General features: G+C 42.5%; 3 protein-coding genes and 1 long non-coding RNA gene across 12 annotated transcripts; 1 reads left to right on the top strand and 3 right to left on the bottom strand.

Moving 5' to 3' along the window:
• The first annotated feature begins 35,091 nt into the window (after positions 1-35,091).
• On the top strand, positions 35,092-293,893 carry PDE8B (phosphodiesterase 8B). 4 transcript variants are annotated; one of them, XM_025296373.3, is made up of 22 exons: positions 35,092-35,378; positions 181,758-181,817; positions 195,298-195,488; positions 199,316-199,375; positions 201,860-201,917; positions 206,837-206,925; positions 215,994-216,072; positions 220,310-220,450; positions 221,911-221,999; positions 224,282-224,342; positions 265,751-265,793; positions 270,262-270,339; positions 271,423-271,499; positions 272,942-273,106; positions 276,137-276,182; positions 276,604-276,739; positions 277,641-277,839; positions 281,990-282,207; positions 283,611-283,731; positions 284,396-284,563; positions 286,706-286,835; positions 292,141-293,893. In XM_025296373.3, exons 1-22 carry the CDS (start codon positions 35,355-35,357, stop codon positions 292,248-292,250), a joined length of 2,343 nt encoding a protein of 780 aa, XP_025152158.2. In that variant the 5' UTR covers positions 35,092-35,354; the 3' UTR covers positions 292,251-293,893. The 4 variants fall into 4 exon arrangements, with proteins under 4 accessions (XP_025152158.2, XP_025152156.3, XP_025152155.3 ...); XM_025296371.3 differs by lacking the exon at positions 35,092-35,378 and adding an exon at positions 69,098-69,494 and having other exon boundaries at positions 181,761-181,817; XM_025296370.3 differs by lacking the exon at positions 35,092-35,378 and adding an exon at positions 69,098-69,494.
• LOC123328247 lies at positions 278,700-280,029 on the bottom strand. Its single transcript, XR_006543065.2, has 2 exons — positions 279,685-280,029; positions 278,700-279,140 (listed from the first exon to the last, which is right to left on the bottom strand). It is a non-coding gene; the product is annotated as an uncharacterized LOC123328247 (long non-coding RNA).
• A 3,358-nt stretch (positions 293,894-297,251) lies between the features above and the next one.
• WDR41 (WD repeat domain 41) lies at positions 297,252-461,028 on the bottom strand. 6 transcript variants are annotated; one of them, XM_025296374.3, is made up of 14 exons: positions 460,892-461,028; positions 346,119-346,234; positions 345,029-345,077; positions 325,209-325,257; positions 323,878-324,009; positions 321,012-321,074; positions 319,970-320,081; positions 315,614-315,676; positions 310,340-310,450; positions 305,553-305,737; positions 302,818-302,939; positions 301,605-301,693; positions 300,246-300,379; positions 297,252-297,471 (listed from the first exon to the last, which is right to left on the bottom strand). In XM_025296374.3, the coding sequence occupies exons 2-14, from the start codon at positions 346,126-346,128 to the stop codon at positions 297,319-297,321; spliced, it is 1,272 nt and encodes a 423-aa protein (XP_025152159.1). In that variant the 5' UTR covers positions 346,129-346,234; positions 460,892-461,028; the 3' UTR covers positions 297,252-297,318. The 6 variants fall into 6 exon arrangements, 5 of the variants coding, with proteins under 5 accessions (XP_025152159.1, XP_044781401.1, XP_006078655.1 ...); XM_044925466.2 differs by lacking the exons at positions 345,029-345,077; positions 460,892-461,028 and adding an exon at positions 354,904-355,026; XM_006078593.4 differs by lacking the exons at positions 345,029-345,077; positions 460,892-461,028 and adding an exon at positions 348,873-349,199.
• Positions 461,029-461,950: 922 nt separating this feature from the next.
• Positions 461,951-469,810, bottom strand: LOC102391541 (orthopedia homeobox). Its single transcript, XM_006078598.4, has 2 exons — positions 469,174-469,810; positions 461,951-463,543 (listed from the first exon to the last, which is right to left on the bottom strand). The coding sequence occupies exons 1-2, from the start codon at positions 469,579-469,581 to the stop codon at positions 463,013-463,015; spliced, it is 939 nt and encodes a 312-aa protein (XP_006078660.2). The 5' UTR covers positions 469,582-469,810; the 3' UTR covers positions 461,951-463,012.
• Between the last annotated feature and the right edge of the window lie 21,184 nt (positions 469,811-490,994).

Here is a 490,994-nt window from a genome sequence, read left to right as displayed (position 1 = left end):
GAGCTGGGGCTCAATGGCCAGGCAGGTTGTCTGGTTCTGTCTCGGATTAGGTTGTGCACAATGGACCCTTTGTACAGTCTGTAGAGCGTGGCGTGGAGAGGCAGGCATGCCTGCTCACAGCTTTGGAGACTCTCTCATAACAGTGCTCAGGATGGACGGGCACGATTTAATCCTCCAGCCGCAGACTGCTGGACTTCAGTGTAGCTCCTTAAGCCTTGCACACGGGGAGCTTTCCTCCCAGGTCATTAGCCAAGCTCATTTGGAGGAGTGCGGGGCTGGGGCATGGCCTGGATCAGCAGCCCTGACGCACACAGCGTAAGCTCCAGCCTCGATGATCGCCTTAGGGGGGCCCAGGCGCTCCGCGCCCCACCCCCACCCTGCCCTCTCAGCCCTTACCTGGGACGGTGCTGCCTGACCCCAGAGCGCTGGCGACTTGGCATCAGGGAGGAGAAGGGAAACACAAGGGCTCTTGCTGGAGGAGACCTCCTGCTTGTTGGCCTGGAGGTAGAAGGGGGGTTCCCCGTAGGCTCTGACTTCTGAGGCCCCTATTGGGTAGCAAAGTGGATTGCTTAAGGCAGCTGTTCTGGATCTGAGGTCACGCCCCACCCCCAAGGGGGCATTTGCTAAGCCTGGACGCACTTTTGACGTTAGTGCATTCCCCCGGCGTTTCCATGGGGGCAGGGAGTGCTGCTGGCTTCTCATGGACACATCTTACAGCTCACAGGACAGCCCCAGCACAAAGAATTCCCCATCCGCAAATATTGAAAGTGCCAAGGTTGAGAAAGCTTGCCTTAAAGCCTGAGAGCTTTTATTACTTTTTTTAAGCTTCAAATTTATAAAAAGTAATTTATTACTTTGCAATCAGAAAAAATAAGTTATTTTAAATTTAGATAAATATGTTGGACTTCCCAAGTATCACCTTCTTTCACTATTTATAATAGTATTGGCATATAGAAGGTACTCAGTACCTATGTATGCAATAAATGAATGACTACTTTACTGGTATCCTTTATTTAATTGTTTATAAGTGGTTACTTCTTTCATTGAAGCAATATACAGCTCTTTTAGGGGAAGGGAGGGAGGGAGGTATTGGACCGCGTGTTCATTCATTCATTCAATTTCTGCTTCTGGCTTTTGTATATGGGCCCCTGACTGAGCCCTGGTGATTCAGAGGGTAAAGTGCCTGCCTGAAACACAGGAGATCCGGTTTCTATCCCTGGGTCAGGAAGACCCCCTGGAGAAGGAAGTGGCAGCCCACTCCAGTACTCTTGCCTGGAAAATCCCATGGACAGAGGAGCCTGGTAGGCTACAGTCCATGGGGTTGCAAAGAGTTGGATACGACTGAGCAACTTCACTTTCTTTCCCGGACTCCCATGGCACATTTTTAAATAAAATGTTGTCAGTTGACTAATAAGGCTGGCCTCTCTCTTTCCTCAATCCTAGCCCTGTTATTTGGGTGGATTTGATTTCGTGAATTTCCGGTCCATTGTAGGAGAACCAGATTTGGTATTGATATGGATTATAGCTGTAATGCTGTGTGTGTGTGTGTGTGTGTGTGTGTGTGTGTAACCAAGAAGGAAACATTTTATAATTGAAAAATTGAATTGTTACTCATAATCCCTGAGTCAAAAAATCTCAAACTTAAGGATTTTATATATTGATCAAAATGAGAGGCCAGGTGGAACCTGGATTTACCTCTGGCACTCCTTGGCACCCGCCAAAATCGCCGATGGCTGTGCGGCTCGGAGGACTCTGCTCCTCCCGCATGGCTGATGGTTTCTTTCTGCCGTTGCCACCACCCGAAGCTCTGTCAATACTGTGCACGTGCTTTACTGTCTGCTTCCTCTTCCAGGTGTGAGTCCTCTGAGAGCAAGGACCTTCTTGCTTGTTCTCTGCCCTGCCTTGAATGGCGCCTGGCACCTTGGGGGCATGTCACGCGTGTTTGTTGAATGAATACATGGCAGAGCAGAGGGGCCCAGAGACTGAATGGCCTCCCTAAGGTCACACTGAGCCCAGTCAGGAGAAGCAGCCATATAACCAGGTCCAGCCCCTCTCATTTGGCTTGTCCCAGCTCCCCCAGCAAATACCCGGTGGGGGAGAGATGCTAGGCAAGCTCCTCTAACACAGCAGAGTTCCCCACGGAGTCTTAGGGACACAGCGGTGCGGGATGGCATCCTCAGCTCCTACGTTGGAGGGGCCCCTGGAGGGGGATCTTGGGACATGACACTTGGGGTGACCTACGGGCTTGGCGTGGGCCTGAGGAATTTCTTCAGATGCAGGACTATCAGACTAAAACAGGGAAGGCTGCAGTTAAGCTGCAATGAGTGGCCAGCCTGTGTGGCAACGACATGCAGGAAAACCCATGGTGCCCTGCAGTGGCTGCTGCCTGCAGCAAATGCTTTTCAGGCTCAGGGCATCAGGGACTCTTAGAGGTGCAAGGAAGAGGCCCCAGTGACCACTGAGTCCAGAAGTTGTAGACTCATCAGGTGGCCCGAAACCGTGAGAAATGGGGGTGATTGCAAACTGGGAACTATCTGTCCTTTGTGAAAGGAGGTGGTGGCCCTCAACTTGAGGGGAACGTTGACCTGTGGGAGTGAGAGCCCATCGAGCCAGCTGGGCTTATTTTTTAAAGAAAACCCTGAAATGTGTGTTGGTGTGTGTGAGACATAAAGAAATACACTGATTTTTAAACGTTGGCATTGCTTTAATTGAAGTGTGAATGTTGGGCAGTGTAACAGAGTGTAACTGCAGGCCAGGTCCAGCTCAGAGGCTGCTGACTGGGGACTGCAACAGCCTGCTGTTTCAGTCTACACAGGGGGAAACTGAGGCACAGAGTATAGTGAATGCACAACCAGGAGTGTAGGATCCAGGCCCTTGAACAAAGAACTTCATTTTAAAAAATCACTTTCTAGAAACCCTTCTACACTATCAGTGGGAGTGTACATGGGTGCTGCCAGTATGGAAAACATTGTGGAGAGTTCTGAAAAAATGAAAAATAAGAGTTCCCATATGACCCAGCAATGCCATTCCTGGGCATATGTCTGGACAAGGCTCGAACTCAAAAAGATACGTGCAGCCTGTTCATAGCAGCACTGTTCACAGTAGCCAACACACGGAAGCAACATAATGCGTATTGATCGATGAATAGTCAAGGAAGATGTGGTACATATATACAAGGGAATACTATTCACCCGTAAGAAAGACTGAAATAATGCCATTTGCAGCAACATGGATGAATTTAGAGATTATTGTAATAACGGAAGTAAGTCAAACAGAGAAAGATACGATATCACTTATGTGTGCAATCTCAACCATGACACAGATGAACTTATTTCTGCAACAGAAACAGACTCGGAGACACAGAGAACAGATTCAGGGTTGCCAGGGCGGTGAAGGGCAGGGGCGGTGACGGGAGGGCGGGGAAGGGAGGGGGTAGGGGTTTGGGATTAACAGATTCAAGCTATTATATAGAGACTGGATAAGAGCAAGGTCCTCCTGTACAGCAGAGAACTATATTCAATATCCTGTGATAAACCATGGTGGAAGAGAACATAAAAAAGAGTGTGTGTGTGTGTGTGTGTGTGTGTGTATGAATCTTTGCTGTACAGCAGAAATGCACACAGCATTGTAAATCACCTATGCTTTAATTAAAAAACCATTTTCTATAAAGATTAGTTAATTTGGCAAGAGAGGAGGGATAAAGAAAAAAGTTAATTGAGCACCTACTAGGTTTCAGACAATTGGTGATTGCACTGTATACAGTCACACTCAGCTTTTACAACGCTTTGAGCAAGTTACTTAATCTCGCTGTGCTTGTTTCCTTGTGTAGAGTGTAAAGTGCAGATAACAGTCGGTGAGTCCTGAAGTTGTGAGACAGATGAAAGATTCATATGAAATGTTTGAAACCCACAGCCTGTTTTGGCCTCAGCGCCGTTGAGGTCGGTGTTATCTTCATCCTCATCGTGCGTGTGAAGAAACTGATTTCTGAGAGGTTATTTAAGTTGCCCATGATTGTCCAGCAATAAATTAGAACCAGGAATTGGACCCTGATTGTCTGGGTCCAATTATAATTACATTGTCTGACTATAATTTCTCTACTTCCCTCGTTATACGACTAGGCTGGTGTTATAAATTCAAGATAAGAAAAACAAAAACAGCCTATTTTTCTCCTTGGTAATCATTGTACAGACAGTCAAGGTCGAAAGTTATGTTCTGTGGTATTTCCCTACACTTTTAGCTGAGTATCATCTGTGATGATAGAAGAGAAGAAGTTCCACAGATATTTAAAATGGTGGGTAATAAAATAATTTTTTCCTTGGGCATTCATTATGCAATTTGGGGGCAGCTAATTTATCTTCCTAATTATGTTTTGCTTAAGCTGATTTTAAAATTAGTCTGTTTACCCTGGGCTCATACTGATTAACAGCAGGGAGAGATGGCCTAGGAACATCTTGGGTGGTAGAGGAAGGATATCTTGAGATTTGGAGAAATTTCCTGGATAATTTTCATGGAGCTATGGGTAGGTAGAAGGCTGATGTGTTGATGGTGCCCTGACTATAGATAATCATCAGGATTTCTTGTCGGAGTATTTAAATATAAGGCTGTGACTCAGAGTCGCAGCCTGAGAGTTGAATGTACTCAGAGTTGAATGGACCCCAAGCTCCTCCTTGCTTAGCCTTTAATGCTGAAAGTTCAGACAGTCAACATAGGTAAATCAATCAAGGAGATGGAAAAGGAGGGCTAGCTGGAGGTAACTCCAGGAATTTCCTTGCGATAGGTGTCCAACAAAGACACAGTGCCTATTACGTTCTATGACTTATGCCAGGAGCTCAGACTGCCACGATGAATAAGGCCATTGTCTCACCCTGTGGAATTCCACAATCTATTAAAGAAAACAGACTTGTAAACACACACCACAGCCCATTGGGATCAGGGTTATAGAGAAGATAAGACCAGAGTGGAGCAGAGAAGAGACAGTGACAATCTGCCTACTCAGGAAGCGGAACTGTCCATCTCTCTCACTTCTTCTGCTCTCTTTATGTTGGCAGTGGGAGCAGGAACCTCTGCAGGCTCCATGTCAGCTGACTTCCAGCTAGTCCAGCCAACGGGAGGCAAGGGTGCCAGACTGGACAGTTGCAGAGAGAGGCAAGCCAGGGTGTTTCTCCTCCTTTTTTCACAGTGTGTGAGTCTCTACCATGACTCCACCTCCTGCTGGACAGGCCCACCAGGGTACAGCTTCCTCAAGGTGATCACGGCCCCTGGGCCCTGGTTACCTCCTCCCGTTGCCCTTCCAGCTTAGAAATGGTGGTAGCTCTTTGCGGATGCTAATCTCACTGTTCCCCAGTTGGTGACTCAGTGTTTTCCATCACCTGCTTTGAAACCAGTCCCCTGCAATTAATTCACACCATGTGAATGCGAAGAGTCATTTCTGTATTTCAGGGTGGGCTCTAGTGGATGTAGAGAGCTGCCAGGGGAGCTGATGCTCGAACTGGCTTTGAAAGGGGAAGAAGAAATTCGCTAGGTAAGGATCCAGAATGTCCTAAATACAGAAGGAAATGGAAACACTTGAGCGTGGAGATCCAGGAGGGGCAGGCCACCCTCTCAGTGCGGAGCCACTAGAGATCTTCAGAAAGAGCTTCAAGTATGTGGCTATTTTAGAAAGCTCTCCTGACCCATTCTGCTTAGTACAGGTTGCTAAAGAAAATAGCAGGGTGGGCATGAAGCCTATTTAGAGGCAAACAATTCAGACCAGAAGCCATTGAGGCTTGAATTATGAGTGTGATAGAGAGGAAAGGACACACCCTAGATGTGAAGTGAAATGAAAGTTGCTCAGTCGTGTCTGACTCTTTGCACCCTAGATATTACACTCTTAATTAACTCCAAGAAAAGAAACTTATTTTCCTGGCACATAATAGGTGTTCAATAAATATTTGTTGACTGAATATACTCCAATAACTTCTTTTCTCCTTTTGGATATTATGAAGAATGCTCGTATAAATAGTGAGGACCAGTTTTTGTGTGGACACATTTTCATTCCTTTTGGTTATATGCCTAGGAGTTGAAGTTTCTGGGTCATATGATAATTCTGTGTTTAACTGTTTGAGGACCTGCCAGACTGTTTTCCAAAGTGGCTACACCATTTTACATTCCCACCAGCAGTGTATGGATTCTGATTCCTCTGTGTCCTCACCAACATTTGATATTATCTGATTTTTTTGTTATAATCACTTTAGGGGTAGGAAGTAGTAAGTCACTGTGATTTTGATTTGCGTGGCCCTATGATTAATGATAGTGAGTCTCTTTTTGTGGGCTTATTGGACATATATGTGTCTTTGGAGAAATGTCTATTCAGGTCCTTTGCCCCTTTTAAAAACCTCAGTTGTGCCCTTCTTTTCCCACATTTCTTTCCCTCCACCAGAACCCGAGGTGCTGTGATAACACTGGGTTGGCAGGGCAGGAATGGAGGTGCAGACGTAGAGAATGGCTTGCAGACACAGCGGGGGAAGGAGAGAGTGGGGTGACTGAGAGAGTCGCACTGACGTCTACACACTAGTGTAACATAGATAGCTGGAGGGAAGCTGCCACATAACACAGGGCACTCAGCCCCCTCTGTGAGGACCTCGAGGGGTAAGATGATGGGGGTGGCGGGGGAAGGGAGGTTCAGGAGGGAGGGGACAGGTGTATAGTTATGGCCGATTCCTGTGGTTGTATGTCAGAAACTAACACACCATTGTAAGCAATTATCCTCCAATTAAAAATAAATTAAGAAAATATTGGGTTGGCCCAAAGGTTTACTCGGGTTTTTCTGTAAGATGTCATGGAAAAACCCAGGACAAACCTTTTGGCCAAGCCAATATTTGACCTGTCCTGTGGAGCCTGTTCCAGCAGAAGGCAGAGTCTCTAGATCTGTGCTTGCTTTTTGGGGGACAGCTTGGGGTTCACAGCAGTCTAGACCAGCTCTCTCTCTTTTTACTGAATGTCCTTTCCCATTTGAATCTTTCAATTAGCAGGTGTTTACTAAGCACTGACATATGAATAGGCGGTGTTTACCCAGCACTTAGGCCCCGCGCTCAACACTCGCCATGCGTTTGTCTCCGCCCTCATCACGACTCAGTGAAGCGCGGCCACTGTTGTCCTCATTTTATCCAAAAAGAAGACACACAGAGGCTGAGTGAGCTGCTGCAGTCGTGCAGCTAGTAAGTGGCAGAGCTGGAATTCGTACCCAGGTATCTGACTCTGCAGCCCCGGGTCTGAGCCACTCGGCTATGCTGCCTAGCGCTGTGTGCGGTGTTATTTTCTTTATACTCTTTGGGATATAAAGAAAGCTGGTGGGAGGAAGATGGGAATACCCAAAGAGTCAACTTTGAGGCTAAAAATATAAAGTAATTCAAGGCAACAAAAGGAAATCTGCCATAAGCCAGACTGTGATTATCATCTGGTAGGGATAATGAGAGGAGTCATCCCAGACTAGGGGAATCAAGGGAGGAGGCTTAAGGAAGAAGCTAGGATTTGACGTGTGGTTTTCCTGCTAGTGAAGGGGACATGCTGAATTCCTCTGAAACGATGTAAGAACAACTTGGAGGTCACTAGTGGGCTGATGCAGATTGCAGCAGGGAATTAAAGGAGCGATTAGTATGGACTGTAAAAAGCCATCTGGGTGATCCTCTAGCTCTGAGATTCTGTGGCTGGAGCCTGGAATGAATGGCCAATGGGTGGAATCACCTTTCCTAACTTCCCTGCGGGACACCCATAGCACACTCATTTTGTACGTGTTCCTATTTTTAGGTTGACATAGGCCTTTTCTGGGACTGCAGCTTTTCCTTTAGGAGTGGCCTCTTCCTATGCTTTATTTCACACATCACCTGTGATCACAGCAGCAAAGGCAGATCCCACTACAGCCGAGAAGGAGGCACCATCCCTCCTGGTCCATCCTCGGCATGATGGAAAGGCAAGCATAGGGTGAGACTTCAGCTGACTCCGTGATGGCTTGGTCATTCCGTAACTCGGGAAAGTGGCCCCAGTAGGAGGAAGTTGGAGTGTCTGAGAAGGAGGCAAGAGAAAACCTGCTTGTCCCCTGAAATAAAATCTGTTATCGTTTTAGTCTATAATTCTTTCTCTTGGGGAAGTCCTTACCTACTCCACTTGGTCTAAGTGGGACTCAATCATATATACCACAGAGGAAAGGATATAATCTAGCTGGTCAGTCAGACGACTCAGCTGGCCCCCTGGCTGGTGACAGGGATGCCTCTTGTTCTCCAATCATCACGAATCTGCATGCCCACCTGTAGTCCTTGTGCCCACACATCCTGTTGTAGCATAAGGACCTTGGTTATACACTGACAGCTTTTCTTCTGGGAAGAAGAGATCTGAAAATGTCTTTTCCTCCCAGCCCTCACCAAACCTGCTGCTGCTGCTGCCAAGTCGGTGCAGTCGTGTCCGACTCTGTGCGACCCCATAGACAGCAGCCCACCAGGCTCCCCCGTCCCTGGGATTCTCCAGGCAAGAACACTGGAGTGGGTTGCCATTTCCTTTTCCAATGCGTGAAAGTAAGTGAAGTCGCTCAGTTATGTCCAATTCTTCGTGACCCCATAGACTGCAGCCTACCAGGCTCCTCCGTCCATGGGATTCCTGAGTAATTTTAAAAAATCAGTTTGAGAAAGATAAATTATATTGATTTTCTAATTTATATTTCTTTGATTTATACAGAGCTGGAGTCTTTTTTTTTTTGGTCATTGTTTTTTTTTTTTTGTTTTCTTTTGTTTTCTACTTTTTTCCCTTTGGCTGTACTGTGCAGCATGTAGGATCTTAGTTCCTTGACCAGGGATCAAACCCATGCCCCCTGCAATGGAAGCACAAGTCTTAACCACAAGTCTTGGACCACCAGGGAAGGCTCTTTCCCCACTCCCCCCAATTTTTTTTATTGAAGTATAGTTGATTTACAATATTATGTAAGTTTCAGGTGTATAACACAGCGATTTGTTATATACATATGTGTATATATACATACACACACACACACACACTTTTGTGTATATATACTTTTTCAGATTCTTTTCCCTGATAGGTTGTAACATAATATTGAGCATGGTTCCCTCTGCTATGTAGTAGGTCTTTGTTGGTTATCTATTTTATACATAGTAGCATGTATATGTAAAGTCCAGCCTCCTAAATTATCCCCCCACCCCCCTTTTGCCTTTGGTAACCTTGTTTTTTGTGTCTGTGAGTCTCTTTCTGTTTTGGAAATAATAAAACATTTGTGTCCTTTTTTTTTTTTAGCTTCTACACATAAATGATACCATTTGATACTTGTCTTTCTCCCTCTGACTTTTCACTTAGTTTGATAATCTCATCCATGTTGCAGCATATGGCATGATTTCATTCTTTTTGATGGCTGAGTGATTGCCGGGAGAAATACCAATAACCTGAGATATGCAGATGACACCACCCTTATGGCAGAAAGTGAAGAGGAACTAAAAAGCCTCTTGATGAAAGTGAAAGTGGAGAGTGAAAAAGTTGGCTTAAAGCTCAACATTCAGAAAATGAAGATCATGGAATCTGGTCCCATCACTTCATGGGAACTAGATGGGGAAACAGTGGAAACAGTGTCAGGCTTTATTTTGGGGGGTTCCAAAATCACTGAGGATGGTGATTGCAGCCATGAAATTAAAAGACACTTACTCCTTGGAAGGAAAGTTATGACCAACCTAGACAGCATATTAAAAAGAAGAGACATTACTTTGCCAACAAAGGCCCGTCTAGTCAAGGCTATGGTTTTTCCAGTGGTCATGTATGGATGTGAGAGTTGGACTGTGAAGAAAGCTGAGCGCCGAAGAATTAATGCTTTTGAACTGTGGTGTTGGAGAAGACTCTTGAGAGTCCCTTGGACTGCAAGGAGATCCAACCAGTCCATTCTGAAGGAGATCAGCCCTGGGATTTCTTTGGAAGGAATGATGCTAAAGCTGAAACTCCAGTACTTTGGCCACCTCATGCGAAGAGTTGACTCATTGGAAAAGACTCTGATGCTGGGAGGGATTGGGGGCAGGAGGAGAAGGGGACGACAGAGGATGAGATGGCTGGATGGCATCACTGACTCGATGGACGTGAGTCTGAGTGAGCCCCGGGAGTTGGTGATGGACAGGGAGGCCTGGTGTGCTATGATTCATGGGGTCGCAAAGAGTCGGAAACGACTGAGCGACTGAACGGAACTGAACTGAACACTCCTGTGTGCGTGTGTGTGACATCTTCCTTTACCCGTCCGTCTGGCAGTGGGCATTTAGGCTGCTTCCGTGTCTCTCTTGGCTGTTGTAATAGTGCTGCTGTGAACATTGGGGTACATGTGTCTTTTCAAATTAGAGTTTCTGTTTTATATTTCTTTGATTTATAAAGCATTGGAGTCATTTTCATATTTACTGGCCATTTACATTTCTTCTTTTACAAATCTTTAGGATGCTCTTCCAGTTTTCCATCGGTATGTTCATTTTTTTCTTATTGATTTGTAAAAGTTCTTCGTATATTAGGGTCTCACAAATTTGTCTGCCTTAGACATGGCAAATATTCTCACAGCCTGTTATTTTCTTTGATGCTTATAATGAAACTTTTTCAGTGTAATCGCAATATAATTTATATAGAGTAAAATGCATCCACTTTAAGTGTACAACTCAGTAAGTTGTGATAAATATATATACCCTCATAGCCATGACCACAGTCAAGATATAGAACATTTCTGTCACCCTCCCAAAATTCGTTTGTGTCATTTTACATGGATGTAGTTTCCATCATTTTGGATTGGTATTTCCTGTTCTAGAGCTTCACATACATGGAATCATACAGTATATACTTTTCTTCACAGAGCATATTGTTTCTGAGATTCATGCTGTTGTGTTCTCTAAGTAAATAACTGAGAATATGAAAAGCAAGTAATAAATTGTGAGAAAACATTTAATATGTGTATCTGACAAAGGACTGGTATCACGGATGTTTTTAAAATACAATTTTTTTTTTTTTTTTTTTCTACAAAGTAAAATGTATCAGTCTTTCTTAATTCGGATGCCTTTGGTGTCATTCTTAGGATGATGCTATTTTCCCCAATATTATACAAGTATTCATCTATAATGCATTTATAATTTTCGCATTTTTATTAAATCTAAATTGGAACCATTAACATCTTTAACCTACCTAAATTACTTTTTAAAATTGTTAGCAAATTATGCCAGTACCCTTTGTTGATATTCCATTCTCTCCCTCCTGATTTAAAATGCTTTGTTTTCTAAATATTAAAATAGTTTGGACACTTCAGTCAGTTCTGATCCTTTTATTCTGTTATTCAGCCTTGGGAACAGCTGAAAACTCCTAGCAGTGCTAATCTTTTTGTTGTTGTTTTTTTTAACCTATGAATACTGTCTCCTTTCTTTCTCTCCCCAACATCCCCCTTTCTTTTCTCTCTTTTTCATCCTTTTCCCCAGTGATATGTCAAATTATAATTAAGCTATCCACTTTTCCCCACCAAATCATCTTGATGTTATTTTGGGTTTAGTGAAAACTTGCTTTCTTTTCTCCCTCCTGATTTTATTAAGGGATAATTGGCACATATGATTGCATATATTTAGAGTATACAGTGTGATGATTCAATATACATAGATATTGTGGAATGATCACTAAGACCTAGGTAATTAACACGTTTATCACCTGTGAGGATATTCTTGATTTTAATATGGAGGTCATGTTTGCTTGTTTAGAGTAAGGCAGAAATAGGTATTAATGTTAATAGGAAGCCAGCTCATTACTAACCAATAATTCAGTGGCCCTGATCTTACCAACAAGTAGAGAGAAAATGAGCCAGTGTTTTAAACTACAGAGGTCTAATTTGTAAATTGCCTTTTCAGGATAGAAGTATGTAGGTGGGCCCAAAAGAATTATTAACCATTCACAATAGTTCTTAGTAGTAATTGACTTATTTGCACAAAGAATTGATTCCCATATTTGCTTTAACCAGACCTATGGACTAAAATATACTTGACTTCAAATAAAGAAGACAGGTTAAAAGGGAGCATTAATCTTACTCATGGGAAAGTTACATGAAAATGATTCCTGTGTAGCTTTTGAAGCTAGCCATTTACCATTGATTTTACCCATGAGGCAAGCATGTAAATAAAAACCAAGAGAAGGAACAAACAGGATACCTACCGAACTCAGTTTTGTAATAGAGAAGCGGGTCAGAGATAAAATTACGAAGCCCCTAAACAGACACAGAAACTTAGGAAGAGAGGGGCTTGGGTGGTGATCCCTCTACCCTCAGTGTAATGTTTCTCTCGTATTTCTTTTGTCTTTGGGGAGATTTTGGCTTAGTTTATTTAAGGATAGGATTCTTGTGTTTACATGGCTCCACTGAAGTAATGGACAAAAACATTTTGCAAAAGTTGGCATGCTTTATAAATTTAAGATGATGTGATTGTGCTTCTGAAAGTATATGGAACACTGAAGAAAGGTTGTTATCTGCTGAAAACTGTTGACGGCAGGACTTGAAAAAAAAAACCATCATTTCCCCTGAATAATCACTACTAACAGTTTGGTACAAATTTTTCCAGTCATAGTTCACACAAACAAAAACTCTCACTTACAAGGATATAATAAGGAGTTTCTTTTCCCCAGTTCTTTGGGCCTGGCCCAAGGACTGGCTAAGCAGCTGTTTTGCAAAAGCTGGCCTCTCTCCTTCCCCGCTTCAGAGTCTCTGCCCAGTTGGCCACCAAATTAATAAGGCTTGATGTCCGCTAGTCTTGGAGTCTAAACCATGGTCTCATATATATGTGGATGGCATGTGAGTGCACACGTGAGGAACTCCATACTCCATGTTACGAGCAGAACTTCTGTACCAGCTCTGGCTTGCCCCAGGGATACTGAGGCCTTGTGGTCCCATGACCTTGTGGTCTTCTCTGGACTCTGGTGTCATCTGTTAAGGACACTGAAGGTGAGCTTCTAATCTCACTTTCTGGTAAATTAATGGTTGAAATGGCCAGGATGAACCGCTCAATAGTTCAGTGCCATGGAATCGGGTGGAACGCTCACAGGCGAGTCCTTGGAGGGGGAGGAGAGAGCGGATAGCCAATGGTGGCTTCCGTGGTTTACAGGTAAAGCAATTGGCGCATCATGCTTCCTACCTTTGTAAGGTGGACATTTTCGAAACCAGCTGGCATGGTGGGACCTGATCCCAGCTCTTGTACAAGCTAGCGAGGTGGGCTTTGCTCAGTCTGATAGTGTCTATATCTTGACTCCTTTTGTTCATAACCAGGACAGTCATGTGTGTGTTGTGCGTCTCTCAGTGTCCTTGTAAAAGCTGTAATAGTAAATGTGACAGGGCTTTGTAAAGTGTAGAACACATAATATTCTTCTAAGGATGATGTTCTTTGACCCACTCACTCTGGGGTGGAGGGAAAATTAACTGTCTTGAAATCCAGAGGTCAGAGTTACAGGTTCCCTTGTGCTTGCTCAGTCCTTCACCCAGCAATTCCAGTATGCGTCTGCCAAAAATAACATTCAGAGCAGAGAACCAAGGAGAAACGCTCGTCTCCCGGCTCTGAAGTCAACTTGTGGGACCAAATGCACCGAGGTGGTGTGTGCAGTAGCCTTTATCTAAAACCCTCCCCTGCTGCTGCTTCCCCCATCTCATGCTTCAGACCCCTGCCCCATCCCCAGGCCCGCATATATGCCTTCCCCAGGACTGAGCTGGAGCTTCCAGAATGGCCCCAAGCAGAATGGATTGGCTGTGAGAGCGGGACTTGGGGATGGGGGCAGGCACCGCTGTTTCTGTAGTAGGGGGAGGACAAAGCAGAACGACGGGAGAGCATCAGAAGTTATCCCAGCGGAGTAGCTTTGGGAAGGCTCAGGAGAGCTTCAGGGACACCCTGCCGACCTCTCCCCACATCCATGCTCTTGGGTACCAGCTCTCCTAGCTGACTGCAGGTCTGGCTCCTGAGCCCCAGGGAGGGCAGATAGTGGGATGCCCATGAACTGGTGTGATGGAAGAAGAGGCAATAAATACAGCCCTGATTCGTACTCTTTACCAAATTCTCTGGTATAAGTATTCCTACCCACCATGACTGAGTTCAAGCTACCAGTGTGACGATATTGGACACAGAGTTGGGAAAAGATGTACAATTACCCACCAGATGTAGTATTCGTACATAGAGACTCATTAGACATAAATAACTTCAAGCGCATAGATGAGAGTGAGTATCATGAAGTAACTAGGAAATGATGAGATTTAAGTATCGACTGCCATTATTTTGGGCTTCCCTGGTTGCTCAAATGGTAAAGAATCTGCCTGCAATGTGGGAGACCTGGGTTCGATCCCTAAGTTGGGAAGATCCCCTGGAGAAGGAAATGGCTACCTACTCCAGTATTCTTGCCTGGAAAATCCCATGGACAGAGGAGCCTGGTGAGCTACAGGCCATGGGGTCACAAAAAGTTGGACACAACTGAGTGACCTAACACTAACACTACCCTTATTCTTAATATATTTTATTTAATTGATGCCTAAGTAACAGAACTTTTAATAATGACTGTTTAACAACTATCTGGCAAAAATTCCTGAAATTTTGACACTGGGTTCTTATAAGCCAGGACAAGCTAGGTCCAAAGGAGGAGAACAAAATGCTGAGTGTTAGTGGAACATCCAACCTCTTTGCATAGCACAAGGCTCCTGCCTTCTACTTCATCCCCTTCTCTGGCAGGGCAAGAGCCCTAGTGTGGGTCTGAAGCCAGCAACTCGCATCCTTAACTATCACAGCAACAAAAAACAAACAAACAAAACCCCCAGCCTTTAACCAGCTGATTTAAAATCTCCTTCTCACCTCAAGGTTAACCCAAGTGAATCTAGCAGAGAGCAGGTGTGGGAGGGAAGGGTTACTGGAAGGTTGAGCTTTGAGATGTAAGGTGGATGAGACCTTGCTGCTACTGCTAAGTCGTTTCAGTCGTGTCTGACTCTGTGCAACTCCATAGACGGCAGCCCACCAGGCTCCCCCATCCCTGGGATTCTCCAGGCAAGAACACTGGAGTGGGTTGCCATTTCCTTCTCCAATGCATGAAAGTGAAAAGTCAAAGTGAAGTCGCTCAGTCGTGTCCGACTCTTAGCGACCCCATGGACTGCAGCCTACCAGGCTCCTCTGTCCATGGGATTTTCCAGGCAAGAGTACTGGAGTGGGGTGCCATTGCCTTTTCCAGAATGAGACCTTGGTTGGTGTCAAAACAGACAAGGACCCTCATGGAAGGTTCTGGAAGCCAGGAGTGGGATTTGGAATGGATACATAGACTGGGGAGAGGAAGCGGGGGGATGATGGGAGGAAGCCGACACCTTGCCTGCACAGTTCTGCCCTAGGCCAGTTCTAGCACACTTTAAAAAATTTTTTTATTTAATTAGGCTTCACTAGTTCTTTGTCGTGGCATGCAGGTTCTAGTTCCCTGACCAGGGATCGAACTCTAGCCCCCTGCATTGGGGGCAAGGAGTCTTAGCCACTGGACCACAAGGAAGTCCCCTTGCATGCTTTTTTGAAGAACCACATCCCCTCGTGAGATTCTTATGATAAAATAAAAAACCTCCTATGGTCTCAGAATCATACCTTCTAAAAATAGGTCTCCCAGAATTCAGGCCACAGAGCCATCTTCAGCAGCCATAAGGAGACATAAAATGAGACGCACCTTAGCCCTGCATCGTACCAAGTCCTGCCCCGCTAAGAGCATGTGTAGATGAAAATGACCAGCTGCAATTTCAGCCCATTATCAGTCTAATCTACTTCTCCTTGAGTGGGAGCAGAATTAGAAATCTGGATCTAAAAATAACATTGTGATCTGTCCTGGAATCATCACACCTATCTGCAGCCAGGCTGTGAGTGTGTGTGTGCCTGCACGTGTGTGTGCACGTAGGGTGGGGTGAGAGAAAGAACACCACTGTGCATGTATACACAGCAGTGATCTTCTTTCCTGTTTTATGATTGCTTCCTGCCCACCCTGGCTTCCCTGAAGGCTCAGTTGGTAAAGAATCTGTCTGCAATGCAGGAAACCCGGGTTCGATTCCTGGGTCTGGAAGATTCGCTGGAACAGGGATGGGCTACCCATTCCAGTATTCTTGGGCTTCTCTTATGGTTCAGCTGGTAAACAATTCACCTGCAATGCAGGAGACCTGGGTTTGATCCCTAGGTTGGGAAGATCTCCCTGGAGAAGGGAAAGGCTACCCATTCCAGTATTCTGGCCTGGAGAATTCCATGGGCTGTATAGTCCATGGGGTCTCAAAGAGTCGGACATGACTGAGCGACTTTCACTTTCACCCTGGAGACTGGGGTGGAGGGAGGCAGGACCTAGCACCTTCCATGCAGTGCTCACACCCTCTGAGGCAGGCACAGTTGAGCAGCCAGAAACAGGTAGAACTTTTTTTTAACGACCCCCTGCAGTGGAAGTGTGGAGCCCTAACCACTGGACCACCAGGGAATTCCCAGAACTGTGTTAGCCTCTCTATTAGACACCAAGGCCACTCTGTTTGCCCCCTGACTTTGCTGCTGCTAATCACATCCTTCACAGATGAGACCAGAGAGATCCAGAGCTGGGTCCTGCTCATCTCAGTACACCCAGGGCCAGAAGGGCCCCCAGCACAGAGGAGGATCCACTGACTCTTGCTGAATGTGTAGATTTCAGAGAGAAGACTTAAATCTCGGTGTTTGACTTGGAGAAAGTGAATTGGAAGAGTCTCCATGATTATCCTAGATTCACTGATACCCCCTAAGAGTCAAGAGAGAAAACCAGAAAGTGGCAGGCACCAATCCTGGCACCTGTATTAGTAGGTATGGGTTTATTCTTAAGCATGGCACCGCTTGTCACCATTCCTCAGTATGCTTTGAAGTCAGATGCCCTTCAACGATAGAGGTGTGTCAGATTGCACACCAGACCACATCTGTTTTTGGCTTTGGGGTACAGGGATGTTGAAAAAGCTCTAATAGAGGAATAGCTAGATTTCAAAGATAGAACTTGGTGGGAAAGAATGTTTCTACTGCAGAATTCTTTATCATGGGGTTCCTTTAGATCATTGCAGTCCATCATATGCTTAAAATATGAATCCATATCCCCAGGCTGAGCTGCACACCACTTTTCAGGGGCACATTTGAGTTAAGGGAGCTACAGAGACCAGCATCTAATCTACACCAGCCCCGTCCCTGTAGCTCTCCCCACCTGCCCTTGCCCTTCTCTACTCCAGGAAGAGCAATGTTCCCTCAGTCGATGCCCAGGAAATCTTGTGAAGGGACAGGCTGGCTGCCCCTGAGAAGGGAAATTAGAGAGGAAGAAAATAGACTGGGGGAAGCTGAGGGGATGTGTGGAGGGAACTGTGACATCTGCCAAGAATGCCACCGCATCCCAGGAAACCCCCAGCACAGGAAGTGAAGCTGGCTTTGGGGGACTTCAGTCTCTCGCAGGACCACTCTGGTGCTGTCCCCACAGCATCAGAGCCCCTACCTGTTTACACCAACCAGTTTCCGCCATCCAACCGAGTAAACTGAGCTGCATATTTGATGATGAGGAAGTGGAGAGGAATGTGAGAGTCCTCATTCTTGACGTCAGGCTTGCCTTTCATTTTATTTATACCCGTGACATTGTGACACTGGATCTAATTTTCCATTGTATTTTTTCCCTCCGTTAGGACACGAGTGATGACAAGTGAATTTGTGTCTGGGCCTGGAAAACAATATTTTCAGTTGATCTGAAGCCAGGGTCCCTACAGGATTAGGTGTCTGTCTGAGTCTGCCCACCTGCCTGGTCCTTCCTTCAACTGGTCGACTGGCCATGGCAAAGGGCAGAAGGGATTGTGCTTCTACAGAGCGCAGACCCCCAAGAAGTCAGAGCTGGAGGCATCCGGTTGCCCACTCCTCACGGGCGGCGGGCTGTTCCTTCCTGGCACGGACGCTGGAGGGAGGCCAGGGAGCAGTGAGGCTGCACGGCAGCCTTGGCACAGAGCCCCGGCCGCTGTCTGGACATGAATCTGGGCCCTGGCACCAGGAGTGTGGTTCCAGCCCTGTGATCCAGAACTGCCTGTACTGGGACCACTCATGCTCTGGTGGGTCCTGCTTCTTCTGTCCCTTAGGGGCAAGGCAGGATCAGGAGCAGCGATGGGGCTGGAAGGAATGGCAGGAGAGTAAGGGCTCGTGGGCTGGGGTGAAGATGAGTTATGGGCCCGTGTGCGTGGCGGCCTTTCGAGGTGTGTCTGGGATGGAGAAGAGAGTGGCTTGTGTGTCCAGGAGGTGAACAGAGCGGGCGACACCCCAACTCCTTGCTTGAGGCTGGGGACCTCAGCCCTACAAATAGCCTCCTCCCACTCCCTGCCACGGCCTCCATGCAGACAGCGTCTGTACCACGGCCCCTCTTCGTGCCCTGAGCTGAGAATTCCGCCCAGGTCCCTGTGGACCGTCACTGTTTCAGTAGGGCCTCCTGTCGCCAGCTTTTCAACAATGTTCCTCAGTCTCTGACCCCAGAGAAATTGCAACTTCCTTGTTCTCAGCTCAGAAGGGTTTGTTATTTAGGATTCTGATGCAGACGTCTGATAAGAGGGGCCTCAGGCCTTCCGAGCTAGTAAACCAACAGAGTCTGAGAATTTAAAAAGGAGAAGCCCAAGGACAGACACGCCCTGAGAGGTGGCAGGGCGCCAGCTCCTGTCACCGACATCTTCCAAGATATTTAGAAATGGGTGTCCATGAGTTTTCACGACATTTACTTTCCATATCTTGTTTGTTTTGCTTTTGAAATGAAGGTTTCCATAATTGGATCTGTGTTTGATTGAATCTCCTGCAGTCTCTACGCTTGACTTGGTGTTGCCGCCTATATATTGGGTTGGTCAAAAAGCTTGTTCGGGTTTTTCAAATGAGGTTACAGAAAAACCCTAGTGAACTTTTTGGCCAACCCAGTACTTCTGTGTTACTTCTCTGTCAATTTAGGTAAAAATGGCACAGAGTAAACTGTTGTCCAGAAATACAGAGTGGGAAGCCGGAGAGAAAACCTCCAAACCTGTGCTGGCGTCTCACCGCCCACTGACCTGCAGGGCAGGAGTTGCTTGGGACAAAGGGGCTGTCTTGTGTGCAACAGCTCGAGGCCAGGCCTTTAGACTCCCATCCACACCAGCCCACCTGAGACCTGGTTCTGAAAGGCTGCATCTGTCAAAACATCTCTCTCCAAGGCTTCCCACGGGTGAGGTATCAAGCGGTTCCTTCTTGGTGCTGCAATAGACATAGGGGCCGAGGGCGAGCAGGTATGAACGAGACAAGGGCCATGTCCACCAGCCGAAAAATTGAAGGAACGCAAGGCTGCGGGAAATATTTTTCCCCAGTTGGTGTGAGTATGGTGGTGAGGAAGGACTAAGTAGACTCCAGGAGCTCAGGATATAAGTGGACGAGCTCTAGGTTCCCTATTGGGCGACTACTGTCACTTGGACATCTCTTTCCCAAGGCTCTTTGGAGGGTTGTTTCGGAGAAGTGCATGAAATTTGCAGTCAGACAGTCCAGGGTTCAAGTACTTCCTTATGAGTTCTGCGATGTTGGGAAAGTACTTAAAGTCTCTAAGTCTCAGTTTCCACATCTATAAAAGGGAGCTACGGAAGCTGTCACTTAGGATTACTGTGGGGATTGAATATTCGAAAGACAAGCATGTCCCCAGCATTGATCGCCTTCCCTGCTCGGACTCGTGATGGAAGACCCACAGAGGGTCTGCTTTTTTTTTTTAATTGAAGTATAGTTGATTAACAACGTGTTAGTTTCAGGACTACAGCAAAGTGATTTAGTTATACATAGGTGTATTCTCTTCAGATGCTTCTCCATTATAGGTTATTACAATATAGTTCCCTGTCCTCATACGGTAGAGCTTTTTTTGTTTATCTGTTTTTTATATAGTAGAGTGTATATGTTAATCCCTAACTCCAATTCATTCCTCCCCCCTCCCTTTCCCCTTTGGTAACCATAAATTTGTTTTCTTTGTCTATGAATCTCTATTTTGTAAATAAGTTCATTTGTATCATATTTTTAGATTCTACATATAAATGATATCATGATATTTGTCTTTCTCTGATTTACTTCCCTTAGTACAATAATCTCTAGGTCCATCCATGCTGCTGTAAATGGCATTATTTCATTCTTGTTTATGGCTGAGTAGAGAGAAGGCAATGGCACCCCACTCCAGTACTCTTGCCTGGAAAATCCCATGGACGGAGGAGCCTGGTAGGCTGCAGTTCATGGGGTCGCTAAGAGTCGGACACGACTGAGCGACTTCACTTTGACGTTTCACTTTCATGCATTGGAGAAGGAAATGGCAACCCACTCCAGTGTTCTTGCCTGGAGAATCCCAGGAACGGGGGAGCCTGGTGGGCTGCCGTCTATGGGGTCGCACAGGGTCGGACACGACTGAAGCGACTTAGCAGCAGCAGCAGCAGTATTCCATTGGGGCTTCCCTGGTAGTTCAGCTGGTAAGAATCTCCCTGCAGTGCAGGAGCACTGCATATCCATGGAAGATCCCCTGGAGAAGAGATAGGCTACCCACTTCAGTATCCTTGGGCCTCCCTTGTGGCTCAGACAGTAAGAGTCCACCTGCAATGTGGGGAACCTGGGTTCGATCCCAGGTTGGGAAGATCCCCTGGAGAAGGGCATGGCAACCCTGCTCTAATGTTCTTGCCTGGGGAATCCACATGGACAGAGGAGCCTGGTAGGCTACAGTCCATGGGGTCACAAAGAGTCAGACACGACTCAGCAACTAAGCACAGCACAGCAGTGTTCCATCACACACACACACACACACACATATCACATCTTCTTTATCTGTTCATCTGTTGGTGAGCATTTAGGTTGCTTCCATGTCTTAACTATTGTAAGCAGCTCGTGCTGCTATGAACATGAGGAGTGCATATATCTTTCCTAAGTAGAGTTTTCATCTTTTCTGGATTTATGTCCAGGAGTGGAACTTCTGGATCATATGGCAACTTTCTTCAGTTTTTTCAGGAGTATCTGTACTATTTTCCACAGTGGCTGCACATAGGGTCTACTTTTAAGTCTTAGCCAAGCCACGTAGTTCCACTTCTCTGAGCTTTCTTTGTGTTAGGCTGTGAAGGTTGGGAGTCTCTGTGTGGACAGGACAGACATGACTCTGCTGACTAAGATGTGGGGCAAAGGGGCCAGTGGTTCTTTGCACTCAGGGACACGGTGTGGGGAGGAGAGTCGTCTTCATGAGTAGGTATTGGAAGAGCAGAGCTGAGGGCCGTGGGAACACGTGTGGCTGACCTGATCCTCCCTGTGTTCTCAGGGAGGGACGGGGCTGGGCTGGGGCTGCCTCTGCCAGCGCTCTTCTGTCTTACCTGCTAGGAAGTTCACGTGAACTTGTTTTTGTCTTGGGGTAGAAGGTGGGAGGAGGCAAATATTAAGGTTTACAGTCCACTGTACACTCTACCCTGAGCCAGAATCCCCAGGGCAAGGCCCCCAAGCCCTGTGGTGGCCCCCAGCCAGCCAGCCAGCCACAGTCATCTGAGAGTTGTTCTGGGTGTTCCTGCGTCTCGTGAAGACTCACGTAGACACGCACCGAGGGATGCTGCTGTCAGGAGGGATCTTTCATCAGCCATGGGGAGGAACAAATTTAACAGTTATTTTTGTGAGGGCTTTGAAATCCAAACATCCTACCTAGCTAAGCGAGCCACAGTGGAAAGTGAACCTTGGTTCTGTCTCACACACATCAGGCCTGAAAGAGAAGCAGGAGTTGTTGGGTTACAGAGACACTGAGGCATCTGTGCTAGCTTCAGAGAGGCTCCAAGCAAAAAGCTAGCGAGGTCAGAATCCATTGAGAATCTGAAAATCTCACATGGTTAAAAATGTTGCTGTCTTCCCAAGCTACTGATGAATGGTTGCCTAAATCTCCTGATCCCCCCCCAAGCCACACACGCACCTGTATGTCCATGTGGCTCCTCCGCAGTGGAAAGAAAAGAGAGGCTGAGACACAGGGGGTCATGGGCGGTCTTCACGCTGGATGGTGAGTAAATGAAGCTGTGTGCTGTGTGCTGTGTGCTGAGTCGTGTCTGACTCTCTGAGACCCCATGGACTGTAGTCCAGCAGTCTCCTCTGTCCATGACATTCTCCAGGCAAGAATACTGGAGTGGGTTGCCATTTCCTTCTCCAGGGGATCTTCCCTATCCAGGGGTCAAACCTGCATCTCTTCTCTCTCCTGCTTTAGCAGGCAGGTTCTTTACCACTAGAGCCACCTGGGAAGCCCGAAGTGTTAGTTGCTCTGTCATGCCTGACTCTGTAACCCCATCCGCCAGGCTCCTCTGTCCATGGGCTTCTCCAGGCAAGAATACTGGTGTGGGTTGCCATGCCCTCCTCCAGGGGATCTTCCCAACCCAGGGATAGAACGATTGTCTCTTTCGTCTCCTGCATTGGCAGGCAGATTCTTTACCACTAGCGATACCTGGGGGGCCCCAAAATGAAGCTGGGCTGTCGTTTATGCTGTGTCGTTCATGGCTGGAGGCAAAAGTTCACACATGGGCTCAGGAAGGGGTGTGGAGTCTCCCAGGCAGGTTGGCTCATGATCCAGTTATGGTTAGAAAAACACTGACACGAGTAAGCATTGCTCAAGTCCCTACTCTGTGGCAAGCACTGTGTGAAGCTGTGGGCTGAACATGGTCTCTGTCTTCTGGTCTCTGTCTTCACAGAACTCAGAGTCTGCTGAGGAAGATAGATTTTAAGCAAAGAAGCACACTAACAGGGAAACTTCCCTGGTGGTCCAGTGGTTGAGACTTTGCCTTCCAATGCAGGGGGTGTGGGTTCAATCCCTGGTCAGCGAACTTAAGATCCCATATGCTTCAGGGTGTGGCCAAAAATTAAAAAAAAAAAAAAAGAAAGAAAGAAACACACTAACAGTTATATGATCTGCCGATTGAGATAAATGAATCTCTATCATGAGAGAGAATAGTAGTGGGGGTGTAGCATAGACTGGGGATCCAGGGTCAAGGAAGGTCTCTCTGAGGAAGTGACAGCTAAGATAAAACCTAGAACAGTGCTGCTCAAATTTCAGCATACATCAGAATCACCTGGAGAGTTTGTTACAAAACAGGTTTCTGGGTCCCACCTCCACAGTTTCTGATTCAGTAGGTCTGAGGTGAGTCCCAAGAATTTGCGTTTCTAGTAAGTCTCTGCAAATGGTGACTGCAGCCATGAAATTAAAAGACGCTTGCTCCTTGGAAGAAAAACTGTGACCAACCTAGACAGCATATTAAAAAGCAGAGACATCACTTTGCCAACAAAGGTCTATATAGTCAGAGCTGTGGTTTTTCCAGCAGTCATGTACAGATGTGAGAGTTGGACCTTAAAGAAGGCTGAGTGCCAAAGAACTGATGCTTTTGAACTGTGGTGCTGGAGAAGACTCTTGAGAGTCCCTTGGACTGCAAAAATCAAACCAGCCCATCCTAAAGGAAATCAACCCTGAGTATTCATTGGAAGGACTGATGCGGAAGCTGACACTTCAATACTTTGGCCACCTGATGCAAAGAAGTGATGCATTGGAAAAGACCCTGATGCTGGGAAACATTGAGGGCAGGAGGAGAAGGGGAGCGACAGAGGATGAAATGGTTGGATCGCATCACTGACTCAATGGACATGAGTTTGAGCAAACTCCAGGAGACAGTGAAGAACAGGGAAGCCTGGAGTGCTGCAGTTCATGAGTTCTCAGAGTCGAACACAACTTAGCGACTGATTAACAGCAACAACAACAAGTTCGTAGGTGGTGCTGAGACTGCTGGTTTGGAGACCAAGCTCTGAGAATCCCTGGCCTAGAGGATCTGTGGGAATTAGCCAGGAGAAGAGTGGAGGTGTGAACCAGTGACCAGAGAAGGAAGAGCGTGTGCCAACACTCTGATGTGGGAAAGACCCGGGGGCTTCAGGTAATGGGAAGATCAGTGTCCTCAAGGCAGTGGTTTGGGGTGATGTTGGAGATGAACCTGACCCTTATCCCCATCCTGAAATTTACTCCAGCAGAGACATCGCCAGTGGTAGTGTGTCTAAGAACAATGGTTCCATTGACCCTTGGTGATGCCCTGTTGCCACATGGGGCTGGTGGAGTGGTGCTGGCCCTGAGATATTGTGAAACTAACACACAAAGGGCTGAGCACAGACCAGATGCTCAGTTCATTGTAGTTTTCTTTGCTCCCTCCTTTCCCTGGCTTGAAACATGACCCTGTCTCAAGGGGGTTCCATTTTAGCTAGAGGAACACGATGCTGAATTGCTGCTTTCCTGGAGCTGCAAGCAAAAAGAGTTCATGTGGCAGGAGCCCATGTTACTTCAACTGGGATCTGGGTCAGTAGCTGACTATAGATAAGGAATCTGGGTACCACTTCCAAAGGGCAGGTGTATGTGTGTGTTTTCCTACATCTCATGCAATTTATAAATATCACAGGACTTGAAGCCAAGGAAAGCCTGGGTTAGATTTTTGAAGCCAAAGTTAGGCTTCAGTTCAGTTCAATTCAGTCGCTCAGTCGTGTCCGACTCTTTGCGACCCCATGAATCGCAGCACGCCAGGCCTCCCTGTCCATCACCAACTCCTGGAGTTCACTCAGACTCACGTCCATCGAGTTGGTGATGCCATCCAGCCATCTCATCCTCTGTCGTCCCCTTCTCCTCCTGCCCCCAATTCCTCCCAGCATCAGAGTCTTTTCCAATGAGTCAACTTTTCGCATGAGGTGGCCAAAGTACTGGAGTTTCAGCTTCAGCATCATTCCTTCCAAAGAAATCCCAGGGCTGATCTCCTTCAGAATGGACTGGTTGGATCTCCTTGCAGTCCAAGGGACTCTCAAGAGTCTTCTCCAACATGAAGCCAAGGAAAGACTGGTTTAGATTTTTGAAGCCAAAGTTAGCCTTAGGCCAATTCAATTCTGAGTACATTTATTGAGTCCTCACTCCGTGCCAGGCACCACGCTAGGGGTTGGGAAGACGGAGGTAGGTGATGACGGCGGGACAAGGACGCATGAATAACAAAGCAGTGGGATAAAAGCCATAACAAAGGTCTGTGCGGAGGGCAATAAAAACTCAGGAGAAAGAGCAGTTCTGCCTAGGGGAGACGGAAGTCACAGACAGGAAGTGACATCGGGGACAAGCCTGGAAAGGAAACATTGAGAGAATAAGCAGAACTGAAGAACAAATGAACAAATATTGAAGAACTTTTTTGTTATTGTTTTAAGTTCTGATCTATGTCATCATTATGAGCTTCTAAGATACATGACCACATGGTGTTGAGTTTGATTTAAAATATTGCATAAACCCGTTATATATAGCAACACATATGGAAACAATCTGAAAATATTTCTCCTCAAATTTAGTGCCATTTGTTTTTGTGAATTTGCTATTTCAGGCTGAAAATGTGAAATATGGTTTGGTCTTCTGAGACTCAGAAGCAATTATATCACCATTCCAAGTGAAAATAATTTTGGTGGTTAATTCATACTTTTATTTAGTCAGTCAACAAGCACCTAGTTAGAAATGTCCATTTTTGCAGCACTGTCGTGGGGACAACAGATATATAGGACATTGTCCCGCCCTCAGGACTCTAGAAGTGGTAGGAGTGAGAAAACGCCTGGACACAAATAATTCTAACACACATGAGTGGTAAGTGGTATGAATGAGCACAAACAAAATACTCCACATATCTGGAGGGAAAAAGTTATTTTCTTGACCATTTATGGAGAAGCCATATGCACTAGACATTGTGGGGTGGGAAGGGATTAGACATACAGAATTAAGGCGGGGGTGGTGGGGAAGGCATTCCAGGCAGAGACAGGTTTGTGAACGAAAGGAGGGGGCGGTCAATTGTCCTGTTTGGGGTGTGACCTGGGGAAAGAGATAGAATTGGTAGATATCAGCCTCACATCCAAAGTTTGAACTTGATTCCATCAGCAGTGACTTCTTGGAATTTGAAATGCCAAGCATTCGTCACATGATTCCTTGTGCCCATTTTTAGTTGGCATCTCAGGCCTGACCTTTGTCTTGGCATGTGTACATACATGCTCAGTCTGTCTGACTCTTTGTGACCCCATGAACTGTAGCCCGCCAGACTCCTTTCTCCATGGAATTTTCCAGGCAAGAAATACTGAAGTGGGTTGCCATTTCCTACTCCAGGAGATCTTCCTGACCTAGGGATTGAACCTGCGTCCCTTGCATCAGTGGGCAAATTCTTTACCACTGCGTCACCTTTGTCTAACCCATAGGATATGTTTTAAAAAATCAGCCTGTGTAGGCTGATGGTAGTAAAAATCACAGGGTGGCTGCGAATAGCTGTGAAGGTCCCAGATGGAGAGTAGACCCTTTTCTTTAGGAATCTGTGACTTCACTCCAGGAGGCTGAAAGAAATGGGCTTTGTATTGGAGTTCCTTCAGGAAACAGATGAAGACTTGTCCTAAACAGGTGTGGGTGGTCGGCAGACTTAAGGGGACCCAATAAGCAATGACACAGTTTCCACGGGCTAACAAGATCTGAGAAGCCGTTACCACCAGGGGCCGATGGTAGCATGCCACTGGGAAGATGGGAACAGGCTCGGAGATGCAGCAGATGCTGGGACTGAGAGAGCTTTGTGCTACCATGGAGACACATGACTCCTGCCCTGCTCCCATCCTATGCTGGTGCCTCCATTGCTGAACCCAGCTGACAGCCAGAGACCAAGGGGCCCGTGATGTATTCCCTACAGGTCAGCCTCCCCTGGCACAGGGTTGGGGAGGAGAGACGGAGAGTCCATCTGGAGGGGCAAACAAAGGCTATCCAACACAAACCTTTTTAGCTTTTTAATATTTTTAGCTTTGATAATATGGTGGCAGAACAACCCAAACTAGTGTAGTCTTTATTTAACAAATGTAGCCCTGTTGTTCTCAGGAATGTATAAAATTAAGAAACACAGAAGATAGATCGGATGGTTAGGTGAACGGTGGTTGGTGAAGGAGGCTTTGGCTGGGACAGGTCCCTAAATAGTCACTCAGCCAGATTGTGAAGTTGATGGACGCAGAGTCTGGGCTGGGTTTCTTGATCGTTGAGTCCTCCATACCTAGCATTGTGCCTGGAGCTTCGTAGACCCCAATAACCATTTATCTGAATAACGTGATGGATGAAACGTCAAGAACACCCAGCAACATAAATGTGGGTCTGGGGTCTTAGGAGAATCCAGAGTTAGGGTCAGGACCTAACATTTTCAGACCCAGAAGAAGCAGGTGATGACGGTGTTTGTCTTCCTGCTTCTAGTACTTTTTAGGTCAAAGCACCTCCCAGGGAACAAAGGCCATTTGATGGTGTTTGAAAGAAAAAGGATAGTCTTTCAATCTTCTCCGGCAGCTTAAAAGGACAACATTATAACTCCTGTATCCCAACCTCTGTTCATTCTTTCGTTTATTCATTCAGTGAACATGAATCCAGTGCTCATTTTTTTGTCTGGGAATACAAAATTAAGACAGATCCAGTCTTAGCTCTCAAGGAACTTAGTCTGGTAGAAGCTGCAGACGTGACGCAGGAAACAGCAGTGTTCATGACAGCTACAGAGATTTCGGGCCACTGGGGAAGCCACGGGTGGCAGCCTACATGGGCTGGAGGTCTCCCAGGAGGCAGGTTGAGTCCTAAAAGATTGTCCCCCCTGTTTACTTTATTGCTGGCATCTACCCATGCCTTCTCCCCCAACCACCCAATAAGGAAATTAGAAAGTAAGTTCCAGTAAGTAGATAAGTAAGCAAAAGTCTTGAAACTGACATTACTGGCTAAGGTAACACTTGGTCTCAGATGCATTCACACCAAAGTGCCATCCGCCAATCAGTGAACTCAAGTGGAGAGTTCATTCCTTCTTCCTTCCCGAGGTCAGGAGGGCGCAAAGTAGGTATCTGGATTGGAGAGAGGAGAGAACAGGTACAGGAAGGGAGGCTGAGGGCTGTCTAGACAAACCTTATTGACTGCAGGATTTTTTTGGAGGATCAGTATTCTACCTTTAACTCTTTGCAAACAAATGGAACGTATGTCAGGAGGTTCGTTTGTTTATCCATGTTCATTTGTTTGGTTTTTTTCTTTTTTTTCTTAGCCTCTAGCAGCTGAACATAGGGTCCAAGGTCTCGGAAATGTTCTTATGGACCTGCCCAATGTGTGTTAATACAAATCTCCCTGTTTTGTGAAGGTGGTTGACTGGTTTTAAAACATGGGTGATTTTGTTACAAGTGCACTTCATTCCAAGAGGTTTTGTTAATCAGTACATTCTTGCCTTTCACTTGAATATGATGACTAGTGATGGAAGGAAAAATATAAGTTGGGGAGGAGAAGCAGAGGGGGAAACAAGAAATAGAGTGGTCAAAATCTAAGGGGCAGATGCTTCTTACTTTATCTATATTGCCCTCATTTTTAAAGCCTGCTATAGTTGTGAGAATTTGATTAAATTGCATTTTAATTCTTAGATAAATTTGGAAAATAGAAGTGTTTTTTGTTTGTTTGTTTTTTAAATTTACTCCTACCTCCTCTACTTAATTTTTTAAAGGCAGATAAAACATCCAACCCCAGAAAGCTTTGTTGTGTGTGTAGAACTGTATTTCACTTTCTAGAAGAACGCTAGTTCTGTTAGGGAGTAACTCTCTCCACCTGCAAACTTCCGGGTTTTTGTCAGCCTTAGCCTGGAAGATGCTGGTCTGGGACCCACATCTGGCCGGAGGGCAGGTACCTTACTTTCTGACCATCCACTTAAGTCTCTGCGTCCAGCCCTCTCTCTGTTCACCGCTTGAAAACCTTCAAGGCTAGATCCGCAGCTCTCCTGCTCAGAGCCTCCTCACTCATCTTTATGTTGAGGATACCTGAATTTTTAGCTCCAGTCCAAACACTTCCTGTCATTGCAGACCTGTTTCCTCTTACCTGGTAGACGTCTTTCCTGTGTTCCACAGGCATCTCTGACCCCCGACTCAGACCCGCTCACCAGAGTTCCTGCTTTTGCCCAACCAGTGCCTGTCTTAGTGGTTCATACCGGCATCCAAGAGCCGCCCGCTCAGAGCCCATTGGCTTCCAAGTCCTATTGTGTCCTTGGGTTTCTTTCTTATTCTCCCCCTCCTCGCCATTCCTGATGCCAGTGTTCTACTTCAGGCTCTCCTCCACTCTTCTGGATTATTCTTAGTTGTTTCTCTGTCTCCGTTAGCCTTCTGCAACCTGTGCTTGCCTCCGCCCCCAAATTTATCTTTATAATGTACCAATCTGGACGTCTAGTCCTTGTGTAAAATCTTTCAGAAGTGCTCCATAAAGCTCTTCATATCAGTGGACAAGTTGGTTAAAATAGTTTCCTTCTCTTTGCTGGGTTTTCCTCCTATCAGCCGGCCTGGCCCCTTCGCTGGCACCCTCTGTGGAACCTCGCTGAGTTGGCAGGCGTGGCCTGTGGTTCTGCTTCTTTCTGATGATTGGCCCCAGGGCTAACAGTAGCAGCTGTGGGCGTGGCCTGTGGTTCTGCTTCTTTCTGATGATTGGCCCCAGGGCTAACAGTAGCAGCTGTGGGCGTGGCCTGTGGTTCTGCGCCCTTTCTGATGATTGGCCCCAGGGCTAACAGTAGCAGCTGTCACAGATGACTCCCAAACGTGTGCGTCCAGCCCTGATCACTGAGTCCAGACTCAGAGATCCAGCAGCTTGCTTCACATCTTCACTTGGATCTCTTGCGGAGACTGGAGCCGGACAGGGTCAAACCAGAGCTCTTGGCTTCCACCCATTCTTTTCCTGCTCCTGCCTCTCTCTTCCCCATCTGAGTAAATGGGTCCACTGTCCACCTGACTGCTCAGGCCCCAAACCTAGGGGGTGTCGCTGTCTCTTCTTTCTCCTCGCTCCAGTCCCCACGGGCACTCCGTCTCGAGTCCCGTCGGCCTCACCCTCAAGACCCTACAGCCCCGACCTGACTGTCTCTACTGTCTCTGCTGTTTCCTCCTCCATCATCACCACCTCTCAACTGGATTGCTCCAGGAGCCTCCTGCTGCCCTGTGAATGCCTAGAATGAATTCTCTACACAGTGGCCAGAGGACCTTTTAAAAAAGCAAATTGTATCACGTTTCTTCTCCGCTTAACACCGTCACCAGGCTTCTTGTTGCACCTGGCCATACCCACAACGGCCTCCTGTGTCTTCCTGGAACTTACCAAGCTTGTGAGGCCTTCAGGATTCTACATTTGCTCCTCTCTTCCCTGGGATCCTCTTCCCTCAGATCTTTGCTTTCCAGCTCCTTGAGGTAATCTATGTGTCAGTTCAAACATCCCTTCCCTCGGAAGCCATCTCTGACCTCCTAGAGTCACTTTATCCATCTCTTTCTATTGCAATAATTTATCATCTTCAGCTCATGTTAAAATGATCTCTTTCTTTTATTTTTTCATGGTAATTGTCTCTTCCTCCACCAGGACATAAGCAGTATGGATTCACCTTGTTTTCAATCTGTTTTATACATCCATTGTTGTTCAGTCGCTCAGTTGTGTCCGACTCTTTGCAACCCCATGGACTGCAGCACGCCAGCCTTCCTTGTCCTTCACTGTCTCCTGGAGTTTGTTCAAACTCATATCCATTGAGTCAATGACGCCATCTAAGCATTTCATCCTCTGTTGCCCCCTTTTCCTCCTGCTCTCAATCTTTCCCAGCATCAGCATCTTTTCCAATGAGTTGCCTCTTTGCATCAGGTGGCCAAAGTATTGGAGTTTCAGATTCAGCATCAGTCCTTCCAATAAATGTCCAGGCTTGATTTCCTTTAGGATTGATTTGTTTGATCTCCTTGCAGTCCAGGGAACTCTCAAGAGTCTTCTCTAGCACCACAGTTTGAAAGCATCAATGCTGGGTGTAAGAATCAGTGACAATTGGAGGAGGGGCTTGTTCTCAAATATCCTTAAAGGAATATGTGGCAGCCACTTGGCACAGTGGCTTCTCTTCAGATTCAAATGCAACTTTATGCTTATGGCCTCCTGCTGATAAATAATGATGATGATTTTGCTGATAATGCTCAACTTTCTAGTTTCATGTTTAAACTTTGCAAATCTATAACTCTAGGCCATAGAGCTAATGCCTGTCCATGTGACAATACAGGTTTGCTCAAAACTTTCTATTCCTCTCTGTCTCTGACTTGAGCCCTTCTGACAACAGGGATCCAGGCTGCAGAAGGTCTGGTCTGCAATTATGTAGGAGATGGGTTGTGTTTTCTTCAGGGAGCTTTGCTAGATTCAGGCTGAGATTTCCATATGATTAGGGAAGACTGAATCTACTCACATATTTAGAGTAAGGGAGGCCGCAGGTGATGCCCAGTGACCTCTCAGAGTCTGTTTTTCTGTTGTCAGAAGGTCAGTCATCTTACTGTTTGTGTATTCCTTTGGTTCAGGATAGGGTTGGTGGTAATGGGATAATGGTATACCAACTGGCTGGAAGAATTACAACAGGAGTTTAATGCACACATTGCCATAGAAGGTAAACCATGGGCTTAGTTTCTCCAGAAACTGTCAAATGCAGGCAGCACTCGAAAGTACTAGTCTTTCATACTTTAGCAATCGCATAAATACCATCAACATCTTCAGTCTTCAGAGAATGGCCAGTGATATGTTCAGAGAAGCCGAAAAGGTGCGTCTCGTTTGTTTTAACCTTATCAGTGGAATCAAAGTCTTGTTATTAATCTATAACTGCTGCTCTTCCACTCATGTGTGGCCAGACTTCCATTTATTCCCTATAGGAAAACAGCTCTTTACTCTCCCAGTGTATTTTTCTGCCTGTTGGGTTATAGACCTGAAACAGATTCCATCACAAGTCTAGGGCCACCAAAAGCCAACAGCCAACAACCAACCGGAAGCTGTTGTGCTCTCTCCCATATTCGAAACAGCTAGACGCATCGAGCCATGGGCAAAGCTGTGGAATGGGTGCCATTGGATTTGCTGCCCATTTCCTTTTACACCATAAATGGATATTCTTCCTAAGTAAGCATTGTGTTAAGTTGCTATTCAGAGTAGAAGGGAGTGTCAGATCCACAGTCTTATGAAGGCTTTAAAGGCACAAAGAGTTGCCACAGGTAGAAATATTTACAGTTTTCAACTTTAGGATAGAGCAATGCTGGACCAATTAGAGAAAAGAATAGAAAGAAAAAACCACTTAGAGGAAATGACAAGCTGTGTAAAATCTGGGTGGAGGAGACATTATGGGCATGAGTAGTGGGTAGGCTGGACTCTGACCGCTGTGAGTTAAATCACCCCACGTTAGCTCTCACTACTCACCTAGCTTAGGAGAGGCAGGCAGTGTATCACTCCTGGCAGTAGGGGTGCCAGGGGAGGGACAAGCCATGACCTCACAGGTGGCTGGTTGGAACAGAGAGGGAGGGAAGCCGCATGGCTACGGTTTGAATTGGGAGAGGCGTTACTGGCATTAACCACCGGGACTCAGATTCGGTGGGGAGATGGATGCTTCCTGGTTCAGAAACATTTTTCTTGTAGAATGTGGGCGGGACTCTCGTGGAGATGTCCAGCAGGCAACGGGAAGTGTGAGAACAGCGCCTTCTTATGCTGTGATAGACCTCTCAGCCGCTCCTCCGCTAGACTGGGAACTCTGTGCTTTGGGGTTCTCTTCCCTTCTTTCCCTTCTTCCTTTCCTTCCCTTCACTTTAGTTCCCTGTCCCTCTCCTCCCTCCCTTCCTTCTTTCTTTCCTTTTTCTCCCTCTCTCTTTAAAAATCACACATCACTCCATAATACCCTTCAAGGTATATAACAGGGTTAAGTGTTAGCCTCAATTTTGCTGTATTGTAGCTGGGATGGGATAGAAAACTTTTAACACTAGGTGTCTAAAGATACCGAAAAGCTCACGAATATGTGCGGACCCTCAGTGCTGGCTGATCGTTTTGAGACACCATCTGTTTTTATGCAGTGTCTTGGGAACAACAGATGACCTGCTGGTTGGCACAGGGCCGTACCATGAGCTACTGGCCTCCTAGTACTTCTCGAGCGGCTCTTCTGGAAAATCCCCTGCACCTCCAGGAGTGAATGATGTGGCTTTGGTTGTTTTTTCTTTTTAATAGACAACCAGAAAAGAGATTCAGAGGATCTGATGCCTTTACCTTTCCGCATCTTCTCGTTGTTAGTGTTTTTCCTGTTTTCCTCTTACTTTACTTTCTGAAGATATTTATTGGTTCTTTTTGCTTGGGTTGACCTACCCTGAGTTCTTCAGACTGTCCTTTTACCTGCTGAGTTATTTTTGCCTCAGACTTTCTCAAAGTTGTGTGCTTTACCCCTCTCCAAGTCTCAACCTGAACTTGCCCTTTCGCCTTCAGATGCCTTAGCTGTTGCACTTTTCCCTGTCTGCGTGCTCGGTCGCTAAGTTGTCTCTCTCTCCTTTGCGACCCCACAGACTGTAGCCTGCCAAGCTCCTCTCTCCATGGGATTTTCCAGGCAAGGTCTGGAATGGGTTGCCATTCCCAACCTGGAGATCAAACCCACATCTCCTGCCTGCGTCTCCTGCATTGCCAGGCAGATTCTTTACCACTTGAGCCACCTGGGAAACCCTTCCTTGTCTATTCAGGCTATGATAGTGAAATGATGATAGATTATGCTGCTGATTTCAGTGACCTTAACTCTTTTACCTAATCTCCTTTGCCTCACATTTCCATCTGTGGACGGAGGAAGTGTATTAGTTTTGCTGTTGTACATAACACACCACCACAAATTTAGTGGCTTAAACATACACATATATTATCTCAAAGTTTCTGTAGGTCAGAAGGTAAGCATGGTTTTATAGGTCCTCTGTGTTAGCTGAAGATACAGTCTTATCTCAAGGCTCAGTGAGGGGAGGGCTCACTTTTGGGCTTTCCTGGTTGTTGGCAAGACTTAGCTCTTTGCAGTTTGTTGGACAAAGGGCCTCAGTTTCTTACTGGCTCTAGGCCAGAGGTCCCCTCGGTTCTTTGCCACATGGGCCTCCTCAACATGGCTATTGCTCTATCAAAACCAGCAAAAGAGAGCATCTCCTATCAAGACAGTACCATAGTCTTTGAAAAGACATCCCATCACCTTTGCCATACTTAATGGATAGGAAGCAAGTCACAAGTTCTCTGACATTCAAGGGGTGGGGAGTCCTCAAAGGCATGAACATTAGGAAGTGGGATAACGAGATCATCTTAGAGTCGGTCCATACAAATAGCAGTGCTCTTGAGGGAAAAGATTTGGAGCTCTTTTAAAAAAGACATGAAAGGCTATATTCATACTGCTCTCTTGGCTTATGGTTGGCCTTTATGGATAATGGCTAATGCCCAAATAATAATACTTCTTTTTGTCTCTCTCCATGTCCTGTGAAATAGGTTTTACTTCTAAAGATGACTTGTTTTCCTTTCCTGCCATTAGAAATTTCATCAGCCTCTCTGGATGAGAAAGTCAGCAGGAAAAGATCACTGTTGTTGATCTTGGTTTTAACTGGACTGACTCAGCCCTGTGGGCAGTTGAGAAAGGAGAGGCCTTTGTAAATGTTCCCTAGGTCTTTGTTAGACATCCCTCCACCAGAGGAGCCAGGTATGGGGCAGGTGTGGTAAGAACCAGGAGCTGGAGGCCAGGCTTATTTACAGCTGAAGCATTTAACTGGGCTCTGAAAGCTTCACCATATCTGCGCAGGCCTTTGATTCCAGCTCGCTAAACAGACTGGAAGGAGGCAGGAAGGGGACCAGGACCTTTGTCTTGATCCACATTTCTAAGTTGTCCCCACAGTTAAGGCTGAAGGACAACAACGCATCACACCCCACCAACTCCGCAATAGACACATGGTGGAGTGTCCTTTACAAATTCATTTGAATACAGAAGTCTTCCTTTCAGTTTGAGGAAGAACTATCTATGATCTGTCCTGACTGCTGTCTGTGACAGAATCTCTTTAAAATGATAGTGTACGCGGATTTGAGTGAGGAAGGAGGCAAATCTGATCCTTCCGTGTTTTCTTGCACATGGAGATGAAAACGGGAAGAGTGGGCGTGGTGAGAAAGAAGCTCCCTGTCCAGATTCCCAGTCCTGAGACGCGCCAGGTTGGGCAGCGCTGGCCCTTAGCCCTAACTCCCCTCGAGTGGCGAGAATAGCTAGGGGGGCACCGAGCAGGCTCTGAGTCGGGCTTCACACCCCGGGAGGGGCGCTAGGACCCAGGCACTCGCCGGCTCCAGGCGCGCCTGGGGAGTGAAGGCAAAGAGGCTCAGGCTCGCGGCCAGAGTCCCTCGGAAGGACCGGCCCCTTGGCGCGGGGCGGGAGGCCCGAGTGCGGAGTGCGGCCGCCCTGTGCCCTCTGTGCGGGGCTGCGGTGCGGGCCACCGGCACCGGTCGAGCGCCCGGCAGCCGCCCGGCAGCCGCCAGCCATGGACCCTCCGAACGCCGGCCAGGTGAGCCCCGAGCGCTGGATCTGCACGTCCGGCGAGCCGCCCCCTTCCACCACCCCTGAGCCCAGAGCTGACCCTGCACCCCTTTCGGACACCCTGCAGCTCCGGAGGGGCTTCTCCCCTCTCCAGCCTTTCCATGTACTGGTGCCCAACTTCCTTCTTCCTTCCCAGGAGGGGCGCACCTCGATTGTCTGCTGTAACCGTCCGATTTATAATTTCAAATGGTACCAATCACCCACCAGCAGTGCGTCTGCGTCTGTGTGGCGCTTTCCCTGGGCAAGAGCCGACCTGCAGCGCCGTCGGGCCAGTGGCACTGACTCCTGTTGCGCCCCGAGTTTCCCACGCCGTCTCTGGGTCTCTGGGCGATCGTGGTGTCCCTGCCTTCCTCTGAGTGCTTCCAGCGGCTGCGTAGCTGCCATCCCTCCCGAAAAGCTAGCCCCCGCCGCCCCAGCCCTCGGCTTGGGTGGAGCGTGCCCTCCGGGATTCGGGGACCCACGCCGCGCGCGCGCGCACCCAGCTCACAGGTCCGCGCTCGCTGGGCACCTTGACCTGCTGTGAGGTTTATACTACCAGCCTGCGGTGGGGGAGATGGAATGTAGCTTCAGAGAAGGGGCTCACACTGTGGGCTGTAGGAAAGTGCGGGTGAGAAGGGTCCACGGTGCAGGGAGGCGTTGGACCAAGGCAGAAGCTGCCTCCCGGAACTTGGGGTGGGGGCGGTCCTGGTGGGCGTCGGATGTCGCCTGAAAGTGCACGTAGTTACCGGGACCAAGTGGACACGGTCCTGGAGTGTTGTGGGAGGCGAGGCTTGCATTAGCCTTTATAACAGCTTGGCTAGAGGTATTCAGCATGCCCAACCATTCTGCTTCCGGCTCAATCTGACAGGAGTTTACTGTCTCCAGATTGGCAAAACCAGAAAAACATCGCTGAGGAGTTGCTCTGGGCCAGTTTCTAGGGCTGCAAGACCACCCGGTTGAGTGGTGGCTATCCGGCCCGACCCCAACCTTGGCGGCCGGCTGGATCCGGGCACTGGGGGGCGTGCCTGCTCTGATAATAACTGACGCGCCTGTGCCAGAACCTGAAGTTAAACACGTAGTGCAAACCTAGAAGAGACACTTCCTCTAAACTCTTGTGTGTTGTGTCAACCAAAACATTTACACAGGGCCCGAAGGGGTAGGTGAGAGGCAGAGGACCCGCCCTCTAGGATTGTATAATCTGCTGGTCAGCATCACAAGTTCTACTTGACTGCCCCTCTGACCTTGAATGAGCTGTTTTAACTTGGCTCAGTTTTCCAAGAAGCAAAACAGAAGAACGGTAATTCTCCAGCAGGGGAAAGAGCATTGCTATTGGGAAGCCTGCTACCTGAGTTCCAGCCCCACCTGTACCAGCTTCGAAACTTGGGACAAAACACATAACCTGTCTGGATCTCAGCTACCACAAAAGGCTCAAAAAGATCCTTTAATTCTGGGAGTTTCTGTAACAGTAATTTGCCATGCTTTGATAGCTTTCCCATGCTCACTGCTTCTTTAGAGTCTAGATTGTACTTGGTTCCACAGAGCATACATGGACCAAAGAAATACTGGATCAGAATCAGAACTGTGGGTGAACTCTATTTTAATTCTATTCTGTTTATAGAGCTGCACAAATCTTTCAGGCTTAAGATCTGTGGAAATAAGCCTGGCTGGTTTAGTTAATACTTAGAATGCCCTGGGAAGGACCTCAAATAGAAAGTCCTGTTTTAAGTCAGAGTATGGTTGCATAAGGAGAAGGCAATGGCAACCCACTCCAGTGTTCTTGCCTGGAGAATCCCAGGGACCGGGGGTGGGGGGTGGCGGGGAGGGGGGGCCTGGTAGGCTGCCTTCTTATAGGGTCGCACACAGTCGGACACGACTGAAGCGACTTAGCAGCAGCAGCAGCATGGTTGCATAAAAGGTTCTGTCTGTGCATTTGAAAGACCTTTGCCATAACCACCCTGTTAACCTAAGTGAGTAGAAGAGACCCAAACTGATCCTTCAATAGAAGAGGGCTGGTTCTACTGTGTATTTCATGGAGGCACCTTGGGTTATACCTGATGAACAATATATTTACTTAGGAATGACTCTGTTAATATTAACTTCTCAGAAAAGTAGTTTATCACTTCAGTAATGAAATAATGAAATTGTCTTTAGAGGATTCATTAAATATCAGAATGCCTAATATTGCTAGAGTTTATTGGGGTAAGCACTGGTTTAAAAAGCACTGCCTTTTTATTTAATTTCAGTAAGGAAAATAAGCAGAATGATTTATTATGTTTTCTTACAAGATAATTTTTTAAAGGAGATTAAAAAAAAGTAAATACAACACAAATTAAGGAAACCTTGTTTCTTCAGGTTCCAGAGATGAATAACATCTTCATTACCATAATGGTGCCTATCTATTAAGCACTTACTATCCACCACGTATTGTTCTAAGCACATTATGTACATAGTCTCATGGAATCCTGTCAACAACTTCTGAAGGAAGTGCTATAATTTCTTTCAACCTACTGGTGGGGGAACTGAAGCTTCTTACGTGAGATCACCCAGCTGGTAGGCAGTAGAGCTCCTTGGGTTCATTTGCAATAATCCAAGGGATGTGTAAGATGGAGGAGGTGGGGAGGGAAAAAAGTACCTACTGAGTGTTGACTACTTTATACCCCTCAGTGCACAGATATTAATAAACATTTTATGAGTTGTGTTTTTATTTTTCTAGGTATCTTTTCTTGCTTTTAATATAATTTGGGCATCTTTTAATATGAGCAGAGGCTGACCTCTTTCTTTTTAACTACAGTACATAGATTTGCATGTAGATGGATGAATCATTATTCATTCAACCAATTCCCTGTGAGTCAGCACTTGGATTATTTCTAAATTTCCACATCACGTACGGGGCTAGCACTGTGGGTCTTCATGTTTATATATTTCTGCACACCTGTTCAGATATTTCTGGTAGATTAATTCCTAGGGGTGAAATTGTTATAGAAAGAGCATGGTTACTATTTAGTATGTATTTTTTAATAGATACTGCCTACTGGTGTTCACAAAAAGAAATGTAATTTCTGATCTGGCATCCAGTTCTTCCTTTAACACATTTTCGGGCTTTTGATGAATCAGTGTATCTGAGTGGGTCTCAGGTGTATCATTTGTAAAGTAGGGTTAGTAGGACGTGTTGGTTTCAAGGTCTCTTCTGCAAATGTGTACAGTTAGAGGATGAACAAATAAAATTGTCCATATTTGACTTTTTTGTTGTTTTTTTTTACTTCAAAAACATAAGTTTCATATGGATTTACCTAGCAGCACATGAACTCCTGAAATACCCATTTTTGGTACCCCAGGTTTCTGAGGACTTCAGTGTGAGATATGGCTTTGCCTTATCTTGCATGCAAATCTGTGTCCAGCTCTCTTTTTGTAAAGGCCTCAGTCCTGCTGGATTAAGACCTACCCTACTGACCTCATTTAATGTTAGTCACCTTTTTAAATGACCTCTCTCCACATACCATTACATTCAGAGGTACTTGAGGCTAGGACTTCGGCCTGGGAATTTGGCAGGACACAGTTCATTCCATAACACATTCTCTGTCAGATGGCACGTACTGAGGTATCGTCACCTGTTTTTATTTGAGAGGACAATATGTTTCTGAAGCTACATCATGGAATCCTCTCTCTTTTCCCATCACATCCTCCCCCATTGCCTTAAAAAAATGTGTGTGTGTGTGTGTGTTTTAATTCCCTGGGTGTTTTTTAAAGGGGTCCAGTATTCATACTTGTGTCAAGTAATCTTTTTTTTTTCAAGTAATCTTTTATTAATGGCATTGAATCTCATGTGAGACAAGGTGACTATAGGTGGGAGGTGGTAAGCGTTTGATTAAGAGCTTGCATCCCGAAGCAGGCTGCCTGGGTTTCTAATCCAGCATCATGACTCACCAGCAGAGTTTTATCATCTGTAAAATGGGAAGAGTAATACTTAACCTTACAGGGTTACTATGCTGATTAAATGAGATAATGTATGTAAAGTACTTGACCTATACTGCTGCTAAGTCACTTCAGTCGTGTCCAACTCTGTGCGACCCCAGATACGGCAGCCCACCAGGCTCCCCCGTCCCTGGGATTCTCCAGGCAAGAACACTGGAGTGGGTTGCCATTTCCTTCTCCAATGCATGAAAGTGAAAAGTCAAAGTGAAGTTCTCAGTCATGTCTGACTCTTAGCGACCCCATGGACTGCAGCCTACCAGGCTCCTTCGTCCATGGGATTTTCCAGGCAAGAGTACTGGAGTGGGGTGCCATTGCCTTGAGGGCTCAAAAATGGGACTCTGATTACTTTGCAACTTCTGAAGTCCACGGGCTCAGTGTGGTCTGCCCCAGCCTGTACCCCAAGTGTACTGACAGCCCAGAGGCTTTGCTCCTGGAGTTTCCAGAAGCACACGTGCATGCTGTGGTCTCATAGTTGTTGAATAACCATTGTAAATGTTCAACAGCTCACACACATTAAAGTCACAAGCTCACAATTCTATCTGAGAGCTGAAAAGCAACACCAGAGACCATTCCCTCAAATCGCCCATTAAGATGATAGCCCCATTTCAGTTGAGGCACCCAGCTTGGCAGTCAAAGTGTTAAATGTGAGAGCAGCATTTCGGTTTTTCTGAGATGTATCCTTGCCCATTTTAGTGCCCCTGGAACCAGGGTGTGTTTTGCAATCAATGGTACCTGAGAGTTAGAAACATTTTCTCATTGATCTGCCTGAGAAGATAACCTCAGACTTACGTTCTCACCGCAACTTTTCCTTGGAAACAAGGAGTTAAGACAAGTGTGGATTGCTCTATACCTGGAATGAATTATCTGTCTCGATTATTGTGAAACTCTAGATTCCTGGGACCACTCTGGGACTAGGATAGCTTGCAGTGGTCATGTGGCCTTGGGCCTGCTGGACTAGAGTGATACGGAGGCCAAAGGAAACCAAGGTAGCGGGTTCTCTGGAGCTGAACCAGACACGTCACCTCTAGCAACTGTGTGCATCCCCCAAAGCAGAGGAAGGTCAAGGCCAGATCTGCGTTGGGAGTAGTTGCTGGCCTGCCTATGAGACCACAGATACTGTACGTACTGTATTTCCTGTCCTGTCTCCTACTGTGAAGCTAAGGAAGGGCACAGCTAGGAATTCAAGGGTGTTGTGAATTCATTACCCATCTGGATCTGTGACCACTCCCACCACTCCTGCTGGTGGGACAGCTCCTTATCAACTGCTGACGGCCAGGCAGTGGTTGTGATATACTTGTCATTGCCTGTGAATGCATTTACTAAGTATTACTTTCTGATATTTTCAACTTTTCAGTGGAGATAGGTGCATTGTTGATGATACATATCTTGAATTTAATTATTGATTCAGGTGATTTCAAAAAGGTTACACTGTGACTTGGCATTAAAACAAATAATTGTTTACAAGGTTATACGGAGAGTAGAGGGGCTAGAGCAGGGTGGATAAATTTGATATTTATAAAGCAAAATATTTGTCATTGGAGAAATGATGCGATTTCAGTTTTCTTTTTTTGCAAATGCTTTTAATATGGAGCCAAATGCTTTTAATATGGAAAAGATACCCACAAGTACACTGAGCTAGATTTATATTTTATTATTGAGATATACGTAAGAGGATTACCTATTATGTCAAGTTACTAAACCAAAGGCAGGAGAAATTGCCGAATCCCTCAGTATAGTTGAAAAAATTCAAGGCTGTGAGAGGCTACTGGAACCAATTCTTGTATCTTATAAGACTATTATTATGCCATTATGGGAGAAGGCAATGGCAACCCACTCCAGTACTCTTGCCTGGAGAATCCCATGGACGGAGGAGCCTGGTGGGCGACGGTCCATGGGGTCTCGAAGAGTCAGATACGACTGAGCGACTTCACTTTCACTTTTCACTTTCATGTACTGGAGAAGAAAATGGCAACCCACTCCAGTATTCTTGCCTGGAGAATCCCAGGGATGGAGGAGCCTGGTGGGCTGTCATCTATGGGGTTGCACAGAGTCGGACACGACTGATGCGACTTAGCAGCAGCAGCAGCAGCAGCAGCAGCATGCCATTATGTCATAATTAAATGGGCAGCATTTTTTTTTCTCTTAATGGTACATAAAGTGTTGGTGTTTTGTACAATCAGTGGTATCTTAGATTTGATTGTTGTTGTTGCTCAGTCGTGTCCGACTCTTTGTGACCCCATGGACTGCAGCACACCAGGCTTCCCTGTCCATCACCATTTCTCAGAGCTTGCTCAAACTCATGTCCATTGAGTCAGTGATGCCATTCAACCATCTCGTCCTCTGTATCCCCTTCTGGAATATGGTAAAAGTGGTAAAGAGAGGTCTGGAACCTAGATCTCCTGCCTCACAAGCTTTAATTTCCCTTGCATCCACATTCCTTGACCAAGGTGTTATCCGTATCCTCCAGATTGGTGACAGAGGCATCTTCATGACCCTGAGAGGGACGAGCCTAGGCTGCAAAATTTAAGGAGGCCTTCAAATACAGGGCCAGCATCTGAGAGTGAATACCTTCTTAAAATGGCAATCTAGTTATCTTGCCCTAGTCCCAGCCCTGGTTTTGAGCTTTGAAAAAGGTTTCGAAGTTTTCCCTAGATGATTAGGAAAATTAAACAGAAGTATAAGTAGATGAAAAAACAATCATCTAAAACACATGCCCAGCCAGTGTCCTCCATTGCAAGTGTGAGTGCTCCTGAGTGACCTGTGGAGAGCATCACCAGCAGCGGTGGGCACGTTGCTAAGAAAATGACCTCAAAAACACAGTAACACTGTGTGAGTTCTTTACCCTTGTATATGTGTTCAGAGGCCATGGCGGACTAATAGGAAAACAAATGATTTTTTTTAATTTCTAGGCTCTTTTACTAGTTCCATTTAGCATTTTTAAAGAGAAAATTCAAGGCCATCTTCCTTGCAATGGCATGGAACGTGAAGAGGTAAATTCAGCGCCTCATCAAATCGCCTCTGTTTTGAAAAACTGCACAAAAGATCTTCTCAGTATCCCAGGAGTGCCTTAGAAGTTTGGGGAGTTCTGGATCCTGTCCTAGCTGGTGGTGGGGTGATATGAGGAAGACTAATTTAGATAACATCAATGTAGACTTTACTATGAGCCTCTTTGGCAAACAAGCCATTGAATGGCATTTCTGCCTGAGGAGCATCCTTTAACAATACACATTTTTCTGTCTCAAAGAGGAAAAACTCAGTTTTATCTCAGAATGGCATTTTCCAAGGGGCCTGCTGAGGTATTCTCACCGTCTGTCTTTTGCTGAGCAGGCTTCTCCATTTAAGGAAGGGCATTTCAGGTGTTTTCAAGTGGCAGGCGCCAGAAGTTCTTAGCATGAGGTCACTCATGTTGTGGGAATCCATTCTGTTGGAAAGGCCATAGCACCCCCATGAAAGTGAAAGTCACTCAGTCGTGTCTGACTGTTTGTGACCCCATGGACTATACAGTCCATGGAGTTCTCCAGGCCAGAATACTGGAGTGGGTAGTCATTTCCTTCTCCGGGAGATCTTCCCAACCCAGGGATGGAACCCGGGTTTCCCACATTGCAGGCGGATTCTTTACCAGCTGAGCCACCAGGGAAGCCCAGTGGATCTCTACAGTAGCAGAAAAGATCCCATGGCTGCAGGGATTGCACAAGAGAGAAAAACAAGCAGGAACATGGGAGAGCAGAATGGAAGGAGAACAGGGGAAGGCTGCCCAGAGGAAGAGAAAAAGCACCATGTCCCAACCCTTTTGCATCACAGGACAAGGAGGACAATGGTGATGTTGTCTTGGATGCTGGAGGTGGTGGACAAGGTGCTGTCTGCTCCAGGCCCTGCACAGGCGGCCTGAGGGCTGAGAGAACCAGTATGTTGTCCTACTGTGCCAGTTCAGGCAGTCCACTGCTGAGAAAGCCTGGTGGAAAGTGCAGCCATCCGCAGGAGGGAGGCAGGCAGCCCAGGGCCACTGGCTTATCCTCCCGGCCTACCTCAGACAATGAGCGGCCTCTTGTCTTGACCCACATGTAACTGGTCTTCTTATTTCTGCCCGAAGCCCTACCTCATAGGCTCGTCTGCGGAACTTCTCTCTTTTTCTGTCTGAGCGAGATCTGGAGACCAGGGAGAGCTACGGGCAGCAGAGGAGGATGTAGCCGAGGGTGGTTGTGTCTCCCCTCTGACTTCTCTTCCATTAAAGGAGCAGGTTTCCAGTGCCCATGCAACAAGTTACTACTGGGCATCACGCAGGTAGCAGACAATGTTTCTCTCCTCTTGGCGCTTACCTTCTGGTATGGGGTGAGGGGAAAGAATGAGAGAGTGAGAGAGAAAGCAAGCAAGTCAGAGGGCAGTCAGCATGTCTGAGGGAGAGAGAGCACCAGGGAGAAGATAAACCCAGAGAGGACTTCCTGAGGTGGGGTAGAGAATGTTGCTTTATTCACTTAGGGTGTTAGAGAAGGCCTCCCTGGAAAGGTAACATTTGAGCCAAGTCCCAGAGGAAATGGGAAGCGAGCTGTGTAGATGGCTGGGAAATGCATTCCCAGCAGGGAGGAAGAGTAGGTGCAGAAACCTTGAAGGAGTATTGCCATGTCCAAAGTGCGGCGTGGAGGCCAGTACAGTCAAAGAGGTCACTGAGGGCCTTGTCCTCTGCTGTGAAGACTCTGAGCCAGATGGGAGTGATGGAGCCTGATCTAAGCTGGGGCGATCATGCCGGCTGCTGTATTGAGAGTAACCTGAGGGGAGCCAGGGTGAAGCCTTGGTCCAAATAAAGGCCCACCTGGACGCCTTTCTTCATAACCTGCCTTTGAGTACCTCTAAGAGAGTTTTCCGGAGAAGGCAATGGCACCCCACTCCAGTACTCTTGCCTGGAAAATCCCATGGACAGAGGAGCCTGGTAGGCTGCAGTCCTTGGTGTCACTAAGAGTCGGGGACGACTGAGAGACTTCATTTTCACTTTTCACTTTCATGCATTGGAGAAGGAAATGGCAACCCACTCCAGTATTCTTGCCTGGAGAATCCCAGGGACAGAGGAACCTAGTGGGCTGCCATCTATGGGGTCGCACAGAGTCGGACACGACTGAAGTGACTTAGCAGCAGTAGCAAGAGAGTTTTCAAGGGAAAAGGTAGGTCATGGTTTGTTAACTGAAAAATACTGCTCTACATAAATAAACCTAGTCAGTGGACAGATGAGAACTGATGGAATCGTTGGTTGCAGAAATGGATCTGATAAATGGGGTGAAAGAAAGAGAGAGAGAAGCCTACCATCCATGAATTTGGTGCTGTTGCCAAGTGAGGCACGCTAAGAGCCAGGAGAAAGCCAGTCTTGGCTAATCTGTGGTCTGACACACACCTGGGCGAGACAGACGTGCTCCTGCAAGCATCCTTTCGCTTGGTCACAGCAACATTGGTCTGGTTTCAATGACTGCGTTCACAGGTCTGAAAATCCCACCATCGCACTGGGTCTAACATATGCAGCAGCTGTCTGATCTACTGGCCAAGGCCTTCTACAGAATCAAAACAACTGCTGGTCTCTTAATAAGTATTCCAGAAAAGCTTTCATCAGCTGAAGTAAAAATAGACTCAAGAGTAACATCATTAGTAAAGAATGGCGTGCTCATTTTTTAGTCATACCATAGGTTGAGTGTTTAAAAGAGCTGATAATTAGTTTCTCATAATTCAAAGCTAGAAGCCCAAGACCAAGATGCCATCAGGGTTAGTTTCCAAGAGGCTCCTCTCCGTGGCTTGTAGATGGCTGTCTTCTCACTATGTCCTAACAGGGCCTTTTTCCTGGCACTCATGGAGAGTGCTATGGTGTCTCATCTTTCCTTAAGGTCACCAGTCCTATCGGATTAGGGCCCCACCCATTATTTCCCTAAAGGCCCTATTTGCAAATATAGTCATATCAAGCATTAAGACGTCGACCTTTGAATTTTGGGGGGCACTTCAGTCTGTAACATCAGGCAAATGTTGCAAGGTTTTTTTTTTTTAATGTACCTTTAAAGTGTACAGTGTGCTGGTTTGGACAGAAGTGCAGCCCATGAAACATTACTGCAATCTGGATATAGTACTGTTCTGTCATCTCCTCCCTTGTGCTTTTGCCCGTCAATTCGCAACCCCACCATAGACCTCAAGTAGCCACTAGTCTTCTTCTTATTCCAGTAGGCTAGATTTATCTTTTCTAGGATTTCATATCAGTCAACTCGTACACGTAGCCTTTTGTGTCTGTGTCCTCTCACCCAGTGTGACGATCTTGAGATTCATTCACGTTGCTGTGTGTATCCGCAGTGTGTCGCGTTTGATCACTGAGTCGTATTCTGTTTTATGGATGTACTGCAGTTTACTTACTCAGCTGGTAATAAACACTTGGGTTATTTCCAGCTTGGAGCTGTTATTTTAAACTCCGCTCTAGACCAGCCTTTGGGCATGTATTTTCATTGCTGTTGGGTGAGTGCCTCGAAATGAAATCTCAAGGCTGTAAGGTAAGTATATGTTTAATATAAAACTGCTGGGCTGTTTACATTCCCATCAGCAACGTGTGAGAGCGCCAGCTATTCTACATCCTTGTTGTCACTTGGTATTGTCGGTCTCTTGCATTTTTAGCCATTTGAGCAAATGTATCGTGATATCTCATTGTGACTTTATTTGCAGCTTTGCTAATGACTAGTAATGATGCTGAGCATTTTGTTTTTCATGTGCCTACTGGCTATTTTAATGTCTTGTATTGTGAAGTGTCTGTTCAAGGTTTTTACCCAGTTTTTATTTGTCTTGATTATTGATTATAAGAATTCTTTATATATTCTGCATACAAGTCTTTGAATATGTATTTCTTCCAGTCTGTGGCTTGCCTTTTTATTTTCTTCGGATTATCTTTAAAAGAGCACACTTTTACACTTTTGTTGAATTCCAGTTTATCGAGTGTTTTTTCTTTCACGGTTTATGCATTTTACATTCTTTCTAGGTAATGTTTGCTCACCTCTAGTTTGTAAAGATCTTCTCCTGTGTCTATTTCTAGCTTCTTTAGTTCCACGGTCTATTTCTAGTCAATATTTGTGTATAGTGTAAGGTAAGGGAGGAGGGTTGCTAGTTTGTATTTTGTTTTTGCATATGGCTATCCACCATTTGTTGAAAAGGTTATATTTGCTCCATTGAATTTTCTTGGCACTTTCATTGCAAATTAATTGACTCTCTTAACTGAGTCTCTATGTGGACACTATCCTTATGCCACTACCAATCTGTCTTGATTACTATAGCTTTATATTAAATTTCTGGACAAGGCAATGGCACCCCACTCCAGTACTCTTGCCTGGAGAATCCCAGGGACAGGGGAGCCTGGTGGGCTGCCGTCTATGGGGTCGCACAGAGTCGGACACGACTGAAGCGACTTAGCAGCAGCAGCAGCCGCATATTAAATTTCAAAATTAAATATTGTTATCTTCCAACTTTGTTTTTTCTTTTTAAAAATACATTTGGCTATTCTAAGCCTTTTGCATTTCTACACAAATTTTAAAGTCACTTTGCCAGTTTCTACCAAGAAAACCTACTGGGGTTTTGACTGAAACTGTATTGAATCTATTGATCAGTTGAGGAAGAATCAGCGTCCCGGCAGAATAGTCTTCTGATCCAAGAATATTATATGCAGCTATTTATTAAGGACTTCTTAATCTCTCTCAGCTGAGTCTTATAGCTTTCAATCCAGGGATCTAGAGAGAGACTTTTATGCTTTTAATATCATTGTAAATAGTGTTTTAAATTTCAGTTTCCAGCTGTTCATTTTTAGTATATAGAATATAATTGATTTTTGCTTGTTGACACGTATCCTGTGAGTTTGCTGAATTCACTTATTTAGTAGCTTTTTCTGTAGAGTGTTTAGGACTTTATCTGTGCAATTATGTTGTCTGTGAATAAAATTCTACTTGTTCCTTTCCAATCTGAGTGCTGCTGCTGCTGCTAAGTCACTCCAGTCGTGTCCGACTCTGTGTGACCCCATAGACGGAAGCCCACCAGGCTCCCCTGTCCCTGGGATTCTCCAGGCAAGAACACTGGAGTGGGTTGCTATTTCCTTCTCCAATGCATGAAAGTGAAAAGTGAAAGGGAAGTCGCTCAGTCGTGTCCGACTCTTCGCGACCCCGTGGACTGCAGCCCACCAGGCTCCTCCGTCCATGGGATTTTCCAGGCAAGAGTACTGGAGTGGGGTGCCATCGCCTTCTCCGTTCCAATCTGAGTTGCTCTCCTTTTTCTCTATTATACTAGCTAGGGTCCCCGGTGTAGAGTTGATAATAGTGCACACCTGTGCCTTATTCCTGATCTGGGGGAAAGCACTCAGTCTTTCACTTTTAAGTAGGATGATTGCTGTTCGTTTTTCATAGAGATTTAAAAAATCAGATTGAAAAAGTTCCTTTCTACAACTGATTTATTGAGAGTTCTTATCATGAATAGATAGCACATTGTCAAATGCTTTTCCTACATCTATTGCAATGATGATTTTTTCCCCTTCATTCTGTTAATGAATTATATTGATTTTTTATTATGGTAAATGCACATAACAGAAGATTCACTTTTTAACCATTTTAAAGTATACGATTCAGTGCTGTTAAGAATGTGCATAATGTTGTACAACCACCAGTACTCTCCAGTTCCAAACGTTTTTATCTCTCCAAAAGGAAAGCCCGTGCCCAGTGGGCACCACTCCCCATTCACATCTTCCTCCAGCCCCTGGTCACCACTAATCTGCTTTCTGTCTCTGGATTTGCCTATTCTGGGAATTTCACATAAATAGAACCATAGTGTGTGGCCTTTGTGTTTGGCTTCTTTTACTTAGCATAATGTCTTCAAGGTTCATCCATGTTGTGGTATGTATCCATACTTCATGTTTTAAAAATGACTGTATAGTATTCATGGGTTTCCCAGGTGGCTTAATGGTAAAGAACCTGCCAATATAGGAGACATTGGAGATGCTGGTTTGATCCCTGGGTCAGGGAAGATCCCCTAGAGTAGGAATCGGCAACCCACCCCAGTTTTCCTGCCTGGGAAATCCCATGGACAGAGGAGCCTGGTGGGCTACAGTCCATGGGGTCACAAAGAGTCAGACATGACTGAGCACGCACTCACTAGCATTGCTGTATAGTATAGACACACCACATTTTGTTTATCCGTTCATCTGTTGATGAATATTTGGGCTGCTTCCACCTTTTGGCTCTTGTGAACAACGCTGCTGTCAACATTCATGTAAGTTTTTGAACATCTGTTGTCAATTCTTGGGGTATAAGGGTTTCAGGTTTTGCACATCATTACTAAACTTGTTATTTTTCTTTTTTAAAAAAATTTAAGTATCTTAGTGGGTACGAAGTGACATCTCATTGTAGTTGTGAATTGCATTTCCTTTTTATCCTTGTTGGCCACTTGTATGTCTTCTTTGGAGAAATTTTTAATCAAGTTCTTTGCCCCTTTTTCCATTAGGTTTTTTGGTCTTTTTATAGTTGACTTGTAGAGGTTTATTTTTTTTTTTTAATATATATATATATATATATATATATTCTGGATCATTAACCCTTATCAGGTATTTGATTCTCAAATATTTTCTCCCATTCTGTGAAGTGTCTTTTCACTTCCTTGATAGTGTCTTTTGGTGTAAAAGTTTTTAATTTTAATGAAGTCCAATTTGTGGACTTTTCTTTTGTTGCTTGTACTTTTTGGTGTCGTGTTTAAAAAACCTTTGCCAAATTCAAGATCATGAAAATTTGCCCCTATGTTTTCTTCTAAGAGTCTTATAATTTTAACTTCTAAATTTGTCTGTGACGCATTTTTAGTTTTTATATATATGATGTGAGGAAAGAGTCCAGCTTCATTCTTTCACACACTGATTGTCTTTTGAATGTGAAACTAACCTTGCATTCTTAGGATAAACACAACTTGATCATGGTGTACTATTTTGAAAAATATATTACTGGAATTGATTTGCTAAATTTTGTTAGGATTTTTGCATTTATGTTCAGGGAGATGTTACCTGAAATTTTTTCTTAGAATGTCTACTCTTTTGTAGTTTGCTTTGTCATCTGGATAATTTTGGCCTTATGAATTGTGAAGCGTTTCTTATTGTTCAGTTTTATGAAAATGTTTGTGTAGTGTTGGTATTATTTCTTCCTGGTGAGCTTTACAGGCTTCACCAGAGAGTATTTCTGAGACTGGAGTTTTCTTTGTAAGCAAATTTTAAACACAAATTCAGTTTCTTTAGGGAAATTTACATTTAAAAATACTTTTTCTTGAGTGAGGTTTGATACTTTGAGTAATTATCTAAATTGTTAATTTATTCAGATAAACTTGTTTGCATTATTTCTTCTTAACCTTTTAATGACTGTAGGGTGACTGATGTCAATAACTGGTGTCTTTTTTTTTTATTGGCCAGTCTTGCTAGAGGTTTATTAATTTTATTGATCTTTCAAAAAACCAGCTTTTGTATACATTAAGTTTGTCTATTGTTTACTTGTCTCCTATATATTAATTTCTGCTTTTATATTGTGTCCTTTTTTCTTCTTAGTTTAGATCTAATTTTCTCATTTTTATTTTCCGTAGACTTTTAAGTGGAATCTTAGCTCCCTAGAGTTAAACCTTCTTCTAATAAAAGCTTATAAAGCCATAAATTTCCCTTTAAGAACCACTTTAGCTGTATATACAAGGTTCTATTTCGTTTCAGTTTTATTCAGTTGAAATATTTTCTAATTTCCCTAGTTCTTATTTGACTTATGGGTTACTTAGTATGTTGTTTAATTTCCAAATATATCTGGGTTTTTCAGATAATTTTCTTATTGAGTTCTACTTTAAATCCACTGTGATCAGAGAATATTCTGTGTGTGAGTTCAATCTTTTAAATATATTGAGACTTGTTTATGGATTAGCCTATAGTATATCTTAGTGAGTGTTAACATGTGTACCTGAAAAAAAAATTTATTCTGCTCTTATTGGGTAGTGGGATCAGTATAAATTATGCCAAGTTGATAAATGGTATTTTGCAAGTGTTTTATATACTTACCGATTGTTTTTCTATTTGTTGTATCAATTGCTGCAAGACGAAACTTCCGAGTAGAATTGTAGACTTGTCTACTCCTCTTTTCAGCTTTATCAGTTTTTGTTTAATATATACTGAAGTTCTCCAATTGAGTGCTTCCATATTTAGGATTGTTGTGTCTTCTGGATGAATTGACCTCTCTATCATAATGAAATGCCCTTTGTTATGCCTAAGTATATCTTGTTCTGAAATCTACTTTATCTGATAATCATTATAGCCAGCTTTCTTTTTAGTCTTTGCAGGGTATATCTTATTCTATCCTTATCCTATCTTATTCTATCCTGTTACTTTTAACTAATCCATCTTTATAGTTAAAGTAGATTTTTTAAAGTAATATATAATTGGTTTAATTATTGTGCTTGGATAATTTACATTTAAAGTAATTAGTAATCACAGTAATTTAATTAAAACATTTATATGGTAGAATATAGGGCACTCCTATTAGTATTTGTTTCCTTTTTTCATCTGTTTTTTGTTTTTACCCTCTTTGCATTCTTTCATGTTAACTGAGTAATTTTAATGATTTTATTTCATATTAGTCACTTCTTTGTTTCTTTTCTTAGTGATTGCTCTTAGATTCACAGTGTATATTTTTAAGTTATCATAATGACTTTTAAATATTATTACACTCTTTACTGTTTAGAGTAAGAAGAACCCTACAATATGCTTCCATTTACTCCCTCCCGTCCTTTGTGCTGTTTTTGTTATTTTTCTTCTATATGTTTCATAAACACAATACATTGCTATTATTTTTGCTATAAAGTGAATTATCTTTTAAAAGCAATAAAAATAAAAAAAGGTATTTTATGTTTAGCCTCATGTTTACAGACATTCCTCGGAGATATCGCAGTTTCGGTTCCACCCTTGCAATAAAGTGAAAATTGCAGCCACGTGGCACACGCATATTCTTGTTTCCCAGCGCCTGTAAAAGTTGCTTTTACACCATACTATTGTCTAGTGAGTGCGCAGTACCACTATATCTACAAGTAACATACATACTCTAAATCAAAAGTATTTTGTTACTAAAAAAGGCTAACCATCAGATGAGCCTTCAGTGAGTGGCAATAGTGACATCACAGATCACGGATCACAGATCAGATGACAAATATAATGATAATGAAAACATTTGAGATACTGAAAAAAGTATTAAAATGTGACCCAGAAACACAAAATGAGCAAATGCTGTTGGAAAATTGGTGCTGATAGACTTGCTTGTTACAGGGTAGCCACATACCTTCAACTTGTAAGCACTGCCTTCTCTGCAAAGTTCAGTAACACAGAGTACAACAGAACAAGGGATGCCTGTATTTTAATGCTGTTCATTTATTTGTGTATGTTCTAATTCCTAACTGGTCTCATTTCCTCTACTTAAAGAACTGTTAACAATTTTCTTGTAATGCGTAATTGCTGGTGATGAATTCTGTCAATTTTTGTTTGTCTGAAAAAGTCTTTATTTACCTTCATTTTTTGAATGAAATTTTTCCTACGTATAGGTTGACAGTTTCTTCTTTCAGCACTTTAAAATAGTCCTCTATTTTCTTCTGGATATTTTTAGTTTCTAATGAGAAGTCCATCATTGTTATTTTTTCCCTCTGTATTTACTATGCCCTTTCCTCTGGCTTTTTAAAGATTTTCTTTTTATCAATATTTCCAGAAATTATATTGTATCTTGGTATGGTTTTCTTTTGGTTTGTCCTGCTTGAAGTTTGTTGAATTTCTTAGATGTGTTGAGTCGCTGAGGCTCTATTAGTTTTCTTTTAGCTTTCTCTCTCTCTTTGCTTTACTTTGAAAAATTTTAATTAACATGTCTTCTACTTTACTGGTCTTTTCTTCTTCAGTGTCTGATATGCTCTTTGTTCTATCCAGTGGCTGTTTCATTTCAGAACTTGTATTTTTCATTTTTAGCATTTGATTCCTTTTTAAAATCTCTTCTTTAAAAAAAAATCTTCTCATAATGTTTATGTTTTCCTTTCAATACTTGCACAATAGTTACAGTGACTCTTTGAATGTTCTTATATGCTAATTATAATTTTTTTTTATTTCTGTTTCCATTTGCTGATCTTTCTTGTGATTACTGGCCATATTTCCTACTTATCATACCTAGTCTTTGCAATTGTATGTTCAGTTCAGTTCAGTTCAGTCGCTCAGTCGTGTCTGACTCTTTGCGACCCCATGAATAGCAGCACGCCAGGCCTCCCCGTCCATCACCAACTCCTGGAGTTCACCCAGACTCACGTCCATCGAGTCAGTGATGCCATCCAGCCATCTCATCCTCTGTCGTCCCCTTCTCCTCCTGCCCCCAATCCCTCCCAGCATCAGAGCCTTTTCCAATGAGTCAACTCTTCACATGAGGTGGCCAAAGTACTGGAGTTTCAGCTTTAGCATCATTCCTTCCAAAGAAATCCCAGGGCTGATCTCCTTCAGAATGGACTGGTTGGATCTCCTTGCAGCCCAAGGGACTCTCAAGAGTCTTCTCCAACACTACAGTTCAAAAGCATCAATTCTTTGGCACTCAGCCTTCTTCACAGTCCAACTCTCACATCCATACATGACCACAGGAAAAACCATAGCCTTGACCAGACGGACCTTTGTTGGCAAAGTAATGTCTCTGCTTTTGAATATGCTATCTAGGTTGGTCATAACTTTCCTTCCAAGGAGTAAGCGTCTTTTAATTTCATGGCTGCCGTCACCATCTGCAGTGATTTTGGAGCCCAAAAAAATAAATTCTGACACTGTTTCCACTGTCTCCCCATCTCTTTCCCATGAAGTGATGGGACCGGATGCCATGATCTTCATTTTCTGAATCTTGAGCTTTAAGCCAACTTTTTCACTCTCCACTTTCACTTTCATCAAGAGGCTTTTGAGTTCCTCTTCACTTTCTGCCATAAGGGTGGTGTCATCTGCATATCTGAGATTATTGATATTTCTCCCGGCAATCTTGATTCCAGCTTGTGTTATGTTAGGCTTTTTAAATATTACATTGTTGAGTGTTTAGATTTTTTTTTTCCTTAAAGAACATTGGATTTTGTTTTGGCAGACAAGTTAATTTTGGCTCAATTTGACCCTTTAAAGGATTGCTTTTCAGCTTTTAAATGTAGGTCTGGTGTAGTATTTTCTAACCATTCTTTAACCTAATTAAAGCACAACCCACTGGGTTTTCTACTAAATTTTTGAGTGATCGACAAGGACTTTCTACTCTGGCTTGTGAGAACTTGGATGGCTCCCAATTCTTTGTGAGTTCTGAGTTGTTCAGCTTACAGCTTTCCAGTCACTTTCTTCCTGGTCTGTAGAACTTCACCCTACTCATGCATGTCTTGGTATTTAGTAAACTTTCAAGTATCCCTCAGTGCTCTTTGTATATTTCCTCTTTCTGAAACTCTGTCTCATAAATTCCAGCCACAAAAGCCTCTCCAAACTCTGATTTCTGTTACCTCAAGTCAGTGATGCCACAGGACTCCTTCTCTGCTCCACGGTATGGAATGTCTCCAGGGTAAAAGCTAGGGTTATATTATATACCTCATCTGTTTCCTTTCTCTCAGGAATGACAGTCCTGAGCTACCTATTGTCCAATATCTTAAAATAATTGTTTTGTATATTTTATCTGTTTTTTTAGTTGTTCATGGAATGAGGATAACTTTGGTTGCTGTTTCTTCATCAGAGCCATTAATTAGTCCATGCTTCAAATATTTATTCATGATCCTACACAAAAGATTGCCATCTTGAATGTGATTCTGTTTGAAGATGTACTCTGAGATGTTTTGTGTTCTTTTTCCCTCATTCTTCCATAATTTAAAATAATGGACATTGCAAAGAAATTTGGAAGGATGCATTGCATTTTTTTTTATTATGAAATTGTCTGCCCCACAATGGCTTCTATGCCTATTCTCCAAATAGAGCTCATACAACTTATTGATACAGTATTCAAGCTCTGAAACGACTCTCAGACCTTTCCCAGGGGATACTTTTAAGCCCCTGATTGCTAGATTTCTACTAATGGCCATTCATGGCTTGCTCCCTACATTTCCTGAGAAGAAAAATTACTTGAAGATGTGGCATCTCAAACTAATTATTATATATGTTTTATACTTGTTCATATCATACAGGAGAATATATGAAAAGTACAATTAATGTGGAAATTTATGCCATCTGAATTGTAATAATTTAATTCAGATGACCATTATATTTACTACTGTGGGCAAGAATCCCTTGGAAGAAATGGAGTAGCCATCATAGTCAACAAAGAGTCCGAAATGCAGTACTTGGATGCAATCTCAAAAACGACAGAATGATCTCTGTTTGTTTCCAAGGCAAACCATTCAATATCACAGTAATCCAAGTCTATGCCACAACCAGCAATGCTGAAGAAGCTGAAGTTGAATGGTTCTATGAAGACCTACAAGACCTTCTAGAACTAACATCCAAAAAAGCTGTCCTCTTCATTATAGGGGACTGGAATGCAAAAGTAGGAAGTCAAGAGATACTGGAGTAACAAGTAAATTCGGCCTCGGAGTACAGAATGAAACAGGAAAAAGGCTAATAGAGTTTTGCCAAGAGAACACACTGGTCATAGCAAACACCCTCTTCCAACAGCACAGGAGAAGACTCTACACATGGACATCATCAGATAGTCAATACCAAAATCAGATTGATTATATTCTTTGCAGCCAAAGATGGAGAGGCTGTATACAGTCAGCAAGAACAAGACCAGGAGCTGACTGTGGCTCAGATCATGAACTCCATATTGCCAATTTCAGACTTAAATTGAAGAAAGTAGGGAAAACCACCAGACCATTAAGGTATGACCTAAATCAAATCCCTTACAATTATACAGTAGAAGTGACAAATAAATGCAAGGGTGTAGATCTGATAGAGTGCCTGAAGAACTATGGATGGAGGTTTGTGACATTGTACAGGAGGCAGGGATCAAGACCATCCCCTAGAAAAAAAAATGCAAAGAGGCAAAATGGTTGTCTGAGGAGGCCTTACAAAGAGCTGAGAAGAGAAGAGAAGCTAAAGGCAAAGGATAAAAGGAAAGATATACCCATTTGAATGCAGAGTTCCAAAAAATAGCAAGGAGAGATAAGAAAGCCTTTTTCAGTGATCAGTACAAAGAAATAGAGGAAAACAATAGAATGGGAAAGACTAGAGATCTCTTCAAGAAAATTAGAGATACTAAGGTATATTTCATGCAAAGATGAGCACAATAAAAGACAGAAATGGTATGGACCTAACAGAAGCAGAAGATACCAAGAAGAGGTGGCAAGAATACACAAAAGAACTATACAGAAAAGATCTTCATGACCCAGATAATCACGATGGCGTGATCACTCACCTAAAGTCAGACATCCTGGAATGCAAAGTCCAGTGGGCCTTAGGAAGTATTATATAAAAAAAGCTAGTGTAGGTGATGGAATTCCAGTTGCACTTTTTCAAATCCTAAATGATGATTATGTGAAAGTGCTGCACTCAATATGCCAGCAAATTTGGAAGACTGAATAGTGGCCACAGGACTGGAAAAGGTCAGTTTTCATTCCAATCTCAAAGAAAGGCAATGCCAAAGAATGCTCAAACTACCGCACAATTGCACTCATCTCACACACTAGCAAAGTAATACTCAAAGTTCTCCAAGCCAGGCTTCAACAGTACACAAACTGTGAAATTCCAGATGTTCAAGCTGGTTTTAGAAAAGGCAGAGGAACCAGAGATCAAATTGCCAACATCTGTTGGATCATTGAAAAACAAGAGAGTTCCAGAAAAACATCTACTTTTGCTTTACTGACTATGCCAAAGCCTTTGAATGTGTGGGTCACAACAAACTGGAAAATTCTTAAAGAGATGAGAATACCAGACCACCCGACCTGCCTCCTGAGAAATCTGTATGCAGGTCAAGAAGCAACAATTAGAACTAGACATGGAAAAACAGACTGGTTCCAAATCGGGAAAGGAGTACATGAAGGCTGTCATCCTGGTTATTTAACTTATATGCAGAGTACATCATGCGAAATGCCAGGCTGGAAGAAGCACAAGCTGGAATCAAGATTGCTGGAAGAAATATCAATAACCTCAGATATACAGATGACACCACTCTTATGGCAGAAAGCAAAGAACTAAAGAGCTTCCTGATGAAAGTGAAAGAGGAAAGTGAAAAAGTTGGCTTAAAACTCAACATTCAGAAAACTTAAGATCATGGCATCTGGTCCCATCACTTCATGGCAAATAGATGGGGAAACAATGGATACAGTGAGAGACTTTATTTTGGGGGGGCTCCAAAATCACAGTAGATGATGACTGCAGCCATGAAATTAAAAGACACTTGCTCCTTGGAAGAAAAGCTATGACCAACTTAGCATATCAAAAGGCAGAGACATTACCAACAAAGGTCTGCCTTGTCAAAGCTATGGTTTTTCCAGTAATCATGTATGGATGTGAGTGTTGGACTATAAAGAAAGCTGAGAGCAGAAGAATTGATGCTTTTGAACTGTGGTGTTGGAGAAGACTCTTGAGAGTCCCTTGGACCTCAAGGAGATCAAACCAGTCAATCCTAAAGGAAATCAGTCCTGAATATTCATTGGAAGGACTGATGCTGAAGCTTAACTCCAATACTTTGGCCACCTGATGGAAAGAACCAATTCATTGGAAAAGACCCTGATGCTGGGAAAGATTGAAGGCAGGAGGAGAAGGGGATGGCAGAGGATGAGATGGTTGGATGGCATCACCGATGCAATGGACATGAGTTTGAATAAACTCCAGGAGTTGGTGATGGTCAGGGAAATCTGGCATGCTGCAGACCATGGGGTTGCAAAGAGTCAGACATGACTGAGCAACTGAACTGAACTGAGCTGATGAATTTCTCACAAAACTTTCTGCACTTTCATGCTTTAAGTGTCTTATAAGTGTATAGATTTTGTGGCTGTGCTCTATCTCTGAGGAAAGTGTTAAGAAAAGGAAAATCTTAAATCCTGGCTTGAATCCTTAATTTAACAGCTATGTTTCTCCTAATGTGTCATTTCCATTTCTACATTCTAGGGTTTTGGTTTTTTTTCTTTTAAAATTGTTGTTTATGTTGGTGATTTCAAAAAATTCTCCACTAGGAAGGATCTGAATCTTATCTTTTAGATCTCAGAAATGCAGTACATATAGCCTAAGCCATGTGTGTGTGTATATATATACACACACATATATATATACACCCATATATGTATTTGGTTAAATATATATATAATATACATATATATACATATATATATATATAGCTTCTCTGGTAGCTTAGTCAGTAAGAATCTGCCTACAGTGCATGAAACCCAGATTCGATCCCTGAGTTAGGAAGATCTGGTGAAGAAGGGAATGGCAACTCACTCCAGTATTCTTGCCTGGAGAATTCCATGGACAGAGGAGCCTGGCGGGCTATAGTCCAGACGGTCACAAACAGTTGGACATGACTGATTGACTACTACACACATACACATATATTTAAATGCTCTGTGGATTTTTATAGCCTTTAAAAGCTTGTGTTCCTGTTTTATTTTTTTCCGGCTGTGCCACACAGCATGTGGGATCCTAGTTCCCCAATCACGGATCAAATCTATGTGCCCTGCATTGGAAATGTGAAGACTTAACCACTGGACTGCCAGGGAAGTCTCAATAACCTATAAAAGTTTGATGGCTCCATACTCAAAACAAGAAAACTTAGCTAGGCTAGGTGGGAGTTGAGATTAGTGGAAAACAGACAGAAGATGTTGAAAGCTTTTATATCCGAAAGGGGAAGAGAAGCATAGATACATCATACACAGAGAAATTGTGTACAGAGACAAAACATGTAAAGTATAACACAGAGTAAACCATCTCCTAAATAGTAACCATTGCTATTATTGCTTTTCAACCAGTTTTTCTGAAAGAAATTTTGCTTTATTGACTTCATACTATCTTCCTCTCCTATTCCTTAGGACACTGCTTTCCAGAATTTTATTGATTGTTCTAAAAGTTAGTGAATGTTTGTCTTCCTAGGCTTGAACAGTATATATTAAGAAAAGGAAAATCAAGTCTTCTATTGGAAATTTACATAGCTCTGCTGGTGTGCATTTAAATGAAACGTTTACTTCTTTAAGTCTCCCCTCTGCCACATGTGCCACACCACATTCTATGTCCCAGACAGGGTGAAGATTCTTGAGAACCTCTTCTTAGAAGTCCCTAGCTTGGAGAGGCATCGTGAAACTCATAACCTCACAATTCTTACAAATTGCCAGATGAGAGCACTTTGTGCCTTGTGTTGTATAATGAAGCATTCAGGTTTATGCACAAGTTACATTATGCTTCAGCAAATGAAACATCACAGGTAAAGGGTTTTGGGGTTTCTTTCTTTTTTTTTTTTGGTCATTGATATTGTTTTGTAATATTGTTATGTATAGCAGTGGTTTTCAAAGTATGCCCTGGCATCAGTAGCATCAACATCATTTGGGAACTAGTTTCAAATAAAAATTCTTGGGCCCTGCGCTCTGTTTTAGGCAGTTTTGATGTTTGACAGCTGCTGGTGCAGAGAACTCTGGAAAGGCTCCTATATCTGACTTAATTTATTATAAGCCATATCATATGAGGTATGAAGAAGTAATCAGTCATGCCCCCAGCTACTGTTGCCTAGGAGATGTTTAATGGTGCAACACGGGAAGTGCCATGCTGCTGAGCAAATGTCAAACTCTGAGAAGGAAGAGACTTTCTGCCAAAAGCCTTCTAGAATACCTCATTTCACTGCCCCAGCAGCCCAAGGGAGAGGATTAAGACATCAGAACCACAGAAGGTGCTAATGCAGGGCCCTCGGGCTGAGCTGCAGCCTTCAGGCACCTTTTGCTGGTTAAGAGGGAAAATCCCAGGGCTCAAAATCTGTTCTCAAAGCAGAACTATCAGATCGACGTCAGCAATCTGGACGTGAAGCAAGAAACTCGTATCCCTGTGTAGACTAGATTGTAGGGAAACCCAAAGAAGTCTTGGCAAAGAGACTGTTTCCTTAGCTGCACTGGGAAAGGAGGGTCATGCTTGTGCTAGCATGGAGGACCTAGAAGCTGACATACGGTGCCTTCTCACTGTGCATGCCCGCAGAGAGAGCGCGCAAACTCTGGTGTCTCTCCCTCTTCTTATAAGGGTACCAGTCCTATTGGATTAGGGCTCATCCTTATAACCACATTTAACCTTAATTACCTCCCTAACAGCTCTATCTCCAAACATGGTCACACTGGGGATAGGGCTTCAACATATGGATTTTTGGGGGGGGGCATAATTCAGTCCACAACAGTCCTTATCATCTCATCCCTGGATTGTTATAGCTCTTTACTCATCCTCATTCCCAATTTCCTTCACCAGTCCTTCTTGAATATGCAACCAGATTCATCTCAGTAAATTAGTACTCTTAATGAAAAAAAAAAAAAAAAACAAACCTCAGTGATTCCCAATGACTAGAATTCCGTCAAACTCCTCAGTCTGGCATTTGGTTCCCTGGTAGGTGCAAGCCTACCTTTTGAATTGCACCCCTTTGAATAACTTACTTCATTGTTATTCATGCAGTCAGTGTGTGTGCCCACCTCTAGGCCTTTGCTCACATTATTCCTCTGGAATGGCCTCTTTTCCACTTATTATTCAACATAGTTTTGGAAGTCCTAGTTACAGCAATCAGAAAAGAAAAAGAAAAGGAATCCAGATTGGAAAAGAAGAAGTAAAACTCTCACTGTTTGCAGATGACTTGATATTATACATAGAAAACCCTAATGATACTATCAGAAAATACTAGAGCTAATCAGTGAATTTAGCAAAGTCACAGGATACAAAATCAATACATAGAAATCACTTGCGTTCCTATACACTAACAATGAAAAATCAGAGAAATTAAGGAATCAATCTCATTCACCATTGCAACAAAAGGAATAAAATGTCTAGAAATAAACCTACCTAAGGAGATGGAGAGATATTCCATGTTCCTGAATTGGAAGAATCAGTATTGTGAAAATGACTATACTTCCAAATGCAATCTAGAGATTCAATGTGATCCCTATCAAATTACCAATGGCATTTTTCACAGAACCAGAACAAAAAATTTCACAATTCATATGGAAACACAAAAGACCCCGAATAGCCAAAGCAATCTTGAGAAAGAAGAATGGAGTTGGAGGAATCAACCTTCCTAACTTCAGACTATACTACAAAGCTGCAGTCATCAAGACAGTATGGTACTGGCACAGAAACAGAAATATAGACCAATGGATCAATAGAAAGCCCAGAAATAAACCCATGCACCTATGGGTATCTTATTTTTGACAAAGGAGGCAAGAATATACAATGGGACAAAGACACTCTCATCAATAAGTGGTGCTGGGAAAACTGGACAGCTACATGTAAGTGAAATTACAACATTTCAGCTTATTCAAATACTGCCCTTTCTTCCAAGTGCCACACTCCTCAGTGACATCTTCTGCATCACTTCCACCCACAGTGATCTTTCTTTCTGGGCTTGGATTACTTTTCCAAAGCAAGTGTTAACACACATCTGTGAGTACGTGTCTGTACTTCTGATGGAACTGTCTGAGAGTGGGTACTGAGTGTTCCTTCTTTGTGTCCCTCTCGGGGCTGGCATAGTGGTGGGGCTCAGTGTTCTTTTTTTAAAAAGTATTTATTTATTTTGGTTGTGCTGGGTCTTCGTTGCTACGCGGACTTTTCTCCAGTTGCAGTGGGCAGGGGCTACTCTCTAGCGACAGTGGATGGGCTTCTCATTGCGGTGGCTTCTCTTGTTGCCGAGCTCAGGCTCCAGGACATGCAGGCTTCAGTAGTCGCCACACGTGTGCGCAGCAGTTGCGGCACACGTGCTTAATTGCCTGGAGGCATGTGGGATCTTTCCAGAGCAGGGATCAGTGCGTCCCCTGCATTGGCAGGTGGATTCTTAACCACTGGACCACCAGGGACGTCCCTCGGTGTTCTTACTATGTGGAACATAGTGGATGGGTAGGTGCAAAGAACAATGTTCCTTTGGTAAGGTTTTTCGAGACTCACATGTAAGTGCCGACTCCTCTGAGAAAATGTCCATAGTCTCCCCCGTCTCTATCACACCAGTGTGTTCTGAATCCCTGCCCCAGCTTCATGGCTGCCAGAGAACTGTGCTGTTTGTTTCTCTCTGCAGCTCTATAGCACAGACTGCTTCTGTCTGTCCCCCCATGCCCAGTTAGCGTCTGATACATGGTGGCCCCCCAGTAAAGGTACGCTGAATGAAGGAATGACTTTAGCATCACAGGGTGTAATGGAATCTTTTGGAGTGTGGCCAAGTGTGTGTACCAGTGAGGAGGGCCTGCTTAGAAACCTGACCCCAACTTTTCTTTAAAAATAACCCAAGAAGCCTTGAGAAAACGCCACACTAATTTAGGAACAAACTAATTTGCTTTATATATTGTATATCTTAAATCAAATAGGAGTGAATTAATAATTTATAACCTGACTTAGAATACCCAAAACACTCAAAGTGCTATCGAAAAGTTTTCTTGAAGCCATGCAGTCTGCTATTTTTTTTTTTTTTAGAAAGCCAATATTTTATCATTTGGCAAACACTCATTTTCCAGGACAATGAATTTGTTTTCTAAATCTAGACTTTCACATGGGGAGTTGCCTTAAAAGTGGTAGGACCCACGTTGACATCCACTACAAATAGGAGAAGTTTCAGGGTTTTCCATTTTCTGTCTTCTTTCTTCCCCTTCCAATCGTAGCATACGCACCTTAGGAGACACTAAATTGTCTCATCTACTCAGTGTCTTCTAGATCCACCCACGTGAATTCTGCCCCTGTGTCTTTCTTTGCTCATGCTATTCCCCTTGCTTGAAAAGTCCTTCTGGTTGAGGTCCAACCGACACGTCTCCTTCTCTAGCAAGCCTTCCCCAGTTGTCATAACCACTGAAGAGAATCGCCAGTACCACTCATTTTTGCTCTTATGCTTTGAATGTCAACTTATGTATTATGCTCTGTCACTTCCTGTGTGTAAGTCCCATCTCCCTGATTGTTCTAGAAGCCCCTTTGAGTAGGACTTTACCTTGTGTTTCATTTGTATATCCTTTTATGCCTGATTTTACTCCTGTGAGACGTATTTACCAGATTTTTGGAAATGAATGTTTCATCTTTCATAGTCTAACTATTTGAATCCAGGAGAACTCTGAAAATGAGTAGAAAGAAGATTCTGGAGGCCCCTTTCCAGGCCTGATCCAGCCCTTCCCTGTGGTGTTCTTGTTAATAGGAAGATCGGATCATCTTTGATAACAAGGATTCAGAGCCCAGGGCTCAGTGGATTCCATGTTGGATGATGTTAACCTAAAAAAGTCAAATGGTGGCCGAATCCCTTCCTGCATTTCTTTTTGCATATTCTACAACTGGCTTGGGAAAACTGTGGGCCAAGTCTCCCAAATTTCATTTGGTGTGTGGTGAAAGATCCAAGAAGTGATATACTCACAGTTGAACAGACAACTTAAAACTTATTTTTACTCCCATAAAAGAGCTGTAAAGCCACTTGGTAGGAATATTTCACCATAAGAATAGTTCTCATGTCTTTCTGATTCTCACTTTCTGGTAGGCTCTGTGCCTTTGTGTCTCTGTGCATCTGCTTTATAAGTAGTTCCTTTGTAAATCAGAAAGAAATTTGTAAAAAAAAAAAAACACAGAAATTAATTTGTCTCCATCTATGTCTGATTCTTTTCCTTCTTTAATATTTTCCATCTTCTGCCTTCTGTCTGAAAGAAAAAAAAAAAATCACTGAAAGTCCATAAAGGAAAATATACTTAGCTAAAATATTTGGGGGGAGAGAATTGAGAAACATTACATTCATTCGTTTACATTAGTTTTTTATTCAGTGAAATAGTTTTTCAAAAAAAGAAATCTGCCGTGCTCCAGTTTCTTATCTGTATCACTTTACATTCACTTATGAACCTCAACAAATAGACATGCATTTTCCACAGTTGTGATCCATCTACATATACTATATATAAATATTTAACCCATACACATATAAATAGTGGTCTTCTGACTGTTAGGATAGTTTGTTGAGCTATTCCTTAAGTGTTTGATATTCAGATTATCTCCATTTTTATTATCATAAACAGTGTTGCTACAAACATTGTGAATAAATTATTTTATTCTTCTGATTCTTCTGATGTATAATGCCAAAAGGAGGATTATGAGGTCAAACCATTCACTGACTTTAAAAATAAAAAGCATAGACCATAACCCTCTACTCAAGAAAAAACCCAACCCCTTCCATTTTGAGGTTATATCAGTTAAGAGAAGAGAAAAACAGAAAAGGGAGAACTGAGAAAAAATCATTCATTCAACAGATATTTCAACAGGCCCTGTACCGGGCACTAGGCATTCCATCCATCAGTGAATAAGAAACCAAAAAGTCTCTGCTCTCTCTAGTAGAGCCTCCAGTCTAGTGGGAGAAGATAGACAATAAATAATAAATGTGCTAACTACATAATCAGTTGAAAAGTGATAAATGCTATGAAAAGAAGAAAAATAGGTCAGGCAGAGTAGAATCAGGAGTGATGGGGGGACACGGAGGGGTGCAGGTTGTGATTTTAAATGAGTTATTGAGAAGACAGCATTTGAGCAGAGATTTAAGGAAAGTGAGGAAGTTAGCCCTGTTCTTTTTGATGAAGGGCATAGCAGGAAGGGCTCCTGGCTGATACTGTTCTCTTGGGAAAACAGCAAGGCAGTCATTGTGGCTGGAGTAGAGACTGAGCAGGCACAGAAAGGCAGGGCAGGGGCCACAGCGAGAGGATAATGCAGGCTCTTGGAAGAACTTCAGTTTTTTTTCTAATTATTTTGGCTGTGTTGGGTCTTCATTGCCACTCGCTGGCTTTCTCCAGTCATGGTAGGTTGGGGCTGCTCATTGCAGTCGCTTCTCTTGTTGCAGAGAACCAGCTCTAGAGCTCAGGCTTAGTAGTTGTGGCACATGGGCTGGGATCTTTCTGGGCCAGGGATTGAACCTGTGTCCCTTGCACTGGCAGGTGGATTCTTAACCACTGGACCACCAGGGCAGTTCCAGGACTTCAGTTCTTACTGTAGTCCCCAAAGAAGGCTGTGGAAAGGCTACACTGGACCCATCTTCTTTGAAAGAGCAAATGTGGGACTTGCCCTTGACCCCTGACTCCAGGTCTCTGGGGTGGGATCCGGAAGTTGTTGTGTTTCTGACAGATTCCTCAGGGTGATTCTGATGTGCAGGGAGGTTGAAGACCACTTTCAGCTCAAAAATTCCACTATTCTAAATTAAAAACAATTTAATAAAAGAAAGCAGAGATTTCACTGCATTCCCAAAGGTTGGTGATTTAGAGATGTTGGAGATGATGTAGGAAATGGAGGCCCCGAGGTTAAGTGACTTGCCTGAGGTTACACAGCTGTAAGAGGCAGCCCTGCTTCCAAGTTTGCCCTTCTCTCTCTGAGATCAAGGAACCTTCCACTGTGCCCGGCTACCTAATAAACTGTATCATTTCACTTATCAGGTGGTTAGATTTCCAATAAGCTCCACCATTAAGAATATAGTTTGAATTCAGAGCTCTGCAAGGTTGATTGGTTGATTAAATGTTTGATTATCTAAAAATTAATCCAAAACTCCTATTGTTTTAACCTTTATCAAGAGTCACTCAAAATGTATCAGTCATATTCTTTTCTCCTTTAGAGGAATTCTAGAAGAGTTACACCAATCTCGACCAGGAAGGGACCTTAATTGTTCAGAGTCTTGCAGTACTTCTGGGTCATAATTCTGAAACCAGCTGTATTTGGTATGAGTATAAAACATACAAGCTGACCTTGTATGTAACGTTCAGCTGACCTTGGACATTTCTGAGTTTTTGAAGAAATTTCTGATTTGGTTTGCTTTTTGATTTCTTTCTTGGACATTGGCTGTAGCTAAATTTTTTAACTTAATTCAATTTTTAAATAATGTTGGTTTTTCTGGCCTTATTCTGTAACTTGAGCCTAAATTTTATCTGCAGTGTCTGAACTTGTAGACTTTGCTGTGATCCTGGAATGCGTTGAAATTGTGACATGGGAATTGGTCCAGAAATCACTTACAGGAGCAAGAACTCGGGCCTCAGAGCTTAGCTGGGGCACGATTTCAGTTAAACCATTCCTCCACTTGCACATTTCTGCATGTTTCAGTGACCAGATTTGTGCCAGCGATGGGGGGAGGTTACACATTCCCACTGAGAACACTTGGTGGAGATTATCGGGATACTTTATTTTTTTCCTTTCACTAAGCCAGAATTGGCAGCGGAAGCTGGGTCTGAGGAAGATTGTGTTTAAAACGATTGGCTGTTCTGGGAATGGAAGGAGGAATTTATACCTCGTGCACTCCCCCATTCCCTCTTCTGTCCCTGCAGGAGACTCACATTCAGGGAGAGGCATGGGTCCCCGTATGAAATGGTCAGTTAAGGTACCGAAGCAGCCCAGTCCTGTTCAGTAGCCACCTTGAGCTTATTTACTCTCTCAAAACTTCATCTTTTTCTTTTTTTCTTCTATTTTTTCCTTCTTCTTTTCTTTTTTTTTCCCTGTATTTTCTTCTGGATGACTTGTCCCTTCATGACTCAGCTCCTAATGTTCTCCACCAGAAGATTGGTTGTAACTTCTGTTTTATCATAGCCTTCTTCCTCTCAAAGCCTCAGTGAGTGGCTGGCCCATTTCTCTTCTCTGGGAGGTTTCATCATAGTAACCACATTCCTACAGAAAACTGAAAAAGTAGACACGGGGCATGAGAATTAGCATGGCTCAAAGTGTCCAAAAAGGTTGACCTTGATTAGTAGCTCCATGAAGGATGATGACTGAAATGGGTCTATATAAGAGAATCAAAAAGAAGCTTTAGGAGTGGTTATCTCCTGACTTAACATTGCGTCAGGACTGGTATGGAGACTAGCGCTTTTGTAACTTAACTCTGATGATGTTTTCCCCGATTCTGAATGGTCCCTTGGAAGTAGAACAGTTGGCAGCCATCAGGCTTAGACCTCATCAAATGAATGACTGTCCCTGCATCTCAGTGGTGACCATTTAATGTGGCACTCTTATAGTCATGGATAGGGACAGGAAGCACGGGGAGTGTGGTGGAAGCGGTGGTGCCAGGAAAGGACTTACTCCTCAAGCCGGGGGAGTACTGGCAGCAGGGAGCCCTCTGCTCAGCTGTCAGTCTTACAAGGGAATTGCCTCAGCTGAAGAGAGTCACCTGGCCCAGGGCCACCCACGTGGCCTACAAGTAACTGCTGACCTATGTGAGGGTATAAAGGCGTATCCTCCTAGACCCAGTTCAGGACAACGCTGAAGCATCATCCAGCTTCAGAATTTTCCCTGCAGGGGTGCCTGTGGCTTTGAGTGAAGCTGTATCCTAGCTCAGTTTCTCCCTCTGCTCAACTTCCACCTCCCTTCCCTGCTTCCTTTTCTCCCTCCTTTCCTTCCAGATGTTGATTCCAAGAGTATGCGCTCATCAGCCTTGCGCCTGCAAAATATCATTTCAGAATCTGCTTTGGGAGGAGCCCAACCTGCACAGGAGTTTTATGAGCAATTTGCCTGTCCATTCAAAAAGGTAGCACAGACTTTTTTTCATGTCATCAAAAATTTTTTTAGAGACTCAAAGTTGGGAAGAGCAAGCTGAGAAGAGAAACAAAAGACTTAGGTTAGTTAGGCTAGGTTGCTGCTGCTGCTAAGTCGCTTCAGTCGTGTTCGACTCTGTGCGACCCCATAGACGGCAGCCCACCAGGCTCCCCCGTCCCTGGGATTCTCCAGGCAAGAACATTGCAGTGGGTTACCATTTCCTTCTCCAATGCATGAAAGTGAAAAGTGAAAGTGAAGTCGCTCAGTTGTGTCCGACCCTCAGCGACCCCATGGACTGCAGCCTCCAGGCTCCTCCATCCATGGGATTTTCCGGGCAAGAGTACTGGAGTGGGGTGCCATTGCCTTCTCCTAGGTTAGTTCTTTCTCCTCTGTATATCTGAATTTGAGATGTGGGGTGATACCTTGCTTCTCTGTGAAGGTTAGAAGCTGTCATTTGAAGTCTTGACCCAGTCATCCCCAAAGTTGATGTGATGGGGAGAGGAAGAGAGGGAAGAACCAAAGAAATTATTTCAAGCTGGATTCTTCTTTGTGCTTTGCATTAGGACTCTATGTTCTTGCTTTTGCATTTGACCTTATACACTGAGTCCTTTCTTGGACCATCCATTTCTCTTCTGTGATGCTGTGGCAGCAGACTGGAATTACTCAAAACAACCGAATAAATGGGCAGTGGTGCTTGGTAGCTCCAACCCAGACTGCACATCGGGGAGGATAAGCAGCCTTCTTCTGAAGGTATTCTTGCACCCCTCCAAGGAAATTGTGCACGCCTCTCCAAGGGGACTGAGGGGAGGCAGTTTTGACTGCCCAGCCTGGTGTGAGGCAGAGCAGTGGACAATCGGGGTGGGGGTGGGGTGGGGACTGGATGGAGGAGAAGCCACTGTGAAGATGTAGTGACACCCAAGGAAGAGATGAAAACTTTGGAGGAGAAAGCCCAGTACCACGCGAACAGAATTTTCAGTTCTTTCTTTGGGTCTTAGAGGAATTTGTGCATTCAAGGGCTTGGTCCTCACCTGGTCTCTGGTTCCTTGGCGTGACCTCGGATGATGGGTGGACATCATCTGTCTACTCTATCCTTTTGAAGACTGGGTCGCCATCCAACTCAGCCTTCAGTGTACATGGGGAAGCGAGGGACTATAGAGGTATGAAGCCTCTCCTAAATGATCTGAGTCAACTGGGAGGCGAGCAAGTTAGATGGGTGGGCACCGGCTGGAGGGTCCCTACGGGGCGTCATGATGTTTGGCTCAGGGATGTTACAATGTGTTCCTGAAAGGCCAGGGGCTTATTGGGGGTGCTCCCCAGGCTACACTACCCTTTGGGGCCGGCCCGGGGTTTGTGCCGCGAGGGGAAGAGAGGCTAGGGCACTGGGGGTGCGGCCCCCGGGACCGGGACCGCTGCAGGAGGAACGAGGCCTCTGGACAGCGGAGGGAGGGGAGGGCGCCGGGGCGTGGTGACCGCCGCCGCACCCTGGGGCCCGGGGGGAGGCGGGGCGTGCGGGGTGCCGAGCCGGGGAGCGAGCGCGCTGTGTCCTGCCCGCGAGAGTGCGGGCAGCGGCGGGCGGGGCCGAGGGGCGCAGCAGCGCCCCATCGGCGGCGACTGCGAAGCGGGGGCGCCGCGGAGAAAGGCGGGCGGGAGGGACGGAGGGAGGGAGACACGCGGAGTGAAAGTCGGGAAAGAGGTGCGGGCGGTGCTGGGGACCCGGGGCCGCGGGAGCCCGGCGTGGTCGAGCTGGGCGGCGGCGCGGGTCGAGCGGAGCCGAGGGCGGAGGGGCGGGCGGAGGCGTGGGGAGCGCGTTTGGGGCGCCGCGGCGGAGAGGGTGGCGGCCGCTGGTGCGCGCGGGGCGCTGTGTGTGCGCGCTCGCCCGCTCGAGGAGGAAGATGGCCCAGAAGGGAAAGTTGGGGTGACGCGCGCAGCCCCGGCAGGCTCGGCGGGGTGCCCCGCGGTTAGCCCGACGGAGCGGCAGCCAGACCGGCCGGGGGGCGCACGGTCGGGGCGCCGCCGCCGCCGAGGCTTCCGCCCCCTCACTGCAGGTGGCCGCCGCGGCGCAGGGGCCGGGCGGCCGGGGGCGCGGGCGGGCGCGCGGGGGAGCCCGGCCGAGGGATGGGCTGCGCCCCCAGCATCCACGTCTCGCAGAGCGGCGTGATCTACTGCCGGGACTCGGACGAGTCCAACTCGCCCCGCCAGACCACCGGCGTGTCGCAGGGCCCCGCGGCCCCCCTGCACGGCCTCTTCGTCCAGACCGACGCCGCCGACGCCATCCCCCAGAGCCGCGCGTCCGGGTCCCCAGGCGCCGCCCGCGCCCGCAGGGCCCGCGGGAAGCTGGGCAGCGGCAGCAGCGCGGGCTCCGCGGGCCCCGCGGCGACCACCTGCAGGGGCCGGAGGCGCCACTGCTGCAGCAGCGCGGAGGCCGAGACCCAGACCAGCTACACCAGCGTCAAGGTAAACGCCGGGCGCCCGCGCGCGCTGCCGGGGGGCCGCCCGCCGCGTCCCGCGGGCAGGGGGCTCCGGCGGAGTTTAGTGGTCTGGTTGGTTTGGGGAGATGGTCACTAAGGAGGAGTTTACTTTTCATTCGGGAAGGGGGTGATGAGGGCCCCGGAAATAGGCGCGTTGACGACCCCTGGAGGGGTCCTGAGAGCCGGGTTGGAGCGGGGGGGGGGGCGGGGTGGAGAAGGGAAGCAGGTGGGCTGGCCTGGTTCTCACCGAGAAGGAGAAGGCTGGACTGGGTCAGCTCTGGAGGAGGGGTGGGCATCGTTTGGAGCGTTCGGAGACGAGTTCCACTGAATGAAATCCGAGCTCCGGGCTGGATTTGCGTGGCTGGGAGGTGAATGGTGCAGACTCGGTGCCACGGTACTACAGTGCCCTCGTGTTCAGATTTTTACCTGGAGACACCGGCCAGGTTGCATGGCGTCTCAGCCACAGGGGCCGAGTGTGGGGATTTGTGAATGGTTGAGAGGGTTTCTGTTCTCTGGAGGGATGGAGGAAGGGAATGGAGGAGGAGGACCCGAGTGGAACCTGTTGTTTACGACTTCTTTGGGTTGGCTGCGTGTCTGGAACATAATTGAAAGAACCTGGCAGGGAGTTTGGAGGGTCGGCTGCGCTGCCGTGAGGGCAACTGATTTCCAATGCAGTGCAGCTGCCTGAAGATGAAGAGACATTCTGCACATTCATCTTTTCAGGAGAGTGAAATTTTGAGCCACTGGAAAACATTAAGTGATTAAAGCAGTCACTACATTTTTTTTAGTGCCAGAAGAAAAATGATTTTTTTTTTTTTTTTTTTACCAGTGCCCTCCTGTGTGTTCTCAAAATACTATTAAATCCAAGAGGTTTTCCTTTGTGTAAATCTGGCCACTGGGCCTTTTATCCTTACAGCAAACAGAAGGATGGTGTCATATCCTACAGTACAGAGAGAGGGAAATGTGTCTCTCTGACTGTTAATGTAAGAGAATCAACAGCTTTTACATGGTCAGTAGATTACCAGGAATTGTGTCACTGATTAAAGGCACCATTGTATCTTTACTACTTGAAAAGTTATTCAACGATTGGCCTAGTGTGAGGAGGCTCCTAGTCTTCATTGGATAAAGTCAGCTCTCAGTGGATGGGTGAAGAGAAGATGACGTGTGCTGACTTCCATGACATGGAAGAGCAAACACTTCTTTTCATGAGCTTGCTTTAACAGCATCTGATTTTGTAACATGAAGCTTAACTGATGTTTGTTTATAAGTTAGAGAGTTTCTCTGGTAATAATCGTGTAATAGAGTATGATAATATAATCATCATTGTAATACAAACACTATTTATTGAACACCTACTATATACCAGGTAGACGTTTTCTAGCTTTTGAATGTTAACTGTTTACTGATAGAATATCCAAGAACTAGAGACCTGGATCCATGACAGTGCTACCTACTAATTGAACATTTGTTATAAAGGAGCATGCTGAACACTAAGGTGTTTTTGTTTTTTTTTTTTTCCACCCTGGTTCATATAAAGTTATCATTAGAAGTAATTTCAGGGGATGAAAATGTTTTATTTAGTGAAGTAATTAAATTGGAATGTTGCCAATAATGACTGTCCTTTTGCCTTCTTGTTGAAAAGGAAATCTTTTGACATGCAGCAGTAGTTCAGAATGATGACAACTGATGAACTCTAGATACTCTTTTTGGTTTGCTTAAGAGGATTTTTCGCCTTTCAGAGTAGCAAGAATCCCAATTTAGTACCTGGCAACTTCAGTTACTCCATGTTTGTTCAGTAGAAGAAAGAATAATGAATGAACTCATTCTCTATGTTTTAGTACTTCTCTCAAGAGGCTACTTAGAGACCAAATGAAATAAAAACTGGAGGGGAAATGAGTCCCAATTATTAGCAGTTAGTATGAACTTGTATATATATCATTGCAACTTGGCTGAAGTGTTAAAAGGCTTGACCTGGATAGGAATTTAACTTACTTTGCTTTGTCAACCAGATTTCCAAACAAGAGCTTATTTCATTCCAACCCATTGCTGCAGATGTTGGACAAAACTGCTGGTTCAGTTTAGTCAACACTAATTTGCACGTGTAGAACTCAGAAACTACAGATTTGATGTTACATGTGAGACCAGAATGATTATTTATACGTATCACATAGAATTACTGTTACAGAATTGGTTTAAAATATATAATACTATCCTTTTAGGATGTGTGACTTGGTGTTATGGTATCTTTTTCAATTTTTACCTGTTCCATGTTCTTTTGTAGATGAGGTAAGTTTCTAAAGACATTACTTTCTTCTTAGACGAATTCTTCCACCTTAGGAGTTTGAGATGATTACTACTCATGCCCCCTGCCTCCCACCGCACTCACCCCTCCTTTTTCCAAAATGCTCAGGTGAAAAAGTAAAGTGCCATTTGGTCTTGTTTACAGTGTGGTAGGGTTGTAACAGTTTTTGTTTTTTTTTAATTTGCTCTTTGTACATCAATTATAAACCATATCTTCATTATCTCCTTGGTCTCTGGTATTCTCCAGAGTGCAGAAATGCATGCTTGATCTCTCTTTTCTAGCAAGAATTCATCTCATTAGGCTTTTAGAATGATGAAGCATTATGATGTCAAACATGATGTCGACAGGAACCTTCCTGAATACCTAATTTACAAAAAATGATGAGCATTAATAATTCATGTGCACTACAGTGATATCATGTGGGTTTCCAATTCTGGTAAGAAGTTAGATTTGTCTTCCAGTTGCTGTAAAAAAATGCAGCTTCCTAGCAATTTGTCTCCCTCTTGTTTGCCTTTTTAAAAATCATGCTCCAACAGGAGAATCCTACAGAATGCTCACTGCTGAGACCGTGCCATTTTTGCAATTCTTGTTCAGAAATCCTCAGAGGAGATGGTGGAACCTCTCCCTGGGGAGATCTGGGGATTCTTACAAGTTTTCTTTTCCTCATCCCAGCTGTTGTGCCTGGGGAGGATCCAGAATTAGGCAGCCAGTTGTAGAAGAGAGTCTTGACTGACAATTCAGTCAACTTGCAATCATCTCTTGTGAGGCAAACTATTTTGTGGATCAGACACAGGAGGTTCTTAGTATCCAAGTGATTTTGTTCTAGTAGGCAGCCTTGCCAATTCCCGCGTCGTCCCCCATTCATTGTGCTCAGTCATTCATTCAGGCGGTATTTGTACCAGGTTCTGCTGTACTGTGGATTCAGGGAATATCCATGAAGCCTGGTAAGCAAAACCTAATGAGGATGGTCAGTCTATTGCAAAAGGGTGTGCCTAAGCCAGTGATTCATTACTTTTGTATTATCTGTGTTCCATGGCTTTCCAAATCAGTGAGGATAATCCCAAATTGACTATCTATAAAGGGAAAATAGATAATTTTCTGACCTTATGGTAAATAATGAGTGAGATTTTATTTCAGTTCAGTTCAGTCGCTCAGTCATGTCCGACTCTTTGCGACCCCATGAATTGCAGCACGCCAGGCCTCCCTGTCCATCACCATCTCCCGGAGTTCACTCAAACTCACTTCCATCAAGTCGGTGATGCCATCCAACCATCTCATCCTCTGTTGTCCCCTTCTCCTCCTACCCCCAATCCCTCCCAGAATCAGGGTCTTTTCCAATGAGTCAACTCTTTGCATGAGGTGGCCAAAGTACTGGAGTTTCAGCTTTAGCATCATTCCGTCCAAAGAACACCCGGGACTGATCTCCTTTAGAATGGACTGGTTGGATCTCCCTGCAGTCCCAGGGACTCTTAAGAGTCTTCTCCAACACCACAGTTCAAAAGCATCAATTCTTCGGCGCTCAGCCTTCTTCACAGTCCAACTCTCACCCCGCCTTTAAATGGAAGGATAGAGCTATTTTGAAAAAAAAAAAAAAAAAAAAAAGACTTTTGTTAAGTCAGTAGTCTCAAGCTTTAGAGTACATCAGAATCACCTGGAAGGCTTGTTGAACTACTGTCTGTTGGGTTCCACTCCCAGAGTTTCTGATTTAGGAGATCCTGGGTGGGGCCCAAGAGTTTGGATTTCTAACAAGCTTCTAGGAGATACTAGTTTTGCTAATCTAGGGACCACAATTTGGGAACTACTGTTTTTAAATGAATTAAATTGTCTGTGGGTCAGAAATTGAATTAGGTGTAGCCACCTCAAGTATAGTGTATGGGTCCAGAATGTGTGTATTCGGAGTACTAGTCACTCCCCTGCCTTCATCTCAGTGGTGGTTGAGTCGCTAAGTTGTGTCTGGGTCTTGCGACTCCATGGACTGTAGCCTGCCAGACTCCTCTATCCATGGAATTTTCCAGGCAAGAATACTGGAGTGGGTTGCCATTTCCTTCTCCAGGGGATTTTCTAGACCTAGGGATCGAACCCCCATCTTCTGCATCGCAGGCAGATTCTTTACCAGTGAGCCAACAGAGAAGCTGCCTTGCCTTCATCTTATTTACTTTCATGATATGGGCTGTCTGTCATCTCTACCCGTGAAGCCAGGCTCTGAGCCTCCAGATGTGGCTGGAAAGTCTGTAAGTGGTGAGAGGGCTGGACCGTGTGTAGGCCATTCTGGTTTCCTGAGGTGCAGACTCCCCTAGGATCCACTGGGGTGTGCAGGTCCTGGTGTCTTGCTTTGTCGTCTCGGTGACTCACATGCCTCTGCTCTGCTGGGGCTGCGTCCTGCACGATGGGAAATTGTAAGGCAAAGGGGCAACTTAAAATGGGCTGATGTCGGCTCTTGGAGTCCTTTTCACTGTGCTGTGTGTGTTTAGTTTTAGGAAATCCCTAGTTTATTTTCTGCCGTAGCTCATTTCATCACAATTTAGTGCCCCGTCCCTTTGTTCCAACACATGAACTATAGTCATTGAGCAAATTTCCCTGGTTTTCACTGCTTTCTTCAGTAGTTAACACTCATTTTTAAGATCTATCAGATATAAACTAGTCCCTGCTCTTTTTACAATTGCATCATTTCTCCTGTTAAAACTGGATGGCTGCATAGATCAAAGAGCATGCCTTCTTTTCAATAGAGGTACAATATTAATACTTCTAATACAAAGCAAAAACAGCCCTTATTTCAAGCAGCATTTATTCAGAATATTTGCTAGCTATGTTTCCTTGGTCGTGTGTGTGTGTGTGTGTGTGTGTGCGCGCGCGCATGCACTCAATCATGTCCAGCTCTTTGCAACTCCGTGGATTATAGCTGGCCAGACTTCTCTGTCCATGGACTTCTCCAGGCAAAAATACTGTAGTGGGTTGTCCTTTCCTCCTCCAGGGGATCTTCCCGAGCCAGGGATCAAACCAGCATCTCTTGGGTTGGCAGGAGGATTCTTTCACTACTGAGTCCTCTGGGAAGCCCTATTTCCTTGGTTAATTCATCATGAAAAAGTTTAATGCCTTTTCTATACTTCAGTTTTCATATCTTCAAAATAAAAACAATGTATGATCTGTCTACTTGTAAAGACTTTGTGACTTAAAAAGAGTAAACTTGAGAGCACTTTGTAGAATGCTTTTAAGGGTGGAGTTCTATGGTTAATGCTGCCGCTGAGGCTGGTGATGGTGAAGACAATGAGGATGGTTCATGGGTCCTTCTGTAACATCTTTTCCATGAAGTTTTATGTAATATTGAAATAACTTATCTGATAAACTAAAATTAGCTAAGTAGATCTAATAAGGAAAAAGGAGATATATCCCTGAAAAAAAAAAAAAAAAAAAAAAAAAAGGCCTGTCAGGTAATGCTCCCTTTGGACTTTGGTAAATCTGTCCTTAAATCAGAAAGTAAGAGAGCAAACTGCTCCTTTTCAGAGGTGATGCTTTTCTGCTGAATCCCACCCTGATGGACACGAGGCAGGACGTGGGCTGCAGCAGAGCAGGCTGTGCTGGTGAGAGCCGGGAAGCTCCTGCAGGACCAGGTGATGATGGGTGAAGGCCAGGAATCAGAATGGGAGGGAGGTGGGAGGAGTCCTCTAGCACCAGGGAAGAGAGAGTTTAGGGTCTGGGAAACCAGCAGGGTTGGGGGAGGAGCAGCTTCTTCAGAGCCAGTGGGCAAGTAAAGTCTAAAATCCAGGGGCTCAGAAAGCGAACAGGCTGTTGAACTGGGTTGAGACTTCTGGCTGGGGGAAAAAGGGAGATGCTGGTGAGCAGTCAAAGGCTGCAAGTAAACCCTGCACCTAAGTGAGGCAAGACCAACCAACCAGCCCTTCTTCAGACCTGAGCAGATGGTGTCTGGACAGGAAACAGGTTGTGTGTCCACAAAAGTGTAAGGAAATAATGTAATGAAGGGACTATTCAGGTGTGTTGGCAAAATGAAAGGAAATTAGCAAATGATGATGAAGCATCCTAAGACTAGAAAAAGAGCACACTGTTACCACTGAGAAGTGCAGAAGGGGATGGTTATGGGGACCTGAGACACCAATCCTATAGGGTAGGGCAGCCCCTAAAAGCTGTGGCCTTGCAGAAGAATGCAGTGACTGGAGGCCTGTGGCTGGGCCGGGGGACCTCCGGGAATAAATACCTGTAAATACCCCTGTAGTCCTCCCTTTCATTGATCTCCAGCTTGGTACCATCTTTGTCCAGACACATTTGGAAACCAGAGGGCAAGGAAGTCCATTGATCAAGGTTTTCCAGAACAAGGGAGAATATATCCTGACCGTATCCCAGAAGGCCTTCTGTAACCAGTTCTAAAAGATGTCCAGCACCATTGGAGATACCCTGCGAAGTTCAAATTGAGATGGGTAATTTTGATAATTGTTTAAAATAATGGCATTTTTAAATGGTCACTTAGTGTTTTGTGTATTTCTCTTGTTGGATGATTAATGATATTAAAGTATATCCACTGATCTTGTGTGCAGACTTCTAAGATACTGCTGAAAACATCTCTTCATCTTCATTTCACTCTCCACCCTGACTCTGCTTAGACATTCTCTTATCTCAGGGGTGGGGTGGGGGCTGCTCTAACAAAATGCCATAAACAGAGTGGCTTAAAGAACAGACATTTCTGTTTTATTTATTTTGACAGCACTTTGTGGCTTGTGGGAGCTTAGTTCCCCAACCAGGGATCGTACTCAGGTCCGCTTCAGTGAAATAAACAGCAGACATTTCTTTCTCCCTATTCTGGAGGCTGGGAAGGCCAAGGTCAAGGTGCTTTGTGAGAGCGCTTTGCCTGGCTTTCGAATCTCCTTGTGTCACATGGCTGAGAGCAAGCAAACTGTGGTCTCTCTCCTTCCTCTTAGAAGGATGCTAATCCTGTCATGGGGATCCCACCCTCATGATGTCATCTAAACCCAATTACCTCCAAATATCATCAGGGTTAGGGCTGCAACATAGGAATTGGGGGGGGGGGGCGGGGATTCAGAAGTTCCACCCATAACAGGCATGTTTCTGTCATTTCCTCTGTTCCTTGCCCACTGACCCCTCTCCCCACGATCTCAGAGCTCAGAGGTTGGGGGTGGGGTGAACGCACTCTAAGCAAGAAGTTCCCTAAGTAAAAACCAAGCTTAGCCAAATTTACTCTATTTTTACTCGGTTTATTGCTCTCTATACCTTCTTTCCACAGTCTCAAAACATTAACAAGTGAGTTTATAATGTGTTTATAAGCTTATATTTTCACTCAAGAATATGCATATTTAAAACATGCAAAAATATTTCAGGTGTTACCACATGGGACTCTGCTCAGTGTTGTTAGATGGCAGCCTGGATGGGAGGGGAGTTTGGGGGGAGTGGATACATGTCTGTATGTGGCTTAGTCCCTTCACTGTCCACCTGAAACTCTCATTGTTAATTGGCTATACCCCATATAAAATAAAAAAAAATTTTTTTTTAAAGAATAAGTGTTACCCTACTAAATGTATATTGATAATCCACAAGGACCTACTGTATAGCACAGGGAACTATACTCAATATTCTTTAATAACCTATATGGAAAATGAATCTGAAATATAATGGACACACACACACACGCACACATATATAACTGACTCACTGCTGTACACCTGAAACTAACACACTAGTGTAAATCAGCTATACTCCAATATAAAGCAAAAATTAAAAGTGTAAAAACATAGGTGTTACCAATATCTTACAGTGAAAGTCTGGGTAGCTATTATGTTTTAATGGAAAACATGACTTTTTAGTAAGTTGCAATATAGGTTAGTTTAGATTTGGTTGCTGCTCCTTTCCCCCTGGTTTCTCTCTTCTCCCACTGGCAGATAAAAGCCAGTGTTTACTCAGGGTTTTGCTGCTTCATTCTTTCCCATCAACTTTTTCAGCTCCTCCTCTGTGCCTCCTCAGGCACAATCGTTTAGGGGCCTGTGACTGATTTGATGAGCATCAGGAGATGACTTTGCTCTTGGATCATCCATCACTGGAAGAAAGCGTGTCACGGTTGGGTCTTGTTTCCAAGGTGATTCCAGTTTCCTTGTGTGGTTTGTACATTTTGCAACAAGGTGTGTAGAATAGATCTGGTAATATGAGCTATTAATTCTTGCTATTTGCAGAGCACTTTATATATTGATACATTGTTTTACCCATTTATATCAAAGCACTATGAGCTACAAATTACCCTTCTTATTTTACAAAGGATGAAGACAGGGCTGCAAGAGGCCCAAGGCATCCTTCTAGATGGGGGCTGAGATTTAAATAGATGTCCGAATCCAACTCCGAAGTTCTTAACCACTGCTTCGCTGCCTCTCACACAGGCTGGAAGGCCCAAGCATGGCTAGTGCTGGAACTGCTGTCGTTTAGAACAGAGTGGTGTGGTGGTGAGGCTGCTGCTGCTGCTGCTAAGTCGCTTCAGTCGTGTCCGACTCTGTGCGACCCCATAGACGGCAGCCCACCAGGCTCCCCCGTCCCTGGGATTCTCCAGGCAAGAACACTGGAGTGCAGGGAAGAGCAATCAGAGGGCCTAGTGGATGAGATTTTTCCTGTTACAGACCCACTGTCACTCCCTGTATTAGCTCAAACTAGAGTGTTGCTTTGAAATGAGTGGAGAATGTAAAATGCATACAAAATTGGAGATGCTTTGGCAGAACGCATTACCCATGTTACTTGGCACTTTGTAAATATTGTACAAATACTAGCTGCTAATAACCTCATGGTTGCTGTGATTTCTGTTTTGGTAATTAAGATAAAATTTTGCTGATTTAGATTTAGATATTGTTGAAATACATTTTCTATTGGAAAATGTATCCCACTTTCAAATCGATTGATTTGACCAATGTAGGTGACTAACTGGATTTACATATAGACGTGGTACCCTGAGGCTTCCTAGGTGGCTCAGTGGTAAAGAACCCACCTGCCAATGCAGGAGATGCAGGAGACGTGGGTTTGATCCCTGGCTGGGGAAGAGCCCCTGGAGGAGGGCATGGCAGCCCACGCCAGTATTCTTGCCTGGACAATCCCATCGACAGAAGAGCCTGGTGGGCTGCAGTCCATGAGGTGCCAAAGAGTCAGACAAGACTGAGTCCTGAGCACTGTGTTACCCTGAAGCTTTGGAAACCGCTGGGTGTGGTCTCTGTCGATTGGATTTCCAAAGGAGATGACAGAGTAGAATCTTGACAGTGAAAGGCCCAAGCTGGCAGTTGGACCTGCATAACCTTCTGCCTTTAAAGGGCTGTGGTGTTATGTTGAGGTGGTTCCATGTGAAATTCTTGTTTGGTATCACCTGAAGTTTTGGTCTATAATTGAGCTTAAAGCCAGTTGGCAAAAGCTCAGTTGGTTTTTGTGCTGCAGCATTTCTGTATGATGTAGCTGTCAGATGTACTATATTGTTGGAAATGTGATGTACTGTAACTCTAACACTGTTGCCTCCTAGAGGGGAAGGTATAATGGTTAGCTACAGGGATTCAGTTGCCTGTGTGAGTCATAAAAAGGAGGGAAGACCCCCAATTTTGGAAATTTTTATAGGAAGACTTTTTAGTAACATATCATGCAGGTTAACATGGATTAAAAAAGTGCCATTTTCTGACGTCAGAACCACAAATAACATTAAAGCTCTGAACCTGAAAGGTGATGACTTCAGGGTAGATGGGGCTTTTGTCCTCCTCAGAGTTCCTGCTGAGGAAGCGTCAAGGGCACTCACCAAATGGAGAGGAAGGTACGGGTTTATGAAGGCTGGTGAGGACCCAAGCAATGCGGCCCTAGTGGTAAAGAAGCCACCTGCCAGTGCAGGAGACATAAGAGACGCTGGTTTGATCCCTGGGTTAGGAAGGTCCTCTGGAGGAGGGAATGGCAACCCACTCCAGCATTCTTGCCTGGAGAATCCCACAGACAGAGGAGCCTGGAGGGCTACAGCTCATAGGGTCGCACAGAGTCAGACACGACTGAAGTGACTGAAGTACCCACACGGTGACCTAACAGCTTAGATCTCACCTACAAGTGGTCTTTGGGTCATCTGAGGCATTTCCATTTTCAGCTTAAGAAACTGATGGAAAGTCTAGAAGCTGGGTGACTGTGAGCAAAGCAAAAGGCATTCCCTTGGGTGTTGTTTCAGTAGCATCTGTAGTGTTGTGAACTGAGCCGGAGCTAGAAGTTTCTTTTTTCCCCACAGTCTGATACAGACTCTGGCTACAACATCTCCTTTCCAGAGTTCTCTAGAGAGAGGGATAGCCAAGATGGTGATGGCCAGATGGAGAACAGAGCAGGAGATCTGTTGTGTTCCTGTGATCAGCCTCTCTGCCCATGCCGTCAGCCACACGTGGAACCCAGGTGAGCTGCCACCTGGGTGAGAGCCCAGCACCTCTGCCTGCAGCGGTCAGGCCCGCTAGGAGAGTGAGACTGTCTCTGATCTTGGAGATTTCCTCTTCACCCTTTTGGGAGGAGCGTGCTCCTCTCCCCTCACCTCCCAGGGACCTGGCTGGGAGGAACGAGGCAAGCAAATTCTCTCCTGCCGGTTGTTGGTGGAGGTTTTCAAGAAGGGAGAAAGAAGAGCACATGACTAAAATCAGTTTTGTGTGTCAAAGATGAGAACATTGAAACTGAAAAAAGAATCAGGAAATGCTTTGAATTAATGTAAAAGGGGGGCTTCCCAGATGGCTCAGTGGTAAAGAATTCGCCTACAATGCAGAAGACACAGATTTGATCCCTGGATCTGGAAGATCCCCTGGAGAATGGTGGCAGTGCACTCCAGTATTCTTGCCTGGAGAATCCCATGGACAGAGGAACCCGGTGGGCTACCATCCGTGAGGTCACAAAGAGTTGGCCGCGACTGAGGGACTAAACAAAAACAATGTAAACGGTGACCCTCTTGTATGCAGATTATACGACAAACATACTTTTAGGAAAGGGTTTTCATATAGAAACAATGTTATATGTGGCATTTAGGTTTCTAGGTTAGCCCAAAAAAAGGAATTGGCCCATTATGTGGCTGGAATATATTTACAGTGTCGTGAAAGAAACATACAGTTGAATTAGAACTAGCGTTTCGTTTGTATGCGTGTCCTTCGGGAGAAGTGGGTTTAATGAGAAGGCGGTGAAGCAGCTGAGGAGGAGCCTGTGCGCTCCCCTTGTGAATCGTTTCCTAAGTGACCTTCGGGGTTCTGAGGAGGTGAGGGGCTCAGGTGGTGTTTCGCCCCGCGTTGGGAGGGAGAGAGCTGGGGTGCAGGACTCTCCGGGGGCTTGGCCAGGACCCACAGCTAGGGACGCAGAGCCACGGCTCTCTTCACTGCGCTGTTTTACCTCCAGAGGCATGCAAGTGTCTCGCTTCTCTTAAGCACTTATTTTCTATTTTATACAAATATTTCAGTCTGTATCTTTAAAATCTAAGAATTCTTTGTTTCAAAAAATCGTAAAACCTTATATATATACCAAAAGGTTTAATAACTACTCTCTTAGTTCCAGCTGCTATAACAAAAATACCCTAGACTGGGTGGCTTATGGACTTCCCCTCTTCCGGAGGTCGGAAGTCCAAGGTCAGGTGCCTGCGGATTCTGTGTCTGGTGAGGAACTGCTTCCTAGTTCATAGACAGTCATTTCACCATGTCCTCACCTGGAGGGTGGAGTGAAGGAGTTCCCTGGGGTCACTTTTATAGGGACACGAATCCCATTTGTGAGGGATCTATGCTTATAATCTAAGCCCTTCCCAGTGCTCCTACCTCCTAATGTCACATGGGAGTTAGGATTTCAACATATGTATTAGGGAGGGGCACAAACACTCAGTCAACAGCAGCTACTTAATATCAATCACATTTTCTAATTGTCTTCTTGTATTTTACGGTTTGTTTTGGTTTCCATACAATGCCTACTCGTTGCAATTGGTTGGTTTGTCTCTTAGTTCAGTTCAGTTCAGTTCACTCAGTTGTGTCCGACTCTTTGCGACCCCATGAATTGCAGCACAGCAGGCCTCCCTGTCCATCACTAACTCTTGGAGTTCACTCAGACTCACATCCATCGAGTCAGTGATGCCATCCAGCCATCTCATCCTCTGTCGTCCCCTTCTCCTCCTGCCCCCAATCCCTCCCAGCATCAGAGTCTTTTCCAATGAGTCAACTCTTCGCATGAGGTGGCCAAAGTACTGGAGTTTCAGCTTTAGCATCATTCTTTTCAAAGAAATCCCAGGGCTGATCTCCTTCAGAACGGACTGGTTGGATCTCCTTGCAGTCCAAGGGACTCGCAAGAGTCTTCTCCAACACCACAGTTCAAAAGTATCAATTCTTCGGCACTCAGCTTTCTTCACAGTCCAACTCGCACATCCATACGTGACCACAGGAAAAACCATAGCCTTGACTAGACGAACCTTTGTTGGCAAAGTAATGTCTCTGCTTTTGAATATGCTATCTAGGTTGGTCATAACTTTCCTTCCAAGGAGTAAGCGTCTTTTAATTTCATGGCTGCAGTCACCATCTGCAGTGATTTTGGAGCCCAAAAAAATAAAGTCTGACACTGTTTCCACTGTTTCCCTATCTATTTGCCATGAAGTGATGGGACCGGATGCCATGATCTTAGTTTTCTGAATGTTGAACTTTAAGCCAACTTTTTCACTCTCCTCTTTCACTTTCATCAAGAGGCTTTTTAGTTCTTCTTCACTTTCTGCCATAAGGGTGGTGTCATCTGCATATCTGAGGTTATTGATATTTCTTCCAGCAATCTTGATTCCAGCTTGTGCTTCTTCCAGGCCAGCGTTTCTCATGATGTACTCTGCATATAAGTTAAATAAGCAGGGTGACAATATACAGCCTTGACGTACTCCTTGTCCTATTTGGAACCAGTCTGTTATCCAGTTGGAACCGTTGCTTCCTGACCTGCATATAGGTTTCTCAAGAGGCAGGTCAGGTGGTCTGGTATTCCCATCTCTTTCAAAATTTTCCACAGTTTATTGTGATCCACACAGTCAAAGGCTTTGGCATAGTCAATAATGCAGAAATAGATGTTTTTCTGGAACTCTCTTGCTTTTTCCATGATCCAGCAGATGTTGGCAATTTGATCTCTGGTTCCTCTGCCTTTTCTAAAACCAGCTTGAACATCTGGAAGTTCACGGTTCACATATTGCTGAAGCCTGGCCCTTAAGTCTCCCTTAATGTATAGGTTCCGCATCCTTCTCCTCTCTTTCTCCACTTGCAGTTACTTTGTTTAGGACCTTGGGTTTGTCCTGTGTCTATTCCCCAGTCTGCACTTTACCTTTTTGCATTCCTGGCAAAAAGTAACATGTTTCCCTGCCTTCTGTGGTTGCTAGAATGCAGTTAGATTTAGAGGTTTGATCAATTATGTTCAATTTGGGGGAGGTGGAAGTGGGGTGAGAATATACTTTCAGTGATATTGTGTTCTTACAGCAGGAAATACACAATGTGGGGGAGGTTTGTTTGCTTTTTGGGGTTTGCTTTTGCTGTGATTGTCTTTTTGCATTGATGCTAAGTCTTGGTCTTCCCTGGTGGTTCAGTGATAAAGAATCTGCCTGCAATGCAGGAGACCTGGGTTCAATCCCTGGATCAGAAAGATCCCCTGGAGAAGGAAATGGCAACCCGCTCCAGTATTCTTACCTGGAGAATTACATGGCAGAGGAACCTGATGGGCTCCATGGGGTCGCAAAGAGTCAGACACGACTTAATGACTAAACCACTGTAACTAGTCTTAATGATCATTGCTTACATGCATTCCACAGTGGGGGTGTCAAATGCTGAAATTCTTTTTTTTTTTTTTTTTAATTTTTAATGGCTGAGTAATATTCAACTGTGTGAAATGAATACATATATATGCTATTAGTATGTATCAGTATTAGTGTGTGTGCGTGTGTATATATATATCCATTCATCCATGATGAGTACTTAGCTTCTTTATCCATTCTTCTATGATGAGCATTTAGGTTGCTTCCATATATTGACTATTGTAATCAATGCTACAGTAAACCTAAGGGTTCATATAATTTTTAATTGGTGTTTTCATTTCCTTTAGATAAATATCCATGAGTGGAATTGTTGGATCATGTGGTAGTTCTATTTTTAGTTTTTTGGGGAATTTTCATACTGTGTTCTATAGTGGCAGTACTAACAGTGAATAAGAGCTCCCTTTGCTCTACATCCTTGAGAACTTTTCTTGTTTTCTGTTTGATAATAGCCATTCTGCTAAGTGAGAGGTGATAATTGCATTGTGGGTTTGATTTATGTTTCTCTGATGATTGGTGATGTTGAATATCTTTTATATGCCTGTCGGCCATTTGTAGGTCTTCTTTGGGAAAATGTCTATTCATGTCTTCTGGTTGCCCATTTTTAAAAATATGGTTGTCAGTTTTGTTGCTGTTCAATTGTATGAGTTCTTTGTATATTTTGGATATTAACAGGTATTATTCTGTATATTATTTGCAAATATCTTCTCCCATTCAGTTCATGGCCTTTTCATTTAGTGATAGCTTCCTTCACGGTGGAAAAGCTTTTTAGTTTGATGTAGTCCTGTTTTTTTTCTTTTTTCCTTGCCTGAGGAGACATATTCAAAAAATATTGCTAAGACAGATGTCAAAGAGGGTACCACTTATGTTTTTTTCTAGAAGTGCAATGGCTTCATCTGTTACATTTAAGTCTTTAATCCATTTTGAGTTTATTTTTGTAAATGATATGAGAAAGCAGCCTGGTTTGATTCTCTTGCTATACCTGTCCAGTTTTTCCAGCACCATTTATTGAAGAGGTTATTTTTTCCCCGTTGTATATTCTTGCCTCTTTTGTTACAGATTAATTGATCATATGAGGGTAGATTCCTGTCTGGGCTCTCTATTCTGTTCCATTGATCTATGTGTCTACTTTGGGCCAGTACATATTACTTGGATTGCTGTAGCTTTGTAGTGTAGTTTTTTTTTTTTTTTTTTCACATGTTGCTTTCCCCTTTTTATTAAAAATAGACCCGAACACTTTATATATCATACAAAAGTTTCGTTCGCTGGTGGCAGCCGCGAGGACGCCTAGCCTCATGGCACTGATCCCCCACCTTCCCTCCGAGGGCCTAGGTCCCAGGGAGCAGTAGCCGGGCCGGAGGACGCCCACCAACCCTGCTCGCTCTGGAGACTGCCAGCCGGGGGTGGGGCTGTTCCGGGGGGACCTCCCCCCACCCCACCCCATGGCAAAGGTCAGATACTCGAAAGTGCCTCTTCAGTGCCAAGGTAAACTGCCAAGTGGAGTAAAATGCAAACCCCTGGGATGCTTTGATGATCTCCCAGGGCCTGGGACTCCGGACTTTTTTTTTCTTCCGCCCGCCCCCCACCCCACGAATCCCGGCTGCTGCAAATGGGGGGTGGAAAACGTCACCCTTAAGAGACTCCGGTACCTCCCGGCGTCTGAGGTCAGCATTTCACTCCACCTCGAGCCTCTTCTCACCTGCTATTCTGTGGCCTAGGATCTCCCAGTGCCAAGACTCGAGGTTGGTCCTCTGTTCGCTCGCAGAGGTGGAGCAAACACGGCTTCCTCCCGAGGGTCCTCTAAGCCTGCGCCTCTGCCCCGCCAGCCCCTCGGTTTTCAGAACCTTGGGGGCGACAAGTCCCCACGGCCACCCCTTTCCCCTCCGTTTCTGCCTCTCCCTGACTGCTGCCCACGCCTGAACCTTCAACACCCCTGGGGTACCGCAGACCCCCATTTCAAGGGGGCCTGGGCGTGATGGGGTGGCGGCGGGGGGAGGGACGGCGGGAGCAAGAAATTCTTGTTCCATCATTTCCTTCACTCATTAGCTGCAGCATCTCTAAGAAGAAAAACTTCCCCTCATCAGTTAGTTGGTTTCCCTGGGATACAGTTTGTATGGGAAAGGCAGGTTAACTGCGTCAGTCTTCTCTCTTATTTCCAGTTTTTAGAATAATGAGTTGATTTCCTCCCATTCTCCTGAAGTAACAAAGATGTTTCACTTGTTCCTGTTTGCTTAGTAACATGATACCTTTTTAAAATCGAAGTATAGTCGATGTACAATACCATATAAGTTAGTGAACAGTGAAAGGCACTCAGCCGTGTCCGACTCTTTACGACCCATGGACTGTACAGTCCATGGACTTCTCCAGGCCAGAATACTGGAGTGGGTAGCCTTTCCCTTCTCCAGGGGATCTTCCCAATCCAGGGATGGAACCCAGTTCTCCTGCATTGCAGGTGGATTCTTTGCCAGCTGAGCCACAAGGGAAGCCCAGCATATAAGTTGCAGGTGTACAATATAGTGAGTCATATTTTTAAAGGTTATACTCCACTTACAGTTATTACAAAATATTGGCTGTGTTCCCTGTGTTGTACAATATGTCCTTGTAGCTTCTTTTAACACATATAGTTGATGTGTGTTAATCAGTTGCAGTTCCTAATACTTGGATGCACAAATTGTCCATTCTTGGCTGGAGGGAGCTAATGCAAGTTGGTGAGGCATTTTTTCTTGAAGAAAATAGTTCCAGCTGAGTTGACTAAGTTATATCCTTCTTCGAAAAAACGTTCTTTGTCGGTGAGGTTCGCTGACCACCTGGAGGGGTCTGCATAGGCTCCCCTAGTCATAGGCAGCCTCAGACATCATGGCAGCTGTTCCAGTGGAAGAATTGAGGAAGGAGGTAAAACTTCACATAAGAGAGCTTCCTTTTCTGTTTTCTTTTTTTACAATTGAAGTTTAATTGACATATAATATTGTATTAGTTTTAAATGTACCACGTAATGATTCAATATTTGTGTACATTATGAATTGATCACCGCAAGTCTCGTAATCATCTGTCACCATACAAAGGTATTACAGTATTATTGACTACACTCCCTGTGCGGTACGTTACATCCCCTTGACATTGTTTTTTATAACCGGAAGTCTGTACCTTTTAATCCCCTTCACCTAATTTACCCACACCTGAGTTCTAAGTCAAGAAATCACAGCAGTGTGGTTGTGCTGTGGTCTTTAGTTCTCAGCTCCATTCCTGCTTTTCCATATTCTCCGTTTTATTACGTGGGGCTAGCAGCCTGCAGACTACATCTTCCAGACTCCTTTGCCAGCTGGTCTGCACTTGCATTCTGCAAGGAGGAGGTACTGGTAGGAAACACTGGGAGGTGGGAGAAAGGAGGGGACGGCAGCAGCAGCTCCTGCTCAGGGCGCTGGTGCGGCTTTCGCCGCTGGTGCCGGCGCCTCTGATGAGCCACGTGTGGCGGTGGGTGCCGCCCGGCGTGGAAGCAGTTTTTGGTCTCCGGATGCTGCCCTTGCAGTTTCTATTTCTCCAGTGTATCTCCGTGTTCTTTTTGGCTCTTCTCTGCCTTCCAGTGCCTTGTTAACAATCCTCTGCACCCGTCTCCCTCTACCTAACATCTGTAGAGGAGGTTTTGTTTTTCCCACTGTACATGGGATTTCCAGTCAGGGAGACCTAGGTCTTAATCTCATGTGCACCGCTCACACTGTTCCATGGCTTAACTTCTTTCATCCTCTGTTTCTCCCTCTATCTAAGGAGGATTGTAAAAGTAACTGCCTCACAGAGTTGTTTGAAAATGATTTTACACACACACACACTCACCTACACACACATTATTAGCTTTGAACATAACTATCAGTACATGTTAACAAGATGCAAACTAGTTTTTTTTTTGTTTTTTTTTTTTGACTGTGCTGGGTCTTTCGTTGCCGTGTGTGGGTTTTCTCGAGCTGCGGAGAGCGGGGGCTCCTCTAGTTGCAGTGTTCGGGCTTATCTTTGCAGTGGTTTGTCTTGTTGCGGAGCACACGCTCTAGGGCACAGACTTCAGTAGTCATGGCTCACAGGCTCATTAGTTGTGCCTTACGAGCTCTAGAGCACGGGAGTTGCTTTGACGCATGTGGAATCTTCCCAAACCAGGGATCGAACCTGTGTCCCCTGCATTGGCAGGTGGATTCTTACCCACTGTGCCATCAGGAAAGTCCACAGACTGATTTTTGAAGGCTTGTCATTTAAATTTTTTATTATGGAAAAGTTCAAATGTATACAAAAATAGAGTAACGCAGTGAAACTTTAGGCAAACATTGCCCAGCTTCGACAGTTATAAAATTAAGGCTATTCTTTTACATATACCACCCACTCTCCCCCCTACTCTGGGATTATTTTAAAGCAAATCTAAAACATCATATTATTTTAAACATAACTAACTCTAAGAGATCGTGCTCAGTGGCTTAGTCGTGTCCAACTCTGCACCCCTATGCACTGTAGCCTGCCAGGCTTCTTTGTCCATGGAATTTTCCCAGTAAGAATGCTGTAATGGGTTGCCATTTCCTTCTCCAGGGGATCTTCCTGACCCGGGGATTGAACCCACGTCTCCTGCATTGCAGACAGATTCTTTACCCTTGAGCCACTGGGAAGCTCCCAAGTCTAAGAAATAAAGACTGCTTAAAAAACAACCAAAATACTATTAGCTTGTAGAAAAATGAGGAATAGTTGCTTGATATCATCAAGTATCAGGACAGTGCCCAAGTTTCTCTAATTAGCTCATAAATGTCTTAGTTTTAAAAAATGTTGTTTGAATCATGTTTGAAATAAGAACCACCGGCTATAGTTGGTTGATGTTTCTTAAGTATCCTTTAATCTATAGGTACCTCCTTTTTCTTTTTTCCCCTTAAAATTTCCTTGTTAGAGAAATGGGGTCATTTGTCCGGCAGAGTTTCCCACAGGCCGGCTTTTGTTGATTACAGCCTTGTGGTATCATGTACCATGTTCTTCTGGCCCTATATTCCTTGTGTGTTGTTGGTCAGATTCAGGGGTACATTATTTGGTTGGCTTTTGGGCTTACTTATTCAGGCTTCTTTATAGTGCTCTGTATGTCCATCAGGAGGCATGTAATGTCTGGTTTTCTCTGTTTTTTTGCTTCATGATTGATGCCTAGATCCATTCATTCATTAGGGGTTGCAGAAGTTTGTGGTCTGTTCTTTCTACAAAACTTCTGGAATGCTTCTCTGCAGAGAAACTTCCCTCATCAACTATTTGATTATCCCGAGGCACAGTCCAAATGGGAAAAGATGGGGTACATGCTTGAGATTTCTCTTTTCCTTGGCAGTTTTCAAGATAGTGGTTTGATTTCCTAGCCTCCTCCAAAGATAACTGGTGATGCTTTTAGTACTGTTATTACCGGTTTGTGAAATAGCAGCCGTGCCCCAGTCTGCTGCCGTTGTTGTCCTTACTGAAGCTCAGTTGGTCTGTCTTTGGCTACTGGATAGCCACGTTGTCTCCTTTTCATCTCTGATAGGTGGTTTGCCTGATGGGGTGACAGGATGTTCCAGTTTCGTCACGTTCATCCCCTGATCTGGAGTCAGTCATTTCTCTCAGGAACCTAATTCTTTTTATTGAAAGATGATACTTACAGACATGATCTGGGCAATGGAGTGATCGTTGCTAATGGACTGATCATTGTCTCCTGGCTTTTTAAGTGAACACAGCCAGAAAATAAATGTTTTTAAAGATAAAATGTGCCATGAGTTTATACTAACACTTCCAATCCAAATTTAGGGCCTTTTCTCTAACCTCATTAGTCTTAACGTTTCTATTTCCTCTTCTGATGACATTGACCCTGGTTCTTAACAACACCAAGGTAATCCCTCATTTGCTCTGTCCCACAGCACATGGACAGCAGGCTCAGAATCACCACTGAAAGCAGTTTAATATTTTTTCCCAGAAATCTTTTACATTAGAGCATATCCTGCTGGGATGAATGGGCAAATTATTGAGTTTTAAGTCATTTGAATTGGTTCCTTTTTATAGAGCAAACTTATGGTGGAATGGTGATTAATTCAATACAGTTATATTCATTTGTTTCATTTTACTTTCGATTTGATCTTTTAAAAAATTTTATTTTGTTGTAATAATGTGAATTATTTACATTACAAAGTAAAATCTTTATAATGTGGTCTATTCAGAGAAGTTTAGATTTTATCCATATCTTCTACATATTATGCCCTCCATCAAATGGTTAACTATATTTAAAATGTTTGTGGTTTTCGTACCATTGGTTGAATTACACACAACCATGTTTATATTCTCCATTTCTTAGACAAATGGTAGCATACTAATGGAGAAGGCAATGGCACCCCACTCCAGTACTCTTGCCTGGAAAATTCCATGGACGGAGGAGCCTGGTAGGCTGCAGTCCATGGGGTCGCTAAGAGTCGGGCACAACTGAGCGACTTCCCTTTCACTTTTCACTTTCATGCATTGGAGAAGGAAATGGCAACCCACTCCAGTGTTCTTGCCTGGAGAATCCCGGGGACGGGGGAGCCTGGTGGGCTTCCGTCTATGGGGTCGCACAGAGTCGGACATGACTGAAGCAACTTAGCAGCAGCAGCAGCATACTAATGCATTTTTCTTCTTTCAGTTAACATATCCTAGAGATCACTGTACCATAATCCATAGACATTCCTCATTCCTTTTTATACCTGCGTAGAATTCCATTGTGTGACTGTACAGCTACTTATTCATCCAGTCCCCCATTGATAGTTTTTAAATTATTTTCATCATTTTTGCTACTAGAAGTGTTGCTGAAGAGAATAGTCATGTGCTGATATCTTTTCATATTTGTTGTCATTGTTGTTCAATCGCTCAGTCATATTTGACTCTTTGTGACCCCATGAACGGTAGCATGTCAGGCTTCCCTGTCCTTCACTATCTCCTGGAGTCTGCTCAAACTCATGTCCATTGAGTTGGCGATGCCATCCAACCATCTCAACCTCTGTCTCCCCCTTCTCCTCCTGCCCTCAATCTTTTCATATTATGATTTTTTTTCCATGCAATAATGAAATCTTTTCCCAGAAAAGCCTTATTTATCTAATCTGGGACATTAACTTCTGCTATTGCATAGAGATTTCACTGGGCCCTTTAGTTCTCTAGAAATTGTAAAATAGTAATATAGTTTTTGCTCAAACTCAAGCATAAAATCTCCAGCAGAGAGTTCTTTGTGAGTAAAACCTGCTTTTTTCTACTTTTATCCCAACTATGGTGTCATTTTCATGGAGGCGTGAAATCTTTGAGAAAAAATTTCTGGAGGAGGTTGGGCCTCTCCAGGGTAAATGTTGAATATGGTAGCTCTCATTTTTTCACAGCAGCAAAATGGTTTGGGAGGAGTTGACTACCTTTTTTACACCTTCACTTCTGCCTTTCCACTTACCTTAAAATTGAGTGCAGTTACCTTATCTTTAACCCTGTCAGCACTCACAGGGGGCTCAGCATCTCTGTTTTAAAGAATTTCTTTGCATCTTCATGAGGACTTTGAATCTTAAGTTTTAACCATCAAGAACTAACATCAGGGTTTCTTTTTCCATTTTAGAAATTGAATGCACAAATATATATTCTTTTGTATGTTTAAAACATATGATTCTCTTTTTGTGCTAGAATCAGATATCTGATCTACAGAAACTTTTCCTAAAGTGCTTTCTTATGTTAATATCATTTGTGAATGGATCTTGTTTTTTTCCCTTATACAGATGTATCAACTTGAGCAATGAGCACTGCTTAGAGTGGCTTGTGAGTTGTTGTATATGAGTGAGTGAGAAGATGTGATACAGTTGGGGTGGGGCTGGGGAAGAAAGGAGCAGAGACACGAGAGAGAGCCAATATGTGTGGTGAGATTTTGGGGGTGCAGACTAGAAACTAAAAGATGGAGAAAGTGATATAAAGCGTGCGTCTGTGTCTGTGCATGTCCAGAAGAGATGCTCCTGAAGGCAGATCAGCTTCATTGTGCATCACTAAAGAAGGAAGATGTGTTGACCTGCCTGTGTTTAGGAAAGAGAAGCCAATTTGGGTCACAGTTCCCTCCGTTGGCCGTCAGTTGGTGCCGTCAAGCTAAGGCAGCTCGGTTGTCAAACACGGATAGGTTGGTTCAACTCAACAATAGTTCATAAATATTTATTGAGACCCTAACTGAGCATCAAGGACCTGTGTTAGAGTAAAGGCAGGGAGATGAATAAGAGGATCCTTTCCCTGGAGTTTATGTCCTAGTTGGGATGGAGAGGGACGGGCGCTGCAGGCACACCTTGGAGATGCAGGTCTAGACCTGCAGTACAGTGACTATCGCATAAGGCAAGTCACAGGAGATTCTGGTTGTTTCCTGGTGCATAGAGAAGTTATGTGCACCTTATACTGTAGTCTAGTAAGTGTGCAATAGCAGTATGTCTAAAAAAGGCAATGTATATACCTTAAGAACACTTTATTGCTCAAAAAATGCTAACCATCAGTTGAGCCTTCTTTGAGTCATCATCATTTTGCACTTATAACACCGATGATCTCTGATCACAGATCACCATACAAATATAATGAGAAGTTCGGAATAGTGCAAGGATGACAAAAATGTGGCCAAGAGACATGAAGTGAGCAGATGCACAGTTAGACTTGCTTAAGGCAGGGTTGCCACAAACATTCAGTTTGTAAAAAACACAGTATCTGTGAGGTGCAGTAAAGCGAAGCACAATAAATTGTGGCATGCCTGCGTTAATTGCTGTGTAAAAGTACCACACATGAAGTGGCTTAAAACACGCACATTTATTATTGCTTTCTGTGGGTCAGGAAGCCAGGCATAGTTCATCTGGGTCCTCTACTGGCTTATTGACATGGTTTTTGGCAGGATTCAGTTCTTCAGCAGCTTTTAGGTGAGGGACTCTGTTCCTTGCTGGCTGTGAGCTATAGGCTATAGGCTTCAGGTCCTTGCCACACGGACCTCTCTGATATGGTAGCATGCTTCCTCAGAACCAGCAAGAGAGACAGCCTGTTAGTGAGATGGAGGCACAAGCTTGTGCTCCTTAATCACAGTTGTGACTGTCCATCATCTCTGCTGTATTCCTTTGATTAGAAGCAAGTCACTGGGCCAGCCCACGGTCAAGAGGTGGGGATTCACAGGGGTGGGAATACTAGGAGGTGGGAGTTGTTGAGGGAGCTGGTCGAGTCCACCTGCCATACCGGTGTTTTCTATAATCTGCTGATGTTTGAGAGGAAGGGTTCTGCAGATGAGGGAAGAGCATCTAACCTCACCCGGAATGGAAATGGCTTCTCAAATAATGTAATGTTGAGGGTCTGCTTGACAGACAACTGAGAATTAACTGGGTGTGTATAAGGTAGAGAGGAGGAGGGAATTTCACACAGAGGGAACAGTGTTCACAGACATGGTAGTGAGTGAAGAAAAATCACGTGTCTGAGGACCACCATCCATGTTAAGTGTAAACTGTGGGCGGAAGACAGGCAGAAGAGCCAGAAATGTATGGAAAGGGCTGATTTATGGGTTTCTCCTTTGCCAGGCTAAAAAGCGAGGACTTTATCAAGCGATCATGGGGTGGATTTTCAGCAGGGTAGTGACATAGGGTTGTGGTTTCTTGATCTGGGCAGACTGTGGAAGTTTGATTTTGATACCTTTTATAATAATTTAGGCTTGAGATAAAGAGGGCCTGGATTAAAGTAGTGGCAATAGAGAGGAGGGAATACATTATTATTTTTAAAATTAGGAAGTGATTTAATGTTTGGATGAGGTAGAGGTGGGAGATGGAACAAACTGGAATGATGCCTGGGTTTTGGCTTAGTTTTGGCAGAACATCCTTGCTAGGAAGCAGGGGAGAGAGAAATGGGAAGAAGGAAGGATGGGTGGAAGGAAGAGGTCTAAAAGTGTGTACACAGGTTTGTAAATTTAGTGACTGACTGCAGGAGAGCTTGTCTCCAAATATTCTTTACAATGTTTATGCTCTCAGGGCAGTCAATGTGGCTATGTAAATTTACTTTCTAGTCAAACCATATGCCTCAGGGATAGGAGACAGAATCAAGTACAGAATTCATTCTCCTTGCAAACAGCTTGACAAAAGGAAAGTCAGCGTTAGACTTGTAGTAAGCCTCGACCACGAAGAGGGAGCCTCCATCCTGCCTGTGTAGTGCTCAGAACATTGTAATCCAGCAAGTACTACACCAGACCACTCTGTACAAAGTGGCAAGTCGCCGACTCTTTCTTCAGTTGAGTTATACCTTCATATAACATAAAATCCACCACTTTACATTGTACAGTTTAGTGGTTTTTAATGCATTCATTATGTTTTACAGCTACCACCAGTGTCTAATTTTAAAATATTTCCATCATAACCAGAGGAACTCCATACCCATTCACAGTCAGTCCCAATTCCCCAGCTCTTAACAACCATTATTCTGTTTTTGTCTGTGTTGTCTTATGGAGCTGCTTATTCTGGTATTCCATGTAGAATGGGACTTGTGTGCCGTGTGTCCTTCTGTGTCTGGCTTCTTTCACTTGGTGTGATATTGTCATGGTTCTTTTGTGCTGTACCATATGTCTGTATTTTATCTCTCTTTATTGTGAAATAATATTCCATTGTATGGATATACCACATTTTATTCATGTATTTATTCACTGATGGACATTTGGGATGTTTCTACTTTTGGGCTATTTTGAATAACGCTGCTGTGAACACCCTGGACAGTTTTTTGTATAAACACAAGCTTTCATTTCTCCTGGGTGTCTGGCAGGAGTAGATTGCTGGATTACGTGGTTACTCTGTGTTTGACTTTGTGAGGAACCATCAGAGTGTTTTCCAATGCAGCCACATCATTTTACGTTTCTATTACCATCTATGGGGGGGGGGTGTGTCTCTCTCCACATCTTCACCAGCATTTGTTATTAACTGTCTTTTTAAACTAGAGACAGTCAGGTGGGTGTGAAGTCGATCTTGTTACAGTTTTGATTCAGGGTTGTTTTAAAGAATTGAGCAAGATACCATAGATGAAGTCTGATATGAATTTGGGTCTCAGTTCTATACTAGATTCAGGGAGCCCTCAGAATAACTGTTAGTGTTCCTTGTCATTTTTATAGTACTTCTCTGGTGGCTCAGATGGTAAGGAGTCTGCCTGCAATGCAGGGGACCCAGGGTTCAGTCCCTGGGTCAGGAAGATCTCTTGAAGAAGGGAAGGGTTATCCCAGAGCTCTAGAATCACAGTGTAGCAGGCTGCATCCTGTGCATTAGAAGAAAGCTACACATTTGAGTCACTGCCCCAGTTTCAGTCTAAGAGAAGTAATTGGTAGGATTTTGAAGACAGGCAAACAACTCGGGGCTAAGTGGCACTCTTTTGCCACCGCAGAAGGTGCCATTGAGCACAGATCATTCGGATCTCACAGTAACACCTGAGAGGGTCAGTCACCGTTTTTACAAATGCAGAAACTAAGGTTTGGATTTGGTTCAGAAGCTTGGTATCAGGACAAAATCATGGGAAACATTAGAATTAAATGTGGGGCCGGGTTTCTGGTTTGGGCACAATGAGTCACATAGTGTGTGTTGGTTCTTGTTATTTGTTTTGCTAATTTAGAGGGGATGGTGGTGAAGATAATTCCCAAATGGTGGCTTATGCGAAATTCATGGGTAGTTGTTTGGGAATGCATATTCTCCCTACTCATGTGAATGCCAATGCAGCTGCCTGGTGTGGAAATACAGCAAGCTAAACAAGCCAGGCTCTGAAGACCCAGGTGAAAAGCACTCACGGGCGGTCTGGGGAAAACTGCCCTCCTATTTTCCAGTTCTTTGTTGTTGTCATTGTTCAGTCGCTAAGTTGTGTCTGACTCTTTGCCACCCCGTGAACTGCAGCACGCCAGGCTTCCTTGTCTTTCCCCATCTCCGGGAGTTTGCTCAAACTCATGTTGATAAAATAGCTTGGCTTTGTAGATGGACATAAAGTTCCTAAGGAAACATTCTGTTTCTCTTTAAGCTGCCTTTTCCCTGGTTATTGAGGAATAAATCAGACTTATCAGACTTACACTTCAAAGGAGGGAATTTCAAATCACCTTCATTTCTAGCTTCTTTTGTATGATAATCAGAGAACGGAGGAATAATGATAATGGTAATAATGTCAAAAGGGAGCTGTGTGACAAAAGATTTTGCTCCATGTTAATTCAGAATTGATTGCAGTTGTCAAAGTTGCATCAGTCAGGGTCCCAGGGGAAACAATTCAACCCGGATGGTTCTCATGAAGAGACTTAAATGGAGAAGCGGTGTGAGCGGAGAAGGGAAGCCGAGAGAGGTGCCCCGACTAGCAGCCATGGGACGCCCTCAGCAGCTCTAGGGCTGAAGGGGCTCCCAGGCGAAGGGCATTGCAGGCCGTGGGGCCCCTGGCAGAAGCCATGCTCACAGTGGCACAAGGTGTTCCCCGGCCAGGGCACTGAAGCAGGAAGGTGGGGGAAGAAATGCCCCAGGCTCAGTCTCTCCTCACCCTCCCCTGTCCTGCCAGTGTGAAGCCAGCTGGGAGAGGAGGCTGGTGGTGCAGGCTGCAGAGGTGAGCTTCCCGGGGTGCAGAGAGCAGACAGGTGTGGTGGGTTGCAGTTGGAGACCAGTTTGCACAATAACCAACTATCTTACAGTCAGCAGATTCTATTTTCTGTTAATTTTAGAAAGTGTTATTTTGGAGAACCTTGAGAAATAGTGCAACTATAGAAAAACGTCTGTTTCTCATTTTTAAAAAAATTCCATTTTATTTTCACATTTACTTCCGCAAAAGCTTCTTATCTTTTAGGTAGTAACTTTGTCATGAAGTCTCTTAAACGTTGCACTTTTTTCTTATTTTCCTAATAGACGGGTGCATATCATTATACTGTGGTAAGCATGCTTTCATAATTGAAAGTCATTCAGTCGTGTCCGACTCTTTGCGACCCCTTGGACTATACAGTCCATGGAATTCTCCAGGTCAGCATACTGGAGTGGGTAGCCTTTCCCTTCTCCAGGGGGATCTTCCCAACCCAGGGATCGAACCCAGGTCTCCCGCATTGCAGGCTGATTCTTTACCAGATGAGCCACAAGGGAAGCCCAAGCTTTCATAATTAGCAGAGGGTAATTTTTAAATTCCCGCTTTTCAGATGAGTGCATTGATGTTAGAGAATTATTTGAAGGTGATCACTTGCCTTCAAATGGGTCAAAGTGGAATTTAGTTGGGTGTTTTTGTAGCCCCTAACTGAGGGGTAGAAGGTGCAGTCTGTTAAAAACATCCAGATAGGCACATATGTCTCCTTGCAGACACAGCTGGGAATTATTCTGCTTCATACACTGATGAAATATGCCCACTTGCTGTTAGTGGTAACTAAGTGACCTGGTTTCTCTGTCATCCTGTGTGTAATTCTCCTAGGTCTAAGTAAAGGGCAGATAAAGGTCCATGTCTCTGGGTACCTCTGGGGTTGCTAGGAAATGATTTTCAAAGTGCTTCGTGGTGATGCAGCAGGTTGAACTTTTTTGTGAAGGGTTGTCATGGAAACCAAGTGCATCATTGCTTTGTCAGACTTACTTATCTTATAATGATAAAAAAAATTGTAATCCAGGGTTAAGGGATTAATAATAATAATAATGAAATGGAAAAAACCTGTAACTTGAAGGGGAATGCTGCTGCCGGCTGCACATCTTTTGAATCGGAAGAGGTCACCAACAATGTCCTTCGACGTTGGCAGGGGCTTGGCTGTGTGAAGTGATGGGAGCTAATCAGTTTGTTTGTCTACTTGTCTTCAGAGTCAGCAAACCATGATTTCTCCCTGTGGCTTTTTACTGTAGGGTTTTCTTACCAACACAACTCCCGGCCTTTCAAATGAGGTGGAAGGTAGCACACCCACACTATGGTTGCCAGGGTCTGTTCTTTGGCTGGTTGGTTGGTTTTACATTTCCCTTCCCCTCTCCATCCCCCTTCCTCCAGGAGCATGGCAGGCTGTGGGGTGATGGTGATAACTCCGCTTGCTGTCTCTGCTAAGCACCCAGACACCCCAGGAGCAGATCCTGAAGCAGAGTCTTCTTCCCTGACCTCCTGTGGTAGTTATAAGGGCCCTTAAGGAAACGAGATCATCCTCTTCTGCAGATAGAGGCAGACCCTTCTAGCATCATAGGTATGATGAATGTTGCTTATATCTTGATCACTCGCTTATTAGGGTAAAATTTCAAATGCACCTAATTAGTCAGGATAGGAGAACTGAACTGAAAGGAGACTTTATACTGTGCTTAGTGGTTCATCTGCCTCCATGGAGACTAAACTCCTGGGATTTCATTTCCCACTCTGCAGCTGTGTGTGTGTGTAATAGACTTTTGTTGCATTGAAATAAATCTGCTCATTTTAGACTTTTGCAGAATATCTTTTTATCAATGTTTCCACATTTAACATGTTTGAGTTTCTTTCACTTAAGGGGGAAAAGTTTGACATGAGTCCTTAGATTGACAATGGAAACAAGCCAGTTTAAGTAGGTATTGGGTTGGCCACTTTATCAGTAATGGTGACATTCCTTTCAGAAGGTCAGTACTGGGAGGACATAAAGAAATGCTGGGCATGTGTTCCACCTTGTCATCAAGAGCTACAGCCAAGAGTCTGGAACTGGGAATACAGCCAAAATTATAAGTTGCAAGTCACGGGAATGCAGGGACCACAGCAAGGGGATCCTGGTGTGGCTGCTGGATGCCACCTTCCTGGTTGTGCCCACCACACTGGGCAGGCCTTGGGCTCTGGCTGGCTTCTGCCTTCAGCTACTGAAAGGTGCCTCCTGACAACTGTTTTGTAAAAACAACATATGCACCGAAGTACCCAGCACACAGTAGGTACTCATTAAATATGTGTGTGTGTGTGTGTGTGTGTGTGTGTATACTAAATGAATATATGAAGGAAGGGAATGATACAGAATAGATCTGGGTCTTAAACGCCCCTCAGTGAAATATTTGGTTGGCCAGAGTGTTTGCTCAGGTTTTCTCACACCATCTTCCAGAAAAACCTGAAAAGATCACATTTCACTGATGTTAAGGTGTACTTTTTCAAAAAAAAATTTTGCAGCTCTAAAATTGGAATGCATTTTATAACTGATAACATTTACTAATGTAATTGACAATATTTAAAATGGCAAATAAAATAATGGTGTGTCTTATAATGCATAGCTTCTTAGATTTAATAAATATGACAGCCCTTACCACATGGCACCATTCTAAGCAATTTATTTTAATTCGTTGAATCCTCAAAACAATCTTATTTAGGCTGGCAGCATTATTATTCTCCATTTAAAGATGAGGAAACTGAAACCCAGAGAGATTAAGTAATGTACTGAAGGTCACGCCATCAGAAAGTGGCAAAGTCAGGATTAGAATCCAGGCTGGCCGTGGAGTCTGGGCTCCTAACTGAGGTGATATAATACCAGAGAGGGTCTTCAGGAAGGTGGCTTTTGAGATAAGACATGAAAGAGATGAGCGGCGAGCCCTGTGGATATCTGGAGGAAGAATGTTGCAGGCAGAGGGAGTTCCCTTCATCTGGAATGTGTTTGGCATTTTCAAAGAACCACAAGCAGGCCTATATTTTTGGAGAGGGAAGGGTAGGGAAGGTGAGGTCCGAGAGATGAGGGGTGGGCACATCTTATATGAGTTTAGCCTGTCTTAAGGACTCTGGCATTTAATTGGAACAACATGGGAGTCACTAGATGGTTCTGACCAGAGGACTGATGTACTAGGATCATTCTGCCTGATGCATTGAGACTAGTCTGAAAGAGACAAGTTAGGAGCTCATTGGAGTAATTCAGGAGAGAAATGTCCATGGCTTGGATGAGAGTGGTAATGGCAAGAGGTGGTAAGAAATATTCAGATTCCAAATGTATTTTGAAGATTCAGATGGCATAATTTCTGATGGGTTACATTTGAGAGCATGAGATGGCGACGATGAGATTAAAAATAATAGCCAACATTTCTGTATTCTCACTAAATAATTTACACATACTAATTTAGTTAATCCCTATAACAACCTATGAGGAAGAAAGTACTATTTTTATTCCTATATTATAGAGGAGGAAGGGCTTCCCTGGTGGCTCAGAGGTAAAAAATCCACCTGTCAATGGGCACAGGTTCGATCCCTGGGTCAGGAAGATCCCCTGGAGGAGGAAATGGCAACACACTCTAGTATTCTTGCCTAGAAAATCCCATGGACAGCAGAGCCAGGCAGGCTACAGTCCATGGGGTCACAAAGAGTTGGATACAACTTAGTGACTAAATAACAACAAAAGATGAGGAAATTGAGGCACTGAAAGGTTAGGGAATTTGTGTAATATCACAGACTATGAGTGATGAAAATAGGATTCCAATCCAGGTGGTCTGGATCCAGAGCATATTCTCAACTACTATGTTTTATTGCCACTAAGCTGGGAAAAGAGAGGAGTCATGCATGAACTAAGATTTTTTTCTAAGTAATTGAAAACCACTGAGGTGGTGAGAAGTACTTTTTTTAAAAAGAGATGATAGTATTCAGATCAGGTTTGAAAATGTTAAGTTAGAGTTGACTTACAGATAGCTCTGTGGAGAGGTTGCAAAGGCAGAGAAATATATACAGGCTTGGAGTTCAGGGGCAGGGTCCTTCCCACTGACATGTTTGAAAGTCATCAGTACATAAATGACACCTAAAGCTCTGAACCTGGATGGGATTGCTAAGGGAGTGAAAGTGGACAGAAAGAAGAGATCTGAGGACTAGACTAAGTCCTTAGGACTTAGACTAAGTCCAGCATTTAGAGACTGAGTTGAGGAGGAATCCAATCTTTTGAGTTTAGTAGGAAGTAGTAATCCCTGGGTAGGAAGAAGAAAGGGTGGTAACCTGAAAACCCAGTGAAAAATAGTGTTTCAAAGAGGATGGAGTCAGCAACTGCGTCATGTGCTTTGATCAAGTTAAGATGAGGACGGATATTGGACCATTGGATTTAGAAACATGAAGGTCATTGGTGAACTTGACCAGGACCGTTTCAGCACGGAGGCAAAAATCTGCTTAGAGCAGCTTAAAGAGTAAGGGAGAGAAATTGGATACAGCAAATTTAGAAAACTATTTTGAGAAGTTTTTCTGCAAAGCAAAGTAAAGAAATGGGATGTCTTCTAGGGAAAGTGTTCTTTAATGTCCGCTGGGTCCAGCTCTTTGGTGGTGTTCAGTTCCTCTGCATCCTTGCTGAGATTCTGCCTAGTATTTTGTTGAAAACCGAAAGAGCTGAAGCTCCCAACTCTAATTGTGGGTTTGTTTGTTTCTCCTTTTAATTCTGTCGGTTTTTACTTTATGTATTTTGCAGCACTGTCATCTGGTGATTGCAAGCTTAGTATTGTTATGTCTTCTTGGTGAATCGACCTTTTTATCATTATGTAATGTCCCTTTTTAATCCCTGGTAACTTTCTTTGATCTGAAGTTTATTTAGACAGATGTTAATACAATCACGCTTCCTTTCTTTTGATCAGAATTGATATGGAATTTCTCTTTCCATCCTTTTACTTTTAACCTACCAGTATCTGAAGTCCATTTCCTATAGACAGCATATGGTCAGGTTATGTGTTTCTAGTCCGTTCTAACAATTTTTTTTTTTTGGTCATGTTTGTTTATATCTCATTATGTTAATTTACTTGGCAGGAAAAATAGCCTCATATCACAAATAAAATGGAAAACATGTCTCCAATACAGAAAATTCAGTAACATTAATGTAGTATAATGAGATATTTCTAAATAAAATAGCACAGTTGGTAACCAAGATAAAATCATGCCCCTCCAGCAATGAAGGGTATCTCTGTTTGAGAGGGACTATTTTTGGAGCTACTCTTATCTCCTCCGGGGCTTCCCTAGTAGCTCAGTTGGTAAATGCAGGAGACCCCAGTTTGATTCCTGGGTCAGGAAGATCCACTGCAGAAGGGATAGGCTACCCACTCCAGTATTCTTGGGCTTCTCTGGTAGCTCAGATGGTAAAGAATCCACCTGCAATGCGGGAGACCTGGGTTTGCTCCCTGGGTCAGAAAGATTCCCTGGAGAAGGGAATGGCTCCCCATTCCAGTGGGGTCTCAAAGAGTTGGACATGACTGAGTGATTTTCACTTCACTTCACTTCATTATCTCCTTCACAGCTAGAACAGTATAGCCTTTATTTGGAGGGTGCTGGCCAGGGATGGCTTTTGTTTATAAAGTGTATATTTTCTAATACTATTCTAGTCTAACAATCTGTCTTTTAATTGATTTGTCTAGGCCATTTATATTTCATGCACTATCGACACGTCTCAGTTTGGATCTACAGATTTATTATGTGTGTCCTGTTTGTTTCCGCTATTCTTTTATTTCTGTATTTCCTCTTTTCTGCTTTCTTTGGGTTATTGAACACTCGTTAGTATTCACTTTAAATTTACATGTTATATTTTTGACACTATTTCTTTGCAAGTAGAAACGTTGTTCTACTTCAAGTGATAATGAAGACAACTTCATATAGGTCCTTTTATCCAACCCTTTTTCGTTATAGTTTTCTTATGTATTGGGTCCATATACATCAGATGTTGTCAAATTCTCTTTCAACTGTCAAACATATTTTAAAGAACTCAGGAGGATAGTGGTTCACTGTATTTGCTTAAATATTTACAACTTCTGTTGCTCCGCCTTGTTCCTAATCTTCCAGGTTTTCCTTCTGGTATCACTGGATTTCCTTTAGAAAAAAAAATTTTTTTTAAATAGAAGTTCTGGTGGAGACTAATTCTTTTAGTTTTCCTTTGCTTGAGAAAACATTAGTTCCTGATGGATATTTTCACTGAATATAGAATTCTGGATTGTCAAGTCTTTTATTTCAGCACTCTGAAAATGTTGCTTCACTTCCTTCTGTCTTTCATGGTTTCTGTTGGGAAATCTTGTCTTTGAATCCCCTATAAATAATGCATCATTTTCTCTGAATGCTTTTAAGTATTTTTCAGTCTTTAGATGACTGTAGTTTAGTTCCAGTGTTTCTGGACATGGATTTGTTGGGGTTTATTATGTTTAGACTCCCTGGTGGCTCAGACGGTAAAGCGTCTGCCTACAATGCAGGAGACCCAGGTTCTATCCCTGGGTCGGGAAGATCCTCTGGAGAAGGAAATGGCAACCCATTCCAGTACTCTTGCCTGGAAAATCCCATGGATGGAAGAACACGGTAGGCTATAGTCCATGGGGTCGCTAAGAGTGGGACACGACTTCACTTTCACTTATCCTGTTCAGAGTTTAAGTTTCTTGACTATGTAGATTTCACAAAAATGCATCAAAATTGGGAAGCTCTCAGCCACTGTTTCTTCAAAGACTTTTTCTGTTTTCTCTCAAACTCCCACGACATGATGTCTGACCTTTTGTTATTGCTCTACAGTTCTCTGAGGTTCTGTTCATTTTTTATTTAGTTTTCCCTCTCTGTTCAGATTGGATCATTTGTATTGATCTGTCTTAAAGTTCACTGACTCTTTCCTTTACCTCCATTCTAATATTGAACCTATTTAATTAGTTTTTGTACTTTGGTGGTTTTATCTTTCAATCCTAAAACTTCCATTTGGTTCTTCATTGTACCATCCGTTGTTTACTTTGACTTTGTACCTTTTTGTTCGCTTCCAAAGTTAACCGTTACCTATTGGACCATATTTTATTAAAGGTGTTTTCAGGTCTTTGTCAGATCATTCTAACACCCTTGTCGCTTGACGTTAGCATCTTTTGATTCTGTTTTCCCCCACAAGTTGTGACTTTCTTGGTTCTTAGGAATTTTGGATTGTATGATACAATGAAACTTTGTGTCTTGATTAAATCTTATGTTAGATACTGATAGTTTTCTTTCAGCAGGGAATCAACCCAGCTGGGTTTCAGCTCTAAGTTCTTACCAGCCTTCTGTGGGTTGCAGTTTCAACATAAGTTTCATTTTTTAAGCCAGGCCAGTGCTCTTTGCTTATGTCTGGTGTGTATGCCACCCAGTGGCCAGCCTGTGACCTGGGAGCTGATCTATCTCATAGTTTAGTTCTCAAAGTCTAGCTCTGCTGTTTAATGTGAGATCCATGTGTGTGTAACTTGGAAGTGACCCCAGGAGTACATAAACAAGTTGATGGTTTCTCTTTTCCAAGATGTTCCTTCTTTGCAATCTCTCGGTATTTTCTAGTTCCCCAGGGCTCCCCCTTTTGATCCTCGGTCCAGGAGTCTGGGACTTTATTTACCTCCTTCTGCTATACCATTTCTGTGACTGTGGCCACATTTGGAGCAATGATAGTTTAAAAAAGAAAAAGAATAACAGAGGTTTGATCACTTTCTTCAGATCACAGCTTCTCAGGCTGAAGCGGAAAGTTCTCATCCTTTAGGGTTTTCATTTCATATGAATCGCTACTGCTTCTGTCACAAGGCAGCTTGAAGGCTGGGGTAAGAGAAAGCGGGAAAAGCTGGAAAAAATGCAGGCTCCTCCTCCTCCAAGTGTTAGGAGATCCCTTTCCCATTCTTTGAGCCAAAATACGGCTTCTTCTGGAGTTCTGTGCGAGAGCACTGATGGTTTTCAGTCTGCACCGAACACGGTCCAAGGGTACCAGCAGCGGGGAAGATGGTCACGTCACTACCAGTTCAAAGGTACTTTGAGTTCTGGTTGTCTTCTCCAGCCCACTTGCTGCTCTTTACTTTTCAAGGTTCTCAAATAACTGCTCCATGACTGCTCACTGGTTCTATAGTTGCATTAGACTGGAGAGACAGAGTGGAGTGTGCTTACTGCACCTTACCCAGAACTAGAGCCTCTGGATATTTTACAGGAGGCCCGTTGGCTGGGGCCATGCTTAAATTTGGTGTTGAAACAAATTAAGCTTTTGAACCATAAGAGAGTGTTTCATTGCTGTTTGTGGTGACAGTGAGCGAGGTGATGGGTTCTTGCTGCCTTTTTCAAAGGCATTTTAGCAGCTATGGCAGCTCTGTTTTTTAAACAGTAACCTCAGAACCTATAAATGCAAAATCTGAAGTTCAAGTTGGCCAGATGCTTCTGTTTTTTTTAGCAAATCAATTTAGCTTTTTCATTTCCCCAGAGGAATCACCCAAAGGCTAATGTGAACTTTAAGAACACATTATCCCATGAGAGAGTTGCAGAAGGCGATTGGGAGCTGGCCTTGGCCATCAGACAGACTTGAATTCCAGCCTCGGCCTTGTCCCTTAGTAACTGCATGACCTTGGTCAAGCTGCTGAACCTCGTTAACCTTCACTCCTTCAAGGGTAAATGGAGATGAGTAATGATAGTGCTTGCATGATACAATTGCTGTGTGATTCAGCGGGCTAATGGGGGTAATGCTCTTCATATGCTGCTTGAAGAGCATTACGTATAAGCATTACATATAAGAGCAATACATATAAGCCCTTATTCTTACTATGATTGTTTTTGTGTCATCAGTAAAATGTTGTGTCTCCTCAAATTACTTTTAATCTGTGGAAGTATTAATGTATGGCATCTGCCCACTTTTTTCTTAACATTTCCACTCATACTAAGCATCATTTAAGATTATTTCTTAAGATTTAAGAGCAATACACTTTGACCTATGGTATTTCTGCCAGTGAAATTATTTGAATAAGTATTGTAACTTGCTATCAGTGGACTCACAGTAAGTGTGTTATCCAGTCTTCTGGACATCTCATCCAAGAGCTGCCCCTCCGATGGTGCCATAGTAGGGACTCCTCTAGAAAAAGGCCACTTTTGAAGTGGTCTCCATCTCATCTGTTGATCGCAAATCCTATTTGCAACTGTCTTATGTTCTCGTCTTCATTTTTACATTGAAAAGAAGTTGATGCGTGTTACCGAAATGAACAACAACTCGGTCACTTCGTAGAAAGTTTTGTAAACAAAACTTATCAAAATGCTGCTTGGTTATAATAACATGTTATTTAAAAGAATTTTAAAACATTTTATTCCTACATATTTGGAAATCTGTATTTGATAGGTAAAAGAAAATTTTAATTAATTAATTTGGCTGTGCTGGGTCTCAGTGGCAGCACATGGGATCTTCAGTCTTCACTGGGGCATGCGATCTCCTAGTTGCAGTATGTAGGATCTAGTTCCCTGACCAGGGATTGAACCCAGGCCCCTTGCATTGGGACTGCAGAGTCTTAGCCACTGGACCACTGGGGAAGTCCCCAAGGCAAAATATTTTTATTTTGTGGAAATACAAATCAAGGTGCTCTTGGACATAAGAATTAGTATTTTCTCTACTTTCTTTCACACAGTATTGGACTTTTGCATAAAATTTTATGTAATTGTTTGCTTAGTTAATTGAAACTCAAGTACTTTTTAATAATTTTTAGTGTGGTTGAAACATTTTATTTTGAATATTTTACCAAAAATACATTAATAACTAGCCTCCATGATGGAGAAGATGTTGGCATAATATTATTTGATCAATTGCAAAGCAGAACAACACTGGGTTATGCTGTGAGCTATGCTTATTTTCTTTCTACATGGACAGAATCTGATCTACAAGCCCTCCTGTGAGCCCTGGGTTTTAATTAAAATTTAAATTGCCTTTCCAAAAAACTCTCACTTGACTGACTAAAACAAAATGCTAAAAAAAAAGGCTTTATGTTGACTTCTGTGCTGTCGCTGGAAACCTTGTTGAAACAGAAGGATGACAGACAAAATATTGATGGAGGGAGAAACCACTTAAATTTGATGCACTTGGATGGACTGAAGTCTAAAAGCTTCTGGCATGTTCCTCAGCTCGAGGACCCCTACAAAACATCATGTTCCCAGATGATAATGGACCAGTAGCAGGGATACACAAACATGCTTTAAAAGCCACCCAAGTAGAGGAGCATTCTGGAGACACAAGCCTGGCTTAGTATAAGAATGAGATTTCTGAAGAGGAACGTGTTTAACCTCATCCGAGATCTTCACGGTAGATCTGAAGCCGGAGGAGTCCATGTCTGTTACAAAGGCACGTGGAAAGTTTTAAAATTACACAAGGATAAGAAATTGGGCTCTTTTCATTGAAAGTGTGAATTTTAATGTCAAAAAGATTGGCTGTTATTTTCCATGCTAAAACGATCCATTAAAAGAGAGAAAACATTGGTGCAAACCTCTTAATTACACAGAGAATTTGAGAAAAGACAGGTGACCAAATATCATTAACAACAGTGCAGAAGGAGAAGATAACAGATAGTAGCTAAACATGTTTTATCCACATCAGCATGTTGTAAAGTATGTTTCAAAGAACACTAGTTGCGCAGCATGTTATACCGAAACAAGCAAAACGGGTTGGGGTGGGGTGGGGGGATGGTCCATTGCAGTCTTGAATGAAGTGAAGCCCTTTGTAAGCCATTAAAGAAGCCAGATGTATTTCTGATTTGATAAAATAAGTATGATTTAGAGATCCAGTTGATCATGTTGAAATTTTATTAGTGAGACTTCAGGTAAGACATCAGTGTTCTCTAAGTTTTCCGTTGAAATGCCAGTCAGAATTCTTTTTGCTTGTTAGCTTTATCGTTCTAAAAAATGTCAAGAAATTAATTGTACCTTTTTATATCACCTATAATATGTTTATTCTAATTTTTAAAGTGGTGCCTTTTAGTGAAGATTTTCAGGGAAGTTGGTAGGAGATATTCATGGTGAACCTGTAATTACAAAGCTTGAGTCTAACTTTTTACAGGGTAGGAAGAGGTTCTCAGAAGATTGCTTCTGTAGAATAGCTATAGAGTAAAATGCACTATATTTGGGTAGAGTCATCTATGCTACCAAAAATAAAGATACTTTATATTTGAAGCAAATATTATACCATTAAGGAATTATCATTGAATTTTTTATGTTAAAAAAATCTTCACATCAACTATACTGCAATAGAAACTAATTTTTAAAAAAAGAAAAAAACCTATATAATTTACATATCATATAATTTATCCATTTTAAGTGTATACTTTCATGAATTTTAGTACATTTATACAGTTATGTAAACATCACCCCAATCAAGTTTTAGGACATTTCTGTCACTACTAAAAGATCCCTAGTACTTGCTCCACCCCAAGACCGAGGCCAGCATCAATCCTCTTTCTGTTGTTTTATTTCCCTTTTCTAGAAATTCCATATAAACGGAGTCATATAACATTTAGTTTTTCTGTCTGGTTCCCTTCACTTCACATGGTTTACAAAGTTTGTATAAGCTGTAACAAGTGTTAGTTTGCTCCTTTCTACAGAAGAGTAGTGGGCTTCTAAGATAGTGCTAGCGGTAAAGAACCTGCCTGCCAATGCAGGAGATGTAAGAGACCTGGGTGCGATCCCTGGGTTGGGAAGATCCCCTGGAGAAGGGCATGGCAACCCACTCCAGTATTCTTGCCTGGAGAATCCCCATGGGCAGAGGAGCCTGGCAGGCTTCTATCCATGGGGTCTCAAAGACTCAGACACGATCGAGCGGCTAAGCACACACAGACACATAAGAGTGCAGTCGGGATTGTATGGGAAGTGTGTATTTGACTTTTTAAGACAGTTTTGTTGTTCTTTCACTCAGTCGTGTCTGACTCTTTGTGACCCCATGGACTGCAGCACACCAGGCTTCCCTGTCCTTCACCATCTCGCAGAGCTTGCTCAAACTCATGTTCACTGAGTCAGTGATGCCATCCAACCTTCTCATCCTCTGTCATCCCCTTCCTCTCCCACCTTCAGTCTTTCCCAGCATCAGGGTCTTTTCAAATGAGTCAGCTCTTCACATCAGGTGGCCAAAGTATTGGAGCTTCAGCATCAGTCCTTCCAATGAATATTTAGGATTGATTTCCTTTAGGATTAACAGGTTTGATCTCCTTGCAGTCCAAGGGACTCTCAAGAGTCTTCTCCAACACCACAGTTCAAAAGCATCAATTCTTTGGCTCTCAGCCTTCTTTATGGTCCAACTCTCACATCCATACATGACTACTGGAAAAACTATAGCTCTGACTAGACAGACCTTTGTTAGCAAAGTAATGTCTCTACTTTTTAAAATGCTGTCTAGGTTGGTCATAGCTATTCTTCCAAGAAGCAAGTGTCTTTTAATTTCATGGTGCAGTCACCATCTGCACTGATTTTGGAGTCCAAGAAAATAAACTCTGTCCCTGTTTCCATGGTCTCCCCATCTATTTGCCATGAAGTGATAGGACCACATGCTATGATCTTAGTTTTCTGAGTGTTGATTTTTAAGCCAACTTTTTCACTCTCCTCTTTCACCTTCATCAAGAGGCTCTTTAGTTCCTCTTTGCTTTCTGCCATAAGGTTGGTGCATCTGCATTATGAGGTTATCGTTATTTCTCTCAGCAATCTTGATTCCAGCTTGTGCTTCATCCAGTCTGGCATTTCATATGGTGTACTCTGTATATAAGTTAAATAAGCAAGGTGACAGCCTTGACGTACTCCTTTCCCAATTTGGAATCAGTCTGTTGTTTCATGTCTGGTTCTAACTGTTGCTTCTTGAGCTGCATACAGATTTCTCAGGAGGCAGGTCAGGTGGTCTGATATTCCCATCTCTTTAAGGATATTCCACAGTTTGTTGTGTTCCACACAGTCAAAAGCTTTGGCATAGTCAGTGAAGCAGAAGTAGATATTTCTCTGGAACTCTCTTGCTTTTTTGATGATCCAACGAATGCTGGCAATTTGATCTCTGGTTCCCCTGCCTTTTCTAAATCCAGCTTGAACATCTGGAAGTTCTTGCTTCATGTACTGTTGGAGCCTGGCTTGGAGAATTTTGAGCATTACTTTGCCAGTGTGTGAAATGAGTGCAATTATGCAATATTTTGAACATTCTTTGGCATTGCCTTTCTTTGGGATTGGAATGAAAGCTGACCTTTTCCAGTCCTGTAGCTACTGACTGAGTGTTCCAAATTTGCTGGCATATTGAGTGCAGCACTTTCACAGCATTTGAGGATTTGAAATAGCTCAACTGGAATTCCATCACCTCCACTAGCTTTGTTCATAGTAATGCTTCCTAAGGCCCACTTGACTTCATACTCCAGGATGTCTGGCTCTAGGTGAGTGGTCACACCATTGTGGTTATCTGGGGTCATGAAGATCTTTTTTGTATAGTTCTTTTGTGTATTCTTGTTACCTCTTCTTAATATCTTCTGCTTCTGTTAGATCCATACCATTTCTGTCCTTTATTGTGCTCATCTTTGCATGAAATATTCCTTGGTATCTCTAATTTTTTTGAAGAGATTCTAGCCTTTCCCATTCTCTTGTTTTCCTCTATTTCTTTGCATTGATCACTTAGGAAAGCTTTCTTATCTTTCCTTCTTTGGAACTCTGCATTCACATGGGTGTATCTTTCTTTTTCTCCTTTGCCTTTACACTTCTCTTCTTTTCTCAGCTATTTGTAAAGCCTCCTCAGACAACCATTTTGCCTTTTTAATTTCTTTTTCTTGGGGATGGTCTTGATCACCACCTCCTATACAATGTTATGAACCTCTGTCCATAGTTTTTCAGGCCCTCTGTCTATCAAATCTAATCCCTTGAATCTATTTGTCACTTCCACTGTATAATCGTAAGGGATTTGATTTAGGTCATACCTGAATTGCCTAGTGGTTTTCCCTACTATCTTCAATATAAGTCTGATTTTGCAATAAGGAGTTCATGATCTGAGCTGCAGTCAGCTCCCAGTCTTGTTTTTGCTGACTGTATAGAGCTTATCCTACTTCAGCTGCAAAGAATAGAATCAGTTTGATTTCAGTATTGACCATCTTTTGATGCCCATGTGTAGAGTCATCTCGTGTTGTTGGAAGAGGGTGTTTGCTATGACCAGTCATTCTCTTGGCAGAACTCTGTTAGCCTTCATTTTGTACTCCAAGGCCAAACTGGCCTCTTACTCCAGGTATCTCTTGACTTCCTACTTTTGCGTTCCAGTCCCCCATGATGAAAAGGACCTCTTTTTTTTGGTCTTAGTTCTAGCAGGTCTTCTAGGTCTTCATAGAACCGTTCAACTTCAGCTTCTTCAGCATTAGTGGTTGGGGCATAATAATGTCTTTTAAGACACTACCCAATCATTTTCCAAAGTGCCTGTGACATGCTACATTCTCACCACAACCACTGCACCACTTTTTACTAGAATAATTGGTTAATGGTGAGCTTACAAGCAGGAAGCAGGGTGTAGATGAGGGCTGAAGAAGACTCTCCACCACAAGCACTACTGTGGTAGCAAGGATGCTGGGGAGTCCATTTGGACCACGTGAGCAAATGGGGGGGTTGGTCTAAGGAGATCCAGGCTCCCTGGTGGCCGCAGACTGGGACACAGTTCAGGTCGGGGAGTCCGATGGCGTGTGAGGATGTTAGACTGGGGCTGCGTGTGCTCTTGGCGGCTGACGTCTGACCCGGGCTCCCAGGCACAGAAGCACTCTAGCTGTAGGCCTGGGCTGCAGCATGAGACTCCAGAGTGGAAGGCTGAAAACAGATGGAGACTTACCACCCTCAGGCTTGTGGTAAGGCTGAAGTGTGGGACACTCCAACTTCAGGCAGAGAAGCAGAGTCAGATACAGGGATGGAACCCAGGTCAGGGAGGAAACATCAAAGAGCTGGACCGTGGTAGCCTCACAGGCCCTAGGGGCTGCCCTAAGTCAGCTTACGTGAAGATGGTGTAGAGACGAGCTTCCTAGCAGAAGCGAACTGGTGTAAGTGGACCAGCAGGCCTCTGATATTTTGGATAGAGAGTCGAGCCTTTGATAGATGAACAGCAATAATAGCAACCGGTATTAATGTAGTACTTAGTGCTTAGAAGACTAACTACTGTTCAGGGTGTTTTACATAATGTGCGTACGTGCTACGTCACTTCAGTGGTGTCTCTCCCATCACCTGTCTTTTAGTTTTTTTCTCTTTTCACTATTAAGTGAAAAACTCTACATTCTATAGTGCTTTCCAGTTCTCATGTTTTGCACGTGCTTCCATGTAATCCCGCCATAACCCTTTTCTCCCACGCCTACGTTGCCCCTCCTCCCCACCAATTTGTAGCCACCAGTTTGTCTATACCTGTGAGTCATTCTTAAAAATTTATTCATTTGTTGTATTTTTTTTTAATTTCACATGTAAGTGATGTCATGCAGTATTTGTCTTTCTCTGTATGACTTATTTCCTTTAGGAAGGTGCCATCCAAGTCCATCCATGTTGTTGCAAATGGAAACATTTTTATTCTTTTTTACGACTGAGTAGTATTCCATTGTGTGTCTGTATATTCCATATCCTTATCCATTCATCTGTTGATGGACACTTAGACTGCTTCTGTCCCTTGGCAGTTTGTAAATAATGCTCCTATGAACATTGGGGTGCATGTATCCTTTCGAATGAGAGTTTTTGTGTTTTTCAGACACATACCTAGGAGTGAAATTACTGGGTTGTATGGTATTCTCTAGTTAGTGTTTTGAGAAACCTCTGTACGTTCCCACCAACAGTGTAGGAGGGCTCCCCTTTCTCTGCATCCTCACCATCTGTTGTTGTTTGTGTTCTTTTTGATGATAGCCATCCTGACAGGTGTGAGCCTTTGATTTGCATTTCCCTGGTGATGACTCATCACCTATTTTCTTTCCTCCTCAATTGATATAAAAACAACAGTGTCTTTCAGGTCATTTGATGGATTTTTTTTTTTTGGTATGCTTGATCCACAGATCTACCTTACTGATCTAAGATGACTGATCTTATAAATACAGTAGGCATCAGGCCTGTGGGCATCAGGGCCTTTGTGAGAGGCAGGGCTTCTGTCAGTTAGGCTGCTTGTGGAGACCACCCAGCCCTCCAAAGTCAGAGGGGAACAGCCCAGATCACACTCAACTGCATCCATTGTAGGAATCTGCCAGCTGCAGCAGAGGACCAAATCTAACACTGCCTGTTACCGTACAACTTATGACCTAAGAAAGATGTCTACATTCCTGAATAGTTGAAAAAAAGCACATTTTTTGGAATACAAGTTTCAATGAATGTGAACAATGTTCTAATGAAACAGCTACACTCATCCATTTGCATATTGTCTGTGGCTGATCTCACGCTATGGGAGTTGCAACATAGACCAAGTGGCCTCAAACCCAAAAATCGTAACTCTCTGGCCCTTTACAGAAATGTTTGCCCACCCGTGGTCTGCTGGAGGAGACTGGAGAGTGATGAGCCTCTGGAGCAGAGGGACTAAGCTTTTTAATGGAGAGGGAGACAGCGGGCAGTGTGATGTCCTCCTCCCTGGTGAGAGCACCTCAGACTCTAGGTTTGATTTCCGCTCCACCAGTGATGGGCTTTGTGACCTTGGGCAAGTTACTTAACCTGTCTGTGCTTCCATTTCTGTATCTATATAATGGGGATAAGGATTATATTTATAGGCAAAACACTTAAACAGTACTTTACATATAAATAAAATGCACAAAAAAGGTGATTAGTGTTCATCCTTATGTCGTGGACATTTATTTTCTCTAGGCAAGGCACAGCTTGGCCTCTGGCTAGCACGCCATGCTCAGACTATAAGTCTCCTTGGCCTGCTGAGACACTTTGTCCCCAGCACAGGCCCTGGTGGCCCATAGGCATGCCTTTCTTCTCTTTCTCCTGGGCCAGCCCTCCATGAGGCTCCGGGCTGTCTTCCAGGGCCCCGCTGCCAGCCATGATGCTGGCTGTCGTGTGTTGGCACTCAAACCTGAGCTGCATGCGTCTCACCCGGATCTCCCTCCACGTCCTGTCACAATGACTGCACCCCTGATGGCCTCACGGGGCCCCAGGCGTGACCTTGAGTCCAGTGAGGGAGACAGAGCCGTGGTGAGTCCTGTGTGTGAGCTGCCCCACATCTAGATCACTCTCTCTTTCATGGACCAGGTACTGCATGCCTGGTTTTAGGCTAGGTGTTCTGCTCACATCATCATCATCCTCGTGAAATCCCGGAAGCGTAGCACCATGCTTACCTTAGGGGAGAGTGTCATGGCACTGGGGATGAGTCCTTCTGCTGGATCAAGGCTAGAACATGGCTTCCCCGGGGCCAGTGTTCTGTGCAGATTTGATTTCCCTCAGTAAAGGTAGAAGCCCTGTCCTGACTCTGACAGAGGTGGCTCCTTTCTGCCCGCTACCCTTGGCTCCCTTATTCCCCTATCCCTGTGCCATGCTGTCCAGGGGCTCACGCAGGACAGTCTGAGGTTTCAGGCTGTTGCTGTTGTCCAGTCGCCTAGGCATGTCTGACTCTTTGCGACCCCGTGGACTGCAGCATGCCAGGCCTCCCTGTCAGTCCCCATCTCCCGAAGTTTGCCCCAGTTCATGTCCATTGAGTAGGTGATGCCGTCCAGCCATCTCATCCTCTGCTGCCCTCTTCTCCTCCTGCCCTCAATCTTTCCCAGCATCAGGGTCTTTTCTAATTTGTCAATTCTTCGCATCAAAAATACTGGAGCATCAGCTTCAGCATCAGTCCTTCCAATGAGTATTCTGGGTTGATTTCCTTTAAGATCGCTTTGTTTGATCCCCTCGCTGTATGAGCCATAAGAGGTTTCAGGTAAGCAAACAGAAAAATCCAAGGTATGTTACTGACATGATGTTGTCTGCCTTAATAGCACAGCTAGACCATGCCTGCCCTTCCCCACTGGAGAGCTGCAAAGACAGAGATGCAGAGAGGTGAAGTAACACTCCCTGTTACAGGTAGGCTTCCAAAGCTGACTCTGACTCTGAAAGTAAGGAATATTTTTGGCAGAGATGGAAAGTGAAGGGGTAATAAGTGTTCACTAGACTGCCAGCTCCATGAGGGGAGGGGTTGTTGCCTGTTTTATTCACAGTTGGAGCCCAAGGGCCCAAAGAAGTACTGGATTTGTGGTTAGCTCCCAAAAAATATTGATTGGAGTCATAGTGATTGATATTTGACCAAGGTACAGAGAAACTCATTATTGGTAGTTGCTAAGTTGTGTTCAACTCTTTTGTAGCCCCATGGACTGTAGCCTGCCAGGCTCCTCTGTCCATGGGATTTCCCAGGAAAGAATATTGGAGTGGGTTGCCATTTCCTTCGCCAGGGGATCTTCCCAACCCAGGGATCGAACCTCTGTCTCCTGCATTAGAAGGTGGGTTCTTTACCACTGAGCCACCAGGGAAGCCTGCAGAGAAACTTGGAACTTCCTGTTTGGATGGGGGCATGAGAGAGAGCACAGCTATACACTGAGTGGGATGCTTTATTTATATCCTCATAAATTAAATTGAAACCCCAAATTAAATTAGCTTTTTTAATGAGCTGTGATTTCTTCCCCATCCACAACAAGATCACTGGCCTCGGGGGACAAAACCTCCCTGACCCGATTACACGACATCATGACAGGCAGAAGCCCCATGTCCACGGTGTGATGAAGCCAGGGTGTTATGTCCACTCAGTCAGCCCTGTAGGTGCACATGCAGAGTCCTGCTTCTCTGTTGGGAAAGGGATATCTAGTTATGCCAGAAAAACTCTGGAAATTCACACCTCAAACATGGTGCTATGGCCTGAATTGTGTCCCCACCCTCCTCACTCCAGATTCATGGATGAAGCCACCATGACTCTACTGGAGTTGGAGCCTTCAGTGAGGAGGTTAAGGCTGAATGAGTCATAAAGGTGGGGCCTTGGCACAGGATGGTTAGTGCCCAAAGAGATGAGACACTGATTCACTGGCTCTCTGCAGTGTGAGGGTACGGTGAGAAGGTGGCAAGCTGGGGAGAGGATACTCACCAGAAACCCCATCTGCTGGCTCCTTGAAAATGGGCTTCCCAGAGCTGTGAGAAAATTGTCTTCTGCTGTTGGAGCCACCTAGAGTGTGGTTTTTGTTATGGGAACCTGTGCTGACTGATACACATGGTTCTTTTAGTATTCATCCATTGACATAACTAGCATCTGGCTGGAAGGTCATCACACTTTCGGTAGCAGAAGCAGATATCTTCAAATGATGCCATTAATACTTAATAATTGATGCTTTCGAACTGTGGTGTTGCAGAAGACTCTTGAGAGTCCCTTGGACAGCAGGGAGATCAAGCCAATCCTAAAGGAGATCAACCATGAATATTCATTGGAAGGACTGATGCTGAAGCTCCAATACTTTGGCTCCCTGATATGAAGAGCTGACTCCTTAGAAAAGACCCTGATGCTGGGAAGGATTGAGGGCAGGAGCAGAGGAGACAACAGAGGATGAGATGGTTGGATGGCATCACCAACTCAATGGATGTGAGTTTGAGCAAACTCCAGGAGATGGTGAAGGACAGGGAAGCCTGACGTGTTGCAGGGCATGGGGTTGTAAAGAGTCAGACACAACTGAGCCACTGAACAGCAGCAATGACAACAATACTTAATAAATTGTATCCAAATACATAGGAGCTATAGTGGTTTATATTTTTACAACAGGAACAGCTTCACTGAGTTCTTTTATGCATAGAAAGTCTACCATAAAATTTAATTCTTGCACTAACACCCCAAAAAGATGTCCTTTTCATTATAGGGGACTGGAATGCAAAAGTAGGCAGTCAAGAAACACCTGGGGTAACAGGCAAATTTGGCCTTGGAGTACAGAATGAAGCAGGGCAAAGACATTAGTTTTTGGCAAAAACTTGGCAAAATAGAGTTTTGCCAAGAGAACACACTAGTCATAGCAAGCACCGTCTTCCAACAGCACAAGAGAAGACCCTACACGTGGACATCACCAGATGGTCAATACCGAAACCAGATTGATTATATTCTTTGCAGCCAAAGATGAAGAAGCTCTATACAGTCAGCAAAACCAAGACTGGGAGGTGACTGTGGCTCAGATCATGAACTCCTTATTGCCAAATTCAGACTTAAATTGAAGAAAGTAGGGAAAACCACTAGACCATTCATGTATGAACTAAATCAAATCCCTAACAATTATATGGTGGAAGTGAGAAATAGATTTAAGGGACTAGATCTGATAGACAGAGTGCCTGATGAACTTTGGATGGAGGTCCGTGACATTGTACATGAGACAGGGAGCAAGACCATCCCCAAGGAAAAGAAATGCGAAAAAGCAAAATGGCTGTCTGAGAGGCCTTACAAATAGCTGTGAAAAGAAGAGAAGCCAAAAGCAAAGGAGAAAAGGAAAGTTATGCCCATTTGAATGCCGAGTTCCAAAGAATACCAAGGAGAGATAAGACAGCCTACCTCAGTGATCAGTGCAAAGAAATAGAGGAAAACAATAGAATGGGAAAGACTAGAGATCTCTTCAAGAAAATTAGAGATACCAAGGGAACATTTCATGCAAAGACGGGCTCAATAAAGGACAGAAATGGTATGGACCTAACAGAAGCAGAAGATACTAAGAAGAGGTGGCAAGAATACACAGAAGAACTGTACAAAAAAGATCTTCACAACCCAGATAATCACGATGGTGTGATCACTCACCTAGAGCCAGACATCCTGGAATGTGAAGTCCAGTGGGCCTTAGGAAGCATCACTATGAACATAGTGGAGGTGATGGAATTCCAGTTGAGCTATTTCAAATCCTGAAAGATGATGCTGTGAAAGTGCTGCACTCAATATGCCAGCAAATTTGGAAAACTCAGCAGTGGCCACAGGGAAGGTCAGTTGGAAAACGTCAGTTTTCATTCCAATCCCAAAGAATGCTCAAACTACCGCACAATTGCACTCATCTCACACGCTAGTAAAGTAATGCTCTAAATTCTCCAAGCCAGGCTTCAACAGTATGTGAACTGTGAACTTCCAGATGTTCAAGCTGGATTTAGTAAAGGCAGAGGAACCAGAGATCAAATTGCCAGCATCCACTGGATCATTGAAAAAGCAAGAGAGTTCCAGAAAAACATCTATTTCTGCTTTATGGACTATGCCAAAGCCTTTGACTGTGTGTATCACAACAAACTGGAAAATTCTTAAAGAGATGGGAATACGATAACACCCAACCTGCCTCTTGAGAAATCTATATGCAGGTCAAGAAGCAACAGTTAGAAGTGGACATAGAACAACAGACTGGTTCCAATTTGGGAAAGGAGTACGTCAAGGCTGTATTTTGTCACCCTGCTTATTTAACTTATATGCAGAGTACATCATGAGAAACGCTGGGCTGGAAGAAGCACAGGCTGGAATCAAGATTGCTAGAAGAAACAGCAGTAACCTCAGATATTCAGATGATACTACCCTTATGGCAGAAAGTGAAGAAGAACTAAAGAGCTTCTTGATGAAAGTGAAAGTGGAGAGTGAAAAAGTTGGCTTAAAGCTCAACATTCAGAAAACCAAGATCATGGCATCCAGTCCCATCACTTCATGGCAAATGGATGGGGAAACAATGGAAACAGTAAGAGACTTTACTTTCTTGGGCTCCAAAATCAGTGCAGATGGTGACTGTAGCCATGAAATTAAAAGATGCTTGCTCCTTGAAAGAAAAGTTATGACCAACCTAGACAGCATATTAAAAAGCAGAGAGATTACTTTGCCAACAAAGGTCATCTAGTCAAGCCTATGGTTTTCCCAGTGATCATGTATGGATGTGAGAGTTGGACTATAAAGAAAACTGAGTGCCGAAGAATTAATGCTTTTGAACTGTGGTGTTGGATAAAACTCTTTTTTTTTAATTTTATTTAACTTTACAATATTGTATTGGTTTTGCCATATATCAAAATGAATCTGCCACAGGTATACATGTGTTCCCCATCCTGAACCCTCCTCCCTCCCCATACCATCCCTCTGGGTCATCTCAGTGCACCAGCCCCAAGCATCCAGTATCGTGCATCGAACCTGGACTGGCGACTCGTTTCATATATGATATTATACATATTTCAATGCCTGTGGGAGAGGGAGAGGGTGGGATGATTTGGGAGAATGGCATTGAAATATGGGTAAGACTCTTGAGGGTCCCTTGGACTGCAAGGAAATCCAATCAGTCCATCCTAAAGGAAATAAATCCTGAATATTCATTGGAAGGACTGGTATGGAAGCTGAAACTCCAATACTTTGGCCACCTGATGCAAAGAGCTGACTCATTTGAAAAGACCCTGATGCTGGGAAAGGTTGAAGGTGGTAGGAGAAGGGGACGACAGAGGATGAGATGGCTGGATGGCATCACCGACTCAATGGACAGGAGTTTGAATAAACTCTGGGAGTTGGTGATGGACAGGGAAGCCTGGCGTGCTGCAGTCCATGGGGTGGCAATGAGTCGGACAAGACTGAGTGACTGAACTGAACTGAGTCATGCACTTAATTCTCATAGTCCTGCTATGTTGTTGTGAAAGTTAAGCAAATTTATGCTCAGAGAGTTTGAACGAGTGGTCTAAGGCCACACAGCATTTTGAGTGGCAGAGTTGAACCCCAGCATAAGCCTGTGACTCTTTGGCAGGGCCATTTAAACTTCAGGGCACAGTTCAGGTTCTCTGACCCACGTTGGTCATATCCATCAGATATGGCCAAAAAGAGCTCAAAGCAAGGTGCTGTGACGGAAAGAGGAATCAGGAGCATTTAGAACGGAGGTTTTTGTCTTTGTCCTTAATTTACCTGCCAGCATTTTCTGAAGTAGTGGATGTCTCAGAAATGTGTGGGATGCAGCTTGCTGCATTTGCAGCAGTTACTAGGCAGAGTAAGAAGAGCTGGGGAAGGCACTGGCAGGATCCAGACTTTGCAGCTGTCAAGGCTGCTCAGTCTTGGTCACCTGAAGCATGTCGCTTTAGAAGCACTTCATTCTCCACTGATGAAAATGAGAGGAACTGAGTTTGGGCCCGGGGGGTGGGGGCAAGCATTCCAGCACAGAACAAGTCATTTGGCTGAAGAGTCTGCAAGCTTGGATTGGATTCCTGGAAAACATGAAGGTTTGTGAAAACAAAAGCAGCAGGTTCAAGCCAGCGCTGGACTTGTATAAGATGCGTACAGGGGTTCCTTCTGTTGGTCAGGTTATGTGCACACATCCCTGTTATATAATTACTGCTTGTCTTCGTTGCCTCTGTCTTGAAAACAGCATAAGCACAAGCCACACAGTGAAACTAATATTTAAGTAGAAAAGCGTGTGTACCCATGAGCTACTTCTTTCTCGTCCAACTGGAAGGCATTATAAGAAATTCACATTTATTGTCTGCCTGGCTCTGTCAGGCTCTGCCCTGGGCTCTTTAGGTGGGCTTATTGTATTTTTGTCTTCTTAGCAACTTTGTGAGGTAGATACAAATTAATAAATAGAGTGGTAAAATAACTTGTTCAAGGTTTTTCTGTTTTAAAGTTGGGAATGGAAACAAGGTCACATGAGTCAGAAATCCTTGCTCACTGTTGACGGGGCTCAGTCCCTCCCCTCCCTTGTTCCCTCTCTGAGGATTCAGGGGAGAGGTGAGGGAGGTCCCCCTCCTGCCCCCGAGCTGCATGACGAGGGGGGACCTGGTGAAACGTCCGTCTTTGATGCTTAAAGAGCAAGTCGTCCTGAGGTTGTGGGATGCCTTCCCCTGTTCATCAGCTCGGCTCTCTTAGTGAAAGGAGAAGAGGTTTCTTGCTCTCCTGTGTGACAGTAACCTCCACATTCTTGCCCGCCCAGCAATAACTCTGTCTCCATGGTCCACAGCCTGAGTCGGGTGTGGGAGGCCTCAACTTCTTTACAGCATTCCTGTCCTGACTTCTCCAGCGGGGTCCCTGGTTCCAGCTTCCCTGACACCTCCAGAGAAGAAGCCTGGTTTCCTGAACCACCAAGCCTCCTCTCCACGGGTACAGGGAGCGGGTGCCAAGGGCTAGAGGAGACATACCATGCTGCTGCAAATGGATTTTGGCTGAACATCGTGAGGCGTGTTTTCTTTCTAGGTCCAGGTATAAAAGTACGTAATATAGATACTCTTGATGAAGTAGCCGTCTGTAGTAGCATCATTCAGCCACAATATGGATTCTTACAGAGGGTTTTGGAAATTGGGGAAGTTGTCCAACAATAATAGCCAAGAGCATGGATTTTGGAGTCAGACTGCCAAGGTTTCTATCCCGTTTGTTTGCTGTTTAACTTGTGCCTTGATTTCTTTGTAAAATGGGATTAGGAATGTACATGTTATCCTGATAGCTGTGGGGTTAAACAGGAGAGTGAGGGGAACTTTGAAATTTAGAGTAACTCTAAGTGTTAGTCACTCAGTTGTGTCCAACTCCATGCGACTCCATAGACCATAGCCTACCAGGCTCCTCTGTCCATGGAATTCTCCAGGCAAGAATAGCGGGGTGGCTTGCCGTCCCTAAAGCCACCATGCATTGTAACGTTCTGTGATTCCATACCAATTTTCTTTTATTCTAATATTTATTGCCGGGAGCCAGCATATTGCATATTGAGTGCAGCACTTTCACAGCATAATCTTTCAGGATCTGGAATAGCTCAGCTGGAAGTCTATCACTGCCAGGAGCCAGTGTGAGGAACTCCGCCCATGGCAAAGGTCATGAGGAAGGAGGCTCGGCATACGCAAAGGCGGGATCGAGCCTCAGGAGTCCCCCTGGAAATTCTCGAGCATCTACCCCCAAAACCAGAGTCTGCCTACTTTCTGCTTTGTGCTTTCACCTACACCTCTGACTTTACGGGGAGGTGGGAGCTGTCCCCCACTACCTCTCTCTGAAAAAAGAGTTAACTTATAGCTCCAGTTAATAAAGTTCCTGGGTGTGATAGTGTTTCAACCTACAAACTTCTTTGGAAGTCCTCTAGCCTGCCTGAATAGGTTTTTCCGGCCACATGTGATTGCTCAGAGCCTCCCAACTGTGAGAGGCATGAGATGTTCTAAACTGTCTAAATACAGAGTCCTTTGAGCAGTTAAAAGATTGATTAGAAATTGTATTGGTGAAGGGTTTTTCACTTGTTGGGCCAATGTTTGCTGCTAAGTCTCCATATCCCTTACCTGCTGTGTCCCTGGCAGTGTATTGATTAATATAATTGGTGTAAGTAGTAGCTTTAATGTTTGTAACCTTGGACCCTTGAGTTAATTCTTTTTTGTTGTAGCCCACCACACCTTTGCCCTATAGGAATGCAACTTTAATGCTTTTGGAGGGTGGCGCCTGCCTAATCACCTTTAGAGAAAAATACGTTTTCTGAAGAAAGCGTCTTAAAATGTTAACAGGCCTCAGGGCCAGAAGATGATGCAAATCACCTAAACTTTTGCATATAATAAATTTGCAGGAAGAAAGCCTGGCTTACTGCATGACTCTACCCCTTTCCCCATTATCCTCTATGCATAACTTAAGGCATAAAAACTACTTTGGAAAATAAAGTGCGGGCCTTGTTCACCGAAACTTGGTCTCCCCATGTCGTTCTTTCTCTCACCTTCTGGCTGAATTATTCAGCCTCTCTTCTCCACTGAATTTCTTCACTGAGCTATCCTCATTCTATTACTCTTTATATCTTTGATGAATATTTAAATAAATAGGTCGCCGATGCCGTCTCTCCTTCGAATACCCTGGATCAGCCGGGGCTGGACCCTGGCAATTCATACTTTAATGTAATCACTGATTATATTTGGGTCTAAATCTACCTTTTTTTTTTTTCTTTCTGTTTGTCCCATTTGTTTTATGTTTCATTCCTTTCTTCTTTTAGGTGGATTACATTGGGGGAAAAAAAAAACTATTTGATCCCTCCTTCTCACAAGTATGTTTCTTTTCTTGCTTACCAGAGAAAATAGAACATGCCCCTGTAACTTATCAAAGTCTGCATGGCCCATGCCTCCAAGAGTCTGGAAGGTTCATCTCCCTTTTGTCTTACATGCTGTTGTGGTCTTGTATGTTTTGTGTGGTCTTGTATATCCCAGTATGTAGTAAACCCCATGAGACACTGCATTCTGCAGTCAGTATTGTTTAGGTTGACCCACATGTCCCGTTTTTGTTGTTCCTTCTTATATTTCTTCCACCTGGAAACATTTTTCTTCTGCTTGAACACTCATTTCCTTTGTTGCAGGTCTTTGGCAGACTATTTTCATTTAATAATATCTTTATTACACCTTAATTCTTCTTTTAAATTGAAGTCATACAATATTACTTCATTACATGGAACAACAGACTGGTTCCAAATTGGGAAAGGAGTACATCAAGGCTGTATATTGTTATCCTCTTTATTTAACTTATATGCAGAGTAACATCATGCGAAATGCCAGGCTGGATGAAGCACAGGCTGGAATCAAGATTGCTGGGAGAAGTATCAATAACTTCAGATATGCAGATGACACCACTCTTAAGGCAGAAAGCGAAGAAGAACTAAAGAGCCTCTTGATGAAAGTGAAAGAGGAGAGTGAAAAAGTTGGCTTAAAACTCAACATTCAGAAAACTAAGATGATGGCATCTGGTCCCATCACTTCATGGCAAATAGATGGGGAAACAATGGTAACAGTGAGAGACTTTATTTGAGGGGGCTGCAAAATCAGTGCAGATGGTGACTGCAGCCATGAAATTAAAAGACGCTTGCTCCTTGAAAGAAAAGCTATGACCAACCTAGACAGCATATTAAAAAGCAGAGACATTACATTGCCAACAAAGGTCCGTCTAGTCAAGGATATGTTTTTTCCAGTAGACATGTATGGATGTTGGACTATAACGAAAACTGAGCACCGAGGAATTGATGCTTTTGAACTGTAGTGTTGGAGGAGGCTCTTAAGAGTCCCTTGGACTTCAAGGAGATCCAACCAGTCCATCCTAAAGGAAATCAATCCTGAATATTAATTGAAAGGACTGATGCTGAAGCTGAAATCCAATACTTTGGCCACCTGATGTGAAGAACTGACTCATTGGAAAAGACCCTGATGCTGGGAAAGATCAAAGGCAGAAGGAGAAGGGGACGACAGAGGATGAGATGGTTGGATGGCATCACTGACTCAATGGACATGGGTTTGGGTGGATTCTGGGAGTTGGTGATGGACAGGGAAGCCTAGCATGCTGCAGTCCATGGGGTCACAAAGAGTTGGACATGACTGAGCTGAATACAATATTATGTTAGTTTCAGGTGTATGGCAAAGTGATTCAGTTATATGTGTATATATACATGTATATATATGTATATATATGTATATATATATGTATATATAGTGTTTAAATACATATATATATATGTATATATAGTGTTTAAAATTATTTTCCATTATAGTTGTTGCAAGATGCAGACTATAGCTATACAGTAAATCCTTTGTTGTTTACCTGTTTTGTATATGGTAGTGTGCATCTGTTAAGCCCATATTCCCAACGTATCCCTCCTCCTCTTCCCCTTTGGTAACTATAGGTTTGTTTTCAATGTCAGTAAGTCTGTTTCTGTTTTAATTAAGTTCATTTGTATCATTTTTTAGATTCCATTCCACATATAGGTGATATATTTGTCATTCTCTGACTTACTTCACTTAATATGATAATCTCTAGGTCCATCCTTGTTCCTCAGATGATTTTATTTCTTTCTTTTTATGGCCGAGTAATGTATATATGTGCCACTTCTTCTCTATTCATGTGTCTGTCAGTGGACACTGAGGTCGCTTGCACCTTTTTTCTTGAAGCGTGTTCTTGCTGCATATGAAATTCTAGTGTGGTCGTTGTTTTCTGTGAGCAGTACTTTCAGGGGAAGGTGTCATCCCATCATCTCTGGCTTCTCTTATCGCTGCTGAGAAGTATTACTCTGAGGATTTCTTTGAAGGTCATTATAATTTTCCCTCTGGCTGGCTCTTAAGATTTTCTTTGATTTTTTGCAGTTTCACTGTGCAATGCGTAGGTGTGGGTTTCTTCTTATTTATACTGCTTGAGAATTGTAAGTTCTTCTGAGTCCATGGATTGATGTCGTTTACTAGTTCTAAAATATTCTCAGCCGTGACCTCCTTACATGATGCTTCTCTCTCAACTTCTCGCTCATCTCCTTGAACTCCAAGTTCATCTTTGTGTCTCTCTCTGTGATACATTCTGCATAGTTTTTCTGACATCTTGTGATTTACTAATTCTCTGTTCAGTTATGTCTTATCAGCTGTTAAATCCTTCCACTGATTTATAGATTTTGTTTCTTTTTTTTTCTTTCATTCTAGAATTTTTATTTGGTTCTTTCTCAAGTCATTAAAAAACCATTTTCAATTCCCTGCTGAAAATTCAGACTTTGCTTTTAATTTCTTTGAATGTTGTAAGTACAGTTGTGTTAGAGTCCACAATTGCTCATTTCAGTGTCTCTCTTTCTGTTGTTGCTGTTGGTTCTCACTGAAATCATCACATGTGCCTGGTTATCCTTCACAGAGCATTTCTTTCACTTCTGCCAAGGGTAGGGGGTTGTGGTGGGGACTGGCTTGATCTGAGCTTCAGGCTTGAGAGTCCGTGGATGAGTTAGTTGATGCAAACTGCTGCGAGTCTGCCAAGGGAGGTTCACCTCTTCCCCCATTCGTAGCCCACTGGGGCCACAGGTGAGCTGGACATGGTTCATGACATTCTCCACTTTTGGTGGCCCTTGGCTTTTATATTGCTCCTCGTTTCCCCAAAACTGTTAAAATAAGAGGCTCACTTTCACAGCTTTTTAGATTAAATCAGCAAATACTCCTGGCAGTACATCTACCCAACTGGGTTCTAATGTTCTAGAACTGGGCTTGGAAATTCCTCATAGTATTGGTCCTCCTTTGAGGCTTATAGGAGGATGTTTTCAGTGTTTGGTATTTTTAGTTGTCCTTCTTGGGAAAGTTGGTCTTAATTTCCTATTATCCCATTGTTTCTGACTTTGATACAAGAAGGTCAGTGGCCTAATTAACTATGTTTGTTGTTGTTTCTTTGAGGAAGATACTTTTGAGGATCTTTTTGAGGAACACATTTCCACACATTTCCTTTTTGAGGAACAGATGGAAAGCGATTGGCGTTGTATTGATTTATTTGGAAGGGAGCTGTTGATGTAACTCTTCATCCTTCTCTCTGGCAGAGGCAGCCTTTGAGGAGTGAAAAGATTTTCAATGATGGAAAATGGCTGCTTTGGTAGAAAAGAAGACTGTTTCTGATCAATATTTCGATTGTTTTTTTCTGTTGCCATCTTCAAAGGCATTAGAGTTTGAGTAGATAATTCTCTATTTCAGCCTTTCCATTGAGGTCACTTTTTTTTTTTTTTTAACCAAGTCTAGTCTCTCCACTTATGAATCATATCCTATTACTGAGTAAAACATCGTATTTTTAGAGAGCAAATGTCATTTAAGCGATAGAAGTGATTTTTTTCTGTAAACACAGGCCCAGAAAAGGCAGCAAGTAGATTACTCAGTGTGCAAGGAGCAGAGAGCAGGAGGCTCCAGGCTCATGGGGTGAACATCTGGGTTAGAGCACCATGAGGCGCTCTTCCGAGGGTAGTTTGCATTTTTCTATATGAATATATTGGCTCAAAGTAATTATGAAGAAAGCAATGTTCCAAGCATGTTGCAATCTTATCGCAAATGGTACACATTTAAAGGATAAGGTGTTGCAGTAGTCAGGTTCCAGTGACAAAGTATGGCCTTTACCTGGAGGCACCTCAGTTCAGTTCCGTCGCTCAGTCATGTCTGACTCTTTGTGACCCCATGGACTGTAGCACACCAGGCCTCCCTGTTCATCACCAACTCCCGGAGCCTACTCAAACTCATGTTCATTGAGCCGGTGATGCCATCCAACCATCTCATCCTCTGTCATCCCCTTCTCCTACTACCTTCAATCTTTCCCAGCATCAGGGTCTTTCCAAATGAGTCAGTTCTTCACATCAGGTGGCCAAAGTATTGGAGTTTCAGCTTCCATATCAGTCCTTCCAATGAATATTCAGGACTGATTTCCTTTAGGATGGAATGGTTGGATCTCCTTGCAGTCCAAGGGACTCTCGAGAGCCTCCTCCAACACTACAGTTCAAAAGCATCAATTCTTCAGCGCTCAGCTTTCTTTATAGTCCAACTCTCACATCCATATATGACCACTGGAAAAACCATAGCCTTGACTAGACGGACCTTTGTTGGCAAAGTAATGTCTCTGCTTTTCAATATGCTGTCTAGGTTGGTCATAGCTTTCCTTCCAAGGAGTAAGCGTCTTTTAATTTCATGGCTGCAATCACCATCTGCAGTGATTTGGAGCCCAAAAAAATAAAGTCAGCCACTGTTTCCACCATTTCCCCATCTATTTGCCATAAAGTGATGGGACCAGATGCCATGATCTTAAGTTTTCTGAATGTTGAGTTTTAAGCCAACTTTTTCACTCTCCTCTTTCACTTTCATCAAGAGGCTCTTTAGTTCTTCTTCACTTTCTGCCATAAGGGTGGTGTCATCTGCATACCTGAGGTTATTGATATTTCTTCCAGCAATCTTGATTCCAGCCTGTGCTTCATCCAGCCTGGCATTTCACATGATGTTACTCTGCGTATAAGTTAAATAAGCAGGGTGACAAAATACAGCCTTGACGTACTCCTTTCCCAAATTGGAACCAGTCTGTTGTTCTATGTCCACTTCTAACTGTTGCCTCCTGACCTGCATACAGATTTCTCAAGAGGCAGGTTGGGTGTTCTGGTATTCTCATCTCTTTAAGAATTTTCCAGTTTGTTGTGATACACACAGTCAAAGGCTTTGGCATAGTCAATAAAGCAAAAGTAGATGTTTTTCCGGAACTCTCTTGCTTTTTTGATGAGCCAGCGGATGTTGGCAATTTGATCTCTGGTTCTTCTGCCTTTTCTAAAACCAGCTTGAATATCTGGAAGTTCACAGTTCATGTACTGTTGAAGCCTGGCTTGGAGAATTTTCAGCATTACTTTACTAGCATGTGAGATGAGTGCAATTGTGCAGTAGTTTGAGCATTCTTTGGCATTGCCTTTCTTTGGGATTGGAATGAAAACTGACCTTTTCCAACTGACCTCTCCTGTGGCCACTGCTGAGTTTTCCAAATTTGCTGGCATACTGAGTGCAGCACTTTCACAGCATCATCTTCCAGGATTTGAAATAGCTCAACTGGAATGCCATCACCTCCACTAGCTGTTTGTAGTGATGCTTCCTAAGGCCCACTGGACTTCACATTCCAGGATGTCTGGCTGTAGGTGAGTGATCACACCATCATGATTATCTGGGTCATGAAGATCTTTTTTGTACAGTTCTTCTGTGTATTCTTGTCACCTCTTCTTGGTATCTTCTGCTTTTGTTAGGTCCATACCATTTCTGTCCTTTATTGTACCCATCTTTGCATGAAATCTTCCCTTGGTATCTCTAATTTTTTGGAAGAGATCTCTAGTCTTACCCCTTCTCTTGTTTTCCTCTATTTCTTTGCATTGGTCACTGAGGAAGGCTTTCTTATCTCTCTTTGCTGTTCTTTGAAATTCTGCATTCAAATGGATATATCTTTCCTTTTCTCCTTTGCTTTTCACTTCTCATCTTTTCACAGCTATTTGTAAGGTCTCCTTAGACAGCCATTTTGCTATTTTGCATATCTTTTTCTTGGGGATGGTCTTGATCACTGCCTCCTATACAGTGTCACAAACCTCAAACCATAGTTCTTCAGGCACTCCGTCTATCAGATCAAATTCCTTGAATCTATTTGTCACTTTCCCTGTAGAATCATAGGAGATTTGATTTAGATCATACCTGAATAGTCTAGTGGTTTTCTCTACTTTCTTCAATTTAAGTCTGAATTTGGCAAAAGGAGTTCATGATCTGAGCCACAGTCAGCTCCTGGTCTTGTTTTTGGGGACTGTAGAGAGCTTCTCCATCTTTGGCTGCAAAGAATATAATCAGTCTGATTTCAGTGTTGACCATCTGGTGATGTCCATGTGTAGAGTCCTCTCTTGTGCTGATGGAAGATTGTGTTTCCTCTGACCAGTGCATTCTCTTGGCAAAACTCTGTTAGCTTTTTTCCTGCTTCATTCTGTACTCCAAGGCCATATTTGCTTGTTACTCCAGGTATCTCTTGACTTCCTGCTTTTGCATTCCAGTCCCCTGTAATGAAAAGGATATCTTTTTTGGATGTTAGTTCTAGAAGGTCTTGTAGGTCTTCATAGAACCATTCAACTTCAGCTCCTTCAGCATTACTGATGGATTGTTAATACAAGTGAGCTGGAGAGAAAAATAATTGACTGTGAGAGGCATTGTTTGTTGTTTATATATTTTTCTCAACACATCATTTTTGGGTGTTGAGAAGACATATCCTTCACATCTTCAGATTCAAAATTACTATCTCTGAAGCCTAAGTCTTCAAAGATGATTGGCAAAAACCAGTCAAAATATTAACATTTTCATTCTTCTTCTTGGAGAAATCTTCCAACAATGAGAGAAAAAGAAATTTAAAAGCTTGCTCCATGTATATATTTTATTCATTTGAAACAAATAAAGGCAGCTTACAGTTAACAGTTATATTTTAACATTTTTCATTTGAGATCACCCTCCAAAATGGCTGGAAAGACTAGAGCAAAAGTTTTGCAGGAAAAGCTTGAGGACATCTGCTATTTTAATTGCACAGACCTGATATGAAATTTGACGTTGAACCTTACAAGAATGGCCATCTTGATATCATAATATCATTGGTCACACAGTACATAACAGGAAAAGAAAATATTTTCCCCTTATTTAAATTGACATATGCCAAACTCCTAAGTCGATGGATTTAATATAATTGTATTAATAAAAAGGACTCTAATGAAGTCCGAGTATTCTATATTTTGTGTTTTAGTTACCATCAGTAGAAGTATGCTGTCATATTCTTTTCATTAATGTCACCTAAAATGTTGCCAAAAACAATTATGGCATTGGGAATTTGTTTGGAATCAGTAAGTAGAGTGAGCTATACGATTCTGTCTTTACTTGAAGAATTTTATAATGTACCTTTCAGATCCTTTCCTTATCTATTGTGATTATAGCTCTAAAAGAATCCTGTTGCTTAGCAACTAGATTATATATGATGGAACTCCCTGAGGGAACTTCAAGTGTTAAGTTTTTAGAAATTGAGAGACACCTTGGACATTGTATATCTCTTAATTTTAAAAGTCAATAGGAATTGTGTTCAGGAAAGAATCACAGTGAGAAACTGTCTCAAAAGTAGATGGAAAGGATCTCAGAACTATTTGAATAAGTGCTTTCCAATTTAGAGAATTCAGTCATTAAAAAGATTGAAATAATAGCTCAGAAGAATTATAGTTTGGTGTTCTTTTGAGATTTCTATCTCTAATGGATTTTTCACCACCTCTTTTCTGTAGTCATTGTATTGTTATAACAATCCCCCCCCCACACACCCCCCGCCAAAGAGCCAGGTGTGTGATGATGCACTTAGCTTCCTTCTGCCTTTTTCAGAAAGGAACTAATCTTCTACCTTTATTATTTGAGGTTTCTTGTTTTGTTTTTCTTTTGTGTCTACTTTCTACTTCTGAAATACGGTTAAATAATGGTTGGAACATTCAGTGTAACTTGAAAAGAGTCATAGCTGGAATTAATTTCTTTTCATCACTGGAAATTCTTTAGCATCGGCTGATCTCACGTGTGTCTGCCGTGTTCTGTTTCTCCTGAAATGCCTTATGTTTACATGGCTGTGACCAGCAATCGCTGGTGACACTGTGCAGGCAGTGGTGAGAGCCCGCTGGGTTTCTCAGTTTGTGTGTCTTCTTGGTACAGAGAAGAGAAGTTTCTTTAATAAATGGTGCCTTTGGGGGAGAGAGGGAGGCGTGGATGTTTCTTCTGATTTTGTGAATCTCTTTTGTTCTCAAAGGACCCTTAATTTCTGTTGCTTGTTTCTTTTTTTCTCTTCACCATCAAGCATCCAGGGGATATGGCTCTCCAGGTCACCTCCCTTCCTCCAGAAGTGATGTCTCCAAGACCCCCGTCTTCACTCCTGCTGACTTCCCAGTCCTTTCCCTTCATTTCCCTGGTTCCCAAGCCTCAGACTTGTTTTCAGTATTTCCACATTTAGGAGGGGACGCTCCTTCTGGAGGTAGTTTTCATCTGTTCTGCTACTAGAAGCAGATGTAACTGCCAGACTCGCTTCTCTGGCAAGGTTTCTGCAACTTTCACATGTTCATTTCCTTCCCTGTGCACTAGCTGAAGTTCCTTGTCTGCTTCATCTCCTAGTTATGCTATAGGCGGAGCAGGCTTCATGGGCATGTCATTTATGATATGGTTATATCTGGTGGGGAAAATCTCCCCTCGCTATTCTTTATTTTGCAATTTTTGGGGGTCAATTCTGATGTCCTGTTCCATAAGAACTTTAAAATAGTTGCTTCCATTTCTCCTAAAATCTATGTTGGCATTTGGATTGGAATTTTATATGTTACTTAAAGTTTTAATATTAATTTTAAAATGTATAATTAATATTTATCAGTTTCCTTTCTGGGTTTTATCACTGTTGCTGCTATCATGTATAGAATTGGGTTTTATTTTTTAAAGGTTAAAAGGTTAGAATACAGGAATTACTATTCATTTTTGTATCTGGATCTATTTCTTTTTCATTGTTTCTCCTGTGTTGTGATAGATTTTTTATTTGACCTTCTAGACCAAGGATCTCCAAACTTCAAATTGCTCGCCAAAACCACTCTGCTGCCTGTTTCTATAAATAAATTTGTATTGGAACACAGCCAAACCCATTTATGTGTGTATTATCTATGGCTGCTCTCATGCTATGATGGCAAAGTTGGGCAATTTCAACCGAGACCATATGGCTCACAAAGTCAAAAATATTTTCTAACTTGACCTTTACAGGAAGTTTGCCAACTCCTGTTACAGACTACTTATTTTGTTCTTGGCAGTGAATATTCTCTTTCAGTTAGTTATCAAATTTTAAAGCTTTTAAAAAATGTCAATTATATCTCAAAACTGAAAGAAAAAAATGTGTGAATACAAGGTATTTTAAAATTTTTTTTAAAGTTAAAAAAAATTTAGTTTCAATAAATATTTTTTGTTTTAGCTACATCACTTTGAGAATTTGCATCCATCTGTTCCTTACTGTTTTCCTTCATTTCCTCCATTAGTGAGACCCATCCAGTTTCTGTGAGTCCTCTTTCAAGACCTGCGGGGTTTCTTCGCCTGTTCTGCTGCAGAAGCCCTCAGCAGTGAGGCTGTGGAGGCTCCTGGGCAGTGTCAGACTTGGAAGGGCTGGGAGACCGGCTAGTCCTTGGGGCCACCCTTGGTCACAAAATGAGAAGAAATTGTACTAATCCAGATGAGCAAGGAAGGCCTTTCCTCTCCAGTCTTGACGTGAATGGGTGGGTGAACCAGCCTGGTCCGGCCTGTGAGGACCAAGACCAGGCCGCCGTCTGGGTCCAGCCAGACTGTGAGCCCTTACATCGAGGGCTGTCCATAGCACGCTGGGCAGTGCAGCCCTTTCCCCAGAACACGTGCACATCCGTGCATGTGTCGATGCATGCTGGCTGCCTTATTGTGCACCCCCCGCCCCCCTAAGTCATGTACCAGGTTACAAAGCCAGGACGGATTCTCGCCTCTTAAGAACTGCAGGCCTCAGCTGCCCTGTGCTTTCTAGGCCTCAGCCACAGGCTAGCTGTTATTTTCCCTACTTCAGAGTCATTTAGTGAGTGCACGGATAGGAAGTTGGGGATCTCCTTGTTGATTTCAAATTTGAGTATTTGCTTTTTCCTGTTGCCTGCCTGACTATGCCAGGAAGGAATAGGTGGTATAGGTGGTTATGCTATAGAGCAGCTTGGGACCTGGCTCATCTTTGATTAGGAGTTCAGTGGTTATCGGGAGGTGGTCTATATTGCTATCAATAAATGGAGGACTGCACTCCTGTTTATTTTCTTCTGTAGATCTATGTATGCATATGCACATATACCCCCAACCCCCCAGGCTCAGTGCTTATTTTAAAATAAATATTATAGTATAAGTACTATGTACAGTCACACCAGTAGAACCCAATCATGCAGGAGAAATAAGCCCCCCAGAGACAGATGTTCCAGGACTCTGTTTGCTATCCCTTCATCCCATCTTCTAGAAGTTCTGTGAGAACACCTCCTGACTAGTGATGCTCGTCATTGCTGTGGTTTACAGCGAAAATGCTAATTCAGCTGACTACTTAAACTTTCCAGGTTCTAGAAGGTTATCTTTATACCAGGATTTGCAGGTTTAGAAGGTGATCTGTAGTTGTTGTTAATTACTTTTTTGAAGCTTTGGTTCAGACAAGGTACAATTTAGATTTGTGAGTGTCCTTTATCTCTACAGGAATGATTGTGTATAATTATATGCCATTTATCATCATTTAATTATTAGGGAAATCAATTTATTTTCACATCATCAGAATAGTTTTTGCTAAAGAATCATAAACTGGAAATAATCCATGAGAGCAAAGATGGGTCATGTTTATATACCACAAAAGAAGTGTAGCCCTTGTGGGAGCTATTGTAATGCATTATTTAGTCTACATATCATGCCCTGACTGCATTCAAGTGTGTGGGCAATTTCATTATGCCTTCACCATTTACTAGTGCATTACTACCCTTATTGTAATCCCATTTGATTCAAATGCGTTTCTAAAATCCTATAGTGGTTTCTATGAGTCTGACATAGAAATGATTTTTCCCTCTTACTCTTTTTATTCATACAGTAAGTATGCTGCTTTAGTCTTCCATCACTGAAAGAATTTTTTTCCCTCTTTGGGTCAAGGACAGAGGCAGATTATAGAGAAAGCATGCCACATTAAGATTTTCTTCAAAAAACAGAAACTAAATAAATAACTTCCAGGGTGCATCCTGAGCTCTGTAAAGATTTATTGCATTCGGTACCTTCTCTGCCATTTCTGTGTTCAGACATCAACATCACAGGCGTTCAGAAAGATGATTAGGAGGTACCAAAAAGTCACTTCCAGGACACTAAATGTGTAAGCATGAAGAGCCAATGACTGCATTTTAGAAAATATCTCAAGCCGAAAAAGAGTTGAAGCATATAGTTTTCTGAATAACCCTTATTTGATTAGAAATTTAGTTAGCCAAAATATCCCTTATTTTGAGCCCCAAGTTGGTATTTTTCTTAGCTCTGTTTATCAGTTTGTTCAACAACAGTTTATTGAACCTCAACTAAGTTAGAGCCATTTTTCCAGGTACCAGGGTAATAGAAATGAACTGAACAATAATGAACAAAGAATGTGATAAGACAAATCAGCCACAAAAAAGGGAGAAATACACCTAATAAAATGATATAGAAGGTATTTTAAAAATACTCAGTAAATCCAGAAGAAGGGAGAAAAATGGGGGAAACAACAACCAAGAAATTGATCACTTAAACCTAGTCATATCAATAATTACATTAAATGTCAGTGGTCTAAAAGGCAGAAATGAAAAGGTGAGAGTCAATTATTTGGGGTCAACAAGATACTCACCTTAAGTATAAAGACACAAAAATGTTACTAGGAAAAGGATATAAGAAAAAGTACTCCATGGTAACACTAATTAAAGAACAAAGCTGAAGTGGCTATATTAGTATAAAAATGAATTTTGGAACTAAGAATATTACCAAGGATAAATATTATCATCTCATAATCAAAAAGATGCCAATTAATAAGAGAATATGATAATACTAAAAGAATTATACACATCATAATGATACTTCAAAATATATTAAAAGAAAAATGGATAGAACTGAAAGGAAAAATAGATGAATCCACATTTATAACCAGAGATTTTGCCAGCTTTTTCTTAATAATAATTTGGAGAAGAGTGTGCCAGGCAGAAGAAAAGGTATATGCAACGGTTCTGGGGCCAGGGAGAGTTTGCAAGTGTGCTTGGAGCAGAGTGAGTTGAGGCATGGTCCTTGGTAGGCCAAAGAGCAGGCAGGGGCTCGATTGCACAGGACCTTATGGACAAGGTAAGGGGGTTATGTAAGCCGAAAACAGAACTGGAGAGCAAAAATATTTGCTTCATACTGTAACTTTGATTTAATATTTAATATTTAGGTGGCTCTGGTGGGCTGCCGTCTATGGGGTCACACAGAGTCAGACACGACTGAAGTGACTTAGCAGCAGCAGCAGCAGCAAATATCTCCATTGCCTCAAACGGAATATAATAGATGGCAGAGAGTCCCACACATTAAGGAATAGGCTGGACCATCAGGAAGACAGTTGTGTCTCCCCCATCACCCCTTCAAACCTGTTCTGTGAGCTCTTTCTTCTGCATCTCCAGTTTGTATCTCAGGGATCTGTCACAGATTTTGAGTCTCATATTCAGTTATTAAAAAGTCCATCTGATCTAAGTCAAAACTCCCATCCCCCACCTTCCAAGTCAGTGTTTCTCTGCTTCCCTCAGCTCGAGGCTGACCTTGTCTTGAAAACCCAGCTGAGAGTGGCTGTGCGGCCTTCATCTCTGCTCTTCTTGCCCCACTCCATCCTGCACAGGCTTCCGGTTCCTCAGGGCCTGGGCAGAGAGAGTGAGCGGTAAAACCTGGGACACGGGGCCTTTTTGGGTTTTTAACTTCCTTGGTTTAAGTACCTTCTCTTATGGAGTACTTTGTTTCCCTGCTGCAAGGTCCTCTGTAGATGAGCCTCTGTGGTATGGGGACTCTTACTTCAGCTTTTGGCCATTTAATACCCTATGACATGCAGAAAAAAGTTTGAATAAATAAAGCTCTCATTTACACTTCATTGTACTAATATTAAAAAACAACTAATTTATTCAATAATCTTTTTTCTTTTAATTTAATTTTATTTTTAAACCTGAAACACTGTATTAGTTTTGCCAAACATCAAAACGAATCCGCCACAGGTATATAGCTATACAAATTTAAGACCTTGCTGAATTCAAAGGGTTACTTTGGAATCAGTTCATCAGGAAAATAAGAGGCCTCTCTATGTAAGGAGTGCTTTTAAAAGTAACATTTAAAATTAGCCACCATTTCTGTAAATGCTTCTGGAAATTTTTACATACAATTTAGTGATTTGGTAAATCAGAAAATATTAAGTACCCTCAGAGATCAGTTTCCTAGGATTTGATTACTTATTGATTTCACAATAAAAAATATATTCTCAGGCATTTCATTAATGATTTCCACTAAGGCTCACTTCTTAATCAGTTGTTGGTCCATTTTCCTGAAGTATGCTGTTTCTTCATCAGAGAAGTGGTAAAAAAAAAAAAAAAAATCATGACTCTCCTGATACTGACTAGAGATGGAGAAACAAGTTAGAAACAACTGTCAAGACCATCCTTCAGTGTTGTGGGGTTGTGAAGAGACCACTGATTCTGTTTCAGAGATTGATGCTTTATAAATGTCCAGAAATAAAAACGGCCTGAGATCTTTAAAACATTTAGAGAAAGTCTAATGCCTTAAAGTAGTCAGAAGCCATCCTGTTAGAATTCTCTCAGGAAGGTAATAAAACTATCCTGCAGTCTTTATGAAAAGAACCAGCTGTACAATACATGTAGATGCAGTGGTGAGAATGTTGTCTCCATGGAGAGAGCAAAAGATCGCTCTAATCCCTTCTGATTTGCGTGTAAGCCCAAGGCCTTCTGAGAGGTGCAAGTGAAAAGGTGGTTAAATATTTCTCTTTAGCATGTGTTGGAAACCAAGATGAAGTTAAGCAATGATTGATAATGCTTTGGCATGACTCTGGGAACTACACTTATTCTTCTGCATTTTGCTCTCGGTTATGCCATTTAGTTTCTAATTAATCATTAGCATTTAAACACAGCAGTGTAATTTATGGCTGTCAACTAGACCTTCGGTCCTCTTCTATGTTCATTGCCAGATAACCTTTCTGTCTTATGAGGAGCCACCCAGATAGTCAGCCGGTGGGTCTGCTCCACACACTGGACCTGTAATGTGCTGGGTGATGCTAGAGTTGATTCCACTAAGGTCCCTTTCAAGGGTATGCGAGAGGGAGAAAGATGTCCTCATGTCCTCTGAACCCTGATGTTTGGCCGGGCCCTATGCCTAACTTTGAGAAGTTTACCGCAACTTTGCTTTCAGCCACACAGAGGCTTTGCCATGCGTGGCTTTGGCAAAGTATCTTGTATTCACAGTGAAATCTTTTTTCACTGTGTAACATTTGTTAAATCCCATGTAACATTTGACGAAGTTCCTCTGCAGGTTGTGGCTAGTCTCCTGTTTTCCATTTTTCCTTTATGCATCTTTGCTTAGGGTAAAATAAGCTGGGCTACAATTTTTGTACCTGAAAAACTTTTTTAAAAAATGAGAATACTGTGCCTTAAAAAGAGTAGCAGGAAATGCATATCTTTTTCACTTTATGCAGTAAACATAGTAACGATATCCTTCATGTCTATATTGTGGCCAGTTAAGATAGAAGAGTCCTGCCCGTGGAAATCAGGGGAGGGCTAGTGAAAACATCTGTTGAGAAAAAAAAAGAAAAGCAAGAATGACAGAAAATGAAGAGAAAAGGGGGGATAGACAAAAAAAAAAGTGCACACAGAGAAAAAGGGAGACAGAGGAGCCTCTGTATGTTTTTTAATATGTTCTGTATTAGTAAAATGGTCATTGATTAGCTCGTCCACAATCTCTCTGTGTGGCTGTTAAGCACAGTCAGTATTATTTTGCAAAAATAGAACTGAGAGAGGAAAACAAGTGTCCTTCTCCTTTTTTACCCTTACTGAAATGTTACAGAACTAATCCCTGCTGGAGGCATCATGTTGGTGTTCATTTTCAAAACACATGATTATGAAGGAGTAGAAAGTAACAGGGTTGATTACATACCCCTTACACAAAAATAGATTTCCATACTTTATACTTTTTTATCGCTTGGGGACATTGTGTGTCTTTAGGCTTAAAACTCAACATTAAAAAAACTGTGATCATGGCATCCAGTCCCATCACTTTATGGCAAATAGAAGGGGAAAAAGTGGAGGCAGTGACAAATTTTATTTTTTGGGGCTCCAAAATCAAATCAACCGTGGACAATGACTGCAGCCATGAAATGAAAAGATGCTTGTTCATGGAAAAAGCAAGAGAGTTCCAGAAAAACATCTATTTCTGCTTTATTGACTATGCCAAAGCCTTCGACTGTGTGGATTACAATAAACTGTGGAAAATTCTTCAAGAGATGGGAATACCAGACCACCTGATCTGCCTCTTGAGAAATTTGTATGCAGGTCAGGAAGCAACAGTTAGAACTGGACATGGAACAACAGACTGGTTCCAAATAGGAAAAGGAGTTCGTCAAGGCTGTATATTGTCACTCTGTTTATTTAACTTATATGCAGAGTACATCATGAGAAACGCTGGACTGGAAGAAACACAAACTGGAATCAAGATTGCCGGGAGAAATATCAATAACCTCAGATATGCAGATGACACCACCCTTATGGCAGAAAGTGAAGAGGAACTCAAAAGCCTCTTGATGAAAGTGAAAGTGGAGAGTGAAAAAGTTGGCTTAAAGCTCAACATTCAGAAAACTAAGGTCATGGCATCCGGTCCCACCACTTCATGGGAAAGAGATGGGGAAACAGTGGAAACAGTGTCAGACTTTATTTTTTTGGGCTCCGAAATCACTGCAGATGGTGACTGCAGCCATGAAATTAAAAGACGCTTACTCCTTGGAAGAAAACTTATGACCAACCTAGATAGCATATTGAAAAGCAGAGACATTACTTTGCCAACAAAGGTTCGTCTAGTCAAGGCTATGGTTTTTCCTGTGGTCATGTATGGATGTGAGAGTTGGACTGTGAAGAAGGCTGAACGTCAAAGAATTGATGCTTTTGAACTGTGGTGGTGGAGAAGACTCTTGAGAGTCCCTTGGACTGCAAGGAGATCCAACCAGTCCATTCTGAAGGAGATCAGCCCTGGGATTTCTTTGGAAGGAATGATGCTGAAGCTGAAACTGCAGTACTTTGGCCACCTCATGCAAAGAGTTGACTCATTGGAAAAGACTCTGATGCTGGGAGGGATTAGGGGCAGGAGGAGAAGGGGACGACAGAGGATGAGATAGCTGGATGGCATCACTGACTTGATGGACGTGAGTCTCAGTGAACTCTGGGAGGTGGTGATGGACAGGGAGGCCTGGCGTGCTGCGATTCATGGTGTTGCAAAGAGTCGGACACGACTGAGCGACTGATCTGATCTGATCTGATCTGGAAGGAAAGCTATGAGAAACCTTGACAATGTATTCAAAAGCAGAGACATCCCTTTGCCAACAAAGATACATATTGTAAAAGCTATGGTTTGTTTATTTGTCATGTATGAATGTGCAAGTTGGACCATAAAGAAGGCTGAGTGCCAAAGAATTGATGCTTTCGAATGTGGTGCTGGAGAAGACTCTTGAGAGTCCCTTAGATGGCAAGGAGATCAAACCAGTCAATCCTAAAGGAAATCAACCCTGAATATTCACTGGAAGGACTGATGATGAAGCTGAAGTTCCAATACTTTGACCATGTGATGTGAAGAGCCGACTCATTGGAAAAGACCCTGATGCTGGGAAAGATTGAAGGCAAAAGGAGAAGAGCACAGCAGAGGAGGAGATGGTTGGATAGCATCACCAACTCGATGCACATGAATTTGAGTAAACTCCAAGAGATGGTGAAGGACAAGGAAGGCTGGCATGCTGCAGTCCGTGGGGTCCCAGAGTCAGACATGACTTATTGACTGAACAACAGTGCAGTATGTATGTGCAAAATACATTCTGTAGCTTATATTTAATTTGGCTCCTTGTATGACTGTTCTTATTCCATGTCGAGAAGTAGTTGTGCCCTCTGGCTTTCTCATTCTGTCTGCACTTGTTGGAACATACCTGTGTCAGCAACCCATCATGGCACATCCTCCAGGGGAGGCCAGATAGACTTGGAGACAAATGATTTCTCTCCCCAAATCCATTTTGCAAACCAAAAGACTGGAGGCCCCTCTCTGTTTTAGAAGTGGGTGCCTGCTCCATCCACTGAGACCCTTTCAACTGATTTCATAAGAATTAGTACTGGTCAACTTTTCTTTTCACTTGGCATGTGATATAATATCCTTAACAGGAGACTTAACTTTTTTTTCTGATATAGCGATAGTTTTTAAAGGCTCTCCTGGAGACTGATTGGAATGGGCATGGTTGTCACTTCATGGAAATTGACCAAATTGACTCTGAGATGTGTGCTGTAAACTTTCACCAAAAGAGAAGCAAGATGGAGCAAACAAAGCGAAATGATTAGTGGATTACACACACACCATCAGGGAGAATTTTGGCATGATTAGTGAGAAGTAAAAAAGGGGGCTAAGACTCAGTGACAGGTAAGAGCAGAACACTTTTTTGATCAGAAATAGGAAATGTTTTCTATTTCTAAGATCAAAATGAAATTTTATTCAAATGCTGATCTTGCAGTGGGTTAACTCATGTATTCTAATGTTACAGTGCGCTTTCTTGGAATATATTTAAGTAAGTAAGAACCTTTGTTTCTTAGATCATGCTTAAGTGAATAAAAGCTTTTACTCTTTAGTACCCAGAACTTTATGCTCTATACTTTGTGTCTGAAATGCTCTTATAGACTCTGGTAAATAGTTTCTAACAGAACAAATTGGATTCTTCTGTGCTAAAAGAATAGAAGAATCCTATTTGTCCTGTTAGATAGCATATTCATTACTTTGCCAACAAAGGTTCGTCTAGTCAAGGCTATGGTTTTTCCTGTGGTCATGTATGGATGTGAGAGTTGGACTGTGAAGGAGGCTGAGTGCCAAAGAATTGATGCTTTTGAATTGTGGTGTTGGAGAAGACTCTTGAGAGTCCCTTGGACTACAAGGAGATCCAACCAGTCCATTCTGAAGGAGATCAGCCCTGGGATTTCTTCGGAAGGAATGATGCTAAAGCTGAAACTGAAGTACTTTGGCCACCTCATGCAAAGAGTTGACTCATTGGAAAAGACTCTGATGCTGGGAGGGATTGGGGGCAGGAGGAGAAGGGGACGACAGAGGATGAGATGGCTGGATGGCATCACTGACTCGATGGACGTGAGTCTCAGTGAACTCCGGGAGTTGGTGATGGACAGGGAGGCCTGGCATGCTGCGATTCATGGGGTCACAAAGAGTCGGACACGACTGAGCGACTGATCTGAATTGAAATGATGCTAAAAGAATAAATGACAGGAACCCACCATCCTGCTTCCCTTCCCCACCCATTGGAATAGGATGATTTGAAAATACAGTATATTCACATGCCCTATTTAAAAGTTGAAGAGGTGGTGATGATTTAGGTGCTAAGTCGTGTCCCGACTTTTGCAGCCCCGTGGACTATAGCCTGCCAGGCTCCTCTGTCCATGGGATTCTCCAGGCAAGAATACTGGAGTGGGTTGCCATTTCCTTCTCCAGGGGATCTTCTTGACCCAGGGATCAAACCCAGGCCTCCTGCATTGCAGGCAGACTCTTTACCAACTAAGCTACAAGGGAGGCACTAAAAGTTGAGGGGGTTTCACCAATTTATGTCATTGCTAAAGGTGTCCAGTATATAGCCTGTGTGTCTGACTTCTTTCATTTGGCATAATGTTTTCAAGGTTCATTCATGTTATAGTACATATCAGAACTTCATTCCTTTTGAGGGGTCAGCTTTTAAATTTATTACCCTTTTACACAAAGTAGAAGAAAATAATATAGGATTAAAACTACAAAAGTAGTTAATTGATAGAACACACATATACACAAGTACATCTATTTCTGCTTTATTGACTACGCCAAAGCCTTTGACTGTGTGGCTCACAATAAACTGTAGGAAATTCTGAAAGAGATGGGAATACCAGACCACCTGACCTGCCTCTTGAGAAACCTGTATGCAGGTCAGGAAGCAACAGTTAGAACTGGACATGGAACAAAAGACTGGTTCCAAATAGGAAAAGGAGTTCGTCAAGGCTGTATATTGTCACCCTGCTTATTTAACTTCTATGCAGAGTACATCATGAGAAATGCTGGACTGGATGAAGCACAAGCTGGAATCAAGATTTCTGGGAGAAATATCAATAACCTCAGATATGCAGATGACACCACCCTTATGGCAGAAAGTGAAGAAGAACTAAAGAGCCTCTTGATGAAAGTGAAAGAGGAGAGTGAAAAAGTTGGCTTTAAGCTCAACATTCAGAAAACTAAGATCATGGCATCCAGTCCCATCACTTCATGGCAAATAGATGGGGAAATGGTGGAAACAGTGGCTGACTTTATTTTTTTGGGCTCCAAAATCAGTGCAGATGGTGATTGCAGCCATGAAATTAAAAGACGCTTACTCCTTGGAAGGAAAGTTATGACCAACCTAGATAGCATATTCAAAAGCAGACAGTACTCTGCCAACAAAGGTCTGTCTACTCAACGCTATGGTTTTTCCTGTGGTCATGTATGGATGTGAGAGTTGGACTGTGAAGAAAGCTGAGCGCTGAAGAATTGATGCTTTTGAACTGTGGTGTTGGAGAAGACTCTTGAGAGTCCCTTGGACTGCAAGGAGATCCAACCAGTCCATCCTAAAGGAAATCAGTCCTGAATATTCATTGGAAGGACTGATGCTGAAGCTGAAATCCAATACTTTGGCCACCTGATGCAAAGAACTGACTCATTGGAAAAGACCCTGATGCTGGGAAAGATTGAGGGCAGGAGGAGAAGGGGAGCAACAGAGGATGAAATGGTTGGATCACATCACTGACTCAATGGACATGAGTTTGGGTAAACTCTGGGAGTTGGTGATGGACAGAGAGGCCTGGCGTGCTGTGGTTCATGGGGTTGCGAAGAGTTGGACACAACTGAGCAACTGAACTGAACATACATGCAAAAAATCTGGATAGAAAGACAAGCTTATTTACAATGAGGAAACACATGGAATTATGGTAGTTTGTATATGAAACATTAAAAAAAAGTCAGACATATGCTACATAGATACCCCTGTTTGCAGCAATATTGAAGGGGAGAAAAGAACACATATTTAGGGACAGATATGCCACAAGGTCCAGGTTTTATAGCATCAGGGCAATAAATTCACAAAACTAGATTATAGCTAGTTAATCAGTTTAAGAATTGTTCCCAAATATGTCACATTTCCAGCCTTTAGAGGTTCATTCCTACAGATTTCAGCTACTCCATCCATGGGGACCAAAAGCAGCCAGTGTTACCGTAAAATGAGACTCTTGAGGCTTCTCTTTAAAGGCTTGAAATTCTACTAGGATAAGAGTATTTTCTACTGAAATGAATCTTGACTAAACACAGGAAGACTTTTGTCCTTTATTGGCTGGTCTTGGAGTCAAGGTCATAGATGTGACTCTTAAACCTTTTATGTACTTTAAGAACTTCATTTCTTTTTATTGCTGACAAGTGTTTCATTGTATGGATGTAACATGTATTATTTATGGACATTAGGATGCTTGCAGTTTTTGGCTGCTATGAGTAATGATGATATTAACATTCACATGCAAACTTATATAATGACATGTGTTTTAGTTTCCCTTGAGTATGTCCCTGGAAATGGAATTGCCGGGCCATGTCGTCATTCTATATTTAACTTTTTGAGGAGCTACCATAGTGGTCTGCAAAGCAGCTGTACACAGTTCCATTATCATCAGCAGTGTACGAGGGTTCCAGTATCTCTACATTGTCATTAACACTTGTTTGTCTGTTTTATAGTGGGGACAGTTTTTTAGAGTGGAAATGAGCACTTACCAGTCACATCTGGTCTGAATCAGGTGTGACTACCTTGACCACGAAGCCTGATTTACCCTAGCACACTGGGGAATGGGGGATGGGTGGGGGTCTGCTAAAAGTATCATAAGAGGGGATTTGGGGGACATTTTGGGAAGTAGGGTGCCAAGTGCCAGGAAATTAGATATAGTCAAACCTGGGAGAACATGACCAGGTTTATCATAATGTCCTGTGGGTAGTTATTACTGTTTAAAGTTATCAAACCTACAATTATTTGGAAAAAGAGTCAAGGCCCTTAAAATCATCATTTCAGGGTATGATTATGTTATCACTGTTGATTGTATTATACAACAATAGATCATTTTTGTTCAGTAGGTAAAAACAACTCACCCAGGTGAACCATAAGCCATTTTGTCCAAAATCGGCTCCCAGGAGCGACTAGGTAATAGGAAATCGCATCAGACCTTCACCTTACTGTGGTTTGTTACCAGGGACATTCTTTTGACATTGAAATGCATCTTTGGCATTTGAAAGAGGCCTCTCCTGTTTGCTTGCGTGGGTCATTAGATCTTCAAGTTTCACAGATTTTTGTCCACTGGTGCTTTTTTTATATTGTTAGTGACCAGCTGGTAGTGTTTTTGTGAGATGTCTCATGAGGATGTCTCTGGCCCTCCACCTGTGGCAATTGATTCACTCAAATAGCAATAACTCGTGGAACTCTTGTAGACTGAGTAGGGTGATGCCATGTAGAACATCAGCTGACCCAGAAAGCAAGACATGATAAATAACGGTGATTTTATGGGACAATAAGTGCCCACTGGCCTCCAATACCAACAAAACTTATTCTTCTATTTGAGATGGTCCGTTGTGTTTGCTTTTATCTACTGATGAAAATTTGTGTATCAAAATATTTTCTTTCTTATGTATTGCCAGAAAGCTCAGAGCTGAATTATTTTGTTCAACCATAGTAACTAATTCATTAATGTCTTTAATACGACAGTTTCTGAGCTTCATCCAATGTCTTTTTAACCATATTTTTATTTATCCTAAATCTTATGGGTTTTTTTTTTTAATGGTCAGTCACCTTTGAACTTTTAAAAACTCTCCCTTGGAAAATATCACTGTCCTTTCTCTTCAGAATCGTAGGCGTCTTGAAAAGCTGATGATTTGATTTAAGTGGCCCTTCTAAGTGGTGCCTTCTCTTTCGGGGATCCCTTCCATCTGGTCATCCCTTGTTTGTTCGTGCTCGGAAAGTATGAGGAGAATAGCTCTTTGGGTGTTCTTCCAGAATTTAATTTGAAAAGGCAGAATGCTTGATAAAGAGGCACTTGTCTCAAGATTAAATATCCTGCAGGGGAAAGGGGCTGAAGTTTAAACTGCAAGCCCTTCTGAGATAATTCACATCGTCCTTGATTGAAGTGTGTAGACATGGAAGTCTCTCTACTTCCCCTTCTTTTCTGGGGGACAAGTAGGAGTACCTCCTCTAAAATAGGTGTTAGAACTGCTCCTCTCTCAGGGCCTTTCAGAGAGTTCAGCGTGAACTCTGCCTTGACTGGGCTGCTCAGGGAATATGGGTACAGCACCCTAGCATGGTGGGTGGCAGGGGGCCTCAGAGGGGTCTTGTGCCTTTGAGTAGCTTGCCACATAGCAATATCATCCCTGAGGTGGAAGAGAGGCACAGTCAGTCCTCACTCCTTGTGCATTCTGTATTTGCCTATGCCCTAAAATTAATTTATAACCCCAAAATCAATACTTGCAGTGCTTTTATGGTCATTCCGGGACATGGGCAGAACAGTGAACAGTTTGGATCATCCAGTGTGCACGTCCCCGGCAGAGAGGCTGAACAAGGGAGCTCTCTGCCTTCTTGTTTCTGCTCTAGTCTCTAAACAAGTGTCCTCGTCTCACAGTCTGTATAGTGTGATATTTCCACATTTTGGTGCTCCTCGTTGGTGATCGCACTGTTTAAGGAGCCCCTAAGCACCGTGTGGAAGTGCTATCTGGTGTTCCTAAGTGCACGGAAGCTGTGCTGTGTCGTAAAGAACATACATGTGTTAGATAAGCTTCCTTCAGCCATGCGTTCCAGTGCTCTTGGCCATGTGTTCAATATTAATCAATCAATCAATGTATTAAACAAGATATCTTTCAGTAGAAACACAGGTAAAACAAGGTTATAATATAGGTTGGTTGACAAAAATGTTGCGACCAGAGGCTCGCAGGAACCTAACCCTAGCTTTCCCCTAGGAGCAGCGGTTCAGTATTTATTAATTCAGCGTTTGCAGTGACTTTATAGACCGTAACTACCATGGGTGGTGAGAATCAGCTGTCTTTGTTCCTGCCCTCCTAATTTAAGTCTGGAGGACTCGGCCTTCAAGCCCTCCAGGATGAAACATGGGGCTTATTTATTATTTTTTCTTATTTTCTATTACATTTTTTCTTTTTTTCCTCTTTTTTTCTTATTATTTCTTGGCTTTGTTTCCTCTGGAGAATTCTACTTGACAAATCACAAATATTATGTAATGCTGAATTGAGTTTTTGAAAACCTAGTTGAAGTCATCTACAAGGATTTTTGTTCTACACATTGAACCAGTGTTTAACCAGATGGAGAGCTCGGCCTTTCCTCAGGCTTCTCTCCTTAGTATTTTCACAGGATATAGTAAATGTGAGAATGTGTGTGTGTGTTTGTTTTTTTTTTATTTACTAGGAATCCATAATGTGGAAAACTGCATATCTCCACAGAACTTAAAGAATGGTTTATTGGGCATTGAATTATACAACATTATAAATCTAGAGAAAATCATTAGCAATACAATGTTAAAAGATGAGGATCATATTTAGTGAACTAATTTCATGCAACAAATCATGTCATAGCCTCCAATGCAGAAGCCTTTGAATGAGCTAAAAAAATTACAGATTTCTGTAGGCCCATTTATAGCCTTAATCCTTATTTTCTTAATCTTTTTTCTCTGGAGAGTCTTCCTGAATAAGAAAGTTTGGTAGGCATTAGGTAATAATGATTGCAAAACATTGGTAAAAAATAAAACAGTGTTTTTCAAAAACAACATGAATTTTTGAAAGTTAATTATGGAATCTGATTCATTCTCTATCCCTTAAGCCCACCTTATATGCTCTCCTGCCATCAGATTTGCTCATTGATCAGCTGAGTGACTCATTCACCTCTTCCTACTTCCTGGAGGTTTAGCATCAATGTTAAAAATATCAAGAAAACATCACACAGCAGGTTCAAGTGAGTTGCCTCATTTTTGAGTTGTGCCTCCCTTTCTGAGCTTCAGAGGGGCTGCGCTGAGCACCCATCTGCCCTGGCAGATCTCTCAGGGGTTAGTGAGACAGATCTCTCTTCTGGAGTCTGAAGCGCACCTAGCAGCCCTCCCTGTGCCCGCCTGACTTTGAAGCCTCTGCCCTGTCTCGTCCCTTACTGACTCTCACATTGCTCCCTGTTCTTCAGGCCAAGATCTTAATCCAGGTTTCTCACCAGCCTCTTCAGTCGTCATGGTGACCCAGTCCCCCGACAGTGGGCAGCTTTCTTAAGACTTCTTATATGCTGTGCAATGATTACAAACAGATGGCTTACGAGAGCAATCAGAAGAGAGTTCAGGTGGTGGCAGAGTCCTTAGTGAGCAAATGAATTGTCTACACGTGAACCTGGAAATTGTTTATTTAGTTGGAGATTAGAAGGAGATGTTTCCTGGAACACATAAACAATGAGCAGATTCCTTGAAGAGATCTCCTTACAGGACAATGTGTTTCACCCACCAAATTTGTTTAGTGATTGTCCTTAATTTTCACATTAAGGGAAAAAAAAAAAAACATGGTGGACAAAAGATGACAGATTGGGCCTTAGGAATGGGAGAAGTTATTCAGCTAAAGGATAGTGACCTCTGTTGACCACTGAGCAGCTTCGTTTGCTTTTGTTCTTTCAGCACCTCGTTTTCTCCCACTCTCCCTCTTAACCCTTCACTCCCACCCCTACTCTTAGCACCTATTAAGCAACGAACTGACTTGATGATGTATTTGGGCAAGGGATCCTGGAGCTCCTAAATCCCAGGCTCGACTAGCCACCTTGCTTGATGAGGCCTGTAGGGGGGTGCACGCACACAGAGGATGGTGTAGTGACTGTTGATAGCTTTGCTGTTACATCTTGCCCTCCCCCATTCAGGGTGGGACTAGGAAGTCTTCCTCTGCCAGACCATGTGGAGACCTCCTTGAACAGAAGGAAGAACCAACCTTCTCTCTGAGAGGTGCGGCAGGGCGGGCGGGATCGAGACTTTTTCTCGGAGTGACTCCAGTTGCCCGGGCATGCTTCACCTGCCACATGGGTTTGGGTGGTAGAGGAGAGGTGCTTTGGAGTCCCACGGGACGTCAAAAACCTCCGGAAAACAGTGCCCTTCCAAGTGTAGAGTGCAGGCTCATCCCTCGCCATTTGTTCAGGAATTCAGCCAGTCCTTGGGGTTAAAACTGTTCATGCAATCCCTGACATGATGACATTGTGGGAACACTGGCCAAACTCCCAGCGGAAGAGACTCCAAACTGTAAAGGGATGTGCTGTAACTGCATTTCAGAGGTCAGATCCCGCCTTTTACTTGCCTCTCCCTAAGTCACTGCAGTGATGGGCCACCAATATCAAGAAGTAAAGGATGTAACAGTTCAACAACATCAAGAAATAAAGGATGTCACAGGCCATAGGATTTCCATTTGGAGATCAGTGGTGGAAGTGGAGCCTGTGGTGGAGTGGGATGTGGACGAGGCAAAGGCAGGTAGCTGCTGCTGCTGCTGCTAAGTTGCTTCAGTCGTGTCCGACTCTGTGTGACCCCATAGACGGCAGCCCACCAGGCTGCCCTGTCCCTGGGATTCTCAAGGCAAGAACACTGGAGTGGGTTGCCATTTCCTTCTCCAGTGCATAAGAGTGAAAAGTGAAAGTGAAGTCGCTCAGTCGTGTCCAACTCTCAGCGACCCCATGGACTATAGCCCACCAGGCTCCTCCATCCATGGGATTTTCCAGGCAAGAGTACTGGAGTGGGGTGCCATTGCCTTCTCTGAAAGGCAGGTAGAGCATCTTGCAAATTTCTAGTTGCACCTGGAACAGAGAAGGTGGTGGCTTAGGGTCACAGGGGCAATTCATTTTTGAAGACATGAAAAATGACATTTTTGAAAGCAGGTGGAAATATTAGTGAAAGAGGGAGTAATAGGACATGGCCAAGGAGTAGGCCAGAAAGAGTAGAATCAAGAATGGGTAGAAGGAAGTGGAAGGAAAAGTCACTGAGGCAGTGGTGGAACATCCCAAAAGGTACTTGGTCTACCTGTGAGAGCCACCCTTTCTCGAAGGCTGACCAGGTGCCAGGTGCTTCCTATACCTTCTAACCTGTACTTTCTAGTTACTTTGTGTTTTAAGATGAGAAACCTGGAGCTCAGAGTGGGTTACTCAGCTGATGTGTGGGGGAGGCGGGTGTCACTCAATCAGCGTGACTTGCCGACTCCGCTCAGCCGGAGTCTTGCTGCTCAAATTGTGGTCCTCAGAACAGCAGCGAGTGAAAGCCTGTTAGAAATGTAGTCTAGGGATTGCCACAGCTTTGGGCCGAACCTGACCTGTATGTCTACAAGTGAAAATTTGAGAACCGTGATCTGAACCTTGGCCCCCTGCGGTTCCAGAGAATGGAATGCTAGCTTGGCTCCCTGCAGAGCGGGGGGAGGGGGGAGGACTAGGGGGAAGGGTAGAACAGCAGTCATCGGAATATGATAGGCTGTATTAAGAGAAGACTGCTAAAATGTTAGGATGCCTGAGAATTCACAGGTTAAGGCTAGACTGGGTAATGGCTTCAGATAAGTCGATGTAATTGTGCTTTCCAGAGAGAATGCCCAAGTGACCTTGATTGACTCTGGTGGTTCTAATATTCTGAGCTGCCCAGTCTCCCAGGAGTGTAATGGCAGAGCTGGCTGATTTATTATCAAAAGACTTGCTGGGAATACTATATATAAAATAGAAAACAAGAAGAACCTACTTGTAGCACAGGGAGCTCTACTCAGTACTCTGTAATGTCCTATATGGGAAAAGAATCTTAAAAACAGAGGAGATATATATATATGTAGAACTGATTCACTTTACTTACACCTGAAACTAATACAACTTTATAAATAAACTATACTCCAATAAAAATTAAAAAAAAAAAAAAGAATCGCAGTGCCTCACACATGACCTGTTTTTCCACAGCCCGATGCCCCAGGAACATGTGGTTCCTTCACTCTCTTCTTTGTCTGACTTGTCCTTTAAACCTCCTTCTGCAAAGACTCCCTTGCCTACCCCGGCCCCCATGTCCTTGGCCCACCACCCTTTGTATGCTCCCAGTCACCATCTGCAAGGCTGGGGCTGGTTCGTGTCTCTGAAGGACTCACCATGGTGCCTGGCACATAAGAAGTGGTCAGTAAGCACTAGTGTCTGAGATTAGCCTTAGAGCGGAAATGAAGGTGTAATAGTTGAGAGCAGAACCTGTGGTGGAGAGGGAGTCACTCAATATAAAGCAGGCAAACATAGCCAATGATCCCAGCCAGCACCATATTGAAGTGATGACTAAGAATTTTCTGTGCTGGGAAGGGAAGGGCCAGAGGGCAAGATGGAGGTGGAGGAATGGTCTTGAATGGCTCTGTGGCTATGAGGGTAGTTATAAGGTGGGGGGAAGGAAGCCATCATTTTGAGGAAACTTGCTCCTCCAAATCATTCTAGTTGTAAGAAAGCTTTGTATTTGTTATCACTGGTTTTACAACTTAGAAAAAAATGTATGAAAGGGCAGAGTTTTATTTTTAGGTTATGGATATGTCTTTGTGCTATGCTGAGGCCTTTGTGATCAATGTACTGTATATACCAGCTCCCATTTTAATGTACACTTTATAGAACCTAAAGTCCAGTTTTACTGTTTGTATAGTTATTTTTTGATATTTTATTTTATTAATGTGTAGTTATTTTCAGAGTTATTGAATCTTTGCTTCTATCCTTAATTCTATCTGTAATTTATTTCAAATCAGTTTCTTGACCAGTTATGTAATCACCTACCGTATCATTCTTCCTGTGGGAAAAGAGGGTCAAGTTTCTTAATAATTTAGTTTTTAAAAAATTTCCTAAACATCTATTACTTGGAAAACTCTACAAACATTGCATTTTGAGGGGTGCAGTCATGAACTAGAAATTATTGGTTCTTCAGGGAGTTGATAGCCTGAAAGTGGCTCAGTCATGTCTGACTCTTTGCAACCCCATGGACTATCCAGTCCATGGAATTCTCCAGGCCAGAATACTGGAGTGGGTAGTAGCCTTTCCCTTCTCCAGGGGAATCTTCCTAACCCAGGGATCAAACCCAGACCTCCCGCATTGCAGGCGGATTCTTTACCAGCTGAGCCACAAGGGAAGCCCAAGAATACTGGAGTCGGAAGCCTATCCCTTTTCCAGCGGATCTTCCTGACCCGGGAATCAAACCAGGGTCTCCTGCATTGCAGACAGATTCTTTACCAACTGAGCTGTCAGGGAATAGCCTAGGAAGGGCAACATCACAGTTAGAAATAATTGTAAACTCACCAATGTAAGTCATATTGTAAGAGAGGGGAGGCACTGTGCTCACCGAGGGTGAACAACTCACTTTTGGCTGGAATGGGAGTAGAGGCTAAAAGCTTTAAGACAAAGGCAATGGTTCAGTTTGACCTTGAGGTTCTGTTTGACCTTGAGGTTCTGTTTGACCTTGAGGTCCTGTTTGATAGGCAGAAATAAGGCAAAAGGCATTCTAGGTGGACAAAATATTCTCAAATGAGTTGTTTGGATTTTCATAAGCACATTGTCATGCCAGATGGTTCCATCTCTAGATAACAGTTTTTGTTGTTTAGTCACTAAGTTGTGTCTGACTCTTGCGACTCCGTGGACTGTAGCCCACTAGGCTCCTCTGTCCATGAGATTTCCCAGGCAAGAATACTGGAGTGGGTTGACATTTCCTTCTCCAAGGGATCTTCCCAAACTAGGGATTGAACCCATGTCTCCTGCATGAGGGCAGATTCTTCACCACTGAGCCACCAGGAAAGCCTGGATAATGGTTAAGTATCTACAAAAAGGAGGAACTACTATTTCTTGAATGCTTGCTAGTATTTAGGTGCATGTGTTTTATCTCAATCCTCATGAAAACCTGATGAAGTAGGGAAGGATGACAGCCTTGATGTACTCCTTTCCCAATTTTGAACCATGTCCAGTTCTAACTGTTGCTTCTTGACCTGCATATAAGTTTCTCAGGAGGCAGGTAAGGTGGTCTGGTATTCCCATGTCTTTAAGAATTTTCTATGGTTTGTTGTGATCCACATAGTCAAATTGGAACATAGTCAGAGGCTTTAGTGTAGTCAGTGAAGCAGAAGTAGCTGTTTTTCTGGAATTCTCTTACTTTCTTCATGATCCAGCAAATGTTGGCAATTGATCTCTGGTTCCTCTGCCTTTTCTAAACCTAGCTTATACATCTGGAAGTTCTCGGTTTGCATACTTTTGAAGCCTAGCTTGAAGGATTTTGAGCATGACCTTTCTAGCATGTGAAATGAGCCTAACTGTATAGTAGCTTAAACATTCTTTGGCATTGCCCTTCTTTGGGATGAAAACTGATCTTTTCCAGTCCTGTGGCCACTGCTGCATTTTCCAAATTTGCTGACATATTGAGTGCAGCACTTTCACAGCATCATCTTTTAGGATTTTAAGTATCTCAGTTGGAATTCCGTCATGTCCGCTAGCTTTGCTCGTATTAATAACAGTGGTTCCTAAGGCCCATTTGACTGCATACCCCAGGGTGTCCGACTCTAGGTAAGTGAACACACCATCACTGTTATTCGGGTCATTCAGGCCTCTTTTGTATGGTGCTGTGTATTCTTGCCATCTCTTCTTGATCTCTTCTGTTTCTGTTAGGTTCTTGCTGTTTCTGTCCTTTATTGTGCCCATCCTCACATGAAATCTTCCCTTGATATCCAGTTTTCTTAAAGAGATCTGTAGTCTCCCATTCTGTTGTTTTCCATTACTTCTTTGCATTATTTAGGAAGGCCTTCCTGTCTCCCCTTGCTTTTCTCTGGAACTCTGCATTCAGTTGGGTATATCTTTCCCTTTCCTCCCTTTCCTTTCTCTTCTCTTCTTTCTTCAGCTATTTGTAAGGCCTCCTCAGACTATCTCTTTGTCCTTTTCATTTCTTTTTCTTTGGGATGGTTTTGGTCACTGCCTCCTCAACAGTGCTATGAACCTCCATCCATAGTTCTTCAGGCACTCTGTTAGATCTATAGATCTGATTAGATCTATCAGATCTAATCCTTGAATCTGTTTATCACTTTCCCTGTATAATCATTAAGGATTTGATTTACATCATACCTAAATGGTCTAGTGGTTTTCCCTACTTTCTTCAATTTAAGTCTGAATTTTGTAATAAGGAGCTCATGATCTGAGCCACAGTCAGTTCTTGGTCTTGTTTTTGCTGACTGTATAGAGCTTCTCCACCTTCAGCTGCAAAGAATATAATCAGTCTGATTTTGGTATTAACCATCGGGTTATATCCATGTGTAGAGTTGTCTCTTGGGTTGTTGGGAAAAAGGTGTTTGCTATGACCAGCGTATTCTCTTGGCAAAACTCTGTAGCATTTACCCTGCTTCATTTTGTACTCCAGGACCATACTTCGCTGTTATTCTAACCTTCTACTTTTGCATTCCCTATGATGAAAAAAGCATCTTTTCTTGATATTAGTTCTAGAAGGTGTTGTAGGTCTTCATAGAACTGGTCAAGTTCAGCTTTTTCGTCATCAGTGGGTGGGGCATAGACTTGGATTATTGTGGTGTTGAATCGTTTGCCTTGGAAATGAACCAAGATCATTTTGTTGTTTGTGAGAGTGCACCCAAGTACTACATTTCAGACTGTTTTGTTGACTATGAGGGCTACTAGATTTCTTTTAGTAGTAGATATAATGGTCATCTAGATTCAGTTCACCCATTCCTGTCCATTTTAGCTTACAGATTCCTAATATGTCGATGTTGACTCTTGCCATCTCCTGTTTGACCACTTCCAATATACCTTGATTTATGGGCCTAACATTCCAGGTTCCTGTGCATATTTTTCTTTACGTTCCCCTTCATGGACCACAGCCTTGTTATGGCAAAGGGGCTGCATAACTCAATGAAGCTGTGAGCCATGCTGTGCCTGTCCACCCAAAATGGAGAGGTCGTAGTGAAGAGTTCTGACAAAACGTGGTCCTCTGGAGGAGGAAATGGCAACCCACTCCAGTATTCCTGCCTCGAGAACTCTGTGAATAATATGAAAAGGCAAAAAGATATGACACCAGAAGATGAGTTCCCAGGTCAGAAGGTATCCAATATGCCACTGGAAGAGCGAAGGGCAGCTGACTAATAGCTCCAGAAAGAATGGATCATCTGGGCCAAAGCAGAAATGATGCTTAGCTGTGGATGTGTCTGATGGTGAAAGTGAAGTCTGATGCTGTAAGGAACAGTATTATATAGGGACCTGGAATGCTGTGGCAGGTGCCCTGCTAAATGTATGGGAAACAAGTAGCACCCTGACATTCTGGGGACATTAAGATTTCCAATTCAGCATAAATTCAGAGGATTAATTTGATTTTATCAAGTATCTTATTCTCCCCTCATCCAATAATTAGAAAGGCACAGTGCTCAATGAGAAATAATAGATGGAAAAATAAAGAATATTTCGATATTGGAAGATTTACAACTTACAACATGGAAATTTCAGTATTTTAGGATTTTTTTCTCTTTTTAAGTTTATTTGGCTGCACTGGGCCTTAGTTGCAGCATGTGAAATCTGTTTCCTCGACCAGGGATTGAACTGGTGCCACAGAACCACCAGAGAAGTCCCAGTAGTTTAGGATTTTAGCAGTTGATATCCCTGAGTGCCCAAGAGCATACCTCACCTAAGCCATACAGAGTGTGAATACCAATAAAAGCCCATTCAGTATTTTAAGCAGTGGGGGTGTGGCGAGGGAAAAAGGTGAGGGTAGAGAGAGCGAGGTTTTGTTGAGAACCAAATGAAACTATGTGTTCAGAAATTCCATCTGCTGAACTACTTTTAAACAAAATCTTTTGAAAAAACTGAGAAATACAAAAAGTAAAGTAAAACTCACCTCTACTATCACCAGTTTAAAAGCATAGCATATATGTGTATGTATCACATATAAATGCACATACATGCTTGTTCCACGTGTGTCCCATACATACATGTTTATGAAGTCACTCTCCCTGAAGACCTACTCCACCCCGACCCTGGAGGTAATCACTATCAGCAGTTTGAAATCTGTCCTTCCCGATTAATGCCTTGTACATCCTCCTTATCCATAGTGAAGTGAAAGTGAAGTCGCTCAGTCGTACCCGACTGTTAGCGACCCCATGGACTGCAGCCTACCAGGCTCCTCTGTCCGTGGGATTTTCCCGGCAAGAATACTGGAGTGGGGTGCCATTGCCTTATCCATAGTGAAAATCCATATTAATTTCCACATACAATCCCCATTTTGTCTTTTTACAAAAACAGGACCATTCCTCTGTTTTTGCTTTTCTGCCATTTTCCCTTTTTAAATTTAAGGTAACTTCAGGCCCATTAATGATCTTATCTTTGACTTCTAAGAGAACATCTAGAAGTTTCTCCCACGAGGGTGCAAACACCATTGAATTCTCAGCAAATTGTAGGAAAGACTGGGAAGGTGGTCTTCTGGTCAGTTTGAGGGCAACATTCTTCAGTATGTGAAGCCTGGGAGTAAAAGAAAAGTATCTTGAGTGAAATACTACCATGACTCTACAGAAAAAGTTGTGCATCTGCTTTTAATTGCTTTCAGCACTGCACAATTCTCCTTCGTTACTCTGTGAACTTGTAAGAACCCACCCACGGGGAAAGTCAGATCTGACACATTGTGAGAATTGTTTTGAGGATTACAAGTCTTTGTGTCCCAAATACAAAGTGCTTCCAAGATAATTTATAAAATGTTGAATTTAAGTATCTCAACAAAGAAAAAAAGAATCTAACCACACAAGACTAGACATCTTAAAAGTAATCATTATCCTGTGCACACACCAGAAGCTACTTAAAAATGATATAAACTGTAGTATAAATACCTATACTATCATCTTTTGAACTGAAGCAAGTAGCATATGCTTGTTATCCTTTGTGCTGAATTAATTATGTAAGAGTGAAGTTCAAAATATGAGTATAGTAACTGTATGATTAATGGCCTAAATTGCTTAAGTCGTTATCTCAAAACTCCACTTCATTTACTGGTAGAGTTCTTCTGAAGAGCTTATCTATTACTTGGACCATGCAGAACACATACCTGTCCATATTGGGTCAAGGCTGGCCTGGTGAGCTCCGTTGCTGAGCGCGGCTGCACAGCCATAGTTCGGAGGTTGCTGGGGCCACCGGAGCTTTTCGCCTGGGCACCGAATGCTCTCACGTTTCTCTGCGTCTCAGGTTACTGCCCTGGCTCATTTTCTGGGATGACCACTGGGTCTGTGTGGCTTCGGATTTTTCCCTGCTTGTATACGTAGTTGGCTGAGTTAAGGCCCAAGTTGACTGTCGCTTTTCTATAGAAAAAGTCCCTGGTGTGACCCTCTGTTCAGAACTTGGGCTATTGTCTTGCCCTTCTGAGGTCCTGGTAGGTAGGAACCCAACTTCCTGACCTCAGCCTAAGAAGAGAAGGTGCTGTCATGCTAAGTTGTCAGAACACATCTCTTAACCCAGTTTTTTCATCTCCTGTGTTCCTCTGAGATGAAAATCATGGGGCCAAGTGTCTTTGAAGACTTCTACTTGAGATCATAACAAGATGCCATCTTATTTTAAAGAGAGAAAAGCGTTTCAAATATTTGAGTGGACAGGTTGGCGTATGAACGCTAATACTGAAAACATAGTATAGAATCAATCTTCATTTTAGTTTCTCTCTTCCCAGCAAATACCTGCTTAATATAAATTGGTGCTTCAAACAATCCCCATTCATGCAGGATACGAAGTGCGCGACATGAGGACAGCACGTGTGTGGCCCCTGTGTCTCCTGACTGTGGCAGGGGTCAGTGTCACACTTTAACTGCTGTAAACATCTGACACCAAACAGATGCACCCCAGCTTGCAAAATCATTTTAACTGCTTTCTTAAAGTGTTTTTGTTCCATCCATAAGTATATTTTAATGTCACATTTTGCTAAATACTGTTGATTATGTGGCGCTCTGATGAGTGTGTATATATAATAAGAAGAGAGACTTTAGATTCAGGAGGGTCAAAAAAATAAACTTGCTTAATTCTGAATTTCCAATTCTTTGACGATTTGATTGTAAACAGGATAATTTTTTAAATTGTATTTACAAAATGTGGTGCATGACTTGAGCCGCAGTTCCTATTCTCATGTCAGTTACTTTTATTTTATTCTGTATTTTTCCGTCTTGATGTTCTCATTGTTGTATTCTTTTCATCTCTGTCCTTAGAGCTTTTTCACACCTTAGTTGTGGCTCCCATCTCCCCCTCCCCCCTTTTTTAAGGTCAGTATTTATTGGAAACTTCGGGCCAGGTGCTAAATGTTAAGTGTTTTCCAGACATTGCTTTAACTACTTAATTATAAGAACTCTGTGATGAAGGTATTAGTATCCATGTTTTATAAATATGCAAACTCAAGTCCAGAACTGTTAGATAACTGCAAGGTTACCCTGCTGGTTAGTGATGAGAGTTGAATACAGGTCTTACTTCCAAAGCCTGTACTTGACTTACTACCCTGTACATGCTTCTCTGAGCCAACTTTGGGTTTTCTTTAACGTAAGAGTGACAGTATTAGTCTGTCAGGATTATCCGGAGGCAGGAGTGAGCAAAGAACAGCCTAGTGTCCTGTGCGTGAGTGGCATGGCGCTACTTGAACAACATGGGAGTAAGCTGCCCCCTTCTTGGTTATGGGTAGCAATATCTCCCAGTGGGTGCACTTCACCTGCCACCCAGCATGCTCCCCAGCTCTGGTCGTGTGCACCGAGGAAGTGCAGGTAATTTGGAAGTGCCTAATTATGCAGGAAGGTGGTGATAAGGAAAGGTATGCCCTTGAGAGCCTTACCCTTAACGCCGTTTATCATCTGAGAGAGGGGACCATCCCTAAGGCCACGCAGGGCAGGTGGTTGGGTGTTAAGCTGTGTAGCAAAGAGCCCATCATGGAGCCTGGGCATTGTATTGTCTTCTGGGCACCTGGCCTTCATCTTCCAGGCAGTTGTATGCCAGCCCTCCGCTGGAACCACCGGCTGATCACACCTGGTTGTCTGGAAGCCTCCTCCCTTCCACCTGCAGTGTGGTTCTCAGGAGCCCTATTGGTGGTAGAGGACCAATGTTATAAGTGTATATGTGTGTGTATGTGTGTAATTTCCAATTTATTACAAACAAGTATTCATAAAATACAATCAAAATGGATTACTAGAAAAATTACTTTTTATAAAAGACATATAAAACATAAAAGCTGAAATATTTTATCAGAAGATTCAGCAGCAGTAAAATTACATTTCCAAAAAGATCAAGGCAATCCAAATTGCTCTAAGTTTCTAAGCAGTTATTCTCAATGTTCATCCTTATCTCATTGCTGCTGGAGAAGAGTTTCCAGGCTAGTACCAGCCTACAGAGGACACTTTGAAAAGCTGGCCCAGCGCTCACCCTGACGGAGGCTGGCAGTACATGTGTGGGTGCAGGTCCTCCTGCCAAGGCCTGGAGGGGCGCCTACTGCCATCAGCTTGCATGTGGAATGCTTGGGCATGGAGCAGTGCCAGTCCCTTGCTGTTGTCCATCAGCGCTCTGCCCTTGAGGCTCGGTCTCTGCCTCAGTTCCGTGCCGGTTTCCCCGGGTCCCAGAACTCAGCCCGGAATCCTGACTGATGCGCTCTGACACAGAGAGGGCCCTGCCAGCCTTCTCCCTCCAGACTTCCATTCTTCTGTCTGGACGCATGGTCATTGGCAGGATTCCGAGATAATGTATCAGTTTCTTACTGCTGCTGTAACTAATGACTACTCATTGAGTGGTTTTAACAACAGAACTTTTTTCTCTCCCCTGGTGGCTCAGATGGTAAAGAATCTCCCTGCAATGTAGAAGACCTGGGTTCAATCCCTGAGTAGGGAAGATCCCCTGGAGAAGGAAATGGCAACCCACTCCAATATTCATGGGCTTCCCTGGTGGCTCAAATGGTAAAGAATCCGTCTGCAATGCAGGAGACCTGGGTTGGGAAGATTCCCTGTAGAAGGGAATGGCAACCCACTCCAGCAATCTTGCCTGGAGAATCCCATGGACAGAGGAGCCTGGCGGGCTATATTGTGCGGGGTCGCCAAGTCAGACACATCTGAGTGACTAACACCTTCACTTTTACTTTCACTTTTATTCTTTCAGTGTTCTAGAAGCCAGAAGTCTGAAATGAGTCTTATGGAGTAAAATCTAGGCCTTGACAAGGCTGGTTTCTTCATGAAGCTGTAGGGGAGAGTTCAGTCTTGCCTTTCCCAGCTTCTGTTGACTACCAGCATCCTTTAGCTTGTGGCCACATTAATCTCTGCTTTCATGTCACATGGCCTTTTTCCATGGTCACATCTGCCTGTTATGAAAACATTTGTATTTACAATTATGGCCCATTCTGGTATCCAAAATAATCTCCCTGTCTCTAGATCCTTAACTCAGTCACAATTGCAAAGACCCTTTTGCCATGTAAGAAACACAAGTTTTGGGGACGAGGAGCTGGACCTCTTTGGAGGACAGTATTCCGCCTACCATCTCCAGATTTGGGGATTCTGGTCATTATCATCTGACCTACTGTAGGTTTTGCTTCTGCTGTGTGAACTCTTCTTACACACACACACACACACGGCCGTCTGCCAGGTGGAGTCATTTGTTGGGTCTGAGGTTGTCAGAGTCTGGGGGCACTGGTGTGGCAGCTAATAATTATTGAGTAATTTGCATTTTAGACACTCTGCTAAAGACTTTGTAGATTAGCCATTTAATCCTCAAAGTCACCCAAGGGGTACTGTGGCTTCCAACTTGGAGATGAAGAAACGGCATGTTCAGGAGATTAGATAGTTGCCCAGGGTCCCCTGGCAGGTAGGTGTCCGGCTGCATGCCGTCCCAGGCAGTCTGGCCGCATGCTGTAGGTCTCACCTCCACGCCAGGCTGCCCTTGGGCAGAGGCAGCCCCTGAGAGGTGAACTGCAAGCATGTCTCCTACGCCAAGCACCAGTCAGAGGCCAGAGCTAGTGCCCAGCCTGGTTCAGCTCCCTTCCTTTCCCATCTGGCCTGTGGGATGCACCTCCCCCAGAAGCCAGGAAGAACACTTCCACCCTCTCCCAGAAGAGCTCCTGCACCAAAGTGAGTGACTGTGAGAAGAGCCCCTACTCTTCCAGGCAGCCTTTGGACAGGAATAAGTTGGCCATCGGCCAGTGCTGGTCCTGTCATGATGTGTCGTTAAGCATTCCTGGCTGCAAGTCAGACAGGAGAGGGCACCGGAGGGCATTCTCCCATCCTGTGCTCCTGGGAACCTGCCTTGGCTTCTGGCAGCCCTGGGACCCTCTGGGGCCTTCTGCTTCCATTTAGGAGGCGGTGCTGGCAACACTCGCTGGTACCGCAGCAACTGGGGTTTTGGGAAAGGCTGTTAGGCTGTGAGTCATCCTCCCTGACAGCACATTCTGAGTTCTGGTGGTGCAATGTACAGCCGACTTAGGAAAACTTAGAAATCGAGAACCCTGCCTGGTAGCCAGAGGCAGAAGCCAGATGTGGCAGAGAGCCAAGCTCCCTCAGATGGCTTCCCAGGTCAGCCTGTCCTGAATCCCCAATCACTGGAACCATAAAATGCCACGCAAAGGAATGTGTCATAAGAATTAGGACGTGAACTGCAGGCCGACCTTAGAAAGTGCTCAGTGAGGGCTCCTTTGTGAGAGGTGCATGCCCCAGGGCTGTCCACACTGGGCCTGCAGCATCAGGAATCCACAGGTGAATCCTGCCTTCTCCCAGACTAGGAGTTTATGAAATTCCATGGAATTTAAGTGTTTTCATATCAGTGTGGATAGATTATTGATGAGAATACAAGTTATTTGTGTATCTTCTATGTTATGTAAGTAAGAACTGAAGTGGTTTATTATTTTTTAATTTATTTTTTGAATTGAAGGATAATTGCTTTGCAGATTTTTGTTGTTTTCTGTCAAACCTCAACACGAATTAATTTTACTGACTTCTTCATTCATTTTTGGCTGCCCTGGGTCTCTGTTGCCACTTGCTTCCCGCAGGCGTTCTCTAGCTGCCGCGAGCAGGGGCTGCTCTCTAGTTGGGGTGTGCCGGCTGCTCCCTGCGAGGGCTCCTCTCGTGGAGAACAGGCTCTAGGTGTGCAGGCTTAGCTGCCCTTCAGCATGTGGACTCTGCCTGCAACAGGGATCGAACCCCTGTCCACTGCATTGGCAGGTGGACTCCCAACCACTGGACCACCAGGGAAGTCCGGAAATAGTTTATTTTTAGAGCAGTTTAGATTCATAGCAAAACTAAGTAGAAAGTACAGAGGGTTTCCATATACCAACCCCGCCACATCCCCACACATGCACAGCCACGCTCCATCAGCCTCCTCCACCAGAGTGGTGTTTGTTGAACATTGAGGAACCTGTATTGATACATCATTGTCACTCAAAGTCCACAGTTGACATGAAAGTTCAATCTTGGTGGAGTACATTTGATGGATTTAGACAAGCTATCATGCCATATATCCACCATTATAATAGCATGTGTTGCCCTAAAAATCTTCTTCTCTACCTACTCATTCTCCTTCACTAACCCCTGGCAACCTCTGATCTTCTTACTGTCTCCATTGTTTTATCTTTTCCATAGTCCTATAGTTGGGAATATATAGTATGGAGCCTTTTCATATTGGCTTCCTTCACATACCGATATGCATTTAAGGTTCTTCCTTGTATGTTCATGGCTTGAGAGTTCATATCTTTTTTTTTTTAAACCACTGAATAATGTTTCATTGTTTAGATGTACCACAGTTTATTCACGCCTTTACCTCCTGAAGGACATCTTGGTTGCCTTCAAGTTTTGGCAGTTATGAACAAAGCTGTTCTAAGGTTCAAGTGCATACTTTTCTGTAAATGTACAGCTCCTTTGTTGTTATTTAGTCGCTAAGTCGTGTCTGACTCTTTGTGACCCCATGGACTGTAACCCACCAGGCTCCTCTGTCCATGGAATTTCCCAGGCGAGAATACTGGAGTGGGCTGCCATTTCCTTCTCCAGGGGATCTTCCTGACCCAGGGACCGAACCTGCACTGGCAGAGGTGGGGGTCTTTACCACTGAACCGCCAGGGAAACCCCTTTCAACTCCTTTGGTGCTGCTGCTGCTGCTGAGTCACTTCAATCGTGTCCGACTCTGTGTGACCCCATAGACAGCAGCCCACCAGGCTCCCCCATCCCTGGGATTCTCCAGGCAAGAACACTGGAGTGGGTTGCCATTTCCTTCTCCAATGCATGAAAGTCAAAAGTCAAAGGGAAGTCGCTCAGTCATGTTTGACTCTTAGCAACCTCATGGACTGCAGCCTACCAGGCTCCTCTGTCTATGGGATTTTTCAGGCAAGAGTACTGGAGTGGGATGCCATTGCCTTCTCCGTTCAACTCCTTTAGGTCAGTGTAAAAACCATGATTGCTATAAAAGTTTCAATTGCTTTGTAAGAAACCACCAAACTGTCTTTCACAGAGCCTATATCATTTTGCATTCTCACCAGCAGTGACAGTTCATGTTACTCCACAGCCTGATCAGCATTTCACATTGATCATATTTTATATCTTCAGCATTCTAATGGATGCATGTATGTCATTGTTTTAATTAGCAATTTCCTAATGGCATATGATGTGGAGCATATTTTCACAGACTTATTTGCCATCTATATATCTACTTGGTGAGATGTCTGCTAAAATCTTTCACCCATTTTTAATCAGATTGTTTTTTATATTGTTGAGTTCTAAGAATTATTTTTATATTTTGACTAACAGTTCTTTATCAAACGTGTCTTTTGCAGATATTTTCTCCGAGGCTTCTCTTCTCATTCTTTTGATACAGTCTTTTGCAGAGTAGACGTTTTTCATCTCACTGAAGCCCAGCATATCAATTACTCCTTTCATGGGTTGTGACTTTGGTGTTCCATCTAAAAAGTCATCTAACCTATTTTATCTTCTAGGAGTTCTGTAGTTTTGCATTTTACATTCAGGCCTAGGTTTTGTTTTTATAAATTTTTAAATTGAAGAACAATATCCAAGCAGAGTTTGAAAATCATAACTATACCATGTGATGAATTATCACAAAGTAGACATTTTTGTAACTATCACACAGGTGAAGAAATAGAACCAGTACCCCCAGAAACCCTTCTTAATCATTACTCTCTTTTACTATTTTGACTTATAAAATCATGCAGTAGTGTTGCTCATTTTTGAACCTTTGTAAATGAAATCATAAAGCATATGTTATTTTATGTCTGTTTTCTTTTGCTTAATATTATATTTCAGGGATGAATTCATGTTGTATTTTGCTGTGTTTAATACATTTTCATTGCTGCATAGTATTCCATTGCATGAGTATACCACTGTTCAATCTATTTGTAATGAACATTTGGGATGTTACCATTTACAACTATTATAAAAAATGTGACTATGAACTTTCTTGTACATTTCTTTTGATTCACATATGGGCACATTCCTGTTGGGCATTTACCTGTGACTAGATAAGTAATGTCACCATATTTCCAATTTGTGCCTAACTATCCCAGTATATGCCTAGTCTTCCAGTGAAAGTCGCTCAGTCATGTCCAACTCTTTGCGACCCCCATGGACTATACCGTCCATGGAATTCTCCAGGCCAGAATCCTGAAGTAGGTAGCCTATATCAGAGAATGTTCCTTGGAGAATGTTTCCTTCTCCAAGTCTTCCAGAGTAATAACTGATTATGTTCTCTTTCCTTCTAAGAATCATCCCAGTTTGGGCAATAGAAAATATGTCTTTGGATGAGTAGAAGTTTAATGTAGTCTAAGAAATCTTTCCCTACCCCCAAGGTCATGAAGATAGTCTCCTACATTATCTTTTAAAACCCTTACTATTTTATCTTTTATATTTGTTCTTTATGTTAACCCAAATGAAGTAACCTTTCACATTGACTATATCTGATACTCTCTATTCACTCTGTTCCTTCTGTTACCATTTCTTTAATCCTGAAATAGTTATGCTAGCATTTCTTAGACTGCAGTTCTGTGGGCAGTGAATTGTCTTAATTTTCCTTTGTTCAGAAATGTTTTAACTCTAATGTTGTTGCTCCTCCGTCCACAGTTTCTCATGAAAATGCAGTGGATTTTTGAGTCATTGTCCCACTGTGTGTAACATGTTGTTTTTCTCTGGCTAACTTTCTTCTTAGGGTTTCAGCAGATTATTCATACAGAGTGACTTTCTTCATCTCTGCCTCATTTGTGATTTTGACTTCTTAAACTTGTAAACATATGGCTTTCAGAAAATTTGGACAATTTTATTGTATTTTTTCCAAATATTTTCATCTCCCATTCTTTATTTCTTTTCTCTACCTGGAACTTTAATTATCAATATGTTAGACCTTTCTGATATTGCCCATAGATCCCTAGGTCTCAGTTTATTTTTTTCAACCTTTTTCTCTTTTATTCAGGTTGGATAATTTCTATTGATGTACTTTCATGTTCATGAACTTTCTTCTGAAACCTCTCTTCTGATATTAATCCCATCCAGTGAATACTTCTGATATTCTATTTTTCAGTTCTAATATTTTTACTTGTTCTTTTTTACCTTTTTTATTTTGGGCTGAGATTTCTTCTCTTTTTGTTGTGTGCATATTTTTCTTTACCTCATTAAGTATAGTTATAAGAGCAGCTTTAAAGTCTTGTCTGATAATTTCAATATCTGGGTTATCTCTGGGTTGCCATTGTTTATATCATGGACATTGAGAATGATATGTTGAGGAGACTCTGAATTCTGTTTTAGTCCGAAGAATGTTGACTTTTTGGTTTATTTTTGCAGGCAGTTTAATTTGATGAGACTCAAAGTGTAAACACTCTGTCCTCTAGGGTGTATAGAAGCTCAAATCTCAATTAAGCTGTTTTATCTTTAGCTGGACTCCTTGGAGTTTTCCCTGTTCTTTTGTGGTTCAAGAGTCAGCCAGAGCTTTGGGAAGAGTTTAGAATCCCCCTTTTCTGGTTCCCTCTTGCTGAAATTCTCCTTTCGCTGCCTAGCAACACTCATTGCCTCAAGCTCCATCTTCTGGTTCCTTAGACAAGATTGGTGGTCAGCTCTTTGTCAGAGTTTTATCCTCTTGTTATTTCCCTACTAATTTTATTCTCCTGTTGTCATGTATTTTAACACTCTATATTTTTAAATTCAAGAAGACATTGTCATTGTTATCTAAACACAAAATTGATTTGGACTTACTCACACATGTATCTTTTTTCCAATCTGTGAGCTTCCATCTGAGATCATTTGTCTTTGAATGACTAAAGGTCTCTTATTAGTATTTCCTCTACTGAAAAATTCTCTCAGTTTTTGTTTGTCTGAAACATCTAGTTTATCATTATTTTTGTAGAATTATAGGTTGTCATGTATTTTATTTCAGCACTTTGAAGATATCATTTCATTGTATTCCACCTTGCATTATTTCCATTGAGAAGTTTGCTGTCAGTCTTGACTATTGCTCTGCTAAAGCAATGTGTCTTTTTCTTTGTCTATTTTAAAACATTTTCACTTTGCATTTTGCTTTCAACAGTTCTTTTATAGTGTGAGTACATGTGATTTTCTTTGTATTTTTTCTTCTTAGGGTTATAGTGCTTCTTGAATTTGTGATTTGATTCACTTCTTCACTATTGAAAAATTTTCAGCCATTTCCTCTTCAAATATCATTTCAGCCCCCATTCTCTTTCCAGCCCTACTGGGATTGAAATTATATATATGTGACACCTTTTCTCTGTGTTTCAGAAATGGCTCATATACTCCATACATTTTTCCATCCTTTTGTCTCTCTGTACCTTGACCTGGATCTTTTCTTCTGACATTTATTTTAGTTCTTTCTCCATTGTGTCTCATATTCTTATAAACCCACTCATTTGTGACTATTTTTAATTATTAAATTTTTTAGTACATTAATGAAAAATGAAGTTTTCCATTTCTTTTTTTATAATTTTTAATTCTTTACCGAAATTTTACATCTTGTCTTTTTATTCTTTGTGAATGTTAACCACAGTTATCTTAAAGTCTGTGTATGATAACTCCATTATCTGGATTTTCTATGTGTATACTTAGTTATTGTCTCCCTTTAGTCAATCTTATTTTCATTGTAACCCAGTTATTTTTTATTGTATGTGGGACATTATATTTGAGCAGTTTTAGAGATAAATTGAGACTCCAGATGATGGCATATTCCTTCAGATAGAACATTCTTTTGCTTTCCATTTGCAGCTGGACGAGGGAGGGATGATAATACTTCAGTCAGTGATAGAGACTATTCAAAGAAAGATTTCATTCCATGTGAAGACTATTCTGTTTCCAGGTCAATCCTATTTTTGTAGGTTGTAGCTCACTGAAACGTCATAGGTTGCTGCTCAACTGGAAACCTAAGGTGTTTACCAAGATCCTTCCTCCCTAGTGGGCCCCAAGCTTCCAATTTTGTCCTTCCACTTCTGTGAGATGTATAGAAGCTCTGCTCAGCTTGTCATCTGCTGCTTTTGAATTGTCAATGGCCTTGAGAGGCTGTGGGCACCGAAAGCCATGTTCTTGCTTCTCACCTTTCTTTCTCTCCCATATCTTGACCTGACAACGTCTCACTGCCTTGTGATCACATTAATACTTTCTAATGGATGTTTTTTAAAAAATATTCTTCCCAAATTTTCTAGTTATTCTTCTAAAAGGGTTGATTTAAAAAAAACTGTGGTTCACAGAGGATAAAATAAGTTGCTCAGGGACATACAGGTCCTGGAAGTGGGACTGTCCTTGAAATATTTTTAAATAGGAGACACAAGACCAAAGAAATCTGGGGCTTCAAGCAGCCTGCATCTCCAACCATCGTCAATAGGGTATGTCTGTGGATCAGTATTGGAAGCTATGCGTTTACCTGCCATATTACAAAACTGGTTACCCAGAATAATAGTGTGTTTGTCCATGATCGCCCAGCTTGTTAATGTATAAGTTGGGACAGAATATAGATCTTTGATCTTCAGTCAGTTTTTTCCTACTGCACCTTGATGCCTTCTATTATTTTTTATTATTACTCAAGGACCCAGACCTCTGTCTCTGCTTTAGTAAATCATCATAGTGATCCAGGAAGATCCTTTTTGTTTATGGAAGTTGTCCTTGATTTACCTAACCATATACAAGAGTCTAGAGAAGGAAATGGCAACTCACTCCAGTATTCTTGCCTGGAAAATCGCATGGACAGAGGGGCTTGGTAGGCTACAGTCCATGGGGTTGCCAAAAAGTTGGACACGAGTTAGCAACATACAAGAATGATCTCTTACCCCTTCCTCCTACTCTCCCTCACTGCTTTAGTCTCTCACATTGCCACTTTTATCTTGTCTTTGACTAACAGGTAAGTCCACACTGAAAGACACTTCTTCTCATAGAATGGCTACAGAGACTGCTTAATTAATTTCGTCTCCTTTCATCGCTAAATATATTATGTTAGATTCTGAAGGAGGCTTTGGAGAATAAGATATAGAGGAAAATGATAAAATGAGGCCTTTGAGGAATTTGTAAACTCTTGATTGGCCTCTTTATTTAAAAATAACTCACAATCTCAGAATTCCTAACAAAGGCTTTTAACTTTTGTGGTTTAGCTGCCATTCTCTCAAGCACATGGTATATATTTACAGGTCCTTATGTTAAATTATAAGCAGAATTGTGAGGTAGGGAATAGGAGATAAAGTTAACCACAAGTTAATGTATTCCAACATCTTCTCTTTAGAAGGCTTGCAAATGTGGTGTTCTATGCTTCTATTTTTGACGGGAGAGCATTTTGGTGGTTACCATGAAACAGTGGGGGCAGGGTGGAAGTATCATTAGCCTGGCAACTTGAAGACTGATTTTATTCCACTGTGACATCTTATGTGTACAGCCTTGAATATAGCAGTACCCTCTTAGGCCTTACTTGGTGATCTGTAAATGAAAGGGTTAAAGAAGATGACCCCTTGGAAGCATTCCAGTTCCCAAATTGTTGGAAATCATCGTTCACCATGAGGTCAATGCCTTGAAGACTTTGTTGTAATAATGACAGTAAAAATGTAAAACAGTTCTTGGTCTTCTGTGATACTGGGTGGGGAGAAAGGTGGTAAAGTTACCCGATACAGAAGTTGACATTTGTGTTTTCATGTAAATATGTCAGATATTTTAGGACTACATTTTGATGCAAACTAAAGAAAGAGCTTATGATATGATGATCCAGCTTATTAAGTTAGATTACAAATGTTTGGTTTCTGGCTTACTGTGGGGATTAGTAAGGATTTTTCCAAAAGAATGAATGAGAGATCAGCATAATAATATGTATCATTTATCAACTGCCTGATGTGCCAAGCCCTGGAGGCACATCCGCGAATAATGCACACCCAGCAGCAGCCCTCCCCGAGCGGCATGTCTTATTACCTCTTAGTTACACATGGGGAAAAGGAATTCCAGATTTGGTTTTACATTCAAAACCGAATCAACATTGGCAGCTTTTGCTCTCCAGCAGCCTGCATTTTGTGCCAAGGAGCAGAGTAATCTTCCATTTACCAAGGGCTTTTTCAGCTTTTTAATGATGTATTAAATTAAACACCCACTCACCAAATATCTGTGAGTCTTGGTTGTGCAGATGGGTTGGGTGTTGGGTGCTGGATGCATCCTGTTACAGCTGATCATTTACTGTTTCTCTGACTGGTTGGATGGAGTTGCCATTTGTCTCCTGGGTCCTCTTGCCCCCAACAGTTTGTGGTAATGGTGACAAAATTATTACATGATAAATACAGGCATACCTCTGAGGTATTGTGGATTCCTGTCCAGATCACTGCAATAAAGCAAATACCACAATAATGGGAGTCACTCGAATTTGTTTCTTTCCCAGTGCCTATTAAAGTTATGATTACTATAGTCTGTTAAGCGTGCAATAGCATTATGACTTTAAAAACAAAGTATATAACTTATTCAAAAATACTTTATTGCTAAAAAAAAAAGTACTAATCATTATCTGACAATGCACAGGGTTGGCACAAACCTTCAATTTGTAAAAAAAAAAAAAAAAAATGAAGCAAATCAGTATCTGAGAAGCCCAGTAAAGTGAAGTGCAATAAAATGAGGTATGCCTGTATTGTGGTAGATATATAAGCAGAAGAAAGGGACCAGCAATCTAAAGAGTCTTAAATACATTCCAAGGTTCTAATCATTTAAGATACCTACACCTGGGAAGGCGCTAGTGGTAAAGAACCCACCTGCTAATGCAGGAGACATAAGAGACACGGGTTCAGTCCCTGGGTTGGGAAGATCCCTTAGAGGAGGGCACGACAACCCACTCCAGTGTTCTTGTCTGGAGAATCCCCTGGACAGAGGAGCCTGAGGGCTACAGTTGCGTGTGGTTTCAAGAGTTGGACATGACTTAGTGACTAAACCACCACCAGGATATTTATAGTAATTAATATATTGATTGGCTGAGAGGAGTTGACACTTTTGTAATAGTGTCTTCCCATCCAGGAAGGCATATATCATTCCATTTATTTCAGTCTTCTTTGAGGACGCTCAGGTAGTCTGATATGTGAGAGCACAGGTTCTGAAGTCAAGGAGTTCAAGTTCAAATCCAAATTGAGCCATGTATTAACTTGCATGGTAATGAGCAATTGTTTTTCCCAGTGACTGTAGTATCTTGGGTGGCCAGCAGTTGTTGAAGAAATGTTTCTTTTGACAGCCAGGGAGAATTAAACATGAGAGAGGGGCAGAGAGTGAGGCAGTGGGAAGAGAGAGAGAGAACTGCCTTTTCTCAGCATTCCTAGCAAAATCCCATGATAGAACTCTGACTGGACCAGACTAAGTCACTTGACTGCCTCTAACCAGTCACCATAGCCAAGGAAGCCAAATGCTTAGCCATATTCATATAAATTCACATTTTTTTTTAGAACTACTTAGCTCCCCAAACAGGAGTCAGTGGCCCCTGGGAAGAAAGAAGGAGGGGGTGGAAGTGGATGTTGGAGAGGCTGTCAAAAGAAACTTTAAAAAGGAATGCTGGACTTGATCAAAATGCCATCTAGGCATCTCGTGAGATGGCCATGTATTGATTTTATCTTATTGGTGATGCTGGGTTACATAAACAGATGCCCTAATATCAAGGGTGCCTCCCAGGAGACACTAGTGTTAAAGGCCCTGCCCACCAGGGCAGGAGATGCAAGAGATGCGAGTTCCATCTCTGGGTTGGAAAGATCCCCTGGAGGGAGGGCATGGCAACCCACTCCAGTATTCTTGCCTAGAGAATCCCATGGACAGAGGAGCCTGGTGGGCTACAGTCCGTAGGATCGCAAAGAGTCAGACATGACTGAAGCGACTTAGCACAGCACAGTGTTAGGTTAGAACAAAACCTGCTTAGCTATGCCCTGTGGAAGGACCAGAGGTTCTGGGAGAACCCGCTTGTTTTCCTTTTGCTTCTCTTTTTCCGTCTTTGGCACTGCTGTGGGCTTCTCTGTCTCTCCTCGGCCCTCTGATACTCGTGTCTTCAGAGTTCTGTCTCTGGTCTCCTGCTCTGAGAGGTCACATGGAAGCTGTCCTCTGAGCTTCCTACTCGTGTATGCCACAGCCTGACCAGCTGCATGGCCCAGAGACAGCTCCAGCCCCCCACGTCCAGCACATAACTCATCAGCCCTCAAAGCCTGCTCGGCGTCGTGTATTCTTGAGCTCCAATCAGTCACTCACACCAAAGTCCTTGAACTTCCTCTCTTGACCCTCCCTTACACACACATGTCTCAGTTGATTTCACAATCTGTCTTAGCCTTGCATCCATCCCCTTCTGTCCCCCACACTGTCTCTAGTGCAGGCACCCATCCCCTCTTGTCTGCACGAGTCGTTCTCAGACTTTAGTGAGCATCACAGTCACCTGGAGAGCCAGTCAGTTCACGCATTGCTGGGCCCACCCCCAGAGTTTCTGACTCAGCAGGTCTGGAATGGCCTGAGGGGGTCCATTTCTAGTTAAGTCCAGGCGAGGCTGCTGCTGGTGGTTCAGGAACCACACTTTGAGAACCACAGGGCTGGAACATTGCAGCAGCTGCTTTCCGGTTCCCGGTCCTCTGGCCCTGATGCCCTTACTCTATCCACACTTCAGCCAGAAAAAAACTAATGTTAATTGCTCAGTCATGTCCACCAGGTGATCCCATGGACTGTAGCCCACCAGGCTTCTCTGTCCATGGAATTCTCCAGGCAAGAGTACTGGACTGGGTAGCCATTCCCTTCTCCAGGGGATCTCCCCAACCCAGGGATCGAACCTGGGTTGCTGGCATTACAGGCAGATTCTTTACCATCTGAGCTACCAGGGAAGCAGCTAAATACTAATCCAACAGTGCTACCCAGAGGGTTAGTAAGTCCAAGTTGCTCACCATGGCAAGGCTGTGAGCTGACCCCATCCTCCCTGGTCAGACTCGCCATCCCCACCCACAGACCCACAATGCCTGTGGTTGCCCACGGAAGTCCGTTCTTTGCCTTTCCTTTTGGTCCTCCATAGGCCTGAAATGCCCCTTCCAAGGTTTTCACCCGTCTCATCCTCACACCACCTTTTTCACTGAGCTCTCCTGTGATTTCCTGGAATTCTGCCTGAATTCCCGGCAGGAGCTTAATGCATCTTTCCTGAGTTCCCATAGCACCCCGCAGGTACCTCTGGCTTATTTCCTATCACCATTATTGAATCGTTTGCCTAGTGCTGTGCTCTCAGATGAAGGTACCTAATGCCTTGAGTACCGAGAGGTGAGAGCCCCAGGGCAGAAGGCACAAGTGGGCAGAGCTTCAGAGCAAGAACAAGAGGGGGGCCTTGCGCTTCCTTTCCTCTGTTGGACAGGAGTGTGTTCTTCAGCCTGGTCTCCAGCCAAAAGAAGAGAAAGATGTGTGGGAATCCAAGATAGGCTGTGAGTTTGAACCACCTTTTTAAAGAAATGTACTTTGAGTAGAAAATGGTCTTTGGAGACTTATCTTTTGCTGTGCTTGGGAGTTTTCTGGTTTTTCCTCCCCCAGAGAGCACATTCATTTTCTGCCCATTTCTGACTCTTGGGTTTCTGCGAGAAGGAGGAGAGTGCTGCCCTGGACGCCCTTCCTCAGCTCAGCCACATGCCCATGAAGGGGTCACTCCCACCCTCACAATGTTCCCCTGTCATCCTCTCTAAATCTTAAAAAGTACTGCTTTTTAAAAAGAAGTGAGGTTGTGGGTGTTGGCATCTTGACTTCTGATGGAAGCCAGTGTGGACCCACAGGGACCTGCCCCTGCCCTAGACGTGTGCCCCTTCATTAGATAGAGGGAGGAGCGAAGGGCTGGGGGTGCTTTCAAGATTTGCTCTGCTGGACTCGGGGTCAACTGTCCATATGCTGAGCTCCTAAAAATGTTGAGTTTCTCATCGTATAGTGCTTTACCTACGATGTGAACTGTGCATATGATGAATAACTATTTGGAAATCATTGTTTTTTGCCAACGAAGTAAAATTCCTTTCCAAACAAAAGTGGACATTTTGTGGGTGGCTTCTCATGAGTTTGTTACCTTTAAGTGGGATTTGTTGAAGTGGGATAAGCTTTTAAATGGGAGTCAGCACTCCACACGGAGAAGGCAATGGCACCCCACTCCAGTACTCTTGCCTGGAAAATCCCATGGACAGAGGAGCCTGGTAGGCTGCAGTCCATGGGGTCGCAAAGAGTCATACACGACTGAGCAACTGCACTTTGACTTTTGACTTTCATGCATTGGAGAAGGAAATGGCAACCCACTCCAGTGTTCTTGCCTGGAGAATCCCAGGGATGGTGGAGCCTATGGGGTCGCACGGAGTCGGACACAGTGAAGTGACTTAGCAGCAGCAGCAGCAGCACTCCACGCGGATCCATCACCCCCAACAACCATGCAGCCCGTGGACTAAGGGTCTGACTGTGACGGTTCATCAAGCATAGGGGCCCCGACACACCAGTCAGGAGAATGGGCATGATTTGGTTCTGGTGGGGTGCCAGTGGTGGCTGAAAATCCAGTTTAGTTTCATGGGCCCCCAGGGGCCTAGTGTGAGATTTTCCTGGAGCCAAGTAGGGAGGCTCCTGGTTCTTTAAGGTGGTTCTAGGTTTTCAGTGATGAAACTGAGGACAGAGGCAGCCTGCATAACTGAAATCCACAGGATATCTCTGAAACTCATATTTAGCAGATGGTTTCTGTTTTCTTGCCATCAAATCTATTTACCAGAACCGCTGACCACGTAGCAGAACTGACTGATTTGAATTCCGTCCCTCCCCAGTTTCCCCCACCTTCATTTAATGTTAAGGAGAAGGCATATAGCGGGATAGAAGGGCTCAGAAAGGCTTGGATTTTTCCACAGGCCGAGTAATTGCCTTCTGAATGATCAGAGATCAACGGTTTCTGCTCGTCCTCTGTTTTATACATGTGATTTTAAATGCTTGAAGTCATCTGGCTGTTTCTATTATCAGGAATATCTCTAATAAAAGGAAGGAAGTTGCTTGAGGGATGTCACGTTTTGTGGTTGCCTTAAAATTCCTCTGTTCTCCAAGTCAGGCCCTGAATCTGACCTTTGGAATCTGGGAATGGTGTTCTGTTGACACACAGGCTGGGCCTGTGACGCTGCAGCTGAATTGCTAGCTTAATAAGAAGCCTGGTGCCTTGATTCTTGCACGGCATGTATGATGCAAAGCCTTTTGATGTAAATATGATATTGAAGTGTAATTAGGATTTTTTCCCTCTAAGCCCAATTCTCTCTAAGGCTTCATTGTGCTCTGCTAGCCGCCTTCCTGTCCTCACCATTTCATGAATTGTGTTGTAGACCTTTGTCTACACGCCCCACCCAGCTTTTAACACGTAGTCTGTTTCAAACTGAGTTCTGATGGCTCTAGATGAAATGACTCCATTGTTTAACTAATTTCTCTCTTTCATCTGGTATTTCTGGGGAGTGCAATGGTTTCTCCATCAGACTATGCTGGCCACGTTTTCCATGGGTTGTATCTCTTGGCTTTTGGGATGCCTTCTGCCCGTATTTTTAACTTTCTCTGAAGCACCGTTCCAGTGCTAGCCAGAGGGTGGTTCTGTCCTTTTTCACTGCAGTGTCAGGCATGGTGGGATAGGTCCTCCTCTCTCCCCTTGCCAGGAAGGCTCACTGAGTGTAGTAGCAATTCTTCTTAAGAGAAGCCTTGTCCGGAACAGGGACAGTGGAGAATGGACAGGGCAGGGACGGGGGTGGCGGAGTCGTAAGACCCAGGGCTGGGGAGCCCATCACTGCGTCTAGATATAAGTGAACATGTAAATAAGACCATAACCTTCCTTCCACAAAAGGCGGGTATGGGCATTAATCTCAAATCCAGCCCTCAAGTGAGCTGAGTAACCTGTCTGGAGCTTGCATTTCTCTAGCTTTAAGGAAATGAGATTGCTGCGCCTGTTACAGGGGATGCTGTCCATCGCGAGTGGACCCTCAGTTCCCTCTTGTCTTACTGGGGCACAGAGCAGTTATTTACCTTGAGCAAGGTCCCCCGAGTTCCAGACCCATTTCCTAGCATTGCATTTTACCAAGTTTCAGGAAAACTCTATCCATATTCTGAGGAATTTTAAATACAGCATCTTATTTTCCCAAATAAAGACTTTACTAGGGGGAAAAAGTATATGTGTTCTTATTTGCATAGTGACTACTTGCTCAATTAACCCCAAAACAGACTCTTCCCATAAAATTAAATGTATTTTAAATTTATTTTTTGGTATTTAAGATAGCAACAAACCAGAAAGTATAATTCAGTAAACACCTATGTCCTCAGTATTCACTGCTTTTAAAAAAAAAAAAATCAATGATGAATAATACCTGAAGTCCCTGAATATACCCCTTCTTCACTAGCAGGGCCACTTTTCAACTGGGAATTTAGAAGCATTTCTTTGTCCTGTTATACTCTTATGCTTATACTTGATATTGTTTTAAATATTTTAAAACCTTAAGCAGGATTCTATGGTCTGTATTCTTCTATGACATTTTTTTACTTGATAGTTGTGAGATTCCTTCATTTTGAATGGGTGGCTTTAGTTGTTTCATTTTTACCGTCATATAATTTCCAATGTATGAATATTTCTCAACAGAAGTTTTTTGGTGATGGATGTTAATGGATGTGGATTAGGCTGTTTCCAAAAATTGGTTCTAAATCTGCTCCAAATGTTCTTACAAGTGTCCTTCATCGAGCCTAGAGATCCATTCATGTAGTAGGTGGGTGATAGGTCACACGTTCGCTTCACCTTTACTAGAAATCTGCAGAATGTTTTTCAGAGTGGCTGAACCGTTTTACTCTCCCAGCAACAATGTGTGAGCTCCTGTGGGTCTCCTTCTTGCCTGTGCTCGACAGTGTTTGATTTCTTAATTCTACTGTTCTGTTGATCAAAACAACAGCTGATTGTGACATGGTTCAGTTCAATTCAGTTCAGTTGCTCAGTCATGTCTCTTTGCGACCCCATGAACTGCCGCACGCCAGGCCTCTCTGTCTATCACCAACTCCCAGAGTCCACCCAAACCCATGTCCATCGAGTCAGTGATGCCCTCCTACCATCTCATCCTCTGTCGTCCCCTTCTCCTCCTGCCCCCAATCCCTCCCAGCATCAGGGTTTATCTCATTGTAATTTGAAATTTTTCTTTTCCTGATTACTAAATGTTGAGCGTCTCTTCATACTTGTATTTCCTGTTTTGCACCTTTCTGTTTCAAATCTTTTGCCCAACTTTCTTTTTTTTTTTTTCCCCAACTTTCTTTCTGTTTGTGTTTTTATTGTTTTTAAGGATTTTGTTATGTTCCGGTTACTAATACTTGTTGGTTTCCTATATTGTAGATGTCATTTCTTAAGCTAGCACCTATCTTTTTTTCTTTTTTATTAAAGTGTTTTTTGCTTTTACTTTTGGTGAATAGGAGGCTTAAATTTAAAGCCAGATGGATCTTTTCTTTTATGGCTGTATATTTTGATAGTAGACATTTATATGTCTGTATTTTTGTGATAAAACCTTATACTGCCAAATTAATATTCCAAACAGCAGAGCATAAAATACAAAGTTGGTGCAGCTGTAACCGACTGTGAGTATCTCATGACTATGAGTAATCTTCCATATATATAACGTGTGTGTGTGTGTAACAAAAAAAGACTATGACATTTTTTTATTTTGATTCTAATTTAGGGATACTGTTGGTGTTTAGTCACTAAGTCGTGTCCGACCATTTACAGCCCTGTGGACTGTAGCCCACCAGGATCCCCTGTCCGTGGGATTTCCCAGGCAAGGATACTGGAGTGGGCTGCCATTTCCTTCTCCAGGGGATCTTCCTGACCCAGAGATCGAACCCACATCTGCTGCTTGTCAGGCGGATTCTTTACCACTCAGCCACCAGGGATGTCCAGGGATACTATTAGGGTGGCAGAATCATCAAATGTGAAGGACTGTATCTTCCTCTTACCCAAGTGGTCATCTTGTATCTGTAAAAAACCCTGTGGGTGTCTGGGTTCAAGCATGATGGCTGAGTCCAGGTAGGCTTTGGTGCCTTCCGCCAGCTAAGTACTCTGTTGATATCTGTTGCATAATGAATATGTAAGAGCATCTGAAGTTAACAACAGATGTGTCTGCTTGGAAGAATAGACTAGTGGTTCTCAAATCTGGTTGCCATTGAGATTAATGCACGGGCCTCATCCTTAGAGATGCTAAGTCTCTTGGTTTGAAGTAGGACCCAGGTGCTAATATATTTCAAATGTTCTTCAGATACTTCTAATAGGAAGTCCAGGTTGAGAGCTTCAGGTCAGAGAACTTGAGGCAGAAAGGGCAGGGGAAGACTGAGACCACTTACTGGGCTCAGAAAGGTCCACGAGGCAGTGGAACGTGGCTCGAATCAAAGCACAGTGAAGGCTGGAGGTCGGTGTGAGGTCAGGCTGATCATCGGGGCCTGTGGCTGAAAAGAGACAGAAAGAGCAAAGAAGCATTCTGGATGTTTGGAGGACAGTGGGCCAGGGAAGGGAGGTAGGACAAGCCAGGGATTCGCAGTCTGGGGCAGGGCTGGGCCTGTGGACTCTGCAGCGCTGGTGCCTTTCTGACCAGAAGCCAGAGGGCAGGCCTCGGCTCATTTAAAAGGCACGAGTCAAGTACAACCTTTGGCTTCCCATAGGTCAGAGGAGTAAAGAAAGACGTTTGGCCTGGGAATGGAGTGAAGACGGGGTTCCCTTTCAGTTCAGTTCAGTTCAGTCGCTCAGTTGTATCAGACTCTTTGCAACCCCATGGACTGCAGCACGCCAGGCCTCCCTGTCTATCACCAACTCCCTGAGTTTACTCAAACTCATGTCCCTTGAGTCGGTGATGCCATCCAACCATCTCATCCTCTGTCGTCCCCTTCTTCTCCTGCCTTCAGTCTTTCCCAGCATCAGAATCTCTTCCAATGAGTCAGTTCTTCGTATCAGGTGGCCAAAGTATTAGAGCTTCAGCTTCAACATCAGTCCTTCCAATGAATATTCAGGGTTGACTTCCTTTAGGATGGACTAGTTGGATCTCCTTGCAGTCCAAGGGACTCTCAAGAGTCTTCTCCAACACCACAGTTCAAAAGCATCAATTCTTTGGCACTCAGCTTTCTTTATAATCCAACTCTCACATTCATACATGACAACTGGAAAAACCATAGCTTTGACAAGATGGACTTTTGTTGGCAAAGTAATGTCTCTGCTTTTAATATGCTGTCTAGGTTGGTCATAACTTTTCTTCCTAAGAGTAAGCGTCTTTTAATTTCATGTCTATAGTCACCATCTGCAGTGATTTTGGAGCCCCCAAAAATAAAGGGGGCCCCTTTAGAGATGTAAATACTATTTTAAAATTAGAGCCAACAGGGCAGCAGGCAGAATTGATTAAGGGCATTGAAAAATAAAAATGATCTTTATGATGAAGTCCCCTTTTTGTGAAATGAAGTTGGTTTGGCTCTGAGCTATGTGTGTGTATACACCTGTGCATGAACACTCAGTTCTGCAGGTGGCGGGGAGGATGGGATTCCCAAGGAGCTGTTGGAGTGGGGAGGATTCAGGCTCTGCGCTTGTTTTGGAAGACAGAAGCGATGGGAAGATCCGTACCCGCCCCAGACGGACACACAACTCACCGCTTTTGCGTCTTCATCCTGGTGGCAGCCCTGTTAGCAGCAGCGCAGGCTCCTAGTGTGTGAGCAGGGAATCACCAGGTGCTGGATCCATCTGCAAGACTGGAACAGAGTCCAGAAACCCATAAGAGAAATCTGGGGAGTGCAGTCAGAACTGAGGCTTTACAATTTGGAGCACAATCAAAGAGCAGCACACTGGGAGTCAGGAAAAATGAAGTCTCAGTCCTGACTCTGTTACTCCAAATCTATGTGGTCTTAGGCAGTTTAGTTCATTTCCACTTATTTATTGAGCCCCAGCCTTGACTGAGCACTTTCTAGATGCTGGGGACAAAACTGTGGGAAAAAAACAACGTCTGTGTCCCTCAAGACACTCACAACCTTTCCCAGGAGAAAGATATTTAAACGAGTAGTAAGGTTAGTGCCCTGAAGCACGGGAGGAGCTGAGCAGAGAGTGTTGAGTCCCGCGGGGGTGCAGCTGGGCCTCGACGGCCTCCGGGGAGTGGGGGGCACGTGAGCGGCCCCTGAGCAGGCGTCAGCTGAGCAGATGTGAGAAGAAGGCCTTTCCAGGTCAACCACTCGGCCTGAATTCTCTCCTCCTCCTTGTTGGGGGGGAGCTCTAAAACCAGAATCCAAGTTCTTTGACGCAATTCCTGAAGCTACCGAGAACTGTGGATGCCCATGGCAGAGAGTGTGCTACGGTGACAGCCGGGCCATGTGAACAGCCTTGATTTTTTCCCAGACTCAGTCTCTCATCTGTTTGCCCTGCACCAGCTGGTTTTCTTCTTGGGCGTTCCCTCTCCTTTGAAATGAGTCCAAGCCATGCGGGGACTAGGGGTAATTATTTTTTTCTTAATCATTGTGGTGCATTTTCCCTACTTGTTTTCACTGCTGTAATTCCTACTCATAGCAGTGTCTTTGTGTTTGCGAAATCTCTGTTCTTGACTATCCAGAAAGTGGGAAAACCAAACTTTTCTTTTTTTCCTCCCAATTCATAAATCTGATCCTGGTAATTCTCCACTCAAAAGCCTGCCGTGTGGTTGGTGCCTACAGATTCAAAAGGGATTTCCTTTCCAAAATCCTTTTAAGGATCTGACCCCAACATAGTCTTCCCTGTCGTGCTCTGTAATCCAGTTTCTGTAGACCTGTGTCGTCTTCCGCACAAGCATCTTTGCATTCTTGCTTCTGTGCCTGCTTTCGTTGTTCCCCATGTCTGGAATTTCCTCTCCCAATCCTGGTCTCTTCTTCTTCCCATCCATGACCCGCTTGTTTTCATGAAGCCTTCTTCGATCTTGGTTGTTGTTGTTAAGTTGCTCAATCATGTCCGAGTCTTTGCAACCCCATGGACTGCAGCACACCAGGCTCCCCTGTCCCTCACCAACTCCTGGAGCTTGCTCAAACTCATCTCCATCAAGTCAGTGATGCCATCCAACCATCTCATCTTCTGTCATCCCCTTCTCCTACCCTCAATCTTTCCCAGCATCAGAGTCTTTGGACTCCCCACCTTCAAAGCCAGAAAGATGATCTTGTTTCTCTCAACCTCAAAGCCTGAGGCGAAATGTCTACCAATCAGAATTCTGTATCTCACTGAACTTTCCAACAAAAGCCAATGATAGAAATGGGCACATCAGCCAAGTCTGAAAGAGTGTCTCTCTCACAGACCCTCTCGGAATGAAAAGGTATACTCCCAGTTGCATATTCAGGGACCTAGGTTACTGGTTTGATTTCAGCCAAGGTGAAAGTATTTACGCCACGGTGGGTTGGTTTAGTCACTAAGTCGTGTCCGACTCTTGCAACCCCATGGACTGTAGCCCACCAGGTTCCTCTGTCCATGGGATTTTCCAGGCAAGAATACTGGAGTGGATTGCCATTTCCATAGAATCAGCAAATGCTGCAAAATAGGACTTTTCTTTTTTCCTGAAGAGCCAACTCATCTGAGTGTGAACTGGTGACCCTGCTGCATGTCTACATGTATGTGTGTAAGTGACCATGCACTCACGTGTGTGCATACGTGTATTTGACACACTGGACACACTGTTAATACTGGACCGTTAGGAGTGCACCATTGGCCGGCAGAGCATCCTCATGAGGCTGAGGGGAGAGCTCGTGGTCGAGGTGGCTAGGAAGTGTGTCTCTCCTCCTCCTCTCCTCTCCAGAGCTGGAATTGTAATACCCATGACCCCACCTCCTTCTTGCTTCTGTGTCCTTGGCAAATGTGGTGACTTCCTGGAATCAGAGCTAATATGCTAATTGAGGATCTGTGTATCTGCAGTCGCTCACAGTCCAATCTCCAAAGTAGAGAATCTTGGCTCGGCTACACAGACGTCGGCTACAGAAGCGGAGGCCCCCAGGCTGGTGCCAAGGGCGACCTGTGTTCCCAGGAAGGTGGCCCAGGGACATGGGGCTGGGGGTGGGGCTGGGTGGAGATGGGAGAGAGAGGCCTTGGAGGGGGCTCAGCAACGCTGCCAGGCTCGGCCTCAGGTGCCAGCCTCCAGCCGACCTGGGTCAGGTCGAGGTTACCATGCTGGATGCAGGCAGGGAACTTTTGTGGCTCCGGAGAAAGCTGGAGGGCCTTTCCTATCTGACAGCAGGAAAAAGATCTTCTAGGTTGAGGGTTGCTCCTGAATCTTCGTGCAGTTGCTCAGTGGCCGCGGCCTGCCTCCTGCCAAGGTCGCTCACATGTAAGGGCTCAGCTCAGGGCTGGGGGCCGTGGGGCTCCCACAGTCTTCACGTGCTTTCCTGGCAGAGTTGAAGATGGCCCATTTAATGACCTCATGCACATCTTGGTTCCTTCAGAGTATGTAGGCGTGTGTCCGTTTAGGGGGCAGTCTCTGCTCTTCCCTCAATCCCTTAGCCTTACAACATGAGTCACTTTTTATTTTATTCCTTTTAAACTCTTGTTGATTTCTCACTTTATCTATCTTCCGTCCCTGGGCGTCCCTCTTCAGGGCCAGTTTTGCTGGAGCAACCACAGGAGGCCTTGTTGGGGGGGTTAGGGGTGGGGGCGCCTGTGTGTGATAGAGGCAGTCTACCCAGCAGACATCACAGAGAGTGCAGAGGTAGCTTAGGTTATCAATCAGATCCATCTGTCTGTACCAAGTTGGTTTCACTTCTTAATCATTACCTTTTTAGTAGGATTCTGGCAGTTGCACTATTTTTGAAGAGGCGTGTCTGTTTCAGACCAAAAACAAGCAAAACTGCTCTTAGGGTGAAGCTGCATGGGGGGCCAGAGTCCCAGTGATGCAGGAACCCTGGTGACGCTCCTCTCCCAGTGGAATTCTGGGGCTGCACACGTATGCTGGGCACGGGTATCAGTATAGACACCTTGCAGGATGTAGCTTTGCTTCAGTTCAGTTCAGTCACTCAACCACGTTCGACTCTTTGTGACCCCGTGGACTGCAGAATGTTGGCAGTTCATGGGCAGGTGTTGGAGAAGATTCACACCATGCCCACCGTAAGTTAAAGGGCCCGAAAGGGAAGGATTTAGTCTTCAAAGTCTAATTTAAAGAAAGTTCTGCCTTCTCGTTTACTTGATAAAGCCTCCCCTGACCATTGGGTCCCTGTGGTGTCTCTGGTCCTGTGAACTCTGAAGGACACCATCCGACTCACGGGGGCCAACCTAGTGTGTTGATTGCAGGAAACGCAGCTAAGCAGAGGCAGAATGACTGCAGCCTCTTAGAGAAAAACAAATCTGGATCCATGGAGGTGAGGTAGAACCTTCAATCCAGTAGTTTAAAATGAAGATACGTATCTGCTCTCTGCTTGCAGCCAAAGGCAGTTAGATGGTGTGGGCCGGTGAACACCTAAGCTCGTTCCTAGAGTCGTGGGGCAGAGTTCAGCTTCTTGTGGTCATGGTGTGGGGTTACTCAGTTTATTTGAGGAAGTGCAACTGAAATGAATAATTTAGTCATGATCAACACAGATAAGAGTGAGCTGTTTATTCCTTATATTAAAACATGAAGACAAAAAATAAGGTATAAATATGGGAAAAGCTGTTAAAACCATCGAAATGCTTTAGCTTCCACATATGAGAGAAATTTTTACTCTTTAGAAATTTCAGAGGAGTAACAGCCTGGCATCATGTGCAGCATAGTAGGTGCTCAGTAAATAATCAGTTTTTTCTCTTATAGAGTAAAGAATAATAAGTGCTTATTGTAAAAAGCCATATACTTAAAAGAAAAATAACCTGAAATCTCACCACTTAGCATTTGGGGATATATCCTCTCAGACATTTCAAGGCATATAAATGTATGTGTACTTTTACAAAATCAGCTCTATTGTACAGGATGTTTTAGCAACTGTCTCCATGTCATTAAATTGGATCCTTTTATTTAGCGGCAAAGGAGCATGATATAATATCCAGTGTCAGGAAGAATGTGTCAACTCCTGTAGCTTGTGACTTGACACGTCTCACGTGCTTTTTTCTTTTATTTTTTTAGCAGGTTTCTTCGGCGGAGGTACGCATCGGGCCCATGAGATTGACACAGGATCCTATCCAGGTACGCCTCTGTTCCTCTTAGAGGCTCGGTTTGCAGATCAAGTAGTTATAGGAGCCCCATCTCAGGGGCTCGCCTCATCTACAGCAGATGCCACCCTTGCTCTGAGATGCACCCCCAGGCATCCATACATGGTGTGTGTGTGTGTGTGTGTGCACGCATCTCTGTGTGTGTGTGTCTGTGTACAAACGCTTGTCTTTATTAATGTCATACTTGACATATCAGATTGTTTTCTTGAAGAAAATACTGCCCCATTTGGAGTATAATATAATAGGTAAATTGATTGCATGGTGGGTTGTAAGGAACAAAAATGCTTCACCAAAAAAAGTGTCTATTCTACATGCCCCTCCCGCAGCTGGACAGAGAAGAAGCCATGAGCGGTAAAGGGCAGGCTTTGCCATGAGCCGCAGCTGGATGGGAACCCTGGTTCTGCCCTTTCCAGCTGTGTGACCTTGGCTGTGTTGCTTCACTTCTCTACCCGGTAAAGAAGTCTGTAAAGTGGAGATGGTGATGCCTCCCTCTTAGGAAGTGATTAGCTTCCCAAGTTCAGTGAAATAACCATCAAGTGCTTGGGACACCTGCCTGGCAGCGGAAGGTGCTCAGGGGTGATAGCTGTCGTCCTGTGTGTCTTGGGCCAGGCAGCCTACTGGGCTCTTAGACACCAAGGCTACCATCTACGGGGAGAGAAGGGCCAGCACCCGCGCACTAACTTCCCTCTGACCGTGACAGCGACTGTGTCCTCCCCAGCCCCTCCAGCGTCACGGGCGCCCTGTGGGAAACAGGTCTGAGAGGGGCGTGTTAAGTCCTCATCGGCGTCTGCATCTTCCTGGTAAGGCCTACGGGGGCCACCTTTCTCCTTGTGAAACTGTCGCTTTTTTAGCACCAGTTTGTTCTGCACTTCGGACAAGTAAAGATGCAGGAAACATGTAAACAAACCAATTAACATGTAGACGAAAGTGAAAAACCAACCAGAGAAATGTGTTGTTTGATTTATGAGCGATTGGAAAAGAAAATAACTTAGTGTTTCTTGGAAAAGGAAATACAAATCTGGGGCAGGGGGAGTGAAATAAGAGATTTAAGCTTGGGAAAATTGGATGAAACAAATTTAGGAGCAGAGAGAGAGGGAGTGAGAATTTATTAAAATAAACATAAGCCCCAACTATTTATATAGAATACAAACAAGTGGAAAATTCCAGTATTCATCCTAGGGGCGTGGGACTTTGTAGTCCATTTTGAATAAAGGCAGTGACAAAGGTTCTGATATCAGTATTTATTCCCAAAGTAATATCCAGACTGTTTCTTGGAATTTGTGTGGTTTCAGATCAGTTAATGTAATTTACCTTCATTTTTTACCCTGTGCTATGCTGGCAATGAATGCTCATGATAAGGACATCTCATTCTTTTAAAATACTGTTATTTTTGTTACATTTGTTAAAATGTAAAGTATTTCAAATATTCATAAAAGTACATGTGTATCCCCATACCCACTTTTATCAAATATGCAAATTTTATCAAGTACAAGAAATTTATTTTATCAAGGATGTCCTATTTGTTTGAGCTCATTTTAGAAACAAGAGATTACAGATACTTTATAAACTCTATTTTTTCCCTTTGCCCTCCTCTCTCTTCCTTAAAAGTAACCACTATTTGGAGATTGATTATGATAGGTATTTGTGTATTTCTTCTGCATATCTACGTATCCATTACCACTTTGTTTTGAATACCTTAAATTTTATTTGAAAAGCATCAGGAAGTAGTCATCATTTTGAAATTTTTCATCATTTAGTGTGATACCTAAGAATCTATTGCCTAATCTAAAGTAACAAAGATTTACTCCTTTGTTTTCTTCCAAGAGTTTTATAGTTTTACCTCTTATAGTTAGCTCCATGATCCATTTTGACTTAATTTTTGTATAGGCTGTGAGGTAGGGCTTCATTCTTTTGCATATGGATGTCTGGCTGTGCAACAGCATTTGTTAAAAAGAATATTCCTTCCGCCATGGAGTTGTCTTGGTACCTTTTCCTAAAATCATAGGGCTTTAATTGTGAGGGTTTATTTCCGGATTCTCAAGTCTATTTCATTGATATATGTCTGTACACACTGCCTTGATTTCTGTAGCTTTGAAGTGTGAATCCCCTTTCTTATTTTTTAAGATTGTTTTTGCTGAGTCCCTTGCATCTTCATACCATTTTCAAGACCAACTTGTGAATTTGGGGAGGGGAGGACCAGCTGGGATTTTGATAGTGATTGCAATAAATCTGTAGATCATTTTGGGGACTATTGCTATATTAACCATTTTGTCTTCTAATCCATTAATATGTTTTTCCGTTTATTTAGGTTTTCTTTAATTTTTTCATCACTGTCTTGTAGTTTTTAGTGAATGTGTTTCCTATTCTTGTTACATTTATTCCTGAAATATTTTATTTACTTGGTACTATGGCAAATGGAATTGTTTCCTTACTTTCATTTTGGGTTGTTCATTGCTAATGTATAGAAGCAAAATTTATTTTTGTATATTGATCTTGTACCTTGCAATCTTGCTGAATTTATTAGCTTTTACATTTTTGTGAATTTTTAAAGATTTTCTATATACAAAATCACATCATTACTACTTTCTTCCCAATCTGAATGCCTTTTACTATTTGCCTAATGTCCTCTTGAACCTTCAAAACAAGTGTATTTAGTTTTATAAGATATATCCAAATCTGTGTTTAGTTTTATAAGATATATCCAGATCTTTTCTTAAAGCTGTACCATTTTACACTCCTATAAGCAATGTGAGTTCTGATTACTCCAAATCCTTGGTAATATATGTTTCAGTCTTCTAATTTTAGCTCATCTACTCGGTGAGTAGTACTGACTTATGGTAACTTAATTTGCATTTCTCCGTGACTAATAATGTTGGGCCGATTTTTAATTTGCTGCTTGGCCATTTGAAAAATCTTCTATGAATGTTTAGTTAAGTCTTCGGCTCCTTTTTAGTTGGGTTTACTTTTTTAAAATTACTGCATTGTGGGAATTCTTTACGTATTCTTGTCCAAGTCCTCTGTCAGATTTTGAGAATATTTTCTTCTAAACCGTGGCTCTTCTTTTCATAAATTTAGATTTTGAACAAAAATATTAGTTTTGATGTAGTCTAATTTCTCACTCCTTTTATGGCTCTGTGTTCTAAGAATCTTTAATACCAGGTTGAAGATTACTTGTTTTCTTCTGGAAACTTGATTGTTAAATTTTAATTTAGATCTATAACTCAAGTTCACTTTTATGTATGGTGTAGTAAAGAGGTTAAGGCTCTTCCCCTCTCCATATTGACCAGATGGTGGTGGTGGTTTAGTTGCTAAGTCATGTCCAACTCTTGGGACCTAATGGACTGTAGCCCTCCAGGCTCCTCTGTCCAGGGGATTCTCCAGGCAAGAATACTGGAGTGAGTAGCCATTTCCTCCTGCAAGGAATCTTCCCAACCCAGGAATCAAACCCGGGTCTCCTGCATTGCAGACAAATTCTTTACTGACTGAGCCACCCAGGAAGCCCCATTATTCTAGCTCTATTTGTTGAAATGACTATTCCTCGCTCCACTGAATTATCTCTTGATGCCTTTCTTACTGATTCTTTGATACTTGTTGCAACTTGTTTGGCAGCCAGTAAGTAATGTAGACAGTTATTAAATTTTCCACACAAAACTTTTAAGAAGATATATTCCTGTTTCTGGAAGACAGGCTTCTGTATCTGTGAAATTAATTCACCTTTATTAATGATGCTATTCAAACTACTTCTATCTTAACTTTTTGTGTTCCATCAGTTTCTGTTGTAATGGCTTATGTCAGTAGCCTCAATATTTTTTAAAATATTTTCTGATGTTTCAAATCTGCCACGTTAATCTGTATCCAAGTTCTAGATTTGTGTATGTTCTTGGTAACTCTTGCTTTTATATATTGTCCCTCTTTAAACGTCTACCTTAATTTATATTTTATTTGTTGGTAATATGGTTGGGCCAGCTTTCTTTAGTTAATATTTTCCTGATATATGTTTTTCTATCTTTTCACTGTCACTTTTATTTATAACTTTGTGTTAAATATCCCTCTTATACAGAACACATAGTTTTATTTTTCTAAAACCTATTCTGATAAACTAACTTTAATAAGTAAGTTTAATCTGGTTACATTGAGTGTGATTACTGATATAATTAGTCTTCTTTTGTATTTTCTATTTTATTACCCTTTTCCCCTTGTTTCTACTTTTTGTTAAAATGGTTTTCAGAATTACCTTTTACTGTCTCTGTTTTAGCAGGTTGAAGTTAGGCTCCTACTTTAGCGGTTTTCCTTAAATTATTTTTAATATGTTTGCTTAGCAGTCAAATTTTGTAACAAAGTCTATATTTCTGTCCTCTGAAGTATGATGTAGTCCTTTGCAGTATTTAAATATTCTATAATAGCCTCAGTTGTCTGTAATTTTTTGACTGACATTTGGTATGTTAAAGCATAATAAAACATTTTAAATTTGTGCTCATAAGCTATGAAATATAGTAACTAATAAAATTAATGCTGTGAATCCATCAGCCAGCATAAGAGATGGGATGTTCCCAGTGGTACCATGTACCTGCCTGGTTCCTGTCCCATGAGTTTGGGCCCTGTGATAGCAGCTAAAAGCATCAAGAGTCCCTCTCTGAATGAGGGGCGGAATAATTAAGAAAACTCTTTTTTAAAAAATAAGCTCAACTTAGAACCAAGGATGCCTTTACTCCTGGGTCTCATTCAAGCATAATTTTAGGCACTGATCCATCCAGTTCAAGTCCATATGCTCAAGACTCCACAGCCGGTGTTGTCGGGAGGAAGGAGCCACAGGATGACCCCTGACCGCCCAGGGAGTCTGGCTGGTTTTTTTGTCTTTTACATTCTCACTGGAAGGGCTGCTGCTGCTGCTAAGTCGCTTCAGTCATATCCGACTCTGTGTGACCCCATAGACGGCAGCCCACCAGGCTCCCCCGTCCCTGGGATTCTCCAGGCAAGAACACTGGAGTGGGTCGCCATTTCCTTCTCCAATGCATGAAAGTGAAAAGTGAAAGTGAAGTCGCTCAGTCGTGTCTGACTCCTAGCGACCCCATGGACTGCAGCCTACCAGGCCCCTCCGTCCATGTGATTTTCCAGGCAAGAGTACTGGAGTGGGGTGCCATTGCCTTCTCCGACTGGAAGGGCAGGGATATCTAATCAAGTGTTCTTGTGCTTCTGATACTGTCATTGCAACCGTCTTAGAAAGGGCCTAAAACCTTCGTTTTTACATTTTATTTCTTGGAGAAAAAAAATACCTGCTCTGTAATTTCACTCACTGCCTTGCTGAAAATGTTAACTGTGTCAGCTGGAGCCCGTAGGACTTGGGAGGAACTTACTTGACAAGCATATTCCAGGATGTGGTTGCTTTGGAGGGTGCTTTTCTGAGGTCACTGGGGGGGATTTGCTCCCATGTGGCGGCCAGGCAGTGTGATGTGGGCTGGTGGAGCGCTACTGGGGTGGAGTGGGTGGATGTGCCTTGCGGAGTTGCAGAGGACAGCTCTCCTGAGTGAGTGCCTGTGACTCACGGCAGGGCATGTTTTCCAGTCTTAGCAAAAAATAAAAGTACAGGGAATATTATGAGGCAATAGATTTTTATCAACTGGTGCCATCTGGAAACCAAGAGGCCCTTTCTTCATCAATGCCTGGAGCGTATTCACTTTCCAGTGTGTGGAATTATTTCTGCTTAGGCTGTTGCCGCCCCCACCCCTCAGACTGAGCCTTCCAGCTGGCCTTGGAAGCAGATCCTGACTGCTGTGACCTGAGCATTCTCCCAGCAAGACAGCAGTTTCCTTTAAAACTTATACTTCCATATTGTGTGGACATGGATTTTATTTTTTCCCCCTGGAACCATTATATATTGGAGACTCTATCTGGCAATCCTTTGGCCTTGTGGGAAGCTGATCTTGACACATTAAGTGATGGAGTGATGGAAATGTTCAGATTCAGTAACTTCCTGTGGTCAGCATCTTCTCTCCTGTCTGTCCTGATTGCTGGCACCAAGTTGTGTCCTCTACCCAGCCAGTTTCATGGAACCACAGAGTGGTTAGGGATTTTAGTTGTTAGGGTCCAGTATTTTAGGGGTAAAAACACAGCATGTTACTTATGATTATATAAGCTTGAGGGTCAGGTCAACCACAGTTCAGATCTTGTTAGCTGCTGACTTGGGTGTGTGTCTTAACCATTCCATACCTCAGTTCCCACGTCTGTAAGTGGGGATGATGCCCACCTCCAAAGAAAGATTTGTGAAAGGGTTACTAAATGAGGTAGTATATTTAAAGTCCTTTCAATATCATGGCTGGCCCTTAAATTCTCATCAAACTATAGCTACTTGAAAAAGCCCTCACTTTGCATAGTTCCAGTATACACAAATTTTGGAGTTTAGTCAACATCAGATAACCAAAAAGATGTATTAAACAAAGTATATGAGCATCACGTTCCTAGGGACATTTAAGGAAAGCTCCCCAACTGTTGTCTCCAAATGAATCGACCCCACCTATGATCACATTGGCCAGTTTTTCAGTGACCACTTATACACGTCGTCTACTCTTAGGAGCTCCTTATATTTGGAAAAACTAATACAATTATGTAAAGTTTAAAAATAAAATAAAATTAAAAAAAAAAAAAAAAAAAAAGGAGCTCCTTGTTCCCTGGCTTTTGCTTAAAGCCAAACCAAGTATTCTGAAAATTAGATGTTTAATTGTGGACATTGACAATCCATTTGGAGACATGTAGGCATATCCTTTCTAGAAAGAACACTAATAATGATGAACATGTACACTGCAAGTTAAAGAAAAGTTAGAGTTGTTTTTTTTCATCTTTTTCGTGATTATATAGTTACATTCTCATTTAACTGTGAAGGACAGCTTATTGCTATCCTCAGAAAGATAGTTTTTCAGACCTTCTTGATAAAACATGTCAAAGGAATGGTTATAATACTTCCAACACAGTCCAGGGACATCAGAAAGATTACTGAAGGAGGAGCTGGGGATTATGGGTCTAGCTCTGCCACTGCTTTGCTCACGGAAGTTGCTGCCCTCATCTGTTGAATGGGTGATGGTGGGTCACCCCCAGAGTCCCTTCCTGCCCTGAAAACTCCTGAGAGGCATAGTCCCTGTTCCTGTCATTGCCTCTAGGACACCCCCCAGGTCACCTGCAGTCTGGCTGCTACCCCTCTGCAACCTCTTACACCAGACCCCCTGTACTTATTCTCTGGACCCTGCCCTGGGTTATCCATTACTTCATCAATCTGGCTTGGGTTGAAAGATGATTTAAACTTTGCAATTCCAAAAAATGTAGGTAGAAATAGAGGGAGGCCCAGCCTGATATTCTGAGGTTTTCATTGCTACATTTGAAAAGCCATACCCCAATGGCACAGCAGATGAAAAATCGGCCTGCAATGTAGGAGACACAAGAGACGTGGGTTCAGTCCCAGGGTCAGGAAGATCCCCTGAGGAAGGCATGGCAACCCACTTCAGTGTTCTTGCCTGGAGAATCCCCATGGATAGAGGAGCCTGGTGGGGTACAGTCCATGGGGTCACAAAGAGTCAGACACGACTGAGCACATAGCACACACAAGTAGCCTTCACTTTGCACAGTTTCGGTATACACAGACTAGGTTGTGTATGCCTGGTCACAAAGATTCAAACATTGGTGTTTGAACTGTGATAATTGCATGAAGTTGCTACAAACTTTTCTGATAGTTCTTCAATCCACAAGTCAGTACAGAAATTACAAACGTGCAGCGTGATCAGAGACAGATGTGCAGCCTGGACGGTGCCAATCTCGAGGCTTGTTTCACAGTCTCTGTTAAAGCAAAGTGTGCCCCTTTATTTCTCTGTGATAACCTACATGACATTATACAAAAGCTGATGATTGAAAGAGGAAGTTAGCCGCCCAAAATGAAAGCATAGTAAAGAAATGCAAGGTGATGATGCTAGACGTGAACAGCAGTGTAAATGGAGTTAGAGGAGAAAGCTGGCTGGCAGGGCTCACACTGCTGCCAGTGAGATATTCCAGGGTGTAGCCAGGGGAAGTTAGTCTCAACGCAAGTTTATTGAGCTAAGTGAAGAAAGTGGTTGTGACGAAAAGGATGAAATATCACAGATGAAGTGATGCCAACAGAAAACTGCACATTAATTAAAGGAACTCTGGGGACATTTCATGACATTGAAAGTACAGAGGATAAAATGTTGGAAGTTTATCCAAACTTAGGAGTTTATAATTCACCAAGGCATAAAGAGGTTCATATAATTTATACAGCTGGAGGAAGGCAAGCACTGTTCAAACTACTCAGTAAGCTGAAAAAAAACTTCAGAGTCTCAGTTTCTGATGTTTCAAAGAAAGTGCACTGAATAAGTGTTAATTTTATATTTTTCATTTCCCTGTACATTTATAACCAATAATAAAGGTTTTGTATGTTTTGACAAAGTTTCTAAATGTCATAGAACAGTAGTTGTGACCGTTCTTCATTCAGTTTGCTTCGCATGGCCATTTGTATGGTCTGGCGCTACCATGCAGAGGGGGCGCTGCCTGTGTATGTGTTCCGATCCTGGACAAAACCCAAGTTGGCCAAGACCTGCTCCAGAGGCAGACGTTTCCTCCTTGTCCCAGGCTTCACCACAGGGCTGCTTTCAGTCTTCTTCTCTTTTGCTGTGTTTGCAATAGCACAGTGAGGTTGGTGTAACAAAACTGCTTCCTTCTTCCCCTTCTGCTGCGCGGGGATTCCTTCCCTGGATGCCATGCCCACGCTCTGTCTTTGGCCACTGGCTAGTACTGCATCCCTCATGCTTATCTGCTTACCTGAACGTGTCCCCTGCTTGGTCCTGGGGGCAGACACTGGACTCTGGTTGTCTCTGTCAGCTTCTTACTCCCAGTTCTTATATCTTATGCGATAGATCAACAAAAATATTCTTCAGAGGAACGTTCCACATACTATTTAGAGCAGGTGAGAGTGAGTTTACTTTTACTCTATAAATAAAAAGCAATATGCTTTTTTTTATTTTCATTTTTTTTATTTCGTTTTTTGGCCACACACTGGCCCCTGGTCAGGGATTGAACCTGCGCCCTCTGCATTGGAAAGTGGAGGATCGCCAGGGAAGTCCCAAGTTCAGCTATATGCTTTCGTTAATTATTTTGTAAAAATCATTTTAATCATAAAAATCATTTTAAAATCATCCCTTTAAAAATCACTTTAAGGGATTTGCCTCAATGAATGGTCAGTAAACATTTCCACATTGACATGTTTAACAAGAAACTAAATACTGATACATAAAATGATAAGTTTGAAGAGGGACTATATCACATAAGGTTTTTTAGGGGTTGCATTCTTTGGTTTGGAGTAACAGTTGCCTTTCACAAAATAGTAAATGAATAAGAAATGTATTAGTGTATTTTTTCCCCCCAGAATCCAAGGAAGAGTTGAAAGCCATGGTTTAGAAAGGGTGGCAGTGAGCCATTTCTGAGTATTTTGACAGAAGGAATTTGAGGTTCTTCCTTCAATCTTTTTATATTAATGGCCCATGGGTCCTAATTCTCAGCCTCTGTGTCTCTGTTCAAATTTCAAATTCCCAAAAACATTATTAGCCCAGCTGTGGCCTAGGAGATAGGGGCAGAGAGTATAACTTTGGTTACTTGCGTATGCCGTCTTCCTAGAGAAAATAGAATTTTCCAGATAGGCAGACCTTAACAACAATGTCATGGCTATAGTACTTTAAAATATATGTATATATTTTTTTAATTGCCATAGATTTTCACTTTGCTTAGGAATTGAATCATTGAAAAGTAGTCTTTCTGAATTAATCTTTTATAAAGGGAAAGAATTTTGAACAGTACCTAGAGAGATTTTTCTAGTGAGTACTTTTATAAATATTCTTGTTTCGGTATGTAGACTTTAATTTTTAATCAGGCAGGGTGAAGCCAACAGAGTAGGAGAGACTGTCATTGAAAGATAGTTTATTCCTCACAGTTCCCGAGAGGAGGGGGCAGGCCATGCAGGACCACAGAGGGAAGAACTGAGGTCAGTTGGAGGCAGGGAGTATGAGGGCCAAAGTGTGGGCAGGAGCTGTGATTATGCTCTCTGTGCAAAGCGGTGAGGCAGGGGTGGCAGGGTGGACAGGTTTGACTGGTTGAATCACTCATGAGACATGTTGGGCAGAAGGACTGTCCCTAGTTGTCTGGTACCCGGCCCTGGAGTGATTTAGGACAGGTGGATAGTGGTCCAGAGGGTTAGCAAGTGGTAGAGGTGGTAGGCGCCGACTTCGGATTGGTTTGCATATGGAAAATGCATTCCTAGGCAAGTCCGTGGCTTTCTCTAGGCATTGGAGAATTGGCTAGCCCTCAGGGGCATCTCTCCAGAGTCAGCAAGGCTCCAGACATCAAAGCATTAGAAGTGCAGAAGTTAACCTGGCTGAGACTATGCACTCCCAATGCAGGGGGCTCAGGTTTGATCCCTGGTCAGGGAACTAGATCCGCAGGCCACAACTAAGAGTTCACATGCCGCCACTTAAGATCCTGAGTGCCCCAACTAAGACCCAACACGGCCAAATAAAATAAAAAACATTTTAAGGCGTGATTAATACAAGTCCCTACATGTTCAGTTGGTTGGTAAGTTTCCATGTGAAATCCAGCATAACTTCACAAAGTGGCTACAAGGCATTACACAGCGGAGCCCTCTGCTGTGACCTCCACTTCCTGTCCCTCTCTTTGGCCCTCCCCTCTGTCACACTGGCTTCCTTTCAGTTCTTGAACGCATCAGCCATGCATCCCACTGAAGGGACCAGTGGATCTGTTCCCTCTTTGTGGGATGATTTATCTTTAGTGATCATTTTCAGTTTTCCATTTTCTCTGGGCGTCTGCTCATATGTCACTTCCTCCGTGGGGCTTACCCTAAGCACCCTACTTAATAGTGCTCCCAGCAGCCTCTACTGTTTCACCTAGCACTTACCACTTTCAGCATTCCATATCATTTGTTTATTTATTATGCCTGTTGTTTGAGGTCAAGAGGTCATATTTATTTTGTTAGCATACTCTAAGCAATAAAAAAATCATGTCTACACATAGTAGGTGCTCAAGACTATTTGAAAAATGACATTATTTTTCCAAAAGTGGAGCACTCTAGTCTTTTAAGGACACATAAGACATCAGAGATTAGTACCTGTATCAGTGGCCAATATGGGAATACAGTTAGGCTCTTATTACATAAGTCAAATGTTGTTGTTTAGTTGCTAAGTCGTGTTCGACTCTCTTGCGACCCTGTAGACTACAGACCGTCAGTCTCCTCTGTCCATGAGATTTCCCAGGCAAGAATATTGGAGTGGGTAGCCATTGTCTTCTCTGGGGGATCTTCCTGACCCAGGGGTCAAACTCATGTCTCCTGCATTGCAGGTAGACTCTTTACCACTGAGCCACCAGGGAAGCATTAGTCAAATATTGAGGCATAAATGTAGAAAGGAAATATAGAGTGTTGAGATTCTTGCTTAGCAATCGTTATTCAGCCAGACAGATGGGACAAGAGGTTCTGTCACCTTCCCTGACGTTTAGCCTTTGCATATTGAGTTTCTCATGCTAATACCACAGCTACATCAAGTCAAAGGCCAGTGACTTTTTGTACAAACCAATTTATTCTACCTGATTTTTTTCACTGTCGCTCCATTGTTAACAGTTCCATCTGAAGGCTTTCTTTTCACTATCAAGATCCGGAAGGCTGCGTCCCTCACTTCTCTTGGAAGAGCCGCCTCCCACTTCTTTCCAGGAGTAGGTCTGCAGCGAAGGTTCTGGGGGATAGCCTGGCCTGAGGACTGACAGACCCTTGCCCACAGTGAGCCATGAAGAAGGGTGGCTGCCTCATGTGTTACTGGCATGTGATTTCAAGCCATGTGCTAAAAGAAAATATCAAAATCATGCTGAAAAACATGATTTCTCTTCTGGAATCACGGTATTTGAGAAAACAGGAAATGATTCAAGCAGTGTAGAACAACTGACATTTATGATGCATTCAGATGTTAAATGATAAAGGATTATTGGAGAGGCTTAGGTATAAAATGGTATTGTGGTTTTCTCTTTTTAGAAAAGAGTTTTTTTTCTTTAATAGATACATACGGGTGAAATATGTGGGATTTGCTGTAAAGTAATACAAGAGTTGGAAAGTGGGTAGGGAAAGCATTGAGGTCACATTGGCCAGGAGTGGCTTACTGCTGAAACGGGGTGATGGGTCCATGAGAGTCATTATACTGTTATTTTCGTTATTCTGTATATTTTCAGTTTTCAGTTAGTGAAGGATTTTTTAAAATGTAGTGGTAATTATTGACCAATTTCTCTTCTTTCTGATTTTAAGTGGAACACATTCACCCTTTCATCATGAAGATTGGTATTGACTATGGGCTTAAAGGACCAGAAACTTCCCTTCTGTTCCTCATTGTTTAAATGAGAACTGAATGGTGAAGAATGTTAAATGCTTATCAGTATCCTGAGACCATTAATATATGTACTTCTTATTCGGTCTGTTGCATGACGTAGTCTTACTCCAGTTGACAGTAAAAGCCGTCTTTTATTTTACAGAAACCCTGTGCGCAGTCATCCAGTCACTCAGGTACCAAGTGCTGCCCGGCAGGGTCACAGCAGGAGCAAGTCAGGCAGGTCTTCCCTGCCCCGAACTCGATTCTAGTGGGGAAGAGAGACCATAAACAAACAAATGAACAAGTTCAGGTGCTGGTGTGGCCATCTCCGGCGTTGTGGCCCCCAGGGGATCTGGGTTCCAGAGCCCAGGGAATGATGAGGGCACGTGGGTGGTGGTAAGCACTGCCGTCTTCTTTCCAGGGAGTGGGGCTGCACGTTCCCGTGAAGAAAAAGAGGCCTGCTTCCTCACCTTAGCTCCAGTAGCTTCACATTTCATGATTGTTCTTTCCAGATTCAGCAAGTGCTGGGTATTGCAATTAGTTTTTGAGGATGTTTTGAGTTCCCATCCTTTTCGGGTCTGGATAAAGATTTACGTGCTAAGTTCGGAGAGGCAGCCTCTAGGTACCTCAGGCAAACCCCAACTGCCCTGACCCCAAATACATGAGCATGTGAACCACAGGCTAACCTATGTTGATGAACCTGTTACCATTGTACTGATCAGTCCATTTGAAGACAGAGACACTTAGGAAATTATAAATGGGTAGCAAGCACCAACAGTGGTGGAGCTTGTCTTCTGTGCTCACTCAGGCCTCCCAGCTCGCTTACAGGCCGCTGTTTTTAGCACATCTGATATTGGAGAAGCTGTAGGCTGCAGATGCCCTGCCTTGTTCAGAGACACCCAGGAAGCAGGGGACCAGCTGGGATTTGAACCCAGGGGGCTTCTCTCCAGAGGCTGCATCCTCCACCAGTATCATGTAGGTCTGCTTCCAATCGTCTCTAAGGATGATGACTTCTGTCAAGATCCTCTTTTCTGTGTGTTTCAGGTTTTGCTCATCTTTGCAAAGGAAGATAGTCAGAGTGATGGATTCTGGTGGGCCTGTGACAGAGCCGGTTACAGCTGCAATATTGCTCGGACTCCAGAGTCAGCCCTGGAATGCTTTCTAGATAAACATCATGAGATTATTGTAATCGATCACAGACAGACTCGAAACTTCGATGCAGAAGCAGTGTGCAGGTACCGTAGTTATGTTAATATATTAGCAAATGCCCACCTAACAGCTTAAAATGAAATTCACGTATACATGTCTTTAGTTCCAGCCCAAATGTCTCTAAAATATGTGTTGATGTTTCTAAGCAGTATATATAGATTTCTACGATGGAAGTTATAGCTCCTCCTATGGCCTTTTCTATTTTTCCACATTTGCCTTCCAAAGAATTTAGAGGTGTGAGCTGGGCTCCTCTGAAAACTTTAGGGCATTTTTTCCCTTTGAGTATTGTTCATGTTGCACTAAAAAAAAAAAATGAGATTCACACAGTTCTTATTACACAGATATGGTTTGGATTTAAACCAGATATTTTAATCCTAATTATTCTGTCCCAAAATGAACATCAGAAATGTGTGAAATAGACCATTTCTGCCTGCCTGACAACAGATGGGTAGATTTTTACAGCAGTCGGGGAGGAAAGGCAGCCACTTTTCAGCAGCAGAAGAATCTCCCAAGGATCCAAAGCCCCTGCTTGTTTACAGAAATGCTTGCACTCTGGGGAGGAAACGCTTGTCTGTTCATAAATAAATGCAGTCATCAGAGTTAGCTCTGGATGAACCCATCCATTTGGCACAAGTGGAATGCTTTGAAGCTCAATGGAAAGAGGTCACTAATTAAATGCGGGACCAGGACAGACTCCAGTTACAAACAGAATGGGAATTGTCTTGAATATTAGCAAGCGAAATGAAAGGCAGGGAAATGGCTTCTTAGACCTGTTGGTACCCTGACAAGAAATGAGTGCATTTAAGAGAAGCTTCTCCTCATAGGCATTACCTTGCTATTCTTTGACCATTTTCAGTTTCTCAAAGAAGAAACTTTCTTAAGGAACCTATTTTAAAATGTCTTATAGGTCTCAAATAATCCTATCTTCCTGCATAGAAACATTTGCCTGTTTAACTATATAATAAAGTGTATCACAAAATAATTCGTATTTTTAGTATTAAGGGAAGAAAGAGTTGTTCAGCCATGTCCAGCTCTTTGTGACCCCATGGACTTTAGCTTGGCAGGCTCCTCAGTCCATGGAATTCTCCAGGCAAGAATACTGGAGTGGGTTGCCATTCTCTCCTGCAGAGAATCTTCCCGATTCATGGATCAAACTCGGGTTTCTTACATTGCAGGCAGACTCTCTACTGTCTGAGTTACCAGGGAAGCCACCAGGGAAGTAATAAGAAATAAATATGTACATGTGTGGATATATATGTATGTTGTATGTGTAAAATGATTGTCAGGCTAGAATTGAGTCTCTTATAGCTAAATATATCTGCATTTTCTTGATCTCCACTTACATGATTTTTTTAGTAGAAAGAGCACAATCCTTTATACATATATAGAATGATATAAGACAGGCTTCAGCTATAAAAAGAAGAAATGAATAGGAAGAATTCTTTTAATTCAGGTAAAGACACAATTTAGTAGATAAACTTTATAATCTTCCTTGAATATACAGGAAGGTGGTTTTGTTTCCTGTTGAGGGAACTTTTTGTCTTAGCTGCACAGAAAAACACTGAAGCATCTGTGCAGTTCGAAAGCCAGGTTACGTCTCTGCTGGTGCGTTTCCAGTTACTGGTCATGTTGATGAGAGATTCCTGAATGCTGGATTGTGAGCACGTCCTCCCTAAAATGAGAGGAGACGCGTTCCCAGCAGATGTGCATTATTCATTGTCATCGGCGGTCCCTGGCCGATGGCAAAAGGACCCCTGGCTTTTGAGCTGGACTGGACCTTAGCGTGCTTCTTTGGACCTCAGCCTCACCGGTCCCCGGACGCCCCTTAGTCCTCTCAAGCAGAAAGAGGTCCAGGTCCCTTTGGCCACACCTGTTCCTTCTTTGGAGGAATGAGAGAGAAGAGATCAGTGGCAGGAAGGGATCCAAAACACAGAAACCAGTCTCAAAAGAAGCTGAGTGAGCGTGAGCTCCAGCTAGTTATAACATGTTTCCTCTTGCCTAAGCCCCACCCCTTAGAATGCAGCCCAACAGACACCCAGACACCTTGAGGGGGTGGAAGAGGCTGAAGGAAAGTGAGGCGTGCGCAGCAGCTCCCTGGAGATGAGCGCGCACCTCTGAGATGCTGTCCATTGTTTTCATTAGGTGCTCCTGGTATTTCTGCTGAGAATTCAGTAGAAGGCTCCTAAGTAGGAGATAGTGACCAGTCCGTGGTAGGGACAGGGGCTTCCCAGGTGGCGCTCGTGGTAAAGAACCTGCCTGCCAGTGCAGGAGACGGAAGAGATGTGGTTTTGATCCCTGGGTCGAGAAGATCCCCTGGAGGAGGACATGGCAACCCACTCCAGTATTCTTGACAGGAGAATTCCATGGACAGAGGAGCCTGGCGGGCTACAGTCCACGTGGTCGCAAAGTCGGACACGACTGAAGCAGCATAGCACGCATGCACAGGAAGTAATCTCCTGTCTACAGTGAGTTCAGGCCTCTCTTCAAAGGAGCTCATTCAAATACCGTTTATCCACAAGGAGACCTGTACTTCCCAGAAAGACAGCAGCTGGCCATCGTCTTGAGCCTTCTCCTCACATGGAGTGAGGTCTCAAGGAACAGACCATGGGAAGGTACATTTTTAGAGGAAGGTGAGGACAGTTAGTCCCGAGGGTGAAGCAGTATGAGCTGGCTGTCCCTGGGGGCGCACTGGTGCACACGCATTAAAATGGAGAGGAGCAGAAATGCCAGGAGCTGGAAAGAAACGAATATAAGCTGCTTCACAGATTCCTCAGGAGCAGCCTTGAGCTTTCACTTCTCAGAGTGGATGGTTCCCTTGTGAGGGATCTCGAAATACGGAGAGGCCAGACCATGGAGATGGATCGAAACAGACATGCTTATTTGTATGAAGGTTCCAATATGTGGCCCTTTCTTAAGAATTCATTGACTCATGACCCCGACCAGGGGTCTAAACCAGAATCTAAACTGTAGCATAGCACAGTTTCCAGGAAGATTCTTGGACTTCAGAATTCTTCTGTATTTTAACCCTGTTAAATTCCTACTACTGTTACTACTACTGCTAGGTCGCTTCAGTCACGTCCGACTCTGTGCGACCCCATGGACTGCAGCCTACCAGGCTCCTCCGTCCATGGGATTTTCCAGGCAAGAGTACTGGAGTGGGTGCCATTGCCTTCTCCGTTAAATGACAGACAGGTGGTCATGGTACGACAGACATCATTATAGTGACCGTTAATGCATTGATCGTTTCTCAGCCCTAGTAGATGACTCAGCTGTTTAAAGTATTTGAACAAAAATAACAGTACAACCAAAAAATTGGAGTGGTCCTTTGTACAGTCTTTAAAAGACCTTCACCTGCACCTGTGTATCCAGCTGCCTTCTTTTAAGATCAACTTTCTGAACTATCTATTATTTTAAAAGAAAAACAGGTCCAACTTAATTAGCTCCCCAAGTACAAACTGATAACTAGAGAATTGTTGGACTGCCAGTTTTCTTGCAGAGTGGAATTTCAATCAGAAAACATGGAATTTAAGTGGAATTTGCCAGTTTTTGAAGTGGAACATTGGCAGATCTGACCTACTGGAGAATTGCCCGGGAATTTCTTTTAGATGTGTGTGTGGGGTGTTTTTTTTGTTTGTTTTTTGGGTTTTTTTTTTTTTTTTTTTTTTTTAGTAAAACAAAGATTGTCCTGATCCATAAGAGCATCTTCCTTTGTTGTCTTCCACGTGTTTTCAGACTCCTTCTTTACAGGGACGTTTGATTTTCTTCCGTTTTCCCTGTGAAGAAGTCCCACGGTCAGTCAGTCATCAGAACGAGGCCACATCGCCTGGTCTGACGTGGCGCTTTCTCGTTTCAGGTCAATCCGGGCTACGAACCCCTCGGAGCACGCAGTGATCCTCGCCGTGGTCTCACAAGCGTAAGCTCACCCCCAGCCCCCCACTGGGAGCACTGCTGTTCCTCCTGAAACCTTCTCTGACATAACACGTTCTCGGAGCTAGCGAAGCCAGTGGGGAGGTCTTTGGCCTGACACCAGCAACCTTCGATCTCACTTGGGATTTTCCTTGTCTTGCAAGTTTCTAGAAATATGTAGGCCTTTCTCTTTATCCTCTCTAATTTCTGTTAGCACCTCAGGAAAAGAATGGTTACTCACTGTATGCCAGAAATGAGTGGAAAATCTCAGGAGGAGGAGGTCTGAACAGAACGTTGTTCCAGGTTACCTTTTTTCTTTGAAGAAAAGAGATAGGGAAATGCTTGTTTTTTCACTTAAGAAAAAATAAATTATACCATGAGAACTGGCACCAAAGCCACTGCCAGAAAAGGAATATGCAGTCTCTGTTAGGACTGTTATGTGGCTAGAAGCAGGACGAAAGGATGAATGCCAGTGCTGGAAGGGAAAAAGGGCTTGAGCTGTAGGTTGGAGACTGTGGGATGAGAAACCCCTGTGCTGTGTGTAGGACATGGCCCGCGCTTAGAATGAGAGGCCGGGAAGGAGAAAAGCTGCGTGTACAGCCGGCTTGACGAGACTCTTTGCCAGTACCAAAACATGTAGCCACTTAATGGCCATCACTAGCTCTGGAGAGCATAAGACCTTAATCTGAGCCCGGGACTGACTAGACTTGGCCCCGTTCTGAGAGTTGGCACAGATTCTGCCCTGGAGGAGCTAACAGGCCAGCAGCTCAGAGTGTCAGTCTCCCTCAGACGGGCCCTACCCAGGGGGAGATTTAAAATATCCACTCCGAGGCCATATTGGGACAGTAAGAAATCCTGGCTTCCAAGTCGTGCCCTATCCAAAGACTCCTCCTGACCTGCGACTCCTTGAGTGTCTTGTTAGGAGCTGTGTCTCTTCACTTTGACACCTACCACAGGGTCTGAGGCAAGGAACGTAAAGAAACTGTCCCACTGGCCTCAGCATCTTGTGATGACAGGATCTCGAGGGAAAGAGCGAAGGGACTAGCCTTCTTCAGCCTCCTTGCTTATATTTTATCTTCTGGGGACTGAGAACTCCTAACAGGGTCTTAGAGCCTTGACATGGGTACCAGACCACACAGCATCTGCCCAAGCCTGGCTGATTCCATGGGCCCAAAAACAAAACATTCGTTTTTTTCCTGCTCACATAGCAAAACTGTGTGCTTGTCCTTGACAAGTGGTGGTTTGTTGTGTCTCGTTATGAGTTTTCACTTTTTTCCCTATTTTTTGAAAATATTTCATTTATAGAGGAAGTTAATAATGCTTCCCAGGTGGCGGGTAGTGGTAAAGAACTCGCCTGCCAATGCAGGAGACATAAGAAATGCAGGTTCAATCCCTGGGTCAGGAAGATTCCCCTGGAGGAGGAAATGGCAACCGACTACAGTATTCTTGGCTGGGATATCCCATGGACAGAGGAGCCTGGCAGCTTATAGTCCATGGGGTCACAAAGAGTCGTACACGACTGAGGTGACTCGGCACGCAGAGTAATAAAATTAATGCTGCTTGTGCCACCCGGCTTATGAAGTAGGACATGATTCATACCTTTGGAGCCCGTTTTGTGCCCCTACTTATTTATTGACCAGAGAGGGTAGAACCTTGACTTCCTGAAGAGGCGGGGAGAAGAGCTCTTCCCTATCAGGTGGGATTCAGCCACAGGTGACGAGGCAGATATGCCCTGGGATTTCTGGGCAGGCAGAGTTGTCTACTTCTCCAGCCAATCCCTAGTGTCCCGTTTTTCGTCCCCATTTCTACGGTACGTGCTCCATGTCGCTTGCGGGCTGTCTTGGGGACACCATCTCTTATACAAATGGCAGCAGAGCTTCAGCACGACTTCACGATCAGCTGACCCCATCCCCACCTTGTACTTAAACTGCAGCTCTGAGACCTGGAGGCAGGCTCAGCTCACGAAGCCGCCCCGTGAAATGAGAGCCAGTGAGTTTTGTCTCCTTCCCTCTAACTTGGCTCTCCTGATGGCTCTCCTCTCCTGTCGGCTCTGGGGCACTGCGGCCTCTGATGCCAGTTGTCCTCCTGAGAGTTGGACCCAGCTAGGTCTAGGGGTGGGCGTTGTGCTTCCAGAATGTCTGCGGGTGTCAAAGGGCACAGTGCTCTGCGGGGCGAGCGTTGCACATATGTCGTCCCTCGACGCGCTGCTCCTGTACACTTGCGCCAACTCTGAGGGAGCCTCTCGTGCGTACATGTGCTACCGTTCTCACCCACACTGCTGGAGTTCCCTCTACTGTCTCTGCTCTTTTTGCATCCAGAGGCGAATGTGGGAGTCTGGCTTCCTGTAAGACAGGTGCCCGCTGCAGGCGTGTGCTGGCCAGGAAGCCACTCTTGGAGCCAGCTCCCTGCTTCCTCCTCGCTGTCTCAGCATTTCAGTGTGAGGAGCCCTGATTGTATCTGTTGAGTGATCACGTTTTCTGCTCTGTGGCAGATCCGGCAACTATGAAGAGGCCTCTGTGCTCCCCCTTCTGCACGCGGGCTTCAACAGGGTACGTAAAGGACGACCTGGCACCTCCCACAGGTGTGGCTGTGCGTCTTGTCGCAGACATTCGGCCCCAGGACTGGGAGGGAAAGCTGTTCTCGTGGGGGGTGACAAGCGTCTGCTGGCCAGGCTTTTTCCCTTTTTCTCTCATAACTTCATTTATCATAGCAACAGATATATAATAGCTAAAAATCCGTCTTACTATATCAGGTCAAAATTCCATAGTTCCAAAGTAATCCCTCTTAAACTAGTTAGCATATGTGTATGTGATTATCAGTAGTCCCTAGATCGGCGCACAGAGTTCCATGGTCTTCAGGGCCCAGCCAGAGCTTACACCCCAGACACAGGCCCCTGATTCCAACAGCATCTGAGAAACTCCTAGTTGAAACCATACTTGTCAGCAAAGAAGAATTCTGAGTGATGGCTCCATGAGTAACCCTGATATTCAATTTTAAGATGAAGACTGCTTACTCAAGGAAACTGAATGAGCTCCAAAGGCTTACCAGTAGCTCAGGGGAGGGGCAGTCTGAAGGTTTGATTGGAGGTGAGGCCTTGTGCGTGCAAATGGAAAGCCACATGATGGAATCAGTTTGAGAGAGAGGAAAAAGGGGTGGAGAAAGAGCATCAAAATATGGCTGCTTAAAGGGAATATATTTCACAAGATTAAGGTATTACAGATCCTTACAGAGAAATTGTGGATGACCTCACTTTATACACAACTTGATTTTTTTTTAAATAACAAGCATCTATTTCTTCTATTAGAAAATAAAAGATTACCCTTTGGAAAAAAAAATAGAGATCCACAGCTGACTTAGGCAGCTTATGAGCTGCTGCTTTAAACCAAAAACAACAGCAAAGAAAAATTCTGTGACAACAACATGAATAACACTGATGCTCAACTAGAAGATTAAGGTTGATTAAGGAGACTTACCACCAAACTAGATAACTAGGTTTACCTGGTGTCTCGGAATCCCGTGATCGGGGTAATCTGAATGATGTATCCTTTTCCTGCAAAAATAGGAGACCGCCCGAGCCTTGTGAATTATGAGAAGTCCTTTGGGTGCTTTAAGCAATGGGTATTTCACTCTCCTAGGTTCAGAAAGAGACGCCCTCTTTCGTTGTCAATCCCAGAGAAGCAGAAATTGCCCGTGGGATGCCATTCTTTTGGGCTTCAGTGTGCTTCTGTGGGGGAGTAACAGTGTTATGTAAAACATCGAAGGGGGTGCCACGGTTCACACGTGACAGGGTCGAGCAGTTCTGGTCAGCCCCATGTCTCACCCCTGACACCTGCCTCCTGTCCGTCATCACAGCTTCAAAGGCTGGCACTCGCTTCTGGATGCTCTTCTCGTGTGCCGCTCCATCTTAATGAGATGGTGCTTCAGAGATTCCGAATGGAGAGTTAGTTGCACGAGGAAAATCATCTAAGAAGTCATGTTGTGGGAACGTCTTTACTTACTCATTTTCTGATAAATGACTGGTGTTCATAAATTTGTGGAATGTTGACCACCTCTGCACCCCAGCCCATCTCTGCCCTTCACGTCTGAGGCAGGGCGTCTCAGAATATGAGCGTGGAGGTCCTCTCCATTACCCGGGAGCGGGTTGGGGAAGGCACGACACACCATGGGTGCAGCGATGAGCCCCTATTGCCATGTGTGCTGTTGGGTGTCCCTTTGGAATTCAGCTTTAGGTTCACTGATCCTGCTTCCAACCAACTGTGATGTTCCACACCATCAGTGTGGAGACTGATGGTGTTTGGAGTGGTGCGTCTTGTCTGGAGGGCTGAGATTGCCTGTCTATTCAGAGAAAAGCTCAGGAGAAACACCTGTCCGCTTTGGGTGCAAATGCTACTGAGTAAATTTAGGAGAGATGATACAATTGTTCCTTTTTATTCTTTTTGTAACCTGTCTGTGTTGCTCTGGAAGGTTTCACTTCTCCATCTAGATACAGTACTACTTTCTGCAGGCAGCCATGGGGAATGAAGCCCTTGGTGAAAGCATGAAAAACAGTAGCCGTCAGGGGCCACCTGGTATTCTTTAGTCCTGGGCCTGATCAAGGCCATTTGCCAGCCAGGTCAGGGTGCCCCCAAGTAGTTGGGGCTCTTTCCCAGAGAAGCACACCACACCTGCCAGGTTTTCCATCCTGAGTTACCATGGCACAGAATCAGCTGAGGCTGCTCCCCAGGTGGCCGGTCTCCTTTTTTGGGCAAAATCCTGTCTCTGGCAACTTTCTACCCAAACACCCTTCCAAATATGCCAGCTATTCTTCTTGCCTTCCGTGACGTTGTTTCCCACCTCTGAGTTATTTGGCTTATGCTAAATCATCTGCTGAAACTCAGCTCTGTGTTACTAGCTAGTTGGCCAGTGCTTCAGTCGACGGGTCTTGAATGGGGACCCGGGAACACGCCGTGCCATCAAGTACCCCGCAGCAGCTCTGCTCAAAGCCTCGGTAGCTCTGTGTGAGCGAGTGGCCGGCTGCATGGCGCTTGGTCTACTCCGAGCCTTTTAGAAAGAGCATCTCAGCAGAGGGCCATTGCAGCTGGTTTTTGTATCAACCTTTGTGTACCACTTTTTCTACTTGGAATGACGTTGACATGACATCATTCCAAGTGGAATCGTTCCAAGGGACATCATTACGAGTTCATTCAGCAGATGTTCAGGGAGCATGGACTCTGTGTGAGGCACTGTGCTTGGCATGTCAAGGATGCAGTGATCAGACAGTTCCTCCCTGCAGAGGTGTCTTATAGAGGAAGAAGTGGGGAACTAAGACTTACTATTTGTCAGACCCCATTCTAGGTGATTGACCTGATCCTCATCTACAGATGAGAGGTTTGGTATTTTCTCTATTTTTGTGGAAGAGGAAACAGACTCAAAATGACTAGCTTGCAGAGCTCATACTCAAAACAAGTCAAGATGCAAATCTACGGTGTTTAACTGCCAACTCCTTGCCTGGTCCACCAAAGTCATACTTCCCAAACTGTTTCAAGGAATGCTAGTGGCCAAAGCTCTTACAAGGCGTCCATGACAAAAGGCTGCTGAGGTCAAGTGAGTGTGCAAAATCAGTGAAGACTCTGCTTCTCCTCCTCCTGTCCTGGAAACGTACAGTGCCTGCTGGTGTCACCTGAGCGTGTGGAGAAATACTGTGCTAAAGACACACGCCTACATTTCTGGAAGCAGGGCCCGGGAATCTGCATTTTAACCCAACATCCATGTTATTCTTAGCATGTTGAAGTTTGAGGAGCACTGTTCTTGGTTCACTCAGTTTATTTCAGATTTTTGCATTAACTAGTGAGAGTTGGACTGTGAAGAAGGCTGAGCGCCGAAGAATTGATGCTTTTGAACAGTGGTGTTGGAGAAGACTCTTGAGAGTCCCTTGGACTGCAAGGAGATCCAACCAGTCCATTCTGAAGGAGATCAGCCCTGGGATTTCTTTGGAAGGAATGATGCTAAAGCTGAAACTCCAGTACTTTGGCCACCTCATGCGAAGAGTTGACTCATTGGAAAAGACTCTGATGCTGGGAGGGATTGGGGGCAGGAGGAGAAGGGGACGACAGAGGATGAGATGGCTGGATGGCATCATTGACTCGATGGACGTGAGTCTGGGTGAACTCCAGGAGTTGGTGATGGACAGGGAGGCCTGGCGTGCTGCGATTCATGGGGTCGCAAAGAGTCGGACATGACTGAGTGACTGAACTGACTGACTAACTGAACTATAGTCTTAAAATTCCCCAAAGATTTTCCTATTGCCTTTAGTCTATAAAACACTCACTGAGTGTCACTTACGTGCAAACAAAGCACTCCAGTGTTTAGAAACTGTCACCCACTGGAAGGCTGACCTTTACCACACTGAAAGTTCTTTGGAGACCTATACGGAAAATAAGAATCATAAAAAATTACTACTTGGCTATAAAAGTGAAAATATAACATCATTTTATATTTTATATGTATAAGCATATACATATAATATGTATGCTTATACATATATACAGAGATATAATAAAAGTCTAAATAAACCAAAATTAATGATATCTCTAGCCTTATGATATTATCAGTGATTTGGAGATTTTTCTACACTTTATACACTTTAATGTTATTAAAAAGAAATATAACTGTTTATCTCATCCTTTTCAAGAACTTATTTTATTATGATCATTTTTTGTGCTTTATGAAGCATCATCTGACACTTCTCAGAGCTCGGATACAGACTGACACGTAATCTCCAGCTGACCAGAAGCTCAACCAAAACTTCACCATGTTTGACTTTGTTTTGCAAATAGAAAGTATTTCCCTCCGTGTGTCTTCACGGTTCCCCTTCTGTTCTTAGCCCTTCCCAGCTTCTTCCTGGGATAGTGGCACCAGGAGCACAGGGAGAGTCGGGGGGGCTTTGCCGGTGATCCCCAGGGAGGTGCCGTCCACGCTACACATGTGGAAGTGTGTGTGTGTGTGCGCGCGCACATGTGTGTGAAGGAGACAGACACAGGAGAGGGAGCAGTGTGAGGCACTCCAATGAGGAAAGAAGCAAAGACCTTCCCTCCAGTCCAGGAGACATCACTCAGTGCACACACGGTGAAGGCGTCCAGGCTCAGGTTTCAGAAGACTTCCCTTGGTGCAGCAGCAGCCCAGATGCTTCAGTAATTAGCAAGGCTGGGGAGGTGTTCCAACCCTTGCGTGTTTATTTTCCTGTGAATGTTCATAATGAACTTTTCCCCATCTTTGTTATAGTTAACTGTACAGTATTATCTGCTTTCTTGTTTCGTATACATTTTAACAAGCATTTCAAACACCCTGACAGCTGTTTTATTTCATCTCATCTTACTTACTAGTTGTCTTATGTAACAGAGTTACCTGAGGTTGGAGAAACAAGCCTTTTTTAATTGTTTAAGAAGTAATTATATTTGTCTTATGTATTATCTTTGCTTTTTTCCCCCAGAGATTTATGGAGAACAGCAGCATAATCGCTTGTTACAATGAACTGATTCAAATAGAACATGGGGAAGTTCTCTCACAGTTCAAATTAAGGTATGTAGTGAAATAGGATGAATACGAGGTTAACCGTTCTGTAGCCAAGCTTGTCTGTCCTCAGGCTGAGGGTCACAGCAGAACCCCAGAGATTCTGAAGCTACTGAGCAAGTGGTGGTAGCTGCTAAAAGAGAGAGTCTAAACTGGGAGCCCTTTGGTATAATGAAATAAATTGGAAGCATTTCTTCTTTTGACAGTATTTTCCCCTATTTACAGCAGTTTTAAAATTATACCCTAGGAAAAGTACTGTTTAACTTCTGTACAATTATATGGAGATTAAGAATAGCCTTTGAGCATTAGTACTTAGTACTTGCAACATTTATAAATTCCTACTTGGATTGGTATAGATGGGGGCAGACCCAGGGGTATCTTTATTATGCTAACTATGGTAATTGTTACCTATTTGTGATAGCAGTTGCCTGAGACCTGCTTGTGACCTCAGTATGCATGAGGTATCTTGGAGAGCGTTTTGAAGTCTCTGTGTGCATGTCTGGTGCTCTTATCTTCTCTGTGGTGCTCACTTCTGAGATAAATGGATCCTCTTGGTGTCTGGATGGTAGGATACTCTGCTTCTGGGGCTTCTTGAAACAGCTGAGTTCTAGCCCATGCCTGCTTTTGCTCAGGCTCTGTTCTGGCACACTCTCAGGACCCTGATTTCTTCAACCTGTCCCTGTGAGCAGAGAGAGCAGGGGAAAGAAGAGGCTCAGGGCAGCTTGCAGCCCCTGGGAGGCCAATCTCAAGGGGCTGCAGGCTACAGGATGCTAGAAGGGCCCTGGCTCCTTTCTCCAGCAGATTGAGGGGTCAACCTGGCTTTCAGTGTGTGCGTGTGTGCTAAGTTGCTTCAGTCATGTCCGACACTGTGCAACCATATGGACTGTAGCCTGCCAGGCTTTCAGACTCAGCAAAAAATAAGTAAGACAGCATATCTTTGAAATGGCTCTATTTCTTAACTTGACTACTGAATTTGCTTTCAAAGAGAACAAAACCCTTTCTAAACTTAACTTTTCTGGGCCATCCTCTGTCCCTTGAAAGAAAAATGGATGGGCATGAACCCACAGAGACAGGCTCTGCTGTGGTTCACCCTGCTCAGGGAAGTCGACTGTTTGGTGGCTAGACAGCTCTAAAAAGTGTGGGGTGAACACTCCCTTTTGCAGTCTTAAACGATTGAGAATCTCAAACCAGTTGGGGGTTCTTTGGTAAGGAAAATAAATCCCCTGGTTTCTTTGTATCCATATATTTATTAGCTTCAGGGAACTTCATAGAATTTCTTAGGGAAACCACATTGCCTTTACTACAGCAATTTATGAGTTTTAATTGTACTTTAATTGCTTTTATTCCTGGGGGTCTCTTTTGTTTTTATGGATAGTGAAAAAGACTTTGTACTTTTATTTTAGATGTTTTCACAATAAATAGGATTAGGAAAAGAGATATTTCATTTTGGTTTAATTCTTCAACAGTGTATGATCTACCACAAAAGTGAACTGCAGACGCCTTACTGCTTTGATCAATAATTCCCTCATTTTATTTTAAATGACTGCCTGAGTTTTCCTAGGCAGCATGAAGTTTGATGGCACAGGTCAGAGGGCAGAAGGTACCTCGTCAAGGGGGAGTGGGGATTTGAAATAAACATCCGCAGGCAGCACTGGAGATAAAAAGGAAAGGGCTTTAGGTTATCGTGCTGATGAAATCTGCTCAGAGCCAGGGGACTGAGAACTTCTCAAGGACTCACAGATTCAGAACTCGGCAAGGTTCTAAGCACCTAGCACTGTGCAAGTCCCATAACTTCTCACCCGTCAGTGGCTGGAGGTGGTTTGCAGAGTTGGGCTCATTGTAAAGTCGTAGTGAAATGGCTTGGAATCTGCGTCACGCTGGTGAGCGGACCTGGCCCAGCAGCTGCAGTCCCAGGAAGGTGGGTTTACTCAGAACCCTGACCCCCCCATCTTCTGCACCAGCTTCAGCTTGGCTGATAGGAAGCCTTCCTTCCCAGTCACAAGCACTTGGGAGCAGCCCCTGCAGGGGGGAAGGGAGGCAAGTTCTCTGCAGGAAAAGACAGAGGAGGAAGTACTAAGTGGTCAGGTCCTTCTGATGCTGTTTGGCTGATTGTACCTCAACTATCTTCAGCGCCCTTCTTGTTTTTTGGAGAAGCAGCGGTGGGGTGTGTGGTTTGATTTTCCCTAGGCCTAGTGGATGGGAGAGACAGTGACCCTCCATGGTCTCTCCAGCTCCTTAGGGTACTTCAGGACATCTAAACCATCTACCTGCACCCCAGGGGCTGTCAGGCAACTCTGTGACTTGCTGTTGATAGGGGAAATGAGGCTCTGTGTTATACAATGCCAGAATAATTATAGTCTAATTATATAATACTTTTCCCTGCAATTCCACCCCCAGCTGCAGCTAAATATGTGACATTACTAACATTCAGCAAGGACACGCTGTACTGTGTGGATAATACTGGATGTTGGAGGCAGACACTTCTGTCCAGTCTTCGTGGATGGTGACCATATTTACTTAACCAAGAAAAAAGATCATGTAATCAAACATAAGATACCTAATCTAGAAATTCCGTTATATGAGAATAACTTTTAAAGATAGGACAGAATCATACTTCTGTGTACATGTGGTGGATCGCTTTATTGAACAGAAGAATTCATGAGAGGGGAAATGGCTAGGGAGACAGGGGAGAACTGATGACCATTTATCACTTATGTTCTTGTGCTTCCTTATCGTGAAAAGAACTATGTTAACCAAAATATCAGTAGGATTTGGGTATTTACTGGGAGTTTAAGCTGATGTGCATGCTAAATCGCTTCAGTCATGTCCACCCCTAGGGGCTATGAGTTTACACTATTGAAGGATGAGCTATTGTTTCGTCATTAGGCAATCTGATACCCATTATCTGAGGCTTACACCTGGATCAGTTTATTTTACTCCAAGTCTTAAAACAGTAGCAGTCCTCCATTTTAGAAAGAATCAATTCCTGATGCACAAACCTCGGTATTCTGTGGAACACTACACCTCTCGTTACCAACCGATGTTTATAGAGCACTTTATCCTCACGTGGGCTCTGCATGACAGTCGTGTTACAGGAGTGGAAACCAAGCTGTGATGGCTTAAAGTAAGCAGCTTGCGCTGCATCGCTGCCCAGGAGCGCTTCTGGCTAGTGGCATGTCCATGACTCCCTCCCTGCCACTTGCACACTCCTGCTGGGATGTGAGTTTGTGTCCAGAACCTTCGCCCTTCACGCCACCACCTTGCACAATCCATCCCACCCTGGTTCTACAGCCTTGGTGTGTGTGTCTCAGAGGGCTGTGCATGTTTTGTTGGAGTAGATTCTAGAGTCCCTTTGTTAGGAACACAAGAGATCGTGTAACCCAACCACCCCAGCACAACTGACAGAGGGAACACTGAGAGCCAGAGAGACTCGTGGCACGGTCGCGAGGACCTGATACGTAGGTGCCAGTGCTGGAGCAGAAGCCGGGCACCCTGTGTTAAGTCAGACGCACTCTGCACACCATCATAGCACTGTGTTCCCTGTAGACTTTCTGCCTGTTGTTGTTCAGTCGCTCCGTCATGTCAGACTCTTTGTGACCAGCACGCCAGGTTTCCCTGTCCTTCACCATCTCCCAGAGTTTGCTCAAACCCATGTCCATTGACTCGGCGATGCCACCCAACCATCTCGTCCTCTGTCGTCCTCTTCTCCTCCTGCCCTCACTCTTTCCCAGCATCAGGGTCTTTTCCCATGCGTTGGCTCTTTGCCTTAGGTGGCCAAAGTATTGGAGCTTCAGCATCAGTCCTTCCAATGAATATTCAGGGTTGATTTCCTTTAGGACTGACTTGTTTGATCTCCTTGCAGTCCAAGGGACTCTCAAGAGTCTCCTCCAACATCACAGTCTGAAAGCATCAGTTCTTTAGCACTCAGCCTTCTTTATGTTCCATCCATAGTCTCACATCCATACATGACTACTGGAAAAATCATAGCTTTGATAAAAGGATCTTTGCAGGCAAAGTAGTGTCTCTGCTTTTTAATACACTGTCTAGATTTATCATAGCTTTGTGATATTTACTTGCTTCATGTGGATCTTCATGGACAACTAAGAAGATGAAGGGGAAATGGTTACATTACTAGTACTTCTTGGCTTTTCACAACAATATTCTGTTTCTCTGGAGCTTTTTCTAATTTTTCAACTTCTCAACCTGAAGACTACAAAAATACATTCGCATTGCTGTGTCACATGGCTCGTAAGAACAGAAAAATTAAGCTAAATTCTTCTACGTGAAGAATATTAATAATTAATGCAGGAAATTTAATTCTCAAACTCTAGGAACATGATTCAAAGTAATTACTTCATTTTGCTACAGGTTTATTTAAACAGAACCATCAGCCAAGTTGATTTAAAGCCTAGATTTACACATGGCAGTCCCATACCATTCGTCGCCGGAGACAGTAATCTGCTGGTCCTGCCAGTATACTTTCATTTTAACTATTGATAAAGATCTGCTTTGTTCCGTGGGGCATGATGCTCACCGGAGAGTGTATGCTTTGTAGTGAACATCTGATAGATCCATTTTGGCAGCTGAAGCTAAGATCTTGTACGAAAGCAGCCTCTTGAATTGACAGAAACAGTCATACTTGGAGGTAGCTGTTTACATACTTAATTGAGCCACACAGGTCCTTTAAGAAAATACTTGGGTGCGAGGGGAATGTATCATCTGATCAGATGTGTTAGCACTTCATTATCCAGCTCCCAAAGCTAAGGAACTAGCCCACACAGACTTGCTTTTCCGTGTGGGACTGCTGGAGACAGGGCTCGCTTTGCTGTGGTGCTGGGCTGGGTGCTGGACCCAAAGGCCTGAGCACGCTGCGATGAGACTAGCTCTTGCTTGCTTCTTCATAAGATGTGGTGCAGTAATGACTTTGGTAACAATTTTAAAGTCCTCCTTGATTCTTTTTCACGTTTTAAATGATCATGTTTACAAATACAGCATTGCTAACAGGACAGTATACAGCTCATATTAGGTAGGCTGTAGCAACTTACTTTATTTTTTGTTTTACTTGAAGTATAGCTGCTGTACCATATGTTACAATATGTGCTGTGTTTAGTTGCTCAGTCATGTCCAACTCTTTGTGACTCCATGGACTGTAGCCCACTGGGCTCCTCTGTCCATGGGATTCTCCAGGCCCTGTCCTCCTGCAGGGGATCCTCCCAACCCAGGGGTTGAACTCAGGTCTCCCACATTGCAGGCAGATTCTTTACCATCTGAGCCACCAGGGAAGCCCAAGAATACTTGGAGTGGGTAGCCTCTCCTTTCTCCAGGAGATCTTCCTGACCCAGGAATCGAACTGGGGTCTCCTGCATTGCAGGCTGGAGAAGGCAATGGCACCCCACTCCAGTACTCTCGCCTGGAAAATCCCATGGATGGAGGAGCCTGGTAGGCTTCAGTCCATGGGGTCGCGAAGAGTCAGACACAACTGAGTGACTTCACTTTTACTTTTCACTTTCATGCATAGGAGAAGGAAATGGCAACCCACTCCAGTGTTTTTGCCTGGAGAATCCCAGGGACAGAAGAGCCTGGTGGGCTGCCATCTATGGGGTCACACAGAGTTGGACACGACTGAAGTGACTTAGCAGCATTGCAGGTGGATTCTTTACCAACCAAGCTACCAGGGAAGCCCCTATGTTACAATATAGTGATTCATAATTTTGAAAGATTATGCTCCATTTATAGTTATAATGAAATATTATACTATATATCCCTATAGCTTATTTTATACCTAATAGTTTGTATCTCTTTCTCCCCTCTCCCCAGTGGTAACCACTAGTTTGTACTCTATATCTGTGAATTTGCTTTTTGTTATATTCACTGGTTTGTTGATTTTTTTTAGATTCCACATATAAGTGATATCATATAGTATTTGTCTTTTTCTGACTTATCTCACTTGGCATAATGCCCGCCAAGTCCATCCATGTTGCTGCAAATGGCAAAATTTTGTTCTTTTTGTGGCTGAGTAATATTCCATTGTATATCTACACCACGTCTTTATCCATTCATCTGTCAATGGGTACTTACATTGCTTCCATGTCTTGGTTATTGTGAATAATGCTGTTACGAATATTGGGGCATATGTATGTTTTTGAATTAGTGTGTTTGTTTTTTATGGATGTATACCCAGGAGTGGAATTGCTGGATCATAGTGGAAACAGTGTCAGACTTTATTTTTCTGGGCTCCAAAATCACTACAGATAGTGACTGCAGCCATGAAATTAAAAGATGCTTACTCCTTGGAAGGAAAGTTATGACCAACCTAGACAGCATATTCAAGAGCAGAGACATTACTTTGCCAACAAAGGTCCGTCTAGTCAAGGCTATGGTTTTTCCTGTGGTCATGTATGGATGTGAGAGTTGGACTTTGAAGAAGGCTGAGCGCCGAAGAATTGATGCTTTTGAACTGTGGTGTTGGAGAAGACTCTTGAGAGTCCCTTGGACTGCAAGGAGATCCAACCAGTCCATTCTGAAGGAGATCAGTCCTGGGATTTCTTTGGAAAGAATGATGCTAAAGCTGAAACTGCAGTACTTTGGCCACCTCATGCAAAGAGTTGACTCATTGGAAAAGACTCTGATGCTGGGAGGGATTGGGGGCAGGAGGAGAAGGGGACGACAGAGGATGAGATGGCTGGATGGCATCACTGACTCGATGGATGTGAGTCTGGGTGAACTCCGGGAGTTGGTGATGGACAGGGAGGCCTGGCGTGCTGCAATTCACGGGGTCGCAAAGAGTCGGACACGACTGAGCGACTGATCTGATCTGATCTGATGATAGTTCTATGTCATATGGTAGTTCTGTTTCCAGTTTTTTGAGAAACATAGTTTGGAGCAATTTGATATTGGGCATTTGGTTGAGTGGGGTTTATGTTCTCCTCCGCTCACCTCCATCACCATTACTTACTGTACTTACCCTCCCACACTGGCGTCTTCATCTCTGCAGTGACAGGAACACCACCCGTCAATGGACTAAAATCCTTCATTTTCCATGCAGATTGTCTTGCTACTATTGAAAGCAGTTCTTGGTTTGATGTTTCAGATACACTCATGAGAAAGTATAGGTTATGACTAACTTTTCTTCTCACCAACAGCCTTTGAAAGCTTTAACAAAGAATTATTCTGAGATCTTGCAAATAATATTAAGTACCATGTCTTGAAATCTTAAGTTGTCCCTCCCAAGTACTTTGAGACATAGCTCACATAAACTATCTATGTTGAGTCTTACAACAAAATTTAAAGAATCTGCCAGCAATGTAGGAGACCCAAGTTCGATCCCTGGGTTGGGAAGATCCCCTGGAGGAGGGCATGGCAACCCACTCCAGTATTCTTGCCTGGAGAATTCCATGAACAGAGGAGCCCAGCGGGCTACAGTCCCTGGGGTCACAAAAAATCAGACATCACTGATCAACTAACACTTCACTTCATTTTATAGATGAGGAAACTGGGAGTCAGCAAAGAGAAAACCTTGCCCAGGGTCCTATCACTGGCAAAATACCGAACCAAGTTTCACCCAATTTTTTTCTACTCTCTGCCTTGTAAACAGTTCAAAGTAAAATGGCAAAGTTAGATGCTTTATGAGAGAAAAAATGAATAATGTTTAAGAGTTTATGAGAAGAAACATCTGTCTAGTAAATTAACATTATTTGTGGGGGGACTGCAGCCATGAAATTAAAAGATGTTTACTCCTTGGAAGGAAAGTTATGACCAATCTAGACAGCATATTCAAAAGCAGAGACATTACTTTGCCAATAAAGGCCCATCTAGTCAAGGCTATGGTTTTTCCTGTGGTCATGTATGGATGTGAGAGTTGGACTGTGAAGAAGGCTGAGCGCCGAAGAATTGATGCTTTTGAACAGTGGTGTTGGAGAAGACTCTTGAGAGTCCCTTGGACTGCAAGGAGATCCAACCAGTTCATTCTGAAGGAGATCAGCCCTAGGATTTCTTTGGAAAGAATGATGCTAAAGCTGAAACTGCAGTACTTTGGCCACCTCATGCGAAGAGTTGACTCATTGGAAAAGACTCTGATGCTGGGAGGGATTGGGGGCAGGAGGAGAAGGGGACGACAGAGGATGAGATGGCTGGATGGCATCACTGACTCGATGGACGTAAGTCTGAGTGAACTCCAGGAGTTGGTGATGGACAGGGAGGCCTGGTGTGCTGCAATTCATGGGGTCGCAAAGAGTCGGACACGACTGAGCGACTGAACTGAACTGAATGTGTGAGAAAGCCTTCACTGGACTTGTTTAATAGCCAGCATGAATAAGAAAGCTCTGGAAACTAGGCACATCCTTCCTGAGTTAGATGGTAAGTAGCTTACTGTATCTGGAGTTGCTCTAGGTTGTAAGGTAGCTAGAATGCTACGTGAGAAATTGAAATGATTTTAAATATTCCAGATATACAAGGAAGGTCATCAAGAATAGTGCCCACCTGGAGACCTGTAAAATGAACCAGGCAAGAGGAATTCTGCCCTCTTTGCCTTTCATCAGACGGTGGGTATAGTTGAAAGCCAAGTACCATAAAGGCTTCTCAACTAAGGTCATCAAAGTAAGAAAAGAAAAAACAAAATGTTTCTATGTCTGTTGCAAAAGGCCAGAATACCTCAGATCCAATATGGGCTTAATTAGGTTTTCCAAGCTGATGGGGCCGGGACTTCTCCATGACAGTGCTGTGAATGGAACAGCAGAATGTCATTGACGTAGAGCACAGGCGCCTCTGAGACTGGCTTCTGCGTGTCTCTCTCCTTGTGTCGGTACGAAGGTTTCATCCAGCACACACAGAGGTCATTCCATGACCCATGACAATTGGCTGGATAACGTTCTTCTCTTTGTGTGATATACGTAGAAGTATCTGCTGTTGTTTGTTTATTTCATTTGAAAGGCTGGGTTTCCTTTTTTTTTTCTCCAAAACAGAATATCAAATGGTACTTGGTTTTAATGAATCTGAGGAACTGTCTACTTTGGTAAGTTAACAGATGAAATGCTCATGGTTTTCTCGCAGAACTCACATGAATCTTTTGCAACTTTCAGGGCCTGTAATTCAGTGTTTACGGCATTAGACCACTGTCACGAAGCCATAGAAATCACAAGCGATGACCACGTGATCCAGGTACGGGGGCATGTTTTATCTTTAGACATCAAAAGAGAGCCTTTTAAGTCTGAGCCACCCTTTTCTGAGCACTTTGCTCTAATTCTCACATTTCAGCACATTTTCTTTGGAGAAAGGAACATCAAAGTATGCAAAGAAAACTAATACTCTTCGGCTGAGAATTAGATACTCAGTAGGAATAAAAATTAGTTCAGATCAGAACCTGCGATTTCTCTGACAGAGACAGGGTAAATTCTTTAGACTTTGTGGAAAGACATTGTTTATACCAAAGTATGTCAGAACTGTAAATATTTATAAATACCTTGGGAGCAGAATATTATCAGTGGTCCTCACTGATTTGCCTACAGTTGGTATTCCAGTTATAAAGTATTCTTATATAAAATAGGGGCTTCCCAGGTGGCGCTAGTGGTAAAGAATCCACCTGCAATGCAGGATACCGGGGTTCGATCCCTGGGCTGGGAAGATCCCCTGGAGGAGGGCATGGCAACCCACTCCAGTATTCTCACCCGGAGCATTCCATGGACAGAGGAGCCTGGTGGGCTACAGTCCATGGGGTCCCAAAGTTTCAGACACGACTGAAGTGACTTGGCATGTACGCTTAGATAATATTAAAGTCGTCTTCCTAAGGAAATGTGTTTGGCAGACAAACGTTTGTGGAAATAAAGTTGTCTTATTATTTTTGGAAGGTAGGAAATCCCACGGACAGAGGAGTCTGGCAAGCTATAATAAATCCATGGGATCACAAAGAGTCAGACACGATAGAGCAACTAACACTGTAAGACATTTACACTTAGAAAATATTCTGAAACGTAGACTCTGCACTGACGGGCACGGGCCTGACCGCCCTTGGTCTGCGTCGTGGCGCTGAGTGTGAGAGGCTCGCTGCCCTTGGTAGAGATAAAGACTGTGTCCAGCACAGCGCCCACGACAGCGTCTCACATGCTTTCCTGTGAAACAGCCCGCTGCCCACACAGACACCCGACTCCCACCTGGGGTCGGTGACAGCAGTTACCCACTGTGTGGGCCCGGTCACCCACACGCTCGTGAAGTTACCTCGTTTCCCTTCAGGAACCCCATGAAAGAGACATACAGTAATACAGATGGGGAACCGAGGCCCAGGAGGGCCAAGGAATTCCTCCAAGGAAAACCCCGGTAATAAATACTGGAACCAAAACATCCACCCGTGTCTTTCTGACTCTGGAGCCTTCCCACCTGGTTCCCTGTTTGGCTGAGTTTTTGGACTTTGATTTCCATGACATGGGCCCAAAGGCTTCCTCATGATGCCGCCTGTCACTGGCCCACCTGCCCGAGGATCTGCCCTGAACTACAGAGAAATCAGACATGTTTCTGTTATAGACCGGGCGCAGATCCACTTCCACCTGGACTCGAACAGTCAGTTCTGTTCATGAAACACGTTTGTTTTGCACCTCCCTCTTTTTTTCTTTCTTTACGAGAGAAAACCAGAAGTTTCTTCGTATATACTTGCATACCAAGGAAATATCCAGGGAAAAGGCGTGAACTCACACCTCCAGCTTTTACAGGGAAGCCGGGGGTGGTTTTAGTGATGAGGGGAAGGGGCTGTCTGCTCTCTACCAGCTGTAATCTTGCAGGCAGTCCTTTCACAGACAGACGAGCCTTCCTTCTCCAGTTAGCTCCTGATGATCAGGAAACCTGCATCTCTGGGAGAGGTGGTAGGCCAATGGTGCCACAAGCTATGAATCACCGGCAGCCTTTACCTGAAAGAGGAAGGAGCAGAGGCTGGGGACGGTGGGTGCCTGGTTAGGGGAATCCTCATATTAAAAGGGAAACTGTACTGATTGCAGAGTTTCCCTTGGGGCACCCTCTCAGGCCCCTTTACAAGCCTGCCAGCATCCTAAACATAAAACTCAAGCACAAGGAGGAAGTCAAAGAGAGGATGTTACATATAAGGGGGAAATTTAAAAGGCCTTTGTGTCATAGATTTTAAAAGGTGTCATCATGAGTGAGTTGCATCATATATGTATTCAGTACCAGAGTCCTTCCTGGGGCAGCTCCGCTTCTCGGGGCATGTGTCTCTTAGTGCAGGTGGCAGAAGCACTTGACATTCATAAATATCCTCTCTCTCCCTTTCCATCCACTGAAACTGTTTGCTTCAAAACACTTAAGTGGTGCTTACCATGTGCCAGACGCAGTACTTAGCATTTTGCACATGCTCGTTTATTTCTTAAAACAATTCTATGAACCAGGTACTACTGTCCGAGCCATTTTACAGATGAGGAAACTGAGGTCCAGAGAAGATCAGTAAAGTGCCCGTGGTGCTAGTGATGGACAGAGCCAGGGTGTGAACTTGAGTGCCTTGGCTCCGCAGTCCATGTCCTGGAGTGCCTGTTGCATTGTGAGGTCGCCTGGCACGAATGAAGGCCTATGACTTCTACCTGTATTTACAACCTAGTAGCAAAAGCAGAGTAAACACACAGGAAAATATGAGCATTTGGCCAACAAATAAGGAGAATAATACATGCTCAAGTATAATCTATTCCTCAGCTATTTACTGAACAGTCCTGAACATCGAAAGACAAATCTGAAGTAACCTTTGCCCTTGAGGATTTTCATGTCTAGTCGGGGAGAGAGAAAGAAAAGAATTTAGGTCCAGTGTAATAGGGCATCAGAAGCCTGCACAGGATGGGGTGGGAGTCGTCGGAGAGGCACAGGCTCCAACTGGGTAGGGGCTTAAGGACAGCTCACTGGGGGTGGGTGGAAATCGGAGCTGACATGACCAGGAGGTGGGGAAGGGCCTCTAGGCAGAGAGCAGGTGGGCAGAATCCCACAGGTTGGGAGACAAGCCCAGGCCACCTAGCTGCAGGCAGGGCGGGCCGGGGCACTGTGAGCCCGACCTGATGAGCAGGGGTCCTGCTGCCCGCCCAGGGAGGGCGGCGACCACCACGGGAAAGTGATAGAAGGTCAATGAAGACAGTGTCTCCACCGCTTCCTCTTCAGTGACCCCTGGAAGGCCCGAGAGCCACCTCCCAGCCCCTCCTCCCCCCAGGGCGGACGGTGCTAATAGAAGCCGGCTTCCCCAGGGCGCAGCTCCCCGCGTGTCCCTGCATCACTGTGTTCCCTGCTGCTGCCATCCCCGTGGAGGGCAAAAGTGATTCCACGGGCAAGACCGTTTCTGAAGCAGCACGTGGATGTCAGTTATGCCCAAAGAAATCCGTGACCTAGATGCAGTGCGCTCACATTCTCCCCACGGACCTGTTGCTTGTCCCCCTCCACTCAGCTGCTCATCTGGTGATTCTGTTCTTTGAGAAGAAATGGGAGGCTGTGGACAGAAGCTGGGAGGCAGCCAAGGTGATAGCTCTAAATTCCAGGGCCCTGGACAGAATTTTGGAAAGAAGCTTCTGAGTCTGCCCATCCCAACATGTGCTCGGTGGGGACGATGCCTCAGGCCTGCGCTGTGCCCAGCCGCGAAAGGACTCCCTCCTGCCCAAGGTTTTTAACTGAATTTATGCTTCAGTTAGACCAGAAGTGGCCTCAAGGCATAGCACTGGTTAATAGACAGTGGCAATTATCTATTAATATTATCTAGACACGAGAGATCAAATTGCTTCCTTGTAGAAATGTGACTAATAGAAGCCATGACCTGTTGAGTGGAGTTCTAGTTAATTTTTTTTAAGACTTTTTTCTGATGTGGACCATTTTCAAGTCTTTATTGGATTTGTCACGATTTTGCTTCTGTTTTTTTTTTAAATTTTATTTTATTTTTAAATTTTACATAATTGTATTAGTTTTGCCAAATATCAAAATGAATCCGCCACAGGTATACATGTGTTGGTTTTTTGGCTGCAAGGCATGTGGGATCCAACCCGCATCCCCTGCATTGGAAGGCAAAGTCTTAACCACTGGGTCAACAGGGACATCCCTCTAGTTAATTTTTCTGTGTTCTTTTTTTTCTGAGTTTTTTCTTATTTCATGGGCAGTGGGTGGTGAATAAGGCCCATTGCAAGCTGGCACTGGTAAATAAAGGTTTCTTGCTATTTTTACTGCTGAAGAATGTCTTCCAGTTTTCAGAGGGCCTAGGGTGCTGGGATGGCAGTTGAATGAGCTCATTGCTGGTCAGGAGGGAGTCCACCCCCTGGGGCTGGGGGACTCGTCGGACCGTATCAGAGAACGCTGGCCCGGGGCACGTTTTCTGTGCCCTACAAGTGTTCTGCGGGCACACAGCAACCTGTCCTGACCCATATCCACTTCCCATTCACAGTATGTCAACCCAGCCTTCGAGAGGATGATGGGCTACCACAAAGGCGAACTGCTGGGGAAAGAACTCGCCGAGCTGCCCAAAAGCGACAAGAACCGGGCGGACCTTCTCGACACCATCAACACCTGCATCAAGAAGGGCAAGGTGGGTGAAACCGGACCCATCCACAGCCCCCGCCCAACTAAGATGTCATCTCTTTCACATGGGCTTCTTTAATGTTACAATTAGGTGAAAAATCTCTTACGTTTGTAAGATGAGTTCAAATCTGAGTTAATTTTGGATAGCAGGCAAATCTGGTGCTTATCACGATGATGTAGAATCTGAAGATTTTGTACAAGGAAATTTCTTCCTTCGTGTGATTATGTCTCAACTGTGATGGCTGGAAATTCATGCCTATCTCCAAGCAGAGTTCCTCCCAGGGTTTAGTTTATTCAGAGTTTGAAGGACTAGGATTTAGTATCAGTATTCACATGTTTCATAGGCCCACTTTTAAAACAGTTTTTTTTTTTTTTTCTATTCTCTTTACTCATCACAGTTGAGTAGACATGTACAACTCCCTTGTCCCTGCCTCGGCAGTCTGTCCGGCAGCCTCCTCTGCATCCCAGCAGATGAAGGCAGTGGTATGGATGCAGTGGGCATCTCCCACAAGCCCTTCCTTCCAGACCACTGCCCTTGCAGTTGGAACTTCCTGGGCATTTTCTTGGAAGCATTCAGGTGCTTTCTCTGATGTGAAAGAGTTCGATAGCTTTGCATTTATTCACTGGGGGACCATTTTATGAGAATACAGTAAGTTTGGATTATATATGATGGCCAGAATTAATAGAAGAGTATTAGGGGAGTGAGACCAAAAAGGAAGCAGGAAAACTTTGCTGGAAGAGTGCTGCCACACCCCTGGTGGCCCCAGCCTGAGTACCAGTTGGCCCTCCCGTGTGAGTGTTTGGGTGAGAAGAGGCGGGAGAGCATCTCGCGTCCTGATTCAGCCACTTCCTCCCAGAAGCAGTGGGGGTGCCACAGGCTCCCCCTGGAGGCCACCAGGCTCTTCATGCCTCCCAGTTCCCCAGGGTCTGGATGCGGGAGGAACCTCACACTCCCCTTTGCCTCATCCATGGAACCTACCAGGAGCCAGGCTAAGCCCAGAGAGGGCTTGACTGGAGGCCCCAGAGGATAGTAGAAGGGGAGTGGAGATAGATTTATAACCACGTTTTCTACTTCCTCGTGTGGGCAGATTAGTTTGCATCTCTGAGCCTCAGTGGACAGATCTGCAAATGAAGGGTGATGAATACCAGGCTCGCAGGTTGTCATAAAGTCCTCAGGAGAGACCTTAAAGAATTCCTTGGCCTGGTGCCACCACACGCACAGGGCTGAGAGCCCAGAGCCTGGAAGGGGCAGCCTGGCGGTGGCTGGGCTCGTTCCTTATGGGCCTTGTGCCCCGTGGGTCTGAGCCTTGTGTAGTCAGTGCCACGGTGGGTGCAGCTAGAGAGCAGTGTTCTGTGGGGTGTAGGAAAAGCGCCTGGGAATTTCACTGCTGAACGTGATGAGACCCTCTGTAGGAGCCGCTGAGTACCTGGACGGAAGGATCTTGAGAGCTCTCTTTGTCCCTGTAGGAGTGGCAGGGGGTCTACTACGCCAGACGGAAATCCGGCGACAGCATCCAGCAGCACGTGAAGATCACGCCGGTGATCGGCCAAGGAGGGTGAGCGCCCACTCTTAACCTCGGCTGTTTGAGGGGCCCCTGTGGGCATGGGGTTTGTACGTGGGAAGTGCAAGTGGGTTAAACCCACCAGTACAACAGGACTGGGTGTGTCCATAATGCATGCCGGAGGCGGCCACTGAACAAATCACCCCTCTTCTCCTGCCTGTGGGCCTTCTGAAGCCTCAGCCCAACTGTCCACCTCCGCCTGGTTGTCTGTGGTTGTCCCCGGACCCCAAGGGGCCAATTTCTAGACCTTCCCTTGTCATCACTGCAACTACAGAACTTCGGGGCTCCCTGCCTCAGCCCCGCCTGGGAGCCAAGCTCCTCTCTTTGGGGTACTGGCTCTGTGATGATTCTCTCCAGGCCTCAGGGCTTGTTCATGAGGGGACAGAGCACGAGGGTCATGCTTAGGAGAGAAAGGCGTCTGACCAGAAGCTGAGGCAGCTGATTCCATGTAACCTCAGCTTACCAGAGGAGCCTATTCATTTGCAGGGAAACAAAGAAAATATGCAATTCCTTTTCCTTCTCCCAGTTGTTTTGTGAGGTTTATGGAGCCAAACAGGACCCCTAACAGTGCCCCACCGAGGAGCCTTTGTAAAGGAGCCTGGAGTCAACCAACCAGCCTCTTAGTATAGGTGTACAAGGTACACATGCCGTTGCGTGACATTTTGGAAAAAGAGCAGTTACGGTGTGAATAACCAGGAAGGAGAGCCCTGTCTGTGATTTAGTGTATGTGTGTTAGTCACTCAGTCGTGTCTGACTCTTTGTGACCACGTGGACTGTAGCCCACCAGGCTCCTCTGTCCGAGGACCTCTCTAGACCAGAATACTGGAGTGGGTTGCCATTTCCTCCTGCAGGGGATCCTCCTGACCCAGGGATGGAACCCAGGTTCCAGCATTGTGGGCAGATTCTTTACTGTCTGAGCCACTGGGGAAGGTTGAAAGGCAATCTGTAGCCATCAAAGTGTCTGTAGGGTGCTTTCCCTCTGATTTCACTTACTGGTTAGTTTTGAAACTGTTCCTGCTCAGTTCAGAGACCACTGTTCAGTGTTTCCTGCCGCTCTGCTTCACTCCAGGTGGCGGGGGCACAGGCATGCCCTGAGCGGGGGTCACGAGCTTGCAGAGAAAGGCCCCTGAGGGCCCCCCTGCCCCCACTGAGCACGCAGGCCTCCGTGGGGCCGTTCCCAGCAGCAGTCAGAACTCAGGGCCATGCCGGCCATCACGTCATTGTTTCCGACTTCATCCGGGGACTGTGTTTTCAACCTAAGATGCACTTGTGTGTTGTGTATGACCAGAATTATTAGCTTACAAAGCAGAGGAGACCATGTTACCAAACATCACCATGTTTGGTGATTTCTGTCAGGATGAGTTTTTCTGATCTTTCTGATTTTACGGGTAAGAGCAAGAAGTTCTGTTGTCCAGAGGCAGTGTTATTTCCCACACCAATATTTCCCCCCAGTGAACTATCAGAAGAAAGTCTTATTAAGGGTAGGGACGTTTTACCTCTTCCTATTTAGTGATGCTCAGTACAGAATAACCAGCATATTCGATTCTCTCTTCAGAGTCCTCCAGAGAAAACAGAACCAAAGAGACAGAAACAGAAACACCAAAAGAGGTTCCTTACTGTGGAACCTAACATGGCCCTGTGAAATTCTAGCTGCGCTCGAGAAAAGTGTGGCTGGAGCTGACCTTTGTGTAGCACTAAGGCACCTGTTGTCTTTTCCGTCTCCCTGTGGTGACGGCCAAGACCACAGGCTGTCTCGGGGTTCTGTCCATGACCTGAAAATAAACGGACTTCTCTCTGCCCTGAAAAGTGCCATCGTGCACGATGACCAGGCTGTGAAAGAATGTGGAATATTAAATATAAAAATAGCAACCATGGACTTTGGTCAGTGTCCAAATGAGTGCCTTCTATATAAGCTATAAAAGTGTTCTTGTCTGCAGAATTAAAACCCATTTCGTTTGGAGTAGCATTTCATCCTGTCACCAAGGCTGTCTAGGAGCCAGCCCTCAGGAGTCAGTTAAAAATGTAGTATCCGTTAAGAGAATGTTTCTGAGCCAGCTATGATTAAAAGGAGAGCCCAGTTTTTGAATGCAGGTGTAGACTGTGTCTTAAAAAAAAATGCATCTTTTATAGATTGTGTTTTATTGGAATTTAAAACCTGCCTCAGAATGGACCCTGGAGTTTTTTACTTGAAGGAGATTCTGTTGATGTTTTCGTTTGCTGACTTGTTGAATTGTCTCATGTCTGACTCACTAATCATGGATTATTCGTGTTATTAGGAAGATCAGGCATTTCGTCTCCCTCAAGAAACTGTGTTGTAACAGTGACAAAAACAAGCAGGTAAGGCCTTCAGTTTGCTTCATGGGCTTTGTCGGCGTGACCACGCATCGTTACCCCCTCACCACTGCTCTCGTCTATCTTTCTCTGTATCTACGGTAGTTGCCAATTTAGAGGCTTTAGGGCAAAATGAGGCCCTTAGACAAAGAGTAAAAGAAAAGATTCACCAGCAAGCCTATGCACTTTATTAGTAATGCTACATAGGTTATGATTTAGCTTGTGACTGAACAGCGCAAGACCAATATATTTAATGAGATCATAAAATGTTTTTTCTTCCAAATAAAAGCTGTTCTAATTTTCTACCTTAATTTCTTACATGAAAAGTATATATTTTTTTGAGCATTTCACCCCTATAAATTCATGTCAAAAACAGAAATCATTTGCAATTAGTACTGCAATTCTCTTTAACCATTATGTCATGCAGAACAATCAGAGAAGGCAATGGCACCCCACTCCGGTACTCTTGCCTGGAAAATCCCATGGACGGAGGAGCCTGGTGGGCTACAGTCCATGGGGTTGCGAAGAGTCAGACATAACTGAGCGAATTCTCTTTCACTTTTCACTTTCATGCATTGGAGAAGGAAATGGCAACCCACTCCTGTGTTCTTGCCTGGAGAGTCCCAGGGATGGGGGAGCCTGGTGTGCTGCCATCTATGGGGTCACAGAGTCGGACACGACTGAAGTGACTTGGCGGCAGCAGCAGCATGCAGAACAATATATTTGAGTGTTTTCTGAAGTAACAGAATTTTAATGTTGCTGTATTTAGGAACTTTATTTAGGTAGTTGTATCATAGAGAACAGCAATGGTGTGTCATTTTTTCTTTTTGATTTATACTTTAGTACTGAATTGTGTGTATTTTCACTTTATGCTTTAAAGTTTGTTGATTAAAAGCTATTCAACAAACATAATTACCAATGGTCTATTTTTTAATAAAAATTTATTTATTTAGATATACTCAATGTGCAATATTATGTAATTTCAGTACAACACAGTGATTCACAATTTTTTAAAGGTTATAGTCCATTTATAGTTATTATTAAATATTGCCTGTAATCCCTGTGTGGTACTGTATATCCATGTAGCGTATTTATCTGATGCCTAGTAGTTTATGCCTCTTAATTCCCTGCCCGATTTTCCTCTCCTTCCTTCCTTTTTCCCCACTGGTAACCACTAGTTCTCTATACCTGAGTCTTTCTTTTCTGTTCGTTCATTTTATTTTTTATATTCCACACATAAGTGGTATCATACAGTCTTTCTCTGCCTTATTTCGCTTCACATAATACCCTCCAAGTCCATCCATGTTGTTGCAAATGGCAAGATTTCATTCTTTTTATGGCCGAATAGTATTCCATTGTGTGTGTGTGTGTGTGTGTGTGCATGATCTATTTTTTAAAACCTTTCAAACATGGCCTTTGACTTAGATGAAGATTTTAACCGAAGGGACAGTGTCTGTCAAGGGTATGAAGGGCTTCAGGGCATAATCCCTTTCGGGTAACATGTCGGAGACCTGGGAGGTGATTGGGGTCAGGAGGAAGCCTGGCCAGGCAAGCAGGTAAACTAGGGAACTGCAGACTGAAGATTCCTGGGCTCTTCCCAGTGAGAAGGTGGCTTCCGGGGACACAGGCTGAGTGCACTGACTTTCCAGCTGGCATGTAAACCCTTGGAAGGTATCCACGGCCATGCGTCTTTAGAAACGAACGATTCGGTATTTGTATATATTGTGAAGTGCTCACCGCACTAAGTGCAGTTAACATCTATCGCATACATGGCTACAAGTTTTTTATTTTAATGAGAATGTCGAATACCAACTCTAAGCAAATTTCAAATATGCAATGTGGCATTACTAACCATAGCCCAGGTTATACCCCACATCCTCAGCACTTACTTGTTATAACTGGAAGCGTGTACGTTTTGACCTCCTGCATCCCTTTCACCCACCCCACCCCCACCTCTGGCAACTACCAAACTATTGTCTGTATGAGTGAGTTTTTGTTTTAGACTCGACATATAAATGATAACCTATTGTATCTGTCTTTCTCCACCTGACTTACTTCACTTACATGGTGCCCTCAAGGTCTATCCATGTTGTTTTAATTGGCAAGATTTCCTTCTTTCTCATGGCTAAATAATATTTCATTGTGTGTATAGAAACCACATTTTCTTTATCCATTCAGCCATGCACAGACACTTGGGTTGTTTCCACGTCTTGGCTATTGTAAATAATGCTGCAGTGAGCATGGGGTGTATATATCTTTTCGAGCTAGTGATTTTATTTCCTTTGGATAAATACCCAGGACTGGAATTTCTGGATCATATGGTAGTCCCATTTTTCATTTTTTTTAAGAACTCCTCCGCTGTTTCCCATACTGTCTGCACCAGTTTACATTCCCACCAGCAGTGCCCAAGGATTCCCTTTTCTCGACATCCTGGACAACTCCTGTTATTTGTTTTTTATTTACTTTTTGGTAATAGCCATTTTAATGAGTGTAAGTTTATATCTCATCATGGTTTTGCTTTGTATTTCCCTGATAATTGGTGATGTTGAAAACCTATTTGTGTACCTGGAAGTCTTCTCTAGAAAAAGTCTGTTTAAATCCTCCACGCATTTTTTAATTGGATTGTTTGTTTACTATTGCTATTGAGTTGTATGATTTCTTTATATTTTTTAGATGCTAACTCCCTTATCAGCTATGTGATTTACAAATATTTTCTCCCATTCGGTATGATATCTTTTCGTTTTCTTGATGACTTTGTGTAGTCCCAATTATTTATTTTTGGGGTCTTTTTTTTGCCCTTGCTTTTGCTGTCAAAAAAATGACTGCCAAGACCAATGTCAAGGAGCTTATCTCCTATGGTTTCCTCTAGGAGTTTCATGATTTCAGGTCTTATGTTCAAAACTGTAATCAATTTTGAGTAGATTTTTGTGTATGGTGTAAGATAGTGGTTCATTCTTTCCCATGTGGGTATTTAATTTCCAACATCATTTACTAAAGAGACTATTCTTTCCTCTTTGTATATTCTTGGCTTCTTCGTCATAAACTAATTGATCGTATATATGTGTGGGTTATATCTGGACTCTCTGGTGATCTACATCAATAGGTACACTGATCTATGTGTTGTTTTTATGCCAGTACCATCCTGTCTTGACTACTATGACTTTGTAGCATAGTTTGGAATAACAAAGTGTGATACCTCCAGCTCTGTTCTTCTTTCTTAAGAATATTAGAAAAGCATTCCAGAATAACAAAAGCAACCATGTACTTTTTTGAAAGATTTAGTTCAACATAAAAATGCCTCCATCAGCACGGTTTCATCTGGACTCAAGCAGTTTTCACTAAACACATCATTGACGAGGGGATTTTTGTAGAAACTGATACCTGTGGTGTTACTATGTCTCCAGTCAGTTATGTGTTAATACCATAAGTCCATGCAGAGAAGCAAGTCCTTGGACACCTCTGAGGAAGGAGGGGAACTGACTTTCATAGGTAAAAAAAAAAAAAAATTCAGCCGCCAAGCTTAGACATTGCAGGTGGAAGAATGAGTGCCGGGGACCAGCCCCGGCTGATCCAGGGTATTCGAAGGAAAGACGGCTAGGCGAGGGTCAGGGAATAACTGCTTAATTACACTTTAATTAAGGATACAAAGAGTAATAGAATAAGGATAGCTCAGTGAGGAAATTCAGTGGAGAAAAGCGGCTGAAATAAGGATAGCTCAGTAGGAAAATTCAGTTGAGAAAAGAAGCTGAGTGGCTTGGTTTACGCGGAAAATCAATATAACCCGTGACACCAGGTTAGCTCTGACCACGGAGGCCGCAGGCGCCCTCTCGAATAGCGGAAGGTGCCCCACCTTAGACACCTTCTCGAGTGGGTCTTAGAAGCCCAGGCAAATAAATGGTCGCAGAGGACATCCGCGCTCCAGATGGACACTCAGCTGGAATTTGGGAGAGAGAGTGACATGGGGAGACCAAGTTTCAGTGAACAAGGCCCGCACTTTATTTTCCAAAGTAGTTTTTATACCTTAAGTTATGCATAGAGGATAATGGGGGAAGGGGTAGAGTCATGCAGCAAGCCAGGCTTTTTTCCTGTAAACTTATCATATGCAAAAGTTCAGGTGATAGACATCATCTTCTGGCCAGGAGGCCTGTTAACATTTTAAGAAACTTATCTTTCTCTAAAGGTGATTATTCCAAAGTCAGGCGCCAGCCTTCCAAAAAGCATTGGACAAAGCTGCATTTTACATTTCTATACACCCATTATATCAATCAATACACTGCCAAGGACACAGTAGGTAAGGAGTATGGAGACTTAGCAGCAAACATTGGCCCAACAAGTGAAAAACCCTTCACCAATACATTTTCTAATCAATCTTTTAACTACTCAAAGGAATCTGTGTTTAGGCAGTTTAGAACATCTCCTGCCTCTCACAGTTGGGAGGCTCTGAACAATTACATGTGGCCGGAAAAACCTATTCAGGCAGGCTAGAGGATTTCCAAAGGAGTTTGTAGGTTAAACACTGTCACACCCAGGAATTATTAACTGGAGCTGTAAGCTAACTCTTTTTCCAGAGAGAGGTAGTGGGAGACAGCCCCCCGTAAAGTCAGAGGTGTAGGTGAAAGCACAAAGCAGAAAGTAGGCAGACTCTGGTTTTGGGGGTAGATGCTCGAGAATTTCCAGGGGGACTCCTGAGGCTCGATCCCGCCTTTGCGTATGCCGAGCCTCCTTCCTCATGACCTTTGTCATGGGCGGAGTGCCTCACGCTGGCTCCCGGCAGTGATAGAATTCCAGTTGAGCTATTCCAGATCCTCACTCAATATGCAATATGCCGGCTCCCAGCAAATGAGGTTTGCATAAGAGGTGAAATGGGTGCAGGGAGAACCATAGGACATCCTGGTGGCTTTTTAGAGACACACTAGTGAACCCAGGCAGGGCAAGCCAGCGTAGGGGCTGGGACACCACAGTGCAGGACACAGGCCCACTGGGCGCGTTCACGCCTTTTCAGAAATGAGTCAAGTCAGCCCACATCCAAAGCCAAGCGCAGCCTCCGCCGCTAGCCAGGCCTTGCTCCTTCTCCTTTGCCACTTTCTCCTTTAGTGAAAGTGACCCTGTCTCCTGTTATCATTCTCCCTGCAGCTCCATGTCCCCAGATTCTGCCAGCCAGCCATGGTCCAGCCCCAGAAACATCAAGTTCCAGCTCCGTCCTCAGGCCCCTGAAGTGCCTTCGTTGCTGTGTATCACGCCCACCCTTATGATGCTACCCGTGTGCCTCCCTGCCCTCTTCTCTCCAGCAGGGTCCTTGGGCTGTGCTTGTGTGCCTGTGCTGCCTGGCACCTAGTGGGTTCCCAAGCTGTCGGTGAGCTGGGATGGACGTGAATGTTCTGGTCCTGGCTTCTTGCCACCTGTAAGCTCTTCCTGCCTCCCGGGGTGGAGGCAAGCCCTTCGCACAGGACTTAGGGATGCAGAAGAAGAGGGGCCACCTCCTCTTTTCTGAGGCTCAAAATAGAAATGTCTTTACTGCCATAAAGTAGCTGCTGTTCTGAGAAGGGTGAAAACGCGGGGCTCAGATGTCCTGAGCCATTGACGTCACCTAACGATGCTACACTGGCCTGGAGAGACACTTTAGACTTTCCGATAACAAAGGATTTTTATATCTCTGGCCAGCCATGGTGTTCTTCCTCCTCATCAAAGGAGGCTGCAGTGAATAGTGATGGGTCTGTGACAGGAAGGCTCCCTGGGGGTGGGAGCAGCCCGTCTACAGGCAGCTCCGGTAGCACTGCTTTCTGGGGTTTAGCCCTGATGTCAGAATCCACCCATGGGTCTGCATTTTAACAAAGGATGAAATTGGAAGCCAGGCTGCTGTCTGCTGGTGGTGCTTGACATCAGCAAAGATCTTTTTTTCCTGGATCTTTCCTAGAAGCACAGCCCACCTAATCAGCATCTCCTGAAAAGATTCCCTTGTTCCTGTAAATTTTTGCCAAAAGGCTGGAAATGCCCCGGGAGGTTTGGTCTGCTATCAACATCAGCTCCCCCTGCAGCATTCTCACACTTTCTCCCCAGATAAAGTATTAATATTAACGAGCTGTTCCATCTGGTTCCAGGGACACAGTCTCTGCTCTGGAAGCCATGGGGTCCACAGACAGATAAACAGGACACGTTTCTAGAGCACAGCGTGGGGAGGTGGAAACCGGGTGCTGGAGAAGCACAAAACACAGGACCAACTGAGGCTGGCTAGGATTTTTTTGGTGTCCTCTAGGACAGAGGGCTACAAGCTACGGGCCAAACGTGGCCTGCTTTGTAAAGTTTTATTGGCTCACAGCCTCACTCTTGATTACATAGCACCTGTGGCTGCTTTTATTCAACAGCAGGGTCAAGCGGGTACAGTGGAGGCCATGTGCCCAGCAAACCCTAAAATAAATGCTCTCTGGCCCTTTACAGAAAAAAATTTGCCTGCCTCATTTCTAAAAGGTGATTTTCTTTCTTGGATCTCCTACTTCTGAGGTCAGGGACTACCTGCCAGTCCCCTGGAAGGGCCCATTCCATGCCTGTGGGACTTCAGGGGTCTGGAAAACACAGTCCAGGGGTCAGACATGTATAGCGGAAGGAGGCTTCCGGCATCCCAGCTTTACACCAGCTCTTCCTAAGCTGGCCTGGTCAAAGCAGAGGGGATCTCAACATTGCTTCCCCCATAGCGCCTACCCCCAGCCCAGTTTCAGCGCAGCCCACATTCTCATTCCTGCAAGCCTTGGCCATTAGAATACAGGGAGCATCAGTCAGTTCAGTCGCTCAGTCGTGTCTGACTCTTTGCGACCCCTTGGACTGCAGCATGCCAGGCCTCCCTGTCCATCACCAACTCCCGGAGTTTACCCAAACTCATGTCCATTGAGTTGGTGATGCCATCCAACCATCTCATCCGCTGTTGTCCCCTTCTCCTCCCACCTTCAATCTTTCCTAGCATCAGGGTCTTTTCCAATGAGTCAGTTCTTCATATGAGGTGGCCAACGTATTGGAGTTTCAGCTTCAGCATCACTCCTTGCAATGAACACCCAGGACTGATCTCCTTTAGGATGGACTGGCTGGATCTCCTTGCTGTTCAAGGGACTCTCAAGAGTCTTCTCCAATGCCACAGTTCAAGAGCATCAATTCTTTGGCACTCAGCTTTCTTTATAGTCCAACTCTCACATCCATACATGACTACTGGGAAAACCATAGCTTTGACTAGACGGACCTTTGTTGGCAAAGTAATGTCTCTGCTTTTTAATAAGCTGTCTAGGTTGGTCATAACTTTTCTTCCAAGAAGGAGGCATCTTTTAATTTCATGGCTGCAGTCACCATCTGCACTGATTTTGGAGCCCAAAAAAATTAAGTCTGTCACTGTTTCCACTGTTTCTCCATCTATTTGCCATGAAGTGATGGGACCAGATGCCACGATCTTAGTTTTCTGAATGTTGAGTTTTAAGCCAACTTCTTCACTCTCCTCTTTCACTTTCATCAAGAAGCTCTGTAGTTCTTCGCTTTCTGCCATGAGGGTGGTATCGTCTGCATATCTTAGGTTATTGATATTTCTACCAGCAATTTTGATACCAGCTTGTGCTTCATCTCGTCCAGCATTTCTCATGATGTACTCTGCATATAAGTTAAATAAGCAGGGTGACAATATACAGCCTTGACATACTCCTTTCCTAATTAGGAGCCAGTCTGTTGTTCCATGTCCAGTTCAAACTGTTACTTCTTGACCCGCATACAGATTTCTCAGGAGGCAGGTCAGGTGGTCTGATATTCCCATCTCTTTCAGAATTTTCTGCAGTTTGTTGTGATCCACACAGTCAAAGGCTTTGGCATAGTTAATGAAGCAGAAGTAGATTTTTTTCTGGAACTCTTTTGCTTTTTTGATGATACAATGGATGTTGGCAATTTGATCTCTGGTTCCTCTTTTCTAAATACAGCTTGAACATCTGGAAGTTCACGGTTCACGTATTGCTGAAGCCTGGCTTGGTGAATTTTGAGCATTACTTTACTAGCGTGTGAGATGAGTGCAATTATACGGTAGTTTAAGCATTCTTAAACTTTAAGCAAATCCCAAAGCATTTGCCTTTCTTTGGGAATGGAATGAAAAATGACCTTTTCCAGTCCTGTGGCCACTGCTGAGTTTTCCAAATTTGCTGGCATATTTTAGGATTTGAAATAGCTCAACTGGAATTCCATCACCTCCACTAGCTTTGTTCATAGTGATGCTTCCTAAGGCCCACTTGACTTTGCATTCCAGATGTCTGGCTCTAGGTGAGTGATCACACCATCGTGATTATCTGGGTTGTGAACATCTTTTTTGTGTAGTTCTTCTGTGTATTCTTTCTGGGGAGCGTAGTGCTCTCAAACACCAGGCGCCCGTGGCAGGCTTGGAGCCCTGGGGCAAGTGCGGGGCTGCAGCTGGTGAGGTCCGTCAGACTGCGTCACCTGTCCCCATTCTCAGGAGGAGGGAGACATACAGCCATAGCAAAGCCTCTGGGAGAGGCACATGTCTCATGTCCAATAAGAGGAAGTGGTTTTGTTGTGAAGTCAGAAAGCACAGCCCACCCAATGAGCAGCTCCCGAAAAGACTCCCTTGTTCCCCGGGGTAGTAGCAGGAGAAAAATCATGGCCGGCCTCGGAGGAGGTGGTCTGCTTTCTGACTAATTGACATTACAGGACAGAGGCTGCTTGAGAGCAGACTGAGACCAATTTGACCTGGACTTTGCACAGGGCTTCCCAGAGCTAGACAAGAGAAGTTCCTGCCTTCGGAATTTCACTGAGCACCTCCTCACCCTCATGACAGGAAGGTTGTTTCAGCCCTGGAAAATAGGAAGGACATAATCTCTGAATGCAGAAGAGCTATTTAATGTGAATCCATTTGGCTTAGTGGAATCTTTGTTTCTGTCAGTGAAAACATGTGCAATGATCATCACAGACTAACATCAGTGTGGGGACAGGCATGTGGAAGTGCCTGCTTTAAGAGCACTTTCACACACGTGGCTTATTTTGGGGATAGTAGAGGCAGAAATAGGGACTGAATTGGCCAAGTTTGTAGTTATGAAACCTTGCTTTGAGATAAGCGTTTCAGGGTTCACACTACCATGCCATTTTATACAAGAGACTTGAATGTGGATTTTGATATCCATGGGGGTGGAGGACGACCAGGCGGTGGGTCCCATGGATGCCAAGGGATGACTGTATTTTGTTTTATAGTAAACTATTCAATCTTGAAATTGTTATAAAGATTAGGGGAGAATAGAACTTTGCTGTAATAATAATGCATAATACTAAGCCTGTCATAATTGCCTAAAACAAGATACAAAGGATGTAGAGTGCCAGGGAGTGAGAAAAAGGAATGGAACAGATCTTTAGTTTTGTGAAGACTTTGAGTGAGGAAGGAGAAATGGAGCCCTGAAGGCAGAAGCAGTGGAAAGTTTTAAGGTATCATATTAGGCTCAATATGGGAAAGAATTATTAGAATTGAAGTGGAATTGGTAGCCTTTGTGGGTAGTGAGTTCACCACCATGGGAGGTAATCAAATAGAAGTACACTGAGCCTTCAGTGGGAAGAGCTGTCTAGGAAGGTCACGCATTGGCCAGAGGTTAGACTAGAGCAGTGGTTCTCTAAATGTGGTTCCCAGGAGCAGTAGTGGCCCCAGGAATTTGTCAGACTTACAGAGCTCAACTACAGAATCAGAAGTTCAGTGGGTGGGCTGGGCAACCCACTTGTTTGTTTGTTTGTTTATGGTTCTGCTGGCTCTTCATTACTGCGTGTGGGCTTTCCCTAGTTGCGGTGAGTGAGGGCTACTCTCTCTAGCTGAAGTGTGTGAACTTTACTGCGGTGTCTTCTCTTGTTGAGGAGCACAGGTTCTAGGCGTGCGGGCTTCAGTGGTTATGGCATCTGGGCTTCATTCTCCTGCGGCACGTGGGATCTTCCTGGTCCAGGGATCGGAAGCCATGTTCCCTGTACTGGCAGGCAGATTCTTAACCACTGGATCACCAGGGAAGCCCCTGCCAATTTGTTCTAATAAACCTTCCAGGTGCTTCTGACTCACTCTGAAGTTTAAGCGCTACTGGCTAAGAGGAATGGTTTCAAGATTCTGTTATGTGAATTCCAATCACAGGTTGATGAGCAGAGGCTGTTCTGGATTTGATAGAGTCAGGAGCTGGTTTTCACTTCTGGCCCTCCAGCTTTCCCCTCCTGAGCTTGAGGCCCCTGACCCAGGCGGCTCAGAATCCTGTGTGGCAGACGACCCCCAGCATGCTCCGTGTTTGCCCAGCTTATGCCCTAGACCTGCCCGTCCCAGACTGAACTGCAGCTCATCCAATGGTCACGTCCTCCACGTGTGAACCATTATGAGATTCTAGGAACTTAGTATGAAAAAAGAACATAGATTAGCTCATTAAAGACATCTCAGTCGCATGTTGATTCCATGTTGAAACGATAACATCTTGCACATACTGTGCTTAAAATATTAAACTAATTTCACCTGTTTATTTTTTAATGCAGCTACTAGAAAACGTAAAACTGTATATGTGACCTGCATGTGTGGCTCTCACAATATTTCTGTTGGAGGTCTGGCCCTTCCCTCCCCTGCTGAATCGTACCCCAGAGCCAGCTCCCCGCACCCTCTCACAGGTGATAGAGGGGCCCACTTAGCTGTGCACACAGTCCAGCTCCTGCCAGAGTCAGCGCAGACTCACCGAGCCTCCCAGGAATGCTTTCCCGTGACGTGACAGGAGCTGAAGCAGACTTCCAGAAACACTTTTGTTTGGGATGATGTAAAGGTCACCTTTCGTTGGTTCTCAAACTGCCGCAGAAATCTAGCTGTCACTTTCCAAACCTGTGGGGTAGACAGTGGGGAACAAGGGGCGCCCCCCCCAACCCACTGCCCCACGGCCCTGGAGTTCCCACCCTCAGGCTGGCTTCTCTGGGTGTGCCTTGCCTCTTGCTGCCCTGACCTCTAGTCTCCCCCCATCCTGTGCCTCCAGGCAGGTGGCCCGGCTGAGAGACATCTGCATGATTCGGGTGCTTACCCGCAGTGTGCGCGGAACAGGGGCTTAGTGCTCAGACAGCTTCACCCACCGCCTTCTCTGTAAGACGGGAAGAGTGTGGCGGGTGCAGGGACCCAGGAGGGAAAGGTGGGGAGAGTCACTTGCTCGTTTCTAGTCTGATCTCCGGTGATAAAACACATTTTCAGTGCATCGTCAATCCCCACTACTTGAGATGTATCGCATGGGGGTTTTTTGTTTTCTATTTCCTGTGCTAACATAGAAAATGTATCCATGGAAACAAGGTGGGGAGAATTTTTTTAATAACACCATTATACTTCTGCATCCTAAAAATACACTCTTCAAGTTTCTGCTCTGTTGACGACCTCAGCATCCAACTAATTCTACTTGGATTTTATTAGAGTGTTGATTTTATCCTCCCTTTCTATACTGTTACCTTTGGTGGCAAATATATCTGAGATGCACTTCTCCTGCCCATAAGAACACAGAATCACAGAGTTGTTGGGAAGTTCGTCTAGCCCGTTTCTCTCCCCCAGATATGTAATATATGTCCTCTTTAAGTGAGCATTGTCTGGATTGTCTGTGCCACCCATTTTTGAATGATGCAGACCCTTTGCAGCTTCCTTCAATCCAGGTTCTCTCCCCTCCGAGAATCTTCCTGAAGCTGCCTGCCTCCTCTGCCCCACGGGGAGGGTGATGCTGACTCTGTGTTTCTGTATCATCCATATGCTGTGGGTCAGTTCTCACCTTGGGCCACTGTGCGTGCCCAGTAGATATCAGGGAAGTATTTTGAAAGCTAACTTTTACTCCTTAGTACAGTGACATTCAGAAGGCATAGGAAATCAAAGGGACAGCCTTGTCTAGGCCCAAGTTATTATTACATGTAGAGTTTTGATCTGTACACATATCACATGCTGCTGTGAAGAATATCTGCTGTGTTTTCCCATGGCGCATATCCAAGTGTGACTTCTTAAAAGGAAGTGGGAGAAGAAGGACACTGCCGCTGAAAACGCAGCTCGAGTTACCCCTGGACGTGGCTGCTCGCGTTTAGAGATGGCCTTTATGCCATCAGGGCATCACCACGGTACCGCGTCTGTACAGATGCGCTTGACTCATAGCAGGTGCCCCAAGCATTTGTCCATAGATTTAGTAAAGCCACTAAGGAAGCAAAATTTTTCCATTTAGCTTTAGTACATATTTACGCAGAGCTATTTAAAGAAAGGCCTCTGGTGTTGCAAAACCACAGCTTTTCCTGAGAAACCACATTGGAGCAACCAAAACCCTGAGCAGAGCGGGGTGCGTATTTGTGGGGTGTCTGAGGGTAAGACAACCCGGAGCTCCCGACAGGGAACAGGACAGGATGCTGAGGATGCAGCCGTGGGTCATGTGTGTGGGAAAGCCTGGGCTCGCAGGAGAGAGGGGGGCCTTAGGCCTGGCGCTCGGCACAGCAAGCTTCATGAGACCCCAGAGGCTGAAGCTGACAGAGTCACCTGGCTGACAAGGGGGAGGAGTGACCGAGAATATTCTGGGCACGTGTACCTGCGCTGAGCACTGTGGGAAAGGAGGCTGCCTCGTTTCAGGTAGATGCAGGCGCTCCGTCCCTTGTGGGCAGCAGGGCAGCAGGCCCGGGGCTGTGTGCCCTCCACTGGAATGGGACACCTTTGCCCTGGCTGCTCCTTATCCAGTTCTCTCTTCCACAGCAGGAGGTATTTATGGGTCTTCCCAGGTGGCGCCTGTGGTCAAAAAACCCGCTTGCCAGTGCAGGAGAGACAAGAGACTTGGGTTTGATCCCTGGGTGGGGAAGATCCCCTGGAGGAGGGCACAGCAGCCCACTCCAGCATTCTTTCCTGGAGAGTCCCATGGACAGAGGAGCCTGGCGGGCTGCAGTCCATGGGGTCACACAGAGTCAGACACGACTGAGTGACTTAGCACGAGCGAGCTAGCCTGTGGTGGGGACAGCCAGGAGGCAGAGGATGGGAAGAACAGAGTGGGACGAGTTCCTAAGGCCAAGCTGGGAATCCAGTTTCCCTCTGTGTGAGACCCCACGCCCGCTCACCTGTAACATCCCGCCCCATTCTGCGGGGCCTCAGTACCGAGGCCTAAAGAGGAAGACAAATTCGTCTTGCTGATGAATGGTAAACAGACATAGCTGAGCTATTTCTTAAATGTTAGTGTTGCCTCTTGATCTCTGACACATTTAAGACAACTAGGATTGAAAGAGGAAATTTTCTGTTGGTCTTTGAGAAGAAGGGCTTTCCTCTCAAAGTTAGCTAAAATTCCCAAGGCTGCATTTTTGGATGATTGGTGTCATTCACACTAATGATAGACAAATATTATCTAAGTGAGCAATATTTGCTCACTGTGGAGACTTAAAATAATTCAGCACAAGAGGTTTTTGCCTTACCTTAGACCTGACTTCACTCTAGGACACGACTGAGGGACTGAACTGAACTGAGACCTGATGTAGGTTAAAGTTTTACTTAACCTGTTTTTATGCAATTTATGAGTATTAGCAATTGATAGGAAATTGTTCTTTTTCCAGAGCAACAGTTGGTGGTTGCCTCCTTTAAGGAATCACTTCACTTCACACTGAGAACTTTTCAGTTTAGGACACGTGCTCACCTAAGCTGGGCATTCATTCCTCTAGTCAGTAAGCAGCAACAGCCTTCCAGCACCGTGGCCTGTAGAAGAGACAGGACGGCTGAGAATGCAGTCACCACGTTCTACCCCATATCCGCTGAAATCCTTGGCTTAGCTCACGGGACCACCCCTTCCACTCAGGCCTACCACCCCCACCTGGGAATCAACTCAGAGCACCTCTACTTTCCTCATCTCCCTGCATTCGTGAAGCCACTAGTTCTGAAGGCTGTGTCTTCCTCGCAGCTCTCGGCTTCACGCCCCCTTCTGCCCCGCGGCCCCACTCATCCCACCCCATGGCAGCCTCTGGCTGTCTTGCAGGAGCGCCCTGGCTGCTCTCTCTGTCTCCACTTAGCAGTGTGCAGGGACCGCCTCATACAGGCTCATGAGAGCTGACCGTTCAATTTCTGGAGTTCTGTGAGTCATTATTAAAATTAAATTATAGAATTATGCTGTTAAATAAATTTTTAAAACAGGTAATAAGTACTCAAAAATCTACAACTTATTGGATATTACTACATTTTACTATTATCTGTGCTCTTGAGGTTACTTATGTTTCTTTTACCTGCATGGGGGAAGTGCATAGAAAGTTATCTCACATCTCCCCAGCCCAAGTTCAGTGATATCATGTTGGTAGCTTCAAACAGCAATGGTGGGGATATTTTTAGACCAAGGAAATCAGTAAATGTTATAAATCAGGACTTTAAAAAAAAGAAAAAGCACAGTTTATTAAGTGCTCTTCTTAATATTATTGTGGTGAAAACAGAGAACTCCCCCTCCCTCCAAAGAATGTTTTAATTTGTATTTAAGTATTTGTTAACTACTCACATCTTTAAAATCGTCCTACAGCATCATACACCCTTGGAAAATTCTGAACAGAGAAATTCATTGCAGGAAAAATGCTCAGGAAAGACACGGTTCATATGGATAAAAATAAAAAAACTTTATGTATGTGACTTAGTCTAGATCACAGTTTTATCTGCATTGGCTCAGATTTTTAAAACTGAGACATTACTGACAAAAAACACTGTATTAGTTTTAAGTGAACATATAATGATTTGATAGACATACATTGCAAAATTATCAACACAGTAAGTTAACATCATCACCACCCAGTTAAAAATTTTTTTCTTTTGATGAAAAAATTTAAGATCTACTCTCTTAGCAAATTTCAAATACACAATATAGTATTATTAATGTATACATGTATCCTCAGAACTTGTTTACCTCATAACTAAAAGCTGGTATCTTTGGATCACCTTCACTCATTTCACCCACCTCTCAACCCCCCGCCTCTGGCAACCGCCAGTCTGCTCTCTGCAACTATGAGATCAGGCTTTTTGTTTTTAGATCCCACATATAAGAGATGTCATAGTATTTGTCCTTCTCTGAATTATTTCACCTATCATAATGCTTCAAGGTCCAGTTATTGCAAATGGCAGAATTTCCTTCTTTATTATAGCTGAGTAATATTCCATTGTATATATAAATGCAGGAGATCCCTGTTTGATTCCTGGATCGGGAAGATCCCTTGGAGAAGGGATAGACTACCCACTCTAGTATTCTTGGGCTCCCCTGGATTGTCTGTATCCATTCCCAGATTTTCTTTATTCGTTCATTCACTAGAGGACACAGAGGCTGTTTCCACGTCTTGCCTGTTGTAAATAATGCCGCAGTGAACATGAAGGTGCAGCTCTCTTTGTAAGACAGTGATTTCATTTCCTCAGAATAAATGCCCTGAAGTGGGATTCTGGATCATATGATAGTCTCATTTTTAGTATCTTGAGGACTCTTCATACTGCTTTCCAAAGTGATTGTACCAATTTGCATTCTCACCAACCGCGCACAAGGGTTCCCTTTCCTCCATATCCTTGCCAACACCTGATATTTCTTATCTTTTTTGATAATAGCCATTTGAACAGATATGAGTTGATATCTTGTTGTGGCTTTGATTTGCATTTACCTGATGATTAGTGCTATCGAGCACCTATTTGTATACCTGTTGGCCATCTGTAGATCTTTTTTACTTAAATATCTAGAGAGATCCTCTGCCCATTTTTTAATTGGGTGATTTTTTTGCTATTAAGTTATATGTGTTCTTTCTTTTTTATGTTAGCCCTTTATCAGATCTGCGGTGTTTTCCCCCATGCTGTGGGTTGCCTTTTCATTTGGCTGATGTTTCCTTTGCTGTGCAGAAGCTTTTAGTGTGATGCAGTCCATTTTGTCTATTTATGCTTTTGTTGCTTTTGCGTTGGTGTCAGATTTTTTACAAATCATCACCAAGGCCAGTGTTAAGGAGCTTACTTCCTATGTTTTCTTCTAGGAGTTTCATGGCTTCAGGACTTAAATTCAAGTCCTCAGTCTATTCCAAGTTGATTTTTTGTGGAACGTAAAATAGTGATCAGTTTTTATTCTTTCGAATGTTGTTGTTCAGCATCCTTTTATCTTATGTATTTATTAGCAAATTATTTTATAGTTATTTTTATTACTTTTGTCTTTTATAAGTGACAATCTACCACCTTTACAACATTAGATTGGTTTTTGTATATTACTCTCAACAGTGAGATTTATACTTTGTGTTCCTACTAATTAGTTCTCTTTTGTTTCACCTTAAAGAAGTGTCTTTAACATTTCTTCTAGGGCCAGTTTGTGCTGTGCTGTGCTTAGTCATTCAGTTGTGTGTGACTCTTTGCAACCCCAAGGACTGTAGCCCACCAGGCACCTCTGTCTGTGAGGATTCTCCAGGCAAGAATACTGAATGGGTTGCCATGCCCTCCTCCAGCAAATGTTCCCAACCCAGGATCGAACCCAGGTCTCCCACATTGTAGGTGGATTCTTTACCATCTGAGCCATCTGGGAAACCTAAGAATACTGGATGGGTAGCCTATCCCTTCTCCAGGGGATCTTCCCAACCCAGGAATCAAAGCAGGGTCTCCTGCATTGCAGACGGATTCTTTACCAGCTGAGCTACCAGGGAAGCCCAGGGCCAGTCTAGTTGCTATGAGCTCCTTCAGTGTTTCCTTATGTGTAAAACTCTTTATCTCCTTCAATTCTGAAGAATTCTGATTGACAGTTTTTGTTTTGTTTTGTTTTTTTTCAGCACTTTGAATATATCACGCCATTCCTTTTGGGCCTACAAAGTTTCTGCTGAAAAATATGCTCACAGTCATATGGAAGTTACCTTGTGCATAACAGATTGTTTTTTTCTTGCTGCTTTTAAGATTGAGCCCTTGTCTTTGACTTTCGAGGATTTAATTATAATGTATGTTGGTGTGGGTCTGTTTGGATTCATCTTATTTGAAACTTTTGCAGCTTCGTGGATCTGGATATCTGTTTCCTTCCCTAGGTTAGTGAAGTTTTCAGCCATTATTTCTTAACTAAGCTTTCTATCCCTTTCTCTCTTCTCTTCCTGGAATTCCTGTAATGCAAATATTGGTTGTGCGCTTCAATCTTTTTCATTCCTTTTTTCTTTTTGCTGCTCGGAGTGAGCCCACTACCCTGTCTTTTGTGCTCACTGATCCTTTCTTCTGCTTCATCTAGTCTGCTGTTGGCATTCCTCTTTTGGAGTTTTCACTGCAGTTATTATATCATTCAGCTCTGGGATTTATGCTTGGTACTTATTTATATTCTCTCTTTATTGAAATTCTCGCTTTGTTCAGGCATTGTTCTCCTGACCTCAGTAAACACATTTATGACTGTTATTTTGAAATCTTCGTTAGGTAAATTACTTATCTCTACTTAATTAAGGCCTTTTTCTGGGGCTTTTTATCTTGTTCTTTCATTTGGAACATGTTTCTCTGTGTCTTCACTTTACTTGATTCTCTGTATTGGTTCTGTGTGTGAGAAAAAACAGCTTGATGAAACTTAATGCTCTACCCTGCCCGAGCTCTTGGTTGGCCCTCATGTCTGTGTGATTGTCTGGGCAGCCTGCTTTGAGTTAGTGGTTTCTAGAGTTGAAGGTGTGCCAAGACCTGTCAGTGTCTCAGTGGAGAGGATCTAGTCAGAACCAGATGGAGGCTGATTGGAAACGGGACCCTCAGGCAGCAGCTCTTGAAGTTGGAGATGGAAATGGCAAGCCACTCCAGTACTCTTGCCTGGAGAATCCCTTGGACAGAGGAGCCTGGCAGACCACAGGTCATGGGGCCACGAAGAGCTGGACACGACTGAATGACTAAATCACCATCGCTCTTACAGGTGAGACTGGGCATTTCTCTGTGCTGCCTCTGTGCTGTGCCCTTGAGGGACAGCCTGTTAAGAACTATTTTTCCATTTGTTGCAGTCCTGTCGAACCTCTGAAAGAAGCCCTGCTGGCTACCAGAGCCAGGCAATCAAGGGGTGTCTCCTGGCTGGCAGCCACAAAAACCAAGGTGCCATGTATGTGCACAAGCTCCTTTCCAGGAGATTGTTGTTGGTGTTCAGTCACTCAGTCGTGTCCAACTCTTTGAGACCCCGTGGACTGCAGGACGCCAGGCTTCCCTGTCCTTCACCACCTCCTGGAGTTTGCTCAAACTCAAGTCCATTGAGTCAGTGATGCCATCCAACCATCTCATCCTCTGTCGCCCTCTTCTCTTGCCTTCAGTCTTTATCAGCATCAGAGTCTTTTCCTATGAGTTGGCTCTTCACTTCAGGTGGCCAAAGTATTGGAGCTTCAATATCAGTTCTTCCAATGAATATTCAGGATTGATTTCCTTTAGTATTGACTGGTTTGATCTCCTTGCAGTCCAAGGGACTCTCAAGGGTCTTCCCCCACACCCCAGTTCCAAAGCATCAATTCTTTGGCTCTCAGCCTTTTGTATGGTCCAACTCTCACATATATACATGACTACTGGAAAATCCATAGCTTTGACTAGATGGACCTTTGTCAACAAAGTGATGTTTCTGCTTTTTAAAATGCTGTCTAGGTTTGTCATAGCTTTCCTTCCAAGGAGAAAGCATCTTTTAACTTCAGGGAGATGCCGGCAGCATGAAGAAGAAGGAGAGTGCAAAAATGGCTTCCGCTGGCCTCCCAGTCCCTGGGTAGTATTGCAGTTGGCCCCAAGATGTGTGTTAAATTTGAAGCCTGCCCTTTAGATCAAAGCTTCAAGATAAACAAATAGACCTCTTTCACAGAAAGACTGAGTGAATGTCTGTTTGCTATCTGCTCTGGGCCCTGGGGTTTAGCCATGATGAGTTTGCATGGGCCCTTTAAGAACCATGAGTTTCCCATAGCCTTGCAGGTCTCATGGATCCAAGCACTGTTGGCTTCAAAGCTAGACATTTGGGGTCCCCTATCTCAGGTGGAAGTGGCCAGCTGTGGCATCCAAACTCCTTGCTTCTCAGGAGAAGCTGGGGGTTTCCACTTGATTCTGTGTTGTTGTGCTAGGGGTAGGGTTTGTGATAAGATGGTTGCTCAACCTCTCCCCACAACTTCAGTGTGCGATTTTTCTCCTTCACTTGTGTAGGAGTTGCTCAGCTCGTTTCCAGATTTTTTCCAGAGGGAATTGTCCCCTATGTAGTTGTAGATTCGGTGTGTTCATGAGTTGAAGACCCTCCTATGTCACCATCTTGAACCTAAAAATTTCCAGGATTTATTTTGTGGTTGATTTTCTAGATTTAAGAAAGTGGTGGAGAGAATGTTAATCATGCAGATTAAATTTAAATAGGCATCAAGTCTGTAGCAGTTTCGTTGTGAATAGTGCAAAATTTAAAGAAAGATATCCCTCCAGTATTCAAAAATTAGGTGAATCAACGAAGAAATCTCTCACATCATTGCTGAGGAAGTGGGGTTCCTGTGCAGCTGGTGTCTTGCTTCCATCTTACTGCTCAGTGTACATCAAAGAATCAGCTCACGTTCGGGTTGAAAATCCACTCATTAATCAGTTGCAACCATACTTAGGCCACTCAGACAAGAGCTCAGAGAAAAGTCAACAAAAGTGTTTTGTGAGAATCAGTTGACTATAGGGAATTTATGGTAAAGAGTATTTTACATTCTAGTATTATTTGGAAACTCTGTGCTACACATCTTTTTAGAAAGTTGGCATTTTTTTTCCTTAAAGGACCAGATGGTAAATATTTTAGATCCTACAGTCTCAGTTGCCTCTGCCCATCTCAGGTCAGCTCTTATGGTAGGAAAGCAGCCATAGGTGATGTGTAAGTGAGTGGTCAAGACTTTGCTATAATATTATATCTACAAAACCAGATGATTGACTGGCCCCGGGCCTTACTTTTCTTTTGTCCGCTCTCCATCAGTAGAAGGTGTGATAAAGGTAGCTATGGATATGTATGCATTTTTCAGCCAGTTGTTAAGTCTTTACCCACACACGTAGATCATCATCCCATCCAGTCCATAGTCCTCATTCTAAAGTGTTCCCCAGTGGCTCCTCGTGGTCTAAAAAGCAACCATCAGGCATCTTTCTGGAGCAAACAAAGTCCTCTGTGCGCCTGCACACTCCCCACCACTTTCACTGCACTTTGTTCCAGCCACACCAGGCTCTACTAGTTCCCTAAACACACCAGCTTTTTCACATGTGTGGGCATCGCTCCTACGCGCCCCCCCACCTACTCTTCCTTCCACCTGGGGACTCTTGCTTGCCTGACCCAGGTCAGGCTTCCCCCTGTGCTGTTTGCCTGGCCACCCTCTCCCCCTCTCTCTTACTGAGTGCATTTAGCTCTTCTGAAAACCCCCTGGAGGAAGGAAATGGCCACCCACTCTGCCAGTCTATCCTGTAGATTGGCAGGCTACAGTCCATGGGGTCACAAAGAGCTGGACACAACTGAGCAACTAACGGTTTGGCTTCCCTTTTCACACTAGACCCTGCTCATCGAGGGCAGCTCATGTCCCAGCATCCTGCCTCCCTGTCTCCTGCTGATGCTACTGAACTCATGCAATGCATTCTTTGTTGATAATTTTATTTCTAATGAACTAATTTGGCTGCATCAGGTCGTGGTTGCAGCGCGTGGGATCTCTGTTGTCCCATGCAGGCGCTTTCACTGTGGCGCACAGCCTCTGGTGCGAGGCTTCAGTGGTGGCAGCATCCGGGCTTAGTTGCTCCACAGCGTGTGGGAACTCAGGTCCCTGACCAGGGCTGGAACCTGTATTCCCTGCGTCACAAGGTGAATTCTTAACCACTGGACCTCCAGGGATGTCCTTCAGTCGTAACTTCTGATCAGTGGAGCTTGTCAAGGATCTTATGTTTTTAAGAGTCACAGTAAGATGTATCATGTATTGAAGACTTTGTATCCCTTACTCTGCTGGCATTTTTCATACATTAACTCCTATAATCCTCACTGCAACTCCATGAGGGTAGATATAATGACCCCCATTTTACAGATGAGGAAACTGAGGCCTGGAATGGTTGCATGTAGATGCTATATGACAGAACCAGAATGCACATCTTAGAGTAGTTACCAGTAAGGTTATAAAATAAATACAAGTGTATATTATGGGCAGTTACACAAGAGAAGGGTTTCCCTCATAGCCCAGTTGGTAAAAGAACCGCCTGCAATGCAGGAGACCTGGGTTCGATTCCTGGGTCAGGAAGATCCTCTGGGGAAGAAATGGCAACCCACTCCAGTATTCTTGCCTGGAGAATCCCATGGACAGAGGAGCCTGGCAGGCTACAGTCCATGCGGTTGCAAGAGTTGGACACGACTTAGCAACTAAATCACCACCACCACCATACAAGAGAAAGGCTACTCTTACTGGGTAAGCTGGGGGACAGCTTCATGGAGGAGGTGTTGACTGAGGTGGGATATTATTCATCCTTGGGGAGAAGAAGCCCATCCAGGAGCAGAAAGATAACCAGAGGCAGGAGAAGCAGGAATGGTGTGCCTTGGCCCTGCCCTCTTGTGTGGTGTAGACCAGAGGAGATGCGGCTGAGAGTCAGGCTGGGGCTCAGCCTCTCAGCTCCCCGCCTCTTTTGCCTGTCTATACCTTCCTCTGACAGTCTGTACCCTCCCCCAGGCATATCAGAGTCTCGGGACATCCTGGTGGGTGTTTAGATCAAAGTAAATCACGTCATGTGCTCCATGCCGTAATCCAACTGCCACGTACTGATGAAATCAAGTTTATATGTGCATTTGATGTGCCATGAAAGTAAGCTACATCAGGGCATTTTGGGGGCCCATGTAGAATAAGAAGGTAAGGTAGCAAAGTGTCCACAGAGGAGCCTGGAACTTCTTGAGAAAAGCTGGAACCTGGTATGTCCGCTGCTTGTGAAGGTTATTGAAGCACCAGGACCAGGTACTCGTTCAGTTCAGTTCAGTTCAGTCGCTCAGTTGTGTCCTACTCTCTGTGACCCCATGAATCCCAGCACGCCAGACCTCCCTGTCCATCACCATATCCCGGAGTTCACTCAAACTCACATCCGTCGAGTCCGTGATGCCATCCAGCCATCTCATCCTCTGTCATCCCCTTCTCCTCCTGCCCCCAATCCCTCCCAGCATCAGAGTCTTTTCCAATAAGTCAACTCTTTGCATGAGGTGGCCAAAGTACTGGAGTTTCAGCTTTAGCATCAGTCCTTCCAAAGAACACCCAGGACTGATCTCCTTTAGAATGGACTGGTTGGATCTCCTTGCAGTCTAAGGGACTCTCAAGAGTCTTCTCCAACACCACAGTTCAAAAGCATCAATTCTTCGGCGCTCAGCTTTCTTCAGAGTCCAACTCTCACATCCATACCTAACCACTGGAAAAACCATAGCCTTGACTAGACAGACCTTTGTTGGCAAAGCAATGTCTCTGCTTTTCAATATGCTATCTAGGTTGGTCATAACTCTTCTTCCAAGGAGTAAGCATCTTTTAATTTCATGGCTGCAGCCACCATCTGCAGTGATTTTGGAGCCCAGAAAAATAAAAGTCTGATACTGTTTCCACTGTTTCCCCATCTATTTACCATGAAGTGATGGGACCAGATGCCATGATCTTCATTTTCTGAATGTTGAGCTTTAGGCCAACTTTTTCACTCTCCTCTTTCACTTTCATCAAGAGGCGTTTTAGTTCCTCTTCACTTTCTGCCATAAGAGTGGTGTCATCTGCATATCTGAGGTTATTAATATTTCTGCCAGCAATCTTGATTCCAGCTTGTGCTTCTTCCAGCCCAGAGTTTCTCATGATGTACTCTGCATAGAAGTTAAATAAGCAGGGTGACAATATACAGCCTTGACGTACTCCTTTTCCTATTTGGAACCAGTCTCTTGTTCCATGTCCAGTTCGAACTGTTGCTTCCTGACCTGCATATAGGTTTCTCAAGAGGCAGGTCAGGTGGTCTGGTATTCCCATCTCTTTCAGAATTTTCCACAGTTTATTGTGACCCACACAGTCAAAGGCTTTGGCATAGTCAATAAAGCAGAAATAGATGTTTTTCTGGAACTCTCTTGCTTTTTCAATGATCCCGCGGATGTTGGCAATTTGATCTCTGGTTCCTCTGCCTTTTCTAAAACCAGCTTGAACATCTGGAAGTTCACTGTTCACATATTGCTGAAGTCTGGCTTGGAGAATTTTGTGCATTACTTTACTAGCGTGTGAGATGAGTGCAATTGTGCATTAATTTGAGCATTCTTTGGCATTGCCTTTCCTTGGGATTGGAATGAAAACTGACCTTTTCCAGTCCTGTGGCCACTGCTGAGTTTTCCAAAGTTGCTGGCATATTGAGTGTAGCATTTTCACAGCATCATCTTTCAGGATTTGAAATAGCTCAGCTGGAATTCCATCACCTCCACTAGCTTTGTTTGTAGTGATGCTTTCTAAGGCCCACTTGACTTCACATTCCAGGATGTCTGGCTCTAGGTCAGTGATCACACCATCGTGATTATCTTAGTCGTGAAGACCTTTTTTGTCCAGTTCTTCTGTGTACTCTTGCCACCTCTTCTTAATATCTTCTGCTTCTGTTAGGTCCATACCATTTCTGTCCTTTATCGAGCCCATGTTTGCATGAAACGTTCCCTTGGTATCTCTAATTTTCTTGAAGAGATCTCTAGTCTTTCCCATTCTGTTGTTTTCCTCTATTTCTTTGCATTGATCGCTGAGGAAGGCTTTCTTATCTCTCCTTACTATTCTTTGGAACTCTGCATTCAGATGCTTATATCTTTCCATTTCTCCTTTGCTTTTCGCTTCTCTTCTTTTCACAGCTATTTGTAAGGCCTCCCCAGACAGCCATTTTGCTTTTTTGCATTTCTTTTCCATAGGGATGGTCTTGATCCCTGTCTCCTGTACAGTGTCACGAACCTCAGTCCATAGTTAATCAGGCACTCTGTCTATCAGATCTAGTCCCTTAAATCTATTTCTCACTTCCACTGTATAGTCATAAGGGATTTGATTTAGGTCATACCTGAATGGTCTAGTGGTTTTCCCTACTTTCTTCAGTTTAAGTCTGAATTTGGTACTCGTTAGGTGTGCGGTAATGTCCTTTGAGTGTTGTCAGATCTAAGCGGTGCTTCAGAATTCATCTTCCCATCATATTTGGACATATGCAGCCATTCGAAGCTTAATACCCCAACCACAGTGTCTCCAAGTCCTTTGCCTAAAAGATCATTTGTTTCAACTACAGTCAGAGCAGAGTTTTGCCTCTGAGGATTTTATTCCAGCTTGTGGATCTTCACAGATATGATGTCTTTTAAATAATTTCTAAAAAGAAAATTCCAGTAAGTATGCTATCTTCCAGTACCATTGCTAGAAAAAGGAGCAAGAAAGAGGAAGCTTTTTTCCATTATAATGGTAAATGGCATGTTTTCTATTATACTTGCTCTGCCCCATTTTGGAGAAATCTGACTACTGCAGAAATCTGACTCGGGTTTGCTGAAGGCTGAGTTTCTGGTTGTGGTTTCAGAGCCTGGCTCCAGGGCACTGAAGAAAGCATCTTCTTCATCTTCACATCCGCCCCTTCTTCAGTTTAGAATCACAGTGGAACTAACGTGCATACATGCTCAGTCGCGTACAACTCTTTGCGACTCCATGGACTGTAGGCCACCAGGCTCCTCTGTTCATGGAATTTTCCAGGCAAGAATACTGCAGTGGATCACCATTTCCTCCTCCAGGGGATCTCCTGACCCAGGGATCGAACCTGCATCTCCTGACTGGGGAGGCAGAGTCTTTAGACCACTGCACCACCTGTGAAGCCCATCACGGTGTAAGGAGTAGGGTAAATAATACTTTTCCTTATTAGTCAAGAAAGGTGATTGTGAGCAGAGAACTGAAGAGGTATGACACGTACTCAGGGGCAAGAGGGGAGGAAATGAACAACCCATCTCAGCCCAGCGCCATTTATGCCATGGGTGCTGGTTGAATTGCTGTATCCTGAGCATGAATGAGAACTACAAGACAATGCAGAGAGACCAGAGGTGCAGCCTGCTCTCAGGCGCCTTTGAGTCTAGGAGAGATTGGTCAGCAGGTTTCAGAGCATGACAGCTATCAAAGTGAATTTAAGGGCCTAAGCACACAGCATTGACTCTGGAGTTACACACGGAGAGGAAGGCAGGTTGAGGACAGGCAGGGGATAATCCATATGGAACACAGGACCACGGATGTCCCTACAGGAAGAGTGTTACAGCCACCCACTAGCATGAGTGAACAGCTGCCCCTGTGAGCACTCATGCTAAATGGTGAGGAAGGTGGTCAGGTTAGGTTAATGCAGTGGTTCTGAGTCTTGGCTGCATGTTGGAATGGCACCCCACTCCAGTACTCTTGCCTGGAAAATCCCATGGATGGAGGAGCCTGGTAGGCTGCAGTCCATGGGGTCACTAAGAGTCGGACACGACTGAGCGACTTCACTTTCACTTTTCCCTTTCATGCATTGGAGATGGAAATGGCAACCCACTCCAGTGTTCTTGCCTGGAGAAGCCCAGGGACGGCAGAGCCTGGTGGGCTGCCGTCTATGGGGTCGCACAGAGTCGGACACGACTGAAGTGACTTAGCAGTAGCAGCAGCAGCAGTGCGGTTTGACCAGAGGACTGTGGAAAAGTCAGCGAACAGAAGGATGGCCTGTGTGTAATTCACACAGGGGAGGCCAGGCCACCTTGGAACTTTCCTCTTCAGAGGAGATCAGCCCTCACCGTGGTCGCGGCTCTTCCTCTGGGCCTGAGAACCGTGGCGCCCGTGCTTGGGGCTGTGCTGCTGCGGACGCAGCGCCTTCCTGCCGGCTGACCGGAGGCGGGGTGGGGTGGACCTGGGCCGGTCCCTGTATGCGCTGCCCTGTCTTACCTTTGGATAAATCAGTGAGCACTCAGGGGGAGTTGTTTGAGCGGTTGTTCCAGAGTTGTTTTCTGGCGGGCATTAAAATAGAACATCTTTACAAAACCTAACCAGGACTCGTGGGGGCTTCAGGGTTCAAGGATTTGCTCATGACTGAGGGCGTCAGGCGCAGAGCAGGACAGAGGCTGGGGGGGACCGGGGCGTCCAGGCCCGTGAGGGGCCTCTCCACTCATCAGCTTCCCTTGCAGCTGGAGAGTAAACTGATAGGGGAAAAAAGACCTTTCAAAATGTGGGTTTGAGACAATATTGACTGCTATTTTTGAACTTATAAAGAGTCGTGTTTGTTGATCAGTCATATCTGACTGTTTCTGATCCCCATGGACTATAGCCCACCAAGCTCCTTTGTCCATGGGGATTCTTCAGGCAAGAATACTGGAGTGGTGCCAGGCCCTCCTCCAGGGGATCTCCCCAACCCAGGGATCAAACCCAGGTCTCCTGCATTGCAGACAGATTCTTTAGCATCTGAGCCAATACGAAAGCCCACAAAGAATTTCAGTTCAGTTCAGTTCAGTTGCTCAGTCATGTCTGACTCTTTGCGACCCCATGGACTGCAGCACGCCAGGCCTCCCTGTCCATCACCAACTCTGGAGTTCACTCAAAGTCAGGTCCATTGAGTCAGTGATACCATCCAACCATCTCATCCTCTGTCATCCCCTTCTCCTCCTGCCCTCAATCTTTCCCAGCATCAGGTCTTTTCCAATGAGTCAGTTCTTCACATCAGGTGGCCAAAGTATTGGAGTTTCAGCTTCAGCATCAGTCCTTCCAATAAAAATTCAGGATTGATTTCCTTTAGGATGGACTGGTTTGATCTCCTTGCAGTCCAAGGGACTCTCAAGAGTCTTCTCCAACACCACAGTTCAAAAGCACAAAGAAGAGGGGGTGTTGAAATTTAGTTTCCTGAGACAACACAATATTTTTCCCAAAAAGGGAACGGAAAAAAGGAAAGGAAAACCACTGGTCTGGGTTTGTTCAGAACGAATCTCATCCTTCTGCAGCTGAAGGTGAGCCAGAGTCCTGATGCACTCTCTGGGGTGAGGTCTGCATTCCTCCTGGTTCAGGGGTACAGAGAGAGGGCGTCACCCCTCATGGAGGGCGCCGTGAAGCAGGGCTGTGGCTTCTGTGGCTGATGTAATCTCTGGCCCAGAGCATACTTTCCAGCTAGTCTGGCTGGCAGTACCCTGACCTTTAATTCTGGAAATACCACTTGTAGCCTGGAGAAGTTTGCACTTCGCTAAGGCTGTAACGACACTGAGTCGCAGACATAGGTGAGTCATCTGCGTGTCTTCTCATCCGTGCGTCTTCTCATCCGTGCGCTGGCTCCCATGGTGTCTTCTCGCCTGTGCGTCTTCTCATCCGTGCGCTGGCTCCCATGGTGTCTTCTCATCCGTGCGCTGGCTCCCATGGTGTCTTCTCATCCGTGCGTCTTCTGATCCGTGCACTGGCTCCCATGGTGTCTTCTCATCCGTGCGCTGGCTCCCATGGTGTCTTCTCATCCGTGCGTCTTCCCATCCGTGCGCTGGCTCCCATGGCTGTCCCACTAGAACGCGACTGTCACCTCCAACCCATCGGCAGGAGCCAGTGGAGATGGCCTGGCCTTTGTGACCAGTCTCCCCCCAGGGGAGGATAGGGTTCCTCCAGTGTGAAGATAATTTGATTCCCAAGAGAACTCGACCTTCAGCATCCCATTTTCAGTAGCAGCATTTAGAGAAGCAAGTGCAACTTCAGCATGGTCTTTCAGATCCAACTCTCTTCCTCCTCCAGGAGAACACTCCCTTTCTCCACAGTTCCTGAGCAGAAGCTAGTCCTTCTCTCCCAGTCCATCCTGCACCAGAAGATGAATCTGGGAAGATGCCAAATTCATCTTCCCAGGACACCACTCAGCTCATTCATTTCTACCTTAAAATTTTCCACTGGCTCTCTGTTGCCTATAAGATCTACCAAGGTGACATAAGTTCCAGAACTTGGCCCCTGTCACTCCTGTGACACACTCTCCCCCTGGAGCCTACACTCTAGAAAGTTCAGCTTTTTGGCACCTTCCTTCACTCTGGTTCCAAAGTCTCAGTTACGTATTACGAGGCAGAGATAGAAATCCAGTTGTTCTGCTGCATAGCCCCTTCAGAATGACCTCTGGACTGTGAGGGCCATGGCTGTACTTCCTGGTGCATCACACAGGCCTTGTCCAGGCTCTCTTCTCCTCCACTTGTCACCCCAAGCAGCTTTCAGCTTCTTCTCCATGTTGACTGCCCCTTCCCTGAAGGGCCTTATGCAGTGCAAGGTAGGTGGTGGACACATTCACATTAAATTGTTGTGGTTGTTGCAACGTGGGTCCAATTCTCTGCACGGCGGGGAGGGGTGGGGGAAGAGGGGGCAGGGACTATAGCCCACCAGGATCCTCTGTCCATGGGATTTTCCAGGCAAAAATACTGGAGTGGTTTCCCTTTCCTTCTCCAAGAGATATTCCTAGATCAGGGATTGAACCCGTGTCTCCTGCATTGACAGATTCATTACCACTGAGCCACCAGAGAAACCCTCAGATTAAATTAGGTTATCTGAATTTATTCATACTTAAGTTATCAGCATTATATCTTACAAGTTAATCACTGGAAAGGGACTTGATGAGCTACCCAGAAGAAAAAAGGCACCCTCTGTTCTAGTTTTATTAAGTCAAATAGACAATACTCAGATATAGGAAAACAGAGAAATAAAGGAGCATGGATAGACTTCATCTTAAAGATGCATGGAAAAGAAAAGATGCATGGAAGAGTTGCTTTGACCAAAGAATTATCCATATTTTCTGCCAAATGAGGTATTGTGGGGGTGAGATAGAAAGGAAAGCAAAGGGACTTCCATGGTGGTCCTGTGGTAGAGAATCCGCCTGCCAATGCAAGGGCCCATCCCTGGTCCGGGAAGATTCCACACGCCCCAGGGCAGCTAAGCCTGAGCGCTGCAACTGCGGAGCCCACACTCCGCAGCAAGAGAAGCCACCACGAAGAGAAGCTCGCGCGCTGCAGGAAGGGTAGTGCCCACTCAGTGCGACTAGGGAAAGCCCACGCCCAGCACTGAAAACCTAAATACATAAATAATTTTTAAAAGAGGAAAGAAAGCAAAGAAACGGCTCCAAATGAGTGGCTATTATCTTGGGCTACTGACCTAAGCAAACTTTGGTATGATTTATGTCAGAGAATGGTTTGCCCATGCTCTCTTATAGGAGTTCTATGGTGTCTTGTCTTATCTTCAGATCTTTAAGGCTTTTGAGTTTATTTTTGTACATTGTGTGAGGATGGTTCTAACTGCATTGATTTACATGCACTGTCCAACTTTCCCAACACCACTTGCTGAAGAGATTGTCTTTTTCCCATTTTATATTCTTACCGTCGTTGTTGAAGATCAATTGGCTGTAAATGTGTAGGTTTATTTCTGGGCTCTATTCTGTTTCACTGATCCATATGTCTGTCTTGGTATCATTAACACTGTTTTGATTACTGTAGCTTTGTAATATTGTCTGAAGTCTGGTAGAGTTATGCTTCTTGCTTTGTTTTTTCCCTTAAGGATTGCTTTGGAAGTTCTGGATCTTTTATTTATTTTGGGATTATTTGTTCTAGTTCTGTGAAGAATGTCATGGGTATTTTGATAGAGATCACATTAAATTTGTAGATTGATTTGGGTAGAATTGCCATTTTAACAATATTAAACAATACCTTTAACAATATCTTCCAATCCAAGATCATGGGATATCTTAACATTTTTGAATCATCTTCAGTTTCCTTTATTAGTGTTTTATAGTTCTCAGCATACGTCGTGCACCTCCTTGGTCAGTTTAGTCCTGGGTATTTTTTTTTTTTTGGTGCTATTTTAAAAGGTATTATTTGTCTACATTTCTTTTCTGATATTTCATTGTTAGTGTAAAGAAATGCAACTGATTGTGCATGCTGATCTCGTATCCTGCTACTTTGCTGAATCCACTTATTAGCTGTAGTAGTTTTTGTCTGGAGTCCTCACGATTTTCTAGGTATGGTACCATCTCATCTGCATGTAGAGAAAGTTCTTCCTCTTCCTTGAAGCAGTCGCTTGTAATACTTCGTATCATCATGGGAGTCACTACCATAAAATGGAATGCCATAGCCGCTAGTCATAATGGAAGATAACAGTAAAACAGATCAGAGCAGGAAAAACGCCACGGGGTTAGCAAATCTGGACACTACAGCTGTTGGTTGAAAGTTTGGAGACTGGGACCTGCCTGAGGCTTTCTTCTTGATAAACCCAGAAGGCTTGGAAAAGCATTAGAGGACAGATGAATTGAATAGGAGGGTCCAGGCTGTTTAGCATCAAGTTTTGAAATGCCCCAAACTTGAATTTTAACCCCTCAGCATCACACCATTTGTGAAATGCCATCTTGACACTCAAACCAGCTTCCTAAAACTATCTGTTTTGTTTTCTGTCGTATTCCCAGTGTCTAGAACATTGCCTGACACATAGTACACGCTCATCAAACACGGAATGAGCAAATTCACTGTGACAGCCGTTGATTTTCGTCCCCTATTAGTAAATCCCTTGAGAGCAGGTCCTAAACATCTTTGTCTCACAGAACCAATACATGATTCTTCAGCTGAAGTTAGAAGAAGGGGTATCCATTAGAGATGCCCTTTTTTCCCTCCCAGGGGTGACTTTTCACAAAATGTAAGCAAAGATTCTGATGAACAGCATTTTCAGAACCTCGGGACACAGTGATAAAGCTGTTTCACCTTTCTGTCCTCTCCTTATTGCTTATTTTTCCTTTTGTGCTGTCCCCGCCTCTGGGTAGCTTCCAAAGGGCCTGATTTATTAAGCAAGGGGCCTGCTGGTGGCTTCTATCTTTTGCTAATCACAGTGCCAGCAAAGCCTGGGTGTCATTAAGCAGTTTAATGACTCTGTCGAGTGCTGGAGTAACAGGAGTGGGGAAAATGTTAGGTTGCTGCAGTTCCCTCCCTCTCCTGACAAAATCCAGCAGTCATCTGAGTTCACACAACAGAATATTTAGCAAAAGTGCCATCAGTCATGGACAGTTCCTTGAGAGCAAGAGCTTTAAGCACAATGACATTTTTTTCTGGGGTGATTTATCTGTAAGTTTCTCTTTGTCCCTAGCAGTGAGGGGCAGAGGCTAGAGAAATGACGGCATGAAAGCGAAAAACGCACGTGTGCTGCTTATGTGTCTGCCTTAAAGGAAACGATTTCCATAAACTAAGATCAGCCCTGGCATAGTGAGCGGCACTGCAGCCAGATTCTCAGGGAACAGGATACCTCTCTGCAAGAGCAGTCAGAGGGATCCAGCCTTATCTGGGCATCCACTATTTGCCAGGCCAGTGGTTCTCAAAGTAGGGCCACTGACTCAGCAGCCTCAGCCTCACAGAACTTGCATTTCAAGCAAGTTCTGGGGCCCTGACCTCGACCTACTGACATCATGGGGGTGGGCACAGCTGTGTGGTTTCCCAGCCTTCTGTGGGATTGCAACGTAACAGACCAGCCTGAGAGCTAGTGGGCCAGGCCTTTTGTACACGTTATCTCGTTTGATCCTCTTAGATCCTAAAAGGTAGGCATTGGTCCCATTTACCCATTAGGGAAACTGAGACTCCGTGAAGCTCATTAGTTTACACAGCTGTGAGTGGAGATTTTAAAAAAAATCTGTCGGCGAGCCTATGATTTTTCCACTTGAATCAGTGTTTCTCAAACTGTAGTTATAATCAGTTCACTTAGAGATGACACGTTAGAATGCAGATTCTGTTCAGCGTGAGCCTGAGAGCAGAGTTCACAAGCTCCTGGGTGTTCCCATCTGCTGGTGCACAGAGCGTGCTGAAGAGGGCGGCCTCAGGAACTGCTGTGCGGCCCCCACGCTTGCAGCCCTGGCTCACCGGGGAAGTTGTTAGAGATCCAGTTCTGGGAGGAAGTCTGAGAATCACTATCCTATTTCCATATTAGAAAACCCACTGTTGTCCAGGTATGCAGCAAGGTGGTGCTTACATTGTAGGTATTTGATAGCAATTAAAGGAGAAACTGGACAAGGGGAAAAAGACAAGCCATCTAAACCTGAACGGTGGCTTGCATTAAGTGTTTCCCCAAGAGATAACCATACAGAAATGATTATCACTGGGCTACGTAATGAGAGTCCTTCTCTGTGTAAAGGTTCCTGCATGTTGAATGCAGGGCCAGGGGATACTAGGACTGAAGTAAAAGAAATTTTGACCAAGGGATACCAGTGATATCTGAACATGCTAGATCAGACATTGCACAGAAGGGTGTTTAAATTTTCCCAAGAAAATTACTTTCCAGAACTGGAGATATTTATTTCTACATTTGTCTTGAATATAACAAATGACCTGAAAAAAAAAGCAGCTTGAGATCTTTCTTTTTAATCTTCTGTAATCTCAAATATTTGTATGTATTTTCATTGATATCAAGCCAATGCATGTAGCTTTGATATAAGTAGCATTTTCAATTACCATCAAGATAAAAGAGGAGAGAGAAGGTCATGTTGAGTCTGTTATCCTCATGAAATTACCTGCAGTGAGGAGATCTGACACCGGGCGTCAAGGTTGGCATCCAGGCAACTTCTCTGTCTTGGTGCCGTAGCATCTGGAGAAACCAGACTCAGTGCATGAAAACAATGGCACCAACTCGGCCCTGACTTTGGGAGCTTATGTAAAGGTAACCATTGAGGCCGGGGATCCAGCATGTGGCATGAATTTTCTTTCAGTGTTTTCGGGTTCATTGTTTGGTATTTGTTTTGCTGTTTGGGAAGTTTGAGAAGTGTATCTTCAAGTGGTTGTGTTTTTTTTTTTTTTAATAGAGCAGACAGAAAGGATATTTGATCTCTACATCAGATATTCATACCTTCCAAGGGAAAACTCATCAAAGTATTTTCAGTAAAGAAAGATGATCAAAGCAGTTCTGTATTATACCACTTACTCTGTCACTTTGGCTGCATGTGAATGAGGGAGGGTCTTGAATGACTCAGTTCCCATAGTCAGGTCTCTCATCCAGCATTCAACCTCCACGATTACTGCAGTCTTGTCAAGTACATCAAAGCATTCGGTTTCGTCATGAAGTCACTGATCGAGAATGTTCACTCACAGACTGCTTACACTGAGGATTTAAGAGAATAGTACTTTTCTTCATTTTAACCAGGTCTGTACAGTTTTTCATAATATTTGGGTTAGGGGAAGATGCAGAAAACAAGCAAATAATGTAAAGCCTGAGATTGCTGTGCTGCTGCTGCTGCTAAGTCACGTCAGTCATGTCCAACTCTGTGCAACCCCATAGACGGGAGCCCACCAGGCTCCTCCATCCATGGGATTCTCCAGGCAAGAGTACTGGAGTGGGGTGCCATCGCCTTCTCCAAGCCTGAGGTTGAAAACTGATCAAAGCCAACACTCTTCTGTATGATCAAGAAATCTTTCAAAGTCACTCATCGTTCCTTTATAAATGAATGTCTAGTAGCTGCCGGGTTGATAACTGCATAGATTATGACAGGAAACACAGCAGTGAATCAGAGGGGCAGCAAGTTCCGGGATGAGGTGCACCCAGGAGTGTGACTGCTCGACGTCCCACCAGTTCTTCTGCTGTCACAGATTTAGCGCCGTTGGAGCACATTTACTGGGAAAATTCCTTATCAGTACACTACCATGCAAAGAAATAGAGGAAAACAATAGAATGGGGAAGACTAGAGGCCTCTTCGAGACAATTAGAGCTATCAAGGGAATATTTCATGCAAAGATGGGCACAATAAAGGACAGAAATGGTAGGGACCTAACAGAAGCAGAAGGTATTAAGAAGAGGTGGCAAGAATACACAAAAGAACTGTACAAAAAATATCTTCACGACCCAGATAATCAAGATGGTGTGATCACTCACCTAGAGCCAGACATCCTGGAGTGCGAGGTCAAACGGATCTTAGGAAGCATCATTGTGAACAAAGCTAGTGGAGGTGATGGCTGAGCTATTTCAAATCCTCAAAGATGATGCTGTGAAAGTGCTGCACTCAATATGCCAGCAAATTTGGAAAACTCAGCAGTGGCCACAGGACTGGAAAAGGTCAGTTTTCATTCTAATCCCAAAGAAGGACAATACCAAAGAATGCTCAATTGCACAATTGTACTCATCTCACACGCTAGCAAAATAATGCTCAAAATCCTCCAAGCTAGGCTTCAACAGTACGTGAACCGAGAACTTCCAGATGTTCAAGCTGGATTTAGAAAAGGCAGAGGAACCAGAGATCAAATTGCCAACATCCATTGGATCATAGAAAAGGCAAGAGAATTCCAGAAAAATATCTACTTCTGCTTTATTGACTATGCCAAAGCCTTTGATTGTGGATCAAAACAAACTGTGGAGAATTCTTAAAGAGACGGAAATAGCAGACCACCTTACCTGCCTCCTGAGAAACCTGTATGCAGGTCAAGAAGCAACAGTTAGAACCAGACATGGGACAACAGACTGGTTCAAAATTGGGAAAGGGATACATCAAGGCTGTATATAGTCACTGTGCTTATTTAACTTATATGCAGAGTACATCATGAGAAATGCTGGCTGGAAGAAGCGCAAGCTGGAATCAAGATTGCTGGGAGAAATATCAATAACCTCAGATATCCAGATGACACCACCCTTATGGCAGAAAGTGAAGAGCAACTAAAGAGCCTCTTGATGAAAGTGAAAGAGAAGAGTGGAAAACCTGGCTTAAAACATTCAAAAAATGAAGATCATGGCATCTGGTCCCGTAACTTCATGGCAAATAGATGGAGAAACAATGGAAACATTGAGAGATTTTATTTTCTTGGGCTCCAAAATCACTGCAGACAGTGACTGCAGCCGTGAAATTAAGATATTTGCTCCTTGGAAGTAAAGCTATGACAAATCTAGACAGCATATTAAAAAGCAGAGACATTACTGACAAAGGTCCGTCTAGTCAAAGCTATGGTTTTTCCAGTAGTCACGTATGGATGTGAGAGTTGGACCATAAAGAAAGTTGAGCGCTGAAGAATTGATACTTTTTAATGGTGGTGTTGGAGAAGACTCTTGAGAGTCTCTTGGACTGCAAGGCAATCCAACAGGTCCATCCTAAAGGAGATCAGCTGAATACTCATTGGAAGGACTGATGCTGAAGCTGAAGCTCTAATACTGTGGCCACCTGATGTGAAGAACTGACTCATTGGAAAAGACCCTGGTGCTGGGAAAGATTGAAGGCAGGAAGAGAAAGGGTGGACAGAGGATGAGATGGTTGGATGGCATCACTGACTCAGACATGAGTTTGAGCAAGCTCTGGGAGTTGGTTATGGACAGGGAAGCCACGCCACGCTGCAGTCCATGGGGTTGCAAAGAGTGGGACACAACTGAGCAACTGAACTGAACCGTACCGTGAAGCACTTTAGAGACTTCAGTATTAAGTATAATCAACAAAAACCAGTATGATGGGCAAATCATTAGCAGTGTTTTCACCACAAGCTTTAAGGTAAAGAACCTGAGTAATCTCCCTGTTGTGTGCACGGATATTTAGTGTACTTCCACACGAAGTTCCTGTGTTAGCAGTCAGTACTAGGGTGCTCAAGTATACAAGGGTAATCAAGTGAGACACTGCTCCTGCTATAAGTGGGACTTGTAGTTGCGAAGGATGACAGACAGTGAAATAAGCACAGAGTTATGAACTGTATAAAATGCAACAAAGGCAAAGCCCATTGAGAACATGTGAAACTAGAACCTAACCTCATGAGGGACAGGGATGGGCAGGAAATACCTGGGAAGGCTTCCCTGAGAAACCACCCTCAGCTCAGATTTGGAGGACAGATGGGCAAAAGGAAGAGAGTGGACTGGGAAGCTTCCAGGCTTGTATATCTGTGGTAGCAAAGAGCATGGGAAAATCAGAGAGATGGGGATGGCAGTGCAGACCACAAACTGGGAGCCCAGGGCAGAGTGGCAGGGCTCAAGGGTACCTCTGGGGAACTGCAGGGCCAGGCCACACTGCAGCCTCTCATAGCCGGGTCATCACATGGGGCTGACCCCAAGACCAGGTGGGAAGTGTGAGTTTTAAGCAGGAAAGTGGCAGGATTCAATGTACAATTTTGCAGGATCCTGATTGAAAAGTTGAAAATGGATTAAGTTGGGAAGATTATTGCTGAGGTCAGAGTTCAGATGAGAACTGATGGTAGCCTGTACTTTTTCAATGGAGAGAAGTGGGTAATCCCAGAAAGGTTTAGAAATGAGATTTTACAAGATTTGATGATGGACTAGATGTGAGGATGAGAGAAAATGAAGCATCAAGGATGACCGCCCCCGCTACACACACACACCCAGCTCACATACCGGGAAATCTGGTGGTTTTAACTACAATCCTTGTATAACTCTGTCATTCCATGGTGACAAAAGCAGATTAGACATTTCTACCCAAGGTCTGTTCACACTCTCCCAAGGTGATTCCGAAACGCATGCTGAAGGAGGTATCTAGTATTTCTTTGCTTAGTAGCTTGTTATTGTACTCATCCTGGCCTTGATTCATTTTAACTGCTAAAAAGTCTTGTGATTGTTCATTTTTAAAAAAAGTTATTTCAGAGTTTTTCTCCTAGAAGAGACATCAGGATTTAGGTTCATTTATAACTCCATGATGCACAAAATCAATCAATAAAATTATTAAAATCAGTGTATTAAATAGTTACCTAGGTAAATCTTATGCTTCTAAGATTGGCAGCTGCTGTCTACAATTCCATAGCTATGGTTTGAAGTGGAACATCCTTTTCATGCCCAGGTTCATGGCAGAGTCCCCAGGACGGGGACATGTCACTCACCTCGCTCAGTTTCAGGCTGTTCTCAATTTTCTTCATCTTATTTATTTTCACTGATTTTGAAATTGTTTCAGACTTCCAATTTTTAGCTATCAATCCATAAATCCATATAATTTTCTCAATATTTTGTTATGAAATTCTTCAAACACAGAAGAGAAAAATTTTAAGTAAATACATATACGTACCACCTAGGTTCTGTAATTAACACTTTGCTCAATCATCTGTCTATCTATATATCTATCAGTCCATCTATCCCTCCCTCGATTCATCCATCAGTCCATCTTGTTCTTTGATAGATTTCAAATTAAGTTGCAGACATCAGGACATTTCACCCCTTGGTAGTTTGGCATGCATATTATTAATTTGAATTTAATATGTGGTTGAGAGTTTTTTCATTTCTTAGTAAAGGTTACATATGGTGAAATGTACAAACCCTAAGTATAACAGTCCTTGTATTTTGACAAATGCATGTGCCTCTGTAACACAGACCCCATCAAGATTTCAAACCTGCCCGCCCCAGACATTCCCTTACGCCCGCTTCCCAGTTATCCCTGCCTCTGCTCCCTTCCTTCCCACCCCCGGAGGTAACATTGTTCTGACTTCTGTGACCATAGATTAGTTTTGCTTGTTCCAGAGCTTCCTGAAGCATCTCTTCTTTTGTGTTGGCTTCTTTCATTCATTATCAATGTTTTGAGATTCATTTATCTTGTACGTGGGCTTCCCAGGTGGCTCAATGGTAAAGAATCCACCTGCCACCTGCCATTCAGGAACCACAGGATATACAGGATCAGTCCCTGGGTGGGTCGGGAAGATCCCCTGGAGAAGGAAATGACAACCTGCTCCAGTATTCTGGCCTGGGAAATTCCATGGACAGAAGCCTGGCGGGCTACAGTCCAGGGGGTCACAAAGAGTCAGACACGTACTCAGCATGCGTGTATGTTGTATGTATCGGTATTTTTTTTCCTTTTTATTTCTACCACAGTTTATTTCTCTTGTTGATAGACTTGTGAGCTGCTTTCCATTTGGATTCCTTTGAACATTCTTAGGCAAGTCTTTTTGTGAATATATGCTCTCATTTATCTTGGGTAGATAACTCAGGAGTGGAACTGAACACCGAGGAGCTGGGTCACAGGGTCGGCATACATTTAATGTTATAAGAAATGCCAGACCTTTTTCATAGTGACTGTACAACTTTATACACCCTCTAGTGTGTAAGAGTTGCAGTTGTTCCACATACTTGACAGAATTTCTTTTTAGTTTTAAGCGTTCTGGTGGATGTGCAGAGAAAATATCTTTTTACAGTTTTATTTATTTGGATACGTATGTACTTGGCTGCGTTGGGTCTGAGTTGTGGCACGCAGGCTCCAGAGCGTGCGGCTCAGTAACTGCTGGGTGCAGGCTCTCTAGGTGAGTCATGCGGGCTTCAGTCGGCTGAGCTGCCCTGCAGCATTTGGAATCTTAGTTCCCTGACTGGGGATCAAACTTGCATCCCCCGCATTGCAAGGTGGATTCCTAACCACTGGACCACCAGGGAAGTCCTGAGAATACCACTGTTAAACGGTTATTCTTTAAGAGGAAAACAATCAAATGACCTTGACATGCATGCACACACATCTAGAACCTGCAGTGTTTTTAAGAGCCAAGCATAATCCAGTGTCTGTACACAGCATTTAGCACAAGGACAGCAACACTTGCGGGAACCTATAGTATGTTAGGTAACTAAAACATTGGAATTATGAAATGTTTTCCCCCAAAATAGGCTGTAAGCCTCCAAGACCTTGCTATTAAAAAGAAATTCCAGTTCTGAGCTCTGGCAGGCGTGGCACCGGCCAGGCCAGCAGTATTCATATTGCAGCACCTTCGTGCTGAAGCCTGTGGGACACAGGATGTCAGAATTCTTAGTCATTTATAGATGCACTTCCATTGCAAGAGGGGGAACAAAACACCACACTCTGGAGAGATTGGCTGTTGTGTGGCCTTTAAATTAGGATTCTTTGCTTCGCTTTAGCGTGCACGTGACAAAGCCTATCCATAGCAGAGTCATGTCTTCTCCAGAGTTACAAAGGGAATTATATTCAAACAGATGCCCTTCACTGAACCAGAGCAGTGTGTCCTCAGACCCAGTTTAACAAGCCTGAGCCCCAGGCTGCCCTTCTGGGGCCTAACCATAGAGAGCAACTCGTGACAAAGAGGAAGTGGCTTTAGATCTAGAGAGAGCCGGGTTTGGAATTGAGATCTGCCAAGTGCTGGCTGCGTGGTTCAGGGAAGTCCCTCGACTTCTCCATCTGTCAGAAGGAATGACGACCCTCCCTCCCTTGCACGGACATTGTAATGACCAGGTTGCCGGTGTCGAACTGCTAGCCCTGTGCAAACATGGAAGAGAAGGCTGCCATAGTCACAGGAGGGGTGGCCCCTCCTCTATTCCTGCCCACAGTCCACAGGCCCACGAGCCTCATCTGACTGCCCACCAGTGAATGCCCAGCCACACAGCCGCTCACTTTCTGTGCGTTTCCTGTGTGCTCAGTCACTTTAGTCACGTCAGACCCTTTGCAACCCCCTGGACTGTAGCCGGCCAGGCTCCTCTGTCCATGAGATTTCCCAGACAAGATTACTGGAGTAGGTTATCATTTCCTCCTCCAGGGGATCTTCGCGACCCAGGGATCAAACCCACGTCTCCTGCATTGCAGGTGGATTCACTACCACTGAGCCACCAGGGAGGCCCGTTTTCTCAGTGAGTGACTGAGAATTACGAGGAAATAATTGTAGTGGAAGCATTCATACCAAGTTATAAATGATGGATGGGTTTAGCCTTCCAAGAAAATTGTGATTCTGTAAGATTTTTTTCATTCAAGTGAACCTTTGGTTGTAAAAGGAGGTGTCTAGGAGAGGCACATGGATTGTGAGTCAGAAGCTTCAGTAAAAACCTAGCCCTGCTGAGGTGTGGGAGGCCAGCTGCCGCCAGGCACAGTTCTGACCACAGAGGACTGTGAAGCGAGTCATGGCCTGACACGGCACTCAGAAGCTCTGCTCCTGAAGCCAGTGATGGTCGGCTGGTTGAGGAGGGTTTCCAGTCTCTGCTGTCTGTAACGTGGAGCCCATCATCCTAAAGGCAGGGCTGGTCTGGGCCTCGCTTGGACCTTGGGCTTCCTCGAGTTCCATTAGACTGAATACAAAGCTTGTGTTGCCCTCCTGGGAGGTCCACAGTCCAGTCAGTGGGCTTGGGGAGCTCAGTGAAAGACAAGAAAGGGTTTTTGGTGTGTGATCTGGGGAGCCATGGGACTTTGGTCCTTAAGGAAAGGTGGATTGTGATTCAGAGAGAAAACTTTCATTTAACGATGACTTGGTTTTGAGCGAAAAAGTTGACTGAGAAAAAGCTGTACTCATTTGGTATATCAAAAATTGATATTGCACTCAGTAGCTTTGAGCAAATGGTCTTCATTTGTAAAGAAAAAACAAAACAGGGTCTTCTCTGGTGGTCCAGTGGCTAAGACTCTGCACCCCTAATGCAGAGGGCCTGGGGTTCTATTCCTGGTTGGGGAATTAGATCCCACATGCTCTGACTAAAACCCAATGAAGCCAAATAAAATGTAAGAAGAACCAGAAAAAAACAGAAGAAATAAAAAGATCCCATAATTGTGGGATAAATGAGTCAGAGCCCTTTGGTCACCTGTAAGACCAAGATCTCACACAGGCTGGCCATGAAACTGTTTCTGTAATTACATGGAATGAACTGTGCAGAACAGTTCATACAAAACCCCCTATAATTAACACTTCAGTTTTACGTGATTATTTTTCAATGGGTCAATCAAGCTGGAACATTTTACCTGTATCTGATATATTAATATATGGGACTTCTGGCTGTTACAGCTGATGTTGCTAAACCACACTATCTTCCTTCATAAACAGTCCTACACACTCATCTGTCTTGCTCTTCAGGTTAGCTTACTCCATTCATTCAGTGCCTACAAACGTATGGTGGTTTTGGAAACCGGAAATAGGTGGATTTAGCAGCAAAGCAGCCTGGTTATAATTATGACAGCTAGATGTGCCCAGAATCAATGTCTGAGTTATCAACATGAGAAATCAGAACCCCCCAAAGGAAGCATATTTATTATTTCTACTGTTAATGACTTCACTCAGCATTTGACAGATATTTACCAAGCAGCAGCATAAAAAATTGATACTGAAAAAGTATTCAGCCAAACTGAATCTAAAGTTAAGACCTTGTGAAGAAACGTTTAGTAAATTGACTCTGTCTATAATTGATGTGTGTTTGAAGAGCTTTTTTGAAAGGTTTTTTTGAATTCTAGGCTTAAATTCGGACTGCTTTTATATTACAGGAAAAATGTACAATATGTCTGAAATAAAAACAGGGTACATATGATACCCTGATAAAAATGTTTAATCTTGTTTTAAATTTTTTTTGTCTTTCTGCATTTCTGTAGACTGTCAAAAATGAGAACAGCTGACTGGAGATCTAGATGTCTTGCTTAGCAAGAGCATCCCTCGGCTGTCTTCCTGTTCTCAGACGCAGGCGTCTTACAAGTGTCTGGATGTAATAGAGAATTTGTAGTGTTATCACCTGTGTACATCTTTCATCTGTTCATATTATCTGTGCAATGTCTTCCTTTCTTGAACTCGTCAGAGTTTTTAATGAAACTGGTTGGAAATGTAACTAATACCATATTTTAAATCTCTTTTTCTTGCTTTTACCAAACTTCTGAACAACTTTAGATTCTCAAGATTCATCGTGATTCAGGAGACAATTCTCAGACAGGTGAGAATACTGCAATTTCACTCTTACACGGTTGGGTGGGATTTGTGGGCTCAAGTCTATGAATCAGTCTGAAGAAGCCTGGATTGGCAGTTTCACCACCCTGGAAACTTGAATTGCCGATACCTCAGTGCTGATAACGAAAGGTTTGAGAGCCAGGTTAAAAGCAGGATCCCTTAAAAGGCTTTGAATCTTCATGCATGGCAACCTTTTCCCCTGAATGCCTTCCCCGTCCTGGCTTCTTTTGCTGCCTGGAGACCATGGGGAGCAGATAAACTCCCAGCAGAGCGCAGCCCGGAGGCCCAGAGAGGTCGCTGTCGTCACACCGCAGGCAGGCTCCCCTTCTCTGCAGCAGTCAGTGAAACGTGAACAGGCCCTCCCGGGACCAGGGGCGGCGAGCCACCATTCCAGCTGCCCACACCCGCACATCATCCGTTGAGCAAGGCTCACTGACTCCTGGTTTCCTCTCCCATGAAAAGAGGGGGCTGAACTAATGACCTCTACATCGGAAAGGTCTGGAATTCTTTGATCATTAGAGGGAAAAATCAATCTGCCACCAACAATGTACAACTCTCATTCCTGTACAGACAGCACCTTCTCCCCGCGGCTGGGGGCTTCCCAGCCACTTAGGCGTACTTACGTAGCACATAGTGGGCCCTGGCCTACTTCAGTTCAGCTCAGTTCAGTCGCTCAGTCATGTCTGACTCTTTGCAACCCCGTGAATTGCAGTATGCCAGGCCTCCCTGTCCATCACCAACTCCCAGAGTTTACCCAAACTCACGTCCATTGAGTCGGTAATGCCATCCAGCCATCTCATCCTCTGTCGTCCCCTTCTCCTCCTGCCCCCAATCCCTCCCAGCATCAGAGGCTTTTCCAATGAGTCAACCCTTCGCATGAGGTGGCCAAAGTACTGGAGTTTCAGCTTTAGCATCATTCCTTCCAAAGAACACCCAGGACTGATCTCCTTCAGAATGGACTGGTTGGATCTCCTTGCAGTCCAAGGGACTCTCAAGAGTCTTCTCCAACACCACAGTTCAAAAGCATCAATTCTTCGGCGCTCAGCTTTCTTCACAGTCCAACTCTCACATCCATACATGACCACAGGAAAAACCATAGCCTTGACTAGACAGACCTTTGTTGGCAGAGTACTGTCTCTGCTTTTGAATATGCTGTCTAGGTTGGTCATAACTTTTCTTCCAAGGAGTAAGCATCTTTTAATTTCATGGCTGCAGTCACCATCTGCACTGATTTTGGAGCCCAAAAAAATAAAGTCTGACATTGTTTCCACTGTTTCCCCATCTATTTGCCATGAAGTGATGGGACCAGATGCCATGATCTTCGTTTTCTGAATGTTGAGCTTCAAGCCAACTTTTTCACTCTCTACTTTCACTTTCATCAAGAGGCTTTTCAGTTCCTCTTCACTTTCTGCCATTCCTTTCCTCCGTTGTGGAGTGGACCGTGTTTTCACCTACTCAGCAAGATTTCATCTGATCTGACCTTCAGTTCTTCATTTGTCAAATGAATTAACTGTTTGGTATCTTTCTCTTCTTCCCTCCACACTTTGTTTCTTTCACAGATGGTTTAGTTTATTTCCTTAACCTAGTGAGAGTATTGTTTTAACTAACTTACCAGCTAAAACTGTTACAAGCATTTTCATGTCCTTTATGATGCCCAGTATTGCCTTACATATGATACACACTCAACAGATACAGAACACTGATGATAAACTGGAACCATCCCGTCTTGGAAGCAGAAGTTCTGCCACTTATTAGCTCTTTGACCTTGAGCTACCCACACAATTTCTCCAAGTTTAAATTTCCTCATCAGTAAAATGGAGATTGTACTTTGTTGTAATGATTATATATTTACTATCGTTAAATAAATAGCAAAGCACAATGTCTGATGCATAGTAAGTACTCAGTATATGCTAGCTGGTTTTTGTTTTTTCTTTGAATTGATGACACTGTATCCTTTTTTGCCATTGAGTATGGCTGTTTGAATCTCTCATCCTTTGTTTCTCTGTCTTTTTTAAATTCAAATTCCACAACATCTGTTGATAGAAGGAATAAATGAATTCTTTGATTTAAATGGCCTTTATTGAAGAAATAATTTCTGCAAACCCTTGATCTTTTCTGTTGTTAAAGATTTTCTTAAGTTTAGCTGAAATGAAGTCTGAAAGAATAAGCATTTCCCATCTTTGAATAATTCTAATGAATGATTTAGAATTCAACCAGCCACCCTGGGCTGTATATAGTCTCTCTAGTTTAGCTTTATTTGGAAACTGCACTTTGAGGAACTCTTGTGCTCTTTAATCCTGAATTTAATCTTAAATATTTAATAAGTCAGGTTTAATTTGTTATCTGATAAACAAATGTTAGGGGTGTATATGATTATTAAGCTCCAGAAGAGGCTCAAAACCAGTGTCTTGCAAATGACCATCAGTTTCTCAGGTTTGGAAGATGCAATATGATCCTAACAATATCACTTGAAGTACCGCGTCCTCTAGATCCCTTTTAAAGAAATACTGAAGCTCAAATCCAAGGCCAGGAAAATTATTAAGGCAGGATCTGAAAGAAAAATACACGAAGGGATAGTAAAATATTTCAAGTTAGGTGATTTAAGGCAAGATCCTAAGGCTTTGTTGTTCAGATTAACTTTGTAATACTTCTCCCTTCCACTCTGGGCATCTCATGTAGCGCTAGAGGTAAAGAAGCCACCTGCCAGTGCAGAAGACATAAGAGACCTGGATTCAATCCCTGGGTTGGGAAGATCCCCCAGAGGAGGGCAGGGCAACCCAGTCCAGTATTCTTGCCTGGGGAATCCCATGGACAGAGGAGTCTGGTGGGCTACGGTCTATAGGATCACAAAGAGTCAGACACGACTGAAGTGACTTAGCACACACACACCTTCCACTTTAAGCTATATAAATATAATTCAGATTTAGTTACTACTGATTTAAACTTTTAAAACTTGAATCAGATTTTTTAAAGTGCTATCTATAGTTGCTGATTTAAACTGTTTAAAATTGAATCAGATATTTAAGAACATTAAATAGTTAAAAAGGTGACCTAGAGACGTATCGAAGACATATTACAAAGTGATAATAAGTAGTAAAATAATATTGTAACATGATCCCATGTGTGCTTGAAAAGGAGTTATACATGCAGATGAACACATGATTCATAATAACAGACAACATGAGCTGTATACTTACTACGTAGCAGGCACTGGCTGTCCCAAGTGCTATGTATGAATTAACTCGTTTACATCTCACAACAATCTGTGAATGAGATGCTGTAATCATCCCCATTTTGTGGATACCGAGACACAGAAGGAACATCCCCAAGGATACACTGCTTTCAGATGGCGCAGTGGAGATTGGGATTTCAGAAGGAACATTCCCAAGGTTACACGGCTTTTAGACGGCGTAGTGGAGATTGAAATTTCAGCAGTTTGGCTCTGGAACTGGTTCTGTTAATTACTGTGTTCTCTTGTACTTTTTAGTGTCACTAGACAATTTTGTAAAAAGCACTGCATCTCTTTTTCTCTCTTGAAATATGGTCACTTATTGGTGTCTGAGAAAAGCATTTCCCCTGCTGAAACCTGCACATCTGCACAGTGAGGAAAAACTCTGTTTTATGGCTACGTTTTTCTCCTTACTCATGGGTTACTCGTACAAGCAGCAGATGCCCTGAAAATGTATCTTTCTGAAGCCCCTTCTGACATGTTCAGCCTTTGGTCCTCACTGGTAGCATCAGTCACACTGTTTAATTAGATTTCACATTAACGTGACAGCACATTTTGAGTGTTAAATTCAAAGTCTGCAAAGACACAGATTTTTTTAAGTATTTTTTTTCCCACCAGAAAACAGGGATGAAAGTGAAAGGTAAATTGTTGGAAATTGTTGGGATTATAAAATTGCTTTTCCCTCTCTTCATTCCCGGGATCTGCATCATTTGATGAAAGCATATTCTCAGGAGAACTTAGAAAACCATCTAGAGGTCTGACTTTTCAGAGGGACCTAAGATTGGTCCAAATTGATTTCTCAAATAAATTCAACTCTCTATGGATTTGACTAGCAGTTTATTTCCTCAAATATCCCCACAGAAGCCTTTCCAATCCTTTGTCCTTCAGGTCAAAAAGAACTCCTCAAAATTCTCCCCAAGTTTTAATGTCCATTTTCAAGAAGATATTTATTAATGGAACTAAATAACTCTTAATAATAAGCTGCACTACAGTGTCATATGGTACCGCAAGAAAAGGGCATCTTTTTACAATTAATATTACTGATAATACTGTGTGTGCTGAGGATTTAAAGACATAGTGGTTTGATATTTCTTAAAAAATATTTTTACAGTGCTTAAAAAGTAACCTTGTTTTCTTTGGAGAATGAGGGAAAAAAATATGTGTAGACTTTGCTGTGAATAAGCTGTAAACTAATCACTCTCCATTACTAATCTGAAATCCTTAGAGTCTCACTCATTCAGATACAAGAACAGGAGGAAAGAGTCCATTGATGTGAAATCAATATCATCTCGAGGCAGTGATGGTAAGAAGTTTATATTTCCTTGACTTTAAAGTGTAGCAAATGACATAGGAAAATATTCAAGAATTCGTCAGCATATAAACTAAATCCCAAAGAGTAGGATTATGACTAAACTGGCTTTTTTTCCTGTAGGTAGAAAATTTTAGGCCTTTTTACTCCTTTTTACTTTTTATAGTCTTTGTCTTCCCTATGAAACGACGCTAGGCTGGTTCCTTTATGTCCTAATGTGTGTTAGGACACATAACCGCTGGAGCAGCTCAGCCTCGATAGCTGAGTCCCTCTCAGCGGCTATCCTTCAGGTCACAGTGGGAAAGCTGAGCATGAGGGAGGTGGCTGAACGAACTAACACGGACCAAAGAAATAAGATGCATAATTCATAAAGGAAGATGGCTAAAGCACACAGCATGCAAGAGATTGGGACCAAAAATGAAATGACAGAAACGGACGGACATTTTCCCCAGCGGGCTGAGGGTGTAGACAGATGGAAAGGATATCCATTTTATGGAGAGGATAATGGATGAAAGGAATTTCAGCTGGACTAGCTCAGTTTTTATAGATGAGAGCTAGACCCAACAAAGGTTCTTGGTGTTAAGACCCTGAAGACTCAGAATGAGGGGGAGCTCATTCTCCAGCCTACCCTCACCCTAGTCACGGATCACACCTTCCCTCCTACACTGCCGTTATTTGGCTACATGATCTGTGGCTGAAGGCTGAAAGTGATGGACCTGCCCAAGTTGGGCTTTAGTGACTTAGGGAAAATGAGTCCTGGGGCATTGTCAGGCTCTTGGGATGAGGTTTCTGGATCCTATCAACCCTCTCTGAAATACCCCTGTGGGCCTGAGACTCATACAACCTTCCTGTCATCAAAGTTCTAGGCCCGAGCAGCCTTTCCAGTCCATGGCAAGTAGTGGCTGAGCTCTCAGCAGTTTAAGATTAAGAGATGGGTGAATTCATTGCTTTGTGGGGTGCAATGGAGGACAGTAGTCCTGCAAGAATCAGGCCCCGGGTCCATGAAGGGTTCCTTTGCTGCACTGAAACCCAGCTGAGCCACCAGCAACAGATTCAGCTTTCTTGATTTCTCTCCAGCACCAAGTCTGCAGAACCGTCGCTACCCATCCATGGCGCGGATCCACTCCATGACCATTGAGGCTCCCATCACGAAGGTGAGTGTCAGCTGCGGCCTCTGCTCTGCAGCCAGGGCCACTGAGCCCTCGCTGTATTCTGGAGATAAAGTGATGAATGGCATACTGCCAATATCATGAAGTTTATAGTAAAGGAAACACAAATAAACGCATCATAAAAACGTAGTTATAAATGGCAATCGCTGTCATAAAGGAAAACAGCAGGTGTCTATGAGGGAGAATTAGGTTAGGGCCCTGTTTTGGTTGGGTGAAAGGGGTGGTCAAGGAGTGTCTCTGTAGAAGAAGTAACATTTGCAGTAAGACCTGAAGGATGCAAAAATGTTAGGAGAAGAGGATTCTAGCAGGCACAGCAGGGGATGAGCACCGAGGTGGGAGGAGGAGGGAACGGAGCAACTGAGGACTGGAAAGAAAGTAGCGTGACTGGATCTTGGCGAGCAGAGGGGAGTCACGGTACAGAGATGTGCAGGGCTCAGTGCATTCTGACCAGCTGAGCCATAGGAAATGTATGTTTTAGTTTATGTGCAGCAGAAACCACGGAAGAGTTTAAAGGAGGGAAGCGACATGACCTGGTATGTTTATTGAAAAGAACACCCAGCTGCCATGCAGAGAATGGACTGGAGATGACAAGAGTGAAGGAGAAGAAGCCACTTACGGACCTGTTCCAGAATTCTAAGCAAGGATTGGTGTCAGCTGTACTAGGATTACAGCAGTCGAGGTGGAGAGAAATGAGTAGATCAAGAAATATTTGGGAGTAACTTTGGTTTCTCTTGATGATGAATTATACCGTCAGGTAGGGTGAGAATTGAGGGAAAGTGATATGTCAACCAGGGCCTCCCAGGTTTTTGGTTTGAGCACAAGATTAATAGAAGTGTTTTTTTTTTCACAGCAGTGTAGAAACCAAAGGAGTGCAGCTCTTGTCTTTTTATTTTTTTTTTATGTTTACTTGCTTGCTTTGGGAAGAGGGGAGCAAGGTCATGACTTTAGTTTTTGACATGTAAATAGGATAATCCAGTAGATAGGTCAGGCAGGGAACTGAATATATAAATCTGAAGGTCAAAATGGAGTTCAGGGCTGGGGTGTAATTTTGAGAGTCCTTGGCATGCGGGTCGTATGTGTCTGGAGTCGTGGAAAGGAAAGAGCTTGTCTCTGAGAGAATTGTAGAGAGAGAGGAAGGTCCAGCATTAATCTCTGAGGGGCTGCAGCCTGTGGCAGAGAGCTGGAGGAGACAGATCAGCAGAGGAGCCTGAGAAGACATAGCTGCCGAAGTAAGAGAAACACCAGAGAGGGTGGCGAGAGAAGCTTGCCTTAGTACAACGAGGTGCTGCCGTGAAGACACGGGGCATTTTGAACAATAAGATGTGTTATCGTCTAATTTCTTTTAGATTCTGGGCTCATGAGTGACTTTTGGGAAGCAGAACCCTAATGTCCTCAAATTTATTCTTTCTCTCTCTTCCCTTCCTTAGGTTATAAATATAATCAATGCAGCCCAAGAAAACAGTCCTGTCACAGTGGCAGAAGCCTTGGACAGAGTTTTAGAAATTTTACGAACTACGGAACTGTACTCCCCTCAGCTGGGTACCAAAGATGAAGATCCCCACACCAGTGATCTCGTGGGAGGGCTGATGACTGTGAGTGATGAGAAGGAACCGGAAATGCAGGGCAGATGACATCAAATGTCCTCCCGAGTACATGTAACAGATAAACTATTACTGGCAGGTGTAGAAATACCTGCTGTATGAGCTAACTAGAAGCAGTGGCAGGAACACAAATGAATAATTTGTCCTTCAGAATTCGTGTTACTGTAAGGAGTAAGTGGACAGTTGATTGAAGGCTAGCTATCACAATGGGGCCCTTGTTGACTTCTTCCCCTTGACCTGGTGCGGTTATCCATTGCGACCTTGGCTTCCTTGGACCTCAGGCTCTTTATATCATGAAAGGGTTGGTACTTAGATGGCAGCAGTAGTTTCCAAAATCTTACCTGTAGAATCCTTTCTTTAAATAGAAGCTTTACATAGCGTTCCCTTTATACTTAGTAAAGACAGAGTGGGAGCCACTGTGGCACAGGGAGGAGGGCAGGGGCTGCTCTGGCCAGCACCCCAGTGGCACCGTCCGACCACTAGAAGTATTTCTAAGGACCTTGTCCTGGCCTGTTGGTGTTGCTGTGATCTGTCTGTCTGTAATCATCATCTATCAGCAAGTGAAGAAAAATAAGAAAGTTCAAATTATTCATTTGTGCTTCTTATTGGAGACCGAAGCTGGAAGAATTCTTTGGGAGAACAAAGACTGAGGCACCAGAGAGTTTTACTTTCAAGTTTTCTGTCCAGCCCTGCCACCAGATGCGGAATGTTGACTGGTTTTCTGGTCCATTGTCCTTGTTTTTAGCAAAGGTCCCTGACGCCCCCGTGATTTGAGTAACCTCCTGTTCCTTTCAAGGCCCTGGGTTGGCCTTGGTCACCCATCCCAATGCAGTGTAGACTCTATTTCTAAAGGATACACGCACCACACCAGAATATTATTCAGCCAGTAAAAAAGAATGAAATAATACCATTTGCAGCAACATGGATGGACCTACAGATTATCAAGCTAAGTGAAGTAAGTCAGACAGAGAAAGACAAATATCATATGGTATCCCTTATATGTGAAATTTAAAATAATGATACAAATGAACTTATTTATGAAATAGAAATAGACTCACAGAAATAGAAAACAAATTTATGGTCACCAAAGGGGAAAGGGGTGGTAGAGGAGATAAATTAGGAGATTAGGATTAGCAGATAGAAACTACTATATATAAAACAGACAAGCAACAAGAACCTACTGAACAGCACAGGGAACTATAGTCAAAATCTTATAATAATCTATAAAAGAAACTGAAAAAGAATACACACACACACACACACACACATATACGTGTAACCACTTTGCCACACACCTGAGATTATCACACCATCAAGGGTCAACAATACTTCCATTGAAAAAACAAAGGAAGACTGGCAAGGGCCTGTGGGGAGGCTGGCCACTGCAGAGCTGCTGCGGGAAGATTGGGGTTCCCAGAACAAGTTACCTGCCGTCCTTTCCCCGCTGCCAGACCATGGGCTTCCTCTCCAGCTCAGGCAGTGAGGAACCAGTGCAAGCTTCTGCCTATTCTTATGAAGCATTAGGAAAGAGAAGAGACAAAGGCAAATTAGAAGCAGAAGGGAAACATGAAAACGACGACAGAGGAGCCCCTTGCGATGCCCACCCTAGAGGCGGGAGAGTTACGGCCGTCACGCCTCATCTGTTTATCTGGTTCTGAAAGTTTAAGCTCTTGGCCTGAAGATTCTACGTGTGACTTCAGGAGAGCCCTTCATTTAACACTTTAAACCTTAGCACGTACTTTCTCAGGATGACAAGCAATTATAAATGACTTTTAAGCAAAGATGTAAATAATTAGGTACTCGGGTAGAAGGTAGAGGATAGGAACTGACAATGAAGAACATCTGGGGACTAAAGTTCAAGAGCCTGTTAAACGGTGGGACACAGGCATTCCGTCCACTTCCCTGTGCTGCCCTTCCCAAGACCTCAAGTCCAGAAACTTCCTTTGAAGGCTAACAGCAAAGCTCATGTTATAAGATAGAAACTATAACTGGAAAAAAGTTATTTAGATGTTAGTGAAAAATTAACCCAACCTTTAAAAGCTTTGGGGCTTCCGCAGTGGCTCAGTAGTAAAGACTCCACTCAGCAGTATAGGAGATGTGGGTTTGATCCCTGGGTCAGGAAGATCCCCTGGAGGAGGGTATGACAACCTATTCCAGTATTCTTGTCTGGAGAATCCCATGGACAGAGGAGCCTGGCGGGCTACAGTCTACAGGGTCACAAAGAGTTGATACAACTGAGCGACTAAGCACTCTAAAGGCTTTACATTAAATCATACCCCAAATGTGGCCCATGGATTTGGCTCCCCAGGATATAAGTCTGAGAACACCAAGTAACAGTCCCTAGCGCTTCCCTGATAGCTCAGCTGGTAAAGAATCCACCTGTGCTTCCTGGGTTGGGAAGATCCCCTGGAGAGGGGATAGGCTATGCACTCCAGTATTCTTGGGCTTCCCTTGTGGCTCAGCTGGTAAAGAATCCGCCTGCAATGTGGGAGACCTGGGTTTGATCCACGGGTTGGGAAGATCCCCTGGAGAAGGGAACGGCTACCCACTCCAGTATTCTGGCCTGGAGAATTCCACGGACTGTGTAGTCCTTGGGGTCACAAAGAGTTGGACACGACTGAGCGACTTTCACTTTCACTTTCATGAGGATGACTGGGCTCCTTTCAAATTAACATGCACCCAAAACAAGATTACTTCTGTGATTTCAATCAATGTGGCTTCAAAATATCCCAAAAGAAAGACGGCATGAGAACAGAGTCAGCTCACAGCTCAGGTGAGAGAACTGAATGCAGGCATAGCCACTTAATTCTCAGTTCTCCATCTCCTGCAGCTAATGGCCACGAAAAGGAGAGTATCCCCTGTTTTGTAGCTGTTGTTCTGATCCAATTTTGAGCCTCAATCTGGAGTTGCAGATTGACTGAGTTATTCAGGATTCAAATCCCTTTGGCTAATTAAAGAACTGAGAGAATAATGATAATGGCACAGAAAGCATGCTTCTCACAGCATCTGTCTTTATTCCAGGATGGCTTGAGAAGGTTGTCAGGAAACGAGTACGTGTTCACTAAGAGTAAGTTGCCCTCTCTCCACCTGTAACTGGTAACCTGTCTCTGGCCTTCTGTCTCCCTTGGTGTTGTGATTATTGTTTGGGGAGGGTGTTCGTGATACTTCCTGTTGGTCTCATTGGAGTTTACACATCTCTATGGTCTACATTTGAAACCAGGTCTCCTAATATAAATTACTTCTCTGTGCACTATCGGACTAAGAATCACAAATCTGTCTATGTTTAAACAGTTAATTCAGTTAAGCTGAATTCTTTTTCTATTGGGGGATCTTGAAGTTCAGAAGTATAAGAGAACCCTGAGGTGAAAGTCTTCCTGCCCCTGGAAGTTCAAGACTTTCTTTCTAGCCGCACCCATGAAGATGGCTGGTGCTCGGCAGCACCCACGAGTCCCCAGTCACCACCCTTCTTGCCCCGTCTGTTTGCTCAGACATGCACGAGAGTCATAGTCACCTTGCGATGCCAGTAACCATCAGTGACGTCCCCCCTTCCGTCGCCCAGTTACTTGATAATGAGGAGAGCTGGGAGTTCAACATCTTTGAACTGGAAGCTGTGACGCACAAAAGGTACGTGGCTTCTCTGGCTGCCGGCAGGGGCGGGTTGATGGACACACTCTAGACTTTCACATCTGGAAACTGTCAGGGAGATGTGAGTCCTTGCCACAGGTGACCACCCAGGCTCTGCTTTTCTTGCCATGCTGGAGGAGTTTCAATCATGCAGAGAGGGCATGGTCCTTGGAGTGAGCTCCCTATGGAGCAGGGAGTATCAGCGGGTAAGATCTGGGATCAGCCCGGTGACGACCCAGGATGAAGAAATACTGCGTGTCTTCTTCAGATCTAGCCAGGGCATCCTTTCTGCCAGGAGCCAAGAGTTCTAAGCATTCTCAGCCCCGAACTTGTTAAAGTTCCAGCTTACAGCATGGGTTTGAGAGCACTGTAGCCTTTTCCTTGGATTCACCCTACAGGCAGGAGAAAGACCCGATAACTCAGAAAGTCCTCTCCTATTACAGAAGTTCATTTCTTCCAGGGGTGTTGGATATGAATGATACTCACCTGTAAATAAGTAACTGACTCTCTGACATGACTCTGCTGAGCCCACACAAGCCATACCTCTTATCCCCAGGCTCAGTAACTTCCTCAGGGAACACAGAAGTGTGGAGCCTATGTGGAAGCAGAGAGAGGGACTGTAAGAGGCCTTTCTTGGTTGTAGAGCCACTGAAGGGCAGATGACTTAGAGACAGTCTAGAAGTCATTTGGATTAGCCACCATGGGGCACCTAGTTTTAAAGAAGTGACGGGTGAGGAGGAGAGGCTCTATCACCTTCTAATTTGGAGAGGACGATTTTTATGCCCCTGTGCTTATGGAGTAAGCATCAGAGGGAGGTGAACCCATTGCCCAGTATCTTCAAAGAAAGCAGTTTCTGGAGCAGTTAATACAATGAATCGGAGTGTACGTTCCTGTTTTTCAGGCCATTGGTTTACCTGGGCTTGAAAGTTTTCTCCCGGTTTGGAGTATGTGAATTTCTACACTGTTCTGAAACTACTCTTCGGGCCTGGCTCCAGGTGATTGAAGCCAACTACCACTCTTCCAACGCTTACCACAACTCCACGCATGCCGCTGACGTCCTGCACGCCACAGCCTTCTTCCTCGGCAAGGAGAGAGTGAAGGTAGAATTTTGATAGCGCAATCTAGTTACCTGCACAGCTTTTGGAGAACTCACTAAGAACTCGGCCTTCATAAATATATTAAGTAAACAGCTATTTTGGACCCCATTTGACAGAATTTTTGAACTACCAAAGTGACTGATCCTTTCAGTGTTGTAAAGACACGGCCTTTTCTCCTAGTCCTCCCTTCCCCCAAATGCCTAAAATAATAATTTATGCCACTGTGGGGACTCCTTTACATGTCTGGCTGATCCATAAACCCATTCTCCAAATGTTCACTAGGAGCCCTTCATGATACCAGCTTAGAGGACAGAACTTAATTATTATAGCAAACGGTTACTAGGTCTAGAGATTAAATTTGAAGATCAGAGTTTTGTCATTGGTATGTTATAGTCCAGATAGCCATGAGCCGTTCAGCATCCTTCTGATTTATATACGTACGTATGTGTTCTGTATAGGTGTGAATTGTGTACATCTGTATGCTAATGATTTCTGTACTTCGGGAAGAGTTCCAAGTCCCTTAGTCTGAGAAGTCACACTATCGTGTAAGGCGCTGGTTTACAGGGCAGCTCTGTGTATACCCCACGTGTGGCTGCAAGAGAGCCCCAGCTCCCCTCTTTCCCAACTCTCATCACTTTCAGTGCAGCTTGTAATTCTTTGCTGCTACAATTAGAAGTGAAGCTTAGAAAGTACATACCCCTGGGGCAAGCGCTATAGAGACAGGCTGACATCAACCTGCAGATGCTTCCCAGGCAGTCGTTCTCCTACTTAGTCTTAGACCCTAGGTGCTCGAGGAGGATAGTGGTAGTTGGACAGGCAAGAGGGGCAGAAAAGGCACCAACACGGGGAGGGGGCGGTGTTGCCTTCTCAGTGTTGCCAAAGACTGACCCTGGCGTTTATTTTCATCAGCAAGAAAGCAAATAGGGTGGTTCAAGGATGATGCTTTTGTATGATTTTTATCTCTTTTAAAAAAGGTGGCATCACAGGTGATAACAGCCTGTTGCTAGGGCACCGTTTTTGGCCGCACGGGCTTTCCGTTGAGGTGCACAAGCTTTCCCTAAGTGTGGCACTCACGGGCTTCTGCGGTCACGACACGCAGGCTTCTCTTTCTGTGAAGAGCTAAAACACTTCGAGATTCCTCTCCAGTTTCACATCCCTCCATTTTCCACCACATGAGAGATGACACAGCAGAGTTTGCACACGGTCAAATGAGGACAGGAGCTTGGGCATTAACGCTGAGGCCAAACTGACCTGTAGGCACTCAGTCTTGAGCTCAGGATGAAGTCCTCTTAAACAGAATCACTCTAGAAAAAATATAGATTAAATGCCTGATCAATTAGGGAATGCTTAGTCACTTTATTATCTCCTTTACTCTCCCCCCCTTAAAATAAGAAATTTCCTTTAAATTATTTGTTCTGCTAGAGCATTTGGAGTCTAATTAAATTCTCAAATAGCAATACAAATAAGTCTAAGACTAGATACAATATGCTTGTAATCCAAAAGACATTTTCTAAGAGGCCAAAGAATCAGATAATTTAGAGCGGCAAGGAACCCTGGAGAGTTGGGCTGGAAGGGACTCCTGAGCTCAAAGCATTAGTAGCAAGCCAAGATCACTGGTTAGTCCACTGGGAAGCGCATCCTGAGGCCTCTTCCACCAGACCTGCTTCCACCGCTCAAGAGAGTCAGAAAAATGTTCTTACCAAATCCCCATGTCATCCGTCACCCCTAACTACTTTAGAAGGCTGAAGCTCTGAACGTCACTGACAGCTCCGTGTCCTCAGCCAGAACGTGTGCAGAGCCGGCGTTTTCCTTCAGCGCCTTACAGACCCTGCCCCTCCCCACTCTTACCTGTTCCCAGGACCCACTCTTAGTGGAGAGGTCGGGAGAGCCAGCATCCTTTTGTGATGTCTGCGTGTAACTGTTTATCCTAGTAAAGGAGCTGTTGCAGAGGCTAATCAAGGACGGAGTCCATTCTGCCCCTGCTGGCTGAAGGAAGGCAACCCTGCAGAAATGTCTGCATTCCTCCTCCCGTGGGTTTGTGGGGAGGAGTTTCTTCCACAGACAGTTGTCCCTGCCGTGGGAAGAGCCTTGCTCCTCCCATCTGCTAGTGAGCAGCCTGAACTTCTTTCCCTGCCTCCCTTTCATTTCTTAGCAGACATTGCCCTAATAGACAGTGCCCACCAAAACTCAGGGCGCGGCCCTGATAGCGCTGGAAGGGCGTGTCTCCTCAATGCTATTTGTTGTCTACTCTAGTCGCTTGAGTCTATGTCACTGAAGAATGTGAAAATAAACCGGCCCCGTACTCCAAGCAAGATAGGACACACTCCAAGAGCACGGGCTGGAGGCCCAAAGTTTGGGCCTCACGGGCCTCACTGCACAGGGAGAATCAGTGAGCATGGAGGCCAAGCAGGGGCAGCCCGGGCCCCTGACTGTCCCTGTGGGTTACCATGGCCTCTCCTTAACCAGCATCAAAAGGGGGCTAGGCGTGTTTGCTCGCCCTGGGCATCACAGCATCAGTCTCTGGGAAGAACCAAGAAGAATGGCCTTGACTGCTGTGCCCGCTTGAGAAGGTGGTTCATGTGGACCAAGGCCAAGCCAGGACTGTCCCCCAGCTCCAGGAGGTCAGTCTGAAAATGGAAATGTCTTCCTTCTGGAAGGGACAGTTTTCAGAAAAGTTTTCAGGGCTGAGCTTCAGAATCACTGTTTCTTACCTGTTCAAATCTAAGAAGCAGTTTGCAGGGTTTTCCTCCAATAGCCTAGGAAAGCAACTCGGGAAAACCAAAAATTATGCCCATCCCACCCCCTACCCTGAGCCTCATCTTGGGAACCACTTTTCCTTTGGCTCATTACCCTTCAGTCCCAATGATGCTCTTTAAGTTCCCTCTTAATAAATCACTTTGTTTCGCATCAGAAGCATCATATAGACTGAGCTTTCTGCCTGGATTTCTCTCCCTTGCCATTTTTTGCCTGGCTGACTCCTGCTTATCCTTCAGCTTCCAGCATAAAAATCGCTCCCTCAGAGAGCCCATTCTTGCCCACCCTCTGCATCTGCATCATCCAGAGCAGCCAGTAGTCACATTTAATTAAAATGAAATGAGACATTCCATTCCCTGGGTGCACTGGCACATTTCAAGTGTCCAGGAGTCATGAGGGATGAGGGGTTACAGTATTAGAGAGCCCACGTGCAGACTTCTCCATCACCACAGAAAGCTGAATGGACAGCACTGCCCTAAACGAGATCAGGCCTCATGGCTACACTCACAGAGCACCTGCACGTACCTCCTTAGCCCACCTTCCAGTAAGTTACTTATGCCTTCCCCAGTAAGTGGCCAGCTGCGTTAGCACAGACACCATGCCAGAGTAATCCACCACCGTAACTCCTACAGCCTGCAAGACAGCTGGCGCCCAGCAAGCCTCCAATAAATGGTGGCGGAAGGAAAGAATTCATGAAGTACAATGTCTTCTACAACAGCAGGCCATTGGATAACTTCTTCTTCAAGCTGTGAGCTGAGAAAACCTTTGTGTCTCCTGATGCTCTGGGTTGTGTTCTTTAATTATATAATGAGTACATTAAGAAGAGGGGTCCCTCTATTTGCCTTTGCCACCTGCTGGCCCAGAGCCGAATTGTGTTTCTTTATGTGAGAGCCCCCTTAGCGTCAGTTTTCCTGGGAAAATTCTTCCTCCCCTTGATCCTGTTACTTGGCTCTACTCCATTTATCTTTGTGTGGAGAGTTTTATCTGTTGTTGTATCTGTGCCATTTACTGCCACACCCTCAGAATCTTTTCAGAAGTAGGCAAGTAAGGTAACACTTGTGATCCTAGGCCACTTTCTTCTCCGTCCGCGTCTGGAAAAGAGTCATGGCACCAGGCCACGTTGCACGCATTCCTGTTTGTCACTTTCCTGCAGAACAACTAGAGTAAATGGACTCTGGAGGAAGAATTCAGGTATCCATTGTAACCGCAACTCAGATTTCTGTTTCCCTCCAGATCATCCACGGTACAGCAAGGTGATGTGATGTATCCTAGGTGGCCTCTTAACTTCTAGGAAGTCAGAGAAGGATCCCCTGGCGTACGCCCTCCTGGGAGACAGGGATGAGTGTAGGTCTCCATTATCCAGTGGGTAACACTCAACCTTGCCTCCCCCGGGCCCCAGGGAAGCCTGGATCAGCTGGATGAGGTGGCCGCCCTGATCGCCGCCACAGTCCATGACGTGGACCACCCAGGAAGGACCAACTCTTTCCTGTGCAACGCGGGCAGTGAGCTCGCCGTGCTCTATAATGACACCGCTGTCTTGGAGAGTCACCACACAGCCCTGGCCTTCCAGCTCACGGTCAAGGACAGCAAATGCAACATTTTCAAGAATATCGACAGGTTCGTGTGCTCAGGCTCTTGTGATTGGGTTTGTAAAATGTAAGGCGGAAACTCAGTTTTCCCTGATTTCTCCAAGTACTTAGCTTCCTCTTGGTGGGGAAGAGGAAATAATAATAGTTTTCCCATTGTATCAGACAGTAAAATAATAGCCTTGCCCTTCTCATCTTAACTGTACTTTTTAGACTGTTTTCATCTTTTTAAACTCCATTTGGTCTTCAGTGAGTTCATGAAAATGCTTAATATGCTGCAAAGATTTCTACAGATTATTGTTACTAATAAATGTAACAGATATTTCTACTCTCTCAAAAGGACATCCTGTCTTTGGTGTAACTCGAGGAAATGTATCCTTCCCCATCTTTCCCCAGCTCAGTTTTTGGCCACTTAAAATCCTAACTCATGAGGAGACCATGTTCCCCAGTCCCAGCAGAGCTCCTGGAGTCCAAGGTGGGGCGGCTTTCCCTCACTGTTGTACCCCCTCCTCTGGGGAGTTGGCCACATGTGAACAGATAGGAGACATTCTTCTCGCCTGACACAGCCCCGCAGTCAGACTGAATATTTCCAACACAGCACCAGCCAGGCTGAAGAGAAGACCCCCTGAGAGAGGGCAGCGCAAGCAGAGCGCAGAGCTCGCTCGGGCCTCAGTGATCACTTGTCACCATGAACCCGAACCGATCACCTTGGTCTCTAGAAACCTGAGCAAATCTCGTTATTATAATATGAAAATATTCAGTTATTCCACCTTCAGCTGAGGGCTTCGTCAGTATCAGGTACTGTTTTTAAAACTTTCAGAGGAGGAACTGTTGCCGATAGCCAGTTTCATTCAGTTCCTCATTCTGACTCCTGGACTTAGAAAAAGATGACAGGAACTGGGCAGTGACTTTGAGCAGGGTTGCTGCTCCTCCCATTACCACTTCTATGTAACTGCAATGTAGACAATTGCTCGTTAATCGGAAAACTCTTCCAATGCCGTCATCAAAAGAAATGACTAGACTTCTCTGTAATAAGAATCGCTGTCTGCAGCGAATACCAGGGGACAGCTCGTCAGGTTGCTGCGCCAGCCTCACGGGGAAGGAACTCGTCATTTCCTTCTGCCTTGCTGTTCTGATGTGGCCAAGGGCAGACAGAAGGGCATCACCTTGTAAAAGAAGTGCCCACGTGACCGGTGATGCCTCTTTTCATACTCACAAATCGCATGAGGGTCAGCTGTCTTTGGGAAGATGGTAGTGTCACCGAGTCCTGGCTTGGTAGGAAGATGAGCGGGTAAACTCTTTTGTGGTCTTCACTCATGTCTTCAGTGGCCCTAGCTTCCTGCTGGATTGTGGGGAGTGTGGGGAAATGGCAGAACAGTTCTAATTCACGGGGCATGATTTGAACAAAGGCCCTTTGTCTTCTGGTCATTTCAGGAACCATTATCGAACACTGCGCCAAGCTATTATCGACATGGTTTTAGCAACAGAGATGACAAAACACTTTGAACATGTGAACAAATTTGTGAACAGCATTAACAAGCCAATGGCAGCTGAGGTGAGCACTTCACATGTAATAATACACATCGGAGTGTGTTTCCGTTATACCCTATACTCTGGCCTCAAAGCATTTTCTCTCTGTCTTGAATACAAGATGGTTGCTTACTTGGAGTTGGTAAGGAAGGGCTGAAAGTGTTGGCCACTTGTTTTCCCTGGGGACAAGAACAGATTGACAATGTCCATAGCAACTCTGAACTCCCTGAAAGAAGAGCCCTGAAATAAAGCCAGTGGTGACAAAAGGAAGTAGGCCCAAAGACGACGATGAGAGGAGCCTGCAGACAGCAGAGACTGGAATAAATGGTGGCGTTTTAGAGGATTCAAACCCTTCTAGTTCTCTGTTCTTTGGGCTCTTGGGAGACCTCAGAATTAGATGCTTTAAAGAACTATATTCCTGTTGATCTTCATTAAGTGCCTATCAGTATCTGAAGACTGTAGACAGTTAAATTGGGAGTGACTGGTTGAAAACAAAACCATGAGGTGGGTGGTGATAGGAACACTGAACTTTTAAGCTCTGTGTGTTTGTAGTGCTTGAATAACTTGGGAACGCTTCCTTCATCACGTCTCACGCCTGAGGTGGCCTGGGTGACCGCCGTCTAGTATCTAGCCAGTTGACTCTCGTGGGCTTCACCATTGTATTGAACCAACCCTCGTCTGCTTTCCAGATTGACGGCAGCAACTGCGAGTGCAGCCCTCCCGGGAAGAACTTCCCTGAGAACCAGACCCTGATCAAGCGCATGATGATTAAGTGTGCGGACGTAGCCAACCCCTGCCGCCCCCTGGACCTGTGCATTGAATGGGCTGGGAGGATCTCTGAGGAGTACTTTGCGCAGGTGGGCTGCCTCTCTGGGGAAGCGCCATGAGTGAACAACTAAATGACTCTTCCTCAGAAAGAAATGGCTCACCCCTGCCTGGAATAGAATTCTGGTCCCTCAAGAGACTAACTGGCATGGCTGGTCACTACTCAAAGTCTCTCTGGGGGGAGGAGAGAAACTGAGCCTTTGGGATTCTTTTCATTCTCAAGTTTTTAGATCCTGAACTTCCACAAAAACTGGGAAATCCATTCATTCATCAAATTATTATCTCCACGTTGTATTGTGGGAAACACAGACACAGGACACATCTCTGCCCGAGGGTAGCTCATAGTGCAGTAGGGGACACAGACATAAATAGGTCCACACAATGTATTTTTCTAAGTGAAAACACTTCTAAAGGAGGGATATGTTAAGTCCTAAGAGTTCAGAAAGGGTTTTTTTTTTTTTTCTAGATAAAAGAAGGGCTTTTATCTAGAAAGGTGGAAAAGGTGTTAGAGCTGGTTTTTTGTTTTTTTTTTTAAGGATTTCAAAATTTAGAAATGAGAAAGGACATTCTGAGAGAACCAAGTGTTGTGACCAAAATTAGGAAAGAGGAAACAGAATTTCTATATAAGAATAGTAACTTTGGCAGTGTAAAGAGTTGCAGAATAACCCAAAAAGTAGCAGACCACAAGATGCCATTTGAAATAGAGGCCTACTTTCAAAGAAGAGGCTTTAGGGACTAATGTTTATGATGTGGCACAGAAAGACAAACATATCCCAAGTAGCTACAAGTAATTATTTGGGGGGGGGGGGTGCCGATCTCACTGGAATGTACTACCGAGGCAGGGTAAAGACTAGCCAACAGTGTCTAGAAGGGTTGGCAGAGCAAAAACCAGCTAAGGATGCAGTAAGTTAGCTGTAGCTTTCAAGGATGGGAAAAGAGTCCATGGGAATTAGGACAGCCAGCTCTGAGCTTGCCAGAAAGAGAAGGGGAAAAAAAACCCCAAACCACTCCTTGAACAGCAGTGGATATTTTAAGGCTGCCTGCTCGACTGACCTGAAATGAGCAAGCTGAGCCGAAACTGGTAGGAGACCATTAATGGGGCTTTCCAGGACCCACAGAGAAGACTTAAAATCCTACTCCTAGATATTCTCAAAGTATGTGAATGGGGAATGGGAAAGAACCATTTGTAAGTTCTTTAATGCAATTTCCCTGTGTAGGTGTCCGTTTCCCATAAAGGAAATGCTCACACGACAATGTGACCTAAAAATCGAGTTACAAATGAGGTTTCTGGTCAGCCGGTCTCTGGCTCAGTACACCACCAGTAAATGTGGATTTTAACTTCAGTCCTGTGAATTATGACCTTATGCATTATAAACTTCAATGTGCAAAATACTCAATTTACACATATCGTCAGAATTGTATGCATGACCAGTACAGACAGCCAAACAAGTTTGTCAGTCATTCTTTTCAGTAAAAAGTAGTTATTCCATGAAAAAGAGAATCTAGTTCAGCTCAACTGCCTGCCTGCTTTTCCTCCAGACAACCATCACACCCGTGGACGTGCAGCACAAGGGCTTTGTATGTACTTCGGATTTTGTCACACAGAATATTTAAAAAAGGTATTTTCAAAGGTCAAGTTTAGTAAGGTTAATAATTCTTACTGCTTTAATTTAGACATTCTTAAGTGAAACTTTCTTTTTAAACTGCAAGCATATAACAGTGAATAATACAGTGTCTGTTGATACAGCTTGGTTCCAGTGCTTCGATTCGTGCTGAGACGTCTGCAGCTTTAAACCCACCGTTGCTTCTGCGCCCTCAGTGTAAACTCCACTTAGTATTTAGTAGTATTACTCTGAAAGTTGTCGACCTTGCAATCATGAAAACAGATCTTAGAAAAGAGGGTATGAATCCTGAAATCAGTGCTTTGGTGGGGGGTGGGGGGGGGGGGCGGGTAGCTGTAAGATAGTATCTAACGCATTTAAGAGTCAGAAGACCTGAATCCAGTCACTGCAGCTCATCGGGTAGTTACGTAAGCCCTGGGAAATGCTGAGCCTATTTCTTGATCGATACAACTGGATTATGACCCCTTTTTCACAGGGTGGTTCTGACACACTCAGTGCTACCGTGACAGCTTCTCATGTGCCCTACAGCCCTGTGTGTATTATCTCTTACAGACGGATGAAGAGAAGAGACAGGGGCTACCCGTAGTGATGCCAGTGTTTGACCGGAATACCTGTAGCATCCCCAAGTCCCAAATCTCCTTTATTGACTACTTCATAACAGACATGTTTGATGCTTGGGATGGTAAGATGGTTCATGTTTTGTTACCCACAAACAGAATATCTTGTTATGCTTTATAATGATTACCTTTAATGACAGAGGCCAGGACTAAAGGTGTTAAATGTTACTTTTTAAAAAAATGTCAGCTGTTTGTGGCCAGATATGGTGCGGGTACGTGGACACTTTCTGCATCCTCAGCACAGACCATGTGTATGCAAGACTCAATGGATGTCTGATAACTGGATAAACAAGTGTTTAACTATTCAAAGGACATATTTCCAAAGCCTAAAGGAGTTTTATTATAACATTGGAGGAAATTTCTAGAGAACACAAAATATAAGCATACTCTGAATCACAGATTCTTTTGGTAATGTCACCTGATAAACAGCTTTTCACTGAGATTTGTTTTAATTTTTTTTAATTTTTATTTTATGTTGGATTATAGTTGATTTACAATGTGTTACTTTCAGGTATACAGTTAGGTGATTCAGTTACATATATACATATATCCATTCTTTTTCAGATCCTTTAGCCATATAGGTTATTATAGAATATTATCTACTGTTGAGTAGGATTCCCTGTGCTGTATAGTAGGTTATTGATTATTCTCTACATAGTAGTGTCTAGATGGTAATCTCAAACTCCTAATTTATCCCTCCCTCCACATTTCCCCTCTGGTAACCATAAGTTTGTTTCTAAAGTCTCTGAGCTTATTTGTTTTATAAATAAGTTCATTTTTGTCCTTTTTTTTTTAGATTCCATATATGATCTTTCTTTCTCTGACTTAGTTTAGTATGATAGTCTCTAGCTCCATCCATGTTGCTGCAAATGGCATTATTTCATTGTTTCACAGCTGAGTGACATTCAGTTCAGTCGCTCAGTCTTGTACAACTCTTTGCAACCCCATGAACTGCAGCACGCCAGGCCTCCCCATCCATCACCAACTCCCAGAGCCTACTCAAACTCATGTCCATTGAGTTGGTGATGCCATCCAACCATTTCATCCTCTGTCGTTCTCTTCTCCTACCACCTTCAATCTTTCCCAGCATCAGGGTCTTTTCCAATGAGTCAGTTCTTTGCATCAGATAGCCAAAGTATTGGAGTTTCAGCTTCAGCATCAGTCCTTCCAATGAACATTCAGGACTGATTTCCTTTAGGATGGACTGGTTGGATCTCCTTGAAGTCCAAGGGACTCTCAAGAGTCTTCTCCAACACCACAGTTCAAAAGCATCAATTCTTCGGCGCTCAGCTATCTAGGTTGGTCCTAACTTTTCTTCATTAAAGGAGCATTAAAGGTCATTAAAAGGGGCAAGCATCTTTTAATTTCATGGCTGCAGTCACTATCTGCAGTGATTTTGGAGCCCCCAAAAATTAAGTCTGTCACTGTTTCCACTGTTTCCCCGTCTACTTGCCATAAAGAGATGGGACCAGATGCCATGATCTTAGTTTTCTGAATGTGGGGTTTTAAACCAACTTTTTTACTCTCCTCTTTCACTTTCATCAAGAGGCTCTTTAGTTCTTCTTTGCTTTCTGCCATAAGTGTGGTGTCATCTGCATATCTGAGGTTATTGATATTTCTCCCAGCAATCTTGATTCCAGCTTGTGCTTCATCCAGCCCAACGTTTCTCATGATGTACTCTGCATATAAGTTAAATAAGCACAGTGACTATATACAGCCTTGACGTACTCCTTTTCCTATTTGGAACCAGTCTGTTGTTCCATGTCCAGTTCTAACTGTTGCTTCCTGACCTGCATACAGATTTCTCAAAAGGCAGGTCAGGTGGTCTGGTATTCCCATCTCTTGAAGAATTTTCCACAGTTTGTTCTGATCCACAGTCAAAGGCTTTGGCATAGTCAATAAAGCAGAAGTAGATGTTTTTATAGAACTCTCTTACTTTTTTGATGATCCAACAGATGTTGGCAATTTGATCTCTGATTCCTCTACCTTTTCTATATCCCGCTTGAACATCTGGAAGTTCACAGTTCACATACTGTTGAAGCCTGGCTTGGAGAATTTTGAGAATTACTTTACTAGCGTGTGAGATGAGTGCAATTGTGCAGTAGTTTGAGCATTCTTTGGCATTGCCTTTCTTAGGGATTGGAATGAAAACTGGCCTTTTCCAGTCCTGTGGCCACTGCTGAATTTTCCAGATTTGCTGGCATATTGAGTGCAGTACTTTCACAGCATCATCTTTGAGGATTTGAAATAGCTCAACTGGAATTCCATCACCTCCACTAGCTTTGTTCGTAGCAATGCTTTCTAAGGCCCACTTGACTTCACATTCCAGGATATCTGGCTCTAGGTGAGTGATCACACCATCGTGATTATCTTGGTCATGAAGATCTTTTTTGTATAGTTCTTCTGTGTATTCTTGCCACCTCTTCTTAATATCTTCTGCTTCTGTTCGATCCATACCATTTCTGTCCTTTATTGAGCCCATCTTTGCATGAAATGTTCCCTTGGTATCTCTAATTTTCTTGAAGAGATCTCTGGTCTTTCCCATCCTATTGTTTTCCTCTATTTTTTTGCACTGATCACTGAGGAAGGCTTTCTTATCTCTCCTTGCTATTCTTCAGAACTCTCCATTCAGATGGGTGTATCTTTCCTTTTCTCTTTTGCCTTTCGCTTCTTTTCTTTTCACTATTTATAAGGCCTCCTCAGACAGCCATTTTGTCTTTTTGCATTTCTTTTTCCTGGGGATGGTCTTGATCCCTGCCTCCTGTACAATGTCACTAACCTCCATCCATAGTTCTTCAGGCACTCTATCTATCAGATCTAATCCCTTAAATGTATTTGTCACTTCCACTGTATATTCGTAAGGGATTTGATTTAGGTCATACCCAAATGGTCTAGTGGTTTTCCCTACTTTCTTCAATTTAAGTCTGAATTTGGCAATAAGGAGTTCATGATCTGAGCCACAGTCAGCTCCCCATCTTGTTTTTGCTGACTGTATAGAGCTTCTACATCTTTGGCTGCAAAGAATGTAATCAATCTGATTTCAGTATCAACCATCTGGTGATGTCCATGTGTAGCGTCTTCTCTTGTGTTGTTGGAGAGGGTGTTTGCCATGACCAGAGCGTTCTCTTGGCAAAACTCTATTAGCCTTTACCCTGCTTCATTCTGTACTCCAAGGCCAAATTTGCCTGTTACTCCAGTATTTCTTGACTTCTTACTTTTGCATTCCAGTCCCCTATAATGAAAAGGACATCTTTTTTAGGTGTTAGTTCTAAAAGGTCTAGGTCTTCATAGAACCGTTCAACTGCTTCTTTAGCATTTCTGGTTGGGGTGTAGACCGGATTACTGTGATACTGAATGGTTTGCCTTGGAAACAAACAGAGATCATTCTGTCGTTTTTGAGATTGCATCCAAGTACTGCATTTTTTTTGGACTCTTGTTAACTATGATTGCTACTCCATTTCTTTTAAGGGATTCTTGCCCACAGTAGTAGATATAATGGTCACCTGAGTTAAATTCACCAATTGTGTATATCTACATCTTCTTCATTAATCTGTCAGTGGACATTTAGGTTGCTTTCATGCCTTGGCTATTGTAAAGTGTGCTACAATGAACACTGGGGTGCATGTATCTTTTTGAATCGTGGCTTTGTCTGGATATATGCCCAGTAGTGGGACTGTTGGGTCACATGGTAACTCTCGGATAAGGCAATGGCACCCCACTCCAGTACTCTTGCCTGGAAAATCCCATGGATGGAGGAGCCTGGTGGGCTGCAGTCCATGGGGTCGCTAAGAGTTGGACATGACTGAGCAACTTCTCTTTAACTTTTCACTTTCATGCATTGGAGAAGGAAATGGCAACCCACTCCAGTACTCTTGCCTGGAGAATCCCAGGGACAGGGGAGCCTGGTGGGCTGCTGTCTATGGGGTTGCACAGAGTCGGACACGACTGAAGTGACTTAGCAGCATGGTAATTCTACTTTAAGTTTTCTAAAACTCCACATTGTTCTCCATAGCGGCTGCACCAATTTACATTCCCACCAACAGTGTAGGAAGGTTCCTTCCTCTTCACTCTCTTCAGCATTTATTATTCATAGACTTTTTGATGGCTGGTGTGAGGGTGATACCTAGTTGTAGCTTTGATTTGCATTTCTCATTTAGTGATGTTGAGCTTTTTGGCCATCTGTATGTCTTCTTTGAAAAAATATCTATTTCAGTCCATTTTTTGAGTGGGTTGTTTGATCTAGAGCTGCATGAGCTGTTGGTATATTTCAGATTGATCCCTGTTAAGTCACTTCATTTGCAAATATTTTCTCCCATTCTGCGGGTTGTCTTTTCGATTTGTCTATGGATTCCTTTGCTGCGCAAAAGCTTTTAAGTTTAACTCAGTCCCATTTATGTCTGTTTTTTCCATTACTCTAGGTAGGAGGTAGATCCAAGAAGATATTGGTGTGACTTGTGGCAACTAGTGTTCTGCCTATGTTTTCCTCTAGGAATTTTATAGTATCTGACTTTACATTTAGGTGTTTAATCCATTTTGAGTTTATTTTTGTGTATTGTGTTAGAGAACATTCTAACTGAGTTCTTTTACACTGAGTTGTCAGTTTTCCCAGCATCACTTATTGTAGACACTCTTTTCTCCATCATATATTCTTGTTTCCTTTGTTGTAAATTAATTGACGATAAGTGTGTGGGTTTATTTCTGGGCTTTCCATTCTGTTGCATTGATCTCTATGTCTGTTTTTGTTGCAGTACCATACTGTTTTGATGACTGTAGCTTTGTAGTATAGTCTGAAGTCAGAGAGTCTGATTCCTCCAGCTCTGTTTTTCTTTCTCTGGGTTGCTTTGGCTATTGGGGGTCTTTTGTGTTTCCATACAAATTTTAAAATATTTTTTCTAGTTCTGTGAAAAATGTTATTGGTATTTTCATAGGGCTAGGGATTGCCTTAGGGTAGTATAGTCATTTTCACAGTATTGATTCTTCCAATCCAGGAACATGGTACCTTTCCAGCTGTCTGTGTCATCTTCAGTTTCTTTCATCAACGTCTTATAGTTTTCAGAGTATAGGTCTTTTGCTTCTTTAGGTAGGTTTATTCCAAGGTATTTTATTCTTTTTGATGTGATTATAAATAGGACTGTTTCCTTAATTTCTCTTTCTGGTCTTTTGTTAGCAATTTTTAGTTAAAAGGACCTGTTCCTATTATAGAAACCAGTATTTAGTGATTTATCCTTCTCACACTTGTGTATTCACCTTAGGCCTAACCTAGGGCACCTCACCTCCAATTCTGATCCCAAATTTGTCCCAGAGAGCCTCAACCTTATAAATGCTCCTAGAATCTAACAGGCTTCTTTTTATTTTTTTACGTCCTTGCAGCCTTTGCACACCTGCCAACGCTGATGCAACATTTGGCCGATAACTACAAACACTGGAAGACATTAGATGACCTGAAGTGCAAAAGTCTGAGGCTTCCATCTGACAGTTAAAGCCAGGACAGAGGAGGTGACCTCTGGATCGGCAAAGGGCACTGTGAATCACAGTAGTGTAAGAGGCGTTCCTTCATAATGAAAATGACAGGTATAGGTTAAGGAGCTAATGTTTAATATCTGACCTTGAATCATTCAACTTCCCAAATTTCATTTTTAGAAAACTATGTTCTGTGAAGAAAAATATTAATATATGTTCTTTGGAACAATCACTGCGTGACAGAACACACATGGCAAAACCCATTGCCCTGCTGCAACCTGTGTGCTCTCATCAAACCACGCAGCTGAGTCACTGTAACTAGCAGGGCACGTGCAGCAGACTTGGTGCCCACGTGCCCACCATCTGTGGAGGATGGACCACGAAGCTTTGCTAGTGTTTAGCTCATCCTTTGCCATCAAAGTCTTTATCACTGTTTGGCTTGACTCTTTTCCTCAAGAGCATCAATCTAAAAGATGCCTAAGAATATCTAATAATTTTTAAAAACCTATATAAAATGAGCAAAACAACTGGGACCAAACTGCTGATAAACTAGTTCGTTTCAGAGCCTCCATGGCTAGGTGGGTCTTCTGACTAATGGGGTGACACTCAAATTAGAATACAGCCTTGGCCTAGTGAGGCCTTCTTTAGACTGGTAGCAGCAGCCTGCACAGCCCTCTCCCCCCAAAAAAGGATTCATCCTAACAGAAAGCCATCCATGAAGGGGAAGGAAGTGACATCTTGTTTGAGGGTAATCCAAGAGCTTTATTTCTGGTTTACAGAGGCAGTCACAAGGCACTACAGTGAGTATTATATACAAGCCATTAATCTGACTACCCTTGGACAAGCTTGTTTTTTAAAAAAATTTATACACATTTGCTGTTTAAAATTTTTTATTAGAGCAATCTAAATTTTCTGGGTTTAAGTCCATGGAGTATGTTGTGCCATGTTACCAAGGAGAGAAAGTTTCAAGGTTCAGATGTTTTTAACCTATCAATATTTACGATCATGCCATTTTGCTTTAATGATGTAAAAAAAAAAGACTGCAAGATGTGTAAATATATCAGAAAATAGGCGTATGGGGAAGCAGTAAATACTATTTTAAGCTATTAATTGTATGCTAAAAGCTTCTAAAGCACAAGTGCATATTTTTATACAGCTCTTTTCACAACTTTCTGTGATCTACATCAAGTCAGTCTTGAGATTTTCCTTTCTCTTTTACCAGCCAACCCTTCTGTGTATTATAAATATGAGAGATTTAGTAAACAAAATCTTTGTTCTTCTTTTAAATTCTCTGTACTCCATGCTGCATTCCTAAGAGGTATAAACAGAGATTAAATTAACTGAACCAGTAGTTACTTTTTTTTCAAATGAAAATCTGAATGCAGCATACTTGGAACTAGTACATGGGGGAAAAAAATGACTTAATCACTACAAAATGTGCCAATGCTTTTTTCTATGTTTTGTACCAAAAAATGCAAACATACATGACAATTACATGCAAAGAAAGAAATGTACCTAAATTATTTTTGTTAGATGCTAAGAGAACTTGCTTGGTCAGGAGAGCAGCTAGCTTTGTATTGTAATGCTGCATTATGTAAATGTGATGAAAATGTTTTTGTGAAGTACTTGTAACTAAATTCCTACAGCCATTTTTCATTCTTAACAGCTGTTTTTATTTTAACTCTTTGGCCTAAATTTTTCATAATTTCAAATTTCCGGTTAAGTGTTCTTTATTTCATGAGTCACACACTTTGTTTTCAGAACACATTAAATTCAGGATGTCAGAATCCCATTTTAAGGAGCTAAATAATTTGTCTAAGCTTCAGAAGCTTGCTTGAGACAACAATCTTTTCCTGACCATCTCGCTTTTGGTTACATTTGGTAAGTGACATTCTTCGGATGTCTGACATTTTTCTATATGAACATTATAGCTGACTCAGTTTCAAATTAATTTCATATTAACACTGCCAGGTACTAAAGCTTTAGCATACCTCTGCTCTTTACCAGTGTAATTTACTATGGTGTAATCTTTCACTGAGTTGCTAATTAAATAGTGCATTCCTAAAAATAGTTTATAAGAAAGAGTCTTTTAGATGGTATATGTATCAGATAGCTATACATTATTGTTTCTTATTTACTAATATCAGTAAATAAGCTATTTACTAAAATATTCTCTGTTGAGGGGAACCTTATTAATTTAGGAAAATAAAATCTCATTTAGAGAAAGGTCATATTACTGCTACTACTACTGAACCAAAAGTTACAAAACACTGTTGCCTGGACCAAAATAACACTATAATTTAATTAGGTTATTTTTTTACTTCCAATTTAAGATTTTAAAATTATGCTTGCCTTCAGAGTTAGGATGCCTCATCTATTCAATCCAAAGCCACTCAACTTGACAAAGATAAATACAGTGTCCCTGAAGTTTAGGCTCTTAAGCGAATAAGTCAGAAACTGAAGTGATAAGGGTATTTTTAAGTAAAAATGACAAGGCCCAGTGTACAGTATTATATCTGGTGTTGCAAATATAATAGCACTGAAAGCTAAGCCAGGGAAATGAAAAAAATGCATATACTATATATTGATGTCAGCTATAGTATTCTTCTAATCTGAAAGTTCAACTTTTAGCAGTAGTCTCCATACAACTAGTGAACAGCCATCAAGTACGAGTCCCGGCTAGATTCTCCCAGCTCATTGTTTTCTCCCATCTCTGACCTTAGGGCATTCATGAAATCAAAACCATCAAGTTTCTCTAAATTTTAATAACAGAGGGACTCACAGTGGTACTTATTTATGCTATTTGCTCCCCAAATTTACCTAGGATTTCTAACATTCCTTGTGAATAGATTTGTTTAATCCAGAACAAAACAGGAAAAGCAGTTAAGAATCTATGAATTCCTTTATAATTCATTGAATATCTTATACAATTCAAAAAGAGTTTATAAATTCATGACCTAAAAATGTAGACCCTCCAAAGAAAAAGCTAATTAGTAATAGGGCAAAGTCCATCTATGGAGAAAAATAATTAAAAGCCTAAAACTGATCAATAATCTGATGCACTCAGACCAAAATGCATGTTGGCTTGGTTAGGAATCCTACCCATGTGCCAACTTCAGGGTGAGATTAGAGGTGCCTCTGTGTAACACTCAATTATGCCATAATAACGATCTTGGCTAAAAGGCAGTGCTAATTTTTCTATTATAAAATGGAGGTTATGTAAATTTTATATTTCTCCATAAATCTGTTTTCATTGTGAATTAAAACAATGATTGTGAACATTACTTGGTTTTGCTGAAGGGGTGATCATATAAGCCCTTCTCTCTCATTCATCTTTTTTTTAAAGCTGTTCACTGATAATGGGAATTGAGTTAACTAACTAGAAGGGCTTACCTGACTGGGCTTCAGCTTCCTCATTTAAAAGCACTATGGCACTCATCTGGCATAGATGACCATAGCTCATCCAGACTTTGCAGGTAGTTAATAACAGAAGCAACTGTCAAAGGTAAAACTAGCTAAAAATTTTTTTACAAAAAGATTCCATTAGGGTCTGTGGATTCTGTTAGGGGTGTGTGTGATGAATAAACCCAGAAAGTGTTCTTTGAGAAGTATCAGTCCTAACACATCAGCCCCCTTGTAGTTACTTCAATAGGTTTCTTTCATCAGCAGTTTTTAACTCCACAGTTAAAACCACCCATTTTTTTAATGTATGGGACACTTTTTAATTTTTATCCTTTAGTACCAAAAGGGAGAAAGAGTACTCTAAGGCTGAGGGGGTGATGAAGCTGATTTAATCTCAGGTAACTGCAAGAAACTACGTTAAGTAAAGCCTGTCTCAAGCATTTCATATTTGAGCCAATGGTAAGACGAATCAGGCACTTTGGTAACACTTTACTGATCTAGCTCTCATCTCTAACATATATGAGGGGCAGCCGCTGGTCTTGTACCAAATGGGTGTTCAGGCTAGAGGGAAGAAATACACCCTAATAAGATTCCTACTGATTTGAGTTGATAGGGATTTTAGCAGCTAGAATTAAAAATGAATGATATAAACAAACGGTGGTTATTGTTCAGTCACTAAAAGTTGGCACCAAAAATTTTTTTAAAAGCTGATGTTAGATTCAGGTTTGTTTCATGGCATAGTGGTAGTTACTAAAGACCAGGGGAATTTGTAGGAGAAAGGATATTTATCACAAGAATTCTTAATCAAACAAGTTCTAAAGGAAACCAAAGAATAAAAAAAATACTATTATTTCTACCTCCTTCCAGGGTCTAGATTCAAATTAAGACACTTAAAACACAGCATTCACCACTTCAACAACAGACAGTTACTATGGAATCTTCATTTCCTCCAGGGAAGCATCAGTTTTCTAGATAGCTCAAGGTTTAAATTCAAGATATGCTACATCCTATTTATTCTTCAGTGGAGTTTTCATTTTTCTTATAAAATATCTTCCGTAATTATCATATTTATTTCCATTAAAGCAGGTTTCTTAAATAAGTATTTAAAAGAATGACAGGTGGTCACATAGTTAAAATATTACTTTTGGATAACAAAGAAGTCAGGTATTTCAAAATCCAGAAAGGCTAAATGAAAGAAACTACATGTAAAACTTTAAAAATCTAATTCCTGGTGATAAATTTAGCTAGAGGCAATATAGTAACACTCAAGACAGAGAGAGGTTCTGAGTACTATTCTTTTCATTAAGCATAAGATTATACAATTTCTAGTGTAAAATTTAAAGCATAAAAAATTTATCTCTGTGAGGATAGTGTGGTATAATTTAAATCTGCTTCATCAGACAGTTGTGCTGAAGTCTGAACACTTCACTTTCTGAAAAGTCACTGCTGAAATCAGACCCATTCCTACAATGGTTTCAGGTAACTTATGAGGAAAGTCAAATGAAAAACTTGTGCCATATTCTTTGGTGGATGTACTAATACCTCAGAAGCAAACCTGTTGCTGGTTTGCAGACCCCCCTAAAAATTAAACAAAGGTAAATAAATAATCAATATGGTAATGGTTTTCAGAGCATTACCCTATATTTGATGTTCAAGGTTCATGTACAGGTATTTAAATTCCTTAACCTAGACAGACAGATACAAGTCACCATTCTCCTCTAATTTTTGAAATAACTTTAAACTGCGTAATCCCGATTCTCGTTCTCCATTTTTCCAGAGAATAATGAGGTGATCAGCAGAACAAGTCACTAGTCCATGGTCTTCAAAGTACAGAAACATCTGTAGAAAAAAATTAATTACTGATTATAGGAAATTCAAGGAGAAGAGAAGCGGCCAATACCAAGTAGACTAACATAGGTCCTTGCCGAAATGCATACCATGGAGAGGTCTTTGGATCTGACTATGAAACTCTGTATCTTTCATGAGAAATTTAAGTGTGGGTGATAGTCACATACAAATAACAAATGCCAGGCCCATATCTAATATTTTAAGAATCAGAACTTTGTAAACACTACTCAACTACAGAGCTATAACTAACAGCTATTTTTTTTAATTCCCAAAGTGTCATCTAAATTTTACCATTATCTAATTCTTCAAGAATAGGTTTTAAGATTTTTTTTCAGCAGATGTCCTGACAAACCTGCTTCATTTAATCATTTCTGCTGGCCTTCTTATTAATGTAAAAATGGCCACAATAAAATATCTGAATTCCAAGTTCTCCAAGATAAACAGTAGCTTTAGCTCTCTATATAAACAGAGAATAATCAATCCTTAAGCATTTACTGAGTGTTATCTATATGTTTATAATCCCTATCTTCAAGAAGCTTCTAATTCAGCTGTGAAAACTGAATTTTAGTTGAAACAGTAAGGGTATCAGTTAAAGATGATGTAATTAGGTACTAAGTTATACTTCAGGCTATGATTTGCCGCAGAAAAAGGAGGCATATCAATACTGAATGAAATTGTCTGAGAAAGCTAACAAAACATTCAACTCTCCAAATAAAAGGTCATGCCCAGTGAAGGGATAGGCTGGAAGTTAAGAACAAGAAAATGGAGTGTTGATGAGAAGGCAGCATGCATCCTATGGAGAGAGCTGGTATAAGAGAGGAGAGAAACGAAACTATGAAAAAGATGAGCTCCTCGAGGGAAAGAGTGAAATAAAAGAGAGAAATAGGATGTGAGCTTTCTCAGGAATAACTTATACATTTCTGAACGTAACAGGAAACAGTCTGAGCTGATGATGTAGTAGTGGAAGGGGAAGAACTATCAGAGCAAAATCCCTCAGGAGATGCACAAGTGAGAATTCAGTACACACAGGTATATAGGACTAGGCTGAGAGTCAGGACAAACATTTTTTTAAAAAAGAGAAAATTTAAGAAAGAGCCAAGATTTTCTCAATGAAGCCAGACATACTTTAAAAAATAATTAAATGTCAACACCTCTACTCGGGCAAATTTCTAAGAATCTGACACTTCTGCTGCTGCTGCTAAGTCACTTCAGTCGTGTCCGACTCTGTGTGACCCCATAGATGGCAGCCCACTAGGCTCCACCGTCCCTGGGATTCTCCAGGCAAGAACACTGGAGTGGGTTGCCATTTCCTTCTCCAATGCATGAAAGTGAAAAGTGAAAGTGAAGTCATTCAGTTGTGTCCGACCCTCAGTGACCCCATTGACTGCAGCCTACCAGGCTCCTCCGGTCTATGGGATTTTCCAGGCAAGAGTACTGGAGTGGGGTGCCATTGCCTTCTCCCTGACACTTCTATATAATGTCAAATATGCCGCACCATTTAAAAACCTTCAATAGTTTTTTTAAAACCTACTCTTTAAAAAAGTTTAAAAGGCCAAACTGCTTAGCCATACATTCAATAATCTGACCCCAAACTGCTTTATCTCCTACTGTGTCCATTGACTGGAACACAGACCTCCAGCCTAGGCAACCTGCTCTTGCCACCAAGTAGATTCTGTACATTCCATCTGCACAACTCCCGAAGTTAAAAGACAGAATGAAAACAACTGGGCTGCCTGTTACAGGAAGGCAAAAATTAGTAAGACATGAGCACCCACCCTCAGGGAGCTTATGGCCACAAGACTGTCTTAATCCTCTGAAGCATCAAGGTTCAGCTCAAGGCCCATCCATTATCTTCCACTAAGCATTTTCTTCTAACTCCTGAATAGTCCACTACTAATCTGGGTCCATCATAAGCAACCTAGATTAACAGCTTATTAAGCCTACCTATATTGTTCCTGTCTACTGACATATAAGCTCCACAACAGCAAGGATTTTATTTTATATCCCTTTGTAAACTCTAATGTCCAGTATAGTGCCTGAAATACAGGAAATGCTCAATAATAAGGTGGTGTTGTGTTGCTGCTCTTAAGAATAAATGCACTTTCAAATGAAAAATTAATTTGTTCCTCCCTGGCTATGAAACAAAAGCATAATTTAAGAAATTCATTACTCAGGGCTGTGGTGATACTGTTACCAGTTGCAATTATCTCTTTACCTCGACTGGTCTTTTTCCTTCTTCATTACAGGCAATGGTGCTGATAGTAAATATTAATGCATTTGAATTTATAAAAAGTTAGAACTGGATGCACCCTATAATTCTGAACTCCACGATGATAATCAAGACACTGGGTTTTACTCAAGCTAACTAATTATTATCCTTCAAAACGAAGTAAAACAGACTTCTATTCATGAATTTGGTAATGCCCCCTGGAATTAGAGTCTGTAAGGTTTTACCTCTACATATATAAGCACACTTCTCCATGTACCCTCTGTATTAACTACCGTTTAACAGTATTTACTACTCTCATTCGTCAAGTTAATTAAGCCAGTTTTTAGAAGCCAAGACATTCCTCCTTCAAATCATTTCTCTGTATAGGGAGATCTTTACCACACATACTAAAACCTATCCCACTCCATGTTTAGAATCAGCAAAAACTTACTGATAAGAGCAGGTTTAGGTCTTTATGATACCAAATGAATGAACAGTAGTGAGATGCAAAAAGCAAGGCTCCCCTGGACACTTCTATGCTTATTAAAAACAATACCTCCACAGATGATGAGTGTCCAATTAAATCTCCAATAAGCTCTAGTGAACAGGAAGTGGCATTTTCTTGTTGCTTTTTAGCAGGATGGCTGGCTTGTTTATTTACTCTTCCAAATCCCCACATGTTAAAAAAACCTAGAAAAACACAACCATTTTAGTCATTCTCAAAATTATGCTCTTTTCTTAACAGGCTTCCCTTATGGCTCAGCTGGTAAAGAATCCGCCTGCAATGTGGGAGACCTGGGTTCGATCCCTGGGTTGGGAAGATCCCCGGGAAAAGGGAACAGCTACCCACTCCAATATTCTAGCCTGGAAAATTCCATGAACCGTATAGTCCATGGAGTCGCAAAGAGCTGGACGCGGCTGAGTAACTTTCACTTTCCTTAACAATAATAATAATGTAAGATCAGAAAAACAAAACTTAAATGCAAAGGTGTTTCTCACTTATTGTCATCAAGGGCTAAGTGAGCAGATGATACCAGGAACTATGCTAGGGTTTTTTTTTAATATGTTACTTCATTTCCTCTTAGCTACCCACGTTTGTTGCTCAGCTCTTCTTATTGCCCCTACGCATGCACTGCTGAAGGTGTGTTAACATGAGAAAAAGGCAATGGAAGTCAAAGTGGAGAGAAATGAAAGGGCTGAGTGGCAGTGTGGGGGCAGGAAGGTCACAACTTAAGGATAGACAAAAAGCAACATATGTGACAATACCCTATGACTTCAAATAACTAGAAGAAACTCCGAGGCTACTGGCATTTGATTTCTTATGCGAAGGTTGCTAATTAACCAGGATTTTGTTTTTCAAATCAAGCACCAGAAAATCAACAGCTCAAGAGATTAACGACATAAACACAAAAGTGTTTGTTTATAAATTGAGTTCAATGTTAATGCTTCAAGGCTGAAGAACTTTGATGCCTGATGGTACACATTATGTTTATATACCAGACATAATTACAATACATTGATAAATAGCTAATTACGCCATTTGGTCAGTCAGGCAAGAATACTGAAGTAGGTAGCCACTTCAGTATCCTCCAGGAGATCTTTCCAACCCAGGGATCAAACCTGGGTCTTCTGCATTGCAGGCAGAGTCTTTACAGTCTGAGCCACCAGGGAAGCCCATTTGATCAGTCAGATCAGTTAGCTTCCCCTCAAAGAATCCTAGCTGACTTGAAATAAACAGGGGGTCCTGCAGTAAATATTAACACGTGAGTCCACCATCCTGATTCCCAAATGCTTCATGTAAACATGCTTATTTGCAGCACACTGTATATTATTCCTGTGGTTACACATAACTGCCTTTCATCTGTCTTTCACATGAGAAAAAAGCAAGACCACCTTTTTGAGAGAAGATACACACCCGTTGGCACCGGCTCCACTGAAAGCTGCTGTTTTTCTCGTAGCTCCCAAATGCGTACACTGCCATCTTCCGAGCATGAGATAACCTGCCTGTCAGAAGAGAGAGCACCATGGAGGGCAAGCGCTCGGAGTGCAGGCAAAACCCTCAGTGCAGCCTTTATCTGCTTTCATCCAGCTCTTGGCGGGAGCTGATTAAAAAATCACACTGTAACATGGCTTTACAATACAAAGTAAACACTCCTCAGGAAAGGCATGCATTATAGTGTGAGACTAGCTCAAATGTTACAAACATGTATCGCTTCCATTTTTAAAAATGCATGCAGGAAAACAGGTTATGAATTATACTCACAATATCCTGAGAAGCCCCATTCCTTTCTCTCCCCTCTCACTCTGAAAGTATCCTGCAGAGTAAATACTGCTGTGCTGTGCTTAGCTGCTCATTCGTGTCCAACTCTCTGCAACCCCACAGACTGTATGTAGCCCACCAGGTTCTTCTGTCCATGGGATTCTCCAGGCTTGAATGCTGGAGTGGGTTGCCATGCCCTCCTCAAGGGGATCTTCCCAACCCAGGGATCCAACCCAGGCCTCCCACATTGCAGGCAGATTCTTTGTCATCTGAGCCACCAGGGAAGCCCAAGAACACTGGAGTGGGTAGCCTGTCCCTTCTCCAGGGGAACTTCCTGACCCAGGAATTGAACCGGGGTCTCCTGCATTGCTGGCAGATTCTTTACCAGCTGAGCCACCAGGGAAGCCCCGAAAATACTACCATTTCCTTCACAGAATTCATCCCTAGAAGCTCAATGGCCACATCTGCCCTGAGAGGAAAGCCCTCAGTTAGTAGCCTCGGCCATCAAGGAGACCACCATTTAATTCTGGCCATAAGCAACACTACCAAAAAGCTGGCTTTGTGGAAAATATTAAAAAATTAGAACATAGTGCCCCAAAGTCTTCTATTAAAATAAATACCCAATTTTAAATTCTCTCTTCTTACAATGAAATTCAGAATAATTTGTTTGAACCCTGCTGTTTGTAAATTCTGTAATATATTGCCACAAACTCTTCTGTTAGAGACAGCCATAGGGTATTCTCCATTTTCAAAAGAACCTGTTGGTCAAGCAAGAGAGCCAGGTGACTCTGCCCCCGAGCAGTTGCAGTGGTGGCCCTGGGACCTATGCGTCTCTTCTACCTGCTACAGAGCAGATGGAAACTCGTACCTGTTTGGGAGTTTGGCAACGTGCAGGACGCTGGAGTCATGTGCAGTTTTCTGGCAGGCAATCACACGCTTCATTTGAAGGTTATACACGTATAAACCCCTTCCAACTGCAACAAATACATTCTGGGGGAGATAAAAGTTCAGAAATGCACATAAAACTAACACCACTACCCAGAGTAACAGATTTCCAGCCTTGGTGTGAGATCACCAAGTCATTGTTACCTTCCCTATTCCTAGCCTTCAGCCCAAATTACTGTACTGCCCTCTAAAGTCCAAAAATATCAACGCACAAAGGAAACCTCAGCATTTAGAAGGTCGAAGGACACAACTGCTAATACAGAGCGAACTCTATGTATTACACCTCGCAGCACCCCTGCCTTCCTTACTGAAACGTGACAGCTAGAGCAGGGGCTGCGGCTGGAAGACTGGTGCAGTGGAGGTGGAGCTTCTGGGGTCCAACCTGGGTTTTCATTCACATAATACCGTATCGTTGGGAAACTACTTAGCTTCTTCTGCCTGAAAAATGTGAGCAAAGTTACTTGGGCTCCACATCTTAAGCATCACAAGAACTATGAAGTATACAAAACAGCATATGCTAGAGTGGCAGAGATATATATATAGTGGTTTCACAAAGACATTTTTTCCAGTTCTACTAAATTTCCATTTTTCCTTTCTACTAAAACAGCTTTAATCTTTTGAAAGTACTTTCACCAATATTTATCTTACTTCAGCTTCACAACATCTCATTAATGTAGGAAAAGCTACTTTGCAGAATAACAAGTCAAAATAAAAGATTAAAGTCACACAAAAAATTAAGACATGAAAGGTGGTATTGGAATTCAGGTCATGTTACTCCAGTTCCTTATTCTTGCCTCATACCATACCACATAGCTTCTGAACTTATTTTGCAAATCACTAGACTTCTCGTGGCTCTTGTCTAAGAATCATTTATTCTTACTCAGTAGGTATGCCAGTGAGACAGACCTTTCAAAAATCCTTTTCCCTTCCTTTTCTCACTAGAGAACACGTCTCATGCAGCCTCAAAGGCTATAATGCCTACTCAGACCTATAGCATCTCAACCAAACATGCCTCCAAGGCTTACCAGACTCTAAATCCGCAATGACTCCCTTGACCCTCAGGACTGATGTTCTGCACACAGCAATGCTAGCTAAGGACCAGTGCCATGCACAAAAATAAAAACAGCTGGCCAGCTTGCTAAAATCTAGAGCCCTGGGAAACATTCAGTGCAAAGAAACCCCAGAAACTAGTTTATATAGACCAAGAAATCTGTGCAGAGTTCAAATGGTTTATCAAAACCCACAAAATTATCAATACAACTAGAGAATTAATAAGCTTTGGGGCAGTATTTACTCAATAGAATCATTCTATCAATCTCTTGTCATTAACAATAACTGACCCCCTTGTAGAAAGAAAAAAAACTCTTAGAAAGAAAATGAGGGAAAACTGAGTAATGCTTTATAAGCGTTTAATAAACATCAATCAAAATTTTAAGATGAAAGAGAATGCAAAATGAAAAAACTTTAAGCACTAATTTTTACAACAATGAGAAAAAGGTATCAAATTAAAAATATACTTTTTAGGGCTACAACTCTTAGAAATCTAGTTTCTATCTTTCCTGAGACTATTGTTTTTATCATATATATTCAGGGGTTCCCTTGTGGCTCAGAGGGTAAAGTGTCTGCCTACAATGTGGGAGACCGGGTAAAGTGTCTGCCTACAATGTGGGAGACCTGGGTTCGATCCCTGGGTCGGGAAGATCCCCTGGAGAAGGCAATGGCAACCCACTCTAGTACTCTTTTTCCCCCAAAGTAAAGTTAGAATATAAAGAAACTTAATCTTTAGGTACAATAATGTTCTTTACCTATTCTTACTCTATTTTGGTTTGGTTTTTAAAGTAAGAGAGGTTCAAAGAAAGCCAAAAAAAAAAAAGTGGACCATGCTCTCCCCATCTAGAACACTATTACTCATTTTTAAAATAAAAATAAAAAAACATACAATTGTAAGATTTAAACAGTATAGGGAGGCACAAAATAAAGGTAACAGCCTCCTCCAACCCCTTTCCTCAAAGTTTACAACGCAAACATTTCTTGTGACTAGATTTAGAAAAATAACCCCATTTTAAACATATTTTCTGAGCTCCTAAAGCTAAAAAAAGAGATGTTCAGATCAGAGCCAAGATTCAGAAGTCCATTGGTACTAATCTCTTACTGCAAAAAAAGATGTAACGTGCTTCAAGAGCAACGGGCCTGAAGGACTGAAATCTGTAATTCTCACACAATCACCTTGCCCCAGGATGCTAGAAGACTAAAAGAAAGGCATTCCTGAAGTTTTTAATTCCCTTTATTTCTCCAGGAAATACACCGGAATCTTCAAAAGGATTCTTTCTCAAAGTCTTCCTTAAAATAATTTTAAGCATTATCCTCATATCCTATGGGAATATTTAATACAGCTCAAAACTTCAATGTGTTCTAAAATCTGTGGCCATTTAATCACCTCCTTGCCTCAAAGATAAAGAGGCAAGGAGGTGGTAAAAGATTAAAATGCTTTTTTTAAAGCAAATGATGTAATCTTCGAAATACATCAGTACATTTTAAAGCACAACTTGGATGCAAGGAGTGACACCTTTCTATATCATGACATTAAATTTTCCCAATTAGAAACTGAGCTTAGTAAAAGATGTTAAGATTGTAGAAATTTTTCTCAACTTTTTTTACCTCTTCATCCCATGTGAGATGATGAATAGAAACGTCGTTTGGCTTTTGACAGAGTTTTATTTCCCGCTGAGCATCCAGCTGCGGAGATGGGTCCCAGAAGTTGCGTTCGCAGGCCTGCGCAGTCCAGCTCAGGGTGTCCCAGACGATGAGCTCCCCAACGTGGGAGCCAGATACAAAACTGGCATCTAGGCAGAGTTCACATGTCTCTTTACTGATCACTTACCTGGGCTACAGTAAAACGAATGAGCTGCCTGGCAGTGCTGCTCTGTAAAACCGCAGTAACAACAGGGAGGTAACCTGACAAGCCAAACAGGAAGACTAACAGAACAGAAAGACCGGAAAGAGACTCAGGTTTACTCACACATTTAGTAAATGATAGTAACTGCTTTTCAATTCAACGAAGAAAGAAATAAGTCATGCTGGAATACTTGGTTAAGTATTTGGGGAACAAAGACAAAAGAATTTTACCTTGGATCATACACAGTTAAGAAAAAGTCACACTTCTGTTTCCTCTGTACTCCCACACTCACGACATGCCTGACACCAGACGTGTGGGGGTCTTCCCCACAGCAGGCAATTATGCAACACCAGCCGAATGCCCCTACAATTTAACTCAGCTTTGGCCATATCTACCTGGAAATAATGTCAGTTCCCACAGGTTAAGGTCTCAGTCCTGCAGGACTTCTCTCACTTCAGATACTAATTGCAAATCCAGGCTGTTACCTGTGTTTCTAACTGGCTGTAAGCTGAAGAGTCCCACATCCCCTCCTCAGGTTCAGTTACTATGCTAGAGCAGCTCACAAAACTCAGGAAAACAACCTACCTACTGTTCACCACTGTATCATACAGGGTATGCCAAGACAGATGACCCTCCAGAGGGAGGAGGCGCAGGGCAAGGGCTGTGGGAGGCGTCTCAGAGAACCCGGCCCTCTCCAGTAGGCCACTCGTGTTCAGCCACCCGGAAGCTCTCTGAACCCCACACTGTGGGAATTTTTATGGGAACTTCATCACACACATAATCTATCTAATGACTATCTAAAGATATCTGAAACCAATTGGGGACTGAATAAATAAATCAGACATCCACGAAATGAAACAGTAATGCTGTTACCAAAAACTAAGTTGTAAAAGTATGTCATGTTAATACAGAAATATACTCATGACATGCTGTTACCAAAAGCACACCGTATGTATACGTGTCCAGAAAAACACCTAGAAGGACATGAACCTCTACTTAATACTACATGAATGATTTTCATTTTCATTTTTACATTTTTTATGTTTCTATTTCCTCATTTTTCTATTATGACTATGTATTACTTGCACAATAACAAGTTTTTAAAATGTTTAATGAAAATGAAATTAGTGGGCTAAGACACTGCACAAATTATATATTTAAGGAAAATGTACAACTGCTAAGACTGAAAACTATCATAAAGAAATGTGATTTAATTCCTTTATAGAGGAAGGTGGAGCAGAGCAGCGCACTGTGAGTCTAGAAACTCAAGTTTTAATTTTGACTCAGCCTGTTACAAGCCATGTGATTGGCCTTTAGAAAGTCATTTAATCTTTTTCTATCTTGGATTTCTTAGGCATTAAATGAAGATGATTGTAGAAATAAAATTAAATAATAAATGTGTAGACATTTTAAAGACATTGAATGTTATCTTTTGAGTCCCTGGTATTATTTTGAGCCCCGGGTATTATTTCATATTAATAGTATTAAAACATCCAGTTACTTGTAATTTAGGAATACATGGATGAGTAATTATGATTTAATTATCTCATTTATCAAATAAACCAGGACAGAAATCTCTAATAACTAGATGAACAATCTCCTCAAAATAAAGAATTATCAGCAATCATACAGGTAAATAGTATTTTTCCTTGGTTCCAAGTCCAGTTTCCATAGTTTATTAACAGACTCTCTGGAATTCAGTCTGTGAAGAATTAAGTTCATTTCTCATCTGTGGAGAGAAAACAGGCTTCTAGGTCTACTAGTGGGAAAGTTAAGGTGGCAGTAATCTTTCCATAACATTCTTTTCCATCCCTTCCCCTCCTCTTTTCAATCTCACTCAAACTACAAAAGAACCAGAGACATTAGCAAGTGACATAAACAAGTGAAGATTCTTCTTGACTCCAGCTCTGCACGTGTCACCACACCAGAGCTAACCTACTGAGACCACACCGCTGCCTGCTCTGATCTCCTCCAAGTGTCTGTAATTCATCTAGGCAACGGAAGCAAAGCACTTGAGCCCAGTTATAATTTTTCACTAGAAACGAAATGCTGACACTGACCTGAGTCGGTGCAGTTTAGTGCTGTGCTCATTATCCCACACTGGTCATTCAAAATGCTTCACACCAGGAGAGGGCGGGAAGATTTGGGAGAATGGCATTGAAACATGTAAAATATCATGTATGAAACGAGTTGCCAGTCCAGGTTCAATGCACGATACTGGATGCTTGGGGCTGGTGCACTGGGATGACCCAGAGGGATGGAATGGGGAGGGAGGAGGGAGGAGGGTTCAGGATGGGGAACACATGTATACCTGTGGCGGATTCATTTTGATATTTGGCAAAACTAATACAGTTATGTAAAGTTTAAAAATAAAATAAAATTAAAAAAATAAATAAATAAAATAAAATATATTCAAACTTGCTTCCAAAAAAAAAAAAAAATGCTTCACACCAAACAGCCTCAATAATGTAGTGTACGTGGATGGACTTTGACCCTTAGGCAAGTATCAGAAGTCACTTAGTATGAAAATCTCACCTGAAACCTGTCTACCCATCCCTCAGAAGTTCTAATACTACCATATCATGCTGTCAGTATAAAACAAGAAAAGGAATAAAATAAAGCAGCAGCACCTAGAGCCTTCTGCCAGAAGAGATAAGCAAGGTTACCTTGTATGTTGGTCTTAGACAATCTCTGCAGAGGCATTCAGAGCTCTTGGGCAAACCCAGTATTCATTATCCACATTTGTGGGAGCTCTGCTACAAACAAATGCTCTGCTAAGGTTGTCCTAGCGCCAACTCACTGAACGTGCACTTTCCCTGTGAGTTATAAACCCAGTAACTGGCCACATTTTGACTGGTAATTGGTGGGGATAAAGGGCTGAGGGTGGAACTGGGAACTGTACAACATAATCACTTCAGGATGGCTAAATCTGCAGCATGGTAGACACATCTATTATGACAGACCGTCACAGTATCATTCTCAAATTTTACCAGACTGCTCATCCATATGATTCCTAAATATGCTTTTGGCTTACTAGCATTCTGTAGTGTAATTTTATAGTCATGGAATTTATAAAGTAAAAAGTACTAGGGGTTTTCTGTAATTTCCATTAACAAATTATTTTTTGCCTTAGCTTTCCCTTTTCCTCTTCTTAAGATGTTGGCAAAGAAAGACTTGACAAGAGCATTCTTAATTAAACTGTTCTGAGTATCTCTGTACATCACAGAGATGTACAGAGAAGTGCCATGAAGCTGAGGCTCCCTCAACTTCATTATGGAAATATGCCAGGTCCTGGTCCCAATACTTCACTGCTAAAACGGGACAACTAGGCGTGACCACTGTAACGGCCAGGACACTGCTGTGCTCTTCTCAACAGCTCCAGCCTTGGGGCTGCTGGCTCAGTGTCAGAGGAACTTCCAAATAAGAACTTGCCTTCTGGGCTGCCACCATGGCTAAAGGAAAGAGTCCCCAGAAAAAGACAAAAGGGGTGCTCCTCACATTGTTGTTTCTATCATACAGATAATCTAGTCCTCAGAAAGACTTGCAGCTGGGTTGAACAAGTAAATAGCTATTAGAGAGGAAGTTTCTGGTGTTGAGCGGGCCATTCTCACTGATGTAATTGAAAACGTGACTGAACGGCCTACAGATGGAGACTACACTTAGTACTGTTTGTGGCCCTTTCCCTTTGCCTCATGTTTCTACAAAGTATTGCTCAGAAAGAGCCAGCCTAGGTCAGGGGGGTGCAGTGCACTCCCCTACAACATATTCACAGCATCCTCACAGGACCCTCTTACAAGTCTCCTCCAGACTATCAAACTGGAGCCACCCAAGAGTCCTCACATTTGACCTCAGAGCCCAGACCACCCAGGAGAGCTCTGATGATATAAGCTATCAGTTTATTTGAAAGTGAAGTAACTAAATCCCAGGATTTGTGGTTTGTGATCCTATCCTGTCATCTGATATCAGGTTCACCTCACAAGAGATACTCATTAAAATCATGATAAAGCCAAATACAAAGTCTGGCAAACCAAACACACAGCCATGAGGAAGGGCAGGTATGATCCATTTCTGCAGACCTTTAGTTTGGTGTTATTCTCTGGTTCTTCAATGATGGACTGAATCCAGCTCATTCTACTGTAAACAGAGTGGTATATAATTTTGTCCTGTGTGACCTTCAAAAGAGAAAAGAGCCAGAACCATTTGCCCCCAAAGCCAAAATGCTACCAAGCTTTAGTACTGACAGCCTACAACAATCATCCCACAGCTGCCAAGTAACCCCTGAGTAAGTATGCTGTCTCCTCCATCACCCCTTTTCTCTGCCCAACTCCATTCTTCCCCCGTGCCTAAATCTAAGACCTACCAATCTATGAAACTTGATGAATTCTACTGCTTTAAACCTCAGAAAATAAGACTGCCACTCTCTCCTTATTAATAGCATCATTTTCATGATGTTAATTCTAGAATCCTATGACAAAACAAGACTAAAGTTCAAAACAGGTTAACAAGTAAAAAATTGTACATAATATAAACATGGACACAATGAGCTTACCATTGACATTAACCAGTGAGAGAATATTATCTTGGTGATCAAGGAGGCGCTTAACTTCAAGAATATCCCATCCTAGTGATCCCTCTGTGGCTGCTACCAACCTGAAAATTACTAAATGAAAAGACCGATATAATTTTACTGAAATAGTCAAAGAAGATAAAGTTCCATTTCTGCTCAAAAAACTAATATTTCACTAAGTGACAAACACCTAAAATACTGAAAAAACCCATCTCCAAAGACAGTCTTGTTCATACTACTTCATTTCTTTCAAATCCTTGAGATGTTTGCAATGATCTACTAAAATCCCAAGTGTGACCTCAAAACTCTATTCCTTTTATTAGAACTCTTCTAAACCCCCACCAACCATTAAGTCCCATCCTCCCTAAGCCTTCAGTGTATGACCAGCTCTCCCACCTCATTCTCTCCTTAGCCAGCACTGGTCCGGACCCCTGAATCTCCCCCCACCATTAGCCTTCTCTCCTCATGCCAGGCCAGTAAATACTGCTGCAAAATAAGCTATGAATCTGTGCTTAACCTCAAATCGGTGAAGACTTCAGCAGTTTTTATTTATTTACTTTTCAAATTGATATCTAAGCTTACACCATTAAATTACAAATTCTCTGAGAAGATATGCCTTATAATTTTTGTGTGTTATACAGTTCTTTTGGACTATAGTGTTGCTTTACTCAACTGAGTTTAACAAACAGTTTTATATAAACTTGTATTAATCCTAACATTAATCAGTATAGAAAACTCAAAATCAAATCAACTGGAAAGATTCAATAAACATTTACTGAATGCTTATTAGGATGCTCCAGGAACTTAGATATTATATGTGACTAGGTTCCAGTTACTGCCCTGAAATAGTCACCGAGAGTGGGAGTGAGACTTATGAACAAGCTCAGAATCCATGTAGTCGGTGCTATAACAGGCCCCAGCACCAAGAGCTGTGGCTGCTCACAGCTTGGAAAAACTAGTATCTCAGAGTCATAGTCCTCCCAAGTGATGGCTGATTACTAAGTTTCTCTTCTTTCTCACACTTCTCCTTGGAAAACAGGTCACACCACATTTCCTTCTATGTCTCTGGGCACATTTTACCAAATGACAAACCTCTACAAAGGTTATTTAATACTGATAGCCATTCACATTGAAACTGTGGCTATCAGATGAAGGTCTCAGAAACTGTGGTTGTCTATCAGAAAGGGGACTCTTTCTGATACCTAGCAAAGTAGAGCGAAAATTCTCCTGTAGTTGGAATACTACCAAATGACACTGAGATTGAGATTACAGAAAGCAAGCAGGTACTCTACTGTTTAATGCAACTAACAGGGAGAACAAACTGAAACACTGACCAAAAAACTACAAAGAACTAAAGATAATGAGAAACTTAAGTTCATAAATATAGTCTCTACAATCAAGTATTCACAAGGGTCACATATGTAATAACTTCAAGGAAATAAACATGAATTAGAAGATAAAAGAAAAGCAAGTCAATTCTAAAAAAGGGTTAACAGAAAAATCTTGAACTTTTGAACCAGGATAAGTACTCAAAGAGTGATGATAGCCCTGCCCAGCTAATAAAGCCTCAAAGGGACTACAGGCAGTGCACACAGAAATTTTATTTCCTGTTGAGAAGATTCACATTAGAAAAAGAGAAATTAGTATGGAACAGTTAAAACCAAGGACAGGGGCACAAGCTTGTCTTAGAAAAGATAGTACATTTAGAGGAATAAAACTTATTTTTCATAAGGAAAAGGACACTACATATTAACTTTATGAAAAAGTTAAAGTGAAAGTCACTCAGTGGTGTCCAACTCTTTGCAACCCCATGGACTGTAGCCCGCAGGATCCTCTGTCCATGGAATTCTCCAGGCCAGAATACTGGAGTGGGTAGGCGTTCCCTTTTGCAGGGGATCTTTGCAACCCAGGGATAGAACCCAAGTCTTCCACATTGCAGAAGGATTCCTTAGTGTCTGAACCACCAGGGAAGCCCTATTTTGAGGCTAAGTAAAATGGAAACCCTCATTTTTAAGAATATTTGTATTTTTTATAAATTATTTTGAATAAAACCAACTTTAATTTCTTCCTTTTTTTAGATGATATTCCAATTTCTGTTGAGGCATCAGTGTTTATTACTATTTCAATGAATTCACTAATTCATTCGATAAAAATCTCTTTATCTGCTAGGAGAAAGATGAAGAAGAACGTTTCAGTCACCAAGGCACTAATATTCTGAAGGGGCGGGGCAAAGAGAGACCAAAAAGCAAACATAAGTTTTAGAGTAGTAAGTTAAATGGTAGACATGAGATTATAAGAATACACAGGTAAAACCTCTGGGAGGGGAGGCATAAGGTAAGCAAGGCTTCATCCTTGAAAAAGAAATACTAGAGCTGTGCTCTTAAAGAGTAAGTAGTAATGAGCCAGATTAAAGAGCACAATGAATTATGTGGTCAAGTCCAATATGGCTGACAAGAGAAAGGAAGGCAGAGGTGAGAACCACCTCGGGCTGGGGGGTTCCAGGAAATGTGGAGTAGCCAGCAGTTACGAAAGACTCAATGGAAGCAGGGGGAGATGGCCAAGTCCAATACAGGTGACAAGAGAAAGGACGGTGGTGAGAACCACCTCAGGCTGGGAGCTCCGGGAAATGCAAATTAGGCAGCAGTGAGACAAGACTCAGGGAAGCAGGGGGAGATCATGGAAGGCATGATTTGATATGCTGAAAGGCCTGGACTTCATTGTGTAGGCATGATTACATTCGTCCTTAGGGCAAACATTTCATTCATCTGGGGCAAAAATGAGAAAAAAAATAAGGCCACATAAGTTTGTTTGTTTGTTCTTAATAAAACTAAATGTATTCAATTTAAAGCCCTATACTTTTTTCCTGATGTCATGTTCTTCATATTTTGTTGTCAAAAAGTTATTTTTACAAAATGAGGGTGGTAAATGGCAGCTTATTTTGTTTCCAGTTTGGAGTTTTCAATGTTTTCATTGAAAACATTGTTTAGAACCACTAAAACAGAGAAGGGAATGGCCACACTTAACCAGCCAACCAAGCAGGCTATATCATGGTGAATTAATTTCACTGGTATCCGAATTTTGATATGGATTCAAACAGTCACAATATTTGTGCAACAATTTGCAAGCATCTTAAATATATGCCAATAGTCACATAAATTAGAAATGTAAGGGCTTCCCTGATGGCTCAGCAGGTAGGGAACCCACCTGCAATGCAGGAGACACAGGAGGTGCAGGTTCGATCTCTGGGTCAGGAAAATCCCCTGAAAAGGGAAGTGGCAACCTGCTCCAGTATTCTTGCCTGGAGAGCCCTTATGCACCATGGACGGAGGAGCCTGGCAGGCTACAGTCCAGGGGGTTGCAAAGTGTCGGACACTACTAAGCATGCAGGCATGCTGAATAGGCATATACTTAAAGAGATTTTATTTTACTTGCTATTAACTCTATCATGGGGTGATTATATTTGGACACTCTGGGCATGCATGCTCAATCATGTCTGATTCTCTTTTGTGACCCTCCTCTGTCTGTGTGGTTCTCCGGGCAGGTATACTGGAATGGATTGCCATTTTCTTCTATAGGGGATCTTTCTGACCCAGGGATCCAGCCTGGGCCTCCTGTATGTCATGCATTGGCAGGCGGATTCTTTACCACTGAGCCACCTGGGAAGCCCTTTGGACACTCCACATTACATATATTTAGACATCTTACTAATACTTCATCATTATCTGACTACAATAATCTTTCGTAAATATTTATACTTTCAACGTGTTCTCCAGACAACGGCAATGGCTAAAATATAGTTTGCGCATTGTTAAGTACACATTCAAAAAAATAAATAAAGTAGAGGAATGAAAATAAGTCAGGAGATATCGCAACAGACCAACCAGGCAAAAGAGGAGAAGAGTACCTGAACAGAGCAACACTAGTGAGATGGAAAGAAGTGGACCAAAATATTTAGAGCAGCCGCCCTCAAAGCATGGCCCCAGACCGACCACCTCAGCACTCGCAGTACATGTTAGAATGCAGACGCTCAGGCCCCACTCCAGAAGTAGTGAACTAGAAACTCTGGGAGTAAGGCCCAGTATTTTGTGTTCTTAACAAGTCCTTCAGGTCATCCTCATGCACACTACATTTTGAGAACCACTGAGAGTAAAACCAGCAAAACACAAGTGATTGATTAGCAACAAAAGGTAAAAAGCAGGGAAAAGCGAGGCATCTTTCCAGCACAATAAAGAACATGGGAAAACTGAATTTCTGCAAGGAAGAAAAAAAGAAAAAAAACTTAAACACTAAATTTTATCTTTAGAAGCTGCTTCATGAAAAGCAAGCATAAGCATTGGGTCTAAAAAATTACTTCTCAGACAGGACTACACAGGGAAAGTTCAGTTGAAGAAAGAAAAGCTTGACTGCAAAGCAGCAGAGCCTGCAGATAGCAGCTTACAATTGGTAAACCATTAGCTCATTTCTCACTGGCATTTGCAAACATGCCAACTGATGATCACAGTAAATCTAGAGACTGGTCTCTAGAAGTAGCAGCACAAGTAATATCAAATGCTCTCTGGGCTCCATTAGACAAATTCTTCAAGAAAAAAGCAGATTTTAAAAAGCAACTTCTCAGCACACAATTTTTATCCATAAGGTAATGAGCATAATAGGTTTGGTTTTTTTTAAACTGCAGACTGCTGGCAGTAAATAAGTGAGCCAACAGTCAGCAGTAAGAGACTGGCCTTCAAATGGCATGTTTATAATCAGTACATTTACCACATCCTCTCATTCTCCCTCCTGCCATCCCACTACTCTGAGGGAAATGGCGCAAACTTCACCCTCCAAGAAGACAGGTCCCACCCTGGTTTCCACAGCTCCTGTCTTACTCAGCTCCCATAATAACCCTCTTCCAAACCCAACTCGTTTTTAGTTTTCAGAATGTTGGTGGTGTTTTATGTAGCTCAAGTTTTTGCTGAGTGAGCGAGTGTGGGTCATCAACGGAGGGGACTGGGATGTAAACAGCCCTCCAGCATCAGAGGAGTGGGGCTACCTTGCCCACTTGCCTATGCTAGACCAAGCGTGGCACAAGAGCCGACCTAACATCCTGATAAGTCTCAGGTTCCACACCACTTCAGTAATTCCAGGAGGTCAAGACTGGGGCGGGCAAAGATGTCCTTTAAATAAAAAGTCAAACTAGTCTTTCCGAAATGTTTACACAAGGCTAGTTTACAATTTTAAAAAAGAAGAAATGAAGGGGGAGAAAGTCATACTCACTCAGTTCTTTGCCAGCTGCTGCCACAACACAGTGCTTAGGTATTTCAATCAAAGCGCTGATCCCTTCAGAAACATAGAAAAGTTAAATTATTTTCTTAATAGATTAGATCAAAAACATTTTCAGATTTATATTAGTCATTTCTTCAAAGGGGATGGTAACAATAAAGCTCACACAATGCGCTACATCACACTTGCATGTGAAAACAACTTTGTGAAAAGTCAGTAAGATCTCTCGAAGTTTTTATTGATTTATTAAGGGTAGAAAATTCTCTTTGAATATTTGTACTATTATGGCAAACTTATTTACCAGGACCCCTTAAGATAATCATCATTGCCATTTACAAGATGGCTAGCTCAAATGGAATACAAAATTAGCATTTTTCCTCAATGTAAATTTAAGAAGCCTGGGTGAACTCCCTGGCAGCAAATAAATGAGCCAAGAGTCAACAACGAAGAAACTGGCCTTCAAATAGTATGTTTATAATCGATCAGTACATTTACAAAATTCCTTGTATTACTAGAATAATCAGATTCAACATTATATTACATTTCACTTATTAAGCATACAGTGCTAAGTACATTTTTTATAGCTGAATCATGAAATGATTTTAGGATAACCACAACTTCTGTAAGATACGTTATAATTATCACTTTTGTCAGCAAAAATTAAAGAATTCAAGTGTTAGATTTAGAATTACCATATCTGTTGGCACAAAACTTGTTTATTAAAGTTAACTTTTCCCTTATAAAATATATGTAATTTTTATACAGTAATTCATAACACATATGCTAATTGGGAAAACATTCTCATCTGCTTTACCTTCCCACTCGGGGAGTATTTCTGGCCAACATCTTTCTTCCACATAGGTTTTACCAATATGTTTTATATTTTTCCATGGTCAAGGACAGGGCATTGATGGTAGAGGAGGAGAAACGGGAGCAGCAGTGTACAGGATAAAGAAGTAGGAGAGAGAGGAGAGCAGGGGGAGGGAGAACAGCAGAGAATTCCAGATGCAGAAAACAGCTTGTCAAAAAAATGTTGATTATTTATGAAATAAAATTACTGTAAACTCAATAATCCAGAAGTAGCAACTTAATGCCGGAGAAGGCAATGGCACCCCACTCCAGTACTCTTGCCTGGAAAATCCCATGGACAGAGGAGCCTGGTAGGCTGCAGTCCATGGGCTCGCTACGAGTCGGGCATGACTGAGCGACTTCACTTCCACTTTTCCCTTTCAGGCACGGGAGAAGGAAATGGCAACCCACTCCAGTGTTCTTGCCTGGAGAATCCCAGGGACAGGGGAGCCTCGTGGGCTGATGTCTCTGGGGCCGCACAGAGTCGGACACGACTGAAGCGACTTAGCAGCAGCAGCAGCAGCAACTTAATGCACAGAATCACAGACCATAGTGATGGAAAGGGCATGGATGTCCTGTTTTCTAGTCCAAGGCTCCTTCCATTTTATCATACTAAGATTATTTTTGCTTATTTCCAAACACATAATAATTGTCCCTCAATGGCACCCCACTCCAGTCCTCTTGCCTGGAGAATCCCATGGATGGAGGAGCCTGGTGGGCTGCAGTCCATGGGGTCGCTAAGAGTCAGACACGACTGAGCGACTTCACTTTCACTTTTCACTTTCATGCATTGGAGAAGGCAATGGCAACCCACTCCAGTGTTCTTGCCTGGAGAATCCCAGGGATGGGGGAGCCTGGTGGGCTGCCGTCTATGGGGTTGCACAGAGTCGGACACGACTGAAGCGACTTAGCAGCAGCAGCAGCAAAAGCCCTGCCAGCCCATAAATCAAGCAAGGCTTAGTGAAAGGAGTTTCATAAAGTAAGGATCTAATAGTACTGCTAACTATTTGGTATCCGGTAATTTGGAAAATCCAAATCACGAAAAGCTTACCAATGGCAACTTAAGGTCTTTTAAAAGCTTTCTAGCCAATTTTCTCAAAGGTTTACTGCTATCTCTTACTGATAAACAGGGCAATACTGTAACTACTTAAAGTACAGTACTCGAAGCTAATTTGCAAAGAAGGGGAATTGCAATAACAGGTGATTATTTCCATTAACATGCAAAAGGTCCTCTTTAGCCCTGATTTCAGTATTTTACAACATGTGTGCGTGCATGCTAAGTCACTTCATTCGTGTCTGGCTCTTTGCAATGCTATGGACTGTAGCCTGCCTGGCCCTTCTGTCCATGGGATTCTCCAGGCAAGAATACTGGAGTGGGTTGCCATGTCCTCCTCTAGGGGATCCTCCTGACCCAGGGATTGACCGCACACTCTTATGTCTCCTGCATTGGCAGGGTGTTCTTTACCACTACAAACAAGATTACTAGTGATCAAGTGGTGAACTGAGAAGTTAAACTATAAATCCTAGTAAGGTAGGGATTTAGTTTTATTAAGACATTATATTATTTTTCTAGTATTTTATAATACCCATGTGGAGATAAGCTAGTTCCAATAAAGAAGTGTAAATTCAACTCACAGGGCTCCTACTACTCTAAGACAACAATAATATGCTTTAATAACACAGGCATACCTTGGAAATATTTTGGGTTTGGTTCCTGACCACCGAAATAAAGCAATTATCACAGTAAAGCAACTCACACAAATGTTTTAATTTCCCACTGCATATAACAGTAGTGAAAAAGCTGGCATAAAACTCAACATTCAAAAAACTAAGATCATGGCATCTGGTCCCGTCACTTTGTGGCAAATAGATGGGGAAACAATGGAAACAGTGACAGATTTTATTTTCTTGGGCTCTAAAATCTCTGCAGATGGTGACTGCAGCCATGAAATTAAAAGATGCTTGCTCCTTGTTAGAAAAGCTGTGACCAACCTAGGCAGCATATTAAAAAGCAGAGACATTACTTTTCTGACAAAGATTCATTTAGTCAAAACTATGGTTTTTCCAGTAGTCATATATGGATGTGAGAGTTGGACTACAAAGAAGGCTGAGCACTGAAGAATTGATGCTTTTGAACTGTGGTGTTAGAGAAGACTCTTGAGAGTCCCTTGGACTGCAAGGAGATCAAACCAGTCCATCCTAAAGGAAATCAGGACTGAATATTCATTGGAAGGACAGATGCTAAAGCTGAAACTCCAATACTTTGGCCACCTGATGCCAAGAACTGACTCATTGGAAAAGACCCTGATGCTGGGAGGGATTGGGGGCAGGAGGAGAAGGGGACGACAGAGGATGAGATGGCTGGATGGCATCACTGACTCAATGGACATGAGTTTGAGCAGGCTCCAGAAATTGGGGATGGACAGGGAAGCCTAGCATGCTTCAGTGCCTGGGGTTGCAAAGAGTCGGACATGACTGAGTGAATGAACTGAACTGATAATAGTTGTTAACATTATACTGTCATCTATTAAATGTGCAATAGTATTATGTCTAAAAGACAATGTATGTACCTTAACTGTAAAACACTTTATTGCTAAAAAAATATTAACAATTAGCTGAGCCTTCAGGTAGTCCTTCTTTTTGCTGTTGGAGGGCGTGAAATAATTCAAGAATTACCACAATGTGACAGAAACACAAAGTGGACAAATGCTTCCGGAAAAATGGTGCCAAAAGACTTGCATGATGCAGAGTTGCCACAAACAATTTGTAAAAAACGCATCATCTGCAAAGCCAAATAAAGCAAAGTGCGATTAAACAAGGTATGCCTGTATTCTTTCAAGGATGACCATGGGTTCATTTCATTACTTTTAGAAACAAAAATAGTTAATAGTGGATCACATGATTTTAAGGTTCAGTTCAGTTCATTTTAAGGTTACTGTCATTTAAATTTACTCATTTATACTTAAATATTTTTATTCTGAATAAATTTTTATTCTTTAAGTTCCTTGATACCAATGTTAAGTCAAAACTGATTTTTTTCTGAGAAAACAGAATTCTGTTTTTACATTTTCACATGAATGAAATTTCCTTAGTAAAACCAACTGTAAAATGAGGGCATCCTTAGGACTCTATGCAAAGTCTGATGACCCCACAAATGAAGAAAATACTTTTGTAAAGTCATAAAGATCTGTTTCCAGGTAAACTCAGTTTAGGACATGGTCTAGGAACATGTAAGAAAAGGGTTTTCTTGTTCACTTTTGAGAAATTCTGTTAGAAGGGGTGAAGAAGCCAAAACAGGGGAAATCTTTTCCTTCCAATTTGAAATGGAAATATATTTCACACAACCCTTCACCTGAATTGGAAAATATGACATTTTATATTCGGAATTAAAAAGAAAAGCTCCTATATTACTGTTGTATTCATGGAAAGTCTCTTTGAAGATTCACTGTGTCTTTACTTTATTGTCTAGCATGGTTCACAAGTACCTTGATTTGTTTTTACCTGTATCAGAAAGGTGACTCGTCTTACACAGAAGATCTAATTTTCGGTTCCACACACACAGATCATTCCCACCAGAGAGCCAAACATCTAGTCTCTGAAGAACAGCTAAACACTGTAAAATTCATACAAAATATTTATCAGTTTAGAAATTCAAGCATTCAGTGGTTTTAAAATATGTCCACAAGTTGATACCCTTTCCCTTCAAGAGATCAGTAATCTTCAAAGTAAATGAGGAAACACTATTTCATTTTACTAGTATCTTTCCCCAAGCCTGCTGAAATTACTGAAAAACAGTAGCACTTTCTGAGACCATCTAAGGTAATTTCTTCTATAGGAATGCAAGTAACCAAGTCTTATCCAAGTTTGTTTCCCCAACCTGTAGCAGAGTTTCTATCAATAATAAGCCCCAATTAGTATGTTTATAAAATGAACCTTAGAGTAGCCAGCCACCAATTAGCCACAAAAGATTTTGTTCTGGAAATAAGTAACTACTACTAAATTATGATTTTACAGAAAACAGATAGTGAGGCACAAATAGCTCCGTGTTTCAAGTTTAAAGCTAAAACAAAGAACAACAAAAAAAAGACAAGCTACTGCCGTATCACTTGGAAAGTAGTATCCCTTCCTAGAATTACCAACTAGAAACACACTGCGGCTGCTGCTGCTGCTAAGTCCCTCAGTCGTGTCCGACTCTTCGCGACGCCATGGACTGCAGCTACCAGGCTCCTCCATCCACGGGATTTTCCAGGCAAGAGTACTGGAGTGGGGTGCCACTGCCTTCTCCGACTAGAAACATACTAGGTACTACATTTTTCCTTATCTTACTATAGAGATTCACCTCTTGCTCTAATTTAAAATTCAAACATTCTAGCATTTAATATGCATACTCCCCAAAATCTAGTCTTAGAAGAATGAAATAGCTATAGATATGTGCAGAAGAAATAATTTTTAAAACCTAAAAAAATAATTTCATCTAAATCATTAGATAACTTTTTCTGAAATAAAAAGATTATTACCATAAAGTATCTGATTAAGATTTTACCTTTACAGTAGACTGGAAGCATGACACTTTCTGAACTTGTCTACCGGTATCACAATCCCATTCCTAAATTTATGTTAAGAAATAATTTCTAAGCAGAATTTCAAAAAATTATGAGATAACTTTTCTAATAATTAAATTACAAATATTACACATTTTATGTAGAAAATATACAAAGCATAAAGTACTTTGTGTTTATACTATTACAAAAATCAACTTAGCATAGCAAGCTTATAATCTAAAATAAGTTTGATGTGAATTTTACTATAAAACCATTTGAAAATACCAACAGAATGAATGGCCTGAATATCAATCTTTATAAGCATTAAATATTGCAACTATAAAAAATTTAACTTTTACTCTCCAAAACAGTCTACCATAATCTAATAAACACTGAACATAAAATATTCATACTAAAAACTATCACATCCATTAATTAACATTAACTGAAAGCTCCCTCAACATGCCTGGCATGATTTTACTAGTTATCTTAATTCAAAGAAGACAGTAACCAAATACCTATATCCATATTTAAAATAATTTCAAGACCTCTCATAAAAGGTCCAAGATTAGTTTGACTTAAGGAACATAACAATTTTCAAATTTTTCATACCATTTCCTATGGTAAGATATACACTTTATATGAGAACATATTTACTTATAAATATGTATATACACACACATATATAGACTCTTAAGATTATAATTTGACAAAAAAAAATCTACCCTCAGCATTTAGTTAATGAAGTTCGTTAATAGCAAATACCCAAGCATGGTAAATTTAAAATTCATCTGAATAAATGGAACTACTAACAAAGCAACCTGAAATTATTTTTAACAAGAAAAGTCATTCAGCAAAGGAAATTACTCTATACTAGCATTTACCGTTAAAGTTTATACTGATATTGTCCAGTTACCCATGTACGTCCTGTAATAGTAATTTTAACAATTATCTCTAAATAGTATAGGAGAAGGCAATGGCAACCGACTGCAGTACTCTTGCCTGGAAAATCCCATGGACGGAGGAGCCTGGTAGGCTTCAGTCCATGGGGTCGTGAAGAGTCAGACATGACTGAGTGACTTCACTTTCATTTTTCACTTTCATGCACTGGAGAAGGAAATGACAACCAACTCCAGTGTTCTTGCCTGGAGAATCCCAGGGACGGCAGAGCCTGGTGGGCTGCCATCTATGGGGTCGCACAGAGTCGGACACGACTGAAGTGACTTAGCAGCTAAATAGTATTCTAGTACTTAAGAAGCAGTCTAATAAAAAGAATTTTATATTCTATTTTTGCAGAGATTATACTGATACTGAAAACAAACAAAAAATAGCTTCAGTCCATAAAATAACATGTGCCTCAATAGAACAATGGTAGTAAAGCTATTGTGACCTAAACATACTAAAGTGCATTTTATGCCCCTGATTATGCAACACTGTAATCACCACAGTGTATCATTTTATCTCCACCTAAATCTTTTTGTGAATTTCTACCACCTATTGGCAATCTGTCTAAAAATCACTTCGGCTGACAAGCTTATTTAAAGTGTGTCATAAAGTATGTCTTCGTTCTATAGAAGCCTAAGAAACACCTACACCTTTGGGCTTACTCCAAAACTCAACTTCACTAACACCTGAAGTTATTTAAATAGAATTCTCAGATAAGCACAGACTTTTTAAAGCTATTCTATGACACTTAAAAAAAAAAAAGCAATGAAAGATTAGCTATAGCCTTCACAGATTAAATTCCTCATACAAATATAAAAAGGCTAACTTTGTTTAAGAAAAATATATTATGAAAGCAGTATCACATAGTGATTCAGAGCGCTGACTCTGCAGTCAGACTACTGCCTTTGGCCCTATACAGGCTGCATGAACTTGGGCCATTTACTTAACCTCTCTGTGCCCCTCTTTTCTTATTTATAAATGAAAATAATAAAAATACTTATTATAAGGGTTAAATGGGTTAATAAATGCAAAACAAAACAATGCCTGGCACATACATGCAATTTATAAAACTTTACTATGGCTGTTATATCTTAAATTTTCAACTCAAAGTATAAGGAGGGAAGGTAATTTACATTTTTAAATTGTTTTAAAATACTAAATATATAAAACACTGCTGCTGCTGCTCAGTCACCTCAGTCGTGTCCAACTATGTGTGACCCCATAGACGGCAGCCCACCAGGCTCCCTGTCCCTGGGATTCTCCAGGCAAGAACACTGGAGTGGGTTGCCATTTCCTTCTCCAATGCATGACGGTGAAAAGTGAAAGGGAAGTCGCTCAGTCATGTCCGACTCTTCGCGACCCCATGGACTGCAGCCCACCAGGCTCCTCCGTCCATGGGATTCTCCAGGCAAGAGTACTGGAGTGGGGTGCCATTGCCTTCTCCATATAAAACACTGAGCACATGCTAATTCACTTTTCTGCCAGACTTAGACTGTCAGAAGGTTCTTATGGGTTGGGACCATTAAGTTTCTTTTGCTGTACAATAAGCGTATAAGAAAATGTGAATTATTCTCCGGTTCAACTCATCTTTGTTTCTCTAAATTGAAAAGCAAACTGAGATGATAAATATTTTTAAGCCTACATTCTTTCATTTCCTCCATCTTTTGTAATTTTATATAAAGCTGGGAAGAACAGCTTTAGTTATGGAGTTTCCATCAACAATAAGTCTTAACTTGCTACTTCCAATCTAATTTTTTTCAGACACCTAATACTTTCAAGAAGCGTCTTATGAAGGCTAGAACAAAACCATTTTTGCTGAATCGTGAATGTACAGACAGGCCTCAGGAGGGTCAAGTCTACTATGTATGTCCTGGTCCCTGGGATCACCACAGCTGTTTCACTTGGTTCTAGATTCAAGGATACAATGACTGTTCTATCAGCAGAGGCTGTCAAGATCAGTTGATTTTTTTCTTCACAAGTTTCCAAACAAGGCAATGTAATAATAGCTGTTATCTTTTGAGTGTGTCCATTGAGTTCCAGAAGTTTTTCTCCTGTCTGAAATATCAATAAAAATGTTAACAGTACTTTATATTTTATAACTTAATCTTAAATGACAACATTAAGCAAAATCACCAGTTAGAAAATACATACATTCCATCTGAAATTACTTAGATTTTATAATTTAAGCAATAGAATCTAAACAGATGCTAAAAAAGTAGGCTTAAATAATTTTAATTATTTTCTAATAGAAAATAGCAGATTGTTATAGGCAACTTTAAGGAATACTCTTTCCATTTGGTTTTAAGATTATAATTGTGTAAATTAAGTATAAAATATCAGTAACTTAGCAGGGAAAATATAGGGAGTCTTCATTATCCAAATATTTATTATCTCCATCTTATAACATTGCAGAATAAAAGTCAACAAACAGTAACAATTGGATGTAGATACCCAATAATATATCAACCACTCATAAAGTCAGTATTGACTCTATTTCTATTTAACATCAACAGCTATTCCCATCCATCCAATGTCTTCATCCATCAGTCTCTGACTTCCCAAGTACTAAATACAAAAATGCAAAGAAAATGCAACATAAATTTCAAATCTCTCCAAGGTTGCAGGATTTCATGATGTATGTGATGAATGTAATGTTAAACTGTGTCCATCACAGGCAAAGCCATTGAAAAATGAGGATCTGATGGAGTCAGAATAGGTAACAATCCAAACTAGGGTGAGGAGATAAATGCTTCCCAAGAGAATACTTTGAGAATCCAAGGATTAGGGAGAGAGGACCTAGAGAAATTTGGTAAAGCCTTAAATATTTTTAAAAAATAAACCTTTTATTACATTACTGTTAAAGTGAAACATGTGAAGAATATTATGCTGTCACACAATTTAGAAAAATTCAGAAAAAATTGTCAATTTGGAAAAAACTGTCTCTCACAAAAATCAACACCTGATTCATTTTCAGAATCAGTACATAGCTGCTAACTTAAATTTTGCTTAATTAAAATTAAGACATTTATTTCCATAATTTAGCATTTGTTTCTCAGGAAAAATCTTAAATAAAAAATTCTATTATGAAACATTGGTCCTCACTGTAAATGGATTCATCCTAAGCAGCCCTTTTCAAACATTAATTCGGCTCAGTCTACTGGTATGCAGTCTCATCTCCAGGTAATGTTTATGAATGCATACTCAAGAACAGAGTCATGTCTGTGTTACGTAATCCACATAGAAGCAATACACACCTGGGCATTCCACACAACTACAGTTCCATCATCACCAGCAGATGCAAATCTGGTCAGAGAAAAAAGGTCAAGAAAAACAAAAAATTACTGATGATATTTAAGTGCTAAAATTACTAAGACTAATCAGACGTTAGGGACTTCCCTGGTGGTCGAGTAGCTAAGACTCCTTGCTCCCAATGCAGGAGCCCTGAGTTCAATCCCTGGTTGGGCAACTAGACCCCACGTGCCAGAACTAAGAGTTTGCATGCCACAACAAAAGCCTGACGCAGTCAAATAAATAAGAATAAAATTTTTTAAAAAGAATTATCAGACTTTATTAATAGCATTCTGACTTACTAATATCAATGCACATTAAGTTCTTTAAGCCAACTTAATAAATCTTTATAGAATACTTTCTAATTTTTGTGTCAGGTATAGCAAATCCAAAAATGAGTAAGACCATTCAGAGAAGTATAATAACTGCTAGACTAAGAATAAGGGAGATCTATAAGTGATCGTTAAAGCCCTTCCTTTAAAATTATATGATTAAACCCTGAAGTGACATGAAACCAAGCTGAGGAAAAGCTACAGTGACAGAAGTGACATCCCAGGAGTAGACCAAAGGAATCTTGTCCTTAGATTCCTTATATTCTAGGTAAAGGTATTTAGATATTTTAACTCTACTATATTTAAAGCCAGTATCTCTCCTTTGTTCCTCTCAGTTCTGTGGTCTTTCCACATAAATATCCCATCTCCCTTTCATGTTCTTTGGTTTGGAAAGTTTGGTTTCTGTTTTTTTTTTTTTTAAATGAATATTCTTGAAAAAGGTAAAGGTAAGTTTGCTTCTTGGCATAAAAAAAGAATTGTAATGAACTAAATTATAGCTTTTCTCTACTCTTTACCATCCATTCACTACAGATCAAAAACCAACCATCTATACTTTGTAGAGTAGAAGATAACCATGATACAAACACTATCAAGAAAAATAATCTGTTTGTCAGTTGCTTCATTTGCTATTATTTTCTCCCATTCTGAAGGCTGTCTTTTCACCTTGCTAATAGTTTCCTTTGTTGTGCAGAAGCTTTTAAGGTTAATTAGGTCCCATTTGTTTATTTTTGCTTTTATTTCCAATATTCTGGGAGGTGGGTCATAGAGGATCCTGCTGTGATGTATGTCAGAGAGTGTTTTGCCTATGTTCTCCTCTAGAAGTTTTATAGTTTCTGGTCTTACGTTGAGATCTTTAATCCATTTTGAGTTTATTTTTGTGTATGGTGTTAGAAAGTGTTCTAGTTTCATTCTTTTACAAGTGGTTAACCAGATTTCCCAGCACCACTTGTTAAAGAGATTGTCTTTAATCCATTGTATATTCTTGCCTCCTTTGTCGAAGATAAGGTGTCCATATGTGCGTGGATTTATCTCTGGGCTTTCTATTTTGTTCCATTGATCTATATTTCTGTCTTTGTGCCAGTACCACACTGTCTTGATAAATGTGGCTTTGTAGTAGAGCCTGAAGTCAGGTAGGTTGATTCCTCCAGTTCCATTCTTCTTTCTCAAGATCGCTTTGGCTATTCGAGGTTTTTTGTATTTCCATACAAATTGTGAAATTATTTGTTCTAACTCTGTGAAGAATACCGTTGGTAGCTTGATAGGGATTGCATTGAATCTATAAATTGCTTTGGGTAGTATACTCATTTTCACTATATTGATTCTTCCAATCCATGAACATGGTATATTTCTCCATCTATTAGTGTCCTCTTTGATTTCTTTCACCAGTGTTTTATAGTTTTCTATATATAGGTCTTTAGTTTCTTTAGGTAGATATATTCCTAAGTATTTTATTCTTTCCGTTGCCATGGTGAATGGAATTGTTTCCTTAATTTCTCTTTCTGTTTTCTCATTATTAGTGTATAGGAATGCAAGGGATTTCTGTGTGTTGATTTTATATCCTGCAACTTTACTATAGTCATTGATTAGTTCTGGTAATTTTCTGGTGGAGTCTTTAGAGTTTTCTATGTAGAGGATCATGTCATCTACAAACAGTGAGAGTTTTACTTCTTCTTTTCCAATTTGGATTCCTTTTATTTCTTTTTCTGCTCTGATTGCTGTGGCCAAAACTTCCAAAACTATGTTGAATAGTAATGGTGAAAGTGGGCACCCTTGTCTTGTTCCTGACTTTAGAGGAAATGCTTTCAATTTTTCACCATTGAGGATAATGTTTGCTGTGGGTTTGTCATATATAGCTTTTATTATGTTGAGGTATGTTCCTTCTATTCCTGCTTTCTGGAGAGTTTTTATCATAAATGGATGTTGAATTTTGTCAAAGGCTTTCTCTGCATCTATTGAGATAATCATATGGTTTTTATTTTTCAATTTGTTAATGTGGTGTATTACATTGATTGATTTGCGGATATTGAAGAATCCTTGCATCCCTGGGATAAAGCCCACTTGGTCATGGTGTATGATCTTTTTAATGTGTTGTTGGATTCTGATTGCTAGAATTTTGTTAAGGATTTTTGCATCTATGTTCATCAGTGATATTGGCCTGTAGTTTTCTTTTTTGTGTGGGATCTTTGTCAGGTTTTGGTATTAGGGTGATGGTGGCCTCATAGAATGAGTTTGGAAGTTTACCTTCCTCTGCAATTTTCTGGAAGAGTTTGAGCAGGATAGGTGTTAGCTCTTCTCTAAATTGTTGAAGCAACTGACAAACAACTAATCTCGAGAATATACAAGCAACTCCTACAGCTCAACTCCAGAAAAATAAATGACCCAATCAAAAAATGGGCCAAAGAACTAAATAGACATTTCTCCTAAGAAGACATACAGATGGCTAACAAACACATGAAAAGATGCTCAACATCACTCATTATCAGAGAAATGCAAATCAAAAACACTATGAGGTACCATTTCACAACAGTCAGAATGGCTGCGATCCAAAAGTCTACAAGTAATAAATGCTGGAGAGGGTGTGGAGAAAAGGGAACCCTCTTACACTGTTGGTGGGAATGCAAACTAGTACAGCCACTATGGAGAACAGTGTGGAGATTCCTTAAAAAACTGGAAATAGAACTGCCTTATGAGCCAGCAATCCCACTGCTGGGCATACACACTGAGGAAACCAGAAGGGAAAGAGACACGTGTACCCCAATGTTCATCGCAGCACTGTTTATAACAGCCAGGACATGGAAGCAACCTAGATGTCCATCGGCAGATGAATGGATAAGAAAGCTGTGGTACATATACACAATGGAGTATTACTCAGCCATTAAAAAGAATACATTTGAATCAGTTCTAATGAGGTGGATGAAACTGGAGCCTATTATACAGAGTGAAGTAAGCCAGAAAGAAAAACACAGTATACTAACGCATATATATGGAATTTAGAAAGATGGTATCAATAACCCTGTGTAGGAGACAGCAAAAGAGACACTGATGTATAGAACAGTCTTATGGACTCTGTGGGAGAGGGAGAGGGTGGGAAGATTTGGGAGAATGGCACTGAAACATGTAAAATATCATGTATGAAACGAGCTGCCAGTCCAGGTTCAATGCACGATACTGGATGCTTGGGGCTAGTGCACTGGGACGACCCAGAGGGATGGTATGGGGAGGGAGGAGGGAGGAGGGTTCAGGATGGGGAACACATGTATACCTGTGGTGGATTCATTTTGACATTTGGCAAAACTAATACAATTTTGTAAAGTTTAAAAATAAAATAAAATTTAAAAAAAAATAAATAATAAAAAAAATAAATTAAAAAAAAAGAAAGAAAAATAATCTGTACAGGATTATTCATCACAATGGCTGAATTATAATAAAATCAATATAGCATTGTTCTCAAGCAGTGTCCCAACACAGTGGTATACAGCAGTCACATTGTAACCATGTCAACTAATTTGTTAATAATGTACTACACAAGTGTGTAAATAACTCATAGTGAATCAAAATCGATTCCAAGTTGCTCTTCTAATATCACTTTTTATTCACTTGAATTCAAAAGTTTGCTTTTCTGAATGGGAGAGAAGGAAGTAGTATTATTGAGAGCCAGCTATGAACTGCATCTGGTTATGGTTAATAACCACTAATAAGTGGTACTCCACAAGCAGCTATGGTGTTCAGAAAATGTGCACTTCCAGGCAAGATTGTCAGCGTATTTTCACAAAAACCTGGGCATGCCTTAAACATCTTCATTAAAGTAAACATTGTGAGCTGTGTGCGCGCCATTGGGAGAAAAGCAGAGAACTGATACTTGAGGACACAAAAACTATTAATACTTTGGCCCTGAGAGTCTCTGTCCTATTGAATTTTACCCTGTAGAGATCCATATAATCTCCCTACTTCAGTCATGTAACACTTCCCTTAACAGTCCAAACTGAGCATCAAGTTCAAATTTCTCACGCTCAGTTTCAAAGCCTCATATATAGCTACTGTCCTCACTGGCTCTGACAATTCCCATACTCAGTACCTGCTGCAGAATCTTTTGATTACATCTTCTACTGCAGGAGCTAAGAGATTATCCAGGAGATGGGAAATTGGCCTAATAGAGTCTGACAGAGTCCATTAGTAATTTTTAATAAAGAACTACTTATCTTTTTAACAGAAAGGACCTTTTAAAATGTCTTAGTTAACTAGATAGAAACCATACAAAGAACTATTTTTAAACCCATACATAACATTTATTCTGTTTTCAAAATGAAATATATAAAAGATATGGAGACTAAAAAGAAAACAATTTTATAAACAATTTCTTATGCTTAATTACACAGACTGTCTGAATCAGAATACGAAGCAATGCCTTAAATATCAAAAATACTGCTGGATGTCAATCTTTAACAGCTTATGTTTCTAGGGCTATTGATTTCTTTTTACTTGTACCATGATGAAGGGGAGGGCAGAACTCAAGGTCTTAAGATTTCTTTGGTATAAAATATCAATTTCTATTGATTCTTGAAACTCTTATAATTGCTTTTCTCCCTTTTAGAAGAGTACAGGTTTAAAATATACTTTTTTCTAGCCCTGATTTTTAACTTCTCATTATTGCTTTATCATGTCTGAATCTCATGACTTCACAATGAGAGATGATTGAACGGTTGAGAGTTTAGAAATGAGACACAGAGCATCTCATCTCAAACTTTAATTCAATCAGTGGTGAACAAAAGTTAAATCTAAACAATGCTCAATAGTAATGCATGAATCCACAGCCCATTTTTTTCTTTTTATCGTTCAGAGGTCAATTATCCAGTTTGTGTATTATTCAGGCTTTTCAATTCTCATATTCTATTGCCTTTTCTTTTTTTGTTTTTGCCGTTTCAGTATTTATTATTACCTGCTCTAAAGAGGAAACGTGAAGCTTTAAAATGCAAACCAGTTTGACTTTGCTACATACCAGTACCAGCCATAAAATAACGAATAAAGGGAAGGAAGATCATTCACAAATGACAATTATCCATTCTCCTAGCATGGATAACTGAAAACCGGCAGCACTGTATCAGCTTATCTTAAATCAGTTTATCCTCATCAGTCAAGCACACACTCTTAGCCATCTCCAAATGAGAAATGAAACTTCAATCTAAGAATCCCTAACAGCAAGATACACTATAACTATGAAAAGAAGTAAGGAACAATAAAAGAAGTAATTAAATGCCAATAATGTTTAATATAGTCAATGGAAGAAAAAATAGGGGCTATACTGCCATATAATAATGTACAAAAAAAATTTTTAAACACTCTAAATTAATAGAACCCAAACATTCAAGTCTAAAGATTTTAAGAGAAATCCTTCTTTACTGATACACACAAAATAGTAAGATTTCATATCATGTGTTAGGGAAATGCCAAAATCAATTACATGTGGTTCTTATTTCAAGATCTTAAAATTCAGTGATTGTTTAAAAATGTACTAAAGAAATATAAGACATCAATTGTAAGACATACTATTATTTTATGTACTATTAAGGAAAAATGCTGTTAGTTATAAATGAAAGACACCAATTATATGATGTATCCAAATTTTAGAGATGTTACAGTACCAAAAATAGGCTTTTTAGAATCAATGAAATTTAGTAATTATCGTACTTATTTATCTTTCCAATATGGCACTTTCCAGTCTAACACATTTCTGATTACCTCTAGCAGGTTTAAAGGACTAAAGAAATAGTCCTTGTTTCTTGGCATGAAAAAAGGGCTGGAAAATTCTGAAAGAGATGGGAATACCAGAGCACGTGACCTGCCTCTTGAGAAACCTATATGCAGGTCAGGAAGCAACAGTTCGAAATGGACATGGAACAACAGACTGGTCCCAAATACGAAAGGGAGTACGTCAAGGCTGTATAATTGTCACCCTGCTTATTTAACTTCTATGCAGAGTACATCATGAGAAACTCTGGGCTGGAGGAAGCACAAGCTGGAATCAAGATTGCTGGCAGAAATATTAATAACCTCAGATATGCAGATGACACCACCCTTATGGCAGAAAGTGAAGAGGAACTAAAACACCTCTTGATGAAAGTGAAAGAGGAGAGTGAAAAAGTTGGCCTAAAGCTCAACATTCAGAAAATGAAGATCATGGCATCTGGTCCCATCACTTCATGGTAAATAGATGGGGAAACAGTGGAAACAGTATCAGACTTTATTTTTCTCGGCTCCAAAATCACTGCAGATGGTGACTGCAGCCATGAAATTAAAAGACGCTTACTCCTTGGAAGAAAAGTTATGACCAACCTAGATAGCATGTTTAAAAGCAGAGACATTACTTTGCCAACAAAGGTCCATGTAGTTAAGGCTATGGTTTTTCCAGTGGTCACTTATGGATGTGAGAGTTGGAGTGTGAAGAAAGCTGAGCACCGAAGAATTGATACTTTTGAACTGTGGTGTTGGAGAACTCTTGCGAGTCCCTTGGACTGCAAGGAGATCCAACCAGTCCATTCTGAAGGAAATCAGCCCTGGGATTTCTTTGGAGGGAATGATGCTAAAGCTGAAACTCCAGTACTTGGCCACGTCATGCGAAGAGTTGACTCATTGGAAAAGACTCTGATGCTGGGAGGGATTGGGGGCAGGAGGAGAAGGGGACGACAGAGGATGAGATGGCTGGATGGCATCACTGACTTGATGGACGTGAGTCTGAGTGAACTCCGGGAGTTGGTGATGGACAGGGAGGCCTGGCGTACTGCGATTCATGGGGTCACAAAGAGTCGGACACGACTGAGCGACTGAACTGAACTGAACTAATGAACTAAATTATAGCTTTTCCCTACTCTTTACCATCCATTCACTACATGGCAAAAAAAAACAATCATCTATATTTTGTAGAGTAGAAGGCAACCATGATACAAATACTATCAAGAAAAATAATTTGAAAAGATGCTCAAGATTGCTCACTATTAGAGAAATGCAAATCAAAACTACAATGAGATATCACCTCACACCAGTCAGAATGGCCATCATCAAAAAGTCTACAAACAAACGCTGAAGAGGGTGTGGAGAAAAGGGAATGCTCTTGCACTGTTGGTGGGAATGTAAACTGATACAGCCATTATGGAAGATGGTATGGAGATTCCTTAAAAAACTAGGAATAAAACCACCATATGACCCAGCAATCCCACTCCTAGGCATATACGTTGAGAAAACCAAAATTGAAAAAGACACATGTATCCCATTGTTCACTGCAGCACTGTTTACAATAGCTAGGACATGGAAGCAACCTAGATGTCCATCGACAGATGAATGGATAAAGCAGCTGTGGTACGTATACACAGTGGAATATTACTCAACCATAAAAAGGAACGCATTTGAGTCAGTTCTAATGAGGTTAGATTATACAGAGCGAAGTATGTCAGAAAGAGAAAGATAAATATCATATTCTAATCCATATATATGCTCAGATGGTAAAGCGTCTTCCTGCAATGCGGGAGACCCAGGTTCAATCCCCGGGTCGGGAAGATCCCCTGGAGAAGGAAATGGCAACCCACCCCAGTACTCCTGCCTGAAAAATTCCATGGACAGAGGAGCCTGGTAGGTTACAGTCCATGGGGGTCACAAAGAGTCGGACATGACTGAGTGACTTCACTTTCACTTATGAAATCTAGAAAAATGGTACTGAGTAATTTATTTACAGGGAAGAAATGGAGAAACAGACCCAGAGAAAGACTTATGGACATGGAGACAGGGGAGGAGAGGGTGAAATGTATGGAAAAAGTGACATGGAAACTTACATTACCATATGTAAAATAGACGGCCAATGGGAACTTGCTGTATGGCTCAGGAAACTCAAACAGAGGTTCTGTATCAACCTAGAGGGGTGGGACAGGGTGGGAGATGGGAGGGAGATTCAGGAGGGAGGGGATATATGTACACCTATGGGTGATACATGCTGAGGTTTGACAGAGAACAAAATTCTGTGAAGCAATTATCCTTCAATTAAAAAATAAATAAAAATTTTTTAAAAGGCAAAAAAAATAATAATTTGTACAGTGGCTGACTTATAATAAAAGTCACAGTGGCTGACTTATAATAAAATCAAGAAAGCACTGTTCTCAAGCAGTGTGGATAAGCAAACATATAGTCACAATGGTGTGATCACTCACCTAGAGCCAGACATCCTGGAATGTGAAGTCAAGTGGGCCTTAGAAAGCATCACTATGAACAAAGCTAGTGGAGGTGATGAAATTCCAGGTGAGCGATTTCAAATCCTGAATGATGATGCTGTGAAAATGTTGCACTCAATATGCCAGCAAATTTGGAAAACTCAGCAGTAGCCACAGGACTGGAAAAGCTCAGTTTTCATTCCAATCCCAAAGAAGGGCAATGTCAAAGAATGCTCAAACTACCGCACAATTGTACCCATCTCACACGCAAAATTCTCCAAGCCAGGCTTCAGCAATACATGAACCGTGAACTTCCAGATGTTCAAGCTGGTTTTAGAAAAGGCAGAGGAACCAGAGATCAAATTGCCAACATCCGCTGGATCATGGAAAAAGCAAGAGAGTTCCAGAAAAACATCTATTTCTGCTTTATTGACTATACTAAAGCCTTTGACTGTGTGGATCACAATAAACTGGAAAATTCTTAAAGAAATGAGAACACCAGACCACCTGACCTGCCTCTTGAGAAACCTATATGCAGGTCAGGAAGCAACAGTTCGAAATGGACATGGAACAACAGACTAGTTCCAAATAGGAAAAGGAGTACGTCAAGGCTGTATATTGTCACCCTGCTTATTTAACTTCTATGCAGAGTACATCATGAGAAACTCTGGGCTGGAAGAAGCATAAGCTGGAATCAAGACTGCCGGGAGAAATATCAATAACCTCAGATATGCAGATGACACCACCCTTATGGCAGAAAGTGAAGAGGAACTAAAAAGCCTCTTGATGAAAGTGAAGGTGGAGAGTGAAAAAGTTGTCTTAAAGCTCAACATTCAGAAAACTAAGATCATGGCATCTGGTCCCATCACTTCATGGGAAATAGATGGGGAAACAGTGGAAATAGTGGCTGACTATTTTTCTGGGCTCCCAAATCACTGCAGATAGTGACTGGAGCCATGAAATTAAAAGATGCTTACTCCTTGGATGGAAAGTGACCAACCTATATAGTATATTGAAAAACAGAGGTATTACTTTGCCAACAAAGGTCCGTCTAGTCAAGGCTATGGTTTTTCAAGAGTTGGACTGTGAAGAAAGCTGAGCACTGAAGAATTGATGCTTTTGAACTGTGGTGTTGGAGAAGACTCTTGAGAGTTCCTTGGACTGCAAGGAGATCCAACCAGTCCATCCTAAAGGAGATCAGTCCTGGGTGTTCATTGGAAGGACTGATGTTGAAGCTGAAACTTCAATACTTTGGCCACCTGATGCAAAGAGCTGACTCATTTGAAAAGACCTTGATGCTGGGAAAGATTGAGGGCAGGAGAAGGGGATGACAGAGGATGAGATGGTTGGATGGCATCACCAACTCGATGGACATGCGTGTGGGTAGACTCTGGGAGTTGATGATGGACAGTGACGCCTGGTGTGCTGCGGTCCATGGGGTCGCAAAGAGTCAGACACGACTGAGCGACAGAACTGAACTGAACAATGATTTACTTATTCTAGAAATCTTCAGTAAGCTTTAACTATACATTAAGCATTAATTTTATATATTTATATGCTTAATCCTGAAAGTAAAGATCAATGAGCTAAGTTCCTGTCTTTGAAGGGCTCACAGTCTGCAATATGATGGAATGCTACAGGGTCCAAATTATCAGTCCACTGAGAATTCTGTAATGCTTATTTCAATTTATAGGAATCAGTTCCTGTAAATACCTTCCTTTGGATAGCTCAGTAAAGTATTCTCATTCTTGCCAACTGTGGGCTGAAAGTACAGCAAAAGTTCACAAAGATTTGTGTAAAATAAAGTATTACTGCAATAATTCCTATGGCAATCACTTAAGTGCTTATTTAATAGTTCTTATTCAGGAGAATTTATTTTAATTAAATCAAAGGTGCTACAGATTCAAATATAACCTTAAAGGACATAAAAAAAGATAAGCCATCAACCTAAACATAAACTTTCTTGTATTCAATATTTACATAACCATAAAGTCCTGGAAAAATAAAAACAGAGTATTATTATGACAATGCAGAAGTCCCTTTCCACCAAATCCACAAGTACTTTCTAATCATAATGCAACTAAAATAGTATATAGTTTTTATAATAAGGTTGAAAAATGCTAATATCAGAAACCAGACAAAAATAAAAAATAACAAAATTTTCATTTAAAATAGACTTTTACTTACCTTGATGCTAGAATTACTTGAAGAAAATTAGAGAAGTTTGTAGACAGAAACTTGTAAGAGAAGCTGAAGGCAACGTCAAAGCATTTTCAGGAACCATAGATATTTATGCTGCTGACTCTTTCATGATCTACTCTAGCATCAAAAAATTTTTCCCTTGACTAAGTAACACGTGAGTCTGAGTGAACTCCGGGAGTTGGTGATGGACAGGGAGGCCTGGTGTGCTGCGATTCATGGGGTCGCAAAGAGTCGGACACGACTGAGCGACTGAGCAGAAGCACATGTATTTACCACAATTCTAATATAAACGTCTCACAAATAGGATAAAGATGGAAAAATCTTTAGTTTCCAGTTATTTGCAAAGGTAAAATCTTTGATAAGCTTTCACCTCCCCCAAATCACAAAGTTAAACCACATCAAGTTTTTAAGTATTAGAATACAAAAAATTCTGTGTGACTTAAATTGGTGGGAAACTACATCTCTCTGAGCTCAAATACCTGTGAAGGAACTTCTGCTGCTGCTGCTAAGTCGCTTCAGTCGTGTCCGACTCTTTGTGACCCCATAGACGGCAGCCCACCAGGCTTCGCCGTCCCCGGGATTCTCCAGGCAAGGACACTGGAGTGGGTTGCCATTTCCTTCTCCAATGCATGAAAGTGAAAAGTGAAAGTGAAGTCGCTCAGTCGTGTCCGACTCTTAGCAACCCTAAGGACTGCAGTCTACCAGGCTCCATTGCCTTCTCTGGAAGGAACTTCTACTACAGAAATATTCTTGGCCTCTCTGTCCCACTGAGTAATAAATAAGTTTAAAGACCTCATTGAGTATGCTCAGATCAGACCATTCTGGGTTCTCTAAGATTTGTATGTTCATAGCAAGGGAACAAGGAGGGCATGGCAACCCACTCCAATATTCTTGCCTGGAGAATCCCATGGACAAAGGAGCCTGGCCGGCTACAGTCCACGCAATCACAAAGAGTCGGACATGACTGAGCGACTAAGTACAGCACAGCGCAGCACAGCAAGGGAACAGTCTGGTTTGCTCTTACTTTTGAGGTAAACTTACAGCAGAGTGGGAAGCTTGTGAATGACCAGCTGTACCAGCAATTCAGTGAATAGGTCTACATAACTCAGGGTGAAAATTAGGAAACCCACTGTGGTTGTATATCAAAGCTACATCCTTTAATCCTGCTTTTTGCTAGCTGGGTTGCTAGCTGGTAATCCAGCTTATTAAGCTGATGGGTTCACATCTATGTGTGTGATTCCTACTTCTAATAATACCCAAGAAAAAATATCTGAAACAAAAATATCTTTTAAACTGGAGGGTTCTTCCCTCTATATCAAATATATATAATTTTAAACTGTTCATTATGAAGAATTTAAATACATATAAAAGTGAGAACAGTATAACAAAAATCTCCAGGTACTCATCACATGTCTTCAGTAATTATCAACTTATGACCAATATTGTTTCATGTGTACCACAGTCAATACCCACCCCCTGCAGATTATTTTGATGCAAATCCCGTATTTCATTTCATCAATAAATACTTCAATACGTATTTACATCACAAATAAGTTAACATTTAATTCCTTAATATCACCACAATGTAATCAAATTTGTCTCACAATGTTTTTTAAGTATATTGGAAGTAAGATCTAGTGAAAAGTGAAAGTTGGACACTCAGTCATGTCCAACTGCTTGCGACCCCATGGATGATACAGTCCATGAATAAGGTTCATATACTGCAACTGATCGATATATCTCTAAAGTCTCTCTTATTTTATTCTTTCTTCATATATTCTTCTCCTTGTAATTAAGCATTTGTCTTCAGAGTTCTCACAGTCTGGATTTTGTCAGCTACCTTCTTATGTTATCATTTGATATGCATCTATGTCTCTTGTGTTTCTAGTAAACTGAGACATCTAGAGACTTAATCATATTTAAATTTGACTATTTGGTAAGACTGCTTCATAAGGAGTTTATATTCCCCAACAGGAAATACAATTTCTGGCCATCTTTTGTGTGTGTGTGTGTGTTTGTGATGTTAACAGCTATCAATAAGCATTGCCTAAATTTGTTATTCTATTAGAGATGGCAAAATAACAGTCCAATTCTATGATTCTTCCTAGCTTGAATCCTTCTATAAAGAGAATGTCCTCTCATCAAACATTACTGATCTCAAGATAGTTTGTATAGAAGGGCAGTATAGATCTTGACTTGCAGATACCCCTTCAAGACAGGACTAGCTGCCCAGTTATGGGGAAGGCAGTTAATCTGCCTCCAGCTGTTGACTTCAGAGTCCATTTCAGCTTTCAAGCTGAAGTTAAACTACCTCTTTGGAGAAGGAAATGGCAACCCACTCCAGTATTCTTGCCTGGAGAATCCCATGGACAGAGGAGCCCAGCAGGCGATGGTCCATGGGGTCGCAGAGAGTCAGACACGACTGAAGCGACTAAGCACGCACACAAACTCTCTCAGCTGGCACCCAGTCCCTGTGACAGAAGCAAGGTGGTGGAAGCCAGGGCACATTTCTGGATGACCCTCAGCCAGTGTCCAAGCATGCAGGTTAGACAGTCCTAGTTATTTCCCTAAAGCAGGACCATCCAAAGAGCATTCTTTCCTCCAGAGTCCATACTGGGCTTACAGAGACTTGGTCAAATCTCCATCACAGTTTGAGATGGCTCCCCTAGTCCAATCCTGCTTCTTCCCTTTCCTTTCGTATTTCTAACAATCTTTTTTCATGCTTAACTCCATTTTATTGTCTACTTCCCAAGGAACTGAGGTATTAGGAGGATGTAAATGGTCTTGACTACTGATTTCTATTCTCTAAATGTTATTTTTAGTTTTAGAAAGAAACTAAGAATACCTTTAGAAAGATATTCTTAGCTTTAGAATATTTTCTTAAAGATGTAACATATTGTTCACTGTTAGTGAATTATCAAACTGTACTGCTTGTCTAGATCCCTGTGAATGTACAGCTTCAGTCATCCTAGGGGTACACTCTGGGCTCCAGCCTGGCATTTCATGGGTCATCTGATTCTTTTCCAGTCATGATCACCATCCTATATAACCTTGTCTGTTTCCTGGAGAAGCAAGGGATGGTCAAATGAGCAACAGAGAAAACTATTCTTAAAATGTGTTATGAACTCAGTTTAATGTGTCAAATGCTAGAGTATTACATGCAATTTTAGCACAGTCCATTTTTTGGAAGACTCTTGCTGAGGCTTAGCCTTCTTTAGTGATCTCCCAATCAATATGACCCTCACTTCATGTTCAAAAAATACTAAAGAAGAAAAGAAAAGGCAGCTGTCTGTTAGGTTATACAGGATTTATTTGGTATCTTCAAAAACCAATCTGAGAAAATTTTCCACTCACTGGTTTTAGCTGAGCCACCAAGAAAACAAGAAAATCCTTCTGCAAAATTCTCAATAAAATGATATTATCTAAAGACCTGAAGCGTGAAACCTGGATTACAACAGTTGACCAAAAATCCAGAATGTGATGTCCATAAAAACTAAATAAAAACATAAAAGGAATAATGATATACTATTTAAATACTGGAAAGGTATTTCTGTAATTTGACAATGCATAAATAATGTACATATGTAATGGGAAAGCTATATCTGAACTATCTAAACTATTACATTAGAATGAAAACACTGTGCTCTTCTGCTTATAACAGTTACATCACTTGCATATTTGTAATGTACTTCTTACAATAATGACTCTTTCAGGTTTTTTAAAAGTACACTACAGAATTAAATTTTTTGAAACAAAAGAGATCAAAATTTCTTCGGGTCTGCAACTGAGTGAAAAACTTCATACCTAATTCCATGCAAATTCTGACGTAGTCATGACTTGAAGACAAAGAATTAAATGTGGTTCATATAGTAATATGTTCACCTGATTGCAAAAGCCAAAAAAGTTGGCCTTTTTTAAAAATCTATTCAAGACATTTAGATGCACTGTGGTATACAATAAACGTGACCAACAATCTCCCTCCCTGTATCTACCGCCTTCTGCAACAGGATTTAGTTGCTTCTCCCATCAAGAGATAGAGTTCATTCATCAACGCACTGAATTCATGCCAGCTTCTGACTTGCTTTAACCAATGAAACAGCAGCAAACATACTGAAAACAGCCTTGAAGAGTTGTACGCTGGGGCCCTTTTACCAGTGTTTAAATTCCATTCCTATTGCAACAGCATTCGACCTACCACATGGAGAGATGCCCAGTCACCCAGCTGAGGCTACCGTGAACCTGCCAACCCCAACCAACCTACCAGGTGACCACAGAAGCATACCTGAACCTAAACAAGATCAGCTGATCCTGGCACAGACAACAGAACCCATCAAGCTGAGCCTACCCAAATGTCACCCCACAAAACAGTGCAATAAATTGTCTGCTTTTGTTGCTGTTGTTCAGTTGCTCAGTCAGGCCCAATTTTTACGACCCCATGGACTGGAGCAAACGTGGCTTCCCTGTCCTTCACCATCTCCCAGAGTTTGCTCAAACCCATGTTCATTGAGTCGGTGATGCCATCCAACCATCTCAACCCCTGCCACCCACTTCTCCTGCCCTCAATCTTTCCCAGCATCTGAGTCTTTTCCAATGAGTTGGCTCTTCACATCAGGTGGAGTTTCAGCATCAGTCCTTCTAATGAGTATTTAGGGTTGATCTCCTTTAGGATGGACTGGTTTGACCTCCTTGCAGTCCAAGGGACTCTCAAGAGTTCTCCAACACCACAGTTCAAAAGCATCAATTCTTTGGCACTCAGTCTTCTTTATGGTCCAACTCTCACATCCGTACATGACTACAGGAAAAACCATAGCTTTGACCATATGGACCTTTGTTGGCAAAATGATGTTTCTGCTTTTTAGTACACTGTCTAGGTTTGGCATAGCTTTTCTTCCAAGGAGCACACATCTTTTAATTTCATGGCTGTAGTCACTGCTTGGGCTGATATTTGACAATGGTAATAGATAGCTGATATTCTCTTCTATAGCTCTACTATTGACAAAACACTTACTACATCGCTGAATAACTGAAGTATGCTATGCTATGCTATGCTAAGTCACTTCAGTCGTGTCCGACTCTGTGCGACCCTAGAGACGGCAGCCCACCAGGCTCCCCCTGTCCCTGGGATTCTCCAGGCAAGAACACTGAAGTATACACAAGTGTTAAAGAACCTGCCTGCCAACACAGGAGACCTAAGAGATGCGGGTTCGATCCCTGGGTCAGAAAGATCCCCTGATAAGGGCATGACAATGCACTCCAGTATTCTTGCCTGGAGAATCCCATAGACTGAGGAGCCTGGCAGGCTACAGTCCATAGGGTCACAGAGTCAGGCACAACTAAAGACACTTAGCCTTCATACAAGCACCACACTGGGAAAATGCAATCAAATATCAGTATCTGTACGATGATCATTATTCTACGAGATGGCCTTTTCTTCAAATTCTTCAAACTATGTAATAAGAATAGTCAAGAAGACATTGAAGCATAGCTGCTGCTGCTGCTGAGTCGCTTCAGTCGTGTCCGACTCTGTGCGACCCCACAGACAGCAGCCCACCAGGCTCCCTCGTCCCTGGGATTCTCCAAGAAAGAACACTGGAGTGGGGTGCCAATTCCTTCTCCAATGCATGAGAGTGAAAAGTGAAAGTAAAGTCGCTCTTAGCGACCCCATGGACTGCAGCACACTAGACTCCTCTGTCCATGGCATTTTCCAGGCAAGAGTACTGGAGTGGGGTGCCATTGCTTTCTCTGGTTGAAGGATAGCAATCAATGTGAAATCTTAAAAATCTGAAGAGCATGTGTTCATACAATAATTTGGCTGGACTTGTCCTTGGTTTCTAAAAGAGAGCTGGGTCCCTCACACCTCACCTGAGTTTATGCTAATGAGATGACTCATGATGGACCCTTAGACAATGTAAGGATGGGGACTGGCCATGTGGGAAATATGAACCATGTAATTAGAGGTTTGGGACTTTGAGCCATGGGATATCATCCTGATCTCCCAACCTGGGGGCTCAGGGAGGGGACGACAGGTAGAGAAGGACTGGAAACTGAGTTCAGTCATGTGGCAAATAAGTGAAATAATCATCCCCATGTAATAAAACCCCAATAAAATTCCGGACACCCAAAGTTTGAGGGAGCTTCCTCACTGGTGATGCACATTGATACACTGAAAGGGGGATGTGTCCTGAGGACCCAGAAACCTTGCATTCGGTGTCCTTCTAGACCTGACTCTGTATCTCTTCATTTGGCTAGCCCCAATCATATCCTTTATAATAAGACAGATGGCTAACAAACACATGAAAAGATGCTCAACATCACTCATTATCAGAGAAATGCAAATCAAAACCACAATGATGTACCATCTCATGCCAGTAAGAATGGCTGCTATCAAAAAGTCTACAGACAATAAATGCTGGAGAAGGTGTGGAGAAAAGGGAACCCTCTTACACTGTTGGTGGGAATGCAAACTAGTACAGCCACTATGGAGAACAGTGTGGAGATTCCTTAAAAAACTGGAAATAGAACTGCCTTATGACCCAGCAATCCCACTGCTGGGCATATACACCAGGAAACCAGAATTGAAAGAGACACGTGTACCCCAATGTTCATCGCAGCACTGTTTATAATGGCCAGGACATGGAAGCAACCTAGATGTCCATCGGCAGAAGAATGGATAAGAAAGCTGTGGTACATATACACAATGGAATATTACTCAGCTACTAAAAAGAACACATTTGAATCAGTTCTAATGAGGTGGATGAAACTGGAGCCTATTATACAGAGTAAAGTAAGTCAGAAGGAAAAACACCAATACAGTATATTAACGCATATATATGGAATTTAGAAGGATGGGAACAATGACCCTATATGTGAGTCAGCAAAAGGGACACAGATATTCTCTGTGGGAGAAGGTGAGGGTGGGATGATTTGAGAGACTAGCACTGAAACATGTATATTACATATATGAAATACATCACCAGCCCAAATTCAATGCATGAATTCGATGCAAACAGGGCACTCAGAGCTGGTGAACTGGGACAACCCTGAGGGATGGGATGGGAAGGGGGTTAGGAGGGGGGTTCAGGATGGGGGACACATGTACACCCATGGTTCATTCATGTCAACGTATGGCAAAAAACTACTACAATACTGTAATCAGCCTCCAATTTAATTAATTTTAAAAAAACTGTAATCATAAATATCGTGCTTTCCTAAGTCCTGTTAGTCATTCTAGAGAATTACCAAGCCTGAGGGGGTAGTGAGAATTTGTGGCTAACTGGCCCAAAGCGCAGGTGGCCTGGGAACCGCAGCGACTGCAGCTGTGCCTGTGGTGAAGGGACTGTGCTCTTAACCTTTAAAATGCAATGCAACCCCAGGTACTGCCAGAACTGCACTGCACGGGGGCAACCAACTAAACACCAAAGACACAAGAAAGGCAGAGAAGACAAGGCTAAAGGACACCAGCCATGATACCGAGAATTGGAAATAATCACAGTAGCAGTCACCCACTGAGTTCAAAATGGATGAAAAATAATAAAGGTGGTATCAAAGACAAAAGAGAAAGTTAAGAGATGATAGTGGAGTAGTTGATAGAGACAAGAGAAGTGGGGTTAGGGATTCAGCATGGCATGCAACATGTACACTTAATAGTTGAGGGAGTCACTCATTCATTTAACAATTATTAGTTACCTGCTACGTGTAAGGCACCATGCCAGGTACTAAAGATACTGTGGAGAATAAGAAAAAAACATGTCCCTCACTCTCATCTAGAGAGAAAGATAAATATTGTACAGTTACACAATTACTTGTGTAATCATTATTTGTGATAGAGGCTACAAAGGATAAGCATATAGTTGAACAGAGGCTTAATAAAACAGACCTACAGATCAATAACAAGCTAAATCTACAGTCCTAAGACCTATACACCTTCTCTATTTGCAAATATACTAAATACAACATTATACATGTTAGCAAGGAAGTATAGAATAAAGGTACATTTTCCCATGCACCTAGTCAATTAATCTATGACAAAGGATGCAAGATTACACAATGTTGGAAAGAGTCTCTTCAACAAATGGTGCTGGGGAAACTGGACAGCCACATGTAAAAGAACAAAATTAGATCATTTCTTAACCCCACACACAAAAATAAGCGCAAAATGGATTAAAGACCTAAATGTAAGATCAGACATTATAAAACTCTTAGAGGAAAACTTAGGTAGAACACTCTCTGACATAAATCACAGCAAAATCATTTTTAACCCATCTCTCAGAATAATGGAAATAAAAGCAAAAATAAACAAATGGGACCTACTTAAACTCAAAAGCTTTTTCACAGCAATGAAACAATAAACAAAACAAAAAGACAACCCACAGACTGAGGGAAAATATTTGCAAATGATGCGACTGGTAAGGGACTGGTCTCCAAAATTTACAAACAGCTTATGACACTTAATAGCATCAAAACAAACAACCCATTCAAAAAATGGGCAGAAGACCTGAACAGACATTTCTCTACAGAGGACAAACAGATGGCCTTTGGGCACGTGAAAAGATGTTCAAAACTGCTAGTTATTAGAGGAATGCAGATCAAAACTACAGTGAGATATCCCTCACACTGGTCAGACTGGCCATCATCAAAAACCTACAAACAACAAGTGCTGGAGAGGGAGTGGAGAGAAGGGAACCCTCCTGCAATGTTGGTGGGAATGTAAATTGGTATAGGCCATTGTGGAGAACAGTATGGAGGCTCCTTACAAAACTAAAAACGGAGCTACCTAATGACCCTACATCCACTCCTGGGGGTATATCCAGAGAACAACATGGCCTGAAAAGATACACGCACCCCAAGGTTCACTGCAGCACTGCTGACAACGGCCAAGATGTGGAAACAACATAAATGTCCACTGACAGAGGAATGGATAAAGAAATAAATACATATATATATGCGTGTACATACATATATATACAGAGAGAGAGAAGTGGGGGGAATGTTACTCAGCCATTAAAAAGGATGGACTAAGGCCATGTGCAGCAACATGGATGGACCTAGAGAGTGTCGTACCGAGTGAAGTAGAGGAGATATATCATATGACATCCCTTACATGTGGAATCTAAAAAGAAATGACACAAATAAACTTATAAAACAGAAAGAGAGTCACAGACTTAGAAAATGAACCCATAGTGGCTGCGGGGAAGAGATAGTTAAGGACTTTGGGAAGGTCCTGTACACACTGCTGTATTTAAAATGGATAACAACAAAAACCTACTGAATAGCACATGGAAGTCTGCTCAATGTTATGTGCCAACCAGGATGGAAAGGGTGTGGGGGAGAGTGGATACGTGGATATGTATGGATGTGTATGGCTGAGCCCCTTCACTGTTCACCTGAAACTGTCACAGCGTTGCTAACTAGCTGTAACGCAATACAAACTGGTTTTGGTGTTAAGAAAAAAAAAAAAGAATAAGGTACATTTCGAATAACAAAAAATTCAGATTAAATACTTTTCCTAATCTTCTACTGAAAACAGTACATTCCTGGGAGGTACCTGTGTGTATGTGGGGGGGGAGGGGTGTGTCTGCGCACGCGCGTGCTCACTCATGTCTGACTCTGTGACCCCCTGGACTACAGCCCGCCAGGCTCCTCTGTCCGAGGACTTTTCCAGGCAAGAATACTGGAGTGGGCAGCCATTTCCTTCTCTGGGGATCTCCCGACCCAGGGATCACCGCATCTCTTGTGTCTCCTGCAGTGGCAGGGGACTGTTTACCACTGTGCCACCTGGGCTGGCTCTCAAGTTTAGATTCACCTTAACATACAGTTAAAACTCCCACCAACATTTTAAAGTCACACATTTCCTTTAAACTAACAACAGTATTTGTTGAGTACTCAAAAACAATAACAAAAAAGAAACCCAAAACTTTGAACAAGCAAAAATAAGCATCAAATCACCAGAAATGATACCCTAACTTCTGAGCAAAAAGACTTCAGACACATATTTCATCAAGCCACTGAGGTCAATTTCTACTAAATGCTATCACTGATCAGTTCCAAAATTTTTAGAAAAACTGGGTTAATTCTGAATTTGTTTTTAATGTAAAATTCCCAAAAAAACTCTTTCCAAACAGTAGTCAATTGGGTAACTAGAGCTGCTTACCTGGAGTCATCTAACCGTACCAGATACCGTACAATGTCATGATGAGCTTTCAGTACAAGCAGTTCAGTGTAGGGGTTCTGGGTTTGTTCTTCACCTATTGTCTGTAAAGGAGATTTCTTGTAATGGGGGAAACAGAAAAAAACATAAAATGATTTATGATAAAATATCATATTGGAATAAAACTATATGGTATACATCTAAGAATACAAGATTTTAGAAACTGTAATATATGATATCCTAATACTATATATTATTTCCCCTAATATTAAGTAACTGCCAATTTAACATAAAACATTTCTCTCAGCACAAATCCACATCATAAATTTAAATATTTTCAGGTCAAAATAAATTTTAAACGATGCATTTTGTTTTATGGAAATAGCATATTCAAAAGCAGAGACATTACTTTGCCAACAAAGGTCCGTCTAGTCAAGGCTATGGTTTTTCCTGTGGTCATGTATGGATGTGAGAGTTGGACTGTGAAGAAGGCTGAGTGCCAAAGAATTGATGGTTTTGAACTGTGGTGTTGGAGAAGACTCCTGAGAGTCCCTTGGACTGCAAGGAGATCCAGCCAGTCCATTCTGAAGGAGATCAGCCCTGGGATTTCTTTGGAAGGAATGATGCTGAGGCTGAAACTCCAGTACTTTGGCCACCTCATGCGAAGAGTTGACTCATTGGAAAAGACTCTGATGCTGGGAGGGATTGGGGGCAGGAGGAGAAGGGGACGACAGAGGATGAGATGGCTGGATGGCATCACTGACCCGATGGACGTGAGTCTGAGTGAACTCCGGGAGTTGGTGATGGACAGGGAGGCCTGGCGTGCTGCGATTCATGGGGTCGCAAAGAGTCGGACACGACTGAGCGACTGATCTGATCTGATACCTCAATAAACCTGATCTAAAAAACTAATGGGCCAAACCAACACAATATTTTTAAATGGGTGTTTCTCAAAATTTGGCAGAAATACAACTTTAAGTCAAAGGGGTAAAATATAACATAGACTAAAACAGTGCCTACGCCATTACAGGCACTCGACATGCGTACTGAATGAACAAAGGAAAAATGAAATAATTCATAGTCAATGAATTCAATAAATTCAACTTTGGACAATATTGATAAAGATAATTGGTAAATTTACACAGTATGATGCTTAGTCCTAAGACTTACACACCTTCATTTCTATTTGAAAATATATGAGTGGCAATCCATATGCCAGACACTGTATAAAGGCACATATGGCTTATAACTCACTGAATAATTCTGTAAGGTAGATCTTACCAATTCCATTCCTATAGTCAACTCCAGTAGTATTTCATGATAAAACTTCTTTCCTTAACCTCTAAATTGTAGCTTCTCAAACATGACAATACTGACATTTTGGACCAGGTAATTCTTTTGCTGAGGATTTTCTTGTGCTTTTCAGAATGCTGAACATCATTCCTGGCTTATACACACTACATGTCAATAGAAATCCAACCTCTCCCTGAACCCCTCAATAGTGACAATGAAAAATGTCTCTGGACATTGCCAAATGTCATCTAATGGGCAAAACCATCCCAGTAGGCAAACACTGCTTTAAACTAGAAGCCTAGATACAAAGTTCCTGCATAATGAATGAAGAATCACTGCTTCGGATAATGTACAAATTCACAGCAGTTATAAAACACAAGTACTTTTACATGAAGAAATACACAATTTAACACTCATTAATGTTTTTAAAAAATTAACTCAAAGCAGTAATTTTTTCATTTATCCCATCGCCCTTCTAGCAGTGGTTTTGATGAGAAAAAGCAAATGCAAGAAGTTTGAAAACTGTACACTACTTCCTCCAAATGAAAGCTTGCTAAACAGGGCAGAATTAATCAAAATCTATGAGTAAAAAAAGAATTGGGCTAGTAAGGAACTGTCATATATATCACACACGAACTAGTCAATTTTCCACAATTCTTTCACAATCTTTAGAATTTAAGCCTATCTGTAATAAACCTAATTTTAAATAAGAAATACTTTTTAAGACAACGATAATAAGCCTCAACTGTAAAGATATGAGGAAGTTAAAATGGAGAAGACTGCTTACAACTCAAGTTTTTCTTAACAATCAAAATATTCCCTATAAAAAAGAGAGAGAATTCAACATGAATCCTATTCTTGAGTAGCATTTGAAATAAATTCCAGACCTCAATACTTTCCAGGTTCCAAAATTACTTTATTCTCAACATTTAAGTCTATTCAGCTATTCAGGCCCATGAAGAAAGTGTGACTATGGAACTCAAAATAATTCGAATATAATTTTAACTTTTAAGCAAATTATTGATTTTTAAAACAATCACATCTTTTTTGGTTTTATAGAATTAATGAAATTAATTTCATATTCCCTGAGCACACATCAGTTGATGTTAAGTGACAAAATATCAAACAAACCAAAAGTGTAAATCTGCAGTCACACCATCTTACTCTCTACTAAATTGGATGCTTTTTAAATTAGAATGAGACTGCTTTAAGTAGGCAGAAGACTAATTGGGCGTCCTTGATTCTGTCGTTGGACTCCATCAGTTTCCGTCTCCACACCTCCTGGAAGTGGGGTCTACCTAGCAGGGAAAGGGCCCCCACCCCCGCCGACCTCGCCCTCGGAACCCGCAGGCCCCGCCTCCGCCGGGTGTCCCACATCCAGATGGGAGTCGGGCTCAGACAGCAGCCACAGTTCGGGCAGGCTAGGCCGCTGCGGCGGCAGGCTGGGTCCACCCGGCGATTTACCTCGGCCAGTCCCTGTGGTTCTCGGCCTCCCCCGATCAGCCATCGCAACATCCGGGCAGCGACGGCGTCCTGCAGGCCCCGGCCCAGGTCAACCCCAGCTCCGCGCAAGCCCGGCCTCTTCCTGGTCCCCGATAGCAGCACAGCGCACCCTCTGATACTTGCCGGCTCAGGTCTGCCCGAAAGACCCGTGAGCGCGAAGCGGAGCCTACCCCAGACGGAAGACTTTTGTCCCCAAAGAGCTGCCGTACCCAGCTACTAAAGGTTTGCTTTAGCGTAGCCACCAGGGGAGCAGCAGCCCAAAGCTAGGGTGTCCGCGGAGGTTCAGAGGCGTACACTACACCCAGTGAGCACGCGCGGGGCGTCGCCCGGTTTGCGCGCCCAGATTGGGTCGTTGGAGCGGCCCCTAGTGGACGTGTGTGGCGCTGCAGCTGGATCCGGCAGAGCAAGATCATGCCGGGAAGAAATACTACCCTCCTTTTTTAGATGGCTTGTGCATCTTTTACTTGGCTTGGGGATCAGGAAATCTTTCCCTCTCCCCGCAGTTTACTAAAGAGCTGCCTGGAGAAGGTGTACTTCCCTAAACCCTTTCATCTGGACTAATCCAGTGGCATATGCGTACACCAGAATTTAAAGAATACTCTTCTGATCTAGAAAGCACTGGTCCAGATTCCTCCTTTGCTTTCTTTTAGGGCAGCCGAGAAAGAATTTTATAAGAGTATACTAGAGAAACCTCAGGAAAGCAGAAAGAGTGGGAAGTACTAAGCCTTCCTCTGTCCATCTAGACAACAAATGTACTTGACAGAAACTGTTTGAACTATTCAATAGACTCTCAAGAGTCTTCTCCAACACCACAGTTCAAAAGCATCAATTCCTTGCCTCTCAGCTTTCTTTATGGTCCAACTCTCACATGCATATATGACTTCTAGAAAAAACAAAGCTTTGACTAGATGGACCTTTCTCGGCAAAGTAATGTCTCTGCTTTTTAATATGCTGTCTAGGTTGGTCATGGAGAAGGCAATGGCACCTCACTCCAGTACTGTTGCCTGGAAAATCCCATGGATGGAGGAGCCTGGTAGGCTGCAGTCCATGGGGTCGCACAGAGTCGGACACAACTGAAGCGACTTAGCAGCAGCAGCAGCAGGTTGGTCATAGCTTTTCTTCCAGAGAGCAGTTAGTTCAGTCACTCAGTCACGTCCAACTCTTTGCGACCCCATGAACTGCAGTACGCCAGGCCTCCCTGTCCATCACCAACTCCCAGAGTTCACTCAGACTAGCGTCCATCGAGTCCAAAGAGCAAGCGTCTTTTAATTTCATGGCTGCAGTAACCATCTGCAGTGATTCTGGAGCCCAAGAAAATAAAATAAAGTCACTGTTTCCATTGTTTCCCCATCTATTTGCCATGAAGTGATGGGACCGGATGCCATGATCTTAGTTTTTTGAATGTTGAGTTTCAAGCCAGCTTTTTCACTCTCCTCTTTCACTTTCATTTTGATGAAAGTGAAATAGTAACTATTCACATGAGTTATTTTAGGACAAGAAGTCCTGGTAAGGAACATGGAACTAACAAGCCACCACCAACTTAGAAGCATTTGGGAAAGGTCAAAAGGAGACATGTCCTACTTACCTCCCAGAATCCTCTTCACTGGCATTCATCTTGGTTGAGCAATGAGTGTGCCACCAGGAAGGACTCTAAGTCAGAATGATTGGCCAGAGACAGCCCAGAAACTAATCCCATCACCAGAGAACCAGGGACCCTGAGCCACATGGCAGAACAGTCCTCCTGGGTTCCTTTACCCTCCTGCTCTCCACAAGGCACCCCTTTCCCAATAAAGTCTCTTGCTTTGTCAGCACATATGTCTCTTCGGACAATTCATTTCTGAGTGTCAGACAAGAGTCCACTCTTGGGCCCTAGAAGTGGTCCCCCTTCCAGCAATAATTACCTGATAAAGAGTGTAAATTCAGAATATAAACTTTCAAAACATAATAGGGGTCCAACTTGGGGTAAGACAGATTAAATACACAACTCCTTTTCTTTCCAAGTAAACACTACAAAACCTGGATAGTGCAGCTGAATGAGAATCAAAAAAGAATGGTGGAAAAAATAATTCAAAACAACACCAACTCAGCATTGCTTTTTCCTCCAGTAACCCATGGACAGAGGAGCCTGGCAGGCTACAGTCCATGGGGTTGCAGAGTCAGGCACAACTTAGCGATTAAACAACAACTGCTCTCCCAGCCTATATCCAGTGCAGCCTCAAATCTAGAAGTAAGCACAGTCATATAGACAGAGGAAAATGCAGCAAAAGCCCTCTATTTATGGCTAGAACAGTCAGAATAGGAATCTTTAAAGTTCAGAGAAAACTGGAGCATCTGATTTCTAATCAGAGATCCAAAAGAGAGATCCCCAAAGAACCAGAAAACACTAAAAACATAGTGGCAAAAGGAAACACCACAGGGAATTTTATATTAACTCCTGAGGTCACTCCTCTCACCTGAATATGCATGGTTCTAACTAGCATACCAAAGACACTGAGAACTTAGCTAACATAAAATTTCACTCAGACCCAAGGCTAATTACTGGGTGGTACAATGAGGAAAAATTCAAATACCACTGCTGACACTTTAAAATTGAACCAAGATTGGAACCACAGTCATGTAAGGTTGGAACTAGCCAGGTTAATCGCTTACTAAAATAAAAATACCAACGTTCTCAAGGGGACTTAAAACAGGTTCTTCGTGTAATACATACAAAGGTGTGAAATTCAATCTGAAATTACTTGGCATATGAAGAAATACAAAAAACTCACATGGGAAAATATAATTAAAGATGCCAATGACAAGATGATACAAATGTTGGAATTATCTGACATGACTTCAAAGAGCTATTATAAAACTGCTCAAAGGGCAACTGTGACACCCTTGAAACAAATGTTACAATGGAAAGTAAGGGGTCAGCAAGGGCTTCCCAGCTGGCCCAGTGGTAGAGACTCTGCCTGCCAACAACGCAGGAGCGGATCCATGGGTTGGGAGGATCCGCTGAAGAAGGAAATGGCAACCCACTCCAGTATTCTTGCCTGGAAAATCTCATGGACAAAGCCTGACAGGGTACACCCCATGGGGTCACAAAATGGTCAGATGCTACTTAGCAACTAAACAACAAAATATCAGTAAAGAAATACAATATATAAAATGGAAGAACCAAATGAAAATTTCAGAATTAAAAAAACAGTAATCAAAATTTAAAACTCATTGGATGAACTGAAAAGCAGAAGAGAGAAAAAAGTCAGTGAACTTGAATGCATAAAATCAATAAACCAAAATTTGGGGGCTTTAAAAGATCATTAAAATATCAATCCCAAAGAAGGGCAATGCCAAAGAATGTTCAAACTACCCCACATTTGGATTCATTTCACATGCTAGCAAGGTAATGCTCAAAATCCTTCAAGCTAGGCTTCAACTGTACATGAACCAAGAAGTTCTGGATGTACAAGCTGGATTTAGAAAAGGCAGAGGAACCAGAGATCAAATTGTCAACATTTGTTTCATCATAGAAAAAGCAAGGGAATTCCAGAAAAACATCTACTTCTGTTTCATTGACTATGCTAAAGCCTTTGGCTGTGTGGATCATAACAAAATGTGGAAAACAAAGAGATAGGAATACCCGACTATCCTACCTATCTCCTGAGAAACCTATGTGTAGATCAAGAAGCAACAGTTAGAACCTTACATGGAACAACAGACTGGTTCAAAATTGAGAAGGGAGTACAAGGCTGTATACTATGTTTATTTAACTTATGCAGAGCACATCATTCAAAATGTCGGGCTGGATGAGTTACAAGCTGGAATCAAGTCTGCCAGGAGAAATACCAACAACCTCAGATATGCAGATGCTACCACTCTAATGGCAGAAAACAAAGAGGAACTGAAGAGCCTCTTTATGAGGGTGAAAGAGGAGAATGAAAAAGCCTGCTTAAAAACTAAGATCATGGCATCCAGTCCCATCACTTCACTGCAAATAGAGGGGGAAAAAGTGGAACCAGCAACATATTTCCTTTTCTTGGGCTCCAAAATTACTGTGGATGGTAACTACAGTCATGAAATTAGAAGACGTTTGCTTCTTGGAAGTAAAGCTATGACAAACCTAGACACATATTAAAAAGCAAAGACATCGCTTTGCTGACAAAAGGTCTGTAGAGTCAAAGCTATGATCTTTCCAGCGGTCATATACGGATGTGAGAGTTGGACCATAAAGGAGGCAGAATGCCGAAGAATTGACACCTTTGAACTGTGGTTCTAGAAAAGATTCTTGAGAGTACCCTGGACAGCAAGGAAATCAAACCAGACCATCCTAAAGGAAATCAACCCTGAATACTCACTGGAAGGACTGATGCTGAAGCTCCAATACTTTGACCATCTGAGGCGAACAGCTGACTCATTGGAAAAGACTCTGATGCTGGGAAAGGCAGAAGGAGAAGAGGGCGGCAGAGGATGAGATGGCTAGATGGCATCACCGACTCAATGAACATAAACTTGGGCAAACTCTGGGAGATGGTGAGGGAAAGAGAGGCCTGGCGTGCTGTAGTCCGTGGGGTCGCAAAGAGTCAAACACAACTTGGCAAATGAACAACAACAACAAATTGGACAATCTGGAATAAAAAGGAAACGTCCTAGAAACATACAACCTACCAAGACTGAATCATGAAGAAACAGAACAATATGAACAGTCCAATGAGTAAAGAGAATTAGTCATCAAAAACTTCCCAACAAAGAAAAGCCTGGAACCAAATCCTACCAGAGTCAAAGAAGAATTGATAGTGGAACTTCCCTGCTGGTCTAGTGGTTAAGAACCTGCCTTCCAATGCAGGAGATCCAGTTTGACCCTGGTCAGGGCACTAAGGTCCCCCATGCTGCTGGTAACTACTGAGCCCATGCACCTCAACTCGAGTGCCCGTGCACCCTTCAGTCCGTCTGACAAAACCAGAGAGAAGCATTAAGCACCATGACGAAGATCCTGTGTGCTACAGCTCAAATCCAGCACAGTCAAGAGAGAGAAAGAAAAAAGGAAAGAACTGATAACCACCCTTTTCAAACTCTTCCAAAAAACTAAAGGCAAGAGAAAAATCCTTAACTCATTTCATGAGACCAGAATTACCCTGACACCAAAGCCAGATACAGTCATTGCAAAAAAACTACAGTTCTGCATCCCTGAGCACCACAGATGTAAAAGTTCTCATCAAAAGATTAACAAACCAAATTCAACAGCACAATAAAAGAAACACACACCATGATCAAGTGGGAATTTTTCTAAGAATGGTTCAACATTCATAAATCAATAAATGTGATATGCCATATTAATAGAATGAATGATAAAAATCATACAATCATCTCAATAGATGCAGAAAAGCACTTGACATAATTCAACATTCTTTTATGATAAAAACTCTCAACAGTATTTCAAAGTCCTAGCCAGAGCAACTAGGTAAGGAAAAAATAAAATACATCCAAATTGGAAAGAAAAATAAAACCGTCAATACTCACAGACAACATGAACACTAAAAACACCACCAAAAATTATTAGAAATGATAAATGAATACAGTCAAGCTGTAGGAAACAAAATCAATACACAAAAATCTGTTGTGTTTCTCTATACTTAACAATGAGTTAGTAGAAAGAGAAATTAAGAAACAGTCCTATTTACAATCATAACAAAAAGAATAAAAGACCTAGTGATAAAATTTACCCAGAGGTGAAAGACCAATATACTGAAAACCGTAAGACACCATTAAAAGAAACTGAAGACAAAAATAAATGGAAAGGCATTCTGTGCTCATGGTTTGGAAGAATTAACATTGTTAAAAAGTGTCCACATTACCTAAAGCAATCTATAGGTTCAATGCAATTCCTATAAAATCTTAAACACCTTTTTCATGGAAATAGAATAAAAAATTATAAAATGTATATGGAACCACAAAAGACTCTGAATAGCCAAAGTAATCCTGAAATAAAGAGCAAAGCTGAGGTATCACATGCCTTGATTTGCATTTAGATTTCCTTCCCTGGTGGTCCAGTGGCTAAGACTCCATGCTTCCAATCCAGCCGGCCAGAGTTTGATTCCTGCTCAGGGAACTAGACCCCACATGCCGCAACTAAGACCTGGTGCAGCCAAATAAATAAACAAGTTAATATTTTTAAAAGTAAAAATAAACAAATGGGATCTAATCAAAGGTATAAGCTTTTTCACAGCAAAGGAAACATGAACAAAACTGAAATGACAACCTATGGGAAAAAATATTTGCAAATGATGCAACTGACAAGGTATAAATATCCAAAATAAATAAACAGCTCTTACAACTCAATATCAGAAATAAAAATATAACCCAATCAAAAAATAGGCAGAGGACCCAAGTAGACATTTCTCCAAAAAAGGCATTATTGTTGATTTTCAGTCGTGAAGTCCAGTCTGGCTGCAACCCCATGGACTGCAGCACACCAGGCTGCCCTGTCCCAAACTATCTCCCAGAGTTTGCTCAAACTCATGTTCATTGAATCAGTGATGCTACCTAACCATCTCATCCTCTGCCGCCCCCTTCTTTTGCCCTCAATCTTTCCCAGCATCAGAGTCTTTTCCAGTGAGTTGGCTCTTCACATCAGGTGGCCAAAGTATTGGAGCTTCAGCTTCCACATCACTCCTTCCAATGAATATTCAGGGTTGATTTCCTTTAGCATTGATTGGTTTGATATCCATGCAGTCCAAGGGACTCTCAAGAGTCTTCTTCAGCACAATTCAAAAGCATCAGTTCCTCAGTGCTTACCCTTCTAGATGCTCAACATCACTAATGATTCAGTTCAGTTCAGTCGCTCAGTCATGTCCGACTCTGCGACCCCATGAATCACAGCATGCCAGGCCTCCCTGTCCATCACCAACTCCTGGAGTTCACACAGACTCACGTCCATCGAGTTGGTGATGCCATCCAGCCATCTCATCCTCTGTCGTCCCCTTCTCCACCTGCCCCCAATCCCTCCCAGCATCAGGGTCTTTTCCAATGAGTCAACTCTTCACATGAGGTGGCCTAAGTATTGGAGTTTCAGCTTCACCATCAGTCCTTCCAATGAACACCCAGGACTGATCTCCTTTAGGATGGACTGGTTGGATCTCCTTGCAGTCCAAGGCACTCTCAAGAGTCTTCTCCAACACCACAGTTCAAAAGCATCAATTCTTCGGCGCTCAGCCTTCCTCACAGTCCAACTCTCACATCCATACATGACCACAGGAAAAACCATAGCCTTGATTAAATGAACCTTTGTTGGCAAAGTAATGTCTCTGCTTTTCAATATACTATCTAGGTTGGTCGTAACTTTCCTTCCAAGGAGTAAGCGTCTTTTAATTTCATGGATGCAGTCACCATCTGCAGTGACTTTGGAGCCCCAAAAAATAAAGTCTGACACTGTTTCCACTGTTTCCCCGTCTATTTCCCATGAAGTGATGGGACCAGATGCCATGATCTTCGTTTTCTGAATGTTGAGCTTTAAGCCAACTTTCTCACTCTCCTCTTTCACTTTCATCAAGAGGCTTTTTAGTTCCTCTTCACTTTCTGCCATAAGGGTGGTGTCATCTGCATATCTGAGGTTATTGATATTTCTCCCGGCAATCTTGATTCCAGCTTGTGCTTCTTCCAGCCCAGAGTATCTCATGATGTACTCTGCATAGAAGTTAAATAATTAGACCAATGCAAATTAAAACTACAATAAGGTGCATACCAGTCAGAATGGTTGTCATCAAAAAGTCTACAAATAATAAATGCTGGATAGTGTAGAGAAAAGGGAACTTTTGTACACTTTTGATTCTTTTTTAGAAATTATATCTCTTTATTGGTATTCTCTAATGAGACAATGTCATCACAATATCTTTTACTTCTTTCAGAATTATATCTTTATTTCTTTCAGCGTACTTATAAAGGCTGCTCTGAACTCTTTGTTAGATTCTATAGCTGACTCCTTCACAGATAGTTTCTTATACTTGCTTTTCCCCCCATGTGTAGGTCACACTTTCCTATTTCTTTGCACGGGCCACAACTTTCTTGTTGAACACTGAGCTTTTTAGGTAATATACTGTAGCAATATTGGCTACTTATATCCCTTCCTCTCTGAAGGTGTTTGTTTTTGTTGTTGTTTGGTTATGTATTGATTTGGCTAAACTAAATGGGTTTAGTGGGTTGGCTAAACTAAATTACTAAACTAAGAGAGTAGTGTCTAAACTGACAAACCAGTGATTATACCCTTGTTCCACATACACACACACACACACACACACACACACACACCAGTGTAAACACTCTTCTCTTCCTCATCAGAGAGTACAGCCTTCCTGATGGGATAGTCACCATGGACTGACTGGTTTTAGAAGGACTCTCTCTGCTTCATTCCCTAATCTTTAATCTTTCTTCCCCACTTTTGGTATTATACCCAGCTATCAGTCTCCACTAATTGTTGGCTAATTGTTGCTCTGGGGTAGAAATTGCTCCAAAATCTGATCCAATAAAGTTCAGGAATGGATACTTTTTGAGCCCAGTGTTCACAGTTTATTCTTTTCCCAGAAGAGCTCCTCTTCTTTGGAGGAGAGGCCACATCTTGTGGCATACATGATCTTTGTTCCCCAACCAGGGATCAAACTTGCATCGCCTGCAGTAGAAGCACAGGGTCTTAACCACTGGACCACCAAGGAAGTCCCAGAAGGGCGCTTCTTAAATGACCCTTCCCTTGGTTCTTTCTCTTGAACTGGCCTATGATTTACTTTGCTGCTCTCAATATAATTTTCTGATTGAACAAACCTATAAGATAGAAATTCCATTTTATTCCTGGAGCCCTCCCTCCTCAAGACTTCTGACTTCCTACTCCAATCTGAACTGATTGCTAAGGCCTGATGCACAGCTGTACGGCACAGGCCAGCCGGGGTATCCTGTGCATCTACCTGGGAATCCCCTTTGTTTCAGAGATCCCCAAAGTTCTACTCCCACATACATACCAAGAGAAATGAGAACATGTCCACACAGAAACTTGTACGTTTATAGCAGCCTTATTCATAACAGCCCAAAGGAGGAAACAACTTAAATATCCATCAACGGACAAATGGATAAACAAAATGTGATATATACATGAAAATAAAATATTCAGCCATAATAGGAAATTAAGTACTGACACATGCTGCAACATGGGTGATCCTTGAAAACAGTGTGCTAAGTGAAAGAAGCTAGTCACAGAAAACTACACACCACATGTTTCATTCATATGGAAGTCCAGAATAGGGAAATTTATAGACACAGAAATTTGGGTAGTGATTGCTTAGGGCTGGGGGAAAGGGGTCAGAGCAATGGTAACTAAAGGATACAAGGTTTATTCTTGAAATGATAAAAACATTGTACAACTGACTGTGCTAACAGCTGCACATATCTGTAGAGATATTAAAAACATCGAACTGTACACTTTAAATGGGTTAACTCTATGGGATTTATAAAATACAACTATTTTTAAATTTAAGTCATTAGGACATTTATTGGCAACCTGAAGCTGTCACTGAATTTTGCTCCTCTGCCAACATATGAAAGTGAGTCTTTACTAGAACCTCTTGAGAAACTTCCTCTTCACGTCTTGTTGCCCAAGATTGGGTCTCCTCTCCCTTTCTAACCCAGACACTAGTATGGAACTGGCATCCCCAGACTGGATCACGATTTACTCCACGGGAAGCGGGTCAATTCCTAAATTAAGGTTCTGCCAACAACAGTGAAGAAGAGAACGGCTGTGGCATAGGACATCAATAATGTTTGCCACACACTTAATTTTAGCATTTTCAGGTTTGAATCCCTTTCCACTACCCTAATTGTTCCTCATAACCACTTACGAAGTTGGTAGGAGAAATAGCTTCATTGTACAGATAATAAAACTGAGTCTCAAAGATGTTAATCGTGGTTACTTACACTGTCTGTTAAATGATGGAGCCAAGATTCAAAGCCAGGTTTTTGTGACTCAAGACTTTAAATTAGAATTTTAAAAACCACACCCCTACTAATTAGGATAAAGTATTACTTATAACTTTTAGACCTTCCCATCGAACGATCCTTTAAATCACAATTCTTATTTAAAGCTCCCTCATTTAAAGCTTTTTTAAAGCTCCAACAAACACAACCAGTTCATTTTCTCCAGCTGACCTCTTTTCAACACACTCGATTGCACCAATATATCCTGTGCTCCCATTCGAACAAGGAATCGTCCAGCTAAATATTTTGCATTTCCACTAAAGAGTCTGTTGTATACTTCAAGGAATTCAGTAGAATGCAGCAGAATTTTAAATTGAGTTCTCAGTCTCTATCTCTAATGGCTTTTCGTTCATAATTATAGTATTTGTAATGAGTCCATTGATGATGAGAGAAATCCACCGTAACATATTCCATTGTCTGCATTAGGTTCAGACTCTTATTTAATGCCTTATTAATCAACCACAGTCATTCAATAGTGTATCATATTAAATTCCTGAACAACACAAGCAAAGAATTTTTATCTTCTCTCCGTGTAAACCGTCACGCAATCTTCTAACAATATGAATCTGTTCAAATATCCATCCACAGTTCGATTACATCTGCAGTTCTATTAGCAAAAGTCAGCTTAGGTTAGTTCACTGTCAGTAGCTAGAAAGTTGCAAGAATAGATGAGCTTAATTGCTTTATTGTTACTATTACTGTAACTGTTTGGAATTCTAGTACATAACACTTCTGAGATATTAAATCTCCATTTAGGTCACCGAGAAGCATTACTTAAGTTTGACTTCTTACCCAGAAGTCACCCTAATTATTAATACTGCAGATGAGCACATTTAAGACACTTCATAAATCAGTAATAAATAATGTGTATTATATTTATTTTACCACCTATTCCATTTTCACCATCCTTGGGGGTTTAAGGAGTTAGTCAATAAACGAATACAATATTCCATTGTGCGCACACACCCAGTAATTATTGGTAAAGAACAACAATATTATGCCTTTAGCTAGACTAAAGGGGGGAAAACTAAAATGAATTTATAATTTTGCTAGCTTACTTGTTTATCTAGAACAGTGATTCCCAACTTTGCTGCACATCAAAATTACGTGAAGAGTTTTTCAAACATGTTGACGCTGGCATTCCACCCAGAATCTGATGTAACTGGCCTAGGGAGCAAATTGGGTATCAGATTTTTAAAACATTTCCCAGATGACTGTAACACAAACCCAAAGTTAAGAAAAGCCAAGGCTTGTAACTGTGTGTATTTCTGCTTGTCTGTGTGAGTACGCTTGTTAGAAGCTGTTATGACAAGAAGGGTAACAAGGAGGAATCCATGGGACATAAAATTGGGGTGGAGATCTCAACATTCCTAGTAGCAGAATGATTTTTTAAACTCTGAAAATAGAAATCAGCAATCTGTATATAAATGCATTATTATGTTGAACACTCACATATATAATACATTCCTACCAGATGCCAACCCGTTTCTAACCCTCAGGGAATCTCAAGTAGCAATGGAAATTTTCTGATTCAGACAGAATAAAACAGCTTATGATTTTTTCCTATTTTATTTTTTCCTGCAGCCTAAAGGCCTAATTTAAATAATTGTTTTATTCCATAGATGCTGGCTAAAACAGGTCTTTGGAGCACTTTGAGTATACATGGAACTGTCCCACATCTGTATTCCTGGAGTAAGTAACTGCATGTGAACTACGTGGCATATGCACTTCTCTATATTTTCTCTGCTAACCCCTGTTTAGGGAATTCTTATGAAGCTTCCTGAGTCTAACTGACAGAATTCACTGTTTCATTCCTGCTTGGCACCCTACAGATCTGTGCATCTGCCAGTGACAACCTGAATTCTTCAGTGGCATTGCCTTTCTTATGTGGCTAATGGTCAGCATTCACCATATAACTAAATTAGCTCTTAAAATCTGTAATGCAACTTCCTCCTTCTTTCAAGGTTAGAAAACAACAACAGAAAAATTCATAGCTGTCTGGATACACTGCCATAGCCACAGATCCTGATCCTGCCCTTTTTTCCAATTAGCAAAATGTTTCCTTGGGAACTAAATTACTATTCCCCATTCATCCATCTGCCTCCTTCCTCCTTGCATGCAGTGAAGGTATAAAACGTATTTTGCAAACAATTATAGAGATATCATAAAGAAGTTGCCCAGTTTTTCCAAACCAGGCATTTAGAAGGGCTACTGATTTTCTTTCCTTTGTAAAAACTTAAACATACCTTAACAGAACAACTTCCAAAAACTGTTCATCATTTCCACATACTATTTGACAGATTTTACATATAGCTTTTAAATGTTTATGAGCCCAATTAATTTGTCTAGCTCCCTTGATTATGAAAGACCCTCAGAATGACAGAAAACCTTCCTCTTCCTCTTAAATTGAGAGCAGTCAAATTTTTACACCCTCTGCACACACCCACAGAAGTCTCTTTTCATCAAGGATTGCTTCATCAAACATTTGTTTTCTTTATTTTGTCCTACAAAAACTTTCACTGTTTTCTTTCTTGTACCCTAAGAGTCAAAGCTTCCCTACGTTGTTGTGCTATTAGTTTTATATGTTAACATAATGGGGAAATAGAATCTCTCTCTTAAAAATTTCATAGAAGTATAGCACAATGTAGAAAATTGAGAAAATTTATGAGGGGAAAAAAATCACTTATAACCCTACCACTATTTAAATCATTCTTAGTATTTTGATGTATCCCTTCCAGTATTTTTTCTGTACATTACTGCAAATAATCACATTGTGGATTCATTTCTGTGTCCTGAGTTTTCCAGTTATTACAATCTATGCATTTTCCATGGTATTACTACATAATGTTTCTATCCATTCTCCTGATTAACTTCCGCTCATTCTGCAGATCGCAATTCAAGGTTACATCTTTAATGATACCTTTCTTGACATCTCAGTCTATGTAAGGTTGCCTTGTTATTTGCTTTCATAGAACCATGTTCCTTTCCTACATAGCACAAACTCTAGTGTAATTCTTTTTTTTTTTTTTTTTTAATTTTTTGGCTGTGCCACACCCAGCATACAGAATGTGGGACCTTGATTGCCAATCAGGGCTCAAACCCATGTCCCCTGCAGTGGAAACTCAGTCTTAACCACTGGACCACCAGGGAAGTCCCCATAGTATAATTATGTCATCTGTTTCCCACAAGACTATTAGCTCCAAGAGAACCAAAACCATGTCTGTCTGCTTTTGTCCATCAGTAGGTATAAAACCTACAAAAATTCCTGAAATGTAGCAGACACCCACATCCAACAAATATTTATTGACATGGCACTGTATGCCAACAAATATGTTGAATAAGTAATCCTCATTTTCAATGGTCATTTGACAACTGTCTGATATATACTATCACACATTATTTAACCAATCCCTATTGATGGACATTTAGATTTTTCCAAAGTGTCACCATTATTCATAATGCCTCATTGAGTATCTTTGTGTGCATAACATTTTCAATATCTACAATTATTTCCCTAGAACTGTTTCCCAGGATACTCTTGTGGCACTTAACACATATTTCCAAACTGTTTTCCAATTTATGTTGCCACAAGCAATAAATCAGTGTAGCAGCTCCCTTTTTTAATGTTTTTGTTATGTTATTAACAGATACAAGACACTTTATTGTTGTAATTTACACTTGTAGTTCTAGGTTGAATGTTTTTCTTATGTTTATTATTTGCATTTCTTTACTCAATTGTAACAGTCCCTTTTCTAACCATGTTATGATGATGGTATCACATGGATGGACAACACTAGGGCAATAACATACAGATATGTTATTTAAAAATTAATTTGAAAATATGAATATATCTTTAGTTACTTGAGTCAATAAATGAACCTGCATTTTACATGACAATTTTATTTTTTGTTGTGTGTTCAGTCACTAAGTCATATCTGACTCTTTGTGATCCCAAGGACAGGCTTCCCTGTCCTTCACTATTTCCCAGAGTTTGCTCAAATTCATGTCCATTGAGTCAGTGATTAACTGCAAGGTATAGAAAACCCAAAATAACTGCATCATAGTAGAAGTTGACTTCTCTCCCAGGTAAGTGGCCTAGAGCTGTACGGCACTCCACAGACCCTGGCTCGTTCCATATAGATCTACTCGGCGTGTCCTCTACCTGACAGCCCAAGAGAGCAGCATCTTTGTTCCAGGTGGCAACAGACGAAGGGATGAAGAGGAGGCAAATGGCTTATGCCACTTAAGAATGGCTCTTCAGAATGTTTTCCAGAAGTTGCCACAAGGTATTTCTATTTACAACCCATAGGCTAGAACTTAAGTCACAGAAATATAGACTCTATTTGGGGTAGTCAAATGCTCAGTTAAAATCCTATTTCTACAAGTGGTTGCCAATGGGGGGGAGGAGGAGGGGGGAGGGTTGGATTGAGAGTTTGGGATTAGCAAATACAGACTGGTATATATAGAATGGATGAACAACAAAGTCCTACTGGACAGCACAGAGAACTATATTCAATATCCTTGATAAACCATATGGAAAAGAATATGAAAAAAATTATATGTATGTAAAACTGAGTCATTTTGTTGTACAGCAATAACTAATATTGTAATTCAACTATATTTCAATACAAATAATTTTTTAAATTCCATCTCTGTTGACAAAGATAAACACTGAAGAACTACAACTAGCTTCTGCCACAGAAATGTAATACAGTTCAAATAAAAGATAATTTACAGATGTTCATTTTTATATATTACAAATCCCATCAACTCTAACTAGAGCTTCTGGCAGATGCAATCATGACCAGTTGACCAAAAAACGGATCAGATTTCATCACAAGTTTGTTCTCCTTGTTTTAAAGGGCCCTGCAGCAGCTAGACTTCTTTGAGTCCTCTTAACATGTGCATAAAATAGTCACAGAATCAGGCTGCAAACAACCAAATATGTTATCTCACAAATCCAGCCACTGTCTATTTCAACTTTTTTCTTTTCCCTTATGATATATTAATATATTTTCTGTTGAGACAATTAGAAAACTCCAAAACTGACTTATTCTCATTTATTGAACATCTACTATATATCAAGCTAATAGGTAATTAGCAAAAAGAAAAAAAGATGCGAAAAAAATGACAAATAGAATAATGAGATTTAAACTGCTTACAGCAATATGGATTTAAAAATCATACAAATGGGAAAGATATAGTTAAAGCATCAGATAGCAAAAGTCACTCTTGAAATTGTAAAAAAAAAATAAACAAACAAAAATACTATAAATAAAACACTACCAGCTCTTATATGTTTTTATCTCATGCTACCTCCTGATAGCACAGAGGGTCTTTCTTTTTCTTAACAATATTCAGCAAACTAGCATTCAGTTAGGACTGCTAAGGGACCGATGCAAATGACCTCTCAAAAATGGGTCTTGCACTACAACTACTTCTCAAATGCTACCCTTACTCTACGGTGGCTCTGTTGGTGTGACTAAGCCAAAAAAGCAACATATTTTCACTGCTATAGACGCATATTAGTATATGCCTTTTGGTTAAGCTTGTTCTTATTTGGTTTCACCTTGCAATCCTATTGCAATTTATAATCTAAAATTTTAAGACATTTGATGTTGTACATATCCTACCTTTTGAGAGGAAAAAAAACATTGCCTGGCTACAGGAAAGAAACATCTTGATAAGGTAAGATATCTGAGCCGGTATTCTTCCTGTATAATTACTGTAAATCAGTGAACGGGGAAAAATGAATGGTAATTATAGTTCTGAAGAACAAATGGGGGTAACTGTACATTACCCTATAGGAGTCTCAGTTTTAGTGAACTGTGATGTCCCTAAAAGCCCCCAGATGGCATTATAGCCTTGTTTTTCCTAAGTCATTCATTTTCATATGGCACAGATCAGAAACAAACAAGAAATTCCCTTTACTCCTATGATAAACATGGATATGAAAAGTATAATTTTCTTAATCTGTTAACTTCTTCACTTTGAGTAGGTTCTCTTAATTCTGAAGTAGTTATGAATTTGATTTATGTTTTGATTAAGAGAAAGCATTTTTCAAATAAAATAGTTCATAAACCAAAACTTCCAAAAAGAACAAAATGTAAATTTTTCAGAGATACTATTTTATCTCTAAAATCCAATAATATGTTTAAATAAATATATATGCACAGAATAAACACAATCCCAAATGAATAATCTCAGTGCGCAAGAGAACTTTATCAGCACTGTCACTAATTCTACCTGACTGCTGAAAAACTGTTATTTTCTTAGACTCAGTTTCTCTTCAAAGCAAGACCACTCACTTTTCTTAAACTGAAAACACCTTTGAGATCTCTAGTAAAATGCTAGGAGTAGTGTGAATAGCATGTTTTCAGCTAATACTAAATAATGGAATTTGTGTATTCAATAAATGCAATGTCGGGCATGTGACCAATGTAATTCAAGAGTAAATTACTGCATGAATACTAAACTGAAAATAATTTTTATTAAAATGTGCTGCCCAGTTATTTACATTCAGAAAGATAAACTTGTTTAAGTTGCATTTCTATGCACCTGAATACATAAGCTTTTAACACTACAATCTTCTGGAAGTTATTCTGAAAGTAGGTAATACAAAATTTATCAAACTATACTTGACAACAAACATCATCATCAATTCTATAGTATCACTTTCTAAGGACATTAATTTTTATATATATTTATTTACTAAATAATCAACATAATAATTAAGTTGAAGGTTTAGGTTGCAATTTAATTCCAATGTTCTTTCCAAATTTAATCTACCCACTGCTGTATCAAACTATTTTTAACTTCAAACATCATGTCACTTATCTGTGGAATCTAAAAAATAAACGCAAATGAATTTACTTACAAAACAGAAACAGTCTCACAGACATAGAAAACAAACTTATGGTTACCAAAGGAGAAAGGAATGGGAGGGATAAATTAGGAATTGGGGATTATCAGGTACACCCTATCATATATAAAATAAGCAACAAAGACCCGCTAGCAACACCAGGAACTATATTCAATACATTGGAATAACCTATACTGGAAAAAATGTGGAAAAGGATATTTATTTATACAAAAAAAAAAAAAAAAAATATATATATATATATATATATATATATATATATCGGAGAAGACAATGGCACCCCACTCCAGTACTCTTGCCTGGAAAATCCCATGGATGGAGGAACCTGGAAGGCTGCAGTCCATGGGGTAGCTGAGGGTTGAACAAGACTGAGCGACTTCACTTTCACTTTTCACTTTCATGCATTGGAGAAGGAAATGGCAACCCACTCCAGTGTTCTTGCCTGGGGAATCCCAGGGATGGGGAAGCCTGGTGGGCTGCCGTCTATGGGGTCACACAGAGTCGGACACGACTGAAGTGACTTAGCAATAGCTATATATATATATATATATATATATATATATATATGACTTCCTCTGGTGGCTCAGACATTAAAGAATCTGCCTGCAATGCAGAAGACTCGAGTTCTATCCCTGGGTTGGGAAGATCCCCTGGAGAAAGGAATGGCTACTTACTCCAGTATTCTTGCCTGGGAGAATTCCACAGACAGAGGAGCCTGGCAAGCTAAAGTACATGAGATTGCAAAGAGTTGGAGATGACTGAGCAACTAACACACACATACATATTTACATATATATAATTCACTTTGTTGTACACCTAAAACACTGCAAACGAACTATATTTCAATAAAAAAGAAAAAATTACCTCTAACTTAATGTACTATGAAATTCAAACAAAATTTTATTTATTGAGAAGTAATTACTTAAGATTCAACTTGAAAATAGATTCCTGTGAAAACATAACAGATTTTAAAATTTTTTCTAAAGCAATATTGATAGAAACAGTCTGCTACTGCTACTGCTAAGTCGCTTCAGTCGTGTCCAACTCTGTGTGACCCCATAGACGGAAGCCCACCAGGCTCCCCCGTCCCTGGGATTCTCCAGGCAAGAACACTGGAGTGGGTTGCCATTTCCTTCTCCGATGCATGAAAGTGAAAAGTGAAAGGGAAGTCGCTCAGTCATGTCCGACTCTTAGCAACCCCATGGACTACAGCCCACCAGGCTCCTCCATCCATGGGATTTTCCAGGCAAGAGTACTGGAGTGGGGTGCCATGTTACTTCTACCCATTTCCCTTGTTCCTTACAGAACCGGTCTAATTGTAGAACAGTATTATACTTAAGAGACCCTCCAACTGGCCACTGTTCGCCATCCTCCAATGGATACTGTGGGCATGTAGTATCACATAGGAAGACCAGGTGTGTCTTCTTTAAGCCCTGGGGATCAAATCTATCCCAGTTTTTCAGGATACAGTTTAAAGGAGTGAGGCTGGAATTGTTAGCTCCCATCTGCAAGAGAGAAAAAAAGTGACCAAGGCCATTTTTCTACCGGAGGCGTCACTCCCTGCTCTAGATGGGGGTGTAGACAGACGTTACACCAAAAGCTTTTCCTTCCTGGTCGGACTTAGTCTGTCCCTTACCGACGCAGGCGCAGTCTGTGTCCCTCCCGGTTCTACCACCGAGATGGGGTGAGGATGTACCAGGGGTAGACCTGATAGCATCCCTACTTGACGTCCAGCTTTTCACCTTTAACCTTGCTTGCCTCTGATGTCACCTGGGGTGAATCAGAGTAACCTTGCAGAATGCCTCCCAAGCTAAGACTACTGGGGGAAACATTCGTCACCTGAATGCCTGTGCACGACCCTGAGTATTTCCTGACTACAACAAGACCGACACGAACATAAAACTGAGATGTTTTTTCCTAGCATCACCACACCAGTATAACAGCCTCCTCTGATCCACTAAGAGCTGGTGTTACCAAAGAAAAAAACCCATTGCAGTCCCAATCTGAGTAACCTTTAACCTCAGAGATGTTCTTGGAGCTACAGCTCCATCTAGCTTCCAAACTTTCGATTCCTAGCAAGGCTAGGCGCTTTCTTGACTACCAATCCAAGTTTGGGACCTAAGCCTTAGTATACAATAACAGTATAGATCACAAGTCCCTTGAAAGTCTATGATCCTATAGGTTAGGTTAGTACTTCTAATTCCCAAAGAGTTATGAAATGGTCAGAGAGACTGAAAAGTTTGACCGAGAAAGGAGAGTTTGGTCCACACGCTTTGCCCATTTCTGGTCGGTTCCCGAAGGAGACATTGGGTGCCTCTTGGCATTGGCAGGTCGGTATAACCCCCCGACAGGTTTCTGCCATAAGCCGTATGAGATCACCGTGGAACCGCAGAGCAGGGCTCCTTACTTGCTTCACGCAGGGCATGCCATTCATTCACACAAGCATACCGTAGAGTTAGTAAAGCACAGCAGAAAACGTGTTCGCTAAGAGAACAAAGAACTAAAGCATCCTTACCTTGTCCTGAAGGAAACAGTCTAGTCTGCATCTAGATTAGGTAATTTAAAAGACTTTTTAATCTTTAATTTTCATCTTTATGTGAATTTGCATTTTTATGTTAAATGTAAAGTCCATGCCAAAGTTTTTCCAATTCTAGGCATGCACTTAAATTTTTTTCACTAGTATACTGAAAAATTTCATGGTAACAAAATGCATGAAATCTTTTCTGCCATCTAACATACACAGATACACAGAAGAAAGCTATTATATTCAAAATTCCAGAAGTTTAATTAAGACTCTGATTATTCACAGCCAATATTAAAGAACATCATTCTTTCAGTGTAATATACTTCAATATGCATTACCAGTACATTAAAATTTTGTTTTTTTAGTAAGCTAAAGAAAAATGACTTTAAAAATTTAGGCCTCTAAATTGCTTTCCTTCAAATCAAGTACAGTGCTGCTTTCAGAGGCCTCATGCATAGCCTCCCTGGGAAAAACTGCATAATTGGAAAACTAACAGATAAGAAAACAAGGATAATTATCTATCTTTCCCTTTTGGTGTAAGACCACTCTCTGACTGGGTTCCAAGCCTATTTGATTAAATAAATTTAGATTTGCTAAACTAGAAACCACAGTTATAACTTGAAAAAATATTTATTTTAAGAATAAACATGCTTAAATACTATCTTTGTGATCTCATTAGATGCATTATTCTAGAGTCCAAATGATTCTATGATGGAATTGACAATGGCACTTTTGTCTAAAGATCTTTAACTGCTCTTCCAGCATTAACCTCTTAATTTTCACACTTTCTCTGTGAGACAGTCAGATATAAGTATGGTTAGCTTAATTTTCTACATGAAAAAGTCAAATCTCCAGAAATGAATTTCCTAAAAATTATACATGCAATGAGAACAGATGAAACTGAGCTCAAAACCCAGAAACTCAACTGAATAAGCAGAAAGTGTTTTAAACACTAGTACACACAGAATGATTTTACAAGATGGCAGAGTAGAAGGACCTACATGCATCTTCTCCTGAAAGAACTCCAAATTGCAACTAGCTGCTGAACAATCATTGGCAGGAGAATGTTCGATCCCACCAAAAAAAGATACCCCACGTCCAAGGGCAGAGCAGAAGCCCCGACAAGATGGTAGGAGGGGCGAAATCACATTTAGAATCAAACCCCATACGTGCTAGAAATGCTCGGAGGGCTCAAACAAAACCTTGTGCACACCAGGAACCAGAGACCCCACAAGAGACTAAGCCAGACCTGCCTCTGAGTGTTCGGGCATCTTCTGCAGAAGCATGGGCCAGTAGTGGCCTGCTGCGGGGACGGGGCTCTGGGAGCAGCAGACTTGGGAGGCATGGCATGAGACATAAGTCCTCTTGGAGGAGGTGGCCATTAGCCCCACCATAGAGCCGCTAAGCAGACAAACCCACAAACTGGAGAAGAGTTATACCAAACAAGTTTTCACACTGTCACAAAAGTTCTAGGGCACACAACACATTTTTCAACCTGGAAATCCAGCAAAGGGACTGAGAACCCCCAGGGAACTTGACGTTGAAGGCCAATGGGATATGATTACAGAATTTCCGTAGGACTGGGGAAACAGGCACTTGGAGGGCACAAACAAAACCTTGTGCACACCAGGACCCAGAAGAATGGAGCAGTGACCCCACAAAAGACTGAGCCAGACCTGCCTACGAGTGTCCAGGAGTCCCTGGCAGAGGTGTGGGCCGGCAGTGGCCTGCTGCAGGCTTGGGGCACTGAATAAAATCATCCTGGGAGCCGCAGCATGCTGGCATAAGGCCTTTTGAAGGCGGTCCCTATTACAGCTATTATCCCACTATAGTTTGGCCTCAGGATAAAATACAGGGAGGGAACACAGGCCACCCATCAGCAGAAAATTCACTTCAGTTCAGTTGTTCAGATGTGTCAGACTCTTTATGACTCCATGGACTGTAGCACTCCAGGGTTCCCTGTCCATCACCAACACCCAGAGCTTATACAAACTCATGTCCATTGAGTCGGTGATACCATCCTCTGTCGCCGCTTCTCCTCTTGCCCTCAATCTTTCCCAGCATCAAGTTCTTATCCAGCGAGTCAGTTCTTTTCATCAGGTGGCCAAAGTATTGGAGCTTCAGCATCAGTCCTTCCAATAACTATTCTGGACTGATTTCCTTTAGGATAGACCGGTTGGATCTCCTTGTGGTCCAAGGGACTCTCAAGAGTTCTACAACACCATCATTCAAAGCACCAATTCTTCGGCACTCAGCTTTCTTGATGGTCCATCTCTCACATCCATACCTGACTACTGGAAAAACCATAGCTTTGACTAGATAGACCTTTGTCAGTCAAGTAATGTCTCTACTTTTTGATATGCTATCTAGGTTTGTCATAGTTTTTCTTCCAAGGAGCAAGTGTCTTTTAATTTCATGGTTGCAGTCATGATCTGCATGGAGCCCAAGAAAATAAAATCTGTCATTGTTTCCCCATCTATTTGCCTGAAGTGATGGGACCAGATGCCATGATCTTAGTTTTTTGAATGTTGAGTTTTTAAGCCAGCTTTTTCACTCTCCTCTTTCAATTCCATCCAGAGGCTCTTTAGCTCCTCTTTGCTTTCTGCCATAAGGGTGATGTCATCTGCATATCTGAGGTTATGGAAATTTCTGCCGGCAATCTTGATTCCAGCTTGTGCTTCATCCAGTCCAGCATTTCACATGATGTACTCTGCATGTAAGTTAAATAAGCGAGATGACAATATACAGCTTGACATACTCCTTTCCCAATTTAGAACCAGTGCGTTGTTCCATGTCTATTTCTAACTGTCACTTCTTGACCTGCATACAGAGGTCCATAGGTCCGCTGGACAAGGGAATGGCAAACTACTTCAGTATTCTTGCTGTGAAAACCCTATAAACAACATGAAAAAACAAAAAGATATGGTACTGAAAGATGAACTCCCGGGGTCTGTAGGTGCCTAATATGCTACTGGAGAACAGCAAAGAAACAGCTCCAGAAGGAATGAAGAGGCTGAGCCAAAGTGGAAACAACACCCAGGTGTAGATGTGTCTGGCAGTGAAAGTAAAAGTCTGATGCTATAAAGAACAATATTGCATAGGAACCTGGAATGTTAGGTCCATGAATCAAGGTAAATTGAAAGTGGTCAAACAGGAGATGGAAAGAGTAAACATCAACATTTTAGGAATCAGTGAACTACAATGGACCAGAATGGGTAAATTTAATTCAGATGACCATTAAATCTACTACTGTGGACAAGAATCTCTTAGAAGAAATGGTGTAGCCCTGATAGTCAACAAAAGAGTCCAAAAATCCAGTACTTGGATGCAATCTCAAAAACAACAGAATGATCTCTGTTCATTTCCAAGGCAAACCATTCAATATCACAGTAATCCAAGTCTATGCCCCAACCACTAAGGCCAAAGAATCTTAAGTTGAACTGTTCTATGAAGACCTAAAAGACCTTCTAAAACCAACACTAAAAAAAGATGTCCTTTTCATCATAGGGGACTGGAACGTAAAAGTAAGAAGTCAAGAGACACCTGGAGTAAGAGGCAAGTTTGGTTTTGGAGTACAAAATGAAGCAGGGCAAAGACTGACACAGTTTTGCCAAGAGAATGCACTTGAAACAACACCCTCTTCCAACAACACAAGAGATGACTCTACACGTGGACATCACCAGATGGACAACACCAAAATCAGACTGATTATATTCTTTGCAGTTAAAGATGGAGAAGCTCTATACAGTCAGCAAAAACAAGATGAGCAGCTGAGGAGCTGACTGTGGCTCAGATCATGAACTCCTTATTGCAAAATTCAGACTTAAACTGAAGAAAGTAGGGAAAGTCACTAGGCTATTCAGGTATGACCTAAATCAAATCCCTTACAATTACACAATGGAAATGACAAATAGATTCAAGGGATTAGATCTGATAGATAGGGTGTCCGAAGAACTATGGACTGGGATTTGTAACACTATACAGGAGGCAGTGATCAAGACCATCCAAAAGAAAAAGAAATGCAAAAAGGCAAAATGGTTATTTGAGGAGGCCTTACAAATAGCTGATTAAAGAAGAGATGTGAAAGGAAAGGGAGAAAAGGAAAGATATACCCATATGAATGCAGCCTTCCAAAGACTAGCAGGGAGAGACAGGAAACCCTTCCTCAGTGATCAGTGCAAACAAACAGAGGAAAACAATAGAATCAGAAATATTAGAGATCTCTTCAAGAAAATTAGAGATACCAAGATAAGCAAGGTCCGATGCTGTAAAGAGCAATATTGCATAGGAACCTGGAATGTCAGGTCCATGAATCAAGGCAAATTGGAAGTGGTCAAACAGGAGATGGCAAGAGTGAACGTCAACATTCTAGGAACCAGCAAACTAAAATGGACTGGAATGGGTGAATTTAACTCAGATGACCATTGTATCTACTACTGTGGGCAGGAATCCCTTAGAGGAAATGGAGTAGCCATCATGGTCAACAGAAGAGCCCAAAATGCAGTACTTGGATGCAATCTCAAAAACGACAGAATGATCTCTGTTCATTTCCAAGGCAAACCATTCAATATCACAGTAATCCAAGTCTATGCCCCAACCAGGAACGCTGAAGAAGCTGAAGTTGAATGGTTCTATGAAGACCTACAAGACCTTTTAGAACTAACACCCAAAAAAGATGTCCTTTTCATAATAGGGGACGGGAATGCAAAAGTAGGAAGTCAAGAAACACCTGGAGTAACAGGCAAATTTGGCCTTGGAATACGGAATGAAGCAGGGCAAAGGCTAATAGAGTTTTGCCAAGAGAATGCACTGGTCATAGCAAACACCCTCTTCCAACAACACAAGAGAAGACTCTACACATGACAACACCAGATGGACAACACCGCAATCAGATAGATTATATTCTTTGCAGCCAAAGATGGAGAAGCTCTATATAGTCAACAAAAACAAGACCAGGAGCTGACTGTGGCTCAGATCATGAACTCCTTATTGCCAAATTCAGACTTAAATTGAAGAAAGTAGGGAAAACCACTAGACCATTCAGGTATGACCTAAATCAAATCCCTTATGACTATACAGTGGAAGTGAGAAATAGATTTAAGGGCCTAGATCTGATAGATAGAGTGCCTGATGAACTATGGTCGGAGGTTTGTGACATTGTACAGGAGACAGGGATCAAGACCATCCCCATGGAAAAGAAATGCAAAAAAGCAAAATGGCTGCCTGAGGAGGCCTTACAAATAGCTGTGAAAAGAAGAGAAGCAAAAACCAAAGCAGAAAAGGAAAGATATAAGCATCTGAATGCAGAATAGCAAGAAGAGATAAGAAAGCCTTCCTCAGCAATCAATGCAAAGAAATAGAGGAAAACAACAGAATGGGAAAGACTAGAGATCTCTTCAAGAAAATTAGAGATACCAAAGGAACATTTCATGCAAAGATGGGCTCGATAAAGGACAGAAATGGTATGGACCTAACAGAAGCAGAAAATATTAAGAAGAGGTGGCAGGAATACACAGAAGAACTATACAAAAAGGATCTTCACAACCCAGATAATCACAATGGTGTGATCACTGACCTAGAGCCAGACATCCTGGAATGTGAAGTCAAGTGGGCCTTAGAAAGCATCACTATGAAAAAAAAAAAAAAAAGAAAAGAAAGCATCACTACGAACAAAGCTAGTGGAGGTGATGGAATTCCAGTTGAGCCATTTCAAATCCTGAAAGATGATGCTGTGAAAGTGCTGCACTCAATATGCCAGCAATTTTGGAAAACTCAGCAGTGGCCACAAGACTGGAAAAGGTCAGTTTTCATTCCAATCCCAAAGAAAGGCACTGCCAAAGAATGCTCAAACTACCGCACAATTGCACTCATCTCACACGCTAGTAAAGTAATGCTCAAAATTCTCCAAGCCAGGCTTCAGCAATATGTGAACCGTGAACTTCCTGATGTTCAAGCTGGTTTTAGAAAAGGCAGAGGAACCAGAGACCAAATTGCCAACATCCGCTGGATCATGGAAAAAGCAAGAGAGTTCCAGAAAAACATCTATTTCTGCTTTATTGACTATGCCAAAGCCTTTGACTGTGTGGATCACAACAAACTGTGAAAAATTCTGAAAGAGATGGGAATACAAGACCATCTGACCTGCCTCTTGAGAAACCTATATGCAGGTCAGGAAGCAACAGTTAGAAGTGGACATGGAACAACAGACTGGTTCCAAATAGGAAAAGGAGTACGTCAAGGCTGTATATTGTCACTCTGCTTATTTAACTTATATGCAGAGTACATCATGAGAAATGCTGGACTGGAAGAAGCACAAGCTGGAATCAAGATTGCCGGGAGAAATATCAATCACCTCAGATATGCACATGACACCACCCTTATGGCAGAAAGTGAAGAGGAACTAAAAAGCCTCTTGATGAAAGTGAAAGTGGAGAGTGAAAAAGCTGGCTTAAAGCTCAACATTCAGAAAACGAAGATCATGGCATCTGGTCCCATCACTTCATGGGAAACAGACAGGGAAACAGTGGAAACAGTGTCAGACTTTATTTTTTTGGGCTCCAAAGTCACTGCAGATGGTGACTGCAGCCATGAAATTAAAAGACGCTTACTCCTTGGAAGGAAAGTTATGACCAACTTAGATAGCATATTCAAAAGCAGAGATATTACTTTGCCAACAAAGGTCCATCTAGTCAAGGCTATGGTTTTTCCAGTGGTCATGTATGGATGTGAGAGTTGGATTGTGAAGAAAACTGAGCACCGAAGAATTGATGCTTTTGAACTGTGGTGTTGGAGAAGACTCTTGAGAGTTCCTTGGACTGCAAGGAGATCCAACCAGTCCATCCTAAAGGAGATCAGCCCTGGGTGTTCTTTGGAAGAATGATGCTAAAGCTGAAACTCCAGTACTTTGGCCACCTCATGAGAAGAGTTGACTCATTGGAAAAAGACTCTGATGCTGGGAGGGATTGGGGGCAGGAGGAGAAGGGGACGACAGAGGATGAGATGGCTGGATGGCATCACTGACTCGATGGACATGAGTCTGAGTGAACTCTGGGAGTTGGTGATGAACAGGGAGGCCTGGTGTGCTGCGATTCATGGGGTCGCAAAGAGTCGGAAACGACTGAGCAACTGAATTGAACTGAAGGGAACACTTCATGCAAAAATGGGCTCAATAAAGGTCAGAAATGGTACGGATCTAAGAGAAGCAGAAGATATTAAGAAGAGGTGGCAGGAATACAGCTTGCCACCTTGCCAATACAAGAATAGAAGTACTATACAAAAAAGACCTTAATGACCTAGATAACCATGATATGTGTTCACTCACCTGGAGCCAGACATTCTGGAGTGCAAAGTCAAGTGGGCCTTACGAAGCACCACTATGAACAAAGCTAGTGGAGGTGATGGAATTCCAGCTGAGCTGTATCAAATCCTAAAAGATGATGTTGTGAGAAGTACTGCACTCAATATGCCAGCAGATTTGGAAACTCAGCAGTGGCCACAGGACTGCAAAAGGTCAGTTTTCATTCCAATCCCAAAGAAATGTAATGCCAAAGAATATTCAAATTAATGCACAGTTGCACTCATTTCACACACTAGCAAAATAATGCTCAAAATTCTCCAAGCTAGGCTTCAAGTACATGAACTGAGAACTTCTAGATGTTCTAGATTTAGAAAAGGCAGAGGAACCAGAGATCAAATTGCCAACATCCGCAGGAACATAGAGAGAGCAAGGAATTCCAGAAAAACATCTATTTCTACTTCACTGACTACACTAAAGCCTTTGACAGTGTGGATCACAACAAACGATGGAAAATTCTTAAAGAGATGGGAATACCAGACCACCTGACCTGCCTCCTGCAAAACCTGTGTGCAGGTTAAGAAGCAACAGTTAGAAATGGACATGGAACAACGGACTGGTTCCAAATTAGGAAAGGAGTACGTCAGGGCTGTATATTGTTACCCTACTTATTTGATTTATATGCAGAGCACATCATGCGAAATCCTGGACTGGATGAAGCACAAGCTGGAATCAAGATTGCTGGGCGAAATATCAATAACCCCAGATATGCAGATGACACCACCCTTATGGCAGAAAGTGAAGAGGAACTAAAGAGCCTCTTGATGAAGGTGAAAGAAGAGAATGAAAAAGCTGGCTTAAAACTCAACATACAAGAAACTAAGATCATGGCATCTGGTCCCATCACTTCAGGCAAATAGATGAGGAAACAATGGAAATAATGACAAACTGTTTTCTTGGGCTAAAAAATCACTGCAGATGGTGACTGCAGCCATGAAATTAAAAGACGCTTGCTCCTTGGAATGAAAGCTATGACCAACCTAGACAGCATATTAAAAAGTAAAGACATTACTTTGCCAACAAAGGTTCGTATAGTCAAAGCTATGGCTTTTCCAGTTGTCATGTATGGTCCAGAGTTGGACCATAAAGAAGGCTGAGCACTGAGGAACTGATGCTTTGAACTGTGGTGTTGGAGAAGACTCTTGAGAGTCCCTTGGACTGCAAGGAAATCAAGACAGTCAGTCCTAAAGGAAATCACTCCTGAATATTCACTGGAAGGACTGATGCTGAAGCTGAAGCTTCAATACTTTGGCCACCTGATGTGAAGAGCTGACTCATTAGAAAAGACCCTAATGCTGGGAAAGACTGAAGGCAGGAGGAGAAGGGGACGACAGAGGATGAGATGGTTGGATGGCATTACCCACTAAATGGACATGAGTTTGAGCAAGCTCCGGGAGATGGTGAATGACAGGGAAGCCTGGAGTGCTGCAGTCCTGGGGTCGCAAAGAGTCAGACACGACTGAGTGACTGAACTGAACTGAGCAAAGGGTAATCATTTTGACTAGAAGGAAGCCACTGGAGATTTTGAAAGTGTAATTTCAGTAAAGACTATAAAGGAAGGTGTGATGTGTGGTGAGGAAACGAAGGTAACAGTTCAGAGCCCTCATGTGAGAAAGAATATAAACAACTGCAGTAGTCAGTTAAGAAAAGGAAAATTAGAAATGTACATAAAGGTAAATAACTCATGCATTTGAAAAATAAAATGGAATAACATTTTCTATTTTTTAGAATCATCTAAATAACATTTCTCTCTTTAAACACAAATTTTACATTTATCAAGTACTTGAAAAGCATATTATTCTGCTTTACAACTTTTATGAGGAGAAACAACTAATTTCACAGATGTAGTAAAGGCAAAGGTTTAAATCCTTTCTTCATTACTATTACTACTCCTACTTCAATTCAGTTCAGTCACTCAGTCGTGTCCGACTCTTTGCGACCCCATGAATCGCAGCACACCAGGCCTCCCTGTCCATCACCAACTCCCGGAGTTCACTCAAACTCACGTCCATAGAGTCGGTGATGCCATCCAGCCATCTCATCCTCTGTCGTCCCCTTCTCCTCCTGCCCCCAATCCCTCCCGGCATCAGAGTCTTTTCCAATGAGTCAACTCTTCACATGAGGTGGCCAAAGTATTGGAGTTTCAGCTTCAACATCAGTCCTTCCAAAGAACACCCAGGGCTGATCTCCTTTAGGATGGACTGGTTGGATCTCCTTGCAGTCCAAGGGACTCTCAAGAGTCTTCTCCAACACCACAGTTCTAAAGCAGTAATTTTTCGGCGCTCAGCTTTCTTCACAGTCCAACTCTCACATCCATACATGACCACTGGAAAAACCATAGCCTTGACTAGAGGGGAGTTCCTCTTTCAGTATCCTATCATTTTGCCTTTTCATACTGTTCATGGGGTTCTCAGGCAAGAATACTGAAGTGGTTTGCCTTTCCCTTCTCCAGTGGACCACATTCTGTCAGACCTCTCCACCATGACCCGTCCATCTTGGGTGGCCCCACATGGCATGGCTTTGTTTCACTGAGTTAGACAAGGCTGTGGTCCATGTGATCAGATTGGCTAGTTTTCTGTGATACTCCTACTTAGTAAGCCTTTATTGATTACCTACTATATTCAGAAAGTTATACTAGTGCCATGCCTATTATAGTGCCTAGCATCATTCAGTGCTTAATAACTTTTTTTCAAACTGCGCTAAATTAGGAATATTTAAATTTAGTTTCACTATAAGCCCTTTAGGCTTCCCAGGTGGCTCTGTGGTAAAGAACTTGTCCGCCAATACAAGAGACACAGGAGATGTGGGTTGGACCCCTGAGTCAGAAAGGTCCCGTAGAGGAGAAAATGGCAAGCCACTCCAGTATCCTTGCCTGAGAAATCCCATGGACAGAGGAGCCTGGCAGGCTAAAGTCCATGCGGTCACAAAAGAGTCAGACACAACTTAGCAACTAAACAACATAAGACCTCAGGAGTACCAGGCTCTTTCTTGATTCAACAGTCTTCTAAATGGTAAAAAAAAAAAAAAAGAAAGAAAAAAGATTTAAATATACCTGCATATATACCAAAAAAGAAAAAACAACTGATTATAAAGAATAAAGATCAAATTACAGTTCAATAAGAATTATGAACATTAAATATTGACTCTACTGGCTCAGTAAATGTCCAATCATTTGAAACCTAAGAAAATAAGAGGGAAAAAAAGACCTGAGTGAACTAAGAATTTGAATTATGCAGTCCTTTTGTTAAAGAGTAACAAGGCATCTAATTATCTGAGGAACTGACAACTTTTTCAAATTATTTGCTATTTCAAAAAGTATATATGGTACGATTTTCATAAATGTGTTTCCTTACACTTCTTATAAATGATATTTCACAGTTCAAACCAGCAGGGTGCCTATACTGATACACAAGGACAAAACAGGTTATTTCTAAAGAGAATATGAACATTTTAAAATAAACAATTCATTTTTCCATATTACTATTCTAGGATTTTCATATAGTGCAGTTGAGGCATTTTCTACCAAAGTACCACAAAAAGAATAAAACGTTTACCCAGGAATTGGGGTAGGAAGGGCATTAATAGCCCAAAAGGCTCTCCATAATCTCATGATGTATCTTAGAATTGTGTTAGTTGGACATTCTACCTCACAATACATTCATGATTTTTAATATAAAACAGTGCTCTAAATTATTTACGAATTACACTGTTGTTGTTGTTCAGTCGATAAGTTGTGTCTGACTCTGCAACCCCATGGACCTCTGTCCTCCACTATCTCCTGGAGTTTGCTCAAGTTGAAATCCGTTGAGTCAGTGACACTATCTAACTATCTCATTCTTTGCTGCCCTCTTTTCCTTTCGACTTTAATCTTTCCCAGAATCAGGGTCTTTTCCAATGAGTCAGCTTTTCATATCAGGTAGCCAAAGTATTGGAGCTTCAGCTTTAGCAACAGTCCTTCCAGTGAATATTCAGGATTGATTTCCTTTAGGATTGACTGGTTTGCTCTTCTTTGCAGTTCAAGGGACATTACATTTAAGGACATTACAATTCCTTAAATATTTGAATACAATCAACCCCCCAGGAAGATATACCACAAATCCAGTGGCTTTCCAACTTACTGGCCTCTCAGCCTGTTTTATAACTATAGCTGTAGGAGTTTAGAAGGGGACAAGATGGTTGGATAGTATCACCGACTCAATGGACATGAGTTTTGAGCAAACTCTGGGAGATGGTGGACAGGGAAGCCGCGCATGCTGCAGTCCATGTGGTCACAGTCAAACAAGACTTAGCGACTGAAAAACAATAGGAGTTTAGGTAATGAGGGGAGAACATAATGTTTTCTGATCAAATGAATTTTTCAAGAGACAACATGCTGCTGGGGATTACTGGTGAGGATGGGGTAAGGAGATAACACAGAAATGAGTGGAACAATGGAAATGCACTCCATTGGGGAGAGCCAAAACTTTCTAACTTTAATAGTAAAGAAGGATTTATATTCTTTTCATTATGTCCCATGAAGTTAAATTAAATGCCACTGAAGTATTTTAGTTCATTTTCATTCATTCATCTATTCCTTCATTCAACAAATATGTATTATGGCCCTTTACATGCCACACTGTGTCCCAGATACTCAAGATACAAAAACAAAATAGAAAATCCCTACCTTGAGAATCTCAGTCTTGGGGGAAGTAAACAGAGTAAGAGCTATAAAAATAATCTACACATAGTGAGCACAGAAAGACCAACTCTTCCTGGGGGAGTTGCACAAAAAAGGAAGCCTCAAATTTTTAACAACACAAGCTGAGTTGTTCTACTGACTTGGGGTTTAGGGAAGATCCAGATCTCTGGTCACTTAGCATTCTTCCTTCACTTGAAGAAGTTCCTTAAAACCACCAGAATTCTAAGGGCTCAATCTGAAACTTAGTATCTTGTATATATTCCCAATTCTAGTAAATAAAAAGTTCTTCCAACAAGCCCAGTAGAAATGCAGCACACTGAGAACCACAGATGAACTGAAAAGGATTTTTGGCCAATGTCTCATCTTAAAAACAAATACACCCTGAGGCCCAGACTGGTAAAGTACCCTGCCAAATAGGGTGGGGCTCACTAATAATAGCTTGAAGCCAGTGCTCATTCCACTACAACAATTGCCAGCTCTATCTTTAGTACCCTCTGGTTCGTTTTCTAGCCACTAGTCATTTTTAACCCAGGTTCGATCCCTGGGTCGGGAAGATCCCCTGGAGAAGGGAATGGCAAGACTCTCCAGTATTCTTGCCTGGAGAATTCCAGGGACAGAGGAGCCTTGTGGGCTACAGTTCATGGGGTCGCAAAAAGTCAGACACGACTGAGCAACTAACACAGAGACAGAGAGAGTCATTTTTAAAATCTTATATAAAAATTTTATCCATCATGAAAACACTTAAACTTTTTTTGAAAATATTTGTATTTTTAATATTAAGATGATACAGTGGTTTTCCAGGAATGTATTTTTTCTTTAAAAAAATTTTATTATAATTTTCAAACATACATTAGAAAAAATAGTACAATTACTCTCATAAAACCTACTGATCAAATACAGTATCTTTTGTAAAGCACATTTTGGTACATGTGCTTTACCTCTTTTTTTCTTTTTATTTGTTACCACAAAATTCTAAAGTAAGCTCCTGACATTATGTCTAAGTCATTTGAACCCCAAATACTTCTATGTCTAGATCAGAAAAATAAGGACAATTTCTTACACAACTGTAATATGGTCATACCTACAGAATTAACAATGATTCCTTAATAATATCTAATAGCCAACCAATATTTAAATTTCCTTAATTATCTCAAAAAATGTCTTTTTTACAGTTATTCTGCCTAAAATATTTATTTCTACTTTACTACACAACAGTATTCAACATTTGGATTCAATAATCCTATTTCTCCTGCTTTTCACATACTTACATTCTGAACTTGTACTTCACTTACAAGGGTCTTATACATAGGTCATTAACTTCAGGTACCACCTCCCCAACCCTTATCCCAGTCTCGATATATTTTTAACAATTCAATAATTACTTCAGCTATCCTTCCTGCTTTTTCATCCCACTACACATAAACTATGACTCTAGTTACTCTACTATTACTTTCTCTAGTCTATTAAAATTACAATAAAACTCCATTAAAAAGGTCCTTTTAATATCATAGGTAAAATTACATTACAGATATATATATCGATGGCACAGTGTGAGTCATATAACTGTAATTATAATTCAACAAACCTAGATTTTCCCTACCTGTCAAGGCAAAAAATAACGACTGAGTTTCTTACATCTGTATACCTGATATGATTCCCTTCTTGGTCATATTTTCAAATGCATATATAACATTTTCTAAAATTGAGCATGTGTGCAGCAAAACAAATCTCAACAAATTCCAAACAACTGAAATCATACAGAGTATGACTGAAATCATACAGAGATGTTCTCTGACCACACTGCAGATAAGCTAAATGTCAATATTTTAAAAGATAACTTGAAAATTCCCAAGTACTGAGTGGTGGAACAAATCTATCTCTGGAAAAAGAGGCAAGGGAACCCTAAATCAGAGACCTAAAGTGAAAGGATCAAAATGCCCCATTGCTCACCACTTCATTTCTGGAAGCAGCTCCAACTCTGGACCCAAGTAAGTCCCAGTAATTTCAGACAACTGGCCCAATGGTGTCCCAAGAGGACGATTCTGGACTTCTGCCTAGTATTGCTAAGGAATATATAAGAGGAGTCAAGTAATTAAAGAAATAGAAAAGATATAACCACGTTTGTATTTCTGGCTGGAGAAGTGGGTTTTTCAGGTTAGATCTAGTTCATTAAGCAATCCAAGATTTAAAAATATGCTGCTCAGGTAGAGGATGTGAATTCAGATTCTTATTCAGAACTTACTAGTCATATAGTTCCTATTTCAAATACATTATACATTAAACACATAAGGTAAGGATGTGGAGAGTTGTCTAAAGAGGAGGCCTTACAAATAGCTGAGAAAAGAAGAGGCAAAGAAGAAAACGAAAGATATAACCATCTGAATGCAGACTTCCAAAGAATAGCAAGGAGAGATAAGAAAGCCTTCCTCAGTGAACAATATAAAGAAATAGAGGAAAACAACAGAATGGGAAAGACTAAAGATCTCTTCAAGAAAACTAGAGATACCAAGGAAACATTTCATGCAAAGATGGGAACAATAAAGGAAAAAATGGTATGGACCTAACAAAAGCAGAAGATATTAAGAAGAGGTGGCAAGAATACACAGAAGAACTATACAAAAAAGATTTCAATTACCCAGATAACCACATTTGTATTTCTGGCTGGAGAAATACAAATACGTACAAATATGATGGTGTGATCACTTACCTAGAGCCACATATTTTGGAGTGTGAAGTCAAGTGGGCCGTAGGAAGCATCACTATGAAAAAAGCTAGTGGAGGTGATGGAATTCAGCTGAGTTATTTCAAATCCTCAAAGATGATGCTGTGAAAGTGCTGCATTCAATATGCCAGCAAATTTGGAAAACTCAGCAATGGCCACAGGACTGCAAAAGGTCAGTTTTCATTCCAATCCCAAAGAAGGGCAATGCCAAAGCATAAATTTTTCGGTACTCAATCTTATTTCGGAGAATGCAATAGCAACCCACTTCAGTACTCTTGCCTGGGAAATCCCATGGACGGAGGAGCCTGGTAGACTACAGTCCATGGGGTCGCACAGAGTCAGGCACGACTGAGCAACTTCACTTTCACTTTTCACTTTCATGCACTGGAGAAGGAAATGGCAACCCACTCCAGTATTCTTGCCTGGAGAATCCCAGGGACAGAGGAGCCTGGTGGGCTGCCATCTATGGGGTCGCACAGATTTGGACACGACTGACGCGACTTAGCAGCAGCAGCAGCCTTCTTTATAGTTCAACTCTCATATCCATACATGACTACTAGAAAAACCATAGCTTTGACTAGACGGACCTTTCTCAGCAAAGTAATGTCTCTGCTTTTTAATAAGTTGTCTAGGTCATAACTTTTCCTCCAAGGAGCAAGCATCTTTTAATTTCATGACTGCAGTCATCATCTGCAGTGATTTTGTAGACCCCCCAAAATAAAGCCTCTGTTTCCATTCTTTCCCCATCTATTTACCATGAAGTGATGGGACCAGATGCCATGATCTTAGTTTTCTGAATGTTGAGATTTTTTTTTTTATGATTCCAAATTATTTCCATATCCGGATTATGGCATTAATAGTGGTATTTAAGAATATCTTTATCTTTTTTCTTCTTCTTCTTTCCTTGATATTTTATTTTTTTAATGAATTTATTCCAACTTTTTCACTCTCCTCTTCCACTTTCATCAAGAGGCTCTTTAGTTCTTCACTTTCTGCCATAAGGGTGGTGTCTCATCTGCATATCTGAGGTTATTGATATTTCTCCCAGCAATCTTGATTTCATCTTGTGCTTCATCCAGCCTGGCATTTCACATGATACACTCTGCATATAAGTTAAATCAGCAAGGTGACAATATACAGCTTTGACATACTCCTTTCCCAATTTGGAACCAGTCCATTGTTCCATGACCAGTTCTAACTGTTGCTTCTTGACCTGCATACAGGTTCCGCAGGAGGCAGGTAAGGTGGTCTGGTACTCCCATCTCTTGAAGAATTTTCCACAGTTTATTGTGATCCACACAGTCAAAGGCTTTTTTAGCATAGTCAATAAACCAGAATTAGATGTTTTCTGGAATTCTCTTGCTTTTTCTATGACCTATGAACTGTGGTGTTGGAGAAAATTCTTGAGAGTCCCTTGGACTGCTAGGAGATCAAACCAGTGAATCCTAAAGGAAATCAACCCTGAATATTTATTGGCAGGACTGATGCTGAAGCTCCAATACTTTGGCCACCTGATGCAAACAGCCTGCTCATTAGAAAAGACCCTGATGCTAGAAAAGATTGAAGGCAGGAGAAGAAGGGGATGATAGAGGATGAGATGGTTGGATGGCATCACCAACTCGATGGACATGAATTTGAGCAAACTCTGGGAGATGGTGAAGCACAGGAAGCCTGGTGTGCTACAGTCCATGGGGTCACAAAGAGTTGGACACGACTGAGTGACTGAACTGAACTGAACTGAGCGACTGAACAATAACAAGAAGGATGTGAAGAAGTATAAGGTGTAGGTCCCGCCCTCAGGAATCAAGTCTAAAAACAATAAATGATGTACAGTGGTGGTGGTAATGGTTCTCAGTGTCTTTACTCCCCTAGACAAAAGGGAACGTTTTTATTGTATTTATAAAATATCCACAAATTAAGACAAAATCATTTTGTAGTTATTTTAGATGAGTCTCTGAAGACAGTAATTAAACTTAAACTGTATCTGGGACTTTAACAATTTAGGGCAAATATCAGAGCTATTCATGGATCCAGTGGTTTGAGTTTGCTGTTTTTGCCTTTTTATTTTAAGAGAGTCATGATTAGTTTTAGATGGATAAACTCTTGAGTCCGGTCATTCCTGTCTTGCTAAACTTCCTTTGGTCTCAGTTGGAGCCAACCAAGAGTTGCCCCCCTTCTGTTCCCTGTTCACTGTAGTGAGGAATTTTCTCTCTTAATTGTCGGGGGCCAGATTCTCCCACTCCAGCTTCCCCTTCTGCACAGGACACCTCATGCATGTGAAACATGCATGGAAGTAGGGAGAAAGGTGCTATACTCATGCAAAGGGTGGTTATTATTATTGATGTTTCTCATAAATACTGAGATTTAGAATGTCAAAAGTAATATCAGACCCTAAAGTAACAACAAAGCTTTTTTCTCTTGAAAATCTATTGCATTATGTTTGCTTTGATGTCAGTTATGTCTGCAATGTGTAAACACCTCCATGGAGGCACAGCTCAGAGGCAGGGATGACTAGTCCAGAGGGCTAATAACAAAGACTTGATCTTCTGCCACATCCCACCAGTCAAGTAGTTCTCACAGTGGTTACCCAAGTCACAAAAATACTAGGAAGTTCAACTCCGTAAGTGACAAGAAAAGGAAAAAAGTTAGCCTAGCTTCAACAGTTTGTCCTAGACTCACATAAAGTGTCTTTATTTATTTGTCTAGTTTTTACCAGTCACTAGTATTAATGAATATTTGGCAGATAGTCTCTGCTTTTGGATTAGAGTATTATGCTTTAGGCCTCAATATCAGAAATCTAAATTATGAAAATGAGAATAAATGAAGCCCACATGCTAGGATCTGCATGCTCAGCTCATGTAAGACCAGCTTAGTTCTACTGAGAAATGGGCCAGTGAATATGTTTTTGGTTTCATCTGCCCTCATAAGGATAAATAAGTTCACAGTCAAAGTTTTTGTCCAAGGATTTCACCATCACAATGAACCTGGATCATCAAGATCTGAGCCAGAAAAAGTTGAAGGTGATTAGTCTAATCGGTCTCCCATTCCATGGAATATACTAAAGAATGATATACTGTTTTGTTGGCTCAGTGCAAATATCCTCATCTACTATATACACATATAAGATTATGCTAGCATAAGAGGAAAATTATATATAGGACTTAGGTTCAAAAGGGCAAGCCCTTTCACAAGTGTCCTGATGATTAATCCAGTCTTTTCACTTCAGCATTTATTGAGAGCCTATGATCTGTGCACCCTGTTGTACTAGGTACCGACGATAACACTATAAATACCTCCCTTGCCCTCAAAGAGCTTAGAAAGTACTAAGAGAGAGATGTAAATGAAGCAAAATGAAATAATGACTCTAAAAGATGCATAAGCAAGTGAAAAAAAATTATGAAATTTACATGGAGATACCAGAGAAGCTTCCATGGAAAATACAGCAGTTGAACTAAAAATAACATTTCTGAAGTCAGAGAAGGGAAGAAAAAGGGGATTACAAAGTCAAAAATGCTTAAGAGTTACATAGTTCAGAATTATATTTTAAAAGAGAAATAAAGAACATTGGACTTTAAGTCCCAAGATTAAGGCTTTAGTTCCTGCCTCATCTCTGACTCTCTACAGAAGCTGAGTTGATAAGAAAAATAGGATTAGGGTATACCTAACAGAGGAGCTATTCAAAATCTTTAATATCCTGTATGGACACTGATCAATCAAAATGAATGTCAGCTATAATAATCAGTATAGACATTTTGTTGAATACCAACCAATCTTATCTACATCTTTTTTCCTTTCTGTCATCCTCCTCTAGAACGTAGCTTCTATGACAGCAACCACTGTCGATCACTGTATTCTCAAAATGTACCAGGGAATTGTTTTAAGCAGCTACGGGAAGACATGAAGACACAGAAATGATCATCAAGAAGGAAGATATTTGTACTTGCAGATCCCTAAAACAGAAGAGTTTCTAAAATACACCAGTAATATAATAATAATAACAGCAACAAGAACAATGATAATATTCAGAACATCCTCAGAAACCCAATTTAGATCCAAGAAGACTCTAAAATGGTACCTAACAACCCTTCAAAAAGAATATTTATGATAGTCTAATTAATTTTCTCCTCCCAGGAAGAAAACAAGAGTAGGTTCTTTTTTTTTTTTTTTAAACTTTACAATAAGGAGTAGGTTCTTTTCTTCTACATAACTAGGCCTTTTCACAGAGAATCTAGTTCACAAGCTAAAAGACAGGTAAAAAATGAACAACCTGGAAGACTATCTCTTCAGTTCAGTTCAGTTGCTCAGTCATGTCTGACTCTTTGTGACCCCATGGACTGCAGCACGCCAGGCCTCCCTGTCCATCACCAACTTCCTGACTTTACTTAAACTCATGTTCATTGAGTCGGTGATGCCATCCAACCATATCATCCTTTGTCATCCCTTTCTCCTCCCACCTTCAATCTTTCCCAGCATCAGGGTCTTTTCCAATGAGTCAGTTCTTCACACCAGGTGGCCAAAGTATTATAGTTTCAGCTTCAGCATCAGTCCTGCCAATGAATATTCTGGACTGATTTCCTTTAGAATGGACTGGTTGGATCTCCTTGCCGTCCAAGGGACTCTCAAGAGTCTTCTCCAACACCACAGTTCAAAAACATAAATTCTTAGGCTCTCAGCTTTCTTATAGTCGAACTCTCACATCCATACACGACCACTGGAAAAACCATAGCTTTGACTAAACAGAATTTTGTTGGCAAAGTAATGTCTCTGCTTTTTAATATGCTATCTAGGTTGGTCATAGCTTTTCTTCCAAGGAGCAAGCGTCTTTTAATTTCATGGCTACAGTCACCATCTGCAGTGATTTTGGAGCCCCCAAAAATAAAATCTGTCACTGGTTCCATTGTTTTCCCATCTATTTGCCATGAAGTGATGGGACCAGATGCCATGATCTTAGTTTTCTGAATGTTGAGTTTTAAGCCAACTCTTTCACTCTCTTATTTCACTTGCATCAAGAGGCTCTTTAGTTCTTCTCTTTCTGCCATAAGGGTGGTGTCATCTGCATATCTGAGGTTATTGATATTTCTCCTGGCAATCTTGATGCCAGCTTGTGCTTCATTCAGCCTGGCATTTCAGATGATGTACTCTGCATGTAAGTTAAATAAGCAGGGTGACAGTATACAGCTTTGATGTACTCCTTTCCTGATTTGGAACCAGTGTGTTGTTCTATGCCCAGTTCTAATTGTTGCTTCCTGACCTGCATACAGATTTCTCAAGAGACAGGTCAGGTGGTCTGGTATTCCCATCTCTTTCAGAATTTTCTACAGTTTATTGTGATCCACACAGTCAAACACTTTGGCGTAGTCAATAAAGCAGAAGTAGCCATTTTTCTGGAAATCTCTCGCTTTTTCAATGATCCAACAGATGTTGGCAATTTGATCTTTGGTTCCTCTGCCTTTTCTAAAACCAGCTTGAACATCTGGAAGTTCATGGTTCACAGACTGTTGAAGCCTGGCTTGGAGAATTTTGAGCATTACTTTAATAGCATGTGAGATGAGTGCAATTGTGTGGTAGTTTGAGCATTCTTTGGCATTCCCTGGAGAAGGGAATGGCAAACCACTTCAGTATTCTTGCCTTGAGAACCCCATGAACAATATGAAAAGGCAAAAAGATAGGACATTAAAAGATGAACTCCCCAGGTCGGTAGGTGCCCAGTATGCTACTGGAGATCAGCGGAGAAATAACTCCAGAAAGAATGAAGAGACAGAGCCGGAGTAAAAACAGCATCCAGTTGTGGATGTGACCGGTGATGGAAGTAAAGTCCGATGCTGTAAAGAGCAATATTGCATAGGAACCTGGAATGTTAGGTCCATGAATCAAGGCAAGTCGGAAGTGGTCAAACAGGAGATGGCAAGAGTAAACATCAACATTTTAGGAATTAGCGAACTAAAATGGACTGGAATGGGTGAATTTAACTAAGATGACCATTATCTCTACTATTGTGGGCAAGAATACCTTAGAAGAAATGGAGTAGCCATGATAGTCAACAAGAGTCTGAAATGCAATACTTGGATGCAGTCTCAAAAATGACAGCATCATCATTGTTCATTTCCAAGGCAAACCATTGAATATTACTGTAATTCAAGTCTATGCCCTGACCAGTAATGCTGAAGAAGCTGAAGCTGAACAGTTCTATGAAGACCTACAAGACCTTCTAGAACTAACACCCAAAAAAGATGTCCTCTTCATTATACGGGACTGGAATGCAAAAGTAGGAAGTCAAGAAATACCTGAAGTAACAGGCAGATTTGGCCTTGAAGTATAGAATGAAGCAGGGCAAAGGCTAATACAGTTTTGCCAAGACAGTGCACTGCTCATAGCAAACACCCTCTTCCAACAACACAAGAGAAGACTGTCTCCTAGCCTCCACTAATCTGGTGAGGAGAAAAATGGGAAATTGCCCAGCTAAGAGGGAAATGGTTATGGTCTCTCATCACTCCTGACAGCATTCTCCATCTAGAGTCAAAAGAAAGAGGTGGGGGGAGGGGTGGGAGGGAAGGAGCAGGGGGGCGGGGGAGGAGGGGAGAGGAGAGATGGTGCATGTCCCTGTAACAGCTGGAAGGGGTCCATGAAATGAGTCTAGCTTTGGTCATTCTGTCGATATGTCTCAGCAGGTACAGCAGCAGCAGCACCAAGATCTCGAACTGGTCTTGTCACCTCAAGCTGCCTCCAGGAAACAGGCGAAGAAACTCTTAAATCTCAACTCTTACAACTTTTCAAGAGTGGCTAGACATTTAGAGGCCATGCTGTCTGGGTCCAAATAAGCCAATAATGCCTGTTAAATATACTGGTAAGAGCTAACTGACACTCTGAAATTTCAAACACAGTTTTGAGTCTACATTCAAACTGCTGCATTATAATCAAGTTCTATAAACCTGTCTCACATTTAAGGCCTATGTTGTTGCTGTTCAGTCGCTTGGTCATGTCCAACTCTTTGTGACCCCATGGACTGCAGCACGCTAGGCTTCCCTGTCCTTCACCATCTCATGGAGCTTGCTCACACTCATGTACATTGAGTCGGTGATGCTATCCAACCATCTCATCCTCTGTTGCCCCCTTCTCCTCAAGGCAAATGGGCTTCAGCTAATGAAGGAGACAGCTTGACAACTAAAAGGAAAAAATATTGTTACACCATGGCAGACACATGGGGAGCTGAAGTCCTGGAAAAAAATTGTTTCAAGACCTCTACTAGTAAAGTTCCTGAGGTTATCACTACAATAACAATCTTTATAAATTTTTGGTTATACTCTAAGGCTTATTACACTAAACTTGAGGAATACAGTATCTCAAGTTAACATATCTATATGAGGCATTTAAAAAAATTTTTATTGAAGTGTAGTTAATTGACAATGTTTAATGTGTACAGAAAAATTATTCAGTTACACATAAATATATAGATCTAGTTATGTACTCTTTTCAGATTCTCTTCCATTAGAAGGTAAAAGATACTGAACATAGTTCCCTGTGCTATACAGTTGGTCCTTGCTGGTTATCTATTTTATATATGATAGTGTGTATCTGTTAATACCAAATTCCTAATCTATCCCTCTCTCACTCTTCCCTTTAGTAACCATAAGTTTGATTTTTTTGTATCTGTTAGTCTATTTCTGTTTTGTAAATAAGTTCATTTGTATCATTTTTTTAGATTCCATATATAAGTGATATTGTATGATATTTGTCTTTCTTCACTTAGTGAAGACTTACTTTGACTTACTTCACTTAGTATGATCATCTCTAGGTCCATCCATGTTGCTGCAAATGGCAGTATTTTGCTCTTTTTCGTGCCTGAGTAACAGCCCATTGTATACTATATATCATACCTTCTTTATGCATTCATCTGTTGATGGACATTCAGGTGCTTCCATGTCTTGACTATTGTGAACAGTGCTGCTATGAACACTGGAGTGTGTAATGTTTTCAAATTAGTTTTCTCCAGATATATGCCCAGTAGAGGGATTATAGGATTGTATGGTAACTCCATTTTCAGTTTTTTTTAAGGCACCTCCATACTGTTCTTCACACCAGCTGCACCAACTTACATTCCCACCACCTGTGTAGGAGGGTCCCCTTTTCTCTTCACCCTCTCTAGAATTTATTATTTACAGACTTTGTGATGATGGTCATTCTGATTGGTGTGAGGTGATACCTCATTGTGGTTTTGATTTGTATTTCTCCAATAATTAAGTGATGCTGAGTATCTTTTATGTGACTGTTGGCCATCTGTACATCTTCGAATAATTAAAGATTTCTATATTACCCAGAGATCCTACTTCTAAGAATGTTCTTACAAGAAAAAAAAAAAAGTAAAAAACTCATATCAGCAAAGTTCACGACCATATTTATAACAACAACAAAAACTCAAAACACTGAAACCAATCTTAATCCTAACAACTAAAATAAAAATAATATATCAATTCAATGGAATATAATCCAGCTATTATGACTCAGTAGTTACCAGCTTCAAGTCGTAACAATACTCTGACAATACAAAGAAAACAGCAACTTGATAGGACTGTTTGCAAAGAACATCTCATATTTTATGATGATAAATTGTGTGGGATTTCCCTGATGGTCCAGTGGTTAAGATTCCAAGCTTCCACTGCAGGCAGCACAGGTTTGATCCCTGGTCAGGGAACTAACGGAGAAGGCAATGGCACCCCCACTCCAGTACTCTTGCCTGGAAAATCCCATGGACAGAGGAGCCTGGTGGGCTGCAGTCCATGGGGTTGCTGAGAGTTGGACACGACTGAGCGACTTCACTTTCATGCATTGGAGAAGGAAATGGCAACCCACTCCAGTGTTCTTGCCTGGAGAATCCCAGGGACGGGGGAGCCTGGTGGGCTGCCGTCTATGGGGTTGCACAGAGTCGGACACGACTGAAGCAACTTAGCAGCAGCAGCAGGGAACTAAGATCCTGCATGCCATGCAGTACATCAAAAAAAAAAAGAGCAAAAATGGGAGAGTTGTATCAAATGTTCTTATTTGGCTTAATAATTACTTTTGTGACTTCATCTATAGAGGATATCTCAGTCCCACTCAATGTCAATATCACACACAGATGCTACTGCTGTTTAGTTGCTAAGTCGTGTCTGACTCTCTGTGACCCCATGGACTGTAGCCTGCCAGGCTCCCCTGTCCATGGGATTTCCCAGGCAAGAATACTGGAGTGGGTTGCCATTTCCTCCTCCAAGAGATCTTTGTGACTCAGGGATCAAACCTGCATCTTCTGTATTTGGCAGGTAGATTTCTTTACCACTGAGCTGCCAGGAAAGCCTCATCACACATAGATACTTTGGTTCAAAATTAACAAACGGCAGGTAACTAAATACACTATGTTAGGTACAGAAATGATTTTAAATCATTGTGAACATTAAGGATGACTAGAACCTCCACTTTAATTACCTTCAAAATAAATATGAACTTTAATTTCCAGAAGTATGGTGGACTAATTACCCACCATAATGACCTGACTAATCTCCTAATATAAACATTAAAATTCTATGTGAAGTATTAAAACCTCCTTTTTAAAGGAATCAATGACCTTGTAAAATATTAAAGACTATTCAGATATCAAAAACTAAGTAAACGTGGGGATCAAGAGATCCCCACTAAATCTACTAAATCCCCACTAAACTCTACTCTTCTTTTGGGAGTACAATCAGCCCTCCTATCTTCACGCTCACATGCACAGATCCAACCAAACTCTGATCAAAAATATTCAGGAAAAAAAATCCCAGGGAGTTCGAAAAAGCAAAACTTCAATTTGCCAAATATCACAACTATTTTTACATAGTGTTTACACTGTATTTCCAACTATTCATGTAGCAGGTACATTGTATTAGGTATTACAAGTAATCTAGAGATGATTTAAAGTATACAGGAGAATGTGAGTAGGTTATAAGTAAAGACTACACCATATAATATAAGGGGCTTGAACATTCATTGATTTTGGTATCCTCAAGAGGGTCCTAAAACCAATTCCCTGAGAATATCAAAGGATGGTTCTATATGCCTAGTTAAATGATCTTGAGCTGAGATTTTCATGGCCTCCTAGGAGTTGAGAGATAAAAGAAAGAGATCAGGGCCTTCTCAAGGTATAATAAATGATTCCTCCAATAAAGATGAGACCATAAAGCACTACACTTCCTGTGTAAATATATCATATAAAAATAATCCCAACCCCCTTCCTCCATGCCTCCAAAGAGAACTGCAGGGAAAATCTCCCTACCTTAGGGCAGAACAAATGAAAGTGGAAAAAATTTTTTAAAATCCCAGGTACTAATATCTACAACAACTTTCTCATGGCATGCATCCTGAATTCATGCTACCTAGGTGGTCAGAAAAGCTTCAAACCAAGAAATTAGAGTGGTTCCAGACATACAACAGAAGCAAATATGAATCCTCTTTGCAACAACCACCTTCAAGATAGACCTTAAAGAATTCCTAGTCTTCTAAGAAACATCAACTCCCAGTCACCAAAATTGACAAAACACATAAGAAAACAAGGCAGTGTAAGAACCAGCAGATATAACCAATAGCAGTATCAACTGTATGAAAACTACATATCAATATAAATCACAGAATATAAATATTTTAATATTGTTAGTGAAGTAGGAAATTAAAATGAGCAAAAAACAAGAAAAAATAAGTTACAACTAAACATCTGAAAAATAAATATATAATAATTGAAATTTCAAACTCAATGAGTAAGTTCTATAGCAGATTAAAAAGAACTAAAAAGACAGATAGTGAGCAAGAGGATATATTTCAATAATCTGTCCAGAATGCTGCAGAATCACATGTCTAGATAAGGAAATAAAAATATAAAAGAAAGGTTAAGAGATATGGAATACAGAGTGAGAAAGTCTTACATATATGAAATCATAATGACAGTAGGATAAGTTACATTCAAAACTATACTCTTCACTTCAGTCACTCAGTCATGTCCGACTCTCTGCAACCCCATGGACTGCAGCATGCCAGGCCTCCCTGTCCATCACCAACTCCTGGAGCTTGCTCTAAAACTCACGTCCATCGAACCAGTGACGCCATCCAACCATCTCATCCTCTGTCGTCCCCTTCTTCTCCCACCTTCGATCTTTTCCAGCATCAGGGTTTTTTCCTAATGAGTCAGTTCTTCTCATCAGGTGGCCAAAGTATTGGAGTTTCAGCTTCAGCATCTATCCTGCCAATGAATATTCAGGACTGATTTCCTTTAGGATGGACTGGTTGGATCTCCTTGCCATCCAAGAGACTCTCAAGAGTCTTCTCCAACACCACAGTTCAAAAGCATCAATGCTTTGGTGCTCAGTTTTCTTCACAGTCCAACTCTCACATCCATACATGACTACTGGAAAAAACATAGCCTTGACTAGACAGACCTTTGTCAGCAAAGAAATATCTCTGAATTTTAATATGCTATCTAGGTTGGTCATAGCTTTTATTCCAAGGAGCAGCATCTTTTAATTTCATGGCTGCAGTCACCATCTGCAGTGACTTTGGAAGCCTAAGAAAGTAAAGTCTGTCATTCCTTCCATTGTTTTCCCACCGATCTGCCATAAAGTGATGGGACCGAATGCCATGATTTTCATTTCTTGAATGTTGAGATTTAAGCCAGCTTTGTTTCACTCTCCTCTTCACTTTCATCAAGAGGCTATTGAGTTCCTCTTCACTTTCTGCCATAAGGGTGGTATCAACTGTACGTCTGAGGTTATTGATATTTCTCCTGGCAATCAGTTTGTGCTTCATCCAGCCTGTCATTTCACATGATATATTATGCATGTAAGTTAAATAAGCAGGGTGACAGTATACAGCCTTGACGTACTCCTTTCCCAATTTGGAACCAATGTGTTGCTCCATGTCCAGTTATAACTGTTGCTTCTTGACCTGCATATAGATTTTTCAGGAGGCAGGTAAGGTGGTCTGGTATTCTCATCTCTTAAAGAATTTTCCACAGTTTGTTGCGATCCATACTGTCAGAGGCTTGAGCATAGTCAATAAAGCAAAAGTAGATGGTTTTCTGGAACTCTCTTGCTTTTTCTAAGATCCAGTGGATGTTGGCAATTTGATATCTGGTTCCTCTGCCTTTTCTAAATCCAGCTTGAACATTTGCAAGTTCTCAATTCACGTACTGTTGAAGCCTTTCTTGGAGAATTTTGAGGATTACTTTGCTAGCGTGTGAGATGAGTGCAATTGTGTGTAGTCTGAATGTCCTTTGCCATTTCTTTTCTTGGGATTGGAATGAAAACTGACCTTTTCCTGAGTCCTGAGTCCTGTGGCCACTGCTGAGTTTTCCAAATTTGCTGGCATATTGAGTGCAGCACTTTTGCAGCATCATCTTTGACTCAACTGAAGTTCCATCACCCCCAATAGCTTTGTTCATAGTGATGATTCCTAAGGCCCACTTGACTTTGGACTCTGGGATGTCTGGCTCTAGGCAAGTGATCACACCATCGTGGTTATCTGGGTCATTAAGATCTTCTTTTGTATAGTTCTTTTGTGTATTCTTGCCTCCTCTTCTTAATATCTTCTGCTTCTGTTAGGTCCATACCATTTCTGTCCTTTATTGTGCCCATCTTTGCATGAAATGTTCCCTTCGTATCTCTAATTTTCTTGAAGAGATCTCTAGTCTTTCCCATTCTATGGTTTTCCTCTATTTCTTTGCATTGATCACTGAGGAAGGCTTTCTTCAGATACAGAAAAACATTCTTCAGATAGAGAAAAATAATCTCAAATGGAAGGCTTACATACAAAGAAAATGGTAGATATGTGATTAAGTAAGCATCAATACTTATAAAATAGCAATATTAATGATTTTTGGAGCTAAGCAAAAAGAACCAGTTATAATGCATAACAACAACAGCATACAAATCAAAGCATGCAAGCCAGGAGTGCTGAGGATAGACTTACAATAAGGACTCTGTATGTTTAAGAAGAGGGGTAAAGACAGTAATTATAATGTTAGATTTTGATAAGTTAGAATTCAAAAGCTAATTCTAGAGTGACCAAAATTAAAATAACAGAATATACAATTTCTAATTAATACGGAGAGATTTAATGAGAAAAAAAATATGCAATAGATTCAAAGGAGGACAAGAAAGAAATGTAGATTGAGCTCAACCCAGTGCTCTGTGACAACCTCAAGAGGTGGGATGCGTAGGTCTGGAGGGAGGCTACATATGTACACCTGTGGCTGATTCATGCTGACATATGGCAGAAACTACTACAATATGGTAAAGCAATTATTCTTCAATTAAAAAAAAGAAAAAACACTTTAAAAATATAGAAAAGGCAGGACAAATAAAAATCACTAAAAAATTAAGATAAATATAAATGGATCGGTTATTTAAATAAATATGAAAGGACACATAAGGATAAATTATACTAACAATGAACATGCCAATACTGAAATTAAAAACACAATAAATTTATAATCACTTCAAGGAAAATTATATGCTTACATATAGCATATATATGTACATACATATGTATATACATACATATAGTACTTAACATATACAGGATCTATATGCTAAAATTAAAAAATACTGATTTTAAAAAAGTCACTCAAAAAAAAAAAAAGCCAAAGAAAACTTGAGAGAGAAACAATGTTCATCAGTTGGAAGACTCATTATAGTCAGCACATAAAATCTCTCAAATTGGTCTATCAGTTCAGTTCAGTCGCTCAGTCATGTCCGACTCTTTGTGACCCCACGGACTGCAGCATGCCAGGCCTCCTTGTTCATCACCAACTCCCAGAGTTTACTCAAACTCATGTCCATTGAGTCAGTGATGCCATCCAACCATCTCATCTTCTGTTGTCCCCTTCTTCTGCCGCCTTCAATCTTTCCTAGCATTAGGGTCTTTTCAGATGAGTTAGCTCTTCACATCAGGTGGTCAAAGTATTGGAGTTTCAGCTTTAACATCAGTCCTTCCAATGAATATTCAGGACTGATTTCCTTTAGGATCAGTCTACAGTTTATTGCAATTCATACCACAACACAAACAAGATTTTTTTCATAGCAAGATTATTCTAAACTCTATATGGAAAGGCTCAGGTCCTAAAAGAACTAAAACAATCATGCCAAAAAAAGAATGAAGATGTGGCAGAAAGTACTCTGTCTCTGCTGCTGCTGCTAAGTCGCTTCAGTTGTGTCCGACTCTCTGCGACCCCACAGACGGCAGCCCACCAGGCTCCCCTGTCCCTGGGATTCTCCAAGCAAGAACACTGGAGTGGGTTGCCATTTCCTTCTCCAATGCATGAAAGTGAAAAGTGAAAGTGGAAGTCGCTCAGTCGTGTCCGACTCTTCATGGACTGCAGCCTACCAGGCTCCTCCGTCCATGGGATTTTCCAGGCAAGAGTACTGGAGTGGGGTGCCATCGCCTTCTCCACTCTGTCTCTACTAAGGCTTATTAGATGGCAAAGTAATCAAGACAGTGTGATATGAGCAGAGAAAGAAATACATAAATCAATGGAACAGAATAAAAGGCTCAGAAACAGATAGTCACAAATATGCCAAAGGAACAGAATAAAAGCCTCACAAACAGACCCTTACAAATATGCCATACTGACTTTTAACTGTGCAAAATCAATTCAATAAAAGAAGGATAGCCTTTCCAAAAAATTTGTCAGAACAATTGCACATCCACAGGCTAAAGAAAGATAGAACCTCAGCCTAAGTTCCACATTATACAAAAGTTGGCTAAAAATGGATCACAGACTTCAATAAAATGGAATAGCCCTCATAGTCAACAAGAGTCCAAAATACAGTACTTGGGTGTGATCTCAAAAACAACATAATGATCTACGTTCATTTCAGAGCAACTCATTCAAAATCACAGTAATCAAAGTCTATGCCCCAACCACCAAGGCCAAAGAAGCTTGAACAGTTCTATGATGACCTACAAGACCTTCTAGAACTAACACCAAAAAAAAAGATGTCCTTTTCATCATAGGGGACTGGAATGCAAAAGTAGGAAGTCAAGAGACCTGGAAACAGGCAAGTTTGGCCTTGGAGTACAAAATGAAGCAGGGCAAGGGCTAACAGAGTTTTGCCAAGAGAACACTCTGGTCACAACAAACACCCTCTTTCAACAACACAAGAGCTACTCTACACATGGACACCACCAGTTGGTCAATATCAAAATCAGATTGATTATATTCTTTTCAGCTGAATATGGAGAAGCTCTATACAGTCGGCAAAAACAAATCAGAGATACCAAAGGAACATTTCATGCAAAGATGGGCACAATAAAGGACAGAAACAGTTGGACCTAACAGAAGCAGAAGATATTAAGAAGAGGTGGCAAGAATACACAGAACTATACAAAAAAAGATCCTAATGACCCAGATAACCACGATGGTGTGATCACTCGCCTAGAGCCTAACCCTATGTCTATCCTGGAGTCTGAAGTCAAGTTGGCCTTAGGAATCATCACTGCAAACAAAGCTAGTGGAGGCAATGGAATTCCAGTTGAGCTATTTCAAATTCTCAAAGACGATTTTGTGAAAGTGCTGCACTCAATATGCCAGCAAATTTGGAAAACTCAGCAGTGGCCACAGGACTAGAAAAGGTCAGTTTTTATTCCAATCCCAAAGAAAGGCAATGCACAAGAATGTTCAAACTACCGCACAACTGCACTTATCTCACACACTTGCAACGTAATGTTCAAAATTCTCCAAGCAAGGCTACAACAGTACATGAACTGAGAACTTGCAGATGTTCAAGCTGGATTTAGAAAAGGCAGAGAAACCAGATATCAAATCACCAACATCCATTGCATCATAGTAAAAGCAAGAGAGTTCCAGAAAAACATCTCCTTCTCCTTTATTGGCTAAACTCAAGTCTCTGACTGTGTGCTGCTGCTGCTGCTAAGTCACTTCAGTCGTGTCCGACTCTGTGCGACCCCATAGACGGCAGCCCACCAGGCTCCCCCGTCCCTGGGATTCTCCAGGCAAGAACACTGGAGTGGGTTGCCATTTCCTTCTCCAATGCATGGAAGTGAAAAGGGAAAGTGAAGTCGCTTCAGTCGTGTCCAACCCTTAGTGACCCCATGGACTGCAGCCTACCAGACTCCTGCATCCATGGGATTTTCCAGGCAAGAGTACTGGAGTGGGCTGCCATTTCCTTCTCCACTCTGTGTGGATCGCAACAAATTGGAAAATTCTTCAAGAGACCTGCCTCCTGAGAAATCTGTATGCAGGTCAAGAAGCAACAGTTAGAACTGGACATGGAACAACACACTGGTTCCAAATTGGGAAAGGAGTACATCAAGGCTGTATACTGTCACCCTGCTTATTTAACATACATGCAGAATACAACATGTGAAATGCCGGGCTGGATGAAGCACAAGCTAGAATCAAGACTGCCAGGAGAAATATCAATAACCTCAGATATGCAGATGACACCACCCTTATGGCAGAAAGTGAAGAGGAACTAAAGAGCTACTTGATGAAGGTGAAAGAGGAGAGTGAAAAAAACTGGCTTAAAACTCAACATTCAAAAACGAAGATCATGGCATCTGGTCCCATCACTTCATGGCAAATAGATGGGGAAACAATGGAAAGAATGACAGATTTCATTTTCTTGGGCTAAAAATCACTGCAGATGGTAACTGCAACCATGAAATTAAAAGACACTTGCTCCTTGGAAGAAAAGCTATGGCCAACCTAGACAACATTTTAAAATGCAGAGACATCACTTTGCCAACAAAGATCCATCTAGTCAATGCTATAGTTTTTCCAGTAGTCATGTATGGATATGAGAGTTGGACTATAAAGAAAGCTGAGTGCTGAAGAATTGATGCTTTTGAACTGTGGTGTTGGAGAAGACTCTTGAGAGTCCCTTGGACTGCAAGGAGATCAAACCAGTCCATCATAAAGGCAATCAGTCCTGAATATTCATTGGAAGGACTGATGCTAAAAATGAAACTCCAATACTTTGGCCACCTAATGTGAAGAGCTGACTCATTTGAAAAGACCCTGATGCTAGGAAAGATTGAAGGCAGGAGCAGAAGGGGATGACAGAGGATGAAATGGTTGGATGGCATCTTTGACTCAATGCACATGTGTTAGAGCAAGCTCTGGGAGTTGGTGATGGACAGGGAAGGCTGGTGTGCTGCAGTCCTTGGGGTCACAAAGAGTCAGACTGAGCAACTGAACTGAATCGTTATAGGAAAGCATGTTAAGAGAAAATTATCAGAATCTGGGGCTAAACTAATGACTCTCAGACGTAACACCAAATACACCATCCATTTTAAAAAACTGATAAATTGGGCCTACTGAAATTAGAAATTTTACTCTATGAAAGCCAATATGAAAAATATGAAAAGACAAACTACAGGCCAAAAGAAAATATTTGCAAACCAAATATCTAACAAAGGACAAGCATCTAGTCTGTATAAAGCACTCTTAAAATTCAACAGTAAGAAACAAACAGACCAGTTAGAAAATGAGCAAAAGATAACAGACGTTTAACTGAAGAGGATATACAGATAAAAACTGAATGTCTGCAAGTATGTCCATCATCACTGACATTAGAAAAACGTATAGTAACACCAAAATGAAATATTATTACATACATATCATAACCATGAATATTCTAAAAATCAACACCAAATGCTGGCAAGGATGCAGAGAAAATGGCACATGCATACAAGACTGCTGAAAATATGAAATGGTACAACCACTCTAGAAACAGTTGTTTTCAAAAAAAACTAAACACGGGACAAGCATGCAAGCCACTAACTGGACTCCTGGACATTTATGCCACGGAAATGAACATTATTTTCACTCAATGATCTGAATGTAAATGTTTATAGCAGCTTTATTTGCAATTGCTAGAAAACTGAAATCATTGGGTGAATGATTAAATAAACTGATTTTTTTATATAGCATGAAATACAACTAAGCAATCAAAATGAACAGACTATTGATATATACACAACTTGGATGAGTCTCTAGAGAACTGTGTTGAATTTTAAAAAGTCAACCCTCGAAAGATACAAAGTGTATGATTCCATTTATGTAAATTTTTTGAAATGACAAAATTTTAGAAATGGAGGACAGATTAGTGATTACCAGATGGTAGAAAGTGACAAGAGGAGGGAGAAAGATGGTGAAGTTATAAAAGATAAGAGGAAGGATCCTTGTGGTGTTGGAAATATTGAGTATCTTCTATAGTGATAGTGGGTACACAACAGAACTTACACATACCAATACGATTAAAACAGAAAGTCTGAATAAATCAGTGGCTAACATTAACCTCTTGGCTGTAATATTTTATCATAGTTTTGCAGAAGGTTATCATTGGGAGAAAATGGACAAACTGTTCGCATGACCTCTCTGTATTATTTCTTACAACTGTATATGAATCTACAATTATCTAAAAAAAAGACATTACAACAGCATCAAGAAATATAATGAGCCTAAAAACAGGCATATGGATCAATGGCATAGAAGAGAGAGGCCAGAAATAAACCCACACATCTATGGCCAGTTAATCTTCCACAAAGAAGGCAAGAATATACAATGGAGAAAAGACAATCTCTTCAGCAAGTGGAGCTGGCCAGGTTGGACAGCGGCATGTAAATCAATGAAGTTAGAATACACCCTCACTTCATACTCAAAATAAGCTCAAAATGGCTTAAAGACTTAAATATAAGACAGGACATCATAGAACTCCTAAAAGAGAGCATATGCAGAACATTCTCTGACATAAATTATACCAATGTTTTCTTAGGTCAGTATACCAAGGAAACAGAAATAAAAGCAAAAACAAACAAATGGGACTTAATCAAACTTACAAGCTTTTGTACAGCAAAAGAAACCATAAACAAAATGAAAAGACAGCCTACAAAATGGGATAATTTGCAAATGATGTGACTGACAAGGGATTAATCTCCAAAATATACAGACATCTCATACAACTCAATAACAAACAACCCAATTGAAAAATGGGCAGAAAACCTAAACATTCCTCCAAGGAAGACATGCAAATAGCCAACAGAAACATGGGAAAATGCTCTTCATCACTAATTATCAGAGCAATGAAAATCAAAACTACAATAAGGAACCACCACACATGAGTCAGATGGCCATCATCAAAAAGTATACAAATAACAAACGATGGAGAACGTGTGGAGAAAAAGAACTCTCCTACAATGCTAACGGGAATGTAAATTGGTAGTCAGTATGGAAAACAGTATGGAGATGCTTCAAAAAACTAAAAATAAAGTTGCCATATGATCCAGCAATCTGACTCCAGGGCATATATCCAGACACAACTATAAAATGATACACGCACCTCTATGTTCACGGAAGCACTATTCACAATAGCCAAAACATGGAAACAACCTAAATACCCACAGAAAGATGAAGAGAGAAAGAAAATGCGTTATATATACACAATGCAACACCACTTTGTCATAAAAAAATGAAATAATGCCATTTGCAACAGTATGGGTGGACCTAGAGATTATCATACTGAGAAAGACAAGTACTATATGATGTCACTTATATGTAGAATCTAAAGTATGACACAAATGACCTTATCTATGAAACAGAAACAGACTCATAGACATAGAGAACAGACTTGTGATTGCCAAGGGGAAAGTGTGGTGGGTAGGGATAGACTGGAAGTTTGGGATCAGCAGATGCAAACTATTATATATAGAGTGGATAAATAACTCAGTCTTACTGTAGCACAGGCAACTATATTCAGTATTCTATGATAAATCATAATGGAAAAGAATACTGAAAAAGAAACAACATGCCTGGATATATAATCACTTTGTTGTAAAGCAGAAAGTAACACAACATTGTAAACCAACTATACTTCAATAAAATTTTTAAAAAGATATATAATGTGCCTAGAAATAACTCTAAAAAATATATAAACAATATGTAAGATTCTTAGAGAAATTTAAAAATGTTGTTGACACTAAAGAACTACTACATAAATCGAGGTATATCTTATAATGGATCAGAAGACTTCAGTTCATAATGTTATAAAGACTCAAAGCTATTCCAGCCAAAATCATAAGATTTCCTTGTGGAAACAGGCTGAGTATAAAATTTAAATTCTAAAATTTATATAAAAAGAACCAAGACTTTTTAAGGAGGAAAAACAAAATGAGGAGATTTGCCTTACCAGATATGAGATGCAATATTACAAAGCTAGGACAATTAAGACAGTGGTATTGGCAACACAAATGAAAAACCCAGCAGAGTAAAACAGCCCAGAAACAGCCTGGATTTTTGACAGAAATTGCACAGCACACCATAGGGGGAAAAAACTTCCATTTACCAAAAAATTCCACAGAAAGAGTAAATAGATGAAGCACACACTGGGAGAGTTATTTGTAATACCCACTAAATGATCAAAAAAAGTTGTACCCAGAATAATATAAAGAATCACTATAAGTCAATAAGAAAAAGAGATAAATCCAATAGAAAAATAGAAAACTTGAACAAAGCATTTCACAAAGAAGCACAAGTAGCCACAAGCAATAAAAAGACAAAAGATGCTCATAATGAGGTAATATTTCACATCTGCCAAGCTTGCAAAAATTCTCAATTCTGACAATATTATGTTATTTTTAGGCACTAGAACACATGTAGTAGTGGTGAAAGCGGTGAAAGTGGAGTCGCTCAGTCGTGTCTGACTCTGCGACCCCATGGACTGTAGCCTACCAAGCTTCTCCATCCATGGGATTTTCCAGGCAAGAGTACTGGAGTGGGTTGACATTTCCTTCTCCAGGGGATCTTTCCCACCCAGGGATTGAACCCGGGTCTCCCGCACTGCAGGCAGATGCTTTACTGTCTAACCCACCAGGGAAGAAGCCCAGCAGTACTGGTGGTAGTATAAATTAGCATAATCGTTTTGGAAAATAATTTGGCATTACCTAGTAGAATGGGAGGTATGTAATTAGACTTTATGTACCTTAAGAAATCCGTCCACATACACACCATGTAAAGGAATAGTCACAGTACAGTAGCACTACTCATAATAAAAAATAGCAAACAACCCAAATACTTACCAACAGTAGAATGAACAGACTGTAGTATATTGCACAAAACTATATGACAGTGAAAAATAATCACTCATAGGAGAAACAATAAAGTCACAAAACAATATGTACAGTAAAAATTTCTTTATATAAAGACAAAAAGCTGGCAGAATTAATCAATATATTGCATAGAAGAAAAAGTACGTTAGAACAGTAAATAAAAGCAAGCAAATGAAAGCTCCAAGTCAGTATAAATGGTTACCTCTAAATAGAGAGGAAAGGGATGGGTACACAGAGTACTACAAATGTTTTTTAAAAGAAAAAAAATAGAAGTGGACATATGTAATCATCAAAATTTTATTCTTAAGATATTGACATATTTTAATATTTAAGCTAAAAAAACCTTTTATAAAGAAAATACCATAGATCTTGAATTCTTTTTCTTTAGGGGAGGAAAATTTAACGTGGCTACATTTTAAGGGGATAATGAGCTATTTCTCATCAGTGAGTGTAAAACCAAGAAGAGAAAAAAGTAACAAAATGGAAAACGGAAAATTCTTACATTAAGGGCTCAGCAACAGCAGATAGCCCACCTTTCCCAGGGAGTCTGGTTATACAAACGGCCTATGGAAGCAGAGCAGATTGGTACACTCACCAGAAAAGTCTTGCTGACCTGGGCTGTGTTCCCCAGAGGATGGGAATCCCCTTATTTTCACATCATTAGCCTTCTTAGGATGGGCTGAAGTTGCTTCCAATTTGAAAATTACCTTGGATCACAAGCTGAGGTTTTTAATATGTTTATACTGATGATTAAGCATCCTGAGATGGGAATACTAGACCACCTGAACCTGCCTCTTGAGAAACCTATATGCAGGTCAGGAAGCAACAGTTAGAACTGGACATGGAACAACAGACTGGTTCCAAATAGGAAAAGGAGTACTTCAAGGCTGTATATTGTCACTCTGCTTCTTTAACTTATAATGCCAAGTACATCATGAGAAACGCTGGACTGGAAGAAACACAAGCTGGAATCAAGATTGCTGGGAGAAATATCAATAACCCCAGATATGCAGATGACACCACCCTTATGGCAGAAAGTGAAGAAGAACTGAAGGGCCTCTTGATGAAAGTGAAAGTGGAGAGTGAAAAAGTTGGCTTAAAGCTCAACATTCAGAAAACTAAGAACATGGCATCTGGTCCCATCACTTCATGCCAAATAGATGGGGAAATAGTGGAAACAGTGGCTGACTTTATTTTGGGGGGGGCTCCAAAATCACTGCAGATGGTGATTGCAGCCATGAAATTAAAAGACGCTTACTCCTTGGAAGGAAAGTTATGACCAACCTAGACAGCATATTCAAAAGCAGAGACATTACTTGGACAACAAAGGTCTGTCTAGTCAAGGCTATGATTTTTCCAGTGGTCATGTATGGATGTATGAGTTGGACTATAAAGAAAGCTGAGCACCAAAGAATTGATACTTTTAAACTGTGGTGTTGGAGAAGACTCTTGAGAGTCCCTTGGACTGCAAGGAGATCAAACCAGTCCATCCTAAAGGAGATCAGTCCTGGGTATTCACTGGAAGGACCGATGCTGAAGCTGAAACTCCAATACTTTGGCCACCTGATGCGAAGAGCTGACTCATTTGAAAGGACTCTGATGCTGGGAAAGATTGAGGGCAGGAGGAGAAGGGGACGACAGAGGATGAGATGGATGGATGGCATCACTGACTCAATGGACATGGATTTGGGTGGACTCCAGGAGTTGGTGATAGACAGGGAGGCCTGGCGTGCTGTGGTTCTTGGGGTCGCAAAGAGTCAGACACAACTGAGTGACTGAACTGAACTGAGGTACAATTATTAATCATCTACATAGAGAGATAAATTTATTTTAACAAAAATGGTCTTTGGCATGGCTCTACTATTTATACTATTGCAGTGAGTTTGTTCCACAAATCTGTTTTCTAACACGTTGAATCTAAGGATTGTTTGTCAGTCCCGTAAACTCAGCAATAAACTGCCTGATGAATTAATACGGAAGACATGAACTGCTACATAAATTATGAGCACATGATAACTTTCCTCCTTTCAAAATAGTGAAGTCACTGAAAAAAATATTTTTCTGTATTTTCCAAATTATCTACTACACTATAAGGAAAAACTTCATTTTTAAACTTTAACAAGAATTAGGGCTCAAGTTCCCTAGGGAGTCAAATATTTATCAAATATGTTTATATATTGCTTTTTGTAAAAGCTCTGGGAAAACTATTATTACTCTCTTGGAAGGACTCAGAAATAAATTACAGAGAACATGCGCTGAGTTGTTACATACTGTAATTAAAGTAGTGGTGTGCTGGTAAATGGTTAACAACCAGTTCTATGGTTGGGGGAAGGGAAGGGGGGGGTCTTGATTTGCCAGCATTTGCCAGTTTCTCTGGTGTAAATACTCCCACTACAGCCAATTACAAGCTACCAATCTGAAGTTACTAAATGTGGAGTTGGGAAGAAATATCCAGTAGCATATCACTGTCTAATATTTTCACCATACATATGTAATAGATAGATGTAAATAACCTTAAGCACATAGATAACAATAAAATGTAGCACAATAATTAGGAAGTGATGTTTCAGCATTTACTGGCTTTGTTTTCAGTATAATTTATTTTAATGTAAGTTTATGTGATTTTAATTTTAACAACAGGCTGGCAAAATTCCTGACACTTTGTTGCAACTTATCACTTATGAGGCTGCACTCAGTAATGTCCCCAAACTGGTACAATCAGTAAATGATGTGAACGTGACCGTATACACATTCCCATCCATTTAAGACCTGTACATGAGAAAGAGTCACAACATTCTCCTTCAATACTTCTCAGTAAAATACACACACAATTCAAAAACAGCAATGTTAATGGACTGTTTTACAGATAGCAGCCTTAATTTTCAGAATTTACCCTTTAGTCCAGCCAGATCAGACAGAGCACTGTAACAGAGAATTTCTGAATTCTTAACAAAGTCGTGCAGCAGGCCTGAAAAACTCCAGTAACATTCCCACTGTCTAGTCAGTGAATGAGACACAAGGTAGGAAAGGAAAAGGGGGTGGGGGGGTGGGGAGAGAGACTCCCAAAGGATCCCTTCCACAATTAATTATGCAAATCACAAGTAAATTAGACACTAAAAATTTAAGATTGATTGAAAGGCTTGCTCAAATTGCTTTAACTGTGATTCATAAACCAATCACGCAAATTCATGTGTTAGGTTGTGCAAAAGAAAAAAAATTGGAGAGATGTAGAATGGAATAAGATTACCTTAATTTAAATGTAAAAGACATGGTTGCTGATGTATGAGTCTCTCACACTGTTAGCACTAGCCCATCAGATGTTAACAAAATCTGATATGCAACAGTTTTACATATCCCCTCCTGGGAGAAAGATCAACTTGTGATCTGCTTTATAAATCAGCTACAGTGTTAGTGTTAGGCTACTGTAGCTAAATGGCTTTTAGATATGCTTCCTGTTTTAAGCTACCATATTTACAAATGAAAGCTTTTTCAAACCATGGCTTTTAATATAATTTGCATATTTAGTAATACATTGATTAAAATTAAACACGGATTATTGCAATTTATTTCAGAAACAGATGGGATGCATTAAGTGAAAAGCCAGAGCTTTTAAACAGAACAGACTCACTGGTTGACTACTGATGAGTGATGAATACAAAAACTTTGTAAATTGGCAAAAACGGGAAAAAAGCCCTTTGCACCCATTTCGTTTCAAGGCTTTCCTGACAAGTGATGCCATGAAATTAGTAATCAAGTTAATTTAAAATGAATAATGTATATCAAAGGTATGCATCAGCCTAATGAAAGCAGATTTTTCAAAATAAAAAAAACACTTCCACAAACTTTGAATCTTTCTCATATGCAGTGTTTGTGTCCTCAGATTTTCCTAATTAAATATGGGTTTGATAGGGTTCACCAGCAGATGGCATTCTTCCATTACATACACTCCTGCAGGACTATTTTGATTTTACAGTTTCATGAAACTTCACCACCTAGTATAAATTAACCATGAATTCACTCAATGGTAGAGTTGGTTGGGCCCAGTAACTTGTTTCTAAAATAGCATATTCCCAAATTAGTCTTGGTCACTGTGAACCTGATTAGATTATAAAGAGTATTTCATTTTTTTCTCTGATCTCTGTATCCATTGCTTTATTGAATATCATTCACGAAATCTAATTTGTTAAGATAACATATATCTCTCTAATGTTAACCCCTCGTCAGTTTTTTCTTCAAAGGTAGAAGAACTTTCACCTTGCCCTACTCCAAAGCAGTGGATATAATTCAATCAGATCATATTAATAAGCTAGTTCCATTATGAAAGTAATGTTTGGATATAAGCTTTTCATTTTTGTAAAGCATAGGCATTTTCCAAGTTAATTTAGCAAAATCTGGCCTAGTTTGCTTGGCTATCCAATTCTTATTAATCTAGGCAATTATTTCTCAGAATGCCACTAAAAAAAAAAAAAAAAAAAACTTACCAAGTAGGTAGAGAATTTATAATTTTAAACACTTTTCCTCTTGGATTTTTTTTTTAAACTAGAGGCGAAAAAGGAATTTGACTCATAACATTTAAATAGTATTTGTATTATTCAAAACGCTCACTGGACAGTACAGAAACCCTATTAACACGCAACTCGGATTCAGTTGGACTGGACTGCTGAAGGTAAACTTACACTAAAATCAGACTAGTCCTATTATTTCCTACCTAATAAATGCTAATAATAAACGCTCAGGATAAGCAAAACTGGATAATTTAACACAAAAACTGCTCCTCTCATACTGGATCAATGGCACATATTTCAAGAAAGCAAATGAAAACTAGTTTTATATAAAGTTTCTGATGACTTTGTTTCATTAAAGCATTCATGAATAGCAAAAACAAAAAAGATTTTTTGATCAAAATCCTAATTACAGTAACATCGTGCTGGGAGGTTTTATTTTACTTTGTTTTAAAATGTAAACTATTATCAAAAATCACCTCCAGCTTTTTCAAAGTTTGATTAAATACTCAAAAGTACTTAAAAGGTCAGTTCCCAGTTTCAGAGCTATGGATTACTCTAACATGAAGTTTCTGTCACCTATTGTGAGTTGTGAAAATCCTCCTGTATCCAATGTGTTTTGTTTGGATTGAGATGGCATGCAGTTGATGGCTGTGACCTTCATGGTGGCTTAGATCCCTGGCTGGCACTGATTTTTGATTTAGTGCCGATCTGCTGCGCTTGTCACAGGCTGCAAGGTGCTTTCCATGCACTAATGGAACAGCTCAAGGGCAGAGGGGCCCTGTAAATGTCTATCTCTCACCAACCACGGACTAAATGGAGAAGTGAGTTTTGTACATGTGAATGACAGACTCTGAGATTACATGCAGGAGGTAACACAAAGTTTTAAAACCTGCTCTGACTTCATTAAATACAAGCATTTGCAAAACGCAAACTCTAAGGTTATTCTGCGTGCTAATGAATATGTATCTGCACTGTTAAAATGGAATATTTAACACAAATACTGATAATATATCTTCATTTGATGGCAGGGAACTAACAATCAGTTGGTGTGTCCTTTGGTTCAACTATAGTTGCTAATAAATTCTGCTACTTAATGATGTCTTCAACAGAAAATTGCATATGTCCAAATCTTTTCCTTCTAAGAGCACACAAAATGGTATGATAATTGTCATAGGAATAGATAATTTAGAGACAAAATATAACATTTTGGCCTATGTGTCTTTTTGCCTAGGCATCTTGAATGAATGAAAGCTGTTTCATATAAGCAGTTTATAAACACACACACACACACACACACACACACACACACACACACACACAAACACAGGTGAGTTTTGCCATCTAAATCTACAGGTTACTTGTGCTGGCTTAGATGAGAGTAATTCAAGCCAAGAGACTAGTAGACATTAGTCATACATCTGTAAGTTACCAGATCCTATTCATCCTTCAAGACTCAACTCAAGTGAGCAATTCCTGACTCTCCCAAGAATTTTTCCTTCCTTGAACTTCTTACTGGTATTGGATTGTGAATTTTTTTTTTTACTGTTACTATTGCTCTTTACCATGTATAATAGACATCTCTCATTTCCTGCCATAGACTATAAGCTCCTTAAGAGCAAGTCCCACTTCTATTTTATTTTTTTATACCCATCACTTTACCTGGCCCTGTGCTTGACATAAGTGCTCATCATGTTTTTACTGAATGAATGAGTTATAAATACATGACTACACCATGGTAGCAGTCTCTAGTTTGAGGAGATGTTAAAGCTATCAGACTTTATCATTAACACTAATGTCTGCTTGACTTCCTCAATCTCCACTTTTTCAATCACCACACATGGGCGAATGGCCCCTCTAACATTTGGCAATCTTACTTTGATAGTTCTGATTTCCGACTCTGACTTCCATTAGCAAAACCACACGCTAGACCTTATTCTCATCTAAGACAGATCCACAGCCAAGCTCACCAAACCAACACTCCTCTGCATATACTATTCAGATTCCTTATATGTATAATATCCCTAGATTCCCTCACTTATCACATGGTAATTCAAATGATATAAACTTCATCCATTTCCAACAAATCCTTAAAAAGCGTTTCAAGAGAAATTACCTTCTTCCTATATTCAGCTACCCTCTCTGAACTTTTGACACATTAATTTATCAATCCTTTACTGAATACCTACTATGCACCAAGCAGTAAAGTTAATTAGGATATAACACTATGCACCCTCATGAGGTACTAGGCAGTGTGTCATGGAATACTTGGAAGTCACTAAAAAAAAAAAAATGGTACATCTTACTGGGTGGGGAAATTAAGAAATTTAAAATATTATTTTTATATTATGATAAACACAGATCAAGTGAGGAATAGAATGCAACATTTACATGAATTTTTAAACCATAGAATTCAAGAAGTCTCTACTTTTAGTAGACTACTTCTGATCCTCCTGGATATTCACATTTCTTCTGCCATTCAAGACAATGCAGTGAAAATTTGCAATAAATTGTATGAAAGAACACTATTTTTAGAATAAGGAAGTCTTGATTATTGCTTTACAGTAATTAGAGGAGAATCCCAATTATTCCTCTTTCTAATTATGTTTCACTGGGAAGTTAGTCAATCACTATGTACCAAACTGTTGTCATCTATGAGATGTATGGAAAGAGTAACATGGAAACTTACATTAGCATAAGCAAAATAGATAGCCAACGGGAATTTGCTATATGGCTCAGGAAACTCCAACAGGGGCTCTGTGTCAACCTAGAGGGGTGGGATGGGGCAGGAGATGGGAGGGAGCTTCAAAAGGGAGGGGATATATGTACACCTATGGCTGATTCATGTTGAGGTTTGACAGAAAACAGCAAAATTCTATAAAGCAATTATCCTTCAATAAAAAATAAATTAATTTTAAAAAGCAGCAAGAGAAAAGCAACTTAAAAAAACATATATATATATATATGCATAACACTTTCTGAGGCAATTGTAAAGATTAAATAAGTTATACAAGTTGATACATGTAAGTGCAAAGACAGCACCTACTACCTAATAAGTGACATTTTTCTCCTTCCCATTTCCTTCCTTTGGGATATTTACTCATCCCCTAAAAGAGAGCTACCGAATCCTAACGCTCTTGTTTCACAAGTCTGCCACTTCAAATCTTTGCACTTGAACCACTGGACAAACAGTATGATAATTTAACCATCAAATTGCATTCTTCCACAATACATTAATATTCTGTGTGTTGTTGTTCAGTTGCTCAGTTGTGTCCAACTCTGTGCGACCCCATGGACTGTAGCACGCCAGGCTTCCCTGTCCGTCACCAACTCCTGGAGTTTGCTTAAACTCATGTCCACTGGGTCGGTAATGCCATGCAATCCTCTCATCCTCTGTCACCTCTTTCTCCTCCTGCCCTCAATCCTGTGTGTAGAACAGCCCATTGATACTTCATGGATAATGTGCAGATGGTCTACATAAGTTCTGTCACCATTTTTTAAACTTTCAGAATCCTCCAGTTCAATCATCTCACATTCTAAATGGACTAACTTCTTTGTCTCCCTTGCTGGCTGAAATCATTTTACTGTCTCTCTCTCCAGTGGATAGGTATCATATCCAGGTTGTACTCTTTAATACTTGGCCTCTTCTCTTTCTGCACTTACTCCCCTAGTGGGGGCATGCTCTAATGGCTTCAGCCACCAACACTATGCCAGTGACCTGAAATCTTTGTCTCCAGTCTTGACCGTCAACTTGTGCTCTGGGCTTCAGGTTCTACCTGGCTCCAGGATAATGCACTGTTAAATGAACTCGAGCTCAACTGGCTCACAACTTGTCTCAGCATGCCTTCCTTCAAACTACCTTTCTTCCTCAGAATGGAAACTTTCTATCACCAGTTTCTTTTCTAAGACATCATCCACATCTAAATAGTTCTTTCAACTCTCACTGCCGTGACTCTAGTCCAGGGTCTCATACCTAGAGGGTTTCAACATAAAACTCAGATTTAGATGAGGAAATAAAGACAGAGAGGTTGAGGAAATAAAGGCAGAGGTTACATAACTTAGCACCCTTACACAGTTCACAAATGGAAGAGCTGAAAGTCAAACCTTGGCCATCTTTTCAAAGCTTGAGCTCTTAACCAACAGAATGATAGAATATTAGCACCAGATAGGGCTTTAGTGGCCATCCAGCTCTGCCTAGTATTAAGAAGATATTATTCTATTTGTTAATCTTTATGTTTGTTTATTTAAAGGCATCTGTTTTCTATTCACTTTCCTGTATGTCCCTTAAGTCTCGCAGATCTCTCTGTATACCTTTATTACATAACTCTTCAGATGACTCTAAATGTATACTTATTAGCTGCAGTGATGAGTACCTAACAAAATCTACGGCAAATAAAAATCCCCACTGAATCAAACTGTCCATTTTGAAGGGCATTAAAGCAGGCCGAGACATGTATTTCATTAGAGGGTTTCCTTTTTGGCATTTTGGACTTTTGCTGTCTTTTTTTTTTTTTTTGTAAGGAAAGCATTTGTTAAATCAGCATGTTGGGGTTGTGTGTGTATGTGCTTGGTTGGCAGTGGGGCAGGGGACACAGGGGCTTAAAGAAAATGCTTTTGGAAGCAGATGTCAAAGTTTGTTTATGTCAGGGTAATAAGTGACTTGTTTTCTATGCTGCTTTTATGTTGTGTACTACTTCTGACACACAGACCTGCTGTATCTCAGGATGTGTGAACTGACTGCACTCAGTTCACGTGTCTAGGCTGGGGGTCTAGTATTCCTGACAGTCAGCATGATCTGATGGGCACAAGTCACTGGGGTTAAATGGCACTCCATGTGATGGAATAAGACACTTACGTCAGCTCACGTCAATGGGAAAATATAAATTCCAACATTCAGAAGAGAGTCCAAAATCACAGTACATGAACCAGACTTGCTATTTTGGGCCAGATATGTTGAAACTTTGAGCCCTATTAAAACGCTAAAACACAAATGGGGTGGAGAGACATTGTCCATCGCTCTCACTTACACCAACGTTGCCTTCCACATACTTACTGGTGGCTCTACTGAGACAAGTAATAAGCTCCAGATGTTTCGTGCCTTCAAGTTTGAGAACAGCATGAATAACTGAAATCCATACATAATGCCACAATTTCATTTTAGTCAAGGTTTTAAGTCATCTCTCCTCAACGAAGCTTTTATATTAGCTAACAAACGCAACTGACTGGCCTGCATTTCAGGTCTCAGTCCTTTCTGTACACCTTCTAGGTTCTCATTAACGCCTGTTAATGAGCCACGGGAAAGGAGACTGCACTCCAACCTTGTCCACTATGACCAACTAAGTACTGTCTAAGCACGATGGCTGGCTGATGCTGGGATTGAAAAAGCACCACCATTTTTCATTCTCACAGAGCTGCTTGACCCATAAACCTGGAGACATTGCAGAATTAATGTAAACTTCTCATTCCAAATTGCAGCCCAAATACTTCATGAATGCAACTTTTTTCAATCACTTGTAAGTAGTACCTTTACAGGCTAATTATGTACTAAAGTAAATGTGATACAGATACCCTAAAGCACCTATCAAGAAAAAATATTCAAAGCTTGGAACTACTGCTATTTTGAATCATCTAAAAATTTTGTTTAAAAAAAAAAAGAAAACAAGATTCCCTAAATTCCCTTCTGAGAGTCTGACACAATAGATTTGGGCCCGAGAATCTGCATTTTAATAAACACCTCACCCTCCTCACTGCAACCATCACCCTAATGATTTATGTATGGACCACACTTTGAAAATCACTGCACAGGACATAAAAAAAGTTGGTTCCATAAGAAAGAGGATTTTGGGGGGGGGGGGGGGGGGGGGGGGAGTTGCTTTTCTGGTCCTACAACCCCCAAGTGAGTTGAGTCAAGATCAGCTATGCTGACTTACAGGCCATGTTAAAGATCCAATACACACTTCCTCTAAAGCAAGAGGTCATAAAAGTATTCAGTTACTGGGTGTATGAAGGTTTAAGGTGTAGCCTCAAGGGCTGCTTAAGGGCAAGATCAGGCTTACAGATAATGAAATGTACAAGACAGTGATACTGTCCAGCCAGAATATGATCCTGCCATCATGCTCTGATCCAAGCAGAAAAAGCAGCTGTTGAGGCCAAACCATGACAAGGGCTATTTTTGCCTGACATTGAAGAATTTATTCAAGAACAGTTCCCCTTGGCGCCAGGATTTCCACTGTACAGCTCCAAAGGTTGCTTAGTCCTTGATTGACCTACTGTCTAAACTTTCTCAAATGTCTAAAATAAAGCTAATCACTCTTCCAAGAATTACAGATTTATGTAACTCTGCTAGCTGGGGACAAAACTTGTGGCCCAAATTTCCTCTGGTCCATATACTTTGAAGAGTGGTCACTTGGTAGTGACTGTGAATAACCCAAATATTAACAGCTCCTTGCACTGGTATTATGATTTGTGAGAGAAGATGACTTCCCCTGACATTCCCATAGTTCACAAGGGTCTCTGTGAGGATTAAACAATACCCATGAAAGCAGTCTGCATACTCTCAGATGCCATGAAAACACTAAAAATTATTAAATAGTACATAGCAGAAAAGATTCAAACCATAAATGTTCAAGGAAGGTTATTCTAACACAGAAGTCAATCAACTCACTGGGCTCTCCTAGAAAAGCTCCTCTGTGTGTGTCTGGCTTCCCCACACCTAATCCAGGCATACAAACAGTATATGTTATGTGTACTAGATTTCTGTGGACTGTGGCAGAAAAACCCTGAGCAAGAAAATAAAATTGTTTTGTCTTCATTTCAGCAGAGATAGACTGTGACGTCACGGAGTGTTTCCAGAGAATCTCCTCAGACCTCCCGCATCGCTGTGCTCTGCCTTTCTCTGCTGCTTTCCTCCTATCTGAGCACTTTTGACATGTTGTGGATTATGGTCTCAGGTTCTTTCATCAATTTAACATTAAAATTCCTGTGAAATATTAATGAAATAATGTTTAAAAAAAAGAAAAATGTTCCTACAATACTGCAACATTTTAATGCCTCATTAAAATCATTAGCAATGCTAATACTAAAGAACTTACTTCATCTTTCAAGGAGCCAAAAAATAAATCATAATGAAATGTTTGTTAGTGCTACATCTGGAGAAGTAAATTATACAATGCTTTTCTATATGGGCTTTACATATTCTAAAGATGGCGTGCTAAGGTCACACTATTAAGTATATGCAACTAGTTTTTTCTATGGAAAACTCACAGTGTATTATTTTATAATATTCATTAACACTGTGAATATTGTTTGTGTTTTTCATTTATGAGAAAAATATATGGTGTGCCTATCAACCAGCCGGCACTCTCATGGAACTCGGGTTGCAAACAATGACATGCTTCACTGACCTGAATGACTTACAAAAGCTATTTATATTCAGTACTCTCATTTATGCTTCCTTTAAAAATGAATAAGAGACATATATTAATAGCAAGAAACTGGTAGGATGATTGCATCACTACCCATCTCCAGACTTATTGCAACACTTCATTCTCCATCAGTTGAACTGACATGGGAATGTAAATGTCATATATAATAGTCATATAAAATTTTACTACATGAGTGACTTAGGCAAGTATAACAGTTTCCTTCTTTTGTTGACCAACTTTTATCTGGAAAGGGGTTTAATGACATGGCAAAGTTCTGGCTAGCTTGTCACTGAAGGAAATCTTATACCATTGAGTGGGGTATGCAGCAGAAGAATATTCTCTTAAATAAATCTACATATCCTAGGGGTGGGGGGAATGTGTTGCACCGCACAATATAGCCTCAGTATGTGGGCAAATCCAGAAGATCTTGGGAACTTCTTTTCTACCTCAGAATAATCCAGTGTGTTAGAGACAAAGATACAAAAAAACAAAACAAAATAAACACCACCCATAAAAGTGCTCCCATATCTCCTTAGAAAAAAATAAGTAGTAGGAACCTAGCCAAATTCACTTTCAGCCACAGCTATTTAGTACTGTATTCCATTAGAAATTAGCACTTGCTAACAGCATGATTTTCACCTGGGCCTGATTTCTCTCAGGCTCTCCATCATGGGCTATAATGTTTGAATGTTTCTTTAGGGGTAAATATTATCTATGGATTTATATATTTTCTCATGAAAAAGAAAGCATGCAAACACCTATTATTATTTACTGTTAATGATTATCATTGTCACTCTAATCATTATATGACTAAAAGATGATTGTTCTCATTCAATGGGGAGCACTAGGGACCGCTGCTTACGCATGAAACCAAAATAACTATTAATATTTGCAAGAAACAACACTTGTCAAGTAGGGGGGAGAGGAGAGATTATGCTTCATTATGTCATATAGTATGTACTAAATCACAGATGTTGCTAATTTCACATTAGTATATCCAACCCATAGTGCTGAAATGTTATATAAGCTTAGCTAAGTAATTTTTTAAAGAAAATATAATCCTAAATTCTTAAAATCCAAGGACTTAAAGGCACAATTTCCAAATCAGAAAACCTAGTTCAGCACTTTCAATTCAAATTATAATTTAGTTCAGATAAATAGGTAAGGGTTTTTAAAAATCACATATTTAAATCATAAGCAAGCTTTAAAAATGATAAAATCATTCATTAAAAATTTCAGCTACATCTCCCTTAGCCATCCATCTCTTCAGAGAGCAAGTTAATTGTTCCAATCTAGTAAGCAACAAAGAAATAGTCGACAAAGGGTGAAATATGATCATCAATGGTAAGTTCTGAATTTACCCTATTTATCTTGAATGTAAGCTCTCATGACCCACTAAAACTCAGTTCACAGTGTTTTATGAAAAATAATGGCTGAAATTGAATGTCTTAATTTACATTTAATGCAATTAAGAATGGTTTAAATCATGACTGATGAACAGCACACACAGATGTCAGTCAGTTTCATCAGAATAAATTGAAGTCAGTGTCAATGAATGCTCCACTGATAAATCCCACTTTACATAAAATTAATAAAAAAAATAAGGAAATATAGTCCTTAACTAATTGCAAAATGGTCTGGAATTCCCCTGAATTTTGGGAGAGAAACATTACCGAGAAAACCACAGCATTGTTTGGAAAAGGGTTTCGTTTTTTTTAATAGTCAGTGACTCTATCACCGAAAAGTCCTAAGGAGTTACAGGATACAAAATTCTATAATGAATTATGCAAATATTTGTGGTAAGAGGCCAGAAGAAGGAGAGGAAAGGGAGGAGAAGAAGAGAAGGAAGAGGAAGGGGAGGAGGAAGGAGAAACTGCAATAACATTTGTGTGAAATCAATGCACTTGGCGGCACCTGCTTCAGACGGCTGCACTCCCACGTTTCCTCAGTCTGCCTGAAGCGCAACACTGGGCTCACATCTCGCTTTGTAAAGCTTCTCCAAGTTTTTGCTGTAACCAACGCTCTCCTTCAGTGTTTTCATATCAAGCTAGGAGGACGGTGGACACAACTGCTGGCTGAATTCCTGGCCTGCAGACAGAACTCTTCCTCCATGGCAGACTCAAAAGCTTTGTGGGTTGCAGCAGATGTTACTGCTTTTGAAGTTAATAGAAACTTTATGGACCATTTTTCACTCTCTCTTCCAGGAGCAAATGTCAACCGTCGTTTTTATCAAAACCTGAATTCTTGGCTCAAGGACTAATTGCTGTTAATGTGTTTAAATCCCAACTCTCAATGAAGCGGGGAGGGAATGTTCTTCTGTTGGAAAAAACTGGGTTAATATTTGCATTCTTAGGACCTGAATAAGTGAGAAAAATGGTACGCTTCTGGGTCACACAATTCTGCAAGCAACCAAGGGAGGTCCAAGATCAGGTTCTTCTAGGCTTACTGAGTTAGTAAGTTAAGGATTAAATGGATGTTGATATTTCAAAAAAATGTGGAAAATTGTTGAGGAAGACAGGCTTAAAATTGAATGAGAAGGTTCACTTTATAATGCTATCTTAATAATAACAGCAACCACTATTCCTATTACTGTCTGTACAGCACTTTAAAATTAACAATAACAATGCACTTCCATTGTGAGAAATACTGTTTTTTAATGTTATTCTACCCATTTCACAGATAAGTACTCAGAAATTAAGAGACACAGCTAGGAAGCAGTAATGCTAAAATATGAATCCAGATCTTTTGACTCTAAATCTCATATTCAAAAAAATTCTGACATGTATCTGCTCTAGCTATATGAATTAACAGTAATTTGAAAAGCTCTCAAGAGTATTCAGTATTTAAATGGACAACAGGCATATGAAAAGGTATTCAACACCACTAAGTAGAAGGGAAATGCAAGTGAAAACCACAATAACGTATCAGCTCATATCTGTTAAAATCACTGACACTGAAATGGTAAGAGATAAAAAGGACTGGTGAGGATGAAGAAAAAAGAAAACTCTTGCACACTGTAGGTAGGAATGTAAATTGGTATAGCCACTATGGAAACAGTATGGAAGTTTCTCAAAAAATTACAAAATGGAACTACCTTTTGGTTCAGCAATTCTACTTTTGGATATGTATCTGATGGAAATTAAGTCACTATCTCAAAGATATATTTACAGCATTATGCACAGCAGCCAAGACATGGAAACAACTAAGTGGTGACAAATGAGCATAGAAAGAATATGTGGTTTATATATATATAATGGAAAATTATTCAGCCACAAAAAGAAGGAAGCCCTGCCATTTGTGACCACATAGATGAAACTTGAGGGCATTATGCTAACTGAAATAAGTTGACAGAGAAAGACAAATACTGTATGATCTCATTCATATGTGGAATCTAAAAAATTCAAACTCATAGAAACCCAGAGTAGACTAGAGAAGGCAATGGCACCCCACTCCAGTACTGTTGCCTGGAAAATCCCATGGGTGGAGGAGCCTGGTAGGCTGCAGTCTATGGGGTTGCTAAGAGTCAGACACTACTGAGGGACTTCACTTTCACTTTTCACTTTCATGCATTGGAGAAGGAAATGGCAACCCACTCCAGTGTTCTTGCCTGGAGAATCCCATGGACGGAGAAGCCTGGTGGGCTGCAGTCCATGGGGTCGCACAGAGTCGGACACGACTGAAGCAACTTAGCAGCAGCAGCAGGAGCAGCAGTAGTTATGAGGGGTGGGAAAATAGGGGAGAAGGGTGAAGTGGTCAAAGGGTACACACTTCCAGGCATAATGAGTTCTGAGACATAATATACACCACATTGACTATAATTGACAATACTATGTTGTATATGTGAAATTTACTAAGTAAATCTTAACATTTCTTACCACAAAAACGATAATTATGTGAGATGATGGATCTGTTAACTAATCTTACTGTGTTAATCATTTTTCAATATACACATATATTAAATCAACATCCTACACACCTTAAACTTACACAATGTTCAATGTCAATTATATGTCAATGAAGAGGGGAAATTTTTATATGAAAGAGTATTCAGTGATTGCCGGTTTACATGAGCTATAACCATTAAAAATGTTAGTTCAAGGGAGTTTTATTTTCTTGTTTTATGGTACAAACCTTTAATCTGATTTGGAACTCTTAACATCTAATATAAATACATTGAGTAATTGTAGATATTTCCCACTGACAATTTTTACCTAACCATTTCCTAATTTCGTGACATAGTTTGAGGGTAAATGAAGGCCAGTCTTAACGAGAGAGAAGTAATAGGTAGTCAATCATCAAAAGTACAGAAAATTTGGCCTGTCAAGAAACATCTTCCCCGCTATTCTGACACTTTACATTTCAGAAACATTTATTTGCAGCAAGGCAAATTTTCTCAAAGTAGTCAATTAAAAAAAAAAATCCTCAAGCGAGCTGCTTGGCACTTATTTGACCAAAATCTATCTGCTGGCAATTGAGTTTTTCAGTAACCATTATTTGATCCTCATCGCATGTCTCTTTCATTAGTTCAATCCAGCCCCAAAAGTGATGTATAAAAACAGGAGTCTCTTTGTGTATACAAAGAAGTGAGCAGTCTCTTTATATCTCCTATGCCTCTCTTCCTCTTTACTAGTCTTCCTCTCCTATCCCCATCAAACCAAAACAGCACGTGGCGTCACAGCTGCTCGTGAAACCACAGAGAAGCGGTTCAGATGTCACTGCCCTCAAGCTTACAATCAAAGGTCCTCTCTTACCCAGGATAGAACTGTTTCTACTACTTTGCCCAGCTACCTGCAAGGCTTAGGGATTTCTAGAAAGTAATGGGATCTCAAAAGACTAAACCAGGCACAAGTCAAGTGCTGGACTTCTCCTTATCTACTCCAAGATTCTCCTAATTTAATGGGTTCTTCAGAACATTGCCAGAACATACATAAGCCCCACTCAATATAGAAATTACATGTTATTCAACTTTATCCCAATTCTCTAAACTTGCAGAAGGGGCTTACATAAGAATCAAATATACAACTTAATAAAAATTGTTAACTGGTAGATTTTCCTCCACCAACTCTTCACAGTGCCTCTGCAGGCTGAGGAATTGTTCTGCAAGAAGTCACACAATTTCCAGCTCTAGCTAATGGCCATCCAGCGCTGAATCCAAAGCTCAGAGGTGCATCTCAGCAGCTTTATAGGAACCAGGAAGAATCAGAGTGGGGAAAGGTTTAAAAGACACTGACCTCAGAAATCTCCATTAGAACCAGCTGTGGTTTAGGCAGTATCACACACACTATCCACCCTTCCCCTTTCTAATACCTCTGCCTTAGCTCTCTGAGCAACACTGAACAGGTTGTGAGAGGAAACTATAACCTATGTTATTTGACTCAAATTTCATATCTAGCACCACAGGCCAATTTTTCTAGGAGTGAGAACCAAGGCCTCATTATCCCTTGCTTCTCCCATCTACCCACCCATCACACCCCAAGTAAGAGCCATTTTCTAACAAAGATCCTTTTCAATTAAAATTCCTATGTGCATGTGATTGTGTTTGGCAAACTGGTTTCTGACTCTCTTTCTTTCTCCATTCCAAACTCCTAGAGACACAGCAGGTGTAGCAGAGCTAGAAGTCAAGAAAGGAGGAGATCAGATACTACAAATATTCAGCGTGGGTGACATATAAGCCAATAAACACTGTGCAGGCTTTCTATGTATATTTTTTCATTTGACTTTAAGGGATCATTACTCAATGTTATTTCTCATATTGAAGAATCTAAGGCTAATGCTTTGACTTGATTTTAAAGACTGAATTTTTTCTGCTGGTATAAATAGTATGGACACAGTAAAAGTACTTGAGAGGGCCTAATGAACCATTTCTTACACCCCATTACCTTTAGTCTGATATGACGGAGAGTGCAGGCACTAATTATCCTCTCTTTCACAGACACCGACATAGATCTACAGGAGCTCTTAAAACACAATTTCCCATACAACTCAACACTTCCTTGCATAATACATTCTTATATTTTTCTTGTTACACTTTAAATGATGAAGGCCAAGTTCTCATCTTTCTACAACTTTTCTAACAGCAAACAGCCTATACAGTTATTGATACTTCTTAATTTCCAGAGCCCAAATGGAAATTATGCACAACTGGAAATGAGAACTTCTTTTAAATTACAAAAATAAAATTTCATAAAGGCCTCTGTCCATGGAAGAAAGGTCTAAAATGCATTTAGGAAATTAAAAAATAAAGATAACTTATTTCCTACTAGGATATATGAATGATATTATTAATTTATTAACTTATGTACTTACTATATTAATATAATTAAGTATAGTAAGCATATACTGTAATATAATGTCTGAAACAACATATTTTCTCCCAGCCACTCTAACTTGTGAAAGAAATAACTATAGTTTCTGAAAGAAAACGAGTCAAAGAATAAACTATGACACATATCAGATTTGGTGCAGTGAGAAACAGAAACTTCACAATGAGATAATTTAGAGACTTATAAAATATATTTGAATGTAGATGGTTCTTTAAGACAGTATGTACATTTATGAAGGTGATATGGAAACAGCAAACATTTGATTTCAGCATATACGCATCCTTCCATATTAGACATTGAATAATTTGTGAAAAAATTTAATGGTAGAAGGGAAAAGTCTTTTATCATATAGCAGAAACTAAAAAACAAATAAAAGCGTGGGAGAACGCAGCACACTTTAAAGTGTGGGCGAGCGGAGACCCCAGTTGGTATCATGGCGCATCAAACGAGGTACAAGTGGTGCTCAGGTGTGTGCAAGTCCTTAGGGCAGGCAGGCAGGAACCCCTGGTACCAGCTGTGAAAAGTCGTTCACACCAGTGTGCAGGACAAATACTATCCTTTTTTTCCCTGTATGTTATGATGTATTAAAAAAAAGGTTGGGAGACACTGCAAGAGAAGCTTCTTGATTCATAAGGTAATCCTGATGAAGAACTGAGACTTTTCCCATGGAGTTGTGTATAGAGATAGGGGAAAATTATAAGGTAAGCAAGATTTCTTTTCTTTCCCACCTGCCACATTTTAATGTAGTAGAAGAAAAAGTGCCCTAAAAATACATCAAGTATACAATATCCTTGATCCCAAAGACAATGAAGTGGCAAAGCTCATGCCTGTGGTTCCTTGGGTATTCAGGCTACACAGAGAAGCAGTTAGTTGTACCTGGTCAAAATGAACTTCACCAAATGGATGAAGTCTTCAAGACACCATGAAGATTTAGTAGCTCTCTCCTTCATAACTTATCACTTTGTACATATATCATAGCACGTCTTAAACATTATGTAATTATTTGCTGTGTGACAAAACACATCCTTATTCTCTTTCCTTCTTGGAACCTGTGCTCTGCCCCATTTCCTCCTGTCTCCTGGAAGTCATATTCTGTTTTGCCTATCTACAATGGTGTGATCACTGACCTAGAGCCAGACATCCTGGAATGTGAAGTCAAGTGGGCCTTAGAAAGCATCACTACGAACAAAGCTAGTGGAGGTGATGGAATTCCAGTTGAGCTATTCCAAATCCTGAAAGATGATGCTGTGAAAGTGCTGCACTCAACATGCCAGCAAATTTGGAAAACTCAGCCGGGGCCACAGGACTGGAAAAGGTCAGTTTTCATTCCAATCCCAAAGAAAGGCACTGCCAAAGAATGCTCAAACTACCGCACAATTAACACTCATCTCACACGCTAGTAAAGTAATGCTCAAAATTCTCCAAGCCAGGCTTCAGCAATATGTGAACCGTGAACTTCCTGATGTTCAAGCTGGTTTTAGAAAAGGCTGAGGAACCAGAGATCAAATTGCCAACATCCGCTGGATCATGGAAAAAGCAAGAGAGTTCCAGAAAAACATCTATTTCTGCTTTATTGACTATGCCAAAGCCTTTGACTGTGTGGATCACAATAAACTGTAGAAAATTCTGAAAGAGATGGGAATACCAGACCACCTGATCTGCCTCTTGAGAAATTTGTATGCAGGTCAGGAAGCAACAGTTAGAAGTGGACATGGAACAACAGACTGGTTCCAAATAGGAAAAGGAGTACATCAAGGCTGTATATTGTCACCCTGCTTATTTAACTTCTATGCAGAGTACATCATGAGAAATGCTGGACTGGAAGAAGCACAAGCTGGAATCAAGATTGCCGGGAGAAATATCAATAACCTCAGATATGCAGATGACACCACCCTTATGGCAGAAAGTGTAGAGGAACTAAAAAGCCTCTTGATGAAAGTGAGAGTGGAGAGTGAAAAAGTTGGCTTAAAGCTCAACATTCAGAAAACGAAGATCATGGCATCCGGTCCCATCACTTCATGGGAAATAGATGGGGAAACAGTGGAAACAGTATCAGACTTTATTTTTCTGGGCTCCCAAATCACTGCAGATGGTGACTGCAGCCATGAAATGAAAAGACACTTACTCCTTGGAAGGAAAGTTATGACCAACCTAGACAGCATATTGAAAAGCAGAGACATTACTTTGCCAACAAAGGTTCCTCTAGTCAAGGCTATGGTTTTTCCTGTGGTCATGTATGGATGTGCGAGTTGGAGTGTGAAGAAGGCTGAGCGCCGAAGAATTGATGCTTTTGAACCGTGGTGTTGGAGAAGACTCTTGAGAGTCCCTTGGACTGCAAGGAGATCCAACCAGTCCATTCTGAAGGAGATCAGCCCTGGGATTTCTTTGGAAGGAATGATGCTAAAGCTGAAACTCCAGTACTTTGGCCACCTCATGTGAAGAGTTGACTCATTGGAAAAGACTCTGATGCTGGGAGGGATTGAGGGCAGGAGTAGAAGGGGACGACAGAGGATGAGATGGCTGGATGGCGTCACTGACTTGATGGACGTGAGTCTGGGTGAACTCTGGCAGTTTTGGTGATGGACAGGGAGGCCTGGCGTGCTGCGATTCATGGGGTCGCAAAGAGTCGGACACAACTGAGCGACTGAACTGAACTGATTTCTCCTTCTGTTCTCTTTCCTTCACATGTAAATATGTACAGCCTATCACATCTTTAATCACACCCTCTCCAACCTCATATGCCCTTCCAGATGTTGTCTTCTCTCTCTGCTTCCCTTCATGACATCAAGTTCCCCAAAATAAGGCTCTCCCTCACTTCAACATTCTAACATGTCGTTTATTCCTTGATTTTCTCCAGGATAGTTTTCAACCTCTGACCAAGCCAAGGTCACATTTATGACCCCTCACCACCAAATCTTACTTGAGCTGTTATCAACTACACCCTCCTTGAAATTCAGGCCTTATATTCCTTGTTTAACTATTGCCTCCCTCTTGAAGCTCTTCTCACCCCTAGATTCTATGAGTTCTTCTAAAGCTCTGATTTCCTCAACTCACATCGCTTTACTGTCTCCTCCTCTTCCTATCCTGTTAGGTGGATTTCTGTTCTTAACCCTTTCTCTTTTCACACTCCAAACTCTTCCTGGACAGTTCTATGTGGACACTTTACAGGCAGCACAACCCAACATGTCCAAAACTGCAACAATCACCTTTCCACAAACATTACTCCTTCCTCCTCTACAATAACCTCTATTTTGATTAACAGCACCACTATCAGACCAATTTGAGAGTTGTATTAAAGTTGGTTGGTTTTTTAAATCTGTTTTTGTGGTTATAAGCAAAAGGAAATTGACTCCAGATTGCGTAATACTTTTTTTTTTTACATAAGTGAATATTGAAAGGATACTGCAATATTTCACAGACTCAAAGAAAGAGCCAACATTTTAAGTGAAGGAACCAGGACATCCAGTCTCCTGGAGACTTCAGGAGATGATATTTTTTCCCAAAGCCTAGGTACAAACACAATTCCAGGCTCTCTTGGCGGTGTGGGTGGGTGTGTGGATGGGTGTTTCTAAGTTTCTTTTGTATCCCTGGGAAAGAACTATACTGGCCCAACTAGGGTCATGTGTCACCTGCACGTCAGTCAGCTATGGTCCAAAACTGGAAAAAGTTAACTTGCAACCCATAAAACCAACAAAGAACCAGTACCACAATATAAAAATATTCCCTACAAATATTTATCCCCATATTCCATCCCCACATCACCCACAAAAAAGAAAGGGAAAGAAAAGTGGGCATTATTTACAAACCAGGAAACAATTATCAACAATAAAAGAAGTTGCCCAATATCAGTACTAATCAAGAGATATAAAATTAATAAAAAAAAAATCATTTCACATAAAATTGAGAGTTCAGAAATAAAATCATAAACTACAGACAACTGATTTTCAACAAAAGTGCCAAGACCATTCAATGAAGAAAAAAATAATCTTTTCATATGCCAAGACAACTGAATAGCCACATGCAAAAGAATGAAAGTTGGATCCTCACCTCACACTATACACAAAAAAGTAACTTAAAATGTTGAGAAACCTAAACATAAGAGCCAAAACTTTTAAACTCCTAGAAGAAAACGTAGGATAAATCTTTATAACCTTGGATTTGGCAAGGGAGTCTTAGACATGATACCAAAAGCACGAGTAACAAAGGAAAAATTAATTCCACTTCATCAAAATTAAAAACCACGTTAAGCCACAAAAGCCTTAACAAATTTAAGAAGACAAAACAATTTTATCAAGTATCTTTTATGAACACAACAGTATGTCAAGAAAACAAAACTGGAAAAGTAACAAAACTCGCTACTGAATAACCAAAGCCCATTCTGAACATTTCACAAATGTAATCATACAATATGCAGGCTTTTGTGATGGGCTTCTTTTACTTAATGTTCTCAAGGTTTACCCATGTTATAAGATGGATCAGTTCTTCATTTATTGTCATTGTCAAATAACACTCCATTGTATAGATACACCACATTTTATTTATCCTTTTCTCAGTTATTGGGTACATTCAGGTTGTTTCTACTTTTGGGATACTATAACTAAAGCTGCTATGAACATTTGTATACAAGTTTTTGTGAGGATGTATGTTTTTATTTCTCTTGGATATGTACCTCTAAGTGGGATTACTGGAATCATATGGTAACTATGTTTACAGTTTCTGAGAAACTGTCAAACAATTCCAAAACAGCCACACCACTTTACAGTATCACCCACAATATATGAAAGCTCCAATTATTTCACATCCTCACCAACTCTTATTTTCTATTTTTAAAATTACAGACAGTTCAGTTCAGTCGCTCAGTCATGTCCGACTCTTTGCTACCTCATGAATCGCAGCACGCCAGGCCTCCCTGTCCACCACCAACTCCCGGAATTCACCCAGACTCATGTCCATCGAGTCAGTGATGCCATCCAGCCATCTCATCCTCTGTCGTCCCCTTCTCCTCCTGCCTCCAATCCCTCCCAGCATCAGAGTCTTTTCCAATGAGTCAACTCTTCACATGAGGTGGCCAAAGTATTGGAGTTTCAGCTTTAGCGTCAGTCCTTCCAATGAACACCCAGGACTGATCTCCTTTAGAAGGGACTGGTTGGATCTCCTTGCAGTCCAAGGGACTCTCAAGAGTCTTCTCCAACACCACGTTCAAAAGCATCAATTCTTCGGCGCTCAGCTTTCTTCACAGTCCAACTCTCACATCCATACATGACCACTGGAAAAACCAGAGCCTTGACTAGACAGACCTTTGTTGGCAAAGTAATGTCTCTGCTTTGCAATATGCTGTCTAGGTTGGTCATAACATTCCTTCCAAGGAGTAAGCGTCTTTTAATTTCATGGCTGCAATCACCATCTGCAGTGAGGTCTATAATAGCCTTCTTTCTAAACTCTTCCTTTAGTAAAACATTTCAGATTTCAAGTTGGCACCATTTTTCTGAAAGGTAATATGATTACACACTGAAAGTCTTTAAAATGTCAATACATTTTGATCTAGTGATTCCAGTTTTAGCAATTTGCCCTAAATAGATCATGGATAGGACACAGTATAAAGAACTAGCTGCAGATGTTTGCCACCATGTTACCTATAGCGCGCTCTTCTATGCTGGATAGGATTTCTGCAATCCCCTCTTCCCTCTTGCAGTAAGCAATCCAGAGGTTTCCCTGTAACTTCTGGCTTCATTTCTGATTCTGCTGAATGTTAATTCTACTGTACAAACTATTCCTTTATCATCACTTGGGTTATGACTAAAGCATTTGTTGGTGGTGTTCAGTCGCCTAGTCATGTCCAACTCTTAGCAACGCCATGGACTGCGGCACACCAGGCCTCCCTGTTCCTCACCACTCGTGGAGTTTGCCCAAGTTCATGTGCGTAAGACATGGCTTATCTTGAGTTCCCCCAATAAAACACTGCCATGGGGTAGCTGTGTGCTGGGGAGATTCAGGGATTAATGGGCGAAGCTTATTCTGGTGCATAACTATACGAAATGTCCCTATTCTTTAAAAAACTCCCCCAGTCATTTCTGCCTACTCGTACTTCAGCCTTGGTTCTAAGTTCATCACCCTCTCACCACTCATCCGCCTATCTTCTTATCTCCTCTCTCCTACTCTCAAATTATTATTCACGTTTTTCAAGTTACTTTTAGCTGTGTCTCTGTTTTTTTCTTTCAACCCATTTCCTCAGGGCCACACTTCTCATGTAAAGTGGCAATCAAGGTGTTTTTCCAAACAAAGGCAATTGACAAAACAGTAACTTTTCTTATCCTACTATATGTATAACAGAAACATGCTAAACAAAACCTTCAGTCATTCAGCAAATATTTTTCACAGGCATAGTTCTTGGTGCTAGGGATTTTAAAGATGAACAAAACAGATGTAGTCCTAACCTCAAGGAGTTCAGCTACTACTGACAGGGAGGGGTGGAGGGAGGAAAGGTAGGGAGGCAGTAACGTCAGAAGAGAACAGCCATGGAAGCAGAGGGTGGGGCGCAGCGGCCGAGGCAGAGAGAAGGTTCCAAAGGCGCGGAGGCACCGCATGACGCAGTGCTCTACAGGCCAGCTAAGGATTCTGGAGTTCAGTCTAACGATGGTTGCAGAGCTGTCTTTGATTGCCATTAAAAAGAAAAAGATTTATCTACTTAATGATTACAGTCTGTAAGGGGCAAGAGCAGAAATAGAAATGTCAATGAATAAACTATGGCAGCATCACAAGGAAGATATGGTGATGCCTTTGATTGTGTCTAGTAATAGAAAAAGGGTTAAATGAATCACAGTAAACCCATATAATGGAATATGATACAGCCACTGTACATGATGTCCATAGCAAATGATGTAAAAGAACACATAAGGACACAGAAAAATGTTTGTATTAAATGTAAACAAAGCAGGTTATAAAGGTAGACCATTATCTGAGTCACAAAGTTGATTCATCCGTGTATAGTATGATGCTATCTTACAAAAAAATTAATATGCATGGAATATTAAAGCCAGAAGGCTTAGAGCTCATCCAGTCTACCAAAACCAGAAAAGCTTCAAAACTTAATGACAGTAAAGACTAGAACAAAGATCTAACTCTCAAAATAACACTTATTCTTTATTACCCATGGTCTCTCCATTATATTGGCTCTCACAGATACACTTGTTAGTCTGACATTCAAATATGAAATTAGAACAGAATTTTTCTTTTACTCATATTATACTATGCTATGCTAAGTCACTTCAGTCGTGTCCAACCCTGTGCGACCTCATAGACGGCAGCCCACCAGGCTCCCCCGTCCCTGGGATTCTCCAGGCAAGAACACTGGAGTGGGCTGCCATTTCCTTCTCCAATGCATGAAAGTGAAAAGTGAAAGTGAAGTCACTCAGTCATGTCCGACTCTTAGCGACCCCATGCTGCTGCTGCTGCTAAGTCACTTCAGTCGTGTCCGACACTGAGCAACCCCAGAGACGGCAGCCCACAAGGCTCCCCCGTCCCTGGGATTCTCCAGGCAAGAACACGGGAGTGGGTTGCCATTTCCTTCTCCAATATTATACTATATATAACATATTAAAAATCTGGTTAAATCTAGATTCTTAAAAATGTATCTATAATTGACAGAAGTCTTGTCAAATTTTAAAAAGGCAGGAGAGGGGGGATAATCTCAAAATAAGCCAAGAACATATACATATTTGTGTTATTCAGTCACTAAAGCGTGTCTGACTCTTTGTGACCCCATGGACTGTGTGACCCTCCCAGGCTTGGTCCATGGGCTCTCCCAGCCAAGAATACTGGAGTGGGCTGCCATTACCTTCTCCAGTATACATATATATACACACACAAAGACATACATATATTTGTAGGACTCTGCATTAATCAAGTCATTGACTGTTAACAGATATACTTCATGTTAGCACACATGATTAAAATGTCTGTGGTCAGTGGTTTTTTGAAATTCTAACAATGCTACACAGAATCTCTTAAGGAAATAACATTCTTGGGCAGCAAAACACTGTTTCTGTGACACCAGTAACCATTTCTCTTTTGAATCTGCAGGTTTCCCTGGCTATGATTTTATTTTAGGCCAGGAAGGGCAGAGGCTCCCTCTAGAAACCAGTAACCTAACCCCCTCCTTTCTATGGTAATATAGCACAGCCCTTCACTGTCTGACCTACAGGAAAAAACCTGCTGTTAATTAACCATTAATTACTTGAATACAGCCTGCATTATGTGGAAAAATGTGTTACCTTCATCTTAATTTAAAAGACATCTGAGGTTCAAACTGGCAAGAAGATACACTTTATAAACACATTTATATCATTATTCTCCTTCAAAGAATTAGAAAAGAGATTTCTTTTCCTATGGTTCTGCAGGGCTTGAAATGGTAAGAAAGGTACAATATGAGAAAATGACGGTTTCTCCCTAAAGCTTTTTGCCAGGCAGAAAATACATTTTTTTTAATTTGAGAGATTTTTGATTATTGTTAGTTACCTGACTAATGAAGATGGGATCTTATTGAGGGTTAATCAAGTCTATTTGAAATTTAAGATCTTTGTGTTGAATTTGCCTTAAATACACATTAAAGTTATCTGAATTTGTGAACTAAATTAGATCAAATAGAAAATAGAGAGGATTTGTCACAGGTATAGAGTGCATGACCAATAAATCAGGTTCAGCTATAAGAAAGAATGTTTATAAATATGGGGGAAAGTTGCCTCAATATTTTTATAATTTTATGTGCATTATTTTTCACATCTTAAAGCTGCCCAAGTATAGAAAAATATAGGACTTCAATAACAGTTACCAGCATGATTTGCTTTTATTACCTTTCTGTTCAAGACCCTTGTTTCCCCTTGTAGCATGTCAAATTGCCCCCAAAACCATATTATACAGCAGAGAAATGTTGTTCACACTTCACTGGCTATTGATTTACTTTATTTATTGGCACAAAATCAGCTTGAGATAAACATTTTGTCCCCCATTTCCACTATTGTAAGCGGTGTTCTTCATTGCAAGATAGGTAAGCCCAAATGTGCAGGGTCACAATTCGACATGGCTTTCTAATCAATGTGTGAAAAATTATCTAATGAATAATGGGTTGCACATTTCCACAAACAAATTAACCAGGGTGAGACTGAAACTAATGATTATATTTATCTAATGTAATTTCACATCTGTTACTAGTGGTAGTAATTTTTTTCTCTTTCATCCATGGTGTCCTCAAAATTACAGCTTAGCTTTTCAGATACAGTTATAGGACATCAGTTTAACTAGAAAATAGACAATTTTGTGGAATGTTCTTTTTTTCATTGAATACCAGCAGCCCTGAGAAATATGATGCTATTTTATAAAATTTGTGAATTCAGGTACTGCTTGATTATGAGCTCTGTTGTGTTGAAGCATGCCTGTGGGCTTAATTTCATAGCCTGTGGGTCAAATCTTATCTCATAAAGAGCAAATGACCCCTTTCTATCACTGTAAGACCATTCTTAATTCTGTCTGTCCTTGTAATAAAATAATATTTATCCTGATTTAAAGTGTAGAATTTTTAAGTAGAAACAGTTCCCAACTTAGAAAAAAAATTAAATCCTAAACATTTGATTTGGAATTCAGGGCACCTACGGCTCCCAGGCAAGCCCATAGAAGTCTATTCCATCCACATGTAACTTCGTCATAGAAGCTAGCCACAACTGGTGTTTTATTTCCTATAGAAGAGAGCATTCAGAGTTTAAACCAAGAACACCTGTCTTTCAGCTCTGGCTTCCCACTCTCCTGCCATCTGCCAGGGAGTTTAGGGAGTCTCCTACTATAACATACAGATTTTGGCATCATTGGAGAAGGGACCTAAAAGGATGAGTTTGAGGTAAAAAGGTAATTTCACCTGCAAAGAGGTGAGGAGTTTTAGGAGCATTTGCTGAAGTATATACCAGAGAGGTTTCTTGGCCCTATTTTTGCTCCCTAACCAGACAGACTTCAGCCTAATTCTGAAACCAAATCCTCTGATTTTAATAAAAAGTTCCAGTGATTTGTATTCTAAGATTTCCATTATTAGAAATTAGGCTCTGAGAAGATCTGCAAATTCTACCACATAATTTAAGAATTCCCTAATAAATTTTCACTTTTGTGAGGGACTCTTTGATTAGGTTCACTACGAAGAAAAAGTAGAGTACCAAGAAAGTTTGATCCTTAGTAGGAAAAAACAGCCCTGAAGACAACAATTCTCAATGTTTGAGTTCTCAAACTTTCCTGGGCCCTTAAAGATTATTGAGGACTTCAAAGAGCATTTGTTTATAAGTTACATCAAGTGCTATTAGGAATTAAAACTGAGAAAAAGTTTAAGTACTTATTAATTCATTTTGAAACAAAAGTAAACTCATTACATGTTAACATAAATAACATAAATAGTTTATTAAAGATATAGCTAATCCTCAAACAACATGAGGTTAGGGGCACTAACCCTCTGCACAGTCAACAATCTGAGTATAATATAGTCAGCTCTCCATATCCTCAGCTCCACATCTGAGGATTCAACGAACCATGGATAGTGCAATACTGTATTTACTACTTTTAAAAATCTACACAGAAGTAGACCCATGTAGTTCAAACTCATACTGTTGAAGAGTTAACTGCAAACGTGTGTGCACTGTGTTGTGCTTAGTCCCTCAGTCGTGTCCGACTCTTTCCGACCCCACAGACTGTAGCCTGCCAGGCTCCTCTGTCCATGGGATTCTCCAGGCAAGAACACTGGAGTGGGCTGCCACACCCCTGCTCCAGGGGAACTTCCCGATCCAGGAATTGAACTGGGGTCTCCTGTACTGCAGGCAGATTCTTTACCAGCTGAGCTACCCAGGAAGCCCCAACTGTAAATGTATCCCCTCCAAAAAAATTTAATAAAAAGACTGTCTTAATAGAAGACGGCTGAATTCTTATAAATGCGCTTCCTCTTTGTCATGGTATGTTGTTTTGACTAAAGTATACTTAAAGAGAAAATTCAGCCCCAAACAGATATGTAGCTGGAAAGAGGTTATTTTAATAGTAATTTTGGATAATTGTGGATATTTTGCTTTGATAAAAAGCTAAAATGTGTCAAGTGAGTTTCTTTTTAATTTATTTATTTATTTTAATTGGAGGAGAATTACAATATTGTGATGGTTCTTGCCAACATCAACAGGAATCGGCCATGAGTATACATGCACCCCTCCCATCCTGAACCCCTCTTCCCCTCTCCCTCCCCACCCCACCCCTCTAGGTTGTCCTAGAGCACTGGCTTTGAGTGCCCTGCTTCATGCATCAAACTCACCTGGGCCATCTATTTTACACATGGCAATGTGCACGTTTCAATGCTGCTCTCTCAGACCATCCCACCCTCTCCTTCTCCTACTGAGTCCAAAAGTCTGTTCTTTATATCTATGTCTCCTTTGCTGCCCTGCATGGAGGATCGTCAGTTCCATCTTTCTAAATTCCATATTATGTGTTAATATACAATATTTGTCTTCCTCTTCCTAACTTACTTCACTCTGTTTAATAGGCTCTAGGTTCATCCACCTCTTTAGGACTGACTCAAATGTGTTCCTTTTCATAGCTGAGTAATATTCTCAGTGTATATCAGTTGTGTATCTACCACAACTTCCTTATCCATTCATCTGCCAATGGACATCTAGGTTGCTGGAATATCCTGGCTTTTGTAAATAGTGCTGCAATGAAGTTAGCTGCAGTACAGACTGTGAAACCATACCAATGGAATTTTCATACTTCTGACACTAAAAATATATTGGCTTATTCAGTATTCTTGCCTTGAGAACCCCATGAACAGTATGAAAAGGCAAAATGATAGGATACTGAAAGAGGAACTCCCCAGGTCAGTAGGTGCCCAATATGCTACTGGAGATCAGTGAAGAAATAACTCCAGAAAGAATGAAGGGATGGAGCCAAAGCAAAAACAATACCCAGTTCTGGATGTGACTGGTGATAGAAGCAAGGTCTGATGCTATAAAAAGCAATATTGCATAGGAACCTGGAATGTCAGGTCCATGAATCAAGGCAAATTGGAAGTGGTCAAACAGGAGCTGGCAAGAGTGAACGTCGACATTCTAGGAATCAGCAAACTAAAATGGACTGGAATGGGTGAATTTAACTAAGATGACCATTATATCTACTACTGCGGGCAGGAATCCCTTAGAGGAAATGGAGTAGCCATCATGGTCAACACGAGTCCGAAATGCAGTACTTGGGATGCAGTCTCAAAAACTATAGAATGATCTCTGTTCGTTTCCAAGGCAAACCATTCAATATCAGAGTAATCCAAGTCTATGCCCCAACCAGTAATGCTGAAGAAGCTGAAATTGAATGGTTCTATGAAGACCTACAAGACCTTTTAGAACTAACACCCAAAAAAGATGTCCTTTTCATTATAGGGGACTGGAATGCAAAAGTAGGAAGTCAAGAAACACCTGGAGTAACAGGCAAATTTGGCCTTGGAATACGGAATGAAGCAGGACAAAGACTAAAAGAGTTTTGCCAAGAAAATGCACTGGTCATAGCAAACACCCTCTTCCAACAACACAAGAGAAGACTCTACACATGGACATCACCAGATGGTCAACACCGAAATCAGATAGATTATATTCTTTGCAGCCAAAGATGGAGAAGCTCTATATAGTCAGCAAAAACAAGACCAGGAGCTGACTGTAGCTCAGATCATGAACTCCTTATTGCCAAATTCAGATTTAAATTGAAGAAAGTAGGGAAAACCATCAGACCATTCAGGTATGACCTAAATCAAATCCCTTATGATTATACAGTGGAAGTGAGAAATAGATTTAAGGGCCTAGATCTGATAGACAGAGTGCCTGATGAACTATGGACGGAGGTTCATGACATTGTACAGGGGACAGGGATCAAGACCATCCCCATGGAAAAGAAATGCAGAAAAGCAAAATGGCTGTCTGGGGAGGCCTTACAAATAGCTGTGAAAAGAAGAGAAGCAAAAAGCAAAGGAGAAAAGGAAAGATATAAGCATCTGAATGCAGAGTTCCAAAGAATAGCAAGAAGAGATAAGAAAGCCTTCCTCAGTGATCAATGCAAAGAAATAGAGGAAAACAACAGAATGGGAAAGACTAGAGATCTCTTCAAGAAAATTAGAGATACCAAAGGAACATTTCATGCAAAGATGGGCTTGATAAAGGACAGAAATGGTATGGACCTAACAAAAGCAGAAGATATTAAGAACAGATGGCAAGAACACACAGAAGACCTGTACAAAAAAGATCTTCACGACCAAGATAATCACGATGATGTGATCACTGACCTAGAGCCAGACATCCTGGAATGTGAAGTCAAGTGGGCCTTAGAAAGCATCACTATGAACAAAGCTAGTGGAGGTGATGGCATTCCAGTTGAGCTATTCCAAATCCTGAAAGATGATGCTGTGAAAGTGCTGCACTCAACATGCCAGCAAATTTGGAAAACTCAGCCAGGGCCACAGGACTGGAAAAGGTCAGTTTTCATTCCAATCCCAAAGAAAGGCAATGCCAAAGAATGCTCAAACTACTGCACAATTGCACTCATCTCACATGCTAGTAAAGTAATGCTCAAAATCCTCCAAGCCAGGCTTCAGCAATATGTGAACCATGAACTTTCTGATGTTCAAGCTGGTTTTAGAAAAGGCTGAGGAACCAGAGATCAAATTGCCAACATCCGCTGGATCATGGAAAAAGCAAGAGAGTTCCAGAAAAACATCTATTTCTGCTTTATTGACTATGCCAAAGCCTTTGACTGTGTGGATCACAATAAACTGTGGAAAATTCTGAAAGAGATGGAAATACCAGACCACCTGACCTGCCTCTTGAGAAATCTGTATGCAGGTCAGGAAGCAACAGTTAGAAGTGGACATGGAACAACAGACTGGTTCCAGATAGGAAAAGGAGTACGTCAAGGCTGTATATTGTCACCCTGCTTATTTAACTTATATGCAGAGTACATCGTGAGAAACGCTGGGCTGCAAGAAGCACAAGCTGGAATCAAGATTGCCGGGGGAAATATCAATAACCTCAGATATGCAGATGACACCACCCTTATGGCAGAAAGTGAAGAGGAACTAAAAAGCCTCTTGATGAAAGTGAGAGTGAAAAAGATGGCTTAAAGCTCAACATTCAGAAAACTAAGATCATGGCATCTGGTCCCATCATTTCATGGGAAATAGATGGGGAAACAGTGGAACAGTGTCAGACTTTATTTTTCTGGGCTCCAAAATCACTGCAGATGGTGACTGCAACCATGAAATTAAAAGACACTTACTCCTTGGAAGGAAAGTTATGACCAACCTAGACAGCATACTGAAAAGCAGAGACATTACTTTGCCAACAAAGGTCCGTCTAGTCAAGGCTATGGTTTTTCCAGTGGTCATGTATGGATGTGAGAGTTGGACTGTGAAGAAAGCTGAGAGCCAAAGAATTGATGCTTTTGAACTGTGGTGTAGGAGAAGACTCTTAAGAGTCCCTTGGACTGCAAGGAGATCCAACCAGTCCATTCTGAAGAAGATCAGCCCTGGGTGTTCTTTGGAAGGAATGGTGCTAAAGCTGAAACTCCAGTACTTTGGCCACCTCATGTGAAGAGTTGACTTATTGGAAAAGACTCTGATGCTGGGAGGGATTGGGGGCAGGAGGAGAAGGGGACTACAAAGGATAAATGGCTGGATGACATCACCGACTCGATGGACATGAGTCTGAGTGAACTCCGGGAGTTGGTGATAGACTGGGAGGCCTGGCATACTGCGATCCATGGGGTCGCAAAGAGTCGGACATGACTGAGCTACTGAACTGAACTGATATTGGTTATCTGGAAAATATCAGTTCACTAATTTATGCAGATCTTTCAAACGTTGACACATTTCATTATATAGTATTTAAAGAACACATTTACCAATCTTATCAGAAAACGTTAAATACTGGAATACTATCAAGCTCATAGTGGCTAATACAAGTCTTCCAAACTTCTAATTTTCACTTGAAAGGTCAAATTTTTATCACTGACAACAAAACTTTCCATTTTCCTTGAACTTTCCTTAAAAAATCACTCTGTTCATTTTTGAGAAAAATATCCACCAAACACCGAACTCTGAATAGCCAGAGTCTGTCAGTTACCCTTGCAAGTAAAAATAGTATTCCATGGAAAAAAAAAAAAAAAAACAGCTAGATCAGCTCACAACTCAAACAATCACACAAACGTTTTTGCTCAAGAACCACTGTACTTTGGTATGCAGGCAAAAGTGTTTTATGTACATTTCTCATTTCAATCACCAGAATATTAAAAAGATATATACTCAAGAGTTGAGACTTAATAAAATAAATTTTTATTGATCAAAATGTTCTGAAGTGAATCTTTCTTTCCTTTTTACTGTAAGTATACAATGACTACTGATACAGTTTTGATTCATTCTAAAACATGAACAACTTTTATCGACCATTGCTTTTGTACCATCAAACCAAGTATCAACACAGCAAAAAAGGTTAATCATATCTTAGTCTTACAATGAAAATGGCTTTAACCTCCCAAATCTCCTCAAAGGAGACCCTCAGGTATCTTCAGCCTACCTTTGAGGATCACTGCTCTCAACAATGTATGGACAGAACGTAGAGGTTGGGGGAGAGGGATAAAGTCTTTCTAAAAGCAATCCAGAATTGAAGAAAATGTGTCCTGAATATAAATGAATATTTAATTCATTAGGCTTTCCTTACAGCTTGACTTTAAAGAACTACCTCATTTAGTTTTCTACTTTGCTTCTGGCCCTGATCAGAGACTGGCCTCAATGAGTAGTTTTATCAACAGTCAATACTAAGCAAATGATGAAAGAAATTCCATGGCTCCCCAGCAAATAAATGCCTGTGAGGGCCAGTGCCGTCAGTAATCTAAATAAAAAAGGAAGCCTCAGGTTCATCTGACTTTATATCTCCCTTTCGTGTTTTGTCTATGCCAGAATGTAAGCTACTCCAGATGCTCCTTGAGCTCCTTGTTTTACTCACAGCTTTATCCTCAGTTCCTAGGACAGTTACTGGCTCATAACAGGCACTGAACAAATACTTATTGGATGAACGCAGGCAGCCTGTAGGAGCATATACAAGGAGTAAACTAGAAACAATATAATTCATCATTTTACAAACACATCCAGGAAAAAAAAAAAAAAAAAAAAACACATCCAGGTGAATGGTTCAACCTTCAAAATAATTACAGAAACTACAAACATTTCCAGTGATGCTGCAGCTACTGCTCAGGGTATTTTTTAAACACCAGCGAGGAAGTGCTGGAAATGCACTGCAGCTGGACTCAGAAAGACTGGCTAAACTCCTGGTGCTAGCAATTGCCACTGATATGAAACTGGGCAGTGACTTAACCTGAGATTATCTCCTTAACTTAAAGCTGAGAGAGAAAGAATTATCTCACAGAGGCATTGTGAGAATGGAATTAAATGAAACTACATTTGTGAAAGTACCCTAGTCAGTGCCTAGCAAATAGAAAATGACAAGCATGTGTAAACGCCAGCGCGTCGACATTTGGTACTGGGCTATCACACATCTAAAAAGCATGAATTTTACTACATAAAATTTTCTCTATATATTATCTATCTACATATTTTAAAAAGCCTTAAACACTCTGTATATGGTCATCATCCAAGGCAAGGATAAATTCATTAAAGACATTGTCAAAAAAGGGGTTCAAGTAAAACTCAAACATTGGAGTTCTGAAAGCTCGTAAGGGCAAACAGTCCCTGTGAAACTGAAGAACTATAACTGAATGAAAAACGAGGCATGGAACTGACAGTAAAGTGGGAATGGTATTATCACCTAAAATATTTTTAGCTATCAGAAGGAAAATTTTAGAGTGAAAACTTGACCCTTCATAGAATTCTAATTTTGCCAACACATACTACCTGAGATGAACCCCAAACTAAACTGGGTCTGAAAGTTAGAAATCACTTTATTTTCCAACTGCTGGGAATCAGTCAATTGCTGATGTCCAGGGGATGAAAATGGTAATGCTATTTCATCTTCTTGAAAGCCTCATCGGAAAGAATTGCAAGCACGTCAATAAAATAGAGAAACTATGCATAATATTAATGCTTAATTTTTCACAAAATTTAGATCGCAAGTTTAGAAGAGTAGAGAAAAGCAGCATGGAGACACGCTGTATAAGCTCTCTAACACACTGTGACTAAGAGTTTGGATAGCAGAAGAAAAACCTCTGCTGCTCCGATCAGAAGCTGCTTCTCTGAATGTTATTGACATGTCAAGTTCACTGCTCAGTAGCTTATCTTTCCTTACCTCTGATATCTCCCCCAGAGACTTAGAGTGGAAATAAAGTAAAAAATAATTCCTCCTCAGTCTCTTTTTCTATTCATAAATCTCCAGACTGAATCTTTAAAAATCATCCTCATTTGTGGGAAGACCAAAATTCTCATAAACTGTTGAAACTAAAAACTCTTGGGGAGGATAATTTGACATTATCTTAAAAATTAAAAATGCAAAGCTGTTTAGCCAAGCAATTCTGCTTCCAAGAATATCCAAAGGACACAGACATCAGAAACAATTTATGTTCCACATAATTTACTACAGCATTAGGTGTAGAGATGCTGAATAGATGTAGAAAGAAAAAGACCAAAACCAACTTACACATCCATTAACTGCTGTTTGGTTTCTAAGTCGTGTCCAACTCTTTCATGATCCCGTGGACCGTAGCCCACCAGGCTCCTCTGTCCGTGGATTTCCCAGGCAAGAGTACTGGAGTGGGTTGCCATTTCCTTCTCCAACCGTCCATCAATAGGGCATTTAAATAATTTATATTATATCCATACAATGAAATACTATGTGAAAAGAATGAAAATGCTCTTTGTGTACTGGTGTAGAAAGCTTTCCAATACACATAAAAAAAAACAATCGACAAAATAGTGGAACAGAATGTCAGTAACCAATTTTGTACAAAAGAAGGGAGAAGAATATATAATTACATTTGCTTACAATGCAATTTTTAAATCTTTAGCATATACATGAAACTAATGACTATCAGTTAAAAAGGAGAATTTCAATGTTTGGCAACAAAGGCGAGAGGAAGGCTTTGTACTACAGACCTTCTCGTGTTTTGATTCTTTTTTTCTTTTATTACTTTTTAAAAATTTTAATTGGAGGCTAATTACTTTACAATATTGTGGTGGTTTTTGCCATACATTCACATGAATCAGTCATGGGTGTACATGTGTTCCCATCCTGACCCTCCCTCCCAACCTCCCTCCCTATCCCATCATGTTTTGATTCTTTACCATATAGATGCATTGCTGCTGCTGCTGCTGCTAAGTCGCTTCAGTCATGTCCGACTCTTAGCGACCCCATGGACTGCAGCCTACCAGGCTCCTCCATCCATGGGATTTTCCAGGCAAGAGTACCGGAGTGGGTGCCATTGCCTTCTCCGATATAGATGCATTACATACTTAAAATTTTTTTTTTTACCTTTTAAAAAAAATCTAGCCTCTCCAACTGAGGGAGCCAACTTCTACTTCCTGGATGAGACACCGAAGACACGCTCCTGGCAGTATCCAGAGGTGACAGCAGCTAGCTGGGCACACTGTTATGGTTGCCAACCCTCTGGGGCCCCTTTGGCTCCTGCCCATCTTCCAAGCCTTCGCCTTCTACTCTGGGTCCTATATCATTTCTGAGCCTCTATCATCCTTCTAAGAAAGCTGTGCACTAACAACTATAAGGCATTTTTCTGTTTCTTGTCATGAAACACCTTGACTGATATACTCTCAACAAAAATGTGAGTTACCTGTTATGAGCAGGGGAGGATACACATGTATAAAATACGAATACTATTCACTGTTCTCAAGGAGATTATAATCAGATTTAGAGTCATAAAGAACTAAAAAATATGTGTTAATGAAGGGGATGGTCAGAGGACAAGGAAAGAAATCAGCGATTTGAAGTAGTCAGGGAAAGCTAGGTGCTGTGGCTCTCCCAGGAAGAAATGATCATACCTGCCCTCCCAAGCAGAATTCATTACTCTTTCCAACTGTCCTTTTTTATTTATACTACTATTAAAGTTAGCTGTTTATATACCAGTTTCTCCCACAGTCTCCACTGTCTGAGTTCCTTGAAGAAAGATTTTTAAGAGACTAACTTGTACCAGAAAAGTTCATTCATCCATTAATTCCACACACAGTGCTAGAAACTGGTCATAACTATGATATGAGCCAATTTTCAAGGTATTTACATAAGGGTAAGAGAGAAGAAAAGGCACAATGGTATTAGAAAATGGATAAAGGTTTCCTATAGGGGAGTAATCGGAGAAGGCAATGGCACCCCACTCCAGTACTCTTGCCTGGAAAATCCCATGGCGGAGGAGCCTGGTAGGCTGCAGTCCATGGGGTCGCTAAGAGTCGGACACGACTGAGCAATTTCACTTTCACTTTTCACTTTCATGAATTGGAGAAGGCAATGGTAACCCACTCCAGTGTTCTTGCCTGGAGAATCCCAGGGACGGGGGAGCCTGGTGGGCTGCCGTCTATGGGGTCACACAGAGTCGGACACGACTGAAGCGACTTAGTAGCAGCAGCAGCATAGGGGAGTAATAAGAAATAAAATTGGTAAAATACACTGCAGACATTATTTTGGGCACTGAAGACCATGCTAAACATCAGGAAAGGTGGCATTCTCATAATGGCTACAGAAACAAATAGGGAGTGCAGATGAATGAAGTGAGTTGGTTAAAAGCAGTAGAATCACACAAACTGGAGTGAGTCTATGCCTTGCCTAAAAGCATTCAAATTTAAAAGCAAAAAGAAAACACACTTTGTAGTCACTAAATGGTTTGCAGGCCACAGACTTCTGAGAGGCCATGAAGTTTCTGAGTAAGAAGGAAGCAGGATCAGAAGGATGTATTAAGAAAAACCAAGCAGTAGTGCAGACAGAAAGCTAAAAAGCTCAGGACAAGCAAGAAGGAATAAGGCTCTGAATTAGGATAAGAGCACTATTCCTCAATGGGTGAAACCATTAGATAAAAGTTTAAATAAGGAACTAAACAATGAAGGTAAGGCTGTCACCACTTGAACCCGTTGATCAATTACGGCATTACTAAAAGGGAAAGAATAGAGGCTGCGATAAATGCTACGAAGAAAAACTCCACAGGGACAAGACCCAGCTCCACCTACCACTGAGCAGAAACAGGAGATTAAACTAGATGCTTGATCTATGTGACTCTTATAGGTCTGATATTCCACAATAAGTTTGGTCTAATGTGTTTAAAATGTCACAGAATACTGAGGGAAAATGGATTTTTTAATGACATAAATTTCTTATAATACACACACATATGAAGAAAATATATAAAAATAACTGCTTCATTTTAAGTGGCATAGAAATGAATTTTAAAATGCTTTTTGTTGATTCTGTATATATTTTAAGGTTTCAAACTATTGCCTTTATCTAAATTCCCCAATTCCATTCCTCCCATTCTCACTTAAATGTACTCCAATCATGCTTGTGCCCATTTTAAATTTCATGAGACCACTTTTTTAAATTAATTTATTTATTTTGATTGGAGGCTAATTACTTTACAACACTGTGGTGGGTTTTGCCATACACTGGCAGGAATCAGCCACTGGTGAACATGTTTCCCCCCATCCCCAACACCCCTCCCACCGCCCTCCCCTTCCCATCCCTCGGGGTTGTCCCAGTGCACCAGCTTTGAGTGCCCTGATGAAACCACTTTTTAAAAGAAAGTTGTGGTGAAATACAAATTAAAACATTTACCATCTTAAACCACTCTTAGTCTACAGCTCAGTGGCATCAAGTACATTAAGTACACTGTTGCCGCGAGCATCACCACCACCAATCCACAGGACTCTTCACGTCTTACAAAACTGAAACTCAACATGCATTACATAATAATTCCCATTCTCCACACAGTCCTGGTAACATCCATTCTACTTTCTACATGCATGAAGTTGAGTACTCTTGGTACCTAATGTAAGTGAAGTCATACAATACCGGTACTTTTTTGACTGGCTTATTTCATTTAGTATAATGCCCTCAAGGTTCATCTAAAATGTAGCATGTGTCAGAATATCCTTCCTATTAAAATCTAAGTAATATTCCATTGTATGTATTTACCACATTTTACTTAATCATTCATTCATCAATGGACACCTAGATTGCTTCCATCTTTTGATTATTGTGAATAAGGCTGCTATAAACATGAGTAAACAAAAATGTCCTCGAGTCCCTACTTTAAGTTCCTTTAGGTATATATTCAGAAAAGCATTTGCTGGATTGTTCAGTAATGTTATTTTTAGTTTTCTGAGGAATCACTGTACTGTTTTCCATAGCATGTGTACCATTTCACATTCTCAACCACACTATACAATACAGGGTTGTGATTTCTCCACATCCTGGCCAAATACTTATTTGTTTTTCTAACAGTAACAGAGTCGGACACGACTGAAGCGACTTAGCAGCAGCAGCAGGGAGGTTACTGGAGAAGGAAATGGCAACCCACTCCAGTGTTCTTGCCTGGAGAATCCCAGGGATGGGGGAGCCTGGTGGGCTGCCATCTATGGGGTCACACAGGGTCGGACACGACTCAAGCGACTTAGCAGCAGCAGCAGCCCTCTTACTGGGTATGAGGTGGTATCTCACTGTGGTTTTGATTTGCATTTCCTTAATGATTAGTATTCTCTGTGGTTTTATCAAAAGAACATGTAAGCCAACACGAAGAACTCCTATTGGCCAAAGATGGGGTACTCTGAGCATCAAAATAAATACAACTGACTAAAAAACAGTGAATATATAAAGGTCAAGTTTGTAGTGATAGTAAAAAAAAAAAAAAAAAAAAAAACCACCCTCTATGAACACTACTAGAAAGAACTAGGGTATACACAACTTATTCTGAAGACTGACAGTTAAAAGGCAAAAGAAACAGGCATTTATCTTGTCTTTTCTATACAAAATGTATTTTAGGATAACCAAATAACTCTAGTTGATAAAAGAATTCCAGCTCATAAATATGAAAAGAATAACAGAATTAGGTGGGAAATCACCATTTTGTAAGCCTTGGTGAACTAATTGCTTCAGGCAATATTGATGAACGGACAAAACCATTAGATAATGTTGAGGGGAACTGTACACTGGAGGCCAGGCTGCCGCCACCTGAACCCACCGGGCAAGCACTGCATCACTGCAAGACAAGCAAACGTTCGCGCCACTTGGTGTGATCCAACACAAACCGTGCGCACTGCCTGGGAAGCAGTCACGCCCCCAAGAGTTGACCCCACATCTGATCACACTGATAACCACTAGCTACAGGTAGCTATTTAAAAAGTAAAATTAAAAATTCCCAACCACACATGCTCAAAGCCACACGCAGCCATCTGAAAGTGCAGACACAGGACAGTGCCATCCCTGCAGAAGGTCTACTGTATAAAGCTGCTCTGGAAAGAAACATGGAGAGGGAAAGGGGTAAATGACACCAGAAAGAAGCAAAAAGAAAAGGCCAGGACACAGGGCATCCCACAGAACAGTAAGTGGGTGCCCGGGGAAAAGAGAGACAGAAAGAAGCTACTTCTTATTTTAAGACTTAAGATATGAAATGTCCAGAAAAGGAAAATGTATACAAAGCAGAGCAGATCAGTGGTTTCCTGGGACTGGAAGCTGAAGGACAGAATGACTGCAAATAGTCTAGAAGAAATTTGGGGGAGTGTGGAAAAGCTCTAAAAGTGGCTTATAATAGTGGCTGCTCAACTCTATAATAATCACTAAATTTTGTGCTAATCACGAAATTGCATGCTAAGTCACTTCAGTCATGTCTGACTCTTTGTGACCCTATGGACTATACAGTCCATGGAATTCTCCAGGCCAGAATACTGGAGTGGGTACCCTTTCCCTTCTCCAGGGAATCTTCCCAACCCAGGGATCGAACCTAGGTCTCCTGCATTGCAGGCGGATTCTTTACCAGCAGAGCCACAAGGGAAGCCCAAGAATACTGGAGTGGGTGGCCTACACCCACTTCACCTACTTCCCGACCTAGGAATCAAATCAGGGATTCCTGCATTGCAAGTGGATTCTTACCAACTGAGCTATTAGGGCACCACCTAGGAAGCTCCACTAAATATTACCAAACTGTTAAAAAGAAGTAATAAGAGATAATTATAACAGACGGCCCCTTCATAGATCACAGCCTTGTTGTCGTAAAGCAGCTTGCATAACTCAATAAAGCTATGAGCCAGGACCTAACAAAAGCAGAAGAGATTAAGAAAATGAAGCAAGAATACACAGAAAAGCTGTATAAAAAGGGTCTTAATGACCTAGATAACTGCAATAGTGTGCTCACTCACCTAGAGCTGGACATCCTGGAGCGTGAAGTCAAGCCTCAGGAAGCATTACTATGAACAAAGCAAGTGGAGGTGATGGAATTCCAGCTGAGCTATTTAAAATCCAAAAAGTAGATGCTGTTAAAGTTGCACTCGATATGTTAGCAAACTTGGAAAACTGAGCAGTGGCCACAGGGCTGGAAAAGGTAAGTTTTAACTCCAATCCCAAAGAAGGGCAATGCTGTGGAATGTTCAAACTACCATACAACTGAATTCATTTCACAGCAAGGCAATGCTCAAAATGCTTCAAGGTAGGCTTCAGCAGTATGTGAACCAAGAACTTCCAGATACACAAGCTGGGTTTCAAAGAGGCAAAGGAACCAGAGATCAAATTGCCAACATTCATTGGATCATGGGGGGAATTCCAGAGAAACATCTACTTCTGCTTTATTCACTACAGCAAAGTCTTTACAGAAATGGTATGGACCTAACAGAAGCAGAAGATATTAAGAAGAGGTGGCAAGAGTACACAGAAGAACTGTACAAAAAAGGTCTTAATGACCCAGATAACCACGATGGTGTGATCACTCACCTAGAGCCAGACATCCTGGAGTGTGAAGTCAAGGGGGCCTTAGGAATCAACACTACAAACAAAGCTAGTGGAGGTGATGGAATTCCAGCTAAGCTATTTCAAATCCTAGAAGATGATGCTGTGAATGTTCTGCACTCAATATGCCAGCAAATTTGGAAACCTCAGCAGTGGCCACAGGACTGGAAAAGGTTGGTTTTCATACAATCACAAAAGGCAATGCCAAAGAACACTCAAAATACCGCACAATTGCACTCATTTCACATGCAAGCACGGTAATGCTCAAAATCCTTCAAGCTAGGCTTCAATAGTATGTGAACCAAGAACTTCCAGTACAAGCTGGATTTAGAAAAGGCAGAGGAACCAGAGATCAAATTGCCAACATCTGTCGGATCATAGAAAAAGCAAAAGAATTTCAGAAAAATATCTACTACTGCATCATTGACTATGCTAAAGCCTTTGCCTGTGTGGATCACAACAAACTGTGGAAAATTCTGAAAGATACGAGAATACCAGACCACCTTATCTGCCTTCTGAGAAACCTGTATGCAGGTCAAGAAGCAACAGTTAGAATCGAACATGAAACAACGGACTGGCTCCAAATTGGGAAAGGAGTACATCAAGGTTGTATATTGTCCCTATTGCTTATTTAACTCATATGCAGAGTGCATCATGTGAAAGGCCGGGCTGGAGGAAGCACAAGATAGAACCAAGATTGCTGGGAGAAATATCAATAACTTCAGACATGCAGATGACACCACTGGCAGACACAAGACGGCAGAAAGTGAAGAAGAACTAAAGAGCCTCTTGATGAAGGTGAAAGAGGAGAGTGAAAAACCTGGCTTAAAACTCAACATTTAGAAAACTAAGATCATGGCATCCAGTCCCATCACTTTATGGCAAATAGATGGGAAAACAATGGAAACAGTGACAGACTTTATTTTCTTGGGCTCCAAAATCACTGAGGACGGTGACTGCAGCCATGAAATTAAAAGACTCTTGCTCCTTGGAAGAAAAGTTATGACCAACCTAGACAGCATATTAAAAAGCAGAGACACTACTTTGCCAACAAATATCCATCTAGTCAAAGCTATGGTTTTTCCAGTAGCCATGTACAGATGTGAGAGCTGGACAATTAAAAAGGCTGAAGAATGGATGCCTTCGAACTGTGGTGCTGGAGAAGACTCTTGAGAGTCTCTTGAACAGCAAGGAGATCAAACCAGTCAATCCTAAAGGAAGCCAACCCTGAATATTCATTGAAAGGATTGATGCTGAAGCTCCAACACTTTGGCCACCTGATGTGAAGAGCCAACTCATTGGAAAAGACTCTGATGCTGCAAAAGACTGAAGGCAAAAGGAGAAGGGGGCAGCAGTGGATGAGATGGTTAGATAGCATCATCAACTCAATACACATGAATTTGAGCTCAAACTCCAGAAGATAGTGGAGGACAGAGGAAACTGGCACGCTACAGTCCGTGAGGCTGCAGAGTCAGATATGACTTAGCAACTGAGCAAGAACAAATAATGTATAGACCTTGTTTGGACCTGATTCAAACGAACTAATTCTAAAAAAGACATTTTTCAGACAGGCAAATGTGATTATAGATTAGAAGATAAAAAAATAACTTAAAGGACTTCCCTAGTAGTCCAGTGGCTAAGACTCTGTGTTTCCAATGCAGAGGACCCAGGTTTGATCCCTGGACAGGGAACTAGATCCCACATTCTGCAACAGACATTTCTCATGTTGCAACTAAAGAGCTGCATGCCGCAACAAAGACTGAAGATCCTGAGTGCTGCACTAAGACTCAGCACAGCCAAATAAATATTTGTTTCTAAAAATTGCTTAAAACTGCTTATCCGTTTATATTTTTAGAGATATATATTTAAATATGTGCAATGTGTGAAGTGTGCTTTAATACACTAAACAGAAAAATTATGGAAAGAATAATAAATGAAGTAAATGGAATACAAAATCTTTATTACACCTGGGTGATAGATATAGGGGAGTTCATTGTTCTCTCTACATCTGTATATGTCTGAAATTTTTTTATAATTTAAAAAATTAATGCATGCTACAATAACATGCATTCATAGTCAATGCTATATAAACTAAGTCAATGATGAGTTTGTGATTCTCCAATATTGTCAGCAAAGAGGATACTAGGCTATCATTTTTAAAAGTTTCCATTTTAAAACTAAGTTCCCACAGTAAAAAAAAAACTAATTGGTTATATTTAAATCACCATTTAAAACTCCAAAAAACTGTTTAAACATACTCTACATGTTTTGAGGGAGGAGGAACTGTATATATTCTTTTTTTCTTTTTTTTTTTTTCTATTAGCTCAGTTGAATCTCTGCTCTTTACATACCTGACACTGCCCAGGTCATGAAATAAATCCATCAGGATTCTCAGTGACTGTCCTGTGATAAATACACCTGCTACCAGTGCAGGTAGTCAACCATCACAATCTACCCCTTTGGGCACATCTGCAGGCTTCTTATGCACATCTTCATACAGAATCCACAACCATGATCTGCATTATAATTAATGAAACAGCACATCTGACCAGGTCCACCAGGTCTGATGTAGAACCATTTTCAAGATCTTCAGGGAATTGAAGATACCCTAAGGAGAAAGTATGGCTAATTTCAGATCAGGCACTGGATAAACTGTAAGTGATAAGGCAGTTGTTTCCTCAAACAGCTACGACATTGCTGGAGGAGAATCTGAGTGTGTATATAACTACTTTAAATTATAGTTGATCTACTCCTGAACCCTCACTACATCTCCCAAATAGCAACTCTAAATCACCAACATACAGTCCCATATTTACATATGGATCCAATTTAAAACCTCATTATAAAAGGACTCTTTGGTTAACACTGACAGAGCAAATCATTGAAGTGTGGACTATCGTAGTGGTATACAGCAAGCACAGAAATATTAGACCTGAACTGCACATCCTTCTCATTCTATACCCCTAGGTCATTAACACGTTCTTCCTCGGGTCCCCCTTCCCCATTTTAAAAAACCTTTACTTTGAAATCTACATAGAAACCCAATGGCTACGTAAGTTCTCCCATATCTCTTCAAAGGCCCTCAGGAGCACTCACTGCCAAGTTACATGGTACAAATCCATAGCGACACCACAGAGTGAAGTCCCATGGAACTCAGCAAGAGGCAGAGAAACTTGATTCTACATTGCCCTAGTCTAGACTTGCACAAGTCCACACTGTCCATAAAGCTTTCTATAATGATACCCTTTCTATAATGATACCCAAAATAGTAGCCACTAGGCACTTGCCAGCAAATCTGGAAAACTTAGCAGTGGAAAAGGTCAGTTTTCATTCCAATCCCAAAGAAGGGCAATGCCACAGAATGTTCAAACTACCATACAATTGCACTCATTTCTCATACTAACAAGGTCATGCTCAAAATCCTCCAAGCCAGGCTTCAACAATATGTGAACTGTGAACTTCCAGGTGTACAAGCTGGACTTAGAAAAGTTAGAGGAACCAGAAATCAAATTGCCAACATCCATTGGATCATCGAAAAAGCAAGAGAATTCCAGAAAAACATCTACTTCCACTTCATTGACTACACTAAAGCCTTTGACTATGCGGATGACAACAAACTGTGGAAAATTCTTCAAGAGATGGGACTACCAGACCCATTACCTGCCTCATTAGAAACTTGTGTGCAGCTCAAGAAGCAATGGTTAGAACCAAACATGGAACAATAGACTGGCTCAAAATTGAGAAAGGAGTGCATCAAGGTTGTATATTGTCACCCTGTTTGTTTAACTTACATGCAGAGTACATCTGGAGAAGGCAATGGCACCCCACTCCAGTACTCTTGCCTGGAAAATCCCATGGACGGAGGAGCCTGGTAGGCTGCAGTCCATGGGGTCGCTAAGAGTCGGGCACGACTGAGCAACTTCACTTTCACTTTTCACTTTCATGCATTGGAGAAGGAAATGGCAACCCACTCCAGTACTCTTGCCTGGAGAATCCCAGGGACGGGGGAGCCTGGTGGGCTGCCATCTATGGGGTCGCACAGAGTTGGACACGACCGAAGCGACTTAGCAGTAGCAGCAGGCACTTAAAATATGGCTCTTGTGACTGAAGAAGTGAACTTCTAATTAACTTTTAATTTCGATTAAACAGCCACATGTAAGGAATTTCCGAGACCTGGGTTCAATTCCTGGGTCAGGAAGATCCCCTGGAGAAGGAAATGGCAACCCACTCCAGTATCCTTGCCTGGGAAATCCCATGGACAGAGGAGCCTGGAAGGCTATGGTTCATGGGGTCGCAAAGAGTCAGACACTACTGAGCGACTAACACTTAATACTCACTTAGCCACATGTAACTGGTAATTATCATACTGGATAATGTGGCTATGAGCATAGAACTTTCTTTTGTTGTGTTTTCACTCAGGACACTTGATATGCACAAAAGAGTCTTTTAAAATAATTCTCTTTCTCTCATCTGTACACATACAGAACACTAATACATCAAATCTTAATAGTGCCTAACTAGGTGATGGGGTTACAGAATCAGGCATTCAAATATATTTTGAATGAATAAATGTGTTTAGACTTAATTCTTACAATAAACAGGTAATATTTATCAACAGAAAAGACTATGTAATCAGAAAAATTACTAGTACTATAGTCATTAAACCTATAAATAGGAAGACATACTCCAATATGAAAAGTACACAGAGGCAGAATGCAAAATATCACCTATTTTTTGTCACAAATATTAAAAAAGTTAAATGGGCACACATACAAGGAATGAAAGGGATCACAAACCAATGAAAACAATCAGAGGAAGAGATTTTAAGTGGATTTCATTCATGTTGCTTTACATTAATATTTATATACAAAAAAAGCTTTTGAAAAATAAAGTTGAAGAGTAATGAGCTCTACAGGACAGAGCACAAGAATACCATAAAATTTAAATGCAAGGAGCAGATGACTACCCCCTGTCAGCAGTATAAGAAAGATAAGAGGGCAGCAGACATTCAGGGGCAGGAGCATGAGTGCTGCCTGTTGAGAAGAAACAACAGGATCACCACAGAGGGGAAGAAGGAGACTCAAAGCAGAGTGCTGCCAAGTCGCTTCAGTCGGGTACGACTGAGCGATCCCATAGACACAGCCCACCGGGCTCCTCTGTCTCTGGGGTTCTCCAGGCAAGAACACTGGAGTGGGTTGCCATTTCCTTCTCCACAAAGCAGAATATTACACAGTGGGGAAAAAAAAAATGGACTCTGGGGATTTCAAAGCCAAGAAATAAAAATAAGGAAGAAAAAGAGGAGAGGAATTTTCCAAAGGACCAGTGAGGGAAGAGGACTTCTTTAAAGCCAGTTCAGTTCAATCGTTCAGTCGTGTCCAGCTGTTTGTGACCCCATGGACTGCAGCACGCCAGGTCTCCCTGTCCATCACCAACTCCCAGAGCTTACTCAGACTCATGTCCATTGAGTCGGTGATGCCATCCAACCATCTCATCCTCTGCTGTCCCCTTCTCCTTCCACCTTCAATCTTTCCCAACATCAGGGTCTTTTCAAACGAGTCAGTTCTTCACATCAGGTGGCCAAAGTATTGGAGTTTCAGCTTCAGCATCAGTCCTTCCAATGAACACCCAGGACTGATCTCCTTTAGAATGGACTGCTTGGATCTCCTTGCAGTCCAAGGGACTCTCAAGAGTCTTCTCCAATACCATAGTTCAAAACCATCAATTCTTTGGTGCTCAGCTTTCTTTACAGTCCAACTCTCACATCCATACATGACTACTGGAAAAACCATAGCATTGACTAGACAGACCTTTGTTGGCAAAGTAATGTCTCTGCTTTTTAATCTGTCTAGGTTGGTCATATCTTTCCTTCCAAGGAGCAAGCGTCTTTTAATTTCATGGCTGCAGTCACCATCTGCAGTGATTTGGGAGCCCCAAAAAATAAAGTCTGTCACTGTTTCCACTGTTTCTTTAAAGCCAGGAGGCAAATAAATGGCTGAAGTGACTCTGCAGCCCAGCCCTTGGGTTTCACCAAGGAGAAGCGAACAGTATAGAAGGTGTCTCTATGTACTTAGAAGCTTTTAGACAATCAATCTCTAAAGCAATCTGTAAAATCTTGGTAACTCTAAAACAGCTAATATCTGAAGATGGGATACCAAGGGAGGGAAAAAATTACAAGTGGTACTTTGCTATTGTGTTCTTATTGGGAAATATGTCCAACAAACAAGAGTATATATGCCATTTGAAGAAAAATTTTTAAAATACCTGTGTTCCCACCTCCCAAATGAAGCAAGTTTTCCTTTACTCCTTTTCTCTCCAACTCCTGGAGCAGCCCCAAGTGACAGTGAAGTCGCTCAGTCGTGTCCACTCTCTGTGATCCCATGGACTGTAATCTACCAGGCTTCTCTGTCCATGGGATTTTCAGGCAAGAGTACTGGAGTGGGTTGCCATTTCCTTCTTCAGGGGATCTTCCTGACCTAGGGATCAAACCCAGGTCTCCTGCATTGCAGGCAGACACTTTACCCTCTGAGCCACCAGGGAAGCCCCAAACAACTACAGATTTGTAGGGCCGTCTTAGGTATGGCATAACTTCCTTGAATTGCAGAACTGCCCTGGGCAAATAATCTCCAACATCATTCCCAGCTGTTTCCTTATGCTTAAGTTTTTCAGACAGATTAAGATAAAGGCATTCTTTCTACAACAAAAGAGTTTTAAAGGAATGAGTTAGGACACTGCTTTAAATCTGGTCAGTCAAAATGTAAATATTACCAGCTAATTTCCTATTTTGAATGAGGAAAAGGATTTGAAAGTCCTGGCTCTCAAAATTCACAGGAGGGAAGAAAGTTGGAGGCTCACAATAAAACTCCACATACCTTACCAGTTTCTCCTGGGCTTTGATGATTTGCCTTCATCCATATATAAAGAGAGGTTATGACCAGAGATACTTCCTAGCCTATGTACATTTGCTCTCCTGAATGCTCTAGGGTGCCCATGTTTCTCCTCCCACATGGTGATAAATACCGTGGCAAGGTATTGCCGTGGCAACTGAATAAATATGCTGTCACTGTCCCACGCTAGCTTCTAAGTAGCTGTCCAGTTGCACTGCTAACTTTATATAAATCACTAGCACTATCTGCATCCAATCAATCCAATCCAAATCCAAAGAGTGCTTCTTATAGGAGACTATGTCTTGGGTTTTTGTTTTTGTTTTTTTCCTAATGTCTCCTTTTCAGTTAAATGCATGGTATAGCCATACTTTAAAAGTGTCAGTCACTCAGTCATGTCCAGCTCTTTGTGACCCCATGGACTGTAGCCCACCAGGCTTCTCTGTTCATGGAATTCTCCAGGCAAGAATACTGGAGTGGGTTGCCACTTCCTTCTCCAGGGGATCTTCCCAACCCAGGGATCAAACACAGCTCTCCCGAAGTGCAGGCAGACTCCTTACCCACTGAGCCACCAGGGACCACCACCAACTGCCATGCTTCACTGGATGGTACACAGCCCCATGGCACGAATGATTTCAGGACAGGGATGGGGCTACCCTTGCACAGCCATATTGTCTACGGAAAGTTTAAATCTGCATGTTCCAATCTTCCTTTCCTCTCTGGAAAATAATTCTATTGCAGCCCCAACCTCTTCCCTAGTCCTATTACAAAGAGGTTACTATGAGTGGGAGGACCTCTTCAGCAGAACACTGAGGTTTTATGCTTACCTTTTCACTCCCTTTAACACAATGCTGACTGGACTCAGAATCAGGTCCTCTTCTGCCAGATAAAAGGACAATACCTTTCAAAGAAACAGACTAGGCAAAGGTCAGTGCAGGCCTCTGATTAACAGGTGGTTTTAACTGATATGCCCACACTAGTCAGCCATACAGAGTTCAAACATTATGTATTATAAATGGTGAGCACTGGGCAAGAACGTCAGATATCTGAGGAAACAGAACCACACAGTTGCTAAGAGACAGGAACAAGACCATCCAGTAAGATAATGGCTGACCAAGGATTACAACTATGTTTTTCAAACTGTGCTTCATTTCTTCAAGGTCCCCAACTATAACAGAGTAGAGTCAGGACAAATGTTGATATTTTATAACTAAAAGAAAAAGAAATCTCCCTGAGAAGCGGCAACCTCCTAACGAGCAACCCCCACCAGAACCTGAAGGTCCTGCTCTGGAGTTCTGCCTAAGGAGAAAATTCTCATCATAACTCTTCAAACCTGAAATGTCTCAGAGCATACAACCAGTTCTCAGAGAAGCTACTAAGTTTAAAATGAAAATGAAGCTCTTAAGTCTTCCAACAGGGAAATTCAAAACGGCTGGTTTCCTGGCAAGCATGTGCTCCTCCCTCTATTGTGCAAAACAATCCAGTCACTGGAGTTTCTAAGAGTGGCATATTAACTCTTCCAAGATACCTGAGCATCACTTACAAAATTATCTTTTCGAAGATGCTACGTGGGCCCTCAGTTCTTTGGAAAAGGTAATTAGCCTCCCACAGGTGGCCAGTTTATTCCAAGTGAGCAAGGAGCTCACCATAGAATGAGCATGGTCTCTTCTGGTGAGAATGAATTTATTATTTTACTTGTTATCAGGAGTAATTCATTTGTTTTTCACCTTAATGGAAGCCCTTTAATATATGATATTTTAAAAGTGGTAACTACTCCCTGAGATATGACAGACAAATACCAAGTGCAATAAGCAGGGAGGTTTAACACCAACATATCTGAAATTCAACTTAATAAACATCTACTGAATACCTACTATGTGCCAGAGTCTATGTTAGATGTTGGGGAATTATACTGCTACAATTTATCCAGCTGGGTAGTATCAGTGATATTGATAACACTATGTCAGATTATGAATGGCTATTAACCTGAGTATGGCAGATGGCCCACCATGGCTTGTCCTGGTCATTAGAGGCCTGAATCTGATCAGTGGCTTCAAATTTAAGAGGACAGGTGGAGAATTTAGTAACAATATAGGAAACCAAACACAGTTTACTGATGTGAAATGAGACCTGCAAGGAAAGGTCAAAAGAACCCTAAGTGGAGAGGAAAATCTCAAGGAAGGCACTGCCATCCTCTGCGGCCCAGTCCCTTCAGGCAGCCTTGCCCAGGAACTCGAGCCACAAGGAGTTCCTGCTTCTCTGAATTTCCATTTCATTTAAAATAAGGATCAGAGTACTGAGCACTTGATCAAATCATTAAAAACTGCCTTGTACAGTTTTCTTTTTAAAATATATTTGTCTTGTCCCCTTAATCACACGGTAGGTTTCTCAAGAGCTTGGATAGCATCAATTTCTCTAGCACCCTCCCACCTCCATGCCTTGTCAATAAGCACACACAAAAAAACAGTTGACTTCCAAGTATGAAAAACATGTAAAGTAAGAGAACTAGAGGTGTTTATAACAGGGAAAATAAGATTGTGGCAGAGATATTCTACTCACTGACAATCCACATGCTCCCCTACATTTGCCAGCCCTCTTGCAATTAGGGAAAGCCATCTAACTAGCTCTTGCTTATTGAATCTTTAACAGAAGTTTGGCCCAAAGGTGAGAGTCAATTCACACCTTCAAGTTCTTTCTTTTCCTTCCCCAAAGATGAAGAAAACCCCATAATGAAGTAGTCGAGCCACAAAATGAAAACAGCTTGGATCACTGAGTCACACATGGAGGAATGGTGTCCATGAGAATCACTTCACTTACATGGAATTTGTATAAGCAAGAACAAACCGTACTTATGTTCAGCCAGAGAGGTTTCTCTGGTTTCACAGCATAGCCCAGTGGTTATACTGACTGATAAAAATATTAATAAAAGACTAAAAAGAAAAGTAATTTCAGTACTAAGAGGTGTAATAGAAAGTCCCCAGTGAGGGAAGACTATAGAAGAAAGAGCATGAGGCAGACTAAGCTCAATCTCACAGAAAAACACAAATGAACTTCTCGGTCAAGCCAACACTTACTGGAAGTTGGGCCAATAGTAGAGGTTTTGTGCTCAACCAGAATCTGCCGGTCTACTTGGTGGGAAGTGAAAAACAGACAGCTGTGCTCAAGAGATCTGAACATGACTTCAAAGAGACCTTCAAATGCTAAGATTTTACTTCCATGATTGACAGAGGGTTAGGAATATGTGGAGAACAGAAGGGTGAGAAATAGCTTATATTGAGTTGTGACTACTTCATATTACATAAAAGCAACATCAAAAGATATCCCATAACATCTTGCAGGGACAGACAGAAACATGCTGGAAGCACCGAGGGCATTGAGGATCCTCTCCCCCGTGGACAGACCATCCCACCTTCACATATGACGCCGCCAGCGCCAAGCGTCCCCAGAGCTAGTTCCCAAGTTTCCTGCCACCTCAGCCCAGAGCTGTCACAGGAGACAGTTTCATTGCTAAAGATTGCTCATACAATAGACAGCCTTCTCAGTGGCACACCAGAACTATCATGAAAGAATTAACCTCTAAAGAAAGGATAAAATCTAACAGGAAATGAGTATTCCTACACTCTTGAAACCATGTTTAATTTTATCACAGTTACCTATGAGTTTCAATTTCTTTGCAAAATAGAGATTATAATATCTACTTCATAAAGATGCCATGATGATTTAAATGAGATAATGCCCTCTAGCAGTACTCTTGCCTGGCAAATCCCATGGACAGAGGAGCCTGGTGGGCTGCAGTCCATGGGGTCGCTAGGAGTCGGACACGACTGAGCGACTTCCCTTTCACTTTTCACTTTCATGCATTGGAGAAGGAAATGGCAACCCACTCCAGTGTTCTTGCCTGGAGAATCCCAGGGACGGGAGAGCCTGGTGGGCTGCAGTCTATGGGGTCGCAGAGTTGGACACGACTGAAGTGACTTAGCAGCAGCAGCTGAAAAATGGGGTGCAAATGTAGGCTACTGGAGGAAAAGTAATAGGTACCCTCAGAAAATGTTATTTCTGAAATCAGTATTGCAGTACCTAATAGCAGACTAAGCAGGTGATAACTAATAAAGCAAGGGCAGCAAAAAAGAGACCAACTCAACTTCATTGAGCTCATTGAGAATTCAGAAAGTAGAAAATCTAGAAAGAATTTAATTTCAGTACACCTATGTTTTGTGTTTTACAATTTAGTATTGCTAATTTCATAAGAATCACATATCTTTTTGGTGCTAAGGGCTTCTAGGAGTTCTTAAACTGACCTTGATTGGATTCGTCTGAAACAGAATCAATAAGGACTGTGAGTAAAAAGCACGTAAAGTCCTGTGACATTTAAATGAAAGACATAAAGAGTATATAGTATATGTGTCTTATGAGTTAATTATATATTTCTTGGTACTTGTGAATTACTTCAACTCAGAACTAAGATGAATTGTGGCAGCAGGAACAACTGCAGTAAGTACATCTATAATTCAAGGTGGCTTTAAAGATGGACACTGGGATGTATGGGATATCTGATCATGTGGATGGAAGATGCAGCTTACCTGCACAAACTAATTGTGTCTGCCTAAAGACTGATTATGACATTGTCAAAAGCAAAAGAGGGCCCTCTGTGTAGCTCATGCCTGAAATTCCTTAAAAGCATGTTCCAGGAAGTTGTACAAATTCAGGCCTTGTTTTGATAGAGTATGCATGCGGAAAAGCATTGTTCTGTTTCTCTCTGTAAATGACCACATGTAAACAGGCCACTGTTCCAGTCCCAAATGCTCTGCACTGTTGAGAGCTAACAGAGAGCCAAGCAGGGGGCGCCCCCCTTTGCTGCTGCTTTCATTTTTAAAATGAATCATAATTTCTGCATTGGATACGAAGATGGGTTTACAGCTATTAGCCATCATATTAATAATTTAGAAAATACATGCCCAATCACTTGTGTTCTTTCAATTCCCTATGAACACAGCTGCAACCCACATTAGAAGCGAGGGTGAATGGATATTTTTCAGATGAGATATTTGGGTTGAATTATTAGGGTAGCCTGTACTACAAAATTACTAATAAACATTGCTTCTGGCTCAATTTAGTCTGAACTCAGTGACCTAGCCAATGGTGACAAATCAAAAACTCTGAAATGCCCGATGAATGAATCCAACTAATCAAGGAACCCTGTAGGAAGTAGATGCCAGGATTAATGAGCCAGTAGCTTCACCATGCCATGCTGTTATTTCTTCACATAAATGCCCTCAGATGAGATTATCTTTATGTCATGAAAAGGAGAAAAGGAAGGTTACCTTCTTTCAACTGACAGGTTAACTACTGCCATTACTAGAAGACACATCTTTGTGGGTGAAGTTTTTCCTTTACCCTAAAAATTCATACGTTTGAAGTCCACGACACAAATTAAAAACATTTTCATGTTCAAGGTAAGCAGCCACTGATGACATCAAACATAAATTGCCTCAAAGTTAGAACTTCCTCTATATTTTCCATTTACATCTACCTTGATTTACCCAAATGGCTCTGCACGCTATTTTCTATTCAGTCTCTAACGTCATCTCTGGTAGGCTAAAGTCCTATATTCTGTTTCTCCCACCATCAACAAAAGGTAAACTGAATGCAAGATCACTACTCTGCCATCACTTGCATGCCACGTACGATATTCAGGACCGACACTGAAAAATACAGATACAAAGATAAAAGTGCGTATTCAAATAAATCAGTCATATAGTTACATCATGATAGACTTTGACTTTTCCTAGCTAGCACGTGGTGTTGGTATTCAATGCCAAAAAAGACTACTCAGCAAAAAGTACAATTCATTAGAGGCAGGACATCTGACATGCTGTACTTATCTACCTTGTTCTCCGATATCACTCATCGTTTGTTATTGTCTCTATTCCCTTATGGAATATAATTAGTTATTTTTAAAACTTTAACAGTTTTGAGTCAGAATTGCTGATAAGGAGTAAAAAAGTAACATGAAGCATGACTCTGTTGTTAGTTTTTTTCTTCCTCCTTCAAAATGCAGAAATCTCTCAGGCTTGTGATTGAGATTCTTATTATCTGCTTTTTATCACTGCTAAACCTAAACCTTAACAATTTAGACCAGGTTGCCTTCCCTTATGCTAATGGCATCTATGACATTAGAATGTTCAGAATTCTTAATACAAAAATCTATTGCCATAGAAACAAATATTATTCCAGAGTCAGGTAAAGTGAAAAACTCTGCACACTTTCATTATAATATTGATAAATAACCATTACATTATGAAATATAAGTATCTTTGAAAGCATCTATCACTTCAGTTGATTTGCAACTTCTCATCAGTGTTCTGAGTTGCCCCATTTTTTTTCAAATGAAAGTCCCATTTCCCTTGCCTTGCAGAAATACAATTTTTAAAGATTCCACTTAGCATCCTTTATTGCATTCCTACATCATAAAGTTATGCTTTATAGCAGCATAAAAAAGCTGTAAAATTAGCATCCTTGTAAACAACCTTCCATGCTCAGTGGTGAAACAATGTGTGATTTGTACTGATCTCTTAAATGTGACTTGAGATTACAGTATCTACAAATTCACCTTAAAAAAAAAAGCACTAAGCCAACGGAGAATATGACAAAATGCAAAACCAAGGAAAAGTATTTTTCATCTACAGATATTTTAGAAATTTGGTTATCACACTTAAATTAAAATCTAAGATGAGTTCTAAAATATAAAACTGTTCCATTTTTATATGAAATCCCACAAGAGCCTGTTTTTATCTTCTTTAATAATTTAACATTATATTAAATACCCTTTAGAAATACCCTCTAATATTATATACCCTTTAGAAAATGTAGAACTGAAATATTGTGTGAACCCCTTTAATTAAAATTCCTAAGATAACATGAACCAATGATTTTTCATTATCATAGAAAACCATGCCTTTTTGTCCTCAGCTTCCAGGAGATCCCACTGTGTTCTCTTAGTTGAGTAACAAATTACAACAGGGCCCTAAGCTCACACCTAAGCCAACGGTTTGAAATTGTGTTCTAGGACAAGGGAGTTTTTAGGGTTTCCATTCTGCGGCAACTAAATTAGAAATCTTCCCATGGGAAAGGGTGCATTTTAATGCCTATAATGACCGTTAAATTTCAAACCACAAGATTGATTTTGGTTAGTCTTCCAAAGGAAGCCTGCGATACCGATTTGCCTTCAAGTTTTAAAAAAAACCCGAAACCTTCCGCCTCATTCTACCGCAAACAAACCGCAGCAATTTTTCACTACCAGTTAGTGTGGGGACGTGCGCTGAGCACGTGGCTAAATTTGAGGTTAGCTCGACCCAAGCATGGATCCTCAGAAAACTAAAGCAAACCCAGTGTAAACCAGGGAAGGCCTGACAGGCCCTGATCCGCAGCCAGGGCGCCCCGGACACCCTTCTCCCGACGACGTGCCCCCACCTGCAGCCCCAGGTGTCTGAGGCCTCGCCTGGACCCCCGACATGGAGGGGACTGGCCGCCTCCTTCGGACGGCCTCGAAGCCTAGGCCCCCGGGGAGGGGCCCCGGCCCTCTCTAGTCCACCGGGTACCTTGGGGCAGACGCCAGAAGGAAGAGCTCCGGAGCTCTCCACGCTTCCTTCACCGTGGTGCTTCCAGACGCAGCCCTACGACGAGGGCTCCCGTCCGCTGCTTTGTCCGGTAGAGACCGTTCACGCGAGAAGCTTGTCGACTCTCGGGCCCTGCGTTAAGTGCGGGCAGCTGCGCCCGGAGGCCCATCTCGGGCTCAGAGGCAGGGGTCGACCTGAAGCCTCGCGAGGCCTCGAGCTTGCGTGAGGCGATCGCCCCGCGGCTTCTCACTTCCGGCCTGCGTACCCAGGGACTGCAGGCTAGGCCTGCCGGCGGGGACGCTGTATCCGTGCGTCCTGTCTAGGGTGCGGTGCGACCTAGGAACTGTACCCAGGCCCACCGAAGAGCAGACGAGTCTCAGACACGGGGATCCCGCCAACTGGGCACCGAGAACCTCTTAGAAAAGTTATCTTCCCTTCGCCCCACGAGACCCTTCTGTCATTCAAACTCACACCAAAACCCATCATTCTCCGTATCACATACTGAAAATGATTTTATTTTATCCATTTACATTTAACTTGATATAAACTTGTTCGGAAAAGTCAAATAATATGCTTTATATTAGCTCAAACATTTATTAAGAAAACCAAATTCCATAAATAAGCACAGACAATAAGTTAAAACATATCACAAATTGACCAGTATGTAACAAGAATGCTTTATCTACACAAAACATCCTATTTCACATGTTTGTTCATTCTTCGAAAGCGCTTCTGTTCTCTGGGTTTGGATTTGACCAGCACATGCAGAAAGAGCTGATTGCGTTTCTCTGTACAAAGTTGCAGGGTTGTAGATGCCTGAGTGCACCCTTCGGCAGCCGGCAGGGGCCAGGGCAGTGGCCGAGGGGCACGAGGAAAAACAGGACGACCACAAAACAACCAAGGGCACAGAGCAGCGCGAGGAGAGAGAAACGGAAAAAAGGAAGCAAACCAACCCCAGTCCTGAAGGATCCAGAAAAAAAGATGTGGCTTTTGGTTTTACAAAAGGAAAATTTTCTTACGTGTTTCTTTTATTCTTTCTCATAAAGACATTTATCAAAATGGGTAAGATCACCTCTTCATCACATGACTGCTTTAGTCTACTCCAGCCACCCAATCCACTGACATGTTCCTCCTGAGAAGCCTTCCCTCAATACCCTCACATAGTTGTACCTAAGAAAATAAAAGATGAAACAGAAACGTTCTCTTGCAAGCCAATACACGGCTGCAGGTATGTGACTGGATGGACAAGGCAAGGAACGGCTAGTGGGAGAAGAAAGAAAGGAGTTCGGTGCAAGAATACAGGGATAAATCAAATTGTAATCAGGCCCTCAGATGAGGCGGTTGGTAGTAGATGCTTGCCCTCCTTTTAGACAAAAATCCTAACATTGTGCTGTCCCTTGAACACGTCCGTGTGTGACCTAGGTGCACTGTGTATGAGTGTGTGCGCGCGCGTGTGTAGTGTCTGAGAGTGAGCGAGAGTGCGGGTGTGTGTGTTTCTGCCCACAAACCAGTCCACTGGTGTCTGATTTCAGATCCTGAGTCTACTCCCTGCTAAGTAAAATGGCGGGAAGGATGCTTTCGGCAGGGCGCGGGAGGCTGGGGCGTGAGGAGCGGGGCAAGAAGGGACCGGGGGCGAGGCGCGGGGCGAGGGGGCCGCAGGCGTCGTGGAGAAGGTGTGGGTGGGCATGCCGCCCGTCGGAAGGCCAGGCGGAGGGCGCGAGCACGACGAATGCGGGCCGGGAGGCGGGGAGGCGTGGGGCCCGGCGCTCGCGACTGGGCGGAGGGAGGGGCCAGGTGAGGCGGGTGGGGCGCGGCGGGGAGGGTGCGGGGAGCGGAATCAGGCGGGAGGGAGGCCTCGCGGGCCGAGGCTCGGGGTGAGCCCGGGAGAGTGGAGGACGGAGGGAAGGAAGGGCCGGACGAGATGTGGTGGAGGCCGGGCGGGGAGGGAGCAGGGCGCCGGCGCTGGGGCCGCGGCGGGAGAGCGGGGCAGGGCGCCCGGGCGAGGGCCGGGGCAGGGAGCGGGGGGCCCGGGCGCGCGCCGCCGGGGCCTCGGGGCGGACCGGGGGGCGGTGCCGGGGGCGGAGCGGGCCGGGCGCGGCGGTATTAAGTGAAGCTCATGGAGACTGTGTGCTCTAGCGCCTTGCGGCGGAGGGAGGCGATGCTCGTGCCCCGCCACACATCGCTGCTGTCCGGGGAGCTGCAGAGCTGGGGCGAGCCGGAGACGTTGCTGGGGCCGGGGAGGGAGGCGGGCACCATGCCGGGGAAGGCGGGCTGGTAGAGATGCGACTGCAGCCCCGCGCCATTGGAGCCCGCCAAGCTGTTGGACAGGCCCATGGAGTTGGGCGGCGGCCCGGCCGCCAGGCTGCACTGGGACAGCGACTGCGCCATGGCTTGCTGCCTGCCCAGCGCCGGCGGCAGCGGCAGCTGCGACACGCCCGGCATGGCGGCCGCCGCCCAGCGGGTGTCGTTGGCATGGAAAGAGCACAGGCTGTCGCCCATGGCGGCGGCGGCGGCGGCGGCAGCCGACGGGAACTGGGGCAGGCCTGGCGTGGGCAGCAGCGTGCCCGGCGCGCGGAACACGTTGGTGGTCTTCTTGCGCTTCTTCCACTTAGCGCGCCGGTTCTGGAACCAGACCTGGAGCGGACGGGGGTGGGGAGACACACAGGGCGCTGTTAGCCCGCGGGCCGGCCAGGAGCGTCGGGGGCCCGAGCCCGAGAAACCCGCGGCAGGTCCACCCCCTCGGCCCCAGGCCGAACATGTGCCATCGGCCCGGAGCGCCCCCACACGCCGCCGGGGACCCTGGTTCTCCACCAGCCCTAGGCAACCGGCGCCCCGGGCCTCCACCGGGCGCCAACTCCAGGAGAACTGAGTGACCGTGCCCGGGAGCACTTACGCACCATGCAGACAGACACCGCACGCAGCATTCACCACGCCCCTGCGCGCCGGCACATTCTGCGAGCCGCTCAGACGCACTGGTCTGCAGGCAGGCATGTTGTCAAACCTGGGCCCGCAGGTGTACAAATAAAGATAAACATGTGTACCCGTGTGGCCTAATAGCGTGCCGTTAACAATGATGGGGTATAGAATTTTCAGAAACGCTGGAAATTTGGAAATTGATGAAGAGCTGTGGATGACAAAGCCGGTTTCAAAATCGAAAGACAAAAGAAAACCCCTAACGCCACGGATGACGGAGCGGAGAGCTTAACATAGTGATCCATGTGGGAAAGCAAGCGCCACTGAGCTACGGTGTAGTTTGGGTCACCACAGTGACTTCTGATTCGTAGCGACTGGTACTACTGCCGCAAGTCCGTGCCTCGTGCTCAAGCCCCTCTAAGGGTACCTATATCTGGGTTGTGCAGGTGTGCTGGAACCTGCTGCTAGAGCCCTAAGCCTCAGGGCTTTCAAATCTATTATTTCCAAGAATTTACTATGGATCCCAAATAACAAAGCCTCCAGTTCCCTCAACCCCACCCCCACCCCGCCTCATTTCATCTATAAATTAAAAGCAAATCTTCTGACTACTACAAACCAAAGGAAGTCGTTTAAAGATCACACTACCTATGAATCAAATTTAATTTTGCTCAGACAAACCCAGATGTCTTTTTAAAGGAGATGTGTTTGATAAAATATACTCCAAATGAAAATAATCTTCCTATTAGTTTTTTCTTAACAGTAGACCCTGAAAGTTCAGACTTTATAAGACAAATTTGCCTGTCAATGTCAAATTCACTACCACAGGGGAAGGAAAGGTTCTTCCCAAAAGACATCAAGTAAACTGCCTGACCAAGAAAACTTCCCCTCACCCCATGTTTAAATTTGATTTTTTTTTAAAGCCAGCCTGTCCATTTGGCAGGCTTGCAGTTCAACATATAGTCAGCTGGAGGTTTACTATGCATAAATATAAATGATATGGGACACAGCTTAGGTACTGATTGAATTTTCTCATAATTTAATTTGGTCAATGCAACTTGACCACTGTAAGGTCATGCATTAACCCAAACTCTTTAGTGTTTATTCTGCAAACTATCACAAGTATGGGAGTACCTGACCCCCTTTCCCAGTAAACCAGTTCACACCCAAGCAAGTGGAGCTACACTCCCCATTTACCAATATGAACAGCCCTGCAATCTAGAATTCTCTTCAGTCTTTGGGCTGGCCCTGGCTTTTCTACCATACATGCATCATCACCCACCACTTCATCTCTTTCTGGTTTCTACCTCATTTTCCATGTTTTTGCCTACTGTAGTGTCCAGATTGGGTAAAGATGCAGGGTCCTTTCCCTGTTAAAGCCCCTTGAGCTGGTGGCGCAGTGGATTAAATGAGGCAGCAGGGCCCTAGATAGAGACTGGGATCAATGCGGCAGCAGGCGGAGGATTGAGCTGTTAGTGGAGAGTAACCCACAGGAGCCCAGGAAAGCACCTCTAGGAGACTGACTGCCACAGGTCGCTTTGCATTATCCATCCAAGGCTGGACCAGGTGGAGCCCTAGACAGGAAGGTGTCTGTGACCAAAATGGTCCCCATACCTCACATTCTGCACCCAGATATATTTCGAAAGGTATCTATAGATTAAAGACCGGTTCCCAGAACCCTGCAAATGTCAGTGACTTCTGAAATGTCTGACTGACTGCGGTGGGCATGGTGTGGAGAGTGGGGAAAGAAACAGAAGAAAGGGGGGAGGAATTGCCCAGAAGAATCTCAGTAGAAAACATGCCTGCCAGAAAGATTTCTGAATCTCAGGCACAAGCAGAAAAGAACAGCTGTTGAAGAACTAAATATTGTAGAAATAATCGAAAAATTGTGCTCAATTATGTTTGAGGGTTAGTAGTCAAATGATGGCTACAAAATTTTTTATGTTTCATGGCTTACTGGGATGGGGGAAAAAAAATCTGCATGGGATCTGAGCACCTCCGTTCCAAGGTATGATGCATATGTTTTTAAAATGTGAATGTTTCCACTTGAAAACTAGAGCATGACGGATTAAAATGCAGGTAAAACCTAAGGGAGATTTTGAGAATGCACAGATGACAACTCCAGGAAATATATTAACCGCAGCCACAGCCAACTTTGTACTCAGTTTGAAATGCAGCTCTTCTCAGAAGATGCTTAATACAACAGTGAGAATCTAATGGAGGTTGGAATTTAAAAATCCACTTTCATGATATCTGCTGTTACAGTAATATAGACATACTATAAATGTATTTTAAAATATATAGCCCGTTTAATTCCCCACCTATAAATGGCTCAGAAATAGAGAAAGAGAGGAGAAAGAATATTACTTTTTCCCCCCCTTGAAGCAAACGCTTTATGAAGATCTCATTGGAATCCAGCAAATGATTAATGTGAAGATTTGGGAGGAAATCTGGGGAGCTGTATTAAAGCCTAGATCTCAGGTTCATTTCGATCAGCCAGCCGTGAACTCTGGGCCGAATTCATTACACTTTAATAGTGCTGGGAGAGGAAGAAAATGCAATTTCTCATTCCATTAGAAAACTAGAAAATACTCTCGGCTTGTCCCCCTATTAAGATGTGGCAGGTGACAGGGCCATTCTGGGGGACACGGTCAATGGAATTACAGCACATTATTTTTGTTCGTATAAAATATTGAAAGGCAAGCCTGACTGTGCAGAAGTTATTTCACTGATTTGGTTTTTATGTAAATAAAATATTGAAAGTTAATTAATCCGTGCTAGAGACTAATGATTATGCTTATTATATTGCATTTGATCGCGTAATTTGCATGATTCTCGCATTGCTGCTTAATAAGCCATTCCAGGTTATAAATAATTCTGAAATTGGTTTCTAATAATGGCATGCTATAAAAGGAATGGTTTTATTACACTAGCCAGAAAAAAGGAGAGATATCAGACATGGAATTGGCCTCCGTGTGAGTAGAGGTGCTTTAATAAATACTTAAAAGGATGATATATGGCAGATATAGATAAAAATAAGTATATTGGATCATTTAGCCTAGAATCAAAAAGTATCTTTAAAAACATACAATTGCAATAAATTAAATGTTTAGATCATTTTTAATCAGTGCAGTGGCCCACATACTGAAAAGAATTTGTGGCAATCTGTTAACGATAAAGAAAACTATGAAGTACTCATCATATAAGAACATAAACCAATTACTACTTAATTTGAATTTGGTCAAGGAGCAAAGATACAGTGAATTGTGAAGTAAATACATTTTACATAAATTATTTTTGCATTACATTACATAATGTTAATCATTTTGAAATGTTAATTAAGAAGGTTATGTTGATCTGATTACTTTTTAAACTATGGAACATTATTTTTAAAAATATTGAAATTACCATTCTATTAAATTTTTCCTATCAGCAGCATCAAGCTATTATCTTTGGTTGAACATTATGCTAGAAGAATTAAAGTACTCTGTCTCTATCCTTCTTGATTATTCTTTTGTGTACTTCTTAAAAATAACTGTTTCTATTACATAGTTTGTGCTTTGTTTCATTTATAACTTCTTATATTAAAAGAATCACTGCCATTAACCTTTGGAAGACCTAATAAAGTTTAATAGACCTCGTTTTCTTTTTTCATAAAGTCAGTTGTCCAATTATATTTTATTTGTGATTCTAAGTTATATTTTAATTCAAACTAATTACTAGTAAGCCTAAGTTAAGCAACAGCATTTTAGTCCTTAAAAATTATTATATAGTATTTCTCTTGAGTGAAAAAAATGTATGAATTTTGAACCGACAGGATTTTAACAAGCCAGTACTATCATTAACAGTAATGAAAATATTGAAATTGTATATTTCTGTTAAGATATGAACTCAATTTCAGATTTAAAAGAGGAGCAAGGTTTAAAAAAAAAGCTTAAGAGCATTAATAATATATATCTGTACTATGCAATTAACGTGCCTCTGATGCTTAATTTCAGTGGCCCATGGTTCAGGGCTTCCAGAGTTCACTAAAGAAACCACCAGATTTACACTGAGTAAAAATGTTAATATAGTGTGTTATACCCTTTATTAACTTGACCACCTTAAGTCCCCAATGACATTTATTTGCTGACTGTTTAAAACAGAAGGTTAGACAGTCTTTAAAATGCTGAATGGAGACAGAAAAATTCAACACTGTGATTATGAACACTTTTGACTTTTAGATCAAATGTAAAGTAACTGAGACCTTTAAACTTTGATGTTTAAAATTTGTAAAATGGAGATCTTTAACATTTTTGATAGCAGCTAGAGCTGAGATTGACACAGGATAAGGAACAGAAAAGACCCTGTCGAGGACAGGCTAGAAAGGTTTTCAGCACCCTGGATAGCTCAAGTCTAACCGCCCCTCTTGGAATTTCACCTCCAGCACCTATCCATAAAATATTTGATATAATGTTTTCATTCTTCTAAAAAGTGGGAAAAATCTGAGATTCATTGGACTTATACCCCAATTTTCAGAAAAGTTACAGGTGTGGTTTGTAAGTTATATATAATTTACAACTTGGAGGGTGGTTGGACCAGAAAGAACAAGGGGTCAGTAATGATTTTGTTTACTACTGGTCAATCTTTTCTGACCTAAATGTCCTTTCTTCAAATCGGGTAGCTATACCAGAAAGCCCTTATTCCCTCCCCCGCCCCCCCCCCACACACACACTGCCCAAGTTACTTTAGGGGAAACCAGGACTCAGGCTGTGGGGGATCGCTCCAGCTCCCCCAGCGCATTGGAAGGCCACCAGATTCGAAGCCTTTATAAGCATCGAAGCTAGAGGGTATTTTGCCTGAGCGCGGCAGGAGTGTGATATGCAGGAAAACCCAGGTGTGGATCTTTTCTGAAAGGCATCCACTTCGCCTTATTTTCTCCTTTTTCGTGTTTTCTGTATTGTATGATGCATTCTCCCATTTATCCAGACACGACACAAACTCATTAGGGGGTAATGAAATATTTGTCTATAACGGGAGCTGGAGTGGAATTGCCCGCGGGGGTTAAAACGCCGCCTAGGAGACACGGAAGGTGGAAGACCCGGAGATTTCCTTCTCGGGAGGAAGGAAGAGACCTAACAATCGAATGACGCCGGCTTCGCTTTGGAGGAGTTTCCGCGGAAATATGGTTATACTGGCAGGAGATGGGGGCACTGTCTGCCCATCGATGGGGTCAATTCGCGGGCAGAGGAGCTAACTTCACCCAGGAAAGCTTAGCCCAGGATCCCTGTAAGGGAAGAAAAGACCCTGCTTCCTTTGCCTAATTCCTCCCACGCCCTCCTTGTCTTCTTCCCTGGCGCCCAAGCCCAGCGTACCTGCACTCGGGACTCAGTCAGCCCGATACGAAGTGCCAGCTCCTCGCGCATGAAGATGTCGGGGTAGTGAGTCTTGGCGAAGCTCCTCTCCAGTTCGTTGAGCTGAGCAGGGGTGAAGCGCGTTCGATGGCGCTTTTGCTTCTGTTGGCCCTGCTGCTGACCGGCTTGGCTGGGGTTCGGGCCGCCCTGGGGCCCCGGCTGCTTGTCCGGGTCCTTTGCGCTCACCGCCAGCGAGGCCGGCGTAGAGCCCACTGTGGTGATGTCCTCCCCAGGCAGCAGAGTGGCTCCCTCGACTGGGTCGGAGTTGGGCGCTAGGTCCCCTGGGTGGCCCCCGGGGTCAGAGCCCCCTACGCCCAGCCTACACTTCACCGCCTCCCGGTGGCCCAGAAGCTCGGCGGCATCTTTCATACCTGAGGAGGCAAGGGGATGGCGGTCACTACTGCTCTGGCCATTCCAGGAGGGACTGTACGCCCCGCGTGATCCTTTTCCAGCCCCGTGCTCGTCTCTCTCTGCGCCCACGGTCGCCCTACGGAGCAATCTCCCGGGGTGCTCAGCCTGGGGCCCCAGGATCTGGACTGTCAGGTTGCAAGACAGTCTCCCGGCCTTTTCCCTTCTCTCCGCAGCGGGGTCCCTTAGTAAACAACACATGCTTTCGTCTCTCCCACAATGAAACATTCCTAGTCCCGGCAATGAAACATGCCTCGGAGACCCTTTCATGAACCGTACCCCACGGCGTTCTAGGAACTCCAGAGCTTATCCTGGAACCGAGCGGGGGTTGGGGGGAGGGGGGAAGAAAAGAAAATTAAACAATTTTCTCCGTTGCTGCCCCACCTGCGCTTAGGCAGCCTGAGAAACTCTGCCTCCGACCCTCAGCCAATTCCCTCTCACTTTCGGAAAATGAGTAAGTTTCCAAGCTTTCCACCCCCTGAAATCAACCCAAATCAGCTCCGCCTCCCCCTCAAATCAGAGAAAGTGTTTGGAAAATGGAGTCACATCCATCACCAAAGATTTCCAAACCGGAAACCCAGAGCCCAGTAACCCAGACATCTTTAAGAAAACTCAAGTAAAGTCTCTAGACATAACAGTGAATCAAACTTTAGAGAATTCAACTTTTCTTTCCGGAGATATAAAAGGTGTGTTCCTCTCAGCCATTGATTGGCAATGCCGACTCCCTTTGCAGGCCGGATGCCTACGAGGATGAATCTGGCTTTTCTCCTTTCTCAGTGAGTACACTTAGTAAATTGCTTCTATTGCAGTGGCTTCTCCTTCAAGACTGAGTTTTACAAATTCAACCATACTTAAACGAGGAGCAGAAAGAGGTATGAGGAGAGAGAAAGAGAGGGAAAAAGAGAAGAAAGAAATCTGAAATTAAGGCAAACAGGAGGGGAAAAGAAAAAAAAAAAAAAAACACGCCTCCAAACAAATTATCACGGGGTAGATCGCCCCTTCAAAAAAATAAAAACAATAATAAGGGGGAGGGAGGAAGTGAAAAAATAAAAAAAAAAAAAACAAAAAGTAACAACATCACCCAACTCCTTTGAATCTACATATTCCATAGATTTTTTTAAGACGATGTGAAATTAAATTAAACTTTAATGCAGCACAATTACTTTTAAAGAAATTAGTCCATTTAGGGCACATTAAGGTAAAATAAGGAACAAATTGACAATTTCCTGCCCGGGCTTCTCCTGGCTGCCCGGGCGAGAGGCGCGCACTCACCTAGCCTGGCGTCCAGGAGGTCGGCGTGAGACAGCATCGCGCACCGCTCCAGGGCGAAAGCTGTTCCCCCCCAAATTTTAGCGGCTTTAAGTTATTTAAAATAGATATAAGCTATAAGCTATACGATATAGATATATATAGATCACCTAAATGAAAGAAAATTCGGTTTGTGGTTAAAAAGGGGGCTTCTTGCATTATAATGTCCTTTAGAGAGACGGGGAGGTGCTTAACAGTTGAATGAACCCGTGAGCAGCTCGGCGAGGGGACCAATCAGGAGGGCAGCCTGCAAATGTCAGCGCCCGGAGAGTCCCCCACTCCGCCCGCCCGCCCGCGCCCGCCCGCCCGAGGAGGCGGCGGCGGCAGCCGGGGCTGCTCCAGCCCCGAGCAGCTGCTAAAGCAGCGGCGGCCGCCTCGGCCTGGCTTCTGGGCCCGACCTACGGTAGTTTTTCCCTAAGATTTTCTCCAGGCACACCTTGCCTTCTGGTCCCGCCTAGGTCGCTCCAAAGGCGCAGCTCTGTGTCTCTGAGCTAGGATCTTCCCCGGGGCAGAGGTAGGGCAGGGGACAGAGCAGGGCATAACCCCTTGGTGACCCGGGAGTAGCCCTGGCCTGCGCGCTGGGCAACAGTGGCCTGCTGCTGGGGCAGGCCTGACAATCCGCAGCACAACAAGGCACGGCGCCCTCCAGACCGCGCCTAGACTTCGCGGCCGCCCAGCAGGCCTGCGCCTACTGTCCAGACGCCCTGGCTGGGACCCCGGGCCTACAGAATCCCATTTTCGGGGCATGGCTTGAGCGCACAACAGTACCCGACTCCCTCCTCCGCCCCCCTCCCCCCACCGCCCACCCCCCACCCCCATCCCCGCGCCCGCCCGCCCTCCGCTGCTTCCAGGCCCCGAGGTCTACTTCGTGGACCCGAGCGTGGTGTCTTTTTTGCACTTTGCACCTCCTACGCCCGGCTCCAGCTTCTCAGCCAGCCTACACTGGCATCCTGGCCCACAACCTGCTCCTTTGGTCAAAGTTTCTAAGTTCAGTACGTCTCCCAACTCCACTTTAGGCTGTAAATAAAATTAAATGCTCTTTATTTTCCTCTCGAATGTGTTAAACTCCTTGAACAATTTAAAGTGCTTTGCACAAGTGAAGCGAACCATTTCTAATGTTCTGATTTTTCAGAGCCAGCCAACAACAAAGTTTAGATTAGTAATATATTTCTAACCAGAGTAATTTTCAAGATCATTAGGCATTTATGTAATTAGTGCCAAATCTATAAGCTTTTATTACTATTATTAGAGTAAAATCAGTATAAATTTGTACTAATTTACTACTGTTTAGACTTGGCTGTCAAGACCAGAGGTTCTTATTGTAAATGATAACTGAGGAAATTAAGTGCAAAATTCTGTACCGTTTCTGATCTGCTCCTAAACAATCCGTTTCAATTGTATTTGTAGCAGAACATAATGCCCTTTTAAAGTTATTTGACTTGTATTTTTATTTGCAACACAAGAAAAATGCCCTCTTCCCAGGCACAATGAAAACTGATATTTACTACTCTCAACTTGATTAACATTGATTTTTAATTCGAGAGTGATGCAATTAAGATTATTCATTTAGTGCAAATAAAGCTTCCACAAAAGGGTGGCCCTATGAAGTCTGTTTTAAATAATACCGAGCAAATGGCTTTTTTTGTTCGCCGTCCAATTGACTTACACAAAACATTGGAAATGCTGCCTGAGAGCAGATGCGAGAGGAATTGTGTGTGCGCGTGTGTGTGTGTGTGTGTGTGCGCGCGCGCGCGCTTGCGGTTGCGCGCGCTTGTGTCCTTAGCTATGTGTGTGACAGGGACCGAGCAAGTAGACAAAGGAGGCTGCAAGGCGAACTCTGGGGCAGTTTTGCTTCCTCTTCTCTCCTGCAGCCCATTCCACTCTTCCCATGCACACACACGTGCGCGCGCGCGCACATCCACACACAAGTGTGAGTGTCGGGCATCAGCCACATCGGTTCCTTCCGAGCAGCGGAGATCGCTTCTCCGGAAGCTCGGAGCCGGGCCGAGCTTCCGCGATCGTCGCGGAAGCTGCTGCCAAAGCGGCCTAAACGGGACTGGGGCGCCGGGACCGCGGGCTGCGGCTTGGCGGAGCCCGAGCGGCGGCGGCGCGATTAGGAGCCGCGAGGGTGTTCGCCTTTTGCCTAAAGTCCTTTCGAGAAAAGCTTTGTTTGAGAGGCGAATACCTAGACCTAAAGCAGAGTCCTTCCTATAAAAGCTTCCCCTTCCCCAACGAAACGCCAAATTTAGAAGCCACAGAGCCTGGCGCGCGCTCTAAGAGGGAGGCTAGCGGCCCGGAACCCGGCGACGAGCTCCCTGGACCCGGCTCCCGAACACGCACCTGGCCGCACGTCCCCGGGGACTGGGAGGGGGTTTGTGCCCACCTGGGTGGGGCTCGGGGGTGGCCGAGGACGCGGGGGCAGAGGTGGGCAGAAGTGTCAGGGTTAGGGACGAGGCCTGGCGGAGGCACCCCGCTCCTGCACACCGGCGGGTCCTCGGAAGCCGGGACCCCGCGGCTCCGCACCCTGCCTGGGGGCGGGAGGAGAGGCTGCCACCTGGGGAGGCAGGAGAGGGCGCGGGCCCTACACAGGTGTGCACAGCGGCGCTCGGGGCCTCGTCCCACAGCCGCTCAGAACAGCCGCGGGCCGTGCAGCTTTCTCCCACACGCACACGCTCGTATATTCTGTTTTGTTGCATCTTTCAGGTCGATAAATAAATGTGTAACAGTTAATGTGAAGACACATCAGAGTAATAACAATGGGACGAAATCAAAGGATTATCCATCTCTGTTAGTAACCGCTGAATAACAATGTTGCGGCGTGATTGATAGCCCGCTTCATTTTATGACTTTTCTATTGGTCTTGATTTTTATAGCAGTATAAACAAACTAAATCATTTCTTCCAAGACTTCAGAGCATAAGCATCTGATGGTGGGGGTTGGGGGGAGAGGGAAAAAGGAAAGGCGAAAAAAAAAAAAAAGAAAGAAAGGGAAATCTGAGAGTGGGAGGGGGTGACTGGATGGTGTGGGGGTTGTCGAGGTGGGGAGGGAGCAAGCTGGGGCTGGCCGGCGAGTCAGCAGTCGGCTGCCAGCAGGCGTGGCGAGGAAAATGACAATAGTCTGAACGTAAAATGCTCGCCCCCGCTCTCGGTTCCCTCTCTGCAGCTCGTTTCGTTTGGCCAATGTTTGAATCCACCTGGGCAGCTCCTGAGATGTATTTACCAGAGTTTTATTCTCCGTCATCTTCCCACGTTCCTCGGGCAGCCGGGAAAGTGCCGGTCAGGCCCATTGCTATTGATAATTTAAGGCATTTCCCACATGATCATGGGAACTGAAGTCCCTAACAAGGCGAGGCTTTAGCCCAATGGCCCCCAAATCTTCGGAATGACAAGAATGTCTTCAGAAATCACTTCAAAGCAAAGTAAAAGGATTTTCTATGACGGATCCAGTGATTTTTCCTCAATAAATAGGTTTTAGATTGTTACACACACGTAGAAGTGGAACAAAGGGAACTACCAGAAAATATATTGGTTGCCCCTAATAAAATTTATTTAGACAGTTTACTTCTCATAAAAAATAGAGATTGAATTTTGTACAAGAGCCTGCCAAGGGGCGATGCACAGGGAAATCATTTTTTTCTTTCTTTTTTTTCCCCCGCTTCTTCTTTTTAACGAAGCACAAAGAGCATTTAAAGGCCAGGGAATCCAATCCAGCTCTCGCTGGGCCACGTGCTGGGACAGAACCAGAGAACTTTGTAGTTTTGAAAGAAGGTGGTTTTCTGGGATATATATATATATATATATATGTATATATATTTAAGAAAACAAAACCTCAAAGATTGATTGTGTAAATTACCAATACAGCAACTACAAAATCGGTGCCTTTCCTTCTGCTTTCCCATCCTGGTCCAGAGCAAGATTTAGGAATAGAGTGTGACTGGATAGAGGGGTGGGATGGTATGGGAGATCCAGGCAGCAAGTGCTTTAATGATGGATTTATGCTGATTAGGTTTGTAATTCTGATTTTCTCTCTAATTATATTTCCGCGTTCATTGCGAATCCTTTGTAGAGACCTAGAGAGAGAGAATAAAAATATATACCAGATGCTCCTGAAGAAATGGGTAGTGTGCCCAGAGCCCTAATTGCTTTTTCCACTTACAGAAGCCTTGGGTGTTTATTAAATGCAACTTTCGGTTGCTTGGGATGTTTGTAAACTACTCTCTCTTTTTTTTTTTTTTTTTGCAGACAGTGGGCTGAAATACAGCGCGTTATTATTCACATTCCTGCTATTAAATGCTGAATTGTAACATTGTTTCCTTTAATGAGGAGCGTCTCCCTCAATAATTAACGATCTCACATTTTCCTATTTTCTTGCCTGATGAAAAGAATCAATTTTAATTCGTGGTAAATTACAGCCATGCTTTTGGGTATTATTTGCTTACAGAAAACAAATCAAGTGACTTGAACACTCCTGTTTACTTTTCCAGATATGCAATAACAAGCGCGATGGCGAGTCAGATGGCGTTCTGCCTTAAAACTTCAAACAGAATAAAGAGTGGGGGGCAAATACCCGAGGAAAAAAACCAGAAAGGTCTCAAGTCCACTGCGCTGGAAAGAAGGGTAACCACTTTCTCCCACAACTTTCAAATTCCCCAGCACTCACCCTCACCACCCAACTCCGTCCCGGAAAGGGGTCAGTGGCGCACACTAAGGTTTAGGAGGGCTGGATGTACGTCTCATCTGGGGGCAGTCGATGGGAGGATGGGGTGAGTGGAAGGAAAAGGACCTGGGAGGGCTGCCAAGTGTCTGGGAAGGGGTGACAGGTGCTTCCACACTTCTCTGCATAAAAGAACACTCTCGAGGTCCCCAGCAAAAGAGGCCATAGCCAAAGAGGCTTTCAGCAGTCCTGTCCGGCCCCTGGGAAAGGGCCCTCGGTTTGTCCTCGGTTCTTTCTCCAGGGGCTAAATGCGCGCCTTCAACCCCTAGCCGAACAGGTCTGGGCCCGGCCCCCAAGTGCATCCTCCAGTCCTTTCTGCTTTGGGAGCGCAGGGACTCCCGGCCTCTCTCAGCCAGGGTTTTTCCCATTGATGTCGCCGCGGAGCTCGTGGCCAAAAAAAATCCTTGCTCCAGCTCAGAAGCTAGAAGACAAAGATCCACCCTCTAGACTTTATTTATTATTATTATTTAGGCGCAGGGGCCGGAGCTGCGTGCGCGTGACGCGTGTACTTGTGCGGGCGTTTGTGCGAGCAGTCTGTGTCCATTGCCTGCGCACCCGAAATCTCGGGGTTGTGCCGAGGGGGGCGGAGGAGCGAAAACCCGCCGCCAGAGTCTGATTTCCTACCCTTCCCAGAAGCCCGTGGCGATACTCGAGCTCAACATATATATATTTTTTTTCCACCGCAGTTAAGTTTCCCATACATTCGAGTTTGCAAACTACAGCCATGCAGTCCACCTGATGACTCTTCGTGGGCGCTGGAGTGGGTCCCTTGCTTATTGTTTCAATCTCTGCCTTCCAACAACTAACATCCGCGGTCCTCAACGCAGAACACTCGGCACAAAACAATGACGGATCAGTCCCGCCCGCCAGACTCCTTATCTCCTCTATCCCGCCTTTATTTAGCCCTGCAATTTTAATGGCCCCAATTAGCCACATGGAATATAATAAGTGACATAGAGATTTTGTTATGTGTTAAGTTCGCTGCTTTTCTGATTTCTATTTACTCAGGATAAATAATCATATATCAGCTATTCAGTTAGGTGACAAGGCTAGTAATTGGAATAAAAAGAAAAACATCTCATCCTTATCTCTTTCTATAACTAGATATAGCGCTAATAAGACTGCATCAATCTTATCTAGCAAATAAATAAAATAGACAAACAAACAAATTCGCCTCCAACAAGTTAATGCGGTGTATCTGAGTGGAAAGTAGATATTTTCACGCATTCTGGAGATGAGGAGTGACTTTTAATAAAATCACAAGAAAAACAAATGTGATTCTGTAAGCCATTCTTGGCGCCGCCGGAGCCCCCACCTCCGCGCTCGCTCCCCGCCCGGCCCCACTATCCCAACATCCTTCTTTCCGCCAGCAATTCGGTCCCGGCCTGAGACCCGCGCGGGCGCCGAGGTTCCCCTGCTAGTGTGCACTTGGGGGGCGGGGAGGGGGGCGATAAAATTCTAGGGGGAGGGAGCCGTCGTCCAGGAGGATTTCCTCCTTGCTGCCCTCTCCTCTCTCGGCCGGCCTGCCCTCGCTCCTTTCGCTTCCCTTTTCCCTTCCCTCTCCCTTTCCTCTTCTCCCGCGTCCCTCTCCCTCCTTCCTCTCTCTTGCCTTTCCGCCTTCCCATCCCTTCCTCTCGTTCCCTCCCTGTGCCTCCATCCTGCAGTCCCCTTTCTCAGACTTTTCTCCCCCTTTCTCTCTCTCCCCTTTCTCTCCTCTGCCTCCCTCTCTCCTCCCTTCCCCCTTCCCCGCGGCCCGAGCGCGGCTAATTCCGGGCGTCTATATTCACTCAATTAGAGAAATCTACAGAGAAGATCGATCTTCCATCTGCAGACATGCCAGCTTAACAAATTAGATTCTTGTTTCGTGCAGGTGATTTGGTGACAGTTGGGGAATTAGAAGTAATAAGTTGTTGTGTTTGAGCCCGGGCCCCCGCCCCCCGCCCGCGCCCCTCCCCGCCCGCGGGCCCCCCGGCCGCGCCCGCCGCCCGGGCGCCCCCTCCCCGGTCCCCTCCCCCCCAAAGTTGGTCCGCGCCCGCCGCCATCGCCGCCGCCGCATCCCCCGCCGTAATTAGTGCTGCTGCCCTCCATGTGGGCTCGATTAAACCGTGATTTAGCCGAAAGAAATATAATTATGGCTGCAAATAAAATAATCAGCATTGAAGAGCGATTTCCTTAATGAGATGGAGCGGTTGCACGTCACGGAGTAAAGGGGTCTCATTAAGAGGTGGTAATGAGGCTTGGGTGGATGGTGCCGTCACAAAACTGCCCGACTCCTCTGCCGGCCCGGTCCGCCCGCCCGAAGCGGCCGCCGCCCGGCGGCCCCGCCGTCCCGGAGGGGCGCCCGGCCCGACCCCGCCCGGCCCGCAGGGGGCGCTGCGCCGGCCGCGCGGCCTGCCCCCTCCCCGGGCCCGCGCCTCTGTCGGGCTGGCGCGGGTGGACAGGGGCGCCCGCGATCGGCATCGCGAGCAGGGTTTGCACCGACGACTTCGAGGACAACGGTCGCTGGAGGCGCCAGTCGGAGCGAGGAGCCCCGGGCTGGGCCGGGGGCCGAGGAGCCATCCACGGAACCTGTGGGCATAGGTGGACGTGACTCCGACCCCACGAGAGCAGCACACGGGCAGGTGTGTGCCGGGGCAGCGAAGCATCTCCGCGGACGCGTCTGCACGAGGCAAAGACTGAGCCTTCACTGGCATCGAGTCCTGACGAGCAATGGCCCTGGGGGTCTCAGTCTGTCCGAGTCATTGTCCAAACCTTATTAAAGTACTGAAAAAGCAACAACTCTGTTTTGAGCACCTCGTGGGGGAAAAGAAAAAGTCTAGAATAAGTTATTCCAAAGATTTCTTAAATGGGCAGGTCTAACCTTTCCAGTGTATTAGGTTTAGGACAGCCTGTGCATTCCTTCGGAGAAGGCAATGGCAGCCCACTCCAGTGCTCTTGTCTGGAAAATCCCATGGGCTGAGGAGCCTGGTAGGCTGCAGTCCATGGGGTCGCTAAGAGTCGGACACGACTGAGTGACTTCACTGTGACTTTTCACTTTCATGCATGGAGAAGGCAATGGCACCCCACTCCAGTGCTCTTGCCTGGAAAATCCCATGGATGGAGGAGCCTGGTGGGCTGCAGTCCATGGGGTCGTGAAGAGTAGGACACGACTGAGTGACTTCACTTTCACTTTTCATTTTCATGCATTGGAGAAGGAACTGGCAACCCACTCCAGTGTTCTTGCCTGGAGAATCCCAGGGATGGGGGAGCCTGGTGGGCTGCTGTCTATGGGGTCCACAGAGTCGTACACAACTGAAGTGACTTAGCAGCAGCAGTGCATTCCTGCTTTGCATCAAGGTGTGTCCAGATGTGGTGATACTTCAGTATTTATATTTCTAATTAGGTTATTAACTTTCTCCCTGGTTTTATCATTTGGAACCATTCTCAGTTGGAGAAGGAAATACACTATCCACACAGTGACTGATGCGGTTGCTGACCCATATTTGCCCAGCTCCTACTATGTGCTGGGCAGGGTCAGTGATGGGTCCTGGGGAGTGAGAGGTGAACAGAGGGTCAGATCCTTGGCCCGGTGGAGCTTACAGTCCAGCATGCCCTGCTCTGCGTTTTTCGGCCATGGTGGACTGGCCATCAGGCATTTTCGCCCTGAGAGAGGCAGCGGTAAACGTGGGAAGCAGCTGTTTTAATATGCTCTGACCCTTCCACCTTCCCAATCAATGTTCTTTTTCCACCCAGGAACACGGATCCTGAGGAAGAAAGTAATTTTAGGTGTTAAGAGTTAATGTAATACCTTTTATAGAATGTTCCCATTTTAAAAGAGGAATGCAAGGTAAGGCAAATTGCCTAGATAAATGACATCCATGTCTGTCTGGTGGTAGTGGGAGGCTTGAAAGGGGAGGATTAGGGGATAAATCACTGCTGTCCAAAATGACTGCTTTCCTAATCAGCCTGGTTTGCTCTGATGGTAACTCCTGTATTTAAAATAATTTTTTCTTAGGGGGGGTCACAGATCCCTTTGAGAATCTGATGAAAGCTATACACCTCCTCCCACTAAAATGCATATATATTTGTAAACAACTTGGGGAGGTGTGCAGGCCTCCCAGAGCCCCAGCTTGTGAAAGGGTGGTATATATGCAGGTGAATCTTTAACATTTGTGATTATCAGGAGAAATAATACAAATATCCAGAGGAGTTCTATCAATCAATCTGAACCTAGGGAGGAGCTGAGTCAAGAATCAAAAATCAATTGCCAAACCAGTAAGTTTCAGCGAAAAAAACTGGTTAGTGGGTGCATGCAGTCTGACAGATTTATAACAAATTCGTATCTTCCATCTGACCCAAATATAGGTTGATATTAATCCAAACCTATATACATTGTTTTCATGTGGTAGAGAATTGTCGGGAAAACTACCTTGTTGGTGGTGACTCTTGTCCCCAGATGCAGGCCCTGGGCACCCGGCACTCTGGCTGGGGAGGGCAGCAGCCTCACACAATGGTGGGTCATAAATACGCAGACCTTGTCCTGGGTTGCGATGTAAGTGAGTGTATTAAAATTCACACACTGGGACCACAGGGAGTGAAGGGTGATTAAAAGTCTGTTGTAAGCCCACTAAAGCCCCCAAATCCAGAGCTTAAGTTAATTCTCTTATTCACGCCCCAAAGGCATGTTCCACATTAGAGCCTGAAGCCAAGCAGCAGGACTGCCTTCTCTGCCCTCCCACGCTTCCCCAACATGTTAACATATGGAACCAGGGAGCCTTTCCTGGGTGGAAGGTAACACTTTCCTGGCTGCTTTAGAATAAGGGTTTATTCTCCGCCTCTCCCTTACTTTTCAAGAGGTCCCCAAGTTACCCATCAGAAGGGCTATTGACTTTTCTGTATATACTTTTCATAATCTCCTTTTCACTCTCATGAAGCGACTGCATTAGGGAAAGGATGATGTATTAGGTAGGATACATATTAGGCTGCTGTACCAGCCACCCCAAATTGGAGTAGCTTAGACAAGATAGAATTTTATTTCTCTCTCACATTCCATACAGAGATCCAAACGATTGAGAACTTGCCCTTCTTTATTGTCCTGCCTTCCTCAACATTTGGCTTCCATCTCATGGTCTAAGATGGCTGCTCCAGCTCCTGCCACCACATCTGTATTTCAGACAGCTGGAAAGGGAGATGAAGAAGCAGCTTCATACCCTTACAAAGGGTATGGCTCAGAGATGCACCTGTCTCTTCTCACAATGCATTGACCAAAATCTATCTCAATAGAGAATGAGAACTGTAGTCTTTACCCGAAGTAGTGATAACATTAAAAAAGGAGGTTTTTCTGAGTTTTCTGCTCTGGGAAGCATATAATTGCTATCTTAGACATGGCCTTCACTTATGACTTATGACATCCTCACTTATTTTCTGAATTTGCACTGAAAGATTGGTGTGTGTTTTGAGGGGGAGGAGAGAAGGGAAGTAGAACCAGAGAGTCCAGTTAGGAGCCTAATACAATAATCCAAGGGAGAAGCAATGGTTACTTGCATCAGAATGAGAGCAGCAGGCAAAGTGATAAGTGATTGGAAACTGAAAAATTTCCTTAGGAAGAGCCTAGGATTCGCTTCTAATATGGGGTATGAGACCTCTCTCATATTGAGTCACAATAATGCTATTCATTCATTGGCTGTTCATTCACTCATTCATTTACCAAATTGTTACTGAGCACCAGCCATAAGCCAAGCACTGGGCTGGGCTCTATGGACACACAATGGGGTGTAGTCATGCCTTTACAGCTGACCAAAACTGAGAGCAGAGGAATAAATACAAGCATGAGGTGTATAATAAAGAACAAGTACCAGAGGCTATGAGATACTAACACAGAGGAAAGCAACTGGTCTAGGAGCCTGGGCAGCATTGTCTAAGCTGAGACAAGAAGGGTAGATAGGCATTGGCCAGGAATTTGAGGGTGGGATGGGGCAGAAGATGAAGAGTGTTCCTGTAAAGGAATATTCTCCAAGTCTTAACTCCTTCCATGGCCTCATGTTATCTACCTGACATAGTATATGAAACCCTGGGCTGTGCTGTCTGGAAACTTGAACTTAGTTCATTCTGTTTCTTAAAGAGAAACTCCTTTTTGAAGTTCAATTCAACTTAATTCAACAAACATTTGTAGATCCTGGGCCAGATTTCCAGTCCACAGACAAAAGCTTCTGGTACCATTTTACTGAAAGAAGATAATGAAAGGGAAGTCATTGAATTTTAGGAAATGCAGAGGCATTCTCCATGAGGTCAGACTAAAACTCAAAGAATATCGACTAGAAGGACATGTGCTGAGCAGTGATGTGATCAACGTCTATGTAATTCAGAAAGAATTACAGGAGAACAAACATGGATTAGGAGACAACCCATAGTCTTCAAGGCAAATGAAGGGAAGTCCTTTACACAGGGGAAATTAAACTTGTGAGATTTGTTACCTCCAAGAGGTAGTAAAAGTACTGCCTTTGTTGGGATGAGGTTTCAGTGACTACAAAAGAGACAAACAACAACAAAAAAATCAGCAGTGGCTTAAACAAGATAGAAGCTCTTTCTCACTTAATAGTCCAGATGTAAGAAAGCCAAGACTGCCCTGTTAGGTCCATGGTGTCAGGGACCCAGTACCTTCTGTCTTTTCTGCCTGCGAGGGTGTCCCCTTGTCCATGTTGCTCAGGATGGCTAACCACCATGTCGCACTCCAGCCAGCAGGAAGGGAGAAGGAGGAAGAGGAGAGGAACTTTCTTCCTTTAGAAGAACAAGTTATGCAAATTACTTCTATTCAATCCCATTGACTAGAACTTTGGTCCAATGATCAGACCATGCTTCAAGGAAGCGTGAGGAGCAGTGTCTTTATCCTGGCCACTTGTGCAGGTAACACTGGGGCTCTGAGCAGATACTGAGAGCCTCTACTAGTCTTGTTGTACTAAAAGGGTTTCTTCGCACTTTGCAACGTTAGTGCTGGAAAGAGTACTTTCAGGAGTGTGTGTGGTGCTAGGGGTTTTGGAGGGACTTCTTCAGGGTCTTCTGCTTGAGTTCCTGCCACCCCTTCAGGTGGTGCTGCCCCCTTAAATATTCTGCCTCAAGCAAAGATGAACACCTTTCTGTGGGTTCCCTTAGCCAAGACTGAATAGAGCTTTCAAAGAGTTGGCTAAAGGTGTCAAGAGAACAAAGAAGAAATAAACAGAAAATATAAGAAATTTGTAAACTTCCTGGTTAAATAGTCCAAGATATCTATCAACTCTTTCTCACTCTGGTCCAAAAGGTTTAACCTCTGGCACCTTGACAACATTCCTCACTTCCTGGTTTGCAGCTTAATTTTGCATGAAGGATCCTTTCTTAAACATTAGCCGTTCAGGAACCATCTATAACATCAGTCATTCTTGGCCAAGCAGGTATCCCCTGCCTTGGACCCTGGCTGTGCATGGTCCCCTTGGACCCTCTCCAGCCGCTGCCCATCCAGAGCCTACTCTCTGACCTCTGGACCACCTGGTGCTCCAGAATTCCCTGCCCAACAGTCCTGCTCTTGATTCCAGGGCTTGTATGGGCCTCTTCCTGTACTAGCCTGATTGACCATTTTGCAATATTTAGACATACAGTACTTGCTCACCTGTACCTACTCCAGATCCTGCACATGTTAGAGGTGAGCCTGTCTTGCCACCTACATTGTCATCTTTAAAGACACACTGTAGAAGATTCCTTCCCTGTAGCTCATACTTGACTAGTTAGATAAAGAAGGCTAACTCTCACCCCTCAGAGGAAAGGCTGCCACCCAGAGACACACAGATAAGCATCATTGTTCCTACCTCAGGACCATTGCACTTTGCTTGTTCCTCCTTCCTAAAACACACTTGCCTGGACCTTCACCTAGTCTGGTCTCTCTCTTCATTCAAATCTCTGCTCAAATGTTACCCCAATAGAGAGGTCTTCCCTGAATTCCCTTCCCAAATTCCTTTTCCCCTGAAAAACTCCCCCAAAGAGTCAAAATATCATTTATTATCCCTTACCTCGCTTCATTTTTTTCAGCATGGCATTTATCACTACTGGAAACAGTGCTACATGCTTACTTGGTTAATGTCTCTTTCCCGAATAGAATTCCAGCACCATGAGGGCTGAATCTTTGTCCTCTTACCTCAGGATTGCTAGAGCCCTGTACAGTGCCTACTATATAATAATGTTAAGAAAAAAAAAGTTGGATTTATGAATGAAAAGAAAAATGAATGAATGGTCTAGATGGTCAACAGCAGTTGAGAATCAGATTTCCCAAATCAAATCACCCTTATGAAGCGATCTTTATTACCAAGGATTCAGGCCCCCCCACGCAGAGTGGGGTTCACCTGGCCAGCTCTGTGTAGCGCAGTGCAGGATAAGACTGGCAGTGAGGCGTCAGAGCGGCCCCGAGGCACCCACTGCAAATGAAGTCAGCCTCTCCCTCTCCAGCTCTGTGCTCAGGTTTCAGCCCTGGAAAGAGGCCCAGGGCAGGGACTGCCATTCTCCGGTGGCGAGGGACTCAGTATTTGGACAGGGGACTGGAAAATACAGGAACCATCAGAACCACTCTTAGGGATCGGTGCCTAACATTTCTGTCTTTAAAGATGAGAAACTGGGGCCAAGAGGAGTCAAGGTCTCACAGAGATTAGTGTGACGGTTATCGCTACATAACTTTTTTTTTGTGGCTGTGCTGTGTAGCTTCTGAGATCTTAATTCCTCAACGAGGGATCAAACCAGGCCCTGTGCAATGGAAGCAAGGAATCCTAACCAAGGGACTGTCAGGGAATTCCTCCTCATTTGCACTTTTAATTCCTATCCATTTGTTCTTACTGAGAAAGAAAGCTCCCACGTTCTTGCTGAGGTTGTATTACTGACCACGGTGATTCTGAAAACAGGATTGGGCCCTGGAGTTCTAACACAGGATGGAGGTTTGAGAGTGTCTACAAGAGGTAACCTTCCAACCAGGCCCAGTGCCAGTAGCATCTAAAGTAGCTGGGGACAGGTCTGTGAGCACCCAGGCAGCATCTGGTTTCCTCTGGTGGGTGCCCCAAACCTCCTTGGCAAGAAGCTGCTGCTCTTCTGCAGGGCAGGGACACGCCCTGAGGGAGCCCTGGGAGGGCCTCCCAGTTCCGTTTTCAATTTGGGCCCTGGGGTGAAAGAGGTAAATTGAGAATGTTGACCAGCCCATCAGCTGCCATTACGTTGCTCTGTTCTCCCCTTCTGAAACGGGAAGCAGTGCTCGTGAGAGACGGAGGCCACCCCACACAGCACTGTGCCTGATGCTCAGGCCACGTCCCATCACCACGTGGGCAGCTTGATGCTGGAAAATCTTGATTTCAGTAGTTCTTTATTCCCTACTCATGGCCACCAAACTTTTCACCTTCTCCGGAGGGGAAGGTGCAAAGTGGAGTGACCTGGGCTAAGGGAAGTTCCCATGAAGGGGTTCTAGGATACCACCTGACCTGGGCTCTCAAGGAATTGCAAGACCTCTATCTTCCTGGGGGTGAAAAGTTGTTCATTTCAAGAAAAGAATGGGGACCCAACTTTAGAAGGAAAGACAGGAGGTGCAGTAACCAGCACCAAACATATTTAGGTCACATCTTGGCAGAAAACTGTCTGCCTCTTTTGTTTCCAGAATTCTGAAGCCAAGTGTCATCAAATCACTGATTTTCAGAGACAAACACCCACACTCTAAAACTCTTCTCCATCCTTGGTAGTAAGCATCATTGCCTACCTCCCTATTTCCCCTTGGTCTCTACAGGCCACCCTCCTTGGCCTTGTGGAAATTTATAAAACAATTCTCCCTCTAGTTCAAGGCTTTCAGGCCTGCTGCTCCCTTTGCCCTGAAAGTCCTCCTCCCGTCCTTCACATAGCTGCTTCTCAGCTTTCAGATCTCAGTTTAAATCTCACCTCCTAGGCAAGGTCTTCTTTAACCCTCTGCATGCGTGTGTGCTCAGTCACGTTTGACTCTTTGCAGCCCTGTGGACCGTAGCCCACCAGGCTCCTCTGTCCATGGGATTCTCCAGGCAGGAATACTGGAGTGGGTTGCCATGCCCTCCTCCAGGGGATCTTCTTGACCCAGGGATTGAACCCATGTCTCCTGTGGCCCCTGCATTGGCAGGTGGATTCTTTACCACTAAGCCACCTGGGAAGCCCTCCTTTACCCTCTAAATTGGCCCTTTCCTAGGGGAGGGATGGAACAGGAGGCTGGGGTTAATAGATACAAGCTTTTATATAAAGAATGGATAAACCAAGGTCCTGCTGTATAGCATAGGGCACTATATTCAATATCTTGTGATAAACCATATGGAAAAGAATATAAAAAATGTGTGTGCGTATATGTGTGTGTATTATATATGTACATATACATATATAACTAAATCACTTGGCTGCACAGCAGAATTTAACACAACACTGTAAATCAACCCTACTTCAGTTGAAAAGACAAATAAAATAAAGTGGCCCTCTCCTCCCTGTGGTCACCTCCCATCCCAGAGCCTGCTGAAGCCTTGCAGCCCTCTCCCAGGCCCTCACTGTGTTTGTGAAGCGCACTCTTACCCATTGTCTATCGCTCCCACTGCACAGTGTGCTCTGGGAGGGCGGGCATGGCTACTCCCCACCTAGAGGGGAGATGGAAGACTGAGTATGTCCCCCTTCTGCTCAGAATCTCTAGTGATCACACACAATCAACTTCAAACCGCTGTCATGACCTATGAGGACTGTGTGCCAGGCCCCTGGCCCCTTTCTTATAACAACTTGAAACCGTCTCCCCTTCACTTCACTCCAGACGTGCTGGCCCCTCCTCTGCTCTAACGAATCCCAGGCATGCCCCTCAGGGCCTTTGCATTGGCCTTTTCCTGCCTGAAATGCATTTTTTTCCTCCTAAATGGGGCTCAGAGCTCACTTCCTCACTTCACTCAGCTCTTACCCAATGTTCCCCCTGCAGCAAATCCTTCCCTGAAGAACCTGTCTCATCAGTCCTGCCTCCCCTGTGATTTGTCCTCTAAACATTTTCCTTCAAATTTTAAATGTATTCAATTGCAAGTACATTTATACTGCATTTTTGGTATTTTGAAAAATTTAATTTTGTGGGTAAATATATGGTTTAGAACTCTAAAATTAGAGAAAGGCAAACAGTTAAAAGTCTCTGTTGTTCATGTCCCAAAGCTACCCAGTTCCTCTTCTCATTGGGCAACAAAAATTGCTAGTCTTTTATGTATGCTCCCTAATAGAGTTTAAGTATATACAACTATTTATATGTATGTCTCTGTTTCAACATATTTATTCTTTTAAAACTTTTTTTTTTAAACTATATAGTGACTCACACGGTAAAGAATCCACCGGCAATGCAGGAGAGGCAGGTTCAATCCCTGGGGTGGGAAGATCCCCTGAAGGGAAGGGCCCCCCACTCAGTATTCCTGCCTGGAGAATCCCATGGACAGAGGAGCCTGGTGGGCTACAGTCCAGGGGGTCACAGAGTCAGACAGGACTGAGCAACTAACACTTTCACATCTATTTATGGATGTATGTATCTATCACATATTTACCTTTTATATGCTTTTTAATCAAATGGCAGCATATTTACATACACTATTTCACATCTTGTATGTTTTTGTTTAATAGTATATTTAGATATGGCTTTGCATACGCATATATAAAGAGTCTTCTCACTCTTCTCTGCAGCTACGCAGGACTCCCTGTCATGGGTGTGTCGTCATTTATTTAATGCACCCCCTACTGTTACACATTTAGGGTGTTTCTAATCTTCTGCCATTAAACATGGCGCCGCATCATTTCACACACATGCAAATGCATCTGTTGAATAAATTCCTAGAAGTAGAAGGAAGCTGGAGACAAAGTGTTTGTAGCAAACTGCCACCCAATTTATATTTCTACCAGCAGTCTATGACAATGCCTCTTTTCTTATCTCCTGGCTAATCCAGTGTGTTATCAAACTCCTGGACCTTTGCACATTTGATGAAAAATAATATAGTTTCAGTATACATTTCTATTATTACATGTGGAGTGTTTTTCCACTTATATTTAAGAACCATCATATATACAGTCCTATCCATAAAATAAACAAATAAAGGACCTACTGTACAGCACGGGGAACTATATGCAATATCCTGTAATAACCTATATGGGAAAAGATCTGAATAAGATGTAAATATATACACATATATATATAAATCTGAATGGCTTTGCTGTACACCTGAAACTAACACAGCACTGTAGATAAACTACACTTCAGTAAAAAATTAGAAGAACCACCAATATTTTTTGTCCATAAACTATTCATTTTTCTATTTGGTCATGGATCTTTCTTACTGATTTTCTGAAATATATATATATATATATATATATTAGGAAAAGTAACACTTTATACATATGCATTATAAATACCTTTTTTTTCCTGTTTGAACTTTGTCTTTTGTTTTTGATTGTCTGATTTATCAATCTTTTCCTGGCTTCTGGGTCTCTCGTGGTTTCTTCATTTTTAAAATTGAAGTCTTTAATCTGTTTGGAATTTATCCTAAGATATGGGGTCCCCTTCATGGATTGCAGCCTTGCCCTGGCAAAGGGGCTTGCGTAACTCAAAGAAGCTATAAGCCATGCTGTGCGGGGCCACCCAAGACAGACAGGCCATAGCGAAGACTTCTGACAAAATGTAGTCCACTGGAGAAGGAAACAGCAACCCACTCCAGTATTCTTGCCTGGAGAACCTCATGGGCAGTATGAAAAGCCAAAAAAATATGTTGTCAGAAGATGACCCCCCAAGGTCAGAAGGTCCCAATAAGTTAGTGGGAAAGAGTGAAGGACAATTACTAATAGCTCTGGAAAGAATGGAGAGGCTGGGCCAAAGCAGAAACAATGCTCAGTTATGGATGTATCTGGTGGTGAAAGTAAGGCTGATGCTGTAAAGAGCGATAGTTCATAGAAACCTGAAATGTTAGCTCCATGAATCAAGGTGAACTGGATGTGGTCAAGTAGGAGATGGCAATATGGAATATTGACATCTTAGGAATCAGTGAACTAAAATGGACAGAAATGGGCAAATCTAATTCAGATGACCATTATATCTACTACTCTGGGCAAGAATCTCTAAGAAGAAATGAATAGCCCTCATAGTCAACAAGAGTCCAAAATGCAGTGCTTGGGTGCAATCTCAAAAACAAAATGATCTCTGTTTGCTTCCAAGGCAAACCATTCAACATCACAGTTATCTAACTCTATGCTCCAACCGCTGATGCTGAAGACAGTGAAGTTGAACAGCTCTATGAAGACCTACAAGACCTTCTAGAACTAACACCAAAAAAAAAAAAAAAAAAAAAAGATGTCCTTTTCATCATAGGGGACTGGAATGCAAAAGTAGAAAGTCAAGGGACATCTGGAAAAACAGGCAAGTGTGGCCTTGGAGTACAAAATGAAGCAGGGGAAAAGGCTAATAACAGAGTTGGGTCAAGAGAACACACTGGTCATAGCGAACACCCTTTTCCAACAACCCATGAGACGATTCTACACATGGACATCACCAGATGGTCAACAGGGAAATCAGATTATGTTCTTTGCAGTAAAAGATGGAGAAGTTCTTCTATACAGTCAGTGAAAACAAGACTTGGAGCTGACTGCGGCTTGGATCATGAACTCCTTATTGCAAACTTCAGGATTAAATTGAAGACAGTAGGGAAAACCACTAGACCATTCAGGTATGACCTAAATCAAATCCCTTATGATAATTATACAGAGGAGGTGACGAATGAATTCAAGGGGTTGGATCTGGAGGTAGAGTGCCTGAAGAACTATGGATGGAGGTTTGTAACACTGTTCAGGAGGCAGTGACCAAAACCATCCCAAAGAAAAAGAAATGCAAGAAAGAAAAGTGGTTGTTGGAGGAGGCTTTACAAATAGCTGAGGAAAGAAGAGAAGTGAAAGTCAAGGGAGAAAGAGAAAGATGTACTCAACTGAATACAAAGTTTTAGAGACTAGCAAGGAGCGATAAGAAGGCCTTCTTAAATGAGCAATGCAGAAATAGAGGAAAACAACAGAATGGGAAAGACTAGAGATCTCTTTAAGAAAACTGGAGAGATCAAGGGAACATTTCATGTAAGGATGGGCATGATAGTGGACAGAAACAGTAAGGATCTAACAGAAGCTGAAGAGATTAAGAAGTTGCAAGAATACACAGAAGAATTATATAAGAAAGGTCTTAATGACTTAATAATCATGATAGTACGGTCCTTCAAGTACAGCCAGACAACCTAGAGTGTGAAGTCAAGTGGACCTTAGGAAACATTCCTACAAAACTAGTGGAGGTGACGGAATTCCAGTGGAGCTATTTAAAATCTTGAAAGATGATGTTATCTCTGTAATCCAACGAATGTCGTCGATTTGATCTCTGGTTGCTCTGCTTTTTATAAACCTAGAAAATCGGTATTTGCCCTTGTTATGAGATGCACTGAGCTCTGTAGAGTTAGGCCAAAATCATCAGTGACACAACATGACAATCTTTCCCTCTTAGGAGAAGCAGATGAAATTTTAAAAGGATGATGATTTATCTACTGTTCTTTGGCAAGGTGCTGCCAAGGTCCCAGGACTTCTCCCCTAACGACAGGCTATATTAACAGATCCACTGTCTACAGCATCTTTGTTTAGAAGCTCTGTTGAATTAATTTTCTGGTATTTTGCTTCCATACATAAACTGAGGAGAAACTTCTTCCTTTGCAACTCAGATAAGAGGAAAGAAATTTATAATCGATGTCACCATAGGGCCACATTTTTTGCACCATGGAAAGAACTCTTCTATTTCACCAATGAAACAGCTGCCTGATTGTCACCCAGGGGCCTGCACAAGCTCTAGACTCCAACACTGTGTTGAAGAGTAGATGATATAGAATAGTGCTTGGCATCGTGCGCTGTGAGTGGAGAGAGAAACCCTTCGGCCAGTATCTTGCTTTTGGGTCCTGCACCCATCTCACTGTGATGAGAAGAATCCAAGTGCTGTCTAGCCCAGAGAGAGGAGTCATTGCTAATCATGGCGAGTTCTAAAATAACGGTGTGTTTTAAGTGGCATCTAGCACTCAACAGGCACTTAATAAATATTCACTAATAACATTAGGCCACTCAGTACCAAGAGGAAAGATAAGGCCATTTTTTTTTTCTTTTGGTTGTTTTACACTTGGGTAATTGATAAAAAATAATTGCAAAGCTTTAAATGGTTAGCAGTGATTAGCTAAAACCATCACCTCAAAGCCCTTCCCACTTTGACAAACTCATTCCCATGAAAATTCTCAGAACCTGAGGAACAGCAGGGAAAGAAGCCAATAAAAGCAGCTCAAAGAGTTTTACATTAT

This window comes from Bubalus bubalis, chromosome 11, assembly GCF_019923935.1.
Source record: "Bubalus bubalis isolate 160015118507 breed Murrah chromosome 11, NDDB_SH_1, whole genome shotgun sequence".
Classification (NCBI taxonomy): Eukaryota; Metazoa; Chordata; class Mammalia; order Artiodactyla; family Bovidae; genus Bubalus; species Bubalus bubalis.
This window is presented reverse-complemented; position numbering and strand designations above follow the sequence as displayed.

Bases quoted from the DNA above. Each gene is read 5' to 3' on its own strand.
- PDE8B (XM_025296370.3), top strand. From the start codon at position 69,156: ATGGGCTGCGCCCCCAGCATCCACGTCTCGCAGAGCGGCGTGATCTAC. The intron at 181,818-195,297 runs GTACGCCTCTGT...TGTGTGTTTCAG, and splicing joins TGACACAGGATCCTATCCAG to GTTTTGCTCATCTTTGCAAA. The intron at 199,376-201,859 runs GTAAGCTCACCC...GCTCTGTGGCAG, and splicing joins CTCGCCGTGGTCTCACAAGC to ATCCGGCAACTATGAAGAGG.
- WDR41 (XM_006078593.4), bottom strand. From the start codon at position 348,923: ATGTTGCGATGGCTGATCGGGGGAGGCCGAGAACCACAGGGACTGGCC. The intron at 321,075-323,877 runs GTATCCTTGAAT...ACATAAATTTAG, and splicing joins CTGCTGATAGAACAGTCATT to GAATGGGATTGTGATACCGG. The intron at 305,738-310,339 runs GTAAGCTCATTG...AACTCTGCCTAG, and splicing joins CTCACTGGTTAATGTCAATG to ATGCCAGTTTTGTATCTGGC.
- LOC102391541 (XM_006078598.4), bottom strand. From the start codon at position 469,581: ATGAAAGATGCCGCCGAGCTTCTGGGCCACCGGGAGGCGGTGAAGTGT. The intron at 463,544-469,173 runs GTACGCTGGGCT...CGTCCGCTCCAG, and splicing joins TGACTGAGTCCCGAGTGCAG to GTCTGGTTCCAGAACCGGCG.